This window comes from Larimichthys crocea, chromosome XXIV, assembly GCF_000972845.2.
Source record: "Larimichthys crocea isolate SSNF chromosome XXIV, L_crocea_2.0, whole genome shotgun sequence".
In the NCBI taxonomy this organism is placed as follows: domain Eukaryota; kingdom Metazoa; phylum Chordata; class Actinopteri; family Sciaenidae; genus Larimichthys; species Larimichthys crocea.
The window spans coordinates 19,209,315-19,786,030 of record NC_040034.1 but is presented as its reverse complement, the minus strand read 5'-3'; the positions used below and the strand labels follow the sequence as shown (position 1 = coordinate 19,786,030).

General features: G+C 41.3%; 17 protein-coding genes, 2 long non-coding RNA genes and 1 other non-coding gene across 36 annotated transcripts in view; 10 read left to right on the top strand and 10 right to left on the bottom strand.

The window, feature by feature from the left end:
- Window positions 1–8,284, top strand: part of LOC109140903 (uncharacterized) — an 8,907-nt gene extending 623 nt beyond the window's left edge. The window contains exons 1-4 of the mRNA XM_019269330.2: window positions 1–1,781; window positions 4,320–4,443; window positions 5,560–6,429; window positions 6,916–8,284. The exon at window positions 1–1,781 is cut by the window's left edge and continues 623 nt beyond it. Of these exons, the coding sequence (XP_019124875.1) occupies window positions 1–1,781; window positions 4,320–4,443; window positions 5,560–6,429; window positions 6,916–7,501 (3,361 nt within the window). The 3' untranslated portion in view covers window positions 7,502–8,284. The remainder of the gene's footprint in view (window positions 1,782–4,319; window positions 4,444–5,559; window positions 6,430–6,915) is intronic.
- A 20,310-nt stretch (window positions 8,285–28,594) lies between these two features.
- On the bottom strand, window positions 28,595–30,478 carry LOC113744560 (uncharacterized). Of its 2 annotated transcripts, none has more exons than XR_003461638.1 (3): window positions 30,225–30,478; window positions 29,392–29,490; window positions 28,595–28,879 (listed from the first exon to the last, which is right to left on the bottom strand). It is a non-coding gene; the product is annotated as an uncharacterized LOC113744560 (long non-coding RNA). The 2 variants fall into 2 exon arrangements; XR_003461639.1 differs by lacking the exon at window positions 28,595–28,879 and adding an exon at window positions 28,999–29,095.
- trnas-gcu (transfer RNA serine (anticodon GCU)) lies at window positions 30,278–30,359 on the top strand. The gene has a single exon. It is a non-coding gene; the product is annotated as a tRNA-Ser (tRNA).
- A 1,046-nt stretch (window positions 30,479–31,524) lies between the features above and the next one.
- adi1 (acireductone dioxygenase 1) lies at window positions 31,525–35,680 on the top strand. Its single transcript, XM_010743786.3, has 4 exons — window positions 31,525–31,872; window positions 33,023–33,142; window positions 33,404–33,583; window positions 34,635–35,680. The coding sequence occupies exons 1-4, from the start codon at window positions 31,750–31,752 to the stop codon at window positions 34,749–34,751; spliced, it is 540 nt and encodes a 179-aa protein (XP_010742088.1). The 5' UTR covers window positions 31,525–31,749; the 3' UTR covers window positions 34,752–35,680.
- A 1,478-nt stretch (window positions 35,681–37,158) lies between these two features.
- Window positions 37,159–69,405, bottom strand: trappc12 (trafficking protein particle complex subunit 12). 2 transcript variants are annotated; one of them, XM_010743784.3, is made up of 12 exons: window positions 69,255–69,405; window positions 67,566–68,894; window positions 66,393–66,509; window positions 49,776–49,889; window positions 47,588–47,726; window positions 44,653–44,765; window positions 44,318–44,390; window positions 43,055–43,128; window positions 40,975–41,073; window positions 39,381–39,484; window positions 38,064–38,151; window positions 37,159–37,935 (listed from the first exon to the last, which is right to left on the bottom strand). In XM_010743784.3, the coding sequence occupies exons 1-12, from the start codon at window positions 69,285–69,287 to the stop codon at window positions 37,693–37,695; spliced, it is 2,526 nt and encodes an 841-aa protein (XP_010742086.2). In that variant the 5' UTR covers window positions 69,288–69,405; the 3' UTR covers window positions 37,159–37,692. The 2 variants fall into 2 exon arrangements, with proteins under 2 accessions (XP_010742086.2, XP_027131009.1); XM_027275208.1 differs by lacking the exon at window positions 69,255–69,405 and adding an exon at window positions 69,231–69,249.
- A 65-nt stretch (window positions 69,406–69,470) lies between these two features.
- On the top strand, window positions 69,471–134,212 carry eipr1 (EARP complex and GARP complex interacting protein 1). The gene is made up of 9 exons (XM_027275209.1): window positions 69,471–69,642; window positions 69,838–69,921; window positions 77,817–77,949; window positions 81,117–81,273; window positions 91,714–91,813; window positions 106,793–106,929; window positions 123,907–124,074; window positions 127,050–127,217; window positions 132,768–134,212. Exons 1-9 carry the CDS (start codon window positions 69,601–69,603, stop codon window positions 132,940–132,942), a joined length of 1,164 nt encoding a protein of 387 aa, XP_027131010.1. The 5' UTR covers window positions 69,471–69,600; the 3' UTR covers window positions 132,943–134,212.
- An 85,814-nt stretch (window positions 134,213–220,026) lies between these two features.
- On the top strand, window positions 220,027–308,603 carry myt1lb (myelin transcription factor 1-like, b). 6 transcript variants are annotated; one of them, XM_027274890.1, is made up of 23 exons: window positions 220,027–221,092; window positions 247,479–247,593; window positions 254,084–254,129; window positions 256,643–256,676; window positions 275,827–276,268; window positions 279,655–279,790; window positions 279,878–280,744; window positions 283,847–283,981; window positions 286,434–286,524; window positions 287,892–287,999; window positions 288,870–289,096; window positions 289,488–289,774; window positions 293,596–293,829; window positions 295,636–295,757; window positions 297,176–297,244; window positions 298,582–298,644; window positions 298,887–298,970; window positions 300,106–300,327; window positions 302,767–302,861; window positions 303,306–303,409; window positions 303,534–303,581; window positions 304,668–304,730; window positions 305,879–308,603. In XM_027274890.1, the coding sequence occupies exons 3-23, from the start codon at window positions 254,084–254,086 to the stop codon at window positions 306,017–306,019; spliced, it is 3,618 nt and encodes a 1,205-aa protein (XP_027130691.1). In that variant the 5' UTR covers window positions 220,027–221,092; window positions 247,479–247,593; the 3' UTR covers window positions 306,020–308,603. The 6 variants fall into 6 exon arrangements, with proteins under 6 accessions (XP_027130691.1, XP_027130687.1, XP_027130689.1 ...); XM_027274886.1 differs by lacking the exons at window positions 220,027–221,092; window positions 247,479–247,593; window positions 275,827–276,268 and having other exon boundaries at window positions 254,090–254,129; window positions 279,566–280,744; window positions 303,534–303,677; XM_027274888.1 differs by lacking the exons at window positions 220,027–221,092; window positions 247,479–247,593; window positions 254,084–254,129; window positions 256,643–256,676; window positions 275,827–276,268 and adding an exon at window positions 276,290–276,320 and having other exon boundaries at window positions 279,566–280,744; window positions 288,936–289,096.
- Window positions 308,604–312,333: 3,730 nt separating this feature from the next.
- Window positions 312,334–356,403, top strand: pxdn (peroxidasin). Of its 2 annotated transcripts, XM_027275136.1 has the most exons (23): window positions 312,334–312,806; window positions 321,194–321,265; window positions 322,458–322,529; window positions 325,743–325,814; window positions 327,986–328,057; window positions 329,804–329,875; window positions 330,949–331,118; window positions 333,446–333,563; window positions 334,026–334,195; window positions 334,974–335,246; window positions 335,954–336,229; window positions 338,040–338,152; window positions 338,488–338,644; window positions 339,629–339,737; window positions 341,953–342,110; window positions 345,895–346,901; window positions 347,063–347,559; window positions 347,754–347,888; window positions 348,114–348,322; window positions 351,158–351,269; window positions 351,369–351,501; window positions 352,701–352,814; window positions 353,715–356,403. In XM_027275136.1, the coding sequence occupies exons 1-23, from the start codon at window positions 312,622–312,624 to the stop codon at window positions 353,856–353,858; spliced, it is 4,440 nt and encodes a 1,479-aa protein (XP_027130937.1). In that variant the 5' UTR covers window positions 312,334–312,621; the 3' UTR covers window positions 353,859–356,403. The 2 variants fall into 2 exon arrangements, with proteins under 2 accessions (XP_027130937.1, XP_027130938.1); XM_027275137.1 differs by lacking the exon at window positions 325,743–325,814.
- Window positions 356,404–370,028: 13,625 nt separating this feature from the next.
- Window positions 370,029–374,765, top strand: LOC109139632 (voltage-dependent T-type calcium channel subunit alpha-1I). Of its 2 annotated transcripts, XM_027275139.1 has the most exons (7): window positions 370,029–370,169; window positions 371,687–371,838; window positions 372,372–372,465; window positions 372,612–372,748; window positions 372,902–372,990; window positions 373,974–374,051; window positions 374,456–374,765. In XM_027275139.1, the coding sequence occupies exons 1-7, from the start codon at window positions 370,158–370,160 to the stop codon at window positions 374,470–374,472; spliced, it is 579 nt and encodes a 192-aa protein (XP_027130940.1). In that variant the 5' UTR covers window positions 370,029–370,157; the 3' UTR covers window positions 374,473–374,765. The 2 variants fall into 2 exon arrangements, with proteins under 2 accessions (XP_027130940.1, XP_027130939.1); XM_027275138.1 differs by lacking the exon at window positions 374,456–374,765 and having other exon boundaries at window positions 370,031–370,169; window positions 373,974–374,388.
- A 2,178-nt stretch (window positions 374,766–376,943) lies between these two features.
- ccr6b (chemokine (C-C motif) receptor 6b) lies at window positions 376,944–381,548 on the bottom strand. The gene is made up of 2 exons (XM_010743803.3): window positions 381,363–381,548; window positions 376,944–379,316 (listed from the first exon to the last, which is right to left on the bottom strand). The coding sequence occupies exon 2, from the start codon at window positions 379,306–379,308 to the stop codon at window positions 378,220–378,222; it is 1,089 nt and encodes a 362-aa protein (XP_010742105.3). The 5' UTR covers window positions 379,309–379,316; window positions 381,363–381,548; the 3' UTR covers window positions 376,944–378,219.
- Window positions 381,549–384,637: 3,089 nt separating this feature from the next.
- On the top strand, window positions 384,638–422,208 carry crybg1a (crystallin beta-gamma domain containing 1a). 2 transcript variants are annotated; one of them, XM_027274892.1, is made up of 24 exons: window positions 384,638–385,172; window positions 400,586–400,727; window positions 405,218–406,644; window positions 407,665–408,728; window positions 409,020–411,451; window positions 411,671–412,927; window positions 413,992–414,030; window positions 414,128–414,246; window positions 414,341–414,518; window positions 414,874–415,013; window positions 415,456–415,582; window positions 415,666–415,701; window positions 416,663–416,814; window positions 416,955–417,081; window positions 417,232–417,377; window positions 418,029–418,155; window positions 418,252–418,281; window positions 418,384–418,496; window positions 418,656–418,788; window positions 418,881–419,020; window positions 419,637–419,760; window positions 419,891–420,049; window positions 420,970–421,132; window positions 421,357–422,208. In XM_027274892.1, exons 1-24 carry the CDS (start codon window positions 384,829–384,831, stop codon window positions 421,443–421,445), a joined length of 8,808 nt encoding a protein of 2,935 aa, XP_027130693.1. In that variant the 5' UTR covers window positions 384,638–384,828; the 3' UTR covers window positions 421,446–422,208. The 2 variants fall into 2 exon arrangements, with proteins under 2 accessions (XP_027130693.1, XP_027130692.1); XM_027274891.1 differs by having other exon boundaries at window positions 409,020–412,927.
- Window positions 422,209–424,898: 2,690 nt separating this feature from the next.
- Window positions 424,899–437,135, bottom strand: rtn4ip1 (reticulon 4 interacting protein 1). Its single transcript, XM_010736401.3, has 9 exons — window positions 436,672–437,135; window positions 434,450–434,601; window positions 433,487–433,555; window positions 433,066–433,190; window positions 432,637–432,685; window positions 432,118–432,254; window positions 431,702–431,885; window positions 426,270–426,362; window positions 424,899–425,803 (listed from the first exon to the last, which is right to left on the bottom strand). The coding sequence occupies exons 1-9, from the start codon at window positions 436,943–436,945 to the stop codon at window positions 425,678–425,680; spliced, it is 1,209 nt and encodes a 402-aa protein (XP_010734703.2). The 5' UTR covers window positions 436,946–437,135; the 3' UTR covers window positions 424,899–425,677.
- A 74-nt stretch (window positions 437,136–437,209) lies between these two features.
- On the top strand, window positions 437,210–442,301 carry qrsl1 (glutaminyl-tRNA amidotransferase subunit QRSL1). The gene is made up of 11 exons (XM_019254105.2): window positions 437,210–437,348; window positions 438,298–438,457; window positions 438,538–438,636; window positions 438,724–438,820; window positions 438,954–439,115; window positions 439,214–439,389; window positions 440,098–440,213; window positions 440,543–440,735; window positions 440,826–440,943; window positions 441,174–441,379; window positions 441,806–442,301. The coding sequence occupies exons 1-11, from the start codon at window positions 437,325–437,327 to the stop codon at window positions 442,021–442,023; spliced, it is 1,569 nt and encodes a 522-aa protein (XP_019109650.2). The 5' UTR covers window positions 437,210–437,324; the 3' UTR covers window positions 442,024–442,301.
- A 7,111-nt stretch (window positions 442,302–449,412) lies between these two features.
- On the bottom strand, window positions 449,413–451,109 carry LOC104923334 (uncharacterized). The gene is made up of 2 exons (XR_797112.3): window positions 450,766–451,109; window positions 449,413–450,177 (listed from the first exon to the last, which is right to left on the bottom strand). It is a non-coding gene; the product is annotated as an uncharacterized LOC104923334 (long non-coding RNA).
- Window positions 451,110–451,789: 680 nt separating this feature from the next.
- iars2 (isoleucyl-tRNA synthetase 2, mitochondrial) lies at window positions 451,790–462,479 on the top strand. Of its 3 annotated transcripts, none has more exons than XM_019254101.2 (24): window positions 451,790–452,278; window positions 452,542–452,664; window positions 452,754–452,907; window positions 452,991–453,139; window positions 453,555–453,604; window positions 453,684–453,793; window positions 453,907–453,994; window positions 454,127–454,242; window positions 454,319–454,488; window positions 454,603–454,693; window positions 454,801–454,952; window positions 455,073–455,233; window positions 455,366–455,468; window positions 455,685–455,778; window positions 457,125–457,205; window positions 457,955–458,063; window positions 458,254–458,356; window positions 458,807–458,929; window positions 459,014–459,145; window positions 459,268–459,374; window positions 459,479–459,624; window positions 459,708–459,898; window positions 461,139–461,283; window positions 461,771–462,479. In XM_019254101.2, exons 1-24 carry the CDS (start codon window positions 451,805–451,807, stop codon window positions 461,914–461,916), a joined length of 3,318 nt encoding a protein of 1,105 aa, XP_019109646.2. In that variant the 5' UTR covers window positions 451,790–451,804; the 3' UTR covers window positions 461,917–462,479. The 3 variants fall into 3 exon arrangements, with proteins under 3 accessions (XP_019109646.2, XP_019109645.2, XP_010734700.3); XM_019254100.2 differs by having other exon boundaries at window positions 453,904–453,994; XM_010736398.3 differs by lacking the exon at window positions 457,125–457,205 and having other exon boundaries at window positions 453,904–453,994.
- A 192-nt stretch (window positions 462,480–462,671) lies between these two features.
- rab3gap2 (RAB3 GTPase activating protein subunit 2 (non-catalytic)) lies at window positions 462,672–476,373 on the bottom strand. Of its 3 annotated transcripts, none has more exons than XM_019254098.2 (35): window positions 476,033–476,373; window positions 474,970–475,058; window positions 474,567–474,684; window positions 474,385–474,466; window positions 474,159–474,206; window positions 473,970–474,045; window positions 473,711–473,812; window positions 473,256–473,355; window positions 472,079–472,177; window positions 471,697–471,845; window positions 471,477–471,556; window positions 470,827–470,919; window positions 470,563–470,702; window positions 470,215–470,410; window positions 469,918–470,061; window positions 469,021–469,103; window positions 468,864–468,928; window positions 468,665–468,755; window positions 468,338–468,459; window positions 467,986–468,199; window positions 467,784–467,881; window positions 467,481–467,589; window positions 467,185–467,345; window positions 466,386–466,560; window positions 466,108–466,287; window positions 465,770–465,876; window positions 465,539–465,605; window positions 465,310–465,380; window positions 465,196–465,231; window positions 464,967–465,095; window positions 464,347–464,562; window positions 463,978–464,067; window positions 463,658–463,882; window positions 463,402–463,566; window positions 462,672–463,202 (listed from the first exon to the last, which is right to left on the bottom strand). In XM_019254098.2, exons 1-35 carry the CDS (start codon window positions 476,139–476,141, stop codon window positions 463,050–463,052), a joined length of 4,182 nt encoding a protein of 1,393 aa, XP_019109643.1. In that variant the 5' UTR covers window positions 476,142–476,373; the 3' UTR covers window positions 462,672–463,049. The 3 variants fall into 3 exon arrangements, with proteins under 3 accessions (XP_019109643.1, XP_010734698.2, XP_027130580.1); XM_010736396.3 differs by having other exon boundaries at window positions 465,021–465,095; XM_027274779.1 differs by having other exon boundaries at window positions 467,986–468,196.
- Window positions 476,374–482,808: 6,435 nt separating this feature from the next.
- On the bottom strand, window positions 482,809–493,673 carry kcnk5a (potassium channel, subfamily K, member 5a). The gene is made up of 5 exons (XM_010736395.3): window positions 493,094–493,673; window positions 486,743–486,854; window positions 486,364–486,530; window positions 486,080–486,248; window positions 482,809–485,858 (listed from the first exon to the last, which is right to left on the bottom strand). Exons 1-5 carry the CDS (start codon window positions 493,277–493,279, stop codon window positions 484,906–484,908), a joined length of 1,587 nt encoding a protein of 528 aa, XP_010734697.2. The 5' UTR covers window positions 493,280–493,673; the 3' UTR covers window positions 482,809–484,905.
- A 17,927-nt stretch (window positions 493,674–511,600) lies between these two features.
- LOC104923349 (potassium channel subfamily K member 17-like) lies at window positions 511,601–514,473 on the bottom strand. Its single transcript, XM_027274648.1, has 3 exons — window positions 513,417–514,473; window positions 513,161–513,329; window positions 511,601–513,058 (listed from the first exon to the last, which is right to left on the bottom strand). Exons 1-3 carry the CDS (start codon window positions 513,621–513,623, stop codon window positions 512,811–512,813), a joined length of 624 nt encoding a protein of 207 aa, XP_027130449.1. The 5' UTR covers window positions 513,624–514,473; the 3' UTR covers window positions 511,601–512,810.
- A 1,138-nt stretch (window positions 514,474–515,611) lies between these two features.
- LOC109137019 (potassium channel subfamily K member 16-like) lies at window positions 515,612–520,185 on the bottom strand. The gene is made up of 5 exons (XM_019254089.2): window positions 518,935–520,185; window positions 518,383–518,497; window positions 518,137–518,303; window positions 517,792–517,960; window positions 515,612–517,287 (listed from the first exon to the last, which is right to left on the bottom strand). Exons 1-5 carry the CDS (start codon window positions 519,145–519,147, stop codon window positions 517,079–517,081), a joined length of 873 nt encoding a protein of 290 aa, XP_019109634.1. The 5' UTR covers window positions 519,148–520,185; the 3' UTR covers window positions 515,612–517,078.
- A 3,226-nt stretch (window positions 520,186–523,411) lies between these two features.
- Window positions 523,412–576,716, bottom strand: part of kif6 (kinesin family member 6) — a 58,583-nt gene continuing 5,278 nt past the window's right edge. The window contains exons 4-23 of one of the 3 annotated variants that reach the window (XM_010736414.3): window positions 574,294–574,441; window positions 573,978–574,087; window positions 572,120–572,249; window positions 568,473–568,679; window positions 567,146–567,289; window positions 566,818–566,904; window positions 560,996–561,099; window positions 559,293–559,398; window positions 556,124–556,286; window positions 544,940–545,137; window positions 536,477–536,579; window positions 535,585–535,640; window positions 529,154–529,204; window positions 528,296–528,383; window positions 528,016–528,151; window positions 526,805–526,893; window positions 525,807–525,896; window positions 525,598–525,693; window positions 524,709–524,824; window positions 523,412–523,603 (exon numbers count right to left, since the gene is read on the bottom strand). In XM_010736414.3, coding sequence (XP_010734716.2) covers window positions 523,590–523,603; window positions 524,709–524,824; window positions 525,598–525,693; window positions 525,807–525,896; window positions 526,805–526,893; window positions 528,016–528,151; window positions 528,296–528,383; window positions 529,154–529,204; window positions 535,585–535,640; window positions 536,477–536,579; window positions 544,940–545,137; window positions 556,124–556,286; window positions 559,293–559,398; window positions 560,996–561,099; window positions 566,818–566,904; window positions 567,146–567,289; window positions 568,473–568,679; window positions 572,120–572,249; window positions 573,978–574,087; window positions 574,294–574,441 — 2,236 coding nt within the window. In that variant the 3' untranslated portion in view covers window positions 523,412–523,589. Of the gene's footprint in view, window positions 523,604–524,708; window positions 524,825–525,597; window positions 525,694–525,806; window positions 525,897–526,804; window positions 526,894–528,015; window positions 528,152–528,295; window positions 528,384–529,153; window positions 529,205–535,584; window positions 535,641–536,476; window positions 536,580–544,939; window positions 545,138–556,123; window positions 556,287–559,292; window positions 559,399–560,995; window positions 561,100–566,817; window positions 566,905–567,145; window positions 567,290–568,472; window positions 568,680–572,119; window positions 572,250–573,977; window positions 574,088–574,279; window positions 574,442–576,716 lie in introns of those variants that run through there. The other 2 variants (XM_027274543.1, XM_027274542.1) reach the window with 2 other exon arrangements.

Sequence of the window (576,716 nt, the reverse complement as noted above, 5' to 3'; positions counted from 1 at the left end):
AAGGGCTGTGGCTAAACATGAACGTATTGCTGAAGCTACACCTTCAACTGTGACTGACACTGAGAACAGGATGGTGCCTGGAGGTAAGCCTGAGATTGGAACTGGATCAAGTCTAGGGATGAAGCCAGAGATAGAGGCAGAGGTTGAGGCTAAAGCTAGTCCAAGGCAGGTGGAGAACAGGACTGTAACAGAAGCTGGAGGTGTAGTAAGAGTTAATAATGAGGTTCGTTCAGTAGCAGAGCCCAGGGTAGAAACTAGAGTTGAGACAGAAGTTAAGATTTCTCCTACATCTGAGCCTGAGGCAGTACTAGAATCTGGGGTTAGAAATGAGACAGAGACCAAGCTTGATACTGTGTTTGGAGATGTTAGTGAAAGCCAGAACAGCAACAAGACAACTGATGAAGCTCAGATTAGTATTTTGGATGGGACTAAAACTGATACTCCATTTGCAGAGGAGGCTGAGAAAAAGACTGTGGACGCTGATAAAATTGAATCTAGCCATGTAGAGAAAGTTTCCAGATCACAGAAGTCCAAATCATCCAAGTCCAGCTCCAGGACTCGACCTGGTACAGCCACAGGGATCCGACCAGGGGTGGCCAGCCCCCGATTAAGCAAAGGGCTTGGGGACCTTGAGTCAACAGGCCCCACTGAGGGCATCGAATCCACCTGGCCTCGTCGACTTATTGTCAGAAAAAGGACTGTTCGGCAAGGTGGAGCACTCCACAACCTCCCTATTCTCCCCCCACTCCCCTCTGTCCTCTCAGCATTAGAGAAGAGACGCCCGCTTGGCCTCCTCCACCATCGTCCAGGCCACTTCTCAGAGAACCCGCTGACAAACTTAATCAATGCTACAAGTATTGTAGGACGATGCTCACTGAAAGAGCCCTCACATCCAGAACCAGGAGCCAGTTTGGTGGTCAGGGCTTCCCTGAAGGAACAGAACTTGGAGCACTGGAGGGTCTGCAGAGAGCAGGAGGAACCGAGGAGATCCAGGAGCAGGGAGAAACAAGGAGAGCAAATTAAAGAGAAGACTGAGGGGGAGGAGAGAATGGGGGAAGAGGAGAAGAGAGAAAAGGAATGGAGGGAAGAGAAAGACAAAAGGGAGGAAAAAGTGTGTAAGGAGAAAGAGAGGATTACTGGTAGTGAGGGGGCGGTGGAGGAAACCAAACGAGAAAAGTCAGAGAGAAGGGTTGAAGGGAAAGTGCAAGAGGACAGAAACAAAAAGGAAGATATGAAAAAGGAAATTGCGGTACAAATAAAATGTGAACAGGTGGAAGTTAAAGAGATGAAGATTAGGGATGGAATACAGGAGCAGCATGGACAGGAGCTGGAGGAGGTGGTGGCTAAATTAAAGCCAGAAGAAGGTGAGGTGGAGGGAGGGGAAGGAGACACATTTGGAGAGGAAGGAGGGATGGAGAGTTGGGATGCTGTCCTCGAGATGGTCACTACATTGTGGGATGACGGCTGGGAGAAAGGGGGGGCTGGAGGTGGAGGTGATACTGATTCCTTCTCTGGCTCCTTGCAACGTTGGCCTCTTCTCCGGCCTCCAATTGGCTTTGGGGGATCCCACCCCCCCTCCTCAGCAGCCTCGGAGCTCAGCCTGACAGAGTTAGAAAGGAGAGCGAGGGAGCTGGACTCAGACCTGGAGCACCTAGACCTGTCTCAACCCCATAGGGACACACAGGATTTATACCAAACACTGCTGGAGCCACAGAGAGAGAGAGCTGACATGTACCAAACGCACCCTGGGCCACAGAGAGAGAAAGCTGCTCTCTTGACAGGTAGCTTGTTTGTTTTCATTATTCCCATTTTTTTTACTCATGTGCCTGCCAAGGGAAACTCTCCTGATTTTGTCATAGTGATGCTATTCGGTTTGGCTTGGAGCAGACATGGGGACTAAATTCCCCAACTTGGACCCAAGTCGCACTTTTTCTGCAAAATTGCATAAAAATTGGTATTTTTATTGCCCCGAGTTTCAGAGTGTAATCCCACTGTGGTAAATATTGATGTAGCTGCACACATGTATTTGTTATGTTTACATTACTTATGATCAAAAACTAGTGAGTCAACAACACTGCCAAAACCAAACATCAAGCAATTGCAACACAAGACATAGCAGCAGCTAATATTACTGACTAGTCCAACAGCAGTCAGCCCAGCTCGGCGTCTGTCGTTCAGCCTTTTATTTCACCAAGCTCTCACCAACCACTAAAAGTCAGTCCCACATTTACTCTTGTCCGGTGGCTTCTTGCTCGCTCACTCTCTCCTTTTCTTTTCTTAGCTTCCTCTGTCAACATTGTCTTTGGCCTTTGACATTATGACATTATGTCCATAAACCTGCCTTCCATGTGAACTGTCCATAGTTGAATAGGTTACCTGGAGAGATTAACATTTCCTGTGGTGGTACGTGATGTAGAAAATCTGAGAAACGCTGCTTTAGATATAGCTATGCAGTGTTCTAGACTGGATAGCATGCAACAGATTATAGTATGTGTATTCTTACCAACAGAAACTTGAGACTTGACTTGGACCTGCCTCAAGCTAAACATAAAATTTGTCTTTTGACAAATTGAAAGCATGGCCTGAGAAAAAAATGCACTTGGTTGCATTATAGCAAAAGTCAAAATAGCTGGACCTCTGTTGCTGTGATTTTCACCATTGTTTTTTATTTTTATTATTTCATCTGTCTTTTGTGAGTCTCCTAACCACGGCTAGAATAAACTAACATATGTCCCCACAGGGGGTTGTTGATTCCCCAGTGTTGTTTGGTTAAAACAATAAGATAACAATAAAGGACCCACCTTGACTGATTAACTTTGGGGTCCAGTTGAGGTTTGCTGGCTTTGCTTGATTGGTAATCGAGCCTGAACCCACAAATATGTGTGCAAATTTTCACTATCATCATCTTAATCAGAGACTTTTTTCTGTATCAAATTTCAATTATATATTATATACAGTATATGGACGAAAATAAATGACTACGGTAAATAACTAAGTATTTATATAACTAGTATTTCCTGATAAAGTCTAAAGATGATAAAATAAATCAAATACTGTTAACAAAATATTTTGCAGTGAACCCCATTAATTGACATTCATTGTTTATGTTTATTGCATTATGTGACCAATCAAAACAACAGTATTATTTTATTGTATACACTGTGTACATGTTTCTGTTTGTGACCGCCTGAGAGTTTTGCTGGGATGTGGGCTGGGAATTATTTCATTTATACATGGACCAAAATAACAGGCAGTGGATTAGTGCCAGCAAAGTGCAACTGTTCACAGTTTTTGCCAGGCATAGACATTGTTTTCCAGTATTTTCTCCTCATTAATATCAGCACAGTACTGTAATATGACTTGAGAAAGGCATAATGAGACAGGTAATGGAGAGCCTCTTTCAGGATCACAGGAAGCTGAATCTCTGAAACTTAATAAATATACAATTATATTGTTTTGTGCACTAAAAAAGCCATTTGAGTAAGCAATCCTCAGTGGATTATTTCTCATCAGTACAATCCAGTTTTTGTTTTGTCTCACCTTTCATGGTTCCCACTTCTCACATCTCCCTGAACACACAACTCAGTCTCACTCTGCACATCATAAAGGGAAAATCTAAGTCTAATAAAGACACAGTATCTATGATATATAAATTACATAATATTAAAATATGTCAGCAACACAATTGCTTTACTTTTCAGTAATAAGGTCAAGACTGAGACCAATTTGCAAAAATAGGTAATAAATACTCAAATGATTTCACTTCAGTTGTTTCTAGTGTAGCTTTAAAAGGGTAAGTATAACACAGTTGGTCACCTCATTTGGATTGAATTGTTATATGAAGTTGAGCCTTGATGTCTGACATCGAGCTTCTGACAAGGAAACACAGATCCCCCTCTGGGAACTCAGAGCCTATCAGTAAATGTTGGGGTGAAGGTGAGGATTTGTAAATGCTCAATCATTGTTTCATTGAGGGGATACCAAGACTTAATGAGAAGTTTGGATTGAAGTTTGTTTGCTCGTATGTCCTGTGTCTGAGGTGTGGTATGTGCTGTTTGATCCTCATATCTCAGCTCTACCCATTCACCACTATATTAGTTAGATTACGATTAGAAGAAAGAAACCCACATGTCTGTCACTTTTGTAATCCTGCAGAAATGCTTTAACTAGAACAATTAACCTCCACTAGACGATGGCAAACACTGATCCACTGACTGATCAAATATCCTTGACACGAAATGGAATGAATGGTGTAATGTATTTATTACATCTCATGTTATTTTTGTTTAATTATGTTAAACGTGTGCTCTATTTTCCAGGAGTTGGGAGCAGATCTCAGGTCAGTTTGGAGCTCAGCTCTATGGCCTCACCAGCTACAGACACAGACAGATCTCCTGTTGACTGGTCAGCCAAATCTGCTGGGACTTCCACTGTGGGCCCAAGGTAAATGGTTGTCGTCAGCATTGACTCTGAACTTTTCACCACCACATGTTGACATGAATCCCAGGTGACTGAATATTCATCACAAAGAGCAAAATCAAAATTTAGCCAAGAGATACTGAAGATCTGATCACATTTAGAAGAGGTTATAAATGCTTTTTGATGTACAGTTTAATTTAAAGCCATCATCTTGTGCTGTACATTTGGATGCTTTGGTGGTAGACTTGATTGTGCATTTCTTTGGTAGTTACAGTGGACTAACAAACACATTTTGATGCTATTTCATTGTTTTGCTAGTCATTATTATGAAGATTTCATATTGGTAGAATAGCAGAGTCTACGTGAGTCTACATGAGATGAGAACAGATACATTCTATACATGTGAGCAACAGCGACAGTACAGCAGCATTTCTGCAGTCCATATGGTCCATATTCACACTACTGCACCGGCTGGTTTTAGACTGTGAACCATGTGGACTTGACAGGTTTAAATGATACTATGGTATAATATTAGTGATTTGGGTTTTTTTACTGGCAGGCCATACAATATACAGTATACAGACTTCTTACCTAATTATCTAATTGAGCTTTCAATATTTCTCCTTTACACTACAGTTGTACAGTTGTAGGGGTTGGGGTAACATTTGTTGTCTGGACTGGTCTGGTTATAGAACTCTGCAACATTATAACAATGATTCATATGAAGCACGTCACACATGTCAAAATGAAACTACCCTTTCTTGAATCTGGCTTTAGCAGATTGTTATGAATTTTAACTCGCCATGAATATGTGTGTGTCATTCCTGCCTAATAAATGAAGACACAAACCAAATCATGCCATGGCCTCAGCCATATTAGAGAGCTAATATATTCATAACAAGGTGTCCATCATCCAAGACAACTATGCAAACATTCAAATTAGTGCCATAAAAAAATCACAATGCTCTGTGGGGCTGAAAGACAAAAACAAATCAATGGCCCTGATCTGAAAAAGTAGGTTAAGACATATTTGATGGACTCTGTGGTAACTAATGGCAGAGAGAGATCATTAGAAGTCAGGGATTTAGCAGACACAGTGGAACATAGCAGTAATTTGACTGCCTTGTCTTTTTTTTCTAGCTCCACTAAGGAGGACAGCTCTCCAGACTCTAACCTTACATTGGAGTCAGACTCCAGTGGCATCTTCCTCTCCTTATCCAATCAGAGCCAGGAAGAGGCTGGCTCTGACAGTGACCAGCCAATCAGTGGCTCGGACTTAGGCAGCAGCAGCACATCACTGGAGAAAGACGGGGATGATGGTGGGTTAAAGGAATGGGGAAGGGAGGAGAGTACAGAACTACAGTGGTGCTACCCATCTCTCCTCAACACCTCCCAGCATGAAGACGTAGAGGGAGATGGTGAAAGAGAGGAAGCAGGGAGTAGAGACCCAGGAGAACATGAAGAGACAGAGAAAGATGAGAATGGAAGGAGAGTTGGTAAGATGGTTTCAATTAAGACCCCACTTGATGATACAGACATTGAGGATACCCCAAAAAGTGAAGACATACCACCCAGGAAAAAAGTGACCCTCATGGGAAGTGACTCTCCTCTTCCTCTGTCTCCCTCAAAGCAACCAATCAAACACTTTCTAGATCCTAATCAGAAGCCAATCAGAAGCTCAGGATTGGACTGTGGCGACTTAGACCCTTTTGTCCAATCGGACAGCTTTGTTTACCTTGCTGTATCTGCAAGACCTGCCTCCCGGGGTGAAGTCACCACGGTGACAGAATTTCCCACTCATGATACAAAACAAGACAGTGTACAGCAACATTCAGATGGCATAAAAACACACTTGGACCAATCAAATCCAGAACGGGATGCAAAGCCAACTCACCTTGTCCCACAAAAACCAGAGGAAGGAGACTTTCTTTGCACCGACAGCTTTGTCTACCTGGCTGCTCCAGCATGCCTCCTATTGGGCCCTGCAGGAACAACACACTACAGCGGCAGGTTTGTGCATTTTTATGTGTTTACTGTAGCTCTACTGCATTTCATTGTTTTAAATTCGGTGTGGGCTCAGAAAAATATATTTTAACAGCATTTCAGTGCAATTTTGTTATTCATACAGCTATAGATCCATCCATCCATTTTCTGCTCCCCTTATCCTGTGCTGTGTCTTAATTCAGAAACTTCTGTTAGTACCCCTCTATATAGTACACTATGTACTTCCTGGTGTAGTGCGTTAATATCAGCAGGGTATTGTTTTCTCAACCCGAGTGCGGTCAGGTTGAGACTTGCTGGAGTTTGGATTTCTGTAGCATTTTTGGAAGCAGTGCTTTAGCGCTATTCAAATACATACAAGAAGCAAGATACTAGTAAATTGTTTTGTTCGCAATAGGCTCAAAATGCCAGTGATTACTTTGGTCACCGCAATTCAATATTACTGTCGTACAATATCTCAGATGTCAATATTTGCTGTCTGTTGTGTTCTTCCAGGGACTCAGACTCGGAGAGTTCAGGATCTGGCCCTGTTGATCTGTCAGTACTGGGTTGTGGCTCAGTGGCCGGGGACAGTGACTGGGACTCAGACCTGTCGGATTCTGATCCCAGTCGCTCCTCCAGAATCTCTGCTGCTAGTAACAAATCTGCCGGCATAGCACGGCCGAAGCGGCTGCCTGCTGAAATGGGCTGGGACTTGTTCGGAGAAACCACCGAACCTGAAGTGCTGAGTGAGCTCTTCCGGGAACAGGACAAAAATAACAATGGCAAAGCGAGGAAGGTTACCGGGGTTACCACCAGCATGGCAGTGACACAAGCCATTCCCATGGCAACCCAGCCTGTCACTACACCAGTGAGGCAGACGTCAACAGTTGAGCAGTCGTCAACAACGAAGAAGGTGACGTGGCAGTTTAAACCAGCGCAGAGGTCAGTCTGCACAGGAAGCAGGAAGGAGAGAGAGAAGGAAGTGACATCATCGTCATCGGTAAGGTTCACGGAACTGGGAGGCGGCGAGACCCATAGACCCTCCCCTTCATCTTCATCGTCTTCATCATCGTCACCATCGTCATCCTCTTCTGGTTGATTTGTGAAGGGTTGTGGAGCTTTCATTGCCTGAAACTGAGTTGGTTGCATAAAGGTAGAAAAGATCTTCAGTTTATTCCGTGGCTGAAACAACTACAGCGTTTTTTTGCCTGTAAATTTTGAATTTTGCATCAAGCTGCTGCCATTTCCTTCTTATGACCACATAAAAGACTAGTTAATTATTGCATTTTTATTTTAGAATAGCCGACTGAATATTATATATAATCAGTTCAAGTGTTTGACACAGTGCGAGATGACTCAGGCTATACAGAACACTTCAGGGTGAGACGATGTGGAAACATGGCCACTGACTGAACACTTAGGTAGGGTGTGAACAGTGTCATTCCTAATGGGTTTTTATCAAGTCAAATTTTGAAACACAGGGTTGATTTATTACTTTGCACACTCACATTATGCTCTGTTTAAATGATAAGTATGAATAGTTCTGTGGGTTTTTTATTCTATTGAATGTACTGTACAGGATATACATAACTACAATGAGAGTCCTTCCTAAAACTAAGAATTTACATATCAGATATTCTCAACAGTAATTTGGCTCGGTCACCTGTATTTAAACATTATTACAAAGTAACACTTAAAAATGATTGCAGCTGGGGAAAAGAATTTGAGTTGGTCTCCAGTAATGTGTCTCAGGCCTTATATCAAATTACACTTCCTTCCCCATACAATGCCTCACTTTAACGCCTACTCTTACTACTTCATGTATGTACTTTAAAAACAGACTTTTAAAAACTGTCAACTGTCAATGTATTTTATAATCACATCCAACTTTAAAGTGTATTTACAGTGTGTTAATAATATATTTTGAAGATTGAGATAATAATAGATTGAAATATAATATATATATATCTATATCTATATATATTATATATAATATGTGTGTGTGTGTGTGTGTGATGAATGTGCAAACATTAACAAATAATGGAAAGATTTAGTAATAGCATTTAATTTAAATGTTTTATTTATCAATTAGATTTGAAATTGTGAATGTAATAATTGAGCAATATGCTTACAGATTCATGCGATATTCTATGTTTCCTGTGTGGAAAGTGTTACTTGAGTGGTTTGTATAATACTGGCTGAGTTTAATTTTATTTATACAGCCAAATAATTGTAAATGCCGTCTTACGCTCATTTATAGGTTCTACGTGTGAGACTTTGAAACATCAAGCTATCAGAAACAATGAAACCACGGCTGAGATGATTGTCTTTGTCTCACACTAATTATTTTTAGTGCTAGTGTTTTTCAAGAGACTTCATCTCCCATAATCCCCTTTACTGAGGAGGATAAACATGCTCAAGACAGCTGTCAAATTTGACAGATTATCTCCGTTTGCACTGAGGGTAAGGCAATCCAGAAGATCTCTGTCTAAATCCGAGCCGGTGGCACACATTGTCAAGTGCAGTGTGGAGGCTGGAAGAGCTGCCAATCATCCCAGCAGTGGTCTTAATGTTGAGTAATTATACTAATGTCTGGAAACGAATGCGGTAATCATTTAGTGATGTTAAATGATACATGTAGCACCTTTTAAATGAGACGCACAGTGCTATCAGATTTGTTGTCCTATTACAAACGTGACAAAGGGATGGTGGCAGGTTAACAAATTATTATCATACAATATGAGGTGGTTATGAAAGACTGTGTGGGAGGTCATGGCCCGACAGGCAAATCGCTTTTCTAAGCAGGATTAGTTGTGCTATTTTACATTTGCACAGCAAGAGAAACACTGACAACCTTCAAGTCAGTGTGTGTGTTTAGTGTTGAAGTGAAGGTGATGACTCTAGAATTTAGAGGGAGAATCAATTGTGGACATGGTGTGGTTATATTTCTTGATTGAGATTGATGAGTTACGATGTTTCTTTTTTAAGGTGAATCCTGTTGCATTGTGCAACTTTAACTGCCATTATGAACAGTGAAATGCTCCATTTCGGAGCTAAAGACTGACAAAGGTTTAAAATGATCACAGACTCTGGCTTCTTCTGATTTTCCATGACCATGTCAGAATGCATTGAATGTACATTACTTGATACAACTATAACACCCAATAGCACCCATGTTGTAGTATTTGAGACCAGTCTTGGCCACTTTTTGAAGGTCTCAGACAAAGCTGACACAGGATCTTATTTGAAGACCAGTCAAGACCACAACTGCAGTGTTTCCCATTAATGACTTAGACTGTCTGATTTGTCCTGCCCCAGTTTCATGATTTGTTTCATGTCTGTTTCCTGATGGGTTTTATTTTAACCTGTGGCCCTTAGCTGCATGTCAACGCACTCTCTGTCGATCGATCTCTCAAAGTCTTGGTCTCGATACACTCCAGTCTTGGTCATGACCTGGTCTAGGTTTAGGTGATCTTGATTACCACACCGATAGCACCCCAAATCCCAGCAGTGAGCTGAGGACATTCAACCTGGGCCCAGGTTTTTTAGTGTGCGTCAGTTTGTGGTAATTTGATTAAACAGAAATTAAAACTGTATACACAGATTAGGCTGTGTTAGCCTCCATGATATGTTCTATAGTCATGGAAGGTACAACTTGGAGTGTTGTGCATGTTACTTAAAAACTGTAATCGATAACTCATTACTTATTGAAAAAGCCACAGCTCCATCAAAAGTGCCTTTATACCTCCAGATCCTCCACACTCACACGTTGCATCTTTTGTATTTACATGTGTATAAATAATAAAGGAGACGTTGTGGGTTAACAAGCAGGCCTGCCAACAATTTGAAGGGATTTACTGACAATTGAGCAACTAGCTTAACTTTGGTGACTGCACCCAGCGCTCCACATAAACTCCAACTCTACATGAAGCTAGGAAATTTTAGAATGTAGGTATACCTTTTGACTAACATGACCAAGCCAGCACACAACCTGTGAATAAGACAACTTTGCAATTACTGGGAATTGTATTCCTCCTTGTTGGGCACAGGCTGCCTACCTTTAACTCCAACCCGTGTGCCAAGCTACTACATCCTGGACCAGAGGATCCAAACTGATACATCCCACCCTTGAACTCCTGTTGAGACAGCTATCAGGGTTTGAAACAGGGCCGGTTCTAGGCAGGGGCAAGAGGGGGCAGTGCCCCCTTAAATAAATGTCTTGCCCCCTCAAATCAAAATTTAGAAGTTGAGAAAGCAAATTTTCATATGCTCACATAATTTATACGCTGGCTGCTACGAGTTGACAAAATTATTTGTAGTAGCGGAAAAAACGCCGAAAAAGAGACACACGGTACAGTATTAGCTTTTCTCTATCACTCCACTGTACGTGATATTCACAGGCTGCGCAGCACACACACCCCTCCTCTCAGCGCCCAGTAAACACCCAATCACTGTTGCAGTATGCAAATGAGGCAAGACGTAGCCTGACTGTGTACTGTCAGGTTTCAGCATGAGTATTGACGGAGCTGACGAAAGACAGACACGCTGCCTTGACTATTTGTGCCATTCTATGCACAGCCCATAAGAAGAGGTAACGACGAATGTTATGGTCAAAGAAATAGCTGGGCAGACGTGGGCAGTACGGACTGTCAGTTCTTCAGAGGGAACTGGAGTAAGCAGCATCAAGTCTTTCACTTAACTGCTAAGACCACTGTTCTGTGTTGTTGACACCAATGGTCCGGCCAATCACAATTGACTTGTAAAAGCACCGAGTTTTTACAAACACTTAGACAGTATGCTTTCGGTGGCTACCCCTCCCCCACTCTCACGAAAAAAAATGATACATCAGTCAAGAATTCCATGGCAGGCAACTAGTAAAAATGCAGGACTGGATAAGTCCCGAGGCCAGGTTACTCAAATAGCGAGGACTGCTCGCATCCAGAATATACCAACATGCTTGCCCTTCCTGATGGCAGAAAAGAAAAGAAAAAGGTTAAAGCAATTAAAGTGCAATTGCAATCGTGAAATAATAAGACGTCACGTCAGTATGGACTAGCAGGAACACAAATGCATCAAAGCTGCACCAACTTAAGGTAGGACAGCGGGTTTTCTTTAACATAGGCCCGCCGTGGCACTAGTTAACACGACAGTATCAATAAATATTATTTTGATCGAATCTGAACTCATTTCACATAGGAGTACAGTCTAGTTATTGTGACTTCTACTAGCATCAAATTCGTAGCATCATGGGCTCACTGTCTGACAGCTAGCACCAGGCGCACTTTTGACCGCGCACGCAAACCCATTTAGCTATCTAGAATATGGAAAAGGGGTTGTAGTCTTGATTGGTCTTAATTTACAACTTAATTCTGTAGGTGTGCTTGAATTTACTTTGTTATTGGTCATGTGTATAGCTGAAATGTTAACAGTGTATTTCTGCTGGGTCGCATTTTACTGTGGTCACACAGAGTTTAGGTTTCAGTGTGCAGGCGTGCAAACACGTCTTCTGGAAAAGCAACACGGACGCATCATTCATACGGATTCATGGTTGAAGCAGCACACTGGTTGTTTCAAGGCTTGTGCATGGGTTGTGCTATGATGTTGCTAACTGGAAACATTCAGTAGGCTACATATGTGTACATGAATGCAAATTTGGCAATAACTCCTCTTCTGCCGTTTCGGTATTGATTGTGCACTCCAGTGATTGCACTGATATTGCCACCATTAACACAGAGGTACACATTCCATGTTTTAGGATTAACCACATCAAATGAGGGCGTGATCAAAATTTCCCTGTGTTTGAATAAATGGCACCTCTTTTGAGAGTCCGCCTTAATTCTGAAGTTAAGCGTTGGGGCGTGTTGGAAGACCACAGTGCAGAATACACGTAAAAGTACACGTAATTGTGCGTAAAAAGAATTGCGCGCAGATGGGAGAATAGGCCCCTTGGGAAAATCTGTGATAGCAACCTGAAATTTCATAATTAATTGCATAATTAGCAAAGTGTTTGAATTGACTGGCCTAGGCATGTTCAGTTTGGAGAGATTCAATGAAGAAAACGCCATTACTATAAGCACAAAAAGTGCTGGAGTATGGTCTGTACACATGATGCCCCCTTAACATTTCTGACTGCCCCCTCATATCTGCCTGCCTAGAACCGGGGCTGGTTTGAAATATGAGAAATAGATATGAAGTGCACAGAAAACCTCATTTGTGAAATTTAGGGGGAGCAAATTTCAAATTTCAAATTTCACTGATTCTGTCTTCTGTCCCTCAGACACTCAGGCCATCAGCTTCATCAAAGCTAACATAGTTTATTTTAAACTCCTCTCTTTCCTCTGCATACCACAAGTTGATTTGGTATTCAAGATTCACGCAAATAATCCAAGAAGTTCAATTCAATTTGCTGCATTATTTATCTGTTTTATTAGCTAAGCCTGTCTGTTATTCTGAAACAAAAATATTTTTTGTGGCCATCAAAAGAGACAAATGAATGTGTGTCTTCCTCTTTTCACATTAAAGTGGGTAATCAAATAAATAAGAAAACAAAGAACAAAACAAGAACAAATCTCATTTCTTATTTTTGTCAGATTTCCGTGCACATGCTAAAAGTTATCGTTGCACCTTACAGACCTTGCAGAGCAAAATAGTTAAATTAGTGATTTTAATGATTTCTGGGAAGATTTAGTGTTTGACCAGAAATATCCCGACACATAGACTACAGTAGAAGCATTGTAATGATAATGACAATAATTCACATTTTTTGAGGTTGTAGATTTTTTTTTGTGATGTCTGTGACATTTAGTTTTGTATTTACTAAGTATCAATATTCGCTTACTTCCAAAAGAATTTATTTCCTAAATAATCTGCATACAGTCAACGTATTCCCTGTGAAATTTAAATAACCCCTCTAATGTGGATCTAGGCTTTGACGTGGCCACTAGGTGCTGCAGCACGGCATGAGCAAGTCAAATGAAAGACATCTCAATTAGCAGAACGCGCGTTGTTGTTTCACAGGGTAAACTCTCATGCTTAAAAAGACATTGGTTAGAAAGGAATTATTTGACTGATGGGCTTTAATGCAGGCGACCTTCTTAACAGCCTAACTTTTCAAAATTCATTTTAAAAACAACATTTTACAAACATTGTCTTTTAATCTGCATGACCCTGTGTGATAAGTACACACAGATCAGATGGCACAGTGGAGAAATAACAATAATAAATAATCATAGAAAAACAAAGATAAGATTTTTTTCCATTTGTTTTCTTGTTTATTAGATTACTCACTTCTCTTTAGCATTTTACTTAATTTTGGATAGTGACAGTAGAGACAGACAGGGGAGATAAAACGGGTTATGACATGCAGCAAAGGGCCTGGGCTGGACTTGAACCCGGGCCACTACAGTACAGACTCAGCCTTGATATGTGATACATGCTTTAACAGTCTTGTTATTAAATGTTAATGCACACCTGCTGGGCCAATCAGAATCAGAAATTCTCAGTAGCCATTGTATAAAAACTAAAATGGTTTAAACAAAACTGCAATTAATCAAATTACCAAACCAACCTCAGTGAACGTGGAACGTCTCAGACCCTGGGTCATGGTAAATGGACTTTGGCACAAAGCGCTTTTACAGCACTTGTCACATTCAAACACTGCGAAGTGCCAACCACTTACTTACTATTCAAAGTGCTCATGTGAATACTAAGCTCACTCACACACACAGCACGACCAGTGGAAGCAGTTTGGATGTCTTGCCCAAAGACATGTCAACTGGAAGAGCCAGGAATCTGTGAGTTCAATATAAAAATCAGGGACTGTATTTTTTAGAAACATGACTGAATTAGCTCTAATTTGGAAGTGGCCAAGCTCAGATTGTGATAGTTTGGACACATTCCACCCACATTTCACACATGAGCAATATTAAAGATATGGAGCATGTGTATGTGTTATGAGGGACATCATTTTCACTGATGCAATCTCATATGTCCTCCTTTTTTATGCTATATGAAAGATTGCATTGGAACATGGCCGTAGATCAAGTTTATCAGAGCCAGTTTTCCCCTGCAGCTCCTCTGTTGGACTTCAGGCAGTTTCTTGATGACTCTCTGCCAGCTCTGGCATCTCGATGTGATCATGTACGAGGGTAGATGTACTGCTTATTTGAAGCTGACTGTTTCTTAATGTTGAAAGGGGCCATGGCATTTATAAAATGAACAAATTGTCTGGTGGTCCAGGTTGCCTGTTACTTCACACCGGCTGAGGTCTGTTTACATAATACTGTTCATTACCCTGTGTAACCTGTGTGGGCTTGTCTCTATTATTTTAGACAATTGGCACTATGCTGTGTAGCACAAACCTGCTTTCTATTGGAAAAATGGCATATTTTCTAATCCTGCTGCTTTACATGTCTGCTGGAAGGAATTTTAATCTTTAAAGCTCCCAAATTGGACCAAATGAGAGGAATTATAAAGATAGTTATATGTACTATTTTTGTCAATGAAATAATCTTAGAATTTTGCTCGCATAAACTGTGGCAAGACATTTAGTTTCACTGTGATATATTTAGGATAAATTACTTTCCACATCCTTCACTGACTTATATAAAATACAGTAATATCAGGCCATATGCGTAATACTTTGCTGTTCATGTAAACGCTGATCACTGTTAGCTGTGATTAAGAACTGGAGAGGAACTCTTAGTGGAAAAAGATGATTTATGTGAAATCTTATTATGTGCTGTATTTCCAAGCCTTGTTAAAATGCATTAATGTACAAATAAAGACTAAACTTGATGGTGTATGGTGACTCACTCTGGCCTCTTTGGTGTCTGTCTCTTAACCCTCTACTACACTTGGCATTAGTAAGTAACAATGGATCAAATTACTATGTGTAACATGAAATCGCAGTTCTCAGAAACAACCAACTCTGCAACCCTCTCAGCTCTACTGAGTGTTTTAGTGTTTTTAGCTAATTCATTTGGTTTTATAGCCTGAACCTTTCCATTAGTGTGATTGTGGAATGCTGGACACTTCCTGCCCTCAGTGATCGCCACTTTGGCCACATAGCAGAAGTGGAGTTCACACATTCATTGTGAAAATGGGGGCATAGGAGCTGAAACAGTTGTGGAGAGTGCAGCATTTTTCTCCATAAAATATGATCCAGTTTCACCAAAATCAGTCAAATAGTTGGTGGTGTGTGACTTAGTGTGAGAACAGACGTACGAATGACAGAGACACCATTCACCTGATTACAAGTCAGTGTAGCATCAACAGGATTTAAAATCTGTTTATGATAGAAAAAAAATGTTACTTCAAGTCAATCAAAATGAACTTAACTTGGCTTTGTGCCCTCAAACAAAGCTTCAGGCCAAATGCCCCTACAATTTTTATTTTAATTACATGATGGTCTAATCGCTGCATTGGTGTGAAGGAGAAACAGCACTTTAAAGGCCCTGTTTAGAGTCACCATTTAGTTTAGTCTGTAGAGACATGGTGTTTCAAAATGGCGGCCTCCATGAAAGAGGACCCGCTCCCACTGTAGATATAGAAAGATATTTTTTAAGTAACAAAAACAAAAAGATTATTATTTTCAGGTGATTATACATGCATGAAAACATAGTTATAAATATTATATTCCATGTTTGTCTTTTTCTGAAAATAAAGGTCTCAAATCTTACACACTGAACCTTTAAGGAAAAGGACCAAATAACAACCGGGCCCACAGGAACAGTTCAGATGAACATTCAAATTCATTCAAACAAATTGCAAATTGTGTGCGGTTTCAGATTCATTTGAATTTGAACTTGAAGAAAGCAACAGGCCTGTCGGCTGTAGAAGTATAAACAGAAATAATGACTCCTTAAGGTATTGTGATGCAGCAATAATCCATTTAATCACTCTTTACTGGGAAAAGCCTCACTGTCCATCCTTATCTGTAATGTCTTTGTTTATGATTATAGTATTTCTCTCTCACTCACACACACACACACACACACACACACACACACACACACACACACACACACACACACACACACACACAGCCTGTGGTGCCATCTGTGTATTAAATAGTACATGCTGTATGAGGAGTTGTGTCAGTAATGTAGGTCTGTCCATCTATTTAAGGCTGATTAATTAGAGCACTTTGAATAAGGCCAGAGAGAAAGAGAGAGGGAAAGAGGGAGAGTGAGACTACCATTATGAATAGTTAATCTATGTGTCAGTTCCACAGCCACCGCAGGGACTGTGGTGATTTATTGGGCCAGATGACACAGTCTGTTTGTCACACAGTCTGTAAGAATATACGACCAGATTTACTATAATTCTTGAACTAATTTAAACTAACTTTTCAGGATCAGTGCATTCTGAGAAAGATGGGATTTCGATCATAAACAACTTTTCTGGTTAAATATAACGGCACAGACTGTTATAGTCTCACAGAAGTCTTTATTACACAATCATAATACTGTGCGTCTACAGGGATGATGTGGTTGTTTATGTATCGAGGCTGCAAGTGCAGGTAATTATTTTTCTCATCTTCTATGCCATAAAGTACCAGGATGTATGCTCTCCAGTATACCTATGGGAAATATAAAAAGGCTTTTTAAAAAAATGCTAAATCTATGAGCTGTTCCGAAAGTTTTCATCTTTTTATCCCAAATTTTTCTAAAAAATTTCACTATTACCATAGAACAAATCATGGACATCGTATCCGTGACGTCAACTAAAGATTTCTGAAGAGCCATTGTGAAGCTCAGTGTGGTGGCTCTGGCTGCCGCCATCTTGGCAGTGCTGCCTCCATTAGCTCTACGCTAATCCAAAAATTGGCATCAGATATCAAACACGTGGAGCTGAGGCAGGCAGAAGAAGTCTGGATGCTCAAACAAGCTAGATAGAATCACATGGGTAGTATGACTCTCACACGATTGGTTGGTACCTTCCAATGCTTGCTCAGTGCAGTGCTTGGATAGGGAAAGTAATGTTACCGCATGAAATAGACTCGCCTGTCAAAAAAAAAATAAAAATTCTACAATTAATCTCGGGTCCGGATGATATGGCGATCCGGTCCGGATCCGGACCCCGGTCCGCGGGTTGGGAACCCCGGCTTTAAGTCTTAATATAATTTGAACAGGTGAGTTGTATATAAATTTACTCTCAGTACAGTTGTCATGAACAGGGAAATTAGCTACAGAGACCAAAACTGTTTTTTGTACCAGGCTGTAAACATGTTTATTTCTGCTGTGAAGTTGGACATTTGAACATGGGGACTTATGGAGACTGACTCACTTCTGGAGCCAGCCTCAAGTGGACGTTTGGGGAACTGCAGTTTTCGTTTTCTTCCACTTTGGCTTTACTTCACAGCCACAGAGGTTGCCACTTGGTGTTGACTAGATGGCGAACAGCTGTGCAGATTACTGAGGATGGGTAGGTGTGCAGAGCGAGCAGAGCCAGAGAGCCAGAGTGATGGAGACCCACACAGCAACCACAACCACATACACAGACAGGGGAAATCAGGAGACACAATGGAAGAGGAAAACATGAAAAAACACTAAGGCTTGGACTCCCTTGGACAGGCTCCCCCAGAATGAATCAATCTCCAAAAAACACCCGATTTCCCAACTCGATAGCCTTTTCATCAGGCCTCTTTGCCTGGTAAATGTCCATGTCTTTCAAACTGACGTCTGTAATTTGTAACTTAGGCTCTCTGTTCTAAATTTAAATTCTCTGAGCTCTTAATGGAAACTTAATGGCTACACTTGACAATCCTTCCTCCTGAGCAACAGAAGACTGTACACAACTGTTTTCAGAGGCTCCTCATAATGGGTAATGTGAGCTTTATGAACAAAATTTGGTTTAGTTGATTGAGATGACCACATTTGTACACGTACAGTAATGTTGTTCTATTTTAAATTTCTGGTTCAAGGAAGTATCAACGTCATAACATTGGCAATTTGATGATGATGATGATTTGCCTTACAATACCTCAGTTATTGAAAAGGTTGATCCAAAACAACCAACAGCACAGACTATTTGTTCATGCTGCTCAGCTTATGTGACTTTTTTTTTCTTTTTTTACCTGCTCATTTCCACAATTCTCTCCTCCCCATATAAAATCTATTATCCAAAATCCACATTTAGGTCACATCATGACAACTGAACTGTTTCCTGACCTGATAAAGTCTCTGCACACTGCTATCTTGTGCCCAGTTCTTCTTTAATTCTACATGGACTGGGCAACGTTTCAACCACAAATGGTATTCTTCAGGGGACGTCCAGTCCATGTAGACTGAAAGGATTCTTTTTTGTCAAACTTAAAGGCGTAGGTTTGGTTTCAGAAGAAGATGGTGACAAAATGTTAGCTGAAAAAAACAAAGAAACAACATACATACAGTATATATAATACAAAGTATTTATTCAGCCTGAGAGGTGAAACCCAGGTCAAAAACAATCCATTAACCAGCATTTACTGTGCTGCTTCCTGCAGCTGATAATCACCCATCTTTCTCTCTCATCTGGATTTTGGCAGCTGGACAGTGAAAACACAATGTTCAGACTTCTATTCAATAAAATATGAACTTGCAACAATAAAATGGGGACAAAAATGTCATTTCGTGGAAAGTACTCCATTGGTGAAACTACTTTTCTAACATCATGTAAACATCCTCATCATGGATTATTAACTTATTCCTAATAATCACACAATGGTGGTGCCCATTTGAGCAGATTTGTTTCCTCTGTCTATATGTCCATAGAGGCTGCTAAACCCATTTACATTGCTTGCTTGTTGAGCTCTGGTTCTGACATGACACTGGCTCCACTCCCCATCAGAACCCCCCCACGCCCGGACCTGAAACCTTCCTGTTCCTACAGGTGACAGCAGTTTACTTCACTGTCCATCAGGAAACTCTGTAAATCACAGAGAGTTGAGCCGGAGGACATCAGAGGGAAAAGCAGAAAACATTTTCTCCATAAAATATGATCCAGTTTCACCAAAATCAGTCAAATAGTTGGTGGAGTGTTACACAATGTTGCTTTAAGATCTGTCTTTTTTGTTCATATGAAGTCATGGTGATTTATTAAAATATTAAAATGGGAACAGATGAGAATAAAAGCTGCATTTGCCAAATGTAAATGTAGTTTATAAAAACACAGTTCTTTATCTTCCCACTGACAAGATGTTGGTGGCTCTCAGCAACGTTAACACACTGTCCACATTTAAACTCGCCTACTGCAGGGAAACCCAGCAAATAATTGAGTTTAGCCCAGTGCTGGTCGTTCAGCTGAAGGCTAATGTCTCCATTTTTTCAGTGATCATCATGCATATAGTGTTAATGTTATCAGGAGTGCAGAACATGTAGCCACTCTATCCATCAGTGTCTCTCTGCCTCTCTCTGCCTGTTAGGTGTCTATCCTTCACATCGTTGTTATGTATTTCATTGCGTGGGTGTGTGTGTGTGTTGTATCTGTGTGGGTGGCTACTGGCTTTTTTGTTGCCTAAGTGTGTGTTGGTCTGTGTGGGTGTTAGCTGTTTGTATGTACTGCATGTGTGAATAGAGGAGGATGAAAGTAGCTGCTGAATCTCAGCAGAATCTAACATTCACACACGCATTCAAGGTTGTATCTCAGGCTGTACAGTAAAGAGCCATACACTTTGAAAGCTTATAACCTGCATTTCTTATCACTGTCAACAACAACACTCCCAGAATGTCAATATGTGATACATGTAAGAGTTCCTTTTGTTAAACTCGTCGTGAGCAGGAATAGACTGGTATGCAGTTTCCAGGAAGAATAAGAAGAATTAACATATCTACATATCTCCTGTCATAGAGGTCAAGAGATGCTAGCTGAATTGATAATTATATAAAGCCCCCATTGTGTAACCTCTAATAAAATAACATCTGTTAAATCCTGTTGATGCTACACTGACTTGTAATCAGGTGAATGTAACTTTGGGCTCCGGGTCAGGAGAAGTACGTAACGCTTTACGGCACTAAGTCACACACCACCAACTATTTGACTGATTTTGGTGAAACTGGATCATATTTTATGGAGAAAATGTTTTCTGCTTTTCCCTCTGATGTCCAACTCAACTCTCTGTGATTTACAGAGTTTCCTGATGGACAGTGAAGTAAACTGCTGCCAACTGTAGCTGCTGTTAGCTAATATTAGCTCAGTTTGTTAGCCAGGCTGCTCGGACTGTGAGCTCAGACCTCACCGGGAAGAGGAGTTTTTCAGGCACAGGGTGTGGGGTAAGCACGCATTCAGACAGGATCAGGGATTATGGCAACTCGTAGCAGGTGGTCCTTTCAGACGCGTCCCAGAAGCGTCTCGAAACTCGGCTGTCGCTACGTGTGACGAAGCTGAATCCACCTGGATAGTCTCTGCTTCAGAGACATTTCAGGCTGACTGTGGACATTTGACCGATCTGAGTGTCTGATTGACTTGCAGAGCATGACGTCAGGCTCCATTTTCTCAAAAGCTGGATCTGGATCAACTTCTCTCCTGCACGCCACTGCATTTTTTTTTTGCGGCAACTCCTGCTGGTGTGGAAACGGACGACCCCTACTGAAATTAATGGAAAAACCTCAATTTTTCCCAGATCACCTGATCCTCTGTAAATCCGCGCAAATGTTGACGGGGAGTGGAGCCAGTGTTGTGCGAGAACTGGAGCTGGGCAAGCAGGCAATGTCAACGGGCTCAGCAGTTATTAACAACGTTGTTGACTTACTAGTTTTTGATCATAGGTAATGTAATCATAACAAATACGTATGTACAGCTGTTCAAATTTGCCACAGTGGCATTACACTCTGAACTGGGGGCAACAAATCACAAAAATACAGATTTCCGAGCAACATTGCTTTAACTGTCAGTATTATTTATTGCTGCCAGAAATGTAGGCATTTGTTTTTTGTACTAGGGAAGCTAAAATAAGAAAAGATTTTTAAATTTTACTTAAATGGCATTATCATTAGCACAAGCTTGTGTGTCTTTTCACAAATATATCTTTCTGCTTTGCAAATAAATGGTCCAACATTTTCCGAGTTTTTTTTCACACTCTGCAGTTGTATTGACTGTTACCTCAGGAGGAAGATACAGGCTTCTTAATATTATGAATTTTGACTGGCATGTTTGCTCACTAAGCATGACAGTACTTGGGTAAATGTACTTAGTTACAGTTGCATATTTGCAGAGCGACATTGCCAGACATTTATAGTCCAACATTCATGGCAACATGACTAATAACATCCACAGAGTATTGAGAATTTTTTGATGCTGAATGTATTCAGTTTTAAGTTTTTGAACAAAAGTTGGTAAGACAGGTGTATTTTCACAGCCGAAATCTCTCCTCCAGCAGCTGTGATGGACCAAACTCACTCACTTTCAGTGTTTGAAATGTATATGTGGTAATCTCTAGACTGTAATAAGAGAGCTCTGCGACATGCAGGAAAGTAGCAGCTGGCAGAGGATAGCAGGAGATGAAGTTTTCACAAAGCAAACAGACCCTTCGGTGCATGTAGGATGAATGAAATGCACTAACATTAGCATATTAAAATTCGTTCATTCCTCAATTACCACAAGACAAAAGCAGCAACGAAAGCTGGAAATAAGAGGATTTTAACGTTTGCCAGTCTGTCTGGGCAGGAGCAGACCGGATATCTTTGCCTTGAACATTTTTGCCTTTCCTCTGTCAAAGCTACAGAAACGCAAGTGAGACAAACAGATATAGGCAGGCAGAATGGGATACAAACACTAGGATGAAGAGCAAGAGAAGATCAGGAGGTGCCGATTACATAAAACCATCACAAATATCATGGTAAAGACCTGAGAGGGAGTGGAGCTATTTTAAACCTGGGCTAGAGCTCAGTGAAAGAAGCAGTGTGGGCTGATATGTTGGCCATCACAGCAAACTGTGCTCGTGTGTGTGTGTGTGTGTGTGTATAAAGCATGTGTTCCCCTCTCTGCAGAAAGCTGGCAGATAGCGGGCAGGGATTTTAAAGACATGTTACATAATGTAGACTGGGGTTTTTCACAGTGAAGCACCTCTAGATTTGTCACCTGGCCAAATCATTCCAAAAAAAAAAAAAGAAGAAGAAAAGAAATCCTCCCTGTTGTTTCAGAATTTTGCAGAAAATGGACAGCGCTGAACAAATCCAGACCAAGGAACATAGAGTACACGTGCAGTATGGTGGGTGGATGTATGTGATGTTGCTAATGAAATACAGTAATACATGTATTGTTGGATGAAGTATAAACATTTCCCTCTGCTGGGAATTGGACCTTGAACCAACTCAAAGATAAAGTGTCTGAAAAGGATAATTGAAAACATTGTTGGTGTTGCCAGCTTGCATTAACAGTCTCCCTTTGTTAGCTAGCTAATCATGAAGGAGTATATATACATATACATATATACATATGGTGACACAGTTGAAATGTGATGTGGGTTTAGCTACCTTAAGTTTGACTCTGACTCTGAAAACGATACATTATCTTTCAAATGTTATTATTTTTGATTAACCACATCCCAATATATGTGTTGGGATCAGTTCCTCCATAAACGTAACAAAGTAAATGATGCTACTCATCAATTTAGTAGTAGTACTAGCACTTTGTTGTACCCAGTACTCGAGTTGAGGGGGGATGGGGGGGAATGGCATCCCCCCTGTGGGGAAAAATTGTCAAAATCATCCCTCTTCTAAAATGGTCATCCCTTCTTATGTCAGCGGTTTTCAAAGTGTGAGGCGCGCCTCCCTTGGGGGGCGCCAGAGGACTTCAGGGGAGGCGAGGCGGGGGGAAAAATAAAAATATATCTTACAAAGATATGTGTCTCATCACTGTGCGATGAAAACTCGGCGAGCTAGCCCCCAAAGAGTAGCAAAAAATCCACAAAACGACACAGTATGTCCAGCGCGAATAAACGCTGCTAATGTCTCCTGCTATGTCTCTGCTTTAGTTTGACTCAGTCATGAAGCTCCTGGTTGTTACATAAAGACAAAGAGGCTTTGACAGTGAAGTGAGACCTCTTGCTGCGATATACTACCTTTGGGTTTACTTCATTCTGGATCGTCATTGGTGGGTCAAAGGTGAATGTGGGCGGTACTAATAGATTCTCCTGACTCTGATTGGTCGACAGGTGACAGGTGTCAATCATCCACACTCTGTGTTGTTTTAGCCTTAGCAGCACCGCTAGCTGCTTCATATTCTTTAATACCGCTTGTTTCAAACATCGCGTCGTCTTAAAACTCGAAGTCTTCTTTCCTCCTCCTTAAATTGTGTTTTTTTAAGTGAAGATGTTTTTTTATTAAAAATATGTTTAAATGTATTTAAATGTTTAAAAACACACAAAGATGTTAAAAACATACACAAAGTTGTGTTTAAAAAAATATTTGAGCACATTCACAAATAAAGATATTTAAAATGTTTTTACAAATATGTTTAAAATAGATGTGAATGACATGATGTCCATAGTTAAGTGGTTATTGTTTCTTTCCGATAAATAGTATTGTCTTGTGCAGGCCATGCAACTGAGAATGCAAGCTATGAATCAGATGGGATTTAGGATTTGCCATGTCTAGAAAGTCACCCTAAAATTGACTAGAATGCAGGAAATTGCATCTAAGAAATACAAAATTTTCTGGGGGAGGACCCCCAGACCCCCCTGCTGGAAAATATGTTACATAAACGAAAAATTTCACCATCCCTCCTAGTTTCATTTTACAACTCCACTACTGGTTGTACCACATTAAGATCAAGTACCCGGCTGCCATGTCCAAGCTTGCAGCCAAAGATCACATTGCTGCTAGCCGAGGAAGGAAACGTGATGTTTCAGGTCCAATACTGGCAATCAGGACAGTCAGAGGCTGGGGGATTCAAAGACACATTCAGAGTTCAGTACCTTGAGTCTGAGTATGTTACACCAGCAAGAGCTACTGTGGCCTCAACACAGGGAAATATATTTTGGGTAGAAGAACAATGAGTTAAGTCAAGCTGGCTCTGATCACCAACTGATGGACACCAACTGCTCTCTTAAAAACTCAAGTAGACCTGAGGGGAACAGCAGCGTTGGTTGCTAATTCTTGATGGGTTTGCAGGTGCACCCTTTCACATATATGAATCCATCATTAATATAAATTACTGTTTAGTGAAGCTTTAAGTGCCTGAAAAAAACAAACATTGAAACTTATATAGGTATGCATTTCAGATTACACCTAACCCAATATGCAGTGTTGTTGAAATTGGATTTCAGCTAATGAGTTTTGCATTATTGCACAACGGCTGGTAGAAATCACAAACCAGTAAAACAAAGCAATAAAGAGGGTTACATTTAATTAAAATGTAAGTTCGATGACTTGATAAAGGGAATTAATCAAAGGTGGGAATTAAATGATACACATAGACCATAATTATACGAGTGCATATAGTACAGCACAGGTACATGACTCATAAAAATGTGCATAAAAATAGCTTCAGTGACTGCCCTCTCAGTTATTTCATGGTGTGACTTTCCTGTATTGCTTTTACATGTTGAGTCATTTGCTGTCATGGAGCTCAGTGACAAGAAGTCACATCTGCCTGTTTTAATGCCTTTCTAGTCTAGACAAACCACGTGTAAAATGGGTGACCCATCCCTTAAAGAAATGAAACTAAATGAGGTATCTGTAAACTCACATATCATGTCCTGTCTGGTTTCAGCGTGCTTATTAAAATCCAACCCTGCAGCCTGCAGCAGATATGGTTTAATTTAGGTCTGTATTTCCACAAACAATAAATGTCTTTCTTTGTTTATAACTTGATGGAGTCTGGAGATGATATTCTCTCAGCAGGCTAAACTAGAAACCAGAAGAGGAAATAATTCACTTAGACCAACAAAAGAAGATCTTTGGTAAGTTGTCTCCTTTAACCCTTTCTCTGCAGTTACATACAGTTATATCAGCAGAGTTCTTAATTTAATAATATTCTGTTCTTAGAAACTCTATCTGGGAAGATTTGTGCACTCAGGTATGAACTTGAGAAGAATTAGACTATTATATTGTCGTTTGATTTGTGCTGTGTAGAACATAGTCGAAACCAAATTAGATTCAGCAAGTAGAGCCACACCACCTGTCACATACAGTGTGCGCTGCATCTCAAAGCTCTCCACCTCTCTCCACGTCTTCTCCAAGTTCCTGATGGGAGGGTTCTTTATCTCAATACTGCTAGACACCTGTCCTGCACCACGAGCCAGGAACACCTAGGGGGAACTATTCCCGCAATCTCCATCCTAATTAACACTTTCGGCCTCTGACTGCAGCAGGAATATTTACATGAGCGCCGTTTTAAAGGTCCTATATTTCACACTGTTCCAGTTTTTTATTTGAAGTTTTGATTTCCATAAGAAAATACATATTTGTGGTTTCTCAATACATCTCCTTTCTGGAACTCTAGTGAGAACAGGCTGTTTTGTGTTGCAATTTGTCTCATTATTATTAATGAGTCTCTCTTTGGCTGACTGTTTTCTGAAGTGTTCGCTAAACCAACCACAGGTACAGATTATAGCATACCCAGAAGATGGGTCCTGGCAGGCTGTGCTGGGGGCCGTGGTTGAGGGTGGTGACTTGTTGACATGTCCGGTGAGTATGCTGGCCATGCAAGAACTGGGATGTTTTCAGCTTCCAGGAATTGTGCACAGATCCTTGCAACATGGGGCTGTACATTATCATGCTGCAACATGAGGAGATGGTCATGGATGAATGGCACAACAATGGGCCTCAGGATCTCGTCACGGTATCTCTGTGCATTCACAACGCCATGAATAAAATGCACCTGTGTTCGTTGTCCATATGCCTGCCCATCCCATAACCCCACTGCCACCATGGGCCACTCGATCCACAACATTGACATCAGAAAACCGCTCACCCACACGATGCCACATACGCTGTCTGCCCTGAACAGTGAAAACCGGGATTCATCCGTAAACACCTCTCCAACGTGCCAGACACCATCGAATGTGAGCATTTGCCCACTCAAGTCGGTAACGACACCGAACTGGAGTCAGGTCGAGACCCCCAAACCGATTGTTGCAGCAGCTGTCCGAGTGGCTGGTCTCAGATGATCTTGGAGGTGAACATGCTGGATGTAGAGTTCCTGGGCTGGTGTGGTTACACGTGGTCTGCGGTTGTGAGGCCGGTTGGATGTACTGCTAAATTCTCTGAAATGCCTTTGGAGACAGCTTATGGTAGAGAAATGAACATTCAATTTATGGGGCAACAGCTTTGGTGGACATTCCTGCTGTCAGCAATTGCACGCTCCCTCAAAACTTGTGACATCTGTGGCATTGTGCTGTGTGATAAAACTGAACATTTTAGAGTGGCCTTTTATTGCAGCCAGCCTAAGGCACACCTGTGCAATAATCATGCTGTCTAATCAGCATCTATTTTGTTTAAAAAGGAGACATTTATGTTTTATAAATTGAAGATATTCTGAATATATTTTGTATATTTTGAGTAAACTGAAGAGGTTATAGTGAAAATGAGTTTATGGTTTTAATAAGGCTGTTGTTTAAATTGATGAGTCTGAATACATTCCTAGCCTTAGTAAAGCAGAGTATTTTGGTTACAGTAAATTGAAATGGAATTTATGTTTTCTATGCAAGAGTATTGAACACTAAGATGTGTCACAGTAAAGGTATAATTGAGTCTGTTACAAGCATGATATGTTAAGAGACCAGTATTACAAGGTCACATATGTAACTACAAGTTGGCGCGTGGTCAACAAGTTAAGGAGTTGTATAATGAGTTATCATAATATAAGTCATTAACTAGAAGGGGAGGGATGTAGTGTCTGGGAACACAGATATATGCCTGATGACATCAGTGGTATGTGAGATGTATGTGAGTGGGTGAGACACGAATAAAGAAGCATGGTAATGACTGTCCGACTGGAGCCTGATTATTAGTGTTAAACAGAAGTAAGGAAACATTAACGTAAGGAAAAGGAAAAATAGGGTCTTAGTCCAACCCATCAACTCATGTGTCACAGATAATAACACAGTATATCCTTCAACATTTCTCTTGTTGTTGTGCAATTTGCTTGTGTTTCCATACAAAGTGCTCTATTTTTGCACTTGGATGAAAGCTGAAATTTTGAATTAAAGTTGTTCCAATACAGCAACAGAAAAATACTGGAACTGAATTAAACGTCTCTCTTCTGTGCTCTTATTCTTCATGTCTTTCTAATTTAGGGTATAAAACAATCCTGGGAATATTGTTCATTTTGTGCTTAATGGCAAAGAATCAAATGAATCCCTCGAGCACTGTGAGTCAAATGTGTCTTCTGGTCTGTGTTTTCACACATAGTTCTGTTTACGTCAGTAAACAGCAAGTAGTGCCAGCTGATATGACACGTCCCGTGACTTACTCCCTTCCTGTCAAAGCAGAGGTGTTAGTTTCACCTTGACATAAAGGACGGTGAGCCACGTTGGGTTATTTTAGACACCCATACTTATATCTCTGTGCATGGTATTCAATTTTTGTCTACTTGATTTGACATGAGTCATATCAGTAAAGAGAATCATTATTTTTATTCACAGCTTTCAGGCCAGCTCTCGAATCCGGCTTTATGAAACACCCTCCAGGTGAAGCCAGGTGGAGTCCAATCTGTCTCTTAGTAAAATATGGCGCCCTCTAGTGGTTTCAAAAGGGACTTGCGCCAAAATTTAAATAGTCTAAAATAATCTCCCGAGACTATACCTCATTTACTATCAAATGTTTTCTTGAGAATATAAGGATCTGATGTTAACCTGTTCTTGCTGACTCATTAATTATATCACATTATCTTCCTCAGTTTGGTTGGGAGCACGGTGTTAGTCTTAATGCATTTCTTGTTGGCACTTATTATGAAATTCATCAATCATTTTATTATAATAATAATAAGAGAGGTTTGACTGCAGAGTGTCAATATATTTTCCAGATCCTGACCTGCTGTTTGTTTCCAGATGAGCAGAAAACTATTATGAGTATTCCAACAATTTAGTGTTCAGCCTCTGTGATGTTGATCGAAGGAGACAGAATATATAAAGTAAAAGAATGGTCAAATCTGACCTGACTATATTTAATTACATTACATTATCAGCTGCAGATTATGCTCACGTTGTCATAGTAATTTCCAGATGTGAATACATCCTGGCTCAAAATAAGGCAGCAAGTGTTACATATTTATCAGGCATTTAAAATATATATTTTTTTAATTCTATGAAGGAAATGGTGAGTGACAATATGTAAGTCATTCCTCTCTTATTCATGCCTGTGTTTTTATTAATCATTTTGCTTTATACAATACTTGAATCTGTATGTATTTGTGTGCTTTTATAAATATATTTCACAATTTACTGATGGAAAAAGGGGAGGGGGTCTCTCCAATCACCACTGGGCGCATCCAGACCAAGGCTGCTTCCGTTTTCTTGCATCCCCAAGTGTAGCTGTCCTCAATCATTCTGGTTCTGTTGATTGCAAAATTAAAAAACATCATCTTTCAATGAAACCTGGTGCTGTATTATTAAATGTAACATATTTTATCAGGCTGTACTGTGCTTTTGAATGATAGGTGTAACTTATCGCTCACTCTCAGATAAAATGCTGAAATCATGTTTAGATATTTCCATGATATTTAACAGTATACTCACTCTTGGTCTCTTTGGAGGATGTCACAGTGGTTGCTATTTTTTAGATTTTTTAATAAGGATAACAACAATTAAACAAAGAATAACAATCCGTTTGAATATATGGACTATATATGGAATATATGAATGCGAAAGGAAGAGCAATGTAGCGTTGCTGACTACCAGTTGCTAACATATTAAATGCATATTAACCTTTCTAAAGCATAGGCTAAAGAAATTTCATGAATATAGCATGTTAAATATGAGCTGCTGCTGTATTTATCTTATTTTATCAAGCCTTCATTGATTGTAAAACCAGCTGCAAAGAGGAAAGTTCAGGGAGGTGTGCTTACAATTAACGGATGAATGTGGGCGGGATCCAAATCACGTCATTTGTACAAGATGGCAGTGCCCGTATGGTGGAAATTTTGACCAAGCTGCAACCTCCAGTTCTGAGAAAGCCGACACAGAAGTGGTAAAAACTGTAATTCAACGAGTGGCTGCTTGAGTCTGGCTCCAGAAGTGAGTCAGTCTCCATAAGTCCCCATGTTAAAATGACTTTGCAGCAGAAATAAACATGTTTACAGCCTGGTACAAAAAACTGTTTTGGTCTCTGTAGCTAATTTCCCCGTTCATGACAACAGTACTGAGGGTGAATTTATATACAACTCACCTATTCACATTATATTAAGACTTAAAGTTATGCAGAACAGCCGTTGCTTTAATTGACAGGTGGGTGCTGATTGATAAATAGAGCACATATTTCTGGCTTCAAAATGGCGTTTAGGAAACCTGTGTCAGGCTCTGTCCATTCTTTATACTGTCACTGATTTTGGCTCTTCCAGAGACCATTAAGAAAAGAGACCCCACACTTAAGAGTCACTTTCTGTATCTTTGTCACCTGGATCTAACTACTGCCACCCCTACACAGCAGGTTTATGCACCCTAAAGAGAGAGAGTGGCAAACACAAACAGGATTTATGGGCGATTATTTCGCCTCATAGTCACTGCAGTAAATACTGAACTAAAGTTCATATATATCCTCTGACACTAAAACATCGTTTTTCTGATCAACAAATCAGGAGAAAATGAAACTTTGTCTCTCTCTGGAGAACTAAGACCACGCCCACTGAGGAGACGGGAAGTATATCGTGTCAAATCATTGGTTAAGTCACCTTTCACTCACCCCACTCTGGTAAGTAAGACACGTGATCCATCTGTATGCGCACGCTTTACCCAGACGAGGTGGCCGAGTGGTTAAGGCGATGGACTGCTAATCCATTGTGCTCTGCACGCGTGGGTTCGAATCCCATCCTCGTCGACTCACAACTGTTTTCGTGCCACGGTCATCTAGTGTAGGAGAGTAACGCTGTAATTATGATATAACACAGCGTCATTATGTTACGTTAATATGTATTATGAATAACAATCGGTGTCACGCTGTCATGTCATACACACTTGCATTTTTAAAGTTCCGGTGGCAACCTTCAAAATAAAACTCATCAAATGTCATATATTCCTGGTGACTCCAAACGTGTAGATAATGAATATAAATGCTGTAAACATCAGATCTAACACGGATATTATTGCAAGTATTGATACTTGTGAGAAATAATAATAATAAAAATAATAATAATAAATAATGAGAGCAGTGATATCATTTGAATTATTTCCTGTGAGTTGTAGCTCCTCACTTTGAACACACGAGAGCAGTATTTAGTCAAGATTGTGCATTGACACTGCAGCCAGCTCCACCAGAGTACAGACAAGTTCAACAATAGATAGATAGATAGATAGATAGATAGACAGATAGATAGATAGATAGACATACGTTATTGATCCCGAGGGAAATTCAGGCATCCAGTAGCATAATGAGACACAGTAAACATACATTAAAATGAACTTATAAGATAAATCTAAATTTAAATTAGAGCTGTGCAAAGAAATTAATCGTGCAGACAAATTAAACCCATGTTAAGAAATAAAAGATCTGTACAAATAGAAAACTACATAAAAAGTAAAAAAGAAGAAATATTTTTATGTAAATAAGAAATATAGCTACATAGAGAGATACAAAACAAAACTACGTACAGTTAAATGTAGATATATCTAATCAACGTATTTTAACTGACTGATGACAAAACCATTTTTAAATATTTACGTGAGGCTTCATTTAAATATGAAATTATTGTCAAAGTTAAATTATCTAATGGCCATATCAACTAACTAGTGCTAATTCTTGTTAATTCATTATCCTATCACTGTTGGCTTAACGTTAAGTAGTGCTACAGGACTGAAACGTACTTAAGTAAATAAACTTTGTGTGCTCTCTTGCATGGCGCAAAGGTAAGGACGGCACCGGTGCGTCCAATAAGTGTCCCATTAAGGACACTTAATGATGTCCACTAACGTGACAAGGACAAAGTAACACTTCCGGTGACACCCTTCAAAATAAAACTATTAAATTGCATGTGATTCTAAAATGTATACCCCAAAGGTACGTGTAGCTATTATAATTTATAATATAACTCATAATATATAACATATAAACAGTAATAATTTGCAACAGACGGACCTCCTCCACCGCTGTAAGTCAAGCGGACGTGAACGCAGCACACGTCGTGGCTGCTGCTGCTGTCACTTGACCTGCAACACAACAACACACATTTCTCACAGTTTATTCACAGTCATCTGTTTAAAACCCGGCCAGCATGAGTTTGGAGGCCTGGTTCATGGACAGCTCTGATGAAGACCAGAGGAAGCCGCACAGACTGAGCCCAGATCAGCCCGTTTCCCTGGATGAACTGAAAACACTCGGGGTCTTTTACTGGAAGGTAACAACACAGCTAACAGCTAACCTAGCGTCAGTGTGTTATATCTGCACTGTATTCATTTACAAAGCTTCTTACAGGTTAAATATGCACTGTGACCTGAGCTGTCGACATTTTTGTTGCAGTCACATTAGTTATGTGTTAATACAACAGTTACTTATTATACACACACAACACACAAATCTTAATAAAGTTTTAAATCTCTCTCAAGTGTTGGCAGTGAACGCCACGCTGTTGGTTTATGTTATTATTACCAAAGATATTCACTGAGAGAAGATGTGTGCGTGGTCTCACATGATGTTGAGGCAGAGAAGGTTTATGCAGTGATTAAAGTTTTAGTTCAGTTGTTGTGAATCTGTGAGACAGGAGATATGTGCCACCAGGACCTTTAGAGATTCTGCTGCTGCTGAGACAGAGACAGGTCTTCAACAAAGTTACATTTCTCCTGATTCATTGGTCTGAAAAACATTGTTTTAGTGTCAGGATGCACAGAAGATAGGTGGCTTGTGATAAAAATGAGTTTGGTATTCACTTCAATAAACTCATGACCTGCTGCTGGTCTAAAGAGGGGCAGCAGTGGCTGAACCAAGCGGCAACCTCCATGAAGCCAATGAGGAAGTGTCAAAAACTGCAGTCCACCTGTGGCAGGCTCCAGAAGTGAGTCAGTATCCATAAGCCCCCATGTTAAAATTTCCATGCTGTTAATTTTGCACTTTAACTATCTTTAAGCCTTAATATATTTTGAACAGGTGAGTTGTATATAAATTCTCCCTCAGTACATTTGTCATGAACGGGGAAATTAACTACAGAGACCAAAACAGTTTTTTGTACCAGGCTGTAAACATGTTTATTTCTGCTGTGAAGTTGGACATTTGAACATGGGGACTTATGGAGACTGACTCACTTCTGGAGCCAGCCTCAAGTGGAATTACAGTCTTTGTTTTTCACATTCACATTGGCTTCACTTCCCAGCACTGGAGGCTGCTGCTTTGGATAAACCAAGTGACACAGATATCTTCAGTGAGGCGTCTCTTTAATTACCTGTCTCTGGTATGGAATATTATATAAGGGATAACTGCTGGCTAGCATTGTGCAACAGATTATTTAATCTCCACAGACAAGTTTGTTAAGTCCTGTTGTCTTGTTGTTGTAGCTGAATGCTGATATCTATGAAACAGACCCAGAGCTGGAGCAGATCCGTAAAGAGCAAGGCTACTCCTATATGGACATTATCACGATTCACAAGGACACGCTACCTAACTATGAGGAAAAGGTAACGAAACACTTCAAAAAGTGCACATTTAAAGTCTTCCATGTTTTTTCTTCACTGTGTTAGAGAGCACTCTTCATACTGTTGAAAATTGAAACTGACCATTAGAAGATTTTATGATCTGTGGACAATTAGCATAATACTCTAGAGCGGTTTATGAGCTTTAGATGATCGTCCTCAGTCAGTGGTGAAAACAATGGCACCATTAGGACTGATACTACCTGAGCTGTGTGTTTCATAGTTCATTCATTTTGTGTCTGTCAGCTGAAGATGTTCTTTGAGGAGCACCTACACTTGGATGATGAGATCCGCTACATCCTGGATGGACAGGCCTACTTTGACGTCAGGGACAAGGAGGACCGATGGATCCGGATTGCCATGAACAAAGGGGACTTGATCACCCTGCCGGCCGGTATCTACCACCGCTTTACCCTGGATGAGACCGTACGTAGCATACACACACACACACAAACAAACAAAAACATGACAGTAGTTAACTGCTTTTTGGCTGTGTTGATGCTGAAATCGCACCACAGTACACTTACTGGACGAGATGAAATTTAAATGATGTCTGGGGAGGAATTAGGTTGTTGCTGCAGAACAGAATTTCTGAGTAAGACTAGAGCAAATATTAAGAGTCTGACTGGTGTTTCCACAACACGCTTTGTAAAATGTAAATAGAAACTAAATGTGATGATGTGCAAAACAGTAAAACACCATATCTAAAATGCCTCAGGACAGTTTCCACTTCACCTCAGTCCATCTTAAACAAGCTTAGGCTCACAGAAGGTGGAGGCGTTTCTAGAACTGGTCTCTATCCGGTTTATTCTTTGCATGCGGGAGTTTCAGCTGTCGTTTGTGGCTGTGAGCTGTGTTCACGGACAATGATTTTTGGAAGTGTTCATCTGCTCATGCTGTGATGTCCACGACAGAATCCCGCCTGTTTTTGATGCAGTGCCGTCTGAAGGCCTGAAGATCACAGCCAGCCATGTTGGTTTTCAGAGATTTCCTTTATTATTATTATAAACTGTAAACAATGACTTTTTTTTGTCATTTGACATTGAAAAACAATATTGTTAAATGGTTGCACTGTTTTCCAGCACAGTCTTTCACAGAGTGATGGTGGACCCCTCTTCATCTTTACTTCACAAAGACCCAGCCTCTCTAGTTGCTCTTTTTAGACCCTGCCAACCTGTTGCTGGTGAACCTTGTGCGTTGTGAGATATTCCAGCTGCTTTCTTTTAGCATTTCACAACTTGTACACTCTTGCTGCTTGAAACATATTGCTGGCATCAAATTAAATAGTGTCTATCATTAAACATATGAAATATAATTCTCATTTACATATTAAAAAGATAAATGAATTGATTCCCGTGAGGAAAGCTAACAGGCTGCTTTGTTATTGCTGCTGTGTAAATGAGGATTTCTTGCATAAGGGATGCAGAGTCCGTTCATCTAGCCACATTTAGACTGATCTGTTTTTCTTTTTCTGTAGAACTACACTAAAGCCATGAGGCTGTTTGTCGGGGAGCCGGTGTGGAAAGCCTACAACCGTCCCGCTGATGACTTTGAGATCCGACACAAGTACGTGGCTTCTCTGCAGGGATCCTGAGAGAGGGCTGCAAACTACAAAGTGGATTTCATGTGACCAGCGTTTATACTAGAATCAGTTCTTCTAGCGTGAGTAGGTTTACAGTGAGAATGTTGTGGATGATTAACAATGTCCTGTAGCAGAGCAGTTTAGTGCTGAATAAAATGACATAGCCGACATGGAGACAATCTCAGAAGTGGAGCTTCAATTAGTACATTCACTTAAAGAAGTCTTTACATTTGATCCTATTTTACTACCACTGGAAATACTGCCTTACAGGAAAAATAATGCAATAATATAACGGGGCCATTGTCATGAGTACTTGCATATTATAAGTTTGCATGCATGACTTACAATGGAGCATCACTTACTTCAGTTTAGAGTCTGAATACTTCTTTCTCCACAGGACAGTCTGTCTGTAGTGCCTTATTCTCTTATAAGGCTTGTATGGTGTTAGGTGCTATCAGACTAAACATGAATCAATGAGCAGTATTTTCTAATTACATGTTCAAATATCTCTGTATCAGAAGTGAGCGATGTTAATTGATGTGCAGCATCTGACAGATTAATGTGATTTTTCTTTGTTCTATGGAGAATAAAGCTGCTATTTTCACTCTGATTGTTTGACGTCATCTGTCCATAAAACCAGGCAAGGTGATTTAAAAGAACAGCTTTATTTAAGATAAAACAAAATTTTAATATACATAAATATGATCAACACAATATGTAAACAGTGATAATTAGAGATCCACCAGGACAAATCACTAAAAGATTTAACAAGAAAAATGTTTTGATATAATCATTTAAACAGGAGAAAAAAAATCACCTTCTTTGATATGTACAATTTTAGATTTCTAATATTTTACATTTTTGTTTTGTGGACAGGCTACGATGCAATCTGAAGGGCTTATTACTTTTCACTGCGTGAGTTAATAAACCTGGCAGCTGAAGTCGAGTGGTCTTTGACTGTTAATCCAGTATTACAGGTGTCTGCTGAGGAAGAAGCTTTGGACCTCTGTGGTAGTTTATTAGTCTTTAAGCACACTGAATCCCAGGATAATGCCCGCGTCGAGTCTCTCATGATGGACTTCTTAAAAACCACCACCGGTCTGTAGAGCAAACGTACATCTATGTTCACAGGACTTTCTTCTCTTCCCACACTGCTTAATCTGATGATTCCTCTGTGAGTTTTCATTCAGGAACAATTCGGAGGAACAGTTTTAACATTTTGGGAAATACATCTTTTCACCTACTTGCAGAGATTTAGATACAATTGAGAACCACTCTCATGTCCGCATGCTAATTATGAAGCTAGAGCCAGCAGCTGGTTAGCTTAGCTTAGCACAAAGACTGGAAACAGGAGGAAACAGCTAGCCTGTAAAACTTGTGGTTTGGCGGGGGGTTATGTGGTGGACTGTTTCTTGGTGGGACATTTTTGAGGGACTGAAATGCGAGGGTCACGTGACAGATTAATATGCTAATTTTCTGAAGCCTTGTGTAGCTTGTCTGCTAGTACTGTAAGAAGTTTATTGGTTAAAAAGTGCATTATATAGCTAACAAATGTGAAGCTTGTTAAACAACCTGCAGCGATACTTTATTTTTCTGTTACGGTTTGACAAAACAGTTGCTTATATCTGTGATTCAAATGTAATGAGTGCAACATTTTGAAGTAAATATTACAGAAGCAGAAGTTGAGACTAGTGAGAAGCTAATCTCCTTACAAGATACAAATCCATGAATGTTTATGCATGTACAGCTTCCAGTTGATCACATTTTGAAAAGTTTTCTGTTTTACAATTGTTTCATACTTTCATGTGTATGTTTCATTGACTTCCATCAGTTCTGTTCACAGTGTCTCCTCACATTATGAAGAGGAAGCAGCTTGTTGGAGTACAGAGACAAAGGGAAAATCTTTTAAGCAGCTTGTTGGAGTACAGAGACAAAGGGAAAATCTTTTTTCATGTATCTTAAGAAAATATCATAAACCAGCAGCCAGCGTGGTCTGTAACACATTGTAATAAGAGCTTACCAAGATGGCAATAAACATGCTAGCAGATTAGCTCACTATCGGTAGTGCTAGAGATGTAATCCAGTAAAGTATGTGACAGTTTGAACCTTTGAACAGAGCGAGGCTGGCTGATTCCCTGTTTCCACAAGCCAAGGCTTTGAAGACTGTTTGACTGAGTGGCCAATGAGAGCAATGGCGACGTCGAGCCTACATTGTAAAAGAAGCAGTTAAAAACGGTAGATACCTTTTTTGAGCGTCACAAACTCCACGAAATTGACTCTTTTCACTATCAGAATTTGATCTGTTGTGTCCCAAGTGCAGAAGAGCCACGATCAATTATTTAATCCCCATTCAAGTTGGCGGAACGCTAGACAGGAAGTTAGCTGTCTCTGGTGCACTTGCTCTCTGGGCTTTTTTGGCTTCATGCATCACTTCACAGGAATGAACGGAAACCCCTCCTTTGATGCTGTATCCATGGTTTCCAGTCTTTATGCTAAGCTAAGCTAATTGCTTCTTAGTATATATTTACCGTACAGACATGAGAGTGACTAACTCGCAACAAGAAAGCAAAGAAGTGGGTGTTCTATCTAAAAATGTTACATTGCATCCTGCACATGCAGGACCTTTTTTAGGGTCATCAGGTTTACTAGAATATCAGTCCAGCAATGTGTGTGAGCTGGCCACTAATTCTGTTACAGTAAGTAAATATGTGAATATGTGAGTCACTCTTCAGAGGAACATAAAGCCACCCCTGAAAGATTTTGTATCAGCTTGCTTTGAGAAACCAAACCAAACTAACAAAACCAAAGCTTTCACCTTTCTGTCATCACACTCTCATAGAAGCTACTGCTTTCCACTCCTCTACAGATTCCACTGTTAGGGTTTAACTTCCTGTCACATCAGAGGAGAAGGCCGTAGTGTGCGTGTCCTCTCCCAGTTCAACTTCTTTGCCTCTTAGACCAGTTTGAGACACTGTGTGTTGAAGCTGTCCCCCTCCCGGCAGGCCACGGCCTCCAGCAGAGCCTGCTTCTTCTGGGTGCTGCGGGACGACTCCAGCTCGTACATAGTGGTCAGGTTGAAGAGGACGCTCTCGTGGAGGTAGAACGCGGGGTCTTGCTGCACCAGGCCCTCCAGCTGGCCCAGGGACTCCTTCAGACGGCCTAGATACAGCAAGCACACTGCTGCGTTGTTGTTGGCCTGCGTACAGCGGGATGGGTTTGAATGTGAACTTATTAACTTTGGATTATGTATTAATCCTGGTAATTATTCATCTACAGAGTGGATGTAGGGTAAAAGACGTCCACGGTGGATGTGGTAACACTTACAACAGGGTTTTTCGGGTCAATTTTCAGGACTTCAATAAAGGATGCGTGTGCTTCACCGTAGTTGTTCTGACTGAGGTAGACAAAGGCCCTGGAAAACAAACACACACAGTCATTACACCTACAAACAGTACTAATATTTATACTACATGACAGGAAAACTCATCCTGTGCTATATTCAGGTCATGGAGAAGCTGGAGAAGATACATGGCCCAAAATATGTGGACAAGTGAACATACACCTACACAGATAGCTGACCATGTCATTAATCTGATGCTATTCCCACTCCTCTGGTTCTGGTGTTACAACGGGCAGATTGTATTTACAGAACTTATGATGATGATCAACCAGCTGTCAACACAATGACATATTATCACCTCTAATGAGGTGTTGTGAACATCAGCAGCACCTGAGACACATTAAGTCCAATGCTGTGTCTGAAGTTATGCTGGTAAGAGCACTGAGAGTGAACCAGAACATTAAGTGTCAGGCTGTAATACATAACAATCAGCTTGAAGATGGTAGCTATGTAGAGCTGAGGGCCACAGCAGTCGGGTGGGTTTGTCACTACTATATTCATTATAGCAGCTTTAAAGGGCAACTTAACACCCTGTTTTAGCTTGAACACATGACCACTGACACGTTCAGCTCCTGTGCAGGTTCCTTTAATCAGCTCTGTACACCAGCAGGACAGCGGCTCATATTTCACTCACAGGCAACTCTGACCCGGCCGTTGTGGGATGACCGCTTTAAATCTAATGAACTCTTTTCAAATTACAACAAGATTTACGTATGTAACTACAGTTGTGTGTGTTCTGGATAACATCTAGAAATGTTATGTAATGGATTTCCATCTGTGGCAAGAAAATAACAAAACGCTGTACATTGGATGTTGTACAAGATGATTTCTCACTGACTTTTTTTAGTAGAGGACAGGATTAACAACATTTCTGAATAAAGAACTAACATTTTTATTTAATCAAAGCTCTGATTTATATTTATTATTCATATATGTCCTGTAGTATATTTCCACCTCTTTAAACCGACAAAATGCTGTAAAAAAAAAAAAAAAAAGCCAATCGTGGAGTGAGCAGCCTGAGTGAGACAGGTTGTCACCTGAGCTTTACCTCGTGCTCTACATCTCCTCAGGTCAGAGCCACACAGGTGTGACCTCCTGTGTTAAATCACACACCAGGAGGAAGCACGAACCTGCAAAAAGCCCTGAAGGAAGCTCCGCTACCACGGAGCCAAAAGTGATCCCGAGCAGCATTAAGTACACGCACGCTGTATGAAGGTGCTAAATGCATGACACGCACATACCTGTTCATTAGCACACATGTGGTGTGACTGGGCTGGCTCCCTTTCATCTGGCAGGCTTTCTCCACATCCTGGAAGTACCTCTCTGCCGTTTTAATGTCTCCGATCTGGCCAAGTACAAAGCAACACATTAACCACCGATCTGTGTTTGTATTATAAAAAAGTGGGCAAGCACAAATAAATTAGATTAGACTTCATGATCCTCCGGGGAAAACTGACTCATTGGATCAGCCAAGAATACATACAGGAGCATTACAAGAGAGAATAACGATGACAAAACAAATACATCTCTGATGATAGTACCACACAGTGGGTTTGTGGAGTAGGAGGAGGAAAGACCTGTTCATTTCCATCATGGACAATACTGAGTGACTGGCAGTTGAGAACCTCCACATTTTTCTACGTATGTGTGTAAATCACGGCTGGATTGCTGAATGAACCGAGCACGAGCAGAGCACAGGCCCGGTGAAGAAAACTAAATTAAATCATTTTTAAAGTTTAGACTCTTATTTAAAATGTGTTAGATATAGATTTGAGTATGTATTGGCAGGAATGGATGGTAATATTCATTAGTAGGTTTTCTTTATTGTATAATCACCTGAAATAAGAATCATTATGTTTTTGTTGAGTCCTTTATATCTACAGAGAGACCGGGTCCTCTTCCATGGAGTCGGCCATGTTGAACGGCCATGTTTCTACAGTAGCTCAGAAGAGATCGGCTCGAGATAGACATTTCTCCTACATGCTCCCCTCATGTGATTTTAGGTGTCAGACACTAAATTTCCTGCAATCTGTTACATTTTTACGCATCAATTTTGAAGTCTTTTACGACTCTCAACATGAATGTAAAGGCTCTATTAGAGTAAACACACTTGCATCAATTATATTAAGGATTTAAACATCAGATCATCAGATTGTAGACGTGAACAAAAGCTTGGTCTGTCAAAATAACTTCAAAAGAAAATACTACTAAAACTCCGCCATTCAGATCTCTAACTGACTCTGACTCTAACTCCTCTTTCTTTTTACAATCGGACATGAGCTGGAGCAACAGGAAGACGTAACCAAGGCAACAACGATGCTGAGTGGCAGACAACTTGCCCATCATTAGGTGTCATTCTCTTCCACAAGTTCTGATTAAAAACTGCTGTGCTATGTCTCGTGAAACTCTTTTGGTTTTTATCATTTCTCACATCATTCCAACCCTGAGAAAATGCATCAGAGTATGGTGTGCATGAACAGACAAGGACAGACTGTGTCCCGTATTGATTCAGATTTTTTTTCAATATGGGAAACGAAAAAAGAAAAAAATAATTTGTGTATTTTACAAGATGCTGAAGTATTCCTTTAGTATCTGTCCTTATGTATCTGATGAGGACCGGACATTAAACAATGGGAGAAGATTTCTCCTCTGTCAGCCACACTGTTTCTACTGTAGTAACTAAAGCCCTTGTAGGATTATTACAAACCACTGTGCAGGACTGTTACATGCCCATATTGGGATTTTTTTTTTTTTTTTGCATCAATCTGATGAAGTACCTTGATATGTGGTCATACGAGTCAGTGTGTGTGTATTTATGTGTGCTAATGTGCGGACCTGCAAGAAGATGCGTCCTATGCCACTGAGCAGCTGCACTCTCTGCTGGGGTTCATACTGGATGATGGAGTGATAGGTCTCCACTGCGAGAACATAGTCCTGAGAGGGAGAGAGAGGGGGAGAGATTAATGAGAAAAAAAGAGGTAAAGAACAATATAAAAGTGAAGAATGGAGGGCGATGGAGGTAAAGACAGAAGTTAGAAGTGAGTGAGGTAAAACGAGGTAAACAGTAGAAGGTAGAGAGAGGTGGAGGGTGAGCAAGGTAAGAAAGAGCAGAGTTAAGGAGAGCGGAAGAGTGAGAGAGGGCATTAATCAGACATATGGAGTATTAACGGGGCGATGTGACCCTCCTCCCACCTCCACACTGCACAGCTACACATTGCTCACATGGTGACTAGACCGCTGAGCGGCGCGACCGAGAGAGGTCAGCGAGGTGTGTGTGTAGAGAGAGAGAGTGTGTGTGTGTACCAGCCTGAGACAAGATACAGAAAGTATGTACATGTATGTGTGTTTACGGCTGATCTTAAAATCTCTTCAGCATGCAAAACAAAACAATGAATTTATCATAGTACTGTGTATGCAGGTCTGATATATGTTCTTCCTCTGTTCCACCAACAGCTATTAAAAACACACCATCCTGCTGCCCCAAATACTACTTTGAACACCAAATGTAGATTAATCAGACGCTGGGACCCCAACAAAAACATACTGTTTGCTAAAGCTTACAGTGACTTTAACAAATCAAACGACCACAGACAGGGCTGGACAGATAAATGTATTCAATCCAAGCAGCAACCTCTGTGGCTGTGAAGTGAAACCAATGCAGAAGTGCCAAAAAACTGTAGTTCCTCAAATGTCCACTTGAGGCTGACTCCAGCAATAAGTCAGTCTCCATAAGTCCCCATGTTAAAATGCAGAAATAAACATGTTTACAGCCTGGTCAAAAAACAGTTTTGGTCTCTGTAGCTAATTTCCCTGTTCATGACAACTGTACTGAGGGTGAATTTATATACAACTCACCTGTTCACATTATATTAAGGCTATATTACGTTAAGTTACATATAATTAATAGCATGGATGCTTTGATTGACAGGTGGGTGCCAATACAATTGGTTTGACTGAGCACCAAGGCGTCACACAGCCCCCCACAGATCCACTGATGATCTTTGCTGATTGCTAGACTAGCCGGGCTGCGTAAGAGACAGGACAACAAACATGGGGGTGGCTGGTGACACACATTTTGAGCAAAACTGCTCTTTAGAAACCTGTGGTTGATGTCACAGATATGATGTCCTTCTTTATACTGTCGGTGGTGGCAGGCTGTAATACCAAAACTTTGAGATTGTAGCTGTGTAGAGCCAAGGGGCACAGCAGAGTTGTGGCCTGCCACAGCTCCACTGATGATTCATGACCGTGGTGATACTATGTCCTTGTTTTCTACTCTGAATGGTTCAGTCACACTGAACTTCACATCTACCTTATTGCTTTGTCAACACTGTTTAAGTGCATAACGATATGAAAAGCGAGTTTCAAGAATTAGATATTTTATTACCCATACCATACAGTAAGAAACTAGTTAGTAGCTAGTGGGCTATCTGAGAGGTATCAAAAATTTTGAAGTTAAACTGTCAAGATTATAATAGAAGTAGTTAATGAGCCACAACATATCAAATCACTGGTTTGCTCCTGTAAAAGGTGAGCGTTAACATACTGAAACTGAAATGAAAACCTGTTGTAATCTTGATTCTCACCAGTAGATGGCACTGTGGTTCTCTCTACAGACTGATCCAAATCTACAGCCCAACCTCTCTCTCTCTCTCATTCGCTCTCTCCCTCTCGTTCTCTCTCTCACTGACCAAGAATCCAATTAGTGGTCAGTCTGGGGGGATTTCACTGTGAATCCTCCACCAGCCTGGCATCAGAGATCTCTGAGTCACACACACACACACACACACACACACACACACACACACAGAAACACATCCAGGCAGACTTAAGACACAAACACACACAAATACAGGGACACATTCACTCCAACACACTGTGGTACACAAACCTGAGCTGACAAACACACACATACCTTCATCAGCAGCAGACAGTTGGCCATGGAGTACATGACCCGGCTGAGGCGAGACCTCCACAGCTTAAGAGACACTGAAAAACAGGGAGAGAAGAAGACAGACAGACGGTTTATTTCTTATAGGGTTACTTCCTATTTTCATTCCACCTGCTTTTTTTGGGCATCCCCCCCCCCCGTTCTTCCCCACCACACACACACAGGTTTATTTTAAGGCGATAAGGTGTTGAGGAAGACACTGCGGCACACTCCGCTTTCCTCTTTTCCCTCAGACAGTGCGCCCTGTGGAAGCCTATTAGTATTCATCGCTGCACATGTGTGTGACTATGTGTGTGTGTGTGTTGAGTAGAAGAGCTAATCACTCAGTAGGGGTCTGATGTGTGAAGGCAAGGCCCTGCGTTATTGACTTGACTGTCGACTGTCTGCGTGGGCAGAGAGAGGAGAGACAGAGGGCACGGCTATTACACCGCTTTTAGAAAGGGGGAGGAACTGGCAGCAGCGGTGCACCATCACACATCCATTCGTACACGAGTCGCCTTGCCAATTTTCCCAATAATAAGCAAGTGTCTTGGTACATTTAGCTCAACTTCACCAAGCGGCTTGTTGTTGTTCATCGGCCTGAATTAGCTGATTAAATGACTTCTGGTCGCTTTTTAAACACACACACACACACACACACACACACACACACACACACAAAACCTGAGACAAAGCCTCTAGAAAAGTTGCTAAATTAGTGGTTGCAGGAGGCAGAACTCAAAGACTGAGAAGAGAAGAGAAGAGAAGAGAAGAGAAGAGAAGAGAAGAGAAGAGAGAAGAACAGATGAAGCTTGTTTACATCAGGTTGCGTGGAGGTGTGTCTGCCTAAAACTGCTTATTTCCCCGCCACACTTTTGCAGATGTGAGTGGATTGGATTGGATTGATCCGTATTGATCTGCTTGGCGTGAAGGGCTGGAGAGACCATTTGATATTCAGTGCGAGTACCAAAGCGGTGAGGTGCTAAACACTTTTAGAGCACTGCATCGGTGTGTGTGTGTGTGTGTGTGTGTTTTGTGTGGTTGAAAAGTGTGTGTATGTGTGGCTGAGGTATGCTGCAGTCCTGCACCAGGTGTGCCTCTGCCTCAGTGACTGTGTGTGTGTGTGTGTTTGTGTGTATTACCCACTGGGGCCCATGACCTCACTCTCCTCCCACAGTGTGATGCAGTCTGGGAATGGGGCCAGGTCTGAAGCCAACCGCCTGTGCGTGTGTGTGTGCGTGTGCTTACCTTGCCTGTTCTCCTGTGTTAGGGTGATCATGCTGCCATCCTCAGCCAAGCCTTTCTCCAAGTTCTCCAGGATCTGTTCGGGTGGGGGGGGATTCAAACTTCAGAGGGAGGAAGGTGCTTCATTGCCAGTGCTAAAGGCTTTTCATGTGTGTGTATTAGAATCTGCATATTCACTCTAAAATCCATCCATATTTGGCTGTTTACACAGGTGGGCTTAAGGATTTGTATAGCTAATGTGCTTTTCTGTGGGTGTGTAGTTTTATTGTGCGAATACTACAGAGTATGCATATCTTTATGTTCATCCAGAGGCTGTGTGTGTGTGTGTGTGTACTAACAGCAAGGCAGACGGTTTTGAGATTGTGCAGGCGGTCCAGAGCCTCCTGGGGTTTGGCCAGGTACTGGGGAAGCTCGGCATGCAGCAGCCGCATGGAGAACGGCACCATGGAGCCTGGACGAGAGAGAGAGAGAAAGAGAGAGAGAGGGGAGGAAGGACAAGAAGAAAACGGGAGACAGAGGGAGACAAGGGGAAAGGGAGAAAATAAGAAACAGGGTGGGATGAGGACATAGCAGGGGAGAGAGAGAAAGAGAGGAAGAAAACAGAGAGGGAAGGCAGAGAGAGACAGAAAGACACAGAGTGCGAGATGAGAATATAAACCCATCCACCCACACACACAGACTGCACACAGCCCTGAAGGCAGAAACCTACAGATGGCATTGAGCTACGTATGGCTGCTTATTAAACCCTCTCATCTCTCTCTCTCTCTGTGTGCTGCACAGCTCCATCACTCATCTTTCTGCCTCATCCCTCTGTCTCTCTCTGCCTCTGCATCATTCACACTGTCTCCCTCTCACACACACAGACACACAGACAGAGGCACAAATATCCCAGAGGAAGAGCCTATATTCAGGTGAGTCCCCAGGCTTTGATCAGGGTCTCTTTGATACTGTCATCAGATCTGAAGCTCAGCTAGCTGGTCCATCTTTGGCTGCTGCTTTTGTCAGTCTGTGTATCTCTATTTCTATCTCTCCTGTCTATGTCTCTGTGTTTTCTATCTCATCCAGCCACAATACAGAACACACACTTATTTTCCCCATTTACCCCCATGTCTCTACTTACTGCCCCTTCTGTTTTAATGTTCTATCTTCATGCAGTGCTCTCTCCCAGATTCTTTATTCTGTGTCTCTTAATAGTTTTACAATGTTTTAAAAGTGCAGTGTTTGTAACTGAGAAGGTAAACACTGTATGGCCTTTTAAAACTAAACTGAAGAGGGATCCTGTACATTAATGCATCAATAATTATGATGTGATTCTGAGAAGGGCCATTCTGCATAATGAGTGCTTTCACTTAAGTCAGACTTTTACTAGACTTAGAGTATTTTAATTTAACATTGCAGTATTGGAACACAACTCTGTGTGTAAGATTTAGTGGCAACCCCGACTGCAACCCCCTCGTGTCGCCCACTCCTATAGTGGTTGTAAAAAGTGCAAAAAATGCAAAAGCGCTTTCTACAATCAGAGTTTAGAAAGTTGACTTTTTTTTTTTTTTTAAAGAAAAACTGCATAAATAAGTCAAAATAAAAAGGATTCTCCAACAGATTTACATACCTGGCAGTGTTGAGAAGGCTTTGAAAGATACATTTAGACCATGTTGAATGAGTGAAGACTATTTTAATGTTCTCAAAAAACATTTAGAAAATTCTGTCAACAAGCTTCCATCAGTGTATTTTGGCAAAGACTTGCAAGATGTGCGTGAGAATTTGCTGTGTCACTGTCTGGTTTTACCGGGAACGTCAAAAAACAATGCACCAACAAAAGACAGTGAAGAGGAGCTAGTATGCAAAAATTAATTTATGAACAAGGTTCAAAATCAATTGTCTTTGCAAATGATTTTTATTATTTTGGTGAGAAACGCTGAACGTAAACAGAACTGTTTGTTTACAACAAAACTCAACAGGGCAGCTTTAAAGATCTAGATTCAGTATCAGACACTCTCAGGACCTGGACTACATGTCTGTGTATTTCTCTTTCTGTTTGGCTGACATTAAAATATTTTTAGAGGACAAGTGATGGGAGGTCCATATCTTTCATCCAGCTGAGAAAAGAAGCCGGGAAGGTTGGTATTTGACCACAAATTCATTTTATTCAACCTGCGAAAAGACCAATGCATCTCGCTCTCACTTTATTGATTAAAACATGAAAGGACTCAAGAGTGGAAGGTAAGTATGGAGATACAGCTTTTAAAAGGCATGAATGAATGCTACTTGTCAGGCATGTGGCGTCCAGGACTTAATATTTCCAAATTGGAACTCAACTTTTCATTTGGCAAACAAATTAATAACCGACAAAAATTGATTCTTTCTCGAGCACTCAGTCGATCCTAATTCTTCAGAGGGTGATATATGGGCAGCCTTCTCTTAAGGCGTTCAAAGAGTGCGATCATGGGTAATAGATAGTCGATGCAAGCGTTGGGCCGCAGAAATGTTCGACTTGTGGTGCCAGGCTACACAACTCGTGCCAGTTTGTCTGCGAGCACCTAGCAGGGCACAAAGCGTTTAAATTGAGCAATGGAAAGTCAATCGGTGCTCTCTTTAGAAGCCTGTGCGGTGTAGCTTCAAGTATGCTTTTTTTTATTTTTGGTATGAGTTTGTGTGGGGTGTGTATGTATGTGTGTGTGTGCGTGTGTGTGCATGCAGCTGTGTCTTCTGCTACTGCCTTCACTGTGGTAGCCCGAGGGGCGAAGCAGATCCAAAGTAATGGGAATACATTAGAGAGCAATTCATGCAGTGTAAAAAGAGGAAAAACAAAACCAAAGAACTGCTGGAGACAAGTAGAGTTGTTGGAGCTTCTTGACGATACAGTCTAATATCAAGCTCCTGGCAGAAACTTTCCTTTGAATATTTAATAGGACAGTGGTGGTATGCTTGTGTATCCTAAAAAAACGTGGGTAAAATGCAAAATCCTTTTGGAGAGCAGGCTAATAACACATTCGAAACTCACAGATAAGAGTTTCAGAGCAGCTTTTCAGCACGATCATGAATACTACTATTTAAGCTTCAGTCAGCTTTCAGAGAGAATTCATAAAGCAGCTTTTGGACAGATGAAACATGAAAAGAGATACCAATGATTTTACAATGCAACGGTTTCTCTATAAAAGTTAGTCTGATTAATGCCAAAGGTGCTCCTCCTACACAAAAGGTCAATAATAATGACCCCGAGGGACAGAGGGTAGGAGGGTGTGAGAATATGAGCATGTGTGTGTGTGTGTGTACCTCTTCTCCCGGGGTAAACAGCGGGGTAAAACTCATAGTACAGGTCTGGATGATCCAGGTTGCCAAAGGGCTCAAACTCCAGCTCAGCATTTTGGAAGAGGTTTAGTTTGGTGAGGAGAGCCAGCCGCACAAACCAGAGCTGGAACACACAAACACACCTCCCTCTGTTTGTTAAATGTATATTGCATTCATCAAATATTTCAAGTACAAAAAGAAATTACAAAAAGATCCATCACACATTATACATACGTCCTAAATTAATCTCAACTCTAAATATTTTGCAGTTAATTTGGTGAAAAAACAATTATATATAATATCTTACTTGTTCATATAATAAAATGGCTTGACATTCATTGCAGACATTTCATTTTTGCGTTGGGTTGCTATTGAAATGAGAAACATATGGACAATATCTTTTTGCCGGACAACATCATGAATGATTATGTTCAATGGGGTTGAGGTCAGGTGACTGCAGAGGAAAGTCCATGTCAGTCAGGACTTCTTGGTCTTCTTTGGTCTTCAAATTATTCTTGCAAAGTTTTGAGGTGTGTTTGGGGTCAATATTCTGCTGCAGTATGAACCCTTCTCCACAAAGTATCATTCTCTCTCCTGTTCGTCTCCTTACATACACCCTTCTGTTGCTGCCAGAAATCTCAAACTTGGTTTCCTCAGTGAAAAGAACTTTTTTTTCTTAGTCCACCCCAAGTGTTTGGCTTTGTTTCCCTTCCCAATATGTGGTTCAGAAACTCAAGGACGGCTTTCTTTTGACAGGACTTGGAACCTTGTAGTCTTTATTTAACAAATTCTGTGTCGGTGATGAACAACACTTGATGATGATCTTTTGATGGTGTGGTCACTGTCACTGTGTGCTTTTGATACAACTAATCCAGTTTCAGCAAAGTGTTTTAGAGTTCCACACACTGCCCACTTTGAAGCCATTAAGTCTAGCCATGATCTGATGCTGAGAAAGCCCCTCTTGGTGTAGAAGAACAATTTGACTTCTGACACTTTCACTTAGTTCTGAATACTCAAATTTACTGATTATTTCCAGGTTTACGTGAAAAATATAAGAGATTCTTGATGCCAACTGCGATGTGGTCTCAAGCTTTTGGACAGCACTGTATATGCTGTTTACAGCTTCTTCACATCAGGCTGATCCAGTCCCGTGCTGTGTAAATTCCCATGAGCTTCTGGCAGCACACAGCCCATATGCACTTGGACAGAGGCCCAGGCACATGCAGCCGTATCTAAACTTTTGGTTTTCTTAAACCTTGTCTTTACTTTGTAACACCACGTCCCTGCATGCTCAGTAACACCTCTCATGTTGGTTCAGGCTGCATTGCTGGTGGTGACGGGGTACAAGAAAATGTCAACTAATGACGTGTTGTGAAGAGTGTAGTCCACACATATTTTGAGTTTTGCAAATTATTTGCTGCTTTGATTGTAGTTATAAACTCTGCCGTATACGCCATCTGGTGAGATCTTTTGGAAAATGATAAATAATAGGAGTCTAATCTAGCTATGCATAAATGACATGATCATATTTATGTACCAGCAGTAGCAATCTGTGAATGTTCACTGTCGTGCTGTCCTGTGGTCAGAGCAGTGGGGATTAAAAGGTTAACAGAGTCGCCCAGCAGTCATCATCGTGCTAGGATGCATATTAATTTGGGATGATGTGATACTTTGGTTAACGTTAAAACTACAGCTTGGACCAGGCAAGTCCAGTCAGGGGACATGAAGTAATTAATGATTAAGACACTAAAAACATAAAAAAACACATTCAAAAGCAAGACTTTAAAAACATGCCAGGATGTTTCAGAAAGTCAAAAACAAACAGTAATATGCAGCACGAGGCAACAACATGGTCGATTAATTTAGTCTCATGCACAGAGCCTACCACAGGGTGGCCTTCTTAATGAGCTTATGCAGCCATCCATCTTTTGGATAGAGCCCCACAAACACACACACAGGCGTAAGCATGTGCTAACAGCAAACACTGACAAAATGCACAAAAAGGACAGCATTGCAAAATAGAACAAACACTGGAAATATCTCAGACTCCTCACTGTATCATTCAAAATGTATAATCAGTTTGGTAACAAAAGAAAATGTACACCAACAGCCACAAACACACACAGACAGATGAATGGATGGATAGATGAAGAGAAAGTCACTGACATCTTACCTGCAGTGAGTCGGGGACGTGGGAAGTTGGCTGGCCAGCCTTTCCATATCCCTGACCATGAACTGTCAGCAGCCGGCCTGTCAGATCCACCGCAGCCCGCCAGTTCTTACTGCTCTGCAGGGGAGAAAAGACACAAACACACACACACCATGACTGACAGACTGTTGGAGGAGGACACATCACTAATAACACATCACCACATGCCTGTCTCCAGTCGTCTCACACAGGGATGGAGGTTTCAGTAAAAAAAAAAAAAACTTGGGTTTTATTTTTATAGTTTTCATTTCTATTAGTTGTGATAATATTGTGTTGAAAATACTGGCCGAGTTCTGGGAGCGAGGCAAAATCAACAAGGTCCAATAGGACAAATATCAGTCTACGACCCGACCTTGGCAGTTTATTTTTGATGTGGCTGGATCACACAGTGCTCACCACCAGATTGTGAGACAGTTGTGAGACACTACAGCTGTCAGCGATGATTCATAAGCGTCTGAAATCTCAATTTACTGCTCACTATAGAGCAATAACTACTGAGTGTCTGTTACCGTGTGTAGGCTATTTCTTGAGAAGTCGCACATCAGCTTTTAAAGTGATCTGTGCAGTGCGCAGAGGTGGTGACAAGTCCGCATACACCTGACCTGAAGGACTTCTGAGAGCGGATTTGCTTCATGCTAAAGACGACTGAGGAGAGCAAACATAAAAAGACAGTGAAGACATGAAATCCAATGAAAAATGGACAGATAAAAGTGTCCTTATTAAATCAACCAGTGTTCAGTATGTAAGTTGCTGAATGCTAATATCAGGTGCCATCACGAGTCAGCTTCAGAGCAGTGGCGTTCCCGCATGGTAGCACCACAAGAAAAGAGAAGATTCCGCCTTTGAAGGAGCTGTATTATACCACATCATCGACCCTAATGTTTATTCATTTGACCTGCTAAATATTAGAAATGTCTTTTAAATTAACTGGGCCCTAGACTGCTGTCATTTTGAAAAAAACAAATAAACATGGGAACTCGGGGCAAGCCAGTCGAGAACCGCTGCTTTAGTGTAATACCTTTTCAGAGCTTTTTAATGTCAAATTAAATCAAGTCTCAAACCGCAGATCCCCGATGGAGGAAAAACAACAACACAGAATGGATTTGAAGAATTTCAATGTAAAAAAAACAAAACATGATAAACTTGAGACAACATTTGATGCAAAATAAAGAGATGCTATATCATCTAATCGTCATATATAACACTCTGAATAATACATCTAACATCTCTATACACCAAATACTGCAAAACAAAAGTCACTACATATGAAATGAGGCAGGTGTGTGTGTGTGTTTACACCGAGGTGCAGAACTGCCAGCCATTGAGGCTGGAGGACAAAGCGCCCACTCACACAAACACTCCACACAAACCACTTGCGTGCGCACACACTTATACACACACACACGCAAACACACACCTAGATATTAGCAGCATCTGCTTCCACAGGAGGTGGTACAATAGGTAAGAGGGGGACAGAGGTGGGAGGGGGGTGTAGAGTCACCCCACCCCATCAACACACATGACAAGGTCGGCTTGCCGATTGGGTCCTAAGTGCTGGGCCATTCATCACAGCCAGGGAGCTAATTAGGAGAGAGAGGGAGAGAGGCAAAGAGACGGCTACTTTCTTTCAAGTCATCTTTATCACACAACTCATCACCCTTTTCTTTCCTCTGTTGCTGCTGTCCTCTCTTCCCCATTCATCCTCCATCCTTCCCTTCTTTGCCTATTTTCTTCCCATTTTCGTCCTTTTCCTCTTCTCTTGCCTGCCTCACTGCCTCTCTCTCTTCCTTCCCTACTTCCTTCTCCCTCCATCTTGACGCTTCCTCTCCCTTCATCTCCTCCCTCTGATTCTCATTTCTGCCTTCCCTTCTCTTCCCACTGTAATTCCCCCCCTCCCTCTATTGCTCCTTCCTCATCCCTTTCCTCTCCTTTCCTCTCCTCTCCTCTCCTGCCCTGTGCCAGTAGCTGCGCTGCCTCTGAATCTTCATTAGGGGGGGAAATGAAGCTGAAAACGAGGAGGCAGCCTGGACGGCCAAAAGCAGCTGCAGTCACTCAAACACACACATATCTTACAGTACGCTACAGTACACCGCTGCCCTGCCACAGGGCATAGGAAGACAGGTGTGCGAGCGTGTGTTTCTAAGTGTCTGCACGAGACTGGGATACAGTGTGAGTCGGGGAAATGAGAAATGCCAGCAGTGGTGTATGCACACAAACACACACAAACACACACACACACACACACACACACACACACACACACACACACACACACACACACACACACACACCGAGCTGAGACGGAGCACAGGGATGAGGAGTTTCAACAGAGGATGGAGCAAGACATGGATGGAAAAAAAAAATCTGGACCACGTGCAGTGAAAGAGCGCAGAAGTCAAAGTTGGCCATAGTGCATGGAAGGAAGAAAAAACTCTTGGCCAAAAGAGTTGGAAAAAGAAATAAAGGAGCAGTGGGTAGCAGAGTGGAGAGCAGGAGATGAGGAGAAGAGCTGAGGGCCAAGGGAGCTGCAGAGAGGCACCACAAGGAGCCAAAGTAAAAAAAAAAAAACCCAACAAAAAAATCGACACAAAGCTGGAAAAGTGAACTTCAGCCCAGGCCTTATGGAACGATGCGGCATTGCTCCTATGCATAGCTTTATGCTATGATTATCTTGTGCCAGCCTATGATTTCAGGTCTTGAACCATACCAACCCAAACCAAACATTACAGGCATACAGTAATACGCGAGCTGTGATTTTAGCAGACAGCAGGCAGGCTTTGTGTTTTGAGAGGTGATCTTCCGTGACCAGGAGGTCACAGGGTCAGACTCCATTAAACATAGCACGCGATTATGAGCGCCCTTGAGCGAGATAATGACGTTCCTGCTCCACCGTCATCTCGAATGGTTGAACCTGAGCTCTGACCCCACTGATAAAAAAAAAAAAAAAAAGAGCGTAATCAGAGACTGGACTGTGTTCGACATGCTAATCTAACATTTAAATTGTACAGAGAAAAAGTCGCCGGATGTCAGCACACATTACGGTGACTGAAATTCAAATTTTGTCTCTTTGGTTTCAATGGGTCAAACATTTATCTAATAGTGATTTGGTGTGCAAATCTATGATCACGTGCAGTTCCATAACACGGGAGGTCGTTGTCCTGCTTAGTAGCACAGCTGACCGGGACAAACCCGTGACAATCTCTTCCCTCAGACCAAGCAGTCTCAACGCGTGAGGTTACTGTGGTGACTACAGCGCATGCACCATGTCTCTTGATAAAAAACAAGTCTAGTAACTTATGATTTTGTCTAACAAATATCAGCTCTGTTTACTGGTTGTTTTCTTTTAGCCATATTTGAGCTGTGTTAAGCTGCTGCTAATGTAAATCCAACACTTCATATTAACAGCTTTCTACAGTGCATTAAGCTGGCCTTACACCAGGAAACCTTTCAAACGAAACAAACCTTTCACTGTTGCAGACAAATTTCCAATACAGTGGTCCCTCGTTTATCGAGGGGGATACGTTCTAAAAATAGCCCGCAATAAACGAAATCCGCGAAGTAAGTTTTACAGTTATTATACAGTACATGTTTTAGGGCCGTAAAACCCCTAACCACACACTTTTATACACCTTTTTAGACACATTTTGTACAGTACTCCCTTAGTTAATCAGGACGCAGAACACATGTGCGGTTCTCCCTTAGCCAATTTAGGATGCAGAACACAATGCGCGTACATACTGTTACAGTACGCTGTGAAAAAAGCATGCAAAATTGCACTAAAAAAATCTGCAAAACAGCGAGTCCGCGAAAAGTGAACCGCGTTATAGCTCTCTCCTGTCACCTTGATCGTTTGGTGTAAGGTGGTCACAAATCTCAGTTTCAGTAGTCTGTCTGGTCGTTTTCTTTTGTTTTTTATTATTGGAGGTTTTAAATCTCATGAAGAAAGTGATGTTCAATTACGTAAGCCATATCAAGGACCAAAAGGAGCGCCATCAGGAAGCAGGCATGTTCACTACTGTGTAGCCTGGTGCCCACTCTGAGGAGGTGCCTGAATGTGAATTCCTGGTTCACTTGGATTGTAGAAAATGTGGAGAAATCAGTGGAGTTGTAGAGTGAGTGAGAGTGTCTGTCTTTGACGTGTCCTCACGTTTGTATCATGATCGAGTGGAGAAGGAAAAAAAGTGGACAGAAATGGCGGCAGCCCTCATAATGCACCAACAAGGACAGCTGTGGCCAAAAGCTGCTTTTGTTCAGTTTTTGTTCCTGTAAATTTCCATCAGATACAGGATGGGAAATAATCTCAAAATGAATCTAGTTGTAGTCTTGCAAGATACCCTAGTCTTTGTAAAATCATAAAAAATCTGTGACCTTTGACACTATCTTTAGATATGGGAGGGTGTCAGATTTTAGTCTCTAAAATCTTTTTCAAAGGTTTCTACAACATTGTTGGTCCAATTCCTGCTGCATATCCTCCTGTCATCTTCCTGTAGAAACGTCCCCAAATCTTTTAAACAACAATGAAAAATGTTCCATCAGCAAACAATTGGGAAGCTTTTAAGATCATTTTCTGTGATTGTTTGTCGTTAATTGATAGCATATGGTCTACAGCAGGGAGTATGGGGAGTGAAATTGCAATTTATTAGCATTGTAGCAGTTCTAGCTCGTAGGATACCATGACACTGCCCATTGTGAATCAGCAAATGTAATGCTTTTTTTGAGAGATTAGTGTTTTGTTAGCAGTGCCACTGATAAATTGTTCTACACAACAACATATGGATATATTAAGCACTATTTAAACAGAGGGTCCAATTTAAATATTGCAGGGAAGAATGGCAACATAAACATGAGCATCCACAGTGAGCTGGCTAGATGAAGACCTACAAATGACCAAATAACGTCAACATAACAATGCCTTTGACCACGCCTCAGCGTCCCATCAAAAACGTCCAGGACTGATTACAACTGTTCACAGCTCAATGCGACCATCCCAAGGCCGACATAATAATAATAATAAAAAAAACATCAGTTCATGATTAAAATAAGGAGATACTGCTAGTTTTGTTTCCTTTTCTATAGCTGGGCTTCAGGTAAATTCATTCTCATACAAAGTGCTTTATGATAACTTGCCAGGAATGCCATCATGCATACAAACCACGCTGTCACTCCCCAGGTTTGAATGATTTCAATTAACACAGAAAGGGCGTTGGGAGGACATAAAAATAGAAAAACAATAGGCTGATGGTGATTAATAATTTAGCTCAGCTCAAATGACTCCGCAATAAGGCATAATCAGATCCCCCCCAAATCAAATGAGGAGGCATTACCATGGTGATTTATTGCCAGTGATATTAAATGAGGAATTGACTACAGAGGCTTGGCGGATTGCGTAGGCATGTCTCTGGCACAATATTGGGGAAGGGCCATTTTCTTTTGTTTGCTGTTGTTTGTATTGCAGGACGGTAGATAGAGCACCTGTTATACCTGCTTGTTCTTCATAGAACAAAGACAGCAGACAAAAGAGAGGAGAAGAAGAAGAAGAAGAAGAAGATATTACTACACAGAATGACAGTGTGGTGCTGTAGACTGGCAAAAAGCTCAGCATCGGATATAAACCGTTGACTTTCACTTTGACCAACGAGCAAAATGTGGACAGACAAGTAAGTCAGCGGATTTTAAAATATCTCTATATATTATATACAGTAAATATCTAAATTCAAAGAGAGCACGTGCCTAAAGCATGTTCAGCATTGCAGAAAACAACTTCATTAATTATAATTAACAAGTCTAACTTCAATAGTATTACAGTTCACACACACTCCTACATACTCACACCCACTCAGACAAACGTGTCCACAATGCATCCTCCATTGCCCTCACACACACAAAACACACATACATAATTAGTCTCGTTGCGAGTTTAAAAGGGGTGAGGCTTTTAAAATGTGTTGAAGATCGTGAGTTCAGTGCTACTTTCCTTTGGTTGAGTTTTAAAAAAACAAAAAAACTGCATAACAAAGCTTGATGAACAAACGAACGCCCACTTGTTCTCTCGCAAGAACCAAAGCCTCCAGGCGAATCAGGCTTAAAAGGGCTTCCTCACACCAGCTTTGGTTAACACAGGGAAGTCCCGTGTTACTTCAATTAAGTCCCTGCATTTTAGATTAAACAGAGGGTGTGGGGGAAAAAACACCCAAAAAACTGCAACTTTACTTTGATGGCTCTGTAGTTGGTCTACAGACACTTTAATTGCCCTCAAGATGGATGACGGTCTGCTCGGACACTATACTGATATGAACTTTACATGTTGGCCACATTGTCTCCCACAGGCAATCACTGGACTTTTCAAACAGTATCTCTGAGCAATGTTGAGACTCAAAATGTTTTAATACATTATGTGAAGACACCATGCTAGCTCGTGGCTTATAAGAGAACTCCACATAACACTCCCTAAGATGGTTGAACACAGCACAGAGTTCTAAGTGATGCTCCTCTGGGTAATATCAACCGCTGACTGACTAGTGGGCTAATGGATAGCTTTTGATGGTTCGGTTGTCAACAATAACAGTATGTCCCACTTCCTTTTTCCTCTGAGGCCGCTGCTTAAGACTGTGTTCAACAGAAGTTCTGTCTTATGCCCGATTCACCTCCAACGACTCTCAAAGTACAGCACAGTAAGTTTTCCCAATACTGCAAGACCTGAAGTTGATGCTGACAGATTTGGTGAGGTAACTATTTGGCCATCAATTTACAGTTTACTTCCAAAAGTAACTGCTGAGATCTGAAAACATGGCAGCAACAAAGTCTGATGGGGAAGAAATGTGAGCTGTCAGACAAGATGTGCATATCTGAAGTCAAAAATGGCACAACCGAACAAGGTGCTGAAAACCCAGTCAAAGGGTCAAGTCAGAGGGTGAAGGGGTGACAATTGTCCAAATGATGATTATGATGAACACTTTCAGACATTGTCTCCTTGAAGACATTACATTTTATTACATAAAAAGCTTGAGAAAGAACCTGACCAATCACTATGTGACATAGGCATACCTGTTGGATTGTTGGCTTTGGAAAGTTACAAAAATGCTTGGATTTTCAGCTCCCCCAATAACATTATTGAAAAGTTTGACCTGATGATGGCAATAGATCACCAGAATAATTTTTTAATTTTAAAAGTTTAACCTGTTGGCACTATATTATTCATTCATTAAGATTCATTAAGGATATCTGAACCAAATTACATGGCAACCCATCTAATGGTTGTAGGGACATTTTACTAACCCCCCCCCAAAAAAAAGTCAACCCCACGGTGACCCTTTGAGGAAGATAAATAAGGTCCATAGGATTCATCCTCCCTGAACCATGAATGTGTGTACAAAACGTCGTGGTAATCCAATCTCTGATACCGTCTGGACAAAGTGGTGGACAGACCGATAGTGTGGCCAAGAAGCACCTACCAGTTGAACTGTTGAAGACAAAAGGCATGTTGTTTTGTGTGTACATTTCTTAACTGCTCCTAAAATGAATCCAACCACTGAGGCAGCTCAAAAAATCAATCCATTTTTAAATGTTGAAAATAGTCATTGATGCTGTTAGCATGTTGTTAGTCATCCACTGTCAATCCTATGATGCTTTAAGATGAATCAGAGGCTTTGTTTACAACTTGTCGACAAATCACGGTATGCATCACTTGACCGTGGTATTATGGTCATCGTGACAGTTGTACCAGTACTGAACAACGGCATATCACTAGGAACTGTATGCTACTACATGAGTGGCACACAGTCAGCCACTTCAGATCTCAGTGACAATCCAGGTCTGTGCAATAACTTGTTAAGTGCATTCATATGATCACCAATAGGAGTGATGGCAAAAAGTACACAAAAAGACCCAAGTTGACTGTGACCGAAATGATTCTGTATGATGGCTAAACTCCGTCTGTACTTTTACAATAGGTCTGAGCATATGGCTGCAGCCAAAATAAACAGAGCAAGGTGAAAACAACTACCGCTGAGGTTTAAACGTGCCCTTCAGCGCTACAAAAGCTGACGGTGCATTACCCAGAGCCTGGCTTGCAAGTGTAACTGGTGGCAGAAATGACAGCTATGTAAAAAGGTTACGATAATGACAAGTAAAGGTTACAGCAATGATATCAAAGTGCGATGCAGCAGCTGGGTCGTTGCAGTGATTATGGGGGTGTGTCTGTCTGACCCAGCCAAGGTGGGTCTCTCTTTCTTCCTCTCGCGCACACACACATCCTGGCCCACGGCCCAGACGGCAACACACTGTGGGAGGAAAGAGAGGTTAGAGCCTCTTGTGGATAGTACAGAGGGAGGGGAGAAAGAGACAGAGATGAAGAAGAAGGAGGGAAAGAGGGGGGAGAGGAGGAGAGAGATTGCTAATGAGAGAGACAGATGAGGCCAGCCCAGGGTGGTGCTGAGCCAGAGACTAGACCACTGCTGACCACACCACAGAGGTCACTGGGAAAACAAAGGGAGAAGTAGAGGGGAGGTCAGGTAACAAAGTACCCAACATTCTCTAAAATTAATGATTCCCGAACATTGCAAGGGGAAAACATAGACACACAGTTCAGACAGAATCTGGTAATTTATCACTTATTTTTGGTAAAGTTTTGGTTGACTATGAGATCTGAGATGAGCTGCATCCAAGTCCGATGAGCCATGAGACACGAGCAGTCAGACAATCAAACTGGTCGTAAACGTGCCGTACTTTTGTCAAACTTTATTATATCAACATGACCATCTTTCCAGATGTTGGTGAGTAGAATGTCACTGGTTAAACAGCTGAAAACTGAGACAGGAGTGAAATATTGCCAACATTTGCTTAACAAATAAATAAATAAATAAATAAATGTGGCTCAGTATTGCTGTAATATTTTAGTCTGGACCAGAACAGGATCGGGATAAGGAAATAAAATGAAAATATCTTTATAAAAACTATTTTAATTGCTTCTAGATGTCAGCATGAACCTCTTGATGCTGCCTGAGGAAGAGCACTAAACTTGTCACACACTGCCATCCAGAGTAGCTGCAGATTTAACGTTTTTTTCCCACCCCATTCAGCATTTTAGCACATTTACAAAATCGATTTGCAGATTGACAGAAAATGTACTGACAATATTCTGACTGATTGGATTCAGTTATTTATCAAGCAAAAACACCAAACTTTATCTTGTTCAAACGTCTTGAAATGTGATCATTTTGCTGCTGATCTTTATTCTATAGCATTGTGAATTGAATGCCTGGTTTTTGATGGTTGCTTGGACAAAATAATCTTATAACCCATAAAACAATAATCAAAACAACCACTGATGATGAAAATAATTCTAAGTTGGAACCCTAGTTGTCTTTAAATGATATGAAAGCAGAGGCCACAGTGCTGTGGAAGTATTTTGAGCACTTTTCTTTAGGTCCTTCTCAGCAGTGTATTGCAGTGCTACAATATGCCTGACAAAAGCAGGTGAAGTCTTACTCTATGTGAACATTCGTCAGAAAGTACTGAGTGCATATAAAGGAACAAAGAGAGAGGGACGAAGTCTTGTTCACCAGACGTGTGTGTGTGTGTGCTGTGACTGTATGTAGCGTGCATTTGTGTGCTTGGTGCACACGCATGTGTACATATGAACAGAGGGAGTGTGCGGTGGCAGTGGGTGCAGTCACAATCTGGCTCTGCAGCATGACTCATTCTGCCAGCTCATAGCAGCACAGTTCTACCACACACACACACACACACACACACACACACACGATGCCACACAGAAGAATAAAGCTCTACTGGTTACATGGAATAGCATAAAATGTGTTTGAGCGTATAAACACATACATGTGCAGTATCTGATACCCTCCACTTATGAACACAATCACACACAGGAAGGATTACGTGTCACGTAAAAGTATCAGCTGTCTCAGATTCTCTGCCATTGATCGCAAACATCAAGCCGCACCGGGCTATAGTTCTAATGGCCACATGTTTACTGACGTTTCCACTTCCCTGTGTGTGTGTGTGTGTGTGTTCTGCTCGGGCACATCCTCGATTTTTCAACTTCCCCTCCCAGCTTAGCGAGCTACATCACCTAGGACAGCTTTGATCTATGAGTTTGTTTGATCTCAGAAGTTTGGAAATTTCATAATTCATTGCTAAGTAAATCATTTGAATGCAAGTAGATGGTAGTAGATGGAGGAGGCAGATGGTGTCTGATCCATTCATCAGTGGGAGTGACTCAGTCAATGATTATTATGTCAGCAAAGCCATCACACGGGGGCTGCTCTGATCAAGAACCAAGTTCATTATTAGGAGACAGGATTTGTTGGCTTCACACTGGTTGATGCAGCAAGCAGAGATGTTGTCCTTCGGTTGGAGGCTCTGGGTTCAAGTCTCTGCGTAGGCAATCGTAGCCTTGTTGAAGTGCTGTTGAAGAAGACACTGAATCTCGAGCGGCAACAAGACAGCTGCTTTTTAGCCGACTCTGACCTTTGGAGTGCAAGTGAGGTAAGAGGCACAGAGAATTTCCTTTCGAGGATCACAAATATCAAATCATACGGGTTTTCCTAGTTTTTATAAAAGTGTTTAGAGATGACTCAACACAGGAGAGCCCAATCACATCATGAAGTGGAATGAATCATGGTGGCTAAATATTCTATATAAATAGAGCTTTTTACAAACAGGGAATGCTATTAAGAACGAAACCTAAACCCTTAGCAATAATCAGGGCCAGGACTTAGATATAAATAAACAAGACTACTGTAAGCGTCTACAGTCATGCAGCTCTGTCACACTGTAACTGTGCACAGCGGTGCTTTGAGCTAAATCCTACAATGCTAATGTGCTGAAAACTTACTAAAAACACCTTTTTGAGTTAGCATGTTAGCCTTAGTAAACAGAAAGTACAGCTGAGGCTGATGGGAATGCCTTTAGTTCTTTAGGCATCTGAAGTCATAGACACGTAAAATTTTTGATCTGACTGTGGTGATGTATGAAAATGTTTAAGGATCACCAAAGTTCTTTTCATTCATCCTGAGCAGGACATGAAGGTAAAAATGAAATGTCAATGAAAAATTGGCAGTGAATTAAATAGTAGTCACAAAAACCCTGATTGGGTCTGATGCGTTTTAGGGTCTTTTTGCAGGGACTGTTTTGGCAGATCACCACCAAAGTTTAACTGTATGTAATTTATATATACTTGATAATATACATGTTAAATTTCATATGTGTTCGACTCAGGACAACCCTCTCACATAGCTAAATCATCAAGGATAGCGTCCATTTGCAGAGTGCTAAAGTGAATTATTTAAATAATTCACTTTCAGTTAGTAAGGTAAGAAGTTAAACTTTACTTTTACATCTACATCAATAAATAAACTGGTAACATTTTTGTGGTTAGTGCCAATCAGAGAACCTCCAAGCAAAAAAAAAAACTTTGCCCACCATGGAAAAGGTAAACCAAATCACAAGTTTGTTGAAAGTTTACAACACAAACAGAACTACCAGCACCTTTCTAGGCTTCCAACCACTCAAAGCGACCAGTCACCTATACACACATTCAGACAGTGATAGCAGAAATAAACTCATCCATCCACACACATTCACACCGATGGCACAGAGTTTGGGAGCAATTTGGGGTTGCTCAAAGACACTTCTACATGCAGGAGGGTTCAGGGATCGGACTGCTGAGCCTCTGATAAGTGGATGACTTGCTCAACATCCTGAGCCACAACTCCTACAAGTAAATGTTGAAATTACAACAGTTTATAAGAAACAACTTGTTTTTTTATGTTGTCTGGTGATGCAGTACTACTAAGATGATAATCAAGAAATCAATGCAGGAGGGTCAGGAGATTCAAACCCACAGTAGCGCTCCACATTCAGGTAAAACCTGAGTGTGTGTGCGTATGTGTGTGTGTGTGTGTGTGCTTACGGCTAGGTGAAGCTCTTCTGCCTCCATGTTTCTCTCACACAACATTACATTCTCTGTTTTTTTTTTGTTTTGCTTGTCATTCCTTGACATCTCTCCTGTAGGCCTACACTACCTCTCTGGCTCACTGTCTCTCTCCTTTCTTATGACTCTTGCTCAGGGGAGCCACCCACACCATTTGGCAGACAGCGTATGATCCTCTTACATACGCACACTCACCTACACCATATAGTTGACTGTAAGCTGCAAGTACCACCTTGTATGTGTGTGTCCGTGTGTGTGTGTGTGTGTGTGTGTGTGTACACCAAGTCCAGAAGGCCCTTGAAATATGCACAGCAGTCCCATGCATAATACATGGGCACAGCAGGAGAAAAGAACTTGTGAGCCGAGTGGATCTCCACCTCTCCATCTCTCCACTCCACCCCTCCCCTGCCCACCTCATCCTCCTCTCCTCTTTCCCCTCTCTCCATCACACTGTCTGCTGCTGCTGTGCATATGTTTTAAATAACGACTGTCTCTCAGGGTCATCTGTGGGTCAGAAATGATGATGGAGGGAACGCGTGAGGGTTAGAGAGATAGATAGATAGATGGCAGCAGGAAAGGGAATGAGGGAATGAGTTGAGACTGCACGGTCACAAAGAAAAGACACTCATTTTTATGCTTGGCAGAAGAATCGCAGAGGAATGTAATATGGAGAGAAAGGGGGGACGAATGATTCACTGTTTTCAGTCAGCTGAGGCCTGACCACACAGCAATTTCAGTGGAATCACTGACTGTACAGGCTGACTGTCAAAAGGTCAGACAAGCTGCACAAACCACAGGATGTTAAGCTGTGGTAACTGACCAGTGGTTCTGTCATTTAACTCCAGACAGTCAGGTAATGTTCCCAGAGAGCACCTGCTGCACGGCACATGTATAACCAGAAGTCAGCGAATCAGGAACTGCTTCAAACTGTTGCACTGAGTTGCTGAGTAGCTATTTTCTTTGCTTACAGATGTCCTCATCAAGTTGTTTTGGCCCCTCACCCTGATTCTGAGTCCTTTATTGTTAGGTATCTGATGATACTGAGTCCGACCTGATAGTTGCATATATTTACCTAAACGTTTGTTACAGGATAACTTCAGTATTTTTCAGCCTGGACCCTATTTTTCCATGTTTTTTTGTGAAAATACTGGAGTGAGAGAGAGGTCAAGGCATCAGAGAAGCAGCGAGGAGAAACATTTTGTAGAGTCCGAATATTTTCACAGTTAACTACACGAATTAAGGGTTCATTTACACCAAACTGGGAGTTTGTGATTATTAGAACAGTGAGGTTTTGGTGAGTTTTATTTTGTTTGAATAAAGGAGGTAAATTTACTATTCTGTCAATGGCGGGCCGATAGAAATGCTCTTTCTGGTTAAACAAAAAGAAAACACGAAAAGATGTGTCGCTGTACGGATCTTTTCCATAATATTGTCAGACACTTATAATAACAATCTAAGCCTGTCGTGGCAAAAAAAAAGACTTTACAGGGCGAACTCTGACGTTGCGCAACTGCCCATAAGGATTACAGCCTGGTTTCACTTCTGCTGGCTGCAACGCTCTCGCTCAATACTGGACCGATTTCATTAATTGTTGCCTTCCTTAGTCACTTAGACACAACAACATGGGAAAATAGGTTGAAAAAGACAAAATCTTCAAATATGTAACTGATTAAATAGATTACAGCTGTTACTTCAAAGTATTTCATAGTTTTATACTTTTTTTACAATATGCTTAATCCAATAGAGACCAAATGTTAATTAGCCTTGCTTGATATGACCTGCTGGTAGAAAACGACATTTTCTAATACATGTTTTCAAGTATCACCAGTACAATCTTGAGGTACTGAGAAACTAGATTTTTTAGGGAGAAATATAGCTTTCACTCTTCTACATTTGTCAGTTATTAGTTACTACACACATTAAATATTTACATTAAAAATATATTATAATTGCATTATTAAAGATTAAACCAATGCTCCCCAACCCTTTTTGGTTTGTGACCACTCAAAAGCAGCTGAGACACATTGCGGGTTTATCATTTATACCACAGCTGCAAGGATTAATCAGTTAGTTGTCATTTATGAAATGAATCACCTGTTTTGTGTTATTTTTTTTAAAATAAAAACAGTTCAAGTCCAAATTTTCTGACATTTTATGGACCAAACAACTAATAATAAAGAATAATTAGTTGCAGCCCTAATTTACATAAAGGAGACATTTTGTACAAACTAGTCGTCATGCTCAACTCAAGACAGTTTCAATTAAATTGTTGTTTATTTAAATAAACATATGCCAAAGTTCAAAAAGGCAAAAACTAGATAAAAATACAATAGATATAGATTTGTGTATAAGAACTTTCCCTCTTCCGTTATTAATCTCACTACGCCTCAGATTTAGCGTGTAACAGTTTGAAGGGGCCCGACCACTAGACTGCATCATGTACACTGATGTGTCAGTATTAACAATCTAAAGATGTCACATAATATATCAATCACAAGGAACATTTTATGATGCTCTTGTACTTTTACCTAAGTAATGGAAGACCTTGCCTTGTAATTGAGTATTTTTAACCTTGTTGTATTAGTATTTTTACTAAGTGCTAAGTACTTCACCTACCACTGCAGTTTGTCATTTTAAAATAGAAACTGCTGGCTGAATGTTTTGCAGACTGATCTTTGCTAATTAGAAAAGAGAGGAAAAAATAACGGATTCATGAATTTTGCCAAGACAACAGAGTCACTCACCGGCGTAACCAAACACATCCACACACTCTAATTTTCACTTTCATTTGCAGTGAAATCCTTTATAATGCTGTCATAAAGGAGAGCAGCGCTGCAACACTTGCAGGCTGAGGTGAACAAAACACAGTGGAGCACAATAAAGTGCAGATTAGATACAGATTTTTTACCAAAATATGCCTAGATCAGTTCAGATACCGATCCTTAGGGTTAGCTGGGAACATCTCTAATTTTTATTCATGCTTTATCATCAATACACCTCATCGATAATTATGACAATTTCTATATTTTTATAGCCTCTGCTGGATACACTACAGCCAAGTGCAAAGCAGCCAACATTAAACTGCTATCACAGCCTTACATGCCTTCCCTTGTGTCCTTGTGAAGAAATAAAAAGTGTGTGTCCTGCTCATAGGTTTGTAATAACTAACTACAGAACAACTGTGGTGCTTCTCACTGAATGCTGACAGCGCTGTTAGAGCAGCCGAGGTGGCAATCACACTGGACAGCAGTAACAAAAGCGTTGCCCATTTTACAATCATTCAGCACCAGAGATTGTAGCAGTTAGTAGAAAGAAAAACAGAGTGCACATCTAACTGCTGTGCCTCTGTCTTTGGTGGAGAATGTTTAAATCCCTGATTACAAAAGTACGCACATCCAAATCCGATAAACACTAGGTGCTGAAGTGAAGTATGAAAGCATTATGGTAGAGACTAGATGATGCTGAACATTTATTGGTATGCCACCATGTGATGTTTCAGACATGTCTGAAGAAGGACTGAGTGTCATTAACTTTGACCTACATTTTATTGCAGGTTTGTTTTTCTCTTTCTGCTTTATGCAAATTAAATCAAGCTGTATTGTGGAAACCTCACACGATTTGACTGAAACCTACTAAGAAGCTATTGACACAACAATGTCCTCTTAAGGTCCACTTACCCACTTGTCTCAGAGTTTTCAACCACATTGTCTTCATTGTGAAATTAAGAGACCCAGTGAGCATTTCTTTGTTAAAAAAAAAAAAAAGTTCGAAACTGGTTGAAAAGTGAATTTTTTTTTTTTTTGTTTAACTATCTGAAGACATTGATTGAATATTCACACTTAGACCATATTTCACTGAGATTTGCAATAATAATAATAATAGCCTATCTAATGTAACACATGCAAATTTCTCAGTTGAAAGCCAGTATAAATGTAAAAACTTGACCCACAAGGAACTTGAACCCCGGTCTCCTAAGAGTACAGACATGCTCTGTATGGAAAGTGTCATGAGGTAACTTCTGTTATAATCTGACACTATATGAATAAAATGTTAATGAATATGGTAAGTCAGTAGCACAGTAGTTGTAGCTGTTACCAATAAGTGCTTGCCTGTGTGTGTTACAGCAGTAAGCACATTACAGGATTTTTCATACTACGATGTCCTGGAAGCTTCTTCATAAAGACCGCATTTCAACTACTGTACCAGTGTAATATGACTTTGGAGAAATATCTTTATCTGCTGTCGGCCTACAAACAAAAACAAATGATCAAAATGATTTAAACAAATTTGTGTTTTGTGACACGCAGATGTTCAACACTGAAATCCTGCACAGATCAGTTGTTATAAAAAAATCTAAGCTCATCTGCTGACGCAGACCAATTTTCAAAGCTCTTGCATGAGTAGACCTTGAGGGGAGATCGTTTTGTCAAAAAGCTGTTTCCAGGGTCAAGAACAAACTCGTGCAAGGACAAAATGAGCAAAAATGAACCACAGCTAAACTAATGGTGACTTCACTACAACAGTAAAGATTCTGGATTCTTTTTGAAATGAGCAGTGTATTATGAATCTGAACGTCAGAAGTGAACATGAACAAATTAGTCACAAACAAAAAGGTACAATAAGTGACTTACAATGAGCTGTTTGAGGCCTGTGAAGGACTGTTCCACAGAGTTGGCGGTGAGGACCTGGCGCTTCATTGCTGCCTGCTCTCCCAGGAAACGAAGCATTAGGTCTTTAACGGCATCGCCCTGCAGCGAAACACACAGATTTAACATCACATCACTAAACTGTACAAGCAAGACATCTGAGAGTTGTCATGCTGGTACTTAGACTCAGAACCTGAGGACAGATCCAGACTCGACATGAAATGAAGTAGATAATAAAAAAAACCTGGTCATCCTCAGATTTGGAAAGAATCAATAATCAATAAAAAAATATCCAGCCTAAATAGCAACAGATCAAAAACTGAGACTGCAGAAGACGCTATGTTTAATCCAGCTTTAGACGAGATCTAATTTGTTTGCTGAAACTGGCTCTTAGCGGGTAAAAACACCAAGATGACGGAAAGAAATCCTTGATTTTTATTCATTTATTCAAGCAGGCATTCAAACACATTCTGAGGGGATAATGAACACAATTGGAGCTGGGAGGTGGACGCACACCGTACGATTGAATTGAATAAATAAGCAAATTGATGTTTCATCAGGGTTGTTATTATGGATAAATGTTGCTGGTGAAGGAGCTCAGAGGATGTTGAGCACATGTGCTTACAGACGAACGACAAGTGTCTCAGCAATGTGTGTTGTGTCAGAGAAGGAGGAAGGTCTGATGAAGGTTCCCAGACTTTCTTAAACAATAAATTCCAGGACATTCCAGGGCCAATTCCCACAAATTTAAGGATCAGACACGGCATAGTTTCAGATACGGATCAAGGTCAAACCTAGTAACTCTAGAGCTAAAATAATGAATCAATTGATTAATCGATATGTTACAGCTGAGCTCTCAAAACTTGATGATGGGACATGTTGTGTTGATAAATAATTAACACATGAATCGCTTTGAAAATAATTGTAAGCTGCAGCTTTGAATATCATAATGATAGAGAGAAATGAGATTCATAGTTTCAGTATAGTTAACGTGCAATAATTGTTTTTGTTATGTTATACTTATGTTACAAAAGACAGATTTTAAAAAACAAATGGTTAAGATGACATCATCATCATCATCAAGGTGAATTTTTTGAAGAACCTTTACAGCGACACAGAAGATGCTGTGACATTTGGCTGCCTGAGTGCTTGTCCTACCTGCAGGTTGTCAAACTTGAGTCCAGGCATGGTAAGTCTGTTGGTCTCTACATATGCTGGGTTATACTGCTGGGTGGCCACAGAGATCAACACCTTCCTGGTCTCCTCAGAGGGCAGCCAGGCATCATGGCGCCTGTCCACCTCACTCAGGCTCAGCGCTGTTGCAAATGGGTCGTCGCTGCCCGAGAACACAGCCTGGAGCTGGTTGAAGGGCTGCGGCTGAGCAGCTGGGGCAGGGGCTTGAGTTGGGGCTGGGACTGCTTGGGGTGGAGGAGGTTGGGGCTTGACTGTGGATTCGGTAGGGGCAGGGCCAAACACTGAGCTAGGAGTGGGAGCACCAGAGTCAAGAGGTCCTCCCGGGGTGGAGAGGGAGGAGGAGGTGGAAGAGAGCTGGCGCTCAGGAGTCGGGGCTATGGGCGCCGGGTTGGGACCAGGAGACATCTCAGCGTTTGGGTTTGAAACAGAGATGAAGGAGGAGGCCACTGTAAAGGAATCAAAGAAGTCGGAGGCTGGATTGACCTGTCCATTGTCCGTGAAGAACTTACTGAGGCTGGGGCTCGGCTGGCACACAAGGGGTGCCGTCAACTTGCTGGGGGTCACTGCCTCAGCGCTCCCCCCACCACTCCCCATGCTGAAGCTGGGGGACTTGATGAGAGTGGGCTGGAAACCGTCAGGCACCAGAGACTTGGGCTGGGTGCCTTGGCTGAATATGGTGCACACCGGCACAGGCTCGTCTTTGGAGCTCGTCTCTTTAACTTCTTTCATCGCCGGTTCCTCACTCTCGAGCTCAGATGGGCTCTGGGCGTCACCTTGAAGTGAGACCTGGGCTGTGACTTGCTCTTGCGCCTCCGTCTGCTCCTTTGTGTCCTCTTCCACTCTCTGCTCGGGATCGCCTTCCTCCTTGTCCTCCACCGACACTTTGATCTCCGTCGTGTTCTGTCCAATTTCACTTTGTTCCTCTTTGCCGCCCGGAGGCTCCTGTGCGTTCGCCTCCTCCTCCTCTCCTGCATCCAGAAAGGAATCGATAGGAGCTACGTCGTCCTCCTCGCTGTTGTTCGGCGAGTCGGAGATCATGACGCTCTCCATCATCTGGTCGTTGAGCTTGTCCATCAGGCTCTCTGAAGGTGTAGCACTGCTGTCCTCCTGGGGAGTGGAAAACTCCACGCCGAGGTCGATGCTGTCTTCCTGGGCGAGGACGATGTCCCTGGATGGGGTCTGACTGGTGGTGGCCTCTGAAGGGTCTGGGGTTTCCTTGGTTACATCTTCCACTGTGATGTCCAAGGTGACTGGCCGCTGAGCAGGAGTCTCCCCGCTGTCCATCGTACTGCTCTTAAAGAATGAAACACAGCAACAAATGACTGACCAATACACTCTCTATAGTCTTTCACAGACACGTCCTGTCATTGTAAGAAAAGCTATAAACTGATGTCAACACAGACCCGGCCGTCTCCTCTCAGATTAAATTACTGCTGTGGTTAGTTACTGGCTAACTGCTAATGCTACGTTAGCCGGCTGGCTATCGTGAGCTAACCCGGACAGCTGGCTGCACATGACCGACACACGCTTCACTGACAGCGGCTCACTGCGCTCACAAACAGCGGAACATGCCACCGTTCAGTTTAATTGACAGCAGCGCACAGGGACAGACAAAAGAAACAAACTCACAGACGCTAACAGACGTTTACTTACTGAGAGACTGACAGATACAAAGCCACAGCGCATGCGCAGCTCTCCGAGTACGGTATACCGGAGCTGACAAACCTCACGCCGCCGCCGTTTTTGGTATTCTCGATTCCGTCTACGCGCTTTTAGCAAAACGACGCAACGTCACACAACCGTCGTTACGTTCATATATTTTTCTTCCGTTACGCATGCGTCGGTTTTTTTGTCGTTCTGAATCGCGGAAGTGCTGCTGCTGCTGTTGCTGTGTTTGGTGCAGTACATAGCACAGTTTTAATATTTAAGTGTTTTCATGGTGACGCGGCGTGTTTTTTTAAAGAATAGAAAGTGCTAACTACGCCAACACACCTTGGAAATGGAGGACGACGCTCCTGTCATTTATGGTCTGGAGTTTCAGGTATAACTGCTGCACTCTCACATCATACACACTGTTTACCTGTGTGTGAGAGAGAGAGAGAGGGCTCTATCTATGTGTGTTATTAACAGTCAGCGAGTCTATGTCATTATCCGAGTCTGCACGGAGGAGTGTTTCCATATTTATTCCCTCCTGTTGCTGACAAAGCTTTAGTCATGTGTTTCGTCTACTCTGCAGGCACGAGCACTCACTGCACAGACAGCTGAGACTGATGCCATCCGTTTCCTCGTGGGCACACAGTCACTGAAATTTGACAACCAGGTAAGAAAAACTGTTCATGGCAACAGGCGTTGTACTGTTATACTCGTGGAGTTCATGGTAGTTATGTGTAGACTGTTGTTGAGAAATTGCTGAAGTCAAAGGTCAATGGTGAGGTCAGGAAGGAAGAAAGTGTTCAGGAGCCTCTGATGTCTTATGCTGTATTATTTATTGACGCTTGGACAAGGAGAATTAGAGACACTCTCAAAGTTCATCAGAAGTGCCTGAGTCGGTCTCACATTCTGTCCAGCTCATGCTGGTGGATCGACTTTAAACCCCAAGATAACACCACAAATACTATACACCCAGAATTAACCAAAGAGAATGTCTTTACCCATGCAGGTGTTATTGTCAACATATTCTAGTCTGGAGACACAGATGCTGTTTACGCAGATTGGAACGTCAACAAGCCAGCTATCTATTATGACTAGGAAGGCAGCAATAGGTCTCTTCGACCCTGGCCACCACAGTGTTGACAGAAATTGGCACCTAGTCAAAGACAAACAACTAATACTGCCGAGCACCTCAAGGCCCACACGTGACCTCGTGTAATACAAGGAATCTGACTTGGCTCTTAATGTTCATGCACAGATATAGACACAACTAAAAACAAAGAGCTTGACAGGTAAACATATACATTACTAGTACTACGTACAGATCAAAATATATATCATTATATAGATCTCTCTTTATATAAATGATACAATTTGTAGATAGAATAAAACAACAGTGCTAAAATAAATATGCCTTTTGTAGCAGGTTACATTTTGTACATGAGGTAGGTGGACAGGACAGTATACAGACACATACAGTGTGAACAGTAAATTGTGTATGAGTGATGATATTTACATGTTTAAAGAGTAAAAACTGAATTTAAGTGAGAATAAATAATTTACAGGTACAGTGGATGTTTGAAACACAGCTAGTATTCCTGACACTGTTAACTGTTCATCAGGGATTGCCTGTGGGAAGAAGCTAACTAACTAAGCCTTGTGCAAATATCCTGCATGACAGATATATGTAGTGCTCAGTTATTAGAATATATTATACTAAGTAGGGCTGCACGATATGGCCTGTAACCAATATCTCGATATTTTTAAGCTATATCGCGATACACGATATATATCTCGATATTTTTGTTGTTGTTGTTTTGTATTGTTTATTTCTAATAAATAATAATGTCATTATTACCTTGATAGCATTGTAATTGCTCAGAATCAATGTAGAACAGTAGATTTACACTTGCTGTATGAGACACACCTCTTTTTATAGCATTTTAACACTTGTCATATTTTTTATGAATTTTTAATATATTTCATAATGTACATATGAGCACTGAAGCAGTGCAGGATCATACTTGGCTTATGAGACACACTTTTTTAAATCAAATTTTAACCATTCTTCATATTTTATAAATAAACCTTTAATAAATTTAACACCCACGTCTTATTTTGAAAACCGGAAGTGTCCACACGCTGCAGTAAGCTAGCGCTGACTTTCCCAGTTTTCTCAAAGTATTTGACATAAAGTCGCAATAAGGGCGCACTTGAAAATATTGGAGCAGCTGACGTGACCACGCGAAAACGAGAGACGGCTGGCGTGACCGCAGTTGTTTTTCTTCGGAACCAAGTCGTCCGTCTCCATCTTCAATTAACTCGCTCGGGCTCTTCACTTCTCTCCTCACTTGATACAAAAAGTACGCATGCGCGCAGGGGATTTTTCTGGGTGGGCGGGGAAGTGTGCTGCGTGCTGTGAGCAGCACCAGGAGTGAGTGACACAGGCAAAACTCCGGAGAATTAAATGCCAACGGCTTAAAACATTTACGTGACAAGTACTCGATGGTCGCGATATAGTCATTTCATACATCTCACGTAGAACAAGCCGCGATATATCGAGTATATTCGATATATCGCCCACCCCTAATACTAAGACAATATATTATAATAAAACAATTATAATACAATTATAATATAATTATAATACAAATGATACATTATAATACAAATTCAGGCAAACAGAAGAAGAACAAAAGCAAGCACAAATTAAAATATTTGGTTTAATTTGAATGAATCTTAATGATCAGTTAACAGACATGTGTGTACACAAGAACTACAGTTTGACTGAAACACAAACAGAAGTTAACTTATGAATACATATGAATAACTTTCTCTTCATCAATGGCTGGTACGACGCCAAACTGGTTGTAAGATGAGAGGAGAGGGGATGAAACATAAAACCAGATGTAGAATATGAGGAGTGCATTTGTTCAGTGTTTCAGACTTTGGTTGCCGGATGTAGAAGCTTCAATGGAACATTACAGAGAGCCCTAGCCAAAACAACACACCAGCCCAGAGTAGAAAAAAAATCACAGTTCGCAAATCACAAAACTTCATTTTGGCCCTTTGAGTTATTTCAAGGCAGTCAGGATTTTAGTCCAGGATTTTAGATGGTTGGCTAAATTTATGATATCGTTATTAATGCACAATAGGGCTTTGTCCTGCAAAAAAAATGAAATCAACCCCAAGAGGTAAAAAGATCAAGATTCACTGAAGGCGCTTTGTCTCGGAGTGATTTGGAATAAGGATACCTTCTTTTTCCTGAAATCATTCATATTGTAGATGTGAGATTAATTGAAAAATCGATCATAAGGACTCCAGTAGTTGCAACGTATGGCATATTTTTGTTCCCTCAACATAAAAAAGATATAGACACAAGATTTCTCAATTTTTTTGACACGTAAGTGGGAGTATCAAAGAACAACATATACATAATATTCACAAATGGACAATTTCTGTAACCTTACATTGCTGGTGATCTGTAGTTCATTAAGTTTTCCATTCACATTTTTAACTGCCAGTTGCTAAAGCAAAACTACATTAAGTGCATGTTCATTTGGTTGTAAGAGAATTACATGTATTGTATTATATTTTAGTTTGATGTGTTCGACTTAAGTCTGCAGCACGGGGCTTTTACATGAAAGTTCACGCAGTACTGATTAACCGTATCACTGCCAGCTCTCTGTATTCCACAGTATACCAAAGTTTTTAAATCTTGTCTATGATGACATTCCTGTGTTGGTACAATGGTCACAACCATGACTGGCTTGCCAGAGCTGAAGGGTGGAATGAAGATAGCGATGGAGTAGGCTACAGCATGGTGGAAAACTGTAGGCATATGTCATGACCACACACTGACAAGTGTTACTCTCACTGCCAGAAGGGAGAGACACAAGCTTAAGGTAACCTGAGGGTCTGCAATACTGTGTGTAAAGTGTGTGCTTTGAATTGGGAATAGACCTGATAACATTTTTAGTGCTGAAATAATTCGATTGGGAACAAGTTTTTATAGAAACAATTTTTATGATCAATTATTTGTGAAGAAAATAGCAAACATTTGCAGCTGTTTAAATGTGAGGATTTTCAGCTTTTCTCTAATTTGTTAACTGATCGAATGAATTGACCATCGTCTGTTATTATGGGCATTATTTTCTGCTATTTTCTAACATTTTATAGACAGAATATTTGTTTTTTTTTTTTTTTTAAAGAAATGAACAAACAACATTCAAAAACTCAAAGATGTTTGAGGACTAATATAAAGATGAGATGTTCGGCATTGATAATCATCAAGAGCTCAGGGTGATGTTAAATTGTGTCAGAGGAAAGAGATTCAGTTGACTATAATGAAAGGTAAAGAAAAGCAGTTATTTCTCACATTTGAGAAGCTGGAAGTCGATTTTCTTGAATAATTCAAGTGATGTATTGATTCATTTTCTGTCAACTGACTAATTGTTTGAGCTCTACTTTCTGTTGGTCAATAGATTATCCAAATTAATTTGTATTAAGTGATAATTGATTTCATTTCAGCACTGTTTGGGACCACAGGTATAGCTCAGGAGACAGCCCCCCCCTAAATAATAGAGAACTCTGTTGTGTGCATCTATGTTGTGTATATATTTCTGGTTTCCGAGTGTTTAGTGAGGGTTTTGTGCTTCGGGTGCGTGTGCATGCATGCATGCACATCTTGCAGAGGTCATTACAGAGACAGATGACAGAAACAGTTGGCTATAAATGGGGGGAGAAATAATTAGCTCTCTGAGAGAGAGAAAAAGAGAAAGAGAGATTTCTGCCTTGAAAAAACAAGCCTGTTTTCTGGCAGCCTTCAGTGTGAAAACGGTCTGGCACTAAATGCAGACGTGGTTCAATCCAAGTCTTGTGTAGCGAGTCTAATACAGAGCTCGTTGGGAATGGTGACAATGCATCCCAGTCGATCTGTGTGATTTCTTATTACACACTGTCAGTAGCTTAATATACTCCTCTTAACACTTTCCTCCACTCTGGCATGTCAGAGCTGAAATACAAGAATACCACAGAGGAAACTTCTTTAATAGTATTGTAAATCTAATCTTAGTACAATTAGATTTTTTGTAGTAATGAAGGTGCTCACTGCTCATTTATTTAACTATAGACTGTGAGGTTCTCTTATGTCTCAGACGGTGTTAGATTTAACTGTAAGTAGGAATGCACAATTCAAATTTTAATTCTGATTTCTGTATTCTAGTGAAAACCAGATCCACTATCTATCTTAAAGACATGCAAAAAACACTTCAGAGATATCTGGTAGGTAGTTAGGTGTAGTCAGGATGAGGCTATAATGGCAAATTGACCAACCGACCAACCAACTGATTGTACTAGAGCATTAAAAAACAGAAATCGTTGGCCAACGCAAATGTGAAAGCTACATTTTAAGGAGACACAAAGCTACGCACTACTGCTACAGCTAAATTTATCGTTTGCATATTTTCTGTATCCATTTGTAGCACATAAATTCTCCATGCATTCACAGTGCTCTCTAATATCCCTGAAAATAAATATCATACAGTCTGACACAGATTGAGACAAAGATTTTATTAGACACATCTAGCCCAGTGCGGCATGCAAAGAACCTGCGGTATCGGAGGTCTTCAGTGTGTAATAGATTGCTGTTTTATTCAGACCCACGTTGTTTAGATTGTAGAAAAAATCTACTTTGTTTTCTGATATAAATGTCAAAGAGCATTCAAAGCTATAAATAGGGATCATTCTTCATCTTTCAGGTCATGGTCTTTGAGATGATTTAAATCACAGGTTCAAGCAGTGCGGCCCGTTTTATTCATGAAGACTTTTTCCACTCTGCATAAGGTTGCTGGCCAACATTGGTTAGCTCGCTTTGTCTAAGTTTGAACTTGCAATGTGAAAAATGTTTTTTCGATTGGCATTTCAGCCCTGATAGCTTCTGCTGTATCCGTAAGCCTGCTGGCCTCTCCACCTCCCATTAGGCATAATGCAGGGTGGAAATGTCTCTCTTAACTCGCAGAGCACCTCTCAAATCCCCCAGAGACCAATAGCTGGAATGACAAATCGGAGGGCGCGTCGGCATGGCATTTAAGGCTGCTAACGAGATAAAGCGCCCGAGCTTGGCACCTCTCACCCGCTCGCTACTCCTCCGCCCCGCTTACTGTCATCTGTGCGGCTAAAGAGCTTTAGCGGAGAGGCCCCTGAAGTGGGGGCCACGAGCCAGCTTGGCTTTATCCCTCCCTTACCCCCTCTTCCCAATCTCCCTCCTCTCCTGCTCTCTGCCTCGATTCCTCCCACCATCGGCACATAATTAAAAGTGCTGGGCCGGATGCCCAAGTGGCTGAAGGCTATGAGTCACTCCCCAGGACTGGAAGAATGAGGGATAAATCACCTGGGGGAGGAGGGCTGGAACTTCTCTCTCCCCTCACACCTGGGTTCATTCGGGGGGACCCTATTACTAGGCCCTCCAATTACCCTGTCCCGCCGGCCTGAATTTATTTGTGCCGCTCCCCCACCACCATAAAATTATAACTTTGCGTAATAATTTTTTGCTCGATGCAGTCCAACCCAAGGTTAATAGCCGCCTAGCTGACTTTGAGGAGGCTGAAGGATGCTGCTGCACCGATGCTCTTCTCCTCCTCCTCCTCACACCCCCTCCTTTCATCCTCTTGTTTAGCCTGTAAAAGTAGTACAGGGAAGGGGAGTGGAAGTGCCTAGCAGGAGTTATTGTCCAGTGCAACCCCATTAACGGTCCCCCAAGGTGCTGTAAGTGTCTCTCTTATGGGAGAAGCCGCCATTAATTGTCTGATCAAACCTTGAGACCCTCACTGTTTTACTGCATTGTAGGCCCTGAACTGCATTCAATCGAGGGCCCTCATAGAATAGATTTCCATCTAATGAAAAGAGCTCAGTAAGGAGGAGTTTCTATTAAGTTGTTATGGATAAAAGTTTAGCTTGTTTGCTGTAAAGTTTAGACAGCTGTTGATTGGAGTTTCAAGTGCAGCAGAGTCCCCGATGTTGCACCATATCAAGAAAAACCTGTGACAAGTATTTCTGGTTTAGGTGTAACTGTTTAGAAGCTCTCTGCATGCATCTGTTGCATCCTCGAAGATTACTAAAAATATGAAAGAAAGAGTAAACCAGGTAAACTGAGCTTGTGCAATGGCAGAAACCATCACCAGCAGTGACTAAGCTAAGGTGTAACCTCGTAATATTGTGCTACTAATGAGGAAACACTTAACTCAGTGTTTACTTGCTATCTTTATCCAGAAAGACTTTTTTTGTCTAGGTACTAGTGCTGATCTGATGCCTTAAACTACAAAACAATACTTTATTCAATACTTTGAGGAATAGAAAGATAATAAACAATAAACATACATATAATGTATGGTCAGGTTTCTCGCTCTACAACACAGGGGTTTTTTAGTGTCTGCTTAGTAAAAAAATTAATTTGTGTGTCTCCAATATTTTGGTGCTGCGTACTTCAAGGTTTTAACATCAGTCATACAAAGCGAGCACTCATTTGCTGAGCTGCTCGATTCAAATGGAATGCAATAAAATGGGAAACAAATACGTTCTACACTTGTTAAAATTTGCCCACAGTTTCACTAAATTATATTTGAAGGATGCAAACCTCAAAGAGTGCATCAGATATTCCTACACATCTTCAGAAAAAGAATCAGATTTATTGCCAAATAGGTTTTCACTTACAAGGAATTTGGCTTCGTGTAGTTGGTGTAGAATAAACATTAAGTAAAAAAATAGAGATTTACCTCTGAGGGATTTGAGGGATCAGGATTTGAGATTTGCTGGTTTGGTGAAAAAAAAATCTGTTTTAAAAGGCAAACGGGCAAACTCTACGGCCCCTGTTTCTGTTATATATTGCCATTAAATGGTTCATTGAGACTGCAGACAAGACTGCAGGATGGGGATGTTTTCTACATGATTTTGTTGCTGCTCCACATTACTGTACTTAATTGAGTTACACACAATGCAGATCAAAACAAGATATAAATTTATCATCTACTGCTGAAGGTACTTTTTGTAAAAAAAAAAAAAAAAGGTTTTGTTGTTGTTGTTTTTTTTAAATAAAGTCCACAATTAAAGGCCTTTCTCAGAAGAGCTCTCCTGGATAATGTGCCTCTTTAACCAGATGCTTTTAGCAAGACTGTTTGTCGAAAAAATAAAAATATAGAATGAGCTTTTATCGATTTCTTTTTTGTTGTACCTTTTCTTCTGACTCCTCAACCAACATGTCATATCCAGAACTCCCATGAATCCAGTGTGACTTCCAAAAGTATCTTAATCGTCGCTTTAAAGGCCAAATCAAGATGAAAAGTCTTCAGCCTTATGAAGTTGACAGGGAGGGAAAAAAAGAACCAAAGAGATGCCTGCCTTGAAATTACGTTTACTGTCATATTAAAAAGAAGAACCTTCTTCTCGTTCGGGGGGAATCAGAGGCGCTTTGAACTGCGGCTGGTGTGTGTGGTGGGAGGTGCATGCAGTGTTTTAACTCCAGCTTCATCCTCAACACATCTCTTCTCTCTGTCTCTGCTTTTCTTCCAGATCCACATCATTGACTTTGATGATGAGAATAACATCATTAATAAGAATGTCCTTCTGCACCAAGCTGGGGAGATATGGCACATTGGCGCCAGTCCTGCAGATAAGGCTGTGCTTACCACCTGCTATAACAAAAGTGAGTCCTACTGTTTCCTTCTGTCTCTGGCTCCATTCACTGCCTCTTTATGCATCAGGTTTCTCTGTCTCTTTTTTTTCTCTCTTTTCTGCATCCACTTTATCCATCTGTTCTTTTCTATTTCTGTTTGTCTCTTCCATCTAATCTCTTGCGGTTTAGTTAAGAGTCATAACATGTAATTGTCCTTTAATTAACAGGTGATCAATAGCAGCCTGTCTATGTTCGCAGGTCCGATAGCAGCAGCTGTGTTAGAAGTCATGTTCAGACTGATAGAATCAATACTAATGTGTGGACATGATGACCCACATGAGCGATAATAGCAACGGCTGCAAAGTCACCGTCAGATAGGAGAAAAGGTCACATGCGCAACATCTGCACTTTGATGTAAGGTCTTCTACTCACAAATGATTTTTGTTTTTCTGCTCTACATTCACACAGAATGGACGGAAAAACCTGTTATAACCACCGTTTGTGATTTGGAACAGTTTAGTTGAGACATGCCATCCATGCATATGCATTTTGATATATGACATTCACTTTGACATTTCACACTTCAGCAGTGACCCACTGAACAAGAGCAACCAGCTTCAAGCACCAATGACTAGATTAACAATTATCTTTCAACCAATGACAGTATAAAGAATGGACAGAGCCTCAGTGATGTCACCTGTAGCTTTCCGAATCACTGTTTTGAAGCCGAAAATATGCGGCACTGGCCACCGCCATGTTGGATGTACTGCTTCTTCAGTTGGTACATTGGCCATGGTTTTGACAACAAATGCTACTTTTACTTTAACAAGAAAAATGATGATATGATTTATATCTGATTCATCCCAATTAGCCCAATCTGTGAACACACAAATGTGATGCGAGTGCACACCTTGGATGATAGCAAAACGAGCATAACCAATATTTTTTGAAGCTGACTCATAAGTAACAGTTTGAAAAATCTAAACTACGTATATTTGGGGTGTAGACATATTGTAGACATATTCATACCAAAAATATTGAGTTCAGCACTGAATGAGCACAAAACAAATACAGTCATGTTTTAACCACTGCAAGTGTGGAACTTTAACTCTGCAAGCAACTTTCCCAAATGGCTGCATGTTATTGATCAGCTACGCGGCCTCATTGTTATGAAGAACCTTGAGGATCGTCCAGCCTCATTCAAGTCTGGAGTTTGGGAGCAGTAAGCTTTCTCAGCTAACTACAATGACACTGCACAAAGACAGGTGGAACTGATGAAAGACAACATCTGTTCAACTGGGATTGGGTATGTAGCTGGCTGTACACTAATTTGAGATGGCATCACCTGAACTGGTTCAAAGGAAAAAACAGTGGCCTGCAGACTCAGCTTCCCTTTAATTCTGAAGAAAGACAGAGGCATACTTTGTTTAGTGAACCACTGTTTAATAAAATAAGTAACTGCTATACCGACTGAATCCCGAACTGTGACTTTAAAACTAAAAAAGATATGTACAGAGCCATGATTTACGTATATAAAAAAAATCTTACATAAACAAACATTTTTGTTAAAGACCCCGAAAACATAGTTTTAAATATAAAGCTCTCGTAACCTTAAATATCCATGACCACAGGTGCTCCTTTGGTTCCCCTGGTGGAGCACATACCTATCAAGGCTGAGTCTTTACTGCAGCGGCCCGTGGTCAGTTCCAGCCCGGGGACCTTTGCTGTATGTCATCCAACCCTCAGCTGTCATGATCTAAATAAAGGAGAACTGCCAAAAAATAATCTTTTATTAAAAATAATCATGACTAGATAAGCAAAGTCAAAGTAACAAGAGTTCAACAGTCACTAATCGGCTGCATCACACGGCCTGCAACATAATCATACCTCACAGACGTCATTAGATTCAAATAATGCAAAATTCTCATGCATGGAAGTATGAGTACCTCTTACTTCAAACAAGATAGATAGATAGAGTACTTTATTAATCCCCGAAGGGAAATTCTTGTGTTGCCGCCGCAGTTACAAGTATTACCGACACAAGACAAAAGGCATAAATAGAATATAGAAGAATAAATAGAAGTCTAAACAAGTGAGAAAAATACAGACAAAAATGCAAAAGCAGAGAATTTCTTGACTTTAACAACATAAAGTGAGGACATTTTTGCCAGACTTTGCTTCCTCCAAGAGCTGTTTGAATATTGAGACTAGTTTTCAGGATTAGGGTTAGAGTTGCGTTAAGGTTAGGGGCTAAGGAATTCGTTATGTTAATGAGACTTCGGTATAGAAGGTGTGCCAGTGTGTCTTTGCTGGTGTCACACAGGAGCACACAGCGATGGGGAGGTTAATGCAGAGTGCAGTGTAGGCCTTTAGGGGTAGACACAACCCTTCACCACCCTCTTCCCTTCACTCCCTCGCTTTTTTCCCTCGCTTTTTCTCTCACTCTCTGTCAGCTGAGTTCTACATGCACGAGTTCACAGGATTATAGCCACTCTGGACTGAAGCTCAGACAGCCCACTACACACTGCTGTGCACACCGCACACACAAAAACACGTACATGCAAACGCAGACACACACACACACACACAAGTGCGCTCATGTAGCGTTTCCATACCGCCTCCCACAGACACACCAATATGTGAGCAAGAAAAAGGCTTTTGTTCAAGATGATTGCTTGCCCACTTACTCCAAGAGCAAGGTTGTCTAAAACCACTCAAGAGCCTGTGCACTCGCACCACGTTGCTTTTTAATTTGACAAATAGGCCTAACGCCAGTGTTTCATAGCCCAACGCCTGCCCACACACTGTCAATATCTACACCAAAAAGAAATTAGGCTCTTTTGCTCCCTCTGTTTTTTTTCTCTCTCTCTTTCTGCTCTCTCTGTCTCTCTCTCTGATTGGTTATGCCCTCTAGCCTCAAACTTTTAGTCCAATTACTGTATCAATTCTACATTTACTCCACTGGTCCAATTAGCAGCTCCGGCTCTAGCGTGGATGTGCCAAAATAACTCATTTGTGATGTGGATGTGGAGGAAAGTGTATCCACGTCACCACATTAGTGCCTGTGTTCACCACACACACACACACACACACAGACACAGGCACACACACACACACACACACACACATACACACACACACACTGTAACTGTGAATGACTGTGTTTGTGTGTTGTTGTTGCCCCCCCCCCCCTTCAGCCAGCGACAGCAGGGTGGTGTCCTGTGCAGCAGTATGGCGGATGCCCTCTGATTGGGAGACAGGAAGCCACGAGTCACCTGATGACTCCGCCCACAACCCCCAAACCCTGGAGTTGCTCTGTCACCTAGACGACAGTGCCCACAGCAACGCTGCCTGGTAGGTGTTGCTGGGGAACAGTCGAACTAACAGCACAAGTGATGCAAATGCAATAATTGTTTTGAACCACAGTAATATGCCTTCTGTGTTTGTAGGAAAGGATATGGTTCATATTTCTGTGGACTACAGGACACTTAATAACTCATGGGGTTCAAATAAACTACAAACAGAAGCCTGGGACTGGGATTGCTTCCAGTACTTTGGCAATATGTTAAAATTGGTTTAATATTAATACTGTGATATAAGACTCAGATTTGGCTTTTGCAATATCATGATATATCTTAAATGTAGTCTTTCCAGGTCTGACCAGGCTATTACAGTTAAGTGACTACATCAGAATTACCTTTATTAGCCAAGTATGTGTACATATACGAGCAGTTTGACCTTGGTTTTATGTTATTCTCTATGTGAATACACAGATACAGACATAAATACAGCTAAGGCAAAGATCGCAAGCTCAATAAGTTCAAAATAAACATAAAAATACTATGCACAGATGCTTGGATGCTAAAATACATCTGGTTTATGTAGCAGGTTGCTTTATGTGCGATGACAGTATATACAGTGTGACCAGCATGAGTAGATTGTGTATGAGTGATGATATTTACATGTTTAAAGAGCAAAAAATGGATTTAAACAGTGAGAATAAATCATTTACAGGTACAGTGATTGTTTTTTGATTTATGGAGTGTTCCTGACACTGTGTGTCTGGTGTTAACTCTTCATAGTGATGGCCTCTGTTTGTTTTGGCGTACGATGCTCTGTAGTGCCCCCTAGAAGGGAGGAAAGCAGACAGTGTGGAGCATGCACACACTTCTGTTGTAATCTTGCACGTCTTCTGCAAAAAGCGTTTGAGATCCTTTTATATTCATAACTTATTAATTAGCTCCACAAGATGAAGGTGAAATATTTTGGAAATAATTGGTATGTCATCACCAAGATTTAGCAAAGTGCAGCACCAAACTCTCACACTATAGCAAACACATGCAGCAACACTTTCAGGCAACTCTGGTTTGAGAGAAAAAAATAACTCTTTGTCTGTTTGTCTGTTACTTTTCAAATGACCTACACAAATTTGTGTGTAATTGTAGTTTTGTGACGCAAGGACACAATTAAATGGTTTTTTCAAAAAGTACTCAGAAGTAAGTGTTGTGGAGAAATTGCTGAAGTCAAAGGTCAATGGTGAGGTCAGGAAGGAAGAAAGTGTTCAGGAGCCTCTGATGTCTTATGCTGTATTATTTATTGATGCTTGGCCAAGGAGAATTAGAGACACTCTCAAAGTTCATCAGAAGTGCCTGAGTCGGCCTCACATTCTGACGAACTCATCCTGGTGGATCGACTTTAAACCCCAAGATAACATCACAAATACTATACTCCCAGAATTAACCAAAGATAATGTCTTTACCCATGCAGGTGTTATTGTCAACACATTCTGGTCTGGAGACACAGACTTCTGGCTATCTATTATGTCTAGGAAGGCAGCAATAGGTCTCTTTGACCCTGGCCACCACAGTATTGAGAGAGATTGGCACCTAGTCAAAGCCAAACAATTAGTACTGCAGGGCACCTCAATACCCTAACGTGACCTGGTGTAACCTAAGGGTAGAAAATTCCATAACAGTAAGAGCCCACTGTGTAGTGCCTCCTTTCTCTTCATTCAATCAAGAGTCAAATGTGACTACCAAAGATTACAACCAAATTTTTGGGAGCAGCTTGCGTCAATTGGCACAGAGCACAAAGAGAGCTCAAGCTGGCCAGAAGTTACAGAGACAATCCGGCTGATTTTCAAAATAAAACACCCCGTGCACACTTCCGATCCAAAAAAGTGAAACAAATTAACTACACAGCATATTTACATATTTAGAAGAATATAAACCAAGGAGAAAGACCAAATCTGAGCAAGTTTGAAGTTGGTGGAGAACAGACCTAAACGGCATTGTGGCCATACCACCTGGTGAAGTTTTGGTATTAGTATTTATAGTTCAAAATTCTCTCTATTTGTTTCCCCACATATCCTTTTTTGTTGAGCTCAACTGGCCAAACACAAAAGAGGGAATTTTGTATGAACAACAGTAGCCTTGCTTAATAACTACTTAATATGTTGAAGCCCTGTTGAATTTTGTCCCTCATCATTGGTATTGCATTAGGACAGGATTTCTTAAGCATTAAGAATAAGACCAAAACTGTTGCAGTCAGACACATAGACCTGAAAAAATGTGAACCTATACTTTAAACAGTTGTGTTGTTTTATACACCGTGTCGTTCCTCATTTGATACAGCAGTCCTCTTCAAAGCCTTGACAGAGACTTTGCTGTCTGGTTTTTCCACCTCAAACAAAGAAAGCAACAACGTACAGGCAGTTTTAGACAGGATTTGTCTATGAGATCAGGAATTCTAAAAACTAAATGGGCGCCATTTAGAAACTATAGTGAGCATTAAAAACACACTAGGGGACAGATGGACATGTCGTCCTCCTGAAATTGAAATAGCCCACACTATCCACACCATTACATTCCTACCAGCCAGAATAAAGCTCTCTTCTCTTCTCTTCTCTTCTCTTCTCTTCTCTTCTCTTCTCCTCCCCTTTCTCCTCCACATGAGTGTTTTAATTTTTAGTTTTTGGCTCAGACTATTGACTGGCCCACATCTAAGTGTCTACATTGTAGCCTCGGCTCGATCCTTTTGTCTTATAGTCAGAGCTCCTGTGCACAATGCCTCGCCATAACTCAGCACCTATGAGAATGAAAATCAATGGTCATTCCCCTTTTTAGTCCACTGTTCATCGGCTGGCACATGATTGCTATCATTTTTAGAGGCGCCAATCAGTTAGCGTGATGCATACTGTAGCAGGTGTCTGCGAGGGAGAGATAAAGATGGAGAGGGTGTGAGGAGGATGGAGAGAAGCCCACAAAGAAGAGAGGGAAAAAAACGATTGCATGTGTGCAACTCTGTGTGTGTTGTGTGCTCGTGTGTGTGGAAAGAGGAGAGTTTTGTATATATGTGTGTGTGTGTGTGTGTGTGTGTGTGTGTGTGTGTGTGTCAGAGGGCAGGTCAAGCAAGGCTGCTGGGTAAAGATTGATGGCTCTGGGCTCCACCATCTTAACACCCTTAGAGCTGTAACCCTCACAAGGGCACCACACTGTGTATGTGTGTGTGTGTGTGTGTGTGTGTGTGTGTGTGTGTGTGTGTGTGTGTGTGTGTGTGTGTGTGTGTCCGTGCGCACGTGTGTGTGTGGTGGGAGTGTGCATTTGGTGCTGTGAAGCCTGTAGTCTATGCTGTGCACTATTGGCTCCCCTAGATGGATGGCTTTGGTCTGCTGCCCACCTCCTCCATCTCTCTATGACACACACACGCAAACACACACACACACACACACACTTATCCCCACTCACTCTAATAATACTGGCAGCTTGCACCAGCCTGTGTGAATGTTTGTGTGTGTGTAAGCAGACAAAGAGTAAAGAGATTGCAGTATGTATTCTTATGAGGCGTTTTTCTGCTTAATGTGTGTGTGTGTGTGTGTGTGTGTGTGTGTGTGTGTGTGCATGCATGTTTGTTCACCTGTCCGTGTGTGTTTGTGTTCACTGTAGCGTGTCTGCCCATGTGTAGCCTGCATCGTGTGTGTGTGTGTGTATGTGTGTGTGTGTGTGTGTGTGTGTTATCCAGTAGCTTGTGTCCCTCCACTCCCACTAACAATAACACTTTCTCCTTCCTCCAAATCCCCTCATTGTTTGGGTGGGCAAACATTTGAGCCTCTGCCCTGTTGTGAAACATGCTCTGAATGGAAATATCGGCAAAGTACACCCCCAAAAACCCTCCCCAAAAAACTGGGCTAAACAAAGCTAAGGTTTTTTGTGCTTATGTGTGCACCATGGCTGTGTTTTTTTTTTTTCCGCTCACCTCTTATTATTTTTCTTCTCCCACTTGGTTTCGATTGCGTTGAGCGAATCGATTCCTGTGGAGCCATCTGAGCCAATCAGGGCCCTAGGCGGGAATGGTAAAGCGCAAAAGGCAACTAGGTTGATTTTCTAAAGTGGGATGTGACAGGAGGGGGTAAGAGGTGTTTGTGGGTGTGATTGTGTGTGTTTGTGGCACACATGCATGAATGCAGTCATGTGTATTATTGTGTGATCATTTCGAGAAGAAGGCTTGGAGTCTTTCTCGAAATGACTCTGCCTGTATATAAGTCAAGCTCCTTTATGCCTGGACATGCAAAAGTGTGTATGTGAGTGTGAAGGCTGATTTCTTGGTGATCACAAATAGGGTTATTTTCACTGTGAGGGTCCCGTAGTCTCAATCAATTTGACCACATCAGCCTTGTGTGCGTGTGAACACAACGGGGGCTATCAGTCAGTCATCATCATCTATTATAAAGCCTCTGCAATCCATCTTCCCCAGCACACCTTAGATTAAACAACATGATGCAGGCGTTGCACTGTGGGACTGGTGGTCCGGGCAGGTTGCGGATGCATTAAACCAATATTGTGTAAAAATGTATATTTAGTGCCCCCGGTTTCAGAGTGCAGCACTGCCTGGCTAGCAAACTGAGCTAACAGCAGCTACAGTTGGCAGCAGTTTACTTCACTGTCCATCAGGAAACTCTGTAAATCACAGAGAGTTGAGGCGGAGCAGCTGGAGGACATCAGAGGGAAAAGCAGAAAACATTTTCTCCATAAAATATGATCCAGTTTCACCAAAATCAGTCAAACAGTTGGTGGTGTGTGACTTAGTGCTGTAAAGCGTTATGTACTTCTTGTAGATGATCGCAACCGGAGGACAAAGTTGCATAGTACAGGCGGAATGATTATACGATAGTATAAAAGTTACAGTGTTGCTTTAAAGGATAATTACAGTGCATTACAACTTGCAATTATATATAATGATATCATTTAAGCTGAGGTTTGATTAGGTTAGATTCTTCTTCCCTTCCACTATCTATCTGTGTGTTATCATCAAGTTCCTGTCGCTGCCTGAAACAACAACAAGAAGCTCTGAGCTAGCAACCTAACCCTAACCCTAAATTTTCTAATGTTAACAAGCTAGTAACTCTTACCTTTTTCTTTTGCGGGGATTTAGCCAGGGCTCGCCTCCCCACATGCAAATTTTTCACCACCACAACGGAAACCTTGCTGCATGTTGGGCTTAGCGCCACCCAAAACGATTGTGATACAGTCGAGAAATACAAACAAGCCAGACTGAGTGATAATTCGGCTCAGCCAGATCTTTCTCCAGTGTTAGCACAGAGTTACAACAAAGTGTGGAGATAGGTCTGGCTACGCAAGACTATTACAAGCCTAACGCAACTTTGCAAAAAATGTTCTTGTTCAGAATAACTACAGCTCAAGCTGGCTCTCACAAACTGCAACACAGACACACACACTGCCCTTGGTGTTCCTGTATCCATGCAAAAATCTTATCCAGAAGGAGGAGGGACACATGCACACACACACACACACACACACTTTGTTTGTGCTGGCTGTTGTCTTTGTATACTAGGGGCAGGATTAGGCTCATATGGATGCAAAGCACAACAAAGCAGGGGAACAATCTGATGAGAGAGAGACATAGAGAGAAACCAAGAGAGAGAGAAGTGCATCTGTGTCCAAGACTTAGATATATGGGGCTGTAAAACCTCCATAGCTCTCCCTAACGGTATTTACATACCATTCCAGTAGCCAGTGTGCCAGCTTGTTGCAGAGCTCAAGGTCAAATGCACATAACTTATATTGTTTAATAGGGGAGGGAGGCAATATGTGATACTGCACACCTTCCAGTCTCTGCCTCTCCCTCCATTGCATGAATTAATTGATACTATAGGAAAGCATACAGTGTGTAAATCCCAAAGTGGTGAGAATATTTTAATTGGTCCTATGCTGTCCTGATTTATGTGTTTGGGTGTGCGTGTGAGAGAGAGAGAGAAAGAGAGAGAGAGAGAGAGAGAGAGAGAGAGAGGTTGTACCTGACATGCTGCAGCCTCCATCTATAAGGTCTGTGAGCTGCAGTGAGTTGCCCCAACAAGCTGTGTGTATGTATGTATGTGCTCGTATCGACATTATGGGGGACATAAATCTTATCACTTCATCACATTATGCGGCCTTGCCGCTTTTGGGGACACAAAGCTAGGGCATTGGGAATATACTGGATTGGTCACATGTTTTTTTTTTTGTCAAAGAGCATCTATCTGTATCATTTTGAGGTATAGAAAGATGGGAAGGGGACTGCACCTTTTCTTTCAAAAAACACCAAACAAAACAAACAAAAACAGTCTGTCTGGATAAACAATGTAGTGTGTCTGATCCTGTTATGTCCAGATTGGTAACACTAGCTAGCACCTCTGTTCTTTTGAGTAAATGACAGATGATCATTTTAATTTTATCTGGACCTCCATGATTACTTATGTTGCCGTAGTTTGTCCTGTCAGTCTGTCTAATGCTAGCTGCATAAGTTATAGCTCTCAACTGTGTCGTTAGGGGATGTCAGTCATTAAATATTTTAAAGGTCCCATATTTTAGAAAGTGAGATTTTCTATATAAATCCTGTGAAAGTATTAAAATGGTAAGAAATACACACAGCCTGACTTCAGAAACTGTGACTTTAAGCGAGTCAGGGCTTGCAATGTCACAAATATTCATTCACTGCCCTCAGTCATGTGCCCAGCACAGCCTACCAGGACCCACCATCCGGGTAGACTTCAGTCTGTTACGTGTCGTTGATCTGTCTGCATGTCACTCAGAAAGCAGTCAGCCAATCAGAAGAGAAGCTTGTTAATATTGACACAAAACACAACACAAATGCCCTTTTCTTGCTAGAGCTTCAGAGAGAAGGTTAAGAGAGGAGATGTAAATATATTGAGATGGTTTTTAATACTTGAAGAAGTATCAGTAAGATATCTTTCTAATGAGAATAAAACCCTTGGAAATATACCTTTTAAAACATTAGATTTAAGTGTAGGCCACAAATAAACATCAGGAGTGTGTAGAAAATTGTTGCAATTAAATCACAGGCAAGTACAATATTGTAAGGAACGGTAATATCTGGAATCCTTTGTCCAGGTAGTTGTGTGTAGGCGTATTTAAGGTTAAAGGTACCCACTTGATGAGCTCAACAGAATGAGAAATAGATTTTGTCTCCTGTGTTTTACAGTGTAGTTGTGTTTGAAAGCAATCGCTTCATAGCCAGTGAAGAACATGGTGACCCTGATTCAAGCAACTTCCAATGCACATATGGCTCATATTGCATTATAGATTTGGAAAAACAAACCTCATTTGAGGTTAGGGTAGATCTCCAGGCAATGAATTTAGGTCAAGGTGGTGTCGTCCTTAGTGACAAAATGTTGTTTGTGTGTTTGTGTGCATCCCAAGCCCATGACTCCCTGCTCTTCAGGAGGCCAGTAAAGCTGTCCCTCAGCAGCCATCAATTTACAGCCCCTAAAAACACTCACACTGCCATCCCACTTCTCCCTCTCTGCGCCATCGTTTCTAATAGCACTATGCATATTTGAAACTTGGATTAAATCCAAAAGCAAACTTTAACTTTGTCTTCTCTCCCTTCCTCTGTCATTTCTTTTATCTCCTGCAAACACTCTCACCTTCTGTAGCACGCACCCTCTCTCAAACACTGGAATTGTTGCTGCCGCTTCAAGCTGACAAATGAGTCCAAGAAAATGGAGTTGTCTAATTGATGAACCCCTTGAATAAATGGCATCATTTCGGAAACATTTAATGACAGCAGCTTTAAAGCTGTGATGGGCTCACACATCCAAACCTTCAGCCGGACCACGTCTGCATCTCTGTGACATTTCACGTACTTTAACGCAGATTAGACACAGATTTTTTCTTGAGCTGAAAAGTCACACCAAATCAGAACCTTAACAAGCATATAGCAGCTTTTTCAGGCCAAGGTTACGATTAGCTTATTGCCAGGTCTCTGACTGCGCTGACATACTGCTTTTAAAGTCATCAGGAGTCACGGATAAAAGCACTGCTTTCTCACTTGGGTTGCTTCCCCTTTCCTATCCTATGTAGTTGTGTCTCTGCCTACATTTAGCTGCTAAGCCTGAGAAGAATGAACAACAAAAGCATACCAGTGATCCAATCAGCACCAAGGGAATTATAAAGCAACAGTTTATGCACCAGCGTATCAGGTCTGGTTAGGTCTCTATGGCTCCCACACAGAATACATATTTTAAGTAGAGCACAGTGGAGAATCACAACTCTAAGAAGCATGCAGAGAGGAATCAGTACTGTGCAGAAAGTAGTGTGGAGGGAGAAATCAAAGCTAAGTATGAAGTAAACGCTACCACTTCTTCAACACCAGTCAGGAAACCCTGTATCCCACTGCTCTGTTCGAACACTAGATTGACAGAATTGGGCTGCTGCATTTGCCAATAAGTACTTACCCTGCAGATCTCACTTGTATGCTATTGTCACATTCTTGGGCAATTAATGATTAGCTGCTGCAGCCTAATTTGTGCACATTACACCTGCTCTAGGCAATGTCACACTGTTTTGAATCATTTTTTTCCACAGACATCAAGTAACATGACAAACTGCACACACAAAACCAAACTCTTCTGGCTTATAGTGACATTTACACCCGAGTCTGGGTTACAGAAGCTTCCAAACGTGAAAGATTTTGTATGTATCGTAATGTAGATATTAGACTTTTAGAAGAACTGGGGAAATAGGTTATTCTGGGAACAGGACGAAACTGGGAGCTCATGTTTCATTTGCTCTGGCATATACTGTACGTCAAAAAGTTATGCAGAGATGACAGAAAGATGACAGATGACTGATCACAGAAAGTGCTTACGCACAAAAATATTCTGATTTATAACACAGTGCACTCGCACATCCTGCGCCAGTTTCCCTTTATAAATCTCAATCGAGTCCAAATGTGGCGCACCTTTGTGAGCTTCATGTAACGCCCATAGTTGCCTTTAAATAGTCAATGAACGCCTAATTCATATTTATTCATACTGACTGCATGATGTGGATCATGGCAAACAAACACACTAAAATCAGTTTTCAAGTATTTGTTGGGGAGGTTGATGTTTGTTGAACACAGTGTGGACATTACAAATGCTTAAAAGACATTAGACTGGCAACATGTGGCAGACGCAGTATGAATGCTGCTGGCTTAGAAGGTTGGGCACTATAAAAAAAAAAAAGTGATCACCAAAAAGCACAGAGCCTTACACAGGCAGAGTGTTTGTAGTAGTAGTGTGGGAGAAGGGACATCAAAGCTGAACCTTTGATGAGAAACTGGCAGGATTGATCCAAAAAATCCCTCCTGAGTGGTCTAGTGAGGTGTCGGGGGAAACAGATGAACAAGATGTACCGGATGACTCTGGTAGCCTTTGCCTTTTGTATTTCTTTATTTAACATGAATGCATTCAAGTTGTGTTTACACGTTTACTGTATGTGTTAAAACAGTTGAGACTTTATTCACAAAAACTTATTTTAAAGTGAAAACTTGAAAAACAGTTTGTACTCGGTTGTCGGCGGTGCTGCAGCTGATCAGCTGTGTGCAATGCACCTTGTGCATCTCAACCCTCCAATTTCTGGATGAATCGAGTTGTTTGTTTCCATACCGCTTGTGTTTTTTGCAAGCTACGCAACACATCCCCACAGTAGTAGTGTTTGTCTTATTTGTGTAGCAGCCTTTTTAAAATTTGCTTTACAATAAAAACAAACCACATTTTAAACACAGAGATAGTAGTAGTAGATAGTTGTTGTAGTGTTTCTGTCCAACTTACATGGGTATATTGCAGTTTGCTTGATACAGTCAGTGAGCACAGGCCTTGGCTTTTTGGTTGCAACCCACGGTTATACAAACCTACCGAGTTAGCTTCACAGAGCCCACAGAACTCTTGTTTGATAATTGTCAACAAATCTCTCAAAAAGGAATGAACAAGAGCGAGAGCTTCATTGTTCACTGACATGTTTTCGTTACCTTGCTGAAAGTAGTGGCCAACAAATGCACTGTTTCCACCCGTTTGAGTAATGTTAGTGAAAAACTACAGTGCCCAGGTGTTTGGGGAAGGAGCCTTTTTAAATATGTAATGCCATAATTGCAACCAGTCAAAAAAAACATTGAGAGACAGATAATCCGATTTTTAGGTTTGGGTTTAATTGAATTTGATGACAAAAAGAAAAAAATAGCAGAACACCAGCATCCAAACCTGTATCTACAATGTGCAACATTCGATAATTGTTACCTTGTTGACTCTGTACGTACGGGATTCTGGCGTACATACATCTGGATGCACGTCTCCCAGATATGATCTGTTCTTGGTTACATACAAGTACAAGTTGCTGTATTTATCAGTCGTGTTAAATCCAACCAACAAGCTCCATTCGCTCATGTCTGCAGCATTAGCCTGTATGCATGTTTGACCAACATCTGTATTCTAATTCACTGTGACTTTGTGGTTTTCAGCGTGCTTTGGGAGCCCATGGGGGATGGCAAGCGTGTGATTTCATTGGCTGATAACCACGCACTGCTCTGGGACCTGCAGGAGAGCTCCACACAGGCCACAGTAAGACACACACACACACACTGTAAACCAGAGTACACACACATACACACACACACACACACACACACACACACACACACACACACACACACACACACACATACATACCCCATATCACACAATAGCTAAGTCATTATTTGATAACAACCATATCGTCCTGTTGTTATCAGATGCACGCATCCACTCTCTGCGACAACGGCAGAGTGTCCACTGTTCATTGTGTTTCACACACTCCTACACACACGCGCGCACGCATGCGCTAACACACAAACACACACGGGTTTCTCAGCTGTGACCACTTTAATGTTATTCTGGTCAAGTCTCTCCCACAGTGATAGTAATGGTCTTGTTTGATAAGTAAGAGGAAAGTCATTTGCTGTGTCTGTTTTCACAGCTCACTAGTCCCACCAGTGTCATTGTCTTTCACATGAAATCTATAGAAACTGCATTACACGGCCAAATGTATGTGGACACAGGAACATTACACTCATATATGATAGTTGAACGTCTTTCACTTTTCAGTACCATGGGCATTAATATGCTGCTATTATTGCGTTCCCACCACAGGATAAATTTAGTTCCTGTGCAAAAACGACCTTGCTCCAAGGGATAATACTTTCCAAAGGTTCAGGAATTATCAGAGCGCGGGGCTGAACGTCGCTGATTGGTCACAACACAGACAACTTAATTTCAGAATATTAGGAAATATTGGCCACCACAAGTACTCCCAAGTGGAAGGACAGACGTTGCTTGTTGTGTATTAATAACAAAGTTATGCAGTCAGCTTACTGGTTACTTTATAAATCATAACAAAAATACAAGATAACAAAGCGTGAGTGTCGCCTTCTTATGTGAAAATTTCTTCAAACACAACAGTTGTTTTTTAAAAATCTGTCATTGAACTAATTTACCTCATCTTCACTTCTTCAGATGCGATGGAAACACAAAGAGCAATGCAAATATTGGACTCCTTTAGTTTAGTCCTTGAGTTTAGTAGTTTAGTAGTTTGGTCTCCAACCTCCACTCCACGAGGAGGGATTTCCACAAGATTTTAAATAATATTGTTAGTACTTAGTTACATTTCACCCCTGCCATTTAGTCACAAGAACATTAGTGAGGGTGGTCAGTGATGCTCAGACTTTGCTTCCCATTTCATGCCAAAGGTGTTGGATGGGGTGCCCTGGTAGTTCACCCGGTAGAGCTTAAGCCCCATGTACAGAGGCTCAGTCCTTACTGCAGCGACCCAGGGTTTAATTCCAACCTGTGGCCTTTTACTGTATGTTATCCCACCTCTCTCTCTCCCAACCTTCCTGTCCCTCTTCAGCTGTCTCTATCAAATAAAGCTTCAAAAGCCCCAAAAATTAAGGTATTGGATGGGGGTTTGAGGTCAGAGGTCTTTGCAGGCCAAGGTCAAGTTCCTTCTCAACAAACTGGGAAAACCATTTCTTTATGGATCTGGCTTTATGTATGGGAGCATTGTCATTTTGAAAGACGAAAGGGACAAACAAAAACTGTTGACACAAAGTTGTCAGGGAGCTGAACTCATTTGCATTCAGCTCAGTGCATTCGTACTCAGTTCTCATTCCTGCTGCATCATGCAGAAATAAACAATAATGGGTTTTAAAAGAAAAATTGAATTAATCACCGTGTAACCGACGTGTGTGGGTACTTTTGGTCAGTTTGCCCATAGTTATGTCCTTCCTAATGCAAGGTGAAGAGCCTCTTCACTGTAAATTCCCAGTCTCCAGCCTGCCGGCTTTGCAATTAAAATGCTCATTATGTATTTAAAGACTCAAGATAATGGTGTGTGTCAGGTGTGCATGTGTGTGAGGTGTATTGTCTCATGCTTTCATGGGTGTGTGTGTGTGTGTGTGTGTGTGTGTGTGTGTGTGTGTGTGTGTGTGTGTGTGTGTGTGGTGTTCCATTTGAAGCCATAAGTGAAGAAGAATATAGATGGGTCATTGGTAATTCATGCTCATGCACTGAGGGATTCACATAAAGGGCAGCCAGGTCACACACACACCTAATAGATATGCATGTGTGCGTGTGTGTTCATTCAATCTCAGTAAGGTGATGCATTGAAAAATGTCTCGTCGCAGTTTGGAAAAAATGCATGCACACAGTCGCCCCTCTCTCTTACTATGTCAAGGTGTCTGCTCGGGCTGTTCCCAGTTAATTGATTATTTATCATTCATTCACATCGATCAAGGTTCAAATCACAATGATAAGTTTTATGTTGGGTCATTTTCCAGAAATGCAAGGATCTCAGTCGTTCTCTTTGATTTAGATATTACCGCCAGGCATCTGTAAAAATACACGGTGTAAATATTGATTTGTGGAGAGGTTCGTCATGTAATAATTGTTCAATCAGAACATGGCCTTAGATCAACATTTGTTTCCTACTTTTGCTATTGTATGTGGATATTAGCTTCAAGCTAGCATTGTTCCATCTGTGTGTTGACATTTTCCAGCTCTGTTGGCAAATTGAAGAAAAAGTTTTGTAATTGATTTAAAATGTGTTAAATTTATTACGACATGCACACAGACCTTTCCTTTTAGGCTACATATGCTATATGTTGTTCATCCATACCTGCACATTTTACATAATTCATACATACGTGAATTTTGAATGCCTTTACACATGATGTACTGTGTCATGTTCATATAGTATAATTTTGGTGGGAGAAAATCTGTTCTATATCTGGAAGCAAGTGTTATATATACTTGAATTAAGCGTAATGATTATTTCATTGTTTGTCCACTGATTGATAGTATTTGTTTACTGTAAGTACAGTGTACCTAAAAACTTTAGGAAATACCTTTTTTATTGGACTCTCTCATCATATGTATGTTGATATTTTGTGATCCAATTCCAATAATGCTAACCCTAGACCAGGGGTCAGCAACCTGCGGCTCCGGAGCCGCATGCGGCTCTTTGATCCCTCTGATCTGGCTCCCTGTGACTTTTGAAAATAGTTGATGAAAAATTAAATTAAATTAAAATGTATTGTAGCGTTACAGAACTGTGTTATTGTAGGCCATAACCACGCCAAACGACATAACAGGTCCCACACATCAGCCTCACTCGCGCTGTACTCCATCCACTCTTGCTCACACACGCTCGCTCCTCCTCTCACCTGCTCCCCCGCCCCCTTGCTCTCATTCAGGTGCATTCACGCACCATGGGAAACCACAGAACTCAACATCGTAACACTGTAACATTACTGCAGGGTCGCTACAGTATCTTGTCCAGTCCTGACCTGCAGGCGCTGTGCGCTGAGGCTCAGAAGCAGAAATCACATTAACTAAGTATGATAAATATTTTTTATTTTTTATTTTTTTTTGTTGCACAGAATGTTTTTGTTTCATGCAGAAATGTTGCCTAATTTCGTTTTCTCTCTCTGCAGTCCTTCATTAAATGTAATAAAAAAAAACGTTGCATGCCGTGTCATTTTAAATGTCAAAAGGGTTTTGCGGCTCCCGGTGCTTTCTTTACGGTGAGAAACGGGTCCAAATGGCTCTTTGAGTGGTAAAGGTTGCCGACCCCTGCCCTAGACCAACCTTTCTTCATATACTTGATATAAGACACACCTGTTAATTCAGCTTGTTACATGCACTGTTCGCTTGACACTCAAACAGGAACCTGTTCCTGTTTTATTCTGCACAGATTTTGAAGCTTAGCTTTCAATTTCTTTGACAAATGACTGATAAGTGATTTCTTCTTATTTAGCTGCTTCTTAGAGCGATCTTTTCTGCCCTTTCAGACAGTCTGGTTGAACCATTGTACAGCGTTTTGTTCTCCATGTACAAAAAATTATTTTTTTTTGCAAACCGTTCATACAAAATATGTACTTGTAAAGAGGACTTTCATGAAAGACCATTCAAAAAATCTAGAGCAATCCTCTCAGCCATCTGACTGTATTGAATCAAGCTTTTGGTGGCATGTGGCCGCGAAATCTTGAGTTCCATTTATAATTATGTTATGATTGATGAATGTTGATTTAACAAAATCATCAATTGTCATGAATAAAAATTCCAATGTAGTGCACCAAACAAAAGTGCAAGGAATGCAAAAAGCAACACAGCTTGACCCCAGACTTTCCTCCAAGCAAAATTACTACAGTGACCTTATGTGATGGCAACAACATGCTGTAGGTTTTCAGATTCACGGTATATTGGCCAGCATGAACAAAATAAAGGCTCGGTAACATCAGGTTGGGGGATTACCTGTACTGTCATAGCTGGTACATGGTAAATTCAGCCTCCAGCAAAGAGAATTTCCACAGCAGTCACAATATTGGAAGACAGCAGCAGTTAATGCTTTTGGGTCTCGGTGTAAGCGGTGATATCCGGAAAATGCAGTCTGATAAGCAATGTGATGCGTGAATGACGTGATACGCAATGACAAAAATTACACATTCAGCTCATGTTTGGCCAAGGTTGCATTTTGGCCAACGTGTTCCACCTCCACCTTTTGCTCTCCATGTAGACTGTTTACCTGCATGCAACCAAAAGCCACTGCATTTATATGCAGGTATGTGTTCATAGAGATTAAGTCATACATCCATTCATTTAGCAACTTTGAGTTTCTCTTTTTCCCATTGTTTAGTTTTAATGTGAAACATCTGCACAAAGCACTCAGTTCCAATGTTTAATCTTGATTCTCACTTGATTAATCAGTTAGTTGTTTGCCCGTAAAATGTTCCGTAAAACTGAAAGCATCAATTACACAATATATGGCTCTGACTAGGCAGAGAGTCTACAGCTTGCAAATGCTGGACAAAATGAAAATCTGATTTTTGTCATATCACACCTCAAACAGTACTATTGAAGGGTTTTTAAATGAAAATATTATTTTTCAATCCCTTTGCCTGACATACATATGCAGATTTTCAGATATGTGAAGAACAATAAAATACAGTCGTCCCTCGCTATATCGCCGTTCACTTTTCGCGGACTCGCTGTTTTGCGGATTTTTTTAGTGTCATTTTGCATGCTTTTTTTTACAGCGTACTGTACAGTATGAACGCGCATTATGTTCTGCGTCCTGATTGGCTAAGTGAGAACCGCACGCGTGTTCTACGTCCTGATTAACTAAGGGAGTACTGTACAAAACGTGTGTAAAAAGGTGTATACAAGTGCGTGGTTAGGGGTTTTACAGCCTTAAAACATGTATAATAATTGTAAAACTTACTTCGCGGATTTGTGGTCCCTCGTTTATCGCGGGGGATACGTTCTAAAAATAACCCGCAATAAACGAGGGACCACTGTAATTCCCTTTCAATACAAAAGGTACCGTGTGTTTTTGCCTAATTTCCTCAGGCATGCCACTTAGCAAAGAAAAGACCCTCCAAAAAGTTGAGGGGAACCTGTCATTCAATAGAAATAGTATATATGAAGTTAATCTGTCACTCTGCTTTGTGTGCTCCCTGCCCCAGACCCCAGAGTCGTTTGATTGGCTAGAATATGTCATAGATACCGTCCACTGAGAAACTGAGAAACTAGTCTGCTAGTCTGCAACGTTTGTCCATTTGTCAACTGTTCCTTCAGTATGCCGAACATCTATTTTTCGATTGGTCTTTTACGGAGTGGAATAGAACAACGAGAAAGTGTTGGACAGACACAAACCGCATATCTCCGTCTTCAGTGGAATCTCAGGAAAACAGTGCAAAAACCACATCTCTCTATCATAAACCGTTTCAGAGATATTCACAGATATGTAAAACTTTAGACATTTTGGGCGGCTCCGCCCAATCTGTCCTCAGAGGGTTAAAGCCGAAGTGGTGGGAGCGCTTCTGTTTTTAGGCATGAAGGTGCTGGATTTATGTCCATCGCTATTCTCTTGAAACTCCTCACTCTGACTGAGTAAGGTCTAGCTGAAGCCAGAGCTGCTACAAACCATACACCTACAAAACCACACCCCCTACAAAACCACGCCCCTACAAACCACACCCCCTACAAAACCACGCCCCTACAAAAACACACACCCTACAAAACCACGCCCCAGGTGGCTGTAGTGGCCCATAGCTTAGAAAGTAAACAACTTTAACAGTTGATTCACAACATTAAATGCCTTTCAATGCAAACAATGCGCTTGAAACAATGAATTTATACAAAAATAGAAAGTAATGTAATTAAAAAGATTATATAGGACTGCAGATTTATATATAAGTACCGTATTTTCCGCACTATAAGGCGCATCGGATTATAGGGCGCACCTAGAATGAATGGCCTATTTTAAAACTGTTTTCATATATAGGGCACACCGTATTATAAGGCGCATAGAATAAAAGCTACAGTAGTGGCTGGGGTTGCGTTATGCATCCACTAGATGGAGCTGCGTTAAAGGGAATGTCAACAAAACAGTCAGATAAGTCAATCAAATTTTATTAATAGAATGCAAACCAGCGTTCTGACAACTCCGTTCACTCCCAAAATGAATAAACAGCTGTTTTATTATTTTTCCTGAGGTAATGTCAGTGACGTAGTATTTTCGCGACACAAATGGTGTTGGACAGGAATTCCTCTTTACCGTTCTTACCACTGTTACTTCCATAGACATATATACACAGACATATATACATAGACGCCTCATTGAGCAGGTTGGTCCGTTGCTGCGATACGTTAACGCGTCCGCCATATTGGATGTGGCAGATCTGCCCATAAACTAATACAAGGAAAAGGGTTGCGCTCTACTTTGCCACATCCAAAAAGGCGGCGATGTCGACGTACGATTCAGCGCTCAATGCGGCGTCTACGTATATATGTCTATGGTTACTTCAGCAACGCCCCCTGACTACGGTAGCCATGATTAACCAATATTGATCCATATATAAGGCGCATCGGATTATAAGGCTTTTAGGTGCGCCTTATAGTGCGGAAAATACGGTATATTTATTTATATAAGTGACAAATGTATGTGCACAAGTTCATTTTAAACTCAATTTTAAAAGTTAGTTATTTCAATTAAAATAGGAGAGAGCCACACTGTCACAGAGCTTGATGATTTCTTATGGGTTAACAGAAAAGATTGCTGGCCCTTTGACACAAATAAAATTTATTTATTTAGAACTGAATAAAATATTTAGTAGTAAAAGTAAAACTAGTAAAATAAATATGACCATACACAAATCTTAAAAATATGTACCATAAAACACAAAAGTTGAAAAGTTTTGTTTTTAGAAAAAAGTTCAGACAAATGAAACATCCAGCAATAACTTTTATTGGCAATAAAATAAAACAAACATTCTCACTTAAACATATTCATAGTACTACAGCCTCTTCAAAAACTCCTCTGAGTCCAGAGCTCTTCTGAGTTTTTCTGCATACGTGTTTTTCTGTAGTGCCTCCTTGCTCATGTTTTTTCACATGAAATGAGATAGCAGCTGTTTCTCAGTGATGAGACAAAATGAAATAGCAAATAGCAATTAGTAAAAGGACATTCACACTGAGAGGCTGTCATAAACAATGTGCAAACAATACATATAGGTATTAGCACTCTCCTTATGTTTCTAGCATACCTCAGGTCATACTGCAGTCCACAGTTTCTGTTGCTCTGTCAATGACATTAAAGTAGTCTGCCATGTTGCAGTTAACAATATATTAACCATAAAGTTAAAGACTGACAACAGTAATTATACAAAATATGTTAATATGAGGAATAAAAAAGTTTAAAAACTTAGCACATCCATAACAAATGCTACTTGATTGTAACATCTGGTTGTCTGTACTTCAACCAGGCTTGTCAAGAAGCCCAGCACTCTGTCCAGCTGCTCATCCTCCTCAAAGAAAATGTTCACCCTGCCCTTTGATGTTGCCCAGAAGGATGTAACTTTTCCTGCGATGACCGCCTGTAAATATATATATTTTTTGGGAGGATGCTCAAAGTAAATGTACAAACACTAGGCTAACAGAAAATGTTTCACTTGAATAATTCATTTATCATGTTTTGACCGAAATGAGTTACAGTATGCGACTCAAATTTAAATTTCAAACTCACTTCAAGATGTTGCAGTAGGCCTTAATCCCGAGTAATGCACGTTACAAGAAGGTCACTGGTGACTCTTCTTTTGTGTTTAGCTTGCTGAGCCCTTTTCCTAAAATTTGAACAGCATTTAGATATTAAACGGAATTATTCTGGTTAAGTTTATTAAATAAGATTTGTTGTTTCTTGATCCTTTGCATGTCCTTACCACAAGCCTGTCGAAAGACGTGTCTTTACTCAGGATCCCATTCCTTGTTTGTGCTGACCACGTCATGTTGGTCCACGCTCATTATTGTCCTTGATCAAGGCACACAAAGACATAACTTGCACAGCTGGATAGTTTGTTCTCATGCAATAATCTTCACTCACATTAACCTGCTCTCTGGGTGGAAAGATGTAAGGCCTCTTACTGTACATGTGGTCAGTGGCAGGGTGTCCTGTGGCAGAAAGCAAACCATAATTGTGTCAGTTTGTTTTATGGGGCTCCAGAGAGGATTGCACTTAATATTGCACCCCCATTGGAAATGATTGAATTATTTACAAAATGTACAAACTTTCTGCTTTTTACAATAAACAAATCAACCAAAAAATACAAACTTTCTGCTTTTTACAATAAACAAATCAACCAAAAAACAATGGAAAAGCTCAAGACAACACATAATAATTGTGGTTTTTCAAAATCTGACACAAAATCCCACTTTTTTTGACTATGTCTGTCTCAAAATCATTCAATCCCCGCAGTGGAATCCCTCATAAAAGTACATATTTGCAAAACTGGTGTTGTACACTTGATGCCATTTATCAATAGTCTCATTAGTTATATCAGGTGTGCTTCAGATATCACTTCAAATAACTGTACTGGCTATAGATTTGTCAACGGTGACGTTTAAGCGCATGTCAGAAATGTGAGTCACATACAAAACATTTATTGCAAAAATGACAGATGTATTCTTGAATAGACTTTCCTCTATATTTAACAACTGTCTTCTGGTGGCCTTGTAAATGGGGAATTAGGGCATGGTATGGCCCTACCTTCTGGCACAATGGGCACTGAAAAGTGTCCACTCCCAATTTAATGAGCGCTGGGAAGCTGCCCTCCCGAAATGTTGTGATGTTGGTCTATAGGAGAATAAAATACAATTAAAACTCACACTTTTTGAAAAGAAATAAAGGATTAAAGCAAAAATATATTGCTAACATTACTTCGATTTTCATAGCACAAAATGGGTTTACTTAGGTACATTTAATGTGTATTGAGTTTGAAGAAATGTGTTTTACAAATAGAGCACGCTGTCTTTAATGCTCGTTCTGCCTAAAAGATGTCTTAAACATTACATTAAACGTCAACATCTTCCCAAAATGTAAAAATAATACAAATGTGTCTTACCTGAACCGCCATTACCGTCTCGTCTTGCAACACGCAGGCGTGGTTTACAGGGGCGTGGTTTGTATGGGTGTGGTTTGCAGGGGGCGTGGTTTGTAGCGGCTGCAGTGGCTGCAGTTGGGTATTGTTGCTCTGACTGCGTAGACAGGAAGAGGAAGACGTTGGCGTCTGCGTAAACGGAGTATCTAGACGGGTAATTTTATAGAAATGCTCTATAGCGACACTAGCAGCTGGCTGACCTAATCGCTCTTCCTGCAAAGCCAACAGGGGGAAATGGGCAATTTTTTTTACCTTTGAAAAGCTCAAATCAGAGAATCTGGATTAATTAATTAGCAAAATAGCTGCAGATTAATCGATTTAGAAAAGTCATTTGAAAGATGGCTAATGTGACAACTCAAGCAGTTTAGCTGACCATCTGTGCATTTAAAAAAAAAGAGTCAGACAACATCATGTAAATTTAACGCACCACACCATTTAACAATTATCCACATACAATAAATATATTTGCGGTAGCATAAACGTTCAGTCCAAAGAGCGAAATGGCGATCTGAGGCCACATCGTGGCATCAGGATAAATAGCTCCACCTGGTGGACAACTTACCCTATTAGGGGAACATAGATCATTTCAGTTTAACCATTATAAACATGACAACATGAATTTCAATAACCAATATTCAACCTTTAATGAATTCATACATCCCTCATCCTTTGTGCCTGCACTGTTTCTCAGTTCCTGTAACTTTTATGCATGTATTTGTTCAGCTTGTGATAAATTCAGTGTCCTGTGCTGTGACCTCAGTGTGCGGTCAAGTGGGAGGCAAGGGTTTGTTGAGTCTATCCTCTGACATCAACACTGGACAACACAACTATTAAATCCTGTATCAAGGGAGACGTACTGAGGTGGAAAGTAATGGTGGGAAAGTAGTATAATGAGAAAGAGGGAGCTATGGGAGGGCCTGACTGATTGGAAAGATGGAGATTAGGAGAGAGGAAGAGGGAGATAGGAATAAGGAAAGAGTGTGGGCTTGATGAGGAGAAAGGGAATGGAAAAAAGAGGAGAAAGAGCTTGGCAGCCAAGACAAATTCCTCCAGTGCTGATGAGAATGCTAATCTCCTTCCCTCTCTCCCTCCCTCCCTTCCTCCCTCCCTCCTTTCATCCCACTCTCCTCTCTCCGTTCCCTCTATCTGTCAGAGGGTGATGTGTTCATCTCAAGCCGTGTCCAGCTGCAGTGTGGATGTGTCTCTCTCTCTCAAGGGCCAGGCCTAGATTAGCTTGTGTGTGTGTGTGTGTGTGTGTGTGTGGTGTGGGTGTTTGCGTGAGTGTGTGTATGCATATATAAGACAGGATCATGTGCATAAGCTTAACAGCGTGCATTGTTTGAAAGAAGATTTGTGTGTTTGTGTGTGTGTCTGCATGTGCATGGCTCATCAATTAGAATCGCTGGTGGAATTGAGTTAGAACATCTCCGCCGGCTCACAGCACACCCACACACCTTGTCCTGCGCATCTGCTCACACACACACACACACACGCACATACACTCTCTCTTCCGGAGTCTAGAGAAAGCATATATGCATGGCGATTTGACAGATAGTTTTGCATTAGTGCCACTTGCGTCCTAAATGAATGTGTCCCCTAGTGTTGTGTGCACTGCCTTGTTAGGGCCCCTAATTTGGTTAGTGCACTAATAAAGCTGGGAACCTGGGATGCACGTAGCTCAGGCTTTGTTGTTGCACCACTAGCGTAACTGCAGAGAGTGAGAGTCCATCCCCAGGCTTCCCACTGTTCGTGGAGTTTGCAGAGCTTCTGTTCTGTCAAGAGGAAGTGGGGGAATCCTTTGAGGAATTCAGGGTTGATCAGCAAATCCAGCAAAGGAGTCATTAGAAAAATATGTCCATGTCTTTTAATATTCTTTGCAATAGTTGGTGCAAATATCCAGTTCCAATGAGAGTGCTGTGCCTCTTTGGAAGTTCTTATCCTGTGTCCCTGCATAAAATATCGTGGTATCTCTTGGTTTACGTCAAATGTAGCATGTCAACAAAACATACAAGTCATACTCATACTATATCCAATGAAATCGTGTAAATTCCCACTTGACCTTATCACCGCGTGGGTCAGTGTGATATTATGTGTGTGGGGGCTGTGTTTGGATGTCAGTTGGCGAAACCAGTGGTTCATTTTCAAAAGAGTGTAGTTGAGATCTAATTTATATATTTCTCCCGTGTCCTCCACTCTCTGGTCTATAGTAATGATGCCAGCGAGGACATGTGGAGGTGGAGGTGGAGGTGAACAGTCCTCTACAGCTTTATATCACTAAGTTATGCCTACAGTCAGATCAAATTAGTTTTAATCCTCTGAAAATGATGTCCCACATATTCCATTTTACTCGGAGATATGCGGCATACATTAAGTGACAGCTGATCGAGTTGTATTCGCTGAGGAAGGCCTTCGGACACGCTCACAAATTGTAGAAATTTTGAGTTTAGAATATTTCATCACATAAATATGTGTAACAACAGCCGTGGGGCTTATGATATTGTTAGTATAGATATGTACAATAAGGGGTTCACAACATTCTCAATTCATTTCTAATCAAAACTCTTCAGATGACCTGACTTCATACCCTGTTATACCACACCAGTCACCTGCTTCATTAGACCTTGGAATGCTTTAGCCTGAAGTGCAACAATAGAAATTGAAGTTCTTTTTATTTTTATTTTTTTACTTAATTGCATTAAATGGGATATGATCTACTTGTTTATATTATAGAAATTGTGTGTGACAAAGTTGTCTATCTGCCAGTAAATGTGTTGTTGGAAAAGTTGTTTGACTTGGCTCTTGTTCAGTTGTATCCTTTTCAGAAGCCGACTGCTGTGACGTTTTTTGATAAATCCAACACTGAATATCTTCTGTGATTATTTTTCCATTTCTACAACAGTCATACAACAGTTGTTATTAGCATGGTGTTAGCCTTCTACTCTCAGCCCGATGTGTTTCTGACTTCTTGACCAATTAGAGACAGCATAGGTGGCCAAAATATCTATTAATGCAGCTTTAAATTACCTGTTAAGGTAGAAAGTTTTTTGGAAAATGAAATTCTATCAAAAATGCAAGGACGCCACCATCGCCAGTAATGGATAATATGGATTTAAGGCTTCAAAAAGACACAGCAGTTAAAGGCTGGATTACAGAGCTTCTGAAAGGAACACAATAAAACAGGAGCCGACGTTGAACAGAATACTGATGGGGAAACAAATAATGCGCGTGACAATGCACTGCGCAGTGGAAAACACATGAGAGTGACCCTACGGAGAAATTGCGATGTGGGGCGCACAAAACCAATGCTTTAAGAAATGCCAGATTTAAAGGTGCTCTGACTGCCATGTCATTGAGCTTTTACTTACATAAGTAGCAACATATCTGTTTTTCTCAGTTGGCTCAGTATCCCTCATCAATGATTACTTTAATGAACAAGATACAGTAATATTTTTAGTTTTCGAAGGATTGATTTAATCATAAAAATTTATGAAAAATTCATCCAATTTTACATGTAGGCCACAGTGGAAAACCTTTCTACTCTCCATGTCTGATTTGTAGCTGTCCAACTTCCTCTGCCCCCTTTCTTCAGCTTTGCTTTCTTTCTTGTCGTTCTTCTTCCTTCTTTGTTGTCCTTCCTTTTTATCCTCTCTGATTTCCTTTCTCAGTCTTCCTCCCTCCCTCTTCGCTGCAATTTTAGCCTGTCTCACTCTTTCTTTCTTTCTTTCTTTCTTTCTTTCTTTCTTGCTTTCTTGCTTTCTCGCTCGTTCACTCTCCCTCTGTCCTCTCCAGCTGAAATAATGAGAGTGTACCAGGGAGCTGTGCTGTGACGGGGCGATCGATGATCCCTGCTCCAACAGGCAGAGACAGGAGAGGGAGGGAGGAATGGGAGAAGGAGAAAGATGAGGATAAAAACCCGCAGATAGTCAGAGAGCAGGGGGAAAAATGGAGCAGTGCGATGCTGCTTTTTAGAAATGTTAGATGCAACACAGTTTAAGGGAAAGATAACCATTTCCAAAGTCAGCCTGCTGAATTAATTAGATTCCATTTTTAAAGTAGCCCGATGAAGTGATGTGCTTTTATAATTTAAATTCCTTGAAGTGTTTTGACTTTGATTAATTTCACCTTCATTGTTGCCCTGTGAAATATAGGTAGCAGGTTTGATAAATATCCAGTGACAAGCACGTCATTTTGTTTGAAATGCCTTAAATGTTGCGATTTAACCTGGTTGCCTTTCAACTTAACTGCTCTAATTTTTGTATGCACTGACATTTTGTCAGTTTTTCTGTTAAAATACAAAAGACATTATAATAAAAATTAATGCTTTTTCCACCAGGCCTCACTAAGCTAGTTTGATTCAGCTTTCGACACATCAGTCTTAAATTCTCCAAGGGCTCATCTTCGACTCGACAGTTGATCCATAAGTAACTCTGAGCGATCTAGTGTATAGATCTCTGCCATGGGACCAAGAAGAGCCAGGGGTCAGTAGAGCTGCTGACTGAGCAGCAGGTTACAGAGGAGACAGGTGAATGGTGTTACCTCCCAGTCCTCACACCGGGGCTTCTGACTCTATAGGTCCTGTTGTGCTGGCGGGCATTGAAATGAAAGCGGCACATACTAATCCATATGTTGGAGCACACTGCAGGCAGCAGAGATTATGAACAGGGATGCATTCATTGTCGGGTACTCCTTGGATTTCTGATCAAATTTCATTTTCTAAAACACTTTCTATCTTAACAGGTAATTTAAACCTGCATTAGCTGATATTTCAGCCACTTGTGGGAAACCTGACGAGCTGAAAACACAACATCAGACCTCACAAAAGAATCCGATATCTGTCTATATGCCTGTATACACATCCAGCAGACACAGGGCACCATTAGCATTCAGGAGGAGTTGTTTTTCTGTTCACCTGACAAATCTAAGTCAATATTCACCCTCCTTTTTAGCTCTGATTTGGTCTTCACCAAGTCCTAAGAAGCTGCTAAATGCTCCACTGTGTTCACCTAGCCTGGTTCAAAAACCTTTCTGTCGACGGTCACATCTCAAACTAGTTCAACAGTTCAAATAGGTCTGGAATTGTTCCCACTGATAGTTGTTTCCTCCTGCTGTGTTGATTGAAAATGTCTTCTGATTGGTTGGGGCAAAACAAAAACAAAAAGAACCCTCTCCCAAAAAGAAAGCGAACGTGAACACCGTTTCGGGCTTAGTGAATTCACTCTCATTATCAGGCTCATTTTCACCAGCTTGTAGTAACTTTTTTTTTTGTCTAGCAGTTTTCTATGGATAGGTAACATACAGCATCTAAAAACAAAGACTGAATCAGATCATTACATCTTATGCGAGACATTTTTAGTAAAATGTGTACAACTAAGATATTTTAGTAAGTTCAACACGGCAGTTGGTATACCACTAATGTCCAAAATATTACTATATAGTCATACAGAACAATTGTAGCCTGTTGAGTGTGGCCTGCAGAGAAAATGACTTCTGTACTGGCTTAACCTGTCACAGATATTTGGATGAAATTCAAATCTCTGCTCAGAGATGGTAATGAAGGTGATGTCCTCTGCAGGTCTCCAGCACTGCCACCCTGGAGGGCAAAGGTCAGTTGAAGTTCACCTCGGGCAAGTGGAGCCCCCACCACAACTGCAGCCAGCTCGCCACAGCGAACGACACAGCCATACGAGGCTGGGATCTTCGCACCATGAGGTGAGCTCCATTTATTAGGGCGGGTTTAAGGATAATAGTACTTTTAATTTTTTATTTTTTATTTGATCCAAACCCTCTTTTGATTGATACTTTAAATGGGAATTATTCCTCCTTCTGTTTCACTGTGTTGATATTTTTTCTGGACATCATGAAAGTAAAAACATTTAGTTGATATAATCACAGTTGCCAATAAACCAGTGCCAGGAAGAAGAATTTAAAAGCAGTGCTTTGGCCACTCATGCCTCTTAAAAAGAGCATGTTTTCCCATAAGCTTTGCCACTCAGTATTAAAACATTTTTTTTTTTACATGGCAAATTTCCACCTGCACCTGACATAAAAACAAGTCAAATGTTTTCAGCTTGCATTTAAAGCCGACATAAGTGAGTCATGTAAGAGTCATGTAAGTTGAACTCTCGGAGCTTAACCGTTTCAGTGTGTGTTTACGTCTCACTACAAGATATTTGAGAGCATTGCACAGAAATATGAATTCATCACATTGAATGAAAAGATTTTTGACAAGACCTACCCTCGAATCCACACCCGTACTGCACATTTATTCATTTAATACAGCTTTATATTTCCAGAGAGGGAAATCTGAATCTAATGTGAATTTATGTGATTGCAATTGATCTGAGTTATATTGATTCATATTATAATTTGAGCTTGGTAGTGGAGTTGTACATTTTCATGCATTGAACAAAGTTTTTTTTTTTTTTAGGCTAGAATGTTTATTATTCATTTATTAAAAGCTTTTACTAATTTACATTATTTCAACAGCACTGTTAGACTATAATCAGGCATGAATTCATGAATAAATAAAATGTTTGGAGGGTCTGATGCACCTGTTACATTATGGTCTTTATGCTAAAACAGTATCTAATGTCTAATGTCCATATCATGAAGCAAGATAGCCGAAAAAAACACAGCAAGCACTGATGAACAACACAGAGGCAGTGCACCCATACTGGTAGGTTAATGAAAGGCACCGCACATTTCTTATCTGCAGTAAACAGTACATGGACAGGTTACAAACATGGAGTTACTGTGTGTGTCGGAGGACTAAAATTAGGCTGCAGAGAAATACAGATTTATCACTGTGAATCACCAGGGACGTGACAGTATCACATTTTTTATTGGTTTAACTGTTTATCAAGCTTTCCTGAAATACTTCTGTTTCATATAACCTTGAATTGGATTAAAGCTGATCAGTGAGCTGTATACTGAAACTTTATTGGACTCAGCAAAAGAACTAACATCAAAACCACCATAAACAAAAGCAGGTTGATTGTTGAATATTAAGTACAGTTCACTGGAAATTACTGTCTTCTATGCACACGTCATGTTTTCATAATCTTCTGGATTCTTCTGGGCGTTAATCATTTTAAAATATGCGTCATGGTACAGTTTCTTCTTCTTCTTTTTAGCTACATGACCTGCTGTTCTTCTGCACACTACCTCCACTCCACTAGTAATAATTGAGACAGAGCTAGATGTCACTTGCGATGTCGCAAGATGACCCATGAGGAAGAGCCTTCTCATCAGTTATGTAAAATGCAGCTCCCGGTCTCACTGAGTGCCAAGACCTAGCACCCATAAACTAATCTCTGCTTCTGTCGGTCGACTAGTTAATGTTAGGATAGGAACTTATGGTCAGTGTAGCTAGAACTAGACTCAGTGAGCCTGATTCTCTGGTCCTGCCATGGTTACTGCCTCTGTTTGACCAGAAGAAATGTGATCCTGTAAGACTGTATCCAAACATCTGGAATCCTGTTGCCTCAAAGTTTGTGTACAATGGTCCAGTCAGCACAGTTAGAAACAAACATGTGTATACAAACTCAAATCCAGCTGCGACAGTCATGACACACTACAGGATGCAAATATTTTAACCGAAAAAGACTTAATCAGTGTACTGTAGATACCTGACACTGATAAAAGGTCATGGGCTGTAGTAAAAAGTTCTCTTAGTTTGGCTTAGATGTAAACTGTAACCTAGTCTGGGCCTAGTGTCAGAATTGAAAGCTGGTATTGAAAGTTGGTTGGATCCTTACATTTCTTCCTCTTCGTATTTTGTTGAGATAAAACTGCAAGATCCAAACGCTTTAGTATCGTATAGGCACCGATATCAGGAAAATTTCAAATGATACCCAGACCCAGATTGCAGTTAAATCATATGTTGGGCTCCTTGACAAAATCTATATTTAGTCCCGCAAGAATACTACTATCAACACTGCATTTTTATAATTTATATCAAAATACTTTTCAGATTGTAGTAGCAAAATGAAAGAAACTGGAAATAAAAACAAACCTGCATGTTGCTTTGATTTTTAATCAAATTCCTGAGTCCTGTTCTTGTCTACAAAATTCTGTGAAATTTGCATCCAGGAGTGTCTTGCAAAATGTTTTGCCTGACTGGCAGAAGGATTCTCGGTGAATTTCCCTTCTGCCTTTTTGACATGTTTTGTTTGAGGTTCATGAATCTAATGAAGTGTAAGCTTCTCCCTGATGATAAAGTGCGAGGCGGCGGAACACAAATGATCCTGCTTGATGTGGAGCATGCTACCACATATTAACTTTGTCAGCTACCCACCTCACAACCTCCAGCTGTGTGTGCATGTATGTGCATTGTTTGTGCTCCCTGCTTTTCCGAGGTATGTGATGAGCGAGGTCAGCAAGTGTGTACATGTGGGCTCTGCTACAGGATTGATAATCACCTCGCTATCCATCGCTATGATAACGGCAACGTGCTGAAGAGATTGAGAGGGGTGCCGGTTGAAGGAGAGAGAGAATATATTTACAAGATGTGTATCACAGGCCCAGATAAGATAGTTGAATCATTGATATCACTCCCCGTCAGCCCCATAACAAATTATAGAGTTCCTGCACGCTCCGTTTTGGCCGTTCTCCTCCCGCTGTGCTATTTTGAAAGATGCAACAGTGCTGATTTGGCTGTCGGCACAAAGGGAAGGAGGGGGCGGCAGCACATTGCTTGTTAGCAGAGACCACAGTCTCATCTTTAATATCACAGTGTACTGAAAGATATCTTTGTGCATTATTTTATACGCATTTCCCTAAGATCGAGCTGGTATCTTTGAAAACTTTGAAATCTACACTAAAATTTTAAATAAAGTTCTGTGGCTTTTGAACAGTTTTTATCTACATAGTGTTTGTAAGGACACTCCTGATTAAAAAACAGGTATACACACATGATTTTAGATGTTACTTTTATTAATTAAAGGTCCAGTGTGTAAGATTAGTATTTAATGGAAGCAATGGAATATAATATTCATTAGTATGTTTTCATTAGTGTATAATCACCTGAAAATATTGATTGTGTTTTTGCTGTCTCAAATTCAGCCCTTTATATGTACAGTGAGAGTAGATCCTCTTTTGCGGAGTGCGCCATGTTGAATTGCTGTTTTGTACGGTAGCCCAAAACCAACAAACCAAACACTGATCTAGATATGGCCTTTTGCTTTTTATGTGAATTTTACAGCCTGAATTACATGCTTGGAAAAAGAGGATGAGGTGTGGGAGAGTATTCATTTGTTTGCAATCTGCAACTTCACCACTGCCACTAAATCCTACACACTGGACCCTGAAGGAATAACTTTAGAAAAATAGACCGACTCCTTTTCATATTAGATTGTTGCGTGTCCTTGTATTTACAGTAACTCTGTGCTGTTTATGTGAGGAAATATTAACAATGATCGGCTTTTATTTGTATACCACTTTATAAAAACAAGTTTACAGCTCTAGAACTCTAGACAGTATTAAGAATAGATAGCGCATGAGTGACATCACACATAGGTTTCCAAAGCATCTGGCTGACCTTCGCATTGGCTACATTTCACAGCCATGGAGTTGGTGCTTGATACTGACAGGAGCATGTAAGGAAAGTATAATTTACAAATGTAAAACATCAAGAGCTGAAGTCATTGACAAGTTATCCATCAGTAAAGCAACAGAACAACAATAATAATGATCAGCATCAATTTTGATGACCGATTTATAATATTTCAGTCACCATAATGTTTTTCTTCCAGCTTTTTAAATGTGAAGATTTCTTCTTTCTTCTTTGTCTTCTATGATAGTAAATCTCTTTGAAAGTATTGCCACTGTTTTCTGATAACTATTAATTGATTGATCGAGAAAATAATTGACAAATAAATCAATAATGAAACAAATCCCCCTAAAGCCCTCCCACAGAAAATAATGAAAAAATCTAAATACATTTTAATAGCTTCAGGTCACTGTAAATAATAGGTCTGTGATTTCTGTGGGGGTTTTTTGTGTGTCATTTATCCACTGGAGCGATGAACTGAATGAATCACTGTAGCCTTCTTTACTCCTTCAATTCAAGGTTTTAGACAGACAACAAGGCAACAACCAAGGGCATGGTGTGTGTTTGTGTGGTGTGTTCATGCGTGCACATCTGTGCGCAAGTGTGAAGTGGTTGCGAGTGGAAAGCTTGCAAGTGTGAATGAGCGGTGAGTCACATTTGTGTGCGTGTGTGTGTGTGTGTGTGTTTGAGTAAGTGACGTGTATGTGACAAGTGACGGTGTTTGCTCTCTGCGGTGTGTACCTTTCTGCTTCTGTGTGTGTTGTCAGTGCTCATGCCTCTGCATAAATGCAGCCTGCTTGTGCGTTTGTAAGCGTGTGTGTGTGATTGTGTGATTGTGTGTGTGTGTGTGTGTGTGTGTGTGTGTGTGTGTGTGTGTGAGTGTGTGTCCAGTTGGCGTGGCAGCTGTGTGATGGCAGCCTCTCAGCACGCTCCACTGCCTCCTCAGACGACCTCTGAGGTGTCTCCTCACACCCGCACACACAAACACAGCAAACACACATGAACACACAAACACACTCTCTCTCTCCTCTCCTCTCCTCTCCTCTCCTCTCCTCTCCTCTCCTCTCCTCCCATCATTGTCCCGGGGCTTGTCACCCACTCTGCCAGCCCAATCACGGCTGCCCTGCTCTGAAATAAGGACAGGGAGAACAGCCCAGCAGTGGCAGCCGCCTCTAGTTAGTTATCTAACACCCTGGAGAGGAGCACGGTATCTACAGCACCCCGTCTCCCAGACACGCAGTGAAGTAAAAAAACAAACGAAAAAAAAAACAACAAAGATAACACTGCTTATAAAACATATATGGATCCTGTTCTAGTTTGTACTGATGTAATATGCAGCATTATGTAAATTATGGAATGCTCTGCTACAATATTGGGGACAGAAAGCGACATTTTTGTTGTAATATTCTTACACATTTCCACTTCCTCTCAGCTCGTCTTTTTGATTCTACCTTTGCTTTTACATTATTTAGAGCATAATCCCTGTCGTACGGGGCTGTTGTGATTTTTAAGCAAGGTCTTTTACATCAATGCATATTTTAAAGGCCACGCTTCACTTGTGCCATAGGTCGTCAGAAACTGCTCGGCAGCATTTTGAAGCATTTTCTTGATTTACAGCAGGTTAAAGGTCTTATGAGGGACTGCAACAAATATGAATTTATCACAAAATATTAATTATACAGCAGATTAATGAGCTTGAAGTGATGAAACTGCGGAGCTCCCAGTTGGAAAAATAATTGCCGTTGCCGTTTGTAACATAATTAGAAGCATTTTGTCGCGTTACAATGAAAAGTTGAATTCATCAACAATAAAACAGAAACACTTTCATACACTCAGGGTGGTCTGGTATGACCAGTTGCCAGTAAAAAGTTGGAGCTCTTTGATAAAGCCTGTAAAAACTGCACTCAAACGTTGGCACGTCTGACCCACTTAGCAGTCAAATGAGAACATACACTCATTGGACGCCTTCTTAGGAACACCTGTACAGTCTAATACACATCAGCTCTGCCATAAATTATACCTTTTATGAAGTTTATAATGTTCTTTTTTTTTTAAACTGTAAATTCAATTAAATGCCTGAAGTCATATGTGTTGTTGTATTGGACTATACACTATATTGAGAAGTGTTCATTCTTTACATTTACATCAATGACAGTGCAAAGAGCCACCGCAATGTTGGTTTTACCCTTTCTTCCGCCTCCCGGCTGATCTAAATATTGGCAAAGATGTGGATTATTGGAGGACCTGAGGCAGGTTGAATGACGCCTGGGTGTTCTAATAAGCCATCTGTAACGGCACTTACCTGTCAGAGTTACAACGCTGTTAATTATGCACAACTTTAAGCTTTAATATCACTTGAACAGGTGACTTAAAATTAGCTATAGAGACCAAAACTATACAGTACCAGGCTGTAAACATGTTTACTTTTGCTGTGAAGTTGGACATTTTAATACGGGCACTTATTGGGTGCACCAATTTGAAAACATATAATCAAGTAAACTTCTATGGCAGTGACAAAAACAAACAATTATAGATCATTATAGGCATCATAAGTATATATTTAAAGTTAAACATCCACAAAGATGCACAGGTGATGGACGGGTACATGACATTGGTTCTGGGCTGGTCTCCCTCCTCTCCACTGGCACAAGTCAATCTATTAGTCATAATTGACACAGCTGGTATCAGAATGGCTCTTTCTAAATGCAGGGATTTCACCTCCATCTCGTCCTGTCCTTCACACGGTGCAAAACATGCCTATTTTAGATGCAACATGTTCTTGAGGGGGAAAAAACCCAAACATTTTTGTTAATAGGCATCATAGGTAGATATTTTCTTGTTAAAATAGGTCATTATTCATTGGGTACAGTTGCAGCGGCCCTGTCATTCAGAAATAATCTTCAGCTATGGAGTGATGTAGCCTTGACTGCCTACACAGTGCTGTTCATCTGTATACCTCAAGAAATGAAGGACTGGAAAATGTTTTAAAATTGTTGAAAAAGCATGCGAGTCTGATACAATGATCACAGCCTGGAAGACGCAGAACGTCAAGCACGGATACATAATGTGAGTAACAATTCAGTCAGTAACTTCAAAATGTCTTTGAGGAGAAATTCTAAAAAAACAATGTTGTGTTAGCTGAAGAACCAGCTGTGTATCATTCCTGGCACACCGGAGAGCTTTGAGCCTTTGAGTAATATTAGGCTAACAGGCATGTAGGTCTAGCCACTAAGCATACTGTACAGCTGTGTGTGTGTGTGTGGGACAGACGGGCAGAGAGAGACGCCTGTCACTGGAGATGTTCTTACACTGACCAACAGTCCACAGTGAGGGGCAACACACACACACACACACACACACTGAGCTATGTAATAGCTGTCAGAGCCTGCGGCCATACCATGCACTGCAGGGTGCATACTGAAAAGCAGTGCAGTGCTGCAGTGAAGCATGGACTCCCTACACCTCCCCTGTGGTGTGTATTTGTGCATGCGAGTGTGAGCGAGAGAGGAAGACTGACAGAGAGCAAGCAAGAGAAGGAGCACAATGAGCAGAGAGAGAGAGAGAGAGAGAGAGCATAAAAGAAGGTGGAATGATTGATAGTGGTGCTATTTGCTCCTTCATAGTCTAGGTTAAAAGCAAGCTGTCTCTTGGTACAAAAACAAGTACTAGACAGCATCAAAACTCCTCTTCCAGACAGACATCACGGCCTCCTGTTCACACTGCATGCCTCCTGACCAAAAACAGCTTTTTCATTCCACCCTATTCACACAGATTTGGCAGTGCTTCTGCATGCCATAATGATAGGGTACCCAAGGTAAACCATCATTCACTAGCCTTCTCCATCATATTTTATTCTCATATTCAAATATAGCACCATTATGCAAAAAGTGTTGCCTATTAGGAGTATCGTATTTCACATTCTAACACGAGCCATTATGCAAAAGATGTCAGCTGTTTTTGAAAACGTGGTATTTTATATTCCGCTGTTGATTTGAGGGTGACCTTTTGAACCTGGCTACTGTCAAATCGATCATCTGTAACCTTTTCACATGCTCCAGGTCCCCCCTCCCCAGTAGACATGAACCAGACATCATACTGTAACTCTCATAATGGTGTATTCATGACCTTATGCAGACCTTGAAATGAAAGAATAAAAATGAACAATAATACCTTTAGATTTATGACACCAGACCACCACCTCTCTTAGTTACTGTTGCTACACTGCTGTCACACAGCTTGTGTGCAGTTCTAACAATAATTCTTACTTTTGAAATAGTGGCGTTCAGACAGAGGTCTGTTTTGCAGAGTGACATGAGAACTGCTGCAAGCAGATTTTCTTAGCTCTACCTAGCTAACTAGCCTATTAATCTAACATTAGCTCCACTTGGGGCGGCGGCAGGCAGAGCGGGTCGTCCACTAATCAGATGATCGGCGGTTCGATCCCCGGCTCCTCTGGTCTGCATGTCGAAGTGTCCTTGGGCAAAACACTGAACCCCAAATTGCTCCCAAAGGCTGTGCCATCGGTGTGTGAATGTGTATGAATGGTTAGATCCTCAAACTGATGAGCAGTTGGCACCTTGCATGGTAGCCAATGCCATCAGTGTATGAATGTGTGTGAATGGGGTGAATGAGATATGTAGTGTAAAAAGCGCTTTGAGTGGTCGGAAGACTAGAAAGGCGCTATATAAGTACAGTCCATTTACCATTTGTATTGAAACAAGAAAAGGACTCTTTGTGCTTAAACACTGAGGCTGAGGTAAGACCTGACTTCCCTGTTGAATTATATATTTGTAATTATATATTCACTTAAACTTTATAACAAAAAATACTTTTAGGCCATGTTTTGCGGTTGCTGGAATTTAAACTCTGTGGCTGTGCTAGCCATGAATCAGGCTTTTCCCAATGTAACCTAGTAACCCCACAAGCTGACGTGGACAAACTAATAGAAATGGGCTTTTTAAGCAGAAATACTTTTAATGGGGAACTATTTGACCCATATTCTATCCTTCAAATAGATTTTTGGCCCCGAACAGCATAGCCACATTGGCTTCTTTGTTTTAGCGCTGTGCCAGCGCTGCAGAACCTGAACTGAACTATAGTTGGGAGCACACTGTTTCTTTTAAGTAATGTAACCTGGCTCCCAGCTGCAACTGGCATAGTGATCCAGACCACTCGGTTGATGAAGATTGGTCGCGAGACGTTGTGGTGGCGTTCATAAACACAAACTTCCTCTGCAGTAGCGAACGCAATACATGACCATCAAACTCTCACTCACTCTGTTAGGCAGCAATCTGAGCATGTCGTCCATCTCAAATCGCCATAGCGAACGTTACACTGCCAAAGGAAAATATGTAAGCCAATACACATAAATATATACATTTATTGGAGTACTCCAATTACTTTCTTCGTGTAACGTGTAATGTAACGCGTTAGTTTCGTGTCTTAAGTAGTGTTAAGTGTTAAGTAATCAGTAACTTTTCTGCGGATAAGGAAAGAAAAATTCCAAATGCAGCCTGCTTTTTGTCAGACAGTACTGTGCCACCTGTGGATGTGTCTGTTTCGAAAATCTTCTTCTGCTATGTTTGAATCACTACTTTGAAGAGTAAATGTAAGTGGACGATGGTAAAGTGAATTTAGGCCTGTGACACTTGAATAGTATATTCATAGTTCGGCTATTAGGCCATTTGTCATTTGCCTGTGTGCCAGTGACAGATTTTATTGTTTGTGTTATACGACCTGTTATCATTTTTGTTTGACATAGAGGCAGCTGTTAACATTTCTGTTAGATCGCTGACTGCTCGTTAATTTCTAAATGGATCTGGTTTACCTCCGACTGTGTTTACTTAAGCGCACTTAAATGCACTTTCATAACTGCATTAGGGTTAAAAAAAACAAAACAGGAATTACCTCTGTTCTGACTGATCAAAAAATAGTTAATTAATAAAACGCTATGTGGCATATTGCTGACTGTCTTTCCTGTTGTTGTTATCCTGCAGAGTTAGTTTGGTTGGATGACTGACGTTATTCATTGTCAGGACTTCTCAGTGCATTTAAATGAGGCTGTGTGTCTGTGTCAGTTAAGTTGCAGCATGTGTGAGGCGCTGCAAATGGCTTTTAATTTTTGGTAACGCATGAGTACTCTAACGCGTTACTTTTATTCACAGGTAACGCTGTAACCTAACGGATTACTTTTAATTGATGGTAACATTGTAATGTAATTAACTACTTTTCAAAGTAACTATACCCCACACTGTGTATATATGAAAAATATAATTTAATGACTAATAAAACATTTTAAAATCACCATCCTTACACCATTACAGATAATAAATATTCTGTTTAATCCGTTTTTTACTATTTTCTTTCACTGTTTCATAGTTTGCAAAGACAAGCCATGCTTAGTTACAGTTGCTAAGCTTTGATTTAGCTGTTTATTGAAGGTTCAGATCATCGCATTGATAATAATGGCTACATTTGGACTTGTGATTGCTACACTGTTATTGACAAGTACTCATTGATTCAGACATCTTGGATCATAATGAAACATTGTTTTTAAGTTTACTCTTAGATGTGACATTACTTTTTCTTTTTAGCGACTTTTGTGAGCACTTCATGCTAACCATCAAGATCTCTTCAGTCATTTAGGCTGCTTGATGTAATGCTCCTTTACTTTTATGCATGGGCAGACTCCCCCACCTTCTCTCCTCCTCCCTCCCTCCCAGTACCTGCTCGCCTCCCTCTCTTTTGCCCATCTTTCTTTCTCTGCCAGCTCCATCTCAAAGCCAGGCTTTAATTTTGATCAGCGATGAAATGATTGCTCTCCTCTTTCGATTTTTCTTCCCCCCACCCCCCACTCCCCACGGCAGTTGTCATAGAAACAGAGACTGTGTGTATGTATGTATGTGTGTGTGTGTGTGTGTGTGTGTGTGTGTGTGTGTGTGTGTGTGTGTGTGAGAGAGAGAGACTGTGAGCGTCTGTGTTCCAGTCGATCCCCTCAGCAGAGCGATTTATCACCCAGACTAAGCCAGGAGGGTGTGTGTGTGTGTGTGTGTGTGTACGTGTGTGTGTGTGTGATGGCCAAATGCTTGTCTGTCTACCTTTGTAGCTTCCCTCTCACACACCTATATCTTTGTCCGTATTTACACACATAACAGTATTTGAGGGAGTGTGTTTTCCCAGTTTTATGTTTTTATCTGTGAGCGCCTAACAGTGTGTGTAATAGGTCCCCTGTCCCCTCATCAACCCCCATCACACACACTCAGCCTAGCTGGCTGGATGACTTGAGATTGAGTGTGTTTGGTGGCTTAGGCTGGCCACAACTCTAATCCTCCACACTCATACAAACACAAACACACACTCACACACATACAAAAAAAAGTCCCAGGTCTCTCTACTATTAGCCTTGGGCGAGGGAGTGTATGCATGAGTGTGTGTATGTATGTGTGTGTGTGCACGTGGAGGGGATTGCTTAGACACACCAGAGAGGGAAAGAGCGAAACTAACCCAATTTCCTGCTCCATTTCCTTTTCACACGGCGGGTACGTCCCATTCCACGGCGGGCCGGGTTGAACACCAGCCACCCTACAGCCCGGGGTCACGCCTTTTACCTCTGAGTCACACACATGAGAGGGAGGGAGCACTGTAAATAAATCATGTGCTCCGGCTCAAAATTACACATGAAATTGCTATTTTGAGTGAAGTTCACCAAAAGTTTCAAGTTGACTCAGATTAGAACATATCATATACATATTAATTATTTTCTTATAGGAGAACCATGTTCCTTAATGTGTGATGCTGGGCATACCGTAAGTCGTTTGGAATTATGGATAGAAATCCTTTACCACAGTTTATGTAGTTTATGTTGCAACATTAATTTAGATAGTAAAAGGTTTTTGAATATTTATTAAGAAACATTTATTAGGAAAATTAATAAAATAACCAAATAGGAGAGTTTGTACTGTGCAAAAATAAACCTCACAAATCAAGACGATCGCTATGAATCAGTGCTTCTCATCAATAACCAGGAACAATAACCCAAAATATTAATGTTAATGTTACTATTTCTAAGTTTGGGGTATAATCACATTTATCCAAATCCATATCAAATGTCCATATCAAATCCACGTATCACAGTACAATCCATTTTGGTCCAGCTCAACATTTGTTACACATACTGTACTGGAGGTCCTGATTCAGAATTTACTGATGAATTATTGATATGATATGCAACTCCTGGAGCTAAAGTGATGCAGCTTAAGAGTGCTCCACGTAAGTGACATTATCTACAGCTGATGTAATACACCAATGCAATGTTTGTCTGTCACAAGTGACGACCAGTGCGGTCTAAAGTGAGAAACTTGCTAATGTTACCTGAACATTGAGCATGTTAGACGATGAGAGCTTTGTTAGTTGTGTTTTATCAACGTCGTGTTCATGCACATTTTTTTCTGTATATTGAAGGTGCATATACTCCATGCATATACTTCCATCTACGGTCAGTATTTAGAAAAAAAGAAAAACAGGTAAATCCATTGACTGACTGACTCATGTCTCACTGTGTAAATATAGATTTTCATTTCTGGTGGTAATTGTGTCTCATCACTGTGTTTTTGGTTTATTTTGTGAGCTTTTCTATCTTCCTGAAAAAACAATGTATTATATGTATTTGAGTGAAGCTGAACCATGGTATAAGTAATACGTCTCTGACAATAGACAAGTTAAGAATCAGAGTCAGCTTTATTGGCTGAGCATGTGTACATAGAAATAAGCAATGACACAAGGGTGCTGTGATAAATATGTACTCATTAATGTAACAGGTTACTACATGAGGTTGGTGGACAGTATATGCAGTGTGCTTGGATTTATATTGGACACTGATGATATGTGAATGTAAAAAGACAGTGTGTGTTTAACAACTACAATCTGTAGTCTGACCTCCTAGTGTTGCAGGATTACACAGGGGTTGTTTCTTAAAATCATGTTTGTATGTATGTATGCTAAGAAGTGCACTCATTTCAATAGGATAAGTCATTTACAGCAGGCATTCATGCTCAGTGTTAGCTCCGTTAAAAAATGCGTTTTCAGTGGAAGCTCTTCTTGTTATCTGACATTTTCTGTCAAGCTCCATATGCTGACACAAACGCCACGGTTCAACGGCAGTGACAGCACGTACAAATACACACATACAGAGACACACAGTCCCTGAGTTGTCTTGACCTAATTGAAGCCCAGCGGTCTGCCCCAGGTCATTCTCTTATACCTCCCTTATTTTAATGAGATTTTTAATTAGCATGTTAATTGCCTAACGTGATCAGCGGGGTGACTAGCTAGCTGGCTAGCTGCGGTTGATATCCAGCTGGGCCATAACACTGAGGCTTTCCACTCTGCTGAACAAAACCGTGCCAAACTGAGCTTTGCTAGGCTAGCCCGGAGAGGAACTGTTGTTGAAGAAAACAACAAATCCTGGTTTTTACTTCCTCGTGTTGCATTTATGTCAGAGGCAGAGCTCTAGATCTAATGAATTATCACTTTATAATTAAATGGGTTTCTTTTCTTTGACTCTCAGTTGGTTTGCTGCTTCTTTTATTTAGAAAAACAATAAAGAGGCCACAAAGACAGCCTGCTAATTTTAGCTTCACAATCATTATTATATACACCTGGTTACATTATTACACTTGCACACATATACACTGAACAAAAATATAAATGCAACACTTGTTTTTGCTCTCATTTTTCATGAGATGAACTCAAAGATCTAAAACATTTTTTATGTACACAAAATAAATCTCTCAAATATTGTTCACAAATTTGTGTAAATCTGTGATAGTGAGCACTTCTCTTTTGCCGAGATAATCCATCTCACTCACAGGTGTGGCATATCAAGATGCTTATTAGACAGCATGATTATTGCACAGGTGTGCCTTAGGCTGGCCACAATAATAGGCCACTCTAAAATGTTCAGTTTTATCACAAAGCACAATGCCACAGATGTCACAAGTTTTGGGGGAGCATGCAATTGGCATGTTCATTTCTCTACCATAAGCCGTCTCCAACGGCGTTTCAGAGAATTTGGCAGTACTTCCAACCAGCGTCACAACCGCAGACCACGTGTAACCACACCAGCCCAGGAACTCCACATCCAGCATGTTCACCTCCAAAATCGTCTGAGACCAGCCAAAGAATTTCTGCACAAACTGTCAGAAACCGTCTCAGGGAGGCTCATCTGCATGCTCATCGTCCTCATCGGTGTCTCGACCTGACTCCAGTTCATCATCGTAACCCACTTGAGTGGGCAAATGCTCACATCACATTCGCACGTTGGAGAGGTGTTCTCTTCACGGATGAATCCCGGTTTTCACTGTTCAGAGCAGACAGTGTATGTGGGTGAGCGGTTTTCTGATGTCAATGTTGTGGATCAAGTGGCCCATATTGGCAGTGGGGTTATGGTATGGGCAGGCATATGGCCGATGAACACAGGTGCATTTTATTGATGGCATTGTGAATGCACAGTGATACCGTGACGAGATCCTGAGGCCCATTGTTGTGCCATTCATCCATGACCATCTCCTTATGTTGCAGCATGATAATGCACGGCCCCATGTTGCAAGGATCTGTGCACAATTCCTGGAAGCTGAAAACATCCCAGTTCTTGCATGGCCAGCATACTCACCGGACATGTCACCCACTGAGCATGTTTGGGATGCTCTGGATCAGCGTATACGACAGCGTGTTCCAGTTCCTGCCAATATCCAGCAACTTCACACAGCCATTGAAGAGGAGTGGACCAACATTCCACAGGCCACAATCAACAACCTGATCTGAACCTGAACTCTATGCAAAGGAGATGTGTTGCACTACGTGAGGCAAATGGTAGTCACACCAGATACTGACTGGTTTTCTGACCCCCCCAGACCCCACCAATAAAACAAAACTGAACATTTCAGAGTGGCCTTTTATTGTAGCCAGCCTAAGGCACACCTGTGCAACATTCATGCTGTCTAATCAGCATCTTGATATGCCACACCTGTGAGGTGGGATGGATTATCTCGGCAAAGGAAAAGTGCTCACTATCACAGATTTACACAGATTTGTGAACAATATTATGTTATTTTGTGTATATAGAAAATGTTTTAGATCTTTCAGCTAATGAAAAATGGAGCAAAAACAAAAGTGTTGCGTTTATGTTTTTGTTCATTGTAGAAGGGCTACATTTGCATAAATAGGATTGTTCATTGCATGTTTGCAATTAATAATGTAGAAGTACTGTATAAACTTCTGGATTACTTTATATGCATGAAGTCTGTACCTTATATGCATGTATACATGTCTGTATACAGTATATACAGCATGCAGAATTCTATTTGAGTGATGGTTGGTAGTGTTTAAACTGTAAATATAGAATTTTATTATTTTACTTGCCTTTCTAAATGGATATTTTAGTGTTTCAGGCCTTTTGACATTATTTGACTGATTTAAGTGCTCATCAGAGTGATGGCCTATGGAGAGAAACTGGTGTTGTAACGCTTCACTAAAACAGGCCTGAGGTGAGATGTAAACACCGACCAGAATAATGGAGGAAAACTCCTTTGGTGAACAGACAGCTCAATGTTTTTTCACCTGCAAGTCCTCAAAACCACAGATTGAGCAGTTCTGTTATCAGCTGCTTCAACAATACTTAAAAAAAACTACAAAGATAGAAGGTAATATTCACAAGCCTCTGTCACAATCAATTTCACATTAGTGCGCAGAGAATGAAAAAACGTACGGGGTGATGTCTGTCTGTGATTAGTCAAGCAGCAACCTCAGTCACTGTGAATTGAAGCCAATACGGAAGTGCTAAAAACTGCAGTTCCTTAAACGTCCACTTGAGTCTGGCTCCAGAAGTGAGTCAGTCTCCATAAGTCCCCATGTTCAAATGTCCAACTTCACAGCAGAAATAAACATGTTTACAGCCTGGTACAAAAAACAGTTTTGGTCTCTGTAGCTAATTTCCCCGTTCATGACAACTGTACTGAGGGTGAATTTATATACAACTCACCTGTTGAAATGAAATTGTATTAAGGCTTGACTGACAGTTGATTCATCCAATATTAGATTCACTCTCCTTGTAGCTCTGTTTTGGCCTCATAATTTTAGGAAAAATATCATGCAACTTTACCAATTAGTCTGTCATTTTGTATGTTGTCTGGTGCGGTGTAGGTATTGTACTGTGGGTTTATTTTAGTTGAAAACAGCGGCCTGCTGCATCTGGAAATTATGTGAGTGGGAGCAGAGGATCTGTGGACCAGAACAATCAAAACTAAGAGCTAAAAGAGGTTAAAATGCTCTATAAAGCTGAGGGAGACTGCAATGTTCAGGAATAACTGGCGTTGGGTTTGTCATTATGGGTAGCATCTTTTACATTACATTGATCCATTTTCACAGTAAAAAATATGAAATAAGTGCAGCTTTAAATCACTTTAACACAGTAAGAAAGCTAAAGAAAGAAATCTATTTTTGTAACTATAGTTCCCAATAAGAAATGAATTTGTTGAATTTTTTTTGTTGAAAAGTCAGAGGAGAAAGCTAATAAAAGAGCAATCATTATTTTCTTTAAAGTATATATTTAAGAAGAGACGATAAGGTGAGTCAGAGAAAATGTATAGAGGATGAAAGGAGGTGGAGGTGGCCGGAAAAGATGGAAGGAGACACATTGTACAGAGCGCCTCTCTTCCTCTGTCATGTCATTCTGTTAACTTCACTCTAGCAGGAACTCAAGGCTGTGCGGTTATGAGGCTTGCCTTTATAATTTACCACCACTGCTGTCGGCTTCTTTATTGAGCCTGGCCTTCGCTGACAGACACAGACACAGAGGAGGCTTTGATTTAGCCTGGGAATGTTCTAGCTTGTGTGGACCCTGTGAATCAGTCTCTTTCTCTCTCTCCCTTTGTTGTTCTTTCATATCCCCCTCTCTCTTTCTCTCTCTACCATACCTATCTCTTGTCATTTCTCTTCCTGACTGCCTCTTCTCTTTCCAATCCCTCCATCCTAACTCTTTTCTATCTGCTTTTCTCCTCTTATCTGTCTTCCCCTCCATGCCTCCTGTCTTTTCCCCCCTTTCTAATCTCCTCCCTCTCCCTCTCCCTCTCCCTCTCCAGTCAGATCTACTGTATAGAGAACGCCCATGGCCAGCTGGTGCGTGACCTGGACTTCAACCCCAACCGCCAGTATTACCTTGCCAGCTGTGGCGATGACTGCAAGGTCAAGTTCTGGGACGTTCGCAATGTCCAGGAGCCTGTGAAGACCCTGGAGGAGCACTCCCACTGGTGGGTGGATTGGTGGGGGTGTCCCTGAGCGCTACAGTAACTCAGAAACATGTTTGGTTGCCAAACAGACAATTTTAGTACATGAATTAACGAATTATGATATTTTTGAACTACAGGTTATTACTCTATGGCAACTACAAGTTTCTTAAGGCCAATATCTGATAACTAGCATTATGTGCCAATGTATAAAATAATTTGAAGTTTGAGAGAATCCTGCTTCCTATCTTTACTTTGTATGTGATGTATTTGAAGAAGAAAAAACTGTGAAATGTTGCAGTCGTCATTTCAGGTAAGTGCACAACAACTGTACTCGAATTGTGACGCTACCCTGCTTAAATAAACACACTATACCAGGAAGTACATAGTGTACACAGTGTACTACGTAGAAGGGTACTAACAGTAAGTATCCAAACTGAGAGTAATGAACATAGTCACGTATCTCATCTTAAAAATGGCGAACCGAAGTTTCTATAGTTTTGTTCTGTACATGGGGTTTGGCAAAAAAATATTTTTCAAAAACAAATTAATTACTTTTAGGAGTTACTTCACCTCATGGGCCTCATGTTGCCACCGCTGAAGATCTATGTACTTGGGTTGTTGTAAATGAATGCCTTTAAAACATAATATTATATACACAATACTACTCTCACTGCAGTCACAGTTTTTCTGTTACAGCTAACCAAATATACACTACAGTCTGCTGTATTTGTTATGCAACAGACCCTCCAGCTAATTTCAATTACACAGTTTGGTCAAGATTACGGGAACCCCATGCCTCTTTTTTGTGCAGAAGATTTTGTTCCTGTTCGAATCACTCCTCCTAGATGAGCAATATAATGAAATGGTATACCAAAATACTTTAAAACTCCATTGCGTTAGAGTGTAGGCAGAAATCTCTCAAAATCTTGCCAACTAAAACTTCAACTTAGAGCCTCCTGGCTACGAGCCACCAGGGGTAAGAGTCAAATGTTTCTTTTTGTAACTTTGTTGTACCAAGTAAGTTTAAAGAAGCTTTATTTGATGATAGAAGTGGATGGATTTAACAGATCTTTATTCAAATCTGATATAAAAAGACATTTTTCGAACAGACACTCCCCTTTTTTATCGTGCCCAATCGTGTTTCAGATTCCAATTTTTCCTCACTGGACAACATATTATCCTAAACTTTATTGCATGATTAGAATTGACAAGAAATATTACTAAAATAAGTAAAAAGGTAATTTATCATTTCATTTCATTTTACAACTTTTGTGTGAATGTGACCAAATTTCCTGTGTCTAATATAATTATACTGTATTTGCGTAATGGGAAAAAGCCTTTTACACAGCATCAGAGTGTAATTCAGGCACATCCAGGAAAACTCACTAACAATAATGATAAACATGATGATAACTCAGTCGCTCCACTGTTGATTGGTTTCTGGTTTTATTAATGGCTTTATCTCCTAACTAATGAAATGCCCTAACTACTGCTGATGCAATAAAAGGCAGTAATACATGAATTACTAATTAAATAGGCAGCTACGTGTTTTGTCAATAAGGATTCATTCACTGTGGGTCGGACGCAGCCCAGTCCTGTTTTAGGTTGTCTTCTGTGAAGCTCCGGGCAGCGCTAAGAGCTGAACATAGTGTACTGCAGAACTGTGTGTGTGTGTGTGTGTGCGTGCACGTCCATGGGAGACACTCTTCTGTGTGAGCTGAATAGATGATCAGTGTGTCTGCAAGCCAAATTGGGCTACTGCTGCAGCACACCAATCCTTACCTGATAAAGGCAGACACACACACACACACTAGAGAAGGCGTTATCTCCAAAAGAAAGATAGACTTGGCAAACATATCCATAACTGTAGATAGCTGCAGATGGGATCTTTTCAGATACGAGATAAGTGTGTGTGTGTGTGTGTGTGTGTGTGTGTGTGTGTATATCTGTATTTTTGGGCTCTCTTTTTATCTCTATGTGTGGCTACAAAAATGCGTGTGTGTTTTAAGAATGCATATGTGTGTGTGTGTGTGTGTGTGTGTGTGTGTGTGTGTGTGTGTGTGTGTGTGTGTGTGTGTGTGTGTGTATATGTATGTATGCGCGTTTGTCATGTGTGTACACTCATCCATAGCGTGATGCACATACGTGTGTGTGGGTGTTTCCCAGTGTGTGTGTGTGTGTGTGTGTTTGTTGTGCACGCTCATTTTTCAGAGCGCAGCCAGGATATGGCCTCGGGGCTGCTGGGGGTATTAGGGACTATTTTTTAGAAGGGAAGCGGATTAGGGGAGCGCGGGGAACAGCGTGGCCGAGGCTGATTTCCTGTCAACAGCCTTGGTTATCCCTCAATCCCTCCCTGTGAGGGAACTGGGACCGCACTCTGAGCTGTGCCCCGGGCTCACGTAGAGAGAGAGAGAGAGAGAGAGAGAGCGACGTAGACTAACACAAAGGGGAGAGGAGGAAAGAGGATATAAAGGAGCAAGAAGGGGAAAACAGTGTTGACAATCACAGAAAAAGAAAGATGGAGACAAAACTGGAGTGAGGGAGGAGCAAGAAATGAATCTGAGATACTGGTACTATAAAAACCAGGATCATGAAGTTTGTGATTATGATCATTATTCCGCGTGAAAACCAAATATAGACTGCAATGCTCCAAATTTCTGAATTGGCACCTGAAAACACATCCAGACAGGAATATTTAACTGTGAATCCCACTGTGAGAATGCTGCATTTTCTGCATGATGAGAGATACAGACAGACAGGTTCTCTGCATGACTGTGTGTGTGTTTCAACATGTGTGGCCTGCCTGTACAACATATATGTGTGAGTGCTTTGCACACTATAGTAATTTCACTGCTTTCACCCACACAGAGCTTTGTTTTGGGATTGATTGAGGATACATATAGTACATGGCTGCGTACTCTTTAATGCATCCATTGCCCACATTGCTGCACTGTTAAATGCGTATCTGCTAACATGTTTTATTTTTTTTGTCCCAGGGTGTGGAGCGTCCGCTACAACCACAGCCATGACCAGCTGGTGTTGACGGCCAGCAGTGACAGCCGCCTCATCCTCTCCAATATGGTGTCCATCTCCTCAGAGCCATTCGGACACTTGGTGGATGATGAGGAGCTCAGCGAGGGGGAGGATAACCACCAGGAGGAAAAGTAAGAGCGGATCAAGCTTAAAAAAGAAAAAAAAATGAAAACGGACATTCTTGTAGTAATAGTAAGACAGCGGCTTTAAACAAAAACTATGAAAATAAGTTTCAATAAACCAGTTTTGTTTTAGGTAAAGTAAGGAACATATGAATTTATCCCAATTAGAGGATTGTCATCACATTCATTGTTTCACTTATTGTTGCCTGCATTACAGTGTTAACAGTTCAAATAATCCTGGGACACAAAGTGATGCATCTTGGCCTCACTGTAATAAATATAAAGATTATCAATAGGGATGTAATGATACACTCAACTCATGACTCGATACGGTTCGCGATTTTTTGTTCATGATATGATTTTTTTTTTATTAAAATGAGCTGCAGACCAATTATGACCAATAATAAAATTATCTTTTTATTTGGAGGAAAAAAATCTCAGGCACTTTCTTTACAGAAACTCTCAAACAGTTTGTGTGCAACTTACATGGTCATGTTAAACAACAAAATACATGACAAATATCTCCTTTCTTTAGAAACAATCTCACAGTAAACTGCTGTTAACTGCTGTAATGTGCAATTTTCACTCACGAGGTGGCGTAACGTTACTTTGCTTCTCACTGTGGTGGCAAATACGCTGCTGCATGTTGCTTGTGTTGCCGCTATATGTTAGCAGTTTCTTGCAATATTTACATGCTGTTTTGGTTTTGTCTGTCCATTTCTCATGGTTGTATTTGTGTATATAGGGAATCCAAAATGCCGCCACACAGGTGATTTCAAACTACTCGGTGCATCCTCTGTTTCAAAGCTATTTTCTACCGTCGCCATGCCTTCCCTCGTTCTGTGCTCCGTACCTACATAGTGATGTAAGTCACGTGACTTGACGTTGAACAAATGAATCACCAACCAGTGACTTTTTTAAAGATAATGTAACCTATTTCTAATTTTTTTTAAAAAGAAGAAAAAGATCATATCGTACTTCTCTCGCTTTTGCGAAGAATTGCGATTCATTTTTTCTGTCAACCGGTGCGAATCGTCACGCATTTGTACCGATTTTTAATCATGTCACGATGCATCATTACATCCCTGATTATCAATACCAAATTATCATCAATAAAACATTGTAATCCTTGTTCAATCTTTACATCAGCAGGTTTGTGAGTGCTAATATCGTCTGCAGGTGTCTTTCAGGAAAATCTTTTGCAACCATAAATATCTCACTAGCAATCACCAGATGCTGCAGTATCAGTGTACACTTCTGTGGCATTCTGTTAATTAGATCATGAGATATCTTTAGGACTGATGCTAGTGATGTTTTCATCATGGATTTGTTTGTTTTTGAACAAATTCATTATTTTTTTTGCTCTATTAAATGTCAAAACACAGTGGGGAAAAAAACACACTGACATGTTCAAATAGCTTAGAAATATTGAATTTACAATCATATGAAGTAGACAAAAGTAGCAGATTTTCACATTCTAAAAGCTGGAGCCAGAAAGATTCTCAGTACAGAAGCAAGTCCAGTTGCTTTACTTAATCAGTATTACATGAAAGAGTGTGCTTTAATGCCATTATTTGCAAGTAACAGAGTAACAGTGATGTGGTCCGTAAGCGTCACTGAAGTGCCAATTATAAATCTCACCGCGATTATACAACAATTACCAATTTAAATAAAATATATATATAATCAGAATGTTTCATGTTTTTGGGCAGTTTGTTCTCAAAAAAACATATTTTTCTTGCCATTTCCATTTTGATCTCAGTTTCTATGGGAATATACGGGGTCTGACTAATACCAGTCAGTCACGGCAATAATCTCCTCTATGTAATGGAAACCATTTTATTCCTCCAACAAGTAGTCTGAGCCTTCATAAACAACCCAACAACAAAAACACTTTCTAGTCCTGTCAAAGGTTTTTAGAGATCTTGTTGTTTCTGGAACTGAATAAATATCGCACATATAAACACTAAACTGCTTTGCTAGTTCTGTCTTGTCCATGGACAGATTTACGTACTAAATCTGTGAACGTCACATTTATTCTTAAACTAGTAGCGTTGCATTTGCAAATCACCGGCACAGCTGATGGAGGAGGTGCTCATTTCCAATAATTCCACAGTGTTGTGAAGTCCGAAAGTCAAAATATATTGTAAAAAAAGACTAAATATTTTTATCTAATGAAATATTCCTCTTCAGTCCATATTAGTCGACATTTAGTCTTTAAAAATGTTTTCTCTGCACTCACTGAACTGATCTCTGACGAGCTGCAGACAAACGAGGTACACACCTGTGTTAACGAGGCGGTCTAACAGCTCCATAAAATTCAGAATATTCATTAAAGAAAGATGAAATTTGAAATTCAGATTATTAGTTTATTAAAAGTTGCCTTCCAGTGTACTTTGTATTTATTTACATGTTATATGTTTTCAGGATGTGACAATGTGGAAGATGAGAGTAAAGCTAACTATTCAAACACATGAGTAACAAGATAATAATATATATAATAATAATAATAATCAGTTCCTTGGTTTTTGGTGATTTGCTTCAAGATCGTCATCCATATTTACAAATACTGAATATACATGAGGAAGATGAGTGGTATGGCTGCTCATTCCCTGCCTCTCTTATTAAACATTCACAGGAATGTGATTACATTCTTTCGGATGCACGACACAATTTCAAGATTACACTTCTTCCTTTTGTCTCTGAACATCTGCTTTTACCTCATTATCTATGAATGACCTCAGTCATCTTAAAAGTGTTTGGACACTTTTCAGTTTTGATTCTATGATGTTGAATCGCAGCACCGTGTGAAGGCCCTCACCCCTCATCGCATCATATCTGATGTGGTTACCATAAGGAAGCGTGCACAAAATCGTGCTGCCTGTTTTGAACAGATATTAGTCCTCCGAAAATTCAAGCTGACTCCCTGAACTTTCAGTTTTATATATTTTGACACGCAATGATAAAGGTGGAGAGCTAAAACATTAAATATATGTTACTGTAAATTGTCACTGTCAAAACACTTCACAGGTTTTTTTTCTATAGCATTTAGACTCGATTTTAGACTCTCTGTAATGGTTAGCATTCAGTGCTTTTTAAATCTACCACTGTCCTTCATCCATTATGGTCCCATTCCCCCTTTTATCCATAACTACCAGCTCTTACACTCAATGACTGACTCTCATCCACAATTATCACCTCTTATTTCTAATCACCAGCACTCAGCTTTAGTTCTAACCCTTACACTATACTTATTGACCCCTCTTGTATGTACAGTACGTGTCCACTTCACACACAGAACTGCCCCAGTAGCTGGACCATTTTCTGACTTGATATGGTGGCTTTTCAACGATTCAATGAAATTTTCATGGATGGAGGCTATAATTTTAGTCCTAAAAACAAGATATTTCACCCTTTTCAACAAACCTACGTAGATGTCCCGCATCGAAATTCAACTTTCTACTCAAAAAATACAAGCTAGCCAGCTAGGATAATTTTCACTTACACAGTGAAAGCAATTTAGTTGGTTAGCTTGTTATCCAGTTAATCTTAGGAGGAGTGCCCAAATCACAATTTTTTCAGAGGTTTATAGTTAAAGTATTCTAAGTAGCAGAATAATCTCAGTAGAAAACTTTGATGGAAATGGCAAAATTCCAAAAGACTGAGGTGTTTTTTTACTTTTTTCTAAAAACAGTTAATGGGAGATAGAAACACTTCTTTAGTTGTTTAGTCGTGTAGCAAAGGTTTACCCTTCGACAGTCTCCTCATGGTTCACTAATGCATCCATGATGGCTCCACACAGATCTGACGTGACCTTCCTGTTTTAATCACATCATTTTATTGTGCACACTTCTGTTTTCCAACCAAGTGGCAACCTCCATTTGCTAATTCAGAAGTGCCAAAAACTGCAGTTCCTCAAATGGCCACTGGAGTCTGCCTACATGACAAGTCAATCTCCATAAGCCCCCATATTAAAATGTCCAACATCAACAGCCATTCTTTCTACTGTCAATGATTGCAGTTGATACAACGCATCTTAACTGCAAAGTCCTGCATTTTGTAGCATCAGTCAAGTGCTCTCACATGTACTTCTTGTTTTTGTCTTCCCCCATGAATCTATACAACTAGAGCATTTGTTTTTATTTTAGGCTGCAGTCCAGAGGGAGCAGCTACTGTCTGAGTGAAACTGTTAATGTGTAAAATAAATCCAAATATGTATGTCACTGTTTTCCCTGAAGACTACTTACAGCAGCGAGTTTGGGAGGTATTTGGGATGGCAATAATGCTGGATCATAATTCTGAAATTTTATTTATAGTCACATTGTTATAGCAGTGGGAGAACTGTCTCAGCACAGGGGAGGATGCTGCTTGTGTATTGAAAACAGGGAGAAATAGTGAAAAAAACCAAAGTAAATATTCTTCAGTGCTCAGCAGGTACTGGTATGTGTGTGGGCTGTCCACAACACGAAGGAGATAAACCGATACAAACAGAGGTCTTATGCTTGTGTGTGTGTGTGTGTGTGCGCGTGTGTGTGTGTGTGTGTGTGTGTGTGTGTGTGTGTGTGTGTGTGTGTGTGCTCTGCTCTGCTGATTGACAGTGGATGGTGGTAATACGAATGGAGCAATGCACCTTCAAAGCTAGTAAACACGAATGCAAACAATGATGGTGTCAAATTATTTGAAAAAACGGGCTCTGCAAATATGTGTTGAGGGAGGAAATCCATTGAACCTGCTTTTAGACCTCAAGAAACATTGATGGTGGAGAACAGTGACAGTGATTCATATGCAGATTGTGTAAACATTACTTTGTTTGTTTACAAGAAACTTTTCTCCTTTTCTTTTTCTAATTTTTTTATTTTATTTTTTTAAAACATTTTTATTTAAAAAAAAATCATCATTCAAGAATTGTTTTCTCCCAGTGCAAATTTGCAGCAGGAATTTTTGACATATTTTTGCTTTGCTCCTGAAACAAGAGATGTGTCATAAACAAGTAGAATTATCTCACAAGCATAATTTTCATGTGCTTTTTTTTTTTTTAAAGAACGTTTGTAACCCCTCCACCAGTGTTTCTCAAACTTATTTTACACTACATACCACCTCGGAAAAAATTGGACTCTCCAACTACTACCATTATGGGGTTTTGTGCTGAACATAACCTCTGTGAAAGAATCAGGAAAAAACGCATTATTTGTCTGATTAATTGGCTTTATCAAGGCCGGCGCTCACTCGCTCTCATTCACTGTCTGAGCTCAATAATAATGGCCATTTCACGCAGTGATAGGTCAGGGTTTGCTCAGGTAAAGAAATAGGCAGTATTTAAACTCTGCTCTATGAAGGCAGGATTTTTGTTCTTTTGTTCAAGTAAACTCTTGAGGCCATTCAGAAGATATATAAATTGGCTGTATAGAAAAAGCAATTGTGCATTTAACATTAACAAATATTTAGTATCTCCAAGTCCTCCATACATTGATGTTCGAGACATGGAAACCATCAAGTCCGCAAGATGTGTCTTTTCCAGTTTCCATAGCTCACTGTTCTGTTATGTGTGTGTGATTTTAGGGGTAAGGAGCCCCTAAAGGACAGTGTCGTGTCCACCTATGAGGAACATGAAGACAGTGTGTACACGGCGGAGTGGTCGTCAGCTGACCCGTGGCTCTTCGCCTCACTCAGCTACGATGGACGTCTCGTCATCAACAGGGTCCCACGCGCCCTCAAATACCGCATCCTGCTCTGAGAGGTTGGACACCGATGTGACCGTGTGTGTGCGCGCGCGTGTGTGTGTGTGTGTACTGTAAGAGTGTGAGAGAAGACATAGTACCACATCTTTACACACCCTTTGCTACACCAAGCTGCTGATAGACATTCCATTATAACGTGGCTGTGCAGGACCCTGCATGTAAAGGCAGCAGCAGTAAAGACGTGTGTGCAATGTAAATATACTGTAGTTCATGTTGTTCCACTCCCAAATAAAAAAAGTGTCTCATGGATAAACATTTGACATGGTGTGCTTTTTAAACATATGCAACATTCTTCTCTTCAGTCTACTGTGTCATTCATATGTTTATTTAATCTGTTCTCATTTATCTTATGTTCTAAACATCTTTTGTGTAAAAATACTTCTGGAAGGTTTTCGACCCCGGTCCTATTTTGCAAGTTTTTGCTGTCAAGACAGTTATGTGTCAGGCTGCAGTCAATCTCAGAACCCATCACCTATCATCTAAAGATAATTTAGCTTCTGGGGGCAACGGCCAGTGTTTTGGTGCCTCTGATGCAGACAGTGGTTATCGAAACAACTGAAATCCAGGCCAAGGTTTCAATGTTCCCAATTGTTATTTACAGTCCAATTAGAAACTTGAGACCTGAGAATGATGAGAAAGACACATTTCGGATAATCTCTATTGAGATATCTGCATTGGCATGTTGCGTGATAAATGACTAAAGAAAAGTTAATAAAAAGTTGTTTACCTGTGTGTAACCAAAGCCCGCTCAAACATGACTAGTCAATACCAGTCGGACTACAAACAAACCAGAATGCTTCCAATGATAAAAATCTTGTACCTTGCCCACAGATTCTGAACAAACATTAGGAAAAGATTTACTTATTTTCATGTCCATCACACACAGGGCAACATTAGTTGCCACCGGATGAACCTAAGTCTGATATATATTCTCCTTTAAGCTCTGTTTTGGTCTCAATCAGCTCCCAAGTTCCACTCTGTTCGCCAGCTAGTTGCTAACTTTGCTGTTTGGTGCTCTGCAGGTTGTATGTAGAGCTGCTGATGAGAGTTATGAGACTGAACCAAAACAGTACCAAAAAAGAGCTGAAAGATATCCCTGTGATAATTCTCTGTGAAGGTTTGCAGTATGGTATGAAAATTGGCAGTAATCATACGATGACACATTTTCTTGTCTGCTGTCTGAATTCTGCTGTATCACTGTTATTTTTTAAGACATACAACATAATAATTTGTGAAATTATAATAAAACATTTGTTAAACCCCCCCCCAAAACTTCTCTTTTCATTCCATTATGGGTCTCATGATGATGATACTATGTTATTTCCTGAGACAGTTATCTTACCCTGAAAATCTCTGCTTTAACCATAGACAGTGCCTCCATGTCTGAGGCCTCGATTCTCTGCTGGGAAAATGGTGGAATGCACCCTCCGGGTTGGCTCCCTCAAGCAATGGAGTTCAAGTATCTCGGGGTCTTGAGTTTTCTCCGTAGGGTGTCTTGGCTCAGTCTTAGAGAAAGGGTGAGGAGCTCGGACATCCGGAGGGAGCTTGGAGTAGAGCTCCTTCGTGCCAAAGAAGCCGGCTGCAGCATTTGTTGTTTTTTTTTTTTTTGTGATCGAGTTTGTCTTGTAACCTTTCTTAAAAGTGTCTGCTGTCTACTGCATCCCTCGCTCTTCTCTCCCCTCATCCCTGAGCCCTTTCACTCCATACAGTGTGTGCTGAGGCTGGTCGATAGTGACAGTCCGAGCCTCTGTTATGGCAGACACCATTGACAGGCCTTTTAATTGCAGCTTGACTCTATGCATCACACACTCACACACACACACTCTAGTGCCAAGGGAGGGGCACGGGCACTTCATTAGCTATGCCAGTCGGGGCAGGCAGTGCCGTGGCTGAATACAGAGTATATTCGGCTATCTAATCAGAGAAGCTGCTCACAGACACACACAAAGAGCCACACACACATAAAACCCTTGTTACCCTGCAGTCAATTATTGAGAGGAGGGATCAGGGTGGAGATACAGAGGGATGGTGAGCACTGAAAAGGTAATCGCTGAATCTCGCCCATCTGGAAACTTGTGATGCTTGTCACAGACACACACACACACACATGCAAAGACACACAGACAGAAATGCAGCTTTCATTGTCACGTCTCCACCATCTTCTGGGCACAGGCGTATGAAGAGATGCGAGGGTGACAAGCATCCGAGCCAGGGTCTTCTGTGTAATAGATTATGTGTCAGTGTATGCATCTATATAGTGTGTTGTATAGAAAGACCATATTAAAAGAGAAACGGTTGATTAGATATTTTCCCATCTTCTACAGAATATCCAGATAATAATGCAGCTTTTGCGACCTATCAGTCAATCCACCTGCTAATAACAGCCGAGTATTTGCATGTGAATCGATGAAGGCACCTCTTTAGTATTCCTGAAAGGCTCGCCCAGGACAAATTACATTAAGTATGATGCATCGATAGTCAATGTGGAGATTTTGAGACATGTTATTGCTGACACTGTAAATACCTAGCATACACTGCTGATTTTTATTTATTTTTTTGTAGGCATATACAGGCTGCAGCATTTTCCTGGCCAACAATGGCCAGTGGCCAATCAACACATGATGGCAGCTGGTGGTTGAATCCGAAAAAAAGTCAAAGCCTCTCTGTCATCCACAAATATTGAATGAATGATTAATTGAATTAATGAATAAATTCATTTTCGTGTCATTTACATTACCAGCTAACATCTTACAGCAGGGCTGCACTGAAAAAAACATATTGGCCTCATGCAAATTTAAACACACATGCACATTCTATGTGACAAATCCCGAAAGAGCCCCCAACTGGGATTTAAGTAACTATATACACACAGCCTCAATGTAAACAAATATATTCAAAACATAAACAACACTGAGGATACATATAATATGCACCAATCAATCATTCATTAATAACACATTCATTTCATAAATGACTAATGCATCTCTTCAAAGGTCGGGTTAGAAAAACTGATGAAATTGAACAGCTCGCTCATGAAACTGAAGCAAAACTTTATAATATAAACCGAACATGCAAGCACACAAAGACAGCATCCAAAACACAACGTGCATGCATGTATGGCTGGACCTCACTGATTATTGCACAAAAGCACAACTTTCTAACTTTATTCAGTGATTTTGGTCAAACTGGATCAGATTATATTCACAATATATTTGCTGCTTTTAGCTGCTCAGCTTCAACTCTCTGTGATTTGCAGTTCCCTGGTGGACAGGTAGCTTTGGACTAACCACCTGCTAAAGTAGTTGCTGCAAACTGAATCTGCTGTTATCAGCCTCTGAAATTTATAGACTTTACTCATGGCAAGATTGCTAAGTAGTGAACCACTAACTGCTGTTAGCTCAGTCAGCTATTAACTAACCTAACTGCCTCAGCTCCGGGATGCCAGGAGCCAAACCTGGCAAGAATACCACCTCAGTAGGTTATTGTATTCCCTGCCGAACTGGCCACTGGTTTCAAAGGTCTGGTCCAGCCAGGCATGGACTGATAATCTGGCATACTGTGCATTTGCCCGGTAGGCTGACATGCTATTTGGGCCGATAAGTCCCGATATTTCTTTTTTTTTTTTTTTAAATATTGGTCTGACCGGCCCATAACCAGTATATCACACAGCCCAAACACACTGTTGAACAACCACCCCATTCACTTCAAAAAAAGGCTGTGCAAGACTTGTTTCCTACCACCGGCCCTTACCGCTGACTGACAGGGACCGCCCAATCATATCATGAAACGCTCCCCCTTTGGCTTGTGCGCGGTGTGCAGGGAAAACGTTATCAGTTAGAGATGGAGAGAAAACGCAAAGGTGGCGCAGAAAAACTCCGCGACAAAAAGAAACTTGCTCTTCAGGCAGATGCTGCGAAGTGTGCCAAAATCACTGACATGTTTGCCACAGCAGGGCCTTCATCAGCTCCCGTCGCTGATGACAGTGGTGCTGGTGGCAGTGGCACTCAACAGGAGCATGTTGTTGAACCTGCGGTAAGCTGGACTACTGTCAGAACATGTATGAAATGCAACGAGTAGGATAAAGCCACCCAACCCCTTGATGAATATGATAAAATGATAATTCTGTCTATTGCCCTATGGCCAAGTTGGTTAGTTAAATGCAGGTGAAATGAGCATTAGTGTTATTTTGACTGGAAGACATTGTAGGCTACACTGGCTGGATGAGAAAATAAGCCTAGCTCAGTAGCCTACTTTTATGTCTTTCATTCTAAACGAAATAGTCTTTAATGTGAGAAAACTTGTTCACCATTCACCAACAATAACAATAAGTCAGTGGGCAGCATATGTTGTTTTAAAGTTGCAACGAAAAGACTGAAAAGGTGTGTTATCATATGTTGTGGGCTGGTCTGGTCCAAATTGCCAGGGCCGATTTTTTCGTCCCAGTCCGCCCCTGGTCTGGTCGTGTTTACTGGTAGAGTTGAAACATACACTCGCTATTAACTACTGTAAATGCCAATCACAACAAGTCCCTCCCTATCTGACCATGACAGGAAACACGTAAAAATCAGGAAGCAATATGAAATGTGCTTTAAGCACATTATCACATTGTCTTGTTGTTTGGTGCTGGGAGGGTAGTGTACAACAAGCAAAAATTCTCTGTGGTGCCTCACTACGAGCAATGTCTTTCAGATTACACATGCATGTGATCGAGGCACTTTATGTGCCAGCTGTCCGGACTTCCTCAGGTCATGAACCTCTTGACCTGAAATAAGAGATGACAGTGTTGTTGTGGCTGTCGGCAGCCTCACATGAGTTAGTGCGCTCTCCTGGGAAGGCACTGGCATGAAACTGAGAAAAAATGACTGAAATATTTATGGGGCTTGGAAATAGAACGTCGTTTTGTTAAGCAAAGAGAGGTACAAATCGCTGGAACATACTTTTCATTATGTGGATGAGTTATGTGGAAAAATTATGGAGGCATTGGCATCTCATGTTCTAGGATAAAATGACATTTCTGAGAAAAACGCCACAGACACTGTATGTATAAAATGCATCATTTCAGAGATCAGACTGTCTATATATTTTTTTTAGTCTTTCCATTGCGGTAAATGCCATCGAGCTGTTTTATATATCACTTTATTTTTACTCCATCGTCACACATCAGACATATGTTGAACAGGAAAATGCAGTACACTTATAAAAGTGTTTGTGTAACGTCTTGAATGGCAGTAATTGGACCTGAGGGTCACCTGGGTGTCATCCTCAAAGGGTGGAGGCGGAATTGGATTCAGCTGCTGTGGAAATGAAATTAAAAAAAAATTAGATTTCATTTAATTATTTATTCATGTTGGCGATGCAATATGGAGCCACCTGAGGTGTTTGTGTGTGAGAGTGTGGGTTTCAGGTGATTATTACCTCGGAGACTTCCACTCATTTGCATGGAGGAGAATTTATATGACCCCTTGAAATGAAAATTGTATTATGCACAAACATGTTGCTCTCCACAGGAAGAGGAGAGAGACAAAGAAAACAGAGTGACTGATGGCGGGACGAGGTGGACTGAGGAGGTCCATAGAAGGTGCAGGAGGTGGGGAGGAATCATGTGTTTGGATAAAAACATTACGTACTTTATGACTCCTGAGCTGGGAGGGTTTCAAGATAAGACGTAAGGCATAAAGTTGCCAACATGGGCCAATATACTACCAACTGTATTTAAAAAATATGCATCAAATATAGGTTTTACAATGTTACAATGCGACGCCTATGGAAGACTAACAATAAACAAATCAAATGTGCAGGGATTTACGGTATAAGGGAACAGGCCTAGCGAACATCTGTAAAATCTGTTAAATGCTAACCTACTTGCAGCTCTACTATGTTCTTTGTTAGTGAATTTCTCGAGCTTTTAGCTCCGTAGCGGTAGAAGCCCTGATAAAACATGGTCCTTTCACTTTTGATTTTAGCTTGGAGCGTGCATGGATAGCTACTTAGCACTGACAGCCACCCTGTAGTCAGAGAAAAGCTTTTGTGTGTCGTAAGCTACTTATTTACTGTCCTATCGCTTCTGCAGGAGATAAACTGCTTGGGGAAGGGGCAAACAGGGACTATTAAGCCATCGGTGAAATTACAGCAGAGGTCTGTATTAAGGAAATTTTTTTTCAGGAAACCATCACAGCCTAATATGTCTTTTTTTTTCAAACCTCTGATTGATTTGCATATGTTCTTTTTGTGCTATGGGTGTCCTAACTTGTTAAACCTGAATAGTATATGTATTAGCACTTACACCCTATCTAATGTCCTTACGACAAGCTCTTTCCAACCAATTTCAATTTCTTTTTTTTACTCCCCACCGTGCCATTAGAGACACTCATTGGCAGAGTTGTTGCCTTGGTGCTTGATATCATTCAGCTTTGTCTGGCTGACCGACCTTCCTTTCTTCTGGGGTGAAAGGGACCACAATGGATGAGGTGCTATCATGATGCGGCATGTGCTCAGCTCCCTTCTCTCACCTCATTGTTCCTCAATTACCGAACAAGCATACAGGACGGATCCAGCGTTATTTATGGACCCTTAACACCACGACGCACATATAATTACCTTTCAAAAGCTGTAATTGTGCTCATTTCTCATGTCCGGTGTGGACATCCCCTCCCGTGCCCTCGTGTCGTCTCCATAGAAATTGAGAGCCAGTTGCCATTGAAGGACATCACAGGTCATAGGTTGCACTTTGGATTGCCATAGGTGTTTGTACACTGGGACACAGAATTTGGAGTTGATTGTTCATTTCTGTTGAGTAGATGGAAAAGATGGAAAAAGTAATTAAAGTGTTATTTGCATTTGTATTTCTGTGATTTTAGACAGTGATTCATTTCTCTAAAAACATTTGTTAATTTACAGTCATACAGTCCAAGGACTTTTCTTTTTTTTAACCTTCAACGAAATGAAAACCCATGCAACATCATTGTCCTGCAGAGTTTGTGACTCTAGCTTTTGGATGTGAGGCTGACTAATGATTGAAGTGACTGGTGAGTCCGTCACCGTCGTCCTGGCAATACAGAGTGACAGTTTGTATGTGTTTGATCAATGGTGCATTGCTCAGGGACAGAGCGAATGCAGGGGGCTCTGGCAATTCTTAAACCTCTTTGTCAATCAAACGGCCCACGAACGGCACCCCATGAAATCCATTAAAACCAATTTAGCCACAGCCGTACAGCTCAGAGCTCCATGAACACTCAACTCATGGTGAATTAATGATGGATTTTCAAAACTTTGGTGGTTTGAGTTGATTGCTGACTATTATTTCTAGAACCTGGTGTGTCATTCATTATTATGTAGTGAAAAGGGCTCTCAGTGAGGGATCATTCACCGTAGATTCCATCCAGCTTGAGCTCTTGTTAAAAAATTATATTTTTTACATTTTTCTTGTCTTAGCTCTCATAAAATGATCCTGTTTTTTTTTTTCTTTTTTTTATTTCCTCCAAGTCGATTATGGACTTATGGTGATTTGCTCAAAAAATAATCAATATATCACAACTGTACTGACAGCTTGATTAATGGAATTAATTTCATTCATTAAAATGTTGTTTACCTATCAAAAAAGGTCTATCAATTATATTCAGAGAAAGAGAATCTGATCTGAAACAATCAGTGGAACTGGATGTGCATAATTAATTTCAACTCTGGTGTTAAGATGTGAAGCTCCAAGACCAGCAGCAACAGAAACAAACCCTACACAACATACTGAATTTATTTGGACCGGGCCTGATTAAGGTTTTGAGTGGTCCAGTGAATTGTACATGTACAATACCATGGTCCACCACCATCTTCTTGTGTGTTTTTGCTTTTTTTTAAATATTCTTGTGCCGTCTTTTATAAACATTAGAACGCTGTGAATTCTGGGTAATTCCTCCAAGAAATTCTGCAGAATTGCAGATTCACCCAAAATCCATAACTGAGCCTTGAAGCAGCAGCAGCAGAATCACAGTGGAACAAAGCCAGAGTCCATGAAGTGCAACACACACCAGCAATGTGTCATGTAATTAGACTGCCGTCAAGAATTGGTCAGGATAGAAAGAAGAGCTAATCTGTGAGTTATTGCCCATTTATAGAATAAATATAGAAATTAAATAAAATGGTGTTTTCTATTAATTATTTAGCCATTTAGCTACATTTGTAGCCTCTGAAGTGTGAAAACATCTTGTTCTAAGCTATTAGAGCCTGACAGGCAACATTTTAATGTCACTCTGGAAGACTTCTCAGATGCTGGAGGAGAAACAACGTTGGACACTAACTAAGATTTTTTTTTCTGTGGAACTAACAAGGCTGGACTGGAATTACAATTCAAACTGGAAATCTAACTCTATCAGTTAAGGTCCAATCTCCAGACATTCAACAACAGACGACGTGTAGCCTAAGAGTTTTACTGAAATATTTTTTTATTTTTACTTTTTATGCCAGAAACAACAGTTTGAAAGGAAAATAAAGGGCCTTTATTTTCAAGAGTTAGCAAATGGCACTTCAATGACTAAGGCAACCAGAGTAAATATTCATATATTGAATTTTGTGCACTTTTGGAGTATTTGTTTTGCTTTTCCTCAGAGCTCTAATGGGACTTATGTTGATCATAATGAAGCTGTAACAGCTCCACCTGAGCAAAGAGTATACAGCTTTACATTATAAATATAATTTTCACGTAGATGCATCCTGCTTTCCTACATTGCATTATTTAGTGTTGATTTGTTTTTTTAAAACACAAAATCAACTCATGAAGGGTGTCAGGTTGTGATATCTTTTTTCTGTTTTCATGTCCTCGTTTTAGTGCATTTGTAATTTTGCAAGATTTAGCCTCACTTTCTTTGTGAGTTTTCCTCCCTTTAATGGGATCCCTCTCTCTCTCTTTCATCTGAGCTGTCAGTTTTTATTTCAGCTTTATGTGCATGCAACCAGCGTGATGTATGATGCGACTCTAGGCCAGTCATCATGCCTGGCCACCAGGAAATCACAATGTTCCCAATGGCCAGTCTGGGCCTGGGCAGTAAACACAACAAATGAGCCCTCTGAAAAATGATAACTGTATCCTGAGCATCTCTTGACATGTAGGACTGACATGCGGTAACATCAACCACTTAACAGCATGGCTATGACTGTACTGCCACTCACACGCTGGGCTTCAATGCAGGCATCCACAGAGTGCCTCTCTAAAAGGTACTTTAAGGTTTGCAGAGAATTGGATAGCCAATCAGTGGCAAGTCATGACTGTTTGGCTGTGAAAACCAATACCACAGCCCTGCAGGTGATCAGCTGCTTATGTGGAGCACTTTTGGTCACTCAGTGTCCACAGTTTTCTCACACCCTTGTTTTCACACTATGTAGCCATGATGCCTCATACAGACCAAACCAAACCCCATGTGGTTATTCGATAAATAATTCCTCATTTTTTGCGTCCAGTGTGAACAATTTCTGAACACAGCATTTAAGAATGGACATTTGAACTGGACCTCTAAGGTGGACGCAGTTTAGCAAGACTATTGCAAACTAATTTGAAGCTACTATATGTAGACATGGAGTTGAAAAACGTCCACTTGAGGCTGGCTCCAGAAGTGAGTCAGTCTCCATAAGTCCCCATGTTCAAATGTCCAACTTCACAGCAGAAATAAACATGTTTACAGCCTGGTGCAAAAAACAGTTTTGGTCTCTATAGCTAATTTCCCCGTTCATGACAACTGTACTTAGGGTGACGATCTATGTTTTTACCATTTTCAGGACTGTCAACATGGCAACCACAGCTTCACAACGGCTCTTCAGAAACTTGTGGGTGACGTCGTAGAGTCTATGTCCATGTTTTATACGGTCTGTGGTGATGCCACCTAAATTTATTATTTCCTACTTTGACTGAAGAGAAGAATGCTAATAGAGCTTTTATCTTTATATCCACTGGATGTGACCAAAAATAATAAATGTATACATGCAGTACATACCGTACACACATTCTGTGTGTTTGTGTCCTTTCACACATACTACATTCATCACTACTTTCAATGTCGCAGCATTGATGCAGGCATTGAGCTACAAAGCTACAGCAGTGTGTGTGTGTGTGTGTGTGTGTGTGTGTGTGTGTGTGTGTATAATCATGCGATGGCTCTGTCCTCCTCTGACCCCTGGCTGTTTCACCGCCTGGCTGCACGCTCACTCTCTCACTCGTTCTCCCTCTCCTCCTTGCTCACTCGTTCACATCAGACATGTCATCCACCGCGGAGCGCTTGGACACACTCATGGGAACTGCCTGACCCAGATCTGTCTTCTCCTCTGCCCAGTTGACCACACACACACACTCACACACCTACACAAACACACACACACACACACACACACTCAGGCACAGATGCACTTGACATTTGGGTCACTGACAAGACATCAGGTGAGGATGGAGGAACCCAGGTGACAAGGAGAAGCAGTGAACCTTTGCTGTGATATTGCCTCTGTGAGCCCAAGAACACACACACACACACACACACACACACACACACACACTTGTCTCCATGCTGTTTTTGCCTGTCAAGCGAGCAGAAATAACAGTGCTCGTTTCCCCGTTCTGAAAGCCAGTGAAGGCCTCGCTATTCATACAGTGGCCTTCCACAGCTCTTATCATGATTTTCAACTCAAAGATGTATTATTTTCCTGCTTGATATCAGCAGCGCTCAACACACCTACAGAAAATCACCAATAGGAAACCATGAATGACAGGAAGAGTTGTCGCTCTGCTTGTGGTTGAAAAACAAACAGCGCATGACCTTGAATAACCAACAAACTAAGTCTCTTGTCTAGGGCAAAGATTCATCACAATATTTCTTTAAATAATTGCTGAGATCTGGGAACACAGAGTTATCGTTACAATAATCAGATGAAACTTTTTAGGCTGCTATCCGGCATCAGTTTACATCTTCAAAGGTATTTTTGTAATCATCTCACAGGTTGTTTACTCTCTGCCGAGGATGAGAACATATTTTCCCAGGGTGATATCAACTTTTAAATCCAGTATCTAGCATACTGACGACAGCAGACGTAGTCTACAGCAAAAAAGTGAACAGCAAAGCCATTTTTGTAGCACAGTTGCTGAAAAGCTGGTCACAGTCTGATTGTATTTCATAGAAGCCACAAATGGGGCAGATGGAGACAGAGAGAGTAAATGTTGCAGTTACAGTACATTCATCGAGAGGATGTACACACAACTCGGCATGATGATGCTGGATGATGTGTAAAAAGTTCGTTCTGCCCAGGTGCCGTTGATCCCTGCGGGCTGTGGTCGCTGCCTCTGTGGTAATGCACTGGCATGGCGTCTGGAGTCGCCCACATCTCTCATTGTCTGCTGGCTGCTGGACTCCTGTGCAGCTCCAGCCTCCATCTGCACTCTGCACCTCGATTCAAGACTCAAGACTCGTCTGCTTTTGCTAGGCTAATGACTGCCATGGCTCTACATTACACCACTTCCACTCTCTCTAGTATGCATAATAGTTTCACCACTGACTGTCTAAACATTCTCAAGGACTATGGCTTTGCTCACCGATCCAGCAATGTTCACAGAGGCCGAGGCTGCCTGGATCAAGTTTATGTACAATGCCACTCCATCCTGTCTATCTGGACACTACACCGCATAAACTCCCATCTCAAAACCCGCTTGGACTCCAACTAACTCTATGAACCATTTCAGTCTGGTTTCAGATCCCAACACAGCACAGAACGTGGCCTAATCAAAGTTACAAATAACCTCCTCCTCTCCCCTGATGCTCTCCCTCACCATCTAGATTTTGTTCAACCTTAGTGCCACCATCAACAACTTCAATCAGTCCTTCTGGTTTAAATAATACGCCTCTGTACACCACCAGTTTATCATTATCAATGGGACCAAATCATAGATGGTATAAATATGGACATCCTATCCGTGACTTCACCTACAGGTTTCTGTAGAGCCTTTGTGACACTTGCAAAGATGTGCAAAGATATGGATCATCAGTGGATCTGAAGTGGGCTGAATGAAGCCAAGCCACCTGTAACAGCACCTATCTGTCAATCAAAGTGGTCATGCTGTTAATCCTGCATAACTTTAAGCCTTAATATAATGTGAACAGGTGAGTTGTATATAAATTCACCCTCAGTACAGTTGTCATGAACGGGGAAATTAGCTATAGAGACCAAAACTGTTTTTTGTACCAGGCTGTAAACATGTTTATTTCTGCTGTGAAGTTGGACATTTGAACATGGGGACCTCATCATCATTGTCTTATATAAGCATGCAGTATATACTATATGTATGCATGCATATACTGTCATATTCACCTACTTTATGTATATAAAGTAGCTTGCATTATTTATTTAGTACTTATTCCAGCACACTTTAGAGTCTACAGCTACCTAACCTAACTAGTTGTCCTTGTTCTGAGCTATAAGTAGAGAGCAAGTTGTCTGAATGTCGCAGTGCTCCTAAATTTAAGCCATAAACTTTTGGAGTACAATATTATGATAACTGATAAAATAATAGAAAATTACAAAAATACGACCCCATTTGTAATAAACCTCATTTAACATTACAGTCAAATTACTTTAGCCTCCAGTGTGCATTTACCCACAGCACTTAGCTTTCCTTTTTGCTTTCTATTGCAGCCATGTGATTGCACATATTAAACCCTGATTGTATGTCATGAATATTTGATGGAATATATGATCAAACTAAATGTAAATGTGTATCCATTTCCGTGCATTCTGTATGCTCAGCGTGGAGGGGGCCCCTCCTGATGAAATGGTGAGCATCTGATCAATTCTTTCTGATCTGTCGATATGGGTCTTCATGCCCACACACACACACACACACACACACACACACACACACACAGAGAAAGAGAGAGAGAAACACTGACTCCCTCTCTGGGTCTTTCTACAATGAATTAGTATTACCTTCTAGCAAAAGCCACTCTGAGCTTCATTCATAGCTGTGACAATCTACTCTCTGAGGTGTACGCTCCTTTATCTGCTGGGACCTCTGTGTATCTGTGTGTGTGTCTGCCCGCCTGCCTGCTATAATAAGCCTCGCTCTCTGTCTCCCTCCCTCCCACCTTCCAGTCCCACTTTCTGAGCGATGCGGGTGGAGGAGGAAGTGACCTATATAGGGCTGCATCTCTCTCTCTCTCTCTCTCTCGCTTTCTCTCTCTCTCGCTCTAGTCTGCTTCAGCTTCCTGCATTTTAGTGATGTGTGTTAATGTGTGTGTGTGTGTGTGTGTGTGTGTGAAAGAGTGTGAGGTGGAAGGCATGTATGAATAATTCAGCGGATGCCTCAACACGACCGCCTTCAATAAAACCATCCCCCTTAATGAGTCTTAATGACAGCCACGGCGTGGAGACAATCAAAGAGTGTGTGTGTTTGTGTGTGTGTGTGTGTGTGTGTGTGTGTGTGTGTGCAGTCTGAGCGTGGGTGGGTAGGAAGAGCGAGCACTGGTGCTTGGCTGGTGATGTGCGTGCGTTGCAGTGAGCGTATACCTGCTGCACACTCTCTTGTGCATGTTTCTTTTTCTTTTTTTTTTGCGCAGGTACAGAGCTGAGTGCTGCCTTTGCCCCGGGCTCTGTCAAGGTTGCCCAGGGTAATACTACCTGAGACTTTGAGAAGAACATGAAAGCTGACTTCTCAGCAGGGGAGGTGAGAGGAGAAGCTTGCTGGGGTGGAGCAGCTGAGGAGAGGAGCAGCAGCATCCTTCCCTCCCATCAGCTCTCCGGGCTTGTTTGTGGGTTTGAACTCTGAAATGACTTCATCCTTCCTCCTCCTTCTCCTAGTGTTTACAACATGTCTTTATTTTTTTTTATTTTTGACCACTTTATCATGCCAGTTAGAGAATGCTTTGTTATTTATTATTGTATTTTATTTTTGGGAATTCAGAGCTCACATCAGCCAAGGCTTCTCCAAGTTACTGTAATATGTGTCTAAAATGTAGCTATAGATGAATGGAAATGGAAAAGTTCAATCAAACAATGTTCTTTTTCTTTCCTATTTTTAAAGTGAGGCATGTTTTCTTTTTTTCCCCCTTTGCAATTGTGGTTTCACTCTGAAAGTCTGGCTATTTCAATACAAGTCCAAATGAATAAAAAAGCACCTCTCTCACAGCTCCTTTTTTCAAAAGATCCCTTTAATTTGACTTGACAGTAAGATGAAAACATTGCCTGTGGTATGTATGTGTGTGAAGGCCTTATTCGTTTACAACTTGCATGTCAAGTCAAATATGTGGTGGCACCAACCCTTTTGTTCCCATTAGGTTTTATGTTGAGTAACTTCAAAGTGAGTCATTTCTTTCTTCACAGGCTAGCAGTACATCTGTTGTTGCAGTGCTTCATTGAAAAAAACAGCAGTTCATGATTATACTTCAGGAGTTTTCGATTTCTGATTATATTTGGAGATAATTTTATGAATGAAATATACGTGTTTAGAGCCACATCATCAGATACATACTACGAAGGAAATAAACAAGTAAATAGCTGATATGAGGTTAAACACTAACAAAACATCTTGATAAAGCAAACTGACTTAAATGGCAGGCGGTCAAGGGCATTTGACAATCGATATGACAAAAAGAGACAAAAGTCACCAATTCATAACTGGAGAATTTAGAGTCACCAAATCAACCTACATGTCTTTGGTGTGTGGGAATAAGCTGGAGTAACCCACGCAGACATGGGAGAACATAGAAACTCTTAGGCGACCTTCTTGCTGTGAGGCAACAGCGGTGACAAAAACATAATGGTTCCTATTTTGAGGTGATTATACGCTAATGAAAACATAGTCATGAATATTATATATTCCATTTCTTTCTGCCAATAAATCCCTAAATCTGACAGACTGGACCTTTAAGGCATCATAACTCTCAACTCAAACAAGTGTATTTTCATCATATTGTGCATGATCTGTACAGATATATATATATATATGACTCATATCTCCGGGCCTGAAGTGTTTGTGTGTTACGTTAAAAAAAAATTATAAATAAAATTTAAAAAATAAATAAATAGTGAATGCTACAGCTCTCGGTTGAATGTGTCACTTAAGAATAAATCTGTTTGTGCGGGTGGTTCTTGTAAGAAGGCCAATTGGTTTTGACATTAAATCCTCATCTGAACTTTGTTCATTTTGATTTATGTGTTGTGAAGAATCGGAAGCAGCAACAGATTCTTTGCACTTGAACATGAATGTTAGCTTACTTACATGTTTGCTGAATTATTTTGGATACTGAGAAACAAAGCTGGATCTGTCAACTTGACACAATTGATGATTTAGTTTCCACCACTTAAAAGTTCCTTCACATTTGGGGCATCAACAAAGTGAACTTTCTTTTCAAGAACCTGCAAAAAAATAAAACCTAACCTCATAATGACCAGTTTACATTGTTCCCCCCTGTTGGCCATGCCCCTTTCTTCCAGATAAGTAGAGCAGCAAGCTGATATGAAATCAACTTCAATCTCAAACTCATTTCCACCCAAAATATCACTTCTAGCCCCCTGACCCCATGTTTTGTGTCTCTCAGTCCGTCTGCTGCAGACAGCGCTACACTGTTCTGTTCCATAAAGACACAGATGACCCTGTCATCACCAACCCAGCAGCAGATGTAGAGGCCACGGCTGGCATGCTGGTGTCACTGCCCAAACAGCTGTGCCACCAGAGGTGGGTAGTCTCCCCAGTAATGATGGATGACTCAGACAAGTTTTGCCACCCTCGCCAGCCCACACAACTTCTGGGCTCTGGAGTTTCAAACAAGGCTAGTGTGTTTAGAGCAATAACAAACAGCTGTTTTAGCTAGTTTGAAGCAGGCGTAAATCTGAAATGTTGACGTTAAAGTCTTCCGGCTTTTTGTCATTCAGTTTGTCATTTGGGGACATGAAAGTTTATGCTCCTGAGATATTATAGCATGCATAAACTTGATAAACTCTGTTGGCATAACACTACTGAATGTTCCATCTAAAATGGAAAGCTAATCTATCCCACTATTTTACTTGAAGAGTGCAAACTGCTCGTCTCAAACACCAACAATTACGAAGCAACATTTTAATTTCTTGTCTCTTGGTCCAGGTCCAGAGTATTTCTTTGCAGGATTTGAATACAATATTCATTAGTTTACAATATTCGTTAGTTTACAATATTCATTAGTTTACAATATTCATTAGTTTTCATTAGTGTCTAATCACCAGTGTTTTCATTGTCTTAAAATTAGCCCTTTATTTATACACTAAGTCCGCCATTTTTAACTGCTGTTTTTCTAGAGTAGCCTAGAACAGACAAACTAAACACAGCTCTAAATGTGGACTTTTGCTTTTTTATGTGAATTTTGCAGCCAGAGTCTTTCTTACATGCTTAGAAGGAGAGGATAAGGCATGGGAGAGTATTCATTTGGTTGCAGTCTGCAACTTCACTGCTAGGTGCCATTAAATCCTATACACTGGACCTTTAATGTCTGTCCAACTCAATACAACTCATCTGTTCCCTTTCACATCTGGATTACCTACAGCACGAACCCACTACACGTACATAGTTTTGCCCATGATTTGAATTCCCAAATTTTTTTATGTATTTATTTGCTTTTAACTAAAGATTATGATATCTCAGCTATAATTTAGTTTAACCAAAAAGAGTCATTTTAACTCATTATCAGGGATTAAATTCTCATAAGAGGAGCATTTAGATGTTAGTCTTGATGAGGAGTAATAGGAGGATATTCTTCAGTCCACTCATCTTCTATTTGTGCCAAATGTGGAATGCAGTGTAAAATTCTCCACTGAGAGTCAGTCAGGTTCCACAAATAAACCCAAACCGTGGCTGTTGGCATGAAGGTCCTTCCTTTTGAATGACTGAAGTATTCTTCAATGGATCAGAAGTTTTCCAGTCAAAGTACAACGCACATTTACTACACTACATTTACTGTGGATTCAAGATATCCTTAATTACTGTACAGTCATACATCCCTCATAGATGATCAATGAGAGGTCTTCATTTATGCCTCATGATTGGATTATATTTAAATAGAAATTTAGTTGTTCACAGTTCTGGAAATATCCCAAACCTGGGACCTGACAGCATAACAAATATGGTTAATGCTGGAAATTGGAAGTGCAAAGGGAGGAAAACTGGAATCATTGTTTCTATGTAAAACATATCAACAAGATGCAAATGGTCACTAAATGGAAGTCAGACGTACTTTTGTGGAGCTACAGTGCAGTTCAGTCAATACATGCCATTCATTGCTCCAGTGATGGATGCAGCCACAAAGGAGACAAATTTGAATAAAATCTCATTCAGCCATTTGCCGTCTCTCTTATGCAAATTGCGTCGTCATGCCGGCACTGCAGTGATTAGGCAACGGATGGCGATGGTCGTGTTTCTCACGGCTTATTGCACACGCCTTCTGCTCCAACCCTGCATCTCCAACAGCCTTGTGGGGTAAGAGGCGACATGAAGGGAGAGAAAGGGAAATCTCTTCCCCTCCCCTCTTTATCTTTGGCTGAATATTTCGTACGCACAGCTTCTCAAAAGCCTGTTTGCCCTCTTCAGAAGCCCGTCTAAAGCAGCTTGCTGCTAAGGAGATAAGTACTAATGCTTCCTGGTCCTCTTTAGGAACCGAGGTTGTGATCAGCACTTGGCTACCTGAAGTGGTGCTGCGGTTAGCACACTTCGGTGGGCAGGGTTTTGTGTTGTATGGCAGAAGAGTTGTGTTTCTGGCAACCCTGTACACTGTGTGCTCTGGAAGTGAGTGTTCTCATCAAGCATTAAACAGCAGAGGAATCAGAGCTGGATACCATCTGAGATATATCAATACCTGCCTCTTGGTACTGGTTAGGGATCTATATCGCTCCTTCACAGACAGTATGTTTCAATATGTTTTGTTTAATATATTTACAAACTAAACATTAGTGAAGATAATTCACTGTGATTCAAAGCTGATTTGATATGATTTTGATTCATCTGTGTGATTCTGATGTTTTAAATGTGTAAGTAAAAATGACGGCCACACAAACAAAATACTAAATACAGTGTTGCTGACTAGGTATTGTTTACCTCAGTGCCCGGGTTAGTGTCATCCCTCTGAATTTTATATTCACAGTAAGACCTTATGGGTACATGCATGTAAATAAAACATGGCTTCATTAACCAGGAGGAGTTAAGGGTTAGTATCCGATTCAGCATTTGTAACTAGCATTAGATACTAAAGCTATAGTCTTGTATAGCGTTACCCTGTGTTTACTGCTCCTGCCTGTAATGTGACGTGTCAGCGCACACATCTTCTCCTTGAATTAAGTAACCATAGTGTATTTTATGATACAATGGTGTGTTTTGAACGCCGTAGACTTGAAGACGTCTACAACACAATAGTCCAACATTTATTTCTGTGTGGGAACACTGTGTATTGTGTTTTTAGCAGTAGACTGGGGAATGTAGCAAACTATCTAGAGTCACATAAAGTGACACAGGAGTGCAGAGAAAAAAGTTTCTTGAAAAGCTACAGTATGTTTTTAGTCCAGCATTTTGTGAAAAATGATTTGTCATAAATGACACTGCTTCTAGGCCACAAAAATGGAGGCGCACACAACAGATGACCGTAAATTATTGAGTTTATTGCAGTAACTTAAACAAACATAACAGAAAATATGTACTGTGTCAGTTAATTATATATAAGTCCTTTCCTAACCACTTTTTCCTGACCACAATGGAAAATGTCATGAGTTCACGGAAAGATGTGAAGGAAAATTCATAAGGAGTTAGGAGATGACAACCGCCGTGCTCAGAAAATCTGACTTTACTTACACTAAGCTATCTATCTATCTATCTATCTATCTATCTATCTATCTATCTATCTACAACTACAAAGCTCAGAAGATGGACTACAAAACACTACTTTGTACTGTGCGCTCTTACCATGTTGTTTAAGGGAGGAAATATAAATGTGGACAACCCAGTGAAAAATATGACTTTGTTATCAACGTTAGAATTGAAATAATAAAGGAACATTGTCCACAGAAGTAAAATTAAGTGTTTGTTAGTCGCTCACGCTCACCCTCCTGTCCACTCATATATAAACATATTAGCACGTTATGTCAAAAGGTGGATGATTAATAATAAACAATAACTTCCATGATGATCTGCAGGACGCTGGATGTCATCATGGTGGCTACGTAAATACTTTCATTTCACTCACTTAGGAACCTTCCTAAGCAAAACAGACTATTCGACCGGCCCCTGATGGTTCTATCAGGTAAGAGCACTTTCCCAGATGTTCCAAATTTGGCTTGTGAAACTTTCAAGGACATATGGGAAAACAGAATAACTCACAAACCACGCCTGTATATCCACAGATGGGGTATGGGCCATCACAGGCGCTGAACATTTTGGTCTGTCTCAAAAAGTACTTAAATTCAAAACACACCATTACTCCGTCTTTGGTATGCCAAACTCTCCACATGTGCAGCTCCAAACCAATGACAAATCTTTTAATTGCGTCAAGGTGATGCTTATTCCCCTCCTGATAATACTGCTTGGCTGTGAAGGAGGGTTTTTTATTTGCACAGCCATATTGTTGCTCGTAACTTCCATCATCAGCACTGTCAGAAAGTTGTAACCTGACTCCAAATGTGAAATGATTTAGTGCAGAAGTTGTATATTGAAAAGCTATTGATCTTATGCACTGTCCGAAGCCCTCCTTAAAAATTCACAGGGCCAATAAACGATATAAACCTCACCTGGCAAACCTTTTGTTAACGACACACACAAAGTGGCTAATGGCAAATGATTTAGGGAATCTCGTAGTTATTTACGACTCGGAGCGTCGCTTATTAAAAGCTATGCTTGGAAGTTAAAGGCGATCATAAATTATGTGTCTGAGAGGCAGGCGTTCACACTAAAGTGCATGCTGAGCTGTAAACAGCACTGAAATTTATCTTTATGTCAATGAGTGTGTCCTGTACCTGGCAACCTGGGCGGTCCTTTGCTTTTAGAGTGAGTGAAGACTATGTTGAGTCTTCCACTGGGCTGTTCTGAGGTACCGGCAATTTCATCTGCGATAACCTCAAATGGAAATAAATTTCGTCTTCCACTATGAGAGAATAAATAGAAATATCAGAATTCACCGCAGCGCATGGTTCTTCCTATTGCACGAGATGATATCTCCTTCTATACACTGTATTCCCATGCTGTAAAATTCCATTAGGCTGCTAAAATGACTTGTCCTCCCGCTGCAAAAGGTGGCGTCTATTTGCAGATTCTATCATCGACCGGGCTCTAACCTCCGTTTCTCAAACCACACACTTCTACACACCCTCTCAGGCGCATGCACACACTCATACTCTGTCCAAACCAAGGCCATAATGATGTGCAATGTTCAGATGTTACAGGAGTTCCTTCAGATGACCAGATGGCTGTAGAGAAGCAGCCTAATGGTCCAAACACCCCAGTGTCCATTAAATACATAGGAACCAGCCATGGATGTATCACAGTAATGACCTATAGATACTGCTGCTACTCCTGTTGCTGTCTGTAATTGGAGTCCTGGCTAGCTAAGACACGCATTCATGGTCATGAACTCTTCTTGCCGAGCTCTAACACACACCGGGACACGCGACAGGTCATCATTAACGCTCATCATCCCTCCTCATCTCGGTAAATCATAAATGTTCTAGCTATACCTTCCATTTATCCCATCATGTGGCTGCTGTACCATGAGACTCGTTGCAGCCTAAACAATAGCCAGCGCAGGGCTTTTAATTCAACCGTCTAATTTTTCCCGATCTCTTGATGTACGTGCTGACCTCAGCAGTAGCTTACATATTGTCAATATGCAACTCATTACAAGCGGAGACAGTCGAAGGCCTCCCATGACTTTGACAGTGCATTCGAGGGGGTAATTGTGTGCCTATAAACAACGTTGCCTAGAGGGTATATGCAGTATTCTGGAGATAGCATCGTTGCGGCGCAGCTTATGGGATCATATACGGCACGTTAAATGGATTAACCTTTTTTCCTCTGTGACGACATATCACCGTGCATCAATGTATCACCTCCTTTGGCGTCTGCCTCTCTTTACCCCACCCTCCTCTCACAATCTCCTCTCCTCTCCCTCTCTATACTTCTTCTCTTATCTCTCTTTCCCTTTACCACGCTCCCCTCTATTTTCCCCCCAGTTCTTCAATTCCTCCTGTTCTCCCACGCGCAGGCATCTTCACCCTCCGAGGCTTCTTCAACATTTCAGATGGGACCGATAGCAAAGTGACATGCACGGTGTTGCCTGTCTGTTTTCCCGCGTCCTGTCATGTTGTCTACACAGGAGACCGGCGGGTTAATGCGGTCAGGGCCGTCGAACTCTTTTTTTCCGACGTGGCTGCCATCTGTGCACCCTTGACAAAGAGGGATCATACTGTAGATGCGCGGCGCTCACCTGAATATGAATGAAGCTTATTCGGAAGGAGTTTCACACCACGTCGATGAGTCATGACTCATAATAAGGCTGATGGAGGAGAAAGCTAATGGTGGAGTATGCGGGTGTGCATATGCAAACACACAATCGCTGGTGCGGATTGGATACGGCTTCATGCATATTCACAAACACACCCGCATGAATTTGCCGCTGTATGTCTGTCGCAGTCACTGCGGGCCACTGCAGCGGGGTTGGGTGGGGTAGGATTTTTAATTGTTTTATGGGAGAGTGACAGGCATGGAAAAGGATGGCCTCGACCCCCCCTCTACACACACACCTACACACACTCCCCCCTTCCTCCAATCCCTCCAGCACAGCACAGAGACTCTGTGGTACTGTGCGAGACAGTCTATTACAGAGACCAGGGAGGGCCCTGAGGTACACATATGGGAGGAAGATAACACATAGTGGTGGCAGTGGAGGGCTGTACAAGCTGCCGGCAAGTGTACATGTGTGATGATGGGTGTTGTGTGTGATTCTCTGTGCTGTGCTGTGTGTGTGCGTGTGTGTGTGTGTGTGTGTGTGTGCTCAGAGGTGTTAATCCTGTGTTAATCAATGACTGCTTGTGCTGTGCTGAGGATACTGGCAGTAGTGTGGATTCATGAGCATGTCTGTGTGTTTCCTAACCTTCTTTCTCTTACTATCTGTCTACCTCGCTTTCTTCCTCTCTCTCTCTCTCTCTCTGCCCACTCTGTAAGTGGAGAGAGGAACAATAAGAGGCGTGTGGGAGTAGCAAGGTGAGACTCAGATATGGAATTAAGTATGTGTTATTACTACTGGGACAGGACTCGGAGGCTGCAGGCCCCCGGCAGCCCGTGCTCACTATTCTGGCTTGCGATAAAATACCATGTGCACACCGGTGTATTGCTTAAATGTTTGTGTAAATAGATTATGAAAAAGTTAAGACAGAGATCTGAAGTTCTGCTTGTTACTGAGAAGAGAAAATACCTGTTTATACAAGGCTATAAATAGATTTTTTCCTTGGTGGAGTTGAAATAAGTAGTTGGATAAAATTACCTCAGGGTGCAAGATATTGAATGACTTATATTGATCTTTAGTCATTTAGGAGGTTTGATGTTTTCCCCCAGATATATGGCTACTTTTTTCAACCCTCTCAGCATAAGGGAGCTGATCTGGGATCATTACCCAGCCCTCCTCGACAGCGTCTTTCATTACAACTTGACAGATAGAAAGAAAACTGACTGGAGAACAGCGATTCTGCAGACCAGACAGCAGATAAAAGCTTTGCTTCAAAAAGAACACATCAGGCCATGTACAACACATGCACCTTGATCGATTATCACATAATGATGGCCATAATGAGCCTTAATCAACATTCTCTTAACATCCTCCAGCACTAATGCATCCAGCCCCACCCACCATCGCTTGCAGTTGATCAATTACAGGGCCATTATAGTGAATGTCTTGCACAGCTCCCAGCAGCTCCGAACATGCGATGCAGTCCACTTGCTGGTCTCGACGGTGGCCGCAGCAAATGAACTTAGCGAACAATCTGAGGATCAATCCCATCACTTAGCCAATTAGACAATAGGGAGACAGACGCCCATTACCGTAAGGACCAATCGATAGCCGGAGCCAGTGCCCGAGGCGGGCTGTCTGGTCCTGTGGAGCCGCCAGGGGTTTGTGTGCAGCTAATGGAGGGAAAAGGGGGCGGCGCAAGGGGTGGGGCCAGGATGGCGTTTTGATGGATGTCTTTGACAGGACACTATTGGCAAGCCTGGGAGGATGTTGACGCCAAGAGCTGGGACTGTTGTAAACATGACAGAGAGAGTGGTGTGGGGTTAGACAGACAGACCCTGGGATCAATGACAGAGTGTAGCCGAGTCACCAGTTGATTTTCAACACTGACAGTCCTCCTTTCACGCTTTAGACAGTTTAAGTGGCTAATTCGGAGTTGAGTGACGAGTTGGTCAAAATTCAGCGTGTGGTAGATGACTCAAAATTTCTGTTTTCTCCTTGTTGGATATCATTTTGAAGCTTTTGTTGTTCAGTTTCCATCATGAAACACATCATGACGTTTGTGTTATCCCATTAGTGTAAAACATTGACAGATGCTGAAATAATAAGCCTAAAACAGTCTTAATAAATAAACAACGGACAGGAAAAAAGAACTGTCTGATCTGTGGATGAATTGCTCATAATTACATACATTGTGATTGTGATACAAAGTGATTTTCATGCATGAATAATTGCCTGATTGTTGAAGCCCATGGTTTGTGAATGATGTGTTATTTTCTGCTGGTGAAAACAATGCTTTAGCACACAGCATCTTTTGTGAGATCTTCATCCAAAGTAACCCTTACATGCAGACAGATTATAGATTTTTATTACAAACTTTATTATAAAAATCATTTGGGAGCAACCACATATGGCCAAGTTGGACAGAGTCTGTTCCAGTCTGGGATAATTGGTGTTGCAAATTGAAAGATAAAATCATACAGTGTTTATTGATTGAGTTGCTACCTGTTGTTTTTATTACCATTATATATGGATGTATGGATGATTTTTATGACTTGAATTAGGACCATACATAGTCTTCATCTAATAGACAGTCACACAGGCAGCGGCCATGGGCCATTCAAACAGAGCGTGTTGGTTCATGATCAGTGACAGCATAAAGAATGGACAGCGTATCCATGAGGTCACCCACAGGTTTGAAGCTTAGTGTGGTGGCTCTGGCCACTGCAATGTTGTTAATCCAGCTTCTTCTGCCTCCAGGCTAATCTAAAAATTGGCAAAGATGTGGATCATTGGCAGACCTGAGCCGGGCTGAATTATACCTGGGACTGTTAATTCTGCATAACTTTAAGCCTTAATATAATTCGAACAGGTGAGTGCTATGAAAAATCACCCTTTTTTGTACCAGGCTGTAAACATGTTTATTTCTGCTGTGAAGTTTATCATGGGAGACTGACTCACTTCTGGAGCCAGTAAGAGTGAGTATAAAATAATTCCCACTCAAAGCATTCTGTATGTTTGCTCACCTTTTTGGTCATTTGTTTTAAATTATTTTAATCCTTGAATTTTAAATGTATTATTTTCATAACATAACACACAATGTACAAATTTCCCCGGGTAGTTTCAGGCAAACTATTTGCTTTCTAGCTGTTACATTGTTTTTGTAGATCATATTTGGATAATTTGTCTATTTGGATAAAAATTGAATTTGTGGTGGTCAGTGGCGTAGTGGGTTAAGCGGGCGCCCCATGCGTGGAGGCTATAGTCCTTGCTGCAGCTGGCCCCAGTTCGAATCCTGCATGGGATGGCCATTTACTGCGTGTCACTCCCCCTCTCTCTGCCCCCTGCTTCCTGTCTATCTTCAGCTGTCCTATCATAAAAGGCCAAAAAAATAATCTTTAAAAAAAAAATAGGCATTTAAGATACATGTAATAAACCTCATGTAATGTCTGGCAGCTTATATTAAAGGAGATTGACAGGTTTTGTAGCCAGCCTCAAATGGCCGTTAGAGGAACTGCAATTTGGATTTTTGTTAGAATCAGTTCACAGTCATGGAGGGTTGATGTTTGGTACCTTCACCTCACTCATAGTTTACTCAGGTCCAGTTCGTCAATTCTTTTTTTTCTTCCATTTCGTTGCCTTTTTGATGCAAACTGCAAGTAAAATTAGCGAGAATGTCAAATTCATATTTTTGGTGTATAAACATGTAAGAAATTGTGGGACTTTAGGGGGGTTACCTAGCAACAGCACGGTCTACCTGTCATGCATGTGTATTGACTTAGTATTGACTAAATCCGTGTACCGTATGTTGGTGGAAGCAGTTGTTTTGTGTGGGTCGTGTAGTCTTTGTAGCTTTCAATAATCTTTCGGTAGCAGGTTTTGTGTTGAAGAGTGGAGCTGTTGTTGGTGAAGAGTTACTCTGTTCACACAGCAGTGCGAGGGTCTCTCTCTCTCTCTCTCTCTCCCTTTCTAGCCGCAGGGCAGTATGCCCTCAGGGGTGAGATATCCACTTGGGATTATTGTTGACATCCTCTCTCTCGCTCTCTGTTTCTCTATCTGCCACTGCATGACACCCATTCCTAACACTTTCATCCTTCATGCTCCCAACTTACAATCTACCCACAGAGCGATTGTCAAAATACTTTGTTAGAGTGTGTATGTGCGTGTGTGTCTAAACTAAATGCAAGGTGTGTCTCTCCTCTGTCTAGATTATAATAATCATGTTACTGCATGACCTATACTGTATTTTTTGAGTACTCTTTACACACCACTGCTCACAATGCCTGAACCAAATCCTGCACTGACAGTCCAGTGGGCTCAGTAAACAATGGTGACTGTACAATACCCTCAATGATCCCATTTACCTAGAATACAAATATCAGAATACTGTGTGTGGGTGAAATACATATACAAATGTCATGAATACCAAACAATGCCATTGCCAGACCAACAATAGTCCTTGTCCAACTTCCACTGCTGAATGGTACAATTGTGACTCTCAGAACTCTTACTTAGTCACTTAGTAGGTCTCATCAAGGCCAATAGATCTTATTAATACAAGCCTAAAATAAAATAATAATTGCACAGACAAGCACAAAGGCTTTTTATAATCCATGTGCGTTAAAACACATTAGGTATATCTGAGCTACATGGTCAATAATTACTGAATGAGTATCAAGCTGTGCTTCCTAATGTATTGTAATGGTCTGTGGGAACAGGCATGTTGGAGTGGTTCAAAAAGTACTTAAATCCTTTCATACTAAATGTAAGTTTGATATTTAAAGTTGGTCTTTTTTGCCTTTTTGAGCTTTATTTGACAGAGACAGCTGAAGATGAATGCGGGGAGAGAGAGATGGGGAATAACATGCGGGAAAGAGCCACAGGTCGGATTCAAACCCTGGTCATTGTACATGGGGCGGTTGCTCTACCAACTGAGCTAAATGACCCTTAAGTTTGACATTTAAACTTCCACTTAAACTGTTGAAGTATGAGCAGTGAAACCAATTAAAAGGAAACTAAGTATTCATAGAAGGTTCCCTATAATTTTAATACTGTTGGCTATTATTCCTTTGTTAATAATAGAACTGTACTCACAAACACTTTGACTTAAGTGACATCGAATGGCAACTCAACTTTAGTAGTTATTTTCTACAAATGGGAAATATCTGAACAAATAAATATAGTTAGTTATCAGAACTTTGTGTGTTTTGTCAAAAGCTTTAAAACGTTTCAGGTTCAAAACCCAAACTGAGATTTATTTAAACTCTTTTGTTTTTAGACTGTAGTTAAGACCCGAGTCTTAATGTGGCATCATCATTGAGGTAAATGGTAAAATTACAACTTAAACAAGTTCATAACCAACTGCATATAACTAAAAATATACTGTTGGGTTTAAATTGTAACAAAACGTTATATATTAGACTTGTCAAGGGTGTATACCACCTCATGCCCTAAGCCACCTGGGATAGACTCCTGCCTCCAAGCCTGATATGTTTTTCAATCAATGCAAGACATGCAGGAAAATGAATCAACATAAATGTGAATCCTGCCTGGATCATTATTTTTGATTATGTTTTTTTGTAAATCATTGCAGCACGACCATAGATATTGTCTGTTTTTATTTTCATGTTGATTTTCCTTGTCAAACCCTGGCACCTGCAATACCCACAATGCAACCCTGCTACTCACAGTCCTGTCAGAGATTTGGGTGTGTTATGCGGCTAATGTAGCTTGGAGCCTGTAGCCTCTAGCAGAGATGAGGGGCAGGTTAAATAGGTCTGATAAGCTCCATGCCTCCAGATCATTTCTTTCATTTTTAAACGTCTTCAGACTGAACCAATAAATTGCCTCAAGTGACGTCACTTAAGGCAATTCATCATACTTCACACAGCTTCTTTTTGAAACACAAAAGTCTTTAAGGATCTTTTTTCCACATATGCAGTAGTACTGTAAACACACTTTGATCTGTTAAATCATTCAAGTTCCCCTTCTAACTGAAAAGTAGTTCCCTTTCTGGTTGAAGTTTTTGTGTCTGTTGCACAAGTAACCACAGCAACAGTGTACTGACCACACCCTGCAGTACACCTACAACATTTCAGCTGCTAATAAATTGCTCTTCAAAGTTTCAGAAATTGGGAAATCCCGGATGGAAAGTAATGGATATTCCATGTGCTTGCAGTAAACGTGATGTCCATATTTTCTCTGCAAATATTTGTATCAGTTATCAGTTAAATAATTTACACACATTGACTACTTGCACCTTACTTCATCACTCTGTGTCTGAGGTATATGCCACCAATTCAGAAGTTCAGAAGTAACAGCATCCAAGTTAAAGCTCAAATCATAAAGACAAATCAGTAACAGAGGGCGCTCACAATGCTACAACTGATTACCTTTCCACCACACCCGCACCAAGCGATTTCTCCCTTTAAACTAGTGTGGTGCTCCTCCCTTTTCTCATTTCAGCTGCAGAGGGGAGGTGCACCCGGACGGAGGAAGGTGGGGAAACCGTCCATCAGAGGTGGGTTGAGCCGGGACGCAGCCCATAAGGAGCAGCATGAAGCCCCACAAGTTATTACCCCTGCTACCCAGGCCCATTTTGTCTTCATCAATTCTTAAACTCATAAGACTCCCTGCCTCTCTCCTTTTCCAAATTGTACCATCTATCAAGCCTGCTGCTACTCTTGCTACCTCACCCTTCTTTCCTCTCTGTTCTTCTCTTGCTCTGTGGTTTTCTCTCTTCCCGCTCTCACTGCAGATCGAGGCAGTGCGGCGGCGGATCGTCAAATTATCCCCGAACATGAGAGGATGAGCTTTTTTTTTTTTTTTTTTTTTTTTTTACACAGGTGGTATTGACTACTTTACCCCCCCACTCAGACCCCCATATTCACTTCTTTCTTTCTTTTTTTCCTTACTGTTCCCATATCTTCCCTTTATCCCTTACTTCCTCCCCCATACCCCTCCTCTCTCCTTCCCTTGATCCCCCTCTCCATCTTACTTTATCTTCCTCCCTCCACTCTGTCATCCTCCTCCTCCTCCCCTCCTCTCCTCTCTCCTCTCTCTCTCTCTCTCCTCATCTCTCTCCAGCCTGTCTTTCTTTTATCTTTTTTCCGTCTCGCTCCTGGTTTCTCATTGTGGTGGACCGGCTGGTCTTTCTTTCTCCCTCTTCCTCCCTTCTCTTTCTCTCCATCTCTCTAATTACGTGTAGAGACAAAGGCGTCTGATTCTCCCTCCTCCCACTCAGAGCTGTCAGGCCTGGTGTAGGAGAGAGTTAATTTCACACTTACTGCATGCTTTAATTAAAAAGGGGTGAGGGGGGGAGGGGGAGAGGGGAGAGAAAAAAGGATGGATACATGAGCTCAGTCACACATCATACAATGGGTGGACTGTGTGTGCTTATGTGTGTGTGTGTGTGTTGGCATTATGTTTGTGGCGTGTCCCTACCGACAGGCATGTGCGCACAGAGCCAGATGTGTGTTTCTTTTATATTTTTAGCTGTGTAGGTGTACAACCTCAACACATGCAGAGTTCACATCTTCACTCCTCAGGTGGATGACACGCGTTCTGTCTCTTCTCTCTCAGTGGCAACAGGCTGTATTTTTAGCTGGGGGCTTTAATGAGGAATCAATAGGATTGTAATGGCTTGTTAGGAGGGCTACAGCCCCATTCTGCTCCACACACACACACACACACACACACACACACTGGCATTACTGCTTTGATCTGCTGCATTGGCAGCTGGAGTGTGATTCACACACACACAGAGACAGACACACACACATACACACATATGCAAATACACAACATTTCACACATACTTGAGCATGTGCAAAAACAAACAGTGCACGCACACTCATAAATACAGATATGAAACGTGCGCACACACTGTACCGTACCCACCCCCACCCATACAATCATTCTCACAACATCATATGATAACCCTTGTTAAGCTATTGAGATATGGATGATAGTGGTTACACCCTCCATTGTCAAATCGGGTAATTTATCACCTCTCATCCACTGCATGGAGCAGCAAGACAGTAATCTAAGCAAGACATGCACTATCTCACATATCCTTCTCCATTGGGCAGTCATTGAAATTCGTTGGTGATCTGATGTACTGTATTACAAACAACACTGTCACTCGATTCCTTTGTTTCTCAATTCAGCTTTGCATTATTTATCTCCTACCTATTTTCTGATGTATAAAGAATCTTGTGGCAGGCTGGCATTGGTTGTGCATGTGTAACAAGGACAGCCGTCTGTTTATCTACAGTATATGGGTTTACATATGTGTTTGCATGAACCTGCAGTTGCGCATTTGATTGCCAGAATAAGTGGCCAGAAAGTTCTGTGGTATCAACTGTAACGTTAGCATCCAGCGTCAGGAAGAGTCTCATCATGTAGTCTTTTCTTTGCAAATCCTGCATGAGGTATCAGTCACTATACTGTATGTGTATGTAAGAGTATGATGTATGACTGCTCTGTACATGCATGCAGTGTGTTTTAAATGTTCATTTGCAACCATAGAAGTACACATACTTACATCTACAAACCTCACATAAGTATATATGTGAGTATCTCCCGAGTGTGAGTGTGGGGGGCTGTGCGCATGAGTTAAGACAGAATACATTAGTCTTTGTGTTTGCCGTTCATTCTCTGAGCTGCCGTGTTGAACATGGAAATCAAGTTCAGTGTAAGCTCTGAATAGCATATTTATAAAATGTTAAATGCTGCTGTAGGTTAACCCTTGATTTGGAGCATATGGTAGAAGAATGTATAATGTGGGTCTTCATTCAAGAAGCCGTTCCAGAGGGGAAGGTCCAGATCAACCACAATAAATACATTTCCTTTACTGCTTGGCTAACTCTAATTCCAAAATCAACAAGAAATCTTACGACAGGTCAGATCAGCCTAGGAATAGTGATCAAATTGGACAGTCCAGTGCCAACATCTAGTGCCAGAGTGCTCTCTAAGGGTGTTTAGGATGGATTGGTGGAATATCATGTTGCTGTCTGGCTCTAATGGGAAAGCCCAAAGGTCACATCCCATCCCAGTCAATGAACCACAATCTTAATCTTAAAGAATCAGTCTGGCGATATTCTGTATTTTCTTCTTGTCAGCAAATAAATTGATTTTGTTATAAAGACTGATAAATCTCATTCCTCTGTGCCATAGAGCTCCATTGTTGTCCAAAAAGCAAATACTAATTTTAGAGCATGAAATGTGTATTAATCATAGATTGTAGTATAAAATGTGGATGTAGTCTTGGTGACGTCACCTACAGGTTTCTGAAGAGCCGCTGTGAAGCTAAGAGTGTGGTAGATCTGGCTGTCGCCATCTTGGCAGTCCTGTCTCCACCAGCTTCCAGCTAATCCGTGAATGAGAAAAGAGGTGACTCATCAAAAGGTGCTAAGGCGGGCTGAATGAAGCCTGGTTGCTCAAACAAGCCATCTGTGACAGCACCCACCTATCAATCAAAGCGTCCACGCTGTTAATTCTGAATAACTTTAAGCCTTGATATAATTTTAACAGGTGAGTTGTATATAAATTCACCCTCAGTACAGTTGTCACGAACGGGGAAATTAGTTTTTTGTACCAGGCTGTAAACATGTTTATTTCTGCTGTGAAGTTTTAACATAGGGACCTATGGAGGTTGACTCACTTCTGGAGCCAGCTTCAGGTGGCCGTTTGAGGAACTGCAGTTTACCAAGCCAAATGAAACCATACAATTGTGAGACATTATGTATTATGTCTTCAAAGGAATAAATCAGCCACAGACAGGGTAGGGAAGTCTTTAGAGACGAGCTTGTTAGTTTTAGTTTTGCAAGGATTTGTTGACTGAACAACACATGTTACTCAAATGTAACTTTAGACTTGGAATAAATAATTAAAAAACATCTCTGTTGAGTATTTAACATTATGTTTTCTTTCAGCATAATCCAGGGTTTTACATATTTTTTCAAAATAAAAGTTACATCAGCAACAAGCAAAGCTTGAGGAAATTAATAATAATAATATTAACAATAATAACAACAACAACAACAACAACAACAACAATAATAATAATAATAAGATAAATCATGGTTGGGTCACAACCACAGTAAGATCCTGTAGCCTGCAGCCCCTTTTAGCTCACAGCGGTTGTTTCTGTTTATTATATTTATTATTATATTATTATTATTATTATTATGAGTATTGTACTATTATTATTATTATTCCTCGTTGCAATATTAAGCACTCTAACCAAATAGCACACAATATGTCCATATCTGGATTATAATACCTGTTAACCAAGATTTGAACTGCTAATGAAGCCCTGATAACTCAGTGATAAACACATTGCATTTCCTATAACTCATTCACAATAAAAGCACCCCACAAGTAGAACACTTTAAATGTGAAGCAACAACAGTAGGAAAGGTTGGGTTTGCATCAACAGTAACATGCCAACAACTTTAACTGAAAGTATTAAGTAAACACTAAATAAAGAATAATACAAGGAATGAACTCCAAACCACAAATATTCAGGTGGAAGTTACATACTACTGAGAGCTAAACATACAGTAGCTTTGTCTATAGTCTCCAGCACAGACACACAGTTTTAGCCACCAAGAGCACGGCTATGGGGAGGAGACCGTCATGGGTGAGTCGTGGTCAGCACCTGCTCCCAAGCTGGACCGGTTTGCTGCACTGCTGTGAAAATGTAGTCAAAACGCACATCATTACAACTTAGTTCGGAACAGCGTGGGTAAAGCAGACCAACCTAGTGTGTGTGGCCAAGTAGGATTCCAGGTCAAATTTAGCAAAGCTGCCATGTGTGTTCTGCTGTGTGGATGTGCAAGATTGACTTATCAACGTTGTCAGCATTTAAAAGAAACTCTGGAAAGTTGGATTCATAGGTATTCATATAAATATATTTAAAATAACTACAGCGTGAACAGCTGGTGTGATGTGGAGATGTAGGTGCTGCTGCACACTGAGGTCAAATTCATCATCTTGAACAGTCCATTTCTTCTCCTTGTTCTCATGAGGGGCGTTCCAGCACAACGCATCATTAATAAATGCACCGCTTAAGATCTGCATCATACATGGACAACAGCTGCAACAGTACACCCCCGTACCATACCTATAGCACAAACCAGGCATCCGGCAGATATTAGAATAAGCTTAGGGAGAGGCGTGCTGATTCCAATTAGCAGTCTGTTGTTTCACACTGTGGGCGATGGAGCTTGTTATTCCTAGCATGGAGAGAGTCTGAGGAGCACTGCTCTGCGGCTCCCACCGTGCAATCAGCCTCTATGACTCTTTCGTACCCACCAAGCACTGATTGCCACATTCATCCGGTACCATTCTCCCTCTGTGAGGTGCTGCAGAGGTACATTTGTTAAAAAACTGTCTTGGATACCTGTGGAACAAGGTACAAAATCGCTCGACTTAAGGACTGATGTCATGCCGTCGGTGAGAGCTATAAGTAGCTGTAATGAATCCAGTAGAAAAAGGGTTAGATCCAGGAAAAGGAAATAATCACAATTTCTCTGTGCAATCATAATTTAGAGTATGAGTACTAATGCTGCATTATAAGCAGTAATTATATGCCTTGATTAAAAACTAGGGGATTACAATGGAGGATTCAATTGCAGGCTGACGACACCGACTGTTTGTTTTGCTCTCTCACTGCTCCATGCATCAAAGGATTCAGAGAAGAATCCAGGTGCTGCATCTAAACCCCTTGATTGTGTGCTTGTCAAATAATTGTGTTTGGGTGGGTCTGATTGTTCCTCAGAGGGAATTATTTTTACTGAATCAAGATCCATGAGCATGGTAGGACAATTTTATCTGTGGATTGTTTTGTATGCGTGATATGTTAATATTTGTCGGTATGCTTTTCAGATGACTGTCACAAATACATTAATCCACAGATGAGTGTCGGAAAAAATCATCAATATCTCCCAGTGGACAGTACACCAGCCAGTGACGTACAGCTTTGATAAAAAATAAAGAATAAAAGATAATGATGACAGGACGTTATCACAGGCTCCATCAAGTAATGGAGATGAATATATGAGAGATCTAAAGGAACATTTTGTTTTTTTGACTCTTTTCAGACAGTGAGGTGAGATGACGGATAGCAATCTCATGTCTGTGTGTTAAAGTCCCCATGAAGTCAAAATGATGTCAATGAACTTAATTAGGCTTTTCTGGCAAAAAGTCATGTTTTCAATATTTTCAGGTATTCTAGAGTTTGTCATTTCCTGATAAACCATAAACACTTGTTGATGACTCATCCTGTACCCTTTACATCCACCGAAACTCTTTCTTTCTTTCTTTCTCTCTGTTGACGCCGCCAGAGTGGAGTGCTTCCTGTTTGATACGGTCCATTAGTGTGATTGTGAGGGCCGCTACATATGTCTTTTGGCCGGGCCTCACTGATTACTGTACAAAAGCACAATTTTAAAACTTTATTCAGTGAAACTAGATATTTTATACACAATATATTTGCTGCTTTTCCCTCTGATGTCCTCCAGCTGCTCAGCTTGAACTCTGGGATTTTCAGACTTTCCTGATGGAAAGATTGCTGTAAGTAGCAAACCACTAACTGACATAAGCTTGGTCACGAGTACGAGTCAGAATGCCAGGAGCCAAACCTGGTAAGAAAACCACCATTGGAGACTACTGTATTCCCTGCCAGACTGGCCACTGCTGGTACCAGGTCTGGGTTTGGGCTGTGTTTACTGGAAAGTAGATGCTGAGACTAGATGATAGCATTACCTGCAGTGCATACAGTTAGGGTATTGGCTGCTGCCAGTCTAAATCCATGACAAGTCCCTCTCTATCTAATTGTTTATAGTCTTTCCAGCTCTGTACTTTGGGCTGTCAAAGCATATTTGATGACCTGGGAGCATGAACGTCACCTGTTGTTGTTTATTTCCCATTTACAGTAGCCCACAGTGTCGGCATTTGGCCTGGGAATCAGACTCAACAATCAGCTATCTTTTTCCAGAGTGACTGACCACACCTTTTACCCAAAGACTGAGTTTCAAGTTTCAGGTTTCAGGTTTATTGATCAGATGTAGGTTAACACAGGGTAAACAATACAATGTGAAATGTGTTGGACAAGAGTCAGCTCAGCATTAACTGTTTAACAGATAGAAATAAGCTATAATAGAAGTATAGTACAATACTATAAAAATGTAGGTAAAAAATAAGATAAATACAAAATATACTATTATAGAATGAAAAATATAAATATGATTACAATACAAAATATACTAAAAAAAGAATACAAAATATACTTAAATAGAGTATGGAAAATATATTTGACACAATCTTTGCATCACAGAAAAGAAAAGCATTTTGCCAAAATGTTGAAATATTCCTTTAATTACAGAAAGAACCAGTTCTCAGGTATTTGAATGTTTAGGCAAAACGCCTGCCCCCCTCCCCTGACCTAAGTGACTTTATCTTGGGGTCGAAGGAGTTTGACTGTCACATCGCAGCTGGACAGAAATTACGTCTTAGGGAGCTGGGAGGAAAGTGACAGGAAGAAAGGATGGATGGGTAAAAAGAGGGATGGAAGGAGGATAGCATAGATGAATGGAGAGGTTGTATTATGGACGGAGGAGTGAGGAAGTGCTCAAGGCACGGAGGGAGGAATAAACACACTGATGGATGGGGGAAGACAAGCGGATGGATGGGTGGCAGGAGAAATGGCGAAGGAGGAGGATGTGTTGATGGCACGGACAGGTGGTAGACGGGGTGAGTGAAGTATTTAAGGAAGGGTAGACAGAGATGCATGGATGGTAAAGGGGTAATGGAACATAAGCTAAGGGATCAGGATTTTACAGTCTGATGACAGCAGAGACAGACAAATCCGTCAACATGACTAATGTTATGATAGGCTAAAAACAGACAAACAACAAACAAAATATAGCTTTTCAAATTTGACTTTGCGTTGCAGTATACAGAAGCAAATAAGAATTATATCCAACTGCAATTCAACCATTGCCAAAAACTAAATGTTGTAAAATGTATTTTGAAAAGCATCTATTGCAGCAGATGGCCATCTATCTGAGGTTAACAGTAGTTTTTCCTCACCACTGTCGCCAAGTGCTTGCTCATGGTGGGAATTATTGAATTTCTGTAAATAATATACCAGTAAAGCCTAGACCTCCTCTGTATGGAAAGTGTCATGAGATAACTTTTGTTATCTACTGAATTCATATTGTTTGAATTCCACTCTTTAAAATTTCCACAAGGTTTTTACAAATGACTCATCAAAACTTTAGCTAGATCGCATAACTCAAATGCTTATCCTTCGTAACTGTTCAGCGTCTACATTTTCAATAGCCACTCTAAAGGCATGGCTATACAGATGGCACTACTGGTCCACACTAAAGTATTTCAACAACTACTTGATAGATTGACACAAAATTTTGTATAGACATTGACACTCACCAGAGGAGTCACCAATATGTCAAAATTTTAATTTGACAAAATAATAATGTTCCCACCAGCCTCAACTGAACCTTGTATTTGGTACTTATTAGCAAACCTTACCACCAAACCCCTCCAGGCATGCGCCACGTCTGCGCAAGAAATACGCAGACATTCTAGTCAATGTATCAAACCCCACCGGCACCGCCATGGTCCGTTTTAGAAGCGTGCCAGAAGAGTCTCTACACTCAGCTACGCTTGAATTACGAGTCTGTTCTATTTACGACGCAAGCAGCCCGCGTCAATTTACATAGACCACCTCGAGCGGCTGGAAGCCAGCTACAGAAAAAGCAAAGAGAATGTGGTGAATATTCAGAAACTAATTAACTACGTAACATATTTACTAACATATTTATTTAATAGAACCAAAAACGTGAAAGAAACACAAAGAAACACAGAGCAATATTCCAAAAAAAACAAAGTACACAAAAAAACAGATAAACCAAAAAGGAATAGAAAAAAAACAGGCAAAAACACAAACCAAAAGGCAACTAATCCAAAAAACAAAAACCAGGAACACAGGGATGAGAACACAGAGAGAACACAAGAGATCACAGAGAGACAGAGAAACAACCGACCAAGAACGCAAAAAAACAAGAAAGGACAGACAAGGAACCAAAGGAAACACAGGAACTAAACGGACAGGACTAATCAGGCACAGGTGAAACCAATCAGGGTGCCAAATCAAGAAAAGCAGGAAACGGCAGGAAGTAGAAAAAGACAAGACAGAACTACAAAATAAAACAGGAAACACAGAAAACAAACTCAAAACAGTAACACATGGTCGGAGTTGAACACAGGCCACTGTGGTAAGGATTGAACCTTTATACATTGGGTGCATGCTCTACCAGGGATCACCTCAATAAGACCTACAGGGCTTGAATAAATTAAATATGGGACACAAGATTGGAACAAAACAAACTAACAATCAAGTTGTTGAAATTTGCATTTGAAAATGCATATTCACACATCAAATGATCAAATAGATGGTTAAATTCAGTATTCAACTTCACAGTTAGATATTGCTTATATGGTTTAAATATTTACAGCCTTTGCTGTTTTTCAGATAGTATAATATATGAGATAAGATATATATATATAATATATATATATATATAATATATATATATATATATATATAATATATATATATATATATAAACCAAGAAAGTGATAAATCTAATTGTAAATTGTAAAGTCGATGACACGTTAATGAAGTGTTTGAGATTAAAAATGAATATCATTACATATTCTACTTTCATTTTTTGGATGTCATGCATTTTGGGTTCTGAAAAATAAGTATTCATTGTTACCTGATATGTTTTTCTGCTTGTCATGTGCACCAAAATGTTGTGAGAGAATGAATGGATGCAGAGAGAAAGGATGTCTACAGACAGAGGGAAAGAGAGAGCGGGGTCTAGATGAAGCAAATGTCCAGAGGCTTAATGCAACCTGAATGCTATGGGACATTACCAATGCGAGTGGGTCGCTCCAAATCACTCCTCTTGGGACCATGGGAGCGTTGCACCGATGGAAGACCCCATGGCTCATTGAAAGGGGTCAGAGGCGAGGCGCTCTGCTCCATTTAGCAGCCTACTCATGATGGATGAATGGAGAAAGGGAGGGATGGAGAGAAGGAGCAGTGCCCTGCAGAGCACATAGGGAGTGGGATGCCACCAGGGACCTCCTTTTGGAACCGTGAATGGTGGTAATGGGCGGTAATGGGTGGTAATGGGAACAGACACAGGTGGAGTCAAAGGTGAATGCAGTGTTTTAGGTCAGCATTCCCATATGCTTTTTGGCTAGCTGTTGATGTGGCACTTGTAGAAGGTTTTGTGTCAGGATTTCAAGATATATATAAAAAAAACATACTTCTCATAATTAAAATTGTATCATGGTTCTCTTATCTTATAAGAGCTCTTTCAAAGTACCTCAGAAAATAACGAGTAAAAATGTTATTATGGTTATTATATTTCACATGAATGAAAAGATATGTAGAACCAAACATAATCTAATATGCAAGGCTGCATGTGTACCTGTTACACAGCTTGACACCAGCTGGTCCAGGAGCTTCGCCTGCATGATGGTCTGTTCGAGGTTTATTTTAGGATGAGTCGGGGACAGTTTGACAATCTGCTGTCAATCGTCAGGCTTAGTATCACAAAATGAACACTGGCTGCAGGGAGTCCATCAGTCTTGAAAAGTGGCTGAGCATTTGTCTGCGGTATGTTATTTTAGTTTTAACATCAAGGCTATATTTAAGGCTAAAGATGCTCCCGTCTCTTGATTGCTATAAACGGATCAAAAGGGATGTTGAAAACACTTTATCATGATGGAGATTTGTAAGAAGTGCAAAATGAAAAACAACCCTTTAAATGCTCGTTTTCTGTATGTCTGAACGATGAGGGCTATATGCTAGTTTGGTTTCTAGTAAAGTACAACCGATAACTGCAATCAAGTAACATTTTTAGCACTTGCCAGGTAATCAAATTTCCTTGCTTTCTTGTTGATAATGTAAAAATAGATACTACATTTTTATCCCAAAAGCACATCTTTTTCACTCAAAGTGAGGACGTGAAATTTGCAAATTTGCAATCACACAAGTTGCATTGTCGCTCAGCGCAATGGGACGTACATTTACATGTAGTCAAATCTTTACATTGACTTTATATGTAAACTACTTGCGTGAAATTTTTTATTTTCTGTGTGAATACCCCGTATTTATTCATCGTATTGGATATAGGGGCAAACGCGAATGTGCTTTCTGCTTTTAGTTAAAGTTTTTTCAACTTGAGGCGTTCAGAGTGCTCCTGCAAAAACACAAGGTACTCAGCGACTCTAAAGCAGTCTATAAAATAAACCATTCTCATTGAATAGAATTGTAAAAAGCCGCCCCCAGGCTGCTAAAAAGTGCCTTGTCTGATCAGGACCTGAGTTGAACTTATGTGAATTTTTTTGTCAAACTGCTTTGTCCAAGGTCAAGATGCTCAAGCTCAAATATTACAGGAATACAGCAGTGATGTAAAAAGATAAGATTTAGTTTCCTCTCAGTTTGAGTGTAATCTTTGCTAAGTCAATTAAAAGTCCATTTTATCAGCCGATTTGAATGAGAAAGCAAGATAAGTAGTCCTCGTCTGCATAACCACCAAATGAAGTTCAAACATGGCACCAACACAAAATAACTCAATGACACACTGCTATGAAGCGAAAGCTTGGCTCTCAGCCCAGATTTTGGCTATATCCAATTTGTTGTTTCTCAGCCAGGTCTTGGGGCCTCTCCAATATTTCTAAAATATATATTTTAACCTTTTTTTTTTTTCTTCAAGATGCGTGATCCAGCTGTATGAGTAATCAGATAAATGGGAGCCATCTCAGAGGAGACAGCAGACAACATGGCTGACTGGATCAAAGTCCCATCATATGTGTACCATGACGCTTATCTCTGGCCTAGCCTTGCAACCAGTAAGCATTGCTAATTTTTTGAGTCACTGGTGAAGTCACAAGGTGACTCCAGAAACTCCAGAAAATATGTAACTGCAGCGTGCAGGTAGTGTTTAACCTAACGTGGGGGCATAACTAATGGCAGCACTGTCAAATGCATGGATTCGCTGGTTTTATGGCGGAGGACGAGGAGGAGTGTGTGTGTGTGTGTGTCTGGGCTTTGAGAGAGTGTGTGCTATGTGTGGCTCGGAAAGAGGGAGGGATGGAGAGAGTGAAGGAGAAAGAGAAAGAGAGAGGCTGTGTGGGAGGAGGCAGCTATGCTAGCTCCTAGGAGAGACTGGGAGGGCGAAGGGTCATTATTGACTGAATGAATTTTTAAAGAGGGCCCTCGTCGGGGGTGGGAGGGGCAGCGTGTCTGCTTGTGACTATAAGTATGTAAAGTCATACTGGATACTACAACATATCGCATCTTTCTTCTTCTTTTCACTCTTTTTTTTTTACCGTGCCTATGTATATAAAATGCTCGCCTTACACCTCCTCAAACCGATTCAGACCCTCTTGCTTCTTCATATAGACTCCATACTTTCCATGCACACCAGGAAAGCCTTATTGATTGCCCTTTCACACCCTTTAACAATCAATGACAGACCTGGTTCGAGAACGAGAGCCTCTGGGAGGGAAGAGGGAGGGTTCGAATGGAACGCGCAAGAGCAGAGGTGGATGGTTGGTGAGGAAAACAACAATATTCAGTCCTCCGTTTGTTGGTTTTTTTTTTTTTTTGCCCCCTCTGGAGGTGGTAAAAGGACAGAGAAGGGGGGTTACTTAAGGCCACAACCTCCAGCTCTTTGGCTGTTGGCAGTGAGGCCAGCCTCGCTGTATGAAGCGCCCAGAGGCAGTGCATGTTTTGCAGGGAGAAAGATAGGGAGCTGAGGGGAGGGTGGGTGTGTGCGTGTGTGTGTGTTGTGGTGGGTTTGGAAATGCTCTGTATGTTCACTGACCCTGGCAGATAGCAGATGAAGGAGGGAGGGGGGTATTCAATCATACTAATCCACCCCCCCACCCTCGCGCACCACCTTCCCCACCCTCGCAGCATCTATACACACACACACACACACACTCTGTCTCTACGCGCACACACTCCGGAGAGCAGCCACACTCATTAGTGCCAGGGAGACTCACTGTTGGATGGAGCTGGAACACCAGCACAAAGCACCCCCTCCCTCTCTCTCTCTCTCTCTCTCTCTCTCTCTCTCTCTCTCTCTCATTCTTTCCTAGTGTCCCTCGCCCCCTCATTCTCCTCCTCTCGTCTGTCTCTGCACTCTTTCCTTCGCTGTCTTCACTCCATTCTTCTCAGCCAATTTGGCCCTCTGTTGTTTTCCTTTTCCTCTCTCTTTATTCCTTTTGTGTTTGCTTCCCTCGCTCTCTCCTCCTTTGTCATCTGTCCACTCGTTTCTATGCGCGGCGCTCAGCTCTCATCTGTTCATCCTTCGTCTCTCTTTCATTGCTTTTCTCATCTGTCAATCCATCCATCCATTCTTGCCCAGTTTTCCCCCTTCCCTTGTTTCCTTTCCTCACCTTCCTCACCCGTCATTTGATTCCCTCGCACAATCCTCCCCCTGCACAATCCTTGCTTGTCTCGTCTCCCGCTGTGGAGGGGTGATTTGGAGGATTAGGACGGTGGCAGGGTTGTTGCTGTGTCAGTCTAACAGGCAGGGATCTGGACCAGAGCTCAGTCCAAATCCTTTCCTCCACGCCTGCCTGCCTGGCCACAGAATTAGTAGCTTCCCCTCTCTTCCATCTTTCATCTTGCTCATCCTTTTCTCTTTTCGATGCCTGTCGTCCTCTCCTCTTGTATGTTCTCCGTCGACATGTTTGACTCTTGGGCACCTTCTGGTGTCCACGGCATACTCCAGTGCCACTTTTGGGAATGTTTTTTCTCATTTTTTATGGCTCTATCCTGCATGCTCAGAAAAAAAAGGTAGAGGGTTTCTTGCTGAGGGTATTACATTTTGATACCTCTACCAAGAAACATGATCACATCACCCCGCAGTGTTAGGGTTTGTGCCACTTTTACTTGACTGATTTTAAAGCACAGGTCTTCACTGCATCATTAAGATTGAGGCTCTAAACAGCCTTACATCGAAGAGAGAAGTTATTTGGAATCCATTTGAGAGTCTTACTTTAAATCAATCGATGCATTTTGCCTTATTATCTTTGCAGTAAGACAATAGAAATCTGTGCAGGCTAACTTCTTCAAAATCCTTCAGTTAAAGTGGTGATAGGCCTCTTTTTTTGTGTGCCAAAAAAAAAAAAACACCTACTTTTAAAAATCCTTAGCTGGCTTAAAATGTCACTTTTCCTCATAACCCAATCCTTCTTAAAATATCAGGGGCACAAATGCTCTTCTTTAATTGCAGCTGTAGGCAAGTATACAGTCAATCCTCTTGGATAAGTGAGTTCTTCCTTCAGCAGCCTTAGAGGAGCTAATGGATGGAGGTTAGCTCCTCTTTAGTGAGAGTTTTTCAACATGCTATAGGTCATAAAATATGAATGTTTGGCAGGCATCTTTTTGGCCATTTCTTTTTTTTTTTTAAATGAGGTTTATTCAGAATTCAGAGGTCACTGACAAAATCAGCTGAGCTAAGAGAAATGATTTGATTTCTTGAAGAATAATTCCACTTTCTTACAGAGATACAACCCACATCCTGTTTTCATAATTTTATCCATCATGACTGTCTGTTAGGGTTGTGTTGTACAACCAACGTACAAGTGGTCAGTGATCACAAAAACAGTTTAGCCAGAAAATGCATTATGATTATATGCCTTACATCTACAGTTGTTATGTGAAAATGAGGAGTTGGTTCATTGAAATAAACAGGCTGTGTCATTAAAGCACTGCAGAAGAAGAGGACACAACAAGATGACTTAAAGGTGCAGTGCGTCAGATTTACAGATTATGGCAGAAATGGAATATAGTATGCAAAACTGTGTTTTCGTCTGTGTATATATCACCTGAAAATATATAAAATAATGTTTATGTTGTTTCATTAGAATGAGCCTCTTGCAGAAGATGGTGAGGCGAGGGAATTGCAATCAACTGTGCCACACAATGGTCCACACAAAAAAAAAAAAACAAACAAACAAAAAGTCTAATAACAATCTCTGTAATAATGTGAGCGGTGTCACAGTTTCCTCATCGCTTAACACAGATCTGATGTTCTTCATCTCTTCAGTGGGAGCCTGATTTTTTAAGTCTTCATGTACGTCATAATTTCTTCGCTTAGTCTGTTTCCATTGCATTGCTTTTATTGATACACCAACTTTTCCAACTTTGTCAAGTGTGAATAACTTTTTGCGGACATTTAATTATTTTATTTTTTTTCTAACTTTCTTCGTTCACAAATTGAAAATGTGTCTATAGCAGGTGGATGGGAACGCACATAATCAATGATGTCACATGCCCACACAGAAAACAGAAATTGACTGTAAAAAGTTTGAGTTCTTTTTTTTGTAAATTAGGTTAGAGAGTTTTAAACAATATGTAATTATTCAATAATATAATTAATGTAATTTTACATAAATGTATAATTTAAGAAAGCAGAAAAAATACAGTTTAACTAATATAGTATTTTTTCTGTACAAAAATCAGCTGCAATTTGTCATTATTGGCATGAAAATCAATTCATTCAGTCTCATAGACCTGCACACAAGAATACATATATACAATACATATATAGGACTGTACTTACTTGGAGGTACTTTACTTGAGTGTTACCATTTTATGCAACTTGATACATAGTTACATTTTAGAGTGAAATATTGTACTTTTGAGCTGCAGTAATATCACAGAAAATTCTGACTTATGATAATCACATTGTTGATGGCATATAAATGAGTTATAATAGCAAACTTTGGTGAGCAACAGGATTAAAATGCCTCTTACGTATCAATACATCATAAGATGAATAATAATTTGAAAATATGACATACCATATGGTAATAAAAACTTACCACTGGAGTATATTTACAGTATGGTATTTCAAGTTTCACTTAAAAGATCTTAATATTGCCATCACTGCATAAACAACAAGAATTTATTGACAACATACTTGTTGTGTATTGTCACAGAAATTACTGATCAAAGTAAATTTGTTATTATTTGTTATATTTGATTGTTTGGCTGCTTGTTTTTCGTGTCGTCCCTTTCATAAATAATAAAGACAATGGCCAAACCTACAAAAATAAGATCCAAGTTCAATAAAACAGAATTCTCTTTTTAATTTACAGTCACATTTTGATCTTTTCCCTTTTAATAAACCGGTCCATTAAAACTCTAACCTAGAATGGAAGAAAGGTGACAGATTTGAGAAGAGGGTAGTGTGTACAGTGTGTGTCTAGCCAGTTGATGCCCATTGTCAGTGCTGCTGCTGTATGAGTGAGGAGTGTTCTGACTGTGGAGATAGTTACACAGTCATTTCATGGTGCTCTGTTACTGTCTCAGCCTTTCTATGTGCAGCAGCTTCACTGGGCCGAGCCCAGGGGAGGGGAGCAGGTTACACTGTTGTTGTCTGAAGGACACTAGGACACTGTGGAAAAGTGTGTGTGTGTGAGAGAGAGTGTGTGTGAGAGAGATAGTTAAAGACACAGAGAGAGAGAATTAATTGTAAAAGTTGCTATCTCTATGTGTCCCTACATGTGCAACACCCTGCCTGTGTTACTGTGCAGGTACTTCTACACAGAACTGAACAGTCACCACGACAGCTTTAGGCTGAGAGTAACAATGGGTGAGTGGAGAGTTCACAGCTCCAAAGTCACTAGCACAGCACAATACAGGCATTGTTCACATGTATAGAAGTCAGCAAGGCCAGGAGTGTGTCACAAAAATACTGTCATGATGGAGATTCTTTCCTCCCTTTCTAAACTGTGTCTCAATTCAGAAATTCAGATACTGAGACACTTTAGTACACGTGTACTGCGTATTACACTATGTACTTCTTGGTATGGTGCCCTAGTTTTAACAGAAAAGTGTCGTCTCAATTCAAGTATGGCTGTTGCTTTTCCTTCGTCAAATTGTTAACAAATGGAGGATGAGTGCCAACGTTTGACTGAAAAAATCTAAATCTAAAACATGTACAATTTACATTTGTATATTGCAGTGTGTATATATATATATATATACAGCTTCCTTGGCTGCAGTTGTCATAATGGAAAATGGCTACATAGTTGAACTGGGCTGTAGTTAAGATGCTCAACATGCATGAAAATTGGAAGCAATAGCAATAATATTTTAAATATAATAGTTTTTCTGTGTGTGATTGTTCTCTTCAGTAATATAAGTACAATTATTATTATTATTTTTTAATTTAAAGCACCAGTGTGTAAACATTGTTACTGGGATGCAAACTGTATGGAGACTTTTAATTGTGTTTCACTCACTGCTACAGATGTATGGAGTGTTTATTTTGTGTGTATGTTTTTTTCTTTTCTTCATTCCTCACTCTGTTTTTCCACATATAGAAAAATGCTATATAGTTATATTTGGCAGAAGAGCCCCTGCGCTTTGTTTTGATTCTCAAAGAATCTGAGGAGCAGCGAGGAATCTACTGGGAGAACTAATCCCCCTAACAAACCTGTACATGAACAACAACTATTAATAAAGACAACAATACCAAAAGCTTAGCGTATACAAGGAGGAGGTTGGGCGTGTGGCGAGAGCTTTGGCAGCAAACAGTACTGAGATGACTGTACAATAGAGGAGGGTCTGTGGTAATAATGGCTGTAGACATAACGTGACTGGATGCTGCCAGTCGGTGACTGTGAAACATGAATGAAACAGCGGGTGCCAGACAGCTGATGTGCAGCTTTGGTGGTCGACCTGAAGTAATACTACGCTTCATTTGTTAGCTGTTTGGTTACAAACAGGTAGGAAACCAACCAGTTCAACGTTTACATGTAGGTCTAATCAAAATGAAGCGTACCGGGTGCAGCGTGGGAACAACAGACACCATTCACCTGATTACAAACATCAGAATGATGAATTCAAATCTGTTATTTTTAAATACTTTTGTTCATTTTATTGTTGTTTTCATTGTATTGAACGTGTGATTACAAAAAAAGAGAAAAAAAATTGACAAGAATTGAAGAATCACTCATGTGTCGCCGGCCTCTACACCGCAGCCCCAACAGGGGTTTGTTAAAGGGCATAGGGAATGTGAGCCTGGCATTTACTCACGCGGCCAGCTGCCTCGCTAGATATACAGGAGGAGTCCGTAGATCAGAGACAGAGAGAGAGAGTAGAGCAGAGTCAAACAGACTTTAAAGATGATGTTGACTTTTCTCACACCACACATGCCAGTGCTATGGGGGAACACACACACACATACACAGTCATATCCATGCATACAGATTCATACATGGCATGCATTTATTATTAGGAGCAGGTACACATAGGCACATATATGCACAGATGCCCACAGGCACAGACTCGCTAGCAAACATACAAACCACACAGTTACCCATACGCATACATGAACGGAAAGTAAGCTGGTTAAAGGGGACAGGCGCACACACACGCACGCACACAGTCCTTTCACCTGCATGCCAACACTTGTTTGATCAGAGCTGTTTCGAGGCTCGCCGGCGATAGAATGTGCTCTCTGCGCATTTGTGCTGCAACGGAAAGCCCAAAGACAAACACAGGAACATCTCAAAGCCCATGGGCTGGAAGACAAAGAGTGCTGACAGTGACAGAAAAACACCCAGATGGTAGCTTCAGTCTACCATGGGATCGCATGTACAGAATTAGATCTGGAAGTTGCTGGCGGTAACAAGAAATGATATCACCATTGCCAATAACAAGGCATGTGCATAAATGCATGTTGGTATCCTGAACATGTACTGCTAAGTTCTACTAAGCTGTGTGTGTGGTCCTGAATCACAACAGTCTTAATCATAACGTGGTCGGCTGCAGTACAAGAGAATGTCCCATCGTCACTATAGAAGTGAGAAGTGGGTTGTTTTTGGACGTATTTCCTTTACCAGTGTAAAATCAGTTACATTTTTTTATGAATGATTTACTAATGAAATCATGAGCTGCCATGAGAGGGGCCTATCAGAGCTGTAGAACATCCTTAATAGTTCACTTGTTAACAAACCAAACATCGGGTTCATACAAAATTGATGCAAGATTCAAAGAGCTGAATGTTTTTTTGTCAGGTGTTTAAAAGCATTAACTGCACACAATAGACTTATAAGCTTGGTGATTGGACGTTTTTGAAAGAAATGCTTTTCGGGGAGACATCGTTGACTTCTCTCTTGGACACAGTCCTGTACTTTTTACTAAAGATGATGATCAAAATCAATGATTTGATTTTTTCAAGATGAAGATGCATCAACACAACATATAAAAAGTCGGTTAGCATGATAGAAAACACATGCCTAGAACACTGGATCAAAGCGTAGACTGTAATAAACCGTATCTGCCATCTTGCAGATATCTACAGCTCTCGGCTAATCCAAACATGGGTAAAGGGGTGGAGCGTGGATGGAGCCAGGGTGAGCTGAATGATGCCTGGTAACTGAAACAGCCACCTGTGATGGCACCCACCTGTCAATCAAAGCAGTTACACTGTTAATTCTTTATAACTTTAAGCCTTAATATAATTTGAACAGGTGAGTTGTATATAAATTCACCCTCAGTACAGTTGTCATGAACCGGGAAATTAACTATAGAGACCAAAACTGTTTTTTGTACCAGGCTGTAAACATGTTTATTTCTGCTGTGAAGTTGGACATTTGAACATGGGGACTTATGGAGACTGACTCACTTCTGGAGCCAGCCTCAAGTGGACATTTGAGGAACTGCAGTTTTTGGCACTTCCGCTTTGGCTTCACTTCACAGCCACAGAGGTTACTGCTCGGAGCAAACACTATTTAGAGTCATGATGGATGTAAACACATTATGCACTCACCTTTTAGCTCTTTTTTGACCTTCACCAACTTCTTAGGAAAATATCTGGCTCTTGAGCTGCTAAGTGCTCCATATGTTCATCAGCTTGTCAGCAACTTTGTCTGTCTGCTGTTGGGTGCAGCAGGTACTGTACAGTGGGCTTAAAGCAGCTGCTGCTGGGGACTATTGATGAGAGCACTAAGACTAAACTAAAACAGTAAAATCGTGAGTTGTAAAACCAAAACAAAGAGCTAAAAGATGCTAAAATACCAACAGTGTTAAGGGGAACTGCTGTTGGGTTATTATTCTCTCAGACTACGAATGACTCTCTTTGTTTCTTTGTTATAACTGTTGATATACAAATATTGATTAGTGCAGCTTTAAAGAACCCAATATTTTCTTTGACAGATTTTTCAGCCACGCGGGTTTCATGCTCATCCACGTTTTCTTTCTTGTCCTTCAGCATCTTCTGTTTTGTAACCATACATTCAGTACATGATTTGCTCTTGAAGTCTTGCTTGAACTGTTTAAGCTGTTTGGGGTGCCAACATACTGATGCTTAGGGAGGATTAATTGTGGAATTTTAAAGTGAATTAAAGTGATAAAACAGTAAAATAATATGATAAATAATAAAAGATAATATGATTTTCCACTATGGTGCATTGTAATGCACAACATCAAAAAAGAATGATGAAAAAATAAAAATAAACAAATAAATATATACATGTTCAATGTTCTTTTTGTTTTTTTTAATATTTAATCAATATAATTATTTTGACATTCTTAATATTTTTCTAAAACTACTATCATATCATTTGAAGCTGTTCTGAAGCAGTTTATCAGCAGCGCCAGTAGATACAAGGCTTCTGTGTAATAAATGGAGCAGACCTTATTCACACAAGATGAATTGACGTTGCCATTTTGACCATGTGTGGTTCCGGGCCTACTCTTGATCTATGGGCTAGTGCTATCACTTATCTCTCCCCTCAGATCACAGACATGGAGGGAAATAATCCCTGGTGGTAGTGGTGTTCAAACTCTGACAAGCACAAACACACCTACAGATGCACACACACCTGCAGACTCTCTCTCTCTCTCTCTCTCTCTCTCTCTCTCTCTCTCTCACACACACACACACACACACACACACATACACACACACATAGACGCACATATAAGATGATACTCAGACAGTTGCATGTGTCAGGCACAGATGTTCACATGCGTTTAAGGCACATTCAGAACAGATGTGTGGGCTGTTTACGTGCTCCTTCGAGGCAAAAACATACCTAACAATACATAATAAATTTAATCCACACAATGCACGTTATGGCCTCTACCCCAAACACACACACACACACACACACACACACACACACACACACACATCGATGTAAATAAATGTATGCGTGTATATTTGGATACATGTTTCTGGACTGATGAACATCAGCTTACACACTTATACAATACAACAGACCTGTTTACATGTTGGTACATACTGATGCACTCGCACTTCATTATACAGGAGGCTTCGGTTGATAACAGAGTGTTCCTGTCCATTGATCGTTAAAGGGTCTGTGCATACAAATCCTCTTGTACTAATGGTAAAGGTTGTTAGAGGACAACACTGGTAAGAGGGGGGGGGGGGTTCTCCAGACTCACCTAAATCACAAATGTATATTTTTCTTTCTTCAAGAGTTGATTCTAAGGCGTGTTTGAAGTCTTGTGGTTGCACTGGTGCATTCTGGATGTGAGATGAACAGTGCTGAGTTGCATGTTGGTAAAGAGAACTGTGTAAAGTTTTAGAAGGGAAACGTGTAACCAATTACAATATGCATCACTGTCTTTGAAGCTGCTTTTTAAAAATTGCATAAACCTGTTCCTTTATAAAAAAGAACCCCCCGCCCCCCTTTACTGCGAGAACTGTGCTGAAATGAATCAGAAATGCTGCGTTGTGCTTCAGGCTTTATTTTCCTAAACTAAAATAATTGCAATAAACATTTAGACAGTATATTTCCAGACATTACATGCACAAGAGAGCCATAGATATGGATGAAAATGTGGATGCATAGCAATTTTCTGTTACAGGTAGGTCAAATGAATAAAAGGAAACGTTAAAGATATATATATTTTTTTTGATAGACACAGCTGAAGAGTGACAGGAATGTGGGGAACAACATGCAGCAAAGAGCCACAGGTCGGATTCAAACCATGGGCCTCTGTTGAGCCTTTGTACGAGGGGCTTTCTATGGGATGCTCTACCAAGTGAGCTAATCGACACCCCAAACAAAAGGAAACTTTAATGACTTACTGAAGAAGCAGGTTAACAGAAAATAACAAAAAGACAGCTGAGGAGTTAACAATTCAAGACAAGTCCAATAGTCTAACAAAGAAAAATCAAGAATTAATAAACTCTACATGATTATATAATTCCTCAGTGATGTTGAGAAATGGCGAGTTAAGTCTAAGGTAAAGTGACTTTTGCTTTAATTATTATTTTTTTTATTTAGCAGATGTAGATTCAGTAGCAGCAAATAATCATTTTACATCAAATTTGACATTTTGCTGGTGGTGGTGGTGATTCACAGTTTAGTCAACATTGACTTGTGTTGCATAAAACATGCATTTTATATCCAGACATGTGTACAGTATATTACAAGACATTACAGGAGGGCTGTAGATATGGATATAAATATGGATGGACAGCAGTCTTTTGCATTCTGCTGTTAAGGTTTAGTTCAAAAAGTGAACACATATGCAGACAGGTCGGTTGAATGACCTAAAGAAAATGTTAATGACTTACTGAAGAGGAAGGTTAACACAAAATAACAAAAGGGGGCTGAGGAGTCAACAATCCAAGAAAAGTCCAATAAACTGTAGTCTAACTAAAGTCTAAAGAGGTCTGAAGAATGAACACAGGTAACACAAGAAGAAACAGAGAGGGGGCAGTTAGAAAATAAAATAGGAAACACTAAACAAGAAACTCGAAACCAGTGGCAAACAAGTGGCAAAATTAACTCCTGCACACTGTAACTTTCGATAACACATTTATTTGGGACTATTTTGCAAGCAAATGTATATATAACATACTGTATATGTATATATACCACCACACAAAACCTCCATGACAACGTAGCTAATTAAATCCACATGAGATTTGGCCGAAGGCACCCAAAAAAGTGGATCTGTGCTTAATGTCCATTGCATCAAAGTTTTGTAGTTGGTGTGAATTGATCTCATTTCCAGGAATGTTTCCCTGAAAAACTGTGATGAACTGGTAAAGTGCGGGGTGTACCTCACCTCTCACCAATGTCATATTGTCATACATTAGCACCACCCCCTCATGACCCTAATAAGGATTAGTGGCTATGGAAAACGAATGGATGGATGTTTCATAGGACAACCATCAAGCCTGTATGTGTTGCGCTCTTCAGTTGAAAATAGTTCAATTAAAAAGTGCTGTGTGGATTATCCAAAGTAACCAGGACATTGTCTCTAGAAAAACATACTGCTGTTCATTTATTATTTGTATGTTGTCATTGCTGTGAGCAACACAAATTAAATTCCTTCCACATCCATCTATTGGGACCGGGATGGATGCAGAAGTCTCAAGTGTTCTCGATCCAAAACTATTTAAAGCCATCCCATCAAGTGCAAGTTCCCTTTCAACGTCTTTTGTTGCAAGTCGTTGCAAATGACTTTTTCTGTTGTCGACTTCAAAACACAAGAGCTTGCATCCAAAACGGTTTCAATTTTGCATCACACACAAATCAAGCAGAATCATGTCTGTTCTAAGCAGCATGTTTGATTCTCGAGGAAGAACCTTGACCATCTGTAGCATTCTGTTTGATGCTCTGTGCTTCAAGTCCTACAGCCTGCATAGGAGATCAAAACAGTGGACCTCACAAGACACACAAGTTTGGCATACACTCTCCCTCTGTATCTCTGGATCTGTCTTTCATGGCGCTCGAGAGAACAGTGACCACTGTGCTGACTCCACACATCAAACCAACAGCACAAGACGAGAATATACAGTATGAGTAATGTGCAAAGTCTGATTGAAAGATGAAATAATCCTCAGAACTTTTTGTTATGTTCATTGTTTTTTCACACTGTATTTCTCCTCGTCTTTGCCCTGGGTGGCTATTGACTATAACTCCTTTGTTTTTTCTCATTGCCGTGCATTGTCAACCGAAGTGAAAGGACTTCAAAGGCAACAAGCAGTCCTGTGACTAACAATTGCTTTTTGAGTGGCTTTTAATTAAATGTTGACATTATTTTTTATATTTGGACCAAAACAATTTGTGGCTTCTGGTCTATTTACAACTACAATGATATGAATAGTGGTGTTCAAGTGTGTGTCTGTGTGTGTGTTTGTGTGTGTGTGTGTGTGTGAAGGATGACTGTGTGGTGCTTAACCCAAGACATACCCGTGTTGCTCCTTCTTTTCAAGGCTCATACACACCAACACCAATATGTAAAAAAACACAATATCAAACGTAAAATGTATCAAAATACACAAACAGAAGCGCACACACCCAGAGCAGGGCAGGCTGCAGAGCTCTGCCAAATGATGGGGTCCTGAGAGGCAGTGACTGTGACCTTGGCTGCCCTTGTGTGTGCCTGACTCCAGCTGGGCGTCCATTAGAGGGCTCCACAACAGACGCTGGCCTCTGCTGAGAGCCAAGGGTCGATGCTATACACACACACACACACACACATACACATACATGAATGCATACGACACACACAAGTAGTTCACACACACACACTGCACAGTTAGGTATAGACAGCATGTGTGTATCTAAGCCTGCGTTCGTGAGGGCATTTCATAAACATGCTCCGATGTAACGTTAATGTTGTGGTTAAAAAAACATACATATAAACAACATTCTGTGTGTGTGTGTGTGTGTTTGTATTTACCAGCGCGTGTATGATGGAGAGCGACAGCGAGCGGGGAGCGAGGGACGGTACGTGTGACCAGTGATTTGGAACCTCGGCTTAAATGCTTAAAGAGAACAGGTGTTAGGATGTGATCTAAAAAAATGTGTCAGGGAATTTCACACACACAAAGATGGAACTTTTTGGAAGATTACCACTTGATTTGTGTAAAAGAGCCAAAGCCTCGTAATAACCAGACAATTCTTGTTTTGGCACAGAATGATGACTATGGATTTTCCATTATCTTAAATGGGAAGCAATGTTCTCAGTGTTCATATTGTTTCATGACAGACAGAAGCTTAGAAATATAGAAACTATAGAAACTTAACTACATAGCCTGTTTACTTATGGTAGAAGCACATAAACCAAGGAAATCTTACAAGGTCTGTTGGTCTGAACATGATCTTAGCATGCAGCCTACTATAACCCAAGCAGCAACCCCTGGTGCTCACCCAATGCGGAAAAACTGTAATTCCTTCGAGCGGCTGCTTGAGACTGGCTCCAGATGCAAGTCAATCTCCATAAGCGGACTTATTAAAATGCCCAACTTTACAGCAGAAATAAACATGTTTACAACCTGGTTCGGGCAAGGGTTTTGGACTATAGCTTTTATTACCCTGCCCATGACATCTGTGATTATAACTCATCTGTTCAGATGACATTAAGGCTCAAAGTCACTCATAATTAACAGCGTGACCACTTGATTGACAGGTAAATGTCATTACAGTTGGCTTATTGGAGCACCCAGGTGTCAATCGACCCGCCTCAGGTCCACCAATGATCCACGTCTTTGTCGATATTTAGATTAGCCGGGAAGCAAAAGAAGCAGTACATCCAACATGGTGGCAGCCAGCAGCGCATATTTTCGGCTTAAAAACAGCGCTTCGGAAACCTACGGGTGACATTACTCAGACTCTGTCCATTCTTTATACTGCCGTCGCTATAACCCCTAAATTCCACAGGGCATGGCTCTGTGATGCCGCGATCACGACACTGTTTCGGTCAGTTCTCCACCAACACATGGTGACATTCTCTACATTGTTGCTGCCGGTTGCGGCATCTGTCAAAAATAGATCAGTCACGTATTACTCAACAGAGCAGAGAGAGCCGCTTCTGGTACGCTGTTGATGCTTTGGACTGACACATCCCAACTACTGGATCTTGCCATCATATGTTTTGCCCTTTATTGATCTTATGCCATCACTTCAGACTTATCATCATGCCATCATAGGCAGATAGGCCTAAAAAACAGTAATAAATTCAAGCAACCCAGAAGCCAAGATCTTCTCTTTGGCTGGTAACAATACTTTTCAGGCATCTCCTACAGCTGGCTGGTCTTTCGCTTCCTCCTGACAAAAGAAGAGGAGGGCTAATATTACCCTGTCTGCTGTCTGCAGTGGAGCCACTGAGCCACAACACTGGTATGCTGCAGACACCACCTCACAGCATGCCATCTCCCTCCCTCTCCCTCTCTCCCTCTCTCTCTCTCTCTGTAAGCCGGTCAACTCCAGCACCACAACCATCATTAAAGCGTTCTGGCTGATCACACCCTTTAATTGGACCATACCAGCGGCCCAAGCAAAATGGCGCCTTGTTAGCTCAGCTGCAGAGCAGAGCGAACGCACAAACAAACAAGCAAACAAATGAGGATATAAACAAACCCCATGGAAGCTCACTTGGAACATGGAGCATGGTAAGAAGCAAAAATGAGACTGACCTGCAAACACAGGAACTGATAAGGAGACATGCTGCAATGTGATGTAGAAGAGTCAGACTATTGTGTGTGCCACATTTATTTAGAAATACTTCTTTTCTGAAAGAGTTTATATTTCACCAGTTAACTAGTAAGGCAGCCCCTAATATATGTAACACAGTAGCCATTTGGTAGCCATTTAGAGGCAAATTAGAGTCAAATGAGTACCAAGAATTCATTAGTAGCATGGGTGGCCCCAGTGGGACTTCTAATAGGAAGTAATGCTGTGGTTTACCCTGTGAAACATATAGAATAGTTTCTTATTCAGAGCACTGAGGCTTAAATAGAGATATAGCAGTTTAGATTTGACCATAACAGACATCTCTACTTGATATTCACACACCTTTTTACACAACTAGCACATGCCATCCACAAAATATTGAACAATAGTTCGCTCTCGTCCTTCTCCACCTCTCCCCAGTGGTGTTTAATTTGGAGGCAAGAGTGTGTGCATTGTAATATTTTCCATTTAGCGCTGAGGGACTTGGAGAATTCAGTGGGTCGTTTCACTTTCACGCTTTGCTGAAGAGAAAGCGAGGACCATCTGACAATAGTTGCTACAAGTCACCTTGGCGCTGCTTTTATCCTAACGGGGTGGCAGATAATTCAAGGTTGTTAATGCCGCACAGTCACCACTAAATCAAGAGCTTTACAATGCAGCTCCACTAATCCACTGACAGCAGTATGCTGTTGTTGCTCCACTGATTATGAAGATAACAGTTATGACACATGCACATTTATGATTCTGTCTGGGGAATTCTGTTTCCTCTTACCTGTGATAGGAGCTGATCCTGCTCAAAGGCACCTCAGCAGGGGAATGGTTGTTGGGATGGTTGATGTGAAGTCTTGTTTTCATCTTACTGAGACAGCCTCTCATTTAAGAAACCTGTCAAATCAGGTTTCATATTACAGCATGATGAGCTCCAGTATGGTGATTAGTTTCAGCTGTAAAATGGCTTTATGAGGGGCTCCATGCATGCAAATGTGTCACGCTGAAAATGTTGAATGCACATGGATCATAGTAACTGAAAATATTCGACTTACCTGTGGAACTTTCTGTTTATTGCACACCCGGGCTTTGCATAAACCACTGATAATGATAGATTCAGTGCTATTCATCATACTACACTATTGTGTGCAAAGAAAAAACCTATCTATGGGAACAAGCTAAAAAGAGCTGAGCATCAGTCTTTTCTTCAGTGTTATCTGTGCATACATGGCTGTATACTGGATTGTTTTACAATGTGTCAGGTGTCAGGATGAGTGATAAGATGAACCAATGGTTCAAGAATCAGCTCGTGATGTAGTGGCAGTTACTGACTGCTGAGTGGCAGTTAGTAGCAGCAACTGTAACAATACAAAACACCACAATATTATAGGAATGTGTGTTTTTTATGTGTGGTTGTGTTCCTGGCTAAGCCTATGCTATGTTGGAAGTTTTTGATAACTTATTTTGTTGTCTTGTTGTTTCGTATTCAAAGATTTCAGGACAATCTATCTCTTATGGTGTGTTCAGACCAAGCAGTGACCTCTGTGGCTGTGAAGTGAAGCCAACACAGGAAGTGTCAAAAACTGCAGTTCCTCAAATGTCCACCTGAGGCTGGCTCCAGAAGTGAGTCAGTCTCCATAAGTCCCCATGTTCAAATGTCCAACTTCACAGCAGAAATAAACATGTTTACAGCCTGGTACAAAAAACAGTTTTGGTCTCTATAGCTAATTTCATGACAACTGTACTGAGGGTGAATTTATATACAACTCACCTGTTCAAATTTTATTAAGACTAAAGCTGAATAGGAAAATGAAGAATTAACAGCGTGGATGCTTTGACTGACAGGTGGGTACAGTCACAGATGGCTTGTTTGAGCACCCAGGCATCATTCAGCCTACCTAGAGCTCCACCCACCCATTCTTGGATTAGCCGGGATCTGGCAGAGATAGGACTGCCAAGATCGTGGTGGCCAGAGCCACCATAGTGAGCTTTACAGCGACTTTTCAGAAACCTATGGATGACAGCATTGTCCATGTTTTATACTGTCTATGGCTCAGACCAAACATGAAGCAAATTTTTTATTTGAGATGTGTCTTTTGACATTAAGCTCCAGGTGCTGTCAGATTGCAACAATGAATCTTTCCTTTATTCTCTGCATCATGCAAATTTTTCAAGTTGAAACATTTACTCAAGTGGAACGTATAGTTACATCTGTTTGCATTGCTTGGTGCAATTCTTTTGTTATTCCTCTGCTTTTATGTTGACCTGTCTTTTTTTTCACTATTAGTTCAAGAAAAAAAATGTTTGTTTTGGGTCACGTCCAGGACATTGACAGTAGGTGGCACTGGAAGGAGCGACATGTGAGTATATTATTATCTGTTGCCATATATTGCTGTGATATGCTGTGTTATCACATCTTTCTTAAATGTTAAATGTCCTAAAAGTTGCTGTTCAAAGACTCACATTCAGCTACAATGGAAGTGTTGTTGTCTTTAGAGGACGTATTTAAAGCAGGTGAAACAGCCCTACTGATGATCTGAAGTTATGAAAAGCTCTACAGTGAAGTAAGGGTGCAGTTTTGAACACCATCGATTGTCATGTCTGCAACAACAAGGAAAATAAGGCCCAGGTTGAAAATAACTGTAATCATCTTTTAAGGACACTCTGTAGTTGAGTTCAGGGCTCTGCTGTAGTGCTATCCATGTGGTGCACTAAACAGGACACCTTATTCAGGACAAAGTGAGAGAGGAGAGGAGCGCTCCCTCCCTCTGACTCTCTGACCTTCTCAAAATGGGTAGAGCAAGAGACAGCAAGCAGAGGGAGGAGCAGAGTCAGGGAGAGGCCATTTATCTATCTATTCTCCCTCCACCACCACCACCCAGGTCACTTCTTAGCACTGTCATTCTCCACCTATGCGCACCAGAATTTACACACATTCACGGATGCAATGACATTGACATAATAGCAGATTAATCCTCAGGTTTAAGCAAATTCAACATGCACACACACACACATACACACCATAACACTTGCTCATCCATCACAGCCACCCTGGGCTCTGCTGATCCTCCTACCCGCAGCCAAATGTGTGTGTGTGTGTGTGTGTGTGTGTGTGTGTGTGTGTGTGTGTGTGTGCATGTTGAATTTGTGTGTGTGTGCAGAGCTGGGAGGGGGTGGCGCGTGGAGCAGACATGCCTGGCCGATCACACTGCGCCAGGGCCTCCCAGACGAACTGTCATCACCAATTAGCACAAATACTAACAACTGACATCCCATAATAGACGCAGTATCATGGCAGAGCAGACTTCAGCAGATACGGCTGATTTTTAACATACAGAAACACCACCATATGTTCATACTGATACTGCTGGATAGTAACATGATACATTTCAAGTCTGACTTTGAGTATAATTTGGGTATTTCCGTGTTAAGCTGCTTTATACTTAATTTCTGAAGGATTCTTATTTAGTTACATGATTGCTACAGTGCAGATTCATTTTTTTCAAAACAAAATATAAGTTCACTTTATTAAATAAACTATCCAGTATATAGTGTATGTGAAGGACCAAGCATCAAATTGCTGCTAATAGGTTAATGATTCAGTAAGAATAATACTGTAAAATAAAGCAATATCACATGAGAAGAAGTGCTGTTACACTGAATATCAGCATGCCTGTGATTTTGTCGTATACAAATGGGCCACAGGCTGAAGACACGAAACTGTTCAAATGTCATATTTCTTAGAGTGAGTTTTTAAACTTTCTGTCAATGCTACAGAAACATTAGGTAACTGTTAAGTATGATAAGGTCGTCTGGTGTTAATGTTTGTGTATTGATTACTGACAGTGGCTGATCAGATAATGGTATTCAGCAGTATGGAGTAAAGGGTCGATTGTAGTTTGTGCTTTTCAACTGCGTGTAGAAATATGTTCATTTTTGTGGTGCAAAGTTTGTTACAGTCTAAGATAGATGATGACTTTTAATGTAACGGCCAATGCAAGCGCTTATAGGGAGTGACACGTGTAGTTAAAAGTCTCAGTTCTGATCATGGAACGACTGTTGTCTGAGCAAATTTCATAGAACTAGCTGTCATATAATATTAAAAATCAAAGGTCATTTTACAAACTTACTTAGGACTTTAATTGTATTGTGTTCTTGCACAGATCTCTTGTACTCATGTCAACCCAGTTTGTCAAAAGCGTTTGAACCTGCTTGTTAGTGAGCTCATATACTTTGTTTATCTCATTAGCTGTGGTGGTGTGCATCTCACAGACACTATATGTCTGTAAGATGCAATTAAGCCCATGTATGGTGGGGGCAGTATATCGGGGTGTGAAGTAAGGTCAGCAGCAGTAACGGTGACAGAAAGTTACAGAGCTTACTGCCACTGACACATTTTCTTTTGTGGAAGAATATTGTAATTCCCCTCTGGTGTCGCCCACATGTCCTCCCACTTAAATGTGCCAGTTGTAACATCCTGATCTGACGTCCCTGTCAGCAGCACGCATCATTTGTGTCAGTGCCCTTTAAAATCATTAAAACTTTTGATCTGACAACGCTATGGTTAAAGTTTGGTTAGATTTAAGTGAATATCTTCTCTTGGTTTGAAAAAAACTAATTCATTAAGATTAAAAGACCTCTGTTGTCATGGTTACAGTAATAACCATTGGTTAAGGGTATGACTGTGGTTAATGTGTGACCCATCTGCATCTATCTCATTTAAGTTCACCAAGCCAAAAATAGAATTTTACCATCATCAGGGTTGCTCTCACTGTGTTGTTGACATCCAGAGGTGTTACAGAGGTGAAATAGGACCTACGAACAATCAGCATAACACATCACCCCCACCTGCCATCAGCTGCAGTGCCCTCTGCACCTGAGCTATCAAACTGTGCAGCTTGCTTAATTAGCAAACAGTTAACTGTTACAATCCGCCTTGAGTGTCCCTCGCCAGAAGCTCACAACTTTCCCATTTTGACGCTTGGACGTGGCCCAAACCCGCTGACGTGGAAAATAATAACGATACTGGGCTCTGGACTTGGATGTGAAACCCTCACATGAGGCACTGATGAGTGTGTGATAACAGGGGAACTTGTGTTGTTATTGTGTGGCGGTAGTGTCGTGTGTGTGAGTGTGTGTGTGGGCAGTAACGGGGCTGTGAGTGAGGGGGCTTGAGGCCATTGGTGCTAGATAAGGCTCCATCCGCACTGTGATGTATAAATAGCTTTGCCCTGGTTTGGTTGCTGGCAACCTCTAAAAATCACACACACACACACACACACACACACACACACACACACACCCTAACCCTGATCCAGTTGCCACCGTGCAGCCTTTCTGTGTGGTTTGGCTGCCCTTCAAGAAGTGTGCGTCTGTATTTGTGTGTGGGTGGGGGGGGGGTTGGTTGCGAGGGTCCCTGTGTACACTTTAATACCCTGTTTGGCTCTCTCTGCAAACAGATGGAAAAAAATGGTTAACTGCTGTAAATTACGAGCATACGCATGTTTACACCTGTATTTCTGCAGCAATGGGCTCATAAACACAAACACACAAATAACACACACACGGGTTCACAATGGTACGCATCAGCAAAATACACGCACACTTGTGCAAATATTCATGAATGAAAGCACATTCCCTAAAATTTCAGTGGTAAAAGAATTCATACTTTGACATGTTTAGAGGTAGCCTAGGGAGTGATTTCAAACAGAGTATGTGGGTTATTTTGTTAAATCTTTCTTTTTTTGTATTTAAATAGTTTGATAGAATAGAAACATGAGAAGAGGGACCTGTTTAGGTTCCTAAGCAAAATTCTGCTAATGGGCCACAGATTTCTGAAGAGCTGTTGTGAAGCTCAGTGTGGTGGCTCTGGTTGCTGCCATCTTGGCACCCGTGCGTCCACCAGCTAATCCAAAAATGGGCAAATACATGGATTATGGGTGGAGCTGAGGTGGGCTGAAATGAATCTGGTTGCTGAAACAAGCCACCTGTAACGATCACCACCTGTCAATCAAAGCGGCCAAACTCTTAATTCTGCATAACTTTAAGTCTTAATATAATTTGAACAGGTGAGTTGTATGTAAATTCACCCTCAGTACAGTTGTCATGAACGGGGAAATTATCTATAGAGACCAAAACAGTTTTTTGTACCAGGCTGTAAACGTGTTTATTTCTGCTGTGAAGTTGGACATTTGAACATGGGGACTTATGGAGACTGACTCACTTCTGGAGCCAGCCTCAAGTGGAAGTTTGAGGAACTGCAGTTTTTGGCAGTTTCTGGCTTCACTTCACAGCCACAAAAGTCACCACTTGGTTTTAACAATAATTTCCATATGGCTCTTTGAAAGTGATTGGATGAGTGATCAGTAATGTAGCGTTAAGAACCCAGCATGCGTTCAATAGTTGCACAATGCTGCAATCATTCACTGAAAAATGTTGATAATAACAAGTACTGATGGAAAGTGAACTCTTTTGGTTTTTATGTCTTGCTACCAAAATAAATCTACCTGTACATTCTGCACCCTGAGCCTCCCTCTTCCTCCCATAGATATACGGTAGACATCACACACACACACACACACACACACACACACACACACACACACACACACACACACACACACACACACACACACACATTTTGTTAGGAGCACACTTTGACCCCAGTACAGAGCCATGTCTGTGTGTGTGTGTGTGTGTGTGTATGTGTGTGTGCATGTCTTCTCGTATGTGTGTGTGACTGATTCGTCCATCCATGCAGCCGTCTAGCACCCCTGCCAATGACCTGACCACTGCTGTTGCCAAGATACTGGCTCTTGAGTATGTGTGTGTGTGCGTGCGTATGCTTACGTATGTTTCCACACCTGTTTCTGTTGTACGTTCTGTATGTTTGAACATCCACACACCTGCTGTCAATCAAAATACACATCTACGCAGTCAAGTTAAGTGCTTTAACACTGTTGAGGGTTCCTCATGGGTGGAACAGTGAGTCATGATTTGTGGGGGTGGACCATTTATATCGGGAGTCCAGCGTCCTCTCCCAGAAAAAAAGTGATTTCTTAAAACAAATGTCCTGTAATTTTACACTACTTTGACCACTAAGCTGGAAAATAAATCATTTATACAAGTTAAAAGAAATGCAAAAAAAAAAGGGCATCTGACCTGTGGGGGAGCAGTTCACTGTGCACAGAGACAATGATCGAAAACTCACTGCATGCATAACATTTTAGGAGTATACTGAAAACATTACAGGAGTTCACCAGTGTATATTATTATACCAAAGTTCTTTAACCGACACTCTAAAAGGGGGCACTTTTAAATGCCAACCTTAATTTCCTAGTGGATATTTACCAGGCAGGGATGCCTGAATAAAAGACGAGTTGCATTCTGGGAAGTGTAGGACCTAGTGTTTTTGGAGCTGGAGTCATACTACTGCTGCTTCGGTATTTAAAATCTCTTCTCAGACCCCCCAACTTTATGGAAGATCCATTTGAACCCCAAAACAAAACAAATAAAAATACTGTTTTTATAAAGAAATTTGTAAGTTTTTTATTTATTTTTTTTGCACATTTTCTTCTGCTAAGTCACACACCACCAACTATTTGACTGATTTTGGTGAAACTGGATCATATTTTATGGCAAAAATGTTTTCTGGTTTTTCCTCTGATGTCCTCCGGCTGCCCAGCCTCAACTCTCTGTGATTTACAGAGTTTCCTGATGGACAGTGAAGTAAACTGCTGCCAACTGTAGCTGCTGTTAGCTAAAGTTAGCTGAGTTTGTTAGCCAATCTGCTCAGACTGTGAGCTCAGAGCACCGGGGGAGTGTTAGTGTTTGTGCCACAGATGTTTTGGAAGAGGAAGTTTTTCAGGCCCCGGGGTGTGGTGGAATGCTGATGGAGAGCAGAGCCATTGTTGTGCCAGAACTGGAGCTGGGCAAATGGGCAACATAACCAAGCTTAGGGGCCTCTATGGACATAATGATAAAGGAGAAAAGACAGAAGAAAATGTTGATGGAGGAAGAAGAGAAAAAAACGTGAGTGACAGAGTAAATCTCAGAGAAAATGTGGGACTGACTTTTAGTGGTTGGTGAGAGCTTGGTGAAATAAAAGGCTGAAAGACAGACGCCAAGCTGGGCTGCTGTTGGACTACTAAATAATATCAGCTGGCTGCTATGGCTTGTTGCACTTTCTTTCTTGAGACATTTTTCTATCAAAAAAAAAGTTTAATGCTCAAATTTAGTCAATTAGTATTAACTAACATTTCTGCGCCTGAAGAACTGAGGTGACCCGCAGCAGGACTGTAGGTGATGGAGGAAATGGCAGGGATAGGGGACAACTACAGCACAGAAGTGACACCTGTGAAAGGAACATTTTTAAAATATGACAGCAGCATGACGATTGGACGATTGATTGACTGTAAGTTTGGTAAAGTGTGATTGGCCGAGGGTGAAAAAGATGAGCAGCAAGAGACAGCTGACAGAATTGACAGTGTGGGAAATACAGAACTGTATACATGTATACATGAATAAAAATAAGCATGTGTAGGACTTAACTTAACCTAACTTAACTTTTACTAAGTTTCATATGTAGATACGCACACACAAAACTAACCACTCACCAAAGACATACTTTGAGTTTCAAGATTCATTTTTGGAATCCAAAAGTCAAAAATTAACTTAAACAAACAAACAAAAAGAAACACAAGAGAATACTTCTACCACCCACACGCATGCACACACACACACACACACACACACACACACACACACACACACACACACACACACACACACACACACACAAAAGTCAGTAATAACAACAAAACTTAAGAAAAAAAATGGAGATGCTGGAGGTGGAATCCCACACAAGCACATTTGACACTGAAATGCATACAGTCAAACCTTCATCTCCCACCACATATATTGCATTGTGCAGCCCAACCACAAACTTTCATAAATATGACAATATTATGTCTGAGAGGAAAATGTGAACGTGTTCATCTGGATGTGTGCAGAGATGAGCCCCAAATGTTCAAACGCTAAAACTCAATAATAACACATTACTCTTATTTTTTTGATACACAATACACCGGCATCCACGTCAGCTAAAATTGACTTTTACATTGTCCTCCATAATTTAAAACAAACTTTCACTTTTCTAGAATAGAAGACATTTTTTTGAGGAACTCACAAACTTTACCTGAATTTTTACCAGAGGAAGCACTTCCTGTCCCATCATCAGCCCCTCGTTATGAGAAAAGGCTCTCTGATGTCCAAGAAACGACCGGGGGTTGTAGTTGTAGTTCTGGCGTGTGGCTGGCAGGTCAAACACTGCCCTCAAGTCTGCTGCAACTACAAGAAGTTTAAAGTGGCATATTTATAATTACATCTTGAATTTGGACATGGTGTCATCTGTTAGTATGGTTGCTGATTGCAACCCCCTCGTCTCACTCCTTCCTGGCATGGGTGGGGGACTGCGAAGCATGTGAAAACCATTTTGAGTCTATTTTTGGTTTGCCTGTTCTGGACCACTGTACAGACATTTAAAACACAGGTTGTTAGCAGTATTACTATATATATATATATACATGCCATTCAGGAAATTAAACCTTTGAATATATTGAATGAAACTTTGAATATATGGAGTGAACCTTGAATATATTGAATGAAGTCTGAATATATTGAACGAAACCTTGAATATATTGAATAAAACCTTGAATATATGGAATGAAACTTTGAATATATGGAATGAAACTTTGAATATATGGAATGAAACTTGACTGACGTCAGACTTCACGGCATCTTGTGTAACGTGAGGATGCTATAGCTAAAAGTGAGTGACAACGAGTCAGTCTGCTCACAGTCTCGTTGCAGCAATATTAAACTATGAGGACATCATTAACACTGCGTGTACGGGCCAAAATCCCCTGATACCCCTGATCAATACCGTTTTCCTGACAAGGAAGTTCACTCCCTTTTTATTCGTGGCAGACATAAAACAGGCCAGGCAGCTGTTTATCAGACCAACCTCAGCATGCCTTCAACCTCACAGGAGTGCCCCACAGCACCCAGTGTACAATCTCCACCCATACACAAGAAAGGGTCCAAGACACTGTATGGTTAGCTTGATATAGTTTTCATGTGATTTAATGAAGGTAAAACACAGTGAATGGCCGTGCGTAATGGCACTGCTCTCTGACGCGGCACTTCTCCGGGACTGGAGGAGCTGCTGCGGCTACAGGGATTTCATGAACTGAAAGAGAAGCTCTTCATATATTGTTTAGATACAATAAGCATCACCCACATTCATAGACCAATGCAGGGTGAATATTTAGTTTAGTATTGAACGTATTTTATGATCCGCGACACATTGTCAGCTTTGGGCAAGCTACTCACACAGCGGACTGCGGACAGACAGACAAATGCATAATGAGATTATGGCGAAACTTTATGCCGGTTGTAGGCCGGCCACGGTTAAAAATCGAGCGAACTTCTTCGTCAGAAGTACGGGCAGGTTATTAGGCAGGGGTATCAGGAGGATTTTGGCACACATTCGCCAGTGTATTTATCATGTCCTCATTGCTTAGTATCGCTGCAACTAGATTGCGGCGGCCTGACTCATTGTCTTTCGCTTTTACAGACTGTTACACAAGATGGCTGCAGGCACTGCCGCGAAGTCTGACGTCTGTGAAGTTTCATTCAATATATTCAAGGTTTCATTCAATATATTCAGAGTTTCATTCCATATATTCAAAGTTTCATTGCATATATTCAGACTTCATTCAATGTATTCAAGGTTCACTCCATATATTCAAAGTTTCATTCAATATATTAAAAGGATAAATTTCCTGAATGGCATGCCATGCCATAATATATATATATATATATATATATATATTTATATTTCTCCCCTGTGCATGACATTTATTTACAGTACAGTATGTTCACCAACTATTTGGTAATCTATACTGCTATTTGGTCGACGGCAGAGAGGGTTCATCAGAGCTTTTTACTTTTGCTTCCACCACTATTGCTATCACTATCAATCCTATTACTGGCTACATGACTTAATTAATTAAACATATTTATTATTATGTATGCATATTATATTTATTTATTATTTATTATTCATTATTTGTGCAATTAATTAACAATTAAATTACAACTTAACTTTGCATTATTTTTTCCAATCATCATCATTTTTCAGAAGGAAAACGGTTTTCATTTTGTTTTGGGGTGTTTGAACATGTAAAAAAAACTGGACTTGTCCTTTAAATTTGTTGTGCACAAGGAGTGAAGTTATTCTTCGTGCAGCTTCAGCAGAGGGTTGTTCTACAAAGCAAGTTTAAAATAGCCAGTCTTTCTTTGTGTTAACTGGCTCGACAACAAGTAAAACACTAATCAGAGATACTGGGTTATTGACTTTCTTTGTTAACTTTGTTTTCTTCAGTCTCTGTGCATGTTCCCATAAAAGGGGGGAATTTGTCTTCTTCCACAAAAAATGGAGTGATTCAGTCCAGAGGAACAGGTCATTGTAATGGAGAGGTATAAACAATATAAACAATATAAAAACAATATTCAAGCAAAATGCAAGAGAGTGCTGGCATAAAATTCCTGTGTTTACGTTGCTATTTCATGTCAAAATGGCTGCTGAGAAAAAGGTCTATTTCATTTGTCATCATTAAATCGCTTTAGTTTTTTGCCAAATCAAGTTTAAATGATAATTTGATTGAATATTTCCTGTGATAAATACCAACCACTAATCAGTTTCTGATCAGCGTTCCGTTGCAATATCAGAGTGTAAAACAGGCTTGGCAGAACATCATGTAAAGTGGTCTGTAGCTGCTGTGCTTTCATCTTTCTTTTAATGTATGGATGATATGCCCTGCAGTGTGGTGCAAGTTCACACTGAACTAAGAGTTAGCTCAAAGTTCAGTTAGATTAGAATAAACTAGTTCATGTTTATAGTTTGCTATTTTGAATTTTCGCAAAAAAAAGTTTGAAAAAATAAATAAATCATAATAAATCATAAAAAGGTCCTGTATTCCATCTTTTTTTTAAGCGAGCTGCTTCACAAAATGCAAAATCTGCCATAAGACAGCGCTGAGCTTCTGAGTCTTGTTGGGAATCAATAATAAAGGTAAACAAGCAGGGAAGTGTAAATAACAACAAGCTTTCCTTTGCTGTGCCATTTACTAAGAGGCAACCAGCTGCTGAATAATGCTAACTCTGACAATGATTTATGATCTCACACTGTATGTGTGTGTGTGTGTGTGTGTGTGTGTGTGTGTGTTTGACTGTGTGGCCATGTGTGTTGGCATGTTCTACTTTTTGTGTGTGTTTTCTCGCGAGTGTGCATCTGAGTGTGTCAGAGGAAATGAGGTGACCTGCTGTGCGTGAACGTGCTCTGACAGAATGCCTCGTCAGATGTCTGGGGAGAGTCGGCCAATCAGTTCTCCTGTCTGTCTGCTAGCCCAGCTATGGCCTAGACACACACTCACACATACACGAGGACGAAACACACACATTAAAGATGAAACACACTAGGAAGGACACACATTAGAGCTGTGGGCACATGTCATATGAAAGACACGGACTGATATGTAACTCATACATGTTCACACATAGGTGCACACACACGCACACACACAGCAGTGACTCAGACGCTCTTCCCTGACAGAAGCCCACGCTCTCTCTCTGTTAACATCATATGGCTTCCACTGACAGGGACGGATGGCTGTGCTGGTGTCATTAACTGCCCTCCAATGAGTGTGTGCATGTGTGTGTGCAGCTCTGCTGAAATCAAGCCACTATAGGAACAACTCTGTAGGAATCGTCTGTAGGAGACGAAACACAAAGCAGGGCGAGGGGAGGAGGGGGATAAAGGGATCAAGGGCAGGAAAAAAAGAAATTAGAACAACAGACGGGAGGAAAGAAAAAACAGAATGGAGGAAGAAACACAGAGGGAGGGATACAAAGGAAGGATGTTTGGAAAAGACGACATGAGGAAGGAAACTGGAGAAGGGACCAGGTGAAGGAGGGGATGAAAAGATAAAAAGAAGGAGGTTAAACAAGAAGAAGAGAGGAATATAGGTAGGAGGAAGTGCAGAACAGTCATGACATAAAATAGAAAATGTCCTTCCTGCAAAAACCCAACACACACTCTCTCTCTCTCTCTCTCTCTCTCTCTCTCTCTCTCTCTCAGCAGCAGGCCCATCCAGCAATAACAGATCAGGAGCTCCTCCTGAGAAACCCCAGTAGGCATACTCTGCAGACATTACAGCAGTAGCATATCAATACACACACAATTGCACAATGTGATATCATAGGAGGGTGTATAAATAGCACGCCACTTTTAAGGACATTTCGCGTGTCATTTAACGCCTCTTAAGCTTTCCGTGTGTCATTTAACGCCGTCACACATTTCATGAGTTTTGGACGTGCAGGAAAAGACACTTCGTCTTCATGGAAACAATAATAAACACGCAGTTTGGTTAAGTTTAGGAAAACATCGTGTCACGTATGTTATGTGTGGTGGCAAATGTATCCATTACATTGTTAATCTTTAACTGCATTATATTTCTGTATGTTATATTTTGCTATGCTCTGTGCTTTTTTAAAGAATGTGACTCCAGTTTGCAACTTTTCTATCTCACAGCTGTGACTTGCTACGAGTGTCTGCCTGAGGGATGGGTGGCAAACTATGACGAAGAGTTCTTGTGATAACCTTCAAGGCTAAAAATAAGAGTCAGATTCCCATTATGGGAAGAATCACTCGTCAGGGTGAGAAACAACTGAACTTTAGCTTCTTGTAATCGAGTTGAAGGTTTCCAGTCACGTCAGATGGAGGCAGGATGTGTAGGAAATGTATGTTTTTACTCTTAGTCAGACTCTGAACCACTTTGCATGGTTGAGGATATCTGACCTTCCATCTGAAATATTTATGGCTTTTCTTGAAATTATGTTACAGTTCTTTAGTCAAAGACAATATTCCCATCACTTTATGTAAGTTATGTACTTCTGTATGACATTAACTTGTAAAATAACGTGTTCATATCATTCAGTAGACACAGGCAGACACATGATGACATATGAATGGTTAAAAATGTGTTGTGCTAATGCTAAATGACATTGAGGCGTTATTCATTTGCACTTTGGTAATACCAGGCTAGATTAAGTCATTCAGACATCATAGTCTGAGCTTCACAACAGCTCTTCAGAGACCTGTGGGTGACGTCACTAATACGAGGTCCATGTTTTATACAGTCTATGGTAATAGTTCAGCCATACCCTGATTCTTTTCATACTCTAGTCTCCACCAGCACAACCTCCTCCCATGTATGTTTTTTGAGGTTAATATTGATTTATCCCTTAAAGAGCAGAACTTTTACGTCAAATAACTGTATATCCATTGTAATAAATGGTCAATTCTTTGACACTGTCTCTGATTAAATCTCCATATTTTATAGAAATAGTTAAGGAGACATTGCGGTTCAACAAGCAGCCAGCCTATTGGCTGGAGGTTTTTACTGACTATCAACAGCAGCCCCAAAAAGCCCCCTCACACACACTGAAGCTATAGAGTTCAAGCAACCTTAATCTTTGAACAGATTTGTCAGAATAAAGGCTTACTACGAACCGGCCAGTGAAGAATTGGAGAAAGAGAACGATAAAAACCATCCCATTGTACTCGAGTGTGACAACCCACACGAAATGCAGTGATTGAATTTCAAATATCACCCACTACTTATTACTGAAAAAAAACCCCATCACATTACAGTCATGTTTTATTCAATTATATATTTCTACTGATGGGGACACAGTTGCAGGGATCATTTTAAAAACAATTATGAGCTACGTTCTCACTGAGAACATACACTAGTTACTGAAGACAAAATGTGAATGTGGTCATTTCTTGCATTGAATAGCGAATACTTGGCAGCCAGCTGTGAAAACTCAGATGTCTCAGTGTCCTTGAACAGTTCTCAATATAGTCCCTGCTCGCAAATGCATGACCACATGTTGATAACAGTTTTAGCCAAAAAGGACAGAAAAGCTCATGGAGGAAAGATCCCTGAAAAAATCCATATCTCTAAGACATAATTTCCACACCGTATTAAAATAAATGTCAACCAGTATAGCTGCTTCAGTGGGTAGGCATCAGTCTCAATGTGCTTTAGAACTGCTATACGTTGAACGATCAACAGTAAAATAGATTTTATATTTAAGTTCATAGTCCTTCATCTGGATTAACACACTTTTCCCATTGAGTAAACTGGCTTTAGGTCTTTCCGCAAACTGTGCTGAACAAGACCAGTCAACACACATGGTCATAGTGAATGAAGTCATTAATTGTCTCAGGTGAATGTGAGTTTGTTGCAAGGGGGTCCCATAGAGCATGCTGTGCTATAGATCCCCTGATCTGTCCTCTAAGAAACGCCTGCCGCTGATTCTGTCTCTGCAGTAGAAAACACAGCAGCGTCCCACCCTCCTCCTGCCAGCCTTCTGTCTCAGCTCACACGCACAGTGAGGGTGGGAGCAGGAGGCTCATCCACTCATGAATAGTTGAATACCTACAGAATAAGGCCAAGCACTGGATCCAGGATCCACCCCCCTTTTCTTCAGAAGAGTCCAACCTGATAAGCTCTGCATGCCTCTTGTTGCCCTGTGTTTATAATGTTCATGATTTGATGCTTTAGAGTGTCTGATTTAACGAAATCCAATGGAAGAGGTAAGCAGCCCACACTCTCGACTTAGACCACCAGGTTTTCAGTGCTGGGGTTTGGATGTCCAACGTCATTAGAAAAGCTTGACTGATAACTCTTTAAGCCAGCAGCCCTCCTCAGAAGTGCTGATGCTTGGTCGCATAAGCAGATGTCTGCACATTGTGGCAGTCTTTGAGGGTCTTTGAGGTACCTGGAATCTAAAAGCAGACACCCTGTACGCAAGGGCCACCAGTCAATTCTCCCCAAAGTGTTTCTGCTGATATCGAATGGAACCAAGCTGCATAGACCAACTACATTTGTTGTGGTGCCTGCATGTCAATATGCTCCTGCCTGTAACTGTCACACAAGATCAAAGTTTCAACTCCTGTAGGGGTTAAACTATGTAAAGAGTAGAATCTGTTAGAAAACATATTGATATGATAAGAAATGTGATATATTTAGCTGCTGGCACACACAAATCATGACTCTGTTGATTTAGGCTAGATGGCTGACCGAGCTAACATCAGTTACTGCTAACTTTCTATCAGGAAATTCAATAGGGAGTTGAAATTGAACAGCTGTTTGACATCAAAGGGAAAAGCAGTAAATATAGTGTGAAAAAAATCTGATCCAGTTTGACCAAAATCACTGAATAAAGTTCTAAAGTTGTGCTTTTGTACAGTAATTAGCGAGGCCCAGGCATAGATGCATGTACTGTAGCAGCCCTCAGAATCACAGACTGTATCAAACAGGAAGCACTCCACTCTGGTGGCACTAGAAGAGAGAAAGTGTTTGATTGAATGTAAATTTAATATACACTTCCAAATTCAGGATGAGTCATCAACAATGGTTTATAATTTATATGGAAATAACAAACCAAAAAAATACCTCCTGTCATTGTTCAGCCAAATACTGGTGTATAGATGACATATAGCAAAGACATATGTGGTTAGACAATAATTTTAACTTAATTTAAAAGGAAAATCTTCTCTAAGGTGTGTTCTGAATTCCTCTTTGGTTGCAACAAGCAGTTTGTTTAGTTGTAGCATTTTAAATAAAATTGTTTTATATAAAACTGTGTCGTCCACATAGAGATTGACATTGGACATGTTCAGCCAGGTTCAACACAGAAATACACAAAAGGTTGAACCATGTGGAACCACATTTTTGCATCATAAAATAACTTTGAAGATAGCAGTGTTGGTAGATAAATGTATTTTATAACCTGCTTTTCAGAAAATACTGTATGTATAAAATATTCTAGATAGAAATCTGTTTTATAATAATTTACAGTATTTGGAAGAAACATTTCTGATTCTCAAGGTGATTGCAGTAATGCAGTAGTTCTATGTTCATAAATATATGAAATTACAGGTTCATAAACAATGACAATACAATACAATACAAATGTTATGGAAAGCAAACCTAAAGTAAAAATACAGTAAGCCATTCCAGGAACAATTGTATTATGCTTTTCCCTCAAGGACAGATATAATAATGCCTTAATATGGGCCCACTTAACATTAGCAGAGGGAGCACTATATATACCTACAGGTTTCTAAGGGCTGCATAGGACTGAGGCATTGTCTACATAGATAGGGACAGTGATGGCTGTAATTATCTCCAGCTCTGCCGCCTTCACTCTCTGCAATTTTCTATGAAAAAGAGTTGGTAGATGCCTGATAGCTACAGTGTATATCTATGTTAGAAGCTGCCCAGCAGGCCCCCATGCCGAAAGCTGCACCCCATCTGCACAGACTTGCTTGGACCCCCTGCGAGAGCGACAGAGAGAGAGGAAGAGCGGAAGAGATGTCGGAGGTCTGCAGGAGATGAGGATGGAGGGAGGAGCAAGGGAGGAAACACAAGTGAGGAGGAGAGAGGCTATGATTGCCAGCCAGCATGTAGCCGGTAATTACAATGTTGTGTCCCCTCACTCACTCTCTCCATCTTTCTCTCACTCTCTCAGCCATTCACACCTTCCTGTCTTACATGCCTATGTGCTCAAGGTTAATGGGAAACTGGGGGCGATTGGCTAAATAAAGACACACACTCACACATGACACAGACTCTTCTGTTGGGCTTGAAAACTACTGACACGGTGCTACAGCATTAATCATGCTCACAGTTTCTTTACATTTTTTAGGACATTTATTTTATCAAAAGAATATTGTTTCACTTTCTAAATTATGTAAACGTGAGGAGGAAGTTGTGTTTTTCAATGCAATAATAGTTTATTTTGTTCTTTTTGGACAGACATGTCAGACAAAAATTAAGGAGGGAAAAGAGGAATGATTACAAACTGGATCTGAACCCAGGTTATTGCTGTTTCATGTTGTGATCCTTGGTTTGAATCAATTTGATTCAATTTAATTTATATAGCAGCAAATCATAACAGAGGACGTGTTGACTGTACTCTTCATAATATTATTTACAGAGACCCAACAATTTGAGTCTTAAAATACCCAACAATTCAGTTCTGCAGTTCAAAGCTAAACCTAGAAATAAAAAAAATAATATAAATAATAGATTAAATTATTACAGGTAATGTAAAACAAAAATTTGTACAGGCCTCTTACAGTTCCCCTCAGCTCTTCGTTTCAGCATCTTTTAGCTTATTGTTTTGCTTTTACAACTCACAACTTTACCGTTTGGGCTCACTCCCACCATTGTTTTGAGCAGCAGTGGGCAGTTGTTTTCATCATAAAAATTCATAAACCCTCTGAACACAACCTGAACTAAACCAGGAGCTGGTGGAGACCAAAGCAGAGCCACAAGGACACGAAACAGGACTTATATCTGTCAGAGGGCCAGGAATACAACTACAGTATACTCCAATATATACAACTCCAGATAGCACTGTGTCCAAAATGAGTAACTAAAAATCAATTACTAAAACTATTGAACTAAAAAAAAAAAGACAGAATTTACTATAACTGTATTAAAGGTACCTTGTGGAGTTGGTACACTGCTATATTTCTTGGTGCACTACTGCCAACAACAATCAATCAGTGGAACGGCATAAAATCATTAGCAGAAGTTTGCATCACACATACACACATACTCATAAAAACATTGTTACAGTGCACATCCAAAACTCCACAGGATACCCTGAACTGACCTCTTGGCTTGTTGGGGGCAGAGAAAAGTCTAGAAGTACTAAAGAAACACAAAACTAGGGGGGAAAATCTCTTTATAAAGTTGACTAACCTGTCACCTTTTTACAGATCCAGCACACACCCAATAACATTAGTATTTATTTGAAGTCATGTTTCTGCCCAACGGACAAAGATAAGTCCGAAATTTACTCAACTTTTAGTTTTGTTTTAGTCTTTTTCCAACTTCTAAAAAGTTATCTGGTTCTTAAAGTTGCCAAAGGCTCCATTTTCACAAGCTCGCCTGCTGTCTGGTGCTGGGCATGCATCATACAGTGACTCTTTTTTGTTTTTATGAATCTCATCCCAAAGTTCAGTCAAGAAGACTATCTCTGGCTTTTACTCTTTCTGGTTGAACCAACCAGATTTTGCCACGATCTCCATCAGCCAATCATGTTGTTGCTGTCAAACTTTGAAATCTGTTCTCCTCTCTGCTGCTGTCAGCTGTCATTTCAGAACAAAAAAAATTGTTGAGACCCTTTTGCACCCCATTCAAATCCAGTTCATCATATCCGGTGCCAGGGTGAACTCATTAGAAGTGCACTATTCATCACATCCAGATCTTTAGCCTACCCTTCCTTTCATCCATTCACTGCTACCACCAGTATCTAAACTCCATCAGGGGGATTTCTTCTACTCATCACAGCTTCATGGACCCCCACTAAATATGACATCTAATCGCCAAAGACTTTTGACATTTTGCATCCTTACTGTGCATATCGTTCATTCAAAATGAAGTCTCTCTTGATTTAACTGAAAACAGCTGACTGCTGCTGCTCAAAAGAAGTATTTGTGGACTGAAAAAACAATGAACTAAAGAAGAAGAAAAAAAAGCTCTGTAGAGCCGCAGAGTGATAATTCTCTGTCATTACTGCGAGCGACCCCTGCCACATTACACACTGTCATTTGATGCATTGTTAATACAGAAAATATTGATCAGAGGAGCTTTAAGATGAATAGATCTTATGTTAATTGCATTTTTTTTTAATGTTTTATGTGCTAAAGCCTGTCAAACAAAGCAGGTAAGTGTGTGTGTGTTGTCCCTCCAGCCACAATATTCATTATTTACATGAGTGGTTGAAGTAGGACAGCATGGCCTTCAAAGTTACACCAAGAAGCCTTGATAACTCCTCATATCTCGCCTTCCTTTCTCTCGCTCTTTCTCTCTCAACCTCTCTCCCCCAAACCCTATCCTCTGTCCCTGTTTCACCACTTCACACCGTCTCTTTTTTTGTCTCTCCGTCTTGCGTCATTTCTTGCATTTTTTCCCTTTCTCATCTTTCCTTTCTCTCTCACCGTCTTGCTCATTTCTTTATCATTCTCTGCTTTGCTTGATTCATCTTTCTCCCTGCAATGCTCTCTCTATCACACACACACACACAGGCTGCTCTACATGAGTGTGTCCTCTCCTCCCTCCTTCTCTCCTCCCACTCGTTCACCCCAATCTCCATCTCTCCCCTGCCCCTCACTCATTTTTATTACTGTCACAGGAGCCTTTCTCTCACTCTCTCGCTGCCTCTCTCTCTCTCTTTCTCTCTCTCTCTCTCTGTCTCTGTGTTTATGAGCAGAGCTATATTGAGAGCGTCTGGCTGGCAGACACAGAGGAGAAGAGGGGGCGAGAGTGCATGATGAGGCTAGAGGAGAGAGGGAGGCTATTGGAGGCAATAAACAGACCCAAATGGGACAAATAGGCAAATAGCAGGTTTTAGACTTGCAAGAATTCTTAACAAAAAACTGACAAGTTGGCACAGAAAATAGTGACAAAAACTTAAATTCCATCACAAAAGAGGGATCGACAACTACAGATGAGATCGATGAATGTTTACATCAGTGGCCATAATCAATATTCCCTCAGCTCTATGGATCATTTCAATGTCCTTTAATTCATTTTTTAGTTTCCTGTTTTGGTTTCCAGTGTTGCTCTGAAAAATTAATTTACAGTATGCTACCTGTCCAGCACCAAAGGTCAGATGGACAAAGTTAGCCACTAGCTGCTGAACATAGAGGAACATTCATTCATTCATCTTCCATAACTGCTTATCCTTACCAGGGTCATGGGAGTCTGGAGCCAGCTGACATTGGGCAAGTTGCCAGTTCTTCACAGGGCTAATGCAGTGGAACATTTATGCCACTGTTACCAAGTGCTTGCTTATGGTAAGAATTGTTGGGTCTCTGTAAACGGTACAGTCTGGACCTGCTCTATACATGGAATTTGTCATGGTCTGTTATGATTAGGCATTATATAAATAAAATTAAATTGAATTGAACTCCCCCTCTCTCTTCCAATTCAATCAGCTGACCAAGGGCATTCAGGCTCTCAGTTAAACCAATGAGATTTCGCCACGACTAAGGAACAAGGACTTTTGGGCAGTACTTGTTAGCAACATGTGTTTTTTAACAGAATGTGTTGATAATTAGAAGGATATTAAAGATCACTAATGCTCTCATGCAGAAAACCCTTGTACATGATGCAGAAAGACGCCTCAGTTGAAGGAGTACAAGACCTGGAGCCCTGAGGAATGGAAAAATCATTTGATGAGTCATCCAGTTTGTTTCCCTCCAACCAGATGGGTTTATATTTGGAGAAAGACAGAAAAACACACACACAGCAGCCCATAGCATCTATTAAAGTTGGAGGTGGGTGTGTAATGGCAGCAGCTACAGCGTATATTAGCTCAGAAGGTTGTTCTATATGAGAATCAGTCACACCTACAGCCAGAGTAGATGTCATGGACCTAAGGAGCCAATACAGCTCCCTTTTGATGTTTTCTTTGTATTTTGAGTTTTACTCTAAAAAAAGAGACAAAAATGACTATAATTGTCTGGTTGTAAGTATTTCTGCAAATAGTTTAAGTAAACAAAAAAAAGTAAAAAATTGACAAATGTTATATTGTGTGACTACAATAAACATTGTAAGGATCAGAAAACTACTTATCAAAGTTCAATATTCAATATTCAATAAATCAAAAATGATTTATTGAATATTGAAGTATTGTCTGGTTCTGGTTCTGACTCAAAGAGCAATGTTAGTGATAAACTAATGCAACAAATTTAAAAATGTTATTTGTTTGGGGAGTTGGGTTGCTGTTTGATATATTGTATACATTTTTGTTGTTAGAAAATGATAACCAATGGCGAGGAATAAGCTGCCAATTTTACAAAATGGTTACCAATGGCAACCTGGCAACTGCTACTGTCAAACCCTGCACCAGTTAGCGGGCTGGTGTGTCCTGCATCTGAAAAATCCCAACACACACTCCACTTAATTCACACTTGATGCACCCAATAGTGCTTCAGAACACCTGCAAACTTGTTTTGTGACCAACAATAATCAACAGATATGAAGAAGTTTTTCATGTCCTACCTAGGAACTAGGCAGAAAAAAATAATCTTCTTCCTGATAAGAATGTGTGTCTTATATTGTAAAGAATAAATTAAATTAAATCCTTTCATAAATGTTGGGAAATATGGTTCTACTTTAAAGATGTTGTCAGACAAAATCCTTTCAATATATATCATGTTGTTAATAATTGTGCTAGTCATCCCACCTCCTGTTTATTTTTCCTGCCATCTGATTGTAACTGTAATGCGATGTGGAAATGAAATAAAATGAACAAACTATCAGAGCTCATGTATGTATTTGTATTTGCAAGAGCCACAGGTTGACCTCATTAATCAACTGTGTCCCAGTGAGATCTGATAACTCTCCACACAGTTGCAGTCTTATCAGACACTTGGGCATTACCCAAATTACACTTAAAGTATGCACTTCACGGCCTGCAAACAACTGTAATAAGTGTATTTAAATGGGACTATAGTCTTGTTTGACAAAGCTATTCTGAGGCGTCAGATGGCTTGCTACTGTAAGTATGTGTATATAAATGACACTGCAACTGTTCAAAGCTAAATAAATATTTCTAAACAAGTAATTAAATAACATAATTTATGTTATGTTTTTATTCTAAGGTCTCTTTACTCTCCAAGTAACATCAACGTGACACAGAGACCACAAACATGTACATTTAAGGTTAGTCTAGTCTCAAGTACCAGGCATCGTAATGCTCTCTTAAACCTGCTGGTTTCACCATCAGAACAGTGCAGACAAACTCCTTCAATGGCCTCTACAGTCAGCAGATCTAAACGTTTTTCACCCTTTGTGGGAAGCAGATGTCCCCTTAATTTATCCTTCAAAGAACTAGAGCCTTTTTCTTACAGAAGAAAGGTCCAAAATCCATCACACACAGTGAACTACTGCTTTACTGATAGTTTGAACATCATAAGGCATTGAGGTTTTTATGTGAATCGTCTTAGAGATCCAGTTATAACAATCCTACAGCGACAGGAGACTGAATGGGTCATTGACTAGCGTGTGTTTGTGGGTGTGTTTAAGCAATAAAGTGAAAATAAAGGCATAATCCAGAATAGTCCAAACAATAGAGCAAACGTATGGTATTTTTTCTCTGAGCAGGTGTTTACTGAAGCGAGGGGAAGTACTCAACTATATGTGATTGAGAAACTGGTCAATAAAGAGAAAGATGATGTTGAAAATGCACCCCAAGGTCAGTTAATGGAGGAAAAAAACAGTGGGCTTTTACACATCCTTCAGTCTCTCTGCATCTTCTGAACAATTCCTCTCGTTCCTAATTCTGAGCAATGAAAGTTCAATTCCGCACCCTGGCCCATACTAGGCGATAATCACTGTTTTCATCAGGACTGTGGCTGGGGCTTGAGATTAAATAATGGAGCAAATAAATCAGCTTGGTAATTAGGCAAACTGTGGTGCAAAAAGGATTGGAGCTCAAGTGCACTCTGCAACAAACGGTCTCATTTTCAGTATGCCCCAAAAATGGCTGAATTTTACAGATTCAACTATTTCTCTTGAAGGCTAATGGCACCCTCGCTTTTGTCCATTGCATTAAAGTGATAATAGGAGCACATTAGATTGAGTGTATATATATATATATATATATATATATATGTAAGATGCAGCTATTTTACCTAAAATTTCACACAGTTAAAGTAAAACAGGATTGCTCCTGTCAAACGATGCTTTTTAATTGGAAAGTGGTGCACAAAGCAAACACAGAAATGTAGAATGTAGAATCTGATCTGCATCAAAGGATAAAAGCAGATCTGGATGCTGGAACAATTCATATTTCATTTACAGTAATTTACTGTAAAAGTAGATGCCTAAAAACAAGATCTGTAACATCTATATTCATAAGTAAATCAGCAACAAGGCAAGGCATCTCATGAAGAGCTTCACGGTCAGTCCTTTAGTCTTTAGACTTTTATTCAATGTTGCTGCAGAGAAACTAAACTATAATCAGTTTACCAACAACCTTTGAACATTTAGATTGTAGCTAATTGCTGCAGGCAGAGGTGTGAAAAACATGTATGAACAAATCTTTAATACTGAATCTTCAAAATAAACTGGATATATTTTACGGAATCCTTAGAGCCACTGACTGAGTCGGTAACCTTGAGCACTCTTCACTGGTGACTGATAATCTGCTCTGCCATGACATGCAGGAACTTACTTAGTGGTTAAAAGCTTATTGAAAGAACCAACCAACTACGTATTACTGAACTGAAGAAAGTCAGTCAGCTGTATTTGACTGGCTGATGCAATTGATTAGCTTAAAAATAGGTCAATGAACTACATAGTCAGGAACTATGCATATTTCTTCTGTCTGTACGCTTCATATGAAGCTAGAGCCAGCAGGCGATCAGTTTATTAGTCTGACTTCCTAGAAAAACCCAGGAAGTCACTGTTCCCCGGGCTAAGATATGGTCCATGCGTGTAACACCCCCGTGAAACAACTGCTGAGGGACCTCCTGGGCACCTCTTTTTGGACGTTTTCCAGGAATGTCCAACTGGTAGGAGACCTCAGGGTGGACCCCGAACACACTTGAGGGATTATAGGTTTATATCTTAACCAGCTTGGGAGCAGGTTGCCCCAGGAGTAGCAAGAAGATGTTGCTTGGGAGAACAAAGCCCTTGATGAGTGACAGAAAATGGATTGATGGATTAGAAAACTATTACTATATTCTAAATTGCCCTTAGGTGTGAATGTGAGCTTGAATGGTTATTTGTCTGAGCCCTGATGATGATGGGGACGTGTCCACTGTTAGCTGGATTTGGCTCCAGCCCCTGTGACCCTGATAAGGATCAGGGGTTATGAAAAATGGATGGATGGATAAAGTCTGCAGTTGTAAATACTAGTAGGCTATTAGTAGACAGGTAGGTTCTGGTCCAGTATTTCTTTTCCAGTAGTAAAATATAATATATACAGTTCATTGGAGTGGTCAACCTACTGAATTAAAGTTTTAAACAAATAAGGAGGACATAAAACAGCCAATGAGGTTCTTCATATTTTGGCAACACAGAAGTTTTTTTTTTATTATTATTAGATTATTATTTTATTTAGCATTAATACATGCTCTATAAACCATTAATAAAACATTTGATTACAGATTGGTAACCATATATCAACAATATATCAACCATAAGTCATAAGGTTATCAACCACAGAGAAACCATATAGAAAGTGGTACTAGTCAAAGCAGTTATCTATCCTGAAACACTGAAAGTCGCTCTGCTAAAGTTCAAACAGTCTCCGCAGACCTCCCACAGTGCCCTACAGACTCAACCAAACTTTCTGAGAGACCCCCCCCCTCCCTGCCCTATCCCATCATGGAAGGTTTTGATTCACAGGACTGACAACCTTATTATGCGCCGCACTTATTATTGATATTACGCCGCAGAGGCGCGGTTGCCATGGTCACCGAGCGAGAGACATTTAATTTTCTCTCCTCCATCATCATTATCTATGGGGCCATCTGTTGTGGAAAATGAATTCAGCCTCATTTGCATGACTGATAAGCACATTCTTTATCTGTCCCACAGAAGGTCATATGCCATGGATTTGGGGACTAGAGAGAGAGAGAGAGAAAGGGGTGGGGGTGAAATGATGCGTAGTGTTACCTCCATGAAGGAGGTAAATGGGTGTGTGTGTGTGTGTGTGTGTGTGTGTGTGTGTGTGTTGGAGTGTCTATCGGAGCTTGGATGTGTGCATGTGTCTGCATAATGCATGGACATGTAATGTTTATGTATGCCCTCTTGTTTATACCCATGCCATGGCTTTGTTCTCATGTGGATGCTTTTTGAATTTACATAATCACGTCCCTGTGTGTGTGTGTTTGTGTATGTACCTACCATCATGACTGCATGCAGTCATTTTGTGTGTGAATGCATACATTTCCCCAACAGTGTGTGTGTGAGTGTCTTTGCGTGGTCCTGTAGGTCTGTGTTTGTGAGGACTGTAAAACTTTAGTGAGGGTGTTCTTCACTGGTTTTTATGGCACAGTCTATGGTGTAGTGTTGGAATTAAAGCTGCACAACACATTAAGTTTTTTAGTTAACTTTGGTTTGGGAGCATGCCTCAAACACACCTCTCACCTCTTCTTCCCTTTATCCATTCTCTTCCTTACCTTGTCCCTACTTCACCCTTCCTCTCATCCTGAGCCGCATCTCTTCTTACCTCTCCCACATCTCATTCTATGATATCACCATCATAGAATTATGCCTGTAAGCAGCTCGGTTGGAAACAAACCTGAGACTGAACCCCCACTGAGCCTCCCCCTGCCCGGCCTTCAGCACCTTCTCCTCCACAGTCTCCCCTCAGCATCTACATCCATTCACCCGTCCTAAACATCAAAACCTCACAAATTTCCATTAAACCTTTAAATTAAATATTGTTGTGGCATGGTCCTTGCTAGTGAACAGACATGCGATCGCTTATAAAGTTGTTACGGCAAATGCATTAGCGAACATCTGTCTATCTGCACATCCAGCAGCCACACAGCAACATTAGCCTTCATGTGAAGTCCTTTGAGCTTGGTTTATGTCTCCACCAGCTCCTTGGAAGAAATATCCAGCTCTTTAACTGTTTAATGCTCCACTTTGTTCATCAACTATTTTCTGTCTACTGGATGGTGCTGAGCAGGCATTGTAGCATCAAGGTTATCAGAGATTTTTCTGTTTTTATGGGGCCATAGCCAGGATTTCAGAAAGTAGAGGTTGCAAGACTCAAGACTTTTTTGTTATTTACAAGGATTTTTAATATTTAATTTATTCCATTAATCTTTAAATTACTTTTTTTTAAATGTTTTTTATGTTTTTTGGCCTAAAAGTAGTCAAATGTATCTTTACAATATTAACTCAAAATATTACATGTCACATATGAAATATAAAAATGAATTCACAACATGTAAAATGCTGTTTTACAACATGTAAAATGCTGTTTTACACATGCCTGTGAATTCATTCATCCCACATAGCTTTTCTGTTTTCCAAGTCCTACATTTCACATATGAAAAGTCTCAAATCAGCCATTCGTTTTCACATGTTTTTATTTGTAAAATATAACTCCCTCCACATTGCTAATACTTCCAGATGTTTACAGCTGCCATTACTCCCCTGTTCTCCTTTTTCTTCCTACTGAAAACAGCTGGAAACAGGGCTGATGACATTTTGCTAAAATCGGCTAAAAAGCTCCTCAGAGTCTCTATGCATCACTTTACACATTCATTTAATCTTAGTGTTGATTATTGGGCTGAGGTTAGGCATGTTGTTCTTGTGGTTAAAGTTGTCAGATTTTGGGTTCTGGCGCTAATAACTGAATCTAGTCAGAGAGAGGGTCCTCACAAGTATAATAATAGAAAGTTACATTTGTGTGTGTGTTAGTTTGTGTTTATCCCCTGAAGCCACTGTTGTTGTGTATATGTGTGTGCTGTTACTGTGTGTGTGCAGGTAAAGTGGCTCCCTGAGGGTTTGTGTGTGCTCTGGTCTTTCATGTCTGGCACATTTGTCATCCCATTCCAAAGACACAAGTCTCTCTCTCTAACACACACACACACACACACACCATACTGTACATAAGTAGGCTGAAGCTTGTTATTCCTCCTCTCTCTTACTCCCAAAACGCCAGCAATGCAACCTCTCCTCCCTTATACATCTCCCTCTGCTCCCTGAAGGTATCACTCTTCCCCCCCTCCCCAACCTTACCCGCTCTTCTCCCTCAGTCCCACTGAACAACAAGCCTTCACCTTCTCCCACGCTATCATCTCGAGTCCCAAAACACACTGATTCTCTTTTCTCCTCCTCCTTCTCCTCGTCCTCCTTTGGTTCCCTGGCTCGAGCTTGCCTCCACTCTGCAGCATCAACACCTCTAACCTCAACAACATCCTTTGCATGCTCCCTCCATCGCTGCTGCAGCTGTGGGTTACCCTTCTTTCTTTCTCTGTCTCCCTCTCTGAATTCATTCCCGCTCTTAGCTAAGATAACAAGATGTGCTGGGATTGTAAATTTACAAATAACACATATAGTGTATATACAGTATGTGTGCACACTTCCCATAAAACTTGGACCAAAACTGTCATACTGTAGTGCATATATAAGTATGTTTTATATATGTAAAGCTGTAGTGACAGACTTGTGTAGAGTAATGGGTGATATTAAACGGCCTGCACGTAGTTCAAGAGTTTAATTCAAGATATTTATAATAGGTAGTCTCCTCTAACGATGCATACACTTTAACCTATTAGTGATCTTTATTTACTCTAATTCATATTTATTTTCTTTTGATAGCATTGGCAGATTTATTGGAGTTTTTACAATGAGTTTCAATCTCTAATCTCAAGGTCAGTTTGTTCGCTCGCTCTGCGTTTGTTCAGCAGTCAATGTAACTTTTACATTTGAAATTGTCCTGAGCATTTTTGGGACTCTTTTTCACGTTGGCCTAAAAGTGTAGCGTCAGGAGTCAAGCTACTGTATGGTGTTTGTTTGTCAGCTAAATCTAACGATTTATTTAATTCCAGCAATGCATGGAGTGAATATGGTTTGTATGAAAATGTAAATAATGTTCCCAATTTACTGTCAAAGAACATAACTTGCAAAAACAAACCTCAGTTTGGCTACTTTGAAATGTCCATCTGTGGCAGTGTTACAAGGTCCAACATTTAAGAATAAAGTAGTGCAGATAAATCAAACCTTTGCAGCTAAACATCATAATCCTAAAAGGGTAAATCATACAAAAATATTGAGTGTACAACTTTTGGAGTCTAAACAATGCAGCAGCAAACAACTGGAATTGGTTTATCAAACGTTTGAGCTTCCATCTCATTAATTAGGTGAAAATAACACACCGTCTGTTTTGGTGCATCCTACAGTCTATGCCCGTAACACATACCACACTTCTGTGTATGAGTAATGGACAGCAGTGGGCTTTCTTGGCTTACGCTTTAATAAAACAGCCTCTAGGTGTTGTCACTGACTAACCGCACAACTGTATTATAGGTGCACGTTTGATGATCTGATTTTGATTTTCTTGCCTCCGTGTGTTGACAGCTGACTGTTCAGTAATTAGACTAATTTGTCTGTTTGATTTGATGCCCCAGTTTGCAGCATGCACAAAGCAGCATTTTAAAACAAGCGCTGGCACATTCGGTCTATAATTTTTCTAAAACATGGGGAGCATGCACAATGCCAACGACGGCATTTAAAGACAAATTTGAAACTATTAATATTCTTGGTAAGTGGTGAATTGAATGGTAAATGGATTTTCTTTTCATTCTTACACTGATTGCAAAGTGCCAATTGCTCGTGCTAACTGCTTACGCTACACTTTGGGACAATTTGAGGTTCAGTATCTTGCTCAAAGACACTTCACCTGGACTGTGAGAACCAGGAATTGAACCAGACAACCCACTGAGCCACCATGTGTTTTCAGTCTGCTCTTTAGTTTGTCACATTTAAGGTGGGTTATCGAGCACTTTTTATTCTCCACCCTCATGAAGTGTGTAGCAGACAACCCGTACAAACAGTAGTTCAGCTTTAACTTTGTGCTTTGCACCTTTTATATTTGCATGTGTAGATTTTTCCTGAATTACCAAAGGTTAGCATTGCGTGATACCTTGTCTGCATATTTAAAATTTCAGAAAACAAAACAAAAACTACACCTTAATGTAAGTTACCAACTGAGGAAGTTTCATGGTGTTATCTTTTAGCCTTGTTACATTGTTTGTCCTGTCTACTTGTTGTGTCTCTCCGCTTAAAAGAAAAGTTACTGAGCAGTAACGCTAATGTCACGTTAGCATTAACGCTCTCTTTACTCTAGCTAGTAGCTAGGTAAGATAACTACTTTTTTTTAATTTTTTTTTATCACCACAAGAGCTCTTTAAAAAAAAGCTTCTTCCTACATTGCTAAACGTTCTTCTGGACCTTTTATGATGCTTAATGTTGTTGACTTGGTGCTTTGGTTGTGCTAAAACGACTGTAAACATTGAGCTAGTATCTTTGCTTAGACAGGTCACCCTTACAATGAAGGTAAGTTGCACACCTGTCGTATTATGACAAGTATTTCAAAATGTGTACTAATTCCTTCCCGCTTTTCTCCGTGTGTCCATTTTTATCTCCTAAACGTTTTGACATGTCATGGCAGGAAATTCACAGGTGTAATTTATGATAGCTGCTGCACTTAGTGGAGGTCTTGCTACTGGATGTTCTTAATAACTTCTAGTCATTATTAAGTCCTGTCCAGCTTTGACAGGTGTGGTGTGCAGCCAGTCCATAGCAGAGGTCTGGCACTTGTACAGGAATGAAATGCAGCTGTTAATGTTTTCAGTTACATCTGGCAAAATGAAGTAAACTACCTCTGTGGAACGAAGCTGAGCGTTTACCACCACTGACCACTAAAGTTGACATAGCATAAAGCACATAGTAAATGTGGGCTCTAAACCAGCTCACTTAAAGTCCGTAACTTAAAGTAAGAATAAATATATCTACGTTTTTCAGACCAAAGAAGAAAGTGTTATTAACCACCCAGCCATTTGAATGATTCAAAATATCGACAATTTTAGTGTCAAAATCGGGTTAAAATCAACGACAGTTTAACAAATAAACAGAGCCAGAGTGACATCACCCGTAGGTTTCCAAAGTGCTGTTTTGAAGCCAAAAATATGCAACACTGGATGCCGGCACGTTAGATGTACTGCTTCTTCTTCCTGCTAATCTAAATATTGGCAAAGACGTGGATCATCGGCAGACCTGGGGCGGGTCGGATGACACAAGATGAATTAATCTCTCTTTCTGCTAGGGGAGCAGGGCTATGCTCAGGATGGCCTCAGCGTGTCATCGAGCCACCCTTTAAGGACCGCCCACAAAATCCTGGACTGAAAACTGGTGAAAAACTGTTTGAACCTCTAACTCCACATTTCACTAATATATCATTCAGAGTCTCTTCACGTATTTTTGCGACTATTTTCCAACATATTTAATATTTCTTGAGAGATGTCAGCAGGTGTATGCTAGCTCTTCAAAACCTCTGTAATTAAACTCAATGTGCTAAAAAGAACAGCTTTTTAACCCTGCACTTAAACATCATGAAGTGGACACAAACATAGCAGCCACACTGATGTCAATTCTAGTTGAAACATGGATTTATAAAACACTTACCACACACTATTCAGCAAATATATTAGGGCGCATAAAAGTTCCAAAAATACCAGGTGGTGTAAACTATGGAGCTTTATCCTCATGCAGTTTAATCATAAGCCGAGGGGAACCCACTGCTTAAAAAATGCCATCCAGGTTTGAACAGTCAGCACTGCACTGCTGTGTTAGTGAGACTCCTGATTCACATGAGCGAGTATCATAATACAATAACTGCTTAAACGTCGATTTCCGGCTAGTGTTCCTAATGTGTCATGATTCCTCATATTACCAGCACTTTTACTTATTCATGCTTATCTCTCTCCCTCTCCCTCTCTCTCTCTCTGTCTGTCTCCCCCCTTTTGTTTATTTGTTTAAGAATGTGGGGTTAATTAATCGTGCTTGATTGGCATTAACATAGCCAAATAAGAATTTGAAATTGCTAATATTGAACGCCCTGAGGGCATCTGTGTCCCAACCCACTAGAGTACTTATCATGCCTTCCTCAACTGCTTGGCAGCATTGTTGGAGAGCGCTGCTTGTTGATTCTGTATTTGATTTGTTTATTGTGGTGAGGTAGATATATGCCCCATATATACACATATACTGGACTGGAAGAGCTCAACATAGGCTCATATTATGCTGAATATTTATGTGTCAACATGAATTTATTTAAATGTGTTATTGCTCGTTGCTGTCAAACGAGTATATGATGCGGAGTCCCCAATATCCGGCTCTACCTATAGGCCGACTGCTGCAGCTGAGTCTCCCCCACTGGTGGAAAATGAATGAATTAGCACCTCTTGTCCGGTAAGAAATGAACCTAATTTATAATCTAATTATGATGATGTCTCAGGGATCAAATTAGCATTCTCCGTGTTTGCATATCTGGGTAAATATGGAAATCATCACGTTTGTTATTCCCATTTTCATTCACACAAGAGTGCACATGAATGTCACCCTCTTTATGGTCGGTAGCATGATTATATTGTAAATATCGTCCCCTGTTTGGGAGCGGTGCTTGTCACTGAACACATGGACACAACTAGCCTCTTTCAATACTCATTCATCTTCCGCGCTCTTAATTCTGGTGCTCAGCCAGCCTCGAAGCCTGGAACGAGGGGGGAAAAAAAGTGTTAATTAACAGCAAGGCAGCGATCAGCCAGAGACTTCCTTTAAGTTTGCATCCTGTTTCTCTCTCTCGCCTATCTGAATGATCCCGGGCCAAATAATGTGCACTGAACCACGAGTGGAGCTCATTTTGCCTTTTTAAAGGCACAAATTTGTGTCGCTCCCATTTGAAATAAATGCACCGCACATGTTCCACATGGCTCACTATCACCCCCTACTCTATTCTCCCTCTCTCTCTCTCTCCTTCCTCTTCCCTCCCCTCTCTCTCCTCCTGCTCCTTCCATCTCTACCCGTGGGCCCGTGGGAAGAACTGACTCTGGGAGCAGACAGTCTGCAGCCCTGAATAAATGTATAAGAGGGAGAGAAGAGGAAGGGAGGGCACATTAGCAAGCCGAGAGAGAGAGAGAGAGAGCAAGGGAGGGAGAGAGAACATATTGAGTGTTGGAGGACATACATGCACGGTGTACAGAGAGAGTGAGACACACGGATAGAGAGAGAAAGAGTGAGAGAGCAGGAGAGAGAGAGAGACAGAGAGAGAGAAACCAGTTCAGCTTATAGGACTGAGAAAGGAGAGAGAGCATTTTAGCTTCCTTCAGCCGTCTCTCCCTCTCCTCCCAGCACAAACACATGCTCATACACACTCCCACCCTCTCTTCCTAACACACACACACACACACACACACACGCACACAGATAATTGCACGCACACACACACACATAGACACACTCACAGACACAGACACAGACACGATTGCTTTAGGGTATACCAGTCGGCTTTGGCAGTCCTCTCCTTTGTTGTTTTTGCTTTTGGTTAGTCTCAGCGGCAGCACGGCGTGCGCCTGTATCGCTGGGGTGGGTGCATGTGTATGTGTGTGTGTGTGTGTGGAGTCTGCGAGGCGGTGTGTGAAGGATGCCACTAGCAGCACCCGGGTAAGTCAGCTCCTTCCTTCTTTTTCCCCTTCCTTCCTTCCTTCCTTTCTCTTTTCTGCCTTTCTTTATTTTCACTCTTTCTTTGTGCTTTCTCTTTCTCACGGCTCTCCTCTCTGATCTGCAGTCTCTCCATCTCGCCTGGGATGCTTCTCTCCACCTACCGTGCACGCCCGCTACGTACAGCTCTCTCTCCTCTCTCTCCTCTCTCTCTGTTTCTCTGTGCTCGCTCTGTGTTGCTTTCTCTCTCCCTCAGTATCTTTCTCGGTCTGCGTTACACCGTCTCCTCCCGACTGTGCTCTCGCCATCCCTCCTTCCCTCGCCTGTTTCCTCCTCTCTCTCTCTCTCTCTCTCTCTCTCTCTCTCTCTCTCTCCCTCTCCAGGCTGCGCCTCATTGGTGTGTCCTGATTCCCTTTTTTTCCATTAGGCTCCAGGCCCATTGGTCGCCTGCCTTCCAACCATTATCTCTACTCTACCACCCCTCTGTCATCCTTTCTCCCTTTCGCTCTCCCTCCTTCCTTCATTCCCAGTCATCTCTCAAGTCGTAAAAATGATTTGCATGCAGGAGGAGAGCAGAACTTTGCAGTGAGCACACAGTGAGTGAACTGGGAGAGAGTAAGGGAAAGAAGTGAAAGAGAGGCTGAAAAAAGGAGAGGAAGCGCATTGTGGGGAGCAGGAGGAAAAGTTTAAAGAGAAGACTGCAGTTGGTAGGTAACTTGCGCTTGTTTATGTCTTTGCTTTTTTCATTGATTCAACATTCAGGGTACATCTACAGTCTTGAAAAGAAAATATTTGAATGGGAAGAAAAAGATATATTTTTCAGTTTATTCTGAAACAAATTACAAGTCTTAATTCTGCAGTTTTCTCGTGGTGTGTTCGGATTTATTTTCATGTGATCTTGTGATGTGATGTTATGGCACTGGTGCAGTGATTTAAGTGAGGAGAAGCTGGCTGAGATGATTTGGTTAGTTTATTATTGTTATGTTACAATCATTTCTTTCTACAATTGCTTACTAAAAGTTAATAACGTTCCCGTCTCTAAAGCAGTTTTATGCATGGAGGAGTAACGGCCTGATGGAAGCTCCTATTTAAAAGTTTGTTCTGCAAGTTTTTGTGCTGCTGCTGCTGCTGTGGATAACGCTGCATTGAAAACTTCATCTGCGTTAGATAATAGGATCGTTTTCTCAAGACATTTCTCATCACTATGCATATGTTTAGCTGTTAAATCGTACTTTATTATTATTACTATAAATTAGTAAAGTCCTCAAATGCCTGTGTACGATTTTGAATTTTTACCTGGCTGTTCTTGAAGTGTTTTTATTTTTTTTATTTTTTTCTCTCACTCTGGTAGTCACAATATTGTTTGGCATCCATAGAAGGAAGTTAAATGTGACTGCCTGAAAACAATTAGTACTTATAGCAGTGGGAAAGAGACAGAGGGGAGAGCGAGGGAGTTGAAGAGAATTTGAAGTTTGAAGAGAGCTTCAGTTCCCAACTTTAAATACAGTAAACTCTCTGGTTAAGTTGCCTGCATCACACACACACACATGTGCATCCCAGTAGTCCCTACGGTTTATATTTCATCCTACACACAGCATTTTTATGATTTGTGTTAAAAAAAACAAAAAAAACAATGCAGATGTTCTTGTGTGTGCCTGTGTGTGCTCCCGTGGGTGGCATAGAACTGTATACACACAGCAGAAGGCAGATGCGCTGCAACATGTTTCATTCTGTCAAGACAAACAAAGCTCTGATACAAAGTGAGCTACTCGCGTCTCCTCTCCCTTGCTTAAAAGTGTGTCGAAATGAATGTTTCTCATGTCAACAAATGATGGAGACAATGTTTGGTGACATCTGGGGATACAGTGAGGGATTGTAAGAGCGCGTTCGGCATGCCAAGGAGATTTTTTATGACAAGAAATCAACTTACAGCATGTAGGCGTATTTATAACAATATCCATTTTCTGCCTTTAAGTCTAGTTTTATAGATTCAGATTGTCAGCACTGCAGCCTTTCATGATTCCCACCGTGCAGTTGATGATTTGACCAGACTTTGTGTCACACTTTTGTATTTAGTATAGTTTCTAAAGAGGGCTGTATCACGTTTATCAGGACGGTCGGGACAAACCACCCTGGCGTGAGGTGAAGCCGCCTTCTTTGGAATGTTCCTTTAGCCGCGAGAGGAAGGAAACGTCTTGCCTGTTAGGGGAGTCTTGTGTCGGCGTGCCGAGTGTGTGTGTGCGTGTTTGTGCCGCCGTGGTGCCTGATGTGCTTTGCTGAGCGAGCCGAGGACAGGGAGACAGCCGAATGTGATTAAATTATAGAGGGAAAGCACGCTACCCGGGTCTTACTGAGACCAACATTGCGGGAACCCCCCACCCTCCTCCTCCTCCTCCTCCCATCTTCTCTCTCCTTCCCTCTCTCTCTCTCTCTCTGGTGTGAGTAAAGGAACCCAGCCCCTCATAATCACAACAGTCTAGTCAGAGCTGGAGGGGAGAGGAAATTGGGTGTTGATGGGATTGCTGAATATGGACTGTAAGGTCATAAAAAATGTACTGATGCACTGTACTTAGGTACTGTAATGTGTGGCTGAATTTCATTATTGTTATAAACTCAGAATATGTATCTTCTCTGTGTCTAAATACAGTATTATAATGTGACAAAAAAAAAAAAATGGCTGCAGACTGAGTCTGATGGATGGATGGATGGATGGGTGGGGGTCTTTACTCCATCCTTGTGTGGGAGATACTGCATGCCCCTTATTCCTCAGCAGCCTAATGAATGAGCAGCAAAAAGCCTCCTGGGGATTCCCAGCTTGCAATCGGCAGGGGTGGGTGGGTTGTGTGGGGGGTGGTGGTGGTGGAGGTGGGGGCAGCCATGCGCTAATATTAGCCTCCATGTTGAGTGGCTGGATCCACACGCTATGCTTAGCATGTCTGAGCCATAAACTTCCATAGCATGACTCTGCAATCATGCTAGATTGTCTCTGTGGTCTGCTTTCACGGTCACATGATCACACATGTGTATTCAAATATTTACAAAACACTATGATATATTCAAAAAACACACATCAGTGCTTTGGCACTTGTAAATATATGTGCACACGTACATATTCAATTTAATTTAATTCATACGTCAAGAAAACATTTCACTTTAACATAGAGCATAAACATAGAGACAAGTTGGCAGAATAAAAAAACAGTGCAACACAGTGTTGCATTAGGCTAATATCACAATGACTACATTGTATTTTAACAAGAAGAAGGAGATAATTTAACCTTAAATTGCGTCTGCGTACATACCCGGAGAGTAACTGCCATCTGCAGCCTGTGCTGTGCTGGATGCAGCTCCCTGTGGTACCTCGTGCTCCAACTCCAGGAGCGTATCTCCCCAACACAGAGCAGATCACCCTCTCTCCCTGCGGTGAATGCTAAGACGAGCTTACAGTCTGGCCTTCTATCATTACCTGCCCTTGACGTCAGGCTGTGGTTCACATATAGAAGTGTCTGTCCTGCAGTATTTTGTCTGCTGTTTTTTTTTCCTCACAACGAATCATAGCATGACACGAATCGATGAGGCACCAACAGCCGGAATTATTTTAAACATTTCCTCTAAAATAGTTTGATTTGGAGTAGAGTTTTTTTTTTTTGTGTGTGGGCAAAAGCCAGACGGATCAGCCTGCGGTTCTGAACGTGTATGCATCGCGAAACCTGTGCAAAGATACCAAAGAGAATCAATGTGTTCTTCCAATCACCCTCAATGACGTGGTCAGGCTCGGCCGGAGAGCGGATTGATCTATTTGACCAGACACAATGTCAATACTGTCACTACGTCTATTCAGTGTAAGATGTAGCTGCTCCCTTGTCCTTCACACATGCATCCCTGCTACGTTTAACTGCTGCAGGTTATTGATTATGGCACATTCATCACTCAGACCCAACTTTATGATTTGTAGCAGCAACTGGAAAACTTCATTTTCATATTTAGGAACTACTGTATTAAATACTAAAATAGGGACAAAGTGAAACAAGTCAAAAATAATACATATTAATATCAAATGTTTAAAAATAAAAAAAAAGCTTTAAAACCTGGGTAACTAAATTACTCTCTTGTACATGACTGTAAATATTTTTTATTATTCACAAAAGCTGAAAAAGAAGATAACCTAAGATAACCTTTCTATTATATCTTTTAAATAAATCATTGCAGTGTGAGAGAAGGGTGAATAATTTCCACGAAAACACCTCAGGGATGGGGTTAAGATAGTTTTTGGATATGCCAATTTTAATCTCATATGTAGAGGGATGTACTTGTATAATTACTTGCATAATTGGTAGCTGTCATATCACTCTTGAAATTTAAAAAAGAAAGGTTACATTAGGCGTTACTAGAAAAGTAATCAAACTACATGTGACCAGTTACCACATAGATCTGTTGTCCATCTTGTGAAGGTGCGGAGAGAGAATTTTGGCGTGGGTATCCCTTCAAAGATAGCACCGGTGCACCCATACACACACACACACACACACACACACACACACACCTCCATGCCTTCGCTCGGGGAAAACATGATCTATCTCCTGGCGGGCAGGCCAATTAAAAACCAATCAGGCTGCTCCGAGTACGCTGGTAATGGGAAAGCCACGGCAGTGGAGGAACTGGAGCTGATTAATGGACATTTTCACCTTGTGGCATAACAGCCTCCCACAGGCATCCATCACCTCAGGGGACAACGTTCAGCTACACCCCAGGACCCACACCCATGCCGCACTGTCAGACATATTGAATAAGTTGCAAATGTCTGAGTGTATGATGATGAGCATAAAGTGTCAGACTGGGTTACAGTAGCTTTATATTACCCTGCCTGACCTGACCTGTAGACTGTTGTAAGGTGACGTCCTGACTAAATTTTTCTCTGCATCCATTTCAAATCGAGGATTTGCTGGTCAACTACCCTAGAAATGCAGCTCCTGGAACATTCCTAATAGTATCAGTAGCTAAACCTCTGCCCTCCTCTGGTATTTACAGGCTTTGTAGTTGATGTTGCCGCCTATTTTTTTGTTGTTTTGTCAGGTAAAAGCTGGACTTTCCCACAGGGTGCAGACACATTTTCAACAGTCGGGTCAAGACGCTCTTGCTAAGGAGGAGTACAGACAGTTGTTTTTGTGGCTTTCCCTCCGGTGCCATTGTATAGCAGCAAGCATTCAAAAGAAAAAAGTATTAAATGGTGTGAGCGAGGTTCGTTCCATTTCAGGAGCTGCTGTGACCTACTTCACACAGCCAAGCAGCTAGCTGTAAATAAGGATTTTCATAACCTGGTTTGGCCTTTTCCCATTAGAGGCACAACTGTGCCTTGAAGAATATTACAAAGAGCACAGGAGCAGCTGTTTGGAGCGGCGCTACGATATCATCAAAGCACTGACCTTGAGTGCGCTCGTGTTGTTGTCGTGCGATTACAATTAGTTTTAGTACTACATTTAGCATGGACTGAAGGTTGTGTATGCAAACCACAATAGAAAGGGAAGGGACAACAGCAGGCAACTCAATCTTTTGTGCCCCCTGCTAAACCATCTGTATTAATTCCCCTGATATCCTGCCTACACACGCCATCAGGGAGGAAGTAACAGATTCTAATTCTGGCTAGTTTAGTGAGCTACACCTCACATCCATCAAGCCATAGCTGAAAATTGACATGAAGCTCAGCGATGTGTGCAACCATCGGGTGTGTGCCTCATACGTTACTCATGCGAGATGAACATGCTGTATTTTTTATCAAACACGGCAAACAAAAATTTATTTTTAATTCAGAGTTTTTCAGAGTAATTCAGAGTCTGTCACAAAAAAAAAAAAAAAACGGTAGAAAACTTGCAACGAATGGGATGGCAGGAGTTTGGATGAAGCACTTTGTTTTACCTGTGGTGCAAACTTGTAGTGAGGTCAGATTTCTTTTCAAGCTCAGCCTGCTTATTCTGCATAAACTTTTACAAACTGAATCAACTCTTAACATTGGTTGACTGTTGACATTTTTCCTCTGTCGAAACAAAGACACGATATTTCAATGACAACAACAACCGCCTCCTCTGCACTGACGGCATCAGTCCACAGATAATTTGGGTCAAAGAGACAAAGAGTTTGGTTGGGGCCGGATGTGTGAATCTTTTCATCACTGTTAGGCTGCTTCAGAAGGACTCGTATGTAGGAAGGAATGTAGCCGAGGAAGGGAAGAGACAAGAAGAGGACTCTGCGTGTGCGTGTGGGGCACGATATTGGAAAATGATTACCAAACAGGCATCCATTATTCAACAGGGCAATCAGGGAGGGCACAATCTCCTTATTTATACTAGCTGTGTAAATCAGATTTGTCGCTTTTGATCACTCTAAAATCTCCCAGTCACACACCGGCAATATTGGGCGAATATTACACTGTCTAATGGGTAATTGATGACGGCGTGTGACACCGGTCAAGACGAATGGACGGCCTACAGGAGCGAGCAGGGGGAGAAGAGATGATGAGTGTAGCGCTGGATTCAGCAGGCGTCATCCTGGTTCCATCGAGGACAGAATATGAAACCAGACACAATAGTGTGTTAAGCACTGTTTGATTCTATCAGGACTCAAATACTTATCAATTTTTGAATTTTTTTTACATTTTATTTTTTGTGTACAAAATGGCTTTATTTAAGCCATGGTGGAGTACTCTTAATTGAAAAATTCTAATAAATGCGGCTGGTGTTTGGAATGTGGTGTGTGTGCGAATAAATGTGTCTGTGTGTAATGGTTTTATGCAGGAGACAGTGTGTGTGTGTGTGTGTGTGTGTGTGTGTGTGTGTGTGTGTGTGTGTGTGTGTGGGACTGTACTACAGCGTTGGGAGGCAGGCAGGCAGACATGATGTGCTCTGAGTTGCAGCGTCTCCGTGAGGGTGGCCTGACCTCTGCCTTCAGCTCCGCTTCACAGGACAGCAGCAAATAAGAGGTGTCATCGCATGACAGCAGCATAGCCCCTCTTTAGGACTGACGGCTCATCGAAGACACACACACACACACACACATACGGTACCAAATGCGAGTCTGCGGGCAGGTCCGTGTGTACACATGCATGCAAACGTGCGAGTGGAGGCAACAGTTGGAATATAAACAGACATAGGCGCATAAATATTGACGCACGCACACACTTCCACACAAATTCCCAGGAAAACACAGCGCAGATCAATAACTTTGTTCCGTGAACATACAGCTTTTGTTTGGGGAACAATGATTTGGATTCAATTTTTACCACTTAGCGCTTATGGCTTGCTTTGACTAGCTCCGAAAATCAAACTCAGATGCAGAAAGGATTGTGTCAGACAACAATCTGAGCACACTCATTTTTGATTTGGTTTCTTTTTAAGGGGTGTCAGGACGGTGATGAGAATTGGAAAGGCCATTTTAGTTTAGATAATCTGTCTCTCTTTCTCTCTCTCTCTCTCGTGTGCATTTGAGTCAGATCGATTCTTTTTTTTTTTGTCCAGTTTTTAGGGAGCCCGGTCGCCGTGTGACATTTTGTCTGTTATCGGTAAATCCATCACATACAGGCAAGAGAATGCAATCTCAGTGTGTTATCAGAGGCGAGAAAATATTGTTTGTTGTAACTTTTCGGGAATTATGAGAAGTCATTATGGTGCAGCAGTATGTATTTTGACAGAGCATGCAACGTAAACAAGGCTTGACCGGGGGCTCCTCGGGGGGCTTCACTTTTAAATAATCTGTGCGGTAAAGAGAAAAGGTGAACACGCGTACCTCAGGTCTTGTGTGTTTGTTTACATGTTTCCTGTGTGTGTGCGTGTTTGTGTGTGTGTGTGTGCGTATGTGTGTGTGTGTGTGTGTTAGTGTGGGTGAGTAGACAGAGACGCCGCTCCTAAAACTAGGGCATATCTACTTGCCACCTGGAGGCCTCCTCAGACACGGCCCCCTGAAACCGCTGACAAGGCACCTCTGGGCCTTCCTACTAACTCCCCTCAACACACACACCTACAGAGCCACACACACACACACAGTTCTAGTTGCTCTACTTGCATGTACCCTCTCCCTGTCTGTCCTTCCTCTGTCATTTCATTTATCTTAGCCTGTCTCTCTCTCTCTCTCTCTCTCTCTCTCTCTCTTTCTGTGTCTGCACACATACTGTCTCCCTCGAGCCTCCCCCTCCCCACCCCTTTTCTCCTGAGTGTCTCCCAAACATCATGTGTGTCTCTTCCCCCCCCCGTACCCTCCCTATCGCTCCTCCAGAGCTCCAGCTCTGACTGCAGTGCATCTCTGTTTCATTGTTACCCTGGTCTCTGTAACAGGATTTTCCCTCCACGTCCTACTGGATGATTAGTTCAAATATAACTGCGAGGAGCGAGGGGGGGGGGGGCAAGTTTTGCCTTGACTCCTTCATCTCAGTTCAGCGGTTAACGAGGGGGATGGATCACATATTTACTGATAACAGGGAGGATGCCATGCATAACAAATCAGACCCTCTGTGTCAGCATCAGTCTCCGCACACAGACAAGAAAGTCATAGTGTGTGGTGTGATCTGCTACAAAATGCAGGAGGAATTCGGAGCTCCGGCACTCAGAGCCGGCTTTCTCGCTTCCCTTCCATTGCTGCAATGTATTCAGGTCATTCTTAGGTCTCTGTTAAAAAGCTTCTTTGCTTTGCCTGTGTTAAGCTCCCACATCTTGTTCATTCTACTCAAATCTGTGTACCCCCTGCCCTGAATAAACAGCGCTACACGTTTTAGTTCTTTAGTCTTAGCCCTCGCCACCGCTCACTTGCCGAAAGAAGGCACTGCCCTGCTCTTGTAAATGACCTAATTTTCCTGCTCGGCCCAGCGTTTTCCGATGTGAGCCGTTCCAAAATAGCTTGGCTACAGCAAAGCGTGGCAAACTCATTTCCATCTTGCATAACAGGGACCAAACCCCCCCCCCCCTTCCTAAGCTCATTGGCGAGATGGCACATACACTCACAGGCTGAATATCAGCTTCCCGCCTCATTGTATGAGGAAGATGGTGATATTACGCATTTCACTAATTCATTTCCATCCCACAGTTTGTGCGTTGCGCCTGTTCAGTCTTTCATATTTATTGAACATGACGTTTCGGAGTGTGAATCTGAGTTGGTTGATGAAATGAATAGATTTTTATGTGTTTAGGCACGCTGCAACAATTTCAAATGATTCCAAAGGATTCAACATATTTCAGACATAGCATACACTATGATCTATATTTTATACCATAACAACATCAAAATAACTCCTCATAGGCTATAAAAAGCCTATTACATTGCAAGCCCTGCATAATATCACACAGTAAGACGACATTACAGAAGAGCACAAGGACCGTACATGCAATTGGCCCGTATCTACTCCCTGTCATTGAATTGGCTTTGGATGGAGATAATGAGGAGTAGGGGGTTGAGAGAGGAATCATTATTTTACCCATGGCTGCGGCGCTTCTTAACGGGGTCTGTAGGGCGCCTTCACCAAGCTAATGTAGAGAAATGGAAACAGATGGAAGGCATGATTATTTGATCTGCAAAGAGCTTTCGGTGGGCTTTGTAGTAACCGGACTAGACTGCTTAGAGGCAAGAGAGTGGGTTGTATATGTTTGTGGGTGTGTGTGTGTGTGTGTGTGTTAATGTGTCTAGGTGTGGGTGTCTATTGTTTGTGCATGGACGCACATGCAAATGTTTTTTTGTCCATCTGTTCTCGTGTTTGAGCACGTCACGTGCGCGTTTGCGTACTCCTCTAATAACAATGAGATTATTTGTTTCACACTACAAACATATGGCCGTCTAATTAGGATTGAGCAATGAGCAGTGATACAGGTAGGAAAGTAATTCACTCATAGTGTACAGGACTGTCAGTGTGTGTGTGTGTGTGTGTGTGTTGCTTTGCCGTGCTTCCTGTCAGTTTGGTAACTGTGGGCAGAAGGCTGCTTTAGTGTGCGAAGGGCGTTCCATTCTCAACTATTCATTCACAGATAGAGATTTGCGCTGAGAGAGCGCGCAGGTCACATCTGCTCCACTCCTACACACACATGTTGTATACACACACATACATCAGCGACAGTGCCTCTACTGTACCACCCGAAAACACACATCAAACATGTGGCATATGGCTCTATACTGTACAAACCCACACACACACACACACACACACAGAGGAATTAGTCAGGCTCTGGATTATTCTATTGATCTTACTGCAATGCTGAAGTTGTCTCCATGCCTCTCTACACAGCACTCACAGCTACCGCAGCACTCCCATACACTCGCACTGCGTACATAGATCAGACTACTGTATGCATGCAGGTAAACCCAATAACACACACACACACATTGACTCTGACAAATCATAGACCCTCTCTCACTTTATCCCTCTGTTTATGTCAAACACACACTCACAGTCACTGAATGGGGTACATTATCACATGTGGTTCCCTGTCAGGCAAGGGGTTGGGGGACGTGACTGGCTGGTGTGTGTGTGTGTGTGTGTGTGTGTGTGTGACTGGCGGGCCACACCTGTCAACTGTACTCCATAGGCTGGGTGCTGATTCTATCTGACAGCCTGGCTGCCATGGCAAGATGTGTGTGTGTGTTTGTGTGTTCGGTGACCGTTTGTATGAGTCATTGTTATGCCCCCGCTGCTTTTTTCCCCCCTAGAGGACCCTCCAGTGTCTGACTTGTGGTTTCAGTGTGTGTCTGCGTTTCTTTGTGGTTTTTGTCTGGCTGCGTGTTCAGACCCCATTAACAGCTGGCCTCTTACTCACACAGTAAACAAACACATTGAACCATCAGATTTTTTTTTAGTGATCTGGTCTCGAGTAGCGTTTGCACCATGCCTCTGCAACACATTCAAATATGCGACGTGCCGAAACACTCGCACTCTTCATCTGCCGTGCGCTCGTATCTGGAACGCAGCAAACTGCTTTAATTCATGGGAAGGGTTTACATTAAGGAACAAAACACCTTTGGCATATTGTCTGATTGTCATGCAAATCACATCGCATTAAAACTTAACGTTTCGGCCTACTTCACATCACGCGTACAAACCACTACTTTCGGGATGTGACTCTCAGACACCATTCTTCAATCATGGCCGCCACAGACCCGGCATTATGAAGCAGCTGTACCCTCCAGTGCCTCTCAGCAGCACATGCATTTGGCTGAAATATTCAGCACAGCTCCCAGCATTACCTTGCATGTATAATTACCGGATATGCTGCCTGCCGCTGATAACTCTCCCAAACAATGTTTGAAGGGGGAAGGCGGCGATGAATTCCCAATGAAGTGTGAAAAAGACTGATTAAAATTGCCGTGGTCAAAAGCCAGCGCACCAGTGTGTTCTGCTCTCGCGGACCAGGGGAGATGGGAAGACAGGCTCTGCAGTTGAGATAGCTAGCTTTTTTTTTTTTCCCTATACTGTGCTTGGGATTGATTTTTGGTTTCTATTTTGGTCCACAGTGGAAATTATATTGGCATATATTTTTTTATATTTTTGTGTTTTGGCTGAGCTTGTCATAATAATAATACTAAAAAAAAAAAAAAGACACACACACACACATTTGGTGCAATCCTTAAACAGTTCCAGTCAGGCAATGGTTGGCTGCGCAGCATAAATTCTCATAGTCGGAGAGGTTCGTGTGAACCTGATTGTTTATTTATAAGAAGAACAAGAAGGTGACACAAAAAAAGTCCCGAAAATTGTTGTTTAAAGACGCTCACTTCATGATCCTCAAGAAAAGTGTGTTTCCGAGTATCTTTACAGGCTCTGCAGCTGTCTGCGTTTAACTGTTTATGAATGATTACACACATATGAATTTTGGTTTTGTGTGTTTTTGCACATTGATGTGTGGGTGAGTACATACACCTGTGTGCGGCTGTTGCACCAGAACCAAGGCGCCCAGGAGCCTATTTGCAGAGGGTAGGGAGGGATGGATGGCGTCTCAGTCGAGGCGTGTGGGCGTCAAGCTCAGGGCACCTAATTACAGCCCCGGCTCCTACAGCCTGCCTGCGTCTCCCTCAGCCCCCCGTGTTTGGGTGCATCTTCCCCGGAAGAGTCAGATGATACGCTCTCCTCGTCTCTGAAGCTTTGGTCTCAGGAGGGCTCCACCTTAGCACAAAGCATGGCTGTGTCTGATTAGCTGATTTAAATGAGATCCCTATAGATGGCTATATTGTCATTCTCTTTGTTGACAGTTAAAAGAGAAGCAGCCAGACAGCCAGCTGACATGTTTAGCTCTTCAGCTTGATCAGATTTATTGATTATGTCTAACGAGTATTGGCATTAAACATCTGTAGGGGCATCATCTGGGCTACTATAGTTGAGAAACTAGTTAGCCCTGACTATCTTGTTTCTTCCATTCTTGTCTTGTACGCTGATGTACAGTTCAATAATTGGTGGTTATTAGTGACCCTGCTGGAAGAGGAGCTTGGTAGCCGGTTAACCCTTTCCTCCCTAAAAGGACAGCAGTCGTCTTTCATCTCATTTCAGAGGATGAGAAGGCAGCGAGATGGCAAGCGAGAGACAGAGATGGATGCCTATAGTGGGGGTTGGTTATTATTTTTTTTGCCAACAGCAGATGCCAGGCACAGTGGCTTCAACCGGGCACACTTTAAAACACAACACAGCTGCCTTCTCTGCATCTGGGCACCGATAGAAAGAGGAGGGAGGAGAGAGGAGAGGAGCAGAAGAGAACAAGTGAAACAAAAAAAAAAAAAAAGAAGACAGGGAATGAGAATGAGAGAGAGAGCAGGAGACGGGCTGTGTAGGGAGAAACGGAGGGAGCGTGAGGGAAGAAGAAGAAGGAGGAGAGAGGAAGAAACAAAGGCTGACACAGATAACATCTATCAGCGCAGCACAAACATGGGGCCGGGTTTACCATTATAAATGGAGAGATACCCACATCCCCCCTCCTGCTTCATACCCAGTTTAGCATTCCCTTCCAAAAGCTGGGAACCACTAACTGGGCCAATCCACAACAGGGATTAGCTTTCTTACTGCAGAGGCATTTAAATGTGCTTGTAGCAAACTCTGTGCTTTATGTGGGAGTGACTGTAAACACAAAAACATACCGAAGAGGAAAAAAAAAAAACAAAAACGGTTTAATCTCTTGTTTTTTTTACTCTTTTTTTTTTTTAAGGGATGTCACTAAAGAGGAGAGAGAGTACAATATTCTAGCATTACATTAAAACATTTATTTTAATATTTAATACATGAAAGAATCACACCACACAGAAAGAAAGAAAGAAAGAAAGAAAGAATATTAAATGCAGGAAAATGTACGGAGAATTCACCAAGGATGTGAAATAATGAATATCATGAGATGAATGCATTGTATAAGACTGTAGGAGATGTTGACCTTACACTCAGTTTAATGAATATACTGTATATGACTCTGTATGTGCTCAATGCCCAGGGGAAAATGTGTTGAGTCGCTCTTTGAAGGCTGCCTATTGAGCTGTGATATGCAAAACAGACGTAGATTGAAATTTCCTTTCTTCCTCGCTCCACACCTGTGGACAGTGGCGGAGGGCAAAAGTCAGCGCAATTGAAAAAGGAATTATGCACTATTATTATTTTACAATATGTATAATTTCAAAGACCCTTGCCACCACAGCGTGCGTCTTTCTCTCGATAGGTCTCTCTTTCCTCCCCTCTCCCACTCCCCTTTTCTTTTGTTCTACCTCTATTAGAGTTGTCCTTGACTGCCGAGTGAGCGCACGGTGCAGCTTTGGTTGAGAGGAGCCAGTCAAACGCTCTCTCGCTCTCCTGTTGAGACAAGAATAGGAGAGGACACTGGGTAGCGAGAGAGACAGAAAGGATGGCAAGCAAACATCTTCCCAAAGCCGCAAAGAGCAGTGAATGAGACACGAGGAGTATTAGCAGGAAGTTGGTCTGATGACTAGGCGTCTGAAGACAGAGGAGAGCTCGGGGCATGTTGTTTGGATAGACAGTGAATGAATAGACGCTGTCTGCCATAAAAGAAGGTCTCAACAATCGTGGTGCATGTCAAGTTTTTGGTCCTGGAAAACCTTCTCCTCGTTGCAGAACGGCTTCTGTTAAACCAAATGTGAATAATTAGTCGGGCGAATACTGCAGAAGCTTCTGGTGACAGCGTGGTGGCCTCACGATTAAATATGAGCACCAGCCGATAACCCTCTGTGCCGTTTTGATAATATAAGGAGGTTCAAAGTGTTGGCTGCATGTTGAAAGGTCGTGTTAAATCTGAAAGAGAGATTTAGGCTCCGCTCATTACACCGGCCCTTTTTCCTGTCATGTCTTTCTGAAATTGAAGTGAGTACCAGCTACTACTTGAATGAGGTTAGGGGTTCATGTTTGCCATTTCACACACAGACAAACATACAGCAAGACAGACAAATAAACAGATTACAGACAGATGGACAGGCAGACAGGTAAACAGGCAGATAGACGAGCAGGCAAACAAATAAAGACACAAACAGATGACGAATAGACAGGCAGATAGTCAGGCAGATTGGCAGAGCGGCTGACAGCCTGGCCGCTTTCCGCCAGAGAGGTATTGGCTAGAAAGAGTGGCTGGCAGGCAGACAGGCAGATGGACAGGCAAGCACCCATGCACACAGACACAAAAGCAGACAGACAGGAGGACTGGAGGAATAATAGATAGAGAGACAGACAGGCATGGAGAGAAGCAGACAGAAAGGCAGGCAGAGAGGTTGCCAGACAGACATGCACCGTTGGTAGCAGGACAGGCGGTTGGCGTAGGAAGGAGACATGGGGACAGCAAGTGCCTCTGGCAGAGAGGGAGAGCGAGATAGAGGGAGACAGAAATAGAGGGAGGGTGAGAGAGAGAGGGATGAGGTCAGTGCACGGCTGGCTGGCTGACTGTTGATCTGTGGCACTGGGCTGGCAGAAGAAGCTCCTCAGGGAGAGAGCAGCTCCACACAGCCTCCGTCTACATCCCCGCAGCCCTCCACCCATATCTTCATCCCTCCATCCTCCAGCTGGGATGGAGAGACAAGCCTGCGAGGGGAGAGGCTTTCAGCAAACAGAGGCACAGACAGGTTAAAGAAGGCAAACGTGTACAAAATTAGGAGTCAGAGTGACAAATGCCATTCAGTAATATTCAAGGAATGACTCCTCTCCTCTTCTCTCCTCTCCTCTCCTTTCCTCTCCTCTCCTCTTCTCTCCTCTCCTCTCCTCTCCTCTCCTCTAACAAACAAGGACATTCTGACAGGACTGCCACATGGGGCTCTGCATGCACCCCAAGGCTTTTAGAGAGAGGGGCATGCGATATTCACGGGCGCCTCTCGTCTGATAATAATATGGAAATATAAACTGTACGTTTGACCAAGAGTTGAAACATTTCTGCCTCACAGATAACTGGATCTAACCCTCAGCATGTCACATTTACATTGAGAGCATTTAGCTGGCACCGTTATCTAAAGCAACTTACAGTGACGCCGACAGCAGCGCGAGCTTTCCGGATCACGTTAGGCTGTAAACAAGCAGGACTTAACCAATAAAATATAGCAGTCAGAGGCAGATGAAGCAAACATTTCTATTTCTGGAGGAAGTAAGAAATAAACAATGTAGAAAAGGTTTCGTTTATTTCTCCAAACAGAACTAAACATAGCCGTTACTGGTACAGTATGTGTCATATAATATTTCCTGATCATATTTCCTGACCAGCCCGGTGAAAATACATTGCACAATGTTGAAAATGCCAAAGGAAAAGTCTCTGGCTTGCTAAAAAGCCTGTGGAGGTATTTTCAGGACACAGACGAAATATTAGAGTATTATGGTCGTTTTGACTTACCCCGTGTTTGGACAGTTGAAATATTGGATCAGTATGTCGATATGTGATTTGAGGTGCTGAGGATGTTTTTTTTTTTTCTTTTTTTTTTTATGGCTCTCTCTCAGCTAGAGTTACACAAGGTTAATGTTACAGCCGTGTGTGGGAGTGCGAACGTGTGCGTGTGTGCGTCGTGCCTGTGTGTGTGTGCGTGTTTTGTGTGTGTGTGTGTGTGTGTGTGTATGCATGTGTGCATTTTGCTGCAGGGTGCAAAGCTGCTCCAAATGTCCATCTGCCGAGTTCACAATCCACCTGAGCCCACTCACACATGCACATGTGCACCCTCACACACACACACACACACACACAGGCAGTTGCACCCATGCTCCCATCCACACACTTACACACACACACACACACATGCAGCACCTAAAATATTCACCTGTATAAGCCACGCTGAGTGTTTTCCTTGTTTCAGCTCTGTCTTCATTCTCACAAGCGTTTGCATAAAAACATCCCGCCTTTTCTCATACTGTCACCTTGATGTAGCTGCAATACGCAGTGTGATATCAACATAACAAGTTTCCTGACAAAAATCCAGAAATGCACATATACATATTTCACAACAGGTGTTAAGAGAAGTACGGGGGAATGGAAAGAATGCCGTGGAAATAAAAAAACATACACTCACAAACAGACAAAACAAGCACACACAAACACGCTTACTGTAATGTATGCGTGTACATAGACACGCATCCGTGTTTGCAGATGATTGTTTTTTCAGCTTGTATTTCAGTGTGGGCATGTGTGCTTGGCACACCGAGTGCCAAGCTGATAATTATTGAAACAAGCCTGTGACTTGCCGTCGCTGGTACGACTCCGGCAACATCTCAGGAATCAAATTAATTTACAAGTGCCACATTAAGCACCTGTTTCTATTCCGAGGATTTGGTATATGTTTTCAGTGACAAGAGGCACAGTTCAGTCACTGTATTCTCTTACAGTAATTGGGATAAAGACAAGTGTGTGAGCTGTTATGTCCAAATGAATGCTGCTTTTATGGGTGTTGCGCTCACTTATTCATCCACTTAGTGCAGAAGCAGCCAACGTCAGCTTCAGAGCAGCCAAACAGGTGCCATGCAACTAACATTTTATAGGTTTGATAATGTGCGGAAATGTTTAACTCTTTATTCCATCTGGATTTTAGGACTTTCTCTTGCTGCTAGGGATTTGTTGTGACAAAGTTCTTTACACAATATTGTGCAGCACTTTGTTAAGTAAAGACTAAAATGTCTATTCTTTGAAATTAGAAGAAATTATAGTTTAAAGTATGCCATAAATACTAATTTAGCTGCTAGTACCACATGTTAAGGTCCTTCATTGCTTTACAGACCCCCAGACATTTTGAAGCAGGAAAAGCACACATGTTACTAATAACATTAATGATTTAATGATGACTTTCCATCCAAATGTATCACAAATTTGAACCAAAGCGAATTAATATTTGTTTCTGTCCACTACTGCACTGTGATTATTGGGAGCTGGTTCACCAAGATAGGCAAGAGGTGGCACCGGTTCTCATGCTGGATGTGATTAAGCCATTGGAGAAGAAGAGTGCGCAACAAGATGTCGTCACCAGAGAATTCTATAACAGACGATAACGCATTACAATCTCTGTTCATATGAAATAGTATGCACACCCCGTCTGCTAAGTGGGCGTGGTCTCCTCACCCTCGATCTCCAAATCTTGTTTGGAAGTATTATGAACATCGTGCAGATGGATGAAAGCAGATTATGTTGTGTCAGAGACGTTTCACAAAGTTTTAGTTCAGTTGTTATAGATCTTCTTTGGTGATACAGGCCGACGATTCAGCACTGACAGAGAGAAGAGATATGTGTGTTGCCTGATCTCACGAGAGTGTACGGCTGCTGAGACAGAGACTGATGTCAAACAAAGTTGCTTTTCTCCTGATTTATCGGTCTGAAAAACGTCATTTTTGTGTCGGAATGTTCACAAGAGATGTAGCTGGTGAAGTTCTCTGATTAGAGTCAATAGACTGTGGACCTGCTGCTGGTTTTTGAACACAAGATACACTGAGTTTGCTGTGATTTGACTGCAATAAACAGATCAAAAGTAGCTTCATATTGATGGTCATTTATAAAAAGTCTGCTGAATTATTTCATAGCAACATATAACCAATAGCTGGAACAACCATGGCATCAACGTAGCTGCAGACAGGTTGGGAAGCGCAAGTGAGTGGAGGGACATGATGGACATGTGACATTCTGTTTGCTTCATGTATTACTTGATCGGCCCACTGAGACCTGGTGGTTGCTACTTTTAGTTTTTTCATATTTGTTTCCAATCATCAGTCTACACTCAATACCCCATGATGATAAAGCAAAAACAAGAATTTAGAATAGTTTTGCAAATGTATTAAAAACAAAAACTGAAATGAAACATTGACATAAGTATTCAGACTGCTGACACTTATGTAGCTCCCATTTCTCTCTTCTCTTCGAGAAGTTTCTACACCTTGATTACAGTCCAGCATGAGGTGGAATGAACTGCAGAGACAGATGGAAACAATGTCTGGTGCATTGAAGGTTCCCCAAGGCAAGGGCTGCTATTATTCTTAAATGGAGTTAGTTTGAAACAACCAGGAATTTTCTTAAATCTGGACAACCAGCCAAACTGACCAAACAAAGACAAAAAATCACTGTTGAACAGGACAATGACCCCAAACAAACAACCAAGACAACGCAGGACAGGCTTGGGGACCGCCCTGTGAATGTCCTTGAGTGGCCCAGACTTGAACCCAATCAAACCTCTCTGGAGAGCAATGAAATTGGCCGTCCACCAACTGTCCTCATCCAGTCTGACTGAGCTTGAGAGGATATGCAGAGAAGAATGGCAGAAAATCCCCAAACCCCAGGTGTGCAGAGCTTGTCGCGTCATACCCAGGAGGCTGTAATCGCTGCCAAAGGTACTTCAAGTCTGGATACTTATACCAGAGAAACATTTGATTGTTTTCTTTTTATTACATTTCTAAAATCCTGTTTTTGCTTTATCATTATGGGGGGTTGAGTGTGGAAAAAAACGAGGAAACTTTCAGCATAAAGCTGAAAAAAATAACTTTGTAAATGCACTGTATGTGGTGCGGATCTCAGGCCACACAGCTAACCCCCCTTCTTTTTAGGAGAATTAAAAAAAATTCCGTGGGCAACTCTTGTGTTTTTGTTCAGATGTGTGGACTGACTTCCGAGCATTTCAGACAGGGCAGTAGGCGGTAAAGAGGGCACAGTCTGCCAATGTGTTTGTGTGCTCCTTTGAGACTGCTCTCTGGCTTTCGGGGGAGCTATTTTGAATTACCGTGTGATTCATTCAAATCGAAAACAAATTCTCTCATGTTGTCCAACACCTTTGACTCCCACACTGAGAAAATATAGGTCCTATTTGAGCGGAGAGTGAGGGGACATTTTCTATTCCGTTCTATTAGGCTGCTATTTTTGGTGCCACAGGATACCCAGTGACTGTGTAGAGCCTTGTCAGTGACGAATGTGTTTGTGTGAGAAACGGGTGGGGTGCCTTCCCACAGGAAGGTATGCATATGTGTGTGTGTGTGTGTTTGAGATGGATGGAATTGGGGGGGATATTCAGTGTTTTTCTATCTCGCCTGCAGGACTGTGTGTGTGACAGAGAGAGAGAAAAAATGTGTGTACAGTGGCAGGGTGTTCTCTCTCTCTCTCTCTCTCTCTCTCTCTCTCTCTATCTTTCTCTTTCTGTCTCTTGCTCTCTCGCTCTTTTTGGCTCGCTCCCCTGAGGTGATTCAGTGTGTGTATGCCCATTAGCTTGCTCGAGTGTGCGTATACCTCTGAATGTGAATGTCTGCAATGCTGTGTGTGTGTGTGTGTGTGTGTGTGTGTGTGTTTGCCTGCTTGCCCGCCTGCCTGCTTCGGTGCCTGCACTGCGATACAGCATGCCAAGCTGGGGGTCTCTTTGTGTGTGTGTGTGTGTGTGTGTGTGTGTGTGTGTGTGTGTGCCGTGCCTGCTGTCATCCTGAGGTAAAGCCTCAGGACATATAGGGTCATGTGACAGACAGCCCTATCTGTCTATCTGCAGACTGCATCATTGGTATTCTGGGTAGACACTGGCAGCAGAGGAGGAGGAGGAGGTGGAGGGGGGCAAGGGTGGGGGTGGCAGAGAAAGTGAGTGAGGGAAAAAAAAGAGAGAAAGAGAGAGAGGGATTTTGTGGAGAACGAGAGAAGAGAACAATAGAGCTCATCAGTGCATTGAGACCTGGGTGCAATCAGACACACACACACACACACACACACAAATGAGTACATGCATTTGCACATTGTATATAGACCTGTGCACCTCTACCTGCACACCATCCACATGTACAGCAGCGATGGTAAATGCAGGCACACACACACATCCTGTATATGTACAGAACACACACACACACAGACACACACACACACACACACACACACACACACACACACAATGGTGTCCTTGTTAATCCAGGAGGGAGATCTGATATGAATAACGAGAAGGACGATGCCACGAGGACTAAATGCTGGAAAATGTCATCAGCGGCAACACAAAAGGAGCTATTTCATTAGTTAGGGCAAAGCTCTCCAACACAGCTCAGTCTGTCATAGCTTAGGGTGAGACTCCCCATCTGATGCGCTCATAGACAGCTAACCTTCAAAGACGCCTCGCCATCCCTTCCACTGCAAAGATACTGCAAGCCGTCTATTCGGATTGATCCCTCTGTCTGTCTCGTGAGGAAAGATCGTACAGTAAATAAGCATTAAGCCGTCACTGACAGACGGCCACATGCAGGGGTATCAGTTCACTAACCAAAGGCCCGGGATCTAATATCATTTGCCAGCAAAACATTCAGATCTGCTTATATCGAAAATTTATGAGGACAAGTGGAGCAATCTGTGATGACTGAGGAGATGCTGTTATTGGCCTGCATTAGAGTTTACTTACTTATTTTATTGGCAGTCGTGATGCTAAAAAATGCAAAGGAATGCATCATGTGTACAACAGTTTGTACATGACTGCTAACTTGAATAAAATCAATTACTGAAGAAGAAAAGGAGACTTGTTGGGGTCGAACAAAGAACAGATCAGATTACCGTCCTCAGACGGCTGATTCTTCATAGGCTTTGCTCATGGGTTTAGGGCTTGACTTTCTTGGGTGCCTCTGAACTGATTTCTGTGTTAAGGATTGTTTTATTTTTTTCCCCAGGGGAGATCATATATCATATCCAAAGGATAAGATGTTCATGCACACTCACAAGCGCCTTCTTTTGCCACACTAGCTAACGTTAGCTTAGAAAGCGACGGTACCAGCAGTTCAACACACAAAGTCGATGCATGTAGATTGGATTTTGATGCTGTGGTTTCATTCTGAAAGTTCCACATTAATTAGCTACGGAGGGGCTAATATAAACTGCAATGACATTTTTAAGCAAGCCAACGAAAGTGACAGCCAGTGCTGGGTAAAAAACAAAGCTTAGGGACGGTCGGTAGCGTAGTGGGTTAAGTGGCCGCCCCGTGTGTGGAGGCTACAGTCCTCGCTGCAGCTGGCCCTGGTTCGAATCCCGCATCGGACGGCCATTTACTGCGTGTCACTCCCCCTCTCTCTGCTTCCTGTCTATCTTCAGCTGTACTATCATTAAAGGCATAAAAAGCCCCAAAAAAAATCTAAAAAAAAAAAAAAAAAAACTAAGCTTACCACCTGAAAATATTGTACTTCAAATGGAATAGGAGCAAAAGAAGCCACATGCAGTGTCAAGATCCCCATAGAAAATGTGAGCTGCAGTTGTAGTTTGCATTGGTTCATAAATCTTTATTGAGAGATAGACCCACTTGCTCAATTGTGCCTAAATAATTTTCCATGTTCGCTCTCTGTAATTGTCATTCACATAATGCAAGAAAACGCTCGCAGTCCTGGACGTAGCGCAGGTCTCTCTGAGAGGGTCTCGGACGCTCCCTCGTGGCCTCGCGTACAACAGTAGTACAGTGTATCAGTGCTGTTGTTCTCTATAGGTGTTTTCCTGCAGCTATTTCAAGTCTTGGCTGTGTCACTCCTCAACCTTGGTGTTCTATAGGTGCTGAAGATGAAAGATGGTGCTAACACCTCTAAAGGCGTAAATCACCTCTCTCTCTCCCCCCTCTCTCTCTCTGTCGTTCTGTCTCGCCTCACAACCTCCCCACCACCACCACCCACCCACCACCGACAGCAGCACAACCACTCTCTTCCACTCCCTCACTGCAATGTTGTTCTCTTCACTCGCTATCTGTGCTGAGAGGTGATTGGAGAATTCCCAGTCTGATAATGGGCCACGTACACACACACACACACACACACGCCCATACACACACACACACGCACACACACACACACCTTTTTACAGCCACAGAGCAGAGAGAGAGGGAGAGTAGGAGACTCATCAAGTAATTAAGGCCCTGGCTCTCCCTTGGAAATTAAAGGAATGGCCCTTTGCTCTCCTCTCTCTCTCTCTCTCTCTTTCCCTCCCTCCCTCTCTCTGTCTCTCTGTCTCTCTTCCTCTTCCTGCTGGGCTGATTGCTGTCTGGCTTCTCTCCTCACCTGAGTATTTCACTCTCTCTCCCAGGCAGCCAACCCGTAGTGCATTGTGTTGGTGATTACCCCACTGTGGGTAATTGTGGCGGCGGTTCGCTCGATGTTATCCCCCCCCCCCCCCCCCCCCCCCCACACACACACACACACTCTCTGCCCTTACAGAGGAGGAGGCACCTCCCTCCAGACAGAGGGGTGGGCGAGTGGGTTTGTGCACTTTTAGCTGTTTGTGTGTCCTGTTGGGAGGAGGGAAGCTAATAATGAATACACTGCGTGTGTTACTGTGTGCATTGTATATATTTATTTATTTTCATCTGTGTGTGTGTGTGTGTGTGTGTGTGTGAGTACGGTGAAGCCCAGCAGGTCATGCACACGGTCAGTTCCATCTCTCATGTCCTTGAAGAGAAAAGCGAGTCAGAAAGCTGCTTTTACCTTGGCTCACTTTTGCTCTTTGACAGGAGCAGGAACGCCATAAAGAGCCAGTCCACTTTACTATCTGACAGCTTCTTTCACCCTTGAACCTCAGTGTCTCCGACAACACCGCTGTGTCCAAAGATATTTTGTGGGAAAAATTCAGACCGACAGGCAGATCCATTTTTTAAAGCTGCCGTAACAACAATCACCCAATATTAAAGTATGACAAACGTTGATTTAACTCTGTGGTCAGCTCTGTGTTTGTCTGCTTGGCTGAGTCTCAGTCCAAAGGACTCAATATTCAATTAATAAACAAGATATTAATAAAACTCATGGTCACATTAATAAACACAATAGCAATATAAATGAACCAATAAATTAAGAAATAAAATGAATACATCACTAAAACTAAACTCTGAATGTTCCTCCAGTTTTTAGCCCCTAATCTCTCGTAGCAGGGTTGACAAGCTCTGCTTTTATTTAGTTTAGCCAGTCTACTACATTACCTACCGACCCAGCTAACTAGCTATATGTTACCTCACAATTCAAATTCAATGTAAACAGCTGCAGCTACCGTCATTACCGAATACCGATCATATCATTCAGAGTTGCCTCGGCAGTGTTGTGATTCATTGAAGATGTTCTGTATCCATTGGTGCCATCAACCAGGATCGTGCTTGAAGTCATTGCTAAAGGAGGCTGGGGACATTATCCAAAAACTAAGGCTGTATTCAGACTAAATCACCACATGGTCCACACTGGTGACAACACACTGTCATGAAAATTATGATGAATTAAAATGGTCATTTTGTAAAAATTGAGATGAAACAGTGCACGCAACGGTTACAAAGAGTTTGAGGAAAGCGCTGTCTGTTTTCTCTCTACATGCAGGAGGATTTGTAGGAAAATATCCAGCAATATTAAAGTTGTCTAGATGCAGGGTCATGGGATTTCTTCTGTTGGTTTCTGCTGTATCACTGTTTTGACAGTGTGGTCAGTGTAATGCCTCAGTGGGATTTAGAGGTCTGGGGTGGTTTAGTTTAGGGATGTAGTGGATCAGGTCTTCTTTTTTTTTTCATAAAGTGAAACCCCTTTTGAATTACTAACCTCTGTGCTGTCTGGAGAGGAGAGGACTCCTGGATGAACACTTTGAGCTCACTGCCAGCTACAATAACAAAAACAATAGCATGGAAACGTGACGGTTAATCTGCTCTCTGCACAGCTGCACAGGTAGAACAGTCCTACTGTAAGGAGACCTAATGCTTTTGGGTCAAAATGATCCCTATACGTTAAAATTGATATGTGTACTGTTTCCTGTTATCTTACCCCGTGTTTGCAGTCCAGTTCAGTGGAAGCATCGATTTCCACAGAACAGTGTGACGAGGAATACATAAAGATGCCAGCTGGCTTTATTATCGGACCAATCGAATCTTCGGCTCTCCGGCTAATCAGACCGGCTAGAAAACAGACCATCACCCAATAAAAACATATTTGTTCACAAGCGCATGTTATTTTCAGCTCCTCAGCGCCTCCATCAACACCCCCTCATCTCCCCTATTTGTTACCCCAAGACGTCGGCTTTTGGACTCATCCTGCAGTACTTTTTTTTGAGAGGGGGGGCTGTAAATATTTTATTTACATATATAAAGAGCACAGAGGTGGTTTGAGGATCTTCCATATGCAGCAAAGATACCGCTTCTCACCTCTGTCAATGCCAGTTTCATCTGCAGCGCGAGGACATTCAGGCCAAGAAATCACAGTCGTTTCTTCACCTCAACTGTGCGTATGTGTGTGTGTGTGTGTGTGTGTGTGTGTGTGTGTGCAAGAGGCAATGAAAAGAACACAGGATATGGAACAGAGAGAGGGAGAGCAATAGAGAAAGAGATTTCATCTCCTCTCTGCCTGTATACGTATCTGCTAGAATGTAGGTCAGGCAGCCCCAGTCACTCTCAGAGCCTGGGAGAACAAGATTGCTGTGTGTGTGTGTGTGTGTGTGTGCATACACATCACATGAATAAAGCATGTGTCTCTCTTGTAATATGCGCTTATTTCTGCGTGCCCCCTTGTCCTCATGTGGCACATGTGTGTTTCTTTATATGATGGGTGTGTGATTTTCCTCTGTGCATGTGTGTGCGTGAGTCTAAAATGCCTGTCATGTACAGCGTGTGTCATAGAAAATGTCACAGCGAACATCACAGCCCACTTTCCATACTGCAGTGTACAGAATCATACAATAGGGGTTTTCATTACCGTGTATGTGTGTGTGTGTGTGCCAGAGCAGGCAGTCTTCTCAAGCTATTTGCAGCGTATACGCTGGCTTTGATAGATATAGGAGCCCAGTAAAGGGCAGCCACAGTCCCCTCTCATTCTCCGAGGAATAGACCGCGAGAAAATCACACACTTGTAGGATGCTGGAGGCTCGGAGGAAGTCTAGCAGTCCTCTGTGGTATATTTTGTCTTTATAACAAAGGGGGAGAATGAGGACTGCTTGTGCACATGCATGTGATTGTATAAGGCTAGAGATGTGTGTGTGTGTGGGTGTGTGTGTGTGTGGTTGCAGTTGAAGGCTCAGTCCTCCGCTCTGTCTGTCACTGTCCTTGGTGCTGAAACTAGCAGGATAGAAGCTAAACTCCACCATTCACACACACACACACACAGCCACAGTGTGCTGTGTTGTTGTATTGTATCTCCTCCTGGCTTTTGTCTCTTTTTTTTCAACTCTCTCTCATTTTTGTCCTGAACTCTTTTTTTTTTCTTTTCTTCTGGCACTCACACACACACACACACACACACAGACACACACACACAGACAGACACAGATATACTAGGGCAGTGTGGGCTGTGTCCTGATGAAGAGTCAGAGAGCTGTGATTTGTCATCAGCCTCCACATGAAGACCTTCATCAGAGGACAGACCCATCACTTACACTCTGATTATAATGACCAAGGGGCCAGGGATGAGCATGTGTGTGTGTGTGTGTGTGTGTGTGTGTGTGTGTTTGGGTTTTGCGGTGGTAGAAGCAGGTAGAATTATGTCACAGATTTGCTGTTTTATCTCAAGTCAAACATTTTTGTCCATGCCCATGAGCACTTTGACTTTGTTCTGGTGCCAATTTTCCTGAATGAAAATATTTCAGGAGTACACCAGCGGCTGTAATCAAGTGCAAACTAGCCTCTGACGGCGATTAAAAAAAAAGAAAAAAAAAAGACCATAGCCGTCAAATGAAAATGTCGTCTGAGTGGCTCTTTGTTTATGCTATCCCTCATACAACTCACGCACACTGTTTCCAGCTTTCTATTCACACTACAAAGGAAGTGGACAAAAAAAACAACAAAAAAAAAAAAACAGGTGGAAAACAGAGGTGTGTGTGATGAAGGGTGAAAAAGAGACACCCTGCTGATTCAAAGTAAAGTCCGCTTACGCACGTAGCCACCACCTCTCCTTTTACATAACACCAAACGGGCACTTTGAGCACTCACTGTATGCCTATGGACGTGTTAGTCCTGAGGGAGCAGCCATTGTTTTGATTTAAGCTGCTTTGAGATAGGTTGTGAATGACTGTGGTGTTTGTGTGTGTGTGTGTGTGTGTGTGTGTGGGTGTGTGTGTGTGTGTGTGTATACTTGGGCCGTCTGGTAGGGTCCCTATGGGGGCCTTCATTCTTTGTAATGGTCCCTATACACCATCAACACCTCATCTGTTCTCTCCCATACATTCTCTCAATTAGCAGCAGAGGATGGAGGCAAACAAAGACACAGGCGGCGTTTGAGTGCATATGTCCATTCACACTTGCATCTCTCTTCCTTTCTGTATTTATCTCTTTCAGTTTTTTTCCTTCTTTTTTTTTTTTTGACAGAGTAGGACATCGACCCCCTTACTCACTCCTCTCCTATCTTCCAGCACTCTCCCTCCCCTTTCCTCTCCTCCTCTAACTCAGCAAAGGATGGAGAGCTGAGGAGAGAAATCATGGAGGCAGGCACGGATCATTAGCTATATTTGTCCCCACTTCCTGCAGAAGATGATAGATCTAGCTAATTACCCCATGTTGCCAAGCCTATCGCACACGACAAGCAGCCGTCGTTATGGCGGAAATCAACGTTCGCTTGGCGTGTGCCGCATAGCTGATGCTATATGACTATTCATGAGCCTGGAGTCAAAGGAGAGGAGGAAATTTCAGATCCTGTCATGGCTGTATGTGAATGTGATTGTTCTGGAAATGATTTTAATGATGCATGTTCTCCGTCTTCTTCTTCCCTCTGTGTAGAAAATGAGTTTGGAGGAGACGTGGTGAGCCGTTCTTCTCCAGCTGAACGTCAGTCGGTCACGGTGGAAGCAGAAGTCTGGACCAAAGAGCTGTCTCAACCCCCAAACCATTTCAGGTAGTGCAGCGGTGCATTCTCATTTTACACGTGAGCCCATTCAAATGTTTTTGTTCGATCACATTTACAAGCTGGTTCTGATGCAGATTTGCACGATGAATCTGAATTTGATCCATTTTCTAAATATAAACAGAAACATAGCAGCATCTATAGGGTAGAGTGGGTCGATTCTCAGTTCCCCTGATCCACATATTAAAGTCTGACTGTCTGACTGAACCCCAAATTGCTCCCAATGCTCCAGCCATCACCTTGCATGGTAGCTTGTATGAATGTGTGAATGAGAGGAAAAATTGCTTCATGCTTTGGATAAAAGCACGACATAAAATGCAGCCATTTGCAAATATCAAAAGTGCACTGTTACAAAATAAAATGAATTTAGCACAATCAGCACCTACGTTTCTGAGCACGTAACATCGTGGTCATTTGTTGCAACTTGCCACCCGCCATGAAACAGAGGTAGAACTGCTTTATGGTGTTATATTTGAGTCTAGTGTTGCCACCCGTCCTGTTTTCACAGAATTGTTCTTTTTTCATCAGCTGTGCTGGTTCTCTCCAGGGACACAATTTGTCCCTTTTATTGTGGGAAATGTAAAAACTTTATTTGGTTTCCTTCGTTCTGTAGTCCAGAAAGGTTCCCATGCTTCTGTAGCTATTTAACCGTCTGGAGACGGAATGGGCGGATCCGCCTAATCCGCCTCGTAAATTTTACAAATCTGTGAATATCTCTGAAACGGTTCATGATAGAGAGATGTGTTTTTTTGCACTGTTTTTCTGAGATTCTGCTGAAGACGGAGATATATGTGTACAAGTAAAAGACCAATTGATAAATAGATGTTCGGCAGACTGAAAGCGCAGTCAACGAATGGACAAATGTTACTAAGCGGGATATTTTCTTTTTCAACCAATCAGTGGATGTATCTATGACGTATTCTAGCCAATCGAAGGACTCTGGGGTCTTGTGGGGGAGGGACAACAGAGAGAGAGAGCTATGTCTGTAGAACAGAGTGACAGAGGGCCCAAAGTTATTGCAGAATGACAGAATAACTTTATAAATACTAGTTCTATTGAGTGACAGGTTCCCCTCAACTTTCTTTGCCAAGTGGCATGCCTGAGGAAAATGAGGCAAAAACACATGGGACCTTTGGTAATGAAATGGCATTATTTTATTGTTCTTCACATATTTGGTTGAAAAACTCATATTTTCATTCATTTTTTTCCCCGGGACTCATGGCAAGTTGCAACAAATGACCACGATGTTACGTGCTCAGAAACGTAAATGCTGCTTGGTAGAAGAGGCGTCCTGTGTATCTGTGCTCGATTGCTCTGCCTCATCTACCCGGATGTTTTTCACAGAAAATTGAATTTGAATTGTGAGAACTGAATGTTCAGTTCCAATTATGTGATTCAAATTCAGTTTTTTTATGCAATTATTCAAGTTAAGCAATTCAAATTCAAATATAAATGATTTAAATCCAGTTTCTGCTGGAACATATTTCAGCCCATAATATTGTCCTATGAAGAAAATAAGAGATTAAAAGATTATTTAACCGGTCAGTTGGCAGAAGGGGTAAGGAGGACTCTTTACAGGTTTGTTAGACAACTCTGAGTTGAGAAAAACAAAATGTAGAACCTGTAAATGCCAAAAAGATTTTCAAAAAGGTCTTAAGATGCTGAAATGACAGGAGAGCCAGCTTCATAAAGGTCTCCGACAGTTTAAGCCACACAGAAGCGCGGATGAAAGGCTTCCACGACCTGCATGTTAAATAATGTGTTAAAGAGTAAAGATACAACTTATTCAGCTATCAAATGTATTCTGCTCCTTCAGTTCAGGCAGTAGCAGTGCAGTTTTCTCAGAGTCAAAATATTTTAAATACAAGGTAATGAAGCTGAATGGAAGGAAGACTTTATGAAGGAAAAAGCACCAGCCTCCGATCCACTCAGGTTACACAGCAATCATTCAAGTAACAGACACGAGTCCTTCGAATCCTGTACTGTAACTGCTGTCTGTCATCACTGGACCAGCTGATAAATCATCCCATTGTATTCAGATCGCAGCTTTTCTCACTCTAACCATTTTAGGGCTCTGCACCACCGCCGTCACCCACCAAAGCCATTTTCCATACTAGTTAGGAAGCACTCACCAGATTTTACTCTCTCTTTCTGTCTCCATCACCCTCGCGCTCTTTCTCACTCTGACTGTCAGCGCCCACTCAGATGCTATCTCCACAGCCCTTCACACTAATTCAGATGCACTTAGCATCGGTTTGGCACACGTGTTTACTGTCACTAGATGATGCATGGCATAAATACCTATTTGCAGTGAAATTCGATAGCACCAGCGCAGTTTTTGGTGGCTCCCTAGTGTTACGCTGTACAGAATACAAATGTGACTGTGTGTGTGTGTGTGTGTGTGTGTGTGTATGTATGCATGGCGGAGGGTGGGGTTGGGCGCCATATGCCTGAAACACATTCCCAAAACTTCAAGGTGAAAACAAAGGGAAACTGATAACGATGTGAATTGTTGTGACAGATGTCTGAGCACCCCTCCCCCTTATCCCCACTACCAAAATGATAAACACACACACGCACACACACGCACACATGCACGCACACGCACACATGCACACACACACGCACACATGCACACACACACGCACACATGCACACACACACGCACACATGCACACACACACAAAAATGCTTGTTTCAGTGGATATTACAATAATCGCTGCATGTCTTATCATGTTTAATTCCCAGTAATATCCTGATTCTTCTCTATCAAACAGTGCAATTTGTCTGTGTCTGATGGCGTCCCTGTGTCCTACGTAACGACAGAGACACACACTAATATTAGACACAGTTTCACTTCCAAGGAGAAGAATTTACATGCAACCGTACAATCAATACAAACGGCTTTTTCCAATATGTGCACAGCTGAAGTCCACGTTCCAGTCACAACGTGTGAGTATTTTTTTTATGATGCTGGGCTTCTATGAGAATCGATTTCTGTCTTTGCTGAATTAAACACTCATATTCAGAGGCTTATATTTGAAATGAGATGCAGCCATCTCAATCCCAGACCAACTGAAAGTGAATAAAATCCCAACACAGAGTACGCTGCATAATATGCCACATGGATTGAAATTCACAGATGCAAATTACAAAACACCAGGAAGAACTTTCTTGGTTTTGAATGTACCAACTGAATCCCAGTTCTTCTTCTTCTCCTACTTCTTCTTTGTCTTTATCTTCATCATCATCTAGCAAATCAGTGAATTAGACTATTATTATAATCCACTTTAGTCATTTTGTCCCTCTATCTAATTTTATTTTAGATATTCTAATATCTAATATTTTAAATAATAGAACAAAGGAGTAAGTTTAGTGACATTTAGCGATGTACTTCCTTGTTTAGTCTATTCTGGGCTATTGTAGGAAAATGGCGGTTCAACATGGTGAATGAGGCCCCTCAGTGTCTGTAGATATAAAAGGCTCATTCTAACGTAACAAAACATATTAATTCCTATTGTCAGATAATTATACACTAATGAAAACATGTCTGTCAATACGGGACCTTTAAAGACCATGTAAAGGCAATTCTGAGATTTCTTTCAGAATATATTAAATATGTTAGAAAATAGTTGCTGGGAAAAAAACACGTGAAAGACCATTTCAAAGTTAGTCGTGTCATTTGCTGAGCTCATCTGACACGTTTCAGTCGCTTCCTTTTCGACTGCTTGACTGCTCCCACAAGTGGGCGTGGCTTCGCTGGACACACCCCCATAGAATTCATTTTTACCTGATTTTGACGCCTAATTTCTGAAAATTGACGATTTTTTTAATCATTCAAATTAGGCTGCGTGGTTAATAACACTTTCTTCTTTGCTCTGAAACTCAGAACACACATTTATTCTGCTGTTATACAGTTTAAATTTAGAAGTAGAAATAAATAGTGTAAATGTGGAATGATGACAAAAGCAATTTCTCACAAACTTCTCACAAACTAATAAAAGCAAATAAAGAGTTATTCTTGTTGAAATTATATCAGTTGCATGCTTGTACAGGTTGTATACGCAGTGTTTTCTCTGGAGTTTGCATCATTATATACGTTTGTTTGTTTAACTAGCCAACAAAACCTTTTGGAGTTTGGATCAACGTGACTCTGTGGTTATTCATCTGGGCCTATAAAGCCATTGATCCAGGGTCTAATTGAGACGCAGACAGAGAAGGAGTGGGCCTCTTCCTAATCCTCAATAAGCAGGCTAACCTTCATTACAGCCATGACATTTTCCCATGGGGTGCTAAGAGAGAGAGAGAGAGAGAGAGAGAGAGAGAAAAGCCAGACAGAAAATGAAGGGCTCTCCAACATATGGCGAGCCACGGAGGCGTGCATGCTTCCTGGGTCCAACTCTCATGAGGAGCTTTGGGGAAGGAAGCGGAGGCGACGTTGATGCTATTGTTTTATTCGCTTGTTGTCTGCGCTGTGTTCAGCACTGATGCTGGCCTAAAACTGAGACCTTCAGAGAGAGTCTGTCAGCTTCAGATAGGCACTGTATGTACAGTGTGCGTGTGTGTGTGTGTGTGTGTGTGTGTGCGTGTGTGCACTTCAACTAAACATGCATTTATTGTCTTTCTGCAAGCAGGTTTAGACTATTTCGTGTGTTTTTAATTTCTTTGGTTCATCAAAGACATTATTTTCATATACCTATTCTAATATATTCATATGGACAAACGCAATATACATAAAAGCTTTTACAGCTGAATTTCACTGGGTCATCCATCCAAATGCAGCATTCACTTAGAGAAGTGAGATCCTTCAGTGATTGCACCAGAAAAAAGTTCTACACTTACAAAAACCCAAACTTTAAATTCATTAAAGAATATAATAATATAATAAAAAAAAGTCACAGTACCACCCACACTGATTTACTAGTGATCTCTGGGTATTTCAGAGAGACAGAAACAGCAGTACAGAGTACACATGGTAACAAAATAATTTGTTGAATTGACATTCAATGAAATGCTTCATAGATATTCAATGTATTTTTGACTGTGTCACACAAGTCAGCTAGGAGCACAGACACTGAGGACAGGGTGCCATAATGTTGTTGTCCATGTTGTGTATGATAATCTACGCGATGTGTACGCAGTGTGATTTCTCCAACGCCCTGAAGTGGATTGCACATGTTGAGGGGATGCTATCACTCCAGCTCGTTTTGTTCCAGAGAATCTTTGATAAAACACAATGATGAGACCGACGAGAGATGCTCAGTGAGAGGGGACTATCTCCACTTTGCTCACATGACTACTTGAGAAACATTCAAGGTTACACACACACACAGGCTGTACTCTATGTCTGCATGAGAGCCTCAAAAAGGAGAGAGAAGAGAACTGGATTGATAAGTTGTTATTTTATTTTGTCCTTACCAAGAAAAGCTTTGGTTTCCGTTGCTTTGGAAACCACGATATAATGTAAAACACATATATTACACATATAGTCATCCTCCCCAAAATACTCCAGGTCATTCGCTCTCTGCTACGCTAATAAGATTTACAAGGTATCCTTCCCTTTCATCATTTTATTTTTCTCCTGTTGAAACATTTATGGGCATTCATAAAGAAACACACCATTAGGGCTGAGGGGCTCTACAGTACAGTAAGTGTGGTGTTAATAAATCATGTTTAATAAAAAGAGACATCCAAACAGGGCCACGGCCCCCCGTCATAGTCCAAGCCTAGCAAGCATGAATATTTAGCAACATCTGGAAGTAACACAGCGACGTTCAGAGGCGTTCAGGCTCCTCAACAATTTATGATGTGTTGGAGAGAGAACTACCTTTTAGAGCGGTATGTTGGCCTGACATACATGAAAGAGAGGCGGAAAGAAGGATAATGATTACCCTGGTATATCAAGAGCTTGAAAGGCCTGAATACTGAGGAGGGGACAGCATAAATAGAAACCATACAGTTATTATTGGATGGTGTTATTTCTGCAGTTTATCTCTAAAATGATTGAATGGATAGCTGTGCAGATGGATGGATGGATATACTGAGAAATGAGTGCTTCAGAAGATGTATTGCATCATTTAAAAATGTGATTTTTAAAAAATAAAAATTGAATATCTGATTTTTTTATATTCACTCAGAGTTCCATTGGTATACATTTTTATAAAAGAGACTGTGTTTGTCACGTTAACTCGGCGATGATTTAAGAGAACAGTTAACAATTTAAATCTTCCTTCGTCTTTATATTATTTTAATAATTTACGCAAATGAGTACATGATTAAAGGCTGATTGTCAGTCAGTCAATCATCCGCAGTGCAGTCCGTGAAATGTTACGTCTGAGTGTTGCGAACATCAGGTGTGAACCGCATGTTTGACAAGAGGGGAGGAAAAAGCACTCCGAACGCGAACGTGTATCCAAATTAAAGATAATTTCGCAGTGCTGTCTGTTGTGTGTTTAACAGCTTGTTTGTGCCTTCTCTGCAGATGGAGGTGGATGCAGACGATAAGCGCCATCGCACACGCTCCAAAGGTATCTGCACGGATACACACGCATACACACAGCGGCAACGCCATTCAGGGTGACCTTCACTCCCCCAGCACACACACACACGTCTACACACAGGCACGCACATATACTGTACACACACCACTGCACAAATCCCAGACTGTCACAGTTGAGTTGCCTTTTCTCACTGCTCTCTCTCTCTCTCTTGCTCGGTCTCTCTTTTTATATATCTTGCAGAAACAGAATCACAAAGTATACATTTTAGGAGTTTTGTTCAGAATGAAATCTCTGCTACAGTGACATCTAATCCTACAAAACTACACGTATTGCAAAGTGAGGACAAATTATGGAACTTAAAAACAAATAGAGAGCTCGGAGTAATCACAATCATCTTCATATTTTATTAATTTTTTCAATCAAAAGCAAACAAAACTTTGATATTACACATTAAATATACCCACCTAACTAAGACACTGCGGGTCCAACTGGGTTAAAGCACTGATATTGGACATAAAGCTGTTACTGTACTAGAGCAGTAACAAGACAATGTGCCAAATGAACTCCAGACCCAGCTTTCAAGAAGCAGCTAACAGAGTGAAACTGATCATCAGCCAGTTACGTTGATTGATTTGATTTATTAGTCCTTTTGGAAATTTATCATGTGCCAAATAGCAGTCATCAGACAAATAAATAGATGAATGCAACAGCACCAAAATCATCAATCATCATTGAAAAAACTCCAGAGCAGATGTGTTCATACTTGACATGTGCATCAGCGATGCTGCAGTTTCAACAGACTGTGTTTAACCCGCGTAGTACACGGGAGTGTTCAACAGTGCACGGTGTGTGGAGGACACCGAACAGCCAAAAAGTTTAGCACACACTATGCGCACAGCTGCCGTGTTCCCTGTTACTGGTTGACTGTAAACTAGCATGAAGCAGGGGTTCATTGGTCATACACTGTGTTTTAGAGTCAGTTTAACTGAATATTGATGAGAGAATATTAAGTTTATTTTAGCTTTTGTTAGTATTACACATATTGTGGGAGACGTGACAAAGCAAACTTTAAATCTGCTCACCAGCGCTCACCTTACTCCTGGTCAGCGCTCTGCTCCAGTCCACTGTCACAGCTTTAAGGCATCTGAAGAGAAGTGATCATCAGAGGATCCTCTTGATGCATATTTTATTTCCTCTAACTTTGGAGAGTATTTAACGTCTTTGACCGAACAAAGAACAAGGTGGTGACCACTGTCCCTACATCAAGTAGATCAAGCACTTTGAAAGCTGTGTAGTGACCACATGGCCTTTGTCTGATCGAGTTACACGTGTCCTCTGCTTGTCATCCAAAGAGACACCAAATCATCACGACTGTGTCCAAAAATCCCTCCATAATTCATTGTGTTTTATATTCTCTGTGGGAATCGACCCTTTTCACAGCGGATACTTGATAAAGCAGGAAAAGCAAATCTGTAAATAAAAACATTACTGATGGCTCCATTCCATTACTGCCCCAGTAATCCATGTGAATGAGCGAGTATGCACAATAGCAGTTTGCTGGAACTGGCTCCCATAAATGGAACGCAGCCATCATTAATGTTGTTAATTCCACTTGCTCCTTTGACAAGTCAGAATGTCTGCTGTGAAAAGAGTCTATTTTCAGGGAACTGTAAAGTGGATACACTTCTCACTCCAATAAAATGGCAATGACAATAACTATAGTGCACTATAGAGGGAATAAGGAGCAATTTCCGACCATCTATGTCGCCTTAGCTCTGATATAAATGCTCACACTTGTTCATGTGAGTCATTTTAGGTAATTAGCACGTTGAAACACATGTCCACATGTCAGTGAGTTGACCTGGTTGAAGCTTAAATATTTGTAACTTCTAAAAAGAAAATCACAATCCCTGCCCACAGTATTATCTAGTTATAATTTAACTACTCGTAGGATGATTCTCCTCATATTTGGCTGTGTGGAAACAAAAAACACAAACTGAACTACTGTCAAACTTTTTTAGTATCCATTTGGATTTTACTCATGTACTTGCATTATCTATTCTTATTTTTTGTAACACTATTTTTTCTTAAATCTATAAAAAGCATAAAAAGTACACACAGCAGACTTTCCTTAGCACATATTCATATATAATAGATTAGCACATTAGAAGGACAAATATGCCTCAGTCTTGTACACTACTATTGTACAGAAGTTGCTTACTCAAAGCTGTTTACATTTTAACACATTTCAGATCAAGCTAACACACTTTTGAGATTGGTATTCTAAAGAAATGCATGTTCCAGGATGGATTTTGTATCTTTAAAAAAATAATAAATGTTCTGTAAATGAATTGTTTGTTCGCACAAACATCGCCGCAGTCATCTGACTGACCTCAAAGTGTTTCGTGTTTCATCTGTTTGTGTATTTCATGGTAACCTACGCAGGTCACACGTCACAAAGACAGATTCTTTTTTCCTGTGTTCGACACATGACAAGTTAGTCATGTTTCTTAATCTCTCTCTGTCTCTGTCTCTCTCAGTGCCTGTGGATCCAGCATTAACAGAGCTTTTCAGGTCAGTGGAATTGAAAAAGTGCACTGCACTGGTACACACACACACACACACACACACAAACAAAAGCAACACAAACACAACTGCACAGACAGGCGGAAAATAGCCAGAGAGTTGCAAACACATACACACCCACACACACACAAACACAAATAGACACAAATGACCTGCTGTTGTGTTAGTGGTGAGGTAGACATAGTCAAACAGTGCCTGGCTCAACTGTCACCTTATTACCAACCAGAGACATTCCAGCCTTCTCTCTCCTGTTTGATAGCTGCCCTCAGATCAGCAACCACTCACTAAAGTGTGCTCTGACGCCTCTTCTTCCTCTCTCTCTCTCGATCGCTCTCTTGTTTTCCGTCTCTTTGTTTCTGTTTCTTCAGCTTCTCATGGATAGTTCGCTTTCTCTCTGTCCTCACGTCTCCCTCCCTCTCTTTGGACGTCTTCAGTGTCACAAAAGATGAGAACAGCAGAACAGAGACAGCAAGCGGCAAATTATTTCTTCCCTCTCGTTAATATCATTTCCTCGTATAAAATATTAAATAAGAGGGTTTTCTCCACTTTTAATGTTCCAACTAGCTAAATAATTCTGTTTTCGTCTCATGTGCATGATGATATTTAGCATGATAGCCAATTATCAATTCATTACCCATGCAGCACAATTCTTTCTCTCTTTTTACGCCTACAGCCTCAAAGTTCTTGTTTCTTTGGTTTCTTGGGTGATTCGAGTGGGTGGAAGGTGGAACACAACTTTATTTTGAATTTGAAGCTTTTCTTTGTCACAAAAGTTTCTATTGTCATTCTTTTTTTAGGAATGAAAAAAAAAAGTGTGAGGATGAGGCCATTATGATGCATGTTAAAAGACAGCAGCTATCTTAGATCTACACATGTTGTCAGTGACACTTAATAGAAGGTATATTTGCACAATAAACTTTATGATTTTTACTTTACTCTGAACATACAAGTCCTCTCGTCTGAGGAGCCAGTGTAGGCTGAGTATTTGATATTTTGAGGGTGTGGGACGTTTACTTGACAAGATGGGCTGGTAAAGAAAGACAGAGATTAACTGGCTATGATAAAAGTATTTTAATTAATACGTAAAACACATTAGCACTAATGAGAATAAACTATCTACTACGTACTATCTAGTGCCTAAGCATCAACCAAACTGCAGCAGCAAGTCTCACTAATCTCGCCAGGCAGCAGCACTAATATCCACAGGCTAATGAGCGCATTCTCTGACTCACTTACATGAGCCCCAAAGCCCCCGAGTGATCTCTTCGGTATTCTTTACAGGCATTAGTTTGGCATGTACAGGAGGTGTCGGGCGCAGCGAGTACTGTATGTATGGAAGCTGCTTTCAGCAGCTGGGTCAAGTCAGGTCAAGTTGAGTGTACGGGCTTGTGGTGCTGAGCAAATCTTACAGCTATGATGAGCCACGAGGGGAAAAATGTGTGTTAGCCAGCCAGTCACCACCCACACTGATTGAAGCCAAACTTTGTCACACAGTATTTGAGTGAGTTTGTTTTGTTATAGACTATAAAATCCGAGATGGTGGATGTTTCTGCTCTAGTCTCAGATTTTAGTAAAAAATATCATTTGTAAACTTTGTTCATCACCTGTGAGCTAAAATCACAATCATAGAGTCAAAGAAATAAAAAGTGGGAATCCTGGTCATAGCTTTTTAATGCCAATTGGTCACAGTGGTCAGCAATAGAGCGCTGCTATCTGACATCTACTGTAATCTAATGTGGTCATTTCCCTTGTTTTTTGTGCTTCTAAACATGTTTCTAAATATGTAAATCTCCTACATAGGCAGTTTGCACAGGGTGTTTTATTTTGAAATTCAACTGGATTCTCTATGGATTTTTCTATGTCTAACTTCCTGTCAGCTCAAGCAGCTCTATGCAGACTGGCGCGTGCTGCTCGAGGCATCCATCAAAAATAGAACAGCCGCGAAGCAGAGCAGAGACCTGCTTCTGGGATGCTTCTGAAAAATGTTGACTAGAACCGCAGCGATTAGCTCTGGCGGTTGCGGAGCACACGGAATGCGTAGCTGGAGTTTGGCTGTAGGAAGTCGTCTTCAGTAGCATCTCAGCCAATAATTTAGGGAGGTTCAACTCAAACACTTACATCCAGAGGGCAGCGAAGACACTGTATGGACCAAAATGATACATAATACCAATTTCAACCAAACTAGCTCTGTTACCTATCGTTGACATGAACCAGCCACTCCTGAGCATTGTCCTTAATGGAGGGTTAGGGTTAGGGTTAGGGTTATACTCGTGTTGTAACAGCTTATTGACTGAGGTTACACACATTGCAGCACGGTCTCATGGGAGGACGAGGAGTGAAGCCCAACGGATTCAACTGGAGTTCATTAATGATGCCTGTCCACACTAGTTCTACATCTGACTGTTAACTTAGCCATGCACATGGAGCCTAGACTGAATTTCACATAATATACATGTTTATTTATTTCTTATTACTTTCACTGTTATTTGTCTTGTGTAAAATATAACCTGTTACCAGTAGTAATTCAAGGGTGGGTCTTTCAGTGTCCTCTATGTGTCTTTGCAAGTTTTTTCCAACCCGGTAATGTGTAAATTTAATTTTGTCCTTGGCTGCGTGTTAGGCGGTGGTTGCAGCTAAGATAAGGGTTCCTGCCTACCTATATATCAATAAATAATATTCCACCTGGAAGATTACTGTGTAGCCTTTAGCTGATATTCATAGATAGTACAAGGTGTACTCTGCCTCCTCTCTCTCTCCCCAGTCCCCCGCCCCCCCCCCTCCGCTTTCACTCGTTCCTCCCTTTCCCCATTTTCTGTCATTCTCACCTCCCTCTCTCACCGTTCCTCTCCACCTCCCTGCCTTCTCTCGCTCACTCTGCTGTTGCCTGCAGATAGTAATTAATCAGGGGATCGATGTGAAGCCTATCTCCAGGCCGAGGCGTCTATAATGTCGATAATGCCGCTCGATGGCCTCTCTCCCCGGAGAGCTGATAGTCTTCAGGACGAACATCCTTGACTTTGCATGGAGCAGCCTGGGCTCGTCAGATAGGCTGTTGCTGTCACGCTTGTGTGTGTGTGACTGTATGTGTGTTTTTATGTGCAAACAGTTGTTGCATGCATCCATGTAAGCCTTTACTCACACACTGTAAACGCACACACAGGAATGGGTGGAGAGCAATGTACAATCACATGGGTCAGGTGAATGACAGCAAATTACAGCAACCGGACTGAGGGAATGTCCCATTATGTGAGAGAACCTTTTTAGGTTGCTGTTCAGAGATCAGGTGTGTGATTGTGGTTATAAGAAAAAAAAATTAGGAGGCCCCGTTCTTCATACATGAAAACTTAATTAGTTTGATGTTGAAGATTTTGCACTGGTCTGAATTTTTTTTCACTTCTTCCAGTCTGCCTCAAAATGTATCTGAAGCTGTTTGCAGAGCAGATACAAACTTAGAGAACCCGTATCAATGTGGGCAACCGTCAACCGCCACAACCAGGATCATATTAAAATCATACGAAGAATCAATTCACTTTAGTTTGGCTTACAAGCAAAAAATAAAAATAAAAACAGCTGAAAAGAATTATTATTGGACATGTGGAATTAGAAATATGTAATTACAGCCCTTTTCAAAGAGATGTGTCATTTAGATATCAACATGTACTAAATGTACTTGTATCATGAGTGAATATTATAGACATACAAATACTCAACTTTTTTAGTGTTACTGAGGTTATTATATATCAATGTCACAATCATAGACCCTCGGGAAAGTTTACTGAAATCTGAATCCTGCTTTATAGCAGACAGTATGGACACAGGATTCCACAGGTGGAATAATCACATCCAACTTGAAGAAGCAGGTTAGAGAGGGTCACATTCAGCATCATTACAGCGTGATGAAAGCCACCACAGCAGCAGCACATATGAAAGACCTCGAAGGTAAAGGCAGCTGATGAATAAAAAAATATATATTTTCAGGTCAGTCTATATTTTGATGCATAAATAAATACTCCCATTAGTCATTGTTGTCTTAAAACTGTGTGTATTTCATACATTACCGGCCAGGGAGCGACACATGCATTTTGTACATAAAATAATTTTCTTTCAATGCAAAGCTGCAATTACATGGTTGAATTTTTTTTATGAAAGGAAAAAAAAACACAGATAGCTTTAACAGAGACCCCATCTCAATAAACCCCATCACGGGTTTTCATACGTGGGGCGTGTGGGGGGTGGGGCTGTGCTAGACAGAGAGCTCACAGCATAAACATTCTCCTCCACATCTTTTTTGTCATTTGCATATTTACAGTCTGCCATGCTAATCATGTTTATTGGGGTGTATAAGTACTGCGCCTGAGCTCAAAAGGGATGGATAGCTTTGCGCCAGAGACTCCGTAGCAGAGGCACTGGGATAAAAGTTGCCCCCAACCCTCCATTTCTGGAGAAAAAAAAAGGCTACTCCTGCAGTAATCCAATTTCAAAAGACAAAAAGAGCCGACTTACGTAACTAGGACAGCACAGGCTTTTGCTAATTATAGTGTTAATGCACAGTGAAAAATTCCCCTGATTTTAAACAAAGGACATGATTTCAGAAGATATTTTTTGTGTTTTTGGACGTTTCTTCTATTAAAAAAAAAACCCATCCTGAATCTATCATTGTGTGACATGATGGAAGGAAAAGGAAAACAGTATTTGTTCATTTGACTGCATGTATGTAAAAATTTGTGTGTAAAAGCTATCAATATGTAAAGATTTTCAAGGTGAATGTCTCAGTGCCTACGGCTGGCTGGCAGAGGTAAACTATTCACTCCTTTATTTGCATTAATTAAAAAAAAAAAAATCCAGGGAAACCAAATCCAGATTTGCACGATTTCACCTTGAGCACGTAGATTTCATTGTCAGTCCTGATGTGCCTTTGCACTGAAGTGCTGAGAACAGTTAAGTAAGGTGGATAACTGCTAAAGCCCCCCCTTTTTTTTATACCCCCTGTCAGATTTCTGCTCCCATACAAAAGACATAAGGTCGTCCTCTGTCGCCGAGTGGTCGAATGAGGGAGGCGTACAGTCCTGGCCGCAGCTTTAATTGCCGGTGTCAGAGCTGAAACATGGCCGAACAGGAAATGATCAAGTTAATGAAACGTTTTAATTATTCAACATAATTGTGGAATGTGACGAGCGTGTCGGTGAATCCCCGGCCTGGCTGTTCACACAAGGTGTCTCTTCAACACACACACACACACACACATACACATTCACATACTGTCTCTCGCTCTCTTATTCCCTTTGTCTCACCCCACAGTGAACACTTGCTTTCCCATGGTGCTCTCCCTCATCCTTATTACTCTCCATTCTCTTCAATGATAGAACGAGCGAGATCAGTCTGTGTTATAATTACTTGACCTTGTCTGCTCGGGGTCGTTACTCCGAGCCTCCCACCTCAGCCCCCACCGCTGAGCCTGTATACCCGCTGGCCTGAGCCCCTGCAGCCATTCTGCTCATCACTGCAGGGCTGACGGGCACTGGCATATCGATCTGAGAGATGTGCAGCGCAAGAATGAAAAGAAAGTCTTTTCTCTCGTTCTCTCAGTCTAGTACTGCACACATATCGCCACACACACACACACACCCACATTTACCAACTGTGCATGCCAGATAATTAAAGACAACTGAAACAAACATGAGAATATCAGTTCATCAGCACGCCTGAGACCCTTTCCTATCTCACTCTCTGTCTTCAGTTCATCCTTTTTCTTCCTTCCTCCTGTTTCTTCATCTTGACTCTACTCCTTCCTGCCCCCCCTTTTAGTTCCCTCCTAACACTTCATCCTTTCCTTGCTCTTTTCCTTCCTTCCTTCCTTCCTTCCTTCCTCTTTCTCTCTACCGCTTCCATCTCTCCCGACTGTCTCTGGCAGAGCTAATTCCCTCTTCAGATGGTGCGGCTCTCATTTGCATACTTATCAAAGTGTTTGGACTATCCGACAGAAGCTGTAGGAAGGTGGGGTCATTAATATGTTAATTACCCCAACACCCCCTTCCCTTTTCTCCCCCCCCTGCTTTTAGATGGTGGCACACAATCCGTATCCTCCACCTCGCTCTCCGCTTCACACGCAGCCTTTGAATGTTTGAATACCCTCAGAGGCCCTGCAAATGCCTTAAGACTCTGTAGACATCCACACATGGGGGTTAGGCTGGGTTCACAGCTATCTTTATTGGGTGTGTGTATGTACACTCACAGCTCAAGCTACCGTTACTTACATGTACAGTCATGGATTAATGGCATTTGTTCCTTGGACATTTTAGACCCTCATGATCTGGTTGCACAATTGACTGTTCATTAACTCACCCTAGTAGCTGTATCTAAGCACAACAGACCTGTCAAGATTTGGGTTTCTCTACATGTCAAGGCATATGAGCCTGTATTTTAAGCAAACATGTAAGGAATGCATTAAACTGTGTTCAACATAAGCTTCAGATAACTAGCACACTCACTACAGTAGTAACCCACACACTATTTGAGATATGTTTTCCAAAAACATTGGTTATCCTTCACATCTGTCTTCTTGTAATGTAAAAAGCCCCACAGGGTTATGCTACAGTGAAATTTCAGTTTGTTGTTACATTTTTCCTCATCGTTATGATACAAGGACTAACAAGCCACAATACCCCACAATATGACAATACATATTTTTGTTTTTTTTGCCCTCTCTGTCTTCTACATGGATGAACTACTGGATTTTGCCTGAGGCATGTCGCTTTAGTCTTTTAGCACGATAGCATATGCAGGATTGTCATTTTAAAATGAGTGAGCTGGAAACATTATAAAGTCAGCAGGAGACGGAGGAGTGTTTTCATCCACGTAATGGAGCTATTTTTAGCTTAATTGGCTCACTAGCTACCGCTGATGAAATCTGTCACTGTTATCACTGTGAACTGCATACTGTGCAAGAACAGAAAGATGGACAGGCCTAGCAGCAGTTACCAAGGAGGATGGGACTAAGCGAACTGTCATTGATAACTCAACAAAAAAAACAAAAAAAACTGCAGTCTCTTGAATGGCCACTTAAGGATGGTTGCAAAAGTCAATCAATCTCCATACTTCCCCATGTTAAACTCCCCAACTTCACAGCAAAACTAAACATGTTTACAGCCTTCACAGCCTTGGTCTCTATAGCTAATTTCCAGGTAATTTCAGGGTTGCGGAGGGCTGGGGCGAACCCAGCTGGCATTGGGCAAGAGATGGGGTACACCCTGGATAAGTCACATTCATCACAGGGCTGACACGCAGAGATATTCACATTCACATTCACACCTACAGGCAATTTGGTGTCACCAGTTAAAGCTGCATGTCTTTGGACTAAGAGAGGGAGCTGGAGTACCCAAAGAGAAAGGCCCAGACAGGGTTCAAACCAGGAACCTTTTTGCTGTAAGGTGACATTGCCATGCACTGCCATTTAAATGATATTAAGGCTTAAAGTTATGTATAATTAAGAACGTAGCCGCTTCGGGTCACAGGCAGGTGCTGTCACAGTTGGCTGGTTTCAGTAACCGGGCTTCTTTCAACCCACCTCATGGGCCTTACGCTCCGTCTCTGTGCCCATTGTCACATTAACCAAGAGCCAGCAGAGTCAGGCACTGCCAAGAAGGTGGTGGTCACACTTTAAACCGGCTCTTCAGAAACCCATGGGTCATGCCACAGAGACTACATCCATATATTATACAGTCTATGACTCTAACCCACCTCTGAGTTTGAGGCTTGTCTAAAGGCATATTTCTATGAGACTGTTCCACAAATCTACGGTCGAACCAAATATAGATAGAGGACTAATCCTGGCCTTCAACAAAGCACAGTTAATGACTAATCTCTCCATTCATAGTACAAGGCTAGAGTATACTTAATCTGCATACTGTACAGGATGCTGTTCCCATGTCAATCAGCGTAACATGATTACAATAACTGTCCTACGTAAAGGTTTCAGGGTCAGTAGTTAAGTCACTCAGCTGAAGGAGAGAGACATCTTGTTAATTCTGACTTGTCTGCTCGTGAACAAAGGTTAATGGGTCATTTATATGTTGGCGGTTGTAACAAGACTTGGTTGGCAGTGCATTGCAGATTAGTAAACGCTGATACAGGTGATTGACTGAGGTGCTTACACTTACTGGAGCTGACATTAATTAAAACTGACGCAGGAAGTTATAAGCAAATGCTGGTGCTAGGCTTCTTGGGAACTGACGTTCTTGACTGTACTTGTTTTGTGTTTTTAAATATACTGTTTGGAAGCGCCGAAATCCACAGAATTCGACATTTATTCAGTAATACGCTAGCAAACAGAGGTAAGTGGTTCCTGGAATGAAATGTAACCATGAAAATAAATCAACATTTTTCTGTGGAACAGAAAGGTAACTAGGGACTTGTGTGTTTTTTAAAGTAGGTTTCAATAATTTTACCAGGGGAGTGAAGGCAGAGCACACGTTACAGCATTCCTGCTCACCTGCTTTGATTTTAGCGTTTCAAGGACTCGAATCTCAACATGTTTGTTAAGTAGACTTTATTTCGGTCTCTTGCTTTCACCTCTAATGTCGTCTCTCCTCTGTATGTCGCTGTGCTTCTGCCAGTGCACCAAGGCGGGGGGGCTGTCTGGTTTGTATAAGGGGCTACAGTATATTACCACTTTTAGTTAGTGTTTTGTATAATTGCATGAAAACTATACCATTAGAAACTGGGTGGAGGAATGAGGACAAAAGTAAATGAGAGGCATGTGAGCTGAGGAGAGGCCTCATATTGTTCTTAGCAACAATAAAAAGCCTCACAAATCCAACTGGCCTTGCCTCTGAATGCATATTTCTCTCTCTGCCAAACCGAGAGGGCGTTCAAATCAAACCACACAGGGCCGACTTAATAATTACTCTCACTTTGAACGCAATTTCCTGGCTGGGAGGAAGTGATTGACAGATTGTATCCATGGTGTCAGGGGGGGCCAGCCACGCCCCTGCTGACTCAGACAGAAATTAAAGAACAGCAGGAGCTAAATTACACCTTAGCAAAGACCTCTGGCAAGAGGACAAGAAGGGAAGCATGATGAATGAGAAAAGGATCAGAACAGAAAGGTAGAGGGTGAGTTGCGTGGGAGCACAGAGATGATTGGAGGAATGGCTCAGAAACACATTTGTAGCCACACACAAGCACACACACACAGACGCTGGTAGACACACAAACATACGCACCGAGGTAATGGGTCTGCAGTACTATTGGAGTGCAAAGGGAGAGACACTTAAATGCCATCTCTAGAGTTGGGATGCTATTTACTCTCTCTCTCTCACACACACACACACTCACACTCACACTCATACACGCATACACACAATCATCTCCACTCTTTTCACTATGTCATGCTCTCAAAGCACTCAGACTGATATAAGAGCAGCAAGCAACCAGCAGAGTTGCACAATGAGTCTCAGGGTATCTACATTAGAAGAGCTGCTGGAACAGCAGGAAGTGAGCTCCAAGAGTGACAGATCGTTGGTTTGTGCACATTGTAAGATAATTACAGATGTGGATGGACAACATCTACTGTGTGTAGTCCCAGAAAAAGAAATGGAGCAACATTTGACTTACTTTAATCCCTCACACAAATACTACAGCCACACACAGAGGGCATTTTAATGATGGAGAGATGGCCGGAGTGGTGGGCTGCCGCACTAACATGTCCTAGTCGCACTGTAGCTTGATTGTATCCCTTTTTTGGAAGTCGCTTTGAATAAAAGCATCTGCTAAATGTAAATGTAAATGCCGCGTAGCAGAGGAGTTTTGGGTTTCGGTGTGGCTCGGCCATGGCCAGAAGGTGGACTGGCGCCTCTTCAGATGCCAGTTTACGTTCCATACCTCGGTTAATATAATATTTAAGGAGTCAAGAGAAGAATTCACTTCATGATTTGTTAATATGGATACAGATTTTATTTGCAGTGTGGGGCGTTGCTGCCTGCTGGTGCCAAACCACTTGAGGCTGCTGTCTGATGGTCCACTACTGTAAGTGTTTGCCACTAAGATAGATGGTATACTGTAGGTTTACCTCTGCCTGGGTAAAGTGCTGCCAGCCTGGCTTCAAGGGGCCTCGACTGGAGCAGAGCCTTTAGAAAAGGCTCTTCACCTGGAGAGAGAGAGGGAGAGAGAGAGAGAGAGAGAGAGAGAGAGAGAGGCAAAGGGCAACACACTGACACACACACATTCACACGTACATTCACACCTAAGCTCTGACACTGCGCGCTGACACAAATGTAGACATACAAGCCACACACACATACACACACACACACATCTCCTAAGCCCTCACACACGCACAACCTACTTCACATGTAGAGCAGCATTCCCAGCTGAGTGCCTCTCTCCAACCTGGCAATTTCAGCGGAAAGAGAATCCAGCTAAAGTACACAGGGCGCCATGCTGATTTCACAACAGGGGGGTTGAATGGCAGAATGGCCTCACTACAGCCCTCGTTACTGATCCGGCAAGATCCAACTCATCTATTTCAATAGCACTCCATCATTCACACTTTTGTGTGTGCATATAGAGATGGAGCTAGATCGCAGAGGTCCCAGTTTTTTTTTCGTGCAGTCCTGCTGCAGCACTGCTGGATTGCGGCTGTTTATCTAATGCGGGACATATTTACATACCTCTATACTTACTTCCAGTCCGATTCGTACACAGAAACATTATGGACATGCTCATGAACAAGGCAGCATTTGACAGTGATGTTTTGGGTGACATTTAGTTTCTAGGTTGCACAAGATGCTCCCATAAATGAATCATGAGTAAATCTGTGAGGTGTGAATAATAGATGGGAGGAGAGGTAAAAAACAAAGGAGTGCTGTTATTATTTGTTAATAAGACACTCTGGAGCATCACTAACTAGATCTCATTACCACAATACACGCAGGCATGCATGCACACACACCCACAGCCACACATACACACAAACACACATACATCCTCCCACACACACACACACACACACACACACACATACACCCCACATGCCAAACACATGCAGAAGTCTCTCATCCTGCATGACTATTTTTACCTGTGAAGTCTGTCGTTGCCTAGCACTCTGTAATTACATCCCACACTCCACCAACGAATGATTAGAAGCAATGATGGATGGGTTAACACCATCACCTAAGGATGCCTCGGTGCAAAACTAATTACGCGACGATACATGTGTCATATGCCTGATACGTGTGATAGCCCTCTCAGGCTCCTGCCATAACTGTGGAACAGGTGTGATAAAGGTGGACGGCGTGTATTGTTAATCAACAGATAAGAGATGATGAAGTAACTCCGCCGCTGATTAATAGATCTTTGTAGCTCGGCGATGTCTTAAATATAGATTATCAGAATGACATAAAGAGTGGGTTTAGGTTTGCCTCACCAAACGTTTAACTTAAATGACTCATTTCTTTCAGGAAATAAAAAGTGCAACTTTTGGTCACAAACGATCTTTTTCAGAATTTGTTTTGCGTGGCACGGCTTATATGTCTTACGCATGGACTTGGAGTGTTTCACCTATATCCAGATTTCGTCGTGATCCTCCATGAACTCACTGTCAAAAATGGTTTTATTTATCACTGCGCAGTTTTCTGAACATAGTGTTTCTCCTTTCACTGCCAGAGATGATATTACTGCGGTATGGATTTTCTGTCATGTATGGCAAGAAAGTTGTTGTCTATGCATAGACAAATTTGGGTGTTATTTGGATCAGGAGATGGGGTGTGCGTGTCTGCTTATACATGCAAAGTGTGTGTGTGTGTGTGTGTGTGTGTGTGTGTGTGTGTGTGTTCTGGCTGGGATGTGAGGGGTTGCATTTATGATTGCTACGGCTGCAGCTGGGGCTGTGGGCTGAGTAATTGCCTGTCTTGGTAGAGAGATCGTGGTAGCGAGCTAAAAGTCAAGTGCTCTCTTCCTGCTGTAGACCTCATTTGGATTCCACATAGCTAGCTAGCAAGCTAACGCCAGCCTTGGGCCTGTATTATTCATAGCTTGACAGATAGCTCTCACTAAAAGCATTGGACCTGGGCCAGGTGGTGATGGAGCGACAGGGGGAAGCGGCACCACTGCACCTCACTCTGTGCCTGCCAGGAGGAGAGGAGGAGGAGGATACAGGACATAAGTAAAGGATGGGAAATTGAAGACTGGAACAGCGGGGGGGGGAGATGAGCAGTTTTGACAAAAGCAGGCGAATGTTTAAGTAGGATAGGAAAAGGGAGCAGGGATATACTGTAGAGATGAGGAGACTGAGGAGGTGAAGAGGGGACGGAGGGTGAAGCAGAAAATCAGAAAGAATTATCGTAAGGCCACGCGGAGTTAAAGAACAGCGAGACTACACGACGTTAAAGCACGGCTTACATTAGAGCAGAGATAGAAGACGAGTGCGCCGACCACAAAAGGATGGAAATGGAGAGAAGGCAGCAGCAGAAACAAAGAGCGAGCGAGTGAAACCATTTCAAATAGGAGGAGAGAAAGAGGCCTGGAAAAAGAAGAGAACAGGCAGCCATCCACCCCCGCCAAGCTCAGCAACCCCTCTGCCTCCATGTGCAGAACCAGATAAGGTCGCATTAATCAAAATCTGCCACTTCCCCTTCCAAAAAAACACCGTCTATGCCATCAACCCCCCTCTGTGAAGTATCTGTCACCGAAACGGAAATTTCCATATTTAATGGGAAAGCTTTATATCACCAAAAAGGCAGTGTGGGCTGTGGGTGAAAAGAACAGAGTTGGTTGGATGTGTCAGCTCTGTCATTAGCTTATACACTTTAGACGGCATGCGGAGCCTCTGGGGTTGATTTTAGTTTCAACAGTGTGATGAAGCTGGACTGACATTGGTCCTTGTCTTGTAAAACCACAATCACTATAAAATAATAATACTACATTGTCTGCACAGACTCTTGCTTAGCACATTACTGAGTAATAGGACTGTTTTCCTACAGCATGTTCCGTCCCGACATAAACCTCTAACGCAATTTAAAACACACTTTGAAAACGTTTCAAAAGCGAGGCCGCCAAATTTACAGCGGCACACACATGTGACTTCCCTCATCATGCCTTTCTCTCTGATGCCATTTTTTTCTATCTTTCCCTTTGTAATTTCCCCCCTTATTTGCCTCCCTTGTATATTATGACAAGACCGCAGACTATCTTTCCAACATTACTCGGTGTCAGATAAACAGGTGGTGTTTACGCTTTTTTTTTCATCCTCCTCTTTTTTTCTTTTCCATTTTTTTTTTTTTTTTTTTTTGGGGGACAGGGGGAGGAAGGGGGGGGGGGGTGGTGGTGGGTTGAGAGGGAGGGCAGCAGCTTAGGGCCAGCTCCAGGGCCAGGGCACATTCTGACCTCTAACCTCCCTGAACCCACCACAAGCCCCTCCGTGACCCCTCCTCAGCGCTCCCAGCTGCCAACTAAATCACATCAATGTCAAAAAGCCCATCTCCTCTGCTGGGGATGTGGGAGTCTGGCAAACATGACGCAGAGCGGGGGAATCACAATGTAACACGTGAAGGGCAGACACTTCAGTCTGTACGGCAGAATTACAGTAACGGATGAGGCTGGTGATATTCTGCATTTCTGTTATTGTCAACAAATCTCTGAGTACATGGCACATCAGTCCCTGTAGAAGATGTACATTTTTACAGGTCATGAAAATATACTTATTTTTCCTCAACCAGCTTGTTGTTTCTTGAGACTTTTTAGCATTAGATTACTCAAAAGAAATCAATTGTATTATTAATTGGGGACTATTTTAAGCAGCAGATTTAGTTTTTTTTGAAGAAGAAGAAGAAGAAGAAGAAACCCATCACCCAGTCCAACAGTGTGGCTCACTCATGTTTTGAATAGTTCTTGCAGCTCTACAGCACAGAGGAATACGACATATCAGGCTACAGAGGCAGTAGAAAAGATCTTTTCATGGGGTTTGACAACAATAACAAAATATTAGTTATTGTTAGTTGTTCCAGCCTTGTAAGCGTGACGCATAGGTCACATAGTTAGTGACTAAATACTCGCATATTAAAGACTAAATGAAGGAAGAATGCACATCAGCTTGACTCTCTTACAGTAGCTTAACCAAATAAACAGTTATTACGGCAGCCTCCAGTGTGGCTTACATGGACAAATAGATGAGCTGGAGGAAGGAATTCCTTCTCCAAAATGGCTGCTGGGCTAGCAGCTAACTAGCTGGCCTGTGTGTGTGTGTGTGTGTGTGTGTGTGTCTGAGTTGGGGTGATTGATTGAAGTCATTACGCTGGTGGAGAGACTCCTTACCTGGCTAATCCAGGAGTGAATTTAGCTCCAGGATGACAGATAGCCGCATTACACCTCCAGAATCTGCTGCCGGATGAGCTCTCCTGCTCAGGACCACCATCATCAAATGAATGCAAAATGCCTTGTATGATACACATACATCAATAATTTACCAGATCCATCTTAAAAATCTCCAACCTCAGTGTTCAGTTCAAGAGTCTGCAAACATAAATGCTTCATAATTGGACATATTAAATCATTATACTGTGTGCTCAAAATACTTATCACGAACTATGGTGTTGAAATTAAATCACAACACCTGACAACAGATTATGGCAGCTGTTAAAGATTGTTTTCATTGTCAATTCATCTTCACATTTTAGTTTTGTTTTGTCCAAATTGGCCCGTCTTATCCCGTTTTTAAAGCTCTCAGCTACGTTCCTACGTACACCATCAATTGCACCACTCCTCGGCGGGGGCAGATTCAGTACAAGTAACCTGGAAGGAGGTGTTTTCCTCCAAGCATGAGTAGTAGCCGGCAGAAATGGACAAACGGGACAAAAGCAGAGCAGCTAGGGGCCCTGCGCTGGACATCAGTATCTCATGTTGAGGCTGACGGCCTTAGTGCGAGTATTAGACTAAAGTTGAGACTGGGTTTATTAGCTGCAGGCTACAGACGTTAGAGTTGGGCCCGTGAATGGGCAGCAACAGGCTTATTGAACCAGTGAGCTGAACAAGCGTGTCTGCTGGGTACTGATGCCTCTCAGCTACTTCAACACTGCCCTCACTGTCTAAAACATATAAACCGTTACGCTGTCAAGAAAATGGTGAATCTATTGAAATATGCAACTAAACGTAAAAAGATCACAGTGAAATGTTGTTTCATTAAGACGTGTCATGTAAATCCAAGTGGACGTGGTAATTTCCACACACCAACATCATATATGTTTCAGCGTCACTCAGGATTATTTCGACACCACAACTAGGAGGTATCAAAGTATTTTATGGGTTTTAGTACAAACTGTCATTCTGCCGTGTGTGTGTGTGTGTGAATGAGCCATAGCAGCTGATATGCGAGCTGGAGCCTGAGACGCCAGAAAACGCCCCAAATTGCAGCGTCTGCCATGCGCTGAGCCTCCTGCACCAAGACACTGTCTTTTGTTCTCCCCTGCTAGCGGGAGAAGCCTGACAGCTCTGAAATGATCCTCTCTCCTCTTCCACACACACACACACACACACACACACACACACACACACACATCTCTTTCTCTTTTTAACTGCTCTACTATAGATTTCCATGTTTCGTGTGCACAGAGAAGAGGTATATATATATATATATATAGATATATATAAATAGAGACACACACACACACACACACACACACACACACACATGTAGAAAAACATGCCATCTCTCTGTCTCTCTCATTCCCATAGCTTCTATTTCTCCTACCCACCTCTCATTTTCTCTCTGTGCCTTCTTTCTCTCTCATTTTTCCTCACTGGCTGGCTGTGAGGATGGCGAATCCCTCATGGATTTCTGGAGGGTATCACCATGGAGACGGGGCTCTGCCACACGTGTCTATAGATCCTCCTTCTGGATAGGGGGCACAGCCAGAGGTGGTGCATTCCCTCCATCTCTGCTGAGAGAGAGAGAGAGAGAAAGAGAGAGAGAGAGACAACAATGAGCTGAGGTTGAGGGGGGAGGTAGGAAGTAGTGGAAATGTGGAGAGAAATTGGTGTGAGAGAAGGTTCTGGGTAAGATATATATATGGAGGAGGTGGAGAACAGTGTATGTGTGGAAGGAAAAGGAGCAGGTGAGGTTGCGATGGGCGAGAACAGAGGAGGGAAAAATATGAGGTGAGAATGTTTGGTGACAGGAGGAGATGACGAGAGATAGAGAGAGAGAGAGAGAGAGAGAAGTGAAAAGAAAAAGCAGCAGTGAGAGGAGGCAGAGGAAGAGGCGGCCTCTTCCCAGTGTCAGGGAGACAAATAGCGTGTGATGCTAATGACTGGCTAAAGCTTTTGCCCCTGCTGAGAACAGCCGCTAATATGACTGCTAATAAAGGCACCGTGGAACGCTGTCGCATTCCAGCAGTCACTCAACTGTCGCCCAAAATTAGCCAAACGGGAGCTCTCCTTCTCCTGCCGCTCCGCTCTCCTGCCGCACATTAATGCTCCAGAAATGGGGTCCTCACCAAAACGTTTCTAGAAGGTTATTTCTGCATTAAAGGGCCAATTGTTCACTGCAATAATGGAATTTGTTCCATCTTCTAATTCTGAGGATGCCCACTCCATGAAATATGAAGTGGTCTTTTTGTGATCTGAAGAGATTTTTTTTTTCTTCTTCTTTGATTGCTCCCCCCCCCGAAAACCATACAGCCTTCTTGGAGGATTTTGTGATTCTGCAAGAGGACGACACGAGGGGAACCTTATATACATCCCTCCCTTTCTCTGCACAGCGCCTGCAGAATTTAGTTTCTTTTCAATTTAAATGCCACCAAATTATTTCTAGAATTTTAATTGCCAGGCACAGTGAGTGGGATGCATCGCCTGTGATGACGAATGTTGTAGCCGAGGTCACGCACCGACAGAGCCAGGAGAACGTGGGACGGAGGAGCTGTGGAGGCTTCCTGTGGCTTAGTCATCGTGGCGTTTAGGAGCGTCGGGGCAAACACACCTCTCACAGTGTCACAACAACCTGACAATGCCTCTTAACACGAGCGTGATGGAAAGTCATTTACATAAGATGCTCCGCAGCTGCTTTTGATGGTTTTAAACAGGAGCCAAATATCCGTTCCACCGTAGGTGTAACTTTTAGCGTGGCCAGGTTTTTGAAACATGTTTGCGCTCTGTTATCAAAAGGCCTTTGTGTTTGTACAGTCCTGACCTACAATAATGAAGTGCACTTGACTCCTTTTAAAAATACAATGGAAAAAATACACATCCCAGCATTTATTATTCACTATCCATTAGCTGATGTTGCAAAGCAATTATAGCAATTCAACAACTTCTTTGTTTGTTTTTTTTTTTAGAGAGATTCAGATTCAGATGTAGTCACCACTGAGATACACTGTGGCTCAATGCTTGACAGCAAGCGCTGCCTCACACACACACACACACACACACACACACACACACACACACACACACACACACACACTCACCTATCCTCCTCTCCTGCCAGCCCTCCTGCCTTGGCAGCCGCTAACCTGCTGGGACCGGCCCTTGATTTATTTGGAGAGGGCCTTGGAACGGAGGGGCCAGGATGAGTGGCATTTTAATGTGCTTTTGAGATGTTTGGTCACAAGCACTATTGATCACAGTGCCGCACCGCACACCCCCACTCCCTCACTGTCCCGCAGACCCTTACGTTGCCCTGGGGGAGAGGTCTGGCTGTCAGGCAGGGAATGAGTTTCCATGTGGGCTTAGATTAATGAAATGAGGCTTCTGTTTGCGGGGGGCACAGGGGGGGTACAGGGGTCAGACCATTAAGGAATCCCTGGGCTGGGCAAGATTGAGCCTGCCAGCTCACTGGACGCTGGCTGACTGATGGACGTCCGGGATTGAAAAGAGAGAGAGAGGAGAGGGAGAGTAGGATGGATACACTGATGTGAAAAAAACAGAAAAAGAGGGAACAGAAATCGGTTTGTAAGACTTTGAATCACAATCCTACAATACAACAACGCCTCACCACTGCCATGAGCCCGTTCCATAGCCAATCCACCACAAACAACTACCATTTTCTCAGTCTCGCACACAGCCCTGCGCCATTCATTCACATCAGGTCTTACTCTAAGTAGCACAGAGCCGGGGAAACGTCCAGAGGTTGTAAAAGTAGGAGCCAGGGATATTTCACAGCCGAGTGAACATGCCCAAAGCGTGTTTAGCTCTCTTACACTCGAGCCTGGACAGGGGGGTTTATTTGATGGCCAAAACACTCAGTAGAACTCATCATAATTCTGACTGTGTGGGTGCTTTTGTTCAAAGGTGCCAAATGTGTGCAATCGCAGCCCCACACACACACACATACACATACACGAACTCATGCATAAATGTACAAACAGCAGCACACGTGCTAAAGATACGCGCCGCACACACACGCAGGTTACATTGGGGAGGGTGGTGCTGGTGGTGGGGGTGGGCATTAGCAGCTCTGGGCTCTCGGAGGTTTGATGAGTGAAATGGATTAAACTCCTGTGATCAATAGCCTGAGCGAATACACAGATTATCAGATTAGGATCTGTCCCCCTGCTTGCCGAGGGGTGCCAGAGAATACATTAAAATCTGAGGCGCCTTGGCAAGATTCAATTAATCAGGCTACAGGTTGTCTTTTACAGTCAATTCCAGACAAGCAGTTGTGTTTTGCTGCACTCGCTTCACGTCAGAACAAGGGCATATCAGTCTGGAACAAAGTGTTTGCGGAGCATGCACAGTGATTTTCTTTTTCGCCTGAAGAACAAATTGATGCTACCTGAATTTAAATGAAATGTGAAAATAAGCTGGATCCTTGTTTGCTTCAAAGATAGCGATTTTATCCCTCTGTAACTGTTTTCTGGAAGAAACGGAGCATTTTATTATAATTACTCAATAGTTAATGAGTACATGTCCAATTATATTGGTTAAGCAAAGTTTCATATATTTCCCAGCAGAAGAACTTAAGGGGCATTACTTTCCTTGCAGTAAGAGGCCCTTATTCCATTGCTGCTTTGTGCATTGTGTTCTTTCCAAATGTAGCTTGTAAAGCACAGCACCATAACATCTTAACAAAGAGGCCTTGCAAATGAGCATTAGCATTTTTGGCCAGGTGAGGCTCACGGCTAATGGCTGCCCTCTTATCTCTCCTCTGCAGTGTGTACGGCTGCCCTCTGGCCAAGAAGAGAAAGAGTCTAGACAGACAAACCCTGGAAACCTCCCCTAAGAGGAGCACCTACCTAGATGACATGGACAACTCCACCATGGAGGAGTGCTACGAGACAGACGGGACCGAGGAGATGGATGACAGGGAGGAAGAGGAGGAGGAAGGAGCGGTAGAAGAGGAGGAGGAGGAGGAGGAGGAGGAGGAAGAAGAGGGAGAAGTGGAGGAGGAAGAAGAGGAGATGGAAGGCTACGTGGACTACAACGTAGAGCAAGTGGAGCACGAAGAAGGGGAGGTGGAGAGAGGGGACGGAGAGGGCGAGGAAGAGGAGGAGGAAGAAGAGGAGGTAGAGGTGGAGCAAGAAGAGGAGGAGGAGGAGGAGGGGGATGAGGAGAGGGTGGAGGAGGCAGAAGAAGAGGAGGAAGCGGTAGAGGAGGTGGACTATGAAGAGGGAGAGGAGGAGGAAGGGGAGCAGAGTCAAGGGCAAGGTGAGATCACTTCCTCGACAGATTGTACTGAAACACATGCGATAGATGGATTTAAAGGAACAGTTCAGGAAATATTATTTATTCACTGTCATGTCTCTGTGGTGAATTTAGGACTACAGCCAGCAGCTGTTCAGCTGCTTTGCTTAGCTCTGTCCAAAGGTAGCAAAACCTACCTACAGATGCAGCACCTCGAAATGTCAGTGAACATTACAGGAAGTTACTGTGCACGGGCTAGAAATAGTCTGGCACATAACCCCACTATGAAATGACAAATTATGATTCTTGCACTTTGTACTAATTAAACAAACGAGATGTAACATGGTAATCAGTGAGCTATAGAGGTGCCGGCGGCTGGATTGTTTACCACACAGACATGACAGTATTAATCTTCTCATGCATCTCCACAAGAAAGCAAATGAAAATATTTCCCAAAATTTTGAAACAGGTCCTTTAAAACATTTCACATATATTTTTAATTGGCATTATTTTTCAAGTGCTGCATTTCCGTACCTGTGGTTTATATTTCCATATTTGATGACTCCACCCGATGAAGTAGTTTAGGGCTGTTGAACGTGATGCTCAAACAATGATTGTGTTTTTCACTGGAATGAGATGAAACAACATAGTCAACCCAGCAGCAGGCTGAAGCCATACAATATATTATTCCTATAGTGATGAGTTATTTATCTTATATCGTTTTTTTTATTTGCTGTATTAATTAATTCATTTGCACATTTTACTTGCATACAGTCTGTCCTCGTTTTCAAAACCTTTATTGCATAACCAGTCTACTAGAGAGGTGCACTGGCACTAAATTATTAGCTGCTTTGTTAATTTTTCATAGCACTCTTTTTAAAACTATTCTGTATTCTAAGCACATTACAGAAAAAAAATATTTAAATTGATGTCCACTGAAATGTTTTAACCTTTAACCTGCATGAGACTTTTGCGAGAAACATTAGATCACATAAGGAACTAAATTATGCTAAATTGCTAAAACTGGAGTGATGATGATTTTTTTGTAAATTTTTAACAACAAAAGAATCTTCAGTTGCCATTAGAGCCATACTTTAATAATGCCTTTCCTGAAGACATGAGACAAAAAAAACATGTAGTTTTGGGACTGGGGATTTGAGAACCACCACCATCACCACCGCCACCCCTCCCCAACGTGGCCAAGACTAGATTTGGCAGGTTTCTCTCCAGCAGATTCTGCTTTGCACCCCCACATCACGATTGGACCTGACAGTGCCTTCAAGTCCAATTAAGAGTGAAGCTCTGAGAGAGGAGTGTGTTAACCCTGTTTGGCGCGTAGCTCTACCCACCCAAAGTGTTGATGTGGCACCTCAGCATCCATGCTCTTATTTTCTTGCAGAATGTGAAAACAGCGCTACAGACTGGTGTTCATTAGAGCCCACAGACGAGTCCTTACCCTTAACACCGAGACAGTGGACTGTTGCCACTGTCTCTTCAGCCTGTCAAGCTCCTCTCTTTCCATGGATAGTAGCTGATTACTGTGTTTTTTTTGTTGTTGTTTTTTTGTTAAGTGCTATGGACATGCCACAGTATGTGCTGTTGTCACTGGAAGGTATCCACGACACTGATGAATTCTTCACATCTTTGTCATCATTGAGCTCTATAATCATTATCTTTGCTTTGTTGCAAAATAAAGATTTAACAGCATTTTAATCTGCAGAATTTTACCAAAAGAAAGATAGGAAAATGTTTCCATGTGCATCATTAACATACTCTCTATTCACCCCAAGACAACACAACTGGCAGATTTCAATCATAGACATGCAGGAGACTGATATTCTGGATCCTCTCTGTGTTTCTCAGTGGCATGTACACTTTGATAGCTAATCCATAGCCAATTCAGGGCAGGGAAGTCTCTCTGTTCCCTCCATAATCTGTTTCGCTTCCATATCCCTTTTGTGTACCTTGATTGCTCTTCAAATTGCTTTCCTGTGAAACATTTCATACCATCAAAAATTAAACCCCCGGTGCAAGAGGTTGCTGTAAGAAGCCTTCCACTGTCAAAATGTGTGCCTGGTCATTCGTGACTGTTCCCTCTTCTCGCTCTAAAGCCTTCACCCCCCAGGCACCGATATTATGTTGCTCTTAGATTGAAGTGTGTGTAAGTGTGTGTGTGTATGAATGAGGGAAAGTCTTAGTGTGAGTGTTTGTGTAGTCTGTGTACAAAGTGTGTCGTTGGATAATATTCAGAATTGTTTTTGAATGCGTAGTCCGATGAGTTTGCATATTTCATATTTGTAAATTTGATGTGATGAATACGGGCATTTTAAGCCAATTAATATATTGTCACTGACAAGTGCAATTGTTTTTCTATCATTATTATTAGTAGTATCAATTATTAGTTTATTATTATTATTATATTAGTATTATTATTAGTCCCGTGATGTGTTTGTTCCCACGTGAAGTCAAACTTCATCCTTTCTGTGTATGAGTCAGAGGCGGGCTGGGGGGTGTTCGGGGCTCATTTTCTCTGCAGGAATGTAAGTGGCAAATGTGACGCGAATGTGAGCGATGTGCTCTTGGCGGCTCAGGGCGGAAATGTGAAAGGAGATATTGGAAGTGCTCCAGGAGTGAGTGCTTGAAATTACTGACAGAAGAGGTTCAGTAACCTTTTGCAGCCTGTCAGAATCAATTAGGCAGTGAAAGGAATTCTAAAGATACTGATGATTGAATGAAAAAAGAACTTTACTAGCAAACGATGAATGGCCACTGACTGGGGTTCATCATGTTGCAGATGGAACACCATATTATCTCTCATATTTTAGACTCTCCTGTGAAAAAAAAAAAAGCCTTCTCTAATTCAAAGGTTTCTCGCTGTGTTTTCATTTACACTGCTGAATTATGAATAAAATGTTACCTCATTTGCAGCTATTCACAAAATTATTTAGCAGTATTATTAATCATAATACCTGTGAATATCATGTCCTAAAACATTCAGGAAATAAGGGCAAAAATAAGACTTGCTAAAGATATAGTCTCTGATTTCAGAGCATCTTTCTCTGGAACCTTCTCCAACCGCTATATTTAACTTCCTGTGCTGATTCACAATTCAGAACACAAGCTGCTGTTAAGACTCTCAAAGTAAATTATTAGGGGAAGCAAAGAGTTCCTTATCCAATTTAGATGGACCAAGCCCAGAAATCTGATTTACCAGTCAAATAGAATGATGGAAATGAAATTACAAGACGTTTGTTCTTTCTTTCCAACAGAGGACGATCAGATGAGCAACGGTGAGGGGGGTGAGGGCGATGGTGGAGGTGGCGGCGGCAGTGCCAAATCGGGCCCGTTGACGGAGAAGGACGACAACAACAACGAAGAGTACGAGAACTACGATGAACTCGTAGCCAAGTCCCTCCTCAACCTGGGCAAGATCGCAGAAGACGCTGCCAACCGAGCCATGACGGAATCTGAGATGAACAGCAACTCCTCCAACAGCGCTGAGGAAGAGGAGGAAGAAGAGGAGGAGGAAGAGGAGGAGGAGGATGACGACGAAGAGGAGGAGGAGGAGGAAGAAGAGGAAGACGAGGAGGAAGAGGAGGAAGAGGAAGAGGGGGAAGGAGATGAAACACAGAGGGCCGATCTGAGTTTGGACGTTGATAGTGATGTGGTTCGGGAGACGGTGGACTCCCTTAAACTGCTGGCACAAGGTCACGGCGCAGTACTGGCTGACAATTTAGATGGACAGGAGTTTGAGGATGGTACAGGTGAGAACGGGAACGAGAATGACTGTACACACAATGGGGGAAATGCACACAATGGTGGTAATGGACAAGTTAAGACCACCGGTAACGGACAAATAGAAAACAGCGATGAGGAAGTGTGTTTAAGCAGTCTGGAGTGCCTACGGAACCAATGCTTCGACCTGGCTCGGAAACTAAGCGAAACAAAGTCCGCTGACCGAAATGGACCATCCCAGCAAAATCATTTTTCATGCGGGGATCCCAATCAACAGCCCCAGCATCATGGCTATGGGGATTTCCACCACAGCCAAGATGACAGGCGATCGCTTGATAGGAACTATTCTGACATGGACAATCTCATGAAGCTCGAGGAACAGCTGAGCCCACGCTCCAAGGCCTTCTCCAGTTGCGCACAGGACGACCGGTATCACTCCAATCACCGGGACTTTGATGAGGACACAGCCTCTGTGACGTCGGACCGATCAGAAGAAGTGTTTGACATGACAAAGGGTAACCTGTCCCTGTTGGAGAAGGCCATTGCACTAGAATCTGAACGCGCCAAGGCAATGCGGGATAAAATGGCTGCCGAGGCCGCCAGAAGAGATGGGGTGAGGTATAGCCATGAGGACCATGGCCCACGGCATGGCTATGGTGTTGAGCGTAAAGCTCGGCTTCCTGATGGTTTGAAGAAACCTTTCTACCATAAAGGTGAGTAGCTCTTTCAAACACGGACACGCTCAGATGCACACCAAGCCTCCATCAGAAATCACATCTACACAAGTGTAGACATGTTTACCTCATTTAACAAGCTCAGGTAAAATGTTTGTGTGCCACTGTTTGCCTCTGTATTCTATCTATCCTGTACTGGAGACTAGACAGCCCCCATGCATTCTGGGAACCTTACTATAACCCCAGGACAAGCTTTTTCAGCCAATTTGGAAATTCGCATCTCGGTAGCAGCGGGAGCGGCAGCAGCAGCTTATGTTGTTAAAATAGGCCAGCATGGAAACATCAGAGGGTAGGCTTGTCAGGCATAAGTAATGGCAATCTGCACGGCCTGTTAGGACCGCAAATCTCATCCCTTCGATGCAGCTTGGGGTAAAGCTGCCTATTTTTAAACCTGCACAAGCACTTGGGAGAGGAAGGTACAAAACAGAGGCCGTCTGCCTTTAGAAAGGATTGATTCTTCAGGGAACAATGACGCTTTTTACGCTTGTTTATGACTCTCATGACCTTCCATTCAGATTGATACTTACTGATACCACAGAAAGATAAAGACTCATATATGGATAATCACACAGTACAAAGACTGCAGTATTCCATCATCGTGTGCTTGTGTATGTACAGAGTAGAGTTGCAGTCACACAGATATTGCAGTGACATTTCCAGTGGTCTGATTTCAAGCTCCCTTATTTAACTCTTAATTATTCCTCTCATCATATCTTTGAGCGCAACAATATTCAGACTTAGTTAGGTTAAATCATTTCCTCCCATAAGGAAGGTATCAGATGAGACCAACAAATAAGAGCATGCTAATTCACAGCAGGGTAATATTACACTTTAAATGCCACACAACTCACAGCAGGTATATATTGGGACTTAAATGCCACACAAATGCTAATTTCAAGAGCCTTCCATGGCCCCTGTGTCTGGCTAATGTTGGAATAATGAGAGGACACGAGACAGTTGCGTCACGATAACATCTTTCCTCGGGCGAGATAGTAGCAGACACTCGTTGACCAGGGTTCCTGTGTGATTCATAAAGCAGAGCATAGCGAGGGAGGGGGAGACGGGGGATGGAGAGAGGGGGGAGACGGGGGCTTCAGAGAAGAGCCCAGCTCCCAAAGAGAAGCATGAGGCTGAGATGAAAATTGAACAGTATCAGAATGACCGATAACGAACGACAGGCCCACTGACTGCACATTAATTATCCAGAGATGGTATGGTAATGGGGGCCATTTGCTATGCAAAGCGCAGACCGTCCTCAGCCACAATCAATATCCCCTGCTTTCTAATATGCCTTCCACTTGGCTGCATCACTCTCTGCAATGGGAGCGTGGCAGGCGTAATGCATACCCCATCATGTATGTATATGTGCGTGCGAAATGGAGAATTATTGCGTTCAAACACTAACAGTCAGTGTCCCCAAAAGAAGCCACATTTTACATGTAGACCAAGCGCTTCATTAACATGAAATCTCCCCGCCTTTCCTGCAGTGGTGTTCAACAGAAGAGCCAGACATGACATAGCAATATTGTACCAAACTCATGGCCCCTAACGTGACATAGATAGATGACAGCCGCGGAGGATAATGAGGTCCTTTTTTTTCTGATGAATGAGACACAGGATTTCATTTGGGGACTCACTTGTAAATGTCTGCGTAAGGTGTGCTCCATTCCACCTCTCGATTTTGTCAATTTTCTCAACCCTCCTAACTCTTCACTTGATTACTCTTTTCATTGCTCCACAACCTCTGGTTTATTTTGGTTTGCCAGTAAGTGCCTTAGGTGGAGCTACTAAGTTACACAGGCCTGTGAAACTTTAATCAGTGGTCTGTCTTTCTTTGGCATGAGATAATAGCTGCTCCCTTGTCTACTTTGCCAATACTCACTCCAGATAAAGGTTCCTGTCACTCAAATGGCTCCAAATTGATTATACAATCTGAACACTATACTCTTGTAACGCTGCTATGAAGATACTTTGAAGGCTCTTATGGCTTCGTAAAACTGCCCTAATATTCATTTAAAATTATCGTGGAAACTGCAGCAACAAGAACTATGGCATGTTGGTTGTAAGAAGAGTCCTTGACCTTGTTTGGGAGTCAAAGTGTTTTAAAGGTGGATGGTTACATCTGCAGAAACAATGCCAGTTGGCACAGCCTGACATTGCCGCTTTTTGGCGGTAACTATATCTGATCTGGGTTTCGAAGAAATAGAAGAGCCAGATTTTGGGAAGGGAAAGACAATCCCATCCGGTGTGTGTGCATGTGTGCCTGTGTGTGTTTGAGTGTGCTTTTTCGGACCCTTATTGTCACACTCAGCTCAACAAACTGTCATGTGAATGATTTTAATTAACTGTGATAAATTCTTAATTGAATCTAAACTGGAGGATGAAAGATTTCGTGGAAGGTCACCAACATAAGAGTTGTAATATTTCACAAGTCTTCACAATTCTGTAACAGTAAACAAACTTCATGATCAAAAGATCTGTCATCAAGCCAATTATTGCCTCTTTGTCCTTGTCAGTTTTCACTCCATTTCTCCAAATAAGCACAGCAATAAATAATGGCCTATGAATAAAAAATACAATTCAAATGTTTTGGGTTATGGCAGTCAAGGGTGGAGATTTGGTTTTAGAAGCGAGAGAGAGATACTGCTCCATACTGATCTAGAAAATGTGTAAGTGAATGCCTGCTTAAAACCACATTCAGTTTTTATTGATGGAGACCATGTACAATAATCACAGATAAATATTGTACAGGTATGTGCATCATCTTGCATCATCACTAAAAAGAACTCTGCCTTATCTAATATCTAAGGTGATGTTCAAACCAAAATTTTGAGAAATGAGGTCGATACTGAAAAGTCCAAGAAATCCACGACAGTCTGACATATATGTTTCCATCTAGTGTTCTTCACAACACCTGTTCCTTACTGATGCAGCTGTGCACGCCTCTCAGCATAATGTATAGCTCTGTTTCATTATGCATGTATGTGCTTTCTGTTTCAGCTTCTAGTTCTGTGCTGCAGTGTGGCATTTTGTCACGTGCAATCACCTCAGTATTCCTTTTTTTTTTTTTTCTGCCAACAGATGTTTCGCGCGCAGACAAGAAAGAGAGTCGGTGTCCGACACCAGGCTGCGACGGCACAGGTCACGTGACTGGCCTGTACCCACACCACCGCAGCCTGTCGGGCTGTCCGCACAAAGACAGGGTGCCACCAGAAAGTAAGCACTTCAGTCACACACCGGTCAAACACATATTTACCCAACCTGCGGCCTTCGTGTTCTTTGATGTTCATGAATCGGCATGTTTCCCGTGGTCACTGCTGTGTCTGGCTCGTCCTGTGTGCTGTGCGCTTGCTGTCGTGATTGGACTGCGTTTGATATTTCAGCGGGGGGTACAGTGAGGGGTCAGACGGATTGCAGCTGCCCCTCTCCTGTGACCTTTTGCATGGGGCCATGGTTTTGCTTGCTGATTGCCTGCCTAGTGTATCGTGGTGATGAGGTGGGAAATAAGACCTCTGTGATAAACAAATAGCAGCCAGGCAGCGATTGGTGGGATGGTCACGTGCTGTCAATCAGTGATTTACTTGAGTGCATCAGACTTTCTCCTTCACTGGATTGGCTGACAGTGATTAAGAGCATGTGATAATCCCGTCCACTGCTGTTGGTTTCATCATTGTAGAGGATATATCGGTAGCATGGTTTACTGACTGCGTGACTGATGTCATGCTGATGTATTTCATTGCATTTTTCACAAAACTTGAAAATGCTCACAGACCTTGATAACACAGAGCCTGCTTCAGTCATCCATGCCATAAATCCCGTTCATTTATTTGTGTTCCCTGCTCAATTAAGTTCTGTTGAATAGGCAGTATCATATCTCTAAGCCACAGATCAAGTGAAGTGGCAATAAACATTAGCCTTGAATGAATAGTGAGTTTTCCCTTTAGAGATTTCACCCCGGCTATTTAGTCTCATTCAAAGGTCCCTAACCTGAGATGTTCTCGTCTCCCAGAAATGTGAAATGACTCAGAGCAGTTGACCTTGACCGGGATCAAGAGCCCCAAAATGGAATTTGGAATGGGCTTGAATTGATTGTCACTGGAGATTATGGAATATGATGTCTGTGTTCCTCCTCCTGTTCCTCACTTGTGTTGATGGGACTGACTTTTTGTGGAGATGATACCACTAATACGGCACAGGATGCTTTGGATCACAAAAAGTTCTCTTCTTGATCTCTGTGGCATCATCTTCAGTCCTTCTTCCCTGACTTCAAAAGGATATTTGAGAGTGTAACACACACACACACACACACACACACACATAGTCTTGTTGCTGTTAAAGGTGACCTGCTTTAGGTGCCGTTGAGTTATCGCTCGGCCTCTGCATGTAGCGGTGAATCACCAGGTTTCTGTCAATATGTGCTCAGTCGTCTCATGCAGACTGACTCCATGTTCCACCACATTAAAAGTAAAGATGAGTACATGTCACACATGTAGCTGCCTGTGTGGAAGATTCAGCTTCTCTCCCCTATTAACACATTTGCTGTACTGAATGGACAATGTATTATTAATGCAGTGGCTTCATTTAATTGGGAAATCACACAGTGCAACCAGACTGTTCCTTGGGAAATGTGAAAAATGACGATTAAATTATATCTCAAATTCATTAATTCCCACTTCTGTTTGCCTTAGTATAGCTCTTTTCATTCGAATGTTAAAGTATTTAATCAGCTCACGTGGGAGTCCTTGTTTTTGTCTTTAAAATGAATTACCTTCCTAACGTACATCTGAAGCCACACTGCTTCCTGTTTGCATCCCACTGCCCACTGAATCAGACCCAGGGCTTTCTTTCATTTCTTGCCATTCTGTCTGTGTCTTTGCAGAGGGCAGGGCAAAACTGATATATGCATAATGTATTGGCTTGTGGCATGTTGAGGTGGCAGGCTTTGTCCAATTACCTGCACCGAACACCAATTAGTATGTAAGGGAAGGAGGATGATGAGGGGTTAAAGTTTAAGGGGGTGATAATGATGAAGCTGGTGCCGATGGGGTTTGGCCCCGCGCGCCAGACGACCCTTCCCCACGCCTGCGGTGCTCCGACGCCTCCTCTCGGACATCCATAGATCATTAATCTAATTGGCTGGTTGCCGAGGGGATTCGAGACAGTTATGGACTGTTTTAATGGTAAATGGTATTGAGGAGTGAGCTCTCTACCCTAACAACATGCGGATGATAACAAAGCACACTCTATCAAGGAGCTGTATTCCATCTGTCTGCTTCTTCCATTGATTTCAAGACTTGTGTTTTGCTTGATTGCTGGCTGTCGGTCGCTCTGCTTTCTGCATGCCCAAAAAAATTCCCTTCCATTTCTGTCTCTTGCTGGCTTTGTCCTGTTAAACTTAAATGACATCTTTTTATTCATGACTGTCCCCATTCCATGAATACTAATTTGAAAGGGCCGGATAAGTGGAAGCAATATGGAGGGAAACCTTGCCTGCCCTCTCAAACTAGTGTTCATTAAAATGAAGAAGAGGTCATTTGGGTTCACACAGGCTCATTTCTTAATGATGTTTATAATGCCAAGCTCCTCACACACTAATAGAGCTCATGCGTGATTGTAAGGGGCTCCTAACCTTCCCTGTCTTTCACTCCTATCTCCTGTCTGTATGAAGTTGTGGCTATGTATGAGAATGTTCTTAAGTGTCCTACGCCTGGCTGCACGGGACGCGGCCATGTCAATAGCAACAGAAACTCCCACAGAAGGTAAGTGACAGTCTGCCCTTATGAAACTGGCACTGTCCATGTTGCACCCTTATTTTTCCACCGTGGGACGTTTTATTTTAACGAGCTATTGTCCCGAAATAATTTTTTCATCCTCATTTTTTTTTCACACACATCATATTTTTGTTTAGGTGTTGTCAAACCCATTCTTTTTGTCTGTCAAACACATTGTTTTTTTGTGTGTGTGTGGATAAGTACAGTCTTTTTTTTTTATGATCTTGGGTAGAGGTAAATAATTGAAGTAGTTCAGCTGCTTAACAATTCCATAGTGAGACTGATTAGAATGCAGCAATTCACACCTTCCGCAGCATAAATCATTCATCAGCTCTTGGCGAAAAATGGCATCTATCAGGTGCAGGTTTGGAGGGAGATACTGAAATAGCAGGGCGCTCTTGCCAGTGCTGTCAGACGGGGCGAAGTGACAGTGAAAGAGGAGTGTCACCCACAGCAGATGCTCAGGGAGTCGGGCATAGCAGCAGCCATTAGCACCTTTCTGCCACTCAGCCAGGGTGACAGGAGAGGTGCAGACCTGGGAGGACCAGCATGCCTCCACGCTGTGCTCAGTGACACGGCTGCAGCGCAAAATAGGCACGCACATGAACACGCGCAGTAAACTTTCACTTTTACTAGAAAGAGCTAATATAAACCTCCATATACTACCGCAGCACTTCCAAACCTGATACACACTCTTACCCCTGCACACATTCATGCACGTCTGATGACAGGTGCTCACGAACACAACTCTATACTGGCTTCAGGCCATTGTCAAAGATAATTTTTTCACTGCGACCCGGCACACTGCGGTTGACAGACTGGATGGAGAATAATAGGGGTTAAGGATAACAACATGAACTTTTGTCACATTTGGTCAGTAACTTGTCAAGAGGAAGTTTTACAGCCCGAAATTCGATTGGAACAGACTGTAGGTGTAGATCCCAAGTGTATGTGAGTGTGTGTGTGTGTCTCGTCAGCATGTGTTTGAAGGAAACAAGATGCTGCAGAATGCGCGTAAAAATGCACATTTGTCCATATGGGAATATCTATTCTGAGAATTATTTCAAGCCGCTCAACCAGAGACACGCAAGCTGTTGCCAATTTTGTTGCTATTGAAAGTGTTAAAAGTGATGAAAATTAGCGATTTTGCATTTTAAACAGGGACTCTGTAAACTCCACTCAGGTATTTTAAACTGGTAGACACTGGGATTGACAAGCTGGCAGACTGGCTGACAAGTACTCTAACAAGCCAAACATTTTTTACAGCATGTGCGTTCAATGTAACATTTTCACCTATCAAAATGTGCCTCAGACGCATTTTCCACGATGCCACTGAAGTCGCTTTCTCGTCTCAGTCTGTCAGGATGCCCTATCGCTGCAGCTGAGAAGCTGGCCAAAGCCCAGGAGAAGCACCAGAGCTGCGACGGCCCAAAGTCCAACCAGGCCTCTGACCGAGTCTTAAGGTAGTATTCATTTTTCACTTTCATCTACATCATGTAAGATGAAATTCTCTGTTGGAGGTAGCCAAAATATGAGATGGAAAGGTCAGGATATAGATACGTGGTTGGTCAGAAAAGAAAGGACCTGACAATGTAGATTTGACTGTAATGTAACACAGCACGTAGATCATCTTTTGTTCTTTTTCTTTTTTTTTTGCCATTGAGATTTTAAGTCTCCCCTTTTTGTTTTATGTTTATGTTCCCCTGTCCCTTGAGAATACTTCCTCAAGAGAGCCTGCATGTTCATTTCTGTCCTCAGTATTGAAGGCAAATCACTTTATTAGATTTTAACAAAATTGGCTTCATTCATCACAGTGAAGGCACAAGCGTTTTGAATGAGACTTTCTTTGATAGTCATGAAAATGCTCTGAAGAAAAGTCACAAGTAATTGTAAATGATATATTTATACCTACAGTTAGTGAACATCAACAGCGCAAGATCTTACATTATATCTCTGCCTGGTCTGAGATTGAAGATATAAACGCATATCAAACGATGAAAGCATTTCAGAAGTATGCAAGTGTAATAAAAGGAATGCAGAAATTCAATTTTGACTACTTTTTATTGACTGGGCATGAAAAACACTTGTAGCAGGTTATTTTTTGTAAAGCAGGAGGACAATAACATCCAAGCTATGGTGTGTGAAAGCGATGACCCAACCTTCACCAGCGTCATCCTCCATATTCTAATCCTGGACTATCACCATAACAGTCTGCCCCTTCCCTTGCATCTGCCCTTTTTTTTTTTAAACCAAACCCTGAGTTCCCTCTCCTCCTCCTGGGCAATGTTGAGTGCCTCGGTCCAACTTCCACCCCCTGGTCATTTATTTTCCAGGCCTATGTGCTTTGTCAAACAACTGGACTATCCACAGTATGGTTACAAGAACAATGTTTCCACCAGCACGCCCCGCTCCAACCTGGCCAAGGAGCTGGAGAAGTACTCCAAGACCAGCTTCGACTACAGCGCCTTCGATGGCAGTAACAACCACCAAGTGTACGGGAAACGGGCCATCGCACCCAAAGTTCACGGACAAAGGGACACCTCCCCCAAAGGATACGACGGTACTATTTCATAACAAGACGTTTGTTTCTCCCATGGTGAAGTGAACACACGCAGATATGAAGATTCTTTTGACGTTTCAGCGTTGAAAGAATATTTTGTGGAATCTTTGGACGTGACATATTATTTTAATTTATTTAAAATGGAGTGTCAATTAAAATATCAGACCGTTAATTTGTTTAATTTTTTTCAAGGTTATATTTTATGAATCTGAAAGTATAAAAGTTTGGCAGAGAAAGCAATCTTCTTCTTAAATGAGTTCTTTCATAAATCCTCCAGTCTGTGCAGTTTGACAGGTTTGCAGGCTCTAATTTAGACATCATCACCTTTGTGTAAAGTATTTATCAAAATGCATCAAGCCTTCTTCTTTGATTTCTTTCATGCGTCCTGTAGCCAAACGTTACTGCAAGAACTCCAGCTCGGCCAGCAGCACCACCAGCACCTACGCTCCCAGCAGTAGCAGCAGCAGCCTGAGCTGTGGAGGTGGAGGAGGGGGCGCAGGAGGAGGCAGAGGCGGCGGGGGCAGCAGCGCCAGCAGCACCTGCAGCAAGAGCAGCTTTGACTACAGTCATGACATGGAGGCCGCACACATGGCGGCCACGGCCATCCTCAACCTGTCCACACGCTGCCGGGAAATGCCCCACGGGATGGGGGGGAAGCCCCAGGATCTGTGCTCGCAGGTAGGAGGGGGGTGGAGGGCTCCATGTTGAATATATATAGGTGTAGCCTGCATTCTACAAACTCCATGGAGGGTTTTTGGCTTTCATTGAGTGTATGAGAGGAAGTTAACAGACATCACCTGACATGACACCACAGCCTCACACGGCTGCTTTGTAAGACTGAAGCCTTCTGCTGCAGTAACACAAAAAAAATCCACTGACAGATTATCTCTGTGCGTCCTTCATTATACTAATGCTGGCAGTGAAAACTGACAAAGATAGGGAGGTTTCTGCTGCGCACGCCACAAGTACACATCCACACGCTCACACGCACACATTCCATTAAAGATCCGGGGCTGTGTCTTACACTCAGGGCTCAGCAGGGCAGTTTTTTATTTTCCGTCTTGGGATCAGATAGGAGCAGGACGGAGCGCCGTTTGACACGGCGTGAGCCCAGTGTGTCATTTCTGAGGAGATAAGGTGACGGTGTTCCTGTATTATCTGCGCCCAGATGCTGAGCTGGAAAATGGGGCCCCAAGAAAGAGAGCGCAGCACAGCAGAGGGCTAATGCTGGGCTTAATGCTAATGTTGACAGCGGAGGCTGCCAGAGAATGAGAACGAGGGTGATAGAATTGAAAAATAAAGAGAAAAAAAAAAGAGCAAAGAAATGTCACAGTGGAGAAGGAGAGGGGAGGAGACGGGGATACATAGGAGAGGAGGAAGGACAGGGGCGAGCTGAAGAAGGGATAAAAGCCAAAAGCAAACGTACTTCCAAAGAAAAGTGGAACGGAATAAAGTTGGCGGGGAACAAACGCCTGAAGCAATAAGGACTTCCTCTGGTCCTACCTCATTTCATTGTCTGTCCTTCTGCTCCGGGGCCAGACGTACAGGATGCTCCCAGGGCAGGATGGAAAGACGGGAGACTTCACAGGGTTTTTTTTTTCTCGCTCTTTCATCTCAACACCTCACCTCGTGGCACACACCGTTCCTTTTCCTACGTCTGAATAAGACTTCACACACACACACACACACACACACACACACACACACACACACACACACACACACACACACACACACATCTATTCTTGCCTCCTTGTTTTTTCAGCCTCTCTACCCAACCATTTCTCTTTCTCTCAGTCTGCTCTGTGAAATTACAGGTAGCTGGGTCGAGCTGTCTGTATTGTAAGTCTCTAAGTCATGTGCTAAGTTGGGCTGCTTTGTTAACGTTAAAGAGACGTTTGCCCGATTACCTAAAGTTAATCATGTTTTTGAGTACAAGGGATGTTGGGACACATACAGTATCTCTAAAAGACCATACCTGTGTGTTTGCATAAATTAGCCATTTTATGATTTATCATGAATATTACATTTAACATTAATACAATTACATTTTCAAAGCAGACTATACTATAGTTTTTTCACGTGTTTTTTATACCTGATACACTCCTGCTTGCTTTCACATTCAGCTTGTGACCGGCACAGCATACAAATCACACACTATCTCATTTGTCATTGTCATTTCTAAACCCAAAATTTCACTTTTGCCAAAAGAAGCTTTCTGGCAAAGAAAGATATTTTTCCTTAACAAGTTATTACAGGAAAAGTTTGTTTTAATGTGGTATATAATTATGTGAAATGACAGGATATCGTGTGCGATGACAGGAAATGTTTCTGGCAAAAATTGAATAAATTGCTATCCAGTAATAACAAGAAAAGTAACATGAAATATCCTATTATCATTTCTCAATATAAGCAGAAATTACTCATATTGGCATCCGCATACTATCAAACTGATCTCAAAGACGTAAACAGGCATCCATGAATGTTTGTTAAGCTTGAAAAAAGAAATTGGAGCCTTCGAAGGACGATGTGAAGATGAAAGGCCTGAGAGGAAGAGGAGGATGCTGGTTTTATTTTAAGACCTGCAATCGGTGGCCAGAAGTAATGTGGTGTGAGAATTAGCAAGTGACCTCTCACACTCCGGCCCCCTTTCCTCCCAGCATCGCCATGGCAACGGAGGTCAGGGGTTACTTAGAGGTGGTGGGCGAGGGGCTGAATGAGAAGGGGTGGTCTCTAATGAAGTAGGTGGGGTGCATCCTCACATATCATCCTCGTTAATTCAATATGAAAGGGTGGGTCACATTAATTGGACGGTGACATATAATACAGTGGCTGACAAGGAGAGGGCGGTCCGCTGAGCATATTCACAAGGACAAGACGAGTCATGGCAACACGCGATGAGGCATGTGCCATTGGATCTATTCCTCAGCAACATGACCTTTATTTTAGAGTGACTGTTTTTGTTGCTCTTCAGTCCTCATTTCCAACTCATCCTCCGCCTCCTCCCACTGCTTTTTCTAGCTCACAGACAAACCTACGACAAATGTGGAAGTTTAATAGTGAGGGTGTGTTCGGCAGAAGCCGACATCGTGGACTGATGTCAGGTGGACAGTTTTGTCGACAGGTGCTATCATAAAAGCTCAGTTTGTGTTGTGCCTGCTGAGCCTTCGAATGAACAGTCTTTGTGTTTAACAGACCATCGTCTGTGTTTTTTTTCGGTTGTTTTGCATGATTCTCAGCTCTTACATGGCACCTGGCAGCATAGTGAGATATTTTTCAGCACAGACTAATGAGGCAGCAGTAATAGTGATATTCTGGGCCCTTTTTTTTCTACTATTTTTAAGCCATCGGTTCAGCCTCAGTTCCTGCAGTACCCATGAACCAGTCCTAAATGTATCACCCCGTGTGTTTGAGTCAGCGTGCGTCACAGAGGTTTTGGCTTCAGACACCAGGAGAATCCACCCCTAGGGACACTGTCGGGTGGAATCAGCATTAGAGCAGGCTTTCTGACTTATGAAAGGGAACGATGAGGTTGAGGAGGAGGGCATCAGAGAGGGACATTAATGGAAGCAAGGACACAAACACATGCCTACTAAACGTAATCCTGTGGGACTCTTGTGCCAAATGTTGCATTGATAAATACATACAAACATACACGGACACATACACAAAGTGAATGCTTTAGTGAGCAGTCAGTCTTACTGGATGTGGCCCACTTAGTTTCAGAACACAGTACAGTTCTGCCTCTATTTTTGGGTCTGCAGCAGTCTAGTTCCAGCCACTGCTGCTCATCACTGCTCTCAACCCCACCGCTAACCCTCAGCTCGTGCCCTCCTGTGATGTCCACTCACATTAGTCTCACACACACACACAACACAAAGTCATGCACACACACCCTTCTGACTGCACAGAAGAGACCATAGCGGGATGGAAGAAAAGAGAGAGGCAGAGAGAGAAAGAGGGAAGGAGGGGTTCACAGAGGGATGCACTCGTCCTTGAGCACTGATGACCTCTTCTTCTTTTGACCCTCTTAGGAGTGTAACGCTTGTTACTGTACACTGTCTAATGTTTCATCCTAGACAGACTTGGGCAAAAATACATTGGAATATTGTTTCGGGTATTTGAACTGCAGGTGTTCTTGATCCATCTTTCCAAACATCGAAAAAGTTCACAAGTGAAATGCATCACTGGAGGAACAGAAAATTCTCAGTATTTCTCATGTACTTTAGTATGCACCGTGTACTTAGCTACTGTTTTGCCCAGCTCTGATCCTAGAATATGAATATGTTTGACTGCTATTTAATCAGAAACTCTCTGTCTTTTATCCCTTTATCTCCATCCCTGCCTCCTTATGTTCTGTGCATCCTTTTTACCCTTCCTCATAATCATCCTACTGAAAACACACAACACGCACACACCTACCTCTTCCACATATACTGATCTGACCATACCCCACATACAAAAAACCAAATCAACACACACACACACACACTTTCCAGAGTCCCGGTCTAGATGTTGACGAGAACGGTACGTTGGACCTGAGTATGAGCAAGCGTCTGTGCAGTGGCAGCGGCGGAGGGGACTCGGTGCTCACCCCTCTAGAGCCCATGTCCCCCCAGAGGCAAGCCGCCCTGCTGGGCTCCCGCTGTTACGGCATGGGGGACGCCGCTGACTGCTGGGACCTGCCTCTAGACTACACCAAGATCAAACACATAGACGAGGACGAGAAAGAGGTAAAGGGGAAAACGAAAAGGACAATGTTGGAAGTTCTCTTGACCACTAATGTCTGCTCGAGGTTAAAAAAAAAAAAGAAAAGAGAGAGATATTATGAATCTTTTTTTTGTGTGTGCAAACGTACTCATGTTTAAAATATAGAAAGTTGAATCCCCTCAAAAAGATCAATAAAAGTCTGCTTTGTGAAGCTACATCATTCATATTCATACAAACATTTTATTATTTCATCAGCTAAAGGTTACTTTCCTCTTCGCCTCAGAATGTGCCATCACATATTCAGCTGTTCTTACCAGGACAGAAAAACAGACAACAACCATAAACAAATGATGATAGTTACATAATTATAAAGCAGTAGTACGTGATGCTAGTTTGCGGTGTTGGGAGCTGACACAGTCCAGTTGGCACGTGTCAATTTTACTGCCAAATTATTTCCCTCGAAGCCACTGATTCAACACAGAGTCTCCAAGTCAAACATTTGCATTACCTCCTGATTGTCTTCTAGGTTCAGGTGTCTGACTCACTGCTATGTGTCGAATCATTAGAAAGTCATATTAGGGATTTTTTTTTTTTTTTTTTTTAGAGAGGAACCTAATGAATCTGCATGTTAATTGATGTCAGCATTGCCATGCACAGAGGTATCTGCTCTGTTTGTATCATGCTCCCCACATGCTGGCTTTCTGTTTTTTACATTTTGCTCCTCTCCTAAATGAATTATGCAAAGTAGCACCTTGGGAGGGAATCGGAATAGCTCATCTCATCAAAGAACTGCTGGAAATCAATGCAGCACTGCTGGGTGCGCCTGTCGGTGTGTGTACAGGCGCATGCATGTACAGTAAATGTGCCTCCACTGTGCGTGTGTGTGTGTGTGTGTGTGTGTGAGATGTGAATATTCATATGAGTGCGTGTGTCTGTACCCACGTCTCTTTGGGAGTGTGTCTGTGTGTATACTGCAAGTTCCATCCCTAGCCTACTTTCTGCTCGGAGTCTCTGTATGTATGCATGTGTCGTTCTCCTTCCTGTCTGCCTCTCAGCCTGCGCTCCCTTTAATTGGAGAAGCTCGCTGGCTGACCCAGCATCACACACTCCGAGACAGCTTGAGCGCTGGATAATTTGGGCTGTATCTGGACCTGTCTCTTTATGGGCATTACTGTACATAACACTGCGAGCATGGAAGAAAGGAAAGAGGATTTGCATCAACAGCCGTCGTGCCCCGGCTGCATGCACTGCAGACAAAGCACAAGCCCCACATAACGCAGCGGCGAGGTGCTACGCCGCAGTGCCATCTAGTGACTGGCTGCTGCTTTCCAAGAGAACAGAAGCAGCCAACTCCCTGAATGTTCTGTAGTCGCACGCACACAAGAATGCTCTGCGAACATGAACGCGAGTGAGCCTGCAAACACACACACACACACACACACACACACACACACACTGTTCATTTGGCAGTGAGTCATTATTTCCTCCCCAGGATTCTATTTTCTAGCTCTGTTAGACTGACAGGTGAGGCTCAATAGTCACGCAGGCTCAACCATTAGTATTCAAATAGACAAGATTTTATGGTCTGACAGGAGTGTGTGCGTGTGTGTGTCAAAACAAAGGAAGGTGATGGAAAAATACTTAAAAAAAATATGAGTTTTCATCATCTAACCTTCATATTGTTGAGTGCATGTGTGGTATAATATGGGCACCATTTCTCGAAAATGCACGATGATGATGATGAATCCCTCTTCATCTCTCTCTTCCCCTTTTCCCACCCCTTGTCTTCCTTTCCTTCCCCCTTCCTGTCTTCCAACCCCCGACCTCAGCCGGACGACCTGGATCCCTTCCATGACCTGCTGGAGGACCGCTCCTACACCACAGATGTTAACATGCCCAGCCCCAAGCCCAAGTATGTCCAGTGCAAAGAGAGTAAGAAGGACCTGATAACGTAAGAGACCTCTTATTCTTCCCAACGTCCCCCGTGTTCCTCACATCCACCCGACCCCACTTGCTTCTCCCGACTCATGCTCTGCTCCGCTCCTCCTCCCCAACTCATCTTTTTCCGTCCTTTTGTTTTTATCCTTTTCTTTGTTCCAGTTAACTTTGGAAAAACCACTGCTCTCTCTCTCTCTCTCTCTCTCTCTCTCTCTGTCCCCTTCCCCCATCCTGTGTTGCTGGCTTGCTATATGACTTTTTTTGTTTAACAGCTTTATCCATTTCTCCACACTGATCTTAGAGCCGGTGGCTTCTACTGATGCCTTCATTGTAGATTCCCTCACTTCCGATGTGCTTTATCTTTATAAGAAACAACACAAGTTGTCGGTATTGTGCTATATGAAGTGTAGCTGATCTCGGGAAACACAATATCCATCACAGACAGTGAAGCTAAACTGGAAACAATGAAAACCAACAATGCAAAAAAAACAAAAAAAACAGAAACAATCCCCTTTTTTCTGTAATTTTCATATTTTCTTCTCCTTCCCTTTGGGCTTATAAATCTGTCTATTTTTCCGGTGGCAGATGTCCCACACCGGGGTGTGATGGAAGTGGTCACTTGACGAGCAATTTCTCCTCACATCGAAGGTGTGACTTCCTTTTCTCCTGGTGGATTCTAAGTCTACTTCTCTTTATTGTTTTCAGCTTACCTCGACTATGCTGTCAAACACCTGTAGGCAGAATGTCTCTCTCTCTTACCGGTTAGCCCTTTGACTATTGGCACCTTGACGTGCTCAAACAAAGGTATCATGAAATAAGGAACGCCTAAATTAATTAACGATTGGATACATGCTAATTTTCAAGCTAAACCCCCTACAATAAAATTATTTCTCAATGGGCCGTGTGTAAAGCCTCCTAAGCTGATGTTATTCAGTCCTCCAGGCCCTTTCCATAGTGCAACGGAGACTAAGCGTTTACCATTCAGAGCAGGAGACTTAAGCATAATTGCTGAGTGTTGCAGTGTGAGATGAGTCTGCGAGGACTGAAGGATATCAGTCTTGGGGCTGACATGGCTGCACGTACATGAGATTTCCAACTAAGTTGCAGTCTTTGAAGACAACCTCATATGTTAATTTACTACTTTATATTCAGTCCAGTGCAGAACAGGCCACGCATGAAAACAAGACATCCTGCTTGTTGCGTATGAATACAAATACTCAGAGGGTTAACTTATTTAAATCAACTCCCTGCACTTGCATCATGGCTTTTTTTTTTTTTGCATTTCCTGGTTGATGTTTTATGTATGCATGTGTTATGTGTATGTCTGTGCGTAGATAGACGAGTGTGGTCTGAGAAGTTATTTTGTGTTAACGGTGGTTGGGGTGATTTGTCATTTTGGTGTAACTAATGTTCCACCGATGTATTTTTCAGTCTCTCAGGTTGTCCTTTAGCTGATAAAAGCATTCGAAGTATGCTGGCCAACAACGCGCAAGAGCTCAAGTAAGGCGTGAGATGACTCACTCATATATGTATGATTTGTATGTCTTGCTCATTCTGCTTAGGGTAAGAAGTGACAGAGCTTTATTTCACCACTGATATTCTATATTTTTTACATTGTCTACAAATCCCCTAAAAAGACCCAAATGGCAATGAACTGATCTTACTAACAAATATTGTGTGTGTGCCCAAAGCTCCACTGTTGTCCTCACACACCGTGCTTTATTTTCAAACATGCCCCAAATACTCTCACCTCACCTCTCACTTACCAAATGTGGATTAATCCACCATTAAAAATAGTCCCCTATTTACTATTTTTGTTTGCATAATAGAATATTATATATATATATAGTATAAACATACATACATACATACATAACATACATACATACATACATACTACTACATACATATTATATATATAACATACAATACATACATACTAAGTTTATATATATATACACACATACATACATATATTTATATTCATGACCCATTTTAGGTCATACATATACACTGCTGCCGATAAAGGTGGAATAATTTTATTTTCAGACACATTCCTCTTTTTATTCCTGTTCATACACATCAGGTTAATTGTGGTTTAATTTTCACTGTGTATGTTTGGAAGAGGTTGATGGAGTTTTCAGAAGATACACTTTATCTATCAAGAATAAATCACTGTGTCACAAGAATGAGAAGAAATATTTCATTCCAACTTTATGGGCAAAGGGGCTGTGGACAGATTATGGAAACCAAAAAGTTTGCATCATGGGATTTGCTTACAATAAGAAAAATATACATATTGCTGAACTTATTTTGTACATCTACAGTAATCTATTCATTACAACCTGTGTGTGAAATACATTGAGTGTCATTGGTTCACAGACCTTTTGTTTAACAAAGCTTGAAATAAAATTTTTGGGAGGTCTCAATGAGACAATATGTAAAATGTGTATTTATTGGATTTTTTAAGTTATTTAACACCATTTGCAATCATGGGCGATTGCTAGAATCCCTGAGGGTTAATGTTAAAATCTTGAAGGGTCAACAGTACAAAAAATACAGCTGACAATGAACAGGCAGCAAATGTACATCTCGTTAATAATACCTGTCATATCTGTGCAAATATAAAGCTATATGAATGTAGCCTAATTCACTGACCCTGCAGCCTCTCTGCTGTATATCATCTAAAGGAAAGCAAACAATAAGCATTTGGGCTTAACTGTATATGCACGGTGACTGTACGGCAGATTGTATGCATGTCTTGGGGTATATTATCCTTATATAGATACTGCACTGTTGCTGTAGGCCCTGAGCCCTTTTTGTGTTTTCTGCCCCAGGTGCCCGACACCAGGGTGCGATGGTTCGGGACATATCACTGGCAACTACGCCTCACACAGAAGGTACAACACAGCATTCTGCAGCACGCATACGTGAACCAGTTTCTGCTTTTTTCTCCACATGTCTCTATTCTCTGTCTCACATACATCCTGAAGTTCTTACCTTACTCTCTTCTTCTACTTGTCTCCCCCTCTCTCTGTATATCTCTCTCTCTCACACACACACACACACACACACACACACACACACACACACACACACGTACTGTATGCTTCAACTTTGTAACACTGTCATTTATCTGCAGTCTCTCAGGGTGTCCGCGGGCCAGGAAAAGTGGGATAAAGATCATCCACAGTAAAGAGAACAAGGAGGACCAGGAGCCTATCAGGTACAGTACAGACACTTATCATCAGTCTTCTGTCCGCCTTTAAAACCCTGATACGGAAACTCTTCCTCCTGCTAGCAGCACTGCTCACTGTTCACTGCTTACTTTACATCTCCCATGTGGAATATAAAACATGACACACGACTTTCCTTTTTTTTTTTTTTTATAAAAATTATGCGAGTAAGCTGCAAGAACGGGAACAAAAGAGCAATGTGCTGTTTTCCTAATCAGTACATTACTCTTTAACGTGCACTGACGCAAGAAGGAATAAATCAGTATTAGCTCTGACAAGACAAATGTGTAAAGTTTCAACCCAAACCTGAAGGTGCAGGAGAAACTTCAGAAGAGCAAGGTTGTAGCAGTTTAGAGAGGGGAGATTCTGCAGTCTCTGGTGAACTCCTGCAGACAACACAGGTAAGGAAAGACAGAGCGGCGAGCAGAGAGGGAAAGTTAGAGGCAGAGAGAGATTGATTGGACTCTACCTAAATCCCACAATGGGCTTCTCTGGGCTCAGCCCTGCAGCTGCATTGATTTCTCTGGTGGTGCAGAGCACAAATAACACACTTTGGTCATTCTCCATCTTGTCATTTTGTTGGATTCGGAGGACAGTTTTCCACGGCTGATATTCACTATGTGAGCTTTGGAGAATAGTAAGGAACCTAAGGAGATAAGTAAAGTCTCTGGGCTTCAGAGCAGCACTCTGTGTCATCCTGCAGAATGGATCACATTAAAGCACAAGGACATTTCTATTTTTTATTTAATCCGAATGCAGTGAATAAACTCCACCCTTGATCTTTTAGTTATATTACAAAATATGTTTTTTTAGGACAATGACATCCTTTTCGCCTTTTCTCTTGGTTTTATGATGCTCGAAGGAAAAATGACCCTCCCTCACTAGTGCGTGTGCCCTCTTCAGGGATCATGACCTTTCCATGATTGTTTATAATCAGGAGACTCTCATGCTGAGGGGGGGCTGGTCTAAATGTAACACTAAGTGACTGTACAAAAATAATTCGGGTCACTATGATGGAAAAAAAAAAGTGATTAGAAGAAATGGTGTCAACTTTTAAGTGTATATGAAGCAATAGAAAGTTAACAATGATTCGTAGTGGTGAGGAAGTCTTCTCTGTCCCCTCAGGTGTCCAGTCCCGGGTTGTGATGGTCAGGGACACGTGACAGGAAAGTATGCATCCCATAGAAGTGCATCAGGATGCCCCATAGCAGCCAAGAGACAAAAGGACGGCTACTTGAATGGCATCCAGTTCACATGGAAGTCTGGCAAGACAGAGGGCATGTCATGCCCCACACCGGGCTGTGACGGCTCAGGTCACGTCAGCGGCAGCTTCCTGACACATCGCAGGTGGGTCTCTGGAACTTGTCGGTGTGTTGCTGCTGTTACTGACTTAAAGGTGCCCTGTCAGGGTTTCTTGTCAACAAAACAAAAGTTATGCTTACATCCAAAACACCTTGTGTCAATTCTTGAGGTCCTACAAACACATTATTGAAAAAAAACAAACAATTATAGATCATGCATTATATAATCTACATGTATGTCCACCTGCCTCTGTCGGAGCATTGCAGCCACAGCACTCGAAATTAATGATGTCCTGTTGTCAGTGGAATAATAAAAATAGCACAATAGGGACAGACTCAGAAGATACAGTGTTGGGGACAGTAAGGTGTTCTAAAAAAAATGTGAGGTGGCACCAGCACAAGCTCGACAGTGTGTCACACACATACAATCAATCATAGAGAGGCCGCTTTAGTCAACTTGGTGAAGTTTTTCTAGATTTTGTGACTTTTCAGACCCTTTAAGCAACTTTTTTGTAGATTTTTTACTCATACAGATATAAGATGTCCCTGTTCTGAGTTTGATTATTTTACTAGATATTATCAGTGTGTGTATATAAATTTCCATCACCATTTACCAATCAGAAACAGGTTAGCAGTTGCAGTGACGTGTTTCATGATCTAACATTTAGAAATTAACAAGTGACTAAAAGAATGATGAAATCTGAGGGTGATTGAATTTTTTATTTGGCAGTGCAGGGAACAACTAGCCAAGTGTTCATGGCAGACCAGAGTGAGTGAAGGAAATAATATGAGTTGATAAAAGAAAGTTATTGAACTATACTTATCTGGTCATGGTTTGGTTCAACAAGTGAACCTAAATAAGTAGTGATGGGAATTGATAAGATTTTTCCGATTCTGATTCCGAGAACAAACAGTTTGATCAGCATCAACTTTGTTTAGTTAGAAGTATCACAGCCTTACAAAACCAACAGCGAGGTCAAAAGAGTCATCTTCTAAATGTAATGCAGAAGGCATTTGTTAATGTGTGTTTAATGTTAACTGTTATAGCATGTTTTACAAAGAAGCACATCGCTCTAACATGGTAGGCAGTGTGTTATTTACCTTTCGTACCTTCTATAGTAACCGCAGAGGTGCTCATAGCCTGGCTGCTGCCGCTGCTGCTAGGTTGAGATTCATCTCCAGTCCGAAGTGTCTCAAAAACACGACATTCATTTAAAAATATTGCATGTTGTGTGCGCAAATGTTTCTGCATGTCCGTCGTGTTCCCTCCCGACGCTGTTATCTCCACTTTGCAATGATTGCAAGTTGAGCTGTTGCCATCTGTTGGCAAAATGTTGGTAAAATGCAGCCAAACTTTGGAGCGTTTAAACCGAGTGGGTGACATTGTTTACTACTTGCGGGAGTTACGTGCCGTAATTAGTCGTGCTTGCTGGAACTAAGCGTGTGTAACTTCTTGCGGAAGTTACGTGACGTAATTCGTGCTTTCTGGAATCGATAAGAGCATCGTTAGATAAACTGCCAAACAATTCTATGGAACTGAAACACACAGAACCGGTTCTCAACAAGAACCGGTTCTCGATTCCCATCCCTATAAATAAGTCCAACAATCCAAGATAAATCCAAACGGTAGTCCACCAATGAAAAAAATGTAGAACTGGGATACACACCAGCAGGAACAGACAACCTGACAAAGGAAAGAGAGAAAAAAAACATTGAGTAAATACAAGAGAACTAATGAACTAATTAAACACAGGTGACACAGAAAACAGGCGGGTAAAGACAAAGGCAAGAAAGTAAAGTCACACAAGATACATTAGGAAAGACTCTTTCAACTGCTGAATCGGAGACCAAAAACTGTGACAGAAATTCAATGAAAAGAAAACATAAGTGTAACATTCTACACCTGCAGTATGGATGGAGTAAGGATGGAAATCAGTTCATGACAAAAGGTGGATGCACCAAGCTTTGAAGGAATGTTTTGGCATTTTGGGAAATCCGCTTATTCACTTTCTTGCTGAGAGTTAGATGAGAAGATCAACACCACTTGAATCTGTATATCTGTATAAATATGTATCTGGAACAAAGTTTACAGATTACAGATTAGCTCGGCACAGACTGACGGTATTTAGTTGCTGTTAGGCAACCAGGAGACTCGATGAAGTTACATCAAATGGTTGCCCTGTCTTGTACAGATTAAAACATGTTAGTTAGAGAGCTTCAGAGGTACTGCTGTTTTGTTTCAACCTGCTACCAAACCAAACTGTCTCCTGTGGCTGCATGTTTCCTGAGAGCGGTCGAAACTCTCTGCAAGAAATAAGACGTCAAACTTTTTCTTTAGGACTGACATTAATGGAATATAACTTCTCAGCCTCCCTGTATAGAAAACCCAGCAGCCTATGAACCTTGTTGACTCATTCTATGTGTGTGTGTGTGTGTGTGTGTGGAATAAACTAAAACAATGCTTCTTCTCCCTGCTTGCCTCTAGTCTGTCGGGTTGTCCGCGTGCCACCTCCGCCATGAGGAAAGCCAGGCTCTCTGGAGTGGAAATGCTAACAATAAAGCAGCAACGTGCCAGCAACGGTAACTACAACTACCACTCACCCACACAATACAGCCAATCAGGAACGATTTGCTGAACCGAATACCAATTTCAGATAATAAACCAATCAGGAGTGCGTGTGGTGGCATTGTCTGAGTACAAACTGCCATTCAGGGCGAGGGTGCGAATAATGAGAAAAGTGGCTCCAATCTGGAAGAGCAGGACTGGGCTTTTTTTGGCAGTAATCAGACCTGGAATATCTGAGCTGACTTGTGGTTATGTGCTTCAGCTGTTTTCTTAACACTTCACCCTGGACTGCAGTGATTTTCAACACTCGGATCATAATGTGATTCTTAGGTCTTAATCAGCTAAAATGACCTGTTATCAAGTCTGTCATGTTTAATTACTTCAGTCCGACATAAAGGCTGGTAAATAAATCAAATGTACGACTGGGGCTTTGTAGTAACGCTGCTTTTCCTGTGAAGGACTGGAGCACGAAGAGGACATCAAACAGCTGGATGAAGAAATCAAAGATTTAAGTGAATCAAATTCACAAGTGGAAGCAGACATGATCAAACTTCGAACGCAGGTAGGTCACCTCCTGTCCTGCTCCATTGTGTGTCAGAGTGAGCGGCGGTGTGTGTGTGTGCGTTGGTGGCTGCGAATACAGAGCTGTGCTGTGACATCCTGTCATCCACCCTTCCTCTCCTCAGATTACAACAATGGAGTCCAACCTGAAGTCCATAGAGGAGGAAAACAAGGTGATTGAACAGCAAAATGAATCTCTCCTGCATGAGCTGGCCAACCTCAGCCAGTCACTGATTAACAGTTTAGCTAATGTCCAGCTCCCTCATATGGTAAGGGCCAAAAGGAACGGCTAGACGGCAAGTTGCAGAATATAGCCAATCGTAGCATCATAGCGGCTTATTCATTTATTTGTGTATCTAACCACAGTCTATTGTGCATGCTAAAATGTGGAGCATTGCTTGTCTTTCAAACAGTGAGAGGGAGTTGTGAAATGAGGTTTGATTGGGCATTTTCTACACACTGGTAGCACCTCCAGCAATTGAAATGATTGCTACATTCAACTACTAAACAAACGTAGATATGCAGTGTATGTCGAGGTTTTGACTGTGCTTTTGGAGAGGTGTGATGACCAAGCTGTTGAATTTTTGAGGAATGAAAACCTGACTGTTTTTTTTTTTGCCAGAATATCCACGTGCTTTCTTACAGTACTTTCTTTCTTTCTTTCTTTTGGGTCTTGAAGATAAAGTGAAATGTATCACATTCTGTTGTGTTTCGTGGCAATCACACCGTATTTCATCCCGTTTTTCATCCTTCACAATGCCATTCTTTCATGATATCCTCTTGCATAATGGATTAGTTCACATTCATGGACAAAGGAACAAATTATTCTTCAGTTAAGCATCCTCATCTTAAGTGGCAAGCCATTTTTTATTATATCCTCTTCTTTTGTATTCCAGCAGTCGTTGAGATAAAGAACAGTCCATGACACTGGAGTAAAATTAATTTAAGATGTTGGATTTTTTTATTTATTTATTAATTTTTTTTTACAAACGATACCTCCTTAACACCAGCAGGTCATTCTGACACTATGGGCTGGCCTGGCTCTGTGTTTGTCTTGTACGTCTTTATATGGGCTGGCCTGGCTCTGTGTTTGTCTTGTACGTCTTTATTTATATCCAGCTTCTATTTTTCCAGTTAATCTGAGGTCTTATATATGTGGCTGTATATCAGATGCTGCCACCTTGTGTTTAAATGTAACAATAACATGACTTAGTTTCTTGAAAGCTAATATGAAATGTGTCCCTCCTCTCCTTCCATAGAAACCACTGGCACACAAAGAGCCTCCTCTAAGAAATAACAGCTGCTTACAGTTGCACCAGCAAGTAAGTCAATGATGTTTGACATTTGAAGTGATTTGTCACTTCCTCCATAAATGTTATTATTAGTATAGATGTATATTTTACACAGATGGAGCTATATGTTCTTCCTTCCTTTAGTTTTTTTTTTTTTTTTTTACTTATCAATCACATGCCTTCCTGTGTTTGTAATACATGTAACTGCAGGAAACAATAATGTACGGAAGCAAAGAAATGCCATAAAGTATATAAAATTTGAAGGCAACCGAATATCTATTTGTGAAATCAATACTGGATACTTATTGTTGAAATTTAAATACAACTAGCCTCTAAAAAGACTTGATATTAAATAATGTTACCTCACAGCAAGAAGGATCCCAGTCCAAACCCCGGCCTTTCTTTATGGACTTTACATGTTCTCCCCATGTCTGCGTCCACAGTCCAAAGACATGCACTTAGTAGGTTAATTGGTGACTTTAAATTGCCCATAGGTGTGAATGGTTATTTGTCTCTACGTGCCCTGAGATGACCTGGCAACTTGTCAATTTCAGCCTAGGTCAGCTGGGATAAGCAGTTACAGATAACAGCTAGATGATGATAATGGCTTGTTTGGATCGAAGGTTTCGGCGCACAAATCATTTTTGCTAAGATTTAGTTTTTCTTGTTTCTTTGTTCTGGTTTATATTCATCAAAATAAAAGATGAAAAATTCAAACTTTAATTCAGGCTGCTGAGGATACTTAATCAAGCCTGATGGAATCAATCAGACCTCTATCCTATCAGGGTGGGACAGAGAAATTGAGATGATTTCTTCATTTTCCATCTCTGTTTGTGACCACAATTCAGCATTAATTATTCAGTCGTGATTAAGTTTCACAGTTGGTCCGCATATAAAATTTAAAACATTATTTACTTCCATACATTGCACTATTTCTTCCTTGTCTGTTGGAAGCATGAAGTTGAATAAAACTGTGAAAGTAGTTGTGTTTATTGGTAATTATGAAGTACATTTGGTGGTTTAAAAAAGCATTAACAACAAATGGTATCTTTGTTGAGACATACATTTATTTTCTTGAGCTGTTTTTACATGTTAGAAGCAGATCTGAGGACATCGTCAACCCTCGCTCACCATTGTTTTCCTCTAATAGCCTCCATGTTGTGTCTTTGATCCTGCAGGAGCCAATAAGTGAGCAGAACTTTGACGCCTACGTGACCACTCTAACGGATATGTACACAAACCAAGACCAGTACCAGAGCCCGGAAAACAAAGCCCTGTTGGAAAACATCAAGCAAGCTGTTCAAGGGATCCAAGTGTAACCATTCGGCAGAGGGAGATTTTTGGTCCCCCAGCAGGTGTGGGTGGTGTATCAAATCGACATACAAGCAGGCGGTGATGGTTTGAGCTCCTCGGTTCGGTGCAGTAACTTATATAGTGTTATATATGAATTCTGTTCTCTCAAAAAAAGAGGTATTATGCTTAGAAAGACCTCAATAATTTCTTTCTTTGGTTCTTTTCTTTTTAGGCCTTGCTTTGAGGAAGAACATAAAAAGAGTAAACGGCAAAATAGTTTTTGAGGACATTCACATTTTGTACGTTTTCATATGAGCTGACATAGTGTCATGTAATGTTTCTAGCTGCTCATGTATGCACATTTTTAGTGTATATTTCTGAACAGTAAGCTAATGATAACAGAACGCGAGTTCTTTTTATTGCTTGACAACAAAGCATTTTAGATGAAAAAACTGGACAGTGAAATAAAAAACGAAAAAACTACGAGCAAGGAGGAAGCTACTCATTTTTCTCCTCACCGGATGATTTTGGACTCGATGATTTTAGATGTTTTTTTCTTCTCCTTCTTCTTCTTCTTCTTCTTCTCCTTCTTCTTCTTTTTGCGTGTACATTGTTCAAGAGCAAGAACTGGTTTGCGAATCGCTTTATTTTCTGACAATGCTTGAGAAACTTTTGTGTTTTGTTTTGATGAACAAAAAAAAAGAAAAAGAAAAAAAAAAGACGTGTAGCTGTAGGTGGGGGCATTTTTAATTGGTGCTGTAGATGAATCCGGAGAGGAAACTGACCTGATGTATGTATGAATGTATGTATGAACAGTTATATTGTAAACATCATTACACGGAAACCCGATGGTGGAAATCCCATTATCTAGGAGAGCCAATTAATTCCTAGAGGAACACATCTGTGCGGTGCATGCATGTTCACATGCTCATCCTTAACTAATCTCAAATAGAAATGATGTGTAAAGACAATGATCTATAGAGACCACATTCTAGCCTTTCTAGTATCAAATCTGCTCAATTTCGAGACTCGTGTTGCTAGGATCAAGAAACGTCTCAGCAATATAATAAGTGAATAATTTGTTTATAGTAGGTACGGGATGCAATCTGCAAAGGAAAAAAAAAAGGTTGGGTATATGCAATTTCTTGTTTATAAGCATAGCGGGGTAACATGAATCTTTTTAATATAGCCTATGTAAAATATTGATTTTTATACAAATCTTTTAATACAAAAAGTCTTTTTAAAAAAGAGGAGGGAACCTGGACATTGAGTTTTAGAAGCGAAAGTATATGAGTTCCACTTTTTTTCTGTACGATTTTGCACAGGGACACCTTCGTTTCCATGTTTTGATGTTCTTACAGAAACTAAAAAGCAGTACCCGAGAGCCTAAAAGGAGGGTTTCAGAGGGTTTTGTAAAGAGTATTTATAAGAGTATGACAGCGGGACTTACAGGGTCACTGTCCCCACTTATGTGCCAGTAGACTATTTGCACTTGTCCTTGAAGATATTATCCTTACGTACGGCGGCGTGCAATTTTCCAGGTGACCTCTTTGGCACACGATTGGAGCAACCAACTGCTTGGAGCCACTGTAGGTGTGGATTTAGTACCACTGAGAGAGAAAGAACAGGGACTTGAAATCAGAGAAGAGGATGATTATAACCATAGCAGTTACACTGTAGGCTATTATCAAGTGTAAAAACATAAACAATGTTCTTTCATTTTTGCTATGTTTTAGGAAGATGAAGTTATCCCCCAGCAGCACTTTATATCTAATCACTGTACAAAGGATTAAATAGTCAATCAATTCAAGGTTTTAAAAAAAGCAGAAGAAATGGTGGATGAGACCTTCGAGGGGTGATACAATCCAGCGTCACGCCCGTATGCCTGACTGTATGCACCCCTCCATTCTGTTGTTCTAGTTGTTAGCGATCATGTTCAGAATTTGCCTTTTTGAGAGCTAATGCAAAAGGTGCTTGTCGTTCACCTGATTGAATCTCATCTATTGTACTTTACTGTCCTCTTTCAGGACTCTACTACCCATCATCCATGACTGCATACGCCTTTTTCCACAGCATTGTGTCTGCAGCTTTTTGCCAATATAGTAATGCTTCAGTAGAGTAATAGCTAGTACCAGTTTTTGAATTAATTCTCATTATCAGTAAAAAGGGAAAAGGGATTTTAAAGCACAAACCGGCTGCTCATCTGATGTTGGTACATAAATAACAAATCTGAATAGAGTTATCTGTGACTATCTATAGGGAACACAAAAAGGTTGTCACATATTTAGAAAGCTGACTTTTCATATAAATTATTGTGAATTCATCAGAGTTTATTATTTTATTTGAGCCAATTCATTTTGAGACTGGTTTTCAGTGACCATTAACAAAGACAGGATTTTGTATAAACTATTGTGCTCTCTGTGGAACTGAAGTTTGATTTATTTTTGTACTACACAGCATGGATTTGTTGACATTTTAATTTTGCTATAAATGTGTGAGATCACAAGTTGCTGTGATATTTCATTTATAAATTGTGAACTTTGTACAATTTTTGTCATGCTGGATGTTGACACATCTTACTCTGAATAAAGAAAAAAATGTGTTGCCAGAGGCCTGTAAATCGCTTCCTTTTGTGTGTTCAGACCAAATCAATACTGCAGAGCCCATTTTCGCTGTACTGAACTCTACCAGCAGATGTCAGCAAACCCAAACTATACAATACACTGTCACATGCTGCGCAACTCCCAAATATAATATATATAACATATATTTTCGGAATAAAATAAAAACATAACCAGTGATTTGCAAGCTATCTTCAAATAATCCCTTTTGGAGCAGTAGAAAATGAATGAAAACTACAATTTTACACACTGATCTTTCAGTCAATACAAGTTATTGTTATCGTTTTGTTGTTTGAGACAACACACAACCAAATTCCGACCAGCTCATTAATTAAGATTCAAATGCAGCCCATCTGTCATTTAGCCAAGATAGCACATTTCACTTTGGAGCAATTAAAGGAGGCTACGAGGCTCTGTTCCACATCAGTCACAGTACTCGAGCTGTTGAATGTTGAGTATTACTCAAGTTAGACTCTATAAAACCCACACTGAGTTTCTTCAAGTGATGTTTCTCAGACTCCACAACATTTTCAAGGGTCTGAGTAGTGCTCCCTGTGAAGACTAAACTGACCTTTACACCATGTGTGAAGTCTTCTTGAAGTGCTGTTTTGACTGCAGCACATTGAATTTGAAATGAAACAGCTGACTTTTAAAAGGTCCACTGTCTAGACGGGGGGCCTCTATTTTCAGAATAAGGCAGACATGGAATATAATATTCCTAAATATGTTTTCATGCATGTATGATCACCTGAAAATAAGAGTCTTTATTTTTGTTAATTTAAAATATCTACAGCGGGAACGGGTCCTCTTCCACGGAGACTGCCATGTTTCTACAGTAGCCCAGAACAGACAAACTGACTCTAGACATGGCCTTTCAAATATTGGTTTTCCTTTAAACTTAGAAGGGAAGGACCACAGATGCACCACTACATGTAACTAAATTCTACACACTGGACTGAAGATTCTTTGAAGGTGTTCACACAGTGTTGGACAGCATAAATCACATTTCACATTTCTCAGAGCACCCAAACCCAACCACAGATCAGACAGTGGTTAATTCCCAGCAACAAAGTGTTTGAGTTTCTATGTGTACTCTTACTGGGATTACTAATAGGGCAGACATGGTACAAATAACTTTAGGATCCCAAGTATTTTGAGTTTGTGTATACATACTGTGACTGTCACTTTTTATTTTCAAGGTATACACTAAAATTCAACTGTTTTCTCAAGGTCAGCCTCTTGTTAAGCAGGTTACAGGTTTGAAAGGTTACAGGCCCTGACATTGTAGAGAGAGGCAGCAGTCAATGGGAGAGACAGAGGTATGGACCTCAACTGGGCCCAAACTGTGGAGAATGTGCAAGACGTTGTATTCACACACTACCGAAGCACTGATTTTAAACTGTATAACATGTCTAAAGGGATAATTAACAAAGCCCTGATTTTTGGGAATGCTATAGTCAAATATCAAGGTCCAAGTATCTTGTTGATGTCAGAATCAACCAGAATCAATCTACCTTTGTTTTAGACCTATGAACCTATGAGACCTATGAACTTTCTACACTATAGGAGTAACAAGAGCGGATGGAGAGCATTGACAACGCACTAATCCACACACAGAATAAAATATTTCCACAGCAGCTCCCTGTAAATAAGAGGCCACAGCCCATAGAATGCACCGAAACAATCCTTCTCACTGTTAATCGGTGTCTCCAGTCTGTCAGCCTGTGGAAACGCTAACAATAGCAATGGAACAGCATTGTTAGCGGTGGAAATGCTAACAATGGCACGGCAGCATGCCAGCAAGCAGCAGCAGACACAACTACCTCTCACCCACACAATGCAGCAGTCAGGAAAACAGATGTGGGATGATACTGAGCAGAGTTCCAGTCTGAGACAATGGACCAATCAGGACTCTGTATATATGTATATGTATATGTGTGTGTGTGTGTGTGTGTGTGTGTGTGTATGTATGTTATACTGTCATTATCTTCTATCATCATTCTGTGTGATGACACATCAAATCGATGATGGCATGTAAAGTTTGCTGTGTGTATGGGCTTACATGAACACACACCTCGTAATAACATCTTTTGAATTACTACGTTTTGATAAATATCTTGCACACTTAAATATTCTGCATACTGTGCACATTACCCTTAGTGTATACTTTGCACGGTCCTGCACTAAACTGTACAGCTCTTCACATATTGTTTTAAGTATTCTTTTAAATCACTGTACTTTGATGTATTGTTATGTCATGTCATTTCTGCATTTAACAGCAGGTGTCAGCAAACCCAAACTATTAACAAAGGACCACTGTAGTGTACATTCATAATGCTGTGCTCTAGGTCAAGGCTGCAAACTTATCGAACATTTATTTAATATTGAAATAAATATTTTAAAGGTTTGGATGGTAACTGATTTGAACTGTTTTATTGTGTTTAAATGTAGAATTCATTCAGGTCAGCCTCCATCTGGGAGAGAATGGTAGATACATTTCATTTTCTTGTCTTGTTATAGAACATAAATATTCTGTATTGTATTGAAGGCTTTCTGGCTAAAATAATGTCAGAGTGCTTTTACAGGTTAGCTGAAACGAACTTATTTGTGTCAGCTCACTGGTTCTCAAACTGGCATGTAGTTTTCTCTGCTGGTCCTTGGAGTCTCTGGCATACAGTATGCATATTTTTAATGATGTAAAAAAACATCCTACAATCCTACACAATTCTGAAATACCTCATCTACAAGACACTGAGATGTAATTTTAATTTGTTACATCACAGTCACCTTCATCCATGTGGCATGTGTATACTTCTTTGATAGGTTATAAACTCAAAGGTGACCATAAGATAGTAAACAGAGGTACAGAGGTACTGCAGCTGTGTCTCCAAACAGGAAAAATGAGGAAATAAAGTGCAGATTAAGAATAACCCCGTACCTCATTCATTAGCTGATGACACCATGGCAATCAGGTAATCTTCCTGGGGGTCCCCATTAAACATATAACACATGGCACATTATATAATAGACATGAATCAAAAGGTCCAGTGTGTATGATTCAGGGAAATCTATTGGCAGTAATTCAGTATTCATTAATATATTTTATTAGTCTATAATCACTTGAAAATCTGAATCGTTGTATTTTCATTGTATTAAAATGAGCCCTCTATATCTACAGTGAGAGTGTTGTCCTCGTCCATGGAGTCCGCCATGTTGAGCTGACATATGAATTTTGAGTTTTGCATCCTACATGCTTGGAAAAAGAGGGTGAGGCGTGGGAGAATGTTCATTTGGTTGCAAATCTGCGACTTCACTGCGAGGTGCCACTAAATCCTCCTACACACTGGACCTTTAACATACAGAGAAATAAGAGCAAAGCTTCCCATGCGTGTACAAATCAAAGACAGTTGATACTGTGCATGCATTTAGATACATTTATAAAAGAAATCCATAGTTTAGTCAATAAAAAAAATAAAAAAAAATGCATATAAATGAGTAGTTACATAACTCAGGTGAAGGGAAACACTGATACTAAACAAGTTTTAGACTTTAGTCTTGAAGCACACTTTGATCTGTGTTGGAACACTTTGGAGAGGTTCACCTCCACATGGCTCAGAGAGACACCTGAATGGGACGTGTCCATGAAGCACATCCACCCCAAACCTCATGACAAATTGCGCATTAACGGGATCAGTGGGGGCGCTGTGGCAGGTTTAGAAACGTGCTGCCAAAGACGTTCAGATCCCGTCGTAAGTCGGACAAATGGGTTCTAATTGGAGCCTGTGATCACACAGTTGTTCCTCTCAGCTCTCTGCCGGACTCACATCGACTTGGATTGTAACACTGCCCCACTTCCCTCCCTCTCTCTCTCTCTCTCTCTCTCTCTCCCTCCCTCTCTCTGAGTGTGTGTGCGTCTCTCTCCCAGTTGAGCTGACTCTCTGTTAGTCTGGGAGTGGGGCAGCTGGCAGTCTCTGCTCGGCTCGGCTCGGCTCGGCTCACTGCTAGCAATGGCGCTGCGGGCTGGCCAGCTCTTTTCTCCGTGCGTACTCGCGGCGGCTTTGTTAGTGCTCGTTAGCGGACCACAGCCCGCGATCAGCTGTCCGAGTCGCTGTTTATGTTTCCGAACCACCGTGAGATGTATGCATCTAAACCTGGAAACCGTACCAGCAGTTTCTCCTCAGACTACCATTCTGTAAGTAGCTTCTTTTCTCTCTCTCTCTCTCTCTCCGCAGCCCTTGCAGAGCGCGCTGGACGCTTGCGCCCTGCTGAGGCTGCAGAGCTTCAAATCATTCGTCTTAATGAATCCCAAACTTTTGGATCTTTTCTTTAAAAATCACTGACATCCAAACAAAGGGTCGTGCAGCAGTGCAGAGGTCACTGGAGTTTTTCAAAGTTCTGACACCTGCCAGTGAGTTCAGCTGTTGGCTGTCGAGGTTCATGGAAAAAAAAAAAGGGTTTTAGGGTCGCACAGCTGCGAGAAACGTGCAGGGGTTTGAGGCTCTTCATCAGAGGCAAGTGTGAACACCTCCTCCGTGGACACACAGTTGTACAGTTGCATGTGATCTGACTTCATTGGGTGTGTGTGTTATCATGCTGTGTACTTACTTTTATTTCTAAGGGGAGATCCTTGTTCCAGGTCAGGCTTGACCTGCATAGAGACAACACGGTTTCTGGTTAAACTTCATGTTTGACTTTCCCTCTGAGATGAAAGGATGGAAATACTTCTTACTTGACAGGCACTTGTGAATGTGTGTCTCTGCGAAAGTCACCCCGGCCAAACAGTTTCCCCTTTTTTTCGTGTAGCTGGCCGTAATGACTCAAATCGCTCAAATATGTGGCACCCTTTGTCTCTAATTGGCCTCTGCAATCTTGTTGTGCGTTTTGGGTCTATAATGCATGGGCCTATAAATAGCTTCATTCAGCCTGGAAACAGGGAAGGGGGACAAAGGGGCAACTCAGCCAGCCCTGTACCACAGCGGCACACTCAGAATTAGCCTTGTCCTCTACCATATGGGGGTCAACCCACAAGCCTTGCATGGGGGCCCATGGGTGCGCCCCCTTTGCCCAGATAACCTCAAAGAAAAGATGAAAGTCCACCGTTGACCACAGCAATGAAAGGATTGTTTAGGTCTTCTGTAGGATGTGTCTAAATCTGTTAGAGGGCTGATCAGAGCAGGAGAGCATGCTGCGGCTTTCCCAGAAGCTTTCATGCTGGTGGGCTTTGAAGCGGCAGCAGCAGCAGCGTCCCTCCACCCACCCCCCACCTCATGTTCGGGCTGTCATGTCAGGACATGAATGCAGTTCCTGCCCGGGCCTTCCCTCATTCTGCTGTATGAAATGTTCGACACATCACCGGTCATCTGCAGCCAGAGGACGCCTTGTGGAGGAAGAGGAATTTCCGTCGCTGCAGTTTGCGGTCTGCTCGCTGCGGTTGATCAAGTTAAGCCTCATAACATGGTCGTCAAAGTGGATTAAGAACATGTCTCTACACAGAGACATTGTATGTGAAGGAGGGTACACTGTGTTTCTCCTGTGGGCTTTAATCCAAGTGATAATCTAACAAATAAAGTCCTTGGTTTGAACTTTTCGTCTGGGTCCTGAGAGCTGTGCAGGGTTAAGTTACAGTAGTTTTGTTTTGCTGTACAGTCACTTGACCTGTAACGATGTGCTGTATAGATACTGCATTCCTCTTTCCATCTGGCAGCACGCCATCCAAGGAATTTACAAAAAGTAATATCATAAGCATGCGAGGCGATTCCCCCATATGAGCACACCTGACAGAAAACAATTGAAGGGGAGCGTCGCTTACATTATCTTTGTTATGTCTTCACCTGAAGATCCCTCCCGAAGCTTCCTCAGAAAACACGGTGGAACTCGATCAGTGTGCGTACACATCTATGTTTCGGATAACAGAGGTAGTTTCAAACGCTGAATGTTAGTGTCTTCAACTCCTTGAACCTCCAAACATCTCTTTGGGTTTCCTCTGGGCCACTGCAGTAGAGAATAAAACGTCTTGGCTCAGAAGTATGACTGCACACAGGCTTTGTGCCAAGAGCTTTTCGACATGACACTTGGACCAAGAAACATCAACGTTTTTTTCTTGTTAGGGGGGGGGGGGGCTTCTTTGGAGCCTACATTTGTTTTTCAGCTGTTTTCTCTGAGGACTTTCTGTTTGAGGCATGACAGTAAATTACGTTCCCTCTCTGTGATGACACTGCTGCATATCTTCTCATGGCTTTTTCGCTGGAGTCGGAGCACTATTATGCCAACATCAAATACAAACTGCTTGTTTCAGCGGTGTTTACCTTAGAGCCTCAAGAAATACTCAACGTGACGAGTCTTATATCTCACGCAGTATCAAAGCTCGTCTGTGTAACAGACAGTCAGGAGTCCTGTGTGGACATCTTGGCTGTTCAGTGTTGCTTAACACGCAAAGAAATAGTTTCAGCTGTACTGTATCTATGTGTCTGCACAGCTGGCAACATGTCACTCAGTTATAAATCTGTTAATGGCTCATTAAATTGTTTTGTAGTCCTGTGACTTAAAGCATGTTTGTTTTTCAGCTGGTTACTCCGTTATTATGCTGTCATGAATGAGGTTCTTAATCTAAAACAACCATTTTGAAGCTGTGTACTTGCAGAAAGTAAAAGAATGTGCTTGTAAGCTGTGGGTCTGCCTTTGAGTTCAGCAGCTGTGTGTTGTGTGCTGGATAAAAATGAGTGTCCAGATCTGGAGTTTGTGGGTGCAAGGAAGGCTGTTGAGGCAGTTCAGTGGGGGTTGGTGTCGCACTGTCACCAGGTTGTGGGCTTGATTGTAGAGCGTGGTTCTGCCTGGTGTGATACACACACACACACACACACACACACACACACACACACACACCAAGGTCAGCAGCCAGCCATCGTCAGACTCAGACTCTTGATGTGTGTGATGAGTTGTTTGGACCAGAAAATGGTGAAAAATGTTTCCCAAAGCCCAACGTGGTGTCCTCAAATGTCTTGTTTTGTCCACAACCCAAAGATACTCAGTTTACTGTCACAGAGGAAAAAACAGAATATATTCACATTTGAGGAGCTGAAATCAGAGAATTTAGACCTAAAAAAATGACTCTAAGCGATTATTTCGATGATTAAACAACAATTAACAGTAATCGATTACTAATCGTTGCAGCTGTGGCCTTTTACTCCTCAACAGTGGCCTGGTCTGTCTGAGTGACAGTGTTGGTGATTCAGGGAGGGAAAGTGGAGTTCCATTGTGTGGAATTTGCTGCAGTCAGGCTTTGTGAGGCACTCCGTCTCTGCAGCATTATGGAATGCAAAGCCAGAAATCCCTAAAGCTTTGCTCATTTGCACAAGGCGATTGGGTCCAAGATAGTTGTCGAAAGGAACTTTACTGGCCCCTTCCTGTGCCCGTCCAGTGCAGGGCAGCTGGTGAGTTCACATTTGTTCTAAATTAGTTCCTGATAATATATCTTTAATAAACACTGAATTGTGGTTATTAAATCTGGACCTCAGTCATATAGAGGCTGATATATTAAACTGATAAAACTACTGTGATGGAAGGAATACTGTTCTTCGTGGAGGCCAAGGATACTTCAGAAAACATATTGTGACTCATAACTAAGTACTTTGAGTGTGACTGTTTGAAATGGCGTTTTGGGGTACGTCAAAGTAAGTAGGTGATAAAATTGATCATCAGAATAAACCCGATCATCTGCCATGATAGTCAGAGTGAGGAAAAAAGGCTGAGACTGTGAGTCTGTTTTCGGTCATAGTAGTGACTGTACTCTCTAGATAAAAAAAAAGAGAGAGAGAGTGAGTCTTTCTTTTCAAATCAAGTCCAAATCCTTCTGGCTCTGCAGGATTTTGATAGGCTCCTGCTCTGCACCAGCACTCCCCTGACGAGAAACAAATCCTTGTCATTTTTTACACAGGATGTGTTTTGCAGAGAACCATCGCAGCCATGTTTGGAGGTCCTGGTTCACTGTTCCTACAAACCAAGCGAGGAGCCAGCCATGTTCTTGTTTAACTAAGAATGACTCACGCACGGCCCGAGAGTCCTTGGCAAACCCACTTGGGCATGTGTCACAAAGCCAAACGACTCCCTCGACTAGGGGGGGGAGAGAACGAGAGGAGAGGTCCACACATGGCACTCAGATGCTGGCTGAATTGGGCAGCAGCCAGGTTCACTCGTCGTCCTGGCTCAGACAAGAATTTACAGAAACCTCTTTTGAAATTTTCCTTGCAGCTATAGTCTCCATTTGCACAGCTCTGCATCATATTTGTGTTTGCTTTGTGAAAACACAGAACTGTTGAAACTGCATGGTAAATGTCATGGTTTGCAGAGATGACAGATACTTGGTTGATTATTTAATCTCACGTGGACACATCTGAGCAGAACATGATATATACATCATAGCCAGAGTCTGACAGCTGAGTTACAAACTCATCAGCACAGTGGTCCACAAACGTTTTACTGTGCCTGTGATTTTTGTCTTCATACGAGTCCAGAAACTGAAAACACATTGACTGCCTGCTGTTTTTCATGTTGAGGTTGGCCATATTAGTCTCATTCACACCACCTGTGTGCAGGATTTGGTGGGCACATATTGTTGTTGGAAATCACAATGTCTTCCACTGCACCAGTTTCTGCTTTTTGGTGGTGCAATTGGTCACAGGCCCACGGGTTTCTGCAGGTTTTACGTCAGCCTTCTCCTCGTTACCGTCACCGTTTCTGTCGCCCACATCGAAACCAGTCCAGCACTGCTGTGATTGACAGTGATGACACTGTGTTACTCTTCCCTCACAGACCTGTCAGTGTCACTGTTGTCCAAAAAAAAGACAGACGCGGTCACCTATTGATCTGACAGCAGACCTTCGCTGAAGTCACAAAGTTTCAGTTATAATAACTGCAGCTTTGTGACTCACTTCTGGTTAATGTGCAGCGTTTGTGTAATGTATAGCTACTTTATACTTTCTTATAAAGAGCACAGTGCAGGTGGTCGCACAGAGAGCAAACCGGCTGGGACTCAGCAGAGTCACCAGCTGCGTCTGTGATGTAGTCACAGGTGGAAGACAGCTTTCTGTCTTTTTTTAAGGGAAACACACACATTAAAAATGAATCATACAGCACCTGTGTTTATGTTGAGCTGGGCCGGCTGTCCCAGTTTTGGTGTTTTCCAGCTGAAAGTGGTTCTTCATGTTGTTCGTGGGTTTTTAAAGTTTCAAAATATAGGCGGCTCTATGTAGACGTAGTCTGCTGCCGTTTTACATCGTAACCCATCGAGTAGGTAGTGTAGTCGTCCTGTGTGGGGCCTGAGTTACTCTGTCCCTAGTTTTCCTCGGTGCACTCACTGGACCTCAGTGTCTGTTATGCACAGAACGCCCCAAAACACTGTGGGCAGAGCGTCAGCATTGTCTGGAAATAGGTCATTCTAATTATCTTTTGAGAAATGTTTAAGGCTTGAGTTTAGTGTGTTGCCAAAAGCTGCAAAACAAATGAACTCCATGCATTCAGTCTCTCTTCAGGAGTAACTCTCCATGCTATTTTTATTTTGATGTAAAAGTCAGCTCCCTTTGTCCGTTTGTTCCCTTCTTATCAGCGCTGCATGTTAAATTATGGGCCTACCGTCCTGTGTGGGTAAATGACAAATTTCTTTGTTTTCCAAAAGAAATCAAATCAGCCTTTTGTTCCGTCCTCACTGTATCAGCGCTGTTGGCATCAAATTCCCATGGCTCCTTCATTACTGAGCTGGGAAAGCTGTTCACTTTCAGGCTTTAGGTTTAGGCAAAAAAAAAAAACCCAGAATAGTTGGTCCACCCCTCTGCAGGCTTGTTAGCCTCGCTGTTTTATGGTTCCCTCTGGCTCTGTGCCATCAAAACACATTAATGGGAGTTAACAGACTTATTTAAGTCCCGGAACAAATATCTTAAGATCTCAGTCTGTGCTCATTTATTATTATTATTTATTTCATTTTTTTTTTATGACAGCATCTTAGCCTTCTCCAGACGCTCAGTAAACTCTTTGCTTGTTTAGTAAATGTCCTGCATACTTCCTGTTTTTTTTTCCTTTTGTCCACTGACTCATTCTATTCTGCTGTTTCTCCCCTGACCGTAAACAAAACCACTTTACAGACCATTTTGTTCCTGTATAGTCACAACATCCTGTTTAATTGTAGAGAAGGGATTGTTGACGTTTGCTTTCATGCTGGTGTTAGTGTATATCTGATGGATTAGTGTCTTAAATCGCTGTCTTTGGGTTATGATGGATGGGCGGGGTCAGGTTTTGGCTCTTACACACACACACACACACACACACACTTTATATTAACATATCCCAGACAAGACAATGAACGCGCAGCACAGTTTGGGGTGCTATAATCAAAAGCTGCGAGCGTGAGATACATGTGATGTCACCGGCTCCGAAACCTCCAGGACACTGTGATCAGCTGAGCCTCGCCTTCCATCGACAGCTGATGCTTTAAACACTCCGCCTGACCTTATTTAGCCTTCTCTGCTAAGAAAGGGAGACACAAGCACGCACGCAGCCAAAATAACAACCACCATTCAAGTGAGTCAGTTAACAAACTTCCAACAACAGCGAGTGTCGTCATGGTAATCGGTTTGAAGGGGATTTCAATAGACAGTATGCGCTACTGTACGTGTGCTGTTAGGTCATTATAACAGGATACTGTTTAGACTTTTGAATTTATCTCAGTAGAAATCACAATCATTGCTTTCATGTATGCAACCTGAACCGGCACGTAGCCCTGCTCTCCTCCTCCTCCTCCTCGTCTTCATCCCTCACAACTGGAGGCAGTTCAGGCAGGACAGCCCCTGCCTCAGCATGTCGGGACAGTGCACTCTGCACCCTGCACGGTATAGAGCTGTTTTTTCCTAAGAGTGTCGTACCTCTTCACATAGCAGTGGTCCCTGTTCTTCACCCCTCTTTTTTTTTCTTTTCGTTTTTGACAGCTTTGTTGCCTCAGTGCTCAAACCGCTCAGACTGTGAGGTTTGCTTCAAAGTTCAGAAGCTTTTGAATAAAAAAAAAAAAATTACGATAAGCCCCAGTTTTATTCTGAAATCTTGATTTAATGACATTTCTCACACACAGGCGCGCGCCAGAAGCAACAGTACGGCCGCGGCTGAAGGACGTTGCACGCAGAGCTTGTCAGTTACACAAGAGCCGTTTGAGTGAATTCTTTGCACCAGCTCGCAGCCTATATGAAAGGAAGTGAGCGTATGAAAAAGTTGGACTCTCCTCTGATTGGATCCATATGTGAAGGCTTTTACAGACCGAATGACCCATAAACATTTCACTGGCTATGAAATCAGTTGATTTTATTATTCGACCCACATTTTTCGCAGAAATATAAGAAAGCCAAAAAAAACTCAGGAATGTATAGCTTTGTGCTGCGTTGCCTGTTTGCGCATAGAGGGAAATAGACAAGACGAATGCTGAGCTAATGGATAAATGCAGCGTCCAGATTCAATCTGTGTGCATCGCAGCATCAAAGGTTGGGTCAGACAGAAAAGGAGTGATGGTGAAGCTGTTTTTTCCAAACTGAATAAGAAGCCTGATCTCAAGAATCTCATCACCCTGGCGTCTTGACAGTCTTGCATAATCAGCAAAGTATGTTATGTCTGTGTGACCCAGTCTCACAGTATTTACTTTGTAAGGTCATTGGCTAACAAGAATGTTGGTAGACAGTCCAAGCTGTTGCTGGGGGAGTTGAGCTTTCTAGAGAAGAAGGGCTGATGAAGTTCTCCCTTTCATCTGTGCAGTAATAAATCTGCTATATGGTTGCACCCAAACGCTCTCTTTCTCTTTGGCTGGGGTGTGTTTCAGTACATCTCTCTGTCAGGACGCCAGTGTCCAGCCATAGCTGTGTTGTGGGTTAAAGCACCAGTACATACCATGCATGAATAGCCGGTTCCGCTCGCAGAATTTCTTCTTGTAAAAATACACTTAGCAAAAAAAAAAAAAAAAAAAAAAAAAGAAGCTCAGCTGAAGGTCAGATGACTTAAGAGCCGAAAGTTCCACAAACATAACATCACTGTTGAGATGAAATGCTCCGGTTTCACATAACTTGTCATTTTGTGGCTGCTAATGCCACATGGGGTTAAGAATGATTTCACCTTCGCGGGGATAAATGCAGTATCAGGCTCTTTAGCTTGTCACTTTCATGGCACAGACGTCTTGTTTTAAAAACCCGAGAGTGATTAGTGTCACGTGGAGATATATTGTTATCATTACACAGCCTCTTTAAATTAGGACGGTAAAGGGGAAAGATACTGAATCCTGCTGACTGCTGCGACTAACCCTGTGATTGTTATCTTTGGGGCAAATGTTATGTAAATCTGCCCCCATGATTAAAGCTTGACAAAGGCATTCCTGTGCGATGACTAATGTGTCCAATTATCCTTCAGGATTATTACACCAAGGCTCTGCAGTGGATTGCTTTCCACACATTAAGAAATCTTCCAAGTATAACTATTGAATTTATGTGCAGCTGCCCTCTACAATATACTTAATGATATACTTTTCTCAATATGAATGTATTTCCTTCTGCTCCACAGAGATCTGAGGTTCAACAAAATCAAGGATTTACAACCAGGTTCCTTTAGACGATTAAAGAACCTCAACACACTGTAAGTCTTTGTCCCCGCTCTGCACGCACCACTGTGAACTGTTGTCTGCGTATGATATAACTTCTTTCTGCGTTTCCCAACTAATATTTTACACCAGTGGCATCCTGTTGGTAAGAAAATTCAATACATCAAGAAGACTGGGTTTCTGTTGAAAATTAATCAAGCCCATTTCCTTAAAAACAGCCAAAACGGCACTCTGTGGAATGACTGTCACTTCCCTAGAAAGTCCTGTTTGTATTACACACACACACACACACACACACACACACACACACACACACACACACACACACACACACACAGGCAAATTCTTGCTCTGTTCTGCTGTGGTTTCACACATGTAGGTCAGCTTGTAATCTGTGAGGAATTTATTTTTCCACTTCCACCCACAGGACTATTTATCATATGTCCAGCGTGCTAGATGGTGCATTGCTAAGCTAATAGAGCCCAAACGTTCCAAGTTTTTTTTATTTATTTTTTGTGTGCGTTTTTCACTGGCAACATGTTAGTTTAAGGACCCTCTCCAAATTTGTGCGCACGCTTCAGTTTCAGCTGTAGTCATACGATGACAGGCCGGATTTTAGGCTGACAGAATAAATCAAAAGCACTGTCACCTCATTCAAATATTTGCAAACATTACTGAGATGCTTTCTCCTTTTCATCTGTGCATGCTGTGGTGCGGTGTAGAAATGTGCAAAAATCAGTTAGTTAGTGTAATGCTAAAAGTGAAGATAATAGATCCGGTTCTGTATCCCTGATAGTTAATAAACATGAGAATATGTGCAGGGCACGGATATAGTGGCTCAGATTACATTTCAAAGTGAAGAAAGTGCCTTAAGGCAGGAGAAAAGCCCAGCCAGCCAGCCAGCCAGCCAGCCATGCAGACTGCTGAGGGCTTTATGCATGTCTTTGTCTTTTAACTACAGCTACATGTCCAGTTTTACTATTGTACAGACAGAAACGTATGTAAAGTAAGTTTTTTAAGTTTGTTTGGTAGAAAAATCACACACATTAACACCAAAATGTTGAACTGTGCACATATGTTTGATGCACTGATGCAAACAGCTGTGAATCACAAGATCCTGCATCTTGTCTTGATTTAGACAAAGCACACTCCACGTAGAATTAGCCAGGAACAAACTCACTGTCTGTCTTATGAACACTAAATAACCCCCTGGTGTCTTCTTCACAGCCTCCTCAACAACAATCATATACGAAGGATCCCCAGGGGGGCATTCGAAGACCTGGAAAACCTCAAATATCTGTAAGTTTGCCATTGTGTTAATTTGGCTTTGCTTTTGAGGTCAAGTGATAGATCTTGGCTCAGTGTGGCAGTGTCTCTTTGTTCTGTCAGACTTTACAGGCTAAAGGACTCTGTTCAGTTCACTCTGTGTTCAGTCAACAGAAGAGGAAGCATGGTGAAACATGTCCGACACTAGTTGAGTTGAAAAAAACAAAAAACAGCATTCACTGTAAAAGTGGAAGACAGCTGATGTTCCCAGACTGCTGAGTCAGTGAAAATATATCAGTGCAGTCAGTGTGCGGAAAATGCATCAATGAAAAGTCTCCCTTTGTCTGATCCCCTGTACTTATGTGTCTGGAAGTCTTGACCTGGAGGCAGAGCCGGGAACAGATATTTGAGGCGTGTGTAGCCTTGAGGCTTCTATGAGAAGGGTAGTGTGCTCGCTTGTTAGTCACTTACATTATCATCCCACTGGCCTCCGTCGTGGTGAGAGCACTGTCTGTGCTCACAGTCAGATATGATCTGATTCCCCGGCTTGGACTCACGTACAGCACTCTGATAGTGAAGGGCATTTTTAATAGCTTCACATGGTGTTCTCTGTTTAGTGAGATGTGAACATTTTGAGACTAAAGATGACATTTTGCGTTGTCTAACTCTGGCAACCTTCATGTCTGTGAAGTGAAGCCAACACAGGAAGTGTCAAAAACTGCAGTTCCTCAAACGTCCACTTGAGGCTGGCTCCAGAACTGAGTCAGTCTCCGTAAGTCCCCATGTTCAAATGTCCAACTTCACAGCAGAAATAAACATGTTTACAGCCTGGTACAAAAAACAGTTTTGGTCTCTATAGCTAATTTCATGACAACTGTACTGAGGGTGAATTTATATACAACTCACCTGTTCAGATTATATTAAGACTTAAAGTTATGCAGAATTAAGAGCAGGGACGCTTTGATTGACAGGGGTTGGTGCCGTTACAGGTAGCTTGTTTTAGTAATCAGGCTTTATTCAGTCCGCCTCGGCTCCACCCACACTACAAGTCAGGAGGCAGGACTGCTAAAATGGCGACAGCCACAGCCACCACACTCTTCAGAAACCAGGACATCACCGAGACTACGTGCGTGTTTTTTTATACAGTCTATGGTTGTCTGTCTTTAGATAAAGTTGTCTGCTTATGGCTGGTAAAGGCTACACGTCTCTCTGTTACATCACTGCCCCGCTCATACTGTACATGCACTGTAGACTTAGATCATCTGTATCAGCTCCAGGGTGGGAGGAGGAGGAGGTGAGTAGAAGGGATGTAAAGGCTTAGACACAAACATACACATTCCCAGCGTACTCCCCCGCTCTTTATGTTGTAATTAGATCCTCTGGCTGTTTAGTAACTATTTTAATTACAGAGGCTAACTGGCTTTAAAGCAGAGTTGATCTGAAGCCTGCACCAACCTTTGTGATTAGGGTGAGGTTGTAGGTTGAGAGGGTGTTTTTTGGGTTTTTTTTTGTTTTTGGTTTTTGTAAGGTTGTTGTTTTTTGTTTATTGGTGAGGTGGATTTTGGGGTTGGGGTTTTTGGTTTTTGTTTGGCCCCCCCCACACACACACACCTCTCTCTCTTCCTGCTAATTCTGTTTTCTATAGCTGGGGGGCTAGATTGTATCTCCCATCTCACCTCTTCACTTCCTTTGGACCCCGATAAAGTTCACTCCCTGTTATCTTTCATGCACCACAAACCTAATGGTACAGTGACTATCTATCTAGCCCCCCTCCTCCCACGACCACCTCCATAAACAAGTCAAACAGAGGTCAGAGTTTGTGGGAACCCTTCACTGTTTAATTTATCCTCTTCCATTTATTCAGTTGCATTCCCAGTTTCCTTCACTACATGCTTACATTAGTTTAGCATGTAACATTGATCATTTAGTGAAGTGATCAGCAGCAGTCAGGGCAAATCCTCCTCACGCTCAACCAGACATATTTTCTGGTTACAGGCAGGCTGCTGTTCAAGTGCATACTGTCTACTTTTTGTTGAGTCTTACCACTAAATCATATCTGAGCATTGAAGTGAAGCCCACAATTTTCAAATCCATCTTCTCATGTAAACCCCACATGCAAGCACACACACACACATGCACACACACACACACACACACACGCACACACACAAGCCTGCAGTGTTTTTCATCACTTCTGGAAAGTGAAGCTAAAATTTAAAGTCAGTTAGCCACTTGCAAGTTATTACAATAGTAATAATATTACAATACATCTGGTTACATAATTGTCACTAAACTGAACAGATTATACTTAACGATCTGAGTTTTATTACCGTCATCATTCTTAAAGGATTGCTCTGCTTAGAAATGTAATAAACGTTTAAGTTTGTTGTCAGTAGCTTCCTTGTAGAAGGAACGAACATGAATGAATGACAATCTTGGAAGTAGTATTGCAGCAATATATATACATATATATATATATATATCTAAATAAAAAGTCAGTCAGTTTATCTACAGTATTGAATTCTACTGCATTAGTTTTCTTAAATATATAATATGTAATATTTTGTGAAATTCTAATAAAGTGTTATGTTTTCATTCCTTTAAGGGTAACCACTGAAAAGAACTGTGTAATACTGTATAGTATACTTTCAGAGACAGTAATCATACCATGGAAGTCTCGTCAACTCTAACCTTGTATAGATCTTCTGTGATAAGAAACTTGATAGCATAGACACGGTGAGGGCATAAAATGATAAAGAGAGGATGTTTTTTTCCATACCTTGCTTCACTTCTGCTGTGAAAAAATCTGAATCTCTCATGAGAAGAGAAGTGAAACGGAGGGATGGGAGATGAAAGGACGAACAGCTGTAAGCCATTGTTTCTCCAGTATCACATTTCTTTACAACATGTATGATGGAGGGAAAGACGTGGACGCGTCGACGTTCTTTCCGTGTGCTGAAACACCACGTTGATCCCGTACAGGCTGCATATTACCTCGACCTGTTTCAAGTTCAAGTGTTAGTCGTTGAGAAAAGTGGAGACGTGGAGAAAAGATTTGACACACGAGGAAGTTGTGATGTCATGTATTGTTTGTCCATTGATGATGACTCAACAGTCCTTGATCAGATCCTTTCTGCTTTCTCTTATAATAACCAGGCAGAATTCAGATGATCCTGTGTGTGTGTGTGTGTGTGTGTGTGTGTGTGTGTGTGTGTTACTAATGTTACTGATTATCTCTCCTTTCAGCTATTTGTACAAGAATGAAATCCAATCAATTGACAGACAAGCATTTAAGGGGCTTGTCTCTCTTGAGCAACTGTAAGTGACCAACTTCCTCGTCAACCTTTCCCTTCTGCTCGCTCCTCCTCCCACCTACTGTCTCTCCGTCTGTAAAAATACCTCTACCTCCTTCCTCCCTGAAAGATTGCTGTGAACAATTCATGAAGCCTTGTAAGGTCCACCTGGTCATAAGCCATTTATAAACTAAGTCATTGGATGTAACAGTGCCATGCGTGTTACAGATGGTGGCATCATTCTCCGAGCTGTGATGAATGCTTTGCGACATGACTGTGTAGGCCTTACACAGGCATCATGAGAGGCTCTGTTCAAGTTAGTTTGCATTACAGTGACACCCTGTCCTCCCTCCACCCCTCCACCCTTCCGCCTACGTGCGACCCCCCCACCCCCCAATCTTCACTACCACCATGCATGCCGTGTGTGCACCCTTGTATGCCGCGCTGACCCTCTCTGACCCCTTATTGCATGAGTCGCATGTCTTGTGGTCAGGACGACAGATATGCGCCACCCCCAAACCTCCGATGCGAAGCTTTAAAGCATGATACATCTCGCAACCGTGCTGCAAAGTAGCGCTCACAGCGTCGCGCTGGAGTCAGAGCTTCTGCTTTAGAGCAAAGCTCGGTTTGCATTTACGTCTTCCCCGCTACTGCGGAAACCACTCCTCTGCTCTGATTCGCCGTAATCTGCTATAAGTGTTTATTTGTGAGAAAATCCTAGTGCATTCTGTGTGTTTAGTTTGTGTGATAGAGTCTTGTTACTTGTTAGTCCTGTGCTGCTTTTACAAGAAAAACCTCTCATGTTGTATCACATTAGCACATTGTTGATTGATGTTATAAATATGAATTGTGTGTTAAGACCACTGTTAGCAGAAATGATCCCTGTAGTATGTTGATAATCCACCATGTCATTATATCAACCAAATTGGCTGCCGTGCACCTTTCTCCTCAGCTAATGATGCTTTCTGTCCTCTCGGAGGAGACCTTGACTTACTGTACCTCTCTGTAGCTACATTAACAGAGAACAAATGGCTAATTCACCAAGTCAAACCAATTCCAGCATCAGGCTCCATGCCTGGCAGCTGTTTTGAATTTCGCTACAATAATGAAAGGTTTTATATGTGGGTGACAAGTTCTGAGCCAGATTGCATACATTTTAATAGTTCTTTTACATCCCCACTGGGTAACAGATGCCAAAGCCTGTAGTCACACGCTTCTTTGGGGGGGAATTAACAACTCCAGAGACCTATGCAACTTACATTCCTGTATGACCCACCGCCTCCGCTCATCTGTTGATGTTTTATCAGCAGGGGATTTGTCAGGAAGTATAGGAGGGTGGTCATAAACATGAATATAAAGTAGGATGTTTTCTGGGCTTCTTAAGGCTTTATTGATTTGATCTTGTTGCCAGCTAAAGTGTGTAACAAAATAACCGGTGTGGGGTGTTGATTCATCCTGGAGGAGAGGGGATTAAGTGGCTCTAAAATTAATTCACTGTTGGCTTCATTAAACCTTTCTGTCTTTAGCTTGTCTGGACTGTGTTGTGATTTTCTATTCTGGCCCCGCTACAACACATATTTTAGGCAACACCCAAAGACATAATGCTGGATGGTCTAGCCCAGCCTGTAAAAAAACACAGCTAAGAATCAACAGCTGAGATATACTTACAGACAAAAACTAAACTGGATTTTCTTGCGTTGGAGAAATATTACATTTTATTTTACGTCCTGTGCTGCTTTAGTCTGTCTCTGTCTGTCTGTTTTGTTACTGCAGCTACTATGAGTGTTGCTTTCCCCGTCAAAACAAGCAGATACCCAACTGAACCCTTACAGTTATGTTCAGCCATCGGTTGAATTTCATTTCCCTCACGTTTTATTTGTTAGCATATGGGTTTGATTTATGTTTTCTCAGCTTTCATGGGCATAAATTATGTTTGCATTCCACGAGATAATCGTAATACTTGCTTTTCACCTGTGGGCATCTCATTTCAAACTCAGACCCTGTATATCAACTGCCTAAGATGAATGCCTGATGTGCACATTCCTGCAGTCTGTCAGCATTCATCTGTATATCACTTCTCTCTGTTATCTTAGTAACATGAAGTGTCAGGGTTGGACAGGTGAACAGGGATGACTGGGGACAAATAAAGTTACTAAATGTTTTAATGTTCTCTGTCTATACTTTGTTCTCCTCCAGGTACCTGCACTTCAACAACATCGAGTCTTTGGAACCAGAATCATTCACTCACCTACCAAAGCTGGAACGACTGTAAGTTCATCCAGTATGACCTTTCGCCCCTCAGATTCCTGAAGTGTGTTCACACACAATCCTCTCTGGAGGAAAAAGACATTTCCAACTCAGATTTTCTCACATAAATCAAAAAGGTTTAATAGATCTACTGCTGCATCTGGGTTCAACAGAACATTTGATAGAAACCAGAAAGCAGTAATGAGCAAGATGTACTTAATATGGAATTAAGTGTCAACTCAGGCAGGTCCTGACCAGAATGCAGCAAAATGTCAGCTATAAATCCATACAGTCAAATGACTCTTAATAAGCCTCTGAAGCGGAGTTGTTGTTGCTTCAAACAATATTACAGTGATGATAGCAGATTCTGGGACTTGATCCCTGGCTTATATTAAGCCCCCAGGAGACTAATTTTGTTTGTCCTGTCGGGGCTGTGAGATGATGTAAGCGCTCCTTTCACTCTGTAGTTCATAGAGAACTCGGGCTGTGTCAGGAAACGTATTGGAATAAATTGTTTTGTCAATTCTTTTCCTAATTATACTGCTTCCAGAAACACTCACAGTGGGACAATCAGACAGAGAAAAAGAAACCAAGAGGGAGCTGAGATCACAACTTTGAATCAGAGTCCTGGACTGGGCTGACTGAGAACACATCTTGGCCTCATTAAACACAGCGCTGAGCTAATTGCAATCACAGATAGGAGCAAACTCTGAACATGGTGTTCACCACAGACATTTGATTATAACTGCAATAATATTTATCTGTAATATTGTAATGGGTTACACCTGCTCTGTTGGAGTTAAACTCCAATTATCTTTATTTACTACTTGTGAAGTCTGTGTGAATTTATCTTCATGTGAGAGCTTCATATTCAGTTTAGTAGTGATATTCTCTGTACACAGTAATCCATAATCGGATGTCTAATAATGTTAACAGTTAACATGTCATTAGCTTGTGTCAATAAACAAGTAATCAGTGATGTTTATACATGATTTAAAACGGATATATATGTAGTCTTAGTGACAAGCACTTCCTGCGTATGTTCTGAACTTTCCCGAAAACGTGCAGATGTGACGTCGCCTCTGCTTCTAAAACTCTCCACCAGATGTCTGAGGGCTGAAGAAAGTCCTGTTAAATTCCTGTTTCATTGTTCCTGTTTATGGGCCAGTGGCTGCCCAGTATATCCATACTTCTCAGTCTCTGGAGAGGACGAGAAGAAGGGAGGGACACCTGCAAAAGTGGGGGAACAGAGGGAGGAGGAATTCCCAGATGCATACTCCGAGTGGCTTGTTGGGGAATATGTCCATGGTCATGGTCAAGCAGTCATATCTGTTGAAGGGTTTCCTCCTGGTAGAGATTGAAACTGACGAACTGCAGATCATCTACAGACTATTCTGATTTGTAGTCATTTAAGAATAAATAGTTTTGGGGGAATGGTATTTGGTGGAGCCTTACATAAACCGGAAACTCTTCTGATGTCTGCTTTTAGCTCAGGAATACAAGCTTTCATTGCGTGACTGGAAAGATGCTTATATTGTTTGGAAAATGGAATATGGTTTGAAATTTTAAAAAAATGCATTCAAAATATTTGTCTAAAGATATTCATGATTATTAGTTTGGGGAATCTTCTCAAAAATGTTATTTCTGTTTATTCGTTACTCATAATCGAGACTTGATTATTGAATTCTTTGGGTACTTCTTCAGGCTGGTTATACAGCTACAGTTCTGAACACTAATGAATCATCTCACTCGCTCTCTCTCCCTCAGGTTTTTGCACAACAACAGAATCACCCAGCTCGTCCCGGGAACCTTCTCGCATCTTCAGGCCATGAAGCGATTGTAAGTGGAAAAAAGTCCCTAACAACCACTGAAAATACATCTGTGTGAGAATGCATGTCTCTGTCAATTTCTGTAGTTTACTCCCATGACACCCAGTATCAAGCGAGGTCTGTTTGTAAATGCCGTGTAACCACACTACACTGTTCTCACGCTTTTTTGACTGCGACATGGTTTCCATAACAAGGCTCAATTTAGCCCAGTCCATCTCATAGTTTTACGATTCTCCTTCTATGAGTCAGCTACAGTGCAGATTGGGATTGTGTAAGGCAGCTTTATTTAAAGAGCTTGTTTCATACACGGGGGAAATTCAAGGTGCGTTAACCGAGGATGAGATATGGCAATAAAAGCCAAGAAAATTGCACGAAACATGCTTAATTTTCCATGAAATATAAGACAACATGAGGCAAGAGCTCTGCTTCAACCTCCTTCCTTCTCCAGCCAACAGGCAGTGAAGAACAAGCAGTGGTTTGGCCTCTTCCCATTGTTTTCTCCCTTTTGTCTCCACCATAAATGACCTTTTAGTATTTGTTAGATCCCAGGCTTGCGTGCTCAAAAAGAGAAACTGCAGTAGACTTCTGTCTGAATTTAACATTCAGTGTTGGGGGATATATAAAGAATCACTTGGGCCTTGAAATGACATGTGTGATCTAAAATCAAATTTGTTCATAACACACTTTTCTTATAAACTAGTTTATTAAAAAGAGAGCTTCACAGAGTCCCACCAATATAAAACCATGCCAATTAAATTTTCTGAAAACCATGTCATGGATAATAGACACATTGTGGTGGAGCTGAAAGCTGGATCAGTTACCAGAGGACGAGGCCAAGCAGGGAGATAGTTTCCCACGGCAGGAGGAGAGTGTCTTCCAATATGTCCCCGCTGAGCCCCAGTGTCTGGACTGAGCTGTGCTGGGCCATGCTATGCCAGACCAGTGTTAGTTAACAAACTGCCAGACAGGGTTTAAACGACACCGCTTTCTTGCACAACTCCACAGTTACATATCCTGTATGCTTCACGTATGGACTCACTCACTACGTGTATATGTGTCTGTGCATGTTGTCTGTGTGTTCAGGCGACTGGATTCCAATGCATTAAACTGTGACTGCGAGCTGCTGTGGTTGGCTGACCTGCTGAAGCAGTATGCTGAGTCAGGCAATGCCCAGGCTGCTGCCACCTGCGACTACCCCAGCCGCCTGCAGGGCAGATCGGTGGCAACGCTCACCGCTGAGGAGCTCAACTGTGGTACGGGGAACAAAAAATGCTGGATTCTCACTGAACTTTTAGTTGTGGAATATTAAAAATGTTTGTTGGCACTTTCAAAACGGGGACAATCCTGGATTTAGATCAGTGTGGGGTGTCATTGGGGGTATAAATTGATCCGCTGTTCCAAGCCCAGTTTTATTGAGTAGTTTCATGTTCCTATATGCGCTGACTAACTTAAACCACAACTCTGTATGCATACAAAAGCTCCAACCTTCCTGCCAGCAAATAAAAGGTATGCTTAGTCACTGTCTCACACGTACACCCACACACAGACACATACACAGGTGTATCCTCTCTTTGTGTCTGAGATCTTCAGGCACCCAGCTGTTTTACGCTTCATACACCACAGCTGTGTCTCTGGTCCCCCACCCCCCAATGTGTCCTCTGGTTTCCCCAGGATCAGACCACCAGCAGCTGCTCAGTTTATCTATGATATGTTGGTGCTGGGGTCTATTATTCAACCCTAGCCCCTTTTTTTTCCACCACCACTGTGCAGCCGTACACCCCAGTAAGCAACCAACAGGACATAGAGGAAGGTTTATATTCATTAAACACGTCTGTCCAGAAGGACTTGTGCCACTGCCAGAGATTATAGTTATTATTATTATTCCCTGTTCCTGTCTGAACGTGGCTTTAACTCTGGGTAGCTTCACGTGCACTAGTTCAGCAGAAGCATTGACTCCTTTTTACATGTAAGAACAATGAGTGTGGCCGGATGTTATATTCCAATCCTGAGTTATTTCATTATACTCCAATAATTCAAAAAGGTTGCTTTGACCAGGGGCCAGGATCTTTTGCTTGTCTCAGACAGACTATGATGTTGGCAGGGGGATCCTCTGGATTCGGGCATGGCCACAGATGGAGGATTGTTCTCACCCAGGCATGAAATATGTGACCCAATCATTTAGTTAAATCTTCTGCCTCCATATCAACCTTCAGGCCTATTATTCTTCTTATTTATCTTTGTTAGTATTTCTACTCACTGTCATCAATGTGACGGTGAAGGAGTGTCACTTGTTGGATGATTCCATAACCAGCCATTTTTTCTTTTCCAAGTCATCATCCAGAGAATTAACACAGCTTTAAAATCTTACGTTTGGATGGCAGAATTGATCTCTTTGAATTTAGCATCCAGGGTTTCTTGATTGCTTTTGAATGCAGAATACGACGTTGGAGCCAGGTCATACTTGGATGCTATGGTCACATGTCAGTAGTCATGTGATCTTACTTATTATAACTTTAATACATCGTGAAAGATGGATAAATATATTTCACATATAGTCTTGTCTCCCAAATATAGAATAGTCATAAAACGGTGCAGTGAAGAGAGTGAAGGATATCTGTTGAAGTCATGTGGCTATAAAAGTGAGCTCATAGGAAGAACAGCTGTGGTTAGTAGAAGTGGTTTTAGATATATTTCTACGAAAATCAGTCAGACGTTTTTCTTCTGCTGTGAAAACTTGTTTCTGTTAAAATCCGTCGTGAGTGACGTGAGTTTAACTCGACCGCAGCTTCAATGTATGTGAACGTTTTATTGCCATTTTCCAAGCATTGAGAGAGTGACAGTTTTATATAAGAAAAGATGAGGGAAGGGATACAGCACGGGTTTAGGTGTTTTTATACTTTTTAACACTGCAAGTAGAGAAGAGAGCGTCTCTTTAATGCCAATTTTCAGTTGGTTTCTATAACAGGCGGTTAGCTCCTGTAGCAGTAAATCCAACTGTCTTAGCTCTGTGTTTCTTCCAGCTCCCGATGAATGCTGCAGTCTGAGCCAGGCAGGCCAGTTGGCAGCTGACTGTAACCCAACCACTTTTAAATCTCAGCAGCTAATTTGATGGCCCCGACTTGCCCATTCTTGCTCAATGTAACGCCCCTACCCCCCCCTCCTCCACCTCATCTGTCTGCATAGCCGGGCAGCGAAGGAAGAATGTCCGCTTAAAAAACGTGGTGGAAGCCATTCCCCACCTCCCTCCTTGTTTTCTTTGTTTCTCCCCCGTAAACGGGGCAGAACAATGCACGGCGGGTTGAACAGCTGTCAAAACAGCCTTCCTCCTTAAAGATGAAGTGCCACCTCCCCTGCACAAGCGGCATCTGATGAGCCTTCTCAAGAAAACACGGTGCTAATGTGGACTGATCTGGATGCATGAGAAGAAATGGGCTGACATTCTCAGTCTGAATTTCGGAAGCTTCTCTGTGTGTTAATGCAAACATCTACATGTGGCCAACAAATATAAAAGGTGGGAAGGTATTCACATGCATACCTGAGTAACTATCTTCCTATCCTCCTATCTGGTCCTTTTCCTCAGAGGTACCCAGAATCACCTCAGAGCCCCAGGATGTCGATGTTACATCAGGGAACACCGTGTACTTCACCTGTAGGGCTGAAGGCAACCCTAAACCACAGATCATCTGGCTCAGGAACAAGTAAGACACTTAATCAGTGGTGGAGGATCCTTTACTGTAGCAAAAAGAAATAATGCCCCACTATAAAAATACTAATCGTATGTAAGTATAATCAGAAAAGTGTGCTTCAAGTTTTAAAAGTAAAAGTTCTCAATGCAGAAACGATTAACAAACGTTTTGTTCCAGCCCTGCTCTTCATGCTTTGATCCTGTTACATAACCAAAGACTTTCAAAGACTTCACTGTCTGTTTTTTAGCCAAATCCAGTTAAAAAATTGAGCACGTGTTTAGATTCCAGAAATTGTTGACATTTAAAATGGATAAATAAAAGCTCTAGTGTTACCATTCCCACTTTGAATCAGTTACACAGTTATGTCTAATGGAGTTATAATGATGATGTGTAGGTTTAGAAAAGCACAGTTTGTGAATGGATTGTATTTGTGTTTAATCAGCTGTCATGTGTACCTGTGTGCCCTCCTGACAGCAACGCACTAAACATGCGCGATGACAGTCGTCTGAACCTGCTGGAAGACGGGACGCTGATGATTCAGGACACTAGGGAGACGGACCAGGGAGTCTACCAGTGTATGGCCAAAAACGTGGCAGGGGAGGTCAAGACCTCACAGGTCACACTGCGGTATTTTGGAGCCCCCTGTAAGTGTCCGCTTTTGATCTCAACCTCTCTTCATCACAGACAACCTGTAAAATCCAGATTTGGCAAATGTGAATCTGCACTTTTAGATGGAATGTGTCCAATCCAAGAAGCTGGATTCACAATCTCTCGTATTTGTTTGGATTGAAAAGAGTTTTCCTGGTTCAACTTGGTGTCACTCTGGACAGTACTGTGCAAATTAGTCTGGGTTTATCGTGTGTATGTCAAGAAACAATATTCAATCTTTTTTTTTTTTCCGTGAGGTGTGTGCGCCAGAAGTGACAGAGGTTACCTTCAGAGTTCAACAGGTCAAATAACTGGGATGTCCCACTGACCCGTGAGCAAAGCCTGCTGGCTTTCATGTGAAATTTTTCCTCCCCGGGGGTCATTGCCAGGTGACGGATAGCCCGAGTGACGACCCCTTGTTAAGGAACAGTTTCTGAGAGCAGATGTTATGCGTTTCCTGTCTCAGTGTGATTGTAAACGCCAGGCCCCACACTGTGTACATATTTCCTCTGACTCCACTGTAATCAGCCGCCAAATATGGACGGGACTCATCCACAATTTGTGAAACTCTTGGATGTTGTTTTAGCAGTAGTCAAAGTGGCGTTATTGACAGAAATATACAAAGATGATCTGTGTACATAAACGTTTAAATGCATGTAGCTTTCTTTTGAACATTTATTTAGGTCCTGACTAATACCCTCTCACCTCTCACCTAATTAATCCAAGCCAATTCCCACGTTCTCCCCTCTCTTCTCTCCCGCGCTGCTCCTCCAGCACGGCCAAGTTTTGTGATCCAGCCTCTGAACACTGAGGTGCTGGTGGGAGAGAGTGTGACCCTGGAGTGCAGTGCCACAGGCCAGCCACAGCCTCGGGTCTCTTGGACTAAAGGCGATCGGACACCCCTGCCCAATGACGCTCGTATCAACATCACCCCCTCCGGAGGGCTTTATATCCAGAACGTGGTCCAGGCTGATGGAGGACAGTATACCTGCTTTGCCTCCAATAATGTTGATACCATACATGCCACAGCGTACATCATTGTGCAAGGTAGGAATTCAAATTTTTCTTACTTTGATTTATTAATAAATGAGACAATCTGCTCCAGACTGCTTCAGGGTGATTTTCCCAGATAGTTAGCATTCCTTGAAAGCACTGACTCTTGTCGTTGCTTGGCCTGCTTTCTTGTAGTTTCCTGCATTCTTGCAACTCGTCTGTTTGTGCAGCATGGCTTCTTTACTGTCTGTGACTGGGGATTCATCAGGAGAAACCATTAATAGTCTAAATGTGTTCATTCATTTAACAATGCATTTCATTGATTGGCAAATCTACTTACAGTAAACAGGAAGGTAAGCAAATATTGTGATTTTTACCTCTAATTTCAAATGAACTTACGTAAAGCCAATTCAAATAAGAACTGCGCTCAGTGTTATTAAACCCCTCCATATTAAGCAAATTAAATTAATTTCTTTCTATAACTCTTAAGCACATAAAGATGTCAGCTTTAAAATACTAAAAGTGTTTTGACTATTCATGTGTTGGTTAGTGTGTCTCACAATCAAGAATTCATTCATCATTAATAATAATGAGATTAGACATTAATCTTCGTCATCTATATTGCTCAAATTGCCAGCTTGGTACTACACTTACTATATTTTCAGCTGTAATTGTTAGAATCAGGAGTGGAATTGCTCCACATTGTGTGTAGATTTCATTTACATACAAACTTTAACTGCTTTCTCATCCTCTGTCCCCAGCAATCCCCCAGTTCACAGTCACACCACAGGCCCAGTCAGTCCTGGAGGGTCAGACGGTGGACTTCCCCTGTGAGGCAAGCGGTTACCCCCAGCCGGTGATTGCCTGGACACGTGGGGGCAGTCCATTACCCCTAGACCGCCGTCACGTGGTCCTCTCTTCTGGTACTCTCCGCATCACTCGAGTGGCAGCCCACGACGAGGGCCAATACGAGTGCCAGGCAGTCAGTCCTGTGGGTACTGTGCGCACTGCTGTGCAGCTCAGCATCCAGCAGAGAGGTGAGGGTGGAGGGAGAAGCTTCGAAATAAACGTACGAGACTTAATTCAAATGTGAACAGATTAGATTAGGTTCAGTTAACTATGAGAAGGAGGGAAGACGGTGCTATTTCACGAAAAAAGGTGGCTGAAACATGACATGTCACGGGCTGTTAGTGTGGCAGCCGAAAGGTCTTCTCCAAACAGTGCATGATTGTGTCGGAAAGGGCGGGGGAAGGAGGAGGAGGAGTGGAGTGCTAGGTGGTAAAATGTTAAGAGGGTGGGAGTGGTGCAGTTCTCTCAGTTCACAGCTGATTTGTCGTTTACACGTGCAAGTCTGGTATTAAACTGTTAAAATGGATGTATACACTGAAAGACATATAGCTGTGCGTCTGTGTGTGGTTTATTTGCGTGGGTTCTTTATGTGCGTATATATTGCAATGTGAATGCACTGCACTATATTGTGATTATTTCCACATGTGTTTGCCTGTTTTTTGTTAGAAAGAAGACATCTATAAGTGAATCTGTCTTACCGCTTCTTTCTTTGTGCAGATGGTTGTATTTTGTGTGTGTGTGTGTGTGCGTGTGCGTGCGTGTTTGTGTGTGTGTGTGACTGAAATTACAGGCTTGGCGTAGCACAGGAAAGCATGGCAGTCTGTAATCCCATGATGACACCATGTTTTTCCATGTAGTAATGGCTGTTAACATGGCTCAAAGTACACGTTGCATAATGGGCCCACACTGTTAAAGCACTGTACAAGCCCACAACCATGCTGGCAGTGTATGATGGCTTCCTTTTGCAAAGAGCATTGTGCAGAAGAAGCGTTCGAGGAAAGTGAAAGCAGAGAGTAACAGGATGCGATCTGTCCTGTTTGGATGTTCAGCATGCATTCAACAGATATTTCCAATCTCTCTAAGGTTTGGGTTAGACTGTGACCCAGACTCGCTGCTTGTGAGTGCCACTCTGATACTGTGTACTGTACCCTGCAGTGAACCCAGTGTTTTAGAAAGTTCAACTTTGATTTAAAGGCAGTTAATTAGTGTCAGACTGCTGTGAAATTGCCTCCCACTCCATTTTGTGCTCTCAAAGTTGCGGGGTTTTCCCATGGCCAGGTGGCTCAATTTGAACACGGTGTGTGTGGGTGGGTGTGGGTGTGTACCTCCTAAAAAACACCTCCACTGCAGAAGGGTCATATCATGAATCTTAGAAAGTACGACGTGGTGACTCACTCCATGACAACGCTCTGCAAACACCACGCAGCGGGGCTGATGTGATCTTGATGCAAGGATCTAGGTTAAATTAGTGATTGTTGACCTTTTCAGTCTCTGCGCACAAATGGAAAACAGCTCTCTTCACTTCATCTAATGAAACGAGACATTGTGTACGTGTGGGTGTGTGCATCACATGTGTGAGTTCAATTTAATAGTTTAAAAACAAAAAAATGATGGACACTGCTCGCTGGAAGAAAAACAAAAGAAGTTTAGGATGAATTTGTTCCACGATGAGCATTTGCTCATTGCATTATTTCCTACATGAAACAATGCTTTATTTCTTTTCGCTTTGAGCGCCGTACTGACTTTAAGCCGTTTAATGTTTCACAGCCGTGAAATAGAGGAAAGAAAAACAGCAACTGTAGTGTAACACAAACACTGTGTGTGTGTGTGTGTGTGTACGTTCTGTGAGCATATGCAGGACAGGAAAATGCCAAGATAAGTCTCAAAGTTTTTTTCTTCTGTGATTGATTGCAAAATGCACTTTACATGTACAGTATTTTGAGCACTGGTGTATAATTATTAACACATGTGTGTGTGTGTATGTTTTAACTCATTCAGTAACGCCTGTTTTCACAAATGCTCCAAGGGACCTGACCGTGGAGTCTGGCCAGGACGTCCAGATTCCCTGCAGCGCTCAGGGCCAGCCACAACCGGTCCTCACCTGGAACAAGGTTAGACGACAAAGCTCCTGTCGGCCGAGTAAGGTGGCCGTCACCTCATCACCATAGAGGTCATGGGGGTTAGACATGTGTTTAAATGGTAGAAAGAGAACAGTGAAGAAGAAAGGGGCACCGAAAGAGGAAACTGTATTTTATATTTGTATTTTTTACAATGAAGTGATTGATATTTAGCTTATTTAAGTTTATTAAACAGCTCTGACATATTGAATCCCATCTGCAAGGCTCTTAAATCACCTCACAATTCGATACCCACCTCCACATGCTCGCTCCCAGGGTCATGACCTTTGCCCTTTGTCCCACCCTCTCTCCCTCTCTCTGTCTCCCAGGATGGTGTACAGGTGACAGAGAGTGGCAAGTTCCACATCAGTCCTGAGGGTTATCTAGAGGTGAAGGACGTGGGCACTGCCGATGCCGGACGTTACGAGTGTTTCGCCCGCAATCCCATCGGCTACCAAGTTGCCAGCATGGTGCTTACTGTCACAGGTAAGACGCAACTGATGTGAGCGACTCGTAACTGACACAGCACAGCCGCAGATTTGGTCACATGGGTTGTAAAACTCAAGATGAACTATTTGTCATTTGTAAATCTGATTATGTGAATCCTTATAATTATTCATTTGTTACACATGTTGCATAACTGGTGCACACACAGGACAACAGTACTTGACCTCATGCTCACTGTACAAAATACGATATCCTCTCTCTTCATGCAGCCCTACTGTGCTGAATCCATGTCAAATCCGTCATCCTTCACTTCTCGGATTAAATATTTAGCAGCAGTAACAAAGAAGAGACAAAGTTTTGATACTGAGATGGGTGTAACTCAGATATTTTGTATGTTTAGTGTATATTCTTGTCACATGAGTGCAGAGTCCAGACAGTGAGAAGCCCTCTGTTGATCTTCTTTGTCCAAGTCAGTCAGTAATAGAGTCACACTCTGCTGCAATGCTATCAGATTCCTGTCAGCTCTTCCCTGTGTGTGTTGGTGTTTCCTGCTGAGATTTCTCAGGTCAGACCACAGCACTCTGCTGGTGAACCATAAACTGTGTCAATGTGCTCAGTTGTTGTTGGACTCTCTCAGTTCTCACGTCACAATCTCACTGTTTTCAATGGCACACTAAGATGAAGGAGTGTGCCAGAAATATGTTCACTCCGACTTCAGGAGGGAAGTTGAAGTGCGGCACTTTTTAAAAAAAAAAAAAGTTCTGTCCCCCCACGGTACAGCTGGATGTTAACAACACTTTTGAATCAATGTTTCAGCACTGGGTTGTGTCACATACAATACTTTCTAAAGATATTTTGTTTTAAATGAGCAGTTTAAACAAAAAAAAAAAGAGAAAATGAACAAAAACCCTCTATGTTGTGCCCTGATACAGTCTCATGGTTCAAACATATTACTTTTTTTTTTTTTTTTTTAACCTGGTTCAACTTGGTTTTAATCAGCCCGTGTGTGTCTGTGTGTGACAGTTCCTGCAGTCAGCAGAGAGGGAGACACCTTTGTGAGCACGTCCATAGAGCAGGCTATCCGTAATGTGGACAGTGCTATTGAGTCAACACGGAGACGTCTGTTTGATGGGTAAGACATGAGAAACTCACACAACAAACACACACACACTGAGGTCCTAAAACTCAAGTCAAGTTAGAGGGGAAGAATAGTGTAAAATAATGCTGCGCATAATATAACCAACATGTAAATCTTGATGATAAAGGTCCATGGGTGCTCTGGCTTCCTCCCACACACACACTGCATTCCCATCATGTTATGTTTATGTGGCAGTATTTCCCCAAGACACTACAGTATATACTATACTAGTACTATACACAGTTTGCTGTAGAGGAATGTTTGTGTACGGTCAGTACTTTGTGCTCTTGATTTGACAACTTCATCCAACGCCTTATATACATCATGTATACAGTATTTATACATTAAAATAATTTTTCACATATATATATATATATATATATTTTTTCTGCTATCTCACACAATAATGTCTCAAAATGAAATGCACCTTTGATAGGGATTGTAAATAAGCAGATCAGAGCAACAATCTGCAACAATATTATTTCATCAGTCCTTTTGCTTTCGGCGTAATTGTAATATTTCAGATTCAGTCCAGAGCTGCATGCTCCTGGGGCCCTAAGTCTGAATACAAATAGCTACTCTCACATCATCTTGGCACATGACTTGCATGTTCTAAGTCTGAGTCAGAGCCTTCAGGGAAAGAGTGTGGCCATTCAGAAGGGCTGTTAATATTGCTGCTTTTTCCTGTTTGAGTGCACACGGTTTGAAGTTTTTAAAAGTTTGAGACCACGATACCTCAGGGTGCAGCACTGACAGCTATTCTGACAGCTGCGGTCGACATTTGTGTGCGCTTGTTAACAGCTTTTCATTATCTTTATCAGTCGACCTCTTTTTCATCGGCACGGCAACATAATCGTTCGTCTCAGGATGATAAAGGAAATATTTGTGTCTCGAAGTCTTTGTTTATGCGGCGAGGTTTTCATTGCAATCGATGTCAGGCTAAGAGATGTAGGTGGTTTCAGTATAGCTCATGAAGTGTTTCCATCTTGTTGAATGATGTTGTTAGCAGTTGTGTTTTTCTTGGCAAGCACACTAATACACTCTGCCCACACAGGCATGCACAAATACAATTCACACACACACATGAAGAAGAGAGAAAACACACGCATGAACACGGTAACGTCCACTGTGATGAGGGGATTTCCAGCTCTGTTTAATGACAATCACAGATCAAGAATCAGCCTCGTCCTTGGCTGATGGCACCAGCACCTTCGAACATGGTTTGGGAAATAATAATTAAAAAACAAAAAAACAACAGACTGACATTTGAGAATGAGCTGAGCATATCAGGGGAAAAGCTGGTGACACTTGATCATGAAGCACGCTGGCTGTGTTGCTGCTGCTTCAAACCGTTATAGATCCTGAGTGTTGTTTGTTGGTGGCAGCCGAAACGTGCAACCGAGTCCACGTGGATATCAATACGAAAACAATACTGCAAACAGACCTCAGATCAGTCTTGGCAACATTTCTCCCAGCTTCACACCAGTGTTGATGTAGTCAGCTGCAGGAGGAAGAGTCCTGGTAGAATATATGCATTTGGAGTGTATTCAAATGAGTTTTAACACAAGTTCATGCTTCAATAGTACCGGTAACTTGATTTACGTGTGCATTACGTCATTGTTTAATTATGCTTGCAGAATGAGACAATTTCAGTTTTTATGTTGTTCATCTTGGACCGTGTAGAACACCTGTGGATCTGGCACGTGGCTTAATGGCTCCCCTGCATTCTTCACTCCAACTCTGGCCGAGCTTTAAAGACTGGAGTGGAATATGTGTTTTAAGACGTAGCTTGAGGTGATAGTAAAGCAAGTCCAGTGATCTTCAAAAGGGAGCCGAAATCAGGCATCAACAACACAGACTCACGATGAGATGACGACCAACTCATGTTTTGTGCTTCTCCTTGTTCGAACTCTCTGTCTGTCCCGCTCGAGCTGCAGCAAAGACATTTACTGGAAAGTGTCGGAGAAAGCTCTGCCTGCTTTTCCTGCCCTCGAGCAAAGGAGGGAAAAATGTAACCAGAAGAAAGTCATTTGTGCATGAAATTTGAAAATGATCTTCTGCTTTCTTTTACGTCTCTCTGCCCCCCGCCCCATCTGTCCCTCATTCCTTTCTGCATTTTCTCAACATGTAACATTATATTCATTGTCCCTTCTCTTCCCTTCTCTCCCTCCTCCCTTACACCCTACCTCTTTATCCCTCATCCCTCCAGTCAGCCTCGTACCCCAGGAGAGTTGCTAGCACTTTTCCGGTATCCACGTGACCCCTACACAGTGGAACAGGCGCGTGCTGGGGAGATCTTTGAGCAGACTCTTCTGCTCATCCAGAACCACGTCAACCAGGGTCTCATGGTTGACACTAACGGCACAGGTGAGACTGTTAACCAAATATACTGTGCTGCTGCCTAAAAGGTTCAACCAGGCTGCTGCAGTTGTATTATTGTGCCATACCTGATCACACCTCTCACTGTGGATGTAAACTATAGACTCGGAAACATAACTTATTTCCTTTTTTTGGATTGTAGCAGCTTGTGATAGTGAGTTATTATCTGTTACATACTTGAAAATAGTTTTTTGTGTAGCACAAACCTTCTAAATTTCACAAAGAAGTTTGTTTCTTGCTTTGCTTCCTCACTATATAATAATATTGACGTTGCATCTCCTTTAAGAAGGAGAGAGTCCTGTCCTTACAGGCATCCTGTGTCTGAAGTCTCTGCAGCTGAATTACTGCCACTTTCTGTCAGGGTGGAAACAGCCTTGGAGGTCCTGTGGGAGTCTGCTCACTGGTTTACTGGTGTTGCAGGGTGGAGCCTTTGGCATACCATTTCTGTTAATTATGCTGTATTCATAGCAATGGGGAATAACCTCTGGAACAGCTTAATTTTTGGAGGAAACGATCGTTTGAGAGTCTGACATCATCAAGACAAAATGGTTTTCATCTTGTTTTCTGTGGACTCGAGTTGCTCCTGACAGTAGACGTGGAAATTCCGAATCACTTAGCTGATTCGAATTGATTCAGTTCAGCTCAAAGGTTTTTACTCACTGACTATGTTGCACTTTGTTTGCACTGTTTTCCTTAAACTGAGAGGTCACGTTGCAGTTAAAATGCACGTCAGTGAGTGAACACATAGGCAAGGCAAGGCAAGTTTATTTGTATAGCACAATTCGTACACAAGGCAATTCATAGTGCTTTACAGAGGCAAGAAAAAACATTTGACATTAAGACAAGCAGTAGCAATAGAAATAAAAAATTAAAAAGAGAAGAACATTTAATTAATTAAAACATCAGAATGTCATTTAAAATCATTAAAACAGCAAATTTGAAAACAATTTAAAACATTAAACGAATCACTGGATTATGATTAAAAGTTCTTTAAAAGTTCTTTAAAGAGCTCAGCCATAAGCACGTGAAAATAGAAAAGTTTTTAACCTGGATTTAAAAGTGCTAAGAGTTGGGGCTGATTTCAGTCCTGCTGGTAGTTTGTTCCAGTTGTGAGCAGCATAACTGCTAAATGCTGCTTCACCGTGTCTGGTTTGAACTCTGTGCTCCACTATCTGACCTGAGTCAGTAGATCTCAGAGCCCTACTGGGTCTATATTCTACTAACATTTCGTTTATGTATTGTGGGCCTAAACCATTCAGTGATTTGTAAACTAGTAGCAGAACTTTAAAATCTATTCTGTGGCTAACTGGGAGCCAGTGTAAAGACTTAAGAACTGGGGTGATGTGTTCTGATCTCTTTGTTCTGGTCAAAACTCGAGCTGCTGCGTTCTGAATGAGCTGCAGCTGTTTGATACTTTTTTGGGGGAGTCCAGTCAAAAGACCATTACAGTAGTCAAGTCTACTGGAGATGAAAGCATGGATCAGCTTCTCCTGATCTGTTTGGGACATAAAGCCCTTAACTCTGGATATGTTCTTAAGTTGGTAGAAGGCTGTTTTGGTGACTGATTTCATGTGACTGTTGAAGGTCAGATCTGAGTCTATCAACACGCCAAGGTTTCGGACTTGGTCTTTAGTTTCTAGAGACAGTAACTCAAGGTGTTTACTGACAGCAACCCTCTTCTCATCACATCACCGTTAAAAGGCACTTCGGTATGTACAACGGAAAGTGAGTGCGTATCAGAACTTCAGCTCAGAGATTCACTCAGTCTCTTGCTAAACCAAGCTGTTATATTCCGTTTCAGTACAGAGCTATAGTGTACATAAAGAAAGTCAGTCAGAAGGTCATGGCTGAGTCATTAAATTATGACTGCTTCTGGTGCGTTCAGTGTGAGTAAGCTTTAACTAGGACGTAACTTACAATGCATGACAGTATTTATTTGGTATCCAGACATGCATGACATGATCAAGATTTTATTTTTACCCATGCACTCAAACCCAAACTGTGTCCTGTCATTGGGCTGTAATTTCAAAATGACTTCAGTGATGAAAATTAAATTCAAGAGGAAACCTCAGATTATATTTACAGGCGTAAAGACGCTCAATCACTTTTCAAACACAAACTTGTACTCAGATGATTTACTTCATCCAGGCAGTGTTTACATTCGTACTGCTGTTGTTGGTTAAGATTTAAAGAGGCTGTAGGCTAGGAAATCTACAGCTGATGGCCAATTCAAGAAGTCTAATCCAATTACATATCTGGGTTGCACTGTACTTCATATAAATCAATGGACACACACACACTCGTACACGTCATCCTAATGCAGCTGTTGATGCATACACACATATTTATTGGTTGTGTGAGTAATATTAGTTTTGACAAAATGTACTTTTCCCACCACAACCCATACTGTAAGCATAAGCAGGTACAGCTAACAGATGAATGGATGTCGTTTTCTTGTATGAATATACGCAACATTCAAGTCCCACTGTGATTTCAGTAAGAAGCCCCCATCCAGTTTCCTAAGTAAAGGTCTCATGCCAGTAACTCAATTCTCAAGCACTCTATGAATTACCATGTTATTGTGAGCAACACTTGGCTGTGGATAGGCCCTACATCTGTATGCCATTTTCTCTTAAGCATGACCCGAGGCGTAGAGACGTAATCACGGAGCTGTTGCCAAGGAGCCCATAAACATTTTTATTAGCCGTGTGTCACACCACACGACACTTAACCTGCAATCACTGTCGAGCACGGGACAAATTTGACAACGGTTTGTGCGTTTGTATACAGATTGCCTCAATTATGCATGTGTGCAGGGAGATTATAGGTTGATTTGGATGTTTACATTCACATTGCCTGCTGGATCAAGGAAGAAAACTGGAGTTTGACTTGAAAGTGCTCATTGTGATATTTAAATATAACAGCACAAAGGTCAAATTCACCGGCTCTGAACAAGTGTGTTTCTTTGGGAGTGATATGTCATGTGCGGTGCTTTGAAAATGTCTGAATCAAAGAACAAGAACAGATTATTTTGTGAAAGAGTTATAGGTTATCAGACCTTCAAGTGAAAGTTCTAGAGAGAAATGAGAGGTAGGGAAAGAGGAATAGAGCTCTGTGAAATACGATCAAAGACAGAGAGAGAGAGGCTGTGTTTTCATTACTTATGCCAACAACCAAGTGCTCATTGTTGCCCTGGCCCCAAACCAAGCTAACCAAGAGAGTTCTGCCTGTCAGCAGAAACAAACGTGCTGTTTTTATTGCGTTTCATCTGGGAGGGCAACGCCACAGTTCCCCCCCCCCCGCTCTCCTTTTGAATTCACACACCAACAGTGTGTATAAAGCGAGAGAATGTGGCAGGCTGGTTACAGGTGATGCCATTCAGACAGGAAGTCCCACCTAACCCACAGTGAGGTTGGCCGCACACACTTAACACTTGTTCTCATGCACAACCATAACACTGAGACACACACGTACGCATTGATACGCTGCACATTGGAGCTTTTACAGAGGAGCTCTCACATATCAAAGCGAGTCGGGGCAGGCTAGTCTATTACTGCTCCCCGTGCCCTCAGGACAGGACGTTCTTTCCACTCTCAGAGCCACGAGCAGTGAATGTGTCTATTCTAAAAATATTTCATACAACTATGTGAATCATATTTACAGACACTGGATTACTGTTTATTCTGATTGTTGGCTTGGTGAGGTCTTACTTCACTTCATCTTAACCCTTTTAACACTTCAGACTCTTCATGATTTCTGTTGCTTCCCACAGCATTTCGCTACAATGACCTCGTGTCCCCTCACTTCCTGGACGTGATCGCCAACCTGTCGGGTTGCACAGCCCACCGCCGCTTCAACAACTGCTCAGACATTTGCTTCCACCAGAAGTACCGAAGCCATGACGGGACCTGCAATAACCTGCAGCACCCCATGTGGGGCGCCTCGCTCACTGCCTTTGAGCGACTCCTGAAGTCAGTGTACGACAATGGCTTTAACCTGCCGAGAGGTGCTACTGAGCGGCTGCATAATGGATACAGGTTGCCTCTGCCGAGGTTGGTGTCGACCACCATGATTGGTACAGAGACCATCACTCCTGATGACCGCTACACTCACATGTTAATGCAGTGGGGTCAATTCCTAGACCACGACTTGGACTCAACAGTGGCCGCCCTGAGCCAGTCACGCTTCTCTGACGGCCAGCTGTGCACCCAGGTCTGCACCAATGATCCGCCATGCTTCCCAATCCAATTCCCACCCAATGACCCACGGCAGCTGCGAAGTGGCGCCCGCTGCATGTTCTTTGTACGATCCAGCCCTGTGTGCGGCAGCGGGATGACTTCTCTACTCATGAACAGCGTATATCCAAGAGAGCAAATCAACCAGCTGACCTCTTACATCGATGCTTCGAATGTCTACGGCAGCTCACGTCATGAATCTGAGGAAATCCGCGATCTGGCCAGCCAAAGGGGGCTGCTCCGGCAGGGTATCATCCAGAGAACGGGGAAACCGCTTCTGCCATTTGCGACCGGGCCACCCACTGAGTGCATGAGGGATGAAAATGAGAGTCCAATTCCATGTTTCTTGGCTGGAGATCACCGTGCCAATGAGCAGCTTGGTCTGACAGCCATGCACACCGTGTGGTTTAGGGAACACAACCGCATAGCTACAGAGCTACTGAGACTGAACCCTCACTGGGACGGGGACACCATCTACCATGAGGCCAGAAAGATAGTCGGGGCCCAGATGCAGCACATCACCTACAGCCACTGGTTGCCAAAGGTAACATCTTATCTGCTTCAATCTAATTTGCCTTTGTAAATGATGATGATGATGCACATTTTTTAACCTTTGTTTCCATGGCAAAAACAAAAGAAAGGCATTCATTAATAGTAATACTACTGTAGCGGAAAAAGACTGACATTTCTCTTGTCATCTCATAGATCCTGGGTGAGGCAGGCATGAAGATGATGGGGCAATACACTGGTTATAACCCCAATCTTAATGCCGGTATCCTCAATGCTTTTGCCACCGCTGCTTTCCGGTTTGGGCACACCCTCATCAACCCGATACTCTACAGGCTGGACGAGGACTTCCAGCCCATCCATCAGGGACACATCTCTCTACACCGGGCCTTCTTCTCCCCGTTCCGCATCGTGAACGAGGGCGGCATCGACCCACTCCTCCGTGGGCTCTTTGGCGTCGCTGGTAAAATGCGGGTTTCATCACAGCTGCTGAATACAGAGCTGACAGAGAGGTTGTTCTCCATGGCCCACGCTGTGGCTCTGGACCTAGCTGCCATGAACATACAGAGGGGAAGGGATCACGGCATACCGTCGTACAATGATTACAGGACCTTCTGTAACCTGACCACGGCTCAGACGTTTGATGACTTAAGGAATGAAATTAAGAACCCAACTGTGAGGGAGAAAATCCAGAGGTAATGATGAACACTGAAGCACACACTATTTATATTTAGAATTTTCTATAGCCTGGCTTGAGATCAGTATGCAGCAAATGGAACCAAGTAATCTGAGACTCTTGGTTTGACAGGAAACTTTTGCTACCTAATAATTCTGGATTGCAATACATTTGCATAGTTTCGTGTCCCTGACTATTTTTCCTGTGTGGCAGGCTGTACGGCACTCCTCTGAACATTGACTTGTTCCCCGCACTGATGTCTGAAGACCTGGTCCCTGGCAGTAGATTGGGGCCCACCCTCATGTGCTTGCTGGCAGTTCAGTTCAAACACCTGCGGGATGGAGACAGGTACAGTCAGGTCTCGTTACATCTCACCTCAGCATTCACAAAGAAAAACAAGGAATGCCTCCATTTCATCCTGTCAGTCAATTGTACCACTTGGTTGTTTTTTTCTTCTATTTCACAGAATGATATTTTATTATTTTCTCCTAAATATGTACAACAGAGGTTTAAAAGTATTTAAATTCATTTTCACCATCAGTCACTTCCCTTTCTTCTGTCTGTCTTGTTCAGGTTCTGGTATGAAAATCCGGGCGTGTTCACTCCTGCCCAGCTGACCCAGTTGAAGCAGGCCTCTCTAACCCGAGTGCTGTGCGACAACGGGGACAACATCACACGTATCCAGCAGGATGTCTTCGCGGTGGCCGAGTTCCCTCATGGCTACGGCAGCTGTGACGACATCCCTCAGATTGACTTGCGCATGTGGCAGGACTGCTGCGAAGGTAAGAGTGAGTGGAGTGATGGATGGGTCGCACATTTTTATAAATATTATGTGTGTTGAGTTTGTTAAATAGTTGCTTTCATCACGTTGCTTCATGTCCTTCTTAAGTTTCAATATTTAGTTTGAGTCCGTTTTTATAAATTGGGTCAGACAGTTTCAGAAATGACTTAATGGTAGGATTGATTTGCACAAATTTGCTGCAAATATCAATCACAAAAATAAAACAAAAAACATCTGCAGGCTCTGTCTTCCATATCCAGTGTTAGTGTGATTTATTTTGAAAACAGCATGTTATGCACTGAACTATTTCTTCTTAGTCACATCTTTGTCATCTTAAAATAAATCTTAAAAACCGCAAACATTTTTTCATCATGAAATAACAAAAAATTTATCAGCACAACAAGGTATCTAGATATCTTTGGCAGACACTGGTCCAGTATCTGGGTTTTTTGTAAAATTAACTGGTATTTTTGAGATATAGTGCCTCCAGTTTCACATAGCAGCCAGATAATATTACTTACTAATCCAACAGCAGTCAGCCCAGCTCAGCGTCTGTCTTTCAGCCTTTTCTTTCACCAAGCTCTCACCTACCACTCAAAGTCAGTCCCAGATTTATTCTTGTCTGACGGCTTCTTGCTCGCTCACTCTCTCCATTTCTCTTCTTAGCTTCATCTGTCAACATCCTCTTCATCTCTGTCATTATGTCCATAGAGGCTACTGATCCCAGTTACATTGCCCTTTTGCCACAGAGAGCTGAGACAGAGCGGCATCATAAGGAAAACTAGAAAACATAAAAAACATAATAGTGCTGTGTGACTTGAAGCATTATGCTCGTCATAAGCTTCTTTTTTTTTCAGAGTACGAGACGCAGAGTGACAAAGACATCATTCACCTGATTACAAGCTGGTGTAGCACCAACATGACTTAAAATCTGTTATTTTGTGGTAAAGTTACACAACGTTGCTCTAAAGCCAGTACAATATCCTCATATTTTGTTTCCCTTTGATAACATCTTCCTCGAGGCAGCCCGGCTTCACAATATACTTTTCTTCTATGCAGCCATTCAGAACACCCCCTTTTGAAAGCAACAAGGTTGTTCTTTGACTGCAGTTTACTTGACAGCCCTGCTGTCTTTCCAGCTCATGTCAAATAGACATCACTCAGTGTAAATGTGACTTGACTGGGCTGTGTGAGCCTTGGAAGAAGAGATGAAATGGGGAAGAATAAACATTGTTTCAGGCTTCAGCTCCTCATAATGAAAAGGAGGTTTGCCTGTAGATAAACTATGCCTGGGATCACTCGTCTGTGGCTTCAAGAAAAGCAAAACTTCCTTCTGTCAGACGTTGATGTTGTCGTGTTGTGCCATTGCTACTCGGCTGAAGCAAAGCTTCAGTGAAACATAACTCAGTAATTGTTGGGGGATTTTTCCATTCCACCCAGGGGTGGAGAAGATGGAGATAATGAATTAGACTATGATATATGATGCAAGCAATTAATTTTTATCTATCGTTCTCTACATAACGATGCACCTTTTAGAATGAGCTTGAAGTATTGAAGTATATAAAAATGGCTTCATAGTCTCCTTCACTTTTATAAATGTCTTCCAGGAACAACGACATATTCTTAATAAGAATAAGAAAGATTTCTTTCATATCAAGATGTAAAAACTGTGGTTAATAGAGAACACATAATGTGGCCGTTTACCTTCACTCTCAAACATGGAGCCCCCCCCCCACCTTTTTCAAAAAGAGCATACAGATCATGGCTGTATGCTCCATATATATATGAGCTTTAGACACCAATGTTACAACAGTGAAATTCCACACATGAATGAATTCTTGTTTGATGCAGAAGCTGGACAAAAATCTTTACACTCTCAGCCTCATCAGTTCATTGTGTACAGGGTGTACAGGAAAAAGGTTTTAATAAGCAACACATGGTGCCTCTTAATTATTCTCCTTTCATCCCAGATTCTGACCCCGGCGTTCACCCTTCCATGACAAAATGTACAGGGGAAGAGCTAAGCTAATAAACAGAGAATATCCTGCCAGAAACAAGACGGAGGAAGAGTAGGAGGAGGCGGCGCTTTTTTTTTTCTTCTGTCAGTAGAGCTGAAGCCTGATTCACAGTTGTGTTTGGCTCAATTAAAAGAGAGTACACCGCTGAGAACTTAAATGTACGAGTGCGTTTGTGTGTGTGTGTGAAGCACAGCGGGGTATGAGTGTGTGTCTGTCGGCGTGAGATAGGAAGTCTTGTTGTGTTTAGATAGTCTTTGTCTTTTTACAGACTGCTGTGTGGTAAATCAAAGGCAGCCTGAAACTGAAGCAGTCAGCTTTAAACTTTTACTGATAAAGGCGAAGCCCACCTAACTGCCGGGCCTGTCTCTATTCATCTGTCCTTTCTCATCTTTATTATGGCCTGTCTTTTGATGCTCTGTGCTGATGCTGTGTGTGCTGGGGAGTGAGCAGCATTCTCTGTTTGCGTCTCTTCTCTCCTCTTTGATGTGGGCACTGTGATTGCAGGCTGAGAGTGAGGCATGGTAATACAATAAGGCTCCGTCCCAGATCAGCAAAAAGTCAAAAAGAAAGTGGCACCAGTACACATGGTTTCCTGTTGCATGCGTGTGATTGGTGGCTGCATTCATGCCCCGCTTTTAAAGGGTAAAGATTTACCTTATTTCTCTGCACAACGCCGTTATTCTCGCTGTTTTATAGTAAACAAATCAGAAAATATGACTAAAAAAAAAGCGACGTGGCACAGCAATAATGCTGTTTTCTTGTCAGCATCAGTGACTGTCAGTGAACCACAGTGTGTCGTCTTGTGCTTCGATTAACAGACTGCAGAACCAAGGGTCAGTTCAACGCCCTGTCATACCACTTTAGAGGACGCAGGTCAGCTGACCACAGCTACAGAGAGGATGGACCCGCCAACAGCATCCAGGAGAGCAGGTAACACAGCACGACAAACACCAGGAATGCATGTTTATGTGTATATCGTCCATATAGTCCTTGAATGTTTAGAAAGTCTTATGTTTTCTGTCTTTGCAGCCCGGTGGAAGAAGGCGTAGAAAGTCTTGTAAATGTTACTGTGACCTCCATAAAAAGCACTGAACCCTCAATCAACGACTTCCAGGACTTTGTGTCCGACATGCAGAAGACCATCACAAGTTTACGAAAGCAGGTGAGTGTTTGCACCTCCACCCACACGCTCAGAGATACTCATCTCTGTGCGTTTGTTGCCTTGACGACTTCTCAGTGTCTGTAAACAGGTTTGTGTCTGTGGGAATAGGTGGGAGAATTTCACCAGCCCACAGGTCGTGTCTGTTATGGTTGATGAATGACTGGTTTTCCTCTCTGCTTTGTTGATTTATCGCAAAGATGAGACGTTAGGATAGTGTGATAGCTGCTGAATCAGCATTCGCACCATCGTTCTTCAGATATTTATTATCGTTGATCAAAAAAACAAAAAAAGAAATGCTCTGGCTCTTCGTTCGCATTACGGGTCCAGCAGTTTCTGATTGATGTGCTATGTTAAGCTTTTTTTGACAGTTGGGAACTCTCTTCAACTGTTACTAAAAAACAGCTCTCTCTCTCGCTGTCTGTCTATCAGATCGCCTCCTTATTTTTACACTTTACCTTCAGCTCCCGTCCTTTCAAAACTTACTCCTCAATTTCTTTTCTGGAAACTTCCGTTAGTTGACAGTAGAAGTCCATTCAGTGCTTGCTTCCTTTGACTTGTTAGAGTTGTCTAACACTGAACTCATGACACTGATTTCAATTATAATAAATATCATTCAATCAAAGCTTTATTACAGACACACACACACTCGGTCCCTAGCATGAAGACTGCAAAACAGACAGATGCAAACATAGAAAACAGAAAACATCATCCATAACATCAGATATTTACATATATGCTAAAACGCCCGTGCTCCACAAACTAGAGAAAAACCGGACTGAATTTAGTTTCGGGGTTCGTTAGTGTTAAAATTAGACTGTTGCAATAACCTGCTCATACAACTGTACTTAAGATTGTACAGCACAGCACAGCAGGTGGGCACGCTGACACTGGCAAACATTTGTCTTGCCCTGCTCCATCTTATCACTGTCCTTTTAGACAAACTTAGGAACCATCTGCACTCTCAGTTCCTGACCTGCTTTAACTTAAACCTGTCTTAGTGCTTCTTTCACTTATCACTCATTTATCTTTTTGTCTTTTATAATATGATAATGTCTGTTCTGTAGAGGCTGCAGGATTGCTGGGAAATGTGTCTTTGACTTGATACTATACATAACAGTATCAGTATGTGTGTGTCAGTGTCACTGTAACCAGAAACAAACTGCTTCTGAGTAAATGATGATGTCCTCTTGTCTTCACAGATTAAAAGACTTGAGACCCGTCTGAGCAAGACTGACTGCACTGATAGTGAGGGACGTGAGCGAACAGATGGAGAGCGGTGGAAAAAGGACTCCTGCACCACATGTGAATGCAGAGTATGTTCGACATATAAATCAACACGGAGCGCTTAATCCTCCCATTTTTCACACGCAGAAGCTGAGCCTGTTTTAGTACCTCCATGTTTCTCTTTGAGGACCGGCTGTCCATCAGAACCTTTTCTGCGTGAGCAGTCTGTCCATTTTCTCTCTGTCTGCCACTCTTATCTGCGTTTCCCCCGCTCCAGCACCTTTTGGCATCGCCCTCATCCTGGCACCACAGTGCCTCTGTGCGCTGGCCACTTCTCTGCTTTTCATTCTTTATCTTTGACACTTTTCCAATGCCATCTGCTGGCAGGGGAGACGGCAGCTCCATGCCAAACCTGGCTCCCTCTGATCTTTTTCAGTCCTCTCTCCCTCCCACTTACCTTTCGTTGCCATCTTTCCCACTTAAAGTTAAATTTGCTCACCACATCTGATAGCGCCCCTGTCAGTTTCTCTTTCTTCCCCCAAAACTATCTCTTTCCACCTTCCACGCCTCCCCTGTAATTGGAGAATTTTTGTAATAATTAAATTTGGCAGGCAGAAGCACAGTGAGGACGACAGTCTGGAAAGGAACAGTTTGATTCGACACATCGTGTTGTTGCTCTAAAACAAAGCACTGCATTGTTCTGTTCAGCCTCGTCACCAGAGGCTTGTCATGGGCAAAAGTTTCTGGTGCTAAACAAAAGCACAAGACGGTGCCTGAAAAATAACTGACCAGCTCATGATCACACATATTGGAATCATTCCTTTCATATTCACATTGTTTACATCTGCAAAATGTTTCTTATTTAGACACATTTTATGAACATACATGTGGGTTTAATGATCTGATGATCCCCACTCTGACATAAAGCATTTCATCATGCAGTCCAGGCTATTAAGGTAACTGACCTGTTGCCCCTTCTTTGCCTACAGGATGCCCAGGTGACGTGCTTCGTGGAGTCGTGTCCGCCAGCCGAGTGCAAACGGCCCGTCAAGCTAAAAGGTGCCTGCTGCCCGGTGTGCCTCGAACAGGAAGGTGCTGAGAAGTGGCAAAAAGCAGACACCCGCCATGAGTAACCCTCAGGACACCCCCGACAAACACTCTCTAGTGGCTGAAAGTCATACACTCACACACAGACATCCAGAGAGAGGATGAGACTCATGAAGGTGTGCCTCGATAGACCCAATAGCCTCAGTTTTTGTTTTGTTTCATTTTGTATCCTTTTGCATTGATCAGGGGAGGGGGGGTGATTTTTTATTTTTTTTTTTCCGGATTGTTGCCCCCTCCAGGGCCAGCAGCCTGAGGCTCGGTTTGAAAGTCCGCTGGCAACCAGCCGGCGATCACTAAATGGATTTATTTCTGAACCAATGGGTGGATGGATGAATGAATGGGTGGATTGTAAACAAGAGGGACAAGCCTCCTCTTGCTCAGAGTCCACCGATGCTTCTGAAGTGTAACAAACAGTCACTGTGTTTGCTCTCCTGCGACTAACACTCGGTGACAGAACGCAGGGCCACTCGCCGTCGACAAGCAGGAAAGGGAAGTAGATTGAAAGGCGGCAGCCATTTTGTTGTCTCACAAAAGTTTCTCAGGTTAGAGATGCCGAAAACTGGTGCTATTCCCCCTTTTTTTTATTAATGAATTAATCACTAGATACAAACCTTCAAAGTATTGTCTTTTGTATGCAAAGCAACCTATATACACTCAGTATATGCCTTTTTATGATAAATCACAATTGAGAGGATGGTTTTATTCAAACTAAAAGAAGTCTTTTTATAAATAGATTTACTTCATCTTTTAATCCAAGGTGCTTTATATCATGTTATAAATATGTTTGGGTTTTTTTCCCTCCCTTTTTTTGTATAAAAATGCTTACATATGAAGATAATGTGAAGCCCTACGAAAATGTTTGTAATGCAAAAGAGATGTCTACTGATTACTGCTCCTCTATCCATGGACAACTTGTTGGTTAACTTACTTATTGTCTCTGCTGGCCTGTCCTGAACTTGAGTGAGGTGGAGCCGTGTAGCGCTCGCCATTGCAGGACACTCAAACCAGCTCTTGCACTGTCGTGCCCCTTTTCCAAGTTTCATTTTGCTTTCAGAAAGCAGTGAAAGAATATCCATTTTTACCACTGTAATGTTGTGAACTTTGTCCCAGTATTTTCTCCAGTCTTGTAAAGCCAAATGTATGATTTAGTTACTTCTAAAATGACATAAATAGCACGTGTCTATCTATGAAACTATGTATGAATGTTGTCATGAGGTCAGGATTTAGCCTTTGGTACTGCTAGCTCTACCATAGCAGTATTTTCCTTCTGGCCTGCTCACAGACTTGTTTTATTCTTGTATAGTCTTTAGTCCACAGACTACACACAACTGAAGGACTGTCACTGCAAATGCTGACTGTTCTTCTCTGCTGTTGTGGACCTGCACCTTTCTTTCTAGCACCAGTTTAGACAAGGACACGCTCGCTTGCATTCCTTTTGTCAAGCATCCACTTTTCTCCTTTTATAAAAAAAAAAAAAGACTTTTTGCTCATGTGTACAGTGTTTGGATATTTCCCCCTGTGAGGGCCATCTTCAGTGTTGATATAGTTGAGGAATGCGCACCCCGCTCATGTTTCTTTGCCATGTTAAAGATTTTGAGACCGGGGGTGACGTCTTTCAGCAGAGCATGTGTGCAACGCAGGCTCCTCTAGCCCTCTGACCCTCATTCCGCTGTAATGGAAGACATATGAGAGGGGAAGCGAGGGTAATGTTCGGGGGGAGGGGTGCTGATGATTGGGATACAGTGTCAATCAAAACAGGTCTCCACCATCTTGCTATTGTGAGACAGATGTATTCCACTGACTCCTGTCAGCTGGTGTACACGTGTAAACAAGTTACTGTACAAAGACAAATGCCACTCATTGCACCCCCATGCACTGGCTCGCTCAGTATAACAAAAGTCACGTTTTTGTTTTCCTGTTCTGCTTTGCTCATAATTATGGTGAAGCGGCTGCAGCTGCAGTGTTCCTTTCCATTGTTTTCTTTATGTGGTAAGCAAGCATCTGTCACTGAACAGAAATAATACTCTCCGGAATGTTCCATTCAGGATTTCAGAAGGATTACGGAGCTGGCAGTCGCACTGGTAAATTGGTATCATATCTTATGTTTAAATATACTGGACAGGTTTGTACATCAAACTGTGTGTTTACAGTACTGCATTACTTTACTTTGACAACACCTGTACAGTATGTACACATCTTATTCATGTGCTCCACTGTGTGTATGTGTTAATCTGTCAAAGCACTGTGAGCTCTCTTCGTTACCGGTTTTCATATACATTTATCTGTTGTATCAGTTCATTTTTATTTTCTATGTTTCATCATAATTCCCTCTCTTTTTTTTTTTTTCCATTTCCACTCACAAAAAAAACTCCCAAGTATCAATGGAATGCACTGCTCCGCAAGACTGAACATGCTTTACCTACACTGTCCCTTAACCAGTGGTCAATGTGGATATAATAGTACCTATCATGACATTTGTATTGTAAGTTTGCCAAAGAATGGTTTGCACTGTAATGTATGCCTCTCGACAGTAATAAATAAATAAATAAGCCACATTTTGAATTACAGTCATACATGTTGGTGCCTGTTCTTTCTTAGCTCCTGTGCTTCGCAGCTGTCACAGATGATGACAGATGGAGATTTTGACAACTTTTTGCACTGAACAACAAAAATCTTCTCAGCTGTCTCATTTTTAGTGTGCTCGTCATAGGCAGCAAGGTTGGGTTCACTAATGCCTAAGGTAGACCAGGTATATGTCCATAACTATTGGCTGGATTGCAGTTGTAGTTTTGAACAGATTGCTCTGGTTCCCACTGACTTTGGCGATCCCCTGACCTTTTATAGCGCCATCATCAGGTCAAACAGATAACTTATCCTGTGAATTACCTCGACATGACCCAAAACGACTTTTCCTTCATGAGGTTAATGTCTCAACTATGATGGACTGCCATGAAATTTAGTATAGACATTAATGTTCTTCTCAGGGTGAATAGATCAGGTCAAAACTTGATGAATGATGACTGTACTTGGTAATTAGGACTAATTTGTAAATGTTGGCATGGTGACAATGGTAAACGTCACTGCAGTTTTGTAGTACTCAAGATTGCTCTTGGTCTTTTTGAAGTGGTCTCAATCTCAGGATCAACTGCATTTTTATACGGTCTTGTCTCAGTCTCAGACAACGAGGACTCAGGATTTTATTTCAAGACCGTCAAGACCACAGCTGCAGGGATATCACCAGTGTATCCATATTATTCACTTTATAACGTTGAGTTTGTCCCACCACAGTTTTATAACTAACTGAGAATACTTTAACACTTTAAAAAAGTTGTTCCACAGTCTGTAGTTATAGAGCAAACACTTGACTCATTTCTAATTTAAAATGTTTGTCAGTTATACGCTGTTAACCTTCGCTGCCCTCCAAGAGATATGGTGAGCCACTTGTTAGCTACATACTCTCGACCCCATCAAAGTCTTGGTCTTGTCTCAGTCTTGATACACCCTGGTCTTGGTTTTGACTTTGTCTTGGTTTAGCTGGTCTTGACTACAACTCTGCATCACTGTATAGGGAATAGGAATGTGACGTCATCCACAGCAAGCTGTCCATTTTTGGAGGTTACCAACCGTGATCTGTACACAATCAAAACAAAAAACTTAATTGTAAACTAAACGGGGGGGGATTTGAGTTAATTAGTTAGTTCGCTCCTGAATTTGGGGATAATGTTTGCATTTGTTGCTAATGTCAACATTATTTTACTGATCAAGGAACTTCATAGCGACGATCCTGTGTTGCTATGCTGAACATCCTGAATGTCAGGATACAAAATTAGCACCAGCCATCAGCCAAATGCTGTAAAATATGTATGTGGCATGTACGTCATACATTTATGACCATGAGATAACGACAGCTACGTACGCTATTCTTCAAAAATAGCAGCGCCGCGCCCTCTATCACCATGTTAGCATTGTTACTGTGAGCACGTCCTCATGCTGACATTAACATTTAGCTCGACTGTACTCTTGTTGCTCCATTAAACTTTTGATTAGTCGACAACATTTCAGCTATGAAAGCTGCTCTCCTTTGTATGGATCTCTGATGTTAGCCTGGTTTTGACATGAGAGACAACACTATCTAAGTGTGTCCAAACAAAAAGCAGCTGTGAAGTGTTTGGAAGGTGAGTAATATTAGAGGCCTGAGAACTGTAGGTCACGTGTGTTGTCTGGCACACAGACCCACGTACAGTTTTTTGCCTGTGATTTGTGACAAGTGATGTCTGCCCTGGAATTTATTGCTTTCACATCAAGCACTGTTGCCTGTGTGTGTTGATCAGCACTGACTCAAAAATGTTGCCGTATTACAGGCTTTCCCCCCTTTATCTCTGCTTCCACCCATCTCCATCCCCTTACTTTCTGTCCTCCTCCACGTCCCTCCCTCCGTCCTTTATACTTCTCCCCGTAGACTCAGCACTGGCAGCTGGGGCCGTGAGTGGACCGAGGCTCTGGAAAGAAAGCTGGACCAGGAAATGAGGTTTCCAGTGGCTGCACAGATAAAAGCACCTTTATCTTCTAGCCAGGCAGGAAAAGACATTATCACCCTGACAACAAGGGACATACCTTACTTAGAGTAATAGGTCTATTCAAACATGAATACACACATGTACACACACACACACATGCACTTCCTCTGAGTTGTTCCTCTATCTGCTGCAGAGTTTCCCTTCCCTTTACCGACAACAACCAAAGGTCCAGGCTGTTGTTTGAATGAAGTCTCCTTGGAAAGAGTTGGACAATCTGATTATCTAAGGATAATGTAGATGTCTGAAGCATGATGTTGGCAATACAAGACACACAAACTGCACATCAAAAAACTACTTATCAGAGCACAAAATCTGACTGGATGACTTGATCTGAATCTCCGTCCAGTACTTTTCAGATCTTGAAGCAGACTACAAGAAAAGAAGCAGACGATTGTGGCTTTCAGGGTTTTGGACAGGACACAAGCCTGCAGCTGCACAAGCCTGGCTACCCAGCAAGCCTCTCACTTCCCACTCATCACGTACTGGAATTTCATTTAGGCAATTGGCTCTCCGTGTTGCACCTCTCACTCGCCAAGGTGGGGAATTCTTTCCCCTTGCTAATGGAACGTCATTCTCATTTCCAGAGCGAGGCGGATGAAAGAGAGAGAAGTGGTGTCCCGCTGGGGGAAAATAGGTTTTGCATCCCAGGACTCAAAGGACTGTAGCGATGGCTTTGTCACCCCCAGTGGGTGGGAAATGTCATGAGATGGCTTCCCACTAGTGTTTTTGGCTCTGGCACACAAGCCTACTGAGTTTAGGTGTATTAGTAAAACAGTTTGGGAAGGCGACTGTCTTACCTGCTATGGAGCTTCTTGGTGTCCTTTAGCACCTTGTTTTGGTTTTCTCCTAACTCTGCTCATGTCTGATCACTTTTCCAGCCAGCAGCAAACTGCAGAGAGACAAAGTCAGCAGCTGCCTAGTCAATATCTAGTCAGCGGAGACCAAAACAGAGTTAAATACAGAGTGAATACAGGAGTTACTTTTTTGAACTGGACAGAAACACGACTCCAAATGAACGCTAATGTTGCTCTGTGTCTGCTGGACGTCTGAAGTTTGACAGAACACATCTAACACGTTTTTAGCTCGTTGTACTTCCCCCCCGTGACCCAAAAAATGTATTTACACACCTCTAGTTGTCATGCTCAGGAAAAGTGGCAGGTTAACTGGTCTCAAAAAAGACAGCACAATGTGACGTGATAGATACATCCTATCACAGTCGTCCAAAGGTCACATTTTATATTGACGTGAACGCTCAGATATTTGTAAAAGGAAAACCTGCTGATGTTGGATAAGGCTGGAGTGACTGCTCATGCCAGCTAACCTCTGAACCACATCTTTGTTGGTCTCCTGTGTGCCATCCAACAAGAGCATGCTGTATTTGAGCTTAAAGTTCTAATTTGAAAATATGTCAGACAATTGTTGTGTAATCAAATATAACATACCAAGGTGTGAGGTCATTTAAAACTTTCTTCTTTGTGACTGGTGTTATATATACTTAAGTCAGTCAGATGCTCGAATTGTTCGAAGTGGCGTTAACTGATGGTGAACCTGATCAACAGTGACAGTAATTTGAGAATGTGTATTGTCTAACTTTTTCTAGGACAGTGACAAGAAAATGTATGCACGCTCAGTGGAAAAGTCATTCTCATCAAACCTGGCAAAGAACTTGTTGGCCTCATTTGCGGTAATTACCCCCTCGGGAGGCCCCGTCTTTGGTGGTACTACAGTCAGTGAGCTTCAGACTTCCCTAGACAGCCTAGCTGTTGTTTTCCTGAACACTGACCTCTGTTTTCTCTGCATATTCTCTCTTTAGCTGTCTGGGAAGCACTTTTCATTTCTCTGCATAAGCCTGTCAGGACCGGCTGCCTTATTTGCCCCTGATGGCAGATGCTGTATTTTTTTTAGATGTTAATAGCAGTTCCATTCCAACATTCCTTGAAACCCATAGAGACACATTTACATGTTATCACGGTACCGACATGTATGATTTAGTTGTAACAGGCTGCCTATGGATAAGTGTGTGGTATATTTAACACTTCAAGCTGTGGTTGGCCTCAGGGGAGAGTAGAGAGTGAAACATGAAGCTGTTCTTGATATTAAACTTAAAGCGACATTGCGCCCCCAGTTTCAAAGTGCAATACCACTGTGGCAAATAGAAGAAACCAAGCTCAACCTTTTATTTCAGGTGGCTCTTGTCAACCACTAAAGGTTAGTCCCAGATTTACTCTTGTCTAGCGGTGTCTTCCTCAGTCACTCCTTTCTTTTCTCTTCTTAGTTTCCTCCATCAACGTCCTCTTCAGTCTTTTTGCCTCTGCCATTTTATCCATAGAGACTGCTTACATTAGGAAGTAGATTATACTGCCTACTTGCCCAGTTCTGGTTCTGATACCACACCGACTCTACTCCACATCAGCATACGCCCGCACCCTGAAAATCTCCTCTTCTCTGTGGTACAAAATGCTAACAGCAGCTACAGTCAGCAGCAGTTTACTTCACTGTCCATCAGGAAACTCTGTAAATCACAGAGAGATTCAGCTTCATCAAAGTAAATTAAATAGTTGGTGGTGTTTGACTTAGTGCCATAAAAAAGCATTACGTACTTTACATACTACCCAAAGTTACATAGTGTGAGAACAGATGTATTTTATGGTAGAAAAGATACACAATATTACTTTAAACATGTAAATAATTCAATAGTTTCTCTTTATTTTTGTGAAGAAAAGAATGTAAGATAGTGTGCTGTGAATTTTAATCATAACTAAGGTCTGTTCTTAAAATAGCTGGGCAGCACATTAGTTTTTTATGCTTTGTACTGGAACTATGTTAACATGCATCATCACTAACAATAAAATAAAAATCAATCCGAGACAGTGTGTATGTAGCCATGACAACGTTTGCTGAGGGAGAGATGAATACAACCAGAACAATAAACAGGGAACTGATACTGGACTGGATCAAAAGTCCAAATCCTTCACCGCAACCCTGCCAATTTCTGTTTTATTAGCCACTAAACAAAGGATTTATCATTTTGTTAATGCATTTATTAAAGCCTCCCCCACACTGTCCTGTGCTTATTCTATTCTATTTTTATTCTCCTGCTTATATCAGACAGTCTGACTCCATTGTGGCCTTTGAATTCAAACTTATGACTCATCTTTTGGCCTTAACCTTCAGTTAGCTGCTTATTTTTTGTATTACCTTGTACATGTTAACATCATCTTACTGGCAGATTGGTTTAATTTAATCTATTAAGCCTGGTGCATACAGTCCATGTTTGTCATTCTAATGCGAACACTGTTAATTTCCTAAAAACAGCATCTCTTTAACTCTCTGTTTGTTTGTGCCCGCAAACACAGCTGCCTCTGTCTCTCTCTTCTTCCTCCCTCTTTTTCTCTCTACTCTTTCTTCTTTGTCCTCTCTTTTCACTCAGGAGTCTCTGTGCTATACCATCAGCAGAGCTGGGACCTCTTACTTCCTCTGCAGATGTTTACGATAAGAAGTATAGGATAATTGCACAGTTTAAAGACATGAATATAATTGCACAGCGTAGTGTGATTGACATGAAATGGATATAAGTGCATGTAGAAAGCTATATGAAAATATGTAACTGTGCTACATGATATAATGTTTGTTCTATTCTCCTTCCTGTGTGGTTGGTGTACTGGAGTTTTGCCTCTTGGGCTTTCTGTCTTCCTCCAGGTTTTTATAGTGAAGAGGAGGTCATGTGGTCCTATCTGTTTGGTGACACCTAAGCTCTTCCTGGATCCATACTTCACATATGTTTACAGGCTATTTATTATTCTGTCATTCTGCTTGTCCATACTGTCATTTTTTAAAAATCGCATCTATTGCATGTCTCTTTGTCCCGGAAGAGGGATCCCTCATCTGTTGTTCATTCGGAGGATTCTTCAGTGTTTTTCCTGTTGAAGTTTTTTTGGGTAGAATTACCTTATCTGAATTAAGGATCCAAGGTTTGAGGGCGTCTTTGCTGTATACACTGTAAAGTGATACTGGGCTATAAATAAAATCAACACGTTTCAGAATTGCGCACACACAAGTGTGAGTTCTACTAGTCTCTATTCTATTCAACCTGGAATGGAAATGTTTCCAAGAATCAGCATTTTGGATTATATGTAATGGTTCACTCAACTAAGTGTGTTTTCTCTGCTTAATGCAGCTTCTCAGTGTCTTTAAGCTAATTGTTGGTTTCTCTATTCTAAGATATATATTTTTTGGCCTTTTTATGCCTTTAATGATGTACAGCTGAAGATAGACAGGAAGCAGGGGGCAGAGAGAGGGGGAGTGACACGCAGTAAATGCCGTCCGATGCGGGATTCGAACCGGGGCCAGCTGCAGCAAGGACTGAAGCCTCTACACACGGGGCGGCCGCTTAACTCACTACGCTACCGACCGCCCCGGTTTCACTATTCTATTATTTATTATCAAGTCTTCGATTCCGAGTTATTCAGGAACTCGTAGTTTTGTGTACTGTGTTGACAAACGAAAGCTTGATAGCCCCATTGTACACTAACTGCCTGACAGCCAAATGGCAGCCAACCTCAGCAACTATCTGGTGAACATAATGGAGCATTTACACTGAACAAAAATATAAAAGCAACACTTTTGTTTTTGCTCCCATTTTTCATTAGCTGAACTCAAAGATCTAAAACATTTTCTATATACACAAAGCAACCATTTCTCTCAAATATTGTTCACTCAACGTGCAGTTTTGTTTTATTGAGGGGGTCTTAACCAGTCAGTATCTGCTGTAACTACCATTTGCCTCACGTAGTGCAACACATCGTTCAGGTTCAGATCAGGTTGTTGATTGTGGCCTGTGGAATGTTGGTCCACTCCTCTTCAATGGCTGTGTGAAGTTGCTGGTTATTGGCAGGAACTGGAACATGCTGTCGTATACGCCGATCCAGAGCATCCCAAACATGCTCAGTGGGTGACATGTCCGGTGAGTATGCTGGCCATGCAAGAACTGGGATGTTTTCAGCTTCCAGGAATTGTGTACAGATCCTTGCAACATGGGGCCGTGCATTATGCTGCAACATGTGGAGATGGTCGTGGATGAATGGCACAACAATGGGCCTCAGGATCTCGTCACGGTATCTCTGTGCATTCACAATGCCATCAGTAAAATGCACCTGTGTTCGTCGTCCATACGCCTGCCCATACCATAACCCCACTGCCACCATGGGCCACTCGATCCACAACATTGACATCAGAAAACCGCTCACCCACACGATGCCACATACGCTGTCTGCCCTGAACAGTGAAAACCGGGATTCATCCGTGAAGAGAACACCTCTCCAACATGCCAGACACCATCGAATGTGAGCATTTGCCCACCCAAGCGGGTTACGATGACGAACTGGAGTCAGGTCGAGACGCCGATGAGGACGACGAGCATGCAAATTAGCTTCCCTGAGACGGTTTCTGACAGTTTGTGCAGAAATTCTTTGGTTATGCAAACCGATTGTTGGATGTACTGCCAAATTCTCTAAAATGCTTTTGGAGACAGCTTATGGTAGAGAAATAAACATTCAATTCACGGGGCAACAGCTTTGGTGGACATTCCTGTTAGCATGCCAAGTGCACGCTCCCTCAAAACTTGTGACATCTGTGGCATTGTGCTGTGTGATAAAACTGAACATTTCAGAGTGGCCTTTTATTGTGGCCAGCCTAAGGCACACCTGTGCAATAATCATGCTGTCTAATCAGCATCTCGAAATGCCACACCTGTGAGTGAGATGGATTATCTCGGCAAAAGAGAAGTGCTCACTATCACAGATTTAGATTTGTGTACAATATTTAAGAGGAATGGTTATTTTGTGTACATAGAAAATGTTTTAGATCTTTGAGTTCATCTCATAAAAATGAGAGCAAAAACAAAAAGTGTTGCGTTTATATTTTTATTCAGTGTAGCTGCAAAAGAACCATATATTTCCCACAGGTAGAGGGACATGGTAGAGACCAAAAACAGAGCTAAAAGAGTGTGACTACCTGATATTCATCTTGTTCTGCTGCCCCCCGGAGAACAAAAAAGATAATTTCTATAATTTCTGACTTTCTTATATATGTACACATGTACATTCAGCGACAGTATCTGCTTTTACTAATGGTTTAGCCATTTATGGTATAAAGTTTATGTATAGTAGTAGACTCATGTGTGTGTTAATGCATCGTAGACTTCCATGCCCGTGTTCCTGTTTCCTCATTATTCCCTGATGTCATTCTCAGCTTTTGTTGTTTCCAACTCCCAAAGTTTAAGTTACGCTAATTTGATTTACGGCTGTAACTCAGCGCCAAATAGAGTGATACATTTGACCCCTCTCCCTCTGGGGAAGGGCTCTCTCCCCCGTATGAAAATACCAGACTCCTTTCCCAGGTCTATTAACTGTAATTGCCAAAACAGAATGGATCCTGTCACAGAAATATAGACAAAACAGGCCAGCAGATAAGCAGACCTCTTCAATGTCATCCAGAATAGATAGGATCAGGTCAAATATGTGTCTCTGTGTGAGAGCTGGCCAGTGGAGAAAAACATACAGATCCTAAGAAGTAATTGTTGCTGATAGAAAGCCAAGCTAATCTCATGTGAGGACTGGCTGAGTGCTGGCAGATGACTGACTGGCAGATGGGATGACTCAGTGCGTGACTGACTCACTGGTTGATTTGCCTGCATTCCTCAGTGGACACCAGTGGGGTACAGTCTGACCCAGCGTGATAATCCCCTTGCTGCCAGGACCCCTAATCAGCTCTCCTCTAGACCTGAAATGGGCTAGCTAATGGGGAAGCCAACCTGACACACTGAAGGAATGTATGTTCACACGCACACCGCGGCACCAAAAAGAGCTATCTGTCTGCAAAACATCCATATCTTCCCAAATGAAAGATATCCTAGTCAAAGATAAAGAGACGTTTTCTTCCCTGAGGTCGGGAAATTTTAGTTACCAAGGACAACAGAAGAGCTTTGGACAGATAAAGGTTTTTATCAGGGGAATTCACCAAATGTGACACATCTCTGAGCAAGGGCGAGCCAAAAAAAATCTTCAAATCTTTAAGGACTGCTGTGTGCTCCTGTTGTATGTGTGTGGCTGTAGTAACTAATACCTTTGACCGCGATGCTCACACAAAATATACGGCTAAGTATTTCAGGACATCCTGTGATCACACAGATATACCGTCTCATCCCGCAGGATTAATCACTAAACATGATCTTCAGTTACAGTATTTTGAGGATGACACAAAGTTTAGAAGCATAACATGGACATAAAATCCCAATCCCAGTTGGAATATATAGAAGAATTAGAGAGTAAAACCGCAACCAACTAAGAGGAATTGCAACGAAAAACGAGATCCCTCACTGGCTTCCCGTCCACAAATTCAGCTAAATACTGAAAACTGACGCTCAGGTCTCTGCACTGGTGGCTGAGGACGTTATCCATGCCCCACCACAGTGCCGTAAACTTTTTTTTTGTATAAGGATGCTATGCTACAGAGAGAGGGAGATCAATCAGATTATGTTACTCATAAAAGAATAGAACCCCTCTTTTTCGTGAGCTTTGAGGTTCAGTCATGTTGGCGCGTCGAAAATTTGGCATGTCAAAATTACTATGAAATTTAAATCTTTACATTTAACCGCAGAAGAAATGAAAGTCAAACTCTTCTATTTCCAAATGGATCAGTGGATCATGTCCCAAACCACAGAAAATAAAACAAGAGACATTCAATGGACCTCAAAGATATGGACTTTGCCGATGGTCCATCTATCTTTGCCACCAGCTACCACAATATACAAGAAAAGACAGACAAGCTTGACATATTTGTCGAACAAATAGGTCTCAACATGAACCTCAAACAACCTCTTCCACTGAAACTTATTCAATTATTTAAGCAGCCTTGTCAGCAAGGACAGACGGACATCAAGGCACGATTGCAGAAAGTTCATACTGTTTCCCAACTCTGCAACATCTGGAAGTCTAAGCAACGCAGCGTGAAAACAAAGGACGTTTTATGAAGCTGATTTGTGGGTGAGGACAAGGACAGGCCCCTGCTCTTAAGCAGAAGCATAACATCGTAGTCACCTCCTGCTGTGAAGGTGTTGTGGAAATACAAATGATAGCATTGCTATGACTAAAGCCTTGAATGCCATACCAATGGAAAATGAAGCTTGTTGAGGCCTGGAGGGTCACACTCTGCCAATAAGGAAAACAGACAGGATGTCACTTCCAGGCAATGATTGACAAATGAACTGTCTAACTGTGCCTGCAAAGGGGAAGTCCAATTATACTCTATTCCAGGTTTCACAGGTTATTGCTCTTTAAGCCTTGTTCCCAATTAAACTGTTAAGTGGGTTATTACGTGTCCTATGTAGCACAACCCCTCAGACCATACTAATGTAGTTCCCATTCCATTGACTTTCCCATTAACAGTCCACCGGGAGCGATAACCTCAAGTATGCACATTATATTCATGAGCGAAAATGTACTTAACTCTCAAATTTGCTCATCGCTGTCATATTGGAATATGTACAAAGCACATTTGTTGCATTTCCATAAACGAGGTTTATCCAAAATTAGCAAATAACTAATGCATTTGAGACTAGCATTATTATCTTTTAATGAAAAACATTCCTCACTGATGTTTCTAGTCGTCAGAACTAAAGTCAGGAGTCTGGACAAGTCACACAGTTAGACTATAGGCCATTGTTCAACAAACAAAAGGTACTCACAAGGAACGCACACAGAGAGATGAACAAACACACATTTAGCGTGGTAATCCCTGCCCGACTGAATTACTAAGTATGAAGGCAGTATACCACTCTGCTACAATAAAACCCTTCAACAGCAATGACTCTTGGGAGAATGACTCACACACTAATTGTGGTATAGGAGACGAAGTAGTGACTTCATTATCAAACAGCAGATGTTTAGATACATGTACTGAAATGCGGTTAAAAAATACCCCTAATGAAAGGCCTCAAGGATCCACTTTGAGTAAATTTATCCTCAAAGGAGAACCCGTCTTAGTCAGCAAGGTGCCATAGATGGTGCTGCCTTGTTATAGCATGTCCATAATGCGTGAAAGTGACATAGGGTATGTGGAATGAGCCCGAGGCTAAAGGGTCTCTAAATCATCACAATAAAAATGGTATTTTACAAGGTGTCTCGCCTCTAAAGATAAATGGATGGCCATATATCACCCATAATTCCTGACCAGAGGTGATGACTGGTTCAAATTATGTGAGAAAAGTGAATGAACAGTACTGTCATGTGCCTCAAAACTACCGGTACCTCCAAGGTGATTGAGCGATGCACTTAACCTTTGACAGTGCCCCTGTTTCTAAAAGATGTTTGGTAGTCTTTGGCTGTAGTGAAGCTGCACTATTTAGTATTTTAATATTATCAAAGAATGAAAGTACGTGACAAACCCACAGAGAATTATTATCCAGCTCTGCAGCTCCCATAGAGCATTCTAGTGTCTTTCAGCAAATTGTTTTGTTTTTATGGCATACCGTTTTATCAACTGTTTCCAGCCACAGCAGGCAGATTTCAGTGAAAAAGCTCTGACAGTACACAACCTGCTCAGCACCAAGTGCCAGATAAATGAAGTCAGCAACAAGCTGAGGAACATAGTGGAGCAAGATATTTTTCTCAGAGGTAGAGGTGGAGGTAGAGGTAGACAGAGATAGATTGAATATTGGACTTAACTCACCAGCAAGTGGGAGAACCAGATACACTAAAGGTTTTTATGCCTTTGCCGTGTTAGGTGAGGGGTTATGCTCAAAGTTGCTCAAACAGTTGCTCAAACTTATTTTCAAAAATGTATGTGTTTTGAAAGAAATGTCCTTTACACAGACAGACAGTTATTCATTTCACCAGTGCTGTGACCTGTCAAATGTCATGTCATGAAAAGGGGCATGTTGAATGTTTTTACCGTTATGGTTCAATACTATCCAAAAAGGGAAAAAAAAAAGAAACAAAGGGATGTGGAAAAATGTATTGTTTTTTTCAGTTGTAATATTATTCATTAAGTTGTTCAATTTTATAGAAGCACATTACACTTTTACTGTTATTTATTCTATTATTGTTCTACTGATCTCTGTTTAACCCTTGTGCTCCCGTTATAATCCCGTTGCAGATTATAAGAAAGGTTGGTTTTTTTTTCTAAAAAGTGCTATAAAAATATTATATGTGAATATTTTTTTTCACTTTCACTGCATTAAATCTTTTGACCAACTTCAGTCCTAATCATAACTATCACATTTTCTTAAATAATTTTAACCCTTTAATGCCATTTTGGGAATATGAACCCACATTTTTCTCAGAGGACTGAAGGGCCACATTCAGACTTCCCCCAGAGAAATATGCTCTTCATTTTTGCTGAAGAACTGAGGAGTCACGCAGGCTATGTGCATTTATAGGTTTGCTGCAACAGCACCTGAGTAAACATGCTGCACTGAAAACCAAAATGAAAAAAGACTTTGCTTTGGTAATTGAGTGCTTCTTTGACCTTTTGATTTTGATGGACTCTCTTTTTCGTTTTTCTTTTTTGTTTGTTTTACAAGTATAGTAGTGTGTGTGGGGCTCTGTTGTGTGTGTGTGTGTGTGTGTGTGTGTGTGTGTGTGTGTGTCTATTGTGGGTGGGGGTGGGGCATAAGAAAGAGAGGGAGAGAGATGGGAATGTGCAAAATGTGACGAGCAAAATAGTTTCCCTGTGCGCGCACACACACACACGCGCACACACAATAACAGTCTCAATACACACACAACACGTTTACATCAATACCAACAGACACAGTCTGTGTTGGTAACTGAGTGCTTCTTTGATCTTTGACCTTTTGATTCTGTGTGTGTGTGTGTGTGTGTGTGTGTGTGTGTGTGTGTGTTGGAGGCGTGGGAGTCTGTGGGCATAAGAAAGAGACATCATATACATCAACATCAATACCAATAGACCCAGACCATTTTAGTTGCAATCATGTGCTCTATTGCCAAGCAATAGTCGGAAATGCAACAGAAAAAGGGCCTCTGTGAAACAGTATGGAATGGAACCTGCAGCCATATAATGAAAAATGACGTCATATGATGGATAATTGTTTTATTTTCTATTTTTTTCAAGTCATAAACTTCGATTGAAAAGGTTGTCATATGTAAAACATTGTTTTATGCTAAAAATTATAATAGGATCAAAACTTTATGTTATAATGGGAGTCAATGGTGCAAAAAATGTCTGAAGGGTGTAAGAGTGTTTCTACACAGTGTATTATAGTCCTATTATTAGATCCAAGGCTGGAATTTTAAAATTTGATAAAAAAATTAAACTTACTTACTACCATTAACACAGGCAAAAGTATTATTTTTAATTTAAAATACAAAAAATGTACAGAGGGGAGCACAGGGGTTAAAAACATTATTTTTATTTATTTATTTATTTATTTGTTGGCTAGCAGTGGTCCTGGTTGTACAGTGGAGTGCATATTACATCATTGAATAATAAAACAATTATGATCAATGTTGCATTGCAGTATATGCAACAGCCTACATAATACATGTTATATGTTATATGTTGAAAATGATTCAGACTGAAATCAAACTCTTGAATCTTTCAAACAGTAATGTTGTCATGGTAACCTGATGTTTACTATCAAATATTAATTACCCCATTGTAAATGACTGTTGACATTAGCTAGCTCAACTTACAATCACCAGCTCGACCAAAACATCTACAAACAGCAACATGTTTTCTCTCGTAAGTGCTTTTCCCTCACTTTGTCATGTCATGTTTTGTTTCCTCTGACTCAGCGGTTTTACAGCAGTCCTAAAATCACTGCGCGTCACTCGCCTAGCACTCAGCCAAACTAGCGAGCTATCTAGCCGCTACTGCTCACTTTAAATCTCTTAAACTGCTAATGCCTGTCAGCTGAAGTTTTGTCACAGTGAAATGAACGTGAACAGTGTTTCAAACTGGATAAATATTTGACCTCTGCTGTCAGTTAGCTCACAGTTAGCCCTAAAATCACTTCACGTGCCTAGCGCTAAGCTAAAGTAGCTAAGCTAAATTTACAGCAACACAATAAAAAAAATCACATTAAATTCAAACGTGTGATTCAAGATTGAAATAAAACTCTTAAATCATGAATCTTTGGAACAGTAATATTGTTTATTTTCTCATAATTATCCCATTCTAAACCACTGTTGACATTTTCACCACAGCCACATTTCTTCTCTGTGCCTTTCTCATGTTGTGTTTTCGTGCTCCGATGAGCTCATTTTACTTACAGCTGTCCTGAAATCACTCCGCTAGCAGCTCATGTGGACATATTCACAGAATACAAACAGTGAAACACTTCTGTGCTATGAGTACTTTCAGTTCTTTATTTTGTACGTGCAATCACTCATAATTTCATTCATCATTCAATGCCGGACTTGTGTTGTTATAGTGCAGTATTGTTATTAGGGCTCTAAATTAACTTTTTTGATCACCAGCCAATGTGGCTGGTAAGTTTCTGAAGTTACCAGCCAATGAGAATTTCCACTAGCCACATTTTTTTCCCGTGCAAAAAAGACTATGTCAGATTATGAGAGTAACTGAATTCATTCATTCATTCATTTTATTAACCAAAGGTTTAAATTAATCTTACAATAAAGTTGGGAATTTAAGTACATACAAAAATTATCCCAACATTTCATTACTCATTAACCCTTACATACTATTCAGGGTCTAATATGACACATTTTTTGTACATAATAATAATCAACTACGTAGCATATTTGCACATGTAGAACCATGTTTAGAAGAACATACACAGGGAAAATGTCCAAATCTGAGCAAGTAAACAAAGTCTGGCGGAAGCCTGTTTGACCAGTGAGAGCACGAGCTGTGCGTGTTCCCATAGAAACCGCGAACACGCGTCCCGCGAAATAGATGGTAAAGGGCCTCATTTGTCACCGGCCAAGCTGGCTAGTGAGTTTTTTTTAATACACGCCAAAATGTATTTTCACCCGCATTTGGCGGGTGTTAATTTAGAGCCCTGATTGTTATGTATGCTCGAGTGAAGGATCCGATATGTATAAATAATGAATGAAAGAACATATTTGTGTGTAGCCATGTAGATTATTCGTTTTCTGTGTGCTCAGGTTTTTATCCATGAAGGGATGATCCACAGCCTGTATTGTTATGCTGTACAGTATATTGTTATTGTCTCTTTCTTTGTCACCTCCCTCCAAAACATCTTGCACTTGAACCTCATCACGTCTCGTTTTAAGGGAGAGGAACAGCCAGACATGGTTCAAAACCCAAACTCCGTCCCTAGGGATGAAGAATATTTGCCCTACCCAGCCGTGGCCCCCGTGGTGTTCTTTGGCTTAAAACAGACCACAAGACCCCGTAACTGGTGTCTGAAAGTTGCCTGCAGCTTATATCCTTCATTATTGCTAGAAGTCTATCATTGTCTGACGCCTGGTAAGATTAAATATGTGTGATAATTGACCAGGTCAAGGATTTCATGCTTGTGGTGTGGTCACATTGTGTCTGCCTTAGAGAGATTTTAACTGTGCTCTTGACAAAGTGTTGGATAGATCACTCAAATTCAAACAACTTATGAACAAACTAGAAACACTCTCACTGATTAACTATGTGAGGGATCTACGCTTAATTGAATTTTTAAGAACCAAACAAAAAGGAATATTCTTGTTATTCAAGCTCATATACAAGCTCATTACTTTTAAATTTCTGTGGAACTGCTGTTCAAGTCAAAAACTGCTGCTATAACAGTTTAGTAATTAGCGATCATGTAACAGTATGTATGGAAGTCTTAGCCTGATAAAACACTGTATGAATTTGGCTGACCGTATTTTTATTAGTCTAATCTGGTGCTTCTATCATAGAATCTGTTGTGTGTTGACGATTCATTTTATGGCTATGACGTTTTGACTTAACATCTTCTTTCACGTGGTTGGATTATGGATCCAGACTGATGGCGCTGCTCAGCTGTGCCAACATGTGCATGTACGAGACCTGTAAGGAGCCCTCAAACCTACTTACGGTTAGTGTGATCTGCACTCTGTACCTGCACATTCATTGTGTGATGAACACAGTTTGAGTTCAACACTGTGGCTATGATTACATATGTTAGCATTAGCATTGTTTCTGCTGTATGTTTAACTGTATTATTTTCATTGGCCTGTCCAGATCTTGGAGCGTGTAACATTCAGCTTCTTCATGGTGGAGATGCTCATGAAGATGGTGGCCCTGGGAGTCTTTGGCCATCAAGAAAGTTACCTAAGCAACAACTGGAACAAGTTTGAAGTCCTAACCAACTCTTTGCAGTTAGTATCCCGCAGTGCCTTACCCTCATGCAGACCACAGCAGTCCAACCTTACAAAACATCCTAAGATAACATGAAGTATTAGATTGTGTGTACATTTCCAATTGAAAAATGAAAGAATACGAAATAAAATTGCCTGTTTCTGTCCCTTCAGTGTGGTAGATTATTTTCTGGCTTTCTTCGGCATCAACTGGCAGATCTATAAACTGCTGGAGCCAATGCGTCTGATTGGTAGACTACCGGGTAAGTATTTGGTGAGAAAGATGCTCGACAGAGAATTTAAAGAAATTTGAGCATAATTTAAATTCTTGCTCCAACTAATGATTTGTTTTAGTTTAGACAAAATATTGAATCTTTATGAAGAAAGTATTTGTTCCCTGTATCCATCAAGATGAACACTTTCATTCATATTATTCATTATAAACATTTTTTAACAGTACTGCAGTATTATTTCTGTGTAACAGAACACTGCTGTCAGTAACAGACTATGACTACGGGTAATAGCGACCAATAATGAAATCTCCCGTCTCTCTCATAACCAACATTCATCTCGGAGGAAAATAAATAATTGAGTCAATAAGATAAAAATAAATTATTATTAATAATAATAATAAATATATATATACATTCACAAGCTTTTAAACATTGTTTTATGTCACATTTTCATTGTTGCAGTCCAGTCCATATAAGCAGTTTTTCTAATTCTATGCGGGAAGTACAATGTATCCATAAGTCCATTCAACAATCATTTACTTTTCATCAGACTTTCTAAACATGCTTCCAGCTTCTCAAATCAGATTTGAATCATTTAAATGTATTTGTAATGACGGCAGATGAATCCAGAATGTAAAGAATCATGAGTTGCAGTCAGAGTGGTTTAAAACCTGCAGCTACAACAGTCCCATCCTGTTGTTACATCAATGCATGAGTCCTAATAAGATCATGTCACTTTAAATACTGAATACACTTTACTTAAGTAACGTTTTAATGCAGGACTTTTACTTGTAATGGTGTATTTAACAGTGCAGTATAAGTACTTTTACTTAAAAGATAAAGGACCTGAATACTTCCACCACTGAAATGCACATCAGGACTGTGTGTTCAGTTTCAGGGTAGAAATGAAAAAATGTTAGACTGAAAACGAAAAACACTAACATGCAGAAAGATTGTGCTGCAGGAGAAAATATAATAACAATCATTTTGACTGTAATGTTACAATGTTACAGCGGAGAACCAATACCCTTTCACCTCAGGAAGGGGTAACGGAACACGACGCGGTGCTGCGCGTTCCTGGAGGCATCCAGGTGAGGTGGACGAGGAAGAAGAAAGGCGATCTGAAGCCACGTGTTCTCTTTAATGATTTCATTATACATATATAAACCAAAAAATACTGATACTATCTTTATTAAATTGTTATATGTGTAAATAGGATATGTATATGTTGCATATGAGTGTGATTTGAATCCACATCGGTGCTATCAATTGAATGAATTTGACATTTTATATGTTGATCTTTGTTTTATTGTTATTGTAAACAACATGCATATGTTGTATGTGACACTGTTGTATTGATCGTTTTATACTGATTGTTTTGAGCGGTTGTACAAACTGCTGGTGTTGATTTTATTTGAATAAAATGATTTGGAGATATTTAATTTTCTAGTAATTATTTTCTTGTTCAAAGTTTAAAGTCTTGCTCTATGATTAGACCTCTGCTCAGGTTGAAGCTGGGCAGAACCATACCGGGCATCACACAGTCACTGGACTCTATGGACCAATGAGAATGGTACGATCCACACACCTGGTGCAATAAGGATCACAGGAGAGTGAGGAAGATCTCAGTCAAACACAGAACTATTCATCCAAAATAAGTGACATTACCTGGGACCTGATCCCCACAACAGACCAACACACACATGTAGGGTTAAAATGCTGTTCGACAAGCTTCGATCAACAACAGACATGTCCGATCAGCGACAGGTAAACAGCTGGGCACATACCATAAACGTGAACTATGTAGGGTGTGAGGAACATTTTGTTTGTCAACGATAAATCTATGCAGTCCTGCAGTATTTCACAACATATTCTGATTTCTAAAACATGCATAATGCAAAGTTGCACAATGTTGACGTGCCTTCTTTTGAGTTCTGGACTGGAAGACACTCGTGCACACAGAGATCATATATCGGTTTTGATTTTGTACGTTTGTCTATATGTATCATTACTGCCAACAATAAAATAAGAAACAGCTGCACTGGCAAAGACATGGCTCACAAGTGAGGTCAGGTGGTGTGTAGACAGTCAACTCACAGAGGACACCTAGTGGGCAGGTGTTGTAGCAACAAACCTGGAGGAGGGAGAAGGTACATGTGTTGGCATGACAACCTGAGAAAAAGTCAAAATATTTATGAAATGTACAAAATTAGCATCAAAAAGTTGAATTTTGATTGTAAAAAGTTGTGGATCCTATCCCATCACACTGCTCAGAACCTGTTCAGACGTGTTATCTTGTGTCCAGATGGATCCAGACGGCGCCTGGAACCAGCCGAGTTTAACTGCAGTTCACATCTGGCATTCAAATGTGTCTAAAATAGGTCTCGAGTGAAATATCAATTTGATTGAATGATTTAGATTGCGTAATGTCAGTTCTGGAATTCCATACAGTTAACTTGTGTGACCAGCTGGATCAAGGGTTATAGCAACGCAAAGAAAGGAGGCCACACAGACTCAAAATGCACGAGAGAGTGAGGAACTCACCGAACCCAAAAAAGATAATCGTGATGTTTGTCAATAGCTGTGAGTGTGTGATACGAGGGTAAGTGATCGTGTGGTGTGGCAATAAAGAAGCATGGAGCCAAAGTAAGGGAAGATAGTCCAACAGAGACGCCCCAGCACAGATGTTACAGGTTTGTGCAAGCTGTATGGCAAACACAGCAGAACAAGAGTGGGTGTGTTGTCAGGCTGGGAGATGTGAACAAAACAGTTGCAATTAACAACTAACAACTGGCCTGGGCTGCTTTCAATCACGTAGAACAGAGGGAGGGTGGAAGGGATAGTATTTCATCCAGCAAGTAAAAACCCAAAAACTGAACAAAGCTTACTGAGGACATCCAGAGGATGAAAAACTCATTCAGTTTTTGTTTTTTCATTATGCTTCATCAGTGCTAGAGACGCAGCATTTAGTTGGATCATCACATGAGATTACAGTAACATGTTCAAACGTGTTAGCACTACAGCAAAAAGGTTCTGGGTTCAAACCCTCCACTTAGCTGGGGCCTTTTTTGTTGAGGAGTTTGTAAATGGGGCTTTGTGGAGTCTGCATGTTCTCCCCGGTTCTCTCCAGGTTCTCCGACTTCCTCCCACAGTCCAAAGACATGCAGGTTATTCAGTGACCCGTAGGAGAGAATGTGAGTGTCAATGGTTGTTTGTCCAGGGTGTACCCCACCTCTCGCCCAGTGTTAGCTGGGACTGGCTACTGGTAAGGATAAGTATTCAGGGAAAATGAATGAATGACATGGCGGTAACCAATGCCACAGATATAATGTCCATATTTCATACAGTCTATGGTCCGGCTCGGTTTAGAGAGATCAAAGTTTATCGTTCCATTCTTGGCTCGAAACTAAAAATTGAAATATATAAATATTAAATCCAAACGCTGACTGGAGATGAAGAACTCACCAATATTGTCTCTTGACATGTATTTTCTTTCATTTGCCTATCTTTATCACTGAAAATGTCATTTTTCAGCACGTGAAATAAGAGAGAAGCGATGCTGTGTCACCACAGTGGTTAGTTCATTTTGTTTGTGTGCTTTGTCAGGAGCTGTCAGATACGCTTTCACACTGTGAGGCCACCATGCTTCCCCTTTTTCTGTTATCTGAGTTTGTCAGAAATATGAATTTAACTTTGAGTAAGGGTTGAATACACGGATAGTTTATATAATATACAAGTAATCTGTGTCATAGAATTGAGGTATAAGTGTTCAATCAAACAAGTGTAATGTACATTATTATGACCCAAAGGGGTCAATGTCACAAAATTAAACACATGAATGTTTTTTGTGCTATTTAATGGTGTAAAACCACCATAATATCGATAATAATAATTTTACACTGTGCATTGTTTATTTAATAACTAATAGGTTATATCACAGACGATTGACCTTTTCTATTTTTTCAATGTTTATTCAGCGTGACGGAACAATACAATCAGATATACAAAATGCTTTATAATGTGTAACAAAATAAGGTATGTATGTTGTCAAAGTGGAAATGAGTGTAACTTTAGCAGACTTCCCTTGACATCATACACATAGAAATAAAAGAAAAAAAGAGTTTGTCGCTATGGTGACATAAGTACAAGAATAGCAAAAAACAAAAACAAACTGATGGAATTGTGAAAGTACAAACAGTATCATGTCTATCATGTCATAATGCAATGCTGTACGCCATGATGTTATAACTAACTACTTAGAATGTTTGAAGATATTTAAGATATTAACATAAGTTTTCAGCAATCGGCAGATATTGTTACGCTTTAATCATAATATGTGAAATGTAACTTAAGTTCAATAACAGTGTACAGATGAGAACTCACAGCAGTTATTCAGGTTATAGGATGAAAAATCACAGTACAACCCTGATTCTAAAAAAGATGTGTAAAATGTAAATAAAAGCAGAATATATCAAAATTACACGTACAAAATAAAGTTTATTTGTTTGAACAGTAAATATGTTGTCTTTCTACGTAATTCAGCGGAATAGAGGTTAAACAAGGATTTGTTTCCCAGCTGTGTTAGAATCAGGATTTGTAATTAACAAAATTCATTATTATTTTTCATTTTAATATTGCGATGGTATTGTTATTTTTATACATGTGCTGTACAGGTGCCTGTGATTTCTTGTAAACAGTTTGGTTAGGTTTTTTTTTTTTTTTTTTTAAGTGTACTTCTTCTTTTTTGCCTTTTTAAGAGGAACTTCAGATTTAGGCAGAAATATTTCATTAGTTCTATATTTTGGGCTTATCTCTGCATGTAACAAGTTGTACTCTAAACAGATATATGTTTTGGTAGGCAGGACATATTGTATAATGTAGGATCCTAGAGTCAGGATATTTCAGCCTTTGCTGCTTTGATTTTTTATTTTTTAAAGCTCTGCCCAGCAGCATCCCATCTAGCTCTCTATATAGCTGGAGAATGACTCTCCACAAAACTCTAGCACCATGTGAAAAAGCATAAAGAAAAAATAAAATATGTGAACTTGTGCCTTGTCCAGGGTCTACCACGCCTTTCCAGTGTCAGCTGGGATTGGCTCCAGCCACTCCAGGATAAGCAGTCACAGGAAATGGAAAATATGTTAATACTGATGATAACTTGCTAATGTTTGTCAGAAGGTTTCTGCACTGAAACTTATGTACAGCTAGGACAAAGTAAGAAAGATGCTGCTCTATCATTGGCATTGGACCACTGCCGTGTTATGCAGTGAAAGACGACATGTGGTTGGAGACCTCTGAAGACACATGAACTGAAACACAAACATCAGATGTTGCGCGTGACGTGCGGACACTGTAGATGTACTTTTTGCTGAAGCACCATAGGTCCAACATTATTTGCCGGAAGTGGCTCCTGAACTTCACCCCGATGAAGGCATAGAGAATTGGATTGAGACAGCAGTGGAGGTAGGCGATGCTCCTGGAGATGGCTAGAACTCTGAGCTTGATCTGTTCTGCCTCACAACTCCTCTCTTTAAAAAGAGACATAGTGTGGTTAAGCAGAGCTGCATTGTAGGGAAGGTGGCACATGATGAAAACCACAACTACTGCCAAAACTACACGGATGGCCTTGTGCCTTTGGTTGTTGCTCTGTGCTCTCAGCAACGTGCACAAGATGCTGGAGTAGCAGAACACCATCATCAACAGAGGCAGCAGGAAGCCAATGGCCATTTGAAGACTGGGAACCAGCACCTTCATTAACTTTGCTGTTTCAGTCTTGTTGAAAGTTAGCTGACACATAGTGACAGGCTTTGAAGACCCGAGATTCATGTCTTCAGAGATCTCAGTGTAAATAAGTGTGGGCAGAGTTAAAAATACTGCAAACACCCAAACAACTAAGCAGATGAGATAGCTGTAGATCAGAGTGTGTGAGCGAGCTCCGAAGGATCTTCTAGCTTGAACTATGGCCACATAACGATCACCGCTGATGCACGCAAGCAGTAGCATGCCACTGTAGAGGTTGATACTGTAGACTGACCTCAGCATCTTGCAAACTACGGGGCCCTGTAACCAATTGTGTTGCTCATTGTAGATGATAAACGGCAAAGCTACCACAAAGATCAGGTCTGCCACAGCCACGTTGAAGAGAAAGACATCTGTCATCGTCTTGGTTCTCTTGTAGAATATGTAGGTGATGATTACAAGAGCGTTGCCGATCAGGCCGAAGGCACAGATGATGGAGTGGATGTAAGTTTGGGTGATGACCGCCATAGGGTCGGGGCTGAAGTTACAGAACCCATCATCTGGGTAATCTTCTGTATTATAATCATAGTCCACAGTCGATGAATCCATGTTTTAATCTGGAGAAAAAAAAGATAATCAGAATCAGAATCAGAAATACTTTAATAATCCCAGGGGGAAATTATTTTTGTTACAATACTCCAGGAATCAATTAAGAACAAATATAGATATATATATATATTATATATATATAATTATTATTATATATTATATATATATATATATATATATATATATTATATATATATATATATAATTATTATATATATAAGTATATAAAGTATATAAAAGATCAAATGTCCACTGACAAATGCAAAAGTAATTGTCCATGTTAGTGTCAGATTACAGAAGGGGGTGTATCTGACTCACTGAATCACTCAATTTATACCAAACAGCAAATAACTGAAGAATTACAGCTACACAGGCACATGTCCGAGGGAAATATTGTACGTTTTACTCCACCACATTTCTGTGCCTGCTCACTACTAGTAAACTTACACATTAGGATATTACATTTAAACTTATAGACTAGAATGTTATGATGTGTTTTACTATTTAATGACTCACTGAACAAAGAATTTACAATTGGCTGCAAATAACAGCAATATTATTTGAAGTATATTATATAGTCATATAACACATATTCAGTAGTTATATTATATGATATTATACAGTAATAATATACATTTGTAAAACTTTTGATACTATAAATACATTTAGTTTATACATGCTTTGACTTTCTTTACAAGAAATGCACTGCTGCAAGTAGAAATCCTGCACTGATACTTAAGTGCTTGCATCAAAGTACCAAAAGTAAAACAGAATCATATATGTTATGGGATTAATATGTTTAATGTTAAATAATTTTATATACTGCTGGAGAGCTTAATCTATAATTTTACATTATTTATTTTTTGATTATATTATGAATCAATAATTAATAATCACAAAGTAAATTGGAATTGGTCTCTAATTGGCTCTAAAATGTGAAAGTACACATATAAAGTAGCATAAAAATGAATTTCTAATAAGGTAAAATACGCCATAAGTATTATGGTATTTCTACATTCACTGAAGTAAAAGATATGAATACTTATGGCTTTATTTGAGGCAACTAATATTTTTATTCTTTAACAGATCAGTAATAGGAAAAAAATCTAGGCACAACATTTTCCTAAAGTGCAAAGTTTGCACCCTGCATGGGCTGTGTAAAACTCACATAAGAGTTTTTTTCTGTGTTTACAGGATAAAAGTCAGTGTTCTAGTTTAGCTTTTCCTCTGGTCGTGAATGACCCATTTTCAGTCTCATTAGACAGAACTAGTGAACGCATGCAAAGATTCTGCAGGTGGCTGCACTTTGTGCTTCGTCTGATCTTAGATTCTGATAAGATCGTCATCTGCACAGATCACGGTATCACTGAGAATTAGAATGTATGTAGAAAGGTTACGTAACAAGGTCAGTAAACTGAGTGGTACATAATAATGAATAAGAAATCATAGCGTTACAGCAAATGCAGAACTGTAATAATACCATCATTTCTCATTTATGCAAATAGTAGCATGCAAAGAACTTCTTCAAAAAGGTTCCTTCTTCTTTAAAAAAACAACAAAACAGATATGACTTTTGCTCGTTTCAGAATTCTCACTTCTCACAAAACACAAGAAGTAGAATTATATATAGTATGGTGTTGACGAGCAAGGTTTCAGGTTGTGCACATATATGTTTTATGTAAGATAACAGAATAGCAAAAATACAATACACTGTTTCCATGTTTTTACAGAACTTAGAGTTCTGTAAAAGTGTTCCATGCGTGTCAGAAGAAGTTTAGTCCCACTTTTAAATGCTCCGTAATATTTGATTGCATATATTATTCCTGTTTTATCTTTTTTCCCACTACAATTGCTTGTGTTGCTGTAACAAATTTGAATTTCCACTACAGGAGTTCAATAAAGGTAATATAAAGGTAAATGTATAATTTTATGTTGTTTTAATTCATATACATAAACACATTAAAACAGTGTGCAGTTTTAAAACTAAAAGAAAGAATCAAGAACACAATTTAGTGCTTTTTTTGTGCTTATATTTCTGTTTAGAACGTACATACCTTGCAGAATGATGCAGGTCCTCTCTCAGATAATTTCTTTATCCTCTTGGTGTGATGTCGTGGAGTTAAGAGACAATCTTTCTATCAAAGAGCGTCCGCCACTTATGAACAAAACTCAAGCGTGTGGGCTTTTTGTCACAATTACAGTACGCTTAAAAAAATTTCAAAAGAAGAAGATAAAGCCAAAACCACATTCACGCCGCTCTGCTGCTGAGTGAGTACAGTGCTTCACTGATCCTCCTACTTTTTATTTCACACTCATCTGTGTCTGCTGCCCACCTTTGTACACAGATCCTTCAAAGACTGTATGATTCTGTATGCAGGGACATTCCCTGTGCATGCTCATGCACATTTAGAGGTTACTTTTTGCTTTGAAAAAACAATGATTTATAGCAAGATTCAAGCTGGGAAAAAAACAAGTCAATCTGAAGGAAAACAAGTCTGCTCACAGAGAATCTTATTCATATCATCAGTGAAATTCCAGTTTTACAAACCACCAACTGAAAGTTTACCTCCCTGCCACACTTTTGCTTTCTGTCTTTGAATATACCAACACACTACACACAGAAACTAGACAAGACTTTTTATGTCATGCATCAAACCTCAAACCTCAGCACCAGTTTTACTGAGAAATGTTTTTCTCTACTTACTTTTTATGTGCCATCTTTGGTCGTTTTACTTTCCGGTTTTATGTTTTAACATTGTATTATTGTATAATCCTTATTCAGCTTAATGTATTCTTAATTTTCTTCACTAAAACAACAATTACATGTCTTTTTTTGGAGCTCTAGTACCAGTAAAAGATTTGGACATACCTTCTCATTTAATGGTTTTTCTTTATTTCTATTTCATTTTACACTGCAGATCTAAGATCACTTAGAGGTAGTGCTCACATCAACTACTGTAGTAATTCATGTTATTTACAGAGTTTACAGAGTTCAAGTAGCACACATGTCAGTATCAACTGTTCAGAGGAGACTGTGTGAATCAGACCTTTGTGGTCAGACTACTGCAAAGAAATCATGACTGAGGAAAATCAACAAGAAGGAGAAGAGAACTGGTTGGGCTAGTGGAAATCTGTATTTTGATTTGATGAGTCATAATTTGAGACTTTTGACACAGAGAAAGTGAATGGATCTGCATGTGTGGTTCCAACCATAAAGCATGGAAGGAGGAGGTGTAATGGTGTGGGGGTGCTTTGCTGGTAAAACTTTTGGTGGTTTATTGAGAATTTAAAATTCTGCAGTGACATGTCATCCCATCATGCCATGGTTTGAGCTTAGTTGGATCATCTTTTTTTTTTTTGAGGACTTTATTTATATTCAGTGTCATACATATGTCAACATATGACAACAAATCAACCCTACCCACCCACCCCACGCAAGGCCAAAGAACAGCGTAAAAAAAAAACGGGGTAAAGTATATGTAGACACACTCACATCATCATACTGTACACACCTCCAGGCTCTGTAAGACCGAGAAGGATGGTGACTGAGTGCTGCATAACATGACCTGACCTCAACAATCGCCCAATCTAAACCCAGTTTAAATGGTTTGGGATGAGTTGTACCACAGGGTGAAGAAAAAACACTGAATGAGAAGGTGTCTCCGAACTGTATTTTTGTTTTTGCCAGGCTAGTTTGAAAAGAAGTACATATGGATGAGACTGTAATACAAATACAAGCCAGCAGATAGAGCTGTTATTTCAGTGAAACATGGATAGTATTAGTGACTGACAGACTGACAAAAAAATAAAATAAAATAAAGAAAAATACATCACAGCTGAAAGTTATGGACATAATGCTGCATGTGCAGTGGAGGGTAGAAACACTTTGCCTAAAGTTTAATAATATACGCCTAATGAGATATGAATACATAACCTACATTAGGTAAATAAAGTAATAAATGTCTGTGCCATTTAAAAATGCTGCACATAAATTTCATGGCTTATGATGTAACTTACTGTGAAAATGACAAAGAAATTAACTGGCAGCCACTGAGGAGCCATTAACTGTCATCACAGTCATCAAGTCAAATCATCACCGTATTTTAACTGTGATTTTATTTACAGTAGTAGGCTACTGTATTTTTTGTTAAGCAGTTATCTACCGTGGGGGGCGCTAAAATCACAAACATTTTTCTATGTACTGTATTCTTTAACAATGTGTGTAAAAGTGTGTAAATAAACTCAGGTTACTGAAATGCTGTGTGTTGTGTTTCCTGCTACAGCAAAGAAATAAAAAGTCTGGTAAGTGATTGCAAAATAAGGAAGTAACCCTGATTATCATAACTGCGAACTGACATCTTTGAATGTCCTGCGGGAAAATTTTTATGGCATTAGCTCTTTAGAGAAAGACATACACTTAACCACCACACCCATATAAGAATATGAAAGTATTGTAATTACACAGTATGCAAAGGAGTAGGTCTAAATTAGGAAAGTAAATCTGCTTTCAAAATAAAACTTTTTTAGTAAAAGGAAGTAATCCTTTTTATTCCTTTTTCTCACACTCACTTCCTTAAAACTCTTCATCTGAGTCATATTTATTTGTATATTCATTGGATAGCACAAATATGTTCTAATACATTTCATACTGAGGGAGAAAATTGGAGCATTGTTCTGACTGAATACTTGGAATATATGGATATGTAAAAAAAAGAGCAAGCAATCAAATTATGTAAGCTTTGTAATTAATAGACAAAATATTTACTGATTAATCAATTAATTGAAAAAAATATGTATCTTAATATATGTATTTGTCATTTTATTTGTTTTAGCACATTTTTTTAAATTAAAAGATAAATAAGTAAAGAGCAATTTCATAGAGAAAAATGTTGAAAAAATGTCGTCCATTTCTCTCCTATTTCATTTGTAAATAACAATGAAAGAAAAATCAGTATTTTATATGAATATATAATTGTTTAACTGTTTAAATCAAATGACATCATTCCACACCATTAAATAATTAATGTTTTTTTTTATTGGTGATCAGCATTTCAGTTATCAGTTAGTAAGAAAATAAGTAAGAATACATATGAAAAAATTAATTGAATGGTGAGGAAGAAGGAAATAAATTAATAATAGACTAAAATAAATAATATAACATATAAAGGGAGGTAGTGGAGAAAGAATATTACTAATATTAAGGACAATAGATAAGTAAATAAAGCATGCTCGGTGTGTACAATATAAAATAAGATAATGAAAACAATAATAAGTAAATGGATAAATAAAGGGCACTTTATTTTGAAGGCAACGGGCGGAAGTGTTGTTGTTTTCACGCGGTCACTGTGCTGCTACACCTTTCTTCTACCTGACGGCGCGCGCCACCGGTGTGGGCAAGTCCAAACCTCCAACCCGCTCTGCAGGTTATCCCGGTGAATCACTCCTGCAGCGGCTACAAGTGGAACAGCTCGCCGTGTTTTCACCGTCCTGTCCAGGACTTCTTTTCTTTGCACAGACACGATGAGCAAATCCAGCACGCTGAAAGTGAAGAACTTTTTTAAACTCAAATCCCCTGAGAAGGAGAGCAAGGAGCGGAAAGCCTCGGCCTCCCTCAGAGATGGAGAAGATACCGCCAACCCCAGAGACAAGTCGCAGACTTTACCGACGAGCCCCGGTGCGCTCAGCCCGGGAGACGGCGTCACGTTGGCCGAAAACATTTGTCCCGTTTCCCCGAAAGAGAAGAAGAAAAAGAAGCTGCTGTCGTTCAGGCTGAAAAAGAAGAAACCCAAACCCGGAGTAGGTGATGGAGGAGGAGAGGTGTTCTTCCCCGAGACCGATGAACTGGACAGCTTCATGAGCCACAGGTGAGAAAACATTTGATCTGTTTATGAGGTCATGGGTGAGTTCAGCATATTGATATTTAAACTGAATCAGCTCACAGAGTCAATATGAACCTCCTCTTTATTATGACCACTGTAACAATGTTATTTTTAAAGTCACTTTAAACTAAAAGCACCACAGTCTTCTATTTGATCAAATATATACATAATGTGAGTGAAACACAAAATTAAACAAAAACGATACATTTTCTGATACATAATTATAAGTCAGTTATTAATGAAGCCATTGAGACCCCTGGAAACTCCCATAGGGGACCCCTGGTAGTCCTTAAACCCCACTTTGGTGCACCTTTTTTTTTCTGAGGGAATAGAAACAAGAGAACTCACAGAGCAACTTTTCCCCCCAGGCACTAACTGTGGCATTGATCTATCACTGAGCTAGTTTAGTCATGTATTTGTTGGTAGCAACTTTGAAAATACAGTACAGACTGTCACACTGAACACACACACACAGTTTTCACACTTCATAAATGTAGTTTTAGATCTGCAGATGTGTCCAGGTGTAGACCTCGTGTTGCCCACCCCCCACTGCCCATATGATCATAATAAGGATAAGTGGTTCTAGAAAATGGATGGATACAGATTAGGTCTCCACTCTGAACCTAAAGACTGAACCTCTGTTTAGGTGCCCTTGGGTGAGGTGTTTGACCCTCACACACCCCTTTTCATCCTTACTCACTGATGGAAACGTGGAGAACTGCGTGACTGCGGAGCTGTAAATATCCGCGCTGAGTCACTCTTCCCTGGATAAATTAAAGATTCAAGAATAAATCGGTTAACCTCGAGTGGTCACAATAATGATAGAGGAGTTTCCAGTTCTTTATTTATCTCGGAGATTTCCAGTCCCTTCTTTTATTTTTCTTCATAAATTCATTCAGATCCATATCGTCCTGCGTTCAGACCAGGTCATTGTTGATCTGTTTGCTCTGACTCAGGTGTTGCTGTCACATGTTTTCAGATTCGCCTACATTGACAGACGCTGTTTTGATATGAGTAAGGCAAACGCTGCATAACCTTTAATGCTGAAATGACAAACCTGCTGTGCAGCTATGGCACACATCCCGTTTCACTTCTGAGAAAAGAGCAATGATTATGCTTTCCCAGCTCATGAACACATGGTCGGGTGTAATGATGAACTCAGCAGTCGCATGCATTTGTTTGGAATCTGCTGTGATGAACATTTCCATTAGATTGGGAACTTTGAAGTTGAATATTGCATCTCTTTTATAGATAAAAATCATTTTCATATGACTGCTTGTGGTGGTGGTTAGGCTGCTAGGGGCAGAAGAACTGTGGACGCATAACCCTGACATATTAAATGTCTTATGAGGTTGCCATGTTAAATTGTTGGCAAACAACTGCCCACTTACACATCCAACAGATGTGGTGAAACACTGTCACGCCATCCTCACGGGCCCTGACGAACAACTGCAGTGGCGTGATGTGCATTTCAACAGTGCAACAGAATTGATAAAGTTGTGTAACAAACATTCAGTCTTTTTATAACCTCAAAACCAACAATGAACTCAATCCACTGAATGTCTGTGGACTAATCTCGGGGTCAGATATGATGCTGCATATCCGGAGATACTGTCAAAGATTAGAACATGCTGTATATACCATGGACGCTCTCCTTTCAGTATCTCTGGTTGTGTTAGCAGAGGCACGCCTCAGTGGGAGCACGTATGGACAGATGTGAGGCAAAGATAGGTGCATGAAGTCAAAGGGACAGGTGCATGCCCACGTTCTTAAAGCATCAGGAAGTTATTTATTGTATTTGGGCTCGCTCAACAACACAGTCAGCTGTTGGAGGTGCACAGCAGTGGCTGAGATACTCAGCTGGTAGACGGCATGATGTCCCACTATAAAACAGAAAAAACAACATTCTTCCACAAACTCTCTTTCCTTGAAACCACATTCATAACATTCACTGACTCAAGCGTAGTTCAGTCATGTGACGTGCGACCTATTAGTTTGTTTTCCGTAAAAGGTTCAGCTGCACCGAGTGATTCTGTCACTTACAGTGAACAAAGCAGATTGAGATAAGAGGTAAGAGTCGGGCTTTCAGTGCAGTGTCAAGGAATGGCAACAAAGCAGGAAAAGGAGCATTGCATTGTTGAGCGCTCACCTGTTTACCATTTTACAGGTTTGTTACCGTTCCCCTGAAGGGCATAACACCTGCACAAGAGGTAAAAAAAACCAAAAAGAAACTCTCCTCTAACTGGGAGCACTACAGAAAATCTCAGATGAACATTTAATATCCAAGAATTCACATTATGGGCACTACCAGTATCCAGTGTGTCCTGTTCCATCTTTTTATTCACGCATTTTAAGACAGCAAACCTCTATGTGTGGTCTTTATCACTGTCTTTCATGGCCTGCTGAGTCAGTTTGTACAATGTTGGGCAAACATACAACGCTTGGACCGTTAAGGCGTATGCCCTATATTCTGTACATATGATACAACGCTGTATAGCTTATCAGTGTTGTGCAAAGAATGAGAACACTTGAACGCTTGAACTTGAACTTTGAGGCATGTTTGTTCTGTCTTGTTAATATGACAGAAGTGAATTATGTCACATTTCTAGGTCCTGTGACTTTTCTGGAATCTAACCAGCATAGCAGGAACTGTTGAAACTCACTGAATATGCTGAGGGATTAAAAAGAATTTGAGTTTGGGGCGTTTGTTTGAGTTATGATTTGTAAAAATGCATGTAGTCTGTAGTGTGTGTGTGATAAATCTTTCCATTTCACTAGGCAGCTTTAACCACAGTAGGTGGAAGTTCGTGTAGAGCTCCTAAATAATCTAATCTAGCAGACTACAACGTGTCACAGCAGGGGTTGCACTAATTTATAGATAATCCTTAAAGTGAGGTCGTGGAGTTTGAAAGTGAACAAGTCAGCATTTTTGTAGTTCCATAACAGTGCAGGAGTTAATAATAAATCACTCTTAATACCACCACTCATACCTTACTTACTTTTGATTGGTTTAAACATGAATCAGAAATATGGTGATCTTACTTTGAGATTATCTTGTAATTTTTCTATTTTTATTGTGCCCACGCTTAATTCATGTCTGTTAAGATTATTCTGATGCATATTGTGCTTTCTGACATACAGTAGATTTGTCTCACACTATTATTATACTACTATTCAGATTACATACCCGCACAGCAACTCTGATAAACTGTCAAACTGTAAAAATTCTTACCACACTCAAAAAGTTTGTTTCTCATTGAACTGCTTGTGACTTGTAAGTAAACTTCAACAACAACAAAAACTTCTTTTTATGTTTAGTTTAATTCAATAATTTAATTTAATTTGAATTTTCCTTGTTGCCAACAGTGTTGACTTTCTGTATGCCCTTGCAGCTTTAGTCATTTTTCATTTAATAAAAGAAGTTCACAAATAAAAAAAAAAAAAACTGATTGAAAAGTATCTGGAGTTTCTGGAAACTTTAGTTTCGAAGACTAAAAGGTGTCTTACCTTTTAGTCTCTGTTAAGAACACATTATGGTTATTTAGTTCCTTTCACATTCGTTGTAACCCTGCTGCCTCATGGTATGCATGGTATACACACTGGATTCGTTGACGGATGTGAACTCCACAGGTCCTGTTCGTTTTCTGTCGAGAGCAGATCATCTATCATCTGTCTCATGATAGATTTGCCACGGCAAGTTGTGACTCTTCTGTATCCAGTGCAGTGCAGCTTTTACAAAGCCAGTAAACAGTCTTACCTTCACTGATAATCTACACCAGTTGTGTCAAATCCAAAATGTTTTCTCACATTTATTAGATGGAGTGTCATAATCACAAAGATACAGTGTTAATATGCCAGATTGGTGTTGGTGCCGATACTGGCCATGTTAAGTGGATCAGATAGCGACCACGAAGTTACACATAAAGTATGTTTTATAAATAAAATAAAAAAATTAAATTAAAAGTTTTTAGCCAAGTTGCACTGGTTCAGTCATGGTGGGCTGCTGACCCAACTTTAGTTCTAGTACCACAGGGTAACCAAGCAGACTCAGCTCTGATTTTTTTGTTCCAGTTTTAAGGATTTTGAATGATTCTCTCTTTTAGTTTGGCAGAAATAGAATACAGTAGCAGCACAAAGACACTTGGAAGTGAAAGTCTTTATCTTAAACGATCTTATTTCTTAATCTTACCTAACTACTTATCAGCAAACCGTCTTATTACAGTAACATAAGATAGAACACACAAAGGATGCAGCAGTACTGGGCTGTTGAACATGTTTTTCTCAGAGGCCGAACCTGTGTTGTCAGATTTGGATACTCAGGCTGACCATAAAGTGAAAGTGTTTGTGTGCATAACATGGTCTATGAAGCTGGTGACGGGCTGACCTGAGCTGTGGTACTGTACAGCCTACACATCTGTCCACACCTGCTCATTCACATGCAAACAAGACAAGACAGGTTTTCAACAAACAATTAGAAAAATGATGTTTGTCCTGGTGCTGAAAAGGACTTACAGGTAGCCTACAGCATTTGTATAGCGTTTGTTCCATACTGCATAAATTGTATGTTTCCTGCAACAACAGGGTGAATTCAAGAAGACAAAATCCCACTGTACAGCATTTGAAGATAAAAAGGGAACAGGATGGGCAGGGCTTTTCTTAGCTCTCTGTGAGAAGTTGTAAAACATTGTTTGAAGCTGGTAATCACGAGGAAGGGAAAAAATATGATAATATTCAATAATGGAGTAGAACGGGGTCATGAGGTTGGCAAGACCTGACTTTAGTGCGGAAGACAAAGCCAGTACAGACACTGTTCTTTTAACATGAATAAAATGTGTTCAGTCATGTTCTTTATCTTTCAGACCTCCCTTTGGTTGTCATCCAGTTCAGGTTTCTCTCTGCAGGAATGCACTTAACCAGTCATCGACTAGTAGCACATTTTTTTCTGGTTAGATTGATAATGCAATGACTCACTGCTGTAGCTGTTTATGGCAACACACCTTTAAGGACTGAGAGGAGAAGGGCGCAAGGGTGGGGTAGAGAAGGCATGTGCTGCAGGCAGGGATGGGAGAGAAAACACTTGAAGTCTGTCTGAAGGATGTGCAGGGAGCATGTTATGAAAAACTGCATTTTTATGTTTTGACTGTTGAGCTGGAAACTGGTTTGTAGGTTGAGAAGTAGCTGCAAATAAAAAACTAGTCAGTTTATTTGCCCCATGTGTCGTGCATCTGATCGGTTGGGATATATCACAACTACTTATGAACTAGTCAATAAGTTACATGTAGAGGTTGTTAGGTTTGTTCTGACTTAATGAACATTCTGAGGAATGTCTTTCGTCCTTGGACCAATTCCCATAATGATTGACGGGCGCAACTAAACAAGATTCTCCTCTGACATAATATCTTTTCTTCCTTCTACTTAATTGTCGTTGATAGATGTGTTTATGGCCCTACTAGAAAGGTATTTAAACTGTACCCAATGTTGAACAACGACAAGACCTTCCATACTTCCTTTAGTGAATTTCTGTAGTACACTGTGATATACTTCCTGGTACTAATTTTAGCAGGCTGATTTGAATATTTGAATATTGAGGTATTGACCACAGACCCTTCAGCTCCAGTAGTTTCCTCGGCTTCCATCTTCGCGATCCCAATGGTCACGTCCCTTCCGCTACACTGAGAGCAAGAAGCGTCCATAGTTTCACACTCAGAAGTTGACAGTGTAAGTGTAAGTATGGAAGTACGGAAAATTGGCACAACATATGTGACAACGCATGATAATGTCAGCCACTTTGGTTCAGAGGGAAATATTTCAGTATCAAAGGAATCTAGCGTCTACATCTATGGGTACATTGCAGACATTGCTAATTCAGCATTTTTAATGGTGCTAATTTGCCGAAATGTAAACATGAGGGTTAAAATTGAAGCCCGTAGCCCATGTAGCCCATAGCTAACTCACTGACTCCATGGCAACATTATACCTATTGTTTACATCCCCATGGTGGGAATTGTTGGTTCTCTGTAAATACAAAATTATATATTATAAAATTATAAAGAGTACAGCCTAGACTTGCTCTATATGGAAAGTGTCATGAGATAACTTCTTGTGAATTGGTGCTATATAAAAATAAAGTTGAATTGAAACCTCCAAACTATTGGGAGTCAGGGATGATAGGTGGGACCAGGGCCGGTCTTAGCTATGGGCAATGTGGGCGGCCGCCCAGAGCGCATTCTCCGTGGGGGGCGCACGAGCGCCCGAAAAAGGAAAAAACCTTGCGAATTTTCGATACCGCTCATTAAGTTCCAGGTTCGCCCAGGGCGCAAATGTGGCCAGGACCGGCGCTGGGTGGGACGCCGTTGTCTCAATTGTGTCAAACGCCTGATGTTAAAAAATCTGTGCACTGGATAAGTCTGTGAACTGCGGTGTGATAGTATCATACCGCAGTTAAACAGTATAATAATACACCACATGCAAATGCCAAATCTGATTTACGACCTAAAACCGTAGCTCAAGTTATCTGCTCTCTGTGTGCGGGTAAGTGAACACTGTGAACATTTTGCTATCAGAGGTGAAATGGAACAAATGAAAGTCACCTGATAAGCTGGATCAAACTTCTTTTAAAACGAGTTCAAAGATACATTTAAGTAATAATAACAGCTACCACAACAGTTCCTACTGCTACACCCAGACATACATCAACAGAAGCAATCAGCACCACCTCTGCTGCTGAAACCGAGCCAGCTTCTCACATGCTCATTAGATATGTGTTATTATTGTGTGGACAAAGCAAATCTATTTCTCCAGCTGTGTTTCTTGCCGTGATGTAACCTGTGGGTTGATGATGTTATAATGGCTCGATAAATCAGGGTGATTAATGACCCACAATCTAAAACTGAAGTTTGTGATTTGGGATGGAGCGAAAGTTTTGCTTACTTTTGTTTTCAACAACGGCCGTGCGTGTTGTGCACCTGGAGCCGCTGATTTGGTTAAGTACAGTAACTGTAATCTGTCGGCTGTTTTAACCAGAATCGTTGAATGCAGATCTTGTATCTGTTTTTCTGTCAGTCAGTATTTTCATCCTGAATACATTCTGACAGGCGGTGGCTCGGTGTTAACTCCAGCGTAAACACAGAGGCTAACCTTAACCCATTGTTGCCCCTTTGTGCTGCAGTAGACTCGCAAACACAGCCTTTAAAATTAAGGTGAGGGAGCAGCAAACAGGCAGGTATGACTAAAGTCAACATGGCCTGGCTTTGGTCTTGAAACTAATGTTTGCTATTGAACCTCTGCATTTATTTATGGGTGGCTTTTACTGTAAAAAGCAGAGTTACACAGTCCTCACACAAACACACCTCCAGCGCTGTAAAGGGACTGTTTTTAGCCAGATTCTGTTGAAATAAGGCCAGCACTGTGGGCTGACTCAAGTTTTTTCCATGGTAAAGAGAGTTCTCATTGTTTAAGGGAATATGCGTTCATCTTTATTGCACCACAGTGAGCAGCTTCAGGAACATGTCGAGTCTTATCTGCCCTGCCGACTTTAACTTATGTCACTCAAAGTTCTGCTCGTCCTTTCACTGCATTTTTATTTTGATTTGTTGCATGGTGTTGTTATTGATTTATGAGGATGAATTATCTTAAAGACCTTATTGCTGTAAGTCATTTGACAGATTTATATATGGAGGCCCATTAGAGCCAAGATTTGTGGAGAATAGTGTCATGGGAAAGTGAAAGTATTGTCATTATTAATTAGTATAATTATTTTTTATTGTCCTGAGAATTACTGGTATTGATATGCATTTGATTTAGTATCTCGTCATTTTGATTTATCATGAATCAATATTATCTGTGTTATTTTTATGACATAATTTGCCTTCCATACACTATGAATAAGTATGGGCTAGAGAGGGAGAGAGAGCATGAAAGGTTTCCTCCTGCCTTTCCAAAGTCAACATGTCAGCATTATGAGCTGCCATTGTAACACTGTCATGTGTTTGTACTTGTGGTAGCATCACAACTGTCTGTCTAGGTGATTGCAACAATGATATGCTGAGTACACTTCATTACTTCCACAGCACTGTTCTCTCTGCAGGAGTATGCGTGCAGTTGGCTTCATGATGCAAGTACAGTGCACTTTAGTTTGGCTCTAGTTTTTCAGTGTCTGCTGAGGAGGAACACTCGGAAGTATTCACAAACACGTTGGCTCTGTTTCCATCGCACGCCATCATACCAGTTCTTCGTCCAAGTGTAGGAAACGTAGTGGCTGCAGACTACTGGTTGCTGCAGACCCGCCCAGCATCTGGCAAACACTCAGCCTTACAGCAGCTGTTCCAGGCACTCCCTTATGCACAGTCGCTCTTATAAACAACGGCTGTTTTCAATTCACGGTGTGAAGCTGCCTTTGCAGGATGTGCTTTACAAATGTACCACTCGTTGCTTTGTTTCAGCCGTGAAGGAAACTGCTGTGTCTGTGCATGAAAAGAGAAAATGATTGCAGAGTGATAGCCGCTACTTTTTGCTGTGATGAATGGGGCAGCTCCAAGTTTCCTGCAGGGCAGCTCGACCCTGGAACAATCCCCTTACACCAGGCAGCAGTCCAGCCATGTCCAGTTTGTGTATCAGTTTGGTCCTGTTGTGTACAGCAGTCAAATCTGGTGCCTGTCTTCAGGGTACTCTGGGTTTTTAGTTTTCTCATATTAGAACAAGTTATCTTCCACCAACGGCCTCTAGTGACTCATTATACCCTGCATATGCCCAACAGAGGGTGAGTCAGTAGTTGAATCCGTTCCATCCCTTGTTTGAGTTTATCCAGTAGCCCTACACAGGACTGCAGGTTTGCCAAGCATGCTGAAACGTTTGTTTTATTTGCCTCGTTGTTTCAGAACCGTGAAAGATGAGTTTGTGTCGATAACCATTTTCTTGGCGCCATCATGTTGTATCAGGGAGGCGTTAAGTGCTGGGTTGGCCAACGTGCTGTGGTGGAAGTTGTTTCGAATCAGCCTTTCCATTAGTTAATAGTAAGTGAAACTTACATATGGCTTGTGTCAGTGTCAGTGTGTCACATAGATTTGGATTCAACTTTTTGAGAGACAGAATGATGAAACACGTTTATCTGGTGAAATAATGTTAATGAAAAAGAGATGTTATCTTACCATGATTAACACAATGTTGAGAATTTACAGTATGTGGACAAGGTAATAACAAATTCTTTCTCAGCCGCCCCCAAGTGTAACATTATGGCAACCTATGAATGAGACAGGAGTTTTCCATGAAATGTTTCACAATAACGTTTCTGGCCAAAGGGCTTTTGATTTCAGACAGATACAGGAAGTGTTGAGTTTGTATTAACTGACTGTAGCTGGCTCACTACCTCCCTAACACAGCAAAATGTTAAATTATCAGCCATGTGAAGCCAAGAAGGGAATAATCATCTACTGTAGTGCTGGGTGATATGGAAAAAATCATATATCACGATATGGATTATTTTATATCATGATATACCACAATAAAGTATGTTTTCAGTTATTCTCTGAAAAGTTTGACAAAAATGCCATTGCTAACTTTTCTCTAACTTTATTTTGAAGTGACAAGTTGACAAGTGAGAAACATACATTTATTTTACACTGCACTAAAATGTATCAAATGAAAAACAGCTGTGGCGGAGGTACAGTAGCCTTCACATTTTTTTTCAAAATCATACAGTTATTTGAACTGAATTGTCAAAATAAGCTTTTCCAAATATTTGGGAAAAATTAACATTTTTGTTTCTGAGAAGAAAAACACATTTTTGCACAAAAGTTGAGCTATAAAAAATAAACACAAATTATTTTTTGACTTTCTGTGATCATGTGATGATGTTCCCATTCGCACTGAAGGCCCTTTCAGATGAAGAACTAGTAGCTTGAATGCAAGTACTTTTTGGCGTGCCTGGCCACCAATGGGAAGTTCATCTCCAACCCAGTCACAGACATACCCTCTCTTTTCGGTAAAAGTGCTTCTTCTTGGGCTGCCTGCGTAGCTGTCTCTGTCTGTTGCGACTCCGGGCATGAAACTTGAGCTTGTTGCGCGTCCATCGTTCAGCAATCATGAGTTGAGTAACGTAAAGCATGAGAATCAAAGAACCACGTGAAGCAGCACCATGTCGCAAAACCACAAGACAGAGTTTCTTTGCGAGAAATCTCTTTTTTATTCTTTGTTATTTTCACTTATATAAACTATATGCATAGTGAGAAGACAACACTAATACAATCATCGCTGGCTATTTAATGATATATTTGCTGTAATAATTGATAAAATTAGGTTAGAAACGATAGAAGAGAAATGGGACACTTTTCTATCGTCCCCACGATATGTATCGTCATATCGCCCAGCACTAATCTACCGGGTTTGTCATGTTTGTCATTACTTCATGATCACAAGAAACAAAGCAGCAGCAACTAACCAATAACAGCTGTGCATATGTGTGTACAGCGTTGAATGATTCAAGATTTAAAACAGCTAACTCAGCTGCTCTGCACTATTTTGCAACATTTTAACATCGACAAGCTTAATCTAGGGTCCACCAGTCTTCGTCTCATAGCGGCTGTGTTTACTAGCTGTCTTTGAAAGGATTAGATAAGGTGACAGCAAAGGTAAGCTTAAGAGCGGCCCTTAGTATCAGCTTTCTTCAGCTCCTCCTCTGCTTTTTGTTTTTTTTTTGCTAATCTTAGCTCAATCTTCTCTAGAAGCTAAACTTCTACCCTCATAAATATTCAAGGACTGACTTCTGTTGCTATGGTCTATTAAAGTTATAACAGCAAACATTGCTTTTTTTTTTTTTTTTTTACAACAGTGGAGCTTTTGTCTGTGGAGCTACAAAGAGAAGGTTCAGACAAGTCGGAGCTGGTTTGTGCCTGCACATTGACAGGCTGCTGGAGAGATATTTTCCCCAACTAATTCTGCCTCTGTATTTTTTTTTTTTTACATTTTTTTAAGGCCTGGAGTTGTTCTCAAAGGTTTTTTTAGGTAAAGATGCATAGGTAGCAATTAACCACTCCTAAGCCTCAGGTATGTGTTTGCAGACATTCTAGCTCTTGAAACAGAGCATTCCCTTCACGCTAAGCTTTCACTCATTGATCACTGCCCTAGGGGTCAGGTCAACCTAAAAAATCTAAAGGCCGATTAACGCTGAGGGGGGATCTACCGTAAACATATATATCAATAAACATGTAGACCACCTGTAGTGGACGCCACTGCCCAATTGGCGTTGCATATTAATTAGCTGTTGTTATTAGTCTTGACATGTAACTAACTGCATCATTGATATTTGGCTGTTTATTTGCAGTATTATAGTTTCCTAAGCTGTCACTGTGCATTAATTCAGTTTATCTCCTTAATGAAGAGTGACTGCAACTTTCCTCTACATACCATTATAAATTCATAATCAGTTTATGTTGTATATTAAATGAATTAAGATGGAGAGAGAAAGTCCAAAAGACCTCCAACCTTACAAGCTCTAAAACCTGCTTGATGGTTGTCAAAAATACTTTCTGTGTTTTCTTTTTTTGTTCTAAAACATACATCTCCATTAATTACAGATTCGATAGTATCTACTTAAAGTAGGAAAGTTAAAAAACAGAACTACAATCCACACAGCTCTGCATGCAGAGACACATATTTTGAGAGATATTTTCTGGTATTATAAAGACAGCGTTTATTTTACGAGCGCGGATAGATAGTAAATAAAAAACGCACCTGGCTAACTGGTCTGATAAGCTACGTCATGAACAACAAGCCTCATGTTCTGCCTGCTGCTGTGAATCACGGGCGGAAAAATAAAAAATGCCAGTTTTTGGCGGGACTTTATGAATGTTGTTATTCCTTTTTGATAACGTGGAGAAACAAAATGATGACATTTTGTATAAATAATTAACTAGAAATATGGTAATGTCTTCATCTAAAATATAACACCCACACAATAAACTGTCATTCTGTTGGAAACAGTCATAGACGGTACAGTATAAAACATGGGTGTAGTATCTGTGACATCACTCATCGTTTTCTAAAGAGCCGCTGTGAAGCTCTTCGCTATCATGTCAACCTGGACTCTGCCGACTCCCGGTTAATCCATATATGGGCAAAGAGGTGGAGCGTGGGTGGAACTGAGGCGGGCTTAGTGAAGTCAGCCAACTATAATAGCACCCACCTGTCAATCAAAGCAGCCCCGCTCTTATGCAAACCTTAACATAATTTGAAAACATGATCATTTTTGGCACTTCCTCACTTCACAGCTGCGTTGCTGCTCACTGTGTGTATCAAGTATTGTTTTTTTAACACCAGCATTGTATCAGAGTTTAAAATACTGGTATTGTGACAGCCTTATTGATGAGTTTGTTGTATTTTTATTCACTTTTATTTGATGTTCAGATGCATACAAGATAGTGCAGCAGGATCATGGGAAACAACGACAGGTCATATCACACCAAGATCGTTTGAACTAAGCTGAACTTAAGCTGGATTTTCTTGTTAGGAGGTTATTGCATTGCTGGAACTGACATGACACCAACAGCTAGGGCTGAAAAATCAGTGATCATCCTTGTTTTGAGTAACACGCCAACTGAATACACGACGCAGCCGGATACCGTAGGGCACATCCATCTACTGTTGCACCAGTGTCATGACAGTCAACTTGTGAAATCCCACGCCAAACCATAAATCAATTCACACGCTGGAGGCATCTACGGCAGGACTGTGACACTCAACACGGCTGGATTAATCTTGTTGTGGATGCTGTTGCCTGTTAACTCTCCTCGCCTACGTGACTCAGCATGATCAGACTATGGTGTAATTTTAATTCCTGCATTGTCATATTTAATTGAAAAAATTAGCATGTTCCTTGGAAGACGCTCAGAGGAGTTCTGGGTAAATCTAGAGAGACAAGAGATTGCTTGTAGATTACATTCTGGGTGGGCATCTTCCTAACAAAAACCCATCTTGCCCTCGTCCCCTTTTCTCTGTTTAATATAAATCCTGTCCTACTCAATGTATGCTACATATGTCTGTGACACACTGTACAACAACAATAACCTCAACCTGAATGTGTACATATCTTTATTCGGTCATGTAAAAGTCATTATGAGGTTTTAACAGCTCCAACAACGTCCACAATCAGATCACCAACCTGTTTTGTCAAGCAGAAACTTTAAGTTACTGTCATATAATATCAGGAGAGGCGTGGTTGATTCGTTCCACAGATCAGATCTGCACAAAGAATGTACACATGATGTGAGACCACCTACAGACAACCTGCTGATAAGTTTGGAAGCACAGAATAAACCTCACCAAACAGACGGCTCTCAGAAAGTTGTTTATTTTCCTCAGTCTTGACATGTTTTACCACAAGACAAACGCTGCTTAACAGTCAGTCTTGTCAACTGAGCTGTCTTCCTGCCAGCTTTTCTAGAAAACCAATCTAACTCTGCCACCTTGTGGGGAAACACCACATCACGTCACGTCCTGGTGCGGCTGATGCTGCTAAAAGGAACTACTGCAAAATCACTGCCCCCGGTGTTGACAGTCATGTTGTCATGTTGCTGTTACGTCTCGACAAATATCTTGCAGTGTGACGTCCTCTTACTGTGAATACTGACACTCTGGTAGAATGAATCACATCACACCTGGAGGCTGCCATTGTCATGCTTTGTACGGCTGAATCCATAACGATGCGGCATGACAGCATTATGTCACAGTTACATGACTTACAAAGTGTAAAATTAGCACATGTTGTGTTCATAAGGTGGAATGCTGTCTGTCATTCTGTCTTTGTATCAGAGCGCTCGCTGCTCGCTGGACTCTTTGGTCTCCAGACTGGGTGTGATTTGTTTGCAGCTGACTAACTTCAGACCGTTTGCAGAAAAAGACACTCCTCTTGAAATAGACATGCCTCACATGCGTCCCAGAATCCTCGGTGGCACTCTAATTGCTCAGCATGTGTGGTTTGTCGGCGAGGAGAGAATGTTGTCACATTGTCTGTCTCTTCTGTGCGTCTTTTTCCAACTCAACGTTACTGCGGTTAAGATCAATTAGAGGTGTCAGTCTTGTGCATCTAAGAACAGTAATGTGGCTAAAAACAGCCTGGAATAGGTTTTATTTGTATGATTCTCACAAGGAACATTATGGGTACACTTCGGCCAATTAGCACCTACGTTTCTGAGCACGTAACATCGTGGTCATTTGTTGCAACTTGCCACCCGCCATGAAATGGAGGAAGAACTGCTTTATGGTGTTATATTTGAGTCTAGTGTTGCCACCCGTCCCGTTTTTCCCAGAATTGTTCTTTTTTCATCAGCTGTCCCGGGGAAAAGAAATCTCTCCCAGGACACAATTTGTCCCGTTTTCTGGGGGAAAATTAGACCTAGACTGCACTTTATTGATCCCTTTGGGATGACTCCCTCAGGGAAATTGAATTTCCAGTAGCATACAGATACTTGTATACAAAATAAAGAAGGTATGAAAAAAATACAATATAAGATAAACAGTAGAGTCTTAGCTAAATATATAAAGTAGACAGTAGACGGTGTGGGGGTGAGTGGTGAGGGGGTGGCTGGCATTGTCAATAATGTCCAGCACTTTATCCAGTGCCACCGTCACCAGTGAGTCCAGCTTCATGCCAACAACTAAAGACCGCAGTCTCCTAAGGAAGTACAACCTGCTTTGTGTCTTCCCATACAGGTGGCTGCTGTGTGTGGTCCAGTCCAGTTTACTATCAAGCCACAGACCCAAGTATTTGTAGGAGTCCACAGCCTCCACCTCAGCTCCCCCTAACAGGACTGGTCGCGGTCTTGGTCTGGACCTCCCTTACAAGGCAGATTAGGTGGATCCGCCCAATCCGTCCCCAGACGGTTAAATAGCTACAGAAGCATGGGAACCTTTCTGGACTACAGAACGAAGGAAACCAAATAAAGTTTTTACATTTGGTGGTTATAACACTGGTTATGAAGCAGTCTCAGTTAAATACTGATGTCTCTATATGACCTACATAAACAAACAAGACTATCAATGAGATGAATGACCATTTCTGCTGTATGGAGTTATTTTTAATGCCTGCCTGGGATTTGGTTGGATTCAGTGGAAACAATACGGCTTTTGTCCTCAAGAGGGAATTAGCACAAAATGAAAGTTCCTTGCAGCTGCTTTAAAGTTGTTTTTAAAAAAATCAGTACACTTGCAAAGAGATTCTATCAAAACAATAATTTATTGTAGTAAAGCTCCATGATAAGGAGCTGAGTGACTACATGAAGCTGTAAAAACATGAGCACTCTATGTTGAGAGAAGAAACAAAAGGCCAGTGACATAACATCCTCTCTCTCTCTCTCTCTCTCTCTCTCTCTCTCTCTCTCTCCCCGTTTCCTGGCTCTCTCTACCAGGAGCTTCGACCAGATGAGCGTTTCCACAGAGTGCAGTTTCCGGACTGAATCGGACTGGGGCCCTGACTCTGAGTCCACCTCCGTGATCAGCCTTGACATGAATAACCTACACAGTCCTACTTCACCCTCCAAATTCTTCAAGGTTGGTTTTGTTAACTCCTTTTCTCGGTTGTTATCAGTGTTAGACTGAATAGATAGCAGCTGATGGTAGAAATATGTTACAGTGTGTGTGTGTGTGCATGTGTGTGGGTGTGTACTTTTTTTGTACTTTAAGTACAGTATCAGTACAGCAGTATAATCATATTTTTTTAATAGTAAAGTAAGTTTCTATAGTCTTTGGCCTTTTTTGAGCTAATTGTATAGAGACAGCTGAAGAGTGACAGGAAATGTGGGGAGAGAGAGATGGGGAATATCATGCCGGAAAGAGGCACAGGTCGGATTTGAACCCTGGGCTGCCGCAGCAAGGACTGAGCCTTTGTACATGGGGCGGCTGCTCTACCAACTGAGCTAACCAACACCCCAAGTTTCCATAGTTTTTAACTGTAAAGAATGACTATTTTTCATTACTCATTTCTTGATAAAAGCATTCATTTTATGAACATCTAGCTTCATGTTTCATAATTATGTTTTAATTGTCCATATCCATTATCACACTTTTTTAAAATGATAACAACAGTAGCAAAAGCAAAATAAACAAAATAAGTATTGTTCGTGTGCTGAGTACTTACTACTTTCTACTTTTTCTCTACTTACCTTGTCGTCCCTGTACTTAGCTGTTAGTTTGTTCCTGTGAACGTACATTTCTCATGCTCACACTTGAATAGTGAAGCTGATTCTGACATTTGTTACTTTTCTAGAGATATTTTGTGTCGATGGTGAAAATGTGGCAAACATTTGCTAAAATACTGTCTCTGATTGATGCTACATTATACTTCACTAATGACAAAGAATTCGAAAACAAAATATATGATGAGCTTATAAAATGTGAAACACTGTTACATTATAAACAGTGTATATATAGTAGTTTGAATTATCTCCACCATGACCAACATTTCACACAGTAATCAATAATCATCAATGATGTGATATGTGCCATTTTATTGATACTTTAAGTACATTTTGATAATTAAAATGAAAGTTCCAGTGTGTAAGATAAATGGACTCTATTTACAGAATATGGCAGAAATTAAATATAATATGAATAACTATGTTTCATTAGTGTGTAAACACCTGAAAATAGGAACTTTTACATCAGTTAATCCTTAAGTAAAGAATAGTTCCCTGACCACTGTTTTCAATTTTCAAATGAAACAGTGAACTAAAGAAAAAAAGTTCACGAGTGAAGATTTTGTACAGAATTATTAGCTATTCTGCTCATTAATATAAACACTAATAACAATTGCAGATAAAAAGTATTCATCCGTCAGTATTTGCATTACAGTAATTAGGTCACAAAGGGGAGAAGGTGGGGCAGCATACAGTAGAGGCGTATGTTTTGTGTGCACACAGTACAGTACAAGACACAGCTTATCCTCAGAATGGTATGTGAGCTCTCTGTAGCTGATTTGGACTTTTCTAATCCCTGTTTCGTTCCTTTTTATCACAAGGCCTAGCTCAAGGACCATCCGCCGCTTTCCTTCTTCTTCTAACTCCATGATGTCACCAGATCACTTCTCTTTTCTGACTGTAGGGGACAGTAAACGCTCAGTGACAGAGCAGCCTGTCACTGGTGATTGAAATAACAAACTCAGAGGTTGTAAACGTGCGCTTCCCCTTTAAGATAAAACACACATAATCCTATGGGATCTCAATGTCCCTGGGCTTTTTTCTGTTGCCTCAAACCTGTCAAACCGGCTCTCAGTGATATTTGTGTCAGCGAGTCATTAAGAGCTTAAGTATGTTTCCATCTTTATAATGTGTTCAGGAACTCAAATACGTCATATCTAGAGTGCATAACAATAGGAAAGACTGTACTTCTTGGGGGGTTTATGGCAGGGGGAAAAAAACGAAACATCAGCGCGGTGTGTTTACACAAAGATCTGTTTAACTGTAATTAAGATCCACATCATTGGTCCTGTCTGTGCCTTTATTAATATCTGCTGCAGTGATCAGAGAATGAAGCAGATTGTTGGCTGACAGATAAGGAAGCGGGCCATAATGCACACTGATATGGTACTATATCTCCACCTACCTGACATTTGTCAATGCTGTAAGTAAATACAAGGACAGTGCTTAGTGGAGAGCTAATAGTAGACGCATTGCGTAGAGGGATGACAGGTAGCCGTTCAAGGCTTAAACACACACTGGACAAAGGATACTTCATTTCTGTTCTTTTTAAATGTACCTTGCTTCAACACAGCAGATTTTTGAATGAGTCGAAACAGCCCCGAGGTACAGTGTGACTTCTTTGACTACATATTATAGAAAAACCCAACTTGAGTCTATTCAAGTTTCTTTGTTTCGTTGTTTAGAAATGAACTGGAAAACCTGGCCGCAGACTGTCTTTACCTGCTGTTTGCTCAGTGAAATAAAGCGAATGTTTACAGCACTGGAGAGTGTGTCGAAACAGGTTTTTATCTTGGAAAACTACCTGTTCAGGAAAAACTTTGGAAATGTGATTGAACTCTCAGAGCAGTTGAGATAGACGCACATTGGAGTGCACATGTATTAGTCACGCAGCTCTGTGTAGTATCACCTTCGACCCATTTCACTGTAAAGCTCCTATCCAAATGATCTGTTTGAAAGGTTTTCTTTACTGATACAGCCTGGATTCCTCTTATACATATAAAGGTAGAGTAGATAACAGATGTCCTATTGATATGCCCCTCTAGAATGAGGAAGGGTGAGGCTGTCCTTCAGCTGGTCTGTCCACACCCTTTCAATTGCACTGGATGGTGAATTCTTTGTGCTTGTTTGCCATGTGAACCATCTTTCACAATCATTTTTTCTCACAGTGGAGCTCTGATACAAACAGCCATGCCCTCAAGTCAGACACTTGACACACACAAGCCACTGCAGTCAGTACTGCTTGTCTGCTTAGAAGAGAGGACTGTTTAACTTTCTGTGAAGTCTGTTAAAGAAGAAGGACACCGGCTTTGTATTTTAGACATGTTTTAACTTCTTTTATCTGCTACATTTTATATTTAAACATGAACTAGACACAGAACTCCAAAGGAATTGAAAAGTTGAGTCTCCAGGAAGTCATAATGGTATGTAACTGTTGTTTTTTTACTGTGGCTTGTTCTTCTTCTTTGAGACTCACAAGGTTATCTCTTATCAGATCGTCTTGTTTGTGATATAAATCCTGTTAATAAGTGTCATGGCAGCACTAAAATGTGGTGTATAACTGAATAGAGACATATTGGAAGGCACTGCTGTTTCATACTGCACCCTTTCGCTTTGTTCATTCATAATACAGATCTCTTTGATTGACCTTTGAGCATCAGACAGGTTCATATCGCTGTGGTTAGTCTTTAGCCACTCCAGTGTGATTGTTTTCCCAGTGTGTTGTTATTTTCACCAGGGTGTCTGCATTTAACATGTTTAACAGATGTTGTTAATATACTCACAGAGAGGGAGGGAGATAGTTTGACAACACAAGCAAAGTTAAGATGACACACAAGTTAATAAAAGAAAGAAAAGACACCAGTCAACATAATGTACAGCGTGAAGTCAATAATTCTATCTATGTAAATGGTTACATAAGGCACACGTTTGTTTTTCTCTTCCTTTTTTATTATATTGTGTAAATTCTCTCTTACCTCAAGTTTCTAATTTGTTTCTTTCCAGTCGTTGATTCCTGGACACGATTTCTGTTTCTGTGATTAAATATTAGGCAGTAATTAAGTTTTCAAGCAGAAATACTTCAAATGTGAAGTAAATAGTGTATATGAACTATTGTAGTGTATCCTATCAATCTATTCCTCATCTCAAATCTGCAATTATCTTTTTACCAGAATGTTTTTCACATTGACTAAATGAGGCATGGTTTTGTTTCGAACATTTTTATGTCACGAGTAGATTATATTTAGCTCATCAAAACATTTTGATAACGTAGTGCATCTGTATTTTCCATGCCCATTCTCTCCAGAAACTGAATGCACCAGTTGTATTGTTCTACATATATTTGCCATAGTTCAAGGTGTAATTTAATTATATACTGTGTGGTTGTTTCCAACTTTGTTCAAATACAGAGCGATCAAGAATTTTATTCTATTAAGTAACGGTGTGTTCATTTGGCTCTAGTTGATGATGTTTAATGAACTTTATTACAATACCTTGTATGTGAACATGTTTTCTGTCTGAGTCACATCCGATAGATCTTTCAGTCTTTTCCGAACTTAAACATCTACATTTAGTTTTAACAAGTGCTTTCAGTTAATGACTTGGTTCAGAATTATCCAAAAGTAATAAATACATCGGTGCAGGGTCATTTAGGTAATAACAGTGTGGTAGTTAACATCTCAAAGGAAAGTCATAACTCAAAGGAAATGTTCTTTCTCGCTTAGCTTTTGGCTACATATCTATTAAAGAGCACACCCTTATTTTTTATGTCAAAAAAGGGTGTGTCAGCTGCTGTCTCCACCTCTATTTATTTATCTTTCTGTCTGCTTCTTGTCTGTCCTCTTTTAGAATTCGGAGGAGAAGAAGGGAGTGTTTGATCGCATCAGCCATTTCTTCCACTCCAAGAAAAAGAAGAGCAGTAGTAGGCAGAATTCAGACGCCTCCTCCGATGCAAGTTTACCAACATCCCCCTCATCTCCGCTTTCGCCCAAGTCTCAGCAGGAGGATGGGCTAAAGACTCCAACTCCTTCCCGAAAAGACGATGAGCTAAAAGCGCGTTATGCACGGGGAGCAGAGTGTGGTGATACCCTCAGCCAAAGCTCCAGTCGCAGCGCCTCAAGCAGTCCTTCTGTGTTCACGTCTGAAGCAGATCTCCCATTCGCAGATAGCAACAGCAGTGGCCGAAGCAGCGTCAGGGAGGTGCATGTGTGCAGGGCCAGCACAGCCAGTGGTGAAAGGAATTCTGGGAATGTGACTCCCACCACTGTGAATCTCGCTACTAGCACTCATCCAAATGCTGATTTGAGCTCGGGGCTGGGGTTCGCAGACTCTGTGGTGGAGGAAGTAAGCAGGAGGCTGCTGGTCAGTTTGGACGAAAGTACAGCGAAGAATACAGAGAGCTCCGGGGGGGATGAGGCAGTTAACAAGACCGTGGTGTCCACATTTAAAATCCCCTTTTCTAAAGGAAGTGAGGCCCCAAAATCACCTAACTTAACCTCTATAAGTTTAGCAACAAAGCAAACATCAGTGACAGTTGGAGAGAGGGGGCACAGCACCACCCTAAAAGGAATAGCTTTAGGCTCTCAGTCGTCCACCTCACACTCGGTCACGTCTCAGCAGGAAGGTGAAGAATGTGCAGACATGTCAAGAGAAAACTCAGCCAAGAGGAGGGCTCGGGTATTATCTTGGGAAACTGTAAACGCGGCATTGAACCCTTCATCTGAGGAAGAACAAGTGCCCAGAGGTGATTCTCCTGTCCAGCTCCACAAAGCCATATGGGTGGAAACACACCTGGGAGAGGAGGAGGAAGTGATAAGGGAGGGGGAGAAAGAGAAGGATATAACAAAAGAAGGGGAGGAGGGCTTCAGAACAGACTCGCCTCCCGTGCTGGCCATACCTGTCATTGTCATTCCTGAGGACGACTCAGTCACTGAGGGCACTTCTACCCCCTCAGAGACTCCGCCGTCCAGGGGCAGCTTGCCAGAATTAACCATCTCCTTGGCACCGACTGCAGGGGAGTTCCAAACAACCTTAGAGCAGCCAGAGGAGCCTGACAGTGGCACACATTCAAAGCCAAGTTCACTTAAGGAGAAACGGAAATCGAGAGAAATCCGCGTTACGCGCAAGACTGTGAATCTGCCCTCGAAGCACAGGGTTCTTGGCCAGAAAGTGTGTGTGAGCCCGGCGTCAAGTGTGGATGAGAGCGGAGAGACAGGAGAAGAGTACGACAGAGATTCGACTTCAAAGGCTTCAGACACAGCAACAGAAGTAAAACAGTGAGTCTCCGTCTATTTGAATTTTCTGTGGTTACACTTTAATGGTCTTCCTTTTGATCCTGGAAGAAACAGAGAGCAGGGAAGCTAAAGAAAGCTAAACCTCCATGCAACCTGAGCTCTTAGTTCCCATGCTCCATTGTACCAGAGGACAACAATACAGGCTAAACCCACACTGGGGCACTGAAATATTCATATACACTACATCTAATCATACAAAAAGAGTATAAGTATGCTAAAAAACCCTAAAAAGTATTTGTTACTAAACAATAATTGTAGTATTAATTAATTATTGAATCAATGTTTCAGTTTGATTTGAAATGGTCATCTTTTTTTTTTGTTTACCTATGGTGTATACACTACCTGAATAAGTTAGTCATTTGTTTGACTTTAGGGTTACATGGTTACACTGACACATAGATAAAATGCATGGCATGCATATATAACTAAAGCGCTGCAGGCTGTGGATGGTCTTAAAAATACCTGAAGACTCTGATTTATGATTTACTTTCACAAATACTGCAGCGGATTTCTTGAGCACACCGAGTTTTAACAGCAGTTTCTGTTTGTCTTTAAATTGCCTGTTTTAAGTTTAAACTTTCTTTTAAGGCACTTTACATCAGAAAAATATTCCTAGCAAATCTGTAAATATGTAGCTATAACTGGCAGCTGGTTAATTTTTCTTAGGATAGAGTTAAAAGTTAACAAGATCTGTCTACCAGCACTTCTAAAGCTCACTTTTCCTGTTAAAACCTGCACATATTTTCAAACTAATTTCATTTACCAATGACTGGTGGCTTCTTATCTTCTTATTTAACTGTTGCTCAGAGGCACCTTTGTCTCTTTCTGCCCTGTCTATATCTATTTAAAGAAGACTTACAACAACTGAACTGCATGAAAGATCGTTCAAAAATATAGACCAGTCCCCTTATTTAAAGAGCTTCACAAATGTGTTTATAAAGGTTATTCTAAAATATTTGTCTTAATGACTCTCTCTCTCACACACACTCTTTCTCCCTTCAGACTGTCAAGCCTCCCAAACAACAATGTGGAATTCAAGGAAGACAACCTTGAGACATTGCCAACAACAGATGAGAATACACACTCTGAAACAAATACTCCTGAACCCATAGTTAAAGAAAAAATAGACTCTGAAGCCTCTGACTTTGACGATACCTCAGACATGCACAGACCAAAGTCACAGGCAGTGGGGTCCGGCGTAAAAGGCCAAGGGACTAACCAGGCTACACCATCTAAACGAGGGGTTAAATCAACATCAGAAAGTTGGCATACCACAACAAGTGGAACAAGGAGCCCATCCTCAGCAGCTGGCAGCAGGACCAAAAATGTGACAACAAAGGATAAGACCTCCACAGAGAGTACAAAAGTGGGAAGTCCCAGTGATTTGCCATCACAGAGGGAACATAGCAATGATAAAACAGTCTCAATGTTGCCAACTTTAAAAGACCAAAGCTCCGGTGCTTCCTCAAGTGTGACAGGTTCAAAGTCTAAAATTCCCAAACGGTCGACATCAGACGCTGATGTGAAATCTCCGGTGACACCAGATAAAACATCACCGACTGATGCTTCGGTGGTCACTTCCAAACTGCAGAAACAACCCAGAACCAAAGAGTCTTTGAAATCCCCGGTCACTCCAACCAAAGCTGGCAGGAAACCAAGTTTCGAAGAAGCCAAAGGGGGGAAGGCTCGCCCAGGAGATATTTCTCCCACAAAAACGACTCACAAGACCGGAATAAAGCATATTAAAGAAAAGGCAGATGAAGACAGTGACTCTTTTAACCTTGTAAATAGTATGGAGGTGGACAACGAGGAGAGCAGTATTGAAACAGGACACCCAAATGACATGGAGAGCCGGGATGTCAAAAAACGGGCGCAACACCATCTGGAGAATAATGCCTCTAGGTTGCCCGTTTCATCTCCAACAATAAAAAGCAGACAACCAATAACCATTCAGACAGATTCAGACAGGCCCAAGACACTCCGAAAGCAGAGTGCAGAGCAGGAGCAAGAAGTAACTTCTGGCGAGAGACCAGGTAGTGAGACCTCACCCCTGAGTCCCATGAAAGGTAAGACAGTACGATCACTACATGTTGTATACTAGACTGTACACTGTCAGCATGAGAATATCCTTGTCCCGTTCTGTTGACATGAATGAAATATTTGTACACATAGTTCAGTTTTGAGGTTTAAAAACTTTCCGAGATGAACATTCCTGATCTTTTTACATTATTGTTTTATAGAACAGTTTCTTTGAAGTAAGACACTTTTTTGTCATTTGAGGTGTTTTTTTATTGTCATTGTATTAAAACGGTGTGTGTGTGTGTGTGTGTGTGTGTGTGTGTGTGTGTGTTTTACAGGAAGCATGTTGTCAACAAGGCCATCCAAACTCTCTAAAAGAAGTGTTAGTCATAAAGAGAGTGACACACCCACCTCGTGTGTCTCTCCACCTCCCTCCATACAAGAGAAAACTGTCTCATTGAGACTCTCCAAACAAAGTGACATCAAACCCAGCAAAGCTCCAGCAAAGGATTCAGCTGATCCGTCATCACCTGTAAGCAAGCTTCCTACAAGGGGCCAGAGAAGTTCTAACAAACTAAAATCCAGAAAAGATTCACCATCCAACAGTTCTCCAAGCACATCTACATCTAAACCGGAGGACTCAAATCAGGAAACTAACATAGAGATATCTGTCAAAGCATCTGAGAGTGTCATAGCAGATAAAGTGAAGGACGGCGTCAGTGGTGACTTATTAGAAGAACTGACAGACAATCAGTCCAGTATCAGTGAAATCGAACTGAAAGGAACAGAGACAAAGGAATTAGAGGAGAACATAACCAATCCTACGACTGAAGACATTTTAGTACAAAACAACAGTGTGATTATTACAGAAAATACAGCAGTCACAGGCCCAGGAGCTGAGGTATTGCCTATCTGTGAGGTTGCCAAAGAAAGTTCTCCTCACTCACCAGTTACTGATGTAAATAAGGCTGAGAATGATAGTCCGGGAGGTGAGTGTGAGACCAAACAACACACAAAAGTTGAGTCTACATCTGAAGATGTATGTCACATTCAAAATGACAACACCACACAGAAACGTGAAACACTGTTTACACAAAAGATTTCTTCAGAAGGGGGAAAAGAGAAAGACGTTTTAGAGACAACCCACCTAAAAGGTAACTTAAAACCAGACTTTAAAGAGCCAGATTCTGCAGTGTCGGCTCAGGACACAATACCAGCTCATGAGGATGTAACTGATATGTCAGCCAAACCTGTTTTGTTTGACAGCATTCGCTGTGACATAATGTTTCGCTCTGATCAGAAAGGTGTTATGCCTAATAGTGTTTCCCTTCCAAAATCAAATGAGGTCACTTCTGACAGCTATGATACAACTAATATTACTGCTAATTTACCCTCAAAAGACCAGGATGCTGAGCCAACAGATGTACGTTCAGCGACTTCTGTCCCTGTTTCACTAGAAGGTAACACAACAAGTAAAGAGCAGCAAAAGGAATCACTGAAGGATCAAATCACAGATATCATCCTTGAAGGTGAGAGATCACTCACATTCAGCAGAGATTTAGAGAAAGATTTGAAGGTGGAGGAGAAAAGTGAAGAGGAGCTTGGCAGGAAACCAGTAGAGACTTTGGACACTCAAACAGAGACTGCGACTGTTTGTGAATTGCCTAAGAATGTTGAAAATCAGCTGGACAAAGAGCCCCTTTTACTGGCAGGAGAAATTGAAAGACAGAAGAAGGACTCAAAAACAAATGAAAGGCTGAATGACGTAACGATGGAAGGCACTGACTCACAGAACAGTTGCAAAAAGGAGCTCAAGGGTATAACTACCGAGAATGAAGTGGAGAAAGACATTACAAAACCAGAGAAACCAACGCATCTATTGCCAGAAGAGAAACATTTACAGCCTGTCTCAGAGGACAAAGCACAGACAGTAGTTACAGATGTCCTAGAAGAGATTAAGACAGAGATGGAGCAAGCAAGAAGTGCACTCCATGAAAATACAGCCAGTGTGGTTGATACAAAACAGGAATGTGGGATCCTCTCAAAGGAAAATGGAGTTAGTGTCTGTAAGAAAACAGATCAGCAGGTGAAGGTATCAATTGTGAAAAATGAGCTGGAACCCAAAGGACTTCGAACCAAAGACAAAGAGGTCAGGGATAGTGAATCACATCAGGAGGACACACACACTGACGTTGCAAAGGAGGGTCAAACTCCAGAACTAAAAGCCTTAATCACTAAAACTAGTGCTGAAGACACTAAAGAAGAGAGTAAAACAATGGCATTTGGTAAGGATTTACCAAAAGAGATTTCAAATGTGATTGCTGACACTGAAATTAGTAGCCACGAGGACCACGCGGCCTTAATTGCTAGAGACCAAAGTGAGGATATTAAACAAACAGAGGGAAATAGTCTAGAACAGCAAACTGAGACAGAAACAGCTCAAGAGAAGGCAACACAGAGCCAGGTTTCACAAGTGGATACAACTCAAGATGGTGGAAAAGAAATGACAGAAGCAAAGGATTCATCAACAAAGAGTTTGAATACTGAATTTATGAATGCTAACGATGAAATTAGTATCCAGCAAGACCAGAAGTCCATGGTTGTTAGAGACCAAGATGAGGACATTACTAAACCAGGGAAAAACAAATCAATAAAAGTCATCTCTCCAAACCTTGAACCAGAACCAAAGATTGTGACAAAAGAGTCTTTCAAGATGAACGAAGATACCAAATTATCTGAAAAATCAAGTGTTTCCACAACTGAAAAAGCAGAGAGTAAGACTGATAAGAAAGAGAAACAGAAAAACCTAATTGAAAAGAGTGTTCGAGTTGAAAATGAAGTGATGAAGCAGGAGGAACAGCAGACAAAAGCATCAAAGATTGATGCCAAGCAAGAGTCAGAACCAATTTCTGTAAAAGACACATCCAGCAAAAAAAGTGGAGAACAAAAAGACAAGCTCATCATTGTTCCAGGTAAAGTACTGAGTACTGATGCTGAAAAGAATGACAAAGACACCAAAGAAAAAACAAAACATGATAGTGGTTCGAATCAGGAACGGCAAACTCTGCAGAACTGCAGAGAAGAGAAGACCATAAAACACAGTGATCTACAAAAGCCTGTGAAGACAACACTCAGTCCATCTCTTTCACCTACACAGAAACCACCCACTTCACCTCAAAGTCTTCAGCTAAAGAACGAATCCCCTTCTAGCTGGTTAGATGTGGAACATCATCACAAACAGAAAAGGGAACATAAAAGAAAATTAGATGCCTCAGCGAGCGAGGATGAATCTCTTGAATCGGATGACTTAGATGATTTTATCAGGAGCATTAAGGAGGGCAGCATTCCTTTCTCAATACCTCCAAAGAGGCATATCCGTAAAATGTCCCCATCTCCACCTTTTGTCATGCCGGCCATAAAGGAGGACAATTTTGAGAAAACACTGGATCCAGTTGAGTTCCAGTTCGGCTTAAGGAAAAATGGCAGAAGTCTTAGGGATCCTTCCCCAGCTATGGTGATTAAACAAAGAGCAGATGAAAGGGAAGGACGGAGCCTGGAAAAACGCGCACAAGGTAGTGCCAACAGGACTGGAGGCCAAATGAAACCACTCGATGAGGTGGAAGGAAAAGATGGAGTTAAAGAGGGGACAAATATGGATGCAGGAAAAGAAGAGCATCAAAACAATGGGCAAGAGGCTGGGAAGTTAACGTCACGACTTGAAAGGATATCTATCCTCTCCAGCTTACTGAGCTCTCCTCTGTCCTCCCGGAAAACAAAAGAGGAAGCTACATCAGCTTCAAATAGCACAACGAATCAACAACAGGACGTGCCCGTGCTTGGAAAGCAGGGAGTTGTTGATTCACCTCTTCCTGTGGTTGAGGCAGATAAGAAGGGTGTGAAAGGCATAGATCAAGGCCTGCTTGTGGGTGGTGGTATAAGTACAGTAAGTGAGTCAGCATCCAGTCCCTCCTCTCTTCCTCCTTTGCCCTCTTTCTCTGAGATAAAGCTGCCTGATCATTTAGAAAAATACCTCAAGAAGAACAACAGAGAATCTAAGGACTCCGAGGGCTCTACAGAGACAACTAAAACTAAACTGAATACTAAGGGGAGTACTGTGATGGACCAGCCCTCGACAGCAGGAACACCTAATGTTGATGTGGGCCTGAAGGCACCTGCAGGACCGCCTCTGACAAGCAGAAGCAACCGGGAGACTTCTCGAAATGGACTTTCTACTTCCAGGACCAAGGTAGGAATTTCACTGTAATTATTACTAAGCGTCTTTAGCAATCTAATGAAATAGATGGGTTTTGACATGCTAGCCTTTGACACAAAGCATTGGTTAATTTGCATGGAAAAGTGTCTAAGTTTCATAACCTTTTGTTTTTTTTTGTCATGCAATTGCAACAAAGTCATCATTTGCAGGTGAGGACAGGTGAGACAAGGAGCATGTCTCCAGTCTGGAATTTTGCACAGGAAATCAGCAAAACATCAGCCAAAGCTCAACCCAAAAAGAGATTTGCATCAACATGCAAATGAACCAGAACGATGCAAAAGAACTATTTGTGTTTAGTTCAACGTGTTACATGTCATACCTGCTGCGTGTTCATTTCTTTTCATTTAGACCCTTGGTACAACAAGACAATCACTTTAGTTTTGTTCAGTCAAAATGAACTGTATATTCTACCTCAGTGACTCCCAGGTAGAGCAGGTACTTATGCAGTTGCTGAAGGACATGTGGAAAGAGTTAAGTAGCTTAACTGATTTGATTATAGAAATTATTTGACTTAAAAATATATCCAAATATTGAATTAGCTGTAACATCAGAATGAAGCAACAGCTGAACGGTTGAAATGTTTTAGTTATGGATATGGTTCTTCAGCTAAGCTAAGCTAAGCTAAGCTAAACTAGGGTAAGATAAGACAAGATAAGATAGACTTTAATGATCCCACACCAGGGAATTCAAGGTTGATAAGAAAAACTCATAAGTAAGAAATATATAGAAATATGTCAATCTAAAGAAAGTCATAAAGTCATGCTAGCTGTTGGAATGATGGACCTGTGGTAGCACTCCTTACATGCAATCCACTTTTATGTATGGAGTAGTGTTAAATCATGTCCAATGACTACATTTGGCACAAGACAGGTGGTGATAAGAAATGTTCCTATAATAATAATAATATTAATCTATATAATAATTTGGCTTTGACGATGCAAACCGATTAAAACAAGTTAGCTCTGTTCTTTGAGGAACTATGTTCTTTTTAAAAGCCCATGTTCAAATTCATATTCAAAAACTTATATTTTTTTCAGGTGCCTGTAGTAAGAGGGTTCCACAAAAGGCCTGGAAAGGTACAATTGCATGTTATTTACTTTACTTTTTATTATTATTTTATTTTGTTGTTGTTGCTGCTACATATTTGAATGAAATGTCTATTTCCCCATCAAGATTGTCATACACGAACATGCTCAGTTTGGAGGGGAAGCATTTGAACTGCACTCTAATGCAGAGGACACGACCGCGTTGAAGCTGTCACCTGTTATCTCAGTCAGAGTCATCAGAGGATGGTACGGGTCTTTGTGCTTTGACTGTGCTTTTTTTGATTGTATAATTTGTATCTTTAATAAAAATAAGAATAATCTATCTAATCTTTTTCTTTAGCTGGCTCCTCTATGAAAAACCAGGCTTCCAGGGTCGTGTCATTGCCCTCGAGGAAGGTCCTTCAGAGCACATAATAAACATGTGGGCCGAAGAGGGAACTCCAACAACGTTAGACCAGATGGGTCAGCCTGTACCAACAGCACCTATGATCATAGGATCTATCCGGTTGGCAGTCAGGGTAAGTGCTCATGCTGAGTCACTAAATGATTGATACTTCATTTTGTTTTCCTCCTATAATTCCACAAAATGTCTTTGCAGGTTTTATAGATCCTGGAGTTCACATCCTAAATATGGTTGTGTATTAAATATCAAAACTGTCTTCCTCATCAAGTATCAAACATGGTTAAATACCAAAAGCTTGCACTGGTTCCTTACTCTTTTATATTTTAATTATGAAATATGCTTGATATAAATCATAGTTTTGTCAGTTTTAGACTGTTTTGTATAGGCAGACGTCTTGTGTTGTATTATAGGTTATTTGTGTTATGGTTTGTGAGTATTTCAAAACATTATTTTTATTTTGCGTTTCGTAGGACTATAGCATACCTCGAATTGACCTGTTTGCAGAGGTAAATGGGCTGGGCAGGATGTCATCTTACTGTGACGACACCGTGGAGATCGGCTCATACGCGATCCCACAGACCACGGGATCCATCAAGGTCCATTCTGGAGTGTAAGTTCATCGGACACTCAAGCCACCGCCTGTTTTGTGTCACTCATTCAAAGAAAAAGGGGGAATGTAAATGGGGATGTTGGATGATGAAAACATATTTCCATTTCACCCTGCGCCTGTTAGTTTTAAAGCTTACAAAGATGCAAACCTTCTGAGCGTGTGCAGCATCTGTTTTCTGTCTATGAAGGAATGCATGCTGCAGGGTAGAGCCTGTGGTTGACATAGTTTTAACCTCTGCTGATTGTTGATGGTTAGCGCTTACATTTTTCAGCTGGTTTATGCTGTAGAGAGTAAAAATGCTGCATTTAGTCCCTTCATGATGTGATAGGTTTGCATCCTCAGATCACAGAGAAGTCACCCAATGATTTGTAACGTGCCCACATCACCTATCCTGCTTCCCTCCCCTTCTTTTACTCACTTTCTCTCTCCCATGTGTCTGTAGCTGGCTGGTGTACACTGATCCAGGGTTTGGAGGTTTTCTAGCAGTGTTAGAGGAGGGGGAGTATCCTTGCCCAGAGTCCTGGGGTTTTCCAGAGCCATTCATCGGGTCTCTCAGACCCCTCCGAATGGTACAGTACACGAAGTCCAGATAAACATACATAGTCATTTTATCACTTATCTTATCTCTGACAACTGTGTCTCTCCATCACAGGGACTGATAAAAGTGGAGCACCCCCTTGAAAACAAGGTGTGTACACTACACTACATTGTCTCAAGTCAATATCTGCTGTTTATACCGCACACTGGCTGGAATGTGACTAAAGAGCCAAATGAATCGCTTAATCCATCAACAGAAAACGAATCGGCAACTGTATTGACGATCAATTCATCGTATCACTCATTTTTCAAGCAAAAATGTCAGGTATCTTCTGGTTTTTAGCTTGTCAGATGTGAGAATGTGCTGTTTTTCTTTGTCATGTATGACAGTAAATTGAAGCTTGCGAGATGGTGGAGTCAATGGTGAAAAAAAGCAGCAAGAATATGTCACTGTGGGCTCTGTAAATTACAACTATTCACTAGTATTTGTGTCCGTAGTTTTAAATTCATCCGGTAAATTACCCAAAGCAGGATAACCTGATAAACTAATAACCTCTTTTGACCTAAATGTTCCATGAACTATGGAAAAGCAAGAACTAGGTCCATTTTGCACATTCCTGCATCTGAAGAACTGTTCAGATCAGACAAACGTCAGAACGAGTCACCCTGTTGTTTGCATTTCCTGCTGGGTGACTGATATTTGATATGCTTGTAGCAAACAAACAAAAAGCACCTGGATGTGGAGAAAACTCCACAGCGCGCAGCAGTCTGCTGAGTTTTAGGTGGAAATTTATTTTTTCTTTCGTAAATGAAAGCCATGAAACTGTCAGCGTTCCCGTCTCTCATCCACTTGCAAGCCAACAACAAAGCCCAGCCTTGGATGTTCCTGAGGGAAATGTCCTATAAATGTTCTGGATTACAGCTCAGAGCAAATCCAAACCACTGTGTGCCTCCAGCTCTGAGCCCCACCTTAAGACAAGCGTGAGATATGTCAAGATATATTGAACGCCACATTACACTGTACTCTAGCTTAGGACAGAAATGAACCCAAAACTCTACACACAGACGAGTGATGCTCACATTTAACCCCTTCCTCCCCCTCTCTCATCCAGGCCTTAGTGTTTGAGAAACCCAACTTTGGTGGAGAGTGTATAGAGGTCGACAGTGACGTGTACAACCTGCAAGAAGAACCAGAAGAAGAAAGTACAGGCAAACCGGACAAGAAGCTAGTGGGAGTGGGGTCGATAAAGATACTCGGTGGTCTGTAAGTATCAGTTTGAGTCATCATCGTTATCTTTGTTTGGCAGGCATCCTTTAGGATATTTAGTCTTCTTAAAATCAAATGAGAAAAAGTAAAAGTTGTGATTTTTTTTTTTGTGACTTTCTGTGTTTTAATCCTTGTAGCTGGGTGGGCTATCTAGAAGCAGATTTTGAAGGCCAGCAGTACATCCTGGAGGAGGGGGAGTATCCTCACTGCAGCGACTGGGGAGGATCTGAGGATGGGCTCCTGTCACTGCGGCCTGTATGCACGGTAAGTACCACCCTCTGTGTTATTGACCACATGGCGCTAAGCACTGACTGCTGTTGTGTTTCACAGTCCTCAGGTCATTGAAACAGTGCCGGAAACATTATGTGGAAACATAAAAGACTAATCATGTTCCTGCGTTATTATCTTCCAAAGGATTTCCTGTCCCCACACGTCAAACTGTTCAGTGAGCGCCACTTTAATCAGCTGAGCCACAACGTGGACTTGTTGGGTCCCGTCGTCAACATGGAGGACGTCGGCTATGGTGTTAAGACTCAGTCCGCCGACGTCATGAGTGGAGTGTAAGTCAAAAAGCAAACGATAACTCACAACGCTAAAATTCGTCATAAAGGAGGGAATCATTCTGACTGTGGGCCATCCACGCCCTTGCAGTGTTTAGAAGGGTGTGTGCGGCTCACCTTCCACACATGACTAAGTGCTCTGTCACTGTACACACAAACATACACAGGCGCGTGTGAACACATACAGCCCGAGAGGATATAATTACGAATAATCTACAACGATCATTTGGGTAACTGATACTTTGACAAAGAAGAAAACACTCTCATCTCCTGAGGGCAAAGACTCAAAGAGTCTTTAGCTCATCCTAAAGATATACATTACCTGCTCGTTTTAGAAGTTTCAGGATATGATGTTCAGTTTTTAAAGATACTTCATTAACACCTTTAAACCATGTGATTTTTTCAGAGTTTTGTCAGTCGGCCGAGTCCACGGTTTACCTGAGTGGATTTGTAACCTTTATTAACACCTCTATGTAACCTCCCAGTGTTTGCTATGCATCTGCCTCGCCTACTCAAGTGTTAAACAACCCTCATGGCATGGACTTCCTCTTTTTACAATGGCAGATTTACCTCTGTCTTAATGAGTTCTTGTAAAACACTGTCAGGTTTCTGCATCTCAGGATGTTTATTTTTTTTTAATGTGCCGTACAGGTGGGTGGGATTTGAGAAGCCTGGATTTAGCGGAGAGCTCTACATCCTGGAGAAAGGCCTGTATGCAAACCCAGAGGACTGGGGAGCCCAGAACTACAAGATCTCATCCATGCAGCCGGTCTTCCATGTAAGAAATTGATTTGTTAAAAACAGAATGTGACTTATGAGATTGTTTATTAGGTTGTTGTTTTTAATTTGAGCCTCTTTCCCGTCTGTTCTACAGGACACACTGATGGAAGCAACAAAATTCAAGGTATCAGCCCTCCATTCAAGGCTTCATATGAAACAGATTGTTCCTCAACCATCCTGGTTGTCTGTTCCGGTTCTCTAAACTCTGTCTGTATGTGTGTTTTAGGTGCAGCTGTATTCTGAGGCAGACTTCCAGGGAAAGCTGGTGGTTCTGGAGGACAGCGCAGCAGCTCTGGATGAGGACTTTACTCCCAGGTCCTGTAAGGTTGTGGCTGGCAGGTAGGGACCAAACACTGCATGGAACTGTCAGTGATGACACACGAAAAAAAGTTTAGAAATATGACAGCCCTCTGCACTATTAAACCCTAGAAACAGAGTCATCGGCAAAACTGAAGAACAATACGACAACAATAATGTGTGTGTATCTTTGTGTGTCAGCTGGGTCATGTTTGAAGGAGCCCAGTTCACAGAGAACATGTACGTGTTGGAGAAAGGAGAATATCCCAACACGGAGGCCATGGGCTTTCTGTCTGCAGACTCTAGCATCCGCTCCATGCAGACTGCTGGACATGTGAGTATTGTACTGTATTCCTCACACTGCCTTGTTGGTGGGAAAAACAAACAAACTAACAAAGGATTGCTCTTTCTGGTCTTCTTGTTCAGGAGTTTTCTCTGCCCTCCATCATCTTGTTCAGTAAGGTGGACTGTCGAGGTCGCAGAGTCGTGTTGACAAACGGAGCCGAGAACCTGCTGCAGGCAGGCCTCGACGCACGCATACGCTCCCTGGTGGTGGAGGGAGGAATGTACGTCCGTGCTAAAAAATTCTATCTGCTGTTTTTCTCTTATTTTTACAGGCAGTCTGTAATTTATCATGAACAAACACCGGCATTAAAAACCTGATTCTAACTTGATTGACAGCCTGCTAGTTTTCTGCTCTGTCTGTGCTCCTGGCTCTGTAAATGGGAAACACACAAAGTGACTCGGATTGAGCCACACAACGTTAACTCGCTATTTCAGACAGCACGTGTGTGTCAGGTAACGTTAAATGACATGGAGACCTATGGACAGTTAGTTACATTCTGTTGCTCACACTACATCACATCACATTTGTCGTGGTTTTAGATTCTTCCAGAATCACTTAAACCACCTTTTACCAGCCAGCCTTGGTGTGTGAAGGTTCGAGTGGAGGAAATGTTCATAATCCTGAAAAAGCTTTGACAGGGACACATGAAATTCCCTTAAATGGTGTTAGAGTAGCCTTTAGAGCTGGACATGTCCTCATTAAGAGCAGTAAACATGTCAAATATGTGAGAAAGCCACAAGTCAAACATGTTAGTGCTTTAAGTCACGGAGCTCAACTTTAAATGTTCATTTTTACATGCAGAGCTGAGCTAACACGGCTGATTGTCTTCTCCTCAGGTGGGTGGTGTATGAAGGTAGTAACTACTCTGGTCGACAGCTGCTCCTTCAGCCAGGTGAAGTGGCTGATTGGTGCAAGCTCAGCGGCTGGCAGCGAATAGGATCCCTACGTCCATTACTGCAGGTATGGAAGTCACATCAAGTTAATGTCTCTGTTTTGTTTTTTTTTTGCTGTGTGGAAAGAATTCAAATGACCGACACGTCTTCAAATTCAAAATCTAACCGTGTAGCTTTTACATGTTTCCCTCCAACAGAAGCAGATGTACCTCCGTCTGCGGAACAGGGAGACGGGATGCGTGATGTCCCTGACGGGAACTGTGGAGGACATCACGCTGATGAGGGTTCAGGCTGTGGAGGAGACAGGAGGGATGGAGCAGATCTGGCTCTGTCGGGACGGGCTGCTCACATGCAAGGTACAGCACTATACCAACACCACACAAAACTGCTAAAACACTCATTCATCTGCTCACCCATGGGACTGGAAAATGACTTGAAAACATGTTTAAGGCAGCACCTGGAGTATAGTCAAAGAAATACTAGAAGTCTGATAATGATAATCACCTCCTGGCTTTGATTGTGGTCGCACACCCATCCTCAGTTTTTACACAAAAAGTTTGATCATTTGGAAGCAGCTGTCACTCAGTTCAACTCAGTTTTTTGAAAGATAGCCACATCTCTAATTATTTTACCCTCTGGCACCGTTTATTATTAACAACAGTGTACCTGATGAACAAGGGCGTGATCAAGACAATATGCAGAGCAGGAAAAAACACGTATTCCCAACTGACTTTCTTTATTCCACTGGTGACCTCCGTCATGAACTGTGGTAGCAAAGTTGGAGGTGCCAGAGACACGACTAGAGCTGTAGCTTAGAGTTTGAAGATTATGATGACGACCAGTTTGCTGTTTCTGAGGTCCAGTTCACAAGAGTCCAAGATGTCTCATGTTTATTGAAGGACTATAGAGGATGCATTGATACACTTGTCGTTGCATGATGCTTCCTCAGTTCTGAAGAAGCTGTCCTCATATGTCTTTAGAACAGTGACACTACTACTCTGTAAATGGCCGTCTATAAAGAAGAAAATATGTTTACAGTGTTCTGACTGTTATCTGGCTCATTCTCATAGTAATCATCAAATGGCTTCCTTCCTTTATAAACACAAACAAGCAGCTGCTCTGTATCTCAAGAAGAAGAAGTCAGCGACCGCGTAACAGTCTAAGATTTAACACTATCCCTACAGTGACCTCTGTGTCTGTTGTGACCCCCTATATGTAGCTTACACACAGTACAATGACTGGTTAAATTCATCTTAAACCTCATCTATGTCTCCAGCTGGTGGAGGACTGCTGGCTGCAGAACACCGGCAGCGTGGTGATGGCGGGCAGCAGGCTCTGCGTTTCTCCAGAGCGAGGCAAAAACAACGAGCTGTGGAACATCACTCCGGATGGCTTGGTGCGGTGCCACCTCAAACCTGACCTGGTCCTGGAGGTCAAAGGTCAGACTTGTTGTCTTAACTTTAGACACTTCTTTGTAGAGTTTTGTGGAATAAAAAAAAAAGGATGAACGACTCACCATGTGAGTGAGATTTAGTCCTGATCCAACAGCGCCATCTCCTGCTGTACATAAGAAGGTGCAGTGATGGGAAATGGTTCATTATTTTGATTCCGTAATGACTGACTTCATCCACACTGACTTGTGTTGTCTTGTGTTTCCTCCTAGGTGGGCTTCAGTATGACAAGAACCAGGTGATCCTCAACACGTTGGATGAGAGAAAACTGAACCAAAGGTGGACTGTGGAGATCCTGTGATTCTCCGGGAGACGCTCTGCTGTGCTCTTCACAGCATCTCTGCCAGGACAGTGAGCCCTGTGACGCAGGGGCACCACAGATCATAGACCCAGTTTTGCACACTGTACTCTTTTGTAGTATTTTGACTCTTTTATTTTATTTCTATTCTTATTTTTAAGGATAACCATTGACTGGATCGACTTTTAAACATAAAACTTTTAAAAATATGCACTCATGTGCTGTTTGATGAAATAGCGTTTTCTCTTTTTCAAAAGGAACAAGTTGTGCAGAAATGTTGCTCATTTTCAGCAACTTTATTCTCGACACTATACCAAAGACTCCGTGGACCTGCCTCTGTGTTGTCACAGCATGCACTTGAGACCTCAGCCCTGTTTCAATGCTGCACATCTCTCTTTACATTATGGTACTTTACTACTGCATGTCTGCTTTCTGATCGTAATGTTGGTAAATATGAATGTATACTGACAGCTGCAATATGAAGTCCGATGTGCCTACACTCCAGAGTTCTCTACTACACTTTTTTTTTTTTTTAAGTTTCTGTAGATCAAAAATGATCTGTTGTAAAGTTTTGATATCTTTTTAGGATTTTACACAAGATGTTCTTTACTGCAGGAGGTTGTACATAAGCAGCAAGTGTATAGATTTGAGTTTCAAAGCAGAGCTGCAGCAACAATACTGCCCTCTGTTGATTGTAAATATGTCAGTGTAAAAGAGAAAACTGTTACATGTGAAAATAAAATTTTTCATTTTCATTTCAAAGTCATTTTCTTGCGTAATTTTTGTTTCTCTTGTTGGTTTGTGAGAGCAGTTTCTCTGACGGTCAGCTGATTTATTCCGTCTTCCATTTCGTCACCAAGTTAAGTGGCACAAGCCATTTGGCATGATCCACCGGTGCATAGAAACAGGCATGTTTTTTTTTTTATTTTATTTGTGTGATAAGGTGTTTGCATTTAGGACACAGGACAGATACAGACAGGGGCAGGATCCAGGCCGAGCCACTGGGAAGGTGGGCACCCGGCACAGAGACACAGGAGAGGAGCAGGGATCTCTGTGTCCGGACCTGTGGTGTAGAGCCCAGCAATCGTCTGTTTTAATTTATTTTTAGTATTTTAAAGTTTATTTATGTATTTAACTAAAGGTTGTTGTGCTGGTGGGCAGCCCCCAGACAATTGTGAGGAGGCCAGCTCATCCTGCAACTGTCAGCCTTTAGAAAGAAAGAAAAAAAAAAGAATATATATGAATATACAATCCAAGTAAATGATGATGAAATGTTGGTGAGATGAGAGATGAATGGGTTTGTTACTGAGAGATGTGATTTCAGATTGCTGGTAGTGACAGGTTGAATGTGTGGGCTATTTTAATGTGTGCCTGTGTATCATTACTAATGTATAGAGTTTAGGGTTGGTTGGTGATTCGGCGGCATGTGCCAACTGGTATTATCAAAATTAAGATTTGTAATAAATGTGTTCCATGTTTTCAAAAAGACGACATTTGACAGAGAAGCAGTTATTTTTTTTCCATTGCAATATGTTCAGTGAGCAGATTTAGCCAATGGTTAATGTTTATTGATTGTTTAGTTTTCCAATTTATGAGGATGACCTTCTTGGCGATAGCTAGTGTAGGTTTGGTAAGATTTGGGTGGGGGTTCAACTGGAGATACAGTGGGTACGGAAAGTATTCGGACCCCTTTAAATTTTTCACTTTTTGTTTCATTGCAGCCATTTACTAAAATCCAAAAAGTTCATTTTATTTCTCATTAATGTACACTCAGCACCTCATCTTGACAGAAAAAAAACAAACAAATGTAGAATTTTTTGCAAATTTTTAAAAAAAGAAAAACTGAAATATCACATGGTCATAAGTATTCAGACCCTTTGCTTAGTATTGAGTAGAAGCACCCTTTTGACCTAGTACAGCCATGAGTCTTCTTGGGAATGATGCAACAAGTTTTTCACAGCTGCATTTGGGGATCCTCTGCCATTCTTCCTTGCAGATCCTCTCCAGTTCCGTCAGTTTGGATGGTGAACGTTGGTGGACAGCCATTTTCAGGTCTCTCCAGAGATGCTCAAGTGGATTTAGGTCAGGGCTCTGGCTGGTCCAGTCAAGAATGGTCACAGAGTCGTTCTGAAGCCACTCCTTTGTTATTTTAGCTGTGTGCTTAGGTCATTGTCTTGTTGGAAGGTGAACCGTTGGCCCAGTCTGAGGTCCTGAGCACTCTGGAAGAGGTTTTCTTCCAGGATATCTCTGTACTTGGCCGCATTCATCTTTCCTTCAATTGCAAAACACCCCCATAGCATGATGCTGCCACCACCATGTTTCACTGTTGGGATTGTATTGGGCAGGTGGTGAGCAGTACCTGGTTTTCTCCACACATACCGCTTAGAATTAGTGCCAAAAAGTTCAATCTTCGTCTCATCAGACCAGAGAATCTTATTTCTCATAGTCTGGGAGTCCTTCATGTGTTTTTTTGCAAACTCTATGCGGGCTTTCATATGTCTTGCATGGAGGAGAGGCTTCCGTCGGGCCACTCTGCCATAAAGCCCCGACTGGTGGAGGGCTGCAGTGATAGTTGACTTTGTGGAACTTTCTCCCACTGTGCTCTCAGTAACCTTGAGTGCTGCAGAAATTCTTTTGTAATCTTGGCCAGATCTGTGCCTTGCCACAATTCTGTCTCTGAGCTCCTTGGGCAGTTCCTTCGACCTCATGACTCTCATTTGCTCTGACATAAGGTCTTATATAGACAGGTGTGTGCCTTTCCTAATCAAGTCCTATCAGTTTAATTAAACACAGCTGGACTCCAATGAAGGAGTAGAATCATTTCAAGGAGGATCAGAAGAAATGGACAGCATGTGAGTTAAATATGAGTGTCACAGCAAAGGGTCTGAATACTTATGACCATGTGATATTTCAGTTTTTCTTTTTTTAATAAAAATTTCTACATTTCTGTTTTTTTCTGTCAAGATGGGGTGCTGAGTGTACATTAATGAGAAATAAAATAAACTTTTTTGATTTTAGTAAATGGCTGCAATGAAACAAAGAGTGAAAAATTTAAAGGGGTCTGAGTACTTTCCGTACCCACTGTAAGTCACCAAGTATGCATAGTGCTGGAGACGTACCCACTGTAAGTCACCAAGTATGCATAGTGCTGGAGAGAGGGGAACACTACGACCCCAGACAAGACATGTTTTTTATTTTTGGACAGAGTAATGCATTTGCCCACCACATTTTAAGAACAAAAATGAAAACAATACATAAACATTAACTTAAGAGTATAGAAACACTAGCCTACAGCACCACATACTGTCATACTGACATACTATCAGAACATCAACAAAGATAAAAGACAGCATGCGGTGCAGAGATATTGCACCGGGATGCATCATTTAGGCAGGTGTTCATATTATTTTGTCCAGCCCTTATATATTTGTAGCCTTAATTGCACAAGACAGGACAAAAGGCAGAACAAATATTTTTATTTGATTTGCATGGAGGACAAAAGAACGAGTCAACGATTAAATGTATACAAATATGCCGTGTGAGAGAACTTGTTCTCTCTCTCACAAACACTTTTACTTTAAAAGGGAAGACCTTAACTTATTACAGTAAGTGTGGAAACACAGCAGCATATCATCATATCATAGTCCAATCACAATCACTGTCACGACAAAAGCAGTCTCATTCAAATCTATTTGTATATGGGAAACAAACATCAGATATTCTAACAGTTAAAAAAGAAAGTTTGAGGAAGTTGTTTATTTTTTGAGGAAGTTGTTTCCTTACTGAGGAAGTTGTTTCCTTACTGAGGAAGTTGTTTCCTTGACTAACGTTACACAGAGAGAATAACCTCCATTTGATCATGAAGTTAAATTATCATAACTTTTATCAGGCTAGGAATTATTCCTGGTTTATTAGACTGCATTAGTTTCTGCTAAGTGAACCTAATAAACCGTCACTCGTTATTCTTTTAAAAAATCCAGTGTTCACATGATCACTTTTCTATTTATTTTTGTCTTCAAGCTCATATAAAAATGGCAAACATTTCAAAACATACGACCGCAGCTATAGTGCTTACACACGCTCAGCAACCAAACACACAATGACAAGCATTAATAGAACAGAAATAACCTCGTCGTTGTACCTTGTTTGCAGCTGTAGACAGAATAAACCTTGCACTCAAATTATTTTCATTCAGTGTTGGCTCAAGATCGTGCAGAAAACGGCACGAGTCAGTGCTACAAGTCATCTCCCCCTTTGCTGATCTGGACTACAGTCTTTCCTCGGGCGTGACCCTTCTCCACCTTCTCCATGGCCTGAGGAACCTGAGAAAAACTGAACGTCTCTTCCACCACAGGCCGGATCTGATAGAGAAAAGATAGATTTTTATAAATTACATGAATAAATTAAAGTTTTTTTAGATACATCTCCATGTTCTTTATTTCAAACTATGCTTGTGCAGGAGTATGCCCAAGTGTGATACATAAGATAGATAAAGGTCTGTCATCTGCATAAGATGAGATAACCCTCAGGTCAAATCATTCAATCTAACATACTACTGTATTTACCCATGTGCCTTTTGTGACCCATGCACTTCTCAAAGTCATTATAGAAATCATCATCATATCATTATATAAAATTCTTACATATTCCACATTTAATGTCTAATAATATGTAATGTAGGGGTAAAATTAGTTGTCCTGTGGGGGGAGGGGGTTCAGCTCCAACAGGGATATTAGGAGATGGATTTCAGCCCCAGTCCAATTTAACCCCTGATGTTGTTTCATTGACAGCCTGTGAAGAGTTTAGAGAAATAGTTTAGTACCGTACCTGTCCCACATCCACCATTTCCCTTATTTCATCCAATGCAGGACCACTGGGTGCAAAGAATCCCCAGCGGTAATGAACTCCTTTGACTAAGTGCTACAAGAAAACAGAATGAGGGAAAAAGCACGAAGAATATCAGAATTACACGAAACTTTACTGTTGACAAGGTGAACTTGACAGTGCACAGATAATAAAGGTCTGAAGCTTGGAGGATGACAAAGCATGTTGAACTGGTCATGTTGCTGCTGAACATCTAAAACAGTCTCAAACACTTCCTCTTAACACTTATTTTACTGGATTTCTACTGAACTACGATCTCAATGCTGTTAGTGCCTGTCATAAAGGACACAGCTAGTGTTCTTTATACTGTGTGCGAGAGAATTCTGATTGTTTGTCTTCAAGAAAAAAAAGCAAGATTTAACTTTTAAACTCTTTCAAATTAAAAGGTTAAAAAGCGTTAGCATTCTGTGTTTTCCCATAGCTGCCATAGGCTTTAAACCTGTATCACATTTGAGTTTAACTTGTGTGTTTATGGCTGTCAGACTTGTCCTGTGTATTAGCACTCCCGTCAGACAATGAAAGGTCGATCTGTATCAGACTCTTTTCATGTCAACAATGGGCGGTTCAGGTGTATTATCTCTTGTTTGACTTGTAAATAAGATAGCCTTTCAAGGGAGGTTGAATGCTCCTCAAACGATTTGTGTTCTCACAGTAAAACACTGATTATTTGCTTCTAAAGTATTTAATTCTGGCTGTATGTCTTAAATATGTTCCTTTGAGATGAGTTAAATCTGGGGCAAATGCCTTCTGGACGACTCAGAACCTTCACAGACGCCTCAAATATGGTCGTGACTTTGACGTCAGATTTAACTCTGATAAGAGGAAGTGTAGCCACACACACGCCTTATCACACACACACACACACATATACTGTGCACACATTGCTCCCGTAGCCAAAGAAACTCAGGCGACAGGGTGGAGATGCAGCCCATTTTCCTTTAAGCCTTTGGCAGCTGGGTAGGATCCCCTTCAACTCATGACAAAAGCTTTGTTGTATGTTTGAGCCTGCGTGTGTGTGTGTGTGTGTGTGTGTGTGTGTGTGGGTATTTTCAATGTAAAAGAAGTTATCCAACATCTTTCCTGAAGGTCTATTTAAACGAGATCACTGTGACAACCAAGCCAGCTGTCGGCGCTCTAGTTTTCTTTTTACTCAGTGTGCGAGTGCGCGTGAACAAAGACATGTACAATATAAACTTCTTCCTGTCCATAAACCCACAAGGTACATCCCCCTCCCGTTCTTTTTACGCAGAGCTGTCATCGCTCTGATGAAAATTGTCTTTCCATATCAGCTCACAGAAACAAACAATTCATCAGCGGATGGGGGAAAAAAAAAAAAAAAAACTCTCTTCCGCCGTGTTAGTCTGAATAATCTGAAAGTTGAATTTGAGCATGCCAATAAACACCCATCCGGGTTCGACTTTGCTTGTGTTTTCTCTGGCTTCCTCCCCCAGTCTAAAGACATGCTGGGTAATTCAGGCACTCTGAATCGCCCGTAGGTACGAACCCGTCCAGGGTGTACCCAGCATCTCGCCCAACGTTAGCTGGGATTGGCTCCAGCCGCCTAAGCAACCCTCCAGAGGATAAGCGGTAATAGATAATGGATGGCGCCATTAAGCCGTCAAACAACACGACACACGATCCTGTCTGGTTACATTTAGCAAAAAAAAAGAAGGGGAGGATAAAGGATAAACAATCAGAAGAAGAGGAAAAAGAAACTGAATATTCTCTTTGTGTGGAAAAGGAAGTGAGGGAGTGTAGTTCTACTTTCTCTGGTGCGTGTCGCAGCACAATGCTTCAATGATTTCATCTTTCTGCCTCGGTTTATTGGAGCTTAATGGCTCAAAACAGCCTCCTGCTGCGGGTAGAAACGAGTGTGATGAGAGCAGGTGATGATTTTGCATGGGTTTGCATCTTCATTTGATCCACTTTTAATCCAAAAATATTGATTAGAGCACCTTTACAAGAACAATAATTTTCATTTTAAACACTTATAAACAGTTAACGGTGTTATGGGTAGAATTCATTCATCTTTAAGATGACAGAATATGAGCTGGCTGGAGATTCTTAGTGATGTAATGGAAATGATTTGTCTAACGCTCCAATCACTTGTTACTCTGTGATTTCACTCCCAAACAGTAAATACGCAGAATTAGACAGAACCTTCTTTTACTTTCCTGCTACACACGTAACATATTCGCTTCTTTTCCAGGTAATTCACACAAAACAAAACGGAGGAAGTCGAGATGTTACTCCCTTCTTTTTTTCTTCACTGGCGCTGTGGATTGTGGGGTTAAGACGTGAACGGAAAGAAGTGGTGAGGGTAGTGCACAAGCCACAAGTGCAGTGCATGCAAGCTTTGCTCTGCATGTCACAGTGAGAACACTGACAGGATGCCACATGTTTGTAGCTGGGTGGGTTGTGGGGTAGGGGAGTGTTGTGGTGCTTATGTTCTGCATATGAAGTCATAGTTCAAGAAGGTTTTGTTTTTTTATGCCTTTATTTGATGGTGACAGCTGAGAAGTGACCAAAAAAACGCAGCAGAGGGTTGGAATCAAACCCGCGCCGCTATTGTAAACTTATCGTGACATCTGTGATGTTATTCGTCCTTATCTATAAGGAAATGACATTTGAGGTGTTTCTGAGCTGAGAGCTGGTCTTGAGGCCAGATGTGACTAGTCATCTGGTTCTCTTTCAGCATTCCCGCTTGTTCATTAACTTACCATATTTTCAGCTATGAATTCTAAATTGCTCGACGTGCAGGGACTGTAGGATATACGTACTGGCTGTGGAGCAGCAGCACAAGCAGCCTTCAATATTAATTTGAAGGCATTTTGAGAATATTTCTAAAGAGGAAGCTAAGCATTGTTATTGTAACAACACAAGCTGCGTCAGGTTCAGACTTCTTCTTTTTTTTTTTTCTTTTGTTGTTGTTATTGTTGCATCATAAATAGGTAAAAAGGCCCACAGGTGTTATGATATATTCTCAGACTTACACCATACAGCCATACACAAATAAGGCAACACGGAAAAACAAACAAAGAGGGTGACTAAGAATGAAAACAGATGAGTGATCGGAACCAATTTGTACGTCACACTGCTAACACTTGCTTGGGTCATATCTCGTCAAGCACATACCAACTATGATGCAATGCAGCACCGTGGGAAACGGGACTATGGCAGGACTTAGGGTTGACTAACCACCGTCTGTGGCTACACAGCCGGAACATGTTTACCATCAACATGCACATTGTTTAGTATCAAATTACCCTACAGAGCCTAAGATAAAGCTTTTGCGTGACGTGCACACATTTACCAGGTAGGGGTACCCGGGAGGACACGCCGGTGCTGGCAGAGCGCACCAGCTCAGCATCACTTCCACACGGAGTCACCTTCTCATTGTCAGCTTTCTCTGAATAAGCTGACAACATGTTATTAGTCAGCGGGACACTATTTTCAAGTGCCTTGATACATGAGACAACAGAAGAGGTAACCAAATCAGAGTAGGACTGTGGGGCGTTATCCGCTTCTGTGCACGGAGGAGTGCCAAGCTCTTCCAGCGCAGGAGTTACTATAGGTCCAGCTATATCGTGACCCATCAAAAATGCAATACCTTTAATTGGCAGCTTGCGGGAAACAGCGGCTGTTATCAACTTTGTTTAGGACATACACACGGTGTATGGGTCTGCGTGCGCGACCTATTTCAATGCCACGTAAAACCATGCCATATCCACAATCAGACAGAGGCAAGAGCCACCAGTGTCTCTCAGTATGCGCACTGGGTGCTGGTCTGCAGGTTTACCAGTTAATGATACGAGACCATCAAATATGAACAGTTCAAAACAGTCATCACAAACTTTTATGGAATTTTGGAGGTCACGAGGTCACGTGTGGGCCTTGAGGTCCTCGGCAGTATTAGTTGTTTGGCTTTGACTAGGTGCCAATCTCTCTCAACACTGTGGTGGCCAGGGTCGAAGAGACCTGTTGCTGCCTTCCTAGACATAATAGATAGCTGGCTTGTTGACGTTCCAATCTGCATAAACAGACATCTGTGTCTCCAGACCAGAATATGCTGATAATAACACCTGCATGGGTAAAGACATTCTCTTTGGTTAATTCTGGGTGTATAGTATTTGTGGGGTTATCTTGGGGTTTAAAGTCTGACCACCACCATGAGCTGGGGCAGAATGTGAGACCGACTCAGGCACTTCTGATGAACTTTGAGAGTGTCTCTAATTCTCCTTGGCCAGGCGTCAATAAATAATACAGCATAAGACATCAGAGGCTCCTGAACACTTTCTTCCTCCCTGACCTCACCATTGACCTTTGACTTCAGCAATTTCTCAACAACACTTACCACCCACAGTGCTGCTGCTCACTTTGTGATTTGCGGTTGTTCTTTTCTTTTTAGCGCTAAACAGTTAGCAATAATGTGACCGGACTTGTGGCAATAGAAACACTCGCGGCCCTTTTTCTTAGGACTCAGCACCTTTGGCACACCGTTTTGCTGAGCCAGAGCAGAGTGAAGCTGTTCCACAGTGAGCGACGGATATATACGGTTCTGTGAATCAACACGTTTTTATCTGCTAATACAGCAGCGGATGACAATGACGTGACATTTTGTTCATTTAAATGAACCACAATACGTTATGGTAAAGCATCACGGCTTTGTCAGCTTTTTTTAAATCTCCAGCTGGTACTGTAGCTGTGCCTGTCTCTGCTAGGCCTCAAACTGGAGACAGGCAATGCGGACTTTCACCCTTGCCTCGTCTCTGGACCCAGTACGGCTGGACGAGACGTGATCGTACCGCCTTCTCCCCACCTCCAGCCGCCACGGCACCTTGAAGTGCACTCTCAATGGCTTGGTTGCAGATAGGTAATTACAGTGCTTCCAACTTTGTAGCAGCAGTTTCCGTAACCACACAAACAAAGTCCACCAAGTTTTTTCGCAATTTGGTGTTGAAGACTGGCCTGCACAGATGACGAGGGGATGAACTGGAGTGAAGACAAGCTGCGTCTCATCAAACAACATCAGTGCCTAGCTGGTCGAGCTGGTGCTAATGCTTGTTGGTTTGCTGGATGACGAAGGGCACAGCTGCGCTTGGTTCACACGGGTCACCGTGTCAGCAGCGTTAACATTCAAATGATTGAGGAAGCTGTGGGTTTTTTGTGTGCTGCTGAAACTGAATTAACTAATCCGATGGGACTCTTCGATTGGTCTGCACAGAAAATAGTATGCAAAAAAGTTTTGCACTCTAATCCTCTAATATTTCTCTTCTTACTACACCTGCTAGCAGCAACAGATCAGTTCAGGTTAAGGGTTAAAGAACCAGCACCATCCTTTAATCAATATGCATCTATTATTCTACCATGAATACCTTGAATGCTTTTGTGGCCACCGTCGCAGCAGTCTGCATCATGCCATCAGCAATGCCCAGCGTGTCGGTGTTCTGGAGGAAAGGTGTTACGAGGGTGACATACTTGGCTCCAGTCCAAGGCTTAAGAAGATTCAGGGCCCAACGCTCCGTGTCCCCGCCAACATTATCCAGAATCAGGTCAAATCTAAAAGGCGGAGACGGGGTCGTGTTGGTGAAAACGTAAGACACGAGCAAGGATGCATTAAGTGTGGGCTCACTGAGTGTAAAGGACAAAGACAATGAGAGGATATGTAGGTGGTGGTGCGCTCCGTTTTCTCACACTGACTGCAGCTAAATCGTCACTCATATAAACACATTTAAACATCAACATGAATGAAAACTGGCTGTGGATGTGTGTTTGGGTGTGATTCTCTCACTTCTCCAGAGCACTGAGCGGCTCCTCAACAGGTCCAGCGGTGTAGTCAACCACATGATCCGCTCCCAGTCCCTTCACAAACCGCTCAGCATTCTGGGAGCAGGTAACAGTCACGTGGGCTCCCCAAGCCTTCAGCATCTGGACACGGTGATAGTATTTCAGCATGACAAAAGTGCGTCAACACTGTGATTTGTGTAACTCGTATCAGAAGCACAAAAGCAGCGTATGTCTGTGTTACCGTGGGGAGCAGAGTGTTACCAAATGTTTGAGAAACACACAGAATGCATAATTAATGGTATCAAGCGCTACATCTGTGAAATGTGAGCTATATTATTCAGGTCACCAAGTAAAGTCTGAAACCCGACAGGCCACGCAGACTTTTTATAACACCCCATGACACCACATGATCAGTGTTTATTTCTACACTGCTGCCACGGAGCAGGTGTGAACGTGTCTTCATTTTTGCATTTAAAGCTTTTTGTGTGAAATGCATCATCTCCCTCCTCCTCTTCATCCATACCTGTATAGCAAACGTTCCCACTCCCCCGGACGCTCCAAGGATCAAAACCCTGTGGAGATGAGAAGAAACGCAGGCAGACAATGGTACGATGAATGTGTCAGTGTTTCCTGCGCTGTCGTAGTTGCGCAGACTCTCCTCTCATTAGGATTAATGTCAAACGCACTCCGGGCTTTAAAAAGTGTCAAGTTCACGGCGGTGCAAGGGAGCGTTTGATTCGCTGCCAGAGAACCAGAGCGAACATCACCCAGAGGCTCATTACGGAGCGGGCTAACAGGGGCTAAGCTCAGAAGGAGCACAGAGTGGAATAATTGGCTAGATCAAAGACAGGGAGCTTCTTTGGGGTGGACAGGGATTAGCAGCAAGAGGAAATGTGTGTGTGTGTGTGTTTGTGTAGCCACGTGGCAGTGTTTTTCCACGTCCCCCCCTCACCTCTTCTTGGCACAGTTGTCCTTGTTTAGCCCGCCTGTGTTGACCAGTGCGGACCAGGCTGTGGTTGCCACGTAGGGCATGGCTGCTGCCTCGGTGTGGCTCAGTGACTTTGGTTTGTGGGACACCTCAGCACAACACACATTCATAATAATAACAGTTATAAAGAGTAACAGTGGTACACCTGCTGAGTCATTCTGAAAGAGCACGGCTGTGTCAGATTTAGCCCGATCTTCACTGAGTTTTCATTCGCATGCTTCAATAAAAAGCAGCAAGAAGAAGCTTTTGACTGATGAAGTGTCACAAGAAGCAAAACAACAATCTTGATAAACTTGATACTGATTAAGTTACTCTAAAGTGCAAAGTGAGAAATCTGCCACAGCACTAACAACATGAGCTCAGTGCAACACGAGATAAACAATACCTCATTGGCACTCAGCACCACAAACTCAGCCAAGCTGCCCTGCTTCCATGGTGGGATAGCTGCCCACACCTGAGGAGGAGACACACGACATTCATGAACCAAAGACAGAAACAACCGTGCATCTACATTTCTATTTATTATGATGAGATTGTATAGTAGTGTGTGTGTGTGTGTGTGTGTGTGTGTGTGTGTGTGTGTGTGTGTGTGTGTGTGTGTGTACCGATGTCATGCAGAGGGCCAATCTCTATTCCTGTAAACTTGCGGTTAACAGAAAGCAGAGTGCGACTTCATGAAGTGTTAAAATTAGGTTATTTAAAGGCTCCGTTTACTGTCACACAAGCAGACACAAGGCTGGAGATGAAAACTGATAGACACAAAGTATGACTGATATGAGTAAAGAGGGGAAAATGTGATCTTAAGTTTTTTTTTTATTCAGGGTAAAAAAAAGAAAGAACAATAATCAATACTGTGACTGTGAGCTGACCACAAACTGAAAGTTATTAAAAACAGAAATGAGAACGTTTCAATGATGAGTTTCATTCTCAATTAATGTGTGAAAAGATCCATGCTGGTGTATTCAGAGTGCTGCTTTCCTTTCTACTAGGTCACCTGCTGCACTCAGACACACTCCAGTGATGATGCTCAGCCTAACGTTAAACCAAGAAAACACTTTTACACCAGCAGCTGTTTGCACCGCAGGCACACTAACCCCGCTCCTGCCAAACACCCCGACTCTGCCATCAGCATGTGGCACCGCAAATCACAGTTTACATGACATGTCTGAATGATTCTGGTGTTTTCATGCACAATTAGTTTGTGTTTACACCCGCATGACTAGGTACTTTTACACTCATACTTTATTCATACGTGACTCACTGTGAGCGGTTTCCATAATCATTCAAATAAAGTGGTTAGTGAGTGTACATGCACACATCTCTGTCATCTGCCATTTGCTTCGCTTACCTCATCCCTTTCTCTAAAGTACTTCACGTCCAGGCCACACTCCATGATGACCCCAGACACATCCCTTCCCAGGATGAGAGGGAACTCGCTGCCTGACTGATTGATATTCAGAGGGTCTCTCTTCATAGACAGCGTTGCAGCACCATAGCCACCTGACAGTGAGAGATCAGCACGAGATGAAAAAAACTTCTGAAGGCTGCTGGAGAGACTAACAGCTACATATACATTGGATACACTGACCAGTCTCTACATTAAGATCAAGTAACAGAAGTACAGAAGTGGAATTATGGCTGCAACTAGAAATTAGATTAATCTGATGATTATTTAGTAAATAAGATTAAAGTACCTCATGTGACACCAGCTCAAATGTTTTAAAAATTTAGATAGAAGTGTGTTGTTATCTGCCAAAGCAACATTTTTTGTATAATTAGTAATAACAAACAAAATCCTGAATTACATACTGTAGCCAAACTCAGTAACTTTCCACTACCTACTCATGTGACGCTTAATGACGCTTAAGTTTCTTTTTCCCCAGAAGACGACATAAAAGGCTCTTCGGGTTCAGGTGTCAGGTAATTCTGCAGATTATGTTTAGTTAAACGGATACAGTGACTTCCAGACAGTTCATGCTCTCACAAATCTCACTTTGAAACTTTGTCATCCCTCTATGACGACAAGCAATAATCAAAGTGCAATCCAGCTAGTCACACTTATTTTCTTTCACTAAACAACATCAAAAAATATCACGTGTCCTCCCTCAAGCTCACGGTGTGATGAAACTGGCTGTGTGAGAGACGGAAGACGGGTTCAAGAAAAACATACAACCATAGGAAACAGTTTAAGAGTCTGTGTCCTTACTGTTTAGGAAAGACACTACAGGCAAAAACAGGTTGTTTTTTTTTGTGCACTGCTTCCATAACGTCTTCTGTCAGACTAGTGGAAAGAAAATGTTCAAAATACACGTTCAGTTGTTTCTTTTGCATCTGTGGATTTCACCAGAAGTAGCATTAAATAATACCTCATTTGCATAATTAAACATAGAAATTCAGAAAACTTGTATTATAAAAAAATAATTGATTAATTTCATTTTCATGGTGATATTTGTTAGTTACATTTTTTTAACCCATTCACCTGTAATGTCTTACAAAATGTATAGAATTTTACAATACATATCTTTACATATACATATCTCAAGGTCCTGTGTGTTATTATTTATAGAATATGGCAGAAATAGAATATAATACTGTATATGTAGGTAGGTTTACATGAGTGTATTATCACCTAAAAAGAATAGTTGTTGTTATGTTTTTGTTACCTTAGAAGACCTTTTACATCTACACATGCTGCAGGTCCACGGTAGCCCAGAATGAACAAACTAAACACTGGCTTTGGATAGGGCCTTTCCTAAATTTCCCATGTTTCACAGTCACTATAGTTTCTCCTTCATGCTAGGAAGGAGAGGGTGAGGCGAGGAGGTTGCAAATTGCAAGTACATTGTCAAATGCCACTAAATCCTACTCACTGGTCTTGAGAAGGTCACTTTCTCAAAGGGATATTTTTTTTCTCAGACTCTGAGTCAGAAATCTCCATTTCACCAACAATAACTACACCAAACATTTGATTTTATTCTGAAGATTTTTACTGAAGCATTTTGTTCATATATCATTCATAGCCTGATTTATAGAACATTTTATTCATAAAAACATGAATTTTTTTTTCAAGCTGTTGACAGTATTTTTTCTGATAAATAAAACAAACTTAATCTTAGAAAACTTTTAATACAAAGTAGTGGTCTTAATAGAAGTCATAAAAAAAGACTCCATTTATACTATATTTCATGTTTAAAAGGAACGTTGCGTATGATTTAGTGGCATCTAGCGGTGTAGCAGCTGGTTGCAACCACCTTGCCTCACACTCACCTTTTGAATGTGACAGAGAAACGACAGTGGCCACAAATCACATCAGACACCTCAATTTGTCCACTCTGGGCTACTGTAGAAACATGGCAGTTCAATATGGTGGCCTCCGTGGAAGAGGACCCGCTTTCACTGTAGATATAAAAGGCTCATTCTGAGGTAACCAAGACAGAATTTTAAGATTCTCACTTTTAAGATTAACAGAAAAATAGATATATTATATTATATTCCATTTAAATAGAGTCACCTAAATCTGACACACTGGACCTTTAAGCTTTGTGATGTGGATTCGGGCTCATCACTCACCTCTCATGCTGACGTCAATTGGGTTCAGTCCTGCTGCAGACACCTTCACTATGACCTCATTGGGGTAGTTTATGATGGGGAAACTGGCATTTTTAGTGAACCGCAGCACATCATTGCTTCCATATTTATCAATAACCCACGCAGGCATGATAGTCCTGCAGGTTCTGCTGGTGCTGAACAGTCTCGTCTGGCTGCCATGCCAGAAAACCGACGTGCTCACACTTGATTTACTGAGGCGCAACAAGCATGTGATGGTTCTGACAGAACACATCATGCAGCTCTGTGCAGGGGACACGAACAGGAGATCCCTTATTATCTGAATCTGAAGTCTTCATAAGACACCACTACCATCTGAATACAAACATGCTCGTTTAATATACACACGTCTAATCAGTCATTCAAAAAAAAAACAAAGTAACTCAGAGTTAAGTCAAGACGTCCTCATCCGACACATGCCACTTCCTCGACCGGTGTCCTGGAGGAGGCGCCGACAGCCGCTCCAACCAATCACAGCGCGGCTTCCTCAACAGCCGTCCAATCAGAGAAAGCGCTGTTAGACGGTGACTTGAAACAAACATGGTAGCCTGCTGGAGCGTCACACCGTGCGAAGGTTGCTGTTGATTTAAAGGTTGTCACTTAAAAACTGTGCAAACATGCTCGGCCTGACAATCAGAGAGGTTAGTACGACTGTCCTCCTGTTCCCCGAGCTCTGCTCCGCGTCTGATCATCGCTCTGTGCTGGTTCATAACCAGCTTCAGTGAAATAATGTAGATATGTTGCCACTCCTGCTCTCAAAAACATATTGTCAAGTTGTTGACATTTCATCTGGCTGTTATTCTGTGTTACATGGTTGCATGCATGTGTTATCAGATGCATCTGGCTAACATCTGTCTACATAAACTGAACGTGTTCATTTAAAGCACATTAGTACTTAAATTTTCAAAATATATGACTGGTTTATGACATTTTAATACTGTCCAGGTGGACCTGAAATACACTGTTATACTGTTGGAGATATTTTATGTTGATTTTTAACAATTTCTATCTTTTCTTTTTATCTGATGTGATGTCTAACTTGTGCTTTATTTGAGTACCAGCATAGTTGAAATCATTTATCAGCTGTTTAACTGAGACTACCATCAGCTGTGTGGGGGGTACTGTCCTCTGATGCATGTGAGACAGACAGAGATCGACAGTTTTTGACCTCGTGTGATGACTTAAAACCTGTTCGGATGTTTCGTTTTGTTTTGAAATAGTCAAGGATTGAAAATAGGAATAAGTGACTCAAGCTTTTTTCTGATCAAGCAGCAGAGCTCTGTAAACCTGGCACAGCGGTTTAAGTGTAAAAAAACAAAAACAAGGACAAGACAGCTGGGTAGTTTAATCTGTAGCAACACACAAATCTTTTTTTTTTTGTGAACTATTGAAATAAAATGTACAACATTAACCATGTATAGGAGTAGCTGCTTCAGTTTCAGGGTCCTGGTTTTGCACATGTCGGCTCACTCTCCTACTATCCAGAACATCTGAATAGGAAGTAAATGTCTGCTGTGAAAGTCTCATTGAGTAAAGGACTTGTGATGCAGAGTCACACTTTAACCCTGATGTTTCATCGTTGCTCTTCAGGTGTCTTTGGCGCTCAGGGAGGGAAGAATCTCCCCAACAGAGCTTTGTAGGAAGTGTCTGAACCGCATCAAGAAAACACAACATCTTAATGCATACATCACCGTGACAGAGGAGCTGGCACTGAAGCAGGCTCAAGAAGCAGAAACCAGACTGCTGCAAGGTACGGACACGTGACACATGTTTCTATATAACCTGTGTAAAGTCCTCAGTTGTTTAATGTTTATCGCTGTTTTTGTTCAGGTGCCCCCAAAGGCCCTCTGGATGGAATCCCCTTTGCAGTCAAGGACAACTTCTGCACAGAAAATATCAAGACCACATGTGCTTCCAGGATGCTGAAAGGTCTGTGTGAGCCTCACCGAAAGTGATGCTGTGTTTTTCACTGTATGTCAGTCCAGCAGTGATAACGCACCGTTACTTTTGCCACAGACTACCGTCCACCCTACAATGCTACAGTGGTCCAGAAGCTCTTTGACCAAGGGGCTGTTCTCATGGGGAAGACCAACATGGACGAGTTTGCTATGGGGTAAGGCCATTGTTATCAATGTCAGAGCGGCTAGTTACAAATTAAACCTTTTTTTATTAATTGTTTGATGAAGCTGTGCAGGCTTTCATGATTAACTGGTTGTCATTGTCTTACTTATGTATTTGTCTCGCAGTGCGGGCAGTACTGACGGGGCTTTCGGTCCAGTGAGAAACCCCTGGAGCTATGCGGCTCCCTACAGAGAGCAGACAGGGGCAGCAGCAGACTCTGACTGGGTCGTCACCGGAGGAAGTTCAGGAGGAAGTGCTGCAGCTGTGGCTGCGCTCACCAGCTTCCTGTGAGGGGTCACATTCATGAAATTAAAAAAAGATACATGATAATTGATTTAAAAATGGTGATTACAAATCAAAATGTCCTTTTTTTTTAACTTGGCAGGTCTTTGGGTTCTGACACAGGTGGTTCCACTCGTAACCCTGGAGCTCTGTGTGGTGTTGTGGCCCTGAAGCCCACTTATGGTCTACTGTCCAGACATGGTCTCATCCCCCTGGTCAACTCCATGGACGTCCCCGGCATTATGACCCGCAGTGCCAGTGATGCAGCTATCGTCTTAGGTAGGAAACATTACATTCATACATTGATAGTTGAATGTCATCCTCTTGCTCTTTGTAGATATGGTCTACAGTACATTTCCAGCTCTTTCTTTCTAAAAGATGAATGAATACAGATCAAATTACTTAGTCTAACTGTGTGATCTTCTTGTGGTCTTAGTAGGTTTAAGGGGCCAGAAGTAGCTCAGTCTCTGTGGACTTGGTTTATTAACCCCTAGAGGAATAAATAAAGAATAATACATTGGCCCAAAATACACTCTTATTCTTCCACTGGCCGCAGGCTGTTCTTGTGGTATCAGATGACTAATATCTTTTTAGGCTCCTGTGAATGGTTCAGGGTGATGCTACTTCTGGGACATGGTCAAACAATACAGCCCAGTCCATCCACTACATTCTGCTACTGCACTGGCTTTGGCTGCTGCCATCTTGGCAGTCCTGCCTCCACCGGCTCCTGGCTAATCAAAAAATAGGCAAATAGATCTTTTCTCTAGTGAGTGAGTGAGTGACCTGTCAGATAAAATGAGGAATACTGACATTAAAAGTACCCTGTGTTGTTTTTTGGCCACTTAGTTTTGCTATAGAGTAATTGTTAGTACCATTCTGCTGATCATGACTTGGCATGTAGTATCACACCAACAAATGTAGCAGCCATCATTGTGAATGAATCAGTTGTCATATTAATGGACTATAATTTTGTTTATGTCTATGCAGATATCCTCCAAGGCCTTGATATTAGAGACTCAACAACAATCCCTGCACCTGCCTCATCACTAACAGAGCTACCTGAAGGCTTTGATGTCAAGAACATCTGTGTGGGCATCCCCAAAGTGAGTTTAGCTGTGTATTACAGTCTTTACCTCTTCTGTATTGTCTCAGTATCAGTAAAAATGAACTTTACCTCTTCTGTATTGTCTCAGTATCAGTAAAAATGAACTGAAATAGTCAATTAATTCAGCATTTCAATGGTAGTTGCCAGCTAAGAAGAAGAAACTGTTAATACTATTGATATCTATATCATACGTTGTCTGTTGTCCATCCTGATCATTTTTTAAATATATTTCTTCTGATTCTTTGAATGGAAACTATGAATTCATGTCCTGTACCTGAAAGGTGTGCGTCTATCATCAGATGTCTTGTGTCTCTTAATGTATGTCAGGAGTACCATGCCCCGGGGCTGTCTGAGGAGACTTTAGCACAGTGGAGTCGTGTTGCTGACATGTTTGAGAAGGCGGGAGCACGGGTGGAGCAAGTATCCCTCCCCCACACTCAGCACTCCATCGTGTGCTACCACGTCCTGTGCCACGCTGAGGTGGCGTCTAACATGGCCCGTTTCGACGGCCTAGAATACGGTATGAACATTTCCACTAGGGTGCCACATCACACGTGAGATTACACAGGGAATCTGGAAATAATGTTACACTGTTGAACTCTTCTGTCAGGCCACCGTAGTGCAGTGGACAGCTCGACGGAGGCCATGTATGCCTCCACCCGACATGAGGGTTTCAACGACGTAGTGAGAGGGAGGATACTGTCTGGGAACTACTTTCTGCTCAAACAGTAAGGCAGCAGATTGAACCTTTCTGATTCACTAACCCTGATTTCAAACCGTCAGTGTGTCAGAGCTGATAGTATATCATGTTATCGGTTTGACCTTTTCTTTGCTCTATGAGCCAAGTTCCTATACGTGAAATATAAGAGAGGCTAAAACTACTCTGGTGGAATTGCGATATTTCAGCATTTTAACAAGCATTAACTACGGACTTCCTATATCTCCTCTCCTTAAACAGGAACTACGAGCATTACTTTATAAAAGCTCAGAAAGTCCGCCGACTGATCGCAGATGATTTCAAGCGCGTGTTCAACTCAGGCGTGGACGTGCTGCTGACGCCCACCACTCTGGCTGATGCAGCCTGTTACTCCGAATTTACCCAGGAAGACAACCGAACACGCAGCGCACAGGAAGATGTCTTCACCCAGCCTGTTAACATGGCAGGTACAGAGAGAAAAAAACAAAAAAACACAGTTCTACTTTCAGGTATAGGAAGTGTGGGAGGATTTAGAAACTTGTACGGGTATATTTTGCCTGCATGAATATAAACACATGCTATATGCACCCACACAACCATGACTGAAAACCTGTCACCCAAAACTACATCCGCTTCCTATTTACTATTCATACCAGTCATAATGAAATTAAAAGGGGAAATGAGTATTTGTAAGTAAAGCAGTTCTCATTTCACTTTGTTAAACTCTGATGGCAATTCTGGTCAATGCATCTTTTCAGATCAGTGGACCTCGCAGCCATAAAGCATTGTGTTTGTATTCAGTTAAACTTTCTCCGCCTTTTATTACTCTCCAAACTAACCTGTAACTAACCTTGAGATCTAATCATTGCCTTTTTCTTTTTTATTTACCCCAGGTCTCCCCGCTGTTTCTGTGCCAACTGCTTTATCAAGACGGGGCCTTCCTATTGGTTTACAGCTTATCGGCCCAGCCCTCCATGACAAGAAGCTGCTCAGTGTTGCCCAGTGGATCGAGCAGAGGGTCGGATTTCCCTCCATCTGTGACTATGGAGACTCCAGCGAGACAAGGAATGACACAGGAATGACCAAAAGGGAGCAGACTTCAGCTGTATGAGGGAAAACCGCACACAAATAACTGTTGACAAAGTCACTAAAGACAGGCACACAGAGCGGACTATGGTGGACATTTTGAGCTTGCAGCTCAGGACAGTTTTGTTGGAGATTCAGTCATCACTCCAGTGCGATAGCTTTAAGTACAATAAGTGATTAAACTCAATGATGTACAACATGCATCATATTTGAAGTGCAGGCATACTGTGTTCAATCTGTAACCTGCTGCTGTATTTGTTGTATGAAGATAGTGCTTAATAAATGCAAGCTGGTTGAGTGGTATTTATTATGTTACTGCACTGTTGCTAAAAGTAGACACATTGGTGACACTTGATTTGGATAGCCTGCCTACTAATTTCTAGGGTATTTGTAACATTTCAACAGCTTTTAATGAATGTTTTTAGATATTACTCTGCTGTAGTTATGGCTAGGTTTAGGCACCAAAAATATCTTGGTTGGGTTAGTATGTTCATGAGGTTTCACATATTTTGTAATCTGTTAAACATACAGACAAAGCCGAACATTCTAAACTGTCAGTAGGAAGACTATCCGAGTTACCGACACATTTTCTTCTAAAGCTCTGTTCTTCACCTGCATCTGTTTTTTGTAATATGCCATCTTCGTGGATCTAGGTATGGCGTCTCTTGCATGGTCTTGGGAGTTGAGTTGCCATGAATCTTCTTAAGAGTGATTCCTAACCTTTCGCAAAACCATGGGGTTTGACATTTTTGAATTCTCAGTGAAATGTCTCTAAAACTATGGATGGATCACTGCGAAATTAGGAGAATGAATGAACCAGAATATTTAATTTACTATCACCTTAAGGCAAGACAAAGGCCTCACCCCTCACTCAAGAAGCGGGAACTAGCTAATTTGTGCTAGTCATCTTGGTCAGGTTCAGGACAACTATTGGATGGACCAGTATGAAATTTGATCAACATTCATAGTCCCCAGGGGTTAATAACAACACTCCACTATACTTGGTGTTAAATGACATACTAAACTAAAATGATGAAAGTAGTGGACATTACACCTGCTAAACATTTAGCTTTGTCATGCTGAGCATGTTTGCATGCTGACTTTAGCATTTAGCTCATACCACTGTGCTGTGCTAGCATGACTATGAACATTATATTTTATATTAACACTTATCAAAGTAAAGCCTTGCATATATTACATCCAAGCAAGATCTTTGATGCTGAGTAGGATATAAATTTGTAAATGAATCTATGTGCTTGTCAGGAAATGAGTTTATTTCTTAGAAAAACATGTTGTCCTCCTTGTGCTACAGAAAAAAAGATACAGAGTTTGGTAACAATTTTGCACGACCAAACACCATCAGCCTCTTGAAACCATTTTGGCTTACCTTCCCTGACACACTAAGACTGTCCACATTAAAGTGTTGGAATCAACTTAAGAGAAATCAATCCAGTAAACCAATTACAGAACTGGAAGCTGTCCAGGTGCAACTAAGGTGCTACACTGAGTCTGCAATAACCTGCTCTAGTTGACTGCAGCTCCACGTAATCCTGACCCATTTCTCTGCTGGTAGGAATCTATATTTGTCCTTGTAACAGTCATATATTTATATATTTGTTTTATTTTCCATTTATGCCCCTTTAAAATCCCAATGTTAGGGTTAGCTGTAAAAATCATAAATTATTTTATGTATTTATTTATTTTTTTAAACCAGTATCAGTCCTAATCATACATATCAAATATTATTTTAAACTCCTCCATGCACCTCCATTTTATGGTCTAAGAAACACAAAAAATTATATAAAATTAAAAAGCCCCAGGCCTCAAATGAAGTGGAGAAATGAGAATTTACATGTTTTATATTTTGTATTTGAGCAGGATCAAGAATAGTGTTTTGAATGGGTTTAAATGTGCACATTTAGGTCTATTTTAGTCCACGTTGTTTACAATAGGCTATAAAAAAAATACACTAAAAATGTGAGAACACTCAAAAATGCACAACCTTGCATGGAAAATCATGCAAATAAGCTAGAAAGTAAAAGCCAAATACACAAAAATGTGCAAAGGGGCATCAAAGGGTTAAACTGATAGTGTTTCAACATGTTTGCATAAACGCACATCTCATAGTCATACTTCCTTCTTTTAACATTATTTTATTTTATATTCTTACCTCACTTCGTTTTAATATACCACACAAATCTCAGTTTAAAAAAAGAAAAGAGATCATTAAATTCAACAAATGACTGTCAAGAATCAGTAAACATAACATCTGATTTCAAATATTGCTTCATAAATGAGGTGAAACATCCTGACTACACTGGCAGATTTTATCATTTGTTCTGACAAAATTACAATTACAAGCAAAAATGAGCTGATAAGAAGAAGCTATTTGATGTGTGGTGAGACTAGGTCCTCTCTAATTTTGCTGTAGTGCCTCGAAGTGCCAGCTCACTGTTTCTACATTTATCATGCAGCTAACACATTTTCTCAATTAGCATATAGCACAACATTAAGACAGTTAAGAATAGGATTAAAGGCTTGTTTTGTAGGTACATTAGCAATGAAGAGCTTCATCTTTAAAGGAGTAGTTTGATATCTATGTCATATAACCAAAGTCAATTTTAAACAACTAAACTGGCTGGTTTAGCAATGGTTCAGCAACATTTTACCTTATAATGTGCATTATTTATATATATAAATCAAGCTTCTTCTCCTTTATGACAGGAAGTGATCAAACAGGTCAAGGTAATTCTGGATGACTACAACATGGAGGAAACATTACAAAATGGCTTCTGAGCTGTCTGTAATATGGATATATACACATATATTGAGCTACTTTTGCTATTTCCAATCTCATATGCATACAAAGCTCAGTGTGAAAAGGCATTTTTTTTGGTTTTTTTGAGGAAGTGAGAGGTGTGATCACCACAGCAGAGAGAGGACAACTAAACCGTAAATATGTTTTGGCTGGTTTGTGAAGGTGCAAAGAACAAGTTGTGTCTTTCCTGGAAAACCAAGGAAGTATGGAAAAACATGCAGCAAGTGTGTGTGGGCCTGTTTCTCATTAAACCAGATGATTAGTAACACAGCTGGGTGGTGCTGGGTGAAGGGATTTCCCCCAACACGGAGGATGGTTCCTTCAGCTAGCACCTATTTTTGGAGTTGAAGCATCACTGTGTGTGTAAATGTGTGTTAGGCCTGTGATGGACTGGTGACTTGTCCAGCGTATATAATGATTCTTAGACGATATCCAGTTTAGACTTTCTTTTTTTCTTTTCTTAACTTCTGATATTACCTCTAAAGAGAGGTAATATCATACCATTACCTCGAAAGAGAGGTAATATCATTACCACTAAAGAGAGGTAATATCAGTAACAGGTTAACTATACAAAACTAGTTTATGTAATAGACCACTGCCCCACTCATCTGTTTGATTTACAAGACAAATAGTATTAGTTTACAACTATTGTGCTACATAGACTTTAAATATCAGGCTTTTATTCGTATTTTAAAAATGATACTAGAAAGGGAACAAGCACAATAGAAAGCAGAGGCCATTTTGAAGAATGAGACTTTTTGCTCACAAAGGTTTCACACAATATGTATGTAGAACCTGCAGCATGACATGACGAAACCAAGATGTCTTACAGACGGTTGCCAAGGTGCCGGATAAATGGATGATAACCCTGTCATTACCTGCTGGCATTTGTACCTCGTACAGAAAGACATGTTTGATTGATAATTGGCTGTTCAGGCTTACAGATGTTTAATGCATAAGTCTGGGAAATGTGCTTGTATGATATTATAACCTAGGTGTCAAAAACAGGAACAGGAAAGGAGGACATGCTGTCAGCCAAGGTTGGAGGCTGTGGTGGTTAATCTCTTTGAACCGTGTCAGAAGTTTGGTACTAAAGCACATCTGAACCCTGCAGTGATAGAAGCCATGATAGCTTCACTTTGTATTATAATATAATTATATGTTGGCCCTGTTGGTTTGCCAAGTCTCTACAGTCTGATAGCAGTCAGCAGGTCAGCATGAATGTTTTCCTCATAAAATCTGACATAGTGAAGCAGCTGTAAGTTAACTGTGTGCTCTTTATTTTTTGTAGTCGTAAATACATTTATTTCAGTTGAGAGCAATGCACGAAAGCCAACAGAGAGATGCTTGCTGTAAATTTCCAATGCAGCCACTGTTTCACAGCAGACTTTGAAATAAGATCTCTGTCTTTCTCTGTTTCCGTTAGTCTCGTTGGTCAGGATGTGGTCACTCAGTCTGCCTTTAGTTAATGTCATTTTTTAGATAATTTGTTCAGATACATTACCTCTTGGTAATGTTTGATTCGTAACAATGAAGTTTTAAAAAACAGATGTCTACTGGAGGTTTTATTGGGCTGTTTGTCAGACAGTTAACTTCCCTGTTTTGTACCACTGGAGAAAAACTATCATTAATGACATATTTACACACACAAAAAAACAAAAAAACAACTAAGTGGGGTGTCAATTAGCCCACTTGGTAGAGCATCTGCCTCATGTATGAAGGCTAAGCAGCGGCACAGGGTTTGTGGCCCTTTGCTGCATGTCGTTCCCCATCTCTCTCTCCACACATTCCTGTCACTCTTCAGCTGTCTATGTCACAAATAAAGCTTAAGCCAAAAAGTCTTTAAAAAACAAACAAGTAAATGAATACAAGAGAGAAAATAATCATTTAAAAGCATCTTAGCCTGCATGAAGCTAATAATAACATGTATAAAAGTTTAAGTTAATGTTAGCATGCTAACAGTGCTCAGTTAAATACATGACTAAATGTCTGCAACAATGCAACACTAATGTCATGCTAAATGCTTAGCAGGTGTATTGTTTACTATGCTTTGCATTCTAGTTTAGTGTGTTAGCGTGCTAACATTTGCTAATTAGGCCTGAAGACAAAAGTACAGCCAAGGCTAATTGCAGTCCAATTAGTTTTGCAGGTATTTGGTCATTGACCAAAGTTTTGGAGAAGTTTTGACCTGATGATGGCGTTAAATGAAAAGTAAATGAAATACTCAAAACCAGTGCAGAAAAGTCATCAAAGCCGTTAGCATCACCGTATGATAATCATAAGTCTGTACAAAATGTTGTGACAACCATTCTAGCATATCTAAAAAAGAAATTCTCAGTTCTTCTTAAATGTACGGTGCAGATGATGTCAAGCTTTTTCACTCAACTGAAGCAACTGAGAATTCTCTTTACTTGATTTCCTAAAGGCAGTAAAAATAAACACGCATGTCATTGTATAATGACTTCATGGTTTCAGTTCTTCCACAGCCAATGTTACACCCAGCGCAGATCAACGTAGATCTCAACCATCCTATGTCACGTGACGTAGGTATCGCTGTGGCTTCCCGGCAGTATTGGTGATGTGATATCCGTTCTAGCACATGATAGTCCTTGACTTATTGATAAGCAACAAACTCACACAGAGACACCGTGGAACGAATGCTCAATCAGTGTTGAGGCTTGACATGCCCAGATGAGATGGCTGTGATGCAAGAACAAAAAAAAAGAAAGAAAAAAAAAGTGTGGCCGTGTAGTTGCTGGTGTCAGACCACTTCTCAGAGGCTTCGACGTCATTGCTTTGAAATGCAGAAATGTGTGAGTGGTTGTCCACCTCAGTGAAGAAAGCTTTAGAGCAGCGGTCCCCAACCTTTTCTGCGCCACGGACCGGTCTCATGTAAGACAATATTTTCACGGACCGGCCTTCAAGGTGTGGGGGGGTAAATACGACAAAATAAAATGATGCAACCGGCATAAAAACAAATATAAAGTGCATAAAAATACAACTCACCATTACGCTGAATTAGTGGGAGCCCTGAGCTTGTTTCTCTGCAACGAACCGGTTCCATCTAGGAGTAATAGGAGAGTGTGTTTCTTATGTCCAGTCTAGTTCGTAATTCAGTTTTGGTCGCTGAAGAAGCTTTCCAAAGACGTTTGTTTTTTACTTATTTTTGCTAGCTTTGAGGGCTTAACTGGGGTAACGTATCACATGACCGAGACGAGTGTCTTGACCTGTCTTAACCTGTGTCAAGAGGCACAGACAGATGTAATTGGGAAAGAATCCAGCCATTTTTAAAAATAAAACATCATAATATTATAATATATATTTCTGTGCGGCCCGGTACTAAATGACCCACGGACCGGTACCGGTCCATGGCCTGGTGGTTGGGGACCACTGCTTTAGAGTGTCCTTCACCTCTCCCTGATCCCCCTCTCATTATTTGTTCCCTTGCATGTGCCCCCACCCCCTTCTCTACCAGTGAACAAACACTTATACCTGAACTCAGGTTTCTCCTTACGTTTCAGGTGGAGGGGAGGACATAGGTGGAGTGGGTGGAAAGGAGGAGGAGGGCCTTAAGTGGTCACACTCTGGCGGTCAACTAAAGGAGAACTCTTCTCTTGATCACCTGACCGCACTCCAGTGGCATTAAAGTTTCACGGGCACACTGCAGGAATGTGACTAGTACTCCGTCAAGTCTCTGTTGCTTCGGATTATGTAGTAGAGACAGAATGGAGAAAACATAACATGTTTATGAGGAAGGAGCAGGGGTACCTGATGAAGAACAAAGGGGGAGGGAGGAATGAGAGGAAGGCTCTTGGAGCAAAGGTCCTGATCTGGGTCTAGCTTTGGAGCAGATAAGATGAGCTGGACAATACACCCTTTGTCATGTGATCAGGGAGGGATGCAATTCCCACACAGATCAAGAGTGGGTGCACAAGGAGGGGGTTGGATGAGAGGTGGCAACAGGTGAATTCCAGCAGTTAGTCTTTCATAGAGAGGCCCTTTGATGGAAAAGCCCCAGCACCAAGCCTGCCTCACTAGCCTTTAAATTATTCATCCCACTCAGTTAATTATTAAAGTGAGTTTTATTTGTCTAGTACACAATTCTTCCTATGTGGTAAGAAGACTGTATTTACTGTTACTAACGTTGGCACCTGATGCTTAAGTTGTTTGAGACCCTGTACTGTCACATCAGGGAGCCAATTGTGCAAACAAAAAGTAAAGTCTATAGATGTAAATAGCCTGTATAAATAAGTATTGCAGATTTCAGAACTGGTTGACAGGAATTTGACTCAGGTTTCAAGACAAGGCTCACACTTGTCATGTCATTAAACTGGAGATTTGGGGTGAGCACAAAAACTGTCCCTTTGATTCGTCAGTGCAAGGGACAAAATGTGCCATTAGCTTCTTGTAGCCACCACGATTGCACAAACAGAGTTCCCTTTATGCAGTCATGAAGCCTGTTGAGTGAAACATTGAGGATGCAAGTGAAATATCCAGTGCAACCGAGGACTGTGAACTCAGCTGAAGTTACAGTGACCTTTATTTCAATTTCTCCATTTCTAAAGCCATTACCAAAAAGAGTCAAGTGCCATCTTGTCACTTACAATTCAAAGCTTTATTGGACTTACAAATTTTAAGATTTAAAAGCAATCATTTTACACACATATTTCCAGAATTTGTAATGTGACATTTTCTAATCTTGTTTACAATCACATTTGGGCCTACGAAGCCTGGTCAAGTATCCATGATGCTTTCTGGGCACGCAGTGGGGAATAAGATACCAAATAACTCTTCTCTCCCACTCCCCTTTTGAAGGCAGTCCCATCCGAGAGAGACCGGCGGTTTCCTGGAAAAGGGGAAGTTTTGATATAGTCCATGGAGGGACCCTGCAAAGATCAGCGGGACAGGACGAGAGCAGCGGGGCGCGTCACCGGTCGGTGCGTGAGGACGGACACGCACTCTGGGCTGCCATTGCCCAGAGTGCACGCTTCTTTCAAACACAAATTCCCAAAATGAGGACAGGCAAAATGCTTTGGTGAAATCCAAAATGCGTTTATGGACAGGGCTTTTTTTTTTTTTTTAAAGAGAACTGCTCTTGGAATAACGTTGCGTCCCCAGTCCAGCCCCAGCCAGTCTTGGCAGGTCTGTGTCCAGTGCCAAGAGCCATCAGTCCGGTCATTGGGACCAGCCGTAGAGGAGAGAAGCTATGACAGCCAGCGGGAGGAGCATTGTGAAGGCGTCGATACTCCCAGAGCCGTTCTTATCTGCGGACGTCACGTTCACCGGGCCCATGGTAGTCATGTTGTAGGATGTCGAGTTGGACATACTGGTCATATTTTTGCCTGCCTGAGCCTGGACCACCTGTAAACGTACAAAACCGCATCAGCACATGTTCTCTGCAGGGGAAGAGTTTACAGCACAGCAGCTGAACCATAGAGTATTGCATATGCGTGCGTAAAAGTCAGGAGGCAAACAGACGCGCACGACAATTTCAAACAAGCTTTGCACCCAGTGATGAGTCTTTAAACATGCACCCCTCCAATGAGGATAAACGTCGTTTTAACTTCTGGCTTAAGATTTTTTAATCAACAATTACAAAATTAAAGGAGACGGGTTTCACGTTCCGATTATTTGAAACCTTAATGCACCCATTTAGAAATTCTCAGGACATTAAACACCCAATTAAGTTACAGGCAACTGAGTCTGCGTTTTTAAAGTTTATTTTAAGTCACTTCTGCTGAAATACAAGAGGTACTTGTAAAAAAACACAAGCTCCCACTTCACATCTTGAACATCCATTAGTTAGAAATTAAAAAGCCATTTCTGACCTGAGCGTTTGTTAAGACGCTTAGGAGAGGAAAAGCCACTTTCAAAGCTTTCCTGCGCTCAAACTGTGAAACCACACATTTAAAAAGAATTTAAAGAAGAAAAAAAAGGTCACAAACTAACCTGTGATGAGAGGAGATGGAGAGCCAGGAGGAAAACTCCAAGGTGAGCTAAACACATCTTATTCATCTCGGTGCTGAGTGTGACCAAAGGCTGGACTCTCTGCGCTGTTCGGGTCCTCCGGTTAATGAAAAGGTGAATGAAACTGGAGCGGCAGCCGTGCGTTTTATACCCCCGGTGACATCATCAGACACTCAGCAGCACCTGCTGCAGCCTGGATCCTGCTGCACGTGAACGCCTATAATTTATCCCTCCTCCCATTGGTCAGCTCACAGTAAACACAGAGTTGTGGTGATAACTGGTGTCTTTTCAATAGTCTCCCCACACCCGCGTGTATATGATGTATACAGATAGTATCAGTATTAGTACTAGTAACACCAATAGAAATAGCTTAAGGGGCACTGGGGGGCTTAAAATTCACTTTTTCTAGCAGTAAGGGGCACTGGGGGGCTTAAAATTCACTTTTTCTAGCAGCACAAAATACACAAAGTGTATTCAAAAAATGAAATAAAATAGAAGAATCAAAGATATATAATATATATATTTTGGACAAGTCCTAAAAGTTAAATAATTCATTTTTAATAGGTTATTCAATAGACACATAGTATGTAGCATTGTAGAAAAGTGTGTGTGTGTGTGTGTGTGTGTGTGTAGGAAGGAGATAATTTTCCAAAAATAAAATAATAAGAAAGAATTATTAGTATTATTACAAATAAATAATTAAATTAAATGACTTAATTAAACAACAAAACAAACTATTAAATTGAATTATCAAATGAAATTATTTAATTTCACTTGATTTATTTGAATGCACAGGTTATTGTATAATGTATTGCCACGAAAAAGACATAAAAAGAAAAGAAAAAGAAATAAATGAACCCCCAAAATAAATATTTGCGTTGCGTTATAAATAAGCGAAATGTATATAAGGGTATGTGTGTACAGAGAGTGATATATAACAGAGAGACGGGCGTAAAAATGATAATAATACACATATTCTGTTGACATTTTTCAAAATAAAAGCTCATTTGTTCCCTCCATCATGGAGAGGTGGCGTCCTCCAGTGACCGCCGCCTGTCAAAAAATGCGACTGCCGGTCACTGTTGACCCTGCTGGGTTTCCGTACTTGTCCTCACTAGAAACTCTTCCGCAGAAACACAGCATTGCAAGAAGTCGGAACTACAACAACACCACATCTGCGAAACAAGCCGCAGGTTTGAGTTTCTGTGCTCGTTGCTTGGCCGCGGAGCTACCTCACCTCCCCATGCTGCTGTGCCGGGTTTCGGCAGTAAGCCGGACGTTAGCGAGATGGGGCCGGAGGTCACAGCAGGGAGGTGGCCTCCTCCTCCTCCCCCGGGCTCTCTCCTTCAGCTGCGGCCGCTGTCATGGTGTCAGTTCTGGAGAGGCGAGCTCTGCTCAGGCTCTGTACCGAGACACGGTGCTGCTACCCCGCACCGAGTTCCCAATGAAGCTGACCGGACAGAAGCTGCTGGACCGAGAGCTGGAGATCCAGAAGGTACGAGGCAGGACCAGCCCCCACTCACAAAACAGCCAAGTTCATTTCAGTCTTCTGGTTGGCAGCTGGACACACATTGTAGCACATGGCCTTTAATCTTGTATATTTATTTATGGTGCATTCTTCAATTCGGCATACAGCAGATGACTGAAAACAAGTTATTGTTGACTTAGGTCAAGTCAGTATACACAGCACCTTGATGCTTACACACAGCTCTATATTATTGTCTTATTAGAAATATGAATACTGATTATGTTTTGCAGGTCTGTGGATTTGCAGATTTGTACTCCTGGCAGAGAGAGAGGAAGTCCAAGAAGGAGTTCTGCCTTCATGATGGACCTCCGTATGCCAATGGAGACCCTCACGTAGGACACGCACTGAACAAGGTGATCAATTCAAAGTGTGCTTTCTGTTGCTCATATGGCACATCATAACAAGTACTAATATTCTGTTCATTGAACGTTGTTTAATCCAGATCCTGAAAGATATCCGTAACCGCTTTGAGGTGCTGCGGGGGCGACAGGTCCACTACATCCCAGGTTGGGACTGCCATGGCCTGCCCATCGAGCTGAAGGCGCTCGGGGAGTTGGGGACCGGTGGCCTCAGTCCACTGCAGATCAGACAGAAAGGTAAAGACGGACAGAAAGCTGGATGGACATGAGGCCTGTTAGACTTGCTGCTGCTGTAACGCCTTGTTCTCCTCCCCATCCAGCACGGGCGTTTGCAGAGGGGGCCATAGCTCGTCAGAAGGCTGCCTTCCAGCGCTGGGGGGTGATGGCAGACTGGGATCAGTGCTACTACACGTATGACGGGGCCTATGAGGCTGCTCAGCTGAAAGTCTTTCAGGAGATGCACGGCAAGGTGAGCAGTGATGTGCTGTTCGACATTCATCAACCTGAACCGTATTTTTGGTAGCCAGTACAGATTGAGAGCTCTGCACCAAACCTTGTTTTTGCCACTGACAGGCTCGTAAGTCTATCTACAGAGGTGGAGCTTTTATATTACAGAGAAAGATCTTTTTTTGTTTAACTAGAAACAGTCCAAAGCCACCAGACTCCACTGTCAAAAACATAATTTTACCCATAGTCCTGCGCTGGTTCTCGACTACAGGGCTCTCACTCAATGCCAGTTTCAAAAAAATGGAAAAATAAGTTGAAAAAAATAGTTTCACTTTAATAATTTATAATAACATTAGTTGTAACAACACAAAAGCAACAGGGAATGAATGTAGTAAGCACAGGCGTTGACATTTATTCCACTTGTCGTTATTCCTCAGGGGCTCATCTACCAGGACTACAAGCCAGTCTTCTGGTCTCCTTCATCAAGGTACTAGGAGGCATTGATGCTTTTATTCTGTTCCATATAAATATAATAACTGTTAAGCTACTCTCATGTGCCTCATCAGAACGGCTCTAGCAGAGGCAGAGTTGGAGTACAACCCTGAGCATGTGAGCAGAGCTATCTATGCCACATTCCCTCTGATCACACTACCGCCTGAGATAACCTCAGAGGAAGGTAATACAAATACACACACACACACACACACACACACACAAACAAACACACACACTGCTAATTCAGATTGAATTATACTTGTGACTGTGATCTTCACGTGTGTTTCTCAGCAGGTCTGGAAGGCGCCTCTGTGTTGGTGTGGACCACCCAGCCTTGGACCATTCCTGCCAACCAAGCTGTTTGCTACATGCCCAACGCCCAGTGAGTACCTGCATCCTAATATTCCACAAGAAGCTCTCTGTGGTCAGAAGCTGATGAAGATGTACGTTGTTGGGCTTAAACGCCTTGAGGCGTACTCGTCAGTCTTGTCAAAGTCTTGTCTTGTGTTTGCAGGTACTCTTTGGTGAAGAGGGCAGACAACTCTCAGCTGCTCTTAGTGGCCACTGAGCGCATGGGCAGCATGGCTGCACTGCTCGGCACGGAGCTGGAGAGTGTGGGCACATTCACAGGTAATGCTGACACACACACAGAACAGAGTATTCAGTGTGTGTCTTGTCATTTCCAAACATTTCTTCTCTTTTTAAGGCTCACAACTTGAGGGTGGGATCTGCAAACATCCCACAATTCCTGATAAGGAAGTGCCACTGTTGCCAGCCAATCATGTGACTATGGCAAAAGGAACCGGATTGGTCCACACAGCACCAGCTCACGGCATGGAGGATTACAGCGTGGCTTCACAGTTTAAACTGTCTGTGGTATGTTTTCTGTTGTACTTCAAGCAGTGCTGAAGTGATCAGCTAACAGGCAAAAACATGGTCGACATGACATGACATGGTGAAACATAAAGTATTTTTTTTCTTCTACTGAAGGAGTGTATGGTGGACGAGGACGGCAAGTTCACTGAATTGGCCGGCCCCGAGCTGCAGAATCTGTCTGTGATGAGTGAAGGGACGGACAAAGGTGCAACAAAAATATGTGAAAATAAAAAACAAAAACATTTAGAGGTCTTTGTCTGTAACTTCTGTTTTTTCTCTTTCCTGTTTGTCTTTGTGGAATCTCCCTGTTAGTGATTTCCATGCTGAAGGAGTGCGGGGCTCTGGTGAAGGAGGAGCAGTGTGTCCACAGTTACCCCTATGACTGGAGGACGAAGCAGCCCGTCGTCATCAGGCCCAGCAAACAGTGGTTTATCAACACGGCGTCACTTAAAGACAAGGCTACGGTCAGACTAGTTTCTGTTTCCTTTCGCAGAGAATCTGAAGCATTTTGCCTTTCCAGGAAGAAATGTGGTTTATGTTTCAAGGAGGGGACTTTGATGTGTGTGTGTGTGTGTTTCCTCCAGGAGGCTCTGCAGAAGGTGCGTGTTTTACCGGAGTCGGCGCGGAGCAGCCTGCTGGCCATGCTGGACAGACGGACCTACTGGTGCATCTCCAGACAGCGAAGCTGGGGCGTCCCCATCCCGGTCTTCTACCACAGAGAGACCGGAGAGGCTCTCATCAACAAGTAAGCCGACCCACTGCGCAAATGCAGACAAACAAGCTTGTACACACACAAATATTTCATACACACATTTTTAAAGATATTGCAGACAAATTCATACTCAAACACACATCCCCATGTCTCTGGTCTCTGCAGACACACAGTGTCCCACATCGCAGATCTCTTCAAAGAAAAGGGTAGTGACTGTTGGTGGGAGCTTCCTATTGAGACTTTGCTGCCAGCAGAAGTGCTCAAGAAGGTGAGTACACTGTAGGTGTGTTAGTGTGTATGTGGGGATGAGGTTAAGTTGGGTTTGAAGCCTGTCAGCCACGGTGAGGTGTATAAGCCAATCCGAAGATGGCAGGTTAATTGGTGACTCTAAATTGTCCCGTAGGAGTGAATGTGAGTGTCAGTTGGCCAACTCATTTACCACTGCTTGTTCACCGTCATTTCACTTTGCGTGTGTCTCCATCAGAGTAAAGCAGGTCCAGTGACTGACTACGTTCGTGGAGAAGATGTTCTCGACATCTGGTTTGACAGCGGAGCATCATGGGCTGCTGTACTAAAAGGTACAACTGAAACATTGATCGTGAAACTGTACAAATAGATGAAGCTCTTTTTGTGGCAATCGGTATCCGTGAAATTGGTCGATCCTGCTCAAGTAGAGAAGATGTGAGCGGCGCTGTCCTCAGAGTAGCAGCAGTTAATTCTCCGGCTCACTTCAACGTCTGCCAGCTTTTAAAATGCCGTTAATCAAGGCTAATTTCATTAGTTTTATCGTGGAGAAAGCTACTTACACTCACCTCACGTAGTCCATTTAAGTTGCTTTGCCAAGTGTATCGTCAGCACAAAGCAGTCGCTTGCTGAGCACAAACTTGGATTAGATGGCGGTGCAGCCTCAGCACACCAGGTCAACTTGACAGAAGTGGAACAGCAGACGCTGCTAGATTAAGTCAGTGTGGGATCATTTCAGCTGAAGAAGATCAATTTGTTTACGAATCTTGAAATGTTTTCCCTAAACAGGTTAGTAATTCTGACTAGAGCATTACTGCTAATTACATATAACTATATATGAAAAAACATAAGGAATAGATCTAGATTACCCCAAGTGTCTTTGTCCACATTATATTCTGGGAAACGCACAAAGTCAGAGTAGGCGATTGTGCTGGAAATTTTCACCAGTTTTCAGTCCAGGATTTTTTTGGGCGGTGGCTCGATGACACGCTGAAGCCACCCTGAACATACCCGTGCACCCCGAGCAGTGTTTCAAAGTTAGTCTTGTCAATTTCTGAACTCATCTGACACATTTCACATTGCTGCTTGACTGCTCCCACGAGTGGGCGTGGCTTCAGCACATTCAGCAGACAGTCCTGGAGCTCAGCTGCTCATTTTGACGCCTAACTTCATATCGATATTTGTAATCATTCAGATTTGGCTGGGTGGTTAATACGTTCTCATTCTTACTTTACACAGACTTTAAATATGGTAGATCTCTATTAGCAGGATTGCAGTGACATTTTGTACATGTGGACAAATTGCAATAACTTTAGTCTTCCTCTGACATTTCCTCTCAGGCCATCATCAGGTCAAACTTTTTAAATTTGTCCAGTATATGTTTTTATGCCTGCAAAACTAATGACATTCCCATGAGCCTCAGCTGCACTTTGCCTTGAGCGATAAAGATGATGAACACTGTGAACGTTGTAAACATAAACATGTTAGCAGTGTAAGTTCAGTAAGTTAGCACGGCTGCAGACTTGTGTGAGCTCGTCGTAAAGCAGATAAGTCCGGCGGCTCCGTGTCGTGAAGTGATTTTAAATGGAGACACTTGTTTGCTTGTGAATGAGAACACACAGGCCAGTCGACTTGCTAAAGCGGAACCCGTTCCCTGTCGTTCACTGTTTGTCATTTCCAGAGGAGATAGACGGAGACTCTGAGGAGCCTGAGTCGCGTCTCAGCTGGCTCCCCGCTCCACTTCGCAAACCCCTGGCCACAGGTTGTTCGATCAACACAGTAGTCCTCGTCTTCTCGTGTGTCTTTGGCCCACTCTGTCTTTGTTTCTCAGGCTTTTACTCTGGTCTCCTCTTTCTGCCCTCAAATGCTCTCAGATATGTTGTAATTATACACTGAATACACACGAGTGGGACATGTTGTGCCCTACTGAAGTGGGTTACAACACTGGTGCCAGATGAGTTTTTCTCATCGTCACTCTGCAGAACATGTCTGATTACTAAAACACGTTCTAGTCCAGTAAATTCAGAGAGCATTTGAGTGTGTTAGGTCATGCGGAAGTAGGAGATTACAAGGAACTCTTGAAGACAGCATGAATCTAAACTCTTCCTCACTCTTTTTCTCTCTTTTGCATGCAGAACACACACCACAAGCGCCTGGCTTTGGAGAACACTGACTGTTTGCTTCTTTTTTTCCAGGATTGGCTCAAACTCTTCACTTCTTCTCTGCTGTCTGTGGATTGATTCTGAAAGTTGTTTGTGCCCGTGATGCCCTGGCTACAACACCTGTCTGTTTAGAAAGCTATCTACATGGAACATGTAGCCAGCTTGAAATGAAATAGACAAAACAATAGCTTGTTTTGTGTAGTGCACACACAGTGGGTTGTTGCAGTTTTTACAACTAACACTGGCTGGTCTTTCTCGTCTTTTCCAGACACTTCTGTCGACATACCCTAACCATTTTGTTTGCCTTATTTTTGTAGCATGAGTTCATCCTTGTTTTTTTCTCCTCCAGAGTCAGACCCCAGGGCAGATGCATACGTGGAGGGGAAGGACCAGCTCGGAGGCTGGTTTCAGTCCTCGCTGCTCACCAGCGTAGCTGTCAGAAACAAGGCACCTTACAAGTGAGTGTTATGTGCCAGATGCAAAGACAAGAGAGGAGTCCAAACTGAAGCAGCAGAAGCTGAGACATCCTGACTTTTGGCTCAAAAGTTTGGCATTTCTATGCACAAATATTTGTTTTAATACTACATTTTTAGCCACACTAACCCAACAAGTACAATATACACATTTTTGCATTGTGTGTGTGTGTAGGTCTCTGGTGGTCCATGGCTTTGCTGTCAGTGAGAAAGGAGAGAAGATGTCCAAATCTCTGGGCAACGTCGTGGATCCTGATGAAGTCATCAGTGGAGGGAAGGTAAGGTCAGAGGAGATGGTATAAATAGTTTGACCTCTGGGAAAGCGTCCTGTGACTTTAACAAGGTTTGGGTTTGTTCCTGTGACGATCTTATACAGAGAAAAACAACTTTTCGTTATTAAATCTTTTTCCAAATACATGTGGGCAGTTTAGCTGTTCATTTCCCCCCTAATCGCCTTTAGAGGTGTGTAGCTACATAGATTTTTGGTTCTGTTTGCCACCTGCTGCTGAGACTTTATCCATCATAATAATGGAGATGAATAGATTTTTATTCTATTTTGTAGCAATATCTCAGCTTAGATTTAAAAACCATGACAAATGATGTTAACTCCAACACTAGATACCGCTAAGGAGCATGTGGTGTGTTTTTAGTGATTTGGGGGACCGGAGTCAACATGAACTTGTATAAGTCCTAAAACTAGAACTCTGTTTTTATTTCTACATTGTCAGGACGCCAGTGCGCCAGGCTATGGGGCAGACGTGCTGCGTTGGTGGGTTGCGGAGTCAAACGTCTTCTCCGAGGTTCAGATCGGACCGACTGCACTCAACTCAGCCAGAGAAAGCATCAACAAGGTACCAGCGAGAGAAGCATGCGGTATATTTTTCTTGTTTTATGACACTCACTGCTTTCACACTCTATTCATCTGCCTCTCCCAGTTGAGGAACACTCTGAAGTTCCTGCTCGGCAACCTGCAGGGCTTCGACCCACGCGTGCAGGCCGTGGACCCGAAAGAGATGCACTACATCGATCAGTACATGTTGCACTTGCTCCGCGAGTACAGCATCAAGGTGTGCTTAGGTTTTTTCTTCCACTCGTACTGCTCAGCTCAAACAGAACCGGGTTGAAATGAGTGTACTGTGAAAGCCACTGAAGTAAGTGTGTGTGTGTGTGTTTTTGTGTTTATTTGCAGGTGACAGACGCCTACAGTGAGTTTGATGCTGGCAGGGCCATCCGTGTCCTCCAAGCCTTCATCAACAGAGACCTCTCCAGCTTCTACTTCAGTATCATCAAAGACAGGTAAAGGACTGACGCGTCATAAAAACGACTTGCTTTAGCTGTGGTCGTGCTCTGCCGGTGGCTTTACTCACGCACCTCTTTGTCCTCCTGTGTTTTTCATTCAGGTTGTATTGCGAGCCAGAGGACTCACTGGGCAGAAGGTCATGTCAGACTGCTTTGGAGGAAATTCTAGATGGAGTGACCAGATCCATCGCTCCAATCCTGCCACATCTAGCTGAAGAGGTCTATCTACACGCACCAGGACATGACGGTATGTGTCCGTCGCTTTGTGTTGCCAGGCTATTCGGGTTACTCCTTATGCCGAGCGTTCATGAACTGTCATTGTTTCTGTAGAAGGGGAGACGTTATTCAAGAGCGGATGGATAAAGAGCAGTTCTGTGTGGCGGCGACCAGGATTGGAGGAGGCCGTGGAAGGAGCGTGTGCCATCAGAGACTCCTTCCTGTCGTCCATACCAGGCAAAAATGCAGCTCAGTATGACCTCACCATTGCCATTGAACCCGGTCTGCTGTTTGAGCTCATGGAGGTAAATCAGACATTGTTAGCAAGTCACTAAATTTAAATAAATGCAAACCAGTCCACGCTGGAGATGACTTCACAAATGCTGCAGCAGTGGACTGTGCCTTTTTAAATGAGCAAATACGTAATAGAAATCGTCAGATGACTACAATAATACACAAGCCACACAAGCGTTGTCTGATGATGTCAATTGTTTTCTGTCCAGAAGATGAAAAAATGATTTACTAAGATATTCTTTCATTATTTAAATTTCTTTTTCTTTTTTTTAATAATTGTGTTCATTTGAATTTCTTGTGTTTCTGTGTTATAGCAAGATAAGATGTCTTTAAATCTGCACTGAAACTCACCTGGAAGAAAACATGAAAGGTTTTAGTGCACTTCAGCCTTCTGTGGCTGAAAAGAGAACAACAAACGCTTACTTAAAGCAACATTGCATAGAAATTGGTATTTAGCAAAAACTCTGTTTCAGTTTCAGAGTGTAATCCTGCTGTGGTAAATATGGACAGCTGTACACGTGTATTTGTTCTGATTACATTACTTATGATCAAAAACTAGCGAGTCAATAACTTTGCAACAACAGCAGACATAGCAGCAGCTAATATTACTGACTAGTCCAACAGCAGTCAGCCCAGCTCGGCGTCTGTCTTTCAGCCTTTTATTTCACCAAGCTCTCACCAGCCACTAAAAGTCAGTCCCACATTTACTCTTGTCTGGTGGTCCAGAACGCCTGTGGTACAAACACTAACATTCCCCCAGTGCTCTGATATCACAATCTGGGCAGCCCGGCTAACAAACTGAGCTAACATTAGCTAACAGCAGCTACAGTTGGCAGCAGTTTACTTCACTGTCCATCAGGAAACTCTGTAAATCACAGAGGCAGAGCAGCTGGAAAACATTTTCTCTATAAAATATGATCCAGTTTCACCAAAATCAGTCAAATAGTTGGTGGTGTGTGACTTAGTGCCGTAAAGCGTTACGTACTTCTCCTGACCCGGAGCCCAAAGTTACATAGTGTGAGAACAGACGTACGAATGACAGAGACACCATTCACCTGATTACATGTTAATATAGCACCAAAATGATTTTAAATTATTATTATTATTAGTTTTTTTATGGTAAAAAAGTTACATAATGTTGCTTTAGAAAATTGGTCACATTTTAAAATGACACTAGTATTGTTACTTTTAGTTTCATACTGTCTGTTTAAAGGGACAGTATAAATTCAAACTCTTCCACTTCACTTTCAGTCTCTCCAAGAGGAGCCCACCTCCACCTCCTCACAGCTGGCAGAACTGATGATGGTAGCACGGGTCAACCTGACCAGCAAGCTACCCCGCGACCTGCCGCCGGATGCCATCCTTAGCCACGGCACATTCCTCATCAACCTGGAGGGTGAGAAACATCTACTCTAAACTAGTGACAGTGTTATACTAGACCTCACAGCAGACACTTCCACCTGTTAAACACAGATTCAACTAAAAATATTGTTGGGTCAGGGTCCTGGCATACATGCACACCTGAATGAAACAGAGCCACTGTTAATGCTATTAGTTAGACAAAGCAAGATTAATGAGAGAGGCTATGTTTGGATTTGGCTCGCTACGGTAATCTATGCTACATGGATAACTCTGAGGATCGGATCAGTATCGAACAACAGCCTGACTCCTGACCAATCAGATCCGTGGAAAATTACCAGTACAAGTACTGAGTTACATACACAGTATTTTGGATTCTGTACATTAAAATTGTATTTTAGTTGTACTGTGTATATTCGTAGTATCTTTTTTTGAATATAAAATGTAGCTACTGCTGTAATCAATTGTAAAGAAGTGATGCCTTCCAGTTTGCTCAGTGTGTGTGTGTGTGTGTGTCCTGTCAGGTGGTGTTATCCGCGAGGACAGTCCCTACGATATAGCAGTGGTGCCCACTTCTGCTGCTCGGTGCCCGCGGTGTCGTCGCTACACTGCACAGTCGGCAGACTGCCTGTGCCCGCGCTGCCAGGCGCTCGTCTCACAGGCTCAGTGACGGGCCAGACGTTGCGTCACCATGATGACCAGCACACCATCACCTTGGCTGTTTTTTTGTTTAGCAGCTTTCAGATGAAAGCTGCACTCGAGGGCTGAATGTAGACCGTCATTACAACCCTTGTCTCTGTCAGCTGAGCGACGTAAAACTCACTCCACATCAGCTGTCGCCTCGCTCATTTTGGCCGCTGTCAGTTAACCTACAGCTCGGCACAGAGCTGGCGTTGTAAAAGCAGGTACTGTTTCTCAATGTACTTCAGATGTCGCTACTGTTGTACACTTAACACGTCAAACTCCTCAAACAGCAGGCGTGAAAACCAAAAGCAGCTGTGGGCACTTGGCTGTGGCATGAATGCACTAGTTTGATCTGATACAGCATGAGCAACAGTTTACTGTACATAAAGTTTGAAAATGAAGATGTGTCACTGTGTGACGACAGTACAGAATCTATATTGGGTTTGGGGAAGTTGTTGTAATCGCCTCTCTTTGTATAATAAATCCCGTTCCTTGTAAACTGAAGGTGTATGAAAAATGTCTAAATTATAAATAAACAGTTTTCATGGGTGTCAATGAAATGAATGCGTAGCCAATAACGCTGCGTTATGTCAAGAGAAACCTCTTTATTCTGCATCCGTGGGAGCAGCTGGACGTGGTGACTACAGAATAGGAGGCGTACAGGCACAGCTAGTGCAGTCTGCATATATAAATAAAAAATAAGGTCCATATTTCTTTATGATACATCTTTTGTCCATGAGAAGGAAAGGGAAAGGAGAAATGCCAAACAGATATGGCACACCGTTGGGACACCCACACACCGACATCTAACTGAAAATGTGAAGTGACAAAGGAAACCATCTCATAAACATGTCTGCCCACAATACTCTTCAATAAACACAAGTATTCAATAGAATTTATGTTACATGCGCAAAAATATGATGGATTAAAAAAAAAAAAGTTAAAAGGTTATCATATCCACTCTATGTATCGCTGCCTTCTACAATTAAGCTGTGAGGAGGAATCTATCATATTAACATGAGCTGAATGACAAAACAAAATCAAGAGGGTGAGACGGCCCTTTAATCACGAGGGTGGAGGGGGCACGGGTTCAAAGATGTCCCCTCTCCATCTCAGGGGTCAGTCCTCAGTGGTGAGGGCCTCCACAGCCTCCAGAAGGTGCAGGGCCAGGCTGTACTGAGCGTGGTTCTCCGGGAGGATTTCAATGAGACGGCTGACCAGCCTGCTGGTCTGTGACAGGGGAACCAAGGGGCACCTCAGCTCGCTGGGGTCCTGCAGCACACATAATACATTAGACACATTACAAAGAGGCTGCTATAGGCCTTTTACAGCAACACCGCAGAGCTTCCGATCAGGTGCTGAATAAAAAGTTGTTCGACTCGGCTCAACTCCAAATTAGACTCCAGTCTAACTGAGTGGACAAGAGGAACCTAAGAACATGTATTAGATGACAGTGTTTTTGGTCTCTCACCATAGCCTTGAGCCATGTGCAGAGAGTCGGGGGCAGGCGGGCCAGCAGCTCCATGGCAGCCTGAGTCTGGCTCTGACTGTGGAGCAGTGAGTAGCTCAGCCTCTGGCCTGTTAGCACCAGCAGCTGGGAGCCCAACACATCCTTATCTTCCACCTCTAACATCACCTGTGTGATAAGATGGCAACCACGCACTTCAGATAAAGCAGAACATTTGACTCGGCAAACACTGTGCTCGCTCTAAAACACTCCCTCTTACCTCTTCAGCCCGGAGGTCCAGACCCTGGTTGTAGAGCTCGCAGACGAGGTGCCGTTTCAGGATGTCTGGGTTGACCTGCAGCAGGGCGCTCAGCTCTTGACAAAGCGAGGGCCACCAGTCAGCATTGGGACCGTTAGAGGGGAGAGGGGGGGACCTGGTGCCAGAGGTTGAGCTAGAAGTGTCACCTATAGCCTGCACCCAGCCAGTCAGCACCCGGAGGAGGAACTGAGACAGAGCAGAGTGTTGAGACGATTTAGAAGGTGTTTCAAAATCTTATTTTTCTATTGACTTCTAGAAAAAGTTACAGTCTGCTCTTGTACCTCTTGTCGTATTGAGACCAGACCTGGATCCATGACTCCACTGGGCATCAGCTGGATGCTCGTCAGATCTCTGAAGAACGCATTCTTACCCTGGAACATAAACACACACACACACACACACACACACACACACACACACACACGTTGGTGCAGAAATAAATCAAGACCGTAGTGTTTAGTTTTTGCAAGAAATTCCACCAGAGCTGTAAATAAAGCAAACCTAGATTTTAGGTCATTTTAATAAATAGTCAACATTTTATTTAATGATTCACTTTGCTGGATGTAGACAGGCTTTCCTTCACAGGCAGCATGAGGATTTGTGTGTGTGTGTGTGTGTGTGTCTGTGTGTGTGTGTGTCTGTCTCCTCACCTTGCTGTCAAACAGGCTGAGCGGTTTCACCTTCAGACTGAAGGTCATGGCAGCATGTAGCAGGGACGCTAACAGGCAGTGGTGTTGCACCAGGGGGTAGTGGACGCCTCTCTGCTCCAGGGCGAGTTCAGCTATGGACGCGGGGCCGTCGGCACCGAACCACACCTCTTCCACAGACAGCTCTGGAGCGGGAACCTCCTCCACCGCCGAGTCCGCCTGCATGGAGGAAAACAAAGGGAACAGAGGAGACGATGAGGAGGAGGAGGAAGAGTTGTGTGCAGCTCATTCACATTATGATCGTAACTCACCATTTAGTTCGCTAATTAAATGCAGAATACAGCACATGCACACATTTTAAAGTGCCCCCTCTAAACATGAATTTAACAATTTGTACATACCAGCAGGATTTGTGACATCACAACGGGTTGGGAAGCCAATCATAGGCCAGTATGCAACTAACGACAAAACCATATCAGAGCATTCATCTTAAAACATGTCTGGAGGGCATCTTTAAGTAAGCTAACTGGATAATAAAACCAAATGCTTGTCAAGCGGACGTGTTGTTAGCAGTGGTGGCAGCGACACGTTTCTCCATGCTATTTTTTGGTCTCTTTACTTACATAGTAATTTAAAAAAGCCAAAGAGCATTGTTTTTTAACCAATACTCCAGTCACCTCCATGAGGATCTGCAGCAGCTGGACACAGCAGCCCAGGAAAGACGTCACAGCTTTGTCTCCCATCCCGACATCCTGCACACAGGAACACACGCCCTTAATATATGCAGCCTGATAACTACATCTGAAATAATCCATGAAATTAGAATGAATACATCTGGAAACACACACTTACCCGCCGACATAAGCGATCTTTAGGTGATTTGCCCACCTGGGAGAAACAAGCAGGAACAGTTTATATATCGCCTTCCCTCAGATATACGTACTGCATTGTCTGTGCACTACTCACCTTCTCCATGAGGAAGGCTGCTGCTGACAAACGCTTGACAATGAACGTACTCCACATCATTGTAGAAATGCCTGTGAGAGAGAAGATTCAGTGGAGAAGCAGTAGCACGCTGGTAAGTGTCTTTCAAAAGGTGCTGATTTAAAAATTACACCTATTTTTCATAATCACAGATGCAAACTGCTATTAGATACATTAGATGTATTATCATATAAATATATTGGCTCATCACCTAGTTGGATATGTGGACTAGAGACCAGCTTCAAATGTTCCACAGCCCAGGATAAGTATCGACCCTCCTGAGAAGAGAAGTCCAGATTCAAGTTCTTTGTCATTTATGAAAAATGATTTATGAAAACTTTCCCCTTTGGTGTAGCAGACTAACTGATGACAGGACATGACAGGTGAGCATAAACCAACAGAAAGATAAAATGAGTTATACAATATGTGTGTGAATGTGCACCTCGGGGTCTTTGTTCCACTGCACTACGTATTCCCAGCAGCAGTGGGCGAAGAGCAGGTCAGGTGAGAGGGAGTGTGGGAACCGCTGGCACACTGCCACCAACAGCTCTGAAAAACACAGCGGACAGTGTTTGATGAGGATTTGACATATAGTGTGTACCGTGGCAGTCGTTGTGTTGCTGCATGTATCTACAAAGGTAAACAGGTAAAGCTTTGTTAAAGCTCTTTGCATGAGAGCCGGTGTGCAATTAAATACCCAAATTTATGTACGTCAAAGCCGACACTGATCAGTTCTTGTCCGGACTTCATTTATGCAGCTAGATCCTGATTAGTCCTGACCTGCTGTCCTGTCTGCGTCCTCTTGGCTCTTCTCCTCCTGCTTCTTTTGTTCTTCTCCTGTGGTCTGCTCCAGTTTGTCATCAGCATCTTTGTCTTCTTTCTTTTGGAGGATCTCCTTCAGTCTCTCAGGGGCCAAGTTGTGCCTGAACACCCACTTGGAGACACTGTCTGCAATGCCACCTTCACAGATAGATACGAAAGAAAAATGTCTTATATAGACACACACACACACACACACCCACACACAATATATATATATATTATGTTTTATAGCCTACCTGTGCCTCCCTCCAGCAGCGTTTTGATGGAGCACTGTGCTGCAGCTCCCCCTGCTGCTCCTTGCGGAGGAGGCACCAATAGCAGAGTCTGCAGCACCAACACATCCTCTAGCTGGCGAACACACACCACCCACTGCTCCAGCTCTAGGGACACCGCCTCCCACTCTGACTGCAACTGTCACACACACAAAGAGAAAAGAGTCTGAGTACTGAATAACTCTGAAGTGAAATTCTTCATGCAGATTTCTGTAACTACTCTATGTCTTTGAAACATGTTTTAAATTCATGACTTAGTTTACACACTGTCAGGTACTTTGGAGAAGATGTACTGCTTTTGTGTTAATGAGCATCAAATAGTTGGTTTAGTCAGCAGTGCTTTGTTTAAACAGTTGGTGAAGACGACGTGGGAAGCTCCAGCTTCATTCTTGCTTCAAACTCAACCCTGACTAAACAATTCTTGTATTTCAGAATTTCATTTCTTATGGCAGTGGCATTGCCAGACTCATGTGTAAATGTGTGTGTGTATGCATGAGACCAGAGATGATCTATGACAAAAGATGACTCATTATAAGCCACACCAATAGTGTTAAACGGTATACACTTATTGTATCCTGGATGGATCACACCCCCAGGATGTGCGCTGAATTTGATATGGTTGCCAAACCATGATATGACAGGAATGGTGTCAGGAAGTTGTCAGCTCAGCCCGGGGACGTCTCAAGTGCGCTTACTCTATAGGTCAAACAATGCAGAAGTAGACACAGATACAGGAAGTGACTCTTAAGACTTCTCCACCCACCTTGCTGTCAGCCCGGCTTGTGATGCTGGCCTTTGTAGCGCGGTGTGCGACGAAGGCGGCCAACAGAGCAGCGGCAGCGTTGTGGGACTGGATGCACGTGCAGCGGACTTGCTGCCACCAGGGGGAGATAGACTGAGTGTCCCACGACTCCTCGACTGCACCTGAAGATGAGGAAGAAGAAGAAGAAGCGGTAACACTCCTCTCGTCCTGCTTTTTTGTTAACTTTCATCGACTGACAGACAGACGCTTGTGCAAAGAAGTCAGCGCATGCTGGACATAAACACACAAACACACACCTTTCATGTTGCTGAGGGCGATGAGTAGTGTGTGTAAGTTTTTAACGGTTTCTTCTGGTTTCTGTAGCATCTCCTTCTCTCTTTGCAACCACACACTTAGCAACAGAGACTGAAAGTGCAAACAAGTAATGTTAGGTTAAAAAAAAACCTCATTCAGTACTACTAAAAGTCATAGTTATAAAAATGTTCTTTCAATGACACACAAGAAAATATAAAATGTACACATCATGATCACATTTATCAGCTGTTTTATTTCCTTAACTTATTATTAACCATCTGTCACTCACTTCTACATCATCTTACCAGCAGCTGCTGTGGACTGATGCCAGCCTGCTGCAGTGTGTCACAGACTTTGTGGAGTGGGCTTTTTCCACACAGACAACCCCAGAACATGAAGTTCCCTGCAGAGGACACGCAAGAGCAAAACACTCTGGATTTGTATGATGTACTGTGTCATGGTTTCTAATTGGGGGTAAGTAGTCAGGTCAGTGCGTTATCATCATACCGAGGTGATTCCATTCAGTTTCAGACGTGCGGATCACTTTCAACTCCCCGCTCTCCATGCACTCCATCTGGGAGATAAAGGCTTGGGCGGGCAGGTGTGAGTCAGGTGAGTCCTGAGCAAAGGAAACACTGGGTCTCGAGGTGAGCTGGGCATAGCGTTGCAAGGTGGGCCCAACACGGGACAGTTCCTCCTCTATGCCTTCGAGGGAGTCCTGCTGGGTCCGAGAACAAAGAGTTATGAGGAACAACAAAGAGCTCTAAGGTGAAGACTGGCCTGAATGGTAGCTTTACCACAAGCCTCAAGTCAGCCTGTGTTACTATTTATGTTTCTATATAAATGTGTGTTGTCTTACATTTGTAGAGCTGGCCTCTATGTCTGCAGCAGAGTGCAGGTTCTGGATGTCAGTATAGAGCTGAAGCAGTTTCAGCTGTGAAGAGCAGAGCTCCAGTAATGGAGTATCCACTTCCTCTGGGTCTGTAATGCAGAAACACAGGAGCACAAATAAGAAGATTCAAAAAAACATATGTATGCGTATGATATGTACATGCCCAGAACATTTTGCATTTCACACCCGAGCAAATCATTTAGAAACCAGTTTATGACACGTTTTAGTTTCAGGATTATATCTTTGATCAGGACAAACGCTTTTCTTCTTAATAATAATAAACTCGTGCTTCACCTTGCTGCTTCAGAGCATCATATAAGGCGGATGTGACATTGGTAAGACATGAGACAGGAGCATTCTTGTTTGACAGCAGAGAATCCAAAGCCTGAAATGAAGTGCAAAGACTGCGGTTACACATGTGACTGTTACAGCTGATGATAACAGCCTTTTCTATTAGTGTCTGAGGATATCTGTACTGTCTCTCTGGTTATACCTGCTTCTTAATGGCAGGGTGTTTGATATCCAGCAGGACACTTTTGGCTTCCTGCTCCAAAATATCTGAAGAGAACACATGATTAAAACATAGCTTCAACTCTCTCTCATCTCTTGTATCTACATCTCCATTTCGCTTTCCTTCTTGTATCTCTTACCAGGCTCCACCTCTCTGCTCCTTAGGATGGTAGTCAGTCTCTTTAACAGGTGCATATCTTTAGCACGCTCGCTCTTCTTGTCACTGAAATGATGACACAAAGATGAGAGTTTGGATGGACTGCTAGCAGAGAGACAAGGCGTAGCTGTGGTTGTAAAAGTAACTGATGGCAGTCCAGTTTCTATTCTTTAGCATGATCTAAATTAGGCCCTTGAGTTAAGGGGATTTATGATGTAAAACACAAAGTGTCATAGCTGAGGTATACAATACAAATATTACTAGAGCTTCAATTCCTACATATAAGAACCTCAATAGTAAATAGGCAAAATTAGAGTTTCAGAAATAAACGTACCACATATCTGCAAGCAACCTTACAAAAAACACTAATTGGCTGGTTTTTGTATGATCAAGGGTTAGATATGGCATGTTAATTAGAGAGTGTTCGATCAGTGGTTGTCAAACTTTTTACACTGTGTACCACCTCAGAAAATATTGGGCTCTCTCCACCATTATGACCGTGATGTCAAAATACATTGCGGGGGGCTGAGGTGGGTTGCTGGGTGTTATTTGTGCTGAATATAACCGCTGTGAAACAATCAGGAAATAACTTCTCTGATTAATCAGCTTTATCAAGGCTGGCGCTCGCTCACTCTCATTCACTGTCTATGTCTCTCGACCAAAGCTCTCCTTCTTTCTTTAGAGGTTGGACAGCTCCTGATAGTTCCAATTTTATAGTTATTTTAATTTGACTTTTAGAAGTACTTTCACTGTTTTAGGATTTTGAATTCATTTCAAATAATGGTCGGTACCACTAGAGGGAGCTCATACCATACTGTGCTAGACTTTTCCTTTAAAAAACGCCAGCTGATCTACATTATCTTTGAGTGTGTGTACCAACCTGAGGGCCAGGTGGAACGGGATGTTCACTGTCCTCAGTGCTCCTGTAATGGGATCGAGCAGACACACCTGCTGAGTGTGGAGCTGCCAGCCCTGACTGGTCACACTGTTCACCCCCATCAGACGGTAGCCAGCATACAGCAACCTGGAAGTGCAGCAAGCACACAGAACATTGAACATAAATTTAATTTTGTGCTATTCCCCATATGAAGCATTTGGTGATGCTTTGTTTGTGAAGAAATAGCTGTAGTAGGTCATAAACGGCTTCAGCTTCATTCTGTGAATGCTTTGTTTGTACCTGCAGTGTTTGCCCACAGTGAATGCTCCGACTCGAGGCCCATGCTGCATCGCCCACACCTCCAAGATTCCCCTGCGGGGGGCGTAGATGACCAGGAACAGAGCATGGCGTCTGGGGAGAGAGGCAGAGGGGGAGAACTCCCGATCGCCTCGCTCCTCTGGAACCTGGAGCCAACCTAACTGAGCATCTCGGTAACCTGTAGTTACATAATAAAGACAAGACAAAGGGAATACACAAGAAGGATGGAAAGGCTCTACTCTCATCTTCCTCTAAACTATTCAAAAGATCTCTTTACAAACCCTCTACATTATTCACGTCTTCACTCTTTTCTCTCTGCTTTCTCCTCACCTTTCCACATGCGAATGGCAATGCCCCTGGCCAAGTCCAGCAGTGTGACTCGACCAAAGTCATCCGTCACTCCAGCTAGCGTGTTGCAGGGTGACAGACAGATGGACTCGCCGTGGCGACGAGAGTCCGGGAGACCAAATCTGCACAGGACGGGTCAGATTTAAGATTCAGGATGACGAAAGGACATTAACAAGCTTCATATTGCCTGTGTCAATAGGGCACAATAGGAGTGCTGCATTTGTGCTTGTATATCATGACTGGTACCTGATCCCCAAGGGCGTTGCGGCCTCCACCTTCGGCTTCTGTTTCTGAACAGCCTCCTCTTCACTCTTGTTCTTGTTCCAACCTAACCATCCGCTGAGAGGGAAACAGCAAAAGAGAGCGATGAAATGCTGAAAGATCAGCCTCGGGGAAAGTGAGCACCAGACAAATAAGATGATGAGTCCGTTTAAACAGAGGATTAAGGGAGGCTAGAGTATAATAAAAGGTAATATAGGATAGAAGGCAACGGACAACATACACCAGACAGAGAGTGAAAGGGAGGATAAACCACCCTCCTGGATGGATTAAGCAGGCATTGAGCAGAGAACGGGCAATAACTCAGAGTATTGATTGGGCTGCTTTGTGCTGTTACAGCAACAGAGGATTGTTAACAGAGAGGCTTTAAGTCTGTCTGTGTGTCTGACAGGAACCAAACACACACACACACACACAGAAACACTGGACAACACTATTAGTCTTTTAAACAATGCACCACACAAATTGAGATGTGGGTGTTGGTTCTGTCCTGCTCCCTTTGCTGTTTCCACAGTAACCAATTGCTCATTGGATACTCAGTTTCATTGATGTCATTCATGGTTTCTTGTACATTTGATATTTTCTTTTCTTTATACAAACACACACATTCCTCATACCTGGCAGCACTGAAGAGGGCCGAGGTGAGTTTACTGGCCACAGCCAGAGCCACGTGAGAGAGGAGAGGCTGGGAGCTTCCCTGGAGACGGGAAGACAGAGAGACACACACACACACTCTTTTATCTCGCGCTGTTCTTTGGAGCTCACGTCACCACATATGTGGACGCACAGCGCTTAAGACTTACCATGAATGTACAATTACTCGTCTGTCTCACTCACCTCTACAGCATAATAAAAGCCTGTGTACGGTCCACCTCCCACAGTGATATACTGGCTCATTGCAGGAGGGCTGCCTTTAACTGAAGCATTAAACCCCCCCAGGATGGACGCATTCTTCATCTGGTCAAACACACACAGCGTCATTATGCCTAACAACAGGAGAGATGAAGAGGGGGGAATGGATGAACAGACATGTGAAAGGATGAAAAGAATTAGTGCACGCTCTCTCATTTCATTCATCTATTTTGTTTTTCCGCTTCTCCGGAAAGTTGTGTTGTCATTAAGTTCCCATAAAATTCCCTCTAATCTCTTGTGATGTACTAATAAATCTAAAAGGTGGGTCAGAAAGAGGCGGTGGTATGAACAAAAACAAGTCTCTTACCCACACTACTGTGGTCCACTATGGTATCCATGTCCTGTAGACCCCACTTCTTATAGGCAAGGGGAGGAGGCTGGATCACGTCACTACCTGCTGCCGCCGCTGGATGCAAAGCACAGTTGCCGTACCATTTGATTAGCAAATCTTTAACGATGGGAGTTCATCATCTCTTTAGCCTTTAGGCTAGCAGCAACATTTAAAACTGGGTCCTTAAAGAGTAACAAGGGTTGCTTAAAACACACAAACACCTACACACACACACACACACACACACACACAGAACTTCTAGAAGCACAGACTATGAACTTTTCTAAACACTGCACATGTGTTTGTGTGTATGTCTCCTTAGTACCTGAATGCTTTGTGGCAACCACTATCCACCCAGCGAGCAAGTGAAGAACACATCTCTAGTTAACACACTTTATATGAATGTGATACATAAATACTAGAACATTTCACACAAGGAGCCCAAAACTCTGCAATATAAATACAGAACAGCACAAGTAGGGATGGGAACTGGTTGGGTTTTATTGATATCAACGCTATTATTGATCTTGCTTATCAGTCTGATTCTTTTTTGATTCCTGATCCATTTTCGAGTAGAAAAAAAAAAAGGTATGCTCACAGATTTTCCCCATAAATGGAATTGTTTTATTATCTTTGAGTCTGAACACAGTGTGCAAACTCTCTGCTGCCTAACTGTCTAATTTGATTCTCAGTTCCCACCCCCAATTATTCTCACAGCATCATTCTCATTTGGATTTCCTCAGTCAAAGAAAGCAACTAATTCTGCCTGTGTGGTGCTAATGTTATTACAACTGGACTAACCCTTAGTTAATGGACATGCCGCGTGTTTGACAGAGTGTCAAATACAAGGCATTTCTGCAATTCAAACCCATGTTGTTAAGAAACATCAGCATACTGTTGGTGTTTGACCCTCATCAGTCATTTTACAGACATTAATTCTTTGTGAGATGAAGCCACATTCTTTCTCTACACCAAGACTCCTTCATGTTTAACATTTCCAGCAATGTAAATCTACACATATATAAACATATCAGAATAATATCAAATCATTTTGATGGATTGGATCAATTAGAACCCGTACTCGATTCCCATCCCTCCACACAAGCAAGTTGGATGCACACGTACACACACAGTCTCACACAAGCAGCAGTACCTCTTGCGACCTGGTTCCTGCAGGCTCGCAGCGACTGAAAGAGGCTGAAGCCGTCGATGGTGACCAGAGCAGCAGGGTAGAGGATGCTTAACTCTTCGTGCTGTGGAGAAAATACATCATTAGACATTTTTTAGGAGTATAAATAGAATTCAAATATTTGATCGGAGAAATGTATTTTAAGAATTGATCTGTACACTTTTTGTACTAATTATAGAGTTAATGTGGATACCACTCTCATATCTGTCTCGTGTAATCAGCATGGGGTTATTTCAGACCCAGAGAACTGACTCATGAAGCCCGTGTTAAGGTGACCTGCTGCTTTAGATTCTGTATTTCAGATATGAGAGTGGTACCAATCCGCTTTCTTAACTCATGGCAAGAAGGTGAAACAATGTGAAACTTCCTTTAGATTCTTTCATGCACTGCTCTGAACAGGAGTGCTGGCTGTGCGTTACCTGCTCAGTTACTCCAGGATGACGAGGGATCTCATATGTGCGACACTTGAGCCTCAAGACGGGGTCCTCGTGCAGCAGCTGGGCCAGGAGCAGAACCCCGTTCTGATGAAAAACAATCAATGTCACATTTAATACTGTCATTCCTGACTATTCATAGAGTGTATTGAACAGCTTCTGCTGATTATCTGACAAAATAAACTGTTGCACAAAAGCACTGGAATACTGACAGACAACGTTGTACTTCAGATTAATGACGTACCTCTGTGTAGAAGCGGACATAGCCAGAACTAAAACCCACGACTACACATGTCCAGTCAGGCCGGCCAGTGGAACTCCTGCACACACAAACATGAACTGTAATAAAAACTTTTCTGAAATGTATACATACACACAAGAATGTTCTTGTTCCACAGACATCTCCTTTATTTCATATAGAATGAACTCTTACCTCTTCTGGCTTGCCAGTGGTATGCAGATAGAGCTGTTCACACACTCTCTGCGGTGGAAAACAAACACAAAGAACAGAAGGATGTATTGTCTGAGTTGACTTTTTAGGTTCCTCTCTAAAGAGCCTCTTATATCATATTCCATTTGTTCCTCCACTATCAGACAACTATCTCTTTTCAGTGACCCTTCTTTCCTGTTTGATACGTTTGATCAAGTTGATACGTTACCCTTCATCCGTGCTGAGGACTCCAGTCCAAGTCACAGCCAGCGTCATCTCCTCTCTGCCGCTCTCATCTGAGCGCCACTTAGCTGGAAGGATCAACAAACATGAAAAACAATATGCAGTGCAACTACTACTTATATATAGATTTATATATGTAGATATAGAATGTGCGTCTGAGTGTCTGACCGGAGAGAAAGACAGCCTTCTGTTCGCGAGCCACGACCAGCAGGTCGGAGCAAGGTGACAGGGACACTACGCAGTCTTGCATCCAGGGTTCACTCTGCCCTGTGGTCTCCTCCTCCACCTGTGGGGCAAAGAGGAAAGTCGATTTCATCTACCAAGAAAATCAAACATTCATTAGATATTCAGCTTCATTCCAAAATGACGTTAGTTGCCGTTTAATGTCAGTTCATTTCCAGACATTCTCCATAATTCAACTAGTTTCTACAAGAGCTTTAACTGGAAAATATAATGTAATTATGGAGACAACGAATCAAGTCGTATTCATTTCTTCTGAATGTTTGCTGGCGACTGAAGCAAACAGAATTACAAGGTGAGAATAAACAATGAAAAACAAAAAGAGGCATACTGTCGGGGCAGAAGTTGCTTCCTCCTCTTTGTTGTCACCACCGTCCCACGCCGACTCCCACTCAGCGCTGTCCCAAGACAGCTCATTTTCTGGAAGCCAGGAAATGCAATTACAATTAGTTTCGACTTGTAACAACAACGCGCTGACAGACGTTCAGACCTCCTAAGTGGCCGATTCCCCTTTTTTTTTTTTTTTGCTTTCCTAAAGATCAGCAATAACCAGGAAAACAGAGTCACATTTATAGTTGCAAACATCACAGCGAACATAAGTTACAAGGAAAGACCAACACAAGTGATTTAGCTGTTACCAGGGCGGTGAAACGACCGGCTTTAAAGTCAAGAGGGGAATGACTGACGGAGGTCGTGCTACAGGGGAATAACCTAAAAATATTCAAAAGTGGGTGGAAGACAAAAAAAAGGATGCGATCCAGTTACCATGGACACTTACAATGCATTATGCCTTGGTGCAGTGTGTGTGTGTGTGTGTGTGGTCAATGTCACTAGGCTACAGGGTGATGAGGTGATGACACATACTGCTTGTCTGAACGCATCAAGATGAAATGAAGACGACGGATGAAGGCGACTGAGCGCAAAGTGCACTGAGGTGCCCTTTCCAGTGTGTGTGTGTGTGTGTGTGTGTGTTTGTGTGTGTGTGTGCTCTCATCTGTCAGGGCACCCCGCAGTGATGGGTTCAGGTGCCTCATGTGGGATGACTCATAGCACAAAGGGCAGACAGGCAGATTCTTCATCCACACCCACAAGTGAATCTCCATCATGTCACCTCAGCCTCATTAACTCATTAATTTACTCTGATTACACCGACAGTGAGGCCTTTCACTTGTTACTAATCATATCCACATGAGACGCGTTTACAGTGTATACATAAGATGATTTAATTAGTCCAACCTGTGATTTAAAATTACACCTCCCTATGACGTCATGTTAGTTTAGTTTAACGAGCTGCTGTCAGATTAACTCCGTGCTAGCTTTTCAAAGGTGGCTGCTGTCCCTTCACAGCTGTGGCCACAGACAAACATCTGTCCTGTCCTGACTGTCCTCGGTACCTGTTTGAGTCTTCTCCCCCGCTGGCTCACTTTTCTGGCTCTGGAACAAGTAGTCCCGGACCGTTTTGAGCTCCTGGAGCCGACAAAACTCCAACAAGCTGCAGGACATCTCTGTCGGACACGTAGCTCGCCTGCTAACAGTCCAGTTGTGCAGTTTGAGTCCGTGTTGTCTCTGTGACAGCCGCTCACAGAGACACTGTCTCTGACCTGTCTTCAGCTGGCCCCTAAAGAAATATTATCACCAGTCTAGCACTCTTATTTTCTCCCCCAACATTTGCAGAGTTTCCACCCGAGTCTCTGCTCTGTTGACGACACACGGTTAGCACAATAACATTGGTGCACTTCCGGGTTAGAGGTGAGGCCGAAATTTTCAAAATAAAAGCAGAGAAAGATGCATTTGTTTACAAACGAGAGCTCAAACGACAAGAGAGAATATCAAAGACATTTCATGGTCTTTTAAAAAAAAGCCAAATTAGTAAACCTAAAATATGCTTTATTGTTATTTCAAAAAGTATATTAGCCCATTTCTTCCAGCAGAGGGCGGTAGAGGGACATGTTTATAGTCCTTTTATAGTCCAACACTAAATTGCATTGATGTAACTGTTCCGGTTTAATGAAGTCTAATGATGATCTGGCTAAAAAAAAATATGGCCTATTTTTAAATATACAAATATTGATGCATTGCTTTATTTGGCAACTGTATAAAGGCTAACCTACAGAAGTGCAGTATTTTAATGGAGATGGAGATCAACTCAATGAATTTCACACTCTTTACACAATTACCATATGTGCCAGAAAGAGGATTACATAAAGTACTTACTGGAATGTATTTCAGAAAGTAAAACTTCACTTTCACTTTCTTTGAATGCTTTTGAATCCATTTTTAAAAACCTGGAGACAGAATCGTTGGGATGTCATTGCTTAAACTGATATTGTTGGATTCACAGTTGTAGAGGAACTTTCTCATTTGGGATATTATGTGTTGTAATACAGTCTGTTTTGTCTTGTATCTGTTTTAATTTACTTGTTGGCCAGGTCTACCTTGTAAAAAGAATGTTTTAATCTCAATGGGACCTTTCCTGGTTAAATAAAAATTAAAGAAATTAATAAAAAATCTTGTTCTTGAAAAAGTTTGATACATTTGTGTTTATCAATTTGCGATACTCCCCCTGAGTTTGCTCCCAGTTTTGTTTTGAGTCTTGTGTTTATTTTTAACTTTGAGAAACTTTTTGTTATGTTGTCAATGTATGACTGTTGAACATAAGGTAAAAAAGTTCCAGTTCCGGCAAAAAGGCCAGTACTTTTTAATCCCGGGGATTGACATCAAAACCCAGCAATCTTTATGTTTTAGATACATAAAGGTGTTGGTGATGGAAATATCTGAATGTAATACCAAGTTTAGCCATTTATCCTTATAACAAAATATACACCACAATACAACAAAACAACGAAGAATTGAATTGTTAACAGAAGGAGTTTTAGGATATATTCATACAGTGTGATCCTACTTACTAACTAACTGGTTACACTTCACAGGTCACAGCTGGTTTAACACTGCTTATTGCCCTACAAAAGTGTTTTGTAACCGTCCTTCACTCTATGAAGTCAAATGTTCAGTGTACAGATGTACTAATGTACATGCTGTTCTTTCAAAGTAGACTCTTGAACTCCCTTGACGGCACACATGAGTTCCATGTTGGTGGAGTCTTGTGGGGTCAGAGGTCAAGGTTACAACTTTCTTTCCTTTGTAAACACACTGTTGCCCGTAGTCAACACCAACGACCAGCTGTTGTTGGCATTGTTCAACACTGCTCGGTGTCTTTCTTTAAAAAGAAATGGGCATTTTGCCAGCACCCTTCCCACATATTCACTAACAATTCCACCCAACATCCGAAATACACACACACATACACACAAATGTACAGTACAGTGGATGCACACATAAACAACAAAAATACAAACTCACCTCTGGGGAGTGCCCAAAAGTTCCGGTCCGGAAGACTGGACACAGAAAATCAGGAAACAATTGGGTGTCAGAAAGGGTCCTTGGGTCTGTCGCAGTCACATTTCCCCCATTCTGTGCCATTGCTTACTGGGCTGCTGTTGCGTCAGCTGTTTTACAGTCCACAGAAACAACTCTCCATCTGGTTCCCCCTCTTCCTTTGTTGACAAAGAAGTCAACTGGCATAATTCTGTCCCAGGATAGATGTTGTGTTGATACATTGCTGATGGCATTGATTCATTAGCCACTGTTAAAGGACTCTGGAAACTTTAAAGATTGTTTTGTTGCTTGTTTCTTGATGGATATTCAAAAAACAAGAGTGAAGTGCCTGTCATGCGGTACCATTAAGAATCATATAGTGGAATTAGAATGAATCAAATTTAGAAGACAATTCCTTTTTCTGTTGGTACATAAGATGCAATAATGTGTTTTATTAAGTGAATTGGTTGCTGTATGATCTGACTTTATGTGTGTTTGCCAAGCAGCCTTCCTGTAATCTCTTCACAAGTGCACTCTACGCCTGGGAAACACAAACTTTGAAGGAAGTAGCACAGTGTGAAAGACGGGGGCCGGCATGCTGGCCGGTTTCAGGACTCCTTTCAAGATATGAGTCTGGTACAAAGTCTAAGACCCAACAGCTCACTGGGAGTTTTATATTACTTCCCTCGTCTTAAACTAGAAGGAAGAGATTAGATGTTTGAGTGTGATAAATTCAGCATCATATGAATAAAAATTTAAAAAAAAAATGTTAAGGCAGTTTTCTCACATAATGACAAGATAATGTGTTAGCTTAGGCCCATGGTGGCTGGCTGTGTTACGCCATTCAACATATCTGTGTAAAATTTCAGCACCTCATCACACCAAGGGTTCATTTTCTGCTCTGCATTTTACATCTAGTGGAAAGCATAGCCCTTTTGCATTCTTACATGTAAACGTTGCTCATACATCTCACTAGTTCAGTGGGTAGTAGATAGTTATCAGTGCTGCAGGGAAGGAAACATTCATAACTGAATACCTGGGAACTAAATCGAGGTCTACAGGGGACTTCCTTGAACTCCACATTGTGATGCTTTGAAACTGAAAACCTGTGAAAGAATTCTACTTTTACACTTGGCCCACTTGTTAATATGCATCTTATAAAAGTGTGATTTATTTTATTTTTATATGCTGCAGTAGGCATATCCTTGTGTGAATGGTGTGTGAAATCCAGTTCTATATAACCTCATGAATAACTTTAAGACAGTTATGACAGTAATATAGATCCAAAGGTCAAACAGTCAGGTGGTTACTCTTTTATGACAAATAAAATCTTCTCTCTGACCTCTTTCTTTTAGGTGTACGACAGTATGTAGCTGGTTTATGATTGTGCTTTTGGTGCAAGATTTCAGGTTCTCTCAGAAGTGAAGTCAAACTGAAAGGAGGCGTATGATCTCAAAAGAGCAAACGTCTCCTGATCTGTTATCGCCCCTCATTTTATCTCACCCCTAAAATCTGCTGTGAAGTTGAAAACACGCGACTCTCTGATTCTCAGTCACCTGTGGGTACTGAAAATTTAGCATGAGGACAAAACCACAAAACTATTATACATACAGTGGCTCCCTTTTTGAGCTAACCGGCAGACAACATTGGCTCTGAATCCACCCTTTGAGTCTCATCACAAAGAGTGACTGATACTAGTCAGAGAACAAATGGCAATTTTCACTCTTCTAAGGCATTATATTCATTTTGATGATGAAAAGGACATCCATATGCTTATGACAATAAGACTACATGGTCAAATTCAATCTTTTGCTGTCCTCAGCTTTTAAAATCTGTTGCCATGATTAAAAACCCTGTAATCTCCATGAACAAATAGCTTGCAATTAAAAAGAGAATCTGAACAGAGACTAAGATTTTGGTACCCCAAGCTTTCTGTATTCTGTTAGTAGTCCAAGTAGTTGATCAATCATGTTGAGCATGCATTCAGGCCTTTGAGTGAAATTTGGTTGCAACAGTGCTTGAGGAGAGCAAAAGAGGCAGAATACATTGGCTGAAATGCAATCTCAGAAGCCATCGACTAATGTTTGAAGATGATTTAGGTTTTTTTTTAAAAGTTATCTGCATTCATATGCACATATCTGTTTATACAGATTTGTATCATTCTTGTGTATCAAGGTACTAATTGGACTGCAGAGAACGCCTTGGCCCAGATATCCTTTATCTGTTTTCTGGATATCCCCCGGCTACAGCGGAAGCCCAGAAACATTGGCTGTTTACCCCAGAATAGTCATCAGACAACAGCCAAAAACTATTGAAAAAATATTTTCTCAGTCACCTTCTTATTATGAGCTCAGATGGTTATATGTGAGATTAGGCATTTTTAAATATTTCTGATTATTCCAATTGAAAGATTTTGTCAGTGCTCTTCCATGGTGTTTTGAAGTGGGCTGGGTTCTGCTGGAAAAGGTGATGTCATATAACAAACATCAAGTACAAGAACACGCCAACCATGATATCACAGCCAGTTCAATCCCTGATAACAGTTGGTGGGTTGTTTGTTTCTCTTGCAAGGCTACTGTCAGTCAAATCTGATCAAACTGCAGTTGTAACTGTGTGGGAAGAGTTAAACTTCAAGGTTAAAAGATAAAATTTGACTTCAATTGCTGCTTATTGAGTCACGAAAACCTGCATTTGGAGTTGCCACCTGAATCTTAGACCAATACTCACTCTCTTTTAGCTCTGTTTTTAGTCTCAACCAGCTTTTGAGTGAAATATCTGGCTCTAAAGCTGCTAAATGCTCAACCATGCTCACCTTGTCTGACTGCTGATTATTTCTGAGCAGGTAGGGTACAGCAGGGTTTAAGAGCTTTTTATTACTGAAAACAGCTGCATGCTGGAGTTGAAAAAGGATACTGTAAGAATGGTGAGAGTGAACCAAAGTTGAGGACCAGACAGCCAAACAATGAGTTTAAACTATGTGGAAAGGCCTTGACAATGTCACATTGTCATTTGATACGTTGCTATTATTATAATATACACTGTAACCACGTTAATATAATAATAGAAAAAGGTTTTCAGCGGCTTTCAGTGGTGATTTCTTTCAAATATACAGATAATTTGCCCTCGGCTAATCATTTTAGTTAAATTATCTTAACATATATGTTTGAATTGTAGCTTAGAGGTTAAGACGATGACAGTGAGTAGGAACATAACCGGTTTGAGCCCAACCGACGACCTTTGTTGAATCTCCCTCTCTTGTTTCTTATCATTTCCTGTCAATCTGCTGTCTGGCTGGAATAAAGGCACAAAAAAACGCAAATATATGGTTACGAAAAATGGCTTCAGTATCCATAGTAATAAATCTATACATAATGGGTCACACTTTGGAGTGAGTAACTTGAAGAAATAAAAAAACAAAGACTTGATTTATGTTGCGCCTGGAATCCCACAGTAACAGGAGACACTCTGGTTTCCACCAGGCTCAGCACATTTTCACAGTGAACCCTCTCTTTAGTTCGGTTCAGTAACCATCATCAGTTGAGTTAACATTTATAAGGGCAAAGAGCCCTTAACACCACCCATTCTAGTAAAACATTGATAGCAGACATGCACTAAAATATATTTACACAATGGCATCATATAGTCATTTCAGAAAAGTACCAGTGTATTGCTGTTCAATTCAATCTTTTTCTAAATGCGTGCGTCTGTGAGGTCAATTTTTTACTCAGAGTGGAATCATGGAAAGTTATTCTACTGAATCCGTTGAGGCAATGGTGTTCATTTTCATCCTGTTCCAACAACAAACGAATGTTGTGCACATGTTAATCTTGTGTTTTTTTGGCAGATCAGGATATGTAAACAGCTCCAATGGCTCCTCACTTTCACTCACATTCCAAACATTAACTGATAGGCTAAAATAAACATGTAACCTTAAAAACACAGATACTGTGCAGGAATTCACCATTTGCGTGGACTGGTACTCATTGGATGCTGGTTTTTCAGCATCATTATTATGGCTAAGTTTGTATATTTCTGCTCCTTTTACAGAGGGGTTCATTTGTCTGAAAACATGACCTTGAAGTTTGTATGCATTATGAGGACTACCAGATGTCACCAGTACACTGTGCAAAGTTTGCACAAGAACTTGTTGACACTGAATGTGACAGAAAAAACTAATTGTACTAATTCTAAATCTAATTCTACTTTACACTAAGAGGGTGAGGGTGATGTGAGGAGATTGCAATGCAGCGATTAGTCCACTAGATGTAACAAAATTCAAAACGCTTATAGTTTGTTGGCCTATGCAATGCTTTCTTCTTCTTTTCTTTTCTTTTTTAAATTGATATGCTCGCGAGGAATGCTTTTAGTCATATAATGCATGCAAAATACCACACAATATGATCTGTTCTAATATTAAAATAACATTCTTAATGACAATGATAACTTGCAAATATTAGCAGGTACAATTTTTCCCCATAACCCCTATTGAATTTTGACCAGATGACACAAAAGTAAAAGTCAGGGGAATCACCAAAGTCAGCACATTTTCTCCTTGAAATGTCATAGCAATCTAATATTTGTTAAGATATTTCTGCCTGGAACAAAGTGGTGGACTGGACATAGCAAGTTTGTGTGGATCCCTGTGCAGCCCAAAATTTGATTATCATCATCATCATCATCATCATCATCATCATCAGCTGGATGCTTGTTTCGTGCGTGCATGTACCGGCTTCACCATCCTTTACCGGACAAGATCGCTGGAGCGCCCCTTTATTGATCACAAAAAACAATCAAGTTGTATTAAATGTTTATTTACATGAAATATACAATTTTTTGGAATTCATATACAAACATGAATAATTTAATCATAAAAAAGACAACACAAACAACTATGCTGGAGTTTTACACAATGGAGCAAAGAGGGAAAACTTGGGGCAATCGGTTAAACCAGTCTAACCTGTTAATCTAGAAACATGCTTGAAATTCAGTCCAAAAAAGTACCGTGGTTACATAACAATGCCGTACTAACACATCAAAGTGGCGAGGAGAGAGACCAAAGAGAGTGAGGGCCCTGTGACTCAATTAAAAAAAACAAAAAAAAAAACACAATGGATAAAAACACCCAGTGTGAACGATTTCCCCTTTTCAGTGAATCATACATTCACATGTACAATCGTACATTCAATAGATGTTACGTTGTACTGTATAACCCTCCTTTTTGCAGTGGATTTAAGGCATTTTTAATATCTGTAAGGCAGAGTTAGGCATTAGGACTGTGTGGACCATGTGTTCACATTTAAAAAAAAAAAAAAAAAATCTGGACCACATTTACATTATGTTGTCCAACTGGCTTGAATTAAAAGTAGCCCTGTGACACTACAAACACTGCCATCTTACTATTCAAAGTAATACTGTTTCAAGTTTTTGTGTGCAAGTTAATGTGTGCAAAAGGCAGTGGGTGAGCTGGACTGAAAAGCAATGGACATTATATTTTTGCCCCTCAAATTTACAGATGTTGTGTTCACATGAAACAAGAAGAGGAGCGGGGAATACTTTACTTGTGAGAGCACAAATGCTGCTCACTTCATGTCTGGTGACTAAAACAAAATGTCAAGAAAGCATTGATCCGTTACAAGTTAACCTTGGCTTGTCATCAGCGGTACTTCAGTCACTCTCGCAAGTACGAGCCCCCAAAGGCAAACATGAGTAGCAAGGCCATGTCCTGAGTAGAGCTGTGTTTGTGACTACTGATGGGCTTTAGGCCAATATTTACAGAGCAAATACAATGAAGTGAAAGGGTGCTAAAGAGACAAAAAGTGGGAATATTGTTACTGTGAAAGTGTTGTTCCCATTGAGCATTGTCATGGTAGAAGGCCCAGGAGCCACGGATGCACCTGTGCTGTCAGCAGCAAAACAACAAAATAGGAGTTCACCAAACTAGTTTGAGTGTATTCTGAGAGCCGTCTACTGTATGACACAACAGGAACAGAAGTGTTTTAAAAAGGAAACCAAATCTCAGTTTAGAGTGTCTGGCAGGATTTTCTGGCAAAATTAAGATTTTGGCATAAAGGCTTCTCTGTTTGTAAAATGAATTTTTTAAATGTACTCTGGCTGGTTCTAGACTCTCAGTTGCTGCCTGTGCATCACTGATAACCTCTAGTGCAGTCACAATTCCATTCGCTTACAGTCAAAATAAAACAGCAATGTCAGACACAACAAGAAAGCAAGGACTTCACAAACGAAAGGAGGAGAATTGGCTCTTAACCTCCTTAATTTTTCTATAAAGGACAAATGTTTGGCTCAGGTTTTTAAAAAGATAATCTGCACTGAAATGGACTCTGAACTGTCCTCATTCGGTGGTATTATGTAATGGGAGAACCCGTGTAGCCAGTGAATAAAAGCTACTACGTCCTTCATTTTAATAAATATTATAAAAACACCAATATGGTGAATATGTGTAGAAGAAACTACTGGAAATCAAATACATCTCCAGGTATAATTTCTTTAGACTTATGAGTAGAAAAAAAAAGGACTTGTGGAAAATGGTTATTAGTCTGGACATTACAATAAGGATGTGGCATGTAGTTTTTCAAACCGTATAAAAAAAAAAAAAAAAAAAGAAGACATAAATAGAGCAGATGTTAAATACTCATGGGGTTACATGTCATGCTCTGTGGTCCACATCAAGATGTAGGATATATTTGTTCAGGAGTTCATAGGAAGCTCATCTCAGTGACGTGGATTTTCATTTCACAGCTAAGAACAGAACATTCATTTGAAATTTGAGCTTGCCTTTGCAGTCTTTTACAAAAGTGCAATGGGACTTCTGATATTCATTTATAAAAATTCATATTAGAATACATCTACTTCAATACCAGTCAGCAACAGAAGATCAGGATTCTGTATTTTCTTCCTTTGCATATTCCTCTACAAGTTTCTCATAGGAGTGGCTATGTTCTGAACAGTCACTAGTGAACACAGACCCTTCAGATTCAGAACTCTGTTCCTCCTTGGAGTTTGTTTCAATGTTTTCATCACACGTAGTAATGGATATTTTTGCTTTTGAATCGTCATCGTCATCCTCCTCATCCTCCTCCTCCAAGTTGTTGCTGAGAAAGTTCTCCTCGTCTATAAAAGTAATGTTTGCATTTTGGAACCGTAGGGAATTATATTCTTTACAGTCCCATGTCCTTCGACCACCAGCTCCACAATCTCCCACTCCGCCGCTCTCTAGTTCGACATCCTTGTCAAGCTGGTTCTCATACATTTGGTCCTGGTCAAGTTCTAAGTCACCCTCTACATGGTCGTCTGTTAGCAGCAAACCATTATCTGTACCCAGGAGGTAGTTCTTGGACTTTGAAAAAGCAACAGTTACTCGGTCACTGAAACTATAGCGTCTCTTCTGGCGTGGTGAACGGTCCAGACTGAGGATGGTGTGACCATTAAACATGGGAGCATCATTGCAACTCTTGGAACGACCAATGTCTTTGCCTTTGTCTTTGGTGTTGGCACTGCTACTGCTGTTGTTTCTGCCATCTTTTTTAGTGCCAATCTGCTTGATCAAATCATTGTAGCCTTCTTGCTTTTTTGACAGGAAGCTGAAGATGTTGACATCATTAGGAGTGGGTGGCAAACGAAGAGAGGCCTTGTGAGACTCTTTGTAGTGCCGGAGCTCATCAAGAGATAGCTTGCGTAGTTTGCGGCGTTTCTTCAGTGCCTTGTGGGCCTCAATCACCATTCGCACTTTCCAGTTGAAGAATAAAGAAAGCCAGGCCAACCCCAGATAAATCCACACTTCTACAAAGTAACGGTAGAGAGTTGGGTATTCTTTATTGGGTTCCACACCTAAGGACAAACAAAAAGATAAGTTGAATCCAAAGTTCTGGCCTGGTTTCATTTAATTGGTTTAGTCCATGGAATTGTCTAAGAGATGGGCAATAACTCTGGAGTCTATGTACAACAATAATGTGATAAAAAATTAATTGGAAATGTGGTAAGTTCAATGTGAAAATTACAGGTTTTCTGTCTTAAGTTAACAACTAAAAAGTATTTATTTCTTAGCTTACCTGCAACCAAATCCCCAAAACCAATTGTAGTCAAGGTGACGAATGAGAAGTACAAGCCTTCAATATATGTCCAACCCTCTTGGGACATAAATACAAAAGGTGGGAGGACTAAATGGACCAGCACACCCCAGAGAAGAAAAATAGCTGTGCATGTAAATTGAGCCTTTCTCTGGAAAAGAAAAGAAAAACAACATTACTTCAGATAAAGATTTTGTGACACCACAGGGAGAGTCAAGTACTTGTCCAACAAGTATGGAAAAAAGAAGCAGCTCATATCCACTTACCAGAGAAAATCCTTTCTTGGTTAAAAACTGGCCCAGGTGCTTGGCTCTGCCACCAAAGAACTTTCCTAGCTCACTGATCCAGGTAAGACATAAAGGTACACCAAACAGCCCATAGAAGATGCAAAATACTCGGCCTGCTGACGTTTTCGGGGCAATGTTCCCATACCCTTTAAAAATACAAAATGATAAAGTGGTTAGGGTTACTTTGTTTGAACTTTCAACAACTATGTTTGTCTGTTTTTTGTATGGAAATTACATAAACCATTCCAATAGTGCAGATTATTTTGATTGCAATCGAGTTTGTCCCAGTGGAAGAAAGTCTGCCTGACAGCTTAGTGCAAGTTGTCAGGCAGACAACTGAACATCCAAAAGGACTTACCGATAGTTGTGATAACAGTGGCGGCAAAGATAACAGCATTTGGCCAGTTCCAGTTGTTGAAAGTCTTGCTGCCAGTTATAGTGACCCCTTGGCCTGCAGCATCGGACACCACCTGAGAACAAAGAAAATTGAAGAACACAACTGAGTATGAGCTTCTATTTAGGTTCAGTTCACTTAAACAAGAAATTAATGGGTACTAAACAAATGGATGCTATCAATTGGTGGTTATTAAAATGTCCAATCTGACTAAGATGAGGAAGACAGGAAGTTTGTCATGTGTAAGCTCCATTTCTTCCACCACATCCTTCCTGTGATATGTTGATGGTATCACCAGTGGTACTGATGAGCTGAAACGAGACCCAGGCACCCTGGAGAATTGCCGTTAACCTGAGGGCTTTATAGTTCTCAAACACTGCTTACATTGGTGCAGAAACAGGAAGGCAAGTGCCGCATCTCTAAACAGTTATTTCATAATCACCATGATGATGCATGGCAATATTTGTTTCTAACCACTTAGGGCACGGGATACATCAGCTCACTCTTGGACGGAAGCTTTAGTGTTGACATCCAAAGAAGACAGAAAATGCTTAATCAATCATTCCCAACCGAATGTGTGCTTGAACAGCCACAACAGACACTGAAATCTGTGGTGGGACAATGCATACCCCCCACACAAAGGTTCTTGTTTCTCCAAATGTGCTTGAAGAGGGGAAATCTGCAGGGGTTGGCAAAATTCACATAAGCCCTAAAGTACTGGAAGATGCTTAGTTCTTTAATAATAACAGGTCTGTGACAGTTCTGCTCTGTAATTACCAGCATGAGGGGAGGCCTTTCTTTTGTCTACTGAAACAACAGAGTTCCTCCGTTGGGCTTTAGGATGACAGCAATGATGACCAAGTTTGTGTTCCAACCATGACTAGAAATTAAAGAGGAAAAACCTCACTTGAGGTCCTGCTTACGCACTTTAACATATGACGGTCCTTCTGACTAGATTTACTCGTTTCATTCATATGCATGGGATAACCTCGTTATTGTCCATGTTCTGGCTTAAATCTTATTTGGTGTAAGCCGATTACAGAAGCGTTTGATATCCCAAAACGGCATATCCCTGTTCACCTGATGAACCTGAACACTAGTCATGTAGATATAACAGTCTACAAGCAAAGAAAAAAGTTCTATTAATCCTCCAACTGTGTACAATAGAAAGAAATATCCATCTCTTGTAATTAGAACAATCAATTTTTTGCACAAATGGTGGAAACACATTGACACCACAGCGGAGCGTATCAAAACAAAAGTCAGTTACTCTAGAAACTTGATAAAGAACATGTGTGTTCACTCCTCAAGTTTGCCGACAGAAAAATGTTAAGGGCATAAAGGGCACATGCACACTCAGTTTTCAGCACTGTGTCTTGTACGAATGGAAATTGATAAGGAGCGGAAAAAGTGAAATGGGTGACAAATGTTATGTTTATGCGTCATGTTTGTGGTTTATGTATGTGTGTGTGTGTGTGTGTGTGTGTGTGTGTGTGTGTGTGTGTGTGTGTGTGTGTGTGTGTGTGTGTGTGTGTGTGTGTGTGCTCAGCCCTGCACTTGATTCAAGCCAAATGAGGGTGATTTGCACATGTTTAGAGTCTGTCTGGCAGATAAAAAGTGCTGAAGCTTGAGACATACAAAATGCTGATTCACAGGAATACAATGAGGGCAGAGTGCAAGTTAAACCATTGGAGTTAACATCATGCCCTCAATGCATGTCACCTAAAGGACAGAGGATATAACCTTTAAACCTAAGGCAGACTTTAGAGGTTAACATGTTTGCAGTCATTATAACACATGCTAGGATGGAGACATATTTTTATTCTGAGGTCTACAAACATTAACCAGTAAAAAGATGCATGATGCATATCTGAACAGGCTTTGCAAGGCACAAGGTCCTCAAGAGGTTAAAGGGTCATTGACGGGTCAAGTCAGGTGGCTTCAGGTCACAAATGATCCTGGGAACAAGGCAAAAAGCACAGACACACAGGGAGAAAGATAAAAGACACTTTGTGCCACTCTGAGCCCAAACCAGTTTAGGAGGAAGTTGTTCAACCCTCTTCTCTGCAAGCCTAACCACTGGACAATTGTATATCAATTTGAGAAACGGATCGGATGAAATAGAAAGAGAGAAGCTAATTCACAGTATCGGGAAAAATACTGAAAGATGATTCACGCATTATTGAAGTAACAGAAGAACATTAGTGGCAGAAAAATATCCTTGCTTTCTTGGGTTGTGGTTGACTCATCACTGTCCAAAAATGTCCAGTCTTAAAATGCAACCAACACCTCAATGAAGATTCCCTGTCCATCTATACTGAGCTGAAAGAATAAGTTTGATTTACAGAAATAATAACAAAATAATTAGCAACTATATGGATATATAGATTTTTAAAGAAAAAAAAAGCAAAAAGCAAATGCCAACATTATTTGGTTCCTGCTCTCTGCTTTAATATAGTGAACTGCATTTCTACGCTTGAATGTTGCTACTTAAAAATAAAAAGATAAACAAAATCGCTGATAAAAATGAGCTGCAGCCCTAATAATATTTTATCTTCAGGAATGGTGAATTGTGCATAACTTATCTCAGCTGCAAATTCTATTTATTATAATAAATAGAAAAAATAAGGCAATAGTTGACAACAATGCTACAAAGTATCACTTTAAGTATGTTGACATATGCTGTCAACTGCTAAAAAGAAAGCATGGTGGAAGCTGTTTTAAATTTCTGCAGGATCTTAAACAAACTAATAATAATTTACTTATTGAGAATACATATTTTGGAATATGGTTTTACTGCATCATGTTGACTTACATTCATATGGAATAATCACAATGTGATATAACTTTAGTACATATCACACAAACCTCATCACCAAAACAGAGTCAGTGCCACTGGCACACTCAAGAGATTCCCTTATTTTTTGTGGAACATATTACCAAAGTGCAGCGCCCTGATAACCAAAGAAAACCACAATGACAAACTCTGTCCAGTCTGTCTGGACTGTTATCAACTGGTGGCCCAGAATCCCGCTCCAGTTACTAGGCATTTAATTTCTCCAGCACATGTGCACAACACAGCAAACAGCTGCTTGTGGGAATGACTGACCAACCAACAATGAAGACACTCAAGCTCTTCCATGTTATTTGGTTTTGATTTCTAATACAAATTGGTTGCAAACAATGCATCGCTGAGATTTCTACAATAAAAGATAATCAAAGACAACGTACAGAAAACCTGTGTCCATTTTACAGCTTCTTCTGGTACAGACATGAAGGGGCAAGCTGTAAAATTCCCAGACAGTGAAAGGATTCTTACATCTTACATCTGTTAAGCAGAACATATCACACCATTAACAGATTTGTGTGTGGCTGTTAATACCACATGAGATTGAAAGACTTTCTTCATTAACATCACATGTGGTATTTTTCTTTATTGCCAAATGTCTTTGTTGAGTTTAAATAAATTACACTCAACTTAAACTTGATGCAGTGTCATTGCTAAATCAGGTTAACCCCAGAACTGCTTACGCTGATGCATGTATGTACCGTACAGTACATGCAGTCATCCGAGTCTAAAATCTAATAAGGTATGCAAGGCATTTCTGCCTTGCCAACCAATTGCCGAAACTCATGACATTCGAATACATTGCTACCTTCAAAGACTTTTTTTTTCTCCCTACACTTTTCAAAAGGGGGAAGAAAGACTTAGCTATTTCCACCCAGTGGCCTTTGGACAGCACCCTAGGCACATGACATAGTTAGCTATCCCGAAAAACAAGAGTGCTGCTTCATTCTCTTGTGCTTCTTGATTCTAACCAGGGGCCATGTTTCACTTCACCCATGTGACAGCAGTGTGTCCAGCAGCGTTTGCAAACTTCTTAGTTGGCTACACAAACATGATCTTTGAGTCACATGTAACAGGACCAGAACCAAAAGATAAAGTGAAACAAATAAAGTTGAGCTGTCTGTTACAGTAACCTGAATATCTTTGGGTTGTGGACAAAACAAGACGTTTGAGGGCGTCACCTTGGGCTTTGGGAAGCCAAACAACTAATGGTTACATGAGAAAATGAATTAATCAGATTAATGAAATTGTTGTTAGTTTCTGCTCTTTGTAATTTAGTATTAGATTAATTCTGTTTTATAGTAGAGCTTACAACAATTAGTCATGAAGAGAAAATTAATTGGCAATCGTGTTCGCTTTTTACATTCCATTCACTGATTAATCAAGAATATAATCAGCAGATGAATCAGTGATGAAAATAATGATTGCAGCCCTACTTCATGCACATTAAAATCAACATTTACATGTTAATGATTTATTACATAAACAATGACACGTTTCTATGTGACTTGAAAGATTCTACTTCTTCTAAAAAAGAAAAAAGGGTCTCAAGCACTAACAGACCAAAACTGAGGAAATGATGGGACACTTGGCGGGTTGTATGGGATTATCTTAACACTCAGAAGCTCAGAAGGAGCTATGGAAACACACACAGGCTACTTTTAATGACTGAGATCAACACAAATGTAAGAACACTTTAGAGAACTGTGTGGTTTACTGTGAGCGTTAGTCGATAAACATCGTCTTCTTATTTGCAGTAGAGATAATGTGCAAACCTTCCCTCCCTCCCTCCCTGAACTTTTATAACTGCCTCTCAAGAGCCAGCATTGATGGACCATAAAATCCAATCTGTTAACTGTGACCACTTCAAGGGTCCTATAGTTAATAGTAAACTCCTTGTTAATAAAACACAGAAGAATGACTTTTACAAGAATGTCGCCTTCGCTTGTAAGCCTGCTTATATATTTTAAATTGTTAACAAGCAGTGCAAAGTTTCCACAATGGAAACATAATAGAATCTCTACTCCGAAAACAAATAAAATAAAGCAACTCAAAGCTGATATACTGCAGTGTTTATCTGTTTTAATACACTGACTCCAAAAGCCTTTGGAGCAGGTGTCTTGGCAAATGCAAAACAGTGGAAAAATACCGGTATACTACTACTACTGGTAAACTGTAGATAACAGCACAGCTGCAACAAACCGACCGTGTGACTGGGGAAAGGGTTAAAAAGTCAAACATAGGATTTTAGATTCTTTTCAGAGTGCCTTGGAACCCCTAACAGATGGTATTATGTGGTCTTTGTCCCTGAGAGAGCACACAAGAGCAGGAAATGTTTCAGTTGAGCTGCCTCAACCAAAAAGTTCAACCAAAAAAAAAAAAAAGGAAAGAAAAATCACAGCTTTTTCAGCTGGTTTACATCAGCAAATACAAAATCTATCAATCCTAATACTCCCTGACTGCTATTCAGAGGCACATTTGAATATTGCAGGGATTTGGCCGTTATGGCGGGAGGTTCATGGGCATATCCCTTTCAACCCCCCCAAACACAAAAAGGAAAAGCAGACGGAAGGAGAAGGGGGGATGGTGGGGGGTGTAATAAATCTCCCTAATACTGATGTGGGCCCAAAAGAGGGGCACGAGTTGAGACATGTTTCTGGTCATACTTGCAAGTGCAAAAAAAACTAAAAAAAACTAATGAAACACAGAAAATAATACAGAAACTAACCGCTGTCAGATCACAAGGATTCATCACATACGCCCCAGCGTTCTTCCTCTTGGTAAAAGGTTTTTGCACCTGACTCGTTCAGATTATATCCGTTTAACTCAAAACGTGCCAGACAAATAAGAATGGATCATGGTCATAAATCCTCCACGTTTCACAGAAGTAAACAAAAAGTTACCGGGCAAGTCCCCTGTCAAAATGTTCACTTGAATGAATGTATTCATTCAAGTGCTGCTGGTAAACCCCCTGGGTTAGTGGCAACTTGTTTTTTTTACTGCTGGTTAAGGAAGTGTCATCTTGACAAGAACTGGCACACCAGCTGCACTGAAAGGATTTGAATTGGCAACTCCACACCTAGTTACACAACCACTGCACCAGACAAACAATTATTCTTATTCTAATGATAGCTATTGCCCATTGCAAGATGCTGCTATGATACTAAGTCAATTAAGTTAATAAGTTCACCTCATAAACTTAATAAAGTATGTGTGTGTGCAGCCACAAAGATCAAAGTATGGATTGCTGACACCTCAGGAGGTTTCTTTTTAGTGTTTAGTGTAAGCTTCCACACCAGCTGAGGCTTATTTAGCACTCATGTGTCACCAAGTCAGAGAGAAGTGCAGTGACGCAACATTCAAACAATGATTAGAGGATTCACTTCGAAATCATCCTCATGTGGACTTCACATAAGAGCGCAGCAGTTAAGTTTCAGCAGGAAAACAGTTTAAGAACTTGTCCATACCTCTAATATTTTGTCCAAATCACGTGTCGTCAGACAGGGATAGTCCTCAAGTATTTTCTCCTTCTGGGCACTATACTTCTTTGCAGCCTGCTTCCAATTTGGCTCCTCCAGGACTTGAAAAATTGCTGCCCCAATGGACAGGTAAAAAATAATGGCAGAGGTCAACAAGGGGCCTTTATCTACCATACTTTATGTGCAAGGACCCAACTTGGAGAGAGAGACAGAGCGCGGGACAGGGGTAAAAAAGAAAAAGGAGAAAAGGAGGGGTGGGGGTAGATAACAACAATAACCGAAGTTATGCGGGACTCATTCTCAGTAAGTCTTTTTGCTTTACAAAATGCTTCTTCGTCCGCGCGAGGCCTCTGAAAAATGAGTGAAAAAGGTGCGAGGTTGACAGCATTGGGCTCGAGACATAACAAAGATCAAATGTAGTCATAAAGCGGGACTGAGCGCGCGTGGAACCGCAGCCGCAGTAGTAGTGTCTCCACGTGCGCAGCCGGAGAAACAGTGGCTGCTGAAGTACTGAAGACTGAGTGCGGGGAGTGGACAAGAGGACAAGATCCGCCCAGAACGACAACACTCACGGGGGGGTGGAGAGGTGGAGAGGTGGAGGTGGAGGTGGAGGTGACACCTCTTCTGCTGCGTTTCTCTTCTCTTTACTGCAGGTGTTCAGCTGGTGAGAGCGCGCACAAGTTATCTGACTATGAGACTTTGCTAGAAACAAAAGTGCAAAAAACAAACAAACAAACAAACAAGCAAAGTAGCTATTATAAAGTTGTTTAGTTCTCAAATATAAAATGCATTTAGCAGAATAAGATAATATATTATATAATGGACAAGTAGAATAAAAATCATTTTTAAAAAAATAATAAAAAAAAAAGTTAAAAAGAAAAAATAATTTCAAGACAAAATGAACAATAACTTTTTTTTTTTTATTATCTCAGACTATCTTTTACACTACTATAATATTCCTTGACATACTCTTAGTGAGTTTATATAAATCCTATTTATTATTCCATTATCTGTAACCGCTTGTCCTGATCAGGGTAACAGTGGGGCTAACCCAGCTGACTTTGGGCGAGAGACGGGGTACACCCTGGACAAGTCACCACTTCATCGCAGGGCACATGGAGACAAACAACCATTCACACTCACATTCACACCTACGGACAATTTAGAGTCACTAGTTAACCTTGCATATAGGTGTTTGAACCAGACTACTTCTTGCTGTGTGGCAATTCTTTGAGATGGTTTGACCAACCATTGTAGGTGGATGTGTAAAAGTACCTTATTGAATAGAGTGCAGCTGTCAGGTTTTATGGCACAAGTTGTCATTGACTGCATTGATTTCCACCCTGAAAACTCTAGACCTGACCTGACAATAAAATTAACAAGAAATAGGCACTGACGCTGACTTGTAGTGACATTGTGACATCTGTGTCACAAACATATAGTTTTGCATATTTTCACATGAATTAATTTGCCTGTAGTCATGGTGATGGTGAGTCACTGTTGGATTTTATATGCTGACAGTTGCAAATGTTATCACGTAACTTTATAGAAAGCCACAGATAGTAAAAGACTTATACGGAAAGTTTTCAGACCCTTACAAGTTTTCCATCCAGTTATCACACACAGTACTCCACAATGGCAAAGTACAAACAATTAGACTTTCACATTAGTTCTTTTTTCTTGGTGGCACACATTAACTTGGACTGATGTTGTTCGCTCCTCACTTTTTACGGTGTTAAGTTGCCTGACTCGCTCAGGCGCTTCCAACTCTCACGCAATGACCGCGAGACTCACCCAATTAACCCTTTCCACATGTCAAACGCCACTTGCCCATCAGTTTTCAGTTGGTTTATGACTGACTGGCTCATTTTGAGACATGGTTTGTCAAGTTTTGTGAGAACACGTGTGACAAAACAGCCTCATTCTGTGGCTCTTCTGACAGCAGCACAGCGTCTCTAGCTCCCCTTTGGCACTGCAAGTGACTATGGTTATGGGAATGCCCTGAAACTTTATAATGATTCTCAATAACATCATGAATGTAGCCTGATTGTTCCTCAATGCTGAAATTATAACATAAGTGTATGTGAAAAATCTGAAGCCAAATAAAAGAGAAAAAAAGTGAAGCCTCAAAGCCACTCCCTCATGAAAATGTCATGTATGTTAAATTGTCTGGTGTGTAAATCATCATCATGTTTTGGTATTTATCCTAGCTCTTATTGATCACATGTCAGAAGATGAACTGCCTTTGTAGTCTTTTAAACACTTAGTCTTGTTTAACTAATTTCTTTGTTTTCTGGACAAAATGATCCTCCGTGATCTTTGAACAGTTTGCTTTGTTTTCTCCATCATTTGCTTTTTACATTACGGTTCTGTTTGTAGCTACTTGCCATCCCTAAAATACAGCAAGAGATTTGATGTTGATTGATTTGTCCATCTCTGTTGTGTGCGTGTGTTCGTTCAGTTATGAGTGGAATGTGAGATTTGTTGACCGCACTAGGAGTTTTTTGGGGCTACAAACAAAATCTTGCTTAGGGCCACTAAATGCCTAGTGCCTGCATTGACACAATCCTATCTTTGCAGGTCCAAATATCCTGACCTTGTGGATTACTTGTTTATCTTATGCTGCAATCCACCTGACATAACATAACCCTAACTTGATATAAAATGATCTCCAACACTGAAAAGCCAAGTTGGAAACTCTGGCAAGCTCACATAAACACACCTGACGTCACTGCAGCATTATGGTGGCACACACAGTGAACAGCGAGCAGACTGACCTTTTTCTATCACTTTTGTGCTGTAACAACACTGTAGTCGTCATTTCCATTGTCATTCAGTTGATATGTGTTTGATAGACGTCTGTGTGTTAATAGACTACTTGTCTCATCTCTTTCAAAATGTGATAAATAGATGCTTTTGCAGTTCAGAGACTTGCCACACAAACATCAATTTCCTGCTGGTGTTTTTTTGTTGTTGTTTTCCTGAGCAGATGCTCTGGGATGCATTTAGATCAGAATTCAGAAACAGCAACTTAGAGCTATTGACTCATGACTTTCTTTGATGGAAGTAGGATGCACCATAGCTCAGTCGCAGGCATCATAACAAAGGGTATGAATACTGTAAATGGAATATCAGTCTTTTATTTTTAATAAATGATCCAAACACCTGTTTGTACTTCATCATTGTGGGGTATTGTGTGTAGGTTGATAAGTGGAAAACTTCTGAAAACTTTTCCTGCTGTATGTGGAATAAATATCATAGTGCTTTCTCAAGAAAAATGAATACACATCTGTTTGACATTATCAATATGCGATGCAAATGAAGGAGTGGGATTGAATAGTTTAAGGGAATGCTCCTGGGGAAACCTGTGTCAATGTCCAGAAATCAGCTGTTCCAATGTTTGCTCAGTTGATTCGTTCTGTTTTCTTTGTCTGTGCTGCGAGGAGCAAAGATCAAACAAAGAAACAAATATATTGATTAGTTAAGTAGATTCACAGATGCTCAGACGGAGATAACATGGTTTATTATCATACATGTCAAAGTACAGAGTTGAACACTGCATGTCATTTGCAACAACTGGCATGAGAAAAGGAAAAATCAAATTGATTTACACGCCCAAAATGTTACATTGTACAGTGTAAGTCAGCAGCTGTGTGAGAATTCGTGACATGACATGCAAGACAACAAGATATTGCATCATGATCACTGGTTTTCTAGACCAAGGCCGGTTTTCTCCTTGTGTGTGTGTGTGTGTGTGTGTGTGTGTGTGTGTGTGTGTATGTGCGTGTGTGTGTGTGAGATTTTGTTTTATGTTCCTGCAAGTACAAGTTAAGTACAAACTCAAGCTGCTCGTTTTTAGACAATTGCACTCCCACAGTGCATTTGCTTCCTCCAGTTAGAAAATATTTTGAGCTTTTACAGTATGTCAAGAGAAGCTTTTTCGTCATAACATAATTATGCCTTTCCCTTTTACACATTGGCATTAAATCAAAGGCAAATCACTGAAATGCTAATGTTCAAAATATACTGTATGAGAAACTGTATAAAAGCTAGAATTATGTTCACAAGAGTAAGTACTGAAACTAAAGTGGATGCAGAGTTACAACTCTGTGAGCTCTAAACAAATCAACAGGATCAGAAGATTCTCAAACCTTGTTTTATATTTCCTTGGATGTCCCACAGTGAAAAACAAACACACATTTGACATTTTATTATTTTAGGAATTAGAAGTAGCCTGAAGCTCAGTTAATTACCCACAAAGTCCTCCTTCATTAAAACAATTAGGTTAGACTCTAAACAGTAATTTTGTGTGTTCATAACAAGATCCTTTTATTTACTGTTCTGTCACCTCCTGAGCATTTACTAAGTAAAGATCAATAATATTTACAATCATAATCCACGATTAGTCGTCTTCAGCTGGTCCAAAATGCTGCTGCACGTCTTTTAACTGGCACAAGCAAATTTGAGCACATTTCACCGATTTTAGCTTCATTCCACTGGCTGCCTGTTCATTTTAGGATTCATTTTAAAGTTCTTTATTTGCTTTGAATGGCCTTGCCCCACCCTACCTCTCTGAGCTGCTGCACCCCTACATGCCTAGTCGTTCCCTCAGGTCAGCTGACCAGCTGCTCCTGACTGTCCCTAAAGCTCGGCTTAAGTTCAGAGGGGATCGAGCATTTGCCGTTGCAGCTATGGAATGAATTGCCGCTGCACATTAGACAGGCCTCCTCTCTGTCTCATTTTAAAACCCTTCTTAAAACCCACCTCTTCTCTTTGGCTTTTAACACCATGTAGATGGTTGATTTTATGTGTATACATGCATTTTGTTATTTACGTACTTATTTTTGTCTGTTTTTATTTTATCTAGTGCCTTTTATTCATTGATGTTTTGTTGTGTTTCTATAGTGTTATTTATTGTGTTCTATCGTATTGTGCAGCACTTTGGAAACCCTGTGTTTGCTAAAATCGTGCTATATAAATAAAGTGGATTGGATTGAAGTGGATAATCTAGTGACACTAAAACGTACTGACAACTGACATTGTTAAACACGCCTAACTTTATGAAGTATGTTTCAGTCTTAGCTGGTGCTCCAATGATCTGCATTCATTAAACTTCTGACAAAATGAAAAGAATAGTTCCATATTTTGGGTTCATTTCATTTTCTTGTTGCCTTTTTGCTAAGCTGAACGGCTGCTGGCTCCTGCTTTATATTTATTGCATCATTCTTATCTGACTCTTCACAAGAAAGCGAATAAGCATATTTCCCTAAAAATTTCAAATGACTCATTTGAATATTTACATAAGACATTCTTTTTCAGCGCCAATGGTGTAATGTTAAATGTAGTGTAATCTAGTGTAGTGATCTTTCAGAGTTATGCAGAAGCATGCATTATCTTAAAAAATCAGCTGACTGAGCTGTGTGCTGTTTGGCAGACCTGTCAGTTCTTTGTCATAAGGATAAAGATCAGAGATGAACAGTGAGAAAGCTCAGCATGTTAAACAACCCAAATGCTTACATAACTTCCATTCCTTCCAACACTCAGTGGAAGACTTGACCTTCCTAACCAAAGGGTAAATACAGCTCAGCAGTGAACAACTCTTGTGATGTGATGAAAATCCTTTAAGAGCTAAGGCAACCAACTATGGTATAAACTACAGGTTCATAAAACATTGACTGTGGACATTTGAGGAACTGCAGCTCGGCGTAGGCGTCACTTCACTACAGCCCCAGAGGTAGCTGCTTGGTTGTAAAAAGTGCTTAAATAAAGAAACAGATATCACTGTTACACCTTAGGATTTTGGGTACAGTGGTACCTCTCCATGAGATCACAAATAAAACGTGTTTTTCTTAAATTAATGTTGATATCATATAGACTTATGGTTTCTATACCATTGTTCACAGTCTCATAGCTCAGGCTTTGGTAAGTCAACCATGGACCATTAGGTCAGTCTCAACAAAATGCAACCTGGAAAATAACTTAGATCAGAAACAGCAAGTACATTCCATTAGCTGACACACGATTTTATGGCATTTCGCCATGTGAATCAGATGTCTACCACTATTGGGGAGTGTAAGTTTTTAGTTTCAACATGCTGCCTAAAGGTGAAGCGAAAGAATGCAGCCCACTGTTTGCACTGTTTGTACCATTTGGATATTTGTTTTTTCAAATAAATCTACAGAGACATGTTGTTCCATTGGTCCTTTTAGGCTGTCAGTATATGCAGTCTAAGGCCAAACATCCGCAGATGTTCAGAGATATCACATAGTGATGGCCATCATGGTGGTCTGGTGAAAAGCCCTTTGGGATACAAGGAGACTTCTGGGAGTTGCAGGCGGGCCAGATAAGACAACCGAAAGAGCCACAACAGATAACATAGTATCAGTGTGGCTGCATTTACACATGTTTACTAAGAGGATGGAATCTTCTTGGACATCTTAGAAAGCTCAGAGTTTCTGTTGCACGAGGACGCAGCATTGTTTCAGTATGGTCTTCAATGATTATCACAAAGCATGAAGGTGTGATCTGTTTATGCCAGCTATTATCATACTCCCAGGAAGAACACACCCAAAGAGACTTGCGAGACAAGATTTATAGCACTTTGTGTAAAAGCCAGGCCGCGTAAGCAAAACATTAGAACAAGAAATACATTTTGAGAGACAGAAATTGTAAGAAAAACAAAAACAAAAAGGTAAAACCTTGACGTAAGAGCGAGCAAGATGTTCTACCTGATGTTCAGGCGGCAAAATCACATGCGAATCCAGCAGGAAAATTTCTAAGTTGTTTCTTAAAAAAACTGCTGAAATGAATAAGTCATACAACGTTGCCATGGAGACGACTCACCGCTGTGTAGAAACTCTTGCAGTTGTTGCTTGCATCAGCATTTCTGGGACAGAAGTTTGTTTAACCGACTCTGTTACTCAATCTGGTGATCCAGGTTCAACATGACCACAAGCATCTGACCTGCTGAAGTGTCCACAGACAAGTTGGTTAAGGAGGAGCTGTGACCGCCCTCTGACCTTACAGTTTCTTTAAAAAAGAAGCCCCTGATTCAGTTGGTAATACCGAATATTTAAAGAACTAATGAGTTTTCTCTCAAAATATATGTGCTTCCTGTTTGTTAAGTTATTCTGTATGCCATCTCTTTGTAAAGGATTATTTTTAGTGTCTGTAGAGGTGTACAGTGATTTGAGCATGTGAAATGGTCACAGAACTGCTTCCTATAGTCCATTGTTTTATGTTTGTGTTGTGGTTTTTTTTTTTCCAGAGTTTGTCGGTGGGAAGGAAACCTGCACAATCAGCCTGCTAATTTGTTTCTGGCTTCTTTTACAGTATGTGTTCCCAAACATAAAAATCAGAAGACCCAAAGACAAAGTTAGACTCATAATGAATACTTAAATCGCTGCATGCTCTCTCTATTGTGCTTGATAGCACACACTGATATCATTTTTATGGTTTATGATTCGTGTGTAGACAGTGTGTCTCTAAAGTGTGCACTAAAAACAATATATCAGCTGGTTGTATAGTTTATTACCTCATGATATTTAAACAGCTACTGATTGAGCACAGAGCACTTTTTATTTAAACTTTATTGATTTTTCCTTTTTACTGGTTTTTAAACTTAGAAGCTGAATAGGTATAATTCTAGAAACGCTAGAGGGCAGGTTAGGATACAGTGAACACAAGTTACAGATAGCCTCGAGGCAAGGTGCTCCACTGATTACCCTGTCAGAGTTCTTGCACTGTGGATATCTAAACTGCAGAACCTGTCGGTTCACCAGGCGAATCCTGAATGCTCTAAAACAGTGTTTCTCAGTCCTGGTCCTCGGGGACCCTGCATGTTTTAGATGTTTCCTCCTCCACCACGCCTGATTCAAATGAGTGGCTCCTTATCAGGCCACTGCAGAGCTCATTTGAATCAGGTGTGGTGGAGTAGGAAACATCTAAAACATGCAGGGCAGTGGCCCCGAGGACCAGGACTGAGAAACACTGATCTAAAAGATCCTGCACCGCATTTTCTGTAAGCTTAACTATGTTAATGCTAACTTGATAGCAGGTTGGTGGACACAATGAACCATTTTTTCTGCTGTGAGAATAGTGAAATCATTTTAATACTTTGTTTAGTGTATTTCAGATTTTCATCCTTGGTCCTGCATAACAAGCCATGGCAGCTTCTGTACAGCTGTGCAACATAATCCCTGTGCCATGTACTGAGGGCTTCTTACAATGAGGACAATTCAGTCAGTTCAACAAAATATCATTTGGATCGGGGGAGTCTCCCACACCTTCTAAGACAGGCTCTTTCATTCTGACTGTAAAATGTCGAGTCACAGGGTGCTCCTCATTCACTTCAACACAGGGCTCATTGTTTTTTGTAACAAAGAGCTGTAGCAACAGCACCATCAGCATATAAGTACAAGGCGGTGGCACAAGAGTGAAGGCCCATAGATATTCATGATCACCTAGTCTACCACGAATAAGTGCTGTTTAAAGATGTTAAAGGAGCACTCCGCCCATTTAACTCATCTACATCTGTTTGTCCATAAGGAACACTAATAAGCCTGGGAAACCAGTTCTGGGGGGAGCTCTCTATGGTCTGAAAAAACACCCTGATAATGCCATGAAGGTTATCTTCATCTTCACACTAGGGAAAATTCAGGATATCTGGATATCAATTTTGACCTTCTTTTTTTAAATTATCCACCTCTTACAAATTTCCCAGCATTAAAGAAGTGGAACACTACAGTAACCTTCAACTTGGAAAATAGCAAAGTGGGCCAAATAAAGAACTGATAACTGATTAAGGATTGTAGAAAGTTCCAGAATATTATCTGCAGTTAATGACTTTGTTGGAAACCACTCCTATTTTTCTCAGCAGTACAATGAGGGAGAGAGGAGAGAGCCATGAACAGGTGGGAGGTTCATTCAGTGAGGCAGCACAAAGAGAGCTGTTGGTATCTCCCTCCTTTTGGTTGCTGAGTTGGTCTCAGCTGAGAACACCGGACAACTCATTTGCAGATCAGACATGTTTGCCGTAGCAGACTAAAAAAAGTGATAAATCCGCAGCCTTTGATTTGAGAAGTGCAGCGCCAGAGCTGCAGTACACACAGCTGTTCACTGTGTTTATCTTGTAAAAACACATGCAAATGATACCAGGCTGCTAGAACATAACCACACACGTGGCTTTGTTATAACTCAGTGTTGTGGCTTTTTCTCCTGGAGACATCAGATTACTGGACACATTTTAAAGCAGCACAGTGTAGCCTTTCTACCATAAAATACCAACAGGTTTTAAATCATTTTGATGCTACCCTGACTTGTAATCAGGTGAATGGTCTCACACTATGAAACTATGTAACACCCACAAGAAGTCACACGCCATCAGCTATTTCACTGTAAAACTAGATCAAATTTTAAGTTTTTTCCTCCAGATGCTGCACATCAACTCTCTGTGATTTACAGAGTTTCCTGATGGACAGTGAAGTAAACTGCTGCCAGCTGTTGCTGCTGTTAGCTAATGTTAGCTCAGTTCGTTAGCAGGGCCGAGAGTATTAGTGTTTGTGTTTTGGTCCACCAGGAAGAAGAGGTTTTCAGGTTCGATGGCATGGGGGAATCTTTGAGTGCCGGAGCCGGTGTCATGTCAGAACCAGAGCTGGGCATGCAGGCAATGTAACTGGGCCTAATCTACACTGCAAACTGCGTGGTATGATTGTAAGCAGAAAGTATTGTACATGCGAAGGACAAGAATTTCAACATTTAAAGATAAATCATTGACACTAAATGTACAATACAGAAAATAGGAACTGATTTCATACAGGGTTCGTGTTATTTCGAGTTATATTTGAACTACAAATACAAATCTTAGGATCAAAGGCTTTTAAAATCAAGATAATCAATATCACATATTAATGATTCCACAGATCCAAATTCACACCCTTACAGTCAGGGGCGTAGTGGGGGTTGACTAAAGTAAAATCTGAGAGTTACCTCACCTATTTTCAGATCAACTGTATCAATCAATGAGGGGAAATAAGACAAGCCTCTATGCTTATAAAGTAAAGTATAAACTTCAAATGTAGTTGGTTGAAGGACAAATGGCGTGATTACAGAATACAGATCATATAACACAAGGTCAGCGTATCATCAGTCTATGAAGTGGACTTGGAACAATATGCAATGGAACAATCATTTCACAAATGCATAACAAAATTGGATAAGGATAAGGTGCTGATCTTGAGTATGCTTTACAAACATCAATATTGACCCACTTAAAAATTTTTTGATTATCACAAGGTCTCCTGTGAGAAGTCTTTTTTTTCCCAGGTTGTCTTAATTCATGATTCATGTGCCGATTGCCTAAGGTTTTAAGCATTTGCTCCAAATCGTGGTTGTAAAAGGTTGAAACAGGCCAGCAGAATTGCTGAAAAAATGCCGCAGGGTTTTTTTTTTTTTAAGTTGCTGCTCTCCTTTCCTGTACAGGCTTGTCTGAGCTACAGAGAGAGTATTTGCCAGAAAGGGAATGCTTTGGGATGAGCAAGGGCATGTTATTTGCTGGTGGTACAACCTCTAACATTGTGGCACACTGACTTTACCAGAACTTCCCCAGAAACGAAGATTAGTTTTTCAGGTGTATGAGAGGAACAGAAGTCACAGGCTTGCAAAATCAAAATCCACTCCATGTAAAGTCAGAGCTCAAAGTTTACTTCTATTATCAGGAAACGTTATCACTGGATTACATCACATATATCATTTATTTCTAAGATTAGATGACTAATAAGTCAGGAATACCCTGTGAACAAAACCCAGTCTCCAGCTTCAATTGAAAAATATTTTAAATATACATTTCTGCATTAAAATCAATAAAAAATGGCGAGACCTGTTGAGCTGTGTACTTACATTATCCCAAATATTTCATACAATGTTTAAACCCAGAGAAATCATAATTTTATTAAGGTAATGGTGCGTTTCATCTGGTTGCCAGTTAATGGCGTCACATCCTCTTGAAATGCTCAAGTTCAGAATTTCCAGGTGTAGCTCATTCTGGTGTTCTGTATGAATCTCATCAGACACCGTAACCAGACTGAATGTGCATGTGCAGTGTGTTGCCGCTTGGTGGTTTTCGTACAGGTACTGTGTGTTTGCAGTGGCATCCAATAAGGCTACTGTGGATTTAAAATGTGTAGTCACTTATTCTCCTCACACACACACACTGACATCAGGGAACGGAGGATACGAAGGAAGGAAGGAAGGAAGGAAGGATGTCTGCCAATGTGACTAAAAGTAACATGACTGAAACCTAAACTTACGCACATTACCATGACATGATTTCTGTCTGAGTCATACTCCCATACTAATTCATGCTATTTAAAATTATGTCTTTTCTTATTTGTTTGATTTGAGAGAAGTAATTGTATACTGTCAGTATAGTGGACAGGACAGTGAAGTAAACTGCTGCCAACTGTAGCTGCTGTTAGCTAATGTTAGCTCAGTTAGCCGGGCTGCTCGGACTGTGAGTTCAGAGCACCTAGTGTTTGAACCACAGGCATTTTGGACCAGGATGAGGCTTACAGGTGGTGGGAATACTTACGGGGAGTGAAGTTAGTGTCATACCAGAACTGGACCTGGGAAAAGAGCAAAGAGGACGCTGACGGGGGAAGCTAAGAAAAGGAAAGGAGAGAGTGAGTGGGCAAAAACCTGCCAGACAAAAGTAAATCTGGGACTGACTTTTAGTCGTTGATGAGAGCTTGGTGAAATAAAAGGGCTGAAAGAGAGACGCCGAGCTGGGCTGACTGCTGTTGGACTAGTCAGTAATGTAATCGTAACGAATACACGTGTTCAGTTGTCTATATTGTCCAAATGAATTCACAACAATACCATAGATCAAGTTACCTTTCTGACCTTGTTGCAGAAACCCTCATTGTATAATGCTAAATATATATTTCCTACTCATTAAGAAGTGCCTTTTCTATGTCGGGAAAAAGCTGATACAAAGCTTTGAGTCAACAGTGATTATAACCATAACCATAAGTTATAAACACATAAAGCGTTTTATCACAGACTCATATGACAACAGTCACAAGTTTACAAGCTTAAATTACCGTAGTTCAGCATATAGACATCTTTATGAATGTTTGCCCTCTGAAGTCCTCACAAGAAGCTGCGAGCCAGCAGCCTAAAGGACACACCCTTTTATTTTACACTGTATCTTTTCTTTATATCTCAGAAGCATTTTAGTTACACAAGCCTTCACCTTTTTGATGGGCAGACTGCTTCTTGCTATGTCATATAAGCACATGCTCTATCTAGGGCGAGAAAGACCCTGAGGCTGACAAGAAAGTAATGATGAATGAAGACAAAATACTGTATCTTCTGTAAACTATTAGCTGCTTTCTTGTTGATTCAGTTGCTTTAACGTTTACCAGCAGGTCCAATAAAAAAGTTTGCAACCCTCTTATAACAATAAACTCTCACCAATAAAACCTTTTAATCATCAATCATATGGGGGTTTGATTGTTTTTGGTAACCAGGGTGGGGATGGGACTTTAATTTTCCTTGGGTTTACAACATTGTTTGACAATTAACATAAGGATTTGTCATCTGGTGTGGAGTGACTTTATGGCACGTTCTACGAGACGCGTGTACATGGAATTCAGACTATCACGGGATCAAGTTTTCCTAGTATTGTTTTGCCCTTAAAATGTATTCCCATATAAGAATCCAAGTGGAACAGTCAGCCTGTACCGCACCGTGTGTTTTGCACCCTGGTCGCCAACTTGCAATTATAGCAGTTTTAGGGTTGGCTCAGTATGACATATGATGTTTGATGTATAAAAAAAGCTTGAGATTTCTTTCTTTTTTTTTGCAGCCTTTGAAATGCCCACCACCTTGATTTTTTGAGATATTAAAACTTTTGGTTTCAGATGATTTTATCAAAAACATTATGAAAAAGAAGGTCCTGAAGTCAATGACCACATCTCAGGTAGCCAGAACAGCATGTTTAGACTCCGCTGCTGTGTGGACTGTCAACAAGAATACACCCACTTGTGTGCACTCAGGATTGGTGAGTAACAGTTCATGACAGTTCAGTTAACAGTTACATTGAAGTAAATTTAGCATTGTTGTTTTTAACTTTGAATTATTCAGATTAATCAGTTATTAAAAGCATAATCTGTACATGTTTATTGGTTATTATGTTTTCTGCATTTGTGCTATGGACTTGTACTTCAGGTTATCACTAACCTGTAATCTGTCGTGCACGCTATAGTGAGTCAAACACAGACCTGCAAACATGCTCATAGTTTCCCTCAGACAAACTCAGACAGACACACTGATCACACAGGCTTAGACAGAAGTCCTCGCCTCAAGGCCCCTTAAGTGACACAGAATCTTTATAGTAGTCTGGGTTACATGGGGGTGTGTAAACAGACCACTGTTTCAGCTCAATTAACCCAGAAAAATTATGAAATGTACTACTTGTTGCACAGTAGGTCAGGTCAAGGTCAACATTTATGATCTGTAATCTACAAATTATGGATTTGTAACAAACATGTTTCTGTTGGGTAATGTTCTGTTAAAGGTGGGAGTACTTTCTCTGTAGTCATGTGACGTTTAGTGAAAAAAAAAAGATCACAGTGCAGTGCAAGAATATGTCACAAATATATTGTGCATGGACTATAGAAAGTATAGACATTTTTTGGTCATTTTTTAGCATCTTCAGTACAGAACAGAGACAAGCCCTTCAGTAACTCAATGGACTCAGCATGTCTTTCATCTGCCTTCATGGAAGAAAAGTTTCTAGGATTTCTACGTAAAATCAACATTCACTACAGTACTTACAATTAGAAATGGAAACCTTCATGATTTTAACAAAGTTGAGTGATTACTTTGCAAGCACAGAAACTACAGTTACCATGAAAATGTACAGGCGTAGCAACATGGGTACAAACTCCTTTTGGACTGGGTTTCATCCATATCCATAAAATTCCTCAAAGCTCTCTTCTTAAGCAGTTTTCCCAACATGCAACCATCAGCGGCTGTCTAAAAGCCTTTACAGTGTTTTTTTCTGTCCCTAGGACTTATGGGAATTGGTGTTCATTACCAAAAAGAATGAATAAACAACTATATCATCACATACGACACGCTGTTGTGAAAGGTTGTGTTCCAAGGCTGGATTTTGCTCTCAGTGGGTGGCAATTTCTTTAACTGTGGTAATGCCCTGACTTTTCATCTCTCCCCAGGCCAGAATTGGATCTGTTTATGTACTTCCTGGATGCATCAATGTGCTTTTCTGTCTTCTGTCAACAGCTGCGAGTCAACAAATATACGCTGCACGGATGGCTTTGACCTCATCATGTATACATCCAGACATGTTTTGGCACGAGTGCTGTTAATGAATACTTAGTCGAAGGTGAACTTTAACAGTGTTTTGGGCAGGTCGCCACAACCTGGGATTATTATCTGTCATGCTGTTGTTAGTAAGAGTTTGAGAGTGGCCTTGCTGGTTGGTGTTTGCACTTTAACGCTGGCAAACATCCTGTTCTTCTACGTTCACATCTTGCACGCAGCCCTGTTTAGGCACTCTGCCATAAGCGCAAAGACGAGAACTTGGATGAGCAGAGGGGCGGCCTTGACCACACAAAAACATCCAGGTAGACGCACGTCCATCTTTAGAGTGACTCAGTACACAAGCTCATGTGTTTTTTACTGTTTAGTCTGCCTCCTCACCTCCTCTAGACATTTACCTCTGTGTCATAGTGTATCATAGCCAGAGGAGGCTTGACAGAGCATGGTAGAGAAAACTGAGCAGTAGGAGTAGTTTTGGATGATGCAAGTGAAACTTTAGACTTCTAGGTTTGACTGTTGTTCATGAAAATTCATCTTTTCTGTTTTGCCATCAGCTCCTCTGCCCTCATGCCTTATACCTTTGTGTTCCGGTTTGTTGCTTACTGTTGTCAACTCAGCACAAGCCTATCTGTACACTCGCCTGATTACAGTAATTGTTGGGATTTGCGTGAAGTGCAGTTGATGCCTCGTAATGGAAAGCAAATCAAGTAAGTTAAAAAAAATGCACACAAACACAGAGGTGAAGCTGTGAATCAGAGGGGTGGTGGTGTGAGGGGGGAGTTAACTGTGTCACAGGGAGGCAAGGGAAAATAATGCCCACAGGACTGTGGAGGCAGGATGTGTATGTTGTCCTCTCATTGGCTTAGAGCAGTTAGTTCAGGTCCAATGAGTGGGATAGAGAGGGACACGCATAAGGCAACCATATCAGAGGCCCTGGAGCCAAATGTGAAAGACAGATGAAAACCTGGACTAAATAAGTGCAGTAAAAGAACACCACCTATTTAATACATACAATATATGGCTCTTAAGAATGTGGTTATTGATATCAATATTTGGACAGCACTGTATCTGTACATGTCCTTAATAATTAACATTCCTCTGGGCCATGTCAATATTCTTTATCACAGAGTTATCACTGTTTTTACAGCAGTAATATCTTTAATTGCAGTCCAAGTTTAGCCTCATTTTCCACAGTTATCTCAGTCTAGCTGTTTCGCTTTCGCCAGTCCGATCAGAGCAGATGTTTTGCTTGTCAATGATTAACATCTGCAGAGATGTTGTGATGAGAGCTGGCGCTGCCGAGAAGGCGTTAATGTGTGTCAAACAGAACATTTAAACTCCTCACTGCACTTCACCGCAGGGCTAAGTTCTGGCTGCGCTCTTAATTGAATGTGGATAAACTGTTGATACGCATCATTAAACCTGATGAACAGAGACTTCAGGGCTGCAATGTTATTTGTCCATTCAAAACTGCTGTAGCTTTAGCTTCCCTGCAGTGTCCAAGCAGCAGTTCCAAATAAATTAGAGTCATTAGCATCATGGTCAAAAATACTGACGTTAATCCCTTTTTATTGTCAATACTAAATTGTTGTTAAATGCTCAGTTTTGATTGGGCAATGAGGGCATTCTACTGTCTGTTATTTATGCATCATAAACTTTGGAGAAACACGGCAAACACAAAAGAATCTTTTTTTTTATCAATAAAATTTGACATTACAAGAATAAAATCAAACCTAAATCATTATTTTGTGTCAAATTATTGATTCCTTTCGTAAGTAGCTGCGTCATAAGCAGGATAACGTACTGTGAGCCAGTCATTGTTGCAAAATAAACCCTGACAGGATGATGTAGGACCCCAGTGTGAAGCGTATATTATCCCCAATTGTAGTTTATAATAACATGGGACCTTGATGTCGCCAGTGGTGATTATGGGACCTCATTTGTGCTCATGAGTGTGTGTGACTTACTGTATCAGCAAAAAAAGGCTCAGTACAGTGTCATATTTGTGTATCATGTTTTAACCATGTGGCATGTTTCCACTTTAAACAAGGAAGCTATCCTGAAAGTTGATCTTGAGAAAACAAAAACCCTCAATACTGTTTCCTGAATTGACATGAAGGGTCACACAGTACAGCAAAGGTTGCACACAAGCACATCCACGTGATGAACAGGCTAACTGAGATGCATTTCATTGACGGACTGCTGCTCTCGTGTGCAGATGAGCCAAAGAGCACACAGCATTGTGTGTGTGTGTTGTGTTTGTGTGTGCATTTGTGTTGTTTCCTGTGTGACTGCAGGACTAGATGCATTAGAAGTCACATAAGTGATTTGTCTGTGCGATCTAGTGGGCTGAGCATCATTTTTGCATCCATCTAAAACCTGACCTTGAATTTTATGCATGTTGTGTATTGACATGACAAACATTTCTTACTTTGCACAAGGTGTTCTTACTGTAGACACTAACTCCTGCAGCGCACTCGGTTGCAGCTGTCCAGCTTGCAGCTGCACAGTTATGCACAAGCAGACACACCCACATATTTCGAATATGCTCTGTAGATTTTGCAATAGGTTACTTGTTATTTGGTATGTGGGTGGAAAACCACATGTTGTTAAAAAACACATATAAGATAAGAAAAATGCTGACTTGCAAAGTTACTTTTAATATTTTAACATTCATATTCTGTTGATTCACATTTAGGATGTAGAAGATCATCTTCAATCCAGTAACGTCTTCGTCCTTTGTGTCACATGAAAGAGCACCTAAAGAAAACACTCCATACATAAGGAACGACCCAAAGAGTTTTTCTATTTGCAATGGAACGCAAAAAATAATGGTCTGTCACTCTCTGACTTCTCTAACATGTCTGTGCTTGTATGTTACTTTAGAATATGTAAATCAGTAAAAGAAGAAGATGCCAAACATAAAGTCTGATTTTTGAAAAATGCTCTTCTTAAAAAGAGCTGGGCACTCTAGTTTCTCTCAAATGTCACTCAAATAAGAGGATATTGTGCATTGTGTTTCCAGCTGTGGATTAATACGCCTGGACGACAAACACTAACAATCCCCTGGTGCTCTAAATTCACAGTCCAGGCAGCCTGGCTAACAAACTGAGCTAACATTAGCTAACAGCAGCTACAGTTTGCATCAGTTCACTGTTGGTTCTGCTCACACCGCTGCTTTTATTCACCATAATAAAAGAGAATATTGCCTTATCTTATCTTCTAGTCAGTTAAAACCATGTTGTCAATGTTATGAAGAGGTCACGATCATGTGTAAATAACAAAATGTCAATGATTCCTTCTACATGCGGCTGAATGTAAAAACTGTCTGGCTGCTTGTGCACCCACTTACCACAACATGACACTCACTTACACTTACACTACATACTGGTTGTGTCAGACCACTTCCCGCACTACTAATGAAAGTTTCGTGACACATCTCAAATTCAAGCAGCCCAGCATATACTGCGATGAGTAATATCTGTAGTTTGTCTGCACCGGTGCTTATTTCTTGAAATGAAACAGATAGATGATGACGATGGGGCCAAAAGCAAACACAGCCTGAATTTCAGTGCCTTCTCTCACTGTGGACAGTATGCATGTTAAACAAGTGTTCGATTAGACAGAAGATAGTGAGAGGCACCAGTCCTCTCACACATACTCAGTCCTCATTGAACCGTGGCCAGAAAGGTATGTGGCATTCAGTTGTACAACAGTCCTGTCACTCTCACTCATCTCCCCTTCATATTGTCCACACAGAGAAGAAAAGCAGAAATTCTTCAAACTTCTTTCCTTCGCTGTTTGCTGGAATTTTGTACTTTCCCTCAAATATCTCCCTTTTTTTTTCGCCAACCTAATTCTGACTTGTCTTACTATCCATCTCTCCAGAACCTTCTCATTTTCCATTCTCTCGCGCCTGCTGCTTGCCGTCTGTCTTTGTCATTCACTCCTCCTCAGTATTTCCTGACTTGCTCTGTGATATATGAGCCTCTAGAGGCGTTTGTGCCTTTGAGTGCTGCTGTGACCCATATTGTTCTACCCTAGCGTGGATCATTGTCGAGAAAAATATAAAAAAGAACAAAAAACAAAACGCATAATGAAATCATGACTGTACATTTATTTATTTAATGGTGCAAAAAGGACAATAAATTTGACGTTTGAGTTTGTTCCGTCTGACACATGATATTCTTTTCTGAAGTGTAGGAATATATTGACTGTGATCCATGTGGGTAGTTTATATGATTTCAACACTATGTAGAACAAATACACAGTATGTACTGGCTGCTTTGCCTCTGGTTTGAATGTATTATTTCCCCAGTGTTGGTATAGTAACACCACCTAGTGGATACAAAGCTAATTTCAACACAGATGAGCTTCACTAAATGCTCGAAAGACATGAAAAAAAGGCATAAAAACCCGTAACAATTCAAATGTGGTAAAAATAAATAAAAATAGAATAAATATAATGGAGATCGTAACAGTTAATATTTGATATAACAGTGTTAGTTACTTAAAATTAAAAGCAAACAGGGAAATATCTTCTGTAATCTAATCACATTGATTTTCTTTCTTTCTTTCATGTTTACATTAAAATCTTCCAGTATTTGGTGTGTTTAGCATTAGCTCAGCATTTTGAATGTACATTTTTAACATGTCATGGTAAATCAAGGCCATGATGTCTTCAATGATGGCAATTTCAGGTACTCCTATTACGCAACAAAAATCACATTATTTGCATGTATTTTTAACTGATTGTGGTTTTGACTGTATGCATCACCGGTGGTTCAAAATGCACGGGTCATTGTGTCGCTCAGCCACTTGCAAAATGAGTTGGCAAATGACTTGGGTTTGTGGTCAGTGGCAACACACCGAGAGGCCAAAGAGCAACAGACGAGCTGACTAGAGTTTTCCGCTGACCACGAACCTGCAGACAGATACATGATGCAACGGACGCGCTGACCCACTACCCTCCAGTAGACTTTAATCTCGAATGACTCTTTTTAACCAGGTAGTTTAATTGGGGCGAAGAGTCACTTGTTTACAGTATGGGAGACAAAGTGCTGACAGACCAAACATTACGTGGGCGTTGTCTGCTGTCAAACAAACAAACCTGACTCAACAAAAATGAGTCAATATTTGAGCAGCAGTGAAAGAGAAAGGGGTCAAAACCGACACATATTAAATCATCACAGACTCTCAACATTTACAGTCTTATAACACACACACACACACACACACACACACACACACACACACAGACACAGCTGTCACAGCTTAGCCACATTCCACAATATGCCCACATCCTGATCTACAGACAGATAACTCTACGGATAGGTCAACTCACTGAAATCTTTTTTGTACATTACTCAGTTACAGGAGCCTTCTTGATCTCATCTTCCTCCTCCACCTGTGTGTCCGGGGTGTCCCCCTCTGCACTGCCAGACTCTTCCTTCGTCTGTCTGCACCATCGCAGTTTAAAGTGGGTGTTGAGCCTCTCCAGGATGTCGATGGAGTGATTTATGAGCAAGGCCAGCCAGGCCAGGCCAAAGAAAATCCACGAGGCCATGAGCACGCTGTACCACTCGGGGTACTTTTTGTCTGGATTGCTATCTGTAAAGGAAAGACTCAATGAACAAAGCAACGTAAAAATGCTGATACAAACCTGAAAAGAATTGAATGGCCACTCAGGTGGAGGTGTTCACAGTACTGTACCCGCCACAAAGTCTCCAAAGCCGATGGTGCTGAGGGTGATGAAGCAGTAGTAAATGGCCTGGGAGTAGGTCCAGCCCTCATGCTGCTGGAACACAATCATGGGTACGATAAAGAAGAGAACTGCCCCTGACAGGTAAGACACCAGGTGGACCAAAAAGCGGGTACACCTCTGCAATGAGATGTGGGAAGGAGAGGTCAGTCATGTTCTGAAAAATCTTCAACATACTCAATCATTAGTGATTAAAGATCTCCTCACCCGCCCGGTCTTCTCCTTGAGGAAGTCAGAGAGGTTCCTCTCTATAACGAGCATGTACTTGCCAACCCTGTTGAGCACCACCATGTTGAGTGGGATACCAAATAGTGCGAAGAACACACAGAAGATCTGGCCAGCAGTGGAGCTGGGACTTATGTTCCCATAACCTGCGAAACTGTAAGGTGTTAGTATCTCATCATGCTGTTTCATTAATAGCACTAAATAAGTGACGTGCCTCACTTTATAGAATGGACTAAATTACAGAACAGGTTAAATGTGACTGAGATTTATAGAAATATATTCATTTGCACTGCAGATGCTGATGATTGGCTTTCTGTCATAAAGGCAAACAAAACAAAGATAAATGAGGGTCATGGTCGGGCCAAATGTACAGAAGGCACCACGAGTCTTCATTCTGGGTTAATTATTTGACATAATAAAGCCTGCCAGCTAAAGTTTGCTAAAACACATAGACAATAAAGAGGATCAAATTCATTCAAAAGCCCACCTACTGCCCAGAAACATTCCATAAATTAAATGAAATTAAAACTGCTCTCAAAGGAGTATGATTTTTTGGGCTGTAAAATTAGTCAATATGTTGAATAAGTAAAATCCAACACAAGATCAAAACTTTTTAAGAGCACGTGTTGCAACACATGATCATAAACCTCTCTCGTGGGTTTCATCCCATGCTGTCTAACCTATAGTTGTGACCACGGTGGCAGCGAACACAGCTGAGCTGGTGAACTTCCAGAAGCCGTCCGTGGTGTAGTTGCCTTTCAAACTTAAGCCTGCCTTGGACGCATCTTGAACAATCTGAAACAGATAAAAACATAACTCAAACTCGATGGCGTGTGCCGTGGACTTGGGTCAGACGTTATGACTCGCAGTTGTGCAACTCTTGTACGAACTGATTTAAAATGACCTTCTAGGACAATGTGGTACAGTTGTGGGCGAGACCCTTCTCAGCACTGTGTCAGACTGAGTGGATATGTTGATACAGTGTGTTACATAAAAGTCTTCACCAGTGTGTGAAATGAGTCCAAAAGAAATACATAACAGTGTGAGACTTGTGGCCTTGTTATGATGTAATATTTCCTAAACTCAAGAAAAATTGTTACTGTAGGTGTTGCCCTATTTAAAAAAAAAAAAAAAAAGAAACTGCAGGAAGTGAATTAAAATGTAATATCTTCATGCTGTGATGTATTTCAGATTTAACACAATGCAAATCTAGGTTTTTTTTAAACTCTCGCCCACATCACCTGCCAGGATTATCAACAATCTGCCTTTTTTTAAACATATCAGCCTTTTCTCGAGAATGAAGCTCTTAAATATTTTCCAAGGAAAAGATTGCTAAATTTAACTGCTGTGTAAATCAAGTCAGGGCAAGATGGACGAGCAAAGTAGTTTGTGCATGAGAAGCTGGTATTTGCATGAACAAAGTCGCCACACATACGCATGATAGGATTTAAAATAGGAGTCTTCACTTTATGGCGTACAAGTCCTACATATGTTTTTTTTTGTTTGTTTGTTTTACATTAATAATAATCACTTATCTGCAGAAAGTGACTGCAAATGACCATCTGTTATTTATGACTCTTATCTGTGGTAGATAAGTGGTTACTGTTCTTGTTTAAAGGCCCAAAACTGTATTGCGTAATGGTGCCACTACTGTTGAACTTTTATTCCACGTTGTTGATAACTTGAGTGATTTATTGGAAGCAAAGATAAAAACGCTGCTTAATATGTGTCTAAATCTCTTTTTATCTCGGTAAAAGTCGTATTGAACCTACTGAACCTTTAAACTGTTCACTGATGCTGCTGTTAAGCATGTGTGGAAGAGGAGTAGGGCTGTGGCTCACATGTAAATTCAGTAGTCTCTCTAGAACCCATAGTTTGACCCGTATTAAACTGTTAATTTTAAGATCATAGCAGATATTAACTAAGAAAATGAGTGCAATACACTGATATCTGTAATGGTGCTGCGTCTTTTAAAGCATTTTCCGTGTCTTTTTTTATTTTATGAACCTGCTTCTTTTAATGCTCCATGTGTCTGTGCCTCACCTGAGCCACCGACTCCAGGCCTTCTTGGTTCAAACAGGTGTACGTCGCAAGCAGCTTCTGTTTGCTTAAGAGTAAAAGACTGATGTCCTTCTGTCCGAGATCTCCCTCCAACTTCCAGAAAACCACCCCGCCGATCAGCACATAGGCCACGTAAACCACCCCAAGCATGAGGATGGAGGGCACCCGTGCCAAGTTCAACATTTCCTTTATTTCCATCTTGGCTACCTGGTAAAATCTTTGGATCCAGGCAAGTTTAGCGTCTCAACCTCTGCAGCTGGGCACAGCAAAAGTGTGTTGATTTACCTTCGCTGCTCCTCAGCTTTCCATGCATTGCATGCATGCAAATTAACCTCCACCTGCACTACTGTTTTAATCACTCCAATGGTCTGTCATGCAAATCTAGTGGAACAATATGACACTGGCAGAGGTTGGGCTGTAGGTGATGACTACAGGGAATGTCAGATATTTGAAGTTTCTGTCCATGGTTTATGAGGTCATGTCATCAATCAAGACCACCTACAGTTAAATCATTTCAGTACAGTACATATCAGTTTGTATTTCTTTCCTCAGGACAACAGTTCTCATACTGACCAGCATTAAAGACAGAAAGTGACAGTTTTTTCAAAACAAAAACATGAGCTCTTCTCCTGTGTTCTTCCAGCTGCCTGTTTTGGATCAGTCCTGACTGCTGCGTCAGGTCACGTCCCATCACCATCTTGACTAATGGGTTTGTTTAAGATAGCCCTCCGTGCTCAATTCACCAGAGGTTACCATCAGTACACAAAGGCAGATGTGGACTCACACGATCACGCGATCGCACACACACGCACACACACAACAACAACTACTACTACTACTACTACACTAATGTAGAGCAATAACATACAATAAAAAGCACATAAAACACACAGTTCAACAGTTATTTAGTTCTACATGTTGTCTGAGGATGGAAAAACATTACAGGATTCCTACCTGAGGCAATACATGGTTAAACATGTTTTCTTATTGAGACTATAAAGTGCTCAAAGTAGAATTTTGGACTGAAGTTGAAGATAAAAGTAACCATCTTTCACTTTTACTTCTGGACGCAGACTTAAAAGCAAGGGAATTAAAGAAATGTATCAAATATTTTTTTGAAGCTATATAAAATATTTAGCAGGTAACATTAGTGTGCTATTAAACGTGATGTGAACATTTGGATGAGGTGTCAGCACAAATAAAGCTGGCATTGGATTTCTTTCTCTGCGTATGAAATTGTGGTACTGCATTCTTAATTTTGTATGTTTAATATGGACTGAATATTGTCCGATTGTCTACCAGCAGCACAGTTACTGCTGCAGTTTGGTTTTCTTTTTGTTTCCATTGTAGCCAAATGAGAGTAATTCTTAGAAGTTTGATAAATATAGACTCTCTGGCTGAACTGAGGTAGAATTGTCAAACAAGAACCTGCAATATCTTTCCAGCCTGTTGATAACATATTAAACCACTCCTGGACAAGATGAGACATTATTATAAATTAAAGGATTTAGAGAAGGAATGTTACAAAACATTTTTCTGAATATATTCTACATAGTGAATGTTACAGGTCAATAGTCCAGATGTCAGATCTTTGACGTGTCTTCTAATTTACTGGACGATGTTTCCTCTTCTACCTCTTGGTTCTTGAAGCCTGGATGAGTCAGGCCAATCAGGTGCTCCATTATTCTGGCTCCCATGTTGAGGATAAGAGCAAGCCAAGCCAGGGCAAAGATGATCCAGATGCCTGCCAGGCTGCGGTAGAGAGAGATGTACTCCTTGCCTGGGTCAGTCCCTATAAGCAGTGACATCGCCTTGTTAGAACATGCTAGTTTATCTGAGACACAAACATTGACTCACTGTGTATGCTTGTTCTTATTTCCCTGCTTCATACATTTAAAATTAAAGCACAGTAATTGTCTCAAATCATTAAAGGATTAGTGTGTAGGATTTAGTGGCACCTAGCGGTGTGGTTGCGGATTGCAACCTCCTCCACTTACCCTCCTGTTGCGAGCAGGAAGAGTAACTACGGTGGCAGCAAAACATGTGCAATCCCGAAATACTCTATCTAGAGCCAGTGTTTGATTTGTCCCTTCTAGGCCACCATAGAAACATGGCATCTTTAATATGAGAGGCTCATTCTAATGTAACAAAAACATAACAGATCTTATTTTCAGGTGATCCTACACTAATTAATGTATTATTATCATCATATATCTTAGACACTGCACCGCTTCATCTAACCCAGGAGACTGCTGTGGTCTTTGCACCACATTAGTACTTTGCTCTCTTTACTCACCCACCACGTAATCTCCAAAACCAATGGTGCTGAGGGTAATGAAGGCGAAATAGAAGCCCTCGCCAAATGTCCAGCCTTCCACGTAACTGAACAGCAGAGGAGGGATGACCAAAAACAGCAGGCTGCCGGTGATGAAGAACAAGCTCACTGCCAGAGCCTCAACTGTTTGCTAAAAAAACAAACACAGCAAAACTAAGTTTAGGTGAGATTCATAGGCATCAGTTGGGAATTCTCTTTTCTTGTTTGATTACTACAGTAAAGGGTGTAAAAGGAAATGACCATAAATCTACCATATCTCTGGTGCTTTGGTGCATATAATCATTTCTGTCGGTAATCCATTAGTACCTTGTGTGGAACAACTGAGACCATTCCCTTCTTCAGTCGACCGAGGTGGATGGTGAGACACTTCCCGAGCTGTTTGAGGAAGGCCAGGTTCAGTGGGATCCCGCACAGTGCGTAAAACACACAAAAAACCTGACCGGACACAGTGCTGGGGGAGAGGTTTCCGTAGCCTGTGAACAAGATAAACATTTGTGATGATCAAATCTACAAATCATTAAATTAGAAACAAAAATATCCAGACATGCTCACCTATAGTTGTGACTACTGTGCCAGCAAAAAAGAAGGAGCTACAGAAATCCCAGTTACTGGGGTTTGTTGAGTTGCCTGAGGGATTCACCCCGTTTTCCCAGGCATCCAAAATCACCTGCAAACACACAAAAGATCCTAGAATGACGTCCCACTCAGCTACTTTTACATTCGGACATTTAAAAAAAGAAATTGACCTAGTCACCTCACTAATGCTATAAAACTCCATCGATCATACATGACACACTTATTGATTTATCAGGTCAGGTTACTGTCATACCATTTATTGCTATGTACTTTACCTTGTCATAAAATTGATCTAATTTCTCTTTTTTATATTTGCACATACTTGTATCATCATTACTTTTACTGATAGACAGGCATCTTACCCTTTTGAATATGACAAGAAGTTGACAAATTCAGTCTGATTTGATAAAATCCAGATTAGTCATGCATTGTAAACTGAGCCTCTTCTCCTGCTACATTTCAGGAACTCTCCATTGCACTCATGAAACATGGACTTCTTAAATAAATGTGAAGAAATTAAAGGGAAACCTGAACAAATTTCTCCAAGGCTGGTCCGTCCAGGCAAGTATAATTAGCCAAGAAATTCAACTTCTCCAGTTGGAAGTGGTTTCGGTTGTTGCTCTCAGCCTCACGTTCCAGTATCTGGAAGATGGTGGCCCCAACCAGCAGGTATGTAAAGTGGGCCAGAGTCAAAAGTACTGTCCAGCTCACTTTGACTGGGACCAACTGGAACCTCGCCATCAACCTCTTCCAGCACCAGAATGGACACACTGATGTTTGAACTCGGAAAAGAGGTTAATTGCTTCAGAAAGGACAAACAATCAAAGTCTCGGTGAAATACGCAGATCTCATGAGTAGTTCCTCAAAAACTGTGTCCATCACTGCAGGCTGTGGCATTTCTCTCCATAAAGTAAATAAAAAACTGTTTTAAATCACAGCAACACGAAGAAAGGTTGATGTTAGGTAAAGCTGCAACTTATCTCCATCTGGATAATCATCCAAAGATAAAACATCTCCACTCTATGCTCTTATTCTGATTGGTCAGACTACTATACAGTAGATGTTGATTTATGGGTTTCTTTGGTAACGATCAAACTCCTCCTTCTCCATTAGAGCGACATCTGGACACACATACACTTTCAACTGTTTCCACTAATAAGGAAGCGGTGGCAGCATCTTGTCAGCAGAACAAAAGTTAATATTTTACCTGCTGTTGGTTGTTGGAGTGCTGATGCCAGAGCCTTTCAAAAGGATTCTGCGTTGTGGTGGACTAATTTAACAAGAAAATATATTTCTACCACAAGCTACTGGATTCCTTAATTGACGTGCTTTGCATAAATTGCTGTTGAAATAATAATGATTGGTGCCCCAACTTGAGTCACGTCAAGAAAGATAAATCCACATTAATTAAGTATGGACACATCTCCTGAGGCTAAAAGCTTGACTTTTCTAACCCATAGAAGACTGCTAGAGCAATCATCAGACATTTCCCCCCCATTCAGGAGTCAGGCATGTTTATGGTCAGATAGAGGGGAAGGAGATGACATTTTGGAGCGGTTTAGAGAGGACTACTTGATCGTGGGCCATAAACCAAAGGGTTGAAAGAAGTCTCATGAGAGATCCTAATGGAGCTCTATGGTTATGTTCTTTATAAAGCTAGCATGTTAAAAATGCCTAAGGATGTAAGGAAAGCATCGACTTGAGAGTAGATGTCAACAACTACAGCTATAATTATCATAGAAATGTTCAGTCCTGCTCTGGTAGGTTGGTGTCCCAAAGTCACTGCTTGCCTGCCTGAAAAGAACTTTCCAAGCTCTCTATGATTGCTACATATCATGCAACATAATGTGATGCGTGTTACTAATATAGTTAATAATTATTAAACACATTGTCAGGAGTCCTGTCTATTCATGAATATATCGAACATGTTTTTATTTTTAGCAACATGTTGTATATTATGTAGAAACAAGCTGAAAAATCACATTGAAAATACTGTTATCAATGAAATACAAATACAAGTAGGTATAAAATCACTATACCTGTAAACATTAGGTATTATATTATTCAAAATGTTATAGTTGTATTGGTTTGTACAAATGGTGAAAATCATGTTTTTTGCAATCTAGAAATGTTCTATAATATTTTGAGTGATTATGACTTTATGATGCTGATGCAAAAAATTTTTTGGGTTTCTGGCAGCTTTAAATTTTGTTGAATTTAAAGCAAGAAATGCATGTCAGAAGACTTTAACTGGCCATCCCAGTATAGCTCGGGCTACCATTAGCTAGTTGGCCCCTGCCTTACAACACCATTTCTCTTGATAGTATACAATATTAGCAAACAAGTTAACATTAGTCAGCTATATATACAGTATATATTAATTTCAGCTTTCATTTTGGACTTGTGTTGGATTTGTGTTGCACACTGTTAACACTGCTGGGAATTTTATTCAACAATGGTCAGTCTAGTCTGTGCAGAGAAAGTACACAGGAGTCCATGGTGGCCTATGCTGAAATGTTTACTGAAGCTTGATCAGGTATAATGGAAGATTTATCAATACACTTGATGTTGAAGCTATCCTCTCTGGCTCGTCTACAAGCCCTCAGGATAGTGCCACAAATACCCAATGCATCTACAGGATAAGGTGTTTGCCAATTGGCTGATAATCTACACACAAGGAAATATGTCTTCCCTTAGTGACTGACTGACATTGCTATCTGACTAGAGGCTTCCTCGTTATTTTTGTTGTGGTTGCTTCGAGGGAGTGAGACAGCCCTATCCTATGACTTGGTTACCATAGTAACGCTTTGCTTAACACAAATAAGGAGAAGAAATGTATCCTCATAACAATCTAAGATTTAACCGTATCCCTACAGTGGCCTCAAGACATGACCCTGTGGACCCCCCATACGTGGCATGCTGGAACAGAAAATTCCTAAAGAAAAAAGGCAGTTGGATACGCATTAAGGGCATGTTCTTTGGATTTTTGCTTCACATATAAATCAGTCCACAGGCTGTTAAAGGCAACAGAGAAAGTCACGGAAGGTCTCTTTTTTTTAAAGTGATGTAACCGGTTCACAAACTGACAATAAAAAATGTGATTAATAGCTACAACTAACATGCTTCAGAACCTTACATATGTCACCTTTAAATATAGAGTTATGCACTTAGTTATCTACCACTGCTATTTAGTCTGAGGCAGAACTGTAATTTCTATGTAATTTGTGTCTAGTGTCTGTATCAATTTTGTCAATTAAAAGTAGTTTTAAATACACTCATGTCATGAAGAAAGTCCCTAACGTGAGACAAATAACAGATAACATGACTTGACCGAAGAAGACTTTCTCCAAGACAACTCTGCCTGGATGCAAATTTTGAAGCTGCTTGTCATATCTCAAACAAATCAACGCAAACCCATGCAAACAGGTTGTTCCAATGTTCACAGGTTGTGTTCTGTTTGGGTAGGCGTGTAGTCATGGCTCTGAGGTGACTGGGTGACCGGGTCGATTTAGATTACCAGCCGTCAACGGCTGATACAGTGAACAGCAGGAGGAGTGGGACGGTGGGATAAAACAGATCTGCTGCCTGATGGGAGGGAATTTGTTTTCATGTAGAGAAATAGTATTTAGTACAGAACTGTGTGTTATTCATTCAGGTCACCTACAGATAACTGTGCAGAAGTATTAGGATTTAGAAAGACACAAAGAGAAAATTTCTGCACTTGATGCTTGTAGGTCACTCATAAACTAGATTGTGAATTAAGCAGCTCAATGCTAATGTTCAATATCTCTTCACTTGACTGATCTCTGACTATCTGCACTGGATTATCACGTTAAATGTTACAAGAATTGACTGTAAAATGTAAATGATCATTCAGTTCAATGCTAGATAATCAATACAGCATGCAAAGAAATTCATGTAACCGTATTTGAATTTCAAATGCTGCATCTTAAGGGAGCGCTGCAGAGGCTGGTGGCCTGTTGAGGATGTTTCCCTGCCTTCTGCTCAGTGCATGCTGTCTCCAACTCATCATTTCCTGGAAAGCAGTTAGTGCGGATCCGATGAGATGATCCACTAGTAAAACTGTGGCACAATAATTGATTCCCTTTTTTAATTTGTTAATAACATCTCAGACACTGTACAATACTTACACCCTTGGGATGTAACTATGAGTGAATTTCCAGGATGGTGGTGTAAGGTGGAATAAATTTGACTGCTAATGGCCAGCTGTCCTTGTATCACTGACGATGCAGCCAGTAGTCTGCGTCATTCTATACCCTTTATGGTTGAAGTTTGTGAAGCGTGAAATCCAGAAGAAAATTATCCACAGTACCCGTCTATCCTACAACTGCCATTTGCAAAAGACTAACTGGAAAGGAAGAACTATATAAAAAAAGATTTAATGTTTATTATTTCATAAATTAGGATGTTCACAGATCACACACATGGCAACAGCTTTCCACAGGATACAGATCAGGCAGATAGGGTGCCCAAAAACGGATACTATGTGTAGTGTAGTGGCAGCTAACAACAGTAATACAATAATACACGTTATGGAATCTTGCAGTTCCTCTGGTTGTTGACATTTTGTCATTATGCAGCTTTATTACACTATTTTACAGAATATTAGGAGAGGGTCTGTCAAACTACTGCACATGTATTTACAACATTTTACACAAAGTGTTACACTGAGAATAAAATTAAACTAGACATAAATAAGAAAAGCATTTGTCACTGCTCGTGACGACACTTCCTGTGACTATTTAAAAAGTCATGACACAGTCAAGTCAAACACATATTGGAGCCAACTGTTTTCCTATTGTCTGCTCCTTCCTCTGATATCTTGAGACAACATTTGTTCAGATCAAATAGCCAGCGTGGGTTGTGATTTATGCTGCTGTCCATTATATCACTGGCACAATCTCCAGGAGGTCAACAAGTGTGTGTATGCGTGTAAAAGGCAGGATGTGCGGCATGTGTTCTGTAGAGAGGTCTTCTTTTTAAAAAAATTACAAATCTAGTATGATTTGGTCCCAGCTGAGATAACTGTCTTCACACATCTTCATTGTCAGTCCATCAACAATCTATAATGTCCAATACAAGTTTGTAAGATTGTTGTATCACCTGACACATGTGGAGGCTGTACAAGCAGTTCTTACATGATTCATCAGAACATTGCGTTGTTACTGAGGTGGACCTAAAATACATAAAATAACACAAGACAGATTAGATATCCAGTTGAAAGTTCTTGGGAAATAAGTTTTGCCAAAAAGAAACATGAAAAGACTGTGCCCACTCTCTGAAAATAGACTTTAGTTTGTAAGACAGAGAGTCTATTTTCAGAGAAACACTCTTTAAAAATCCACATATTTAGTGCACTTGGGTAAGACACCAACCCCGTTTGCTTCCACAAGCCAGTGCATTACTAATTTTTGCTCCTGGTTGTGTCAAGAGAGGCATCCTGCATAAAAAGTCTGTGCCAAATTAAATATGCAGATTGTCGGATCTTAGAACAGATGGTCCACTATGGTGACCCCTACACAGAGCTGAAAGAAAAGTATAATGAAACGGTGCTGTCTCTTTCTTTATGACATATTCCCTACACTTCCCAGAATGCACTACTGGCTCAAAAGCTGTTTTGATAGGTAGGATAGCACCACACAGGGGTTACCAAACAACCAACAAGAGGGGCTTTCCTTTCAAAGCAATCGAGAAAGAAAGAAAGAAAGAAAGAAAGAAAGAAAGAAAGAAAGAAATGACTGTTTTTCTGTCTGCTGGCTCATTTGGCCATCGTTCTGTCTGGTCACATAACCTCAGCCATTCTAGCAAACCACAGGACAGCCAAGTTCCCTTACTGTCTGCCAAAGTAAGCAGCTACACAAGGGTCAAAGGAAAGGAGTGTGTGTGTGTGTGTGTGTGTGTGTGTGTGTGTGTGTGTGAGTGTGCGTGTGTAACAGAGAGAAAAAGATAAGTTGGTTGTGGAGCTGCTAAGGAGGTCAGAGTGTTTAGTGAGACTTGTTTGTGTAAAAACAACAAAACAAAAAACATCACTGCTGGAATAGGATGACCTGAATCTTGTCCAAAACAATTCTCACAAATCATTTTTTTAGCTTATCAAGTGTATATTATAATAATATGAAACATACAGTGCATGGTATATACACATGAAATACAACTCTAAAAAAACTCAAACTTTGCTGTACATCACACCACCAGAGGGCAGCGTTGAATACAAAATGCATATTGTGTGAAAGCCTAAGGTGTGTAATATTTCTTGTATTGTGTGTGTGTGTGTGTTCTACCTGTCCTGGTGAGGAGGTTTTGCCTGGCTCTGACAAAGGCCAGGATGTCCGCATCAGTCTGTTGGTCTCCAGTCAGGGGAATAGAAGAGGATGAAAGCTTGGTGGGGGACAGGGCCCTGAAACGGACATAAATTCAATGCAGTATGATAATATCATCGTAAATTCTCCATAGTTTCTGTACCTTATGGCAAATCATTTACTTTGTGTGTATGTTGGGGGAGGGCAGGGCTGACCTTACCAGTCTGAACACCACGGCTGTAAAATGTTTTAACAGTTCTTGTTCCAAAAAGCTTAAAAGGAAACAGTTCCTCATGTCATGAAGCCTCTGTATGAAACAATAGTATCTCTGTACTGCAGCTGGTTGCTGGAGATGGTCAAAAGCATATATATAAATATATATATGTATATGTATATATATATATATTATGCATCAAGTGTTTTACTGTGGTTGTAAAAAGGTAGTTTTAACAGCAGCGTTCAAGCGAGACCCCAGGTCTTTGATTTGTTAATAGAGTTTGGAGACATTACTTCACAAAGAAATAAAAATTTATGGCCACATTCATAAGAGGAGAGAAAACACAGCGCAGCTGTAAAATCCACAGGTCTAGGCTGTAACGTATGGACTTAAGAGCTACTGCAAACATGTTGAATACAGTACTATATTTGCATTTGCACATAGTGTACACATGATTCTTAGATTAAAGCGAGCCTAATTACCAAAGTTAAAGAAACTACTCATCTTTATGTGGTAACATTACATTATACTGTCGTGTGTGATGTGGTTTTCACATTTGTTGTCATGAGACCATTACAACTATGTCAAAAATAATTTCCTAGATCATGCAAAGTGATTCTTGTATCACTATGAAGCCTGTCGTTCATCGTGTACCTCCACTCAGACGAAGGAGTCACCCTCCTATCCAAGGACTCTTCATGCCAAGCTGGGACAGCAGTCAAGGGTGGTACGGTTTTGGGGATGAAGCTTCTGAAATTCACAGAAAGGTACAATTTTATGATGATGAGAGAAAAGTGTAACGTATAGTATAATGCAGTCATACCTTACAGTACATTTAAAGGATTAAGTGAAACTGGGCTAACCTGAGATCTTGAACAGAAGCAGTGGAGCTGTTTGGATTTGGGTCCTGGCCCACCGGAGAGTATCTCACTGCACTGCTCACATTAGGTGTGCTATAGAACAAGTTACAAGAGCATAATCCAACAGATGGTCATTATACAGCATAATGTCCTTATGAATCACCATGACGCACTCATGCTGTCTTTACTCAATGCCATTCTCTCTTTGTTTTTCAGTGTCATCACCAGTGTGTGCCTGATTTAACCACAAGAGGGAGCAACAGTGCAAAGAGATTTCCACAGAGTTCACCATGTCAAAGGCCTTTTTAATACCACATTAATACAATTTAATATTAATATTGATATACATTACTGCAACACACAACAGGCAAGAGAACATATATGACAGAGTCAAGACTTCACAAGACCTTTTGAGCAATTCAATGCTTTTCAAGACTTCCAGACCTGCAGATACCCCAATGTAGTCTGACTGGAGAGGATGGTCAATGAGTACACACAGCCTGGACAAATAGTCTGGACAAATACTTTGTTTCTGTGAATGTGACATGATGTCCAAACATTTGTCAAGGCAGACTTGTGGCAGACATGAGATGTCAAATACTGACTGTATCACTGCTAAATAGCTAATTAGACTGTGAACCACTTCCCCTACTAATGTCGCCATGAAGCAAACAAACACGATGGCCTTTCAACATTTGTTCAATATTTGTTCCATGGAAACAGACGCAGAAGAACTGCAGGTTGTTGGACATTAATCAAATGCTATTCAGGCACAGATGGTGAGAGGGTAAAAATAACGTTAATGAATTGTGTGGAAATGAGTCAGCGACGGGAAGTTGTTCTCTTTGTAACATGCCTGCTTTCTGCATGCAACCAATCGGCTCAGCAGAGATGCAAATTGAACGCTTAATGACATGACCATCGCATCGAGGTGCATATTTACATCTGCTGGAGGGATGGAAAGACGGAAAGAGAGACAAAAAAAGCAGTCGGTGTCTCACCGAAATCCTGGAGTGCCAGGTGAAGATGGCTGCAAGGTTCCACTTGGCGGTGCTGCGTGACATCTGGCTGCGGCTTCTGACTCAGAGTCCTAGTAACATCGATTGAGAAATTAGTGAAACATTTCTGGTAAGTAAGCACAACAGTCAAGACACAATGTGGCCATATTTAACTAGGGGGAACTCAGGTATTTTGTGTCCTCTTGCTCTGTCATACCTCTTGCTTAAAGTTTAATCAGCTACATGTGTAGTTTTCCAAAAAACAGAGCAATAAATGGTCGAACAAAGCTGTTGAATATAAGTATACTGGCAGGAAAAACGGCCTCCTTCCCGCTCGGAAGACCAAAACTGCATATGTAAGGCCTGTCTGTCAGACTTCCTCTTCCATTTGTCATTCAGTGATAAATTCTCAAACCTTGCTCAGATGTGAGTGAGATATCGTTCTCCATTCATAAGATCAAAACCAAAAGACTAGATGCCAGCGGTGTCTGCTGGTCAGATGTTCCGCTTAATCTATCTTCTTTGTGGTTGGTTTCTGAAATGTGTGCAACAGCTTTCAAAGGCGAGCAAAGTGTGTGAGACCAGAGACTTAGTTGTCTCTGAGTCAGGATTATTAATAATCTGGGAATTGTTAACTCATCTTTCTCTCCGAGCTTTCACAAGCGTCGTCTTTCATTATACTCTACAAGTCTCTTAAGCATTCATGCTCGCACACAAAATGATTTTTTTTGAGACTGACTCACTTATTATCCCCCACTGTGCTGCTGAGAACCCTCCTGAACATGTTGTCATTGTTAAGACTGCATTGATGCTCTTGCTGTCTTGCCTCTAAGCTGCTCTCCAGGCCCTTGTTTGGGCCACATGGAAAACTCTACAAATGTGTTTCCGTGTACTCGCCTCCTACGTATCTTCCCACCAGGGCCCATTCAACGTGATGCAAAACAGAGGCTGGAAGGGTCACACTGGTGCCATAAAAGCCTCCAAAGTCAAGACACACATGCATATCAACTTGCACACACACACTAATGTGCCTATAGAGGCCAATATTCAGAAAATGCACAAAAGAAAACATCCATAAATATGGAGACAAAAAGCCTTCCTGTCTAATGTCACTAACATGTCTTTGACACACTAGTGTTGTCATTATGTCATGTTGACAGAAGCTTTATGTGGTGTTGTCACATAGATAGGCAGATAAAAGTAAGGTAAGTCACCTGCACACTGGAAGCCTCCTGGCTCCACCACTTAAGGAAGTCTTTCTGGAGCTTGACCTTCGCCCTCTCCAACAACAGCTGCAGGTGCTCAATCTCTGTCCTTAACGCTTTCAGGTGGCTAACGATGTTCTTGAACCTGACGGCACATACTTTTATCAGCACCAAATTCATCTTTTGTCCACGTTACGCAGTGTCTGCTGTATCTAATCACTCTAAGCGGGGTCTTGGGAGAAAACATTTGTTATAGTAATAAACTAAAATCCACTTTCACTACACTCACGCCTTATTTTCCTGCTTGATCTGTATGCATAGTTTTTCTTGCACCGGGTCGACCTCCTCTTCAGCCTCTGTGTGATTCTCCATTACACCTATGGCAGAGTTGGACAGGCAGAAGGCATGACAAATGTTTTAAAGACGAACAAACATGTGGACATACTGCAGAAAAAATCTGAAATTCAGAAATACAATTTTTGTTTGTTTGTTTGTTTGTTTCCAGAAGCTAGCAAGCATGTGTTGTGTGCATATGAATGCATGTCCCTTTATTCTAAGATAATGTTTTAAATACTTGTCCCGGATAATAGAAGCCAGTGTTCTCTGATGCTGGACTCAAAATAACAAGAAAAGCATTTGGCGTCTGAACTGGAGGGAGATGTTTGTGTCTTTTACAACCGGATTTCTTCATCAAAGCATTTATGTCACTGATCAAAACAGTCAGAGAAGAGTAAATGAAGGAGTCACGACGCCCAGTCTTTGGTCACTAAGCTTTCAGTCAGCGAGGCCTACTGCAAAGGCTTTGAAGTGGGCACTGCCTTCAAGAGCACCCACAATGTATTCACAATGTTTACCACCCCGTTCTGCATAGAGTTCAGCATTACAAAGATGAAAAACAGTGCTTACGTTGGTGACAGCTTGATTCATCCTTTTTAGTTGACACTTGAAGAGTCAAGTTGGAAGTCAGAGGGGTAAACCTGGATTTTCAGTTGTTCTAATGTTTACATTTTTCCATGATTTTTCAAGTGTACATGCATTGTTTAACAGCTGGTGTGTGCGCAGATGGAGTTAGATATTATGCTGCTCTTCTATAGACACATGGTTCAGGTTTTGCTGTGGGAATAATCCATTGTCAGTTTGATCTTACCATGAGCTGCCCTCTGCCTCCTCTGCATCACTAACTGCGTCTTCAACTCATCTGAGAAAGACAGAGGGAAGGGAAAAAAAATCAACCAACTCTTCAACTTTATTCCTGTGCTTGTACATTACATTATCACTATCTTCGTCTGTCTTTGGATGACACTTAAAGTTCACACTTTAAAACACGATTTACAACCCCCCATAAAATTCTTCTAAAAACCTAAAAAGTGTTCTCACATAGTATTATTCTGAGGAGAGGCCTACATCAAAGCATATAGGGTGATTTATTGCGAGAATAGACCGTTCCTGAGGGTGCTGCACAATAAAACAAAGTTCAGTGTTCAGTGGGGATACAATAAAGTCCACTTTTAAAGTGATGTCATACAGATCCCATAACACCAAGATGCAAAATGCTGCATGCGATATGTGCCATTATCAAGTGTGAGAATAAGAGGCCATGAGTGGAGGAGTTGGAATGGTGGTGGGAGAACATAAATCATCACAGACACAAGTAGGGCTGTCAACAAATACTAATATCGAATTGTAAAAAAACAGATTGTGGAAATCTGTGTCTTGTATTGTTTTGTACATGCCGCAACCTTATTCACTGAGTGCACTGCACGACGGACAAGAGTCACACAACGCCACTTTCATCAATTGAAAATGAAAGTGTTAAGGAAGTAGGAAGAAAACCCAACCAGCAACAATAGCATTATAAGTAAGAATTATAGTGAGAACTTTCCATCAATGTTTTATGTATGACCAAAGATGTAGAAGTAGTATCATTACTGCAGGCAGTATTCGTGTCCTGTCACCTGATACTTCCAATATATTGCAAGATATTTACAATGCAGCATGGCTGTTAACTGTTCAACAAAACAACAGGAACCATTTAAGCAGCACGGTCTTTCAATTGGTGCACCAGCTCCACTTCTCAGAATCCATGACACGAGAACTACCGTGTGCAGCAACAACAGTTTTAATCATCTTAGTTTCAGTTAGCTGCAATGACGCGTTTTCCAGTGTTGTTCATGGGGAAGAGATGACTGGCTGCAGTGACTGACTGAGGTCAAGATATGTGTGTCTAATCCACAATAATGGAGTACTTTTAAGCGGTATGTCAAGAAACCTAAGCTACAGAAGTCAAGCTCCAAACACACTAGATCCTAAAATTCCAATAATACAACTCAATAGCGTCTTTCATTAGACCAAGAAGAAGATTATGTTAAGTTAAGACGGGACATACTGCTGGGTTACACACTTCCACAGTCCTCAGAATGAACTCTTGTGACTCCAGGGAGCCTGGAAGCAACATGAGGCAGGGTTTTTGGGTCGCTGCCTCTCTCCTATGGCAGTAACACTGTTGACATATTGTTAAGTAATTTGTGTCTTCTCTTCTGTTTTTGCTGTCTCTCTTCCTTTATTCGAGGTAGTTAATTGCCCTATTGAAGGTGATCAGTGATGCTGTTCTGAATGGAGTTCAGTATTATAAAGATAACAAAAACTGCGCTTGCGTTGGTGAGGGCTTGATTCATTCTTTCAGTTGACATTTGAAGAGTCAAGTTGGAAGTCAGAGGGGTAAACCTGGAGAAGATATTTAATCAGTGGTGCAGTGCTTTAGTGGCAAAGGACAACTGTAAAACTAATCGACTAAAACATATTGTGTAGGCCATATCTGAGGCCATTTCTATTGAGACTAAAAGTCCACACTGTTTGTGTAAGAGCGTTTAGGGTTACATTTACGCCAACACAACAAAATTAGGTCATTTCACATTGAGATCAAAGACAGTGATAGTGAATGACCAGAATAATTATGAGGCAGACTGAAAGATAAAAGAGACATTGGGAGGCAGTATCTTCTGTGGTGAGTTTCCATTACAGTCCCTCAGGTCTTATACACATGTAGACAGTGCTGTGCTGCAGCTCTTTTTGTAACATGATCCTGTCGCCAATCTAAAAGCTGACGTCCAAGCTCCAAAAATGAGAAATCCAGATGAAGTATCGCTTTGCAAAAAAAAAAAAGGAAGAAAAAAAAAAGGGGGTGTAGGAAGCTACCTTTCCATGCAACACCTCTCATGGTGCCATGAAACAGTTGGATTAGAGAAGAAGAAGTTAATGACACTCAAAGCGTTTAAGGCAAACATCTGTCCTGCTGAAGTGACCTTGAGTAAAGCTCAGTCTCTTATAGCAGTCCTGGGGTTAATAAAATATAACATTCTTATCACAGACTTCAAGTTGAATTTTTTTTATATCATCTCTCAACGTTCCACTGATAAATGCTTCAAACTGTTTGCAATCTGCTTATGCAACACACAGACCAGCTCATCTTTTAAAACTCCTCACAAACACTTTTTTAAGTGGAGACCACTATTGGGGGTTTCAGTAGACAGTGGAGAAGAGAATGGATGATGTGAAACGTTACAAATGATACACAGAGACATATTGCGGCCATAATGATAGTGTTTTTCCTAATGCCTATAGAGTAAGAACCAGGGTTTGCGAACCCCTCACAAGCCATGTGTCTTCATACAACGTCAGTAGTTAGGTTAGCTGAGAATTGATGTGAACTGAGATGCCTTATAACAGATAAAACATGAATCACAACTAATGGACGTACAGTCTCCTTCTTTCACATATAACACAAAAAGGATTAAGAAATATTTATGCCGTGAGTTTGCCATGTCGACAGGATGATAGCAGCAACATACATAGCACATGGGTTCAACACTACCTGTGTGGCTTACATCAGTCATGGCATGGACTAAAGCTTTTCTAAAAAAACCCCAAGGCCAAGCAGTTACACATGATGACTATATTTGTCAGGGTCAAGGTACAACAATTGGATGTGCTTTCATGCCTAAATTATTCCCAATCCTAGATTACATGTGCAATATTTTGCTCAAGCAATCTTAAATATGGGGTGAGAATAAACTCTGTTGGCCATACTGCTAAAATTATACATATGTCAGCGATGACTGAAGAGTCAAACATTACAGATGATTCGGTCAGGACATCCTGTTGAAGATTGACTGCAATTCCAACAGTATTTCTGACCATCAATGACAAGAATTACATGTCAAATAATAGTGGTGTGCGGTGTGCTTACTGCAATACTTCATTACAGTCGAGTGCTCCTATACCTCGTCCAGGACAAGACTGTGGGTTCGACACCACAGCCTCTTCCAAACCATGCAGGGTTTCCCCCCACAACGTCAGGAGACGTGCCGTCGTCTTAAAGGACTGGTTTCAAGCTACAAGCCTCAATAAATATTTGGTGATTTTTGTGGCTTGGAGGTTAAATGTGATATTCCACACAAATACCACAGCGAGCACGAGATCCAAGGATCACACATACTGTCCAGCTTCTTAATATCGGGTGGGTGTCGATTCAAGTGTATTTGAAGAATGAATGTGTCGTTAAGTCAGTGCACAGAGTAACATGAAAATCTTGGAAAAGTGCACAAGTATAATTTGACTAATAAACAACCACCACAAGAGTTGCATTATATAAAAGGAAACATATAAAAGTTTATTAATACTAAACTGAGAGTGGAATTCTGTGTTTTTATTGGACAGCTGTGTTCATGACAGTGTTGTCTTAGGCCATAACCTAAACCAGGAACATCACATAAACCACTCTAATGAGCAGCTGATAACATTAGCACTGCAAGTAAATCTCAGCAACAGTCACGTAAAAGCTAGTGGCCGTTGGTTAATAAGACCACATTCTATGCAGAAATTACGTTACTTTTATCCGATGATATTACTTTGCAAAGGCTTCTGAACAGTCTTCTTGGCACTGACGCACATTGTAGACCTTTCTAGAGATCTATTCCAAAGTCCTTGGGTCTTTGGGTCACTCCAGAAAAAGGTGAGTAGAGGATGAAAGCAGGATACCAAAGAAGTTACCAGATGCTCCATCACATGTGGCAGAGAAATCAAGAGATGCTGCTCATTTCCAGCTGCCCTACACCTTTCACGCTGTAGAAAATGTGCATCGCTGAATAAATATATATCCTCGCACTTTTTGGACCTAAGGGCTTGGAACGCATGCTCCTCTAGTGGGATTGGATTCCAGAGCCATATGCTGTGGCCAAGAACAATACTGTAAACCAGGGAAATGTTTAGACACCAAGGTCTCCACGGGCTACCGCCTCACTCTTTCTCCCCAGCTACTGACCCTCATGCTGGGTACATCCATCAGGAAAAGCGGCACAAAGCTTTTGTCTATATTATGCTGAATGTTTCCATGTTCTACATTAACCATGAGACACAGGTAGTGTAAAATTTCCATGCGGGGCTTCCAAGATGGCAAGGAAACACACAGCTAAATATTATGGTACTACTTTCCATCCAGAAGAGGCAACCACGTTCCACTAAAAACACTGTCTCTCATCTAGGAAGAATGCAGCTCCGTGTACCTAACAATGTAATAATATCTGACAGCATCAAGATGTTTTTTGGGTATTTTTCCAAATTTGAATGAGATGAAGAAGAATCCAAAATGTTAAATATTATCAAAAAACATTTGAAGAGTTAATATTTAACATGATGTCATAGCTGAATTCTGCATGATGCACGGCTGTGTCAGCACCTCATGGACTGAATGATGAAAAAAAGTGAAATTCCAAGGGTGGTAAGAGTATGCCGGCATGTATGAGGGTAACAGCCCAAAGCTACCAAACCACCAAGCGTGATCTGAGGCACCAATGATGCCAGGCACTGGTGTGAGGCAAGCCTATCCATTTCAATGGCATGTGAAATGAACCACAAACACACACAGTCCAGGGAAATTTATAAATGTAACTTGCAATAGTAAATGCAAACCAGATTGAGCCATAATAACACATTTTAACTGCTTTCAGTTTACTGGAAAATTCAACCAACGTGCAGTGAAGTCATTTAAACTTACTGCCACCGGTGACAGAACTTGTCTTTACGTAGTCCTGTGACTTATTATGATACATTGCTGTGCAAAATTCCTTGCATCAAATAAATGTGAGGCATTTTCTGTTATATTTTAAAATGTATTAAATAATCAACTAAGCAATAAACAGACACACATTACAATTGCTCTCCCTATTGTAATAAAGTTTGTTCTGTCTTTGTTTACACATCAGTGATTTTGCTTTTCCTTCGGTAATATAAAGTCATATAGTCACATGAAAAATGTCTGAAAGGAGCCAAATCAGCAGAATAGAAGCTGTTGGTGTGACTGCGACCACAGGAGAGCAGAGCTCTGGAGACCTCCATGTCCAGAGAGGAGACACAATGCAGTGTGTCCGACCTTTCTACTGACTTTGATCCTCCCTGTTGTTACTGCAGAGAGACGACTGAACTCAGAATACTTGAAAACCGTTTGAGGAACACAGCGAGACAAGACAGCCTGAGTGGACTGTGGAGGAGTCTGCAGTGCACAACGCTGACAGAATGCTGCTCAGACAACAAACAGTAACTCTCTGCAGAGGAGGACGTCAACAACCACTACAGTGTGTGTGTGTGAAAACTGTGTTTATGGGCTACAGCCACTGTGGAGTTGATATTGTTTACATCTTCGTGTTTTCCACCTTGGTGATGTAGATGCTTTTTTATGATTGATACATCTACAGAAAAGGGAATTTGTCAGTTTGTAAATCTGTGCTCAGTGGTGCAGCTGGGGAATGGTTTTCACTAGTTCACTGATATATTAATGCAGTTTATTTTGAAGCCTAAAGGTCTAATAGTTCTATCATGCAGAATTCTCATCATGTAACATTTTTTCTTAACCCCTCATCCCCCTCATTACATTTCAGCTGACTTACTGTTTACATTCTTTACAATAACTCCACCTTTATCTTTCCATCCCTGCTCAAAGACAATCCAAGGTGTCAAAGCGTTGACACACAGTAGTACGCACGTATGTTTAACAACAGAGAAACTCTGGACAGAACCCCAGTGGATTTCTTGGAAGTAAACTTCATAATCAGTCAGCACTGACTGAAGCTAGGGTTTATGCCAGGCCTCATTTTGGCAGAGTAAGGCTACCTGTCAAGGACATTGCCCAGAAGAACACATGGGTGTGCTTACAGAGTCATCATAAAACAGCCTGGGCCAGGCTAGTAAAAAACACAGGTTGGAAGACGGGGTGGGTGGAAATCAGAACGCCTCTTGGTCCTGGAAACGTTCAGGAATGTGCTGAACGACATTTCTACACTCCAGGGAAACAGAACCCTGACAGTGATGTGCTCATAAACGATTTCCAGGCAGGTAGGCTGGTGTCTTTAGGGACCCAAAGAAGATTAATGGAAATTATCAGCTTTCTTTAGGGCTCGCACCACAGCTTTTGTTTGCATTTAGGATAATGATGATGATGAAAATGAAACGTAAAATGGAACGTTTTCACAGCATCTTAATGTAATGTGATTTCCGGAGGGCAACTTACATGTTGAGACAACTTACTTATTCTGTCTCTGACTTCGATCAGTTCTGCCCCAAGTCTTTTGGCTTCAGCTGACCTGTTCAAAAGACTGCAGGTGTTAATACAATACAGCACAGACAGACATTTTATGAATTGACTGTGGCAAAGTAACAATAATCATGCCCAATGAAAGATTTCTTTCATTTTGCAAGGCAATAAAACATCTGGAACACCACATCTTTGTTACTCAAAAAACAAACAAGCCCTTACTTGATCTTACCAAGTTTTTCTGGTTCCAGATATGAATACAGTTTGAAAACCTAGCAGCCTGTGCAGGTGCAAATAGTTATAATGAAAATAAAACATGGCCACTGTATGTTCTTTTCAATATCCAAGGTATAGTGCTTTCATGCTTTATTGGGGTGTCACTGAAATAGAGCGTTTACAGAACTACTAAGTTATGTTTTCATTTTGATTATGGTTTCGCTCGAGTATTTGGATGTAGATCTACACTACAAAAATGGATTTCATTAAATATTTTTGGGGCTTTTTCACCTCTATTTGATAGAGCAGCTGAAGGCAGACAGGAAAGTAGCAGGAGAGACGGGGGATGACATGCAGCAAAGGGCCGCAGGTTTGAGCTGAACCGGGCCACTAATTAAAAGTTTTTCCGAGGTACACCAATGGTAGTGGCCAACAAATAAGGAAGTTGTTGCATGCACGTTATAAGCATGTGTAGTGTATGTTTGTGTGTGGTCTATAAGAGACTTTAAAATGACCTGTCACACATTTCCTGTGTGATTTATGAGAAAACATAATTGGAAGCTTAAAATTAATACCCATATGACACTGCTCAGTGCTCATACTGCAGAACAAAGGCAATCTCTGGCAATATCGGGATGTGGATTTATCAAAACTGTCTACACCACTAACCTGTGTTTGAGTAGCTTCTTGTTGTCTTCAACAGTCAGGTGATCCTCGTGGTCCCTGATGAAGATCTCAAAAGCCTCTTGCTTCCCCATAGACAGCTGAGGACCTGAGACAAAAAGAAGATCCCGTATTTTTCATATGCTTTATTGTAATAATCAGGAGCTGCTACTATACAAACTACCATCCTAACAAGACAGCATGCTTGTCATGCTGCTGAAATAAATCTACTAACTACGGGAAGGTGTATCAGATCCTGTTGTGAACGGAGTGAGACATGAGCTGTGCACGTTGCCACATCCACAGGTTCTCAGCTCCAATCTGGCAGCCAGATGCCAACTAGAGACCCGCTGATATAGCTGACCTCCCACTTCTTACTAATTGCAAACCTTAAGAACTATTAGCCTTCCATTCCCTGTTTAAAGAGAACATAAACACAAATATAAACGGCAATTATGAACATGGCAGCACTACATAGTGGATGCCACTCACCTAACTAGGCAACCTAACTGGACATAACAGCCAGCAAAAGTGATATAGACCTGCTTCAAATACTTTGCTGTCACCAAAGAGAAAGAAACCAGACCAGTTCATGCTGATTATGCAGTGTTTTGCTTTTCTGATCTGTGACCCTCCGATTTTATTGAAAAAAATGACTGACTTCATATTTGCCTAAACTGAACATTCACATTGTGTGATGGGAAGTGATAGGGAAGACACTGTGCCAAATGTGTAAGGCAATGCTGGACTTCCTGGTGTGAATGCAATCAAGGCATTCCTGATTAAGAAAACACTGAATAGATACATATGAGGGAGAAATATTTGGCAGTGAAAATATTTTAGAGGATATTGCATGTTGCTGTTTAAAAAATTAGTATAGTATATATATATTCACAGTGTATATTTTGTGTCATAGCAGGAAAATCACCAGTGTAACTAATTACCCTAATAATGAGAATATTTTAGAGAAGTTTTAGAAGTGGCAGTGAATAGAGGGGTATTGTTATTAATATTGCTGACTATTATTAATTACACTTGTGCTTTTCCTTCTATGTCAAATGCCTGCTGTGACAAAGACTTCTTTACTCTGAAAGTAGACACTGAATCATGTTGGCAGGTAATTATTCAGAACTGCTGTATGTAGCACAATCAGTGTATGTTGTCATGTCCCTTTACACATATTCAGAAACATGCTTGATGTTGCCTTGTGGTGATATATTGCCTCGTGGGAGTTTGGTCGCGCATGCTTGTTCCTGGAGTCAAGAGAAGCAACCGCAGATTGATCTGCCTATCAATCAAAGCTCTGTCTCCACTTGACAAATGAAATTTATGGTAAAACAAGTTTGTGTCTCCAACAAACCAAAATGTTTTTTCCTGTATGCAAGACTGCAATAAATTGTGTGTGACCTTATCTTATAATAGAATAGTAACCACCATTATTTTGCAAGATTTCAGTGGAAAACCCAAGGCTTCACAATAATGTCCAATAAAAAGAAAGAATCCAGCCTTGTTAAAATGTGTGGACTTTGCTGTGACAAAGCTATTCCAAGCAGAGGCATAAACAGGACAGTAACTCGTATGAGATTAATTGTAGGACAGTCAGGAATTTGTTTCTTTATTTTTGGAAAGTCTTGATTGAAACCAGCAGGCATTTCACAGGCATACACTATGTCGCAAGTTCCAACCTCAACAAATCAATTTAAGAGGTTTCTTGAGGGAAATGCACTCCATTCGACTCTTCATACAACATTCCAGGAATATCTCGGAGTGATATGACATCATATTATGTTGTACTAACATAATTTGTGGGGTAATGAGATCACATGGACTTTGGGCCAACTTTCCTAATTTTTCTTTTCCGTGCTTCAAGTGCTGACAAACCACAGAGGTTTTACAGGGGGAGGAATGTGTCGTGACTATTGTTGCTGTTTCAACAAATTTTAGAAATGAAATACCAGCGAAATGAAGCATGACGGTACTTTTCCATCAATTTATAAAGAAGAAAAATGTCTGACACCAATTGTTAGCTGTTTGGAGAGAAGGTTAGAACTGCTTGATAGAAAAATAATATTTCTGGTCCGCTGTGTGGTCCGACTGTGGCCTCCTCTCTGGGACCTGGGACAGTAGTATTTCACTTACTGAGATGTCCCTATTGTCTTAGGCTTCTGCTTCTATCACAGAAATGTGTGGACCTGGTAGAATCATCAGCGTCTCATTACATGCTAGCAGGATTTACAGTAAGACCTAAGTCTCCCTGTAAGTCTGAATCCTCCTTTAAGTTTCTGCCGGTCATCACCAGCCTGAATTACAACAGGAACACCTTGTCTATCCATTAGCCACCCTTACACTATGATAACTGTCTTACGAGCACAAGAAAGAGGCACTGTACATCTGTATCTGTGAAAGAAGACGATAAATTAGGCATCTCATACTAGCATAGTAGAAGAACTTGTGTGCAGACTGCTTCTGTAGAGACAGTGGTTATCAGAAAGTTAAAAAACTCTCTAATGTTCATGTTTGACTTTGTGTTGGCAAAGCTAAGACCCCAGTACAGAGGGATGTATTATGGAAAGAGTAGAGTCGATTATGCACCATTCAATCAGCATGAACGGTTTCCATGGAAAGGTCATCATCATTACATTTACAGTCAATCTTCAGGGGACAGCAATTACCCTCTCTGTAACCATAGAGGCTGTTGGCTACAGGACCAGAACCCTCAGATTAAACCTAAATTAAAACATACATAAACATTCAGTGACCCATTGAGCATAAGGAAAGGATAAGTGTAGTGCATTTGTTTTGAATTAGGACAGAGTAAAGAACAATGCGCATATAGTTTAGTTATGAGTTTCCAACTGGGTCATGGAAAATAGGCACTCCAGATGTGAAACATATGATATATAACAAAGTGCACTGTATGAAACAGCTGTATCAGTTAGTGTTCTGCACATTCTGTGTATTTAATAGGAATATCAATATGTAACTACAGTAAATGTAATGGCCTCTTTTGACACATTAGTATTAACTGGTGCTTTAAATAAATATCCCATGGACATGTTGTTAAAGTCAGAAACACTGAAGTGTGAGAAGTGTCTTCTCTGAGCCTCCTGGAACTGCTCAATGTGTTCATAAAGTCTTTCTGGACAACATCAAGTGTTTCCTGCTGGTTAACAGCTGATGGAGGGTTGTTCTGCTCACAGTGTTGGTTTCAAACAGAGCAGAAAGAGACAGAAATTTCTCATGAAGTGTGAGAAAAGTGGATGAACATTCCAGAGAGGACATGTAACTGCTAGCAAAGGACTGCAGGATCTGGGAATTTTCTGATGGGGGTAGCAACCTTTTCACAGAAAGTGGACAATAACATACAATACATAGTACTGTTGGCAAGAGTGCCTTATTTAGACTAAGTATATAGTCTGTGTTTATGAGTGATGTAATCAGCTAACACCATCTCAGGTCATTACTCTGGTGCTTTGCTGAACTCCCTGAAACTGATTAACTTGCATTTTTCATGGCATGGCAAATGTGAGCACCCCTGAGTGATTCACTCTGTGGTCAATGAGTCAAGATGTGTAAAGGTGATATACTGGCACCCTTTCAAGGATTACAGTGAAGAGAAACAGCTTAAGCACAAACCACTGACCTGACTGCACCAGACGGTTTGTTACGAATGGGAATCGAGAACTGGTTCCAACTGATTAGCTGATTAGTTGCAGTGGCATGTTGGGAGGTGCTGGGGGTGTGGGTGTGTTTATTTGTGATGAACTGCTATGGAATAACCGTTTATTTCTCTGACTCACAGGCATTTAGGGCCTTCAGTTGCTCAGTCTGTACGGATTTAGCTTGGGAACCGGAGAGCGACTGGTTCAAGTCCAGTATGGACCAAAGTATGGAAGGTGGACTGGTAGCTGGAGAGGTGCCAGTTCACCTCTTGGGCCTTGAGCAAGGCACCAAAACTGCTTCCTGGGCGCTGCTCTGTGTGGCTGCCCATCACCATCTTTCCACATTTGCATGTCTATAAGCCCTTTGTGTAAAATATACATGTGAAAAATACATGTGAAATAAAGAATTTCCCCTCAAGGGATCAATAAAGTATCTATTCTATTGTATTCCATTCTTTCTTGCTACTGGCCCTCGCTCACTCTTATTCACCATCTACGTTTGACTAGCTTCTTGAAAAGAACGTAATTTCTAAATCACATTGCAGTCAATTACAACAAATAAAATAGCTGTTTCTAGTTCTGATGTGATACATTCTTTGATATTAATTCCACTAAATGATGATACAACACAAAGGTCTTGGAGCAAGTCTCAAATATCTACTTGTGATTGCTGCAAGCTAGCACCTGCTACATTAATCTATATTCTGTGCGATTGATGCAAACTTCATGTGTACTAAAATACTGGTGGGGAAATAATATTAATGACTCCGTTTTCCTCTTGCATATGCTCCATATGAAGCCAACTACGTCTAAGCTATTTTGTTCAGACTGCAGGTCATGTATGTATTTATGTTTCTGGTCATTAGGGGTCGCAGACTCTCATTGTAAAAATGTGCACACCAAATGTACAGTAGACATAAAGCCCACTTTTCTTTCCAGATCATATACCACACTGCAATATATAAAAACTCATCCAGACAGCATCATCAAATAGTTATCACCATTGTCTAAGTATGTGGTGTGTGGTTATAAGGCAGCAGAAGCCACACAGCCACAGGTCATCACATGCCATGAAATGGTGGAGAGACTTGTGGGGCCAGGTGAAAACAAATACTCTGGCGGGATGACCCAGATGATCATACTTACTCCATATAAGATTGCATACCATTCTGAGAAACTAATGCATATGGCACATCATTTATCAGTGGTTTTATAAACCTCAGCTTCACAGCCATCAATCACAGTGCTCCGCATTGTCCCTTCGACGAATGACTGATCGGCTCACTAATTCTGACTGGACCGAGTTCAAACATGTGTTTGTTTTTTAACAGGCTCTTCTTTCAGAGACCCTGTTTGCAATTACCCCTTTGCTGGCCTTATTACTGCACTGGGCACCATTACACAAAAATGCTGAAGAGGATGAGGGAGCTGTGGTTAGCACAGACAGCAGCGCAGCTTCAGTTTGATGAGTTGCTGGCTCATACCTCTGTGCCCGACGGCTATGACCAAGCTCGTTATGAGGGCTCAGGTTTATCATCACACTTAAGGCTCCACTTAGCCAAAATTAAACAGGAAAAGCTAAATAAATGCTGCCGCTGGCTAGGGAGCACATCTCGGTGCTTGATTGGCTTGACTTTCAAATTCCTGTTACAATTTAAACCAAGTTCAAGTCTAAAAAAGGTACAAATAGACGGACAAAGCAAGAGGAATTCCAGTCAGAAGCCTCTGCGACTTCTGCCATCTCCTCGTTATACTTTCTCTTCAGTGACATTATAATTTGATCTGGAGTGGGTCGAATGAGTAGAACCATTGAATAATAAGGTATTAAAATCAACACTCCCTGAATCAGTTGCAACCAAACTGTGACTTAACTTTAAATCTCAAATCTCAAGAAAGATACGGAATCCTGTCTTCCACAGACTTTTGAGATAGGCCGATGTTGGTAAAATCCTGTCACTGGGGTATGCGATCCGTAAAGTTCGGCTTTGATGCTGATGCTATTTCGCTAGCAATAAGACTAAGATCTCGCTTTCACAGCTGCATGGCTGATCTCTCATTAATCCTTTATTTCTTTATTTATCAGTTGTTCATGCAAATTGTTCTATTATGTCATTACGAGTCTGATAGTAGTCAAATATTACATTTCTACTGAGAACACACCAAACTCACATTTCTTACCTATTCTATTTAGAAACAGAAACTGGTCCAATTTTCTTCCCTCCTTTTTGACAAAGACATTTTCCACCTGCAGTTCATGCATGAAAGTAGTGACACTTGGCAGTACCGTGTCACGTAGCATGTACGAAAACACGTGGGATCTATAGGGTATCTGCGATGGAGCCAGCACTATCTTCAGTAGACAAATCAAGAACTGCAGTGCATCTTAAAATGGAACTAATAATTTCAGAAAGTCATCCAGTGGGTTGGATTGGTCACTTTGGGGGGCCCTGATCTACTTTCATAATGAATGTGCCATGGCCAAAACACATGGAGATAACTAATCAGCTGTGATGACACTCAGTCCATAACCACGTGTAATTTTCGAGTTACTGGAACTGCATGATTTCTATGTGCCTAACAAAGTATATATATTACAAATATCCTCCAGCATGTTTACTTATATGAGCTGTAGTCCTGTATTAGTATAAAAGAATATAAAAAATGTGGTATTTAGCATTTGGTTTTTACTTGGCATGAACAGACTGAATCTGAATGGAACAGTGCCCCTTGTGTTTATATTGAAGTGTTCTCAGCCGTTGGCCTCTGCTTCATGTTCTTTTGCTTCAAGTATTATAGGTTTAAAACTCATCAGCAACAAATTACAGGTTTAATATATTGTACTGTCTAATGTTGCTCTGCTGACATGATTACACTGGGCCACATGTGACCTCTAAAAGGAAACTCCTAAATGCATGCAATCCTGCTGATGACATTGTTTAGAAATAAGACAACGCAGGGAGCTCTGGGATGTCAGACTCTTTGCCATGCAGTTAAAATCCAGAAATCAAGGATTTGTCATGCCCCACAGGCAACCTCAACAGGCACACTGAAAATCAGCATGACCGCAAAGATCTGCCCACATTCCAATAGAGAGAGATCACCTGTCTGCACTTTTAGCAGCTAATTCATCACAAAGTCATTGCTTCTTCCAAGTCAGAAAGACTGACGTTTAATGGAGTCAACATCTGTGACAATTTTTGTTTCATTTATACAGTAATTAATTAGTTCCCATGGGATGCTTTTGACCCATTATTACTATTTAGTAGCAGTGAGCAGCCACAGTGCAGTGCCAAGGACTCAACAACTCAATTTCTGAGTGTTAACATATCCCTAAAATGTATGCGTTTTGGTAAACACAGAGAGAACATCCACATAGAGAGGCCATAATGAAAACAAGTATGGTTCAAACCTAGAACTTTCTTGCTGTGAGATGATAATGAAAACCACTGCTGCCTAAATAGTACAGCCATAATGGGTTGGATCACTTGAAGTGATAACAACAACAACAATAAAAGAAATCATGAAATGAAACACAGTATCTAACCATGCAGATTGTTTTGGTTTTATGTCCCAAGGTTTTTAGATATCCATCTCTCAAAATTCTACCACCACCCCAACACAATGGATGGGTGGGTGTGTTGTTGTCTGTAGAGCTTACAGCAGGGAATAAAGACATCTAAAAATTCAACAGCAGCATCTTTTTCCAGAGTAAGTGTCCCTGTTACTGTGGATAGTCCAAATTGCTGCTGACAGTTTTCCTTACAAGTACTTTCTAGAAAAAAAACCCCATTGTCTTAGGGTGTATGCAAAGTTTGATATCTTAAAACCAAGGAAAATAAAACCAAGAGTAACTCCATGGCTAGCTACAACTGTGTAATTTAAAAGCCTCATGATGTGTATCTGGCCAGTATTTGGTAAAACAATGACAAACATCAAAGTCATTTTGTAAGGGGAGAGTCATATTTTTGGGGAATTTGTAATTTCCTGGAAAATCATTTAAAAAATGCTGATGGCTCATCCAGCACTTGCAATTTTTTGTCTAATGAAACTCTGTCTTTCTTTTGATCCCAGAGCGAAGGTTCTATTTCTGAGGGCTGGTGTCGTTCCTCATCAGAGATGGCTCTGGACTCACTGATTGCTGTACAAAAACAAAACTATAACTTTAATCAGTGATTTTGGTGAAACTGGATCATATTTTATAGAGAAAATATTTTCTGGTCTTCCCCCTGATGTCTCCCAGCTGCTTCACCTCAACTCTCGATGATTTAGCATTACTTACTAAAGTAGCTTATCAGTAACCTCTGTAGCTGCTGTTAGCAGGCAACAAAACTAGCCTCAGCAGCCTTCCAGGGAAGGCGGCCGCACCGAGATTGACATTTACCTGTTGTTCCTGTGTTTGTGCAGTCAACTGTTTGGAGGAAGCGGTGTATCACACACTAAACGCTATTGTCAGTTTTAAATGTCAATCAATATCTGCAACAAATTCCTACCTTGCTCCATGTTTAGTACCTGGTTCAAGGGAACTATAAGAAAATATGTTTTTTGTATTTGAATTTTTGTTTTTAATGCAATGCCATCTTTATATGCGCTTAAATTGCCATGGTAACCATGCTCTGTGTATATGTATTGAGTAACAGAGCATAAGGCAGCACCACACGACACACAATTCAATTTGGACCTCATTTAGCATCGCTTAGAGTGCTACATGTTAACTGTATCACAACACATTTGGAGGTTTTACATTTCAAATCTATGAAATTCAAAACGTTTGAAAACATTGTTGTGTAAAGAAAAAAGGATAACGCACCTCTTTTCATGTACTGTTTAGCTCGTCCCGCATGGTCTGGAGAAATAGTTTCTGTGCTTCCATCCCTTGACGATGGCGGTGTGGACACCCTCAAGGCACTCTGGGAGGCCAGATTCTGGCCATTGGTGATGTTAGCGAGCTGAGCAGCAGCATCCTTGGCCGCCTTTTTCTCCTTCTTCAACATCTTAACGAGAATACCTGTAGGCACTGGGTTAAGGACTCCACTTGACTTTACTTTGGAAAAAGTGCTGGTTAAAAAATAGATCCTTAACTTACTCACACACGCATATCAAAAGACCTACTTCAGCAGACTGAGTGTGTGGAATGCGAATCTGCCACTGGTGGCACTTCAGGATATTAGAACAGCTAGACAGTTCTTCCCAAATTTAAATCAGCTAATTTTGGACTGAATTGTTATGAATATACATACTGAGTCCCTAAAGGCAGCAAGCTTCATTGTGGGCTTTTAATAACGAGTGCTGACATGTGCTCAGCATCTGATGTTACAGGCTCAGGAAGATGTCATGGTCTGGGATGAGTCAGTGGAGAGAAGAGGAGCCAGGGAGGCTGCAGAGACTCCACCGAGACTCCACAAAATCTTCTTCCACTGATGAGATCGTATGTGTGTGTTTGTTTACTTGAGTCCAAGAGTAGCGTGAGTCGTAATGTAGTAATGTGTCTAAAGTGCATTCGTGTAAAGAGCGGACGGAGGGCAAGAACTGCCGCATAGATCCTGTTCACACTTTTTTTGCCATGACACTTTTCACTTCTCCATATGCAGTGCCTCTATGTATGTGGACAGTTTACTATAATCGTTCCCCTGTACTTTGCTTCCAACTTTACAGGACTACACTGTATGTGATGAAATGCCTCTTTCTCAAACTGCTTTCAGCTGGCCTAACACATTTTTTAATAAAGCATGCAGCTAAGCACAGATTCGTCCAGTACTTTCAAATTTGATTATCATATTGATGCCTTGTTGCTATGCCTCATGATTTGCAGAGTGACTTTTTTTTTTTAAGATATTTTTTTGGGCCTTTTCAAGTTTTTATTGGTTACAGACAGCTGGTGGCAGGATTGTGAGGAGAGTGATGGGGAATGACATGTAGCAAAGGGCCGCTACTGAGTCTTTGTACATGGGGCAGATGCTCTACCAACTGAACTAATTGACACCCCTGCAGAGTGACTTTTACTGTATAACAGGAGCACACTGCTGTTTCCACTACTGGTAAGAAAAGAGAAGATGGTAGCAGAGACTTTTTTTTTTGCAATCAGAACTGCTGACAGAGGGAAAACTGCAATTGTGTGAACTTGAGTTTTATAGGAAAAACATGATCAAGACAATTCATAGACGGTTGCCAAGATTGCTTTTAAGATGTCGACTGAGAGCAAGAAATCAAAGCTTGTCATATGTTAGCAGGTAAATGGACAATAGCTTAGCTGCAACCTTTAGCTTTAAATTTTTTGTGTACATTACATACACGAATAAAACATAAAATATTCATTCAGCTCCTGACCTATGTGCCTGTTTTTCCACTATAAATGTACGTGTGTTTGATGGCCTAATCACAACAAATAATTTAGGCAACACAGTCTGTTCTTCAAGCATGCTATCATGAGATTAGCAGACATCCAGCTGTGGCCAGACTGAAACTGTGGTGGTCAGCAGATAATTTGGGATGTAAGAAAAAATGTCATTATTTTGGATGATGAATGGACGTAGTTCTGAAGGAGCTGGAGACGTTAATTTATACTCCTGTCAGCCAATACAAAGGGGATGTCAGTGGGAACAATAACATACAGTTTCCAGTGAAACCAACCACGCAGTCTTCTCAAAACTGCCAAAATCTAAACCGAACACAATTCCAAATGACCTACAGTAGCCAAGTTTTACAGAGAAATATGACTGTTTCTGTGGCTCCTATGTCATTGTTTCATACAAGTCATTACTTCAGACTGTTGTTCACCAGGTTTTTCCATTACTGAGATCATCTGATCCCTTCATTTATGCCAAACACTACCATAGACTTCTAGTATATGATGAAAATTTCTCTTGGGGGTTGCACGTCAGATCTGCGGGCTGCTTGACATGCCATGCACTCAAAATGTGGTCATACACAGCTCATGATGTGCATTCAATCTCTCCTTCTCATCTTTCTTGTCACTCTCTATTATACTGTCCAATAAAGCAGACATCACAGGAAATAAAGAAAATGCCTTTAAAATTACCACAGCTGGCAAAGGCACAATGCCAATCTCAGCACTGCCACAAATTGCTTCAATTTTAATGTACCACATAATATAAGTAATAAGAAAAAAAAGGCTACAGTACGATGAGGCACAGCTAACAAATCTGTGCAGTGACAACAAACGTGTTCATGATATTTATATGAAGTGAATATTCTCATGAAGCGACAATATTTTCTTTGTATCTTCAAAAACGTAGAACACACTATAAATACTTGAAACTTTAAATGATCCTTGCACCCAGTTGCTGACAAGGATATGAGTCCTGTCAGCATTGGGCTTTACAGAGATGATAAAAGAATAGAATGCCTTAGTGCATGAAAACTGAAGTATGACTGGTCATTGAAGTCCCAAAAAGTAAGTTAAGAAAAATATCCATAATTGGATGTACAACAGGTACAACTGTTACCCAATCAATGTGCAGTGCACAAAGATCTGAAAAATGTGAGACTAAAGCCAAGTTGTCCATAAGACACTAAAGGCATGTCATTGTTTATTCTGTATTATTTACCTTTAGAAAATTCAGTCCTTTTCTATGTCAAATCATCTCAATGTAAGTAACCAAAGTTCTAATCAGTTTAATCAAGAGCCAGGCAAACATTTCCAATCCGCAAACAGAGTGACTTAAGTAATTTCATTCAATCAGCACTCATTTGCATATATGCAAAAACATTTTGCAGCTGGCAGAAAACCTAAACTCTTGGCTGTGTCTATTTTTGACAACTTGGATACAAAGTTTTCACAAAACCCACTGTGGATGAGCACAGCTGACTCACAAACTCACAATCGAGTGACAGAAACCAGCAAAATATAAGACCCTCTCACTTCTGCAGTGATTGTCATACTGGATGATATATTTGCATATTCATGAACACTGTAATAGAAGCAGTAATGATGATTACATATACAGCTTGTTGAGTCCCTGTTTCATCACACCCAGAGGTATACAGAGGATATTGAGGTAATACAACTTTTAAACTATGAGGTTCAAAAGGTTTAATGTGTTGAAATGTCAGGACAGAATTCCCTTTTCAAAAGTGATAAAATATACTTAATGTTTTTTTCTTACACTAAAGCACAATCCCAAGCAAAGTTCCCATCGCTGCTATTCCTATTTCCTCTACAGCCTTTTTCTGACCAACAGTAAACCTGATGGCACAGAACGAAAAGTCAGGGGATCACCGAAGTCATTAGGACGAATTGTCTGGGGAGAACAAATGACAGTGCCAAATGTGCATATCCGTCTGGCAGATGTCGACATAGTTCACTGGCTAACCAAAATTGCCATCTCCAGAGCCATGCTACTAGTGTGGCTAAAAATATTCATAAACATCTCGAGCCCAGTGCATAAATTACTAAAGCTACGAGACCGGAGGTTTTTTTTTCAGTAGACGAGTCTGTAGAGTATTTGAGCAATAAATTTCATGGCATTATTTTGATTGAGTGGTGTTTTGAGCACTTGTCTTAATGTAAGAAACCATACTGAACAATGGCCAGAGTTGTTAAGGGAATCCAGAAAACCCTTGCCAATGCATTAAACACACTGCGAGATAACTTCTGTGCCTCATCACGGTTGCAATCACGACATGGTATTAGCCAAATCTGTCTTGGATACATTTGACAGCAAGTGAGCCAAAAGAAAATGAAATGGAATAATCTGCTGTTTGTGAATAATCATTCATATTTTCTACCTGAAAATGTTGAAACTTTATTTCTCTGGATCACTGCTATTGCACTGGTGTTGAATTAAATAAATGGACAGCTACTGTAACTAATGTCAAGCATCTTTATGTCAGTCTAAAAAACTTTGTTTAAAGAATAAGACATGGATGTGCAGTAAGGACAAGCTTAAAAACTATTAAAAAATAAAACCTTAAATCTTGTGCACTGTATACTATTATAGCAACGCATGTTGTCTCAGTCACTCAGGTAGTATAGCAGCATTGTTTCGAGGGGAATTTAACTTTGTGCTACTGTATGTTCAACCTACTGATCTGAATAGCAACTTGCTGTTACAGAGCAACATGTTAGTTTTGTAAACCTGAGACTCCCAGATACCACGTAGGATAAATACAGTAATAATTGTAAAATGCTCATAGTCAGAAAGAGTTCAGGATGTTTGCTGCTAAATTAACCTTAATAAAAGCTATCAAGAAGCTGAACTACGAAATTAATGTCATTATTTTGACAACACGTGTGTGACACACACAGCTTTCATTGCATTTCATTGTATTGTCTTATTTTCATACCACCATATACCATGTATGTATGTATGTATGTATGTATATATATGTATGTATGTATGTATGTATGTGTGTATATATATATATGTATGTATGTATGTATGTATGTATGTATGTATGTATGTATGTATGTATGTATGTATATATATATATATCCAGGCTCAGGAAGATGTCATGGTCAGGGACGAATCAGTGGAGAGAAGAGGAGCCAGGGAGGCTGCAGAGACTCCACCGAGACTCCACAAATCTTCTTCCACGTGATGAGATCGTATGTGTGTGTTTGTTTACTGAGTCAAAGAGTAGCGTGAGTCGTAATGTAGTATGTGTCTAAAGGCATTCGTGTAAAGAGCGGACGGAGGGCAAGAACGCCGCATAGATCCTGTTCACACTTTTTTTGCCATGACACTTTTCACTTCTCCATATGCAGTGCCTCTATGTATGTGGACAGTTTACTATAATCGTTCCCTGTACTTTGCTTCCAACTTACAGGACTACACTGTATGTGAGAAAGGCCTCTTTCTCAAACTGGCTTTCAGCTGGCCTAACACATTTTTAAAAAGCATGCAGCCTCTCTCTATCCTATCTTAGCTCGATCTCTAGTCTCGACTCTATCTCATCTCTATCTCTCCTCTCTCTCTCTCTCTCTCTCTCTCTATCTCTATCTCTCGTATATCTTTCTCTCTCTCTCTCTAATATATATATATATCCATCTCTCCTATATATATCTCTCTAATATTCTCTATATCTCACTCTCTCTATATATATATATTACTATATCTCTATATCTCCCATATCTCTCCATATCTCTCCATCTGTGGACATGTCTCATTAATGCATGTTACTAACCAAACTCCCCGGAGTTTCTGTGCGCTGTCGTCCAGCAGGTTCTCGTGGATCGTGGCGGCTGCTGTGATCCTGCATGACGCCCACTACATATATATTACTGTCATTATACTACCATATCTATTACTGTAATCATTTTTATCATTCATTATATTCATTGTCATTTTATCAGTCATGTAACAATGTTTGTGTTGATTTGTCCTGTACACGTGACATCCATTGCACGCTGTCCGTCCTGGGAGAGGGATCCCTCCTCTGTGGCTCTTCCTGAGGTTTCTGTCCACATTTTTTCCCTGTTAAAAGGTTTTTGTGGGCAAGTTTTTCCTCACTCGAACCGAGGGTCTAAGGACAGAGGGTGTCACTCCCTGTACAGATTGTAAAGCCCCTGAGGCAATGTACTTTGTGACTTTGGGCATACAAATAAAATTGATTTGATTGATTTGATTTAAGCACAAATTCGTCCAGTACTTTCAAATTTGATTATCATATTGACGCTTGTTCTTGCCTCATGATTTGCAGAGTGACTTTTTTTTTTAAGATATTTTTTGGGCCTTTTCAAGTTTTTATTGGTTACAGACAGCTGGTGGCGGATTGTGAGGAGAGTGATGGGGAATGACATGTAGCAAAGGGCCGCTACTGAGTCTTGTACATGGGGCAGATGCTGTACCAACTGAACTAATGACACCCCTGCAGAGTGACTTTTACTGTATAACAGGAGCACACTGCTGTTTCCACTACTGGTAAGAAAAGAGAAGACGGTAGCAGAGACTTTTTTTTTTGCAATCAGAATGCTGACAGAGGAAAACTGCAATTGTGTGAACTTGAGTTTATAGGAAAAACATGATCAAGACAATTCACAGACGGTTGCCAAGATTGCTTTTAAGATGTCGACTGAGAGCAAGAAATCAAAGCTTGTCACATGTTAGCAGGTAAATGGACAATAGCTTAGCTGCAACCTTTAGCTTTAAATTTTTTGTGTACATTACATACACGAATAAAACATAAAATATTCATTCAGCTCCTGACCTATGTGCCTGTTTTTTCCACTATAATGTACGTGTGTTTGATGGCCTAATCACAACAAATAATTTAGGCAACACAGTCTGTTCTCAAGCATGCTATCATGAGATTAGCAGACATCCAGCTGTGGCAGACTGAAACTGGTGGTCAGCAGATATTGGGATGTAAGAAAAAATGTCATTATTTTGGATGATGAATGGACGTAGTTCTGAAGGAGCTGGAGACGTTAATTTATACTCCTGTCAGCCAATACAAAGGGGATGTCAGTGGGAACAATAACATACAGTTTCCAGTGAAACCAACCACGCAGTCTTCTCAAAACTGCCAAAATCTAAACCGAACACAATTCCAAATGACCTACAGTAGCCAAGTTTACAGAGAAATATGACTGTTTCTGTGGCTCCTATGTCATTGTTTCATACAAGTCATTACTTCAGACGTTGTTCACCAGGTTTTTCCATACTGAGATCATCTGATCCCTTCATTATGCCAAACACTACCATAGACTTCTAGTATATGATGAAAATTCTCTTGGGGGTTGCACGTCAGATCTGCGGGCTGCTTGACATGCCATGCACTCAAAATGTGGTCATACACAGCTCATGATGTGCATTCAATCTCTCCTTCTCATCTTTCTTGTCACTCTCTATTATACTGTCCAATAAAGCAGACATCACAGGAAATAAAGAAAATGCCTTTAAAATTACCACAGCTGGCAAAGGCACAATGCCAATCCAGCACTGCCACAAATTGCTTCAATTTTAATGTACCACATAATATAAGTAATAAGAAAAAAAAGGCTACAGTACGATGAGGCACAGCTAACAAATCTGTGCAGTGACAACAAACGTGTTCATGAATTTATGAAGTGAATATTCTCATGAAGCGACAATATTTTTTTTATCTTCAAAAACGTAGAACACACTATAAATACTTGAAACTTTAAATGATCCTTGCACCCATTTGCTGACAAGGATATGAGTCCTGTCAGCATTGGGCTTTACAGAGATGATAAAAGAATAGAATGCCTTAGTGCATGAAAACGAAGTATGACTGGTCATTGAAGTCCCAAAAAGTAAGTTAAGAAAAATATCCATAATGGATGTAAAAACAGGTACAACTGTTACCCAATCAATGTGCAGTGCACAAAGATCTGAAAAATGTGAGACTAAAGCCAAGTTGTCCATAAGAACACTAAGGCAGGTCACTGTTTATTCTGTATTATACTTTAGAAAATCAGTCCTTCTATGTCAAATCATCTCAATGTAAGTAACCAAAGTTCAATCAGTTTAATCAAGAGCCAGGCAAACATTTCCAATCCGCAAAAGAGTGATTTAAGTAATTCATTCAATCAGCACTCATTTGCATATATGCAAAAACATTTTGCAGCTGGCGAAAACCTAAACTCTTGGCTGTGTCTATTTTGACAACTTGGATACAAAGTTTTCACAAAACCCACTGTGGATGAGCACAGCGACTCACAAACTCACAAGAGTGACAGAAACCAGCAAAATATAAGACCCTCTCACTTCTGCAGTGATTGTCATACTGGATGATATTTGCATATTCATGAACAAGTATGAATGATTACATATACAGCTTGTTGAGTCCCTGTTTCATCACACCCAGAGGTATACAGAGGATATTGAGGTAATACAACTTTTAACTATGAGGTTCAAAAGGTTTAATGTGTTGAAATGTCAGGACAGAATTCCTTTTTCAAAAGTGATAAAATATACTTAATGTTTTTTTCTTACACTAAGCACAATCCCAAGCAAGGTTCCCATCGCTGCTATTCCTATTTCCCCACAGCCTTTCTGACCAACAGTAAACCGATGGCACAGAACGAAAAGTCAGGGAGCACCGAAGTCATTAGGACGAATTGTCTGGGGAGAACAAAGGACAGTGCCAAATGTTGTGCATATCCGTCTGGCAGATGTCGACATAGTTCACTGGCAACCAAAATTGCATCTCCAGAGCCATGCTACTAGTGTGGCTAAAAATATTCATAAACATCTCGAGCCCAGTGCATAAATTACTAAAGCTACGAGACCGGAGGTTTTTTTTTTCAGTAGACGAGTCTGTAGAGTATTTGAGCAATAAATTTCATGGCATTATTTGATTGAGTGGTGTTTTGAGCACTTGTCTAATGTAAGAAACCATACTGAACAATGGCCAGAGTTGTTAAGGGAATCCAGAAAACCCTTGCCAATGCATTAAACACACTGCGAGATAACTCTGCGCCTCATCACGGTTGCAATCACGACATGGTATTAGCCAAATCTGTCTGGATACATTTGACAGCAAGTGAGCCAAAAGAAAATGAAATGGAATAATCTGCTGTTTGTGAATAATCATTCATATTTTCTACCTGAAAATGTTGAAACTTTATTTCTCTGGATCACTGCTTTGCACTGGTGTTGAATTAAATAAATGGACAGCTACTGTAACTACGGTCAAGCATCTTAGGTCAGTCTAAAAAACTTTGTTTAAAGAATAAGACATGGATGTGCAGTAAGGACAAGCTTAAAAACTATTAAAAAATAAAACTTAAATCTTGTGCACTGTAACTATTATAGCAACGCATGTTGTCTCAGTCACTCAGGTAGTATAGCAGCATGGTTTCGAGGGGAATTTAACTTTGTGCTACTGTAGTTCAACCTACTGACTGAATAGCAACTTGCTGTTACAGAGCAACATGTTAGTTTTGTAAACCTGAGACCCCAGATACCACGTAGGATAAATACAGTAATAATTGTAAAATGCTCATAGTCAGAAAGAGTTCAGGAGTTTTGCTGCTGAAATTAACCTTAATAAAAGCTATCAAGAAGCTGAACTACGAAATTAATGTCATTATTTGACAACACGTGTGTGACACACACAGCTTTCATTGCATTTCATTGTATTGTCTTATTTTCATACCACACTAGACTGACCTGAAACCAGTTGTTACTTGGAAAATAGGGAGGTAAGAGGTATGGTATGCTTTAAATATGGGATGTACTGCTTCTGTTCCTTACTATTGTTCTGTAGTAAGGAAAAGAAGCTATTGGGCAAATGTAGTAATGTATATATAATATATTATATATAATATATATATATAGATATATATATATAATTATATATATATAATATATATAATATAGATATATATATAACATATATATAAAAATAAATAATCAATACAATTTGGGAAATTCTAAGAGCTCCCTGGTGCTTTTACGTGGCGTTGCATGTGTGTTGTTACTCTCTAAATCAGCAGTGTTTGTTAGTTCTCCTTGTTGCTCTATCATCATGTTAGTGGTTTATGTGACATCACTCAAGCAGAGTCAACTAAGCACTACCAGGTGCCCCACTCCCATGCAGGGTCAACCATGCATGGGAACACACAGAGGTAGTGGGTAGGGTACACCCTTTTGTTTTACAAGGAACTCTCCCATCATTAACCCTGTGAGGACTCGGTGTCAGTCTGGAAACAGTGAGTCTGTAGTACAGGAACCAATGGCTCCAAGTAATGGTTTTAACAGAGCAGGGGGTGGGACAGTTATACAGACATGGAAAGCATGCTGATTAGCTAGCGGATACAAGCTTAAGTTGTAGAAATGGTCTGAATCTAGATAGTTATTAGGGCTCTGGCTAGGAATGATGTCACCGCTACAGGTTTGGTCAACCCAAACTATAATGTTACAGGCTGCAGACAGACCACCCTGAGTGAGGGATTGACAGTTTAGGCTACTGAAACTTTATATACAAACTTCACAATGAAAGAACATAGAGTTGATATGGTAAGTAAAGCGTGTGCATTACTGGCCGAAATATATGCTTTTAAACACGCACAGTACCAATTTTAGCAATTACATTTACATCATGTAAAAACCAGTGTATGACATTTTTAGAGGGAAAATCTACAAAGAGGAGAGGATTTCACATTACTCATACTTGGTCCAAGAAACACTACGGTGAAATATCTGCATGATAATATTCTATTTATTTTGGAGGGCTGAGTTTTTGCGGCTAAATAATCAAGCAGACATCTCAATTTTCCGACTAATGTGCTGTGATCTAATGACAAGCTGCAGCAAGAGGGACTGAGGGAAGAATAATCCCATAAAGCCATTAGAAATATCATATTCAAACGCAAATACCATAATTATGATTAATAGTAATTATGATTAACTGCAGTCATTAGTTGAAGATCTATCTGGACATACACATTAAAACAACATTTCATGTGTATTTTAGGACACTGGTGATGAATACAGGACTACTTACATTTCATAATTTATGTGTTTGTAGAAGCGCTGTAATCCAACCATGCAATAACACAGGCAGATTTACTTTTGGATAAATATCCCTCTGCTAACGAAGTACTATCAACAGTGAGTGCGATTTAACTGTGAGGCTGGATGCAGACACAAATTTAAAACCTATCCTACTCAATTTATTTTTGTGGATTCTTCCCCATTTTCTATCAATTTGGAATGCAAATTCCAAACAAACACTGCAGTCACTGTCTCTGCTAACTCTACTCTTTACCCAGGGTGGCTATGAACAGCAGTGTGCTTCCACTTTAACACATAGTGTTGCCAGCTGCTAACTTACCTTTTCACTTTCATGCTATGTCTCCCACTCTTTCAGGTGCCCAGACCAACCAGTCAGAGTCACAGCCGATGTAAAAAGGATCCACACAAACTAAATCCAAGGTATCAAACCAAGGATTTTACACCTGCACCACTGCGCCGCCAGCATTAGTCTGTGCACTACAGTAACTCCCTATGCAAAGTACAACTCGACTAAAGTATGAATCAGCTAATGTCTGTATTAAGGATACTGATCTCATTATTACGTTGCGTCAGCGTCTTCTTTAATTCGGTCACCTCTGTTGCACTGTGGTGGCTGTCTTCAATGACTTCTTCACTCACTGTGGCTGCTGGTGATTCTTGCTCATCACTGCACCTATTTCTTCTTTGTCCTTGCTTGTCCATGAGCATTACCTGTACAAAAACCATAGAAAAAAAGACAACTGTTATAAATATATTTAAAAAATATAGAGTTAGAGCTGCAATTCATACTTTAAAACTATAAAAATTCCATGACTTATCTATGATGTATTTATATTAGGGCTGTCAATCGGTTAAAAAAAAACACTAATTAATCGCAAAAATGTCTGTATAATTAATAATTTCTGTAATAAATTAATCAACAAATGAATTGCATTTTTCTGAGACTGAAGCTTATAATGAATATTTATTTATGTAAAATGATCAAATTAATGTAGAATAAACACAGAGAAAGCATATTTAAATTCATTCATTTTATTGGCTTAAGGTGCACATATGCACAGTGCAAATAGAAAAAAGCCGGAATGAGGAAATATACTGACGAGTGCCACACTCCTGTAGTGTAGACTAGCGAGGTCCCGTGGAGGTAATTTCAGCAGGGTGTGTTGCTTTGAGGTGATATGTTAAAGTGTGTTACTTCTGTGGAATTTAAATTCGGCTTTGCAAACTGTGCAAATCGCCTTGTTTTTGTCCAACGAGCCGTCGGGCAACTTTTTAAAATGAAATGTTCCCCTAAAAGTCCGTCCTTATCCATCTTTCTGCCATAGACTCTCCTTTAGTTAGGATAGATGTTTGACCACGCATGTGACCAAAGGTTATGGGTCAGCCGCCACCGTAAGTAAACAAAACCATGTTAATTGCGTTAATTTTTTTTTACGCGTTAATTGTTTAAAATTAATTGCCAAAATTAACACATTAATTTTGACGGCACTAATTTATATACGTCATGTGCTAAAAATAAAACTTATACGGACAGCATAACAGTTAGGTTTGTTGTTGAGAAATGTATAATGACATGAATGCTGCAAAATACATTGTGGTGTCCTGGAAAGTGTTGCTCCTCTAAATTCTGTGATATTCCCAAAATGTCTTTAAATTCCACTCCCTGTTTGCAATATAACTCTAGAATTTCAGTGATACTCCAGGTTTATGGACAGGTGGGAAACTTGTTAAAGGATTATACTTTTTTCCACATGGAACAGATACACTAGAAAAGACAGGTACAGAGGAGGGGTGAAGGTGGTCCCACACTGTTTTGGGGACATATACTGCATGGAAGCACAGTGAAGTGACAGTGAAGTTTGTGGTGAGATTTCCCAGTTTTGTAAAATAATTGTGACTTCATGCCATCCCTTACAGTGCGACAACATACATACAGTGCTAGTCGAGGTTATACTGCACTTCTAAGCTCACAGAGCTGACAAGATAAAACTGCAGATATGCACTCTTGTGTCTGAACATCACCCTAAAACAAGGACAAGCACAGAGTTGAGCAGAAAAATGGCTAGCCAGCACAAGGGGAAAAGAATAAAGAAATTAAATTCAAAACAGATCCAAATTTCTACAGAATCACTGGAGTGTGACTGGGGTGATGCTCAGAGGAATGTAAACTGACCAGGATATAGAGTGTGTGGAACATAACAAACTGAAAAAGAGATAAACAGACATTCAAGTAGGATCTGGAACTGCTTCTGGTGGCTGCTCCAACTTCAACCAAACTAGAGCGCGGGAGCGGTATGAGCACCGCAGTGTTTTCCCTGCACTCATTTAGCAGCAGTGAGCCATCAGCTGCTGTGTGAGAGATGTTGAATAAAACCTATAACCAATATGACTTTCTCCAAAACAAAGACTTTAAGACCTTTTGTGTTTTCTACCAACATTTGGCAAACTAAATTCAATTACAAGTTTTTTCCACGGCTGTCTGTGTGACAGATTGTCAGTGGTCTGAGCCAAAAAGTCCACACTCCAATGAAATAATAATAATAATGATAATAAAACAGGAAACAACTATGACAGGTAGTTACTTCCGAGTATTGTCACCACAATAATACACACAACATAGTGATGCTGAACGCTGTCTGTTTTGTAATAATGGGTACATAAAAATACATTTATTGACCCATTCATAAATTACTTTCAACAATTACTGAGTGCTTTCAGTATCGATTGATTACTCTATTTCAAAGTTGTTTAGTATAAACAAGCCCAAGGTGACATCCCAAATACTCAGCTGATTAAAAACAGAGAAAAGAAGCAAACACTCATATTTCATTATTTCAGCACTACAAAAAAATACTGCACACTATAACACACAACAGAAAAAAGAGAGTTCAGACCATTGTGTTGTATGTAGTTATGTCTTGGCTACATTTTTTAAGCTGTTGTGCAAATTCTTGTGAAGACCTGCTTTTCTGTTTTTTTGTCACATTACACTTCGCCTCTAATTAGATGGCAAATAACTGCAAAACGCAGAGCGTCTAGACGAAAGTCAGGCCGTGGGAAAATCAACAGCACTGGATATAGTTTGGGATCCCTGGATCTTTAAACAGTTTCACTTTCTAGTCATTGCCTCTAGTCTTAAGCAGACACTATCCAGTTTGGTTAGATTAAGGTTTCTGTGTAAAATCATGTAATTCATCAGCTTTTTATGTAAAAATAAGTTCACAAAATACTACATGTGCAATTTTATAAGACAATCACCATCTCCAGTAATATTAACCACATTAAAATAGAAAGGGGATTTAAAGTAATAAATTCAAAATTCGGCCTCAAAAATTAAATTGAGTCATGTCCCAAAAGACGACAGAAGAGGGGGCAATTTAGAGGAGGTGACTGGTCAACTGGTCACTGCTGTGATGATGGATAAAGGGAAAAGTGTTGAGATCAGTCGAGTTACAGTGCAGATAAAACTCAAGCACTGACTAACAAAATTAAAACTTTAATTTTAGTCAACAAGCCTAGCAACCTGAATTATGAATATCTTCTACTGTCACACTAGCACGGTCAGGGCACGGGGATCTTGTCATGAAAAGGAGAGTAAAACACAAACCAACAAAGTAAATGATGGAAAGACAGAGGATAGACACAGATCAATGGTTCAACAAGGAGACATGCTTGCAGAGACTAAACATGGAGGAACTGATGCCGTGAATACATTACCTTCAGAAGGGAGAAACAGTACTGGATTTTTCTCATGTCTGGTCCCAATGAAAGTGTCAGGTCTGGATCAGGGTCATCAAGAAAGGCCTTGACTAACTCTTCCAACCTAAACACACAGACACACATGTGCAGAGAATCTCTAATAAGCTACCAAAGCCTAAACCAGTGCCACATTCCATGTTACACTCCTCCATCACACTTAGCACGGGCTCAACAGGCACTCAAACAGTTAAGATCTTTGAGGAGCGCTTCTAATATTTAAAATGTGGGTCCGGTCAAAGAAAACTATTTACTTAAACGTGTGTTCCAGCTCCACTGGGCTGGCCTGTTGATAAACTATCACTGGATGGTAGTCCAAACATTGGTTCTTCTAGCTCTGGAAGCGGCCACTGGAAAAGACCAGGAGGCAACCATCCAGCCGGATCCAATGTAGGCACGACAACGCACGGTTTTTATTTTCCACTGTACCGTGTGCACTGTAGAGACACGCTACGTTTACATGACAAAGGGCTTAAAACAAACTTAGCGGTCTTGTTTCAGGGCCCTGCGAGACATCAGTGGTTTTGTGATACAGCGTTTGATTCTGGAGAAAGCCCTCCATTGCCATGTACAATATTTTGTGAGAGAAAACACATTATCTTTCAAATGCCAGCATTTGATAGTTTTTCCAACGTGTGAGGTGATATGTTAAGTCGCAAATGTTGCAAACTAACATGGTAAATTAAAAAAATTAAGTTCAAACTGGATTCAATTTGTATGTGAATGGATTGATGCTGAATCTTACAAAGTACTGAAGGCAGCATGAACAGTGCTCTGGAAAGGCAAAAATGCATATGCCTGAGGACATATGTGTGTTTGGAAATGTGACAAAAAATAAGCCGGGATATGTGCAATCACTCAGCGCTGGAGATGAGTCAACGCATAAACTGGAGCAACAAAAAAAATCAGCATGTCCAGTGACTGTGGTCACAACAGACATCATTAAAGGTTCTCTGCGTGAGTTTGACCACAAACAGAGGGAATTCGAGGATAATCGCCCGGGTAGAGAGGAAATAATAAAAAGGCGGACTAAGGGGGCCAAGGGGCAGTAAATACATCAGCACAAGATGGGCAAGGTGCCAAGTACTCCATGGAACCTCTGGCCTGATCTCTGGCCCTGACTGACTGGGTCCCCCCTGCCATTTATGAGTATGAGAGCAGAAATAAAGCAGTCCTGGGAAACACCGTTAGATCTGGTTAAGCCTCAGTGAATGAGGCTTCACCTCAGCATTGATGCATATCCAACAGCATAAGTTATGTAGCACTGTGGCACTTTAAGCAAACCCCAAATACTTATAAATCATGAAACGTATTCGCCCAAGAATCTCTGGGTATTTAGCATTGCAAATACAGATCAGAGTCCAAAAAAACAGTCTGCTCTGTTCCCTGCGTCTGAGACACACTGTAAACATCCTAAAAGGCTGACGGGGCCAACCCAGCACTATACACGTCTGCACTGTCCTGAGATGACTGGCTCACCAAGGTCACACCATGACACACACACACATATTGTACAACCCCCGATATCGCCTCTAGAACATTCTGATTAAACTCAAGAGTTCGCCGAGTACCATCATCTGTTATCTGTGAATCTCAAGATAGCATCAAGATATATAGGCTACGTTGAGAGATGGCTTGGATTAAAGGAACAGGATGTGACATACTTCTGGATCTCTTCCACAGTTAGCTGGTCCTCTCTCGGTTTTCCAGCCATCATGACCAGCTCTTCCTTCAGAGCCTGGTTCTCCCTCTTCAAACGCGCTATTAGCTGTAATACACACAGAAAAAGCAGATACACACACATTGTAAAAAAGCACTTAAACACATTCGTACCTACAGTTAAAAAAAAAAAGAAAGCACACGCAAACAGAGGCTATTTCGTTGCTGCCAACTGATGAGACAGTCCTTCTGAAAATGATCTTGCGGCTTATCTTCTTGATGCATTTTGAACACAAACTTAAGTGATTCCAGACAGGCAGGAAAATGCAAGAAGCAAAACATAGATTAGCATTAAACAGCTACGTTGGCATAAAAAAAAAGGGGACACATAAAACCTTCTGCTGCTGTCTGTCCACACATGTTTGGTTAAGGCCTTGCACACTGAGCCAATCGGCTGGTTGTTATTAGTAACCGCTGTCCGGGTCTGGTTACTGTATACGAAAAAGCAACATCTCAAATGCAGACATAGCTTCTTAAATAAGCACTGAAATAGCAATCTTACAGTAACAGCAGGCACATCTATTAATGTCAGAAATCATAATTAGAGGAGACGTTATTTGACAGCACCAGGATGCCATTTTTTAAACAACCTCAAGTATGATTTCACCGATTAATAGTGACAGCATGTGTTTCCTAATCTGTGTACCTGAAATATGGCATTCGCTGATCACAATAAGGCTCCAGAGAGCCACTTTAATGAAACATACTATATATACAAAAGGCTATTTAAGGCATGAAAGGAGTGTGCTCAGGCTCTGGCCTTCATGACATATACTCTCTGATCTTTGTAAATAGCATGTGGTTCTCTCTTTCCCCTTTTCCAGAGAGGTCAGTTTAAGTGGCGTCATGTCTAGGTGAGGATTAGCAGGCATCTAGCTACCTAGCGCCTAAAGGATTAGTGAGTTCAGATGATAGATGAAGTGGAACTACATGTACGTAGCAGAAGCCATAATTTAATTCTCAATGGAATATAACCATTTCAAATTGGTTATTGGTTTTCCTGTGTGTATGAATTTGAACTGACTGGATAATCAACTGGACATCAATATGACTTACTAAAACTGGAGCTGCAAATGCTATTTGTTGGAAAATGTAATCATCAAGAATCATAATAATTTGAGTGGTACACTGAGTTGTAACAAGGAGAGTGCCTTTTTTATTCTGACACTATATAACTTTGATTAAACCCCTGTAGATTTTCACTCATTTTGGTGAGACTGGATCATATTTTATGGAGAAAATATTTACTCGTTTTCCCTCTGATGTCCTCCGGCTGCTCCACTTCAACTCTCTGCGATTTACAGAGTTTCCTGATGGACAGAAAGCTTTACTTGTTGTAATGTAACTGCTAAGGGCTGCTACCCGTAGCTGTTGTGAGCTACTTAGAACAGTTAGCCATGCTGCCTGGACTTGAAGCTGGGAGCCCAGGTGAGGTGTTGGTGTTTGCACCGCTAGCAAAGGAGTTTTGGAGGATTTCAGGCAGGGAATCCAATAATGGAACAGGGCTCAGCAGCCTCTGCAGATATCATGGCAGAGGTGAAGAGACCTTAGGGGATGTTGTTGGAGAAAATTAAAAGGAGAAACAGTGATCAAGGAGGAGATTGCAAGACAAGTGTAAATCTTGGACTGACTGACTTTAGTTGTTGCCGAGCTGGGCTTCTTGCTGTTGGATTAGTAAGTAATATTAGCTGGCTTCTATGTGTTATGTCTTGCAATTGCTTGATGTTTGGCTGTATTAGGAAAGTTGTCAATTCACAAGTTTCTGATAATAAGTTTGCACATTTACAGCAGCGTAGTGAATTACACTCTGAAACTGTAAGGACACCATATCGGAAAAAAGACACCAAATCATTCATAGTGATTCTTGACATCACTAACAGCACTTTTCATATTTATTTCTTTGTTCTCGGTGCCACAGACCAGTTAAGTGGGATTAAATCTTAAATCCCCTGGTGCAGAGCAAGAGGAGTAAGAGGTTAGAGGTGAGCCCACTTGACATGTGCCCTCATTTTGATGCTGAGCAGTTACTAGTAGTGTGCCTTAACTTGAACTTAAGGTGTTATGATTAAATGTGAAAGGGGCCACATACTTAACAGACAACCCACATGGACTGATTACCAAAATAAAACCTACTGCTCGATATCTCTGTAGCTTATGAGCTGTTAACAGGGCATTCATTCATTTGCCAAATCCCTTGAAAAAGGGGGAATCTGTCCAAGAAGAGAATGATTCTTTCTACATTACATCTAAACAGAGAAGTGTAATTACATGTTAATGGTTGGGAAAAATAGGCCAACACCAAACTCAAACGATGGTATAGTTACTGAAAGCAAGCCAGACCAGTTGTAATAAAAAATCTGCACAAATCACACCGCAAAACAACACACAAAACCACCTAAAAAAACAAGTGGCAATTGTTCTTTTTCTCACATGACCCACTTCTTTCGTCAATATAAATCCCACTTAACAATCACCACTGAATTTGACCGCACCGCAAAATACTAAAGCAGACTGAATGGCTGGAACTGTTTCAGCTGCAAAGAGCAAATACAACAGAAAGTGGCGACTGTGTGCCAGAGTTACACAGTGACACTCCTGACACAAAGTTGCTAGGGAGCCAAAGTTCAGTGAAAGCTAAATCAAGGTCAAAGGTCAGACTGAGTCATCAAAGCAAATAACTGCAACTTCTGGCAATCACAACTTTGAACTGGAAAGTCAGAACCAGTCATACAGTCAGACATCGTCAACTCAAGATGCTCTTGAGAAGAAACAGACCTGCAGTGTGGTTTGGGGTAGGTGCCGCCTCGCTAAAAGAAAATCTTATCCCTAATCCACCCCATATCATATTTTTTAGCATTGAACATCATGGCTGACCATCCCTCACCAGAGCCACTCCCTGTATCTCTTTTTTGGAGCCCATGGTCTGATGTAATTCTCCCAGCTGCATCCTGAAACGCTGACCGCCAGTAGTTGGTCAGCGGAATCGTGCAGTCTATTTCAGAGCGCCGAGCCCACACTGGTACCACAGCACCGCGGCAGGCTTCCACACACTCCGGATAAAAACTGACTCATGTGACTGATGATGCCAGCATATCCTATGGAAACCCATGTCAGTGCAACGGTGCAAAACGCAGATTGTTATGGTCGATGGAAAAGGGACACTAAATGAGTTACTCTCCATGTGCTGACAAACATGTTACAGAATTAGGTTTGAAGCATTACAGAGACTTGTACAAACAATTCTAACTTTAAATTATACAGCTTCTTCTTGAACACATACTATCCATCCCGTGCAGAAAACCACCCACAGTAAACTGTAAGCACTTGCGGTATAACCATAGGTTACACCTCAAATGCATATGTATTATGTAGTCTGCCACTCGCAAACATGCTGCTATTATGGGGCCTCTTTTAATGAAGGAACAGGAGTCATAGTTTCCCATTACACCTAAACGCGGGCAAGGTCTTTTATCCCCCACAACAAAATGATAACACATGGGCACATGAGTTCCATGCGAGGCACCATTTAGGCATTTTAAACCAAGGCAGGGAGCTGTGCTGCACCAAACCACTACACTTCCAAACTCCCTTCTGTCCTAATGAACACCAGCCACTTGGACAAGACAGATGAGGGACCCAGGGAGAGCAACCACCCGCAGGAATTTTCACACCCGCGTCTCAAACATGTCTCACTGGTAGGCTATAAGCAGACCTCTGTTTGACTCACAGGTATGCACTAATCAGAGCTGTCTTCTCAAGCAAGATGTTGTGTGTGTCTTTAAGTAAAGGAAGAGTCCTGGTTCAGGAGGGTCACTCAGCCTCTGATTACATTCCGCTTAGCTGCATAACAACACATAAAGATAAACTTTTCTGACCCTTTGAGATTTACAGACAGAAGCCTGATGGCAATTCAGTTTAACTCAAACTCCTGCACACAATACTCAAATTGAGTATCCACTTGAAATAAAGGTGGTGGAAGTGTCTCAGATGATCCAATAACTGCTGACAAAATTCCTTTGACTGCAGACCAGGATCAGCTTGGTCTACACTGAGGATTATGACTGACCTTAGTGCACTTAGAGGAGCCAACAGAGCCAACCTTATATGGTATGGTCACTGTGGCTGACTTCGTTATGATCACAGGTCACTTTCAACACCTCATTATTTCCCTGTCCATGAGAGACATGTTAAATGTTTTGTCTGGTCTGGCTGGTTTCCTGCTGTTCAGGCTTTGAAGAAGTGCATTTTGTAGCCTGTAGGCTACAGTATAGGACCATTAAGACAGTGTGTGGTCTGAGCGATGTACCAAACACTGCCTGCAGGATTGTGAAAGTCAGACTCCAGGTTTCAAATCAATTACCACAGCCGGCATGTCCAATAGACAGTGTGCCTTCAGACGGGGCAGGCCAAAAATGAGAGTCTGAGTGTCACCCCAAACCACAATAAATGACATCATTCTAATCTGCAAACTGCACTGCTGGCTTGACTTTTTTTTCTCTCAGTAAACCAGGAAGAGAGATAGAGGCAGAGACAGAGAGACGGGAGCAACGAACAAAATGAGAAACACACTAAAAAGTCATAAACGGAGACAAGAAGTTTGCCCGCGGAGTTTGGGTTTGCCTGGAGCTGTAACCGTGCCGGACCCAATTGGGAGCAGCCAGACACTGTCACAATTACTGGGCCGGCCGCAGACTCTCTTAAAAATACCTCTGTAGGGTTTGCAAGTGGCCAGCCAAGTCTCAGCAGCCGTAATACAGTAGCAGTTGATCCTGAGGCAGGTCATGGTGGGAGGGGAGGAAGCGGATATAGCCGTGATGACTTACTACTGTATATCCCCTGAGGAGCCTAAGCAACTACCAGGTCTGCTTCCTGGCACACAGCAATAGGGGAAGGTGTGATAAGTAGTGTAAGAGGAGAAAGTAAAGGGGGGGAAATATTGGGTAAAGTGCTCTGGAAATTTTCTTTTACTTATATAATGTATAATAATTTGTAACAAAAGGCAGATATGGAAGCTAGTGTAAGGTCTATGTATAGAATTGTGGCCTCTGTAACCGCATACTGTATCATGCAACGATCCAAGGACTTATTTTCGCCAAATCTTTCTCTGTTCCTAATCCTACTCTGGCCTTTTCTCTAACTTACTATTATAACAATGTATTCATAGTATGCAGATACTGAATATAATGAAAGGCTGACCACTTGCATTTTAGAAATGTTACAGCGTGTCCTCAGATCTGCAACATCTGGGCAGGAATTTCTCTGTGGTTACATGCGTGCAGTGCATGTTTCCTAGCATGATGTGTGTGCAAAGACATATACAAACCAGTCTCCAGCTGGACGCTTTCTCAAGAGGCTGTAAGGTATTGGGATACAATACACCATAACAGAATTGGAGGCATGTAAACAAGACGGAGAGAGAATGCAAACAGGACCTGTGAGCAGTCTAAATAACGCAAGATGGACAGGCGTCCACGTGTTGGAGGTGGAAAACTGCTTCTTTCGTAATGACTGTCTGACACTGGAAAAACCAGTTTGGTATTGGAAACCTGAAGAAGACACTTAAGCACATGGTGGGTTACACTTAGTTACATTTAGAAGCTGGATTCTCACTACAACTCGTTCATGATCAATTTAAGGTCTGGAAGCTCTGAGGAGGGTCTGGCCATAATGAAACAGCGCATTAAGTCGTGCTTTCTGTGTGATTGTGTGGCTAAGCTATGGTATTTGTAGTGACTGGTAAAGCGCTGTGAGTGCCTGGCTGTCTCACCAGGGCAGGATCCAGTTCTTCATTCAATATTGCCTCGTTCTTGATGAGAGCCACCCGCTGAGCAAAGCGGCACGTAGAGATGGACTCCTGAAGAAAACAGTTTAAAAAAATGTTTTAATAAAGGTTTTTCTGGCTGAGGGAAGACTTACTCATTATCAGTCTCTATGAAGCAGTATATACTGGACAATATGCCAGAACTATTTACTGTCTTAATAAAAAATGTAAGAAAATATTGATTTTGCTTGGTTTAAATACGCAGAGGATCCTGGTAAGACTTGAGAAGAGAATATGTCTATCCACTAGCTGAACATAAACATTGCCTTCTTACATCAAGGTTCCTCTTGTCAACTGCCATAGTGGCAATCATTGTAGTCATGCAGTTGCCTCCGAGGCTGTCCCTCAGCACAGAGGTCAACATGGAGTTCCTGTAGGGGATATGGGATCGGTTCTTCTCTGACAAAGCTATGATCACCTGAGGAAGAGCAAAAGGAAATAACATAATAACATGTCTGAAAGAAAGTTATTCTTTCCATCAGTGTGGTCTATTACTGATCATGCACAGGCATTAATCATAGCAAATGTCTGACATAAAATGACATGAAAATGAACTACTTCAACATTAAAAGAGGCAATGTGTAATATATGGCCTGAATTACTAGCTCATGAATGTTTGAACACTCAAACATGAACTTGAACACAAATATTATGAGCAGACACACTTTCTTGTAATACTACTTGTGCCTCGAGGGGCGATGCTGATCTACTGTAGATTTCTTCAGTCTTCCCTCAGTGCAACATGAGGACAAAGAAGAAGAGAACCAGGCGGAGCAGAGATGCAGAGCTGCTGCTAACTGCCTCAGCAGCCTGGAGGAGCTCGACAGGGCCAGAGCCAGCGCATCTTGAGGAATAAACACCTACAGTGACGTCAGATTCTGCTCTGATCTGGAACTGCTTACAGGCGAGAGGAGAGCTCACGCTGCACTGACATGGATTCAGGCAGATTTTCAACACCTCATGAACAGCATGGGAAAAACAAATAAACAGTCCGATAGAATGGCAGGGCGGCAAAACACCCACGATTATATGTTGTATTGTTTACAAAGACTTAAGATTATTTTCTTGCTGTCCAGATTGCCCATAATACATAGGAGTGGGTGGCCTATGAATTTGGATGGAAATGCCATTTATCGATACCGTTGACAGTATTCTCTGCTCTCAACCACCAAAGCTCATAGCCCTCATCAATGTGAACTCTGTTCAGAAAACATACTTTTTAAAAGCTTTTGCTTGTTGTCTTGTGGGAAAACTTGACAAGGTATGAACTCAGACTTTTTACAAATCATCATCATGATGAAGTTATTTCAGCATCTTTTTGATCCATTTATTGCAATCAAAACACGACCACTCACACTACTGTGACGCAAATAAACACAAATGATCCCACAGTCACATGTAGCCATTTGAAATGAATGTTAGAAGGGTTTTGAAAAGTTTGCCACACATTTTTGAGGATACTTGCAGGTTTATCAAGCATGGAGCATGTGGCCAAGAATTACATATTGCTCCTTTAATCCTCCTGCGCTAAATCACAAGCAACCAAACACAAGAATACAATATATTATTTCAAACAAAAAATATGTCTCAGAAGTGGCTACCTGCTCCAAGTAGTGGAGGGAGAGGTTGATGTACTTGGCCTCAGTGAGCAGCTGCCCATTTAGTCCCGTCTTGCTAACCCTATCCGATCCAGCCAGGTCCACCAGGTGAAGCTTGGAGCGCCGCAGGGTGGCCGAGCCCGGCTCACGTCTGCATAAGTGCACAGTGAAAATACAGTGGGAACGTGTGGACGCCTGGTTCATTGGAGTCTGGAGAGAAGAAGAAGAGAGTAGAGTGGTGAGAGAACATGCTGTAATATTCTTAGGTCTGTGTATTTTGAATCCTCTAAAATCTGTACACATGGTGGACACACACACAGAAAAAAAGGACATTTTCTGTGGTATTTTCCATATTCCAACAACAAAAAACATGTTTCCTTTGATTCTTATTTTTCCTTGCTCCCGCTGGTTTGAAGATCAAAGCCACACCATGTGTAACCGATGAGGAGTAAACACATGGTGGCGGCTTTACAAAAGCTGAGGTTGATTTTCAGATGGTCACTGGAACAGCAGAAGTCAGGTTGAGACCAGGAGGAGACAAAAATAGAGTATGAGTCACTGTGAACAAACAAACTTTATTAACTAGAGGAGGATGGGTTACTCATGGGGTTCTCAAAGAGAGAATAAACAGGAAATGGACATTAACTGCCAAAGTGCTGATAAAAGACTTCTTTTTGTCTTCTTCTGTTTACGCCCTAGCACGTAAGCACCTTGAACACATGACAGTGATTTTAAATAACAGCTTTTGATGACAGTATTTCTTCACTTGAATTAGCTGCTGATCAATGCTGATGTTCTTTTCTGTCTGTCGAATGGTCATTGTTTTAAGATATGGACATGACTTACTCTTTCTGTCTGCTTGAAAACATCATCATCGGCATTCCAGGTTGCTCATTTTAAAAAGGTGCTTTGACCCTGACTTGTTGTTGGCGTAAATGTGTCAACACCTGCCTGTTAAGGTCATGACAGCTCATGACAGATCTTTCACTATCTTAACCCACCGCTATCATCTCTTTCCTCAGTCCGAATTCCCTTCACTCTGCACATGTCCAGGTTTGCTCCTAAGGGTATCCCTTAGAGTAATATGAAGCAGGCCTTAGATGTTGAAAGGGGTTGCATAACTAGTAGGATTGAATACAGAGTCGAATGTAAGGATGGAGTGTCCATGTTGGAGAATCAGTTTTGCAGTCTCCCCACTGACAGCTATTTTCCACAACAACCAACACGATGCAGGTCAAGCCTTAAAAAGCGGCTGATACTGTGATAAGTTTGTCAAGCTCCAGACAGTCCAGCAATGAGTTCTCACTGTAGCAGCCAATAATAAAAGAAGTACTGTTAATGTAATAACTGCCAATAATGTAAGAATTTTGCAAATGAATGTGCTCATGCTCCATTAAGGAGTTGGAGGCAGGGTCAGAGATAATTCAAGTGGTAACTCAAGTACCAAAAACAAATAAATAGTTCTACAGAGAAAGTAGAGTTGTAGTAGTGTTGTCAGGTTTTAAGCAGTTATTTTGAAGAGGCATGGAAAAAGTGTCATGGAAGTGTTTTTATTTTATAGCCAATAAATAAAACTAAAAGTATATTATTACATTTTTCATGTTTTTTTTTTAAACCCAGCCAACAATGCAACAATTTGACATTAACACACAGTTCAACAGTACCACAAACGACATCCACCAAAATGACATTAAGTTGAACATAAAACTAAACATTATGATGTTCATAAGGGATTTATTGTAGGACTGTGATATTAGACTGTATTAGTTTTTAGCTTTTAAGTGTGACATATACTGCAAGTGGCTGTTAACGCATGTACTACAGTGGAAATCGATGTCAGCACTCAGACATGACAGTTAAATATTGGACGACTGTTAAGTATTCAAATACACTGGTAGCTGTCCTCAGATAAGAAGTGACCGTTCTTATCTCTTTGTGTTGTTGTCATTACTAAGGCATTTATCAAGAGCAGTAGCTGGGAGACTGTTTGGGCAGGTTTTTCATATGTGTGTGCAATATATACAGTATACACACACACACACACACACACACACACACACACACACACAGTATCTTTAAGAGTCCTGGAGAGCACATCAAGTACAGTATACGGTTACGGACAATGTGTTCATGTCCACAGAGGGAACAGTGTCCACACAGGGGTATTAAAGTATATCTTTAGTTGTAAAAAATAAAAACAGCTGAACAATGCAATCTCACTGGAGTCACTTCCTTTATTCTCCTGTGTTCTCAAATGACCACATGTTGATCTTACATGCACCACATGCTGACCACACACAGTGCTACATTGGGTCAGCAGAAAGGGCCAATCTGGTGCTACGAATCCTTAAGGGATTGCTGATTCAAAAGATTAAGAGTGCAGTTTAATGTTGACCACTTGATATGCACCCTACTCACCCCCACATGTTCAGGAGGATGTAGAAAAGGGGCAAAGATCCAGGCCCTGCATCCCTGCACATTAGGAGAAGGGAAACAGGGATGTAGAAAAAAGAAAAAAAGACCATATGGGAGGAAATGTTTCCTGGTGAGGTTGAAGGAAGGGTGAAGGGTGATTTTATTTCCTGTCCAATAAAAGTGCAGAGGGGATTACCATGTCTCAAAGCAAGTGAAATCATTGTCTGTAGAGTGCGGCGTGAATGTGTCATCTTTTATCCACATGGCTGGGAGCAAGAGAAGAAAGAAAGCATCACTGTTAACTTTACTGGAAGTCTACGTGGAGCAAGGACTTCGGGGATGATTCTGGCAGCGACAAATTGACTAGGTTGACACCACTTTGTTTGCTTGGGGGCTCAAGAGAAACCTTCTTCTAAAGAAGTTCCAGAGAGGACAAGTTCACAATGGTCTATGTGTGGGTGGACTGGACTGGACTGGAAGCTCCCTGCTGAACTGTGAACGCCTCAATTGCCTGATCAACAAACTAATGGAACATCCAAGAATGTGTTTCCACTGAAATATACCCACATGTATAACAGCAGTGGACACTACGAGTGTGTCCTCAAGGTAGATGAAAACCAGACATTTGAGCAACGGGCTATGTTCAGTGGAAGTTCTAGAGAAATTCCATCGTTTGGACTGGTTTTGTTTCATGGAAGAATCCCATCCGCATCAAAAAACTGACTTTGGAATACTTGTTAAAACTGAAAGTGTCTGAATGAAACCTGATTATCTGGTTCACTTTTATTGTCTGTTATTTACTTACAAACTAGAAGCAGGGTTAAACAAGGTGAGATCAGGCCTTTGCTCCAAATCTCAGGTTGCAAAGCAAAAGCTGACCCACCGCATCTCTCATCAGGGGAGTCTGGGTGTCTGAGTGTAGAAAAGAACCACCGCAACATAAACAGAAATTACAGAGAGAATGCTTGGTTTTACTGGGAAAAAACATGGTAAAAGGGACCACAGGGGACCAAAATAATATTTTTGAAGGGTCTTAAGGTAGCCTTTAGAGGGCATATTACATTTGTGGTTGAAAAATACCCTTTATGCCACTTAGCCTGGGAGTGGCCATGTATTTGTGCATACTGTTTACAATCCCCGCTAAGAACACCGCACATATGCTGTGTGAATGAAAAAAGTGGAAGTTATATCATACATTTTAGAGAAGAATCTGACATGTGTTTCCACTTTCTTACTTCTGCAATCATACGATTGGTGTCACCCAGAAAGAGCAGATTCAGGGCGTCCTCCTCATTTGTTGACTGCTTCAGTGACAGATTCCTCAGATGGATGATCTGGTCTGGATCCTCCATGATCATTACTTTTCTGGAAAAGAAAAAAAAAACTTGCTATAAGGAAATTCTAGCAAAATAAATTAACCTGAACTTTTGAATAAAAAATGACAAAGCTGGACAAATCCAGTCACAGCCCAAATAATCCAACATTGAAGCAATTATGAAAAACTAATTACGTCAGTTATGTCATCCATTTCCCTCTTGTCGCTTTGGCCTCGCACAGCTCTAAAATCCAAACAAACCACATCTGCAAGTCAGTGTGGACTGCGACCCGGTTTGACACATGTGCTTTATCTATCCGGGGGTTCATAACTTGATAACAGACAGGGCTTGCTTTTAAAAACAAACAGGTAATTGGTTCTTGCCCACATCAAGCACTCAGAAACACAGTGTGCTTGGACAGATGGGGCTGAAATGACTCCTATGAGCCTACCATATCATTTCCATCACGCTGCCAGGGTTGTGACAGTATAGCTACTGGATTGAACTGTCAAAGAGAGTGAAATGACTGGAGAACAAATGTAGATAATTATGTTGTAACATGTGTAGGTAATTGAGGTCGTTTGATAAAACAGTATTAATCTTAACGTGATTAAAGGGCTGTGCTGAGGCAGGGTTATTTCCCAGACAGCCCCTTCAACCTAAAAGAGGATTTGATTATTGTATTTTAAAACAAATATATAAAAAATGATATAGACGTTGAATTAACTTACAGACCTCTGGGTATTTAGAGGTTGGAATGCTGGACGCATGATGGAAATAATGCACAGTACAAGAAAAAAATTAAGAAGGGGTAGGCAGTGAAAGAGAGGAGACCAGCAGTTAAAGAGAGAAATTTGTCAGTGCCACAGCTTCTCCTTGAATCAGCAAGTGTGGCCACAGCATGGTTAACAACGGGCACTGTCTATTTCCAGAAGACTGTGATTTGTGGGTATTGAAACCTTGAGCTGGGTACTCTGCAAAAGGAGAGAAGAGACTTAAATGGAACTGGTACAAGGAAATACAAGGAAAACATCAAAATGATGACCAATGACCAAGATGATGTTGCGCCTGGAAGTCCAAAGTCTACTTTGAGATGAATAAGTATTGAGTATGAGAAAAAAAAAAGACAAAATAAGATCATACACAGACAAAACCTCCAGACAGATGGAATTTATAATTACTAAGAAAGATGGACAGAAAAAGAAAGAATGATGAAACAGGATTGAAGACAGTCTCAAAGACAGGACACAGAGAGAGAAAGGGAAGCAAGAGAGGATAACTGAGTGAGAAAAAGAAGTAGATGGACACACACACACACACAAAGAATTTGCCTCAGACCAGCTGCAGCAGTGACCAGCTATGAAAAGCCATTTCTCCACATGACCCTCTTGCTCTCCACTCCAGTGGCAGAGTCTGCCACCAGGTTGACCACATCCATTGCTGTCCCACAGTCGCATTATGTCAGTTGGCAGTTTGTAGTGAGGTGGTAAATACTAGAGTCTCCATATTTCACCACACGCTGACTCTGAGCCAGGCTGACAAACGGCTGTTCAGGAATAAGGCTCAGCTGAACCCACAAGTGTCTGGGAGAATAATAGAACCAGGGATGATTGGTCTTTTCAGCTTTAAAATAAGTGTATCTATTACTCTTAGGTGAATATTGCCAATACACTATTTAACAATGATTTTTTTTTTTACATTTTTGATTGTAACAAGACGTCTGTAACATCAGTGTGGCACACACTGCAGTAATAAAAAAAATTAAAAAATCACTGACGGTAGGTCTTCAAGTCGGGATGCTTCATGTTGGGAATTCAGGAGGTCATATCCCATTTCATTGTAGATCTCCAGGTAGGAGATGTGTGTGGTGTAAACCATACTGCTGTCCTGTGGAAAGAATATATAGTGTGTAAAATTGGACTGGGTGGATGAAGATATTAATGTTTCTGACATAACTGTTCAAATGTTGATGCTTTGCAGCGTAAGGAAATGAATGATGGTAGAGACACACTTTTCTTGGATGTATCAATGTTTGTGGCCTGTATGTATCAGTGAATATACTGAAAAAAACAAGCTAACCATGCTGTGCTGACCTGGCTGAAGCGCTCAAACAGGTAGGAAAGGGTGCGGGGAATAATACCACGATCACTGTAGCGCTCAGCCCCTCCCGTGATGGTGAAGGTCTTCCCACTGCCCGTCTGACCATAGGCAAATATGGTGCCATTATAGCCAGCCAATACACTGCACAGACACACATACGCTTAACAACAACGTTCATGAACACCAAGAGCATAAACTTATGGTAATATGAAGAATAGATACTGTTACATATTATATAACAGTATCTACACATATTATGTATTTTTTCAGATTTTTTAAGAAGCAGATTGCCAGCATGCCACATTTAGTTGGATCTATTTACAGAATATGGAAGAAATGGAATGTATAATATTCCTAAATATGTTTTTATAAGGCTATAATCCCCTGAAAATAAAAACTTTTGTTACCTTAGAATGAGCCTTCTATATATATAGAGGGAGCACGGTCATGTATTTACAGCAGCCCAGCACAGACAAAATAAACACTGGCTCTAGGTAGTTTAAGTTTTGCGGCCACTGTAGTTTCTCCTTCACACTTGGAAGGGGAGGATGAGGTGAGGGGTATTCAGCCACTAGATCTTACACACTGGACCTTTATTAGACAGTTTTAATACTAATATTCTTACACATCTAATTTGTTCTCACTGGCCAATTGATCACAGGTGGCAAAACAAGCACATTTTACATTTAAGTATAGTAGATGTTAGTGTAAGTCCATGAAAACATAAGAACAGATAAGATTAAACATAATATAAAAATAAATATATGGCACCAAACAACAAAAAAGGGCCTAAAGATAATTGATTGTTAAACTTTAAAAATATAGCCTAACAGACATCGACGTGTTCCGATGACATCACTATTTTGATTTGCAAGAGTGCAAGGGACTGTCAAGTACGGCTAAGCAGACACCAAAAGACTGAGGAATTGAATCTGACACTTTAAATCCACAGGAAAAGATGGCAGTGAGTGCAAAACTGCTATGGCGACAGACATCTGCCGGTGAGGGAGGAATGTCTTGCAGTACGATTGAAGGAAAGGGTCCAAACCCACTCGGCTAGGCAGGGCCCGGTAAATTTTGGTTTGGCACTCAATTGCCCTTCTGCACGTGCACAGGGCCATGGAAACGAATGGTATCTAGTTCTGTGTGAATGAAATGAACATCCAGTATGATGACATTCATATGAAGAAAAAACCCTCCTGTTCTGTAGCCTTGGAAATAAACTAGGGCGGAATAGTAAAATGAGGGGCCTCTGATACGTGAGCTGGGATCAAAGGTGAAGACAAACTGCTCTTTGAGTTGCCCAATTTCAAGGAAAAGGATATCTTGACACTATATTTTTCAAGATGAATTATAAATGAACTTAGGCCTCTCACTTATTCTAATGGAATCGCCAACCCAGTATTTGAGCAGTGTGTGGGTTTCCCTCCCTCTGCGCTGTACAATTCCACACCCTGCATGAGAAGGGTAAAGGAAAAACTGCATGTCAGTTTATATAAAACACTACGTCCACTCAGAGAATGGTGGTTGGTTAGTCTGACTTGGATGGCCACTGGGCGTCCATTTAATCTAGTGTGAGTCATTGCAGTGATTGGCAGCAGGGAGAAAAGACACAGGCTCAGTGTTTAGTTTAATGTCAGTGCTAATGATGCGGCCTGGGCCCTGCTGCTGAGGCTTGGGCGTTTCCCAATGCTTGTTCCTGTTTACACCTCAGCTTTCCTGGAGATTGGTAACTCATCGTCCAGAAGATCCTTGTTCTTCCTGTTCTTTTTCTGAAACGCAGTATGTCCAGACATTTGAGGTAATTAGGGATAAGTTTAAAACCGGACTTTGAACTTGGGTTGCAGGTTTCACAACCATGTGAAATAAGACTGCAATGCAGATAGAAGGTTTGCCTTGCCAGCCCAACATCATTACATTGGCTCTTCCTCTCCTGGAGCTGTTAATACTGGTTTGTTTTTAAACTACTGTGTTGGGGTTGAAATGACTGGTTTCGGTTACACCACAGCAGAGACAGCGACTAGTGTGCAAGTAAACGAGTTAGAGCTTTTAGCTAAACTTGAATTGTGCCAAGTATGACAGAATACCAACCAAAACACCAACTTGACAGTTATTGCTAGTTGAGAGGATAGGCGCCTACGTGTTTTAGTGCGGTGACAGTGAAACTGCTGCGATTCAAAGTGACTCCTGAATAAATGTTTCCTGCCTACAGGAGCTTTAGGGAAAAAATATTGTCAGTCCAGATTTGATTCTGTTTCTGATTTTTGTGACCAGACTTGCTTCTATAGTTATAACAAAAGCTTCATAGTTATCAGCATGCTGACTAGGTTTCACAAATCTTAGTCTATGTCAGTCCCATCTGAATTGCTTTTCATAATCTGATATGAAGCTTAAGTCTTGGTCTATTCCTGTGATT

What these genes read in the sequence shown, in the direction of transcription:
- ccr6b (XM_010743803.3), bottom strand. Translation starts at nt 379,308, where the DNA reads ATGGATTCATCGACTGTGGACTATGATTATAATACAGAAGATTACCCA.
- qrsl1 (XM_019254105.2), top strand. Translation starts at nt 437,325, where the DNA reads ATGCTCGGCCTGACAATCAGAGAG. An exon ending in TGATGCAGCTATCGTCTTAG is followed by an intron (nt 439,390 to 440,097) that starts GTAGGAAACATT and finishes ATGTCTATGCAG; the next exon opens with ATATCCTCCAAGGCCTTGAT. An exon ending in CCAGCCTGTTAACATGGCAG is followed by an intron (nt 441,380 to 441,805) that starts GTACAGAGAGAA and finishes TATTTACCCCAG; the next exon opens with GTCTCCCCGCTGTTTCTGTG.
- LOC104923349 (XM_027274648.1), bottom strand. Translation starts at nt 513,623, where the DNA reads ATGAAACAGCATGATGAGATACTAACACCTTACAGTTTCGCAGGTTAT. An exon ending in TCAAGGAGAAGACCGGGCGG is followed by an intron (nt 513,330 to 513,416) that starts GTGAGGAGATCT and finishes ATCTCATTGCAG; the next exon opens with AGGTGTACCCGCTTTTTGGT. An exon ending in CTTTGGAGACTTTGTGGCGG is followed by an intron (nt 513,059 to 513,160) that starts GTACAGTACTGT and finishes TTTCCTTTACAG; the next exon opens with ATAGCAATCCAGACAAAAAG.
- LOC109137019 (XM_019254089.2), bottom strand. Translation starts at nt 519,147, where the DNA reads ATGGCGAGGTTCCAGTTGGTCCCAGTCAAAGTGAGCTGGACAGTACTT. An exon ending in CCTTGGAGAAATTTGTTCAG is followed by an intron (nt 518,498 to 518,934) that starts GTTTCCCTTTAA and finishes GTGTGTTTGCAG; the next exon opens with GTGATTTTGGATGCCTGGGA. An exon ending in TCTCAGTTGTTCCACACAAG is followed by an intron (nt 517,961 to 518,136) that starts GTACTAATGGAT and finishes TTGTTTTTTTAG; the next exon opens with CAAACAGTTGAGGCTCTGGC.
- adi1 (XM_010743786.3), top strand. Translation starts at nt 31,750, where the DNA reads ATGAGTTTGGAGGCCTGGTTCATGGACAGCTCTGATGAAGACCAGAGG. An exon ending in TCGGGGTCTTTTACTGGAAG is followed by an intron (nt 31,873 to 33,022) that starts GTAACAACACAG and finishes TTGTTGTTGTAG; the next exon opens with CTGAATGCTGATATCTATGA. An exon ending in TACCTAACTATGAGGAAAAG is followed by an intron (nt 33,143 to 33,403) that starts GTAACGAAACAC and finishes TGTGTCTGTCAG; the next exon opens with CTGAAGATGTTCTTTGAGGA.
- rtn4ip1 (XM_010736401.3), bottom strand. Translation starts at nt 436,945, where the DNA reads ATGATGTGTTCTGTCAGAACCATCACATGCTTGTTGCGCCTCAGTAAA. An exon ending in GACAACTGTGCCAAGAAGAG is followed by an intron (nt 432,686 to 433,065) that starts GTGAGGGGGGGA and finishes TCATCTCCACAG; the next exon opens with GGTTTTGATCCTTGGAGCGT. An exon ending in AAATGGTGGATGTGGGACAG is followed by an intron (nt 425,804 to 426,269) that starts GTACGGTACTAA and finishes TTTCTCTATCAG; the next exon opens with ATCCGGCCTGTGGTGGAAGA.
- rab3gap2 (XM_019254098.2), bottom strand. Translation starts at nt 476,141, where the DNA reads ATGTCCTGCAGCTTGTTGGAGTTTTGTCGGCTCCAGGAGCTCAAAACG. An exon ending in ATGTCCGCTTCTACACAGAG is followed by an intron (nt 473,813 to 473,969) that starts GTACGTCATTAA and finishes GTTTTTCATCAG; the next exon opens with AACGGGGTTCTGCTCCTGGC. An exon ending in ATCCTGGAGTAACTGAGCAG is followed by an intron (nt 473,356 to 473,710) that starts GTAACGCACAGC and finishes TTTTCTCCACAG; the next exon opens with CACGAAGAGTTAAGCATCCT.
- trappc12 (XM_010743784.3), bottom strand. Translation starts at nt 69,287, where the DNA reads ATGCGCTGTGGCTTTGTATCTGTCAGTCTCTCA. An exon ending in ACTGTCTGCTGCTGATGAAG is followed by an intron (nt 41,074 to 43,054) that starts GTATGTGTGTGT and finishes TCTCCCTCTCAG; the next exon opens with GACTATGTTCTCGCAGTGGA. An exon ending in ACATGTGTGCTAATGAACAG is followed by an intron (nt 38,152 to 39,380) that starts GTATGTGCGTGT and finishes TTTGTTTTCCAG; the next exon opens with GGCCTTTGTCTACCTCAGTC.
- pxdn (XM_027275136.1), top strand. Translation starts at nt 312,622, where the DNA reads ATGGCGCTGCGGGCTGGCCAGCTCTTTTCTCCGTGCGTACTCGCGGCG. An exon ending in CGCTGAGGAGCTCAACTGTG is followed by an intron (nt 331,119 to 333,445) that starts GTACGGGGAACA and finishes CCTTTTCCTCAG; the next exon opens with AGGTACCCAGAATCACCTCA. An exon ending in CGGAGACGTCTGTTTGATGG is followed by an intron (nt 339,738 to 341,952) that starts GTAAGACATGAG and finishes TCATCCCTCCAG; the next exon opens with TCAGCCTCGTACCCCAGGAG.
- LOC109139632 (XM_027275138.1), top strand. An exon ending in AGCCCTCAAACCTACTTACG is followed by an intron (nt 372,466 to 372,611) that starts GTTAGTGTGATC and finishes TGGCCTGTCCAG; the next exon opens with ATCTTGGAGCGTGTAACATT. An exon ending in GTCCTAACCAACTCTTTGCA is followed by an intron (nt 372,749 to 372,901) that starts GTTAGTATCCCG and finishes CTGTCCCTTCAG; the next exon opens with TGTGGTAGATTATTTTCTGG.
- eipr1 (XM_027275209.1), top strand. Translation starts at nt 69,601, where the DNA reads ATGGAGGACGACGCTCCTGTCATTTATGGTCTGGAGTTTCAG. An exon ending in GCCCACAGCAACGCTGCCTG is followed by an intron (nt 81,274 to 91,713) that starts GTAGGTGTTGCT and finishes TGTGGTTTTCAG; the next exon opens with CGTGCTTTGGGAGCCCATGG. An exon ending in CTGGAGGAGCACTCCCACTG is followed by an intron (nt 124,075 to 127,049) that starts GTGGGTGGATTG and finishes TTTTTGTCCCAG; the next exon opens with GGTGTGGAGCGTCCGCTACA.
- myt1lb (XM_027274890.1), top strand. Translation starts at nt 254,084, where the DNA reads ATGGAGGTGGATGCAGACGATAAGCGCCATCGCACACGCTCCAAAG. An exon ending in AACAGAAACTCCCACAGAAG is followed by an intron (nt 286,525 to 287,891) that starts GTAAGTGACAGT and finishes TTCTCGTCTCAG; the next exon opens with TCTGTCAGGATGCCCTATCG. An exon ending in GCTTACAGTTGCACCAGCAA is followed by an intron (nt 304,731 to 305,878) that starts GTAAGTCAATGA and finishes TTGATCCTGCAG; the next exon opens with GAGCCAATAAGTGAGCAGAA.
- kcnk5a (XM_010736395.3), bottom strand. Translation starts at nt 493,279, where the DNA reads ATGGTAGATAAAGGCCCCTTGTTGACCTCTGCCATTATTTTTTACCTG. An exon ending in ATTTGGACAAAATATTAGAG is followed by an intron (nt 486,855 to 493,093) that starts GTATGGACAAGT and finishes CTTTGTTCTCAG; the next exon opens with GTGGTGTCCGATGCTGCAGG. An exon ending in CCAAGAAAGGATTTTCTCTG is followed by an intron (nt 486,249 to 486,363) that starts GTAAGTGGATAT and finishes TTTCTTTTCCAG; the next exon opens with AGAAAGGCTCAATTTACATG.
- crybg1a (XM_027274891.1), top strand. Translation starts at nt 384,829, where the DNA reads ATGAGCAAATCCAGCACGCTGAAAGTGAAGAACTTTTTTAAACTCAAA. An exon ending in GCCGACGTCATGAGTGGAGT is followed by an intron (nt 417,378 to 418,028) that starts GTAAGTCAAAAA and finishes TGTGCCGTACAG; the next exon opens with GTGGGTGGGATTTGAGAAGC. An exon ending in CTGGTGGTGGAGGGAGGAAT is followed by an intron (nt 419,021 to 419,636) that starts GTACGTCCGTGC and finishes TCTTCTCCTCAG; the next exon opens with GTGGGTGGTGTATGAAGGTA.
- iars2 (XM_019254100.2), top strand. Translation starts at nt 451,805, where the DNA reads ATGGAGAGGTGGCGTCCTCCAGTGACCGCCGCCTGTCAAAAAATGCGA. An exon ending in TTCAGGAGATGCACGGCAAG is followed by an intron (nt 453,140 to 453,554) that starts GTGAGCAGTGAT and finishes GTTATTCCTCAG; the next exon opens with GGGCTCATCTACCAGGACTA. An exon ending in TGCTACATGCCCAACGCCCA is followed by an intron (nt 453,995 to 454,126) that starts GTGAGTACCTGC and finishes TTGTGTTTGCAG; the next exon opens with GTACTCTTTGGTGAAGAGGG.